The sequence below is a fragment of the Pseudopodoces humilis genome, chromosome 3 (assembly GCF_049639895.1).
Source record: "Pseudopodoces humilis isolate 2021_Gansu_Grassland_sample_001 chromosome 3, ASM4963989v1, whole genome shotgun sequence".
In the NCBI taxonomy this organism is placed as follows: Eukaryota; Metazoa; Chordata; class Aves; order Passeriformes; family Paridae; genus Pseudopodoces; species Pseudopodoces humilis.
In genome coordinates, this window is record NC_142202.1 from 93,713,507 (window position 1) to 94,290,222 (window position 576,716).

General features: G+C 37.8%; 2 protein-coding genes and 1 long non-coding RNA gene across 5 annotated transcripts; 2 read left to right on the forward strand and 1 right to left on the reverse strand.

Annotated features, from left to right (window-relative positions):
• Positions 1 to 31,374: 31,374 nt before the first annotated feature.
• DLGAP2 (DLG associated protein 2) lies at positions 31,375 to 369,110 on the reverse strand. 3 transcript variants are annotated; one of them, XM_088052985.1, is made up of 15 exons: positions 368,999 to 369,110; positions 267,730 to 267,762; positions 188,429 to 188,461; positions 185,478 to 185,597; positions 119,509 to 120,578; positions 103,463 to 103,674; positions 88,208 to 88,355; positions 84,848 to 85,067; positions 65,619 to 65,968; positions 55,481 to 55,566; positions 53,860 to 54,275; positions 45,588 to 45,679; positions 41,105 to 41,257; positions 40,252 to 40,269; positions 31,375 to 38,764 (listed from the first exon to the last, which is right to left on the reverse strand). In XM_088052985.1, exons 5-15 carry the CDS (start codon positions 120,508 to 120,510, stop codon positions 38,546 to 38,548), a joined length of 2,916 nt encoding a protein of 971 aa, XP_087909111.1. In that variant the 5' UTR covers positions 120,511 to 120,578; positions 185,478 to 185,597; positions 188,429 to 188,461; positions 267,730 to 267,762; positions 368,999 to 369,110; the 3' UTR covers positions 31,375 to 38,545. The 3 variants fall into 3 exon arrangements, with proteins under 3 accessions (XP_087909111.1, XP_087909112.1, XP_014106872.1); XM_088052986.1 differs by lacking the exon at positions 368,999 to 369,110 and adding an exon at positions 353,341 to 353,454; XM_014251397.2 differs by lacking the exon at positions 40,252 to 40,269.
• Positions 369,111 to 482,615: 113,505 nt separating this feature from the next.
• On the forward strand, positions 482,616 to 549,378 carry ERICH1 (glutamate rich 1). The gene is made up of 6 exons (XM_014251412.2): positions 482,616 to 482,682; positions 498,243 to 498,437; positions 512,342 to 512,476; positions 540,994 to 541,371; positions 544,081 to 544,275; positions 548,838 to 549,378. Exons 1-6 carry the CDS (start codon positions 482,661 to 482,663, stop codon positions 548,909 to 548,911), a joined length of 999 nt encoding a protein of 332 aa, XP_014106887.2. The 5' UTR covers positions 482,616 to 482,660; the 3' UTR covers positions 548,912 to 549,378.
• Positions 549,379 to 572,079: 22,701 nt separating this feature from the next.
• On the forward strand, positions 572,080 to 574,994 carry LOC148184706 (uncharacterized). The gene is made up of 3 exons (XR_015772266.1): positions 572,080 to 572,098; positions 572,238 to 572,326; positions 573,846 to 574,994. It is a non-coding gene; the product is annotated as an uncharacterized LOC148184706 (long non-coding RNA).
• Positions 574,995 to 576,716: the final 1,722 nt, after the last annotated feature.

Consider the following 576,716-nt stretch of genomic DNA (forward strand, 5'->3'; position numbering starts at 1 on the left):
GCTATAATTATCCAGTTTCATTGAAGACAGCAAGTTATTGAATGGATGTCACGATGTTCTGCTGCATGATTCTCTTCATATTTGTGACAATTGGTGTTGTCATCCCAGTGACTCAGGCTGAGTCTCCCGAGGTGGCTGAAACCATCCCGGGAGGCTTCCTCGGCTGTGTGACAGGCCCACACCCGCGGTGTACTTTGTTTTAAACAGGAGTGACTGGCACGGACTCTGGATTTTGCCAGGAAAACGCTCAGTGCCACAACAGATCAGGTGATTCTTCAACAAGAGCAGACAAAACAGACAAATAAACAAGCCACAACTTTTGTCAGGTGGAACCCAGAACAGCTGAAATACTAACCTGTGCCTACCTAGGATGAGAGACCAGAGCTGAAAAATCTGCATCGGCAGGCTGACACGTTCTTGGTTTCCAGATGGGGAGAGGGAAGTGCTGTCATTCCCTGTGGAAAACTGGCACCATAGCAGGATAACTGGTCACCAGGGGTTTTGCACATTTCTTTTTAATTGCTAATGTGATACCGGCGTCTGCGGCAGACCCATGTGTTCTGTGAAAAGTAAGATCTGTTCATATGCTACCTCAGTAGTTTACATACAGGCAGCCAGAAGCACCTGTTTGTTGGGAAAGTCTGGGGACAAAACCTACCTCTTGTACCTTCTTTTAATGTGCCGGGTGTGAGGGGCCTTCTCTGAGCTCCCCTGCATTCAGCCCAAAGGGACAGCAGGGCTCGGTGCTTACACACCCAGACAGTACCTGTGTGCCACGGAGGTGAGCCACAGGCACAGCACACCTGCCTCTTCCCTACCAGTAACCTCAGGAGGACCAGGCTCAGCAAGAAATGCTGAGCAAGAAATTTCAGCAAAAATACTGATTTCATACAGCAGGCACAATTGAGTGACAGAGATCCTAATGACAAGCTCTGGCAAATTTGTCTTCGAGGATTCATTTTTGCACAAAAGGGATAGGAAATTTGTTCCAAAGCCTTGGGATTTGATTAGAGCCATTTACTGACGCTGAAGGGGAAAAAGGACCACAGGGCCTAAGAGATGTGAAGAAATCTGGCAGAGTTCTCACTTGAAAAGTACTTCCTAGCTGACGGTGGATATTTACTTATCAACCCCTGTTTTCTAGCAGGTGCCAGAGCTGTCCTGAGAAACCTGAAAAGGATGATAAAGCTGATCAAGCAAAAGCTGGGAAGAAGTTGAAAAAAGTTTCTCTCTCAAGCAGCATGATGGGGCTTATGTACCAAGGGCATTTGTTTTAGTTTTCCCAAATTTTATTCTTTGCCAGAATAGTCTTCAAATAATTCCTTTAAGTTGTCAAGGAAGGAGATTTCTTTACTTACATATAAAGAACTGTGACCGTAATGTCAAAAGCAAGATCACTTGTCTTTTTTGTGGATTTTCTTTGTCTTTGCTGCCTTTCTTGCCTTCTCAAAGCAAGAAATGTAGTAAAAAAAAAAAAAAAAGTAACATCTTTTAGTTACTGGCAGCCGTAGCCACGTTGAAATAGTTCAGTGTTACTTTCTGAATCCTCTACTGATACAACAACCGTACTTACTAACAGCTTTTTTATAGGCATTCCCTTATGATCATGTCAGGTATTTCAAAGTAGTTCGTCCTGCAGTGAGGCTCATCTTCCACATTATGTCATATTCACTTTTCCCTTTTACAGACATTCTGTCTGGGTGCTACAGCATGCCCTGTCCAAAGCTAAATTTCCTATCTAGACTGTCTCAATTTTGGAAGAGTTTCTCAGCATCCTCAAAATGTCATGGCTGAAAGAGCAAAGAGCACCTCCTGGCAGGGATCCCTGCCTGCAGTCTGGACGATCCATTCACTCCTTGTAGCTAAAAGCCTCTCCATACTGACTTGGTAGTGCTTGCCTGAAGTCAAGAACTGAATCTTTTTCACTTTACAATACCTGTGTTTTTTTGCCACCATGTCTACATTTATACATCCTCCACCATGTGAGGGCTGCCTTTTACTTTGAAATAAGTGGTTGCATCCCTGCTGAGAACTGAAAATTATTTCAGTTTTCACTGTTCCCAAACCATGTGTATAAATGTTTCAGAAGGTAATTTTGACCTTACTGCTGCCACAAATGGACCCATGCCGAATTCCCAGGAACCCTTTAGACAAGTACCAGTTAGTCCAGGTGAACTTTAGCATACCTTAGTGTCATAGCAATAATTAAATTGTGCATGTGGTAACAAATCAGTAGCTCCTCTGTTTTATTTACAAATACACAGGTACCTGATGATAGTTAAGAATGTCTTTAGTTTTAACACTTTTGTTTTCATTATTCCCCAAATCAAAGTGGCATGATCCCAAGTCCTGCTCCATATGCTTCCAGGGGCAGACTGGTCCCCCTTTGGTGGTGTGAGAGCACATAAAAAGTAGGCTTAGGAGATGTATGGGGGACACAAGGACAACCAGTGACACCGTCAGTGAGAGGGGAGCTGAGCCTACTGTTTGTGCAGAGACTGCAGGACTACAGTAGGATTTTATGTGTAAGTGGTGGGAATACAGAATATGGCCTACCTGTGCTTCCATTGCCATTCACGGTGAGGTGAGTAATGTGTTTTAGGACCAAGCTGAGAAAGGAGTTTCAAACCTATTATCAAATTAATCCATCCACTTCAGAAAACTGTTTGTTCTGTAAACATTTGTCTTGGACATGTAGTGGCACAAAAGTCCATAGTAAGCCACTCTGAATTCTGCCTTTTTCAGTGGCAACAGCAGGGATTTTTCTCTCTGCAGGAGACATGGCGTGATGGGGCCTGAAGGTATCTGTGGCAAAAGAAAAGGGATGGAGATTGGAAGAAAACCTGCCTGGTGAAGCTATTCCCTGTTCATTTTATAGCTCTTTGTCATCCTCTAAGTAGCATATGAAAGAACTCAAGTTACTGCCTAAGGTTATTTTCATTTTCATATATTCATTTTAAAATTTCAAAGTACCAAACACTTGTAGTCTGTATATGTTGAACTAAATCATATGATCATAAATAAAACCTGAGCTGGTAATCTTCCTAACAGAGGATAAAAAGTCTACTGATAATTTAAAAGCCAAGACCTCACTGACTTCTCAAAAGGTTTTAGCCCTCTGCTCCCAAAGTTTTAGAAAAACTCACACATTTACAGACATTGATTCATGTATATAGGCTCAAATTGTGTTGACCTGTCATGTAATCCTGTATTGCAGTGACATGCTCCTTGAATTATCTTTTTAAACTGAAATTTACATCTTTTCCACCTATTAATCTACAATCTGGGTTCAAATCTACTAATTGTGAGAGCTTTGGTTCAAGTTTGTGGGCGGCTTAGTGCATGCCTGCCTCAAGGAACACTGTGGCAATACCAAATGTGTAATCTTGTTTTTTTTCAGTGCTTTTATACACACTCTCAAAGCTCTTCTGATTCTTGTCCAACAAGTACTTATGCAGTATTCCTAGATGCAAATCACAATTGTTAAAATGAGCACTTTGAACATGCTTGTTTAAGGCCTTTTTCCTCTTAGCTAGTAGGAAGTATACTTGACTTCTTTTAGAAAACCCGTATTACAAGGCTTTCATGTGTGCCATGGATTCAGAATGTCTTTACATTACATAACATATTCATCCACCTAGACTTCTATGCTTTCCTCAGTACTGGGAGATCTGCACAAACTCTTTTTGTATTTCACTTATAGTCAGTTTTAAATAAATTAATCAACTCCTTATGCTTCAGAACAGGGTGAAAATAGTTGCCTTGAAACACTTGATAGTCTCAAAATTTTAAACAATTCAGATTTGCTGAGCATCCACACTTTGAGCTACCAACTATGAAATTGTCAGTTTCTGCCTGCTTGAATCTTTCCAGATAATGGAAGTGATATAGAAAAACTGGAGATTCTTAACTCAGTCCCTCTGTTTGTGAACACTCCATGAAAATGCTGGAGGTATGAAACCACTGTTGAGTAGTGTTGGATATCTCAGTTTCACTCCAAAAGCTCTGTTACATGTTGACATAGTTCAGGATATTACTCATTTCCATGCTGAACCTGTGAAATCTGGCCATTCCTTATCCACAGCTTAGTTGGACCTCACCAAGTATACAGCCTCTGGGCAATTATTCCTTCACTATTTCTTCTCTTCTCATTCTTTTAATTCCATTTAAGGCAAGATACCCTATTATATTTTTTTCTAATCCTAATTTATTTCTATTTTAGGCTTCTCCTGCTCCATCCAACCATTTGTGTCATGAATTTATCTGAATCTCAGATTCTCTCTTCTGCTGGCTCTACTGTTGATCTGTGAATAATAAGTCATTGCAGCTTCATTTCTTCTTTGTCCCCTTAAGTTCATACCTCACTCCACAGACTTCTTAGTCTCTTTCTGTTTTGCAAGCTTCCCTTTATATTCTGTCCACCATAAACATGTCTGTTGAGTCATTGCTTAAATATAATATTTTTTTTCTCCCTCTTTTCACTACCTCTATCTTGTTGATGCTTCTTTATGGTCCTACCTGAGGATCTTTACCTTCTAGTGCCCAGTATCACTGATGTCACTAACCCCTTCTTTTACCCCATAGGAAAAATAAATAAGAATTATACTGACTGTATTCAGGCCTGGACTTAAGTTCCTCAGTTGCTTCTGGCTGGCTTCAAGTAAGTACCACGAGGTGATGATAAGATCTTGGGTTTCCAGTTGAACCTTTTTATTCCTCCCTCACCAAACAACATGTCTTAACAATGTTTGCTGGAACAAGTTATTCTGCTGTAATATTTAGGCTCTTGCTTCACAGCTGTAGTCATGAAGGTTAGTCTTAACTGGTGTTTCAGGTTGACCCAGAATGTCTAGTCCTTCCTTCTCATTTCTCACACAGTTACCTCCAGTGCCTCTTCAGGAATCAAAGGGAAATACTGTGTCTGTCTCCTGAAATACATGCTTATCGTTCTGGGGTTTTATTTAGCTTCAGGTAGTCTCACCTGAATAGAAACCAGGGGATTTACCAGCAGGTAAAATGATGTTTGTCAAACCAGAGCAGCCAGTGACTGTTACCAGTCCATCTCTAGACCATTTTTCAGTTGTATCTCTAGACAGCTACAAACAGTTACTGTGAAAATTATCTGAGGTAAAGTTAAGGACCATACAATTACTGTGCGGCAACAGCATACAATTACTGTGGGCAGAAATGAGGAACGTTTCTGTGGCCTCAGTCAGTAATATGACAAATTTTATTTTGGGGATTTCACCAAAATGACAGCAAATCCATCATAGTAAGAAGATTCTGAACAGCTTAAATGGTTTCTTGGAATAAGCAGGCCATAGGAAGTAAAGAAGATGGAAGGTGACTAATTATTTTCTCATTTTCAGCCTGATCCAAGTGGAAACATTCAGTTATTTCAAAAATTGCAGCACTGTGCAACAATTGCAAGAGTATAGAGCAACAACTAATATTAGAAATTAAAAGGAAAATAATTTTTGTTACAACGTTTTGCTGGGAATAGTTGGAAGAAATGTATGTTTAAAACAACAGCTGTGAACAAGCTGCTTTTATGGCAGGTTACTTTAGATCTGCAAAAGATGGAACTATTTTTTTAAAAAATTTTAGTCTATTTAAATTTCTTTAGAATAAGAAGATTCTTACCATCTACTTAATGAATTTCTAAAAATAAATTCTATGCATATTAACGTTAGTAAACAGCAGTTATGTTATCTCTTTTAATCCTTAATACAGATTTTCATTTAGCTAAGCCTGTGGTACTGCAAATTCTTCCTAATACCTCCTTTTTCCTCAAAGCTGGGTTTATATACAATGGTCAGGAGTCAAGTATTTGATGTCTGCCTCAAATCTGTCAGTGCTAAATGAGCCTAGAGCTTTCATCAATCAGTCTGCTATTTACTGCATTGGTGTGGTGTGCTGAAACAGAAGGCATCATCGAGCACATGAGCACTGAACTGATTTATACCAGTTTGTGGTCAGGCCCTGTGTGGGCTTTTCCCATTTCTTTGTGTTCCGTTCTTCCTGAATTTTCACTTTCAGTAAAAAGTAAACTGCCCTTTTCACTATTTTGCTAGACTCTTGTATACTGCAGTAGGTTCATAACATAGTTTTATGTGAAAGTCAAGACCTAAGGCCTTTCATTCACAAGTCATATCCACAGAGGGCAAAGGATACATTTCAAGGCTGAGAAAGAACATGTGTCAGAGAATTTTCTGACATGTTATCCTCTCCTCTTTCTTGCAAGCTTAATCAAAACCCCACTGAAATAAACCATAGCAGGTTATGGGTATAACCCATTGTAGTAGCCTTTAGAGTATTTTAAGAAAATTTAGAGGAAAATGCACAATTAACAAATCATAGAATTTTAAGGAAATCAGGTTTTATTGTGATCTTCCCTTTGCACATCAGGTCACAAGAGATTTTTATATTATGTTTTGAGCATAATGGTTGTCTGGTTTCATCCAAAGTAAATATGACCTGAAAAGTTTCACAGAAATCAGTAGAAAGGAAGTCCGAGTTAGTACCCCATGAAAAGAAAGGATGCACCACAAAACAAGAGTTCTCTGTCCTGTTTGGCTATAGGTCCATCCATTAGCAGACATAGCCCAAACTCAACATCAAATCACCAGATTCATGTACATGGGCAGCTCATTCTGAAAATTGCTAAGGATGGCAGATGACCGGTGGGAATAACATGTTGTGAGAGGAATTTCTGATGGAAAAATCACAGGCAACAAGTTTCCTTTGCCTTGCTTCTCTCAAAACAATTTGATTTTGCGATTCATAATGGCCTCTCAGAATCAAGAACAAGGTTTTCAAGCTTTTTTCTCAGAAAAGTTGACACCAAACTTTATCAATATTTCAGTGGGATTCCATACAGTGAAAATCACAAGTAAGTCTTTGTGAACTGAGGCTGTAATCTATTAAATCTATGTGTAAATATTTTGTCCAGTTCAAAGTGTAATGCTGTGGCGTGGCCCCACTGGTGAGTAGCAGGCTATGGAAGGAGCCAGTTTTTAGTGGTCTGAAGGCTAAACTGGGCTCCAGTTATATACCCACCCTCCTTCATTTGGAAATGATGATGCTACAGGACAACACTGTATCTGTTCACTAAATGTTTATAGTTTGTTGGAGATGAGTGTTGGTCACTGTTCCAACCTTTTACTTCAGAAGGCTTAGGCACTTGAAAATACAGCACAAGGAAAACTAGAATATATTCTGCTTAAGTTTACAGCTTCGAATTGATAGACTCCTAAATAAAGCAGCCCTCAGTGATACTCTCTTCTCACTTCCACAGAACTTGACAACTTCCCTAAATGTGAAGTCAGCTGGTTTTCTTGTTCTCAAAAAAAGAATCCTCATTCTGCAAACATTTAATCAATTCTTAGCTTTCTTATGTCTTCCAACACATCATTTTCCAATCAGTTATGTTAATAAAGGAAAAACCCCATTGAGAGTTATAGTAGAGGTCTTCACTGTAATCAGTACATTTTTTTCTTTAAAGTTACCATCTGGACTGAACTGAAGTTGCTGTATTTGTGAATTGACAGAAAAGTGATACCTGCTTACACAAGCTATAGAAAGTAATTTTTGCCTATTTTTTTGCCACTTATTTGGAAGAGGAGACCAAAACTCCCATACATCAGGCTCATTTTTATGTGTAAGCATTGCAAATGAAATTAATGTCTGAATAAAAAGAGAACAAACTGAAGGCAAAAGAAGCCAGTTAATGAGTCAACACCTCTGTTAAAAGGAGACAGTTTTTACAGTGTTAGAGGTGCAGGATCTCTCCTGTTCCAGCACCTCCAGGGGATAGGCTATTAAAAGAAACTAGATTTTAGCTGCCAAGTAACTCTATTTCTGATTTGGTCTTAAGGTAATTAAAGGTTTCATTATTAGCTCAGTTGGTTAGAACATGGTGCTAATAACACCAAGGTCATGGCTTCAATGGCTATATGAGCCATTCACTTGAGAGTTGGACTTGATGTTCCTTGTGAGTCCCGTCCAACTCAAAATATTCTGTGAAATAAAATGTCCCTTAGGAAATGTTTTTCACAGAAAGGGGTGAAATAGCTACACAGAATAAAACCTCCCTTAAGGTCTTTTAGCAGGACTAGCTCACTTTTCCCTATAAAATGAAATATAAATTTACCTACACTACCAAAAATCAAACTGACAACCAAGAAGAGAGCAGGTGTACTCATGAAATCATTGTAGGAGAGTTTACTGAACATTTAGCCCTTCAGCACATAGAAAAGATTTGCTAAGGTTAAAGTTTCATTCTGCTGAAGAGGCTGGATTTAAAACTGCATGCCAAAAGAATCAGATTAATCATTACCACTGCTGAAGAGGATAAACATAAAAACCAAAACTGAGTACTTCTGAATAACAGGCTTCTGAAGAAATCTGATATCAAAACCTATTGCAACAACAGTAAGTAATAAAATACCAATTTCACCTGAAGCTCAAACATAAGTATCCAGATAGACACACTTCTTATTTTACCCCATTTAGTTAGTTATATATTCCCTAGTCTTCATTTTGTATTCAATACAGAGCTGGAATTGGTAGTTGGAGGCAGCATGAAAGAAGTGATTGCATTGGCAATAGCAACAAATTGCATAAATCCAATCTGTTAAATTAAGTTTTTGTGATTTAAGTTATTGTGACTTACAGACCCATCATCTATTGCAGAAGGTGAATTTTTCACGAAGTGACCTTAAGAATGAAAATGAGAAAATACTTTCAACTTCTTTAAAAGTAACAGTCAGGAATAAGTTCAAGTACTAATTGGTAGTGCTGCATAACAGAATTCACAATATGATCACAGCCACTGTCTTTAGAAGTGAGTGGGAAGTGAATAAGAACAAAGAAGGGAGCTTTTAGAGGGCTCAATGGGCAAATTAAAATCCAGCATTAAGGGGGAGGTATGCATAGGAGATTGGGATAAGTAGAAGCTGTCAGAGGAAAATCCTACTTTCTATTGTGTTCCTTATTTTAAATGAGAAATCAAGCAAAACTAAGGCTGCTGCACATGTTCACTGCAAGATTTGGCAGTGCTAGCAGAAGATGTTGTCTTCAGCTGACCACCTCTCCTTCACCTTTCATGTTGTAGCTTACTACCCCTTCTGATCTATTCCTGAGCTGCTTATACTCCTGTCAAGGCAAGCTGTGTTACCTTGGCCAGTAACCCTTTTCTGACCTGTTGCAGTAAGCTCCAAATAGGGAAGGAACAATTCTGCAAGTGGCTTAGGTAACAGCTGGGTTGGAACAAGAGTGTCTGGCAGCCGACCTGTCATGTTCTTTTAGCTGATACAGCCTGGAGGTGGAGAAAGTCTGGTTCTTCAGAACTATTGGTGACTTCCATGGCTGCCATTTGGCTGCCATTTTCAATTTCATATGCAAAAGATTCATCAAGCACCAGCCCTTAATGGTAGAAAAAGTGGTGTAAGGGCTTTACAAAAGAGAAATCCTTGACTGAATCTGTATACCACTGACCTTAAGTTAAGCCAAAGTGTTATATGACTATAACTGGCAAAAAAAAAGTTACACCAAATGCAAAATAGTGTATAATTTGACTAGCAGCAAGTTTTAACAGTCTTCTCCCTAAATTGACTGGATGTGGCACTCGGTGCCATGATTTAGTTGAAGTGTTAGGGCATGGGCTAGACAACCAAGGTCTTCAGAGTCACATCCAACCTGACCTTGGAACACTTTCAGTGACAGGACATCCACAGCTTCTCAGAGCAACCTGTTCCAGTGCCTCACCACCCTCACAATAAAGAATTTCTTTCTAGTATCTAATATAAACCCAACTTCCTTCAGTTTAAGCTTATTCCCCCTTGTTCTATCACTACATGCCCCTGTAAAAAGTCCTTGTCCAGTTTTTTTGCAAGCTCCCTTTAAGTACTGGAAGGCTGCAATTAAGTCACAACCCCTCTCCCCATCTTCTCCAGCTTTTATGCTGCTTGTTCCGTCATCATCAATACAGGTGAAAGGTCCGTCACTGTGCTGGTCTGGGTGACATGCTGAAACGCACCTGCAAGTTACAGCACACTACATAACAGTACCTACTGCTTGGAAGCCCCCAGAGAGCAGATTATAGTCATTTGACACATGGTCCCAGGGAGGTGAATGAATCACTGCCAGCCAAGTAAAAAGGCAGAGCAACGATTAGGCTTTGGAATTGCCTGACTGAGAACTTAATGAGAAGCACGCTTAGACGTCTCTTTCCTTGAAAAATGACCACATTGTTCCCAGGCTGTACTGCAATGCATTTTAAAAGATGCAACTGTCATGGGATGTCTTTCAGCAGGGTACAGTTACAACCCCAGATAATGTCACCTTCTCTGTAATCTCTCTGGACAACAGTGCTGCTGAAAATGTCCCCTTCTGGTCCAGCGTGGCCTCTGTGAAGGCTTGCTGACAAAGGTGGCAACATGACCTAGAGGCCAGGATGTGCCCCAGTGGTCTGTTTTAGGGTTGTTGCTGGCTGTGGGAGGAAGGAAGTATCCCCTGCAAAGGATATCCTAATACTATGATTGGAAGAAACAAATCAAGACATAAGGATTAACCCACCGAACCAAGCTATGACACCGTTATTTTCGTGGAATAAATTACTCAGTGATTAATATAGGCCTTAAAATTATTTACTTCAGTCCTCTGAGTAACACAGATCAATGGACATCCATTATTTAATTTGCTTCAAGTCCAATAGATGTTGCTGAATTAAAGCATATCTACCAAATAAAAAAACCAATGTTGATTTAATCCTTTTCAGTGATGAGCAACCCTTGATAGATTATTTCAAGAGTTAATATGTACACAGATAACTACTGAGAGCATTATTTATGGTCTGAATTGGTTTAACTTCATCTTCCAGTCACTGAATCTCATTATACCTTCAACAGCTAGATTTGGCATTTATAAATTGTGATCAAGGAGCCTTTAATCTTTTATCATTTAAATGAACAAGCTTTTAGGATGATTAAGAAATCTATAAAAAGTTTTGTAGTTTTAATCCATAACTTTTTTGAATCTTTATTTGTTTGGAAACAGTATTCTAGTAGTTGTTTCAACATCAACGTATAGGAAAATACTATGAAAGTATTGCATCTCTTTTCTAGCCCTGTGTTCATACAGAAAGACTGCCAGAATGATCTCCAGATTTCTTTCTACATTTCTTTTCCCTAAACACTACTGTGGAGGTGTGTTCTTTGTGCCTGAAGTCATGGTCTTACTTATGACCAGGGCAAGTGAGCACCCTTTTCTGTGGTCAAACTCTTGATCTCCCACTAAATCACTGTGTGACTGCTCATGTATCCCCATGGCATCTCCATTGGACTCATAGGTAGGTGTTAAGCCTCTTCACAGAAACACAGTTTTTAGCAGAGATGCTGTAGCTGAGAAGTAATAGATTTTTAAACAGCTCTAACTGTAATTTTCTTTGTTATTTCTGCTCAGTCTGTTTTTGAAGGACAAGGCAGTGAACTTAAAACATTATTGAAGGACCTTTGGTCTTACTTATCTACATGAAAACAGGCTGTAGAATGTAAGCATTTTTAAAGAAAATAGTTTTTATATATGCATATATTTTAAAACAAAGTTATTCAACTGCAGTTGTTAGTACTTTTGTACTGTCAACACTTTTGGCCAAGAAAACATGGCATAGCTATTCTATTGAAAAGGACAGTTGTTTTAAAAAACTTTCTTTTGTAACATATTAGCTGAAAATGTTCAGGGGGTTGTTGTTTTGTTTTGTTTTATTTTTTTTTTTTTCAGAAAAGCAGCTCATAGACAGATGTTAGGTTAATGAAGCTGAAGAAATGACAAAAATAAGTGTGATGTGATATTGCCAGATCCATACCAAAATATCTGAGCAGGGATGCTATATGAGCAGCTGGGGAGAGCTGACAAAATGTGAAGCAGACTACTCATCCCAGTACAGTATGAACCTTGTTCAGAAGGTTCTAGGCAGGAATGGAGGGACATTTAGAAATCACATGATTATTAATATTCATTGGAAATCACAATTAAATTGACAGTAAGACAATTAGGTGGGTCATGAGGGTCTTCAGCTGACCAACACCAGATTTCCATAGACTCACATGGATGTCAGCCTTCTACAGTGCAGCAGCCGCTCCACAGAAAACATTCATCCTGCAATAAACCTGTCCTAGCTGTGGCTGAAAAATGATTTCTCAACAGAAGGGACAGCTAATCTGCTACCACAAAGGCATCCTAATGTGTCCCTTTGCAGTGTCAGCAGCTGTTTGCCCAGGAAGAAGGCATTGGGAGTGTGCTTGTCTGTGCGTGAGGAGGGCACTGACAACGATCGGTGTCATCAAGCTTGTCTAATAAATACTCCTGTCATGTCTACTCCTGTCTTCCATTTTGCAATATCCTTAGGCTCAATTCTCAAATCCCTCTCACCTCGCTTCAGTGTCTATTTTCCCCTCTCTCCTACTATTGCAAAGTAAGACATCCTCAACCTCTTTTCCCTACCAAAACAATACTCCAGTCTGTACCTCTTTCTCTTCCCCATCCCTAAATCTCTCTTCTGCCAAACTACCAAACTTTTCTCTTACAAGGCCCTTTATCCAAAATCATGTGGTCTATCTCTCAGCATCGTCCTGCCTCAGTATTTTAATCCTTCTAGCTGATATTCCTTTCCTATGGTTTGTCTTGTTCACACTTAACAGGTCATGTTTCTGTAAGACTACTTTAAAAGATGGAGGGAGAGTGGCTTAAAGATTGACTTCTCAGAGACAATGACAGCTCTGTTTGTGGCATGTTTGTTTTCCTGCTGACAAGATAACAGCTTGAGATGGTTTGATTTTCAGTTAAATCTTGTGTGTTCTAAAATTAATGCATAAAAGATCTCTTTCTTCACACAAAGAACAAAATTTAGGCAAGACAACAAGGGAGATCTCACTTACTTCTTTCTTAGCATTTCTCAGCAGCTAAGTGATGTTTCTCCAGGGACTGGCAACCGTGGAGAAACAAATGGCTTGGTGCCTTAGCTGCTTTTAGCCCAGACCTCTTACCAGGTGCACAGCAGAATGGCAAAAACTGATCAAAAGCTAATTCAGCAGAAGTGCCTAAATTCAGGAAGATATATGGAACTGACCCATGTATGCCCATAATCATAAAAACATTTATGTGCTTTTACGAGTTTTACGAGCTAGTCTGCAATGGTATCATTAAGCACCATCTGAGTACTGTGAAGGCTGTGCCACAGATGATGTAAATCACTGTCTAAATCACACTTTTCATAACTGCCTGACATAGAGGACAGAAAATACACCCTGTGAAATCCAAGGACATTTTGGATTGGAGAGTATATAAAATACAAGTATTTCTCTGCATGAAAACCAGTGTCAGTATTTGAGGAGATTATACTGAGAGAACAGAGGTAGTGAGCAGAGCCCAGAGAATTTGGCAGGGTCAGACAAACATTCCTCTTCAGTATATTAAAAGACACTGCAGAGGAGAAACATGGGGAAGAAAGGAGAGAGTTGACAAAAGTGATTCTGGAAAAAAAAAACCCTCATATGTGTTTTGGGTGTAATAAATATAAATTTTAAATATGTGAGCAATATTTATTGGGGACAGCCTCATTGCAGAGATTTGTGGTATTTAATGTTTCTATTTCTAATGGAGAAGAAACACTAGAAAAGTATCAGAAAGAACAAAAAGTAAGAACAGAGGTTTCCTTGTTGAGTTAGGAGCAGTTTCTATATATGAAACTTGTTTGGCCATATAAAACCTGCCAGTTGGGAGAAAACAAGTGAAAAATTATTTTAGAACAAAAATTTCACACCTTTATCAGTGTTGTACTTTGATGCCTTGTTACATAATCTAGCTCTCATATAGTTAAAAACAGAGATTATGTTCATTAATATGTTTTAAAGGAGCCTCACCTTAAGGAAACTTGATTTTCAGTTTCTTTGTTGTGATTCAGTAATTGTGCAAAATAAGATAATATTCCAAAATATTTATTTATGAAGGTTGGAGGACTGCTTAGGCTCGGTGAAAGATCTATTTGCCAGCCACTTATTTTTCTACCATGGGTTTCCTTAATACCTCTTAGCTGTTTTCTTTATGTGTTCATTTTAGTAAGTGTATTTTAAATTAGGCATCAGCTATGTATTAGAGGGTTGCTTTGATACAAAGGCATGGTTTGTCTCACCTAAATGAAAACTTTTTTCAAGTTCTTTTCAACACTGCAGAATTTTTGTTGAATGTATGTATGCATATATAAATTGAAATTATAGAATTTTCCTTAAGCTGAGCCATGGGTGTACACCTAGTATGTGGAAGAACAAGTAGGCATGTGGTTGTGATTTCTCTGATTTGAATACATCCTTCAGGTAACTTATCTATAAAATAAAACAAGGTGCACTTTGAATTTTTACCATATTTAGGAAAATTCTGTTGGAGAAAAATGTCACAAATATTCAGAGGTCGTCTCTGCCTTTAGGCAACAGGGAAGCAGAGGAGAAAAGGAGAAAAGAAATCCTAGAGGTCTTCAGAAAGGATGTTTGTTTGGTGCATAGCTCAGCCTTACACTGTATGGTCTCAGTTTCCCTCTAGTCAATGGAAAGTAAACATGTTTTCTAGGGAATATTTCTTGACAGCTGAGCTCTGTGTGATCTGGGACCCAAAGGACATCAATGACCTGGTCATCATCTTCTAGGACCATACGTGTGCTGATGACTCGGCTGTTGGGAACAGGAACCTAGTGCTCAGCAGTCAGAAGGTGCTGCTGCAGTCAGGGTAGGTCAGCTGCACGCGAGGCAGGGAGCCACGCTGGCTGCGGGTCGGGCAGCCCTGCACAGGACAAGCATGCTTTTGGGAGCAATTGGGCTCCTTGGCAATTGCACAGTTTGCTGCACAAGATCTGAGGCAAGGCAGTACCAGTCAGGCTTTGATGAGAGGGCCAGCAATCAACATGTGCCTGCCAACCCCTGGGAGCCGGCCAGCTAGGATTGTTTCTTTCTGGCTTATCAGTCCCATGCACCCCCATGTCTCTCAGAGGCAGCCCAAGAAGGGTTGCTAACACAGAATAAATGTGATACTGGCAGGAAGATTCAACACAGGTCACAGTATAGCAGGCATATCAGTTTGCATTGAAAGTGTGCTGGCTGCTACTTCAGTGAGCTCTGTCAGCCCACCTGTTACAGAAGGAGAACAATAGTGTTTGCAGAGAGGAGACACCTCTACACAGACTTCCATCTATCACAACACATGTGATCTCTACAGTTCCCTCATGTGTTTGCACTGTCTCTGAGAACCACACCAGACAATGATTCACTACATCTGCCATTGCACCCTCTCATCCCATCTTCCTGAATAACCACTTTAGGTCTGAGGGTGCATTTCTGACCCCAAGTTAAGAATATTCTGTATTTCTTTTTTTTTTTTTTTTTTTTTTTTTCCCTCTGCTCTCCACAAATAATCTGGCATCACACTAGGGGGGAAAACGACTCTTCGCATGGGTGTTGTAAGAGACAGAGCAGATTCTGTGTAAAGATGAAAATACCAGAGGGATACTGAAGGCAGGACAGGAGCAGAACATCTGAACAGGTTTGAAGAATAGAAAGAGAGGTCCCTCTTACCACCCTCTCTCAGGACGTTGGGATTTCAGTCAATTTCTGAAACGGTTCAGAAATTGAAACAGAACTGAACAGTTCTGAAACTGCTTTACTAATGCAGATTGAGAGACAGAATGAAGACAAATGTCTCCTGCATCCAGCAGTCCAGATAGCTATTTACCCATGGTAACAGCCCATAGCCACCGAGCATCCTCAGTAGCCCACCGTGGCTGCTCAGACTGGCTGGGAGTGTATGAAAACACATCAGCTGCAGAGCTAATGGAGTTGGCACTTCATCAGCTGCCTGGAATTCTCCATGCTCTTGTCAAAGACAGCTTGAAGCAGCAGCTGGTTCTTAATCTACTTAGATCAGACCATTAGAGACCGAACAAGGAAGCAGCATAGCATTGTACCTCTGATGTAGGAGTCAAAAAATTAGCTTATTCTCTCTCACTTTCTTTATCCACACTCCTTTCTGCCTTCAGTAAAGAGTACTTCTGTGGAGGGGAGCAAGGGAAATGGATACCCAGCATTGCTCCATCCTGCCAGGCTCCAGCCTTGCGGCTGCCAGGGCCCCAGGAGACCTTAACCCTGCTCAGCTTTGTGGGAGATGCAGATTATCACAGATGCCTTCATAGTGCTCAGCATTTGTGCCCCTCAGTGGAACAGGGTCCAACATCAGCAATGTATGCCTGAATCACAGGCTTCTGATCAGCCTTTTGTAATTTCAAGGGGCATTTATTGTCCCATAGCTCCTATCCATATGCACGGAGGCAATGTACACAGGCACTCACTGCTGAAGCTTCGGAATTCAGTCTTCACTGGGAAGGAAACAGATCCAGTTAATATTTATTTTTCCACATATCTGTTTACTTTCTTTAATTAAAATAAAGGATTACTCACAAAAACTAATGCAGCAGCTCTAAATAAATCAAATTAAACTCTTTCAGAAATTAAGGCCTGAAGAAAGGCAACATCTACTTCATCACACATTCACAGTCTGAACACTTGCATAGAGGCATATCTTGCAACTATTCCAAGGGCTTCCCTAACAAAACAAAGCGGGGGATAGCACGGCTCCAGGAAGCATTACCTTCCTGGTAATGAAGAGGCTGTGCTCCCAGGGGAAGGTATGACTAGTTGGGTGCAATTTTAGTTATACACTCTCTCTCTTTAGTTCTCTCTCCACCCTGTGGCTGTATTTGGCTTTACAGACTATTTCCTGAGCAGCCAGGGACCTGTGGCAGCATATTCACGTGCCTTTTCCAGGGCTGTAAGGCCAACTGTATTGTTTGCTTGTAGCTGTGTCTCCATCTGGGGTAGGAGGTGTTCACAGGTATCGGTCAGGGAATGTATTTGGGGGTCTCATCCTCATTTTTAATGCCCACGTCTGGTTTGAGGCAGGGACGGGAGATGCAGCTTTGCCTGACTGGGAGACACACCACCAGCGGGTGGCACAGGGTTTGTCGAGCCCTGGATGGCTCTGGGGAACGAGCAACCTTATGCCACTTAAAGGTTGATGTAATGTTACCTGGGAAAGGCTGGCCTGTAAAAAGGATTTTGCAATTTCCTGGTTTAGTTCCTCATCTTCAAATTTACAACTTTAAATGGTCTAAGAGTGGCCTATAAGAAATACTACAATAAATCCCCAAAATAATAGTCACCCTACTATTCTTATCTACTGACAGGTTATGTCTGATTTATAATTATTATAAATAAGGTCAAGCACAGAATAGGACTGACTTCTATAATAAGAGCTCCACTATAAAAAATTTCAGTAGCTTTATAGTTGACTCTGTAAAACTCAGTAATTAAGATTGAAACTCTCCTGAGGACTGAATTACCAAGGAAACTCACCTGAGTTTCAGAGCTCAGAAATTTACTGCTCAGAAAGGGTTTGGGTGCCGGTTCCAACAATAATTTTACTAATAAGACATGTCTTGCTGTGTCTCACTAACGATTAAAAAAAACATCAGAGTGGCATTACAGTACATCACAGCAAGAGAAGTGAAAGAGTAAATAAATGAATGAGATTTTGTCTTCTGGACGGAAACTTGGCCACAGCATTCTGTGTGTAAAGATCCGACACATTTTGAACAACCTTTCATGGGGTTTGCCACTCATTGGCAAATTCTCCTTGCCCTAAATTCTCATTGGGGAAACAGCGTATGGCCGTGACTCCACAGCCGCAGGTCCTCAGCCGAGGGAACCTGCGAAGAGCTTGTGGTGCACCCACCAGCCCTGGCACGGCAGAGCCCAGGTCGCTTTCTTGAAGAGCTCAACTGCGCTCCCAGCTTTACCTGGTTTCCTTTTCATTTATTATTGATTTGAAACCACACAAACAAACATAACCCCCACTCACATTTTCTGCGATAAAAAAAAACAACATCCAAGACCTGCAGCTTTCCCGTGCCTCTCTCCGCCGGGCGCGGAGCTGGCTCCGAGCCGCCCCCTGCCCGCCCGTGGCTGCGGCTCTGCTGCCACCTGGCGCGGGCACCGGCACCGGCACCGGGACCGGCACCGGCACCGGGACCGGCACCGGCACCGGCACCGGGACCGGCACCGGCACCGGGAGTGTCTGCCGAGAGTGCGCCGGGAGGGACGGGCACACAGTGCTGGAACCGGGCAGGGTCCGTCTCGCCCGGTCTCGTCCCTGTCTCAGCGCCTTTTCCAGCCCGGCAGAAGGTCACGGCGGTGTCACCAGGCGGCCAGAAACCGCTCGGTTTGAAGCTCAGGGTCCTGAAGGCTCCGCTTTCCGCAGCGGTGCTGGTGCCCATGCGGGGCTGCGGCTGGGCGGAGTGTGGAGATGACGCCCCCGCTGCGGGTTTGAGCATTAATCCTGGTTACAAAGGCAGGGAACGGAGCACTCACCCCCGGAGCAGGAGCAAACAGCGGGCTGTTGGTTACCGCTTCCAGAATGACAACACCCCCAAATGGGGAAGCAGGAACATTGTTCCTTACTGGTACGCAGGCTCCTTACAAGGCTCTCCATCACCTCCCACGGCCGTGCTGGCTCACAGTTGGATGTGGAAGCTCCAGACGGCGGTATTGCCAGCTGCATCACGTCCCGCCCGTGTCCCCGCCCGTGTCCCCCATCTCCCCCCGGCTGCGGGACCGCTGAGCCCCGCTGGGGACACGCCGCTGCTGCCCGTCCTAGGCAGCGGGGGCTGATCTTCCACCGGCTCAGCCGGGAACGATCCATGGACCCCAATTCCAAGGAAATAGACAGCTGCTGTCGTGAAATCAGAACTTACTCGGAAAGCACGGTATCAGGCACACGGATATTTAGAGAGATCCTGTCAAAAAGGGGCACAGCTCCTCACCTGCAGAACGACTCCTCAGAGCAAATGGTTGCAGTGGCACTGCTTCTTTGCATCACTACTACACTTTCCAAATACATTACTATTAACAAGTATTTTTTTTCCCCATTTAAATTTAACCCAGTGCTAGAAATCATACAAGAATGGCAGATGAAGGGGGAACTTCCCTTGAAGAGAAATAAAGAAGATACAACAGCCAGAAGGCTGGTGTGGGACAGGCATGACACAAAACTGCAGAACTGAAATTACTGTTTTAATTAAATAAATAAGCTTTTTAAGCAAACAGTTACTTAAACATCTTTAATGTTTATTTGTTCATAGAATGAAATGAGATTTGAAACTCCTAAGAAGCCCCTAAAATCTTGCCATTTATCCCACATGCCTGAGGCTACAGCATGCCCAGTGAGTGGCTGTCAGTCTTGTGGGTTTAGCAGTGATAAATATAAAGGCCCCAGCTTTCATTTATATTATAATACCTTATTAGTGTGAAGAGGTCATAAAGTGAATTCTGCTTCTTTTCAAGATTCAGGAGCATAAAAAATAGCGAAGCAGACAGATGGGAACATGGCAATTGTCTCCCTGATTTCTGAAAAGAAACATAAAATTGAGGAGAAGAAAAAGGTAGATTTGCTGAATTCTGAGCATTATGCTTGAAGCAAGTACAATGCTGTATTTACTCAGAGCATTTAAGGGGAGATGGTATCACTAGAGCATGTAATCCAGCCTCCTGCGCATCACAAGCCATTAACATTCACTCAGTCATTCCTTTATCAGGATTCATGAGTTTGACTAATGCTTATTTTCAGAAATCCAGTTATTGTGTTTTTGAAGGCCAAAGAAATGAATTTGCTGCTTTTATTAGCAGCTTGTTCCAGTGACTAATCTCAGTCTTAAAATGCAGGCCTTCTCAGGAGTTTGAAGTAGTCTAGCTTCCCCTTATGCACTGCCTGTTGTACTTTTCCTTGCTAGGCTAAAAAGCCTATTAATTCCCAGTACTTCCTCCATGGAAAATACTGATATTTTGAAATGAGATGACATTTTAGATTTTTTGAGGTTGGAGTAGGGTAGGCTGGGTGGGTTTTTTTTATAAACTAAACAGATTATTTTTGTACTCACCTGTTAGACATTTTCTGAAGCTTAATGCAACTTTCATGACTCTAAATTTGGGGGTGTTTTTGAAAGTCTATATATGAAGTAGAAGTTCTACATCAAAAATATCAGGTAAGGGGGGTTTTAAGCATAATTAGAGCTGAACTTACTTTCTTAGCTGTTTTACATGTAAATGAAGCAAGAGCTTGTTTGAAGTTTATTTTTCTGTTCATAATTTTTTTTCATTCCATCAGAATTTTCTGATTTGTAGGTGTTGAGATGACTTGCAAAACTGGACTATTTTAGGGAGAAGTAATTAAGGGATTGGACAATTCACTGTGGAATGTCTTTTAAAGTTTTTTTTTTTTGGTTGCTCAATTTCTTTTCATTCTTTCTGGTGCAGACAGCATTTATCCAGATAAAGCAGTAGTAATATTAATAGCAGCAGAGCAACATTAATCCAACGTGGTGCAAGAGAAGTCTACTAGAAGGAAACTGCAGTGAAAATGTTATGGAAGATAACATCTACAGAGGAGAGGAATATCCTTTATCCTCTCTGCTCTCAACCAGGATGTGACTGGTACCCTGGCTACTCCATTCTGACTGACTAGCTATGCCCCACCAGTTAGTATCAGACTCTGGTAAGTGATCCTTTATGAGCTCTCTGAAAATCCATTTGTAGTTAATAAAATTAAATTGTAAACTGACCTGTGTCTTTTCTCTAGGTGGATAAACACAGGAGATACTTAATATCTCAAGAGTAGGAACAGCAGATTTTTCCATCCACAAATATACTAAATGATGTTCTCATTAGAGAAAAGTTGCTGAGCATAGACTGAGCCCAGCCAGGTGCAAAGTAGCCTTCAATGAGTCTTCTGCTTGGTCATTGCCAATGGTAGTGGACCAGAGCAGGGAAGAGGGGAAATCACAGTCTTGGAGAAGGTATTTTCTCATGTCAGTTTTCACGTTGTGACAGTTCATCTTGATATTTATGACGAATTTTCATTTTCAAATTGTACTTTTCTATTTCCATCTGAAATTAATAGGGTTCCTTTTCGCCTCCAGTCTACAGAAATACGTTCCGAACCCTCGTGCAGTCCTTCTGTACAAAGGACAATTTGTTCACTAGAGCAAAGTAAATGATTTCTATCCCATGACCTCTCATTAACTCAGCTTTTTCTACCAATGGTATCAGACAGTACTGGGGTGTTGATTGCTGCAGCTATTAAAAGTTCCCTTAATTGCTAAATTTCAGGGTAGTTCAAAGGTAAACCCATATGGGCTGGATGGAATTGTCACTTAGACACTCCTTTTAAAATCACTATTTGAACAGAAGCTCAGTCAGGCAAGAGCTGTCTTTCACAGCATTTTTAACTTAGAAGATACAGAGTTATTTATTACTTTCACACAACACTATAATAATTTTATTCTTTTTGGAATTAAAAAAATTGTGTATCCTAAAACAGCAATATCCACCTTATAGACCAAGTCTTACACTGATATTTCGAAACAGAAGAAACTAGGTGGTACCTAACTTAACTTCCACTTAAGATATGCCTTAAATTGTTTTTACTTAGAGGTATAAAGGGAGGTGTTCTGTTTGGTTGATTCAATGGTCTAAATATAGGCAGTCAGAGGACAAACACAGAAAATTCCAATTGTAGATTTAAAGTTTGAGTGCTGTTCATGAATCCACAAGGATAAGCTCAGGCCACTAAAGGAAGGGACAAGGTTACTCAAGCATGAGTACAGAGTCAACAGCAGGAACTTTTCTAAGACTTGGTATACCTGTCTTGACTTATGTTCAATGAACGTACTTCTGGTCCTCCCTGGCATACTATGGCTCTTTATGCATTATTGAAATGAAAATTACATCTGCAGTATTTTGTAGTGAGTTTGATTTGTTGGTTTATTTTTAAAGCATTAACAAGATCTGAATGTTCCCTACAACTCCATTTTAAAAAAATAAATCGAATAAAAAAACCAAAATGAACAAAATATATTATGTGATTCAGCATTCTTGATGTTTTTATTTATTAATTTATGCCTCATTGCTTGTCTTGTGTCTTGTATCACGTCTCCTGGCCATTAATTAGAATTACTGAGGTTCTTTTATGTTCATATGGGTACCTTGTTTAATTTCATTATGTAGTTTTCTCCTTGCTGTGTTATAAATCCCTGCGTTTACTTGTAGTTTCTCACACTTGCATATTATGCGACAGCACTATCAGTGGGAAAATGGAGAGAGGGTGCTGAGAAACCATCCATGAGTGGACTGGGAGCTTGCTCATCCTGCTTCCCAACAGCTCTTTTGGCCTAATATACGCTGTATTCAATCTATTCTTTATGCACTGAGGGACAAGGTGGGGTATTTTTTGCACTCTTGCATTCTGCAAGAGGCTTTTAAAATCTCCCAAACTAAAATCCAGTTTGGTATGTGAAAGGACTAGACCCTTCCATCATTGTTACTGACCCCCATGTGAACTGGTCTCTTAAGAGGGTTGAGATACAGCTGAGTAATGATCTACTGTTTTTTTAGAGGCACTGATGGGGAGTAGCTGAACATTTACTGTTGGCTAGCCCTGAATTCAGTCTGGGCCAGGAAGGATAAGTTCCTATTCCATCCCAGCAGCCAGTCTTGGCCTCCATCAGCACCTTTTTTGCAAGTATTTCTTCCTGTTTCCTAAGGCATCCCTTTCCTACCCCCTGGCTCTTTTCCTGTTCCTCCTCTCCAAGCTTGTTGCCCTCCTCAGTATGAGCTAGATTTCTTGCTCTAGGTAACTTCTTGCTTCCTGAGCACGAGACAGGGGAAAAAAAAATATCCCTGGAGATACTTCCTAGCTTCCAGTGAGCAAAATCTTCTCAGCCCAGTCTCTTCAAAGTTGGAAGAAAAAAGTAGAGGGAAAATCCTGGTCTCCTATACTGTCCGTTAGTAGGCTCTGCATGATTGCTGTGACCTGAAGCTCCCCAAATCCCTCCAGCTTGAGCTGCCATGCACAAATGGATTCTGTTTGGTTTTTTTTTCCACATGACTCATGCAGAGCTGAGCTTTACTCTAGACATACCATGGAGTTCGTCAGTGCTATCATGCTGGTGAAATTAGTATTTTTTTAAATACAAACAAAAATCATTTTCTTCCTAGCCCCACTTAGAGAAATACATTCTTATGCCTACAAATGTTCTGCCAGATAATTTCATGAGATGCTGACCAATGGCATGGAAAATTTGAGACTAAAGTTCATTAATGACAAGTACTGGTGTAAAGGAATTTATCATCTATACACATGTGTGCATGTGTTGGGAACACAGATGCAAGCTGGTTGTTTATAGTTATAGCAGATGAAGCCAAAGGGAAGAAATTAAATTGAAATTAAAATTAAATAAATTGAATTAATCAAGTTTTTTGAATAGTACAAGCATAGTGCAAGGAAACATTTGTAGAACTATATGATAATCCCTCAAATTCTCTGAAAAAAAAAAAATTAATCATTACCGTTGAAGAAAGTTCTTGAATTTGGTACTTACACCAACTGCTGATATATTGGTTTAATGCCTTTTTTCTGTAAGGTCTGTCTACCGAAAAACATTCCATTATTTCAGCAGCATACATTGATGGCCCAGACGTACCAGCGCAGTCCCAAATGTACTTTCCTTCTCATCTCATTTATAGGAGCCATAGTTCCCATTGCACCTGCCCTGCAGGTGCAGATGTTTCCAATCATGTGGTGTAATGTATCTTGTCAGGCAATGGATGCTCAGCCTCAAAGGTTATGAAGACCTGAATTTTTTTCCCCCGCATCACTGCAACATGCTGACAACATCTGGAACAAAACCCCTGTGGCAGAGGGACAAAGCTGGGGCCAAAGTAATCTTGGCTGAGAAGAAACAGGCACTGAAAATAGACCTGATGACTCCACAGTCTGATCACACTTTGCCTTTGAGAAAGCATTTCAACTCCAACCTATGCAGACTCCCTTCATAAACCGTTATTCCCAAATATATCTGTTTGCTGTGATGGAGAGCTGTGATTCCAGAGAGAGAAATGCATTACTGCGAATTAAATCTGTTCAGGAGTTTGCTATCACTTTCGGGGAAAATGTGCTCAGATACAGCAATGGGTGGCAGTATAAACTTCTGAAACACGGAGAGCTGTGCTCTGAAGTGCTGGCTGAGCCTGTTGGACATGGCAGCTGCGCTGTGTCCGTGCCAGCAGCCCCCAGTCCAGCTGCGCGGCAGGACACAATGAGAGGGTGCGGCAATTCTGCTGCACGCTGCCTGCCTTTGGAAAGACATCCAGGAGGGCAGGCTGGGAAGGAGATGTGATGTATGCCTCTCATTCCTCACACTTTCCAGACCAGCAAAATGGGACTGCAAAAAGCTTCTTCTGTCCTGTTTGACACAGCCAGAAGGACCTGAATAATTTAGTGCCTCCCCAGACTGTCCCTCCAGACAGTATTCAAAAGTATTCTCTAATCTATTTGTTTCTGTTTCCTTCTTGACAAATAAGGGTGGTAGAACTACATTTAGACCAGTTTTTTATACAGGATATACTGGTTTATTTATTTAAATGTAAGCAACAGTGAGATTCCTTCCAGAATGAGGTAAAATGAAGAAAGTAGGGTCAAAGGGGGCTTATCTTTAACCAACATTATACAAGGAGGGAACTCCCAGGACCCTGGAAAGTGTCTGTTTAGAGCAAAAGCAAATAACACTATAACTTTGGAGATATCCAAAATGGGAGGCACATTAGCAGAGAGAACACAGTGATTTGGTGGGGGTTGAAAGGTCCGTCAGCTCCTCATGATTTCTGAAATTCAGATCTCCCTTGGGTAATGTAAGTTAGTGCAATGAGAATTACAGGAAGTTGAATTCTATTTTGGTCATAATCATCTTTAATTTTTAGCTACTGGAAATGAACTTGTGACTGAAAAGCATCTATTGTTCATTCCTATCCATCTCTTGACATCTCTCACCCACTTCCCCAGGAACAATTTTCCTCATATATTTTACCTTGAAAACTACCCCCTTTCATGAATTGACTGAGAGTTATCACTCAGCTTGTTCCTGAACTCACCTAACCCTTTTTTTTCCTCTGGTAAAAATACAATATTAGCTTCACCAGAAGCTATTAATTTTTCTCCAAAAAGTCAGTAGTCTCAGTATAGCATCTGACACGAGATAACACAACAGATTATCACAGAAGATATTTACAGATATTTAATTTGTGACAATAAAGATAAATACTTAGCAGCTCATGGACCAGCTATTCTGTTTTCCAGAAAAGAAAAGTTGATCCCAGAAAGAAGCCCAGGAAAGGTCACAATCTGTTATGTCTCACAAGGTAAATGCCATCAAAGTGAAACCCATCACAGATGGTAAATGTGCCCCAGAGGCTTCCTACAAGTCTTTCACATGGCCACGAAATGCTGCTGTCTGCTCTTCAGGTCCTCCTGTGCACAAAAACCTCTCCTCTCCTTGTATCATCTCGTTCTCCTGCAGCACAATAAATTCCAGGGAAAACTCTGTAGCCTCTGACTTACAACAGCATTTTTATTGCACTTACCTTACTTTGATATTTGGAGATAAGCAAGCTGGGAAATGACACACAGAGGAGACCTCCTCTCCACACGTGCTATCACAGCTGGTTTACATGCGGTCTTAAGTGACCCTTCTAACTGAATGGATAGAAATTCACATACATCTCCAGGTATTAAGCTTTTTTCCTTCAGTTACTAATTAGAGATGTAAAAGCTGATGGAGGGTTACAGCTTCTTTTTTGTTATTTCAAATGAGGACGCTCTTGTAAAATTTGTACATCCCGTGTCTCAGTATATAAGATGATATAAGTAATGTGTATTTTGGAAAGATTTGAGAGAATGAAGTGAATCTGCTTGGAGGATTAAAAGATCTTGAATTTATTATACACCAATTTGTCTCAAAACAGTAAAACCACCTAATTGAGGCTGAAAAGTGTCTCAATGAATTAGCTCATCTCATGCAGAATCTGTTTGCTTTCTGGCACAATATGCATGCATGCATTTGATTTGAGATCTGGCTGTGGAAGCTGATACATAGTGTGAATTAGCCAAAAAATGCTCTTTCACTGTGAAGGAGAATTATAGTAAAGTCCTATTCCAAATCAGCTAAGGCAATCATGTATTTCTAATAAGCAAAAAAATAAAGAATATAGCACTGACATTGGTTTTGCTCTATAGATTTTCCCTTTCCTCAGCCTTTCTTTTCAGCTTCCTCCTTCTGTGATTTAGATAAGCAAATGGTTTATAATGAGATACAGACATGCACATACCAAACAGAACGTGATTTCTGGCCATTTTAAAAAAAATATATATAAAATTTACAGTTTCTCCTCTTTTATTTCTGTAAGGATAAATATATACATAAATATTATATACACACATATACATATGTATATATATATATATATACATACACAGATATAAAGCCACATAAACTCATACAAATATATAAACATTCATAAAATTCTAAATACCAGATTTTTTTAAGATGTTGTCAATGCTTCATAAATTTATAAATATTTTACAAAATTCACTTTGACATATTTAAACCCCAAAGGATAACATTCATCTGCTTCCCTTACTGTTCAGTCATGATTTATTTCCTATCTGGAAAAACTGATTTATTACCTCTATTATGACTTGGATTATGTCACTTTTTAATACACTGAATTCTTGATTCTTACCGAAGCTAATTTCCTTTTAAGATTTGTCTGAAGCAGTCTATTATAATACACTCCTCCAGGATCTGCATTTAAATTGATTTGTCATTATTTTCCATTCCATTGACCTAAGCCCTGTCCTCCTCAAATATTTCAGTGCCAAGCTCTGCAGCAAGTGTGGTGGTGCTCAGTTGCAAGGAGGAAGCCAAGTATGGCAATGACAGGTGCAGAGTCCTCTGACAAGCAAACTCCTCTGTGTTTTGGATAGCTCTCACCTGTGAAGGTGAGTTAGTGTGGGTCACAAAGGATACATGAGCCACACAATGACCGCAGTGATGTTACTTCTCATGTAGAGCAGAAATTTTCTTCAGATTTTTTTTTTCTTAATTGCAACACCTTGAGCAGCCTAGTGCCTGCTACTAATAAAAAGGGATATGAACCTCATACTGAGAAAAGAACATTGCTGGCTCAGCTGCTATCACCAATTTTCTAGAGTACCCTTTTTTAGTATTAAGGTGTTTTATTCCAGCCCATCTCTGTTCCTTTGTGAGCTGATAACCCCATAACACACAGGAGAAGAAGTAGAGACCCTAAGCACTCACCTCCCCAAGTGCTGAGGCCAGCAGAGGCACTAGCCTCTTGTATCCACCTTCCTGGTCAGCTTCTCCTTCTGGGAGGAGCTGGGGAGCAGCACTGGCAGCTTTGGCAGGTGAACGCCTCTTTCACAGTAGCAAATGGTCAGTTGCTTATAAATAGGAACATCTGTGGAGTGAGATGAGGGTACCAGTGGTCTAGGCACATCCCTTTCAGAGCATTGTGTGCAGCCAGGATGCTGGATGGTGGCTCCTGTGGCTCTTCAGGGAGTTCTGACATGTGGATCACAGCTGCAAAGCCACATTGGATATGTTTGCTACCTTGTCCTTGAGTTAAATAGTTAAACAGGGATTCACTACCCTTATCCAAAGAAACAAAAGCTAGACTTTTCTGCTAATGATGCTAATAACCTCCTTCCAGGGAATGGGGAAGTAATTTCATTAACAGCACATAAGAACTCATTTGATTGAAACAAATCAGTCTTTTTTTGATTCATCTTCTGAACTCTGTTCACTTATGTAATGCTTTCTAAATATTTTGTAATCACTGTTACTGTCTTTCAAATTTTCTCCACTGCTTCTCAATTCCTCCAAAACAGGATTTAAAACTCTAACCAAAACTCAACAGTATTGAACAAAGTGGAACAAGAACCTCTGTAGCACAAAGGAAATGTTCCTACATCCCCAGCATCTGACTTGCCATTTTCTCAATGGCATCTCTGAGTACTCAGCCAGTCAGTGTCACTTTAAGGCATTATGAAATTTTTCTGCCCATCTCACTTGTCAACATTTTGTGTTTGAGTGTTTTCTAGAGATCCAGAGGGTAATTTCTGCCATCTCCGACAGAATGTGGGTGGAAGTGGCTAAGTTGAAGATAGCAAGATTCAGAGTCTGTATCCCACCATTGCCCAGATATGACAGTCTGGTTCCTAAACACAGGCAGACAAGCACACAAAAAGCATCCTGTCCTGTATCCCAGACCTGCTGGGGCTCATACCTGGGACAGGGACAAACACCATCTCCACCCAAGTCTGTTAGAAGTCCTTAGACCCTTGACATAGAGCAAAATGCAGTGCCCATGGAGATTTCTACTGAGCAGCCTGGATGGGGGAGGATGAGCCATGTCTCGGATAACATGAGTTTGATTTTTATTGATCTGAAGACTTCTTCCTTCTATGGGTAATTCGTTTTAGCTTGGCTTGCAATGTCATGTCCAATAATGTGTGCATGCCGCAATTTAAGATTGTGTATACATGGATGATTACACAGCATGATAATTTGTTAAGCCACACTAATTTAATGATATGCTAATACATTCACTATTAGATTTCCTCTTTTCTTAAGAGCATGTCATTTAGCGTGTGTTGATTTAGTAGCAGGTTGACTCTCCTTTAGCTTGCTATCACATTTTTTTGCTCTGCTTTTTCTCAAAAGAATATTCTGTCACACCTGAGTACAACATTTAATATAGCATTCAGTATGTCATTCTTTTGTTTTTTCTTCGCTAAATTCCATCACACTGAGTTTAGAAAGCATGCCTGTTTTCTTGGGATCACTGTCAATTTTGATCACATTCTCTGCAGAACTTGTAACTATTCCCAGGTCAATGAATATAATACTCCCATGTCAATGATGATTTTTTTTAGTAAATCATCAAAATTGGCAAAGAAAATTGCTGAATAGTACTGAGAGCAGGTTAGATTTTTCTCCTTCTCACAATTCAAAAGGCCTTCAGATTTCACAAAAGGTCAAACATGGATATTTAAAATAATATTTTGAGATGCATACAATTTAATTTTAGAAACATTTAATTTAGAGAATATTTTCCTAGTTTTATATGAAAATGGTACACTGGAACTGAATCAAAATCTTCAGTGACATGAAGATCTATCACAGCCTACTCTTTTTACCTAATTCCTTAGGCCATTCATCTTGTTAAAGAGGAAAATTAAATTTGCTGATGTGATAGGATGTTGGCAAACCAGTGTTGCCTAGTTTTTATCACTGTATTATCCTCTAGCTACTTATAAATTGCTTGTTTAAAAAGTTATGGCAAAATTTGTGCAGGGATTGTGTTAGGGCTGCAATGGGTTATGTAAGGTACTTGTCTACATTTCAAAATTTTCACACTTCAGCTGTGCTGCTACAGTTAAAACAATAGCAGCCTTCCATAAACCCACTGCCAGTGTCAGTGCAGTTCAACTGGAATAAATATGTTAATTCCAGAGCATGTACTCTGCACCTGATTATTTGGTTCAGCTATTTAAATAAAATATATCCCATCTATGCCCCAACTTTACTTGACCTCAGTAGTTCATCAGCGATGCCTGTCCTCATTTATACGGGTGTGCCTATAATACTGAGGCTGACATTCAACCATCTGTGAAGCTGTTGTACAAGAAACAGCTTTCTTGTTAGTCCTGAGATCCTTTCCAGATTGCAGGAGGGATCAGCCTATTTTAGGGAACTCATGAAGGCTAAGAGAAGCTAAGAGCTGGAATTTTGGCTAGAAGTGATCCAGGCCTTAGTTGTGATGCAATAGTACAGAACTGCTGTAAGTGGTGCTCCATGTCATAGCATCCAGTGTTAGGACATAGATAAAAACAGCCACTAAGCTGCTTTAATGACTTCTTCCTAAATTTCATTCTCATTAAAATGGCTGATATAGCTGGAAAATTTTGAGCCTTTCACAACAGATATTAAAAATGAAAATTCCTTCACAGAAGCAATGAGCCATCAGAGTATCAAATGTTTAATTTTATTGGTATTATCAAATGTTTAATTTTATTGGTATTACTGTCAAGACCTTTCACAGCCTCTTTGTACACTATCTGTCCATGGTGTACCTAGCACCAGCCATTAAATCAGGAGATGTCATCTTCTACATCCAGGTGGCTCAGGATGCCAAAATTCATCGTGGCTATGATAAATTTTCAAACAAACGTCTTTCTTGAACTCAGCCCCTTCTTGGGAAGACACCCCTTCCACATCATTATTCCCTCTTTTTCTGATGGCTTCAAACCAAATGACAACTGATCAGATGCTGCTCTTCATTTTAATTAATAGCATCTCACTTTTTCCCATCAGTTTCTCTCCTGTGTCTGCCTATATGTTGTTTCTTATCTATTGGATGGGCTGTAAACTCTTTGTGGTCAGAGAAAATGTCCAGTTTGTAAATGTAAAATGTTCAAATCTACAAGTGGTCTCCAGCTTGAGCTCCTAAGCATTACAGAAGTATATATAAAACATGAACAATAAAAATCCAATGATTCAAGCAACTAGGCACCTTTCTATGCCAAATAAATTTATATTTTTCGTATTATTTCAAATACCTCCTTTGTTTAGACTAATATTTGTTTCATGCCTACCATAGCTTTTGTCTAATTGAGAAATGTGGCAAAGTATTGACCACATTTTCTGCTGAGTTGCTAAAGCCATTCCAAGAAGGAAACTTGTCTGCCCTGAAAGATGAAAACCATTGAAGTAGGCTAGAAGCTCTTTTTGGTTATTCTGTTGTAAACAGTAAAAGCACACAGAGATGCTTCAGGATTCACTTTGTCAAAACAAATCCATTCAATTGCTTCTGCCCACTAATGACTGCATACAAGTAATTCAGTTTTGGGTTTTTACAAGCAAAAGAGATAGTATTCTTTCTGTTAATGATGCACAATGTTCTCACTCAAAATCAGTGGATGACATTCTATACCTATAGTATTAATGACTATAAATCAAAACATATCTATGGACTGGCATATCTTATTCCATTATTTTCTATTTTCCATCAGATTTTATCTTTATATGTGTCTTCCTTTGATTTCAGCTAAAATCCTATCAAAATTATTTTTATAATTTATTTCTTACACTCTAAAGGCTACAAGTCTAAAGTAATAGTTTAGTGTTATCTAAAAATTGCCTAGTTGGAAATGTCAGATTTAACTAATGCAAAATTTAAAATGTAATAAAGAGTGTACTCTATTTTTTCTCAAAAAATTTAATTGCAGAATTATTTACAGGAGATGAACATAAACAATACATAAACCAGTTGAAAGAGGCAGCTTCATAAAAGAGCCATGGGGCAAAATAGTGAAGCACATTTTCTTACAATCAGCTGGAGGTGAGTAGAGAACCATGAAAAAAGAATAACTCAATAATAAAACAATTTTCAAATATGTCTTCAAAGTAACAAATAACATTCTGGTAAAGAAGATATTACTGAGAAGCAATAAATTATTGTAGCAATGAAACAACATACTGTACATTCAATTTAGGTATCCTGCATGCTACTAAATAGAATTTATCAAAAGAACCATAAAAGCATGAGAAAGAATTACATAAAATAGTTTAATTCTAGTGAAGTGTAGCTTTATACAGATGGTGAATATTTGGCACTCAGTTCATCCTCATTGTTGATATGATTTCTTATGTATATATATATTTATATATATTTATATATACTTTTAATGATAACTAAACAGCTAGTTTCCTGGTACTAACATTCCTTGAAGTTCTATAGGAGGCATTTAATTTAGTCCTTAGGCCACACTTTATTATTTTGGTGTGTCCATGGTAAATGAAAGTATGAGTTTTGTCTCTGTACAGAAAATCCTGCACAGTCATAGTGGCTTTTCTTCAGGAAAGAACAGTTTTAGAGCATATAAGCCAGACTACTTGAAAGGGAATTTTATTTCAGTCATGAAATTAATGTATAAATTGAACTAAATAATACATACATGCTGAGCCCTTTTAAAATAGGATGGCCATTCTATTAAACCTCCAAAGGGTAAATCAAAGCATGGATATGAGCATGTGGATTCCATGGTAATTATAAAAAGCTGTCATTTCTTTTTGAGGACTCTCTTCAGAGACTCAAACCTACTACTGAGCCCTATGCATGACTCTGACCTACCTGAAAGGAAAAATGAGCTCCTGCAAAGTAATGGCACACTTGCTACCTTGAACACAGAGTCCTTCCTACCTCAGACTTGCTGAGTCAGATATTGATCTGAATTATATTGATTCAGGTCTGATATTTCTTTCTGGTTTCAGTTTCTGAGCATTGATTCTAATACAACTGGGATCAGAACTTATCCCGATGCTCTACAATAATCCATCGCACAAATAAGAAACTTGTATGACTATGACAGTGAAGTTTTTAGGATTGGGAAATAGTGTGTTGAAAGAAAGAGTGGCAAGGTAAGAAGAAGAAAATTCCTCACTAATGGGCTATGTTTGTGAATAATGACTGTATATTCAGATAAGCCTCCTCCTCATTTATGCTTAGGTGAAAATATCCATGGTTTTGTACCTAGAGAAGTAAAAAATCCTGTCCAACAAAACCAATTTAGAAAAATAACAATTTGGCCTTAATAAAATATACAATTAAATTACCAGCTGATGAAAACTGTTCTGTGTTTGCTCAGTTAAAGAGTAAGCCGTGTAGACAGACTAATTCACCTTAACTAAGATCTGACTTCAAAAGCCCAGTTCTCTTCTGGCAGTGAAGGGTAATGGGACAAAAGCTGTGTGTGGAAAGGTGGATCAGTGAACGTGCAGTCTTCTTCTGCTATCATCTTCTATGAAATGTGATAAGCATTTAATGAGAAAAGATCTGGAATACTGTTTTTAGATACAGAATCATAGAATTGTTTATGTTGGAAAAGACATTCAGTAGCGAATGCCATGGCCTCTTTCAGCTATTGGAATTTTATTTCATTAAGAGGAGCTGAATCAGCCCACATATGCTGGCCAAATTTTCTTTTGGGCAACGTTCCATTTCAATTTTGATTTTATACTTGTTGTCCTGAACAGCTTATTATGTAGTAAAACAGCTACAGTATTATGCCATAGAGGTAGCTGCATTTCAGAGATAAATTAAGCAATTTCTGTGGATACAGAGGGCTTAATTCCTGACAGGACTCTGTATATGCATATGAGTATGCTGTAACGCATCTGTTCCTGAAGGATGGTCCCTGGAGGTGAACACGGTGAATAGCTGCTGATGGGCCATGGGGCTGCAGTAGGCAGTGAACCTGCTGCAGCCATCGGTGTTGAGGATGAGCTGCAAGAAAGTGGCACAATCTACAGGAATGTGTGTGTTGACTGTGGTTCCTGGGTCTGGCTCTCTGGAACCTTGACAGTGAAAAATCATTATGTGTATATATTGATATATGTATATATCCTCTTTCTGTTCTCTGCAGTATGAAATGGTGGCCTCTCATCTGCCGAGAGAGGTGTCCCCATTGCTCTGCCATAAAAGAACCCTTAGGGTTAGGGCTGAGTCTCACGAAAGAGCAGCTGCCCAAACCAAAGCACAATCATCATGCCTAAGTCCAGTGCCCCACGTCATCCCTCAGGTTAGCTGGGCTGGAGGGCAGACCTGGAGAGAGAACAGGGCATTTGGGGGAGGCTGCTTGTGCAGCAAGTACCCCAGATGGATCTCTCCCGCTAAAAAAGCGGGGGAAAATGCACTTGCGAAGGGGAGACTTGCCAAGATTCCTGACCAAGAGGGCTCAGCTGCTGGTGACATCAGCTCCTGTGCCTGGCACCAGCCAGGAGTCTCCTCCGGCACCCTCCCATGGTGCTCCTCCACTGCCGGGACCTCACTGCTGCTGTCAGGAACAGAAAAGGCAGAGATCGTTCTGGAAGGTTAATTTGATGCTCATCACTCCCTGCCTACTTCCTGGGGGATGGTATGAGCACTGATTGCCCTCATCTCTGCTTTGCTCAGGTCTTCCTCTTGGTTCAGTAGTCTTTTCTTCTCCTTCAGCACAGACTCAGACTGTGAGATCCCAGATGCTGGAAGGGTGCTGTGGAAGGAAACTCCCCAGCAGCATGGGGACAGGTGGGAGAACTCCTAGCATCCCGCCATGCTGGGTTACCTGTCCCAGCTGCAGCCCAGCCTGGAGTTTGTGTGTTGGCTAATAAAGTGCTTGCAGATCCTTCTGGATGAAAGGCACTGTATAAATGCGGGTGTCAACCTGTCATACACCAGGAAGCACCTCTCTAGACATTAAGGGGTTTGTTGTATTCCTTACCTCGAGCGCAGTTGGCGGGTGGTATCCCTGCATCATAAGATGCTGTGGGAACAGTAATGGGAGGTACGTTGCTTTGTGATTCATTTAAGCTGTCTTACATGGAGGCTCTGGTTTCACAGGGTTTCAGTGCACACAGCTTGACACCTGGAGCTGCCAAACCAGTTTCAGGCCTCAAATCAGCATGCACGAACCAAGGCTTCATGGGTCAGCCTCCAGTGTGCCCTTGCCACTGGTGCCAACACTGAAGTGCTGAGGAGGACATCAAACCCACCAACTGGGCAGGGCAGGCCCAAGGCTTTGAGTGTAAAAGGCTGAGCTGGGCTGATGTAGAGGCTCACTGCTCCAGGCGAGGGGCTGGGGGCCCTGCATGCAGAGGGCCTGGGACAGAACAGTGACATTGCCTGAGGTGCCACGGGGCCAGGGACCTCTGAAGGGCACTGCTTCCACGGCCACGAGCAGGCTGCGGGCCCCACGTGGCACACAGGCCACGTGTGACACTCCATCGCGTAGCTCTTACTTGCAAAACCACCCAATGACCAAACATTCCTTGACTATATACTAGATGCAGTGCTGAGGAAGTAGAGTGCTAATTTACTGATACAGCAGGACGTGGGCTTATTTTAAAACAAATAATTTCCATTATATGAAATATATGTTATATCTATCTATGTATATGAAATTCACACACTTTCCTATGCACGCTTTAATTCCTTCCTGATTGATCTCAAATCTAATATAGTGTCAAGGCTTAAGCATGAATTAAAATATCACTTTTTGGTATTAAACTGTACAATATTGTTAATCTTTGCATTCTGCCAAAGGCCATTCTAATCAGATGGACATGAAATAATAAAACAATTCATAATGTACTTCACCAAATTACAAAGAATTTCAAATCTAAAAAAATATAGAGAGCAAAAGTAAGTATGGCAAATATCAACAGTTTTACCATTCAGGCCTTTTTCCTTATTTGAATTTTCTGAATTCTCTTTAGTATACTTGTGTTTTACAGGCAATGACTAAATGAATAGAGACTTTCTATAGTTTTAATATGTTAAAATACATATTAGCCCAATTATTATTTAATTAAACACTAGGCTATTTTGCTATATTCAGCTGTTCTGAGTGAGTCTATACCATGAACTCTCAAAGAAGAAAACATTCTAGTTCCTATCTTTCTGTTTATTTATGTTCCTCCTACTTTGGTTTTGTAACTGACTTTCATTTTTGTGATGTGGAGTCAGATTACAATTGATCTGGTTATATGTTTATTAACATATGGTGTTTCTCATGTCAGAGAATGAAACAATCTGACTTTGATTTATTTGCAACACAAATATGATGAGCATAATGTTATCTTTCTAAACTAACCAGGTGTACAATATGTAAATTGAAATGGCTTATTTGTCTTTAAAGATACAATGTTACCTGTACAACAATTTAATATATTGCACTTCAAAATGTAATGTACACAGATAACATTATCAGATTTGTTGGTAGGCATCTAGTTTACTTTTGATTTTTTCCAATTGTTTTTTGTGGGGTTTGTTTTGTTTTTTTGTTTTTTGTTTGTTTGTTGGTTTGAACAAGGTGGAACAAACAGAAATCATAGATTTATAAATCTTATACTGAGATTTTTTTTTTATAATAGCATGGGAAACGTAGAACATAGAGTTCTCCAAGTCAGCATTATTAGGCCAGCTGGGATCTCAGTTTATCTGTAATCTGTTTGGTTTACAATTTCTCTTCATAAAGTCTGATTACTGGCAGGATCAGGTATAGCTTGTCTTAATTGCATGACCTGTTGTTGTAAGTAGGAGGGCTTCTCCTGTAAGTGTACAGAAAATGAAATAAAATGTATCAGCTGCCATGTGTACAGGTGTATGTGTCTCTACTTTCAATTTCTTCAGTCAAGGGAAAATACTGGCTTTGGTTTTGTGTGAATATTCTAATTAGCAGCTCCACTTTAAGATACCAGTTTTCAAGACTAAAGATGCCAGTCTCTGCATGTACTTCTGTATTTAAAATAGTACAACAAATATAGGAAGTAGCATCAACATTGTACACTGACTAGGATTCATCTCTTTTCCTTAATAGAAAATGCCTTGAAAACACAAGGGATGGGAAATATAATGTTTTCATCTATAGAAGAATATTACAGGGATTTATTATTTTTTATTCCTTTTTTTCTTTTTTTTTCTTTTTTTTTTTTTGCATTCTTGAAGGATATACATTCTTCTTGGTTTTTGCTTCAAATATAGTTTTAAGGCTATTTGGCAAAGTATATACCAGATACCAGGCTAAATTTACAGGGGTGTCTTCTCACAGAAACTTCTCAAAACTTCATCTCTAAAGATTCATACTTTGAAGCCAAGCATGCTTTATCAGCTGTCCAAAGACAGAACTCATGCTTAATACCACACACTGTAGGAAAAAGAGAAGGAAAAAACCAACCAACCAAACAAAAGAAAACAGATTTGAAGCAATGTCAGATCTGCATAACCTACGGTACTTCATGTTTTCAGACATCCATCAGGCTGCAGGGTGTGTGGGATTTGGATTTAAAGTGCTTAACAGGTGAAGAACCAAAGTGCTTGAGTATAATTAAAGAGTTGTTCTGCCTATGGCTAAATACGTTGCATTTGTTAAAGCAGGTAAAGAGGGAATGTGGTAACTGGGGCTGTCTGTCTCACTGGGTTCTCATTCTTTTCACCTAAACTTGTGTTCAGTAGGATCCAAACCTTGGTATTGGGGGCTGCATGTTACTCATTTTATTGCGTCTTCACCTGAAGACTTCTAAGTGCTGGATTGCTGGGTTGGCTCTGGAAGGTAGGTGAAGTGGAATAATTCTGTCCTAATTTGTTTTAAATTAAAGCCTCTTGACTGTGGTAGCTCCCACTTCTCTATTCTGACCTTATGAGGCTTGAAAATATATTATTTTCCCTATATTCCATGGCTGGAAATCACTTATCTCTTGAGTCAGGTTTTTTGTTTCTTTTTTTTTTTTTTTCTTTTTTTTTTTTTTTTCCTATGTCTGAAGCAAGCAAGAACCTTATTCTTGCCATAAATGATAACTGCATAGAAAAATAGTTCTAAAAAAAAAATACAATTGTAAACCACAGTTTACCTTACCTTAACATAACCATTTAAACTTATATATACTTACCACTCACATTCATATTTCTTAAACTGTTTACAACATCACAACTGGCATTTTAAACAAGCAAGATTTTTTTGTTCTCAAGGATACCCTGGAAACTCAATTGTTATAACAATTTGAGAGTTTGAAATAGTACATGTAGCACAGCTCTTGAAATGAAAGAGAGAAGGTTTATAAAATAAATATTAACATGTAAAAGAACTGTTAAAAATGCAATGAGTGGTCCAAAGGAGTGAGCATAACTTTTTCTTTACTCATCTTACTACAGAAGATCTAACTTTTTAAGGCTTCCATTTTACTTTCACCCATCACTCAAGTCCTCTTGCATTACAATTTTGCTTAGGTTTCAGTGTCGTTATACTGCTAACAGCAAATGTTTCTTAGTAGACTTTCCCACCATCACCAGACTCGTATGCTTCTTGGTTTCTGATGAACTTTGGAGTTTTAGTGGCTGGATATCCCTGTTCATCTCCAGAAACTTGAATGAGATGAGAGGCCTAATGTTATTTTGCAGTAACAAAGATGAGAAGAGTGGAAGAGCACATGGGTAAATATGTTAGCTGGATTTTAGGAAAAGAAACTGGAGGTCAAGGAGATAAATGGGTTCTTTCTTTCCTGCTCTTTACATTTGTAGCACCTTCTACTTGGATTAGCTAATGCCTCTAGTGAATGGTGAGATGCACCCATTTATAGTTTGTTATTCTTATCCCTAATTATCACACATTTTATAAAAATATAAATAACAAAAAGTAAGCTGGGTTCCATCTCAAGAGGTGTTTCTTGTTGTCCTCTGAGAATATATTGGATAAGTCAGGTCTTGACAAGCCCTATCCATTGTAGCTGATTGTAAGTCAGACAATAAATACAAAAAGAAGTCATTCTTGCGGTGAGCTCAGCAAATTCTGAGGAAATCAAAAGCATTCCACTGTGCTTATGGCACAAAGAACACAACATCAAGGGCATATTTAGTGGAGAGAATGAGACAAAAATTACCAGGTAAGTGACAAACTGTACAAGCATTTTGCTTAAAAAAAGGAACTCTGCAGCATTCTGTCTTTAAAGCCGGGTTTGAGCCTCTGGGATGTAGATCTCAATGCTGTCTGCACGCTCTGTGGCTGAATTCTGCCGGAAAGAGGCTGCTCGCTTGGCAGCCATCAGCCGTCTTCTAGCTTCTTGTCGTTGTCTGTCAGGTAGGTCCAGAGATTTTTCTCTTGTGATAGGGAATTTTCCTTTTGGGGGCTTCTTTGGTACAGGAGGGGGAATCTTTCTTTCTTCCTGCAATAGGGCATTAAAACTAAGGGTGAGCTGCATGTAAAAGGTACTTGTCAGCAGAGCATGCACATCAAAGACATGAAATGCAAAATACTGATTACATACATCAAGCATGCTCAATTTGTGCTTGCCCATCAGCTGACTTATGGATTACATGAACAGCTATCCACACTAGGGACACTGACAAAACCCTCCTATTTGACAACCATTATGCATTCTGCAGTCCTGTGCCTGAAAAAAGACTGTGCTTCCTTCCACCATCCTTGCAGGTATTGGCACATGCAATATGCACACCTCACTTTCATATGGATTTGTTTAATTTAAGCTGACACATTATTACACTCATTATAAACAGAAACACACACTGTCTCTCCAATAAGAATTCAGCGCATCTGTGTGGTCTGATCAAGTGAAAAGACTCTCTAAGATTAGCAGGACAGGATTTTTGATTAAATTAATCACACTGAGTTTAGCCTCAGCTGGATATGAGATAGCAGCTGTGTATACATGTCTATTAGTTTAGTCTCCTCCAGGAATTGCTCTATGCAAACATTCAAGCACCAATCAGAGAGAGAACATAGGGCTAATTGTTCTTCTTGCAAGTCTGGGCCATTTCAAAGAAAATTATTCTGAAGAATTATCAAATTATAAGTGAAAGTTAGTAGATTTTGTTACCAAAGTAGCTGTAAATTTCTCTGCAGGTGTTAAATCAAGAATTATTTTGACCATTTAGAGATTGTGAAAGATATGAGGGCCTATTATAAAGGCATTGTACACTAATTTAGGTTGGAAAAGATCCTCTGGAGGGGATTTCATACAATCCCCATTCAAAATGCACTTGAAATTATAAGAAACTTTGAAGTTAAATCAGTTTGGATTTTTTTTTTTTAATTTCATGTTTAATACTGAACTGCATAGCCCTGAAGATGATGACTCCATAACTTCATTTGTGTAGGTATGGTTATTATGATAGATCTTTTTGCCATATAATTTCTTAAAGTAATGGTAGTAGTCCAGAGTATGGGCTGTTCCTTATGGAGAACACAGTTAATTTGATGCACAGCAGGATTCAAATTATACAAAAATTGAACTGATACACTTATGATTTACAGACTCCTCATTGGGTTTTTCGGTGTTTATTTTTTTTTTATTTATTTTGGTTGGTAGGGTTTTGGTTTTTTTTACTTTTAAACTAATTCTGATTCTACTATCCAAATGCAATAGCCAAGACTAAATAAGGTTATTTAAAAACATAGTTCTGCATTAAACAGGAGCAGTGCTACAGCCTAAGATGCTATTCCCTGTGATAGTCAGTTCTACCTGTCTTTATTTTCTTTCTCTCCTGTTTTCATAAAGGCTCCATTCCTGTTATCCCATCTTAAATTTTTTTCCACTTTTAGTTATTTCCCTCTTAGGAATATCACTGTTGCTGTCACTATAATAATTTCTTACTTCCAGTTGTCACTAGTAAGCAAGAATTGCAAACTCACCATCCACCAACCCGTTGGCTGAAAATTAAAATCCAAGAGGAGCATGAAGAAATGAAAAAGTTGTCAAAATGCCTCCTAATTTCTCCCAAACCAAACAAGTATTCACCTGAGGCCAACAATACTAACTCAAACCAAATGCTCTTTTTATCTGGCTGATTCAATAGTCAGTAAGGACAGTGGGATAATCAAGGTAAGGGATGAAGTTCTAGAGAGGGGAAAGGCAGTTTCAGAATTACACTGCTTTTATGGGTAATTTGTCACCTTTGTGACCTTTGTAAGCATCATGTGGGGCATCTCCTAAATTGTGGAGTTGCAGGGAAGAGGTGCAGGGAGTTTACCAGCAGCACTTTGTCCCCCAAAAAGTATAAAAGCTGAGCTTTAGTATGACCTGTGCTATGTTTTGTCACATGCTTTTCTCTCTTTCCTGTTCCATTATCATTTGTGTCATGCAGGCAGGGTTAAACACTGCAGTGTTCAAGTTTGAGCTGCCCCAGATGTAGTAGAGTGCTGAATTTACCTTGTTCGAATTCTTAGTCTATTGTCTTCAGTCTGGATTAATAAGAACGTATTTCTGTTCTAGTCTTTAGAATGTGAATCAAATAATTTGAACAAAAGTGTCATGGAGTAAACTAGCTTAGCAAAATCCATTTTATTTATTATAAAATTCAGCTTAACATTGTTAAAAAAGAAAAGACTCCTCACATCTGATGAAAGTTTCCATGTAAAAATTGGGCCATGCCAATTAAATACCTCCCAGTGTTAGAAACCTATTGTGTTTCACTATAGTATTTAACACAAGGAGACTGCAGAACTACAAATTGCGAGTAAATGGTATTGTCCATGGTCTGCTTACCTTCCTTTCAGGTGATTCTATTATTTTCCATTCATTGAGTTTCAACTGGTGCAGTTCATCAAACTTCATGCTGACATCTTCAATTGAGAGCTGCAGTAAGTCCCAGAAACCTGCAAGGTCCTGGGAAGTTGGTCTTGGCATGGCACTCGGGTCCTGAAATGCACAAAGGAGAGAAGATGAATACCCCAGGAGGTTTTCAGCAGTGTGCACTGAGGCAGGAAGGGCATGGTGCCAGATTTCATTGCTGCAGCACTGCTCAGTGCTAAGGCTCTGCAGGCTCTGCAGCTGGGAGCTGTGACTGGAAAGCTGTGCCTCCTACACAACCCAAACATGAATGAGTTGGATGTCACATGAGAGCCTTCCTGAATTTGCGGCATGGGAAGTTCCTTAGCACCATATGCTGTGCTGACCTGTATTTCTAAAAAGGAGCAAGCTGACAGCCTCTGTCTGCTGATTATTAAAGGCAAGGGGAACATGGTTTGTATTCCAGCCAGCCTGAAGTCTTCCTGGTTAAAAATTACATTCAAGATAGCTGATTAAGACAAAACAATGCCACAAAGACGTTGTCACCTTATTCTGAACTTGATGTTTACATTGTCTTGCATTTTCAAATGTATACGTGATGTATGAAGTCTTGATGGGATGCTTGGATTTTGTTCCCCAGGGAGCTGTATCACACTTAGGAACTGGGAAGACATTACCACCAGGTACTGCAATTAAGAGGCTCTGTGTGCATAAGACTTAATGGAGCAAACATTGGTGGTAACAATTAGCAAGATGACCCTGTATCTGATAATTAACCTGATCCCAGTGCTGGATAAAAATTGTATTATAAGGTAGTATGCAGACTCTTAACCTTATGCTGTCTGAGCACTGGTACTAGTTCAAGAAGAGAGCTTTGTCACTTTATTGAAATAGGGCTTAATTGGTAAACATATCTGTGAAGGTAATGAAGAAATGCCTTTTTCATTCCAGGACAGGAGGAAGACATTATGATGGACTAAAGAATGGAGCTGGGAGAGAGGACATCAAAATCATGCCAAACAGACTCTTGATCTCTCCCTTCCTGGGCAATACCTGTAAAGACTAGTTTGCTATGTTAGTATCACTGCTGTTATGGCAGGCTCTGTTCCCCACCTTTTTCAAATCTAGTGGTTAAAGGCATTTAATATTTAAACACAACCCCACAGTAGTCTAGAAACTGGGAGATAAGGTTTGCTATTGAATTCCTCCCTTGAATCACACATTTCAAAGGGTTTTAAACTAGGAATTGCTGCTCAAACTTGGGTTTACAGATGCCACTGTGGGAGATGAGTGCTTGGAACTGAGCATGACAACATGTAGTGTTGCCCATATCTAGACTCCTACTAGAATCTGGGCCAAGAGCAACTTACAAGTCTTCTTCACTAGAAAAATGGTTCCTTTTAATAGGGAACTTCAGGGGTTTAAGATAACTGGCCATAAAGATTATAACAGACTTCTGGGAAACTTTACAACTCCAGATTAGTGTTTACTGAAAACTACTTCATTGGGTGGATCCCAATTTGTTACAAAACAATTTGAAATGTATGTCAGTGGTGTTACTTACTCTACGGAGGTCAATACTTCAGGCTTTAGGAACAGACTGCCTGTGTGAAATTCATGAGGACAGTCCCTCAGCAATCTGTCTTATCTTTCAATCATTGTCTCCTGCTTGGTCTCTCAGTCACTCTCCCCAGTTTCCTCTAAACAGCCAGAAAGTTATGCTACTCATTGCAAGGGCATTGCTTTCTAAATCAAGGCTAATTGCTGTTCTGCACCTTTGTGCTCCCTACTCTGCTCACGGTGTTTGAGAAGACCATGGCCTCCAGCACGACTCCTGCAGAGGGCTGTGCCATGTGTGGTCTGGGCACAGGAGGGTTGCCTTCTGCTTCTTACACGTCCACAGGTCATGAATAAATGCTGGCACAAATGAGTACTACTACAGCAAACTAAGTTTTGAAAAGATTGGCTTCAACCTGCTTCTTCTCAGAAACTGCTTGTTTATTTGTATCTTACTTGGAATTCAGCTTTGCAGTCCTCCTTTTGAAGGAGGCCTGAAGCAAACAACAAATCCCTAGATGGTGCTCAAGCTGCTTTGTTTTAGCCTACAACTATGACACACAAGCTGAGCAGGATCTGTCCTGACTAGAGAGCATGGAGGAGCACACTATAAAGGAAAAAAAGGGTACTACAAAAATTAATGTGAATAAGGCAGAAGGGACTAGTTATTAATCAGTAATGATGTTTTTTTAAGTAGTTAGTGGGAACAATATACATGTAGGAGATAGCCAGATTCATAAAAAAGAAAACTTCATTGAAGCTTACATTTCTGTGAATTTACCCTAAGTGGGAGTCTTTGATAAGAGTTCCTAACACAGAGCACAATCAAATGTGCTGTTTGAAGTTCCCATTATCCTTTAGAAAAGTCCACAGGTGACCTTCATGGTTAAATTTCAGTTTAAGTATATTCATTTAAAATCCTTGTTGCATTTTGAAATGGCAGAATTAAATGCCATTGTTCTGCATCCCACATTTAAACTTATATAGGCTGAACACTGTCAGAGAAACTGCCGTGTGGCAGCCCTGTATGTGCTGGATGTTTTAGAGAGGGAATGCACAAGCTGGCAGTGTTCCCCTGGGGCACTGAGATGCTTCCTTAGGAGCCTATGGAGAGCCTGCTGTAAGTATGTACTAAGTCACTATTTAGCAACAAACTTTATCATTAGGTATAGGAAGAAAAGCCTCCAGACATGAATGACCTCCAGTCAGTTTTGCAGGTTCTGCTTTCTGCAGAGCCCATTACTGATTTAATGAAAGTGAAAGATATTCAGAGCCTAAATCTTGAGAGTGGGGTAAAGCTGCTGTTATAGAGTTTAGAGGTTTACTCTCCAAAAGAGAAAAAGAGAAGTAAAATCTTTCCAGCTTTTTGGTTGTGTTGTCTACAAAATGGAAGATTTCTCCTTGCACTCCTATTGCTTTTGCAGTGATGAATTGTTCTCACTCCTGAGCAGCTGATGGCTGTGCTGAGCAGGAGCTGCACTTGCTATTACAGTAATGCTCTCGAGAACAAGTGCTGGGCCCACTTGAAGATAAATGAAGTGGAGGTTATGCTCTCTAAATCTTAGTTTGAATAGCTTAATCAATCAGGTAAGGGAGGGCATTTTTGAATTTGCAGAGAGAAATTTTCAGACACTGATGAAGATTTCCTTCATTTGGTATGAAACAAGTTGCTAGATAGGGAGCACACATGATGTAATTGATAATACAGATGTGGTCAAGTCTTGCTTTGTATCTTTCCTTTGTTATTCTGTAACAGCTTTTAAACTTCTTGATTTGACAGAGTTTTTGAAGTGGATAATTGGATTTTTTCCTAATGAGAAACATGTATCTTAATATTTTCTATCAGAAGGTATGAAATTTTAGCATTATTCTCTCAGTATTATTTCATTGCAGGTATTCTGAATGTTTAACTTTATGGATGGCAAGCAGCAAGTAGGTCTTTGCAGAACGGATGTTCTGTCTTGGAAGTTATGTGACAAATCCCAATGAGCAAAGAAAAGTATGTAAGCAGATGTATAGTTTATATCTGCTGTCATTCACACAACAAAATTCAGTGCTTTCAAGATATGAGGTTTAGGGACAGTCAGAAGGAAAAGGTACACTTGATTTGAGAGAGACAAAGAAAGGTGTTCTACCAGCAGCTGAAGCTATAAGAATTCCGTTCTTCTATTGATTAGTATCATCTTGCCACAACGTTTGAATTGCTGATGGCTGCTGCCATATTAATGAAGATAACATTTAGAATTGAATTAGTCTCTTATGAACTTCCAGAACAATAGCAGTAACCCTCATAAGTAATGTAATGCATCTGTTCCTTTAGCCCCAGGACATCTCATTTATAATTGGCAGCGCAAATTATCCAACTCAATTTTATGAACATTATAGATACCTCATTTCCATGATCAGTCCTATTTTCAGGCAGGTAGAAAGCTGGATCATGTATTCTCCACTATTCCATTTTACTGTTTTCCACTGATTGTAATGTGAAAATTTCCCCCTTTCTTATGTGAAATATAGTTAATATATTAGGGTATTGCAAAAATAAGCCATAATATTATGTCTCAGAAAACTTGAATTTGTTCTCATTTTCTTTTGTTTAATAAGGACAGCAAGAAGACAAAAGCAAAACATGATCAGACTGACATTACATATTTTCTTAAAAAACATATATTAGCATCATACTTAAGGACTAAGTTTAAAAAAAGGGGTAAGTAAATTTGGGACATGAAAAAAATTTTAATAATAATAAAAACCAATTTCAATTCAGAATGCTACTGCTTGGGTGCATTACAATTGGTTTTGAAGTAAAAACATTAAATTCTAAAATTTAAAGTGGCATTTTGTGGTATATTATGGGTGAATAACTTAAACTCTTCAAGAATAGCCAGGCAAAGTGACTTACCAGATTTTGCTGACAAAGCCAATAAAATTGCTGGAATTTCTGAGACATGAGGAGCTGAGCACTTCCAACAGCACTTCTGATCTTACCTAGGACTAAGCATACAGGTTGATTATTACCAATAAATGTTTTTTAGCAGTAAATACAACATACAACTCAAAAATATGCAGGTGAAATTCCTGGTTATTTTAAAATGAAAGTAAATATTTGGTCTTGTTGATTGTGATTACACACATAAAATGTTTTTAAAAAAGACTGAGGTGTAGGAAAGCTCAGTGAAACCTTATCTTTTGGCAATAATGAATGAATAATACATGATATATTAATAAGTCAAAACAGCTTAGACTTTACTTGCTTAAGGAAGTAGGAAAAACCAAGGGACTATATTCAGCTTCCTGAAGTGGGCATCCATCAGTTCATATGATTTTGAAGAAACTCTTAAATTTCAAAGTAAATGACACCTGTCCCATTTACATTTGCTCATGTAAATTGGGAGCTGTTGAAATTGTCTTGCCTCAAGAACCAGTTGGATGTCTGTTCCTTCTGATGTCAAAGGCACCTTAGATTACATCTTTTGGTTCTGTGATTGCAAATTACTCCACTCACTACACTTGTGTGGATAATCCCTGGGTGAGATATCTTTGTCTGGTCTGAGGGTAAAGTTGTGACATTCAACTGTAATGTAACATATTCCTACCATAAGGCTTAGATCCACACAGGAATTACATATCTAAGACATATTTTGGTACATCCACTAGGAATTACAGGTTCTCTGCCCAAGAAAAGATACAAAATCCTCAGTACAGGAGCTTCAGACAGAGCAGGACACAAACAGGTGCTCCAGGACTTTGCTGAACCAGGATCAGCCCTGTGGGTGTGCTGGTATTTCCTTACAGTATGCACTGTTCTCCAGTGGTACATGTGAGAGGTCTGTTATTGGAAAATGACCAAACTCATTTTACTTGATTTTGTTTCCAAGAGTCATCTGTCTAAATTAAAATTTTTAAATGCGTTATATAATCAGTGATCTGAGTACAGAAACTCAGCCATGTTAGGCACTTATTTTTAGATGGGTTTAATTTCCTCCTGGAGTTGCCTCTGTCTTTCTGTTGACAGTACTACCTAAGGGGATTGGCTTATTCCTAAGAAACTAACTCATCCTGACTCCCACATTTGCTCGGGTAAATATTACACTTTGGTAGGTAGCACCATGCTTTTCTTCTTCCTACATATCCTTTCCTACACTTTCTTTCCTCCACATCCATCTCTATGATGAAAAAAATAATTAAAAATTAAAAAGCATTATAATCTGTGGTCTCAAGGAAAAAAATATTTTAGCAGGAGTACTTCTAGATCTTTATGTTAAAGATATAGAGAGGTGGGGTAGACAGGAGTTACTCTGATATATTTAACTTCAATTTGGAGAAACCAAGTTTGATAATACAAACAGGATGGTGAGTGTGGAATAAAGCTGTTACAGCACAACTGATCTGCAGCCCCTGATATAGGAAACATTAAACTGTGGCAGGGCTTAACATTTTGTTGTTATTTAGAATAAATATCTGAAGGACTATGAAAACAGTGTTTTGGTAGTAGATTTTACATTTTAATTCTGCTTCCTTTACTCCTGTGAAACATCTGCTCATGTACATTTAGCAGCAAGAGATAATTTGAAAGTTTTGGGCTCCAGTTACAATCTTAGTAACTTTCAAGGCATGTGCTGATGTGTAGAGCTGTGGTTCTCAAACTCTATTCCATTTTCTGTTAAACAAACAGTACAGCTGTGCCACAACACTAAATTAAACAGAGATATACATAATTCATCAGTCCTGTGTGACATACATTGTAAAAGGGTTAAGTGGTTCAGGGCTACATGAGTAATTCACTGAGGTTTGTTTTTGTTCTGTTGGCCAAATGAAATAAAACATTTTAATTGGTTTGGGGTTTTTGATCACCAAACCCCTCACTTTCCTCTACAGTGTTACTGGCGTACAGAAAGGAAAATTTGAGTGTTAAAACCTGGACAACCATACAAAAACATAAATAAAAAATAAATGTTTCATTTGATCTGACACAAATTGCTTTAATTTGGTTTTCAATATTTTTAATAAAGGCAATGACTTAAGTGAAACACAGTCTTGTATCCTCCTTTTTTCTCTTAGTGATCTGTAGATTAGAATATCTGACCCAGTGTGGGGTCAGAGGTCCTCCTTTTCCAGGATGAGGAACTGTGCTGTAGCAGGTCCCTAATATCACCTATTCCATGCTGTGTTCAATGATTCACTGGGCAAAAAATGAGTGAGGGCGATTCCAAGGGCTGATGGTTGTATTGGTTGTCTCTAGTGAGTAAAGTTCACTTTTAGTTTCCTCTGCTGAATTTTACAGTTCATATCTCAAATACACAGTCTGAATAAGGGGTATTTGTTTTAGCTCTTCTGCAGAAATACAGATCCTATCAGAATAAATATATGTCTGATATTTTCTAGTGAATCTAGTTACCTGAACCCTCATATAAAATAAACATTAATTTTATCTTCTTTAACATGAAACATTGTGCCAACAAGCATTAGTGATTTAAAGCCCAGTCAGACTGGCCAAGACTTAGGCACTGCCAATGTAGCATTTTGGTGGGACATATATTTGTCAGGGATATAAGATTGTGAGGGTTGCATGTGCCACTGAGTCACAGTGCTGAATACACATGTATAATTACAGCCCTAGCACTTACTAAAGATCTAACTCTATTTCCATTTTAATAAGTAAATCAGATGTAATAAAACACAGAGGTTAGAATATCTCATATTCATGCTACTCTGCTTTGCTGTAATTAAATTAAAGTATTAAAACACTTCACCTCATAATCTTTAGCACAATATTAATAGACATCCAAAGTCTTGTTATTAATTTCATGCATTGGAGAATTATTCTGATGAGTGCAGATTGATTACCTCCATGAAAGAATGATGAATGTTAGAGACTGAAGAGATTGAGATGTTTGGTGATGACTAGAAGATTTTTCTTGTAAATAAATGATGATAAAATCTACCAATACACATAAATAGACATGTTCTTCATATAATCCATATACCTCCTTGCATTAAGATAATTTTGTATTTGCCCAAATGTCAGGAAGGAGTCACACAACTTTAATTCTGCTCCCTGAAGCATTTGAAGACTCCATTTTTCTTGAATGGTCCTTTATGACTTCATCTCTGAAGATATACAAAACCCTGACCATGACTTCAGTAAAAGTAGGTTCAGGATTTACACCCTGACTAGAGATTATGTAAATTGCACAATCAATACAATATTTTCCCCTGTATGTATGGAATTGCTGAGAAATTCTACAAAACCTTGTAATCAAAAATGATTTCATATCACAAAGGTAGAGACAAAAAGTTAGGTCTCTATTGATGAAATTGATTATAATCTGATGCTGTAACTCTGATTGTGACAGGTTAAAAGCTCTGTTCAATTGTGCCACCGCTGCACCAGCAGTGAGAAACTGCTAACAATTAATCTGCTTCTGGCATTCATTACTGTCTACTTAAATGACATGTTTTAATTTAAATTTTCATTCCGTTTGATCATTCCATTTTCCCTCCATACCTGTAAATAATTTACTCCACAATCTGAGAAAATATGCCTGGAAAAAATATTGAAACTGGCATTTAGTTCACTCTCCTAACTCAACGTAGGGCATGGTATTTGTATAATCTCTAAGCCTAAATTAGTAATATTTAGAAATATCTTTTTCACTATCAACAGAGCATGTAGACACAAAAATAAATATATAATGTTCAGATGGCATTTTTGGGACAACACAGCCCCCAGCTGGCAGTGCTCTGGAGGGTAACAGGACCCTTGTTTACCAACTGGGACTTGATGCAAATTTGCTTTTTACCTCAACAAAGCTAAATTCAAAAAGGAGAAAATTTCAGCAAAACAATACAAATGCTAGGAGAAATTCTTGGAAGACACACTACAGGACTTTACAGACTGTTTCAGTACAGTTAAGACATTCTTTAGTCATTTACAACACTCCAACTGGAAATTTCAATAGCTCCTGAAGGATAGGTTTGTGAAAAAACTTTAGAAAATGATGTCAGCAATTTCTCTTTGGTTAAAGTATAACCAATATTTGGTCAAACACCTAAGAAAGCTTTTATGGATAATTAATTCATGAATATACTTAGATCAATTGGCTGTGAGGGTTTTTTGTTGATTTTTATTCCCTTAAAATTATGGGAGATTTTACTCTGTGTTTTCTATTATTATTCAGTCCTATTAGTAAAACCTTTGCAGCTAGAGGATTAGCAAGGTATCCACAGATAGCAAGTCCAGTATCCACAGAAATAAGGGGAATGGGAGAGAGAGGCGATACTTTGAGCTCCTACTCTAATTTCTTAATTTTTTCCCCATTAGAGATCACTTTACTGTTATGCCAGCAAAGCTCCTAAGCATGATGCGGAAGACACCAGCCAAGCAACCTTTCTGCTGATATAGTTTATCCTATAGTTAATTTTTGCACCTATCTAAGGATTTTTATGTGAGAGTAAACTCCGTGGAGCTGTTCTCCGTAACAAAGTACTCTAGTGGCCAAGCATGTGGCACCAAGAAGCCCAGGGTGTTTTTTTCTTTCCTCTGCCAGTGTCTGCCTGCAAGCTCTGGGCAGGGATTGCAGATTCCTCTCCCTGCTCTGCTCTCCCTGCTCCCATCACTGTGCTCATGGGATGCAGAGTCCTTCCCTCTTGGTCTTCAATAGCTTTGTGACACTTCAAATTGTTTTTCTTGTCATCACCTACACTGAAATAGCCAAACACAATTTTCAGGGGGTAAAATTGAAACTCCAGTCAGCACCCATGAGACACACATATCTTTGCTTGGAGGCACCCTGTGAGTGCAAATGACCAGATGTCTAACCCTGGGAACTGTTACAGACACATATCTGTATTTTTTATATGTAAATGAACACACACACACACACACACACACACACACACACACATATATGTAATAAACAGAACACAAATAACTGTCTCCACAGACAGTATAAGAACTTTGCAGAGGCTTCAAAATAAAACTCACAGCAACTAACCAAATAAAAATATGCTTTGAGAAGAAGGAGAGAGAGGTTATTTGTGCTGCAATGATCTCTTTTTTCTAAGACCTAATGAGTGAAGTTCTTAAAACAACATTATGGGAGAAAAGCTACAGTAAAAGAAAAAATCAATATAGCAATTAGACAGCTTTTGGTGATCTCAGGGCTGCTGTGTTAATACCGAAACTGAAATTGTTTTCTAAAATGCAGTTCTATTTTAACTGTTCCCATGTTTAAAACAAAATAGAAGTGGTATCATAAGGACAAATTTCTCCTATGAGATGCAAAGCTATATTTGGTTTTCAGGTACAATTAATATATCCAGGCCAAAAAGAAATTATTCAGCTTTAAGAATGACAACTTGAATGTGCAAACCTTGCTGTTTTGTGTTTTGGGAATAGTAGTCTTGCTGGAAGATGGAAAACTGTATTTATTTGCTTTTGGCTCAGACATTTCTGATTACTTTCTTCAAGGAACTGGCAAATGTTTAAATACGTCAAGATACATTTCATGCTGGGATATCATTAAACTTAAGTTCTTGTGGATACATGCCTTACAACCTCTGTAGCTCAGACTGGAGATACAAAATGTTCTAAATTCTCAACAGGAAAAAAAATTATTCACATAGAGCTTTTAGGATGCTGTGAAGTTCATTCTCCTGGTGAATTAATTCTTTGAAAACTTCCTTTTACTTGATGTGTTATTAGATGAAGGGATACCATTTAAAAATAATGTAATTTGGGAATTATTTCAGGAAGATCTCTTGAAGTGAGTCACACAATAAAAAATTGGAACTTTGAGGTTCACTTTTGACATGCAGCTGAACACAGATTCTGACTTTGCAAACACTCTGTAGACCTATTGTAGAACTTCTTAACCTGTTAGAGAGGTCAAAATGTTCCCCCAAGCACAAGTTATTAATCCATTTTTGTTAGTTTAAGAAAGAGAGATTTCAAGGGTTTCACTTGTATTTTATCAACTGTTATCAGGAAATTGCCCTTTCTTTTCCTCTTCCAAATTTGAGTCCCTCTGCAAACAGGGAAACAAAATCACAATACTATGTTTTGTTTTTTGACTGAAATATTCCAAGTTAAAAGGGTGTCCTTAACTCCAAATATTAATAAAAATTATGGAAGCCCATATTTTCTTCATGTCGTATGTACAATTTACAGAAAACTTCCTTCTTGATTGCCATTTCACCATGCAGCAAGGTGTTCCAGAGTATTTCTGGAGTGCAAAAGTCTAGGTTCATCATAGTTCCCATCATAGTATATGATGGGAAGGATAGTGGTTCTGCACCTGAGAACAGGTAGTAAGCTAAAGTCAGATCATGGAAGTTTTCCTCATGTAGTACCCAGTTTCATACTCCAAAGAGTAACAGCTCTAACTGCCTCTCCACATCTCTGAGCGAGGGGGGAGTCCTGATGCGAGCGTGTTCCCATCGCTCACTCCATATGGCTGCAGATCGGAGTAGGGCTGTGCAAAAGGAAGAGCTTACAGAGAGAGGAGGTAGGAGAAGCCCAGCTCTTGCCTGCAGACTCCTCACTAGGAAAGAGAGGGGCTAACGGCCTGTGTGTTTCTCCCCTTTGCTCCCTAATAATCTTACTCTTTCAAATGAGATCAAAGCCCTGCTCTTTGAACTTCTGCTTCAGACTGAAAACATTGATGTTCTTATATCAGTAACAGGTGATATGGGCAGCAGGTGCTTTGGGATTCTTAATGATAACATTGAAATGTCAGTATTCAGCACTGCAAAGACTTGAAGAATTGGAAAATAGGACATATGTGAAAAAAAGAAGTACTGGAGAATAACCATTATGAAAGGGTTGGAAAGTCTTCCACAGGCTAATCAAAGCAAAATATGTTACTATTTAATAGTCCCTAGGAGGGTGTTAAACTCTTCATAGTAGTATCAATGGAAGAGGAATATTCTGAGCTCTGCTCTGCCATGATGAAAATAAGGACAAAACCCACAGTCCAGAAAGCACCAGAGGCTGAAGAGAGGAAAACCAGCCTTACTCACTGCCCCACCCCAAATCATCAGTTGTTACTTGCCAGACTTGTGCACAATACAGCAGGGAAATATGACTGTAAAATAAAAAAGTTATGACGTTAAAAACATAGACATTCTTTGTTTTGAAAAGGTCAATGCAAAAAATAGAAATTGGCCTTTTAGTCACCATGCTGGACTGTCTCAATACTTGAGGGTATATCATAGCAAGAACTCATTGAGGGGGAAAGAAGACGACCAGGAAACTATTCAGAGGTGATGGTGAAATTTGTAAGAGTGCAGGGAAAGATGCTAGTAAGAAAACTTAATATGAATTCATTTGTGATCTGAGAAAATCTCAGCTGAGACAATAATTCAGATTGTCAGGGATTGAAATATTTATAAAACTGAGCCTGAAGAACAAGGATAATTGACCTCAAAGGGAATCACAGGGAGCTGGCTACTGAGTCCTAGGACCACTTTGATATATTACTACCATTAGCACTGTCTTGGATCTTGTTCCAAAATAGTCTACATTATTTTTCACTTTATACCATCACTCCTTTCAAGGTGTCCACAGGACATGAGAGAATAATAATGATTCTTGACAAAATTGTAAGAAGAAAATACAGCTGAATCTTCTAATAATGCGTATGCCTGTCTAACTGCAGAAGTACTTTAACTATTGTTCTTGCCTGCTTTCTGTTCCCCCAACAGGCTGAAGTACCTGTAAAGGAAACATTTTTAAATGTAAATTTTTAAACATTTTTAAAAAGACTGCTCACTAAGAGTCAAAATCACAGGTTTCAGGAAAAGGGCAAAACAATGTCCATGTAAGAGCACACAGGGTGCTCTGGCAGAGGGCCAAGCACTGGAGCCACAGAAGTGAGTGGGAAGGATGTGTCAGATTTGGAGCTGCGAATGGAGCTATTGCACCATCTGAGCTCTGTGTAATACCAGACTTTGATCCTGCACTGGACTGTAGAGTTGGCTCTAACTACTTCCACAAAACCTTACTCTGGGAAACACCATCTTGTGCAGCCAGTTGCAGGGCAATGTTCTTATGTATTATGGTTCTTTGCTCCTACAGAATGGGTGAGGACAAACCACAGCTCACAGCTTTTTCCTAACAGATTTCATATTTTAGTAAACGTCTGTAAGAAAATATACTGAAATGTTCTTACTTTCTTCCGAAAGATCATTTTCTTCTGCTTCTCTTTCCATTTCTTTGCACCAGCCTTCCATTCTCTTAGTTTCAGTGTGTAGTAACTTCATAAACCAAGATCCATCCCGTCGACAAGGAGACATTCGACCAGTCTCTACTGTCTCAATGGCTGGCTCTAGCCAGGGCTCTGGTGGTGGAAGGTTTGAGGTGTCAACTGGGGTCCTATAATCTTCTCTGTAACTGAACAGTCCCTGTGTCCGTACAGTTCTCACTGCACTATACTGGGTGGGTGTGCTGGGCTCTGAGTGCTGCTGGAATGATGAGCCAAACTGAAGTCCCTTATCCTCCATGGTGATGTGTCCTGGAAAACCCTCCAGTTCCAGGTCAGCCTGGACAGCTGCTGTTACGCTGTTTGAGCGCTTGAATCGTCCATGTCTTGGTGAAGAGGGAAGAAAGAAAAGATATTAAGACATATAAATAGCATGTGATGGTTCAGGGGCACAGAATAATTTTTCAGTGAGAAAGAGCAGATTCTGTTCTTGTTGGACTTTATGTTAAAGGGTTTTTTTTTGTGTTTTCTCACTAAAATTACATGGTGAGTAGCAACAGAGAAGAAAAACAAAATTCATAATGGAATCATTGATCTAAGCAAGGGTACAAAAGAAAATCATTTAAATTATCTCTGGAAGCAAATATTGATTTATTCTCATACTACAAAATTACATGTATCATTACTAAATAAACTGGAAATAACTAGCAGAACTAGTACTTCCTGATAGAAGTCTGTAAAGTATATATATAAAAAAATTTCAAGTGTTCAGAATTTTAAGCAGAAAAATGTGAAAATCTGCTCATTTAGGACTTTTGAGAACCCTGCAATAAAAGAAAGGTAATATCAGCATGTTTAAGACTGTGGGTTGGAGGTTTTTTTGGTCTTATAGGGTGCCCATTAAAAGTTGATTTTCCACTATTATATAACACTGAATAATGACATTTTAGAGAAGCTTTGTGTTAAAAAGTTAGAAAAGCAAAGATTATTTGTGAAGTCTTTTCACATTGGAGTCTATTGTCTCAAATTGTTTGTGATGGCAAAAGGCAATTAGCAGCCAGACACTCAGCTGTGGTGAAATGAGATAATAGTCCTGGTCCCGTACTTGACAAACAGTGCCTGCCAGGGATAACCTGTGGGTCAGTACCTGGGCCAGCAGCTTTAAAAAATTAGAGAAGGACTGAACTAATCAAAAAGCTGATTTTAGTTTTGAATAAAGGTACCATCCTAAGAACTGTGTTTCCTTTTGTGGACTGGGAAAACCTGGATCAGCATGAGCAGTCCTATTGAAGGAAAACTGTTCCAATGCATAGCATTTAGTATTCTGTCAGTAATGAAATTATATTAAGCCATTATTTCATTTTAATACTTTAACTTCCTTCTCTCCAATTAAAAACTGGAAAGTTAGATAAATGTGAAACAACTGCTAAGTAATCTCCACAAATTTTTCCAAATGACACGCATGCATATAAGACATTTGGCTTTGGGAATTATTTAGTGGCAACACCTGTTATGTGTTATTTATTAAATCTGTTTACAAATGCATGTTGTGTTATGAAATACTACTGATTTTTGAACATGCTTAAATTACCGTTTTTCGTCTTCCACTTGTATTCCAACAGAGTGGTATTCCCGTAGACCTCTGCTTTCAGTATCTGAATCAGTTGCTGTTTCCACCTAATTCAACACAAAAGATACATCTGCAGAGTGAGCATTGACAACTCAGCATAATTTTGCACACACTCATTCAAAATTAATTATATATTTAATCTCTTATTGTTAAGAAATACCTAGCACAGTAAAATAAATGCAATAGGTATTCAGCCTGGTATTATTGTTTTGGTGCTGTGTCTTATTAAAGTTTTGCACAAGTACTTCTTCTAGGTAATTCCATATTTCAAACCCAAGCGGAAGCCATGACTCAGTTTGGTGGCATCAGGGAGTAAGCTTGGTCTGGAAGGGCTATTCTTCAAATGAGAAATCCACAGGATAACCCTTCTTTATATTATTATAAACCAGTCTCATTATAGTCCTTGATTTACAAAATAAAATAAAATCTCAAGTAGCCCCATAAGCTTGCAAGTGATAAAAAGAAATGGAGCAATGAAATTTTATCGACAACTGTGTTGACAAATATGAAACCATTAAATGATGTGAGAGATTCAGCAGAATGCCCTATATCACCTTTTTTATAAAACAGTCCTGAAAATGCTGTATCAAGCAGGCAATTTATGCACTTTTTATAGCATTCCCATCTGAAATACACTTACCAAAATATATTCACAGTAGTTTCCTTCAAGACTGAGACTTGCGTTTGCAAGTTTCTGTGGGATTTTATATAGCACTCCCCACCACCACACCGCCCCCAAGTCTTTGACACAGAGCAAGTGCTGCAGTATGCAAATTATACTGAATCAAGGGAGAATCAGGAAAAAAAGGAAAAGAGTTGAACTGACATATCCTTCTGAATGACATTTTCGCTGTTGAAAAAAAAATATTATGAACCAGTTTTTCAGTCAGCACACTCCATTTGTGAATTCAAATAATATATCTGAAGATAAAGATAAGAAAAGTTTTACCCTTGCAGCAGTCACAGGCATCTCTGGAAAGCGCTTGATGGTGTTTGCAGCTGTGTCTCAGCTGCACAGTCCCAACCCCACCTGGTTTCTGAAGGGATGCAGGGACAAGGTGGGAGGAGGGTGAGAAACGAGTGCATATGCGGACTACACTTCCTGAGGAAGGCAGCTGCTGATAACTTCTCCTTCCATCTTTAAGCGGTAGCTCAGTGTACATTCACATGGAAGGGAATTCCAGCCAGCAACAAGAATCCTGTGTGTGAGTCTTGGAGATGTTCATGATAACAGCGAGTGCAGGAACCCTTTAGTAAATGTTAATGGCATGCCTGAACTGCACAGTGTAGCACCAGGCACAGGTGTGCTAAAATGTCTGGCTATCAGTGTGACAACAGTCCAGGAAAGACACATTTCCCAGATATTCTCTTTATTCTGCATAAGGTCTAGGGGACAGTGCATGCTGCCATCTGTTTCCACCCTGGCAGCTGCATGGAAGTTCACAGTATTCATTTTGATGGGCAGTGCATTAAGAGAACTAAAATATGAGACTTGGTAACAGTCTCCAGAATGTGGTGTTGTCAGTAGAAAAAGGAAGATTCCTCTAGACATTGGCAGTAAAGAAAACCCCTCAAACACAGAGGTAGCAGCTTGGAGGAAAAAAAAGCCAGAACAACCAACTGAAATAATAGGTAAATTGGTTTCCTAGTTAAGGTGGATCTTGGCTGCAAGATGAGCGAGAAGCTTCAACTGCTTGGAGGGGTCACAGTCTCTGAAAGAACATTGCTCTACGGAAAGCAGCCATGAGGTCCAGTTGTCAGCACAAAGAGATGACTGTCAGGAAATGCAGACTTACCTATAGCAAAGAAGAGTCTGAAAGAGCCTTAAATAACAAATTGTAGTCTAAGTGAGGGACTAGGCACTCACCTAGTCCTTTCAGTGATTTGAGGAAAGCTGCATATAAAACACATTAATTTCTTGAATTAACTGAGAAAAGAATGAGATACTCATGTAGGCTGCTGGGGGGAAGCAGAGAGGCAAGTTACACTTGCAGCTTTGACTTCTGCAATGAAACTTCAAGTCAAACATGTGTAGACAGGTTTTGAAGAGTGAACTCATTCTCAGAGGTAGAGGAGATGGTTGAGAGGGGACTTTACAAATATCTACAGGTATCTGGAGGGAGGGTATAGAGAGGATATTTCCAGGCTCTTCTCAGTGGTGCCAAGCAATAAGACAAGAGGCAATGGGCAGAAACTGAATTCAAGGAAGAACTCCTTTACAGTATGAGTGACCAAGCAAAGGAACAGATTGCTCAGAGAGGCTCCCTGGAGATATTTAAGAGCCATCTGGATGCACTCCTGTGCAATGTTCCCTGGGATGACCCTGCTTTAGCAGGGAGGTTGGACCAGATGACCCAGTGTGACCTCTTCCAACCTGACCCGTTCTGTGACTGTGTAGTGAATAAGAGCAGATAACACAAAATGCTTAGAATGTGGCTCCTGGTTGCAGCTGTAGAAACGCTAGAAGGAAGATAATGTCCAAGGTGGGGAATTTTCTGGAGGATGTCGTTTGGTGTTGTTGAAATCCATAAAAACAAACAGAGTAATCAGGAAATCTAAACTGTTGCTAAGAGCTATAGTACTGGGGTTCATCCCAAAGCAACCAGTCAGTCTGAGTTAAATCACATAATTTAGGAGCAGATTGCCCAGAGAAGTTGTGGATACCTTATCCCTGAAGTGTTTTGAAGGCCAAATTGGACAGCACCCTGAGCTCCCTGGTCTAGTGAAAGGTCTTCTTGTCCATGGAAGGAGGTTGTAACTAGATGATCTCTAAAGTCCCTTCCAACCCAAAGTATTCCATAATTTAATTCTATTTTATTATTCTATTGGACTGGGTGCAAGGAAAAGACCATCATAATTTCTTATTACTTTCACTTGTCGATCAAGTTCCTGGAACTTGTTTGACTGAGATGCAACTCCAGATGATGGTGTCAGTGATGTAGGCACAGGCTCCAGAGGGTTAAAAGCCTTCAGGTCTGACAAGAGAAAAGAGGTTTGTGGGTGGCCAGACTGAAGAAGTTGAGCAGGTCAAGGATTTATCAGGGCTTTCTGCTCACTCACATGGCACAGCATGGAAGGACAGAACATTGTGTGCCAGTTCAGACCTGAGGCAAAGCCAGAGAGGGGAACCCAAGCTGACATCTCCACACATGTCAGACTTTGCCTTCAGCCCTTTCCAAAGCACTGCACTTCCTTCAGTGAGTGATATCCTTAGGATGGCCATCTTTATATAATGTCCTCCTTGGTATCTAGGGAGTGAGTCCTGGGATATGAGATGTAGGCAAGATTCCTGAAGACAGAAATAGGGTAAGGAGGGTCAATGGTATCATAGTTTTGGGGGTAACATACGGCTAGCAATACTCTGGGGGTGAGCAGTGGCCAATGGACAGAGAATAGACATTTGCTTTCTACAGAGATGGCTCAGCAGCTCAAACATAGTGTTATCAGAAACATGGTGGTTCAAAGACATAAACAAGGAAAGGCCCCTACAGAGAACATCAATCAGTCCATCAATTTTTTCTGGAACAAAGCAGGCAGACTTGCAACACACAACCTTCTTCCTTATTGCATATCAAAAACATACCTGTTTTTGCCAGCTACATTGTTTGGTTTAGTAGGAAATAGCAGCTCTTCTTCTGAACTCTGCTTCTGATGTGTGGAGGCAGATTTACCTTTTATATTTGGAATGGGTTGGTATCTTTCTATTGATGCAACACATCGAGAAAAAGTCTTTTTCATCTATCTGTTTTGAAGTGTTTGCTTACTGGTATTTCATCTGGAGATATAATCCTGAGTAATTTACCCAAGATGCAATTGATACTTAGAGTTAACAGGCACAAATGAAGTAATATGCTCTAAACTTTTATTTAAAAAAAAAATCAGAAAAATTATGATCCAGGTATCAAAACAAAAATATTACTTATCTCTAAATATAAACACTTGACAAATTATCCTTCCTTCCAGCTTGCCAAGACTGACACTAACTGAATGACCTGATGATTGCCTTGATATTTTAATGCTTTCATTTTCTCACTATGCCTTGTAACAGCAGGAGAATGTCAAATTTGTGTGTGAGTGTGTGCAGGCAAAATCTAGCATTGCAAATATTGTAACAACCAACAAAATGGAGGCAAATACCAACACAAATAAAAGTGGAAAATAAGACAGTAATTTGCAATCATAAAGAAAAAAAAAAGAACAAATAAATTACATTGCTCTATGACAGATATTGTAAAGACTTGTGCTAGAAAACAGCAGGAAACTCTTTAATCTGATTGGCCAGGCTAAACTCAAATGAGCAGAGGATAAAAAATAATGATTGTGTGGCTCTTGAAACTCAAATAAGTTTTACTAAATCTGTTTTTATATTCCTTGATTCATTATTTTTTTAATATTTACATGGGTTCTAAAAGCTTTAATATTTTCAAATTGGATTACAGTCTCAGTAAAGGAAAATAATATGAAAAATTTTATCTTTGTATCTTAATGACGGAATCTCACTCAAAAGAGGAAAGAAAAATAGGAAGTCATACCCAAAGCAGAAGAAAGGAGTAGATCTAATATAGTAAATCATCTTCCTCTCTCATTGCAAAAAAAGTTCCTTAAAAATCGGCATCTTATGCCATGAAAGATGCTGTTGAATGTCCTTATGTCCACTAGGCTTATAATATTAGTAGCAAATGTAATGGAGCACCTTGAGATTATTTCTCTTATCAATGATCCTTGTGAATCCCTTCCAACTCAGGATATTCCATGATTCTATGATTCTGTCTTACCTTGCACAAGTCCTCTTCACATTCCTTGCTGTTGATACAAGGAGCAGACAATAGAATTACTCCTCAGAGATCAGTCACTGCTGACTGATGCAGCTCTAAATTTGGAAACTAGGTATCAGTTACTAACACTGCCTTGGTAGTAAAGGATCCACAAGCATATGGTAAGAACAAAAAATTATTTGAATAAATGCAAATACCGATTGCAAGAAACTCTCTTGTTATAGTCAATCTTAGTATGTTTATAGGCACTCATTCTAACAAAGAATACATGAAATAAATTATTCTTTCAAAGTATTTACTATGCATTTTTAGATAATATTTTAACTGCTCTAAAACCAATCTTTATTTCTGTGTTAAAGCCTTATTCTGCTCTTAAACATGAGCACTGCAACTGCAATAATATTGCAGCATCCTAAAAATTCCAGTCCGAGCTTCTGTACATACTGTCTCAAAGGTAGACTTGAAGTTAATAAATTCAATGCATAAGAAAACAGATTTTAACCTGTTGACTTCCGCTTCTCTCTCATAAACATTAGCAGTAAGAGTCCTTCAGGCCACATTATCACTCCCCATGCGACTTCACTGCCCTCAATGGGTTTTCACTGCTATAACCAATTTATTCTATAATTAGAGTTTAATAAACAATCTCTCTGATGATGTACAGGAAGAGAAATAATTCACCCTTCCTCTCTTGCACAGGCTTCTTAGTGACAATAAGACTAAAATAGAGTAGAAAACACTACTTTTGACACTAGATCAAGTACATGTAATTGTGAATTCAGATAACCATTCTTAGGTATGAGGAGACCTTATTTGTATGCAGCGACTTCAAAGCAGGAAAAACACTTCAAATAAAGCTACAGTACTAACAGCTATTGATTTCCTTAACTGATGAAATATTTTAACCAGCCAAAAACATACACTCTTTTAAAATAATTTATATAAACCCAGCAAAATATACCTATACTTTCATGCTTTTGAGATTTTTTGTGTTTCACCATGGAGCTCCATTTTGCCACTCTGCTACTTCCCAGCTGAACATCTGGACTACTCAAATATGTGGCATGGCACAGTAACTGCAAATTACCAAAAGGAGAAGCTTGAAAACTTCCTGTGATCTTTTAAGAAAGGACTTTTTACTAAAAATACAAGCCTGAGTTTAGAAATAGGATTCATGTCAAACTTATATGAGGTTGTAGCAAGAAAATAATGTACACAGTAGAGATTACTGATAACTTTTTTGGTGCATTTAATGTTAAATGTCAAATTGCTCTGAACCAACAAATATTCACTGACTTCTCCAGGCAAAGGACTTCATACACTCCTCTCACAAAAGCCCAGTCTGACAGTCATTTTAGGAGGAAAATAAACAATACTTCCTTCTATAGCTTTGGATCATTTATGATCCAAAAAACAGTGTAATCAATGCAAATATTTCTTTTGATTGCTGTGTATACACTGAAGTAGAGCACTGACTAAAATGGTATAACCTAAACTGTACAAAGAAATTGTAGGTGCCTATCTAAGTACATTTAACATATAGGTATATGTGTTAAAGGGGGATTCTAGTTCGAGAGTGCAGAATATCATGAACAATGTTTTTGCCATGTGAAATGAATAACTTCATTCCATATATATATATATATATATATATATATATGTGTGTGTGTGTGTGTATATATATATATAAAATTATGAAGAAGATCCCCTTTTGTCTTAAAAAGACTTAGGCAAGCAAGCTATTGCATTAATCTCCCTGGATACAGCCTTTAATTTATAAGAAGGATTTGTTCAATGTAGATTCTGAAGATTATAAAAAACCCACTAGGTATTTTGAAGCGTGATCTTCTGATGATAAATGAAGATGACTGAGTCCATTCTCTACGCTACAATTAGTGCTTGTCTCCAAAAATACAACCGTGAATCAGCCTTCACACTTAGAACGTTTGTTTCCAACTCATTAGTTTCCAGGGTTTCTGCTCATTTTGATATCTTTTAAATAGAGAAGAAACAAAGGAGTGCATCTTTTGAGGTACTTGAAATAAATAGGAGGAATTTCTTGACATGTTTTCTCACATATTTCACATTCCTAATGCTTTTAATATGAAATGGTTTATAACTAGAGCAGATTTGAAATGTTAATCATTAGCATATATACCAGCATGTGCAAAAGAGCGAGGAAAATCCTGGAAAATATCTTAGCAACAACCTTGTTCTGATTTAGTGCTTATTTTACTCTTGACAATCTCTACTCTCCATTTTAATTCACATACTTTGATTAGTCTTTTGCTGTCATGTTAGAATACAGATATGAAGTTTATATCTACTAGGATTACAAGAGTCTTGTTCTTTTTATATCCATATATTCTTTCAATTGCTGACTAAATTTTTAATCTCAAAATCAGTATTTTGAAATTCATTTGAATTTATAAGTCGGCATTTTTTTTTCCAGTGCCTATTGGCATGCCTGATAATTTTAGTCTTGATTTAAATATGTGGAAAAAATTAAACCAAAAAAACCACCGAAAAACAAACCAAAACCAAAACCAAACCAAGAAAACCCCCAAAACCAAAAGCCCCCCGTTATTTTCTGGAAAAGCTTCATTTCCAAAGCTTTTATATTTTTGTTCAAAATTCCCATCTGGGACAGGACTAACATACTGTGAGATGGAGGAGTGTATCTGTGCTCTTGTCTGTCTCTGCAGAGAGGTGTTACAGATGTATAGCAACTCCAGTGCTTCCCCAGGAGCTTGGGTTCTCTGTGCATGTGACTGCCAACCCTATTGGCACATGCCTAGTCTGCCAGGGCTTTTTAAAAGGACTTCTATTCACTGCATGGACACTACACAAATCACATTTCTCAAAGACATGGAAGCCCTAGGGTGGGTCCGTTGTATTTCCACTTGCAGTGGCACCGCTGGTCACTCTGTACCTTTGTTCCTCTCTGCTTCTGTATGAAGCTCTCTTGGCAAACATTCTCCCATCAACGTGTTAAAGGAGTGGAACAGTAAAAAATGCACAAATTAACCATCCTGATAGCAAATTAACTAATGCAAATAAATGTAAATTCAATGCATTACTCTGGCATGGCATGCTAATGAGAAAACAAGTCATTTAGTCAATCAACAAAATATGCAAATAGAAAACATCCTTTTCCAAGGTACTTTGACACAGAAGTCTAAGAGAAATTAAATACTGCTACTGTACTTTGAGTGCATAAATTATTTGTGTACTTTGCAATAAGAGCATTCTACCTTATGGTTTTATTCTGTACAAACTTAGCAATAGCAATATAACAAAATGTATTTCCTATTTAAAAATACTGCAGAAATGTATTTTTCACACTAATGTTTGAAGCTTAGTGCTGAAAAAATCCTGAACAACAAAAATGTGCTCAGGATATTGTTGGAAATCCAACCTAATCTAATATCAAGTGGTACAACCAAGCAGTTTGTATTTCTTGAAAGATAATCAATAGCTCATCCTTCTAAGACCTGCTGTTGCAAACAACATTTGCCTTTCTCCATGTGTGCATCTGAGGACCAGTGTTACAGTCCAAGTGTCAGACGACAAGCTGCCATGGAAGATCCGCTGCCTCCATGGAAATCATTGCACAGGTGTTTTTGTGGATTATAAACACCCACTATTAAACACATCACACATAAAGAAGGGTCAGGGCCCAGTGAAAAGTACTGGTCATCACCTGTAGTAATAAACAGGATCAAGTGATGTAATCAAAGTTCCAGAATTAATTGCTGGAATATCAGGACTGACCATATCAAGACACCAACATTGATAATTACCACCATGCACAGTCGCTGTAAGGGAGAGATAAGAACAGCACTTGATTCTATTCCTTTCTGAATAGTAAGTTTCAGGTTAGGGGCTAAAAGGTACAAAAGATTTCTTTACTGCTCCTTTGAACTTTTCAGTGCTATCTCCCAGGCTTCTCCTCTGAACAATGTAGGATACACAAATTACTTTGTAAAACATTTGAAAAGTAGCCATCTGAATATTTTGGTTGTTAAATTGAAGTCTATTCTTCTGCATCCAAAGAATCAGAAGCAGATACTTTTTTGTCAAGGAAATGGACAAACAGCTTTCTGGCAAAGCTGATTCCTTCTTGTTAGTCTAATGCATTATGGAACAGCAAAATTACAGCATGCTAAAATGTTAACCTGTAAAGTTCAATCAACAGCTGTGACATGCTTAACCCAAACACTTTTCTATGACTATATTATGAAATTAATGGAAATGAAATTACTACTTTTTAAAGAAAATAATATACTTTCTTTTATATTCTTGTATATTTCTAATATACAGTCACTCACTAGGCTTTTTTACATGGACGATTACCTTCTCAAGATCTATGTTGCTGTCTCCACAATACCTATGTCAAAATAAATGTCAGTTTCTCTATAGCTAATCTAGCAAAAGTAAGCACAAAAGTGAACCCAGTGATGTGAAAAGGAACATTCAGCAGAACAGAAGCCTAAATTTTCCTCTATTCCTGTCTCAAAGGACTCATTCTTGTGAGTTCAACTTCCCAATTTTTATTATTACTTGGTATTTCCTAAAGATTTGAAAAAATGACCATTTTTAGCTATCTAGTACTTACCATTTAGCAGCAGGAATAGCAATCAAAATTTGCATTTGGAATTGTCTTATTTCATTTGCCTGAAACAACAGAGCTTGACTGAGCTGTCCACAGCCTGACACTCATTTTGTCAGGTGAAATAAATATTGTGGGTTTTGATGGACAAATGGAAGAATGCTCTAAGACTGTGTTTATTAATGTTATTTTATTACTTCCCATCTCTAATTATGCTGTATATAAAGCAGAACATTTCTTTCTCTTTTTTGGTACCTTCTTCCAATCACAACTAATAGGGTAAGGGTCTCTTTTTAGGCAGAATACTTGAAGATTGAGTAACTTTACACATTTTCCAAGGTCAAAAGAGAAATATAATGGAAAAAGTACAGTAAAGCATTTTCAAGCTGATGAAATTCTATAAAAAGGACTGTGAATTCATGGAGGGAAGGAGATGAACATGCTGTTCACCTGTAGCTCTGCAGTATAATTTTCATATCAAGTGGTAATGACAGGTAACCTCCCTAGAGATTTATTCATTCATTTTCTCCCAGGTACAGTGTATTAGCTGAAGACTTTTCTGCACAGCCATGATGTGAATTGCAATTAACGCTAAGCAGCCAGGGGTTGTTTGTTAGATTATTAGAGCAAGTGAAGCTGAATGACTCATTCTATGCTAGTTACAGGAAGAAGACAAACAATTCATCACAGACAGATGTTAATGATAGACTACCTGGATCCCTATAGAGGAACGCCGACTCTTAAGAAACTCCTCTGCCTTTGTCACCAGGATGGCCTTGTCACTGGTCCGTATGGAGGTGCTCTGGCTCTCGGCCGCGTGGCGCTGCGCAGCCGCTGTCTCCAGGGCCAGGTTCATGGCCTTGTTGCTGTCCAAGCTGTCAGTGGAGTTGTACATCCCTCGCCCATCCTGCGGCCACGGGGATATCCTCTGAGTCCGGCTGTCGTGATATGCATCCTGGGTGGATTCTGTGCTGCTCTGTGCCGTGACGGAGATCAGTGGCTTGGAAGTGGTACGAGGGGGTACTGGTGGTGGTGTTTTTTTGTAACTTGTATAAGTTACAGCTATGGAGAGAATTAAAAGAAAAAAATAATAAAAAAAAAAAAGCAGAAAGAAAAAGAAAAAAAAGAGATAAATCAAGATTAATCTGATGGAAACTTGACAACAGAAATCACCTTAAGATTGTGCTGCTTAATTGTGATGGTGTAATGTACTGCTCTTCATAAACCTCACTAAAGTGTCACTCAGAGTCATATGGCTATACAAAGAAACATTTTATTTCAACAAGGAAGAAGGAAGGGGTGGAAATGGGAGTCCCAAATTACAGTGAAGATGAAAGAGAGTTAGCGAGGATATGTGTGTTAAGACTTGTGCTGGATAAGTACACACTGAGGCTTCTGAGATTACAGGATAAAACTCATAAGAGAAATTAAGGATGATTTTTTTCCCCCATTCTTATAATCTGAACTGTGAGCTTTGTACTGATACAGTATATGAAGAAAATAGCTTCAATATACTGGAATAAAATATTATTCAACAACTTCTACTTTGTGGTATGCCACACTTTAACATTTTAAAATCCTTCCAGGTACTCTGGTCTGAATTAGGCAAAGTTGGATACTTACTCGTCAAAGAAGTATATATTTTAAAAATATCAATAACATAAAATAACAATACAGTTAATAAAAGGAAATTCAAGGCATGTTAAAATATTGTAATATATGCAAAGCTATTGAGAATTTGATGAGCAGAGCAGTTCTGAGTCTGGTTTAACATAGATTCTGTCTTCCAGAATAAGGCTCAGGAAAACATCCAAAAAAATGCTACAGATGCAGAACTGTGCAATACTGCTTCCTTAAAAAATTTAAAAAATTTCATAGAGATTAATATTTAGTCATTAATATCACACAGCTGAATTTTTTAGTTGTCTAAGCCCACTCCACAGTTTTCCACTTTTGGTTTTTTTGGTACTAATAAGAGTATTTCTGTTGTGGAAGAGTGTTTTCCCCAAAGTACATATAATCATAATTCATAAAACTAGCAGCTGATAAAAAAAATGCATTGTGATACATCATCCTTCATTCCTGAATGGAGAAACTGAGTATTGTATATTTACAGGAGTAAGTTTGTCTTTGCTGTTACTAAATGGATTGATATTGCAAGTGACACAGGTAACCTTGGAATTGGGGTTTCTTGAGTCCAAAAAGGATTCTATAAAAGTTTCTCTTCCCATTACACAGGGATGGGCTGATGAGCAACGAAGTCAGGCTCTCCAGTTGTGTTTTTTTTTTTTAATATAAGGCTATGTTGCAGCTATCAGGAATGAAGAGATTGGCTTAGGAATTAACACCTTGGACTGCTAAGTCTGTATCACCAGGCTAGCTTATGTGAACAGTGAGTCTAGAGAAAGTGACTCTTAAATGTTGCCTCTTGATAATCATAAATAAAAGTGTTACCATACATAAAAGATAGAAAGGCTGATCTAGGAAAGAAAGCCTTCATTTAAAGAGCATTTTGAATTATTGATGCTGCTTAGTTCTGGTAGAGATTTAGAGCTTTGCTCTGAGCTAAATTTCTCTAACAGGGTGAAACAAGTAAAACACGTGAAACATGCTCTTCAGAATCTGAGATTGTGCCTTTTTTGAGGTACAGTTTTGTTGTCCTATCACCAATCTTATCTCCTGTCACTTTTGTAACCAGCAATTAAGAAGAAAGGAAAAACCTCAATATTTTTCAAATGCTTTAGGGAGTACAGAAAGTTCACAGAAGAAGGGGGAGGCTGTAAACTTAGAAATTATGACAGTGTCTAATGTACTCAAGCAGTGGGTATGAGAAATGTTTCACTAAGAGATTTGCCATAAAACTGCTCCCCTACTTTCTCCCTGCAAATGTAGATGCAAGTGATCAACGTGCTGGGAAATATTAAAAGTAGAGAAAATGGGGTGAAATGGGGTGAAATAGGGTGAACAATGTCCAGCACAGAAAGCCAATTTTACCTGTAACATAAGACAGGTTATCGCTATGATAACTACTTTACTGTTTTTTACATCTGTCTTCATGTAAAAGAATAGCAGTGAATAATGAAACATATGGTTAATGTGATAATGAAACATCACAAGCAGGTATATCCCTACTACTTGAGCAGCAGATCTGTCTAATGAATATAAATGTTAAACTGCTGCTGCAACCCTTCATAGCTGACTTAATCTTCATTTACATTTCTGAAAAAGAAAAATTCTCCCTGTGGCAAAACCAAAACAATTTATTGTCTTTTTTTCTCCCCCTCACTTTTTTCTCCCCCTAGGACTGAATATTTTATTCTAAAAAAGGCTGATTATTTCAGTGGGGTGACATGATTTAAAGGCACCAAGTATTAGAGTTACTGCAGTATTCTGGCAAGAATTTGATTGTGAACACTAAACAGAAATTAAAAATCCCACAGATGTTCAACATCTACTAGACTGGAAGTTTGTGAGAAAGTGGCTACATGTTTGCAGTTAAATATGGCAGGAAGAAATTAAATTAATTCCAAGACAGTAACAGAGATCAAATATTGAATAGGGAATAAAAAAAATCCATCTCTACACTGCTAATGAGTTCATATCTGGAATAACAGTTTCAAGGACAGAAATCTGGGACTAATTGGAGACTAACAAGATCAAGTAAGAGGACAGAGACATGCATTTGGGAGTCAAATCTTGCTACCAAATTCTATTTGCTTAAATCACTCAAGTGAAGTAAATGGGATAACTTCATGTGTTGCTGACTTAAGAGATGACTACATAACAGATTAGGGTCTTGTTAAAGGAGAAAATAACACAGTAATCCACAGTTTACTGTTCATGCTTGGGTTTAGATCTCTAATAAATAAGTATTTTATTTCACTTGCAAATTGTTTCCATTAATAATGGCATCTGGGAATAGTCCTGTTGACAACAGTAACGCTCTTCTATCGTGTCTAGTTGTTGGTCCTGGCAATCACAAATACAACACATTATATATGGGAAGAAACATTTCCATCTTCTAATAGAAAATGAACTTCTTATTTATCATCTGCCTATGCTGATGGACAGGGGCTCCTGTCACCTTTGCATCATTCTCTACCCTGTAAATTTTATTTGCCTTAGTAGTTATTAGTCCAAAGCAAGCATATAAAACCTCCTTAGCACTGCTTCGTCTCTTCCCCATTTATTGCCACAATTCTGCAAAGTCCAGAGCTGTGGAGGATTTTGCTGGCCCCACAGAGAGGGTTGGTGCTGGGCAATGCAGTCCTGGGGTGCTGAGCACTGACTGAGGACAGTGCCCCACAGCTCCACAGGGCACTGGTGATAAAAATTGAACTGGAAACAAGAAGGGCGGGATGGAGAATTCTTGTCTTCAGCAAGGACAAGCTGAGCATCAGAGGCAGCACAACAGCAGGAGATGAGACCAGCATGAGGCAGGGGTGTGAAAGAATACAGCACCAGGAGGGCAGAGCTGATGCAGGATGGCTTCAGACAGATTTAAATTGTGGACTTGAGCAGATCCCAGAGACCTGCTCCATGTTTGGACACATAAAACATCAACCCAAGGAAACCTCCTGTTGTTTCTGGTGCTGACCAAAGATTTCTGATTTCTTTAGTTTTCTGATTTCTTTAATTTTTTAGTGGTTTTAGTGTGTATATCCTGAGCATTGCTGATATTTCTCTCACCAGTCCTGCTGCTGAGCAATGAGGGTCAAGCAAAGTAAAAGCAACAGGCCTCTATAATGCTGTTAATCAGCTTGCAAAATCTATAGCTGCTCTGAAATGCAAGGAAAAAGAAAGTAGATGGCACAAGACATAAATATGTCTTCTAATGAATAAACTAGAAAAAGAAAGTAAAATTTTCTTTCTAGTTGTATTCAAAGGCTATCTTGATATAAGAAGCAGAATTTATTTTTTGCCTAATTTAATAAAGTGGGAAAAATATTTTTTAAAATTCCTAACATACATTCTGTCTCCCGCTATTAGCTTATAATAATCAATCAAAAATTACAAAAATGGTAAAAAAACTGTTCTAATTCTAAACCATGTGGGTATTTCAGACTCTTATTTGAAGATGTTTGGTACTTGCCTCACTTCAACATAAATATGTTCAATTGGGTCCACTAGATTTTCCTTTAAGGAAGGGCATTGTTAGAGAAATGGAGAGAAAACAAAATGGTTCTGTGCTGCTTCATAGTGGGCCAGATTAAATAATGATGTAAACCCATATAAATTGCTCAGGAGAAATGAGAAGGTAGCAATGCAATATAACATGCATTAATTTGTCACCCAGTCAGGAAAAAGTGTAAAATGTCAGATTAGTTTTGTAAGGATTGATATCTTAAGTGCCAGACCCTCACATACACAAGATTGCCTACCAGTGCTGAATTTGGCACAGAGGTGGCTATGAATGACCTGTTCTGTAAAACCCATTAATTTTTTTTATGTGCTGCATGATGCCAGCCAGGCAGCATGGGGCACAACCAGAATATTTCTGGATAATTCATAAGCAACAGTTTAACTGATAGAGCTAGAAGCAGAATATCCCCCTTAATCTACACTGCATTTGTCTAAACTTGCTAGAAGTTGCTTTTAATACAGCAATGGAAGTCAGTTATTCCACCCATATTTCAATGCCAACAAAGTTTATACTAGAAATAAAATCACTAAAATAGGTCAATGTAGATACAGCTTCAGGTTAGCCACAGACCTTCACAGGCACAAGGCAGCAGGAGAAATGCCATCTATTTGATGAAATAGCAGTGGCCGTGGGTGACATTCAGAACACCTTTCAAAAGGCAGCCTTTTAATAAATCACCACTTTTGGTCCATTTGCAAGATAGAATCACCTGTGGGGTTTTTACAAATCAATATAACCATTAAGCACTTAGTCAAAATAACATTATTTAGGCTGAGATCACAAAGTTAGCTGGATGATGAATTTACATGAAAGCACCATCAATTAAAGGAAATGGTTGTGGCAGGAGTAAACACGATTTTCTATTTTGTAAGGTTTCTTGAGAAGGAGGATAATTACTCTGCAGGGAGCTTGGAGCTGCCCTGGAGGCAGAGGTCCCAGGGGCATGCTGCTGAAGGCACAGAGGGCTCCTCTGAGGAACCACACAGAAACACAATGCAGATGCCAAGGCTGGCACTAGATCTACTTTGCACAGGGAAAGTCAATACCAACCCTGAAATTATTTCAGAAGAGGAAAAAGAGATGTTCTCATAACGAAAGGCGACAATGAAATCTAATCCTGTATCAAAAGAGTATTCAGTTTCGGAATAGTTTTTGCATATACCTTTTTAGCCAAAGGCTTTGGAAGTCCCAGCTAACATGACTGAAATGCCCTGAAATCTCTTCACTGTTCTCCATCATGGTCATTAGAATTTCTGAGTTACTCCTAAAATAAAAATGTACATATGGGTGCCTAACAGTTAGTTCTCAAAACACAGAATGATGATAATTAAAAGAACATTAAGAAATCAAGAAAAAAAAATCTCAGACATTGAAAGAGTTTATTTCTCACATAAAGAATTTATTTTTTGATGGTTTTTATAACAAGGCATAGATGTCAAAAATAAGAATACAAGCCCCTATTTAAAAGAGAGGGTGTTGGGACACATCTTTTTTATATGGCTCTTCTTCCATCTACACCAGTCTCTGATTCCAAACATCATTAAAAGGAGACTGTAGTGTCAAACAAGCCAGTTTAATTGTGCAAAATAATCTGCTTTTCTTAGACAAATTCTGAAATGTTACTAAGGGGTTTCCTTCTTGAATCAGTTATACCCTTAAAGTTCAGTCATAACAAAAAGATTTTAACATGCTTAGTTTTAACATGCGTAGCCTCTGATATTTAATTTAAAAAAATGTATCTCTTAGAATGAAGAGGAGAATGTTGACTCAGACTGTTTGGATCAAAGTAAATCAGTAAATCAGTCTGTTTGGATCCAAGCTTGCCATTTTGAATGTGTGGCCTCAGTGACTACCTGAAAACCTACACGGATGATTGGGGTCTCTACTTTCTCCTTTCAGTGCTGGAGCAGTATGTGCCCAGGCTGCACAGAAAAAAAGAGTGATTTGCTCCATTACCTGACCCTAGACAGGCACCTGAATGTAAATCAAGTCCTTCAGAGTGCTCCTCTAACACACCCACTTGTACTTAAATTGAAATATTGTCTGTCTGTATGTGAGTGTAGGGCAGGCGAGGGAAACATCACATACAGTCCAGGGCTCTCCAGCTCTTTCCTTTGCTGCTCCCTGGAAAGGTCCAGACCTTTGCTTGCTGCTCTGGTGGTGAAAGATCCTGTAATTTCTGAGGGCTTTCCATGTTCAAGAGTTTCTCCATTTTTAAGGTAGTTGAGAGTGGGTTTTTTTAATTGTAAGGCTTTTCAAACCTTGCAAAAGTAGTCATTAAAACTTACCAATGTCACATTGTGATTGAAATTCAAGAGATAATTTTGCTTTTAATTAAGTTAATTTTTAAAATTAAATTCTGAATAAATTTCTCTCTAACATAATCAGAGAGATACTTTAGTGGTTAACTTATCTTTCTGCTTCTTCCCTTTTCTCATTCAGACCTCCATGATGAATGATAGCCAGTAAAGAGACCAGAGAGTTTCTCAGTAGAGAGAGTTTGGGCATCTGTGAAAAGACCCTGTTTCTTTCTTTTGAGATTAAACAGTAAGAAACAGTGATATATATATATATGTATATATATACACACATATATATATGATATAAAAATATCAGAGTGATATTTTTATGAGGGTTTTTTTGAAAGACTGCTTACACTCAGATGATTTTTACCAGCACAATTTATATGATGGGCTGCACTTTATTTAAATTATGTACCTGAAAGCATTGTCTGGGTTGTATGCATCTACAACTTTGTAACCTTTCTCCTGATGGATCATTTTACATGTCTTGTAATTAAGTAAACCTGGATATTTGTTACACCCTAAAGTCAGATGTTAATTGGTAGTGTCATGTTGGCATAGTCTGTGGGGGTAAAATGTTGTATTTATCCTGTGCCAGTATTTTAAGTAGGGTCTTTCAGTAGCAGTGAATTACCTCAGACCTTCAAGACAATTTTTGGGAATCATACATGAGAATCCATCTCATCTCACATTAGTCACTGAAAAATCCCCAGTCATCCAGGTCTAAGTTAGCTGTCCAATCACTTTTAGAATTACTGTGAGAAAAATAAGCAATTCTGGGGGAAATTCTCGCCCATTTTAGATGCTTATTTTACCAGGAAATGAATCATCCAATGCTTTTCTCTGTCAACCATAAAGACAACCATGGACAACCAGCTCAAATTAGGACATCTAATTTTGACTACTACCATCACTGGAAGTGTTCAAGAAACAAGTGGGCTTGGCACTTGATTTAGTTGACATGGTGGTGTTCAGTCAAAGGTTGGACTTGATGAGCTTGGCGGTCTTATCCAACTTTAATTATTCTGTGGTGCTATGAAATGCCTAAAGGGATGAGATTAACTCCAGCCAAAAGCTCTGTTCCTGTCTGTCCTGGGGTGACTTTATGATACTGGTATCCCCAATCGTCTGATTTATGTTATATATTAAGTTCTGCACCTTTAAGACTGGCTTTGAGAGCAAGAGAGGGGGAAGAAGAAGCCACAGTTTGTGTTAAGGAAAAACATCACTCCCACACATCCCGCGCCTGGACTGTGGTGTCTGCAGCATGGACAGACAGCGGGACAGAGCTTCTCTCTGGCTTTTAGTTAGCTTTAGCTAGCTGAGGCAGAGGAGTTCCCCGGACCTCTTTTTTTTCTTTTTTTTTTTTTTCCTGGATCTGTGCAAGCCTGCTCTGGACTGAACACCCAGCCAAACCCCGGGAGCTCACGCCTGTGGCCCACCGGGGCCTGGGCCTCAGCACTTTCCAGCGCCGGAAGGACTGATAAGAACCTGAGCGAGCCGAGCTACACCACATGAAAAGGACTTTTCTTCCTAGATTTGCCACCCCATAGAACAGTGAGAGGTTTTATTATTTAATATTATTCAATTTCTGTTAAATAAACAGCTTTTTCCACTTCTCTCCAAAGAATTATTTTTTTTTTTCCCCAGACCAGTTTTGGGGGAGGGGTCATTTGAATTTTTTTTCCCTGGGGAAACCCCCATTTGGAGTTTTCTCCCAAATTTGCCCTAAACTAGGAGACTGTCACACACTGTTTTGCAATGGGACATAACCTCTCCTGTCTGTTACCAGTGATCATTGGAAAGGTGGCTGTTTCATCTCCCCTGCTCCACATCCCCTGTGTAACACATGGGCTGGTGCTTATCTGGCTCTGTCACTTCAGCCTGCGCCACGAGTGGGTCACACCCCAGGAGCAGGATGACCCGAGGTGTGACTAGAGCACTTGCTTTATGGCTTTTGGCTGTCAGTCTGCACCCTGAGGAGACAAGGATGAGAGGGAGGTCTTTTGCATGGGATAATGAAGGATTTATTGTTCTGGGGAATCTTGGGGGCAAAAGACAGAAAATGCGAGCGTGCAACAGCTGAAATAGGGAGGCGATTCAAAGGGAGGGTACAAAGCATCAGATAATCAGAGATATCCTGGGGAGGGTAAAAGGCAGGGTTCACAAAATCATCCTCCAATGAGGGAGGTGGGGGGTGAAATTGGGTCACATGGACTAATCAAAAGTTGAAATTTAGGGGACTTCCAAAGTAGAATTCCAAGCATGTGGTGGGCCTAAGGCAGGATTGCCAGGAGACTCAGGGTAGATTGACAATGTGGGATGGGAGGGTCTGGGCAGGGCAATAATTTGGACCAAACCATCAACTTGGGCAATAACAGAACACACCATTAACAAGAAACACACTGCAACATCAGTGAGCAGGATAGAAAAGCAAATCTGAATGGAACTCGCCTGCAGTAATGACTGAAACCTAATTTTCTGCACCTTGATCCCTTCTGCTGAAGCTAGTACATAGCAGCCAGTACCAGCTTCGCCCAAGATAGCTTCATAACTTCAGACTGGAACGAAAAGTGAATCTTCTGTATTTTTATTATTTTTTAAATTATATGACCAGTTTGAGGCACTAGATTAGACCATGCTGTTAATCCCACTGAAAATGTTGATATTGAAGTCAGTGGAATCTGTCCAATTCATACCAGCTCAGGATCTGGACCATTATATTAACATATTATTGACACAGACAAGAATTGTGGTTCCTATTTACAACTTTGAAGAAAAGTTTTTCAAAATAGTGCATCACTGAGACACTGCTGCCAAACGAATTACATATAAAAATCCTATTTTTAAGCAGCATTTGTCTTTGACATCTCTCTGATAAACAGAATCTGTGCAGCACTTTTTAAAACTAATGAAATCATTAGTATGGCACATAACCTCAACTAAAATTTACTGGGGTAAGTCAAAATTACTGGATGAGATTTTTTTAAAAACATAATAATAATAATAATAATAATAATAATAATAATAATAAATCATCTGTGTCTGCAACAGGTTAGTCTCAATATTCAGAGTAGATCTTTTTAGGCTTCAGTTCTGTACATGTATCTGATTTTGTACAGGAATCTAACAATTGGAAATGGGACCACTAAATTTGGAAAAAACTGGAGCCTCTACAGTCTCCCTGGAGAAGAAATGTATAAAAGGAATTACTGTAATCAAGTAATTCAGTGTGCAAGATGTTACCTCCATATTGAGAAAACTTAGGTCTGTAGGCAGCTCCATATTACATAAATGATAAATATGTTTTGACAGTGTAATTAATGTTAGTCTCAAAACAGAAATGCAAATAGAACAAGACATCAAGATCAGAAACTGTAGGCCTTTGCTAAAATTAAAAGAGATGTGGGCAACACAAACCTCATAGATTGCTGATGGACTGGTTACAAAGGGTTCTATTTTGGATCAGTTAATTAGCAAGAAATTATAGCCTAACCAGTATCCTGTAGATGGCACAGTGAAGTGCTGACAGCTGTACTGCTCTTCTAAACAGTTCCTATGTGTCTCTAAAGTACTGAAGTTGCATTAAAAACCACCATCTCAGTTTTTCAGTTACAGAAAGGAAAACTCTTAACCATATTTCATTTTCAAAATGTGTGTGTGGGTTTTCAGGAATACAGATTGCATTTGTCACATCATCAACACAGTAAGAGACAAAGAGAAAAAAAGTTTCAAACACTAAAAATCGCTCTTCTTGTGCTACTCTTCTCATATTGAAATAAAATAAAAAATTGAAAATGTTTTTCAGTAGAATTTCTTCTCGAACTCCCATGTATCCTTGTCACTCAATTAATTTAATTTCCAGCAGCCTCCTAAACTCCTCATAAATCTATTATATAGGCTTATAATTGGTTTTGTTTTTTCTATTTTCTATTCTCTTTCTTACAGTAACTATGTGTAGCTTATAATTTTATTTAACTTCCAGTAAGGAATTTTAAGATTAATAGGATGAGGAAAACAATTTGCTTACTTACCTTTAAGGAAGTGTTGCATAATTTTATCACTATATTATGATAATAATCTGACATTAAAGAACTTAAGTGATTAGTAAATATTTCAAACAAATGCAATTTAATATCTTTAAAAAATTAATTTAATCTGCAGAGATTACAAGTCTGGACACAAACTCAGAGTGCACTTTTTTTGTCAAATCCAATAACCATTTTACCCAAGAAGCAGATGGAATCAGTATGAGTGTCAAAACCAGTGCTAAGAAAGCTACTTGCAGGCTCACAGCCCTGTATTTAGGTGTGGAAAATGATGCTGCTGTGTTTTGATCTCTCAGATTTGTAATTCAGAGCATTGTTTTCTCAGTTATCCTTGTTTGCAGTGGGACCTGAATTTAACCTTAATTTTCATCCTATAATGTAATTTGAATAGGTTTAATTTTTGCCTTAGATTAATGGAAGCAGCTAGCTATACAATTCTATCATTGTGGACTATTTTAATAGAGAAGAGAGAGAAATGGGGATGTCTGGAAGACCACTTCATAATGGGTACAAGTTATAAAGTGAACATATATGTTCACTGGCTATAATTGGATATTAAGGTGATTGCCTTTGACACCTACATTTTAATATATGTATCATGTGAGATGAACTTTTATGACAGAAATTTGTAGAATTTCTTTGACTAGGGGAAAAAGAGAGAGGAAACACGTATATTTTTCTGGATACAGGAATGTCCCAAAAGGTAAAGAAATGCATACAAAATTTATGACTCATTGATGTGTCCTTGATATGCTATTCTCATTCTCAGAAAGCCAAGTGATAGGTTACTCACTTCAAACTAAGTATCTCCCATAACCCTGGATGTCCTCTAGCTTCCCTTGAGGAGTAGTAGTGTGCTGTTAGGATTGCTCTGCTATTTGTGGTTTCCAGTGTGTATATTTTAATGGACTTTATGCTGAGACTGACCCGTAGCCTTACAGCAAGTAAGACTTTGTCAGGAATTTTCAAAGTTGTATTTGTTGACAATAAAACACCTCAGTGTAGGCTGAGGTTTGTTGATTCTGTGTTGTGCACAATATAATACATACACTGTATTCAGTCTGAGCCAAACTCACCAAAACATGGGTACTGAAGCTTTCCTCCCTAAACAACAGCTTGTCTAAAACGTTGCAATTCTCTTCTAGGTCCTGTGTTGGTGCCTCAAATGTCTCAAATGGTACCAGTCAATTGCCTTTGAACTAATCAGACTTTGTTATCATGGGAACTTAGCTAGATTGCACAAAAGTATCTATGTTCAGTTGACTTGACCTGGAGGCTAACCCAACACAATTCAACAAACCTGTCTGGTCAAAGGCTAATTCTGTCAGGTTGTGCCCTAAGAATGTCACCAGTTTATTTTTTCTGATTCTCTGGAAAATGTCCTCCCAGTATGTTTTAAGTATCAGGTTTATCAATTGTCTTTCTAGGGTAGATCTGAGTCTGAGTGAGTTTCCTCATGCAGAAATGGATCAAATGATGTTTGCATAGCTAGCACAGCAAAGAATGCCATTTCACTGCAAATATCATTGTTATGGCTCCTGACATATAGACCTTCAACAAAAAAACAGGACTGAATGCATGCAGAGCTTCTGAGAAGACTCCTTAGAGGTTATTTTCCTTCACAGAGGAACCCAGGAGGAGAAGCACAGGCAGGGTCCTTCCTTCTTTTTCACTGCAAGGAAGCACGATGGAGCTGGTGCTTCCAGGGTCACGCACCCTGTGTGTTTCCCTCAACTGCACAGACAAAGCCCTCTGGCAACCTCAGCGTAAATAGCTGGGCTGATATTTACATCTGCTGCTGTCAGCTTCTACCATGTCAGGAAGGGTTCAAACTGAGCAGTGAAACTCCTTCCTTGGATGTTATATTTTTCGATAAATTCTACTTTTTTTTTTTTTTAAATATAATACTATAAAGAAAACATAACTGAGAAAATTCTGTGAACAAAATAGCTTTGAAGCCAAATTCTGCCAGGGGAGACAGCATAGGTGTCCTTTTTAATAAAAAAAAGCTGTCTGGCAAATCCAGTGGTTTACAGAGGAATTTTGTCAAGCACAGAACAGCAGGAGCAAGAGAGAAACACTCATTACACATTTTTAAACTAACTGTAGGTGGAAGTCTGTGACTTTGCTTTTTATCTTTGACTCTGAAGATAATTTGCACCAGGGAGAATGAAAATATGAAAAGCTCCTGGCTACTGCTCCAACTGCTTTCATGCCTCATCAGCTTGAAGAGGCCAGACAGCCCTGATTAGCACAGCCTTACTCCATCTGTAGGAATCCCAGAGTTGTGAACAGTTGTGGATGTTGATGCCCCTTGCCCATCCTGTCAAGCTCCTTGAACCAAACTGTTTGTGTCACCTTCATCCTAGTGACTTCCTGGGCCTTTTCTACTCTGTAGAGCTGCTCTTGAACAGCATAGCAGCAGAACTTCAATGTGTTTTAAAAAAATAAAGACTAATTATGATCTCCAGATACACCCAGAGCAATGAAAATGATGTGTGTGTATCCAAGTGTAGAACTGGGCTCATCATTTGTTAGGACAAAATTTATCCTCACAGTATAGGAACACAAGCTGGCACAGCATCAAAGGATTAACTCAGGATGCCCAAATGCTCCCAGAGATAGATGGTGTTTCCTGCAGAGAGTTAGAGTGTCAGATAATTCCATAGAGCCCCAACAGTAATTAAGAAAAGTTGACATAATAAATTATGATTGAGAACACAGCCTTCTATATCTTATTTAAACTCAATGCTTTGTGTTTTTAAACATACCTCTTGTGGCTATTACCTAGCAATGGATACCAGTAAAATCCTCTCAGACTGAGCATTTCTATAGACAGAACAGAAATTGTGGGATGTTACTTCATGCATAAGTTTTCCTTCATTTGGCTGGGTTTTCCTAGTCACAGTGCATCAGATTAAGAAGATCCAAACAGCCACCTGGTTGAAGTATCTCATACTTGAGGAAGTAAAAGAAAATCACACATCTGTTGCTCATAAATAATTTTTCTTTTAAGAACTGAAGAACATTTTTTCCTCAATTTTTATGTTTATACACATTTATAAAATTGCTTCTGAGCTTTCTCTTCCCCAAGCTGATGAGTCCCGACATTCTTATGTTTTTCTCATGGGAGGGGTGTCATATGTAGTAGCACCATGACTTTTTCCCACCTTTGGTATCCTCATATGTGGCAAAAAACCTGACAAACCAGCAAAACCTAAAAGCAAGAACTAGTGTTATTATTGTTCAGACAGTAACCAGTGAATCAGTCCTTTTAGGGTTTGAAGGGGTAGCCATGCTATGGAAAGGTACAATTTATCTCTGAAATATATTCTCATCCATTTATTTTTGTAAGCACATGATTATGCAATCAGTTCACTGACCATGAGAGTTCTGTATCTAAGTATCAAACATGGGCTGTAAAAATTCACCTTACATAGCTCTTTATTTGAAAATGGAAAGCTGAAAATAGCTTCAAGTCAGGAGAAGGGAAACCTGTAATTCCTCAGGCATCCTGAGTAATTGTAGGAGCTCTAATTGAAAACTCTCATCCAATGTGACCTTGTTTGAATTAATTGGTTTTGGAATTAGTACTGAATAGTTCAGTAAATGTGGAATTCTCTGAAGTTTACTCATTGCCAAGCAGAGTCCAGCTGACTAAAAAAAATAAAATGGCACAAAGACAGTTCCCTACTTTTCATCTTCCTCAGTAAAGTCTTTAGCAAGCATGAGTTTAGTTGAGCTACCTATGAATCAGAAAAAATGAGGTGCGTGTACAACTGAGAAAATCATTAAGGTTGGAAGAATTACATTGTGCTACATTTTCTAGAAGAATTAAAAATTTTATAGAGTATACTGGCAATTTAAGGCTAGCAACTATATTCCCTTAATCCAGCAATTCTTCATGCTAAATTTCTCTCAAGATTAGCAGGAAATCCCTGAAGTGGGAGAAATTACTTGGGACTGACATTTAACATAGGACAGAAATCCAGAATGCCTTTATGTACTCTGACCAAGTTCCCATTGTGCTGGAGTCCATAGCTAGGTGGATTCTTTTATCATTAATCCATTCATTTATCATTAATCCAGTAAAAAAATACTGTTGTAGGCAAAAAACCTGGGTTAGAGGAACACGTGGAGTAATTTTAAGAAACTGAAAATTATCTTCTCTTTTATTCATCAGACTGAAAACCAAAGAACATAACAGAGGCTGCTTAGTCCATGCTTGCTGCTGGAGAAGAATTTAATACATCTAATTGAGTCACATATTTAGTATTTCTGGCTGGCTGTTTCAATTTGAATATAAAAGCTATACACACTGAGTAGATATTCTACCTGATGGGTAAACATTGTGAGCAGTGGTCCAGAGGTGAAGTGTTTCTCTCAATAAAGATGAAAGTGTTTTATACAATGTATATATTGTCATCAGGAGAAAATAGGTGTGCCCCCACACCTGAACAGATGATAAACTGAATAGTTCAGTAAATGTGGAATTTACTGTGGATGATAAACTGATATTCAAGTTGGCCAGAAGTGCAAATACCAAGTTACTCTCCCTCTCTCTCTTTCAGGGAAGGGGTTTTAGCATGTTCTGCTTCACAAGAGACCATCCTAACTGCTACCTCCATTACCACTACAATTCAGTGTTTCTGCATTCATTGTGAAAACAAACTACAAAACCTGTAAGGAAACATTCTGAAATAGTCTATAATATACCAAGTGGTTAGTATGAAGGACTCTCTCTACAGAACTTGCAACAAAAATAAGTAGACTTTGTCAGACAAAGGGGAAATGAGGGAGGGGGTGATTAATATCTTCCAGATGTCCTTGTTGGTGATGTTTTCATAGCACAGTACTGTACCACAGTATCTGAACTATTTTTCAGTAGGAGAAGCCAGGTGTGGCAGGTGGGATAAGGTGTTACTGCAGCACTGCTCCCGACCTCCTGCCCTCCATTCCTCTGCAGCCAGGGCTTGCTGCGGGCTCAGCTGGCGGTGGCACAGCCCAACATCTCTGTCACCTTCCTTCCCACAGCATCGTGCCACACTCCCTGCCTGCCACACTGCCACACTCCCTGCCTGACACCGTGTCACACTCCCTGCCTGCCACACTGCCACACTCCCTGCCTGACACCGTGCCACACTCGCTGCCTGACACCGGGAAGGAGCCTGCCGAGCTGCCAGTGCCGTGATGTGCTTAGACAGCAGAGAGCCGGGCTGGTACTACCTGGGAAAGTGACCCAGTTTTTATGAACTCTTCCTGAAAAGTGAAGCATTGCTTGCAGGAGCAGCAGAGCTGTAAGTCAGTAGCACTTAGGATGACTACTGCATTCAGTGACTTCCCATTCAGGAAATTACATGTTGTCTGTGATGCAGGAACGAGGTGGGAGGCAGCAGCAGCTGGAGCTGTATTTTCTCAGCTGTGCATCTGACAGCTGTGACTGGATTCGGTTCAGAGACAGAAAGCATATGCTGCCATTCAGGGCTTTTAACATCAAGTATCTTTTACCGGGTTCATTATCTCCTCACAAAATGAAATGTGATGGCTAGAAATGCCCTAACCTCAATGAAACAAGAGTCTCAGCAGGAGTAACACAGGCCAGGTCTCGCTTACCATGGCCCAGCAATGCTGGTGCCTCCTTTGCACTGTCACCTGTCTCATTCATTTTCAGCTGGGGCCGCAGGGACTGCCCTTGGCCTTGTCACAATCTCCTTCAGAATGGAGAAGACTGGTTCCACAAATAATTAAACTACATGGATCTGTGCAGAAGTTGTGTTCTTTCCTACCAATGTTTCATTGGGCTTTGTAAAGTTGTATGCAGTTAAGAAGAGCCTGACACTGGTAGTTCTTTTTCCATCTATTAGAAAATCCTGTTAGCAGAGTCCATTAATAATGTCCCACATAATATTCGTTATAGTTGCAACCTCCCGAAAGTCATTAATGCATCTAGAAATATTTTAGGAAAATGCATGCTGTAAATATATATTCTATAATTTTGTAATTGAATTCAGAGATCAAATACTACTCTTTTATTTTAGGTTTACATTTTAAGTTACAAGAATTAAGTTTTAGCTAAGCCTGTGTGTTACGAATCAATTGTTTCATGACAATGATAAGGGGCAGTCTTGACCTATATAACTAAAATTGAATGGAATAATTTAATTGAAATGACTGTTAATTTTCTAAAAAAATTCCTTTAGTTTTTTTGCCAAGAAGAATTTATTACATCAGAAGATAAAAAGAAGTTAATGTAATTTTCTTAAGAATTCAAAAGACTGAATTGAAACTAAAAACTGAAGTGAAAGTCTGACCTTTCTGCCATTTATTTGAATGTCAAATATCTGCCAACACCATTTTCACATTTCAGGCAACTGCTTCTTTTACAATTTTCAGACAGGGACGAAGAAGTAAGTTTTTTGTAAAAATTATAGTAAGGATAGGAAATGTAGCATCTCCCTCCAAAGTGACAAGGGCTGAAGAGAGAAAAAATGGAAGAATTACACCTAGGATTTTAAGAGCAAGAACTTATTTGGCAACTGAAGTTTCCCTTAAAAGTGAATCACATAATCCTTACTCTTCTTGTGTATCAGATAATTATTTCTGATTTGCATATTTACTTTCTATAGAAGCTGAGGACAAACTTGCTCAGTGGCACAGAGATGACATTTTAATTATAGAATGACACTCAAAACTCTATACAGTCCATAGGTTTGGAAATAATTTTGGATCAGGAAAACACCTCAAATAATCTTTTTCTCCAGATTATCAATATCACCTCACCACAGCAAAGAAGAAGAATTACATTGTGGGCAAGAAAATCAATCTGACAAATCATATCTGAGATAAGGGAGAAGTTATGTGTGAAATGAAGGTTAAAATTTTCAAAACTACAGCATTTAACCAGCAGACTACTAATCAATACAAAACGTTTTTCATAAGTATGAAAACACTGTGATGCAAACATACTTACTACCCAAAAATATACCAAAAAAATACTCTATTATTCAGCTTTGTCACTCTGAGGAAAATAAAATAAATTCTTTTCTGTGAGAATTTTGGGCTTATGTAGCATATAAACTTAAGACAGCTTAGGCAAAAATCAGACCACTTGGTAACCAAGGTAATTCTGAAAATATTCCAATTTAGTCCTTGAAGTCAGACTCCAAAATAAGCATCTATTTGTGTCTTTTGCCATTGAAAGTGTCTTCATAATGTTCACACAGTAATATATGATAAAGATGAAAATTAGTCTCTGGGGTAGAAATAATATCTCATTTTATATCATGATAGCATCTCTATTAATCAAAGAACAGAAACATCCCTAGAGGGGGCACTGTAAGCAACAATTTCTAGTTTTACACAAAGTTTTATATAACAATTAAAATACCATGCTTAAGATAAAATAACATTTTATGCTACTTCTGGAATGCAAATGTACATTATTCAACCACAGCTTCCTTTCTAAGCTCCCACTGCTCTGTTATACAACAGATGTGTCAAGCAAATAATTTAAAAAGTATTTTTATATGATACATTTTGCACTCATTTGTACCTTTTGTAGATGGGTAGCCTGCACTACAACTTAATAGTATGTGGCAAGGACAATACCATAATTAGGAACTGGCATTAACATACTTGGAAAGGTAGAAGTGAATTTGGACCAGTTTACAGAGTACATATTTCCTATAGATTTAACTTTCATTATTTACCGGCTCACTGTGCAATCTTTTCTCTACCCCTACCTACTCTTCAATCTTTTCTTTTCTTTAGCAATATATGCTAAAATTCTAAAACGGATAAAGCTATTGTCTTTTTTAAGCAACTAATAAGAAAAAATAAATTTCCAGAAGAATGTTAAAAGATCTTAACAGTGAGTGTTGCAACAATGAATGTTAATGGCTACTGATGAGTAATAGATGTGTGAAGCTTGCCAAAACGTTTACAATTCAGTGCACTGATAAAATTGGTTACACCTTCCCTAAAAGTAATTAATTACCTTTTACATTAAATGACTTCGAGTATTTAGACCAAATATTTTTAATATTACTTCTCTTTTTTTTTGTATTTTAACAACCTAAATGAAAATTAGCACAACTAATCTCATTTATAAGATCAATTACTTGATAGATAAGCCACATAAATGTCTAACAATATTGAAGTGATACAATTTGCACTTGCATTTTTATATTTGCACTTAAATTACTGTACATATGTGAAATGGAGGTCAAAAATCCAGGTCCATTACATTATACATGCAGGATTCTTCTCAGAAGGAGCTTATTCCAAGATACAGCCACAATGGTACAGTATTAAAAACAAGAATGCTGGTATCAAACATTATCTTTACACAGGGGAAAATGTTTCTAGTGTCAAACATCCTTTTAGCAAACAAGCTGATCTGTTTTTACATGCAGAGCAGTGGAAGGGTCAGTGGAGACTTGCTTACCTGTGGTTGACCTGATGGTTGAGGTGATGTTGGAAGATGTCAGCGCAGGTATACATTCATCATCTTGGGAATAGCCTGCCTGAATGGCACGCAAGTAACTGTGGCTTCTTGTTCGGAAACACCCAGGGAGGTCAAGGGCATCCATTGCCTGAGCTTCAACTTCACTAAACACTGATTCACACACCGATTCAAATTGTCCATTAACCTCTGCTTCACTCATCTGAATAAACAACAACAATGCATTTGATTTTTGACTTGCTTTTTTGTGATCATCACGGCCTCAACATCTCAAATGGACACCTGTACATTGATGAAGAACTGTTTTAGCATATAGTTAAAATGTAGTAATCCCTTCTGATCACATTCACACCGTTTAACTTACATCAGCTGTTCACATGTCTATATTAAATGCATCACACATTACATTAATGTTACATTTAATATCTTTAGTCATAGTTGAGAAGGGACCTAAGCCAAACTCACCCCCTGGCAGACTGGGTTACGCATTCACTGCCACGGAAGAACCTTTTCTTCAGCAGCATTATATAAAACCTGATACTTCTGGCAGCAGGTGTGCTGTGGAACCCTGCCTGGCAGAGCAGCCCAGCGGTGCCTCCTGGAGCCTCTGCCAGCTGTTCCCTTGGGGTATTGCAGCAGCAGCCTCCAGCTCCCTGCAGTGCCTGGGCAGGACCCAGCACCTACCTGCCAGCCCTGCCTTGCAGGTTGGGCACGATGCAACTCTGAGCCTTCTCAGAGGCAAATTTCATGATAAACAGGGCTTAGGCAGAGTGGCCAGCTTGGGGAACCTCTCAGTAGGTAACCATATGTTGCTGTTTTGAAGATTAGTGCCTTAATTCTACCTACAGCATTTTTCATAGGTTCACTGAAGGCAGCCCTAACTGTAAATGTACCTGAATAATTCAATATGATGTTCATCCAAAATCAGATAGGAAGTTAACACTGGACAGATACTTGCATGACTTTCTGAAAATATGTTTTTTTTCTAAAAAGTGAGTGCTAGAAATCAGAATCACTATGAATAATTTTACAAGTTAAATTTATGGCATCGCTAAATTACACATCCTGTTGGTATTAATTTTCCTATACAGCTGCTAAGTGCTCCTAGTGCTTTATTCATTATGGAAAAAGACTCCCATCAAATGTTTTAAATGTTTTAGGGTTTTGGTTAGGTAAATGGAAATTTTATAGAGAAGTTCTGATGATTATGAATAACTGATATTTTAATTTTGCTCAAGATATTTTGGCTACTAAAAATCTTCTGAAAAGGATTAAATTACTCTTCATAAAATTTGCTTTTAATAAAGTTAAGTAGACTAATGCAATCTCAAAGACATCAAAAAAATGTTACTCTGAACTATTTTGCAAAATTGTTGATCAGGAAATAGATGGTAATTTAATTTGTAGACTCTTAGTCTACAGTCTTAGCCACTTCTTTCAAGTTAAAGTTATTGACAATAGAAAATTAAAAATTTTCAAACTTAAATTAAAAATATAAACCATGGAATTTAAGCATTCTTCTTGAGTCTACCCTTTGTCAGGTGTGAAAAAGGAAGGCTCTCACAACAAAAAGGCATAAAAAATACCATAAATTATACAAACTGCTATTATGTAGATGGAACAAGAGGAGGATGGTGTCATGGAAAAAGAACAGGAAACATCAGATGTTCAGAAGTTGATATTTTAATACATTTGCTTTGGGTAATATCTATAAAATTCATTTACCAATGGTCTGGAAATACCTGGACTGTGAGGTAGGAAGTGTGTGGCTAACACAAAGTTGCATAGGTTAGTGAACACTGAAAAAGCAAGGAGCTATATCCAGCAGGCTTAGTTAATCTGGCCAATTGAGCAATCTACCTGCAAATGAAATCTATTGTAGACACCTTCCAGGTAATGCATACTGAAATAAAGAATTTTAACCACTACTGAAACCAATTAATCATCACGGACAGCTCAGTGAACACTGTGCACAGACACGGTCAGAGGCAGAAGATGTTAGACTAGTTCTATGTGAGAACATTGTTAGGTGGCAGCTGATAGCATTTGCTTTGAATGCAGGATTTAATACACATGAAACTTTCTCAAAAGTAGAGTGTAATAAAAAAGACAAAATAACCAAACCAGTGTAATATAAAACAAGGCATCAGAATGATGGCAACAGTTTTCACAAGAGAGCTGTGAAAAAAATAGTGAAAGGTTTGGAAAATGCTTGATTGTTTCTAATTCTAATGTGTGCTGCATAGGATTGTATTTAGAATTACCTCACATAAATAAAGGAATTTGACTGAAGGGCATTAGTCAGGTGACTAGCCCCTCCCAGCTCTCTCCAGGCAGGGAGACTGACAAGCATTTCCAGAGGGCTCCCAGCACACTTGGGATGTGCACTGCCCTGGAAGAAAATCTTTTGCTCCATTAACTACAGAGGAAGTTTTAGTTGTTGCCTCAGTTAAAAGCCTCAAGTTAGATGAGTTGAATCCAGGCCTGAATAGCCATGCAATACAAATCGAATATGAATGAATATGAAATTGCTTTAAAAAGATTTCTCTTTTAACATAACCATTGTGTACATATACCCTTAGGTGGCTCACTAAACGGTCAAAGAAATATTAAGTACCATGTCTGAGAAGAGGGCAGGGCCCATCTGTCATGAAACAACACAGGGAAAAAAGTCAGGACCAATAAACATTAGAAACATTGGGAGTTTTATGTAAAGTCCTCTGCTAAATAAAACATGCACATTATGGCTTATTGCACTTCAGGTGTGATTCAGACCTCACTTTACAATGAGTTAGGACTAACAGACATAAAACCAGTAGGGAGGAAAACTGTACCTTTTCAGGGATCCCCATACATAGAAGAGTTAATGTAACTTATTCTCTCACCCAAAAAAGAGTGAGGGATTTGGTTTAGGATGAATCACTGCTCCTTTGGAGCATATTTTTCTCAATCTATATCTTAATCTGGCAACCCACGTTTACTGACATCAGAGCGGGTATTTTCAAATGATGACTACTGTAGAAGTGTACTCCTCATGCTCAGTCTGAATCTTCTTAACATTTAAATATTTAATATGGACTGAAAAGAAAAACACCAGTACTTATATTTTTAATGAAAAAAAAAATGGAACACGTCATGTTTTATAGTGTCTCTTTGCCTCTAGAATTCAGTATTTTTCTTGGAATTTTGAGTTACATTCCTTAGAACTGAATTACTTCCACAATTCACATCCTCAGTTTGATATTAATTTTAAAAATGCAAAAAAACCTAAAACCATCCACTAGTTACAACTCTCACATCTGCAGTTAACCTATAAGAAAAATTATAACAAGAATTTCCCACCTGACTAACACAGCTGGCCTGACTGAGCGTGCTCACTGCTCTCATATAGCTCTGATTCCTTGAGCGAAACTTTGGGGAATTGTAGTTTGCAGAGGGATCCAGGTTGTGACCCCCAGGCACGTCACTTGCAGTTTGAAGGTAGCTCTGACTACAAAGGAAAGAGGAAGAAAAAAAAGGAAAGGGTGTAAAACTACAGATGGAATCAATTAGGACACTAAAGACAGTAATTTGTAGGAGACACACAAACACACTCCCCTGGGTCCAACTCTTACTCTTTATAAAGCATCATAGACCTGTTGTAGCCCAGTGTCTTAGCACAAGCAGAGAATCTGTCTGTGACTCTGCTACCTAGATAGTATAAAATTTTAAGTCTTTGCTCTATTTAAACATCATCAATCCTCCTGGCTATTAATGCTGAACTTTACTAAAAGACAATGTCTAGGTCAACAGGAACAAAAAACAGAGCTAAAGCACAAACCAAAGTAACTAAAAATCTTCATAGATAAAATCTGGTTTTCATCAGGATTTTAGGCATCAAGAGCCCTTTTATCTTCAAAGAATTGATATAGTTTTTCAAAAGATTAAAATATCCCATGTTCAGCTAAAAAATAAATTAATAACTCCTCAGAGCAATTGCATGAAGCTCTAGAAATTATTTTATTACAACACATTTCCCGTTTTGCAGGACTGGGACTGTAACACCACACTGAGCCCTCTTCTGTATGCTTTCACACTAAGAGTATGTTAGTCTTCATGTTTTGTTTTAAATGTATTGATTAACATTCCAGGAAAATAAATCTGAGAAAAGTGCAGTACTTTGCCTTGAATACAAAACATTAAACTGGTACACCAGAGTTCTCAGAACCTCTGTAAATTGTATTTCAGAACTTTCCCCAGCACATCAGTGCAGAAATGGATTAATGTCCACGACAATATTTGGTTTCATATGGTAAATAGGCAGCTCTTATATTTATTCCTTAAAGGCGATTTGAACAAAAACACTTTCTGGGAAAATAGATTTGTGCCAGTTGAATGCCTAATGTTGACCATACAGTTACTTCCTGCTGAGCTGGCAGAGTTGTTCAGTCCAGCAGTGTCTGTGACATATGCCTGGGCTGCTGGAAATTCCCCTGTGAAGGGGGAAGTTTCCTCTCTTTAAGAACCAGACCACTCAGTGAGTGAGAAAGGCACAGTTTCAACTCCCGTCACAAGATGAAGCACAAACCAGGGTTTTGTTTCTCAAACCATATTTATCAAACATGACCATAGGCTGGTGCTTGAGGAAGAACTCAGTTTGGATGCAAACCCTGAGGGGCACTCTTGGAGGACTCTCAAACATTTCATAATTTTGTATCTTTTTGCCTAGAAAAGCAGAACACTGAGATCTATCTCCCCATGTGGACGTGTCCTTTGACGTCTGATGGGTGATGATCCAGTATTCCCTCACACCAGCAGCTGCAAGAGCAGATGGGATTTAGAGACCCTTATACTTGGAAGGTCTGTTCCCAGGTATTTCCATGTGTTCTCCCTTCTCGGGGTCGACAGAGACATAACCTTGCTTCCTCGGTGCATCTGCCTTAGATTCACAAAATTATTTGCTTTAGAAAAGCCCTCTGAGATCATTGAATCCAACTGCTAACTGAATGCTGCCAAGTCCACCACTAAACCATGTCCCTAAGTACCACATCTACATGTCCTTTAAGTACCCCCAGGGATGGTGACTCAGCCATTTCCCTGGGCAGCCTGTTCCAATGCCTGATAATCATTTCAATGAAGAATTTTTTCCTAATAAATTTGCTGGAGCATATCCAAAGAAGAGCAACAGAGCTGGTGAAGCAAAAAAAGACATGTGTTTTGTTTTAATATTTGTTCAATGCAGGCATTATTTCCAAAACCTAAGAAATTTCCCTGGAGGAAAAAAAACAATTAATTTCTTCCTGCGTATTCAGTTCCTTCTATGGAATGTCTCTGTAACCTCATGCCAGAGATAAACTATATAGAAACTATGCTATAACTGCTAAAACTATAATGAAAATGTATGAGATTATTGCAGTTATGTGCTCAGAGGTTAATTAAGTCATTACAGTCAAAGTAATTCCATGATTAAGGTAACAGTCTGATAGTGGGTTTAATTTGGTTCTAGGTGATAAAAACAAGAACATTTTTTTGTTCCCTTAGGTATGAAGACAAATAGATTAGGTGAAGTGGTGTAAAGCCTCACATTTAGTTGCTGGATGTAACTAAACTTCCTTTCCTCTATGGATGGGCTGATGACTGACTGTGCCATTCTGATTTTTGCATATGCTTTACTTACTTATGTGATTACAGAATGAATTCTGTTGGAATGGACTTTAAAGATCATATAGTTACAACCCTCTGCCAAGGGCAAGGACATCTTCCACTAGACCACATTGCTCAAAGCCCCATCTAACCTGGCCCTGAACACATTCAGTGATGGGCAACCACAGCTTCTCTGGACAACCTATTCCAGTGTCTCACTACCCTCACTGTCAAGAATTTCTTCCTAAAATTTAACCTAAATCTCTTAATTTCAAAACTGATCACCTCTTGTCCTACCACTACCTGCCCAAGTAAAAAGTTGCTCTCCTTCTTCTTTAAAAGCCCTGTTTATATACTGGAATGTTGCAAGAATGCCTTCTCCAGGCATCCAGATCTCTCAGCCTGTCTTCACAGGAGACGTGCTCTAGCCTTCTGATCATCTTGTGGCCTCTTGTGGTCCTGATCTAAGGGGTCCACATCTTTCTTGTGCTGAGGACTCCTGACCTGGACATACTACTCCAGGTGGGGTCCCACGAGGGCAGAGAGACTGTCTGGTACTTTCAATAATCTCTTTGATGATGTTACATTAGTGTTTTTCAAAACAAGTAAGTCCCTCCTGGATGTTCTGTTTGTCATCATTGGGTGGCAAAGTCTAGGTTTTGAGTTCATAAACAGTTTGTTAAAGAGATATTTGAGATTTCATTAAAACATGGGCCACATTAAGAAAAGATAGAAGGAATAGAATTAAATTAGAAGTTACTGTATGAAATACTTCAGATTAATTCATTTAAGCCTGATTCTAATAGCTGTCCCCTTTGCTAAATAATGCTTAACAACCTAGTATTTAATTAATGGAATTCTGGTTCCTTCTTAGGTATTGTTATCATTAAATGCCATCAACAATTTTTACAGCAATAATTTCTTATGGAAAGAAGCCCAGTATTGTACTGCTGGGCAGCTGAGTTTTGATGAATGAGTTTGGATATCACTTGATAGTTAAACAATTTTTCATTTATCAGAGGAGATTAATTGATCCATGGAACTGTAGCAAAGTAAAAGAAATATTACATATAAAAGCCATAAAAGGCAGTAAAAGCAATTTTACACTCATTTGCTTAACACTTTGAAATTTTCCTGATAAATAGAAATTATTAGTTTTTATTTCTAAGATATAATCTCGAAGTTATCCTCTAGGATAAATGTGTTGGTGCATGGTGAAAATTACGACCTTGCTATAAAAATGATCTAGAAGTGTAATACCAGAGTTACATAGGGAAGTTGCTCTCAGATGTCATGCTCTGCTACTCAAGGAAGTCTCATGCTTGTCAACAATACTAGAAAACACAATCAATGTCTTAGTGAATGCTTACTCTTTAATGACATCCAATCTATCTATAAGCTTAGGAACAAAATTCTTGACCTTCATTTCCAAAACGTAAAAGTTCTTTTGTTTGAAAAAAGAAAATAATTTTCTTTTATGTTCTGTAGCAGCATAGATGATCTTATATCTCAGCTGACCACTGCAGAAGGGCAAGACAAACATGTGCAAATGAGATGCTTTAACAGATCATCTCCAGGACCAAAATTTATTATTTTTATAAATAAATATAAACAGCAACATTAAGGAGGTGCCTCTAAAAATCAGTACTGTGGAAAAGGAGGAACAGGGCGACACTAATGGGAAAAATTAAATTAGTATGTCTGCTCTCTTCCTACTTGCTTTTCTGAATAGACTAGATTTTAGGAAGAGATGTCTTATAAAAGCTTTTCTGCCCCCAAGGGTTACTTTCTATTTTCCACTGGCTTCAGAAGAAGTTCATGGCAGCCAGGCAGAGGTCTTAAATTTAATGAGAAATATCTTCGCTGAAAGAAAGGCTCAAAACCTAAAGAAATTTTGGGGAAAAAAAGCACTTCCATGTAATGACCATGCAGTTGTTAAGAACCTCTACTCTAAAAGTGAAGGACTCCCAGTGAAGATAGCTAAATTTGCAACAGCACATTCAGCAATCAGCAGATTGCCTGAGTGTGTTCAGGGAGGGGGAAAATACTGTATTGTAACCAGATAAAGTGAGTTATAGCATGACATGCTTATCTAGGACAGTATAACTGAAAGCATGACTGTCACCCTGGTACGTAATGAATGGCAGTGAGGTTAGGCTGCATATTCCAACAAAAAATAGATCAAGAATAAGGGAGAAGACGGTAGTGCACAAGCAGTCCTAAGCAGTCCCTAAGAGTCTTGCATTACAGTCTCCATTTTCTTGCATTTCTCTAACCTGCAAAAACTCGGGCTTCTGTATCCAAACCTCACGTGTCCTGATGCTCCTACTCGAAAGCTGCCCCTTCCCCCAAAAGGCATTCACTTTTACCAGAACCCCCAAGGACAGCTCTTCTTCATTCTTGATCCACCCAGCTCCTAATCCTTACTGCTCCGTCTTTAAGTCCCAGCTCACAGTTTCCTGTTCAAGATCTTCTAAAACACCCCCCGAAAGTCAGCACTGCGCCACTTACCCTTCTGTCCTCTGCAGATTTCAAATGTACCCCTAACACCTCTATTTGTCATCAAAGTCCTGCTCAACCTGCTAGGGCCACGCAATCCCACCCCCTCATTAGGAGGCTACCACTAATCCAAAACCTCTTTGACTTCTTGTGCAAACTAACTGTTCTTGCCCACACTTCGTCAAGAGTAAAATTTAAGAGCAGAATGGGGGAAAATAATTGCAAGGAAACACCTGTTTCTCTAACCTTACAACAAGCAACAAGATATGCTAACTCTTGTTAGCACAAAAACTCAAACCCAGAGAAACAAAAAAAGGATGATTTTATAACATTCTTTTGACTCCAAACCCTCAATTTAAATTCGTGCTTTTCCTTGTCTTACAGTCATCCTTAACAGGACATATATAAAAAATATAGAAAGAAATTTAAGTTTTCTTGTACTGCAATCAAATAGGTTTGTGAAGAGATTTCAAGAGATGGAAAAGGATGTCTACATCTCCTTACCTTTTCCTAATTTAGGCCTTTCTAGCAGAAGACTTGGAAAACCACAGAGCTATTTAGAACATGTTTTAATGAAAGGAATGATAATGCAAGCTAATCCAGTAGCTGCAATAGCACATTAACTAATGATAAGGGAAAGGCATTAACTAACGATAACAAAAAGACTTTTATTTCCTCATCTACAGCAATCTAATATTTAACCTTCTATTTATTTTTATATTAATGGTGTATTTGTTAAAGGAACAAGATACTTTATAAATGTGAGAGATAATAATAATAATAATAATAATAATAATAATAATAATAATAATAATAATAATAATAATAATAATAATTTTGGTTTATTTTTTTCCTGAATTCCATTGTTTTATATAACTTTTGGAAAGTTTATGGGAGCATGGACAGTGTCTGAAGTAGCACGGTGAATTCACATATGGCTCTGGGGGATTTGAGGCATTCCCACTGCGATGTATGCCACAGCACCTCACATCACGCAGTCAAAATCTACCCCTTTGTGTAGCATTTGGCCCATCCTTTGTGGTCACCGAGATCAGATGCTGATGAACACCCAGGATGGTTTGTGGAATGTTTCCTGAAGTCTCTTGTCATTGCTGCATGATGAGTATTGCTGTGAGCTAGATTTACCACACACATTACTGCACCAGGACTTATGCAGATATTGCATGTTTTACAGAAGATGAATTGTTTATTCATTTGGTGAAAAGGTATGTATGGTAACAATGTCCTTTTAGGACAGCTTGAAATGCCAGAATTAGAAAGTGGCACAGTTTTACAACTTATAGCTAGTCCAGGGTCAAAACAATACCAAAAAATCACAAAATTACAGAATCAAGCAGGTTGGAAAAAAACTCTGAGATCATCAGGTTCAACCAATGACCTAACACCACCTTGTCAACTAGATCATGGGACTGACTGCCATGTCCTGCTTTAAACACCTCCAGGGATGGTGACTCCACCACCTCCCTGGGTAGCCCATTCCAATGCCCAATCACCCTTGTGTGAAGAGCCTCTTCCTAGTGCCCAGCATAAACCTCCCCTGGTGCAGCTCAAGACTGTGTCCTCTTGTCCTGTCACTGCAAGAAGAGGCTGACCCCTGCCTGGCTGCAACCTCCTTCCAGGCAGCTGTAAAGAGTGATAAGGTCTCCTCTGAGCCTCCTCTTCTCCAGGCTGAACAATCCTCGCTCCCTCAGCTGCTCCTCACAGGACTTGCGCTCCAGACCCTTCCCCAGCCTTGCTGCCTTTGTCTGGACATGCTCCAGCACTTTCATGTGTTTCTTGAAACTTGGGGCCCAAAACTGGATACAGGAATTGAAGTGTGGCATCACCAGTGCCAATGTGGTTTAGCCCACTACAGCCGAGTACAGGGCAGAAGCTAGAAACCCCCTACCTTCCTTCTACAAATTCTAATCCCTGAGCAGCAATACTTGATAGCCAAGACAACCCCAGGGGAATAATGAACTTTATAACTCCCGAGAAAGGGATTTCTCAGTCACACTGCTTTAGTTTTGTTTTTTACTATCTTCATTTTCTAGTAAGTGATTGACATCACATACTTTGTCATAAACCTAATACCATTGTATAAAACAGTATGATTGATTATAATAAAGTATGATTCTGATGCCAGAAATGTACTTGCCAAGGTCATTCCTTGATCTACTGACATTCAAAATAGTGATCACTCCCCAGAGTGGCTCTTCTCTGTCAAAAGTTCAGCCACCAGTGCACCCTGGGTCAAGAAGGCACCAAAAGTGAATTAACATCTCTGAGGCCTCTACAAGTTCCAGCAAGAAGGTCACCTTCTGACTCTGAATGGATTTATCATCTTTATTCAGGGAGCATCCAATATAAAGAAAGTCCATGTTCCATCAAATTAATTTTTGGAATTGCCATATTCTAAAATCATATCTTTTTATTTTCATGATCATGCCTGCATTTGTGCAAAAATGTGAGAATGAATAGGAACATTAAAGAAAGTACAATCACTTCTGTTCAAATCAGTATATGCAATTCAGAAGTATCTTTCTGGGACAAAAAGATAAAATTTGTAAAAGTATTCCTCTTGGGTGCCTAAAAGGGAGGTGCATTAGAATTACCAAAGTAGCAGCAGTTATCAAAACCTATTTTATTGAGAGATTTGCATTTCAATGGATATTCATTTCTCTATCTGGATCTATCTTAACTATGTCTTTCTAGATATATGAAATAACCCATGGACCAGACTCTAATGATTAAGCTTAGCCAGCAGTGCCATTGTATAGCAGCTGCGAGTCACGCTGTATCTCCATGGAGTCCTGCTGGAGTCAATAGAGCTCTGCAAAGGGGCCCAGATGTGCCTGCATGCAGCCCATTGGAGAACTCAAGAGTGTAGACATTAAGTCTGATTCTCCTTTCGAATAGCACATTTAGCTTGGCTCTTTAGAAAACAGAAAGTGCACATAAATCTCATAAATATATCTGTAGCGAAGAATTATTTTTCTAATATTTGCCAGTCTGAATCTTCTCTTTGATCACTGGTAGATATGAGAATTTGGGACAAATGTAATTATTTAGATGCCTAGATAGTTCATTATTGACCAGTACTTTTTAAAAAAGTGTGCCTGAAAGATATTTAACATTTTATTTATTACAGGAATATTCTAGGAAAGAGGTGGAGACTGCTGTTTCTATCCTTATGAAATGCCTACTAATCACTGGTAGGACAGAACTCTTACTGTCAGTAAGTGTTTAGGGATTTGGTACATACAACATGAACCAGAAGAGAATGAGAGGAAATCATCAGAATCGTTAAACAGTCCGGTGATTTGATCACTCCTTGCAAAGATAGAGAGGATGTAGGCTCAATCAAGCCTGTATTCCAAATGACTCAAAATGTGCATGTAATAGAAAAGTAGGATATGAGAAATCTAAACTCTAAACTTTCTAAAAGGTGACAGATTTACACATATAGCTAATCTATAGTTAATCCTAAAAGTCTTGTTTTAATATAGTATTTTGATCTTGCCCTGCCAAGCAGTCAACAAGGTGGTCAGCCTCAACAAAATTCAAGTGGATGCTATGGCAAAAACTTAAAGGGCATTTAAAGCATCATATAGCAGTTCAGCAAATGGGTCTGTGGATATAAGCAGAACTCAAATGTTGGATATGTGTTCCTAAATCCATTTGTGGAACTGAAATATTCATTAATTTCTTCAGGAAGCTGTCTCACTTTTTTTTCTTTTTGCTTTTGGTGCATATACATGTACACATGCAAAAAGTCCTAACTGGGTAGAACAAGTGTAGACTATGGGCTATTAGGACTCATTAAAGCATCTGAACATGAGCTTAATTTAAACACACATGTAAGTCCATTAAAACCAGTAGATCTAAAGAAAATAAGTGACCTTCATGCTGAAGTTGAAGATTTCTGGAGAAGCAATTGAGTAGAATTGGGAAAAGTGAATATGTATATGTATATGTATATGAATATAAATATAAATATAAATATAAATATAAAAATATAAAAATAATTTTTTTTTTAACCAAAAGCATCTTAATTTTCAAATCCTTTCCTGAAGAAGTGTTTCTGTACACATCCTTTATAGTCCTATTTAGTTTATATTGAAAACTAAACAAATGAGAAAATCAGATTTTGATCCATTTCAAATGAAAAGTAAAGCTAATATATTTGTTGGAAGCAGGAGTAAATAGACACCAAAAACCAGAAGCATATTTTCCCTTGAATGTCACTATTCATACTTGTTGTATTGACCTGAATTTTACTGCATTTTCAACACAATCCGTCATGTAATTGCATTTTTCTGAGAAAAGCCTGCTTTATTCCTGAAAAGACTCTGGACTTTGTTTATAGCCTTAGGATCCCCCTTTCATCCCTAATCCTTAGTAATACATTTCAGCCCTACAACATAAAGCTGGTATTTACAAAAATGAGGCAGGAGAACTGGGCTCAGCTCCCTGTGTTTCACACTGTGCTGCTTCTCAGAGAACAAGATTCCTAACATTGCTTAAGAGCATTTGCTATTATTCTGCAAAGGAAGAAATGATGGGGATGTCTTCTGACCCCACAAAAGATGTTTCCTAGGTAGCCAGATGACTGTCTGCCCTTCATCAGCATTCCTTCTTAACCCTGCAGCTTAATGTAACCCAGATCTTAGTGACTGCAGCAAAGACTATCACCATGCCAGTGGCCCTCTGATTACATTATTAGTTGATAAGGCTTTGTAATTAGCCCTCAAACTCTCCCCAGTAAATCTCCAATTTCACCCCTCAGAGACTCTGAGTAGATGCTACTACACTACAGGGCCTCAGAAAGCTACTAATGAAGTGTGTAATGAGGCTTTTTAGAGTCAAAAGATTGAGGGGAAAAAACCCAAAGATAAATAAAAAGCATATAAAAGATGAGGGCTTCTATTCTAGTGATTTTCCTCATCTCTTCTATTCAGAATATTTCTCAGGAGTGGCTTAAAAAACATTCCTAATTTAAAATGTAGAAGAGTTAATGGCAAATTGTAGTTTACCTTAAAAATTAAAAGAGGCTTGGATCACTGGTGCACAGCAATGGATAATGTTGAAAGAGGACATTAATTTCTCTAGCAAGGAAGGTGTGCTTCAACTCTCAATCTGTGACATTTTTGCAGCACACCCACTTCCTCACATGTGCACATTTACCCAAAGCCTTTTCTGGGTATGCTTGCCAAGGGGTGTGTCTCAGGAGAAATACGCACAAATTTGTTTGGCACTAAAGAATAATGGAGTCTTCACTGTCATGGGCAAAGATGGATGAAAACCCACAGGGCTGGTCTTATGCATTGCTTCCAAACTTCTCTTCTGGCTTTAACTTTCTCATGTTGTAAGCATGTTATGGTTGCCACAAATGGATTTTTTTTTATTTTTTTTTTTATTTTTATTGGAGATTTCCCATATGTCTTAGAGGAGCCTGTGTTGTTCCATGATTCCTGCTGAGCCAAGGGGTCTGGCAGCTAAGTGCTGTCAGATCTGGTTGTGGTTTAATCCCCTTGCTGTGTGCTATGACAAGACTTTTGATTCCAAAATAAAGTCTGCAAAACAGAACATGTGGACATGCCTTGGATAACAGTCCAGATAAGCATTAAGTTAGTGTGGCCACGGATGGATGCAATCTCTCACTCTAAAAAGAGGGAGAGCAGTGAAAGGTCATTCTTTTGCTCTGGTTTACTATAAACCCAGAAAACATGACAACCATTTCAGGCTTTAGACATATTAGCTTACAATACTGAATAAAGTGCTTTGTGTTGAGGTACCAAACTGCAAGTAAGAGGGGCTGAAATATGGACATACATCATGCTCTTCAAGTGTGCTATGGGTGTAAACAACCTACAAAACAAAGATGTTAAACATCTGAGGAAGGCACAGATGCTCTCTCTCTGTGAGAGTGATTCATAATTTAAGACACTCATTTCATACAGTGGCCAAAATCTGGCAGAGGATTAAGTGAAAAACTTAATCTTGGGTTGTCAAGACAACTTGAAGTATCACTGGTATTGTACTGTGGTAGTTTGCCAAATAATTTGTACTATGGCAGATTTCCTTCCTCATTGAAACACTACATTTTTGTACCACCTCTGTGCTCACACATCTTTCTGTCTGCCCACCCATAAGCTTAAGGTGTCTGGACTACCAGAAACAGAAAAGTCTGCCATTCGAGGTTTACAAAACAAAAGTACACATTGCTGTCATTGAATTTATTTTACTGTAGTTTAACCTATTTCATCTTCATAGTTTCCTGTGAGTCACTTCAGAGCATAATGGAAAACTTCAGCACAGCATGACTCCTCATTTGTGTGAGTGATACCAGTATGATCTTCAAATAGAGTACATTTACTTTGGGCTAAATGCTATTGTTATCACTTTTGACTAAATGGTGAGATGGTTTTTCAGAGTCTTTCACAACACTTCAAAGAGGAGATACTGAAAATGGAATTTTCTATTTCTACAGTATTATTCTGTTCATTTACATAATCAGTATATTAAGTACTTTTCCCCTGAAAACAAAAAGCATCAAATAACTGTATTATCTTCAGTTTTTCAGAATTGCTCTCCAATTTCAGAGTACAAAATTCTTGTTTTATTTTCAGCTTTGTTTTCTGGATCCCAGTGCCTCTGTTGCTTCCATCTCAGCTTTGCTTGGTTTTGTCATAAATACAGAAAAATGGCATTTACTAGGTTGGAAGGATATTCTTACAAATCATGGGGGTCAGTCCCTCTTCCAGGATTGCACAAAACTTATTTAGGACAGGGACAGACACTCCCTTTGTTTCAGCTATCCATTCCATAAACTGTTCAGTTGTTTTGATCTTTAATGTAAGTGAAAATGCCTAGCAGTTTATTTACAAACTACTGCCTTCCAACACAGTTTAACTTCATCATCAGTATCACAGTGCAGCAGAAAACAATGGACTGAATAGGGCTTGCATTTCACTTCTAGCATAGCAAAACTGACATCTGAACAATTTTGTATAATCAATAGTGAAAAATAATTAAAATATATATAAAAATTAACTTTTTTTTTTTTTCCACAGGGCTACTGGGAGTCAACATAATTTGCACATTAAATAGGACTTCTGGCACCATTCCAAGAAAACAAAAAGTTGAAAGGAAGCAGATTCAGGTATGTGTCCTGTCTCCCTCTCAGCAAGTCTGATTGCATTATAATTTGCTCAAATGCAATTTCCTAATAATTCTAATAAATTACACTGGCCTTCAACTTGATGTTATTGGACTAAGTAGTGCAACATACTATTTTGGTTTTTGAAACATTAAGAAAGAATTTAAATTTATTTATCTTCAGTGAGCCATCTAGATATCTAGGTGCGTTTAATTTTTGAAAAGTCCAGAAAAAAATTGAGCCCCCTTATGCTATAGCTATACTAGGAAATAAGCCAGGTCCATTACCTGACTCTTTGTCCAAGCTTTCTTATCCTACAGTGGGAGTGGCTGCATCCAACAGAGCAGATCCCTGAACCATGCCTTGGCAGTGTGCAGTGGTGACACAGGTGGCCTAGGCTGGAGGTGGTGGAGTGTATGACCTGCTTTTGTCAGCTTTATAAACCAGCACTGGCAGACTATGCACTTCCACTTCCTCACTCCCCAGCTCAGACTAAAATATGCTCCCATCCAAAAGCTACCTAAAAGATATTATTTCAGAATTTTAATGCTTCTATTATATAATTTACATTTATCTATTTGTATTTATTTATTCAGGTGCAAATATGCATTTTTATTGTTTAGAAACTTTTAATATTCAATTTGCTGAATCTTTGAGCAACACAAACCAGTAAAATAGGGTTTACTTTTGTTGAGGCATAAACAGAATTTAAATGGGGAAAAAAGACCTTGCAAAGATGCCTAACAATACTCAGAGGAGAAACACACACATGTCAAACATCTGTTGAAGGTTAACTGAAGGCTGTTCTAATTTTCATTTTATCATATTCAGGATAGTGATGGAAAACTAGGCTTTTTCTTATGAAATCCATCTACTTTTGTTTTGCAGCCAATAAATATTTTTATACTGCTGCCAAAACTATCAATATTCAGCTTTTATTGCAAGTGTATTTGTGCTCTGGCAGACCCCAGTTTGAGCTACCCTGTCACCCCAGCAGAGGACTAAGAGAACTAAGCCCCCATTTTATTTCTGTGCACTAGCTCCCTGCATCTGGGTAAACAAGCTAAAAAGCCAGATAATGCAGCTGACATCTTGAATTATGTAATTTCTCATAACACATGCCAGAAATGATATTCAGCCCTGCTACACATGAAGGAATGCTGTTCAAAGCCCTGGCTTCTGGTTCAGCAGTGTGATGAGTTGTACAAATGGTGCTGGGCTTGTGGTGGGGATTACTGAGACATGCTGTAGGAGGAAGGAAGGCTCCATAACCATTATCCATTGTTATATCCTTCATAGGCATCCAGCAGACAGAAAGGCAACCACAGTGACAGGGAGACAGGTATACTGGGAGGAGATGGCTTGTGGTGAAAACACAAGTTTAGCATCAGCACTTAGTTTTTCTGTGCAGCAAGAAATTTTCTGTCTGCCTTAGGATTGCTGAAATCTGCAGATTTTTGCAAGAATAGCTTACAAGAACCAGAATAGTTGTCACATTTCTGCTTGAAGTCCACTGGAAAAACCTGTGAATGTTAGGCTGGCAGATTCAAGGTGTTGCCCTTCAGCTTAAGGAAAAAAACCGAGGACTTAAAAGATATCTGTCAGCAGGAGCAGCCTGGCTGCTCAATTATTCTTAGTCCAGTGCTAGTGACAAATTTTCAACAGAACCCCTAATAATATTTTACAGTGTTACAAAAAAGCTTCCTCCCTATCTAACTGGTTAGTGGTAACTATGCCATGAAATCCTCTGGGGCCATGAACAAGCACAGCTGTCAACCCCAGTACATGAATCAGCAGTGCACCCGTGCTTTAATCAATTAAATTTTGAGTGGTGTGTTTGCAATACATGGAAAACCAACAGAAGACACAACATTTGGTACTGACCTACTAATAACCACCTGCCTTCAGGATTTAACAAAATCAGGAATACTTTCTTGAAATACATTCCTTATTTGAATATGTATGTTTAGTTATGTTTAGTTGCTGTCTGAATCTGTTTATAAGCTGTTGGCACCAAGACCTGTCACTCACTAGAAAATTTGTGCTGCTACCCAGATTCCCTTGTGGGAGGCCCAACCATAGCTGGAAACAAAGAACAGCATAGGATGTATTTTATTTGGTCTAAGTGCTTGGAAAGTTAGAACAATGTCTAAGAAAATAATTCCGTTTGGCACAAATGAGGTAAGTCACACCCTCCAAAACTGGGATGACTGCAACCAAAGTGTCTCTGGGAATGATCCCTGGCCTACAACAGTGCCCAGAACCCAGCCAGGCAATGGCTGGGACAGCACAAACTCTTCAATAATAGTGAAAGTTGGTGGCTTTCTTGCAGATAGCAAGGTAAATAATTCAGTTTAATTAAGCCAAAAGGATTTTTGCCTAGGGTTTTTGTTTTGTTTTATTTTATTTAAAGGTGAGTCACTGCAGTAAACCATATGGTATTACCTACAGAACAATAAACAACACTTGGTCAAAGGTTTCACTCTTAATTTTTTCAGTCTGTATTCCAGCAAAAAGCCATGAGAAACAGCCAGTCGCATTAATAGAATCTGAAAATTCTAAATTAGGCTACCACTTTGAAACTCCCCTGACATGTATATTTACAGTTTACTTATAAAATGATATATTGAAAAGATAAAAGGAGAGGAAAATGAAGATCTACTGGAAAACATATATAGCTGTGTATTTTTGTGTAGTTTTAAGATTTGCTTTAGTTATTTAATAGGACATATTGTAGGTAGCATGAATGGTAATATGAATGAAAAATAACCCAGTCAGACAAAATCCTCCACAATGTGTTTAAATGACTGTGATACGGTATAGCTGATACGTAAAGCATTACACTGATAAAAAAGGTGTAAAATACTCAAAATATGGTACAATTATATATTTAATGTTGTATTTATATATTTATGTATAAATTATATATATATTTATATATTTATGTATAGAATAGAGTATATTTTCTATTTCAGAGAAAGCAATAAAATAACAAAAAATTATAATATAAACCAGTCCTTCTAGAGAAGAAAAAAAATCAGAACTTTGAACTTTTGGCATAAAATATGTATATATTTAATTCAGTAAACATAAGAAACTCATTCAGAAGTAGAAGGTTTATTTCACAGATGGAAGAAGATGGCAGGTTTTCATCCAGTAACCACAAGAAACTGTAGCTAAGTTAAAATGAAGTCAAAAAATAACCTTTTACACTGTGGATATTTTTTGCCTATGGAAGCTGACCATTGCCCATAACACACAAAGAAAAGTTATCCAAGTCGTGACAACTTCCAGAAAGGTGTAGTGAAGCTTACTTTTGATGATCTCCAAGTGGTCTTTGCCCAATGGATTTTAATAATGACTCCGGTCGAACTGTTAATTTTGGCGATGTCTTGGGGCTAGTATCAGAATCTCCACTTTCTTCATCTCCCATGGCCTTAATATAGCTCCCACTTCTCATTCTTCTGCATGGGATCTCTTCATCTTTCCCACCAGCTGGGTATCCTCCCCATTCATCCTGAGGTACCTAACAGAGACCATAAAACACACACACAGAATGTGAATTATTCTTTTCACATGTTTAAATACTTCTTTCCATTTTTCACTTTACAAAGACAAGTAATGATTTTTTTTTAATTCTTCAGAAACAGATAGCTTATAAAGAGATTTCTAAGAACCTGAAGAATTTTCCATTTAACTTCAGTTTCAGAGTTGGAAATTTTCAGTCTATAAATGTTAGTACCCAAGGAACAATGAAGTCATGGATTGTGAGCTGAGCTGCAATATCTATTTGTAGACATACTCTAAATTGCAGGAAGCAGCTTAGAGATGCACATAGATTTTCATCTGATATAAATAAGTTAATCAAGTATCTCAGACCTAAAACTCATTGAAAGCAGAGCACTTTGGGGTTTATTACCAAGAGTCCTTATAAGGGGCTTTCAGGGAGGTGAATGGCATAATTAACATAAACTAAGCCATGATCCTGGCATAAATGGATAGGATTATGATTTAGGACAAACTTCTGTGGAAAAAAAAGAAAAAGTGGTAATTAGTCTTTTTTTTCTATTTAGAAACTGCAAAATAGTTGATAGAGACTGTAATACATCAGAAACGCAACCAGTTAAATAATCCATTTTAATAATAATGTTAATAATGTTAAACCAGTTAAATAATGCAGGATTGCATTTGCTATTATGCAGTTCAAGTGGATTTCCAAATAGTAAAATTGGTAGTCAGATAATCCACAGCTGGTGGATGGAAATCTCTCTGCACCACAAATTACCAAAGAATTGAGCAGGATTGGATTCTTCAATCCAAAGTGAAATCAGCCTTGTTTTAACACTTATGATTAAACACAGCAAGCCTGTCTCTGCCAGTATTGCTTTTTTAAAATTTTTTTTAAAAATTAATCTTCCAAGCTGCTGAGTCCTCTGGCTCTAATCCAGAAACACACTTATGCATTTATTTAGTTTAAAGGATACAGGCAACTCTCTGAAATGCATTATAAGGACTCATGGTTAAAAAGCAGGATGTGACAGAGTTCATCAGTGGACTAAGGCTGATGCTCCTGGCAGCATCAAAATCTTTATTAATATTATTATTCCAACTATATTAAGCAGTTTAATGCCTTTATTTACCTATATACTATAAGTCTGAAATCTCAATTAAACGTATATTTAGTAGTTTCTGCAAAGCAGGATGTCTAATAAAGATTTTCATGTCAAACATATCTGAAAGCTTCTACAGACAGTGTTCACTGTAGAGCTGAAGTGAATCCTCCCAGTCTTGGGGACTGGGTTTAAACAACTAACATGATCTGCTTGCCATCTTTACGGCCCTTTCAAGACAAACAAATTAACCATGCATAGCAGGTGAACAGACCTGGGGCTTTGAGTCCTAAAAAGGGATTAAGAGAGCAATGAAGTTTTAAGAAGTGGTGAACAAGTAAAAATAGAGACATGAAATTAAAAATACCAAGTTCTAGACAGAAAAAAATATAAGACTGAAGATGAAGTCAGATAAGAAGAGATTAAATAGATTGCACATATCAGAAAAATTTTAGCGATAACTATCAGAGAAAAAAAAGAGTCATGTTCTTATACAAAGTAATAAGACAGAGCATAAATCTAAGTGAAATATGGTTTAGATCATGCAAAGAAACAAACTTTTCACATTATTCAGCTTTGGATAGTGATTGGAAAGGAAGCAGCAAAAATCTTCCCAAACTTGAAGTCTGTAAGCGTGACACATCATTCTCATTTTTTTTCTCAGACCTAGTATGTATAAGATTAATGTTGCAGGAATGGTTTTTATGATTCTATGACACCTAAAAGTCTTTTACAAATTTACAAATAGTCATAGTAGACATAGCCAGTTGCTTAAAATACTAAAAATATATATATTTAATTTAGCATTTTTAATCTACAGCTGACAACACTAACAACTGTAAAAATCTAAATTAGAGAGTTATTTTATTATTTGATATCATACAAGCATACTCTTATTTTTATATATTCTTTATCAAATGTAGTCAGAATGGATAAAGCCAAAATCCAAATGCTGAAAAAGCAGTTACTGGCATCTACATAGGCCCACTTCAAGATATACTGTTCAATTTTCAGTACTGAAGCTGAATTATCATGTCTTAATATTATTTTCTAAAAAAAACTGCAAAGAACCTCATAACTTTTTCATAGAATAATTATTTTGGCTTGAAATTTCTTTCCTTCATTTTAGTTCAAAGATAATGAAATAGAAAGTTTAAAAAGACATTGATCACTAACCTTTTACTTACTCAAATGCAGAAAATTATTACTTTCTCAACTTTATTTTGTCTGAAATTCCATGTTCAAATAGCAAGATAAGGACTGGATTTAAATGAGTACAACACAGGCTTGTTTGTTGATTGAAGTTGCAATCTTATTTTAAAAGATAGGAATGACTGATTTTGTACATTAAAGTATCTAAAAAATTAAGCTTCTTCACTGTGATAAGGACAAATCTTACATTTATGTGCTTTACTGTTTCTGTTGATTACATTTCCTTTGCTGTCTGTATTCATAAGTTATATGTATTCACATAACAGCTAAAGACCAAAGCTAAAAACTAAAGAAGTCCTGCTCCATTTGTGTGTGTGATGTGCTCATGGTACACGAGGCAACAAGAATCCCTTTTTAATCAGACCAACTCACTGGCAATCACAGAAGCATTTATGGTCGTTACAAAATTATTCACAAATAAAGTATCTGGTTTTTCTTGGGTTTTTTTTTTCTCTTAAGCCATTCAAAGGAGCACAATACAATGAACACAGTGAAAATGCTTCTGGAACCTGGTGAGTAAGTTTGACCATGTGTTCTCTCAGAAGGTTTCATCCAGAGCTTTGGAGAACAGCTGGAGTCGTTTTGCCATCTTCAAAATAAAAACAAAAAAAACAAACAAAAATTGGTTTTCCTCATGGACTGAGAACAGAAGCAAAATTTGAGTCCCAGTTCAGCCTAGTTCTTTCTTCATTTACTTGAGCTCATAGGTTAAAACTTGGAAAAACCTTTTCAAATCCAGCCCATCTCAAACCCCAACATAGCTTTAAAGGAAAGCAAAAGCATTATATGAGTGCAGGAAAGATTTTTATTTTGAAATATTAACAAAAATATTTAACATCATGTATGAGGGTCATTAAATATACATCTTCCAAAATGTGGGAAGGGCTTTGCAACTTGCAGAAATTCTATCTTACAATAGTTACCAGCCCCTGAAATTCCCATCTGCAGGGCTTGCAGCTGCTAATTTGGAATAATTACCCCAATTATCTACTTACATACAGTGATGAGTGCTGATATTTATAATGTCTAAAAAGGCCTTCCTTCTGTTCTAGATGTTAACATGAATCCTTGTATATGTAGTTTCTATCCACAGAGGAGTTAGACTGCATATTACCATATGAATTTCCTTTTGCAAGAACAAGTGTCTGACAAGGTCTGGCTGCTGATCTGGTTGCAACAATCACAGAGAATGATGAGTCTCCTTTATCATTCACTATTGCTGCAAAGAGCACCAGTTTCAGAAAATTTGACATCTTTCAATTATCCATCTGCTGACATATTTTGATATCTCACATTACTCACCTAGGGTCAATTTTAATAAAGCACTTGGTATCTAACACTACATGTTTTGAAGCTGAACTGAGAATGAATTCCAGAACTTTAGGAAGGATCCTAAATTCCCCATAAAGGCATTTAGGAGAGTTAGTACTTTCAAAGCAGCATACAAAGGGTCCATCTAGTTAGCACTTAAAATGTAAAGCACAAAAAAAATCTGAAAAAGTTCTTTCTTGGACTTACTGTATCTAATTCCAGATAGCAGGAAGGCCTGTTATTTCTCTGTCAGATCCTAAAATCATCACCTGAAGAACACCTTTGTTTGTTTTTGGTTTATTTGTTTGTTTTTTTTTTCCCAAAGAATAGTAGCCTTATTCTTTCCTTCTATTATGAAACAGCTGTGGAAGTGGAAGACTTTCTTGGTCACCTTCTAATCAATAATGTTTGGAGAGCTCAGGAAGAAGAAGACCTAAGGCTCATAAATAAACTGTTATGCTCTCCTCCTCTTTTTGTCACTCTCATTAAACATTAATTAACATTAAATTAATTAAACATTAAACTTTTCATTAAACACTCACAGATTGCCTGGGGAGGGCTGGTTAGGAGAGAGAGATCCATTTATATAAAAGGGTGTGATACAGTTTGTGATCAGCCATTTACCTGAAAAGAGGGAGCTTAGTTATAGCCCCCTAGGCCAAGCACTCACGTGAATTTTATGTAAAATTGTGGAGCCTCTTAATAAAGAAAGAAGTGTTTTTGCTCCAAACTGATGTACATCCTGCTGCTCAGAATGCAATTCAGGGAACTGAGATGATGGTGTTTGACCTATAAGCTACAAGAAAAAAACAAACTGTCATTTTCACAGTAGGTATTCTAGAAACTTTGTTACTATAAAAACAAATTTCCTTGATTTAGATGAAATGTCACTATCCTTGTTCTTTGTTAGAAGTTCATGCCTTAAAATGCTCCTTACTACTAATATTTTGGCTAATTACCTAGAGTATCACATGACCAGTTAGTGGCCATGAAAGTTATGACTTCTGAATTTTATTCTAAATCTTTTTTCTATCTCCCTGTTATAGAAATTGTACATATTTGTCTGAGTAGAGTTCTCATTTTTCTTCTTTTATAATATGTTTTACAGTGTGTTTTAATTTGATTGAAATGGACCAAGCTGCCCAGATAAGTAGCTGAATCACCACCCCTGGTCTTTAAAAGACCTGTAGATGAGATGCTTAGAGACGTGGTTTACTGGTGGGCTTGGCAGTGCTGAGTTAACAGTTGGACTCAATGACCTTAAACACAATTTCCAGTCTAAATGATTCTTTGTTTCACTTCTTCCTGTTGAATGTACTGATTGAGTGCTCAGACCAGAACAGACAGAGGAAGGATTTTGGACCCCTAACTGGACTTCAACAGTAAGTCTGTCCCCTGATTCTCAGAAAGGAAAAACAACAGCATGTTGTCAGGGAAAACAGGGATGGGTTTAACAAACTATAATAAATCATGGATTTGCTGAGGTTGGAAGGGACTCTGGAGGTCAGCCTTCTGCTCAAAGTATGGTCAGGTACACCAGGTTGCCCAGGAATGCTAAAAAGAAGGTGAAGGCCTTGAGGAGAAGCCGTATGAGGAGTGGCTGAGGGCACTTGGTGTGTTCAGCCTGGAGGAGACTGAGGGGAGACCTCACTGCAGTTAAAGCTTCTTGTGAGGGGAGGAGGAGTGGCAGGCACTGATCTCTTCTCTGTGGTGACAGTGACAGGACCTGAGGGAATGGCCTGAAGTTGTGCCAGGGGAGGTTTAGGTTGGATATCAGGAAAATGTTCCTCACCCAGAGGGTGGTGGGGCACTGGAACAGGCTCCCCAGGGAAGTGGTCACAGCACCAAACCTGACAGAGCTCAAGGAGTGTTTGAACAATGCTCTCAGGCACAGGGTGTGACTCTTGGGGATGGTGCTGTGCAGGGCAGGGAATTGGACTCTATGGTCCTTGTGGGTCCCTTCCAGCTCAGGGTATTTAGTGACAATTTGGCTGTGTCCAGATGGGTTTTGAATATATACAAAGATGAAGACTCCACAACCTCTCTAGACTACCTGTTCCAATGTTTGACTACACTCAGAGGGAAAAAAAACTTTACCTTATACCTTTTGAGAAATAGGTAACCTAAGCCCCCTGAAAATAATTCTAGGAATGTGAATGTCTAATCTTATATCTAGGCAATACTGATGACAAAACTGGAAGAAACAATTAAATATTCATTCTTCTGGATTTGACCACTGTTAATTTGATTTTTTTTTTAGTTTATTTCAGTTTAGGGTTTAGCTAAAACAGTCAAAATGGCAACCACCATTGACATTTCAAAACAGACCTGCTCCTGTTGTTCCATCCACTTCTATGGCATTTTCCCACAGCTTCCAGAATTTTAAAGATCTTCCATGACTAAACTGCTGATCTGCTTAAAACTGCTGATTACTTTACTATCTAAAACAAAACTCTTCTAAATAAAGGGCTTCAGCTGAGGGAAATGACTATCACTTCTTCATATTTCTCATTCCCAAAGGTTAAAGTGAGGATTACCTACCTCATAGGAGTTCTGTAAAATTTAATAAGACTGCTGGTATAAAATCAACTGAAATATTGATTTTTACCTAAATCTTATTTTAGTAATACAATTTTCACATTTTACTAGAAGCAGAAATGTCTGCACATGGAATTAGACTATACATGATGTGAAGAAGGATAAGATATGAAACACTCTGTTGGAGTGTAAATTTTTTAATTTTATGCTTTCTCAACCTGACCAAGAAGATGACACAATCTGAAATGTAGGTAAGATGTTTTCTCTTAGATCACATCTTCAAGAGCCTCAGAAAAACAGCCTTTGTGCACAGCTGCAAGCAGATGAAAATAAATGACAATCTTGGAGAGCAGACAGCGATGGTTTTTTGCAATGTTAGAAAGTTTCCTTGATATTACAGTGGGAGATGGGAGCTGGACCTCCTGTGTTTTCAAAAATTTCACCCAAGATGGTGCACCAAGCAATTATAAGAATATTTTTCTGAAGTTAATGGCACTAAGACATTCCCCCGTTTACTGTCTGTTGACTCTAGACCTGTTGCTCAGGATTTTTGCAGGAGGTAAGAATGCAGTATCCGAAAAGAGAAGTTTGTTTCCTCAGTAGCTAATCTTGTGTCTACAACACACCACAATTTCTCAGTGCACATTTATGACTAGTTTCTTCTGTGTGGCCACCTTTTCTCTCTTTTTTTTTTTTTTTTTTCTGATGTGCTGATTCATTGTACAAAGAACATGAATTATGCAATGAAGTCATTGAAAAATCTCTACAAAACATGCCAGGGACTCCTCCTCACCACTAACAATGTCATTCTTCATAATTAGCTTTAATTTTCACATGCCACCCTCTACTCCTTGAACTTCTTGACAGCTCAGAAGCACAGAGAGTTCTTGAAGAATTCCCAAAGGTGTTTTGACACTGTCCATCAAGGCAGGAGCTAATTTGAGAAAACAAGAGTCATCTTTACCTCGCCAGCCATTCTCTCCAGGCTTTGCTCTAAACAGCCATAGTATTACAGAAAGAGGAAGGAAATAATGTAGATCCCAAGCAATATATGCTTTACATTGGGTTGAAAACAACTTGACTTCATGAATTTGGGATTTGGTAATAATCTGGACACACATGCAGATTACAGAACACAAACATACTATTCCAGCTGGGAGATGGTCAAATAGGAAAATCATTATTTCTTGCCGGATTTTATTCCCTCATGTGGAGTTCCAAGCAAACTGCACTAAGCAATCCGTGAAGGAAAGATTCCTGTCCGGTATACTAAAATTGCTTCTGTGTTTTTTAAAGAACTGTGCTCTTTTCACTTGAATATTGTTTTATAACACATATCTCACAAGTGATGAATTAAAAACAACAAAAAAACAGAAAACAATGTAAAAATAAAAAATAAATAAAAATAAAAATAAAAAACCAATCAGCACTATGTTTCCCAGCTGATTCTCCAGGAACAATGTGAATTATAATTTGAGGGTGGCTATTCACTGGAATTTGTGTTGTAAAGACTTTGTGGCTTTGTTTATACTATTTGGATGAAAGTGGGCCGAATTCCCACCCCATCACCATCTGTGCTCATATTGATGGCACAGATCAGTGCCTGAAGTTCAGCCACCTGCAAACCCTCTGCTGTGTTGTTGGGTCTCTCTGGGACCCTCAGGATTCCGTGCTGTTTTGACATGGTGGAGCCAGGTGCTGTCAGACAGAAGCCATGGGCTTGTCCACACTGTGGGTGATTTTAGCCTGCTAAGCTCACTGAGATCTTATGCCAGAGCTTTGATATAAGGTGAACTTGGACTGAAGGGAGGGCTTGGCCTGTACTTGCATGAGAACCTGTTTATAATCTCTCAATCTAAGAGACAATACCAGCAGAGTTTCAACCAAGAAACCTGTGTTTCAGTTGGCTGCATATTTTCTTTGGTATGTGACCAATGACACTGCTTTGTGGTCAGCTAAAGCCACTTTAAAATTATATTACCATTAACTCCAGTGGGGCAGGTTTTTCTTGAGCAATATTCAACTTTTCAGGAAATGCTAATGGTCAAGTGACCTAGAGTGCTACATGAAAAATTACCCTACAACACTAATAAGGATAAGTAAAGGTAAGAGTTCAGCTGAGCTGGTGAGTTGCTCCAGCTCACTGTGCTGCTGCACAAGGAGAGAGAAGGATGCAAATGATGTGGTGACTGCCTTAGGACTGGGCAAATACAGGTCAGTAAAGACCCACTGTCTTGCCTGGAGGTCGCTGCTCTGAAGCACTTCACTCCCATGCTGTGGAGCAATCTTTACATCTGAAAAAGTGTGGCTACTAGGAACACACCTTGGCCTGTGCTAAGTACTGAACCAAGAGTGCTCAGGAGGGAGTTTAGGAAAAAAAGCTAGCTTGGATGAAAAAAATGCCTGAGACCTGCTGAGCCACATAACAATATTGAGGATCAGAATGAAGTGCCAAGGAAACCATCCTGACACTATATAATTTGATAGAATAGATGTAGCATAAGGTAGCAATTAATTTAGTAATGGAAATTCACAGAAACATCAAAGATCAAAACTTGTAACTTTTTATGCCTGCCACAAGTAGCTTTTCTGCCAAGAAAGAGTTTGCACCCAGAGTTCATTTTCCTATGTCTTTGTCTTTTTGGACCACCTCATAGTAGCATATTTCTTTAAGTCTTTTTCTATAAATTTAATTAAATGCAAATTTGGCTAAAAACCAGCATCAAAAAAACCTAAACAGGATTGCAGCCTGTCTCTTACTACAGGTTAGTAAGGAATACTTACTACAGGGAGTCAGGAATACACCTGCCAGCTGGGCTGCCTGACTGATAGGCAGCAGACAAGGTCCAGAGGACCACAACTTCAGCAAATAAAGCTGACTACAAGTTTTTCTGAGTTGGGCAAGACTCCACAGACCATTCAAGGTTACAGAAATATAAAGCAAGAGAAAAAAAATGCCCATAAAAAGAAGAGCAGGAGAGGTGCTACCAACAAACAACACACAGCACCTCTGAAAACACAGAAACTAAGGAGCAAGGTCTTCAGTGTTGCAGAGCTATTATAAGGCTAGAGAGGGATGAACCTAAAAGGCAGCATATGGAGGGTGACTCAGAAAGTGACCTGTAGTAAACAGCATCATATTTAATTGAAGCAAAAAATTATATCACTTTTTCTTTTTCAGTTTGTTATAGGTCTGCTACTGAAAATCAGTACGTGTCTTTAAAACACAAATATTTTAAAGGCTATTTAGTAGCTGTATTTGCCTCTCATCAATTTTTTCTGACTTAAACTAATGATTGACATAATTTTTTGAACATTTAAGCCCAGATGACTGCAATTATCTACCTTCCAGAGCAAAATAAGTATTTTTTCCCTGTCTATTATGTAATGCTTATCCACATACCTTTCAAAAAGTGTTTCCCTACCAAAGTACCAGGAAACTTGTCCAGCTATAACTTTTTATATATAACAATGAGCTATTTAGATACATTTGCAATTCCACTTTAAAAAACAAGCTTTAAGCACAGAATTGTAAGAAGGCCAAACCCAGAAAAGACCAAAACAAAACAAAAAGACAAAGGAACATTTGTGAATACTTCACCATTTTTAGTCACCTCCTTGCAGGAAAAATGGCACGGACTGCTCAAGAGAGGAGCGAGGTCTGCCCTAGGCAACCAGCCTGTGCCCTAGGAGAGTGTGCAGTCATTACAGCCCCAAGGGTGTGTTCCTGGTAGTCTCCTTTGACAGATGGCCTGACTGTACATAACAGTAAGTTACTCCTGTATGAAAACTTCTTCAGAACCAGTGACACCTTTGAGTAACAACTGCAAAGGTCAGCCTTCAGCTTCAGTGAAGTGAACATTGAGAAACAACTTCTAACATCGTAAAGGAGGACAACTCCCCCTGATTAAAGGGCAGTGGGATCATGGCCTCTCTTTTCTGCTCATAGCTTTGACATGTTACATTCCACAGTAACAGGGACATTTTCAGGCAGCTTTAAGAAAATACTAACTCTGAACTCTTTCTGCTCTTCTTTGAAAAAAAAGTTTCAGTAATTAATTTCATCCAATATGAGGATTCTAGTACATGGGCATGGAAGCAGTGCACTGTATCACTGATTAACACAGTAATTCAAGATACCAGGGATTTAGGACAGCTGTTTTGTCAGAGCTTTGCTTTACAATATCATTGATTGAATGTATTTATTTAATGTATTTTTTTTTAATATTTTTTCCCCTTGGGAGGGGTATGTAAGTATTCTGGGATTTGTGATACACAAACACATCAGCATTCTGTAAATACAGGGGAGTGTAAGCTTTATTACTCCTTTTTGTTTAATGCTCTACAAGATGCTGCAGGCTGACATTAACACTGTGGATGGACCATAGGGCAAAAACTGTCCTTTCATTTCCCTTATTGTTTGGGCACTACCTGTTTGTCTTGCTCATCTCCACTGCAGACTGGGAGGGCATAGGGGTGGCTGAGACATCCTTGTGAGACTGTAGTGGGCTGTAGAACACCAAATGGTGCAGCGTTTCTCCATGCTGATTTAAGATGCAGACTGCCCTGCTACCCTACTGTCTATACTAGCTTTTCCTGCTGTGGAAACAACCCAGTTAATTCTTGAGTGGTGGCTGGTCATAAATCATTGTGAAAGCAGTGTGGGTGATAGTGATTTGGATGTATCAAAACTCTGCTAGCTCTGGCTAGCTCCACAGTGTGCACTCACTGGTAGAGGATTGGATGTAGTTTCTGTAGTTCTTGCATGGGTTTTGTGTCCAGCAAACAGATACAATCTAGTTTCACTAAAATGAAGTGCTGAGAAAAGTGCATTGAGTTCAAATCCATCTATCCTTGCAAACTAGAGGGAGAGTGCAAAGCAATGGTGTGCCTCACAAAGGCAGCAGTTTCATTTATGGGAATCTGTATTGTCACCAGCAGAGTTCCTGGGAAAATGTTACTGCGGGCTTAAGGCCTATTTATCCATTAGCTTGTCCTCAAAGGTTTTCTCCACGTAGCCTTAACTTAAACCAGCAAAGAGCTTTGTTGAAACTGCTGTTTTTTTCTTTTTCTTTTTAAAGAGACCAACTCTGTGCTTTTCTTTCATTCTGTAGAGTACACAGCTGACATTATTATCCACACACTTAGTGGTGCCTCGGCTGTAACTGATGACGCTCGTACTTAAATGCACTAGGAATACAGGAGTGGGTTGAAGCCTTTTTTAGAATAACATGCTATTTCCTTTTTTAGTGCTGACTCATTCACTGTACCTTGTGGTATGTTTACCCCAACTGCTTGCTGCTTTGGAGGCTGCTGAATGGGTGAGGAAGGAATATTAATCAGTGACACATCACACTTTGCTCCAGAACTACAGTCTTGGTGTGTGTGATGCCCTTGCCTATCTTTTTGCTCTATTGTAGGAATTATTTTTCTTTAACTAGCATTCAAAGTTATTTCAGTTATGGAAGCCATAAGTGACTCTTTTGTGCACATAATTTCAGCACAGTTATCTAGTTCATATCCTTTTTTTTATGTTAAAAATCTTTGCTCCTTGCTAGTACTCATATCAGAGTGGAATTTATCAAAGTCATTGCACTGTACACAGGTGAAACCTAATTAGCCAAAACAGCTGATGAAGACAGAGGAGATCTCTCAGCTCATTTATCTTTTTCTTAACATATTTTATATTAAAATTACTTGGAAAACAGTAGCAGCCACTATAGCTAAAACTATACAAAAATGTGCATTATTGCATGTGAGTTCTACTTGGGCTGTTTTGCCTGCTGAGTGATGTGGCAAATTGTTTGGTGACCAGAAATGCACTGAAATGCTCAATTTGTCTGCATTTAAAATAGAAATTAAAGGCCCATACGTAATTCCTGTAGCTAATCATTCACAAGATGTGGTCTGATAAATGCTGTGAGTGTACAGTTACAAATGGTTGCCCTCTGCTCTTGAGGTGGCAGTTGATCAACTGAGTGACATTTCAGCCCTCCCAAATGAGTTTCTCACTCTTCTCCTCTTCCTTGTCCCTGCAGGTTCCCATCACCTCCACTGTAGAAGGAGTGATGCAAATCTGATCTAGGTTTATACAGCTTTATTTCAATTAATTTAGTTCTCTCAAACCATCCACTTTATGACTGATGACCACCCCTGCTTGAAAAAGGCATGTTGACTGAATCACCTCTGACTTACAGCACCACACTGCCAGTCCAAGGAGATGCCTCAGCTGCAGGAACTCTGTGTGGAGAAGGGAAAGTGAAACCCTAAAAGAGGAGCCTTAAGAGATTAAGCTTGGAGATTTACCAGGTGAATGAAATAGCTGCTTTCAACTCTAGGACATGACTGAAGCATATAATGAGTAGACACCTTCAAAATCCCTTGTCTCATCTCCTGTTTCCAGGCATTTGTTTGATGGCAGCTTCCTTCGTAGAAAGAAAATTCCTATATTCACTCTTCAGAATTCCAGTTTGAAGGAGAAGAAGCTCAGTAATTATGATAGAAGACAAAGTGGAAGCCCAGAAACATAAGCCAGAAAACAGTCTCAAGCACAGGTCTAAGACTGCCATGGTGTTTCAGTTTGAGATTCTGCATATCAAAAGTCTCAGTGGAAAACAGAAGTAGAAATATTTCATGCAGATACTGAAAAAAATAATAGGAAGAAAACCAATAGATAGAAAAGTGAGTTGGCTACTGAGAAACCTCGTATAACTAGGTAGTAGAACAAAAGCCATATATATAAATAAATTGATGATATTAATATATAAACATAGAATTTTTTATTCTGAGGTATGCTTGCTTAACTATTTGTGTGTTTATTGAAGGGCTATAATTTCACAGCTTTATTTTAAAAATAATTAAAAATATATAGCTGAAATCAGTCAGGAAAAATGTATTTAATATAACTTTAAAAACAGAGACCCTGTGAAAGGCCTTGGGGTTTTATGCTAATCTGTTCACTTGTGTACCTCAGGGAAGTCTCCTGCTGCACATCAGCTTCATAATCCCATGAATTCTCATTGCCATCTACTTTTGAGCAAGGCAGTAAACTCTCCTGGGTAGGGATTCTGATATGTTTTTCTACCTTTCTTAGTTTCTGAATCTAATGATTATTTTTATCCAATCATTATACAGTGATTCTGCTTACATTGCCATAAGAAAAGTTAAATGTCCCTCCTCAGTTTTTCAGATAGAGCAACTGAAGTGTGCAGTAATTAGCAAATTACATTTCCTGGGTCAGAGAGAAAGTTTGTGGCAGAGCTAATAATGGGACATATTTCTGACCTTAATGATTTTATCATGAGAGCCCAACATCCCTGAAAGTAGAAGTTTCAAAACCAAGCACTTAGTTATGACATTGACAGAATGGAGTCCCCTCAATTTTTTTGCTGGCCATGGGCTAGTGAATAAGCCAGCCTCTCAGTCTGAAGGATATCTATGCTCTGAATGGCATATTCTGATATGATGAAACATGTTTTATTATAATATTTTATAATGAGAATATTTCTGTTATAGAATTCCTTGTATTATTGCTTTGGACACAAGTATAGATTCCTTGTGGTAGTAACTAAGCACTTGAGTCTTAACACATTTCCATTATGGGATCCCTGTGAATAGAGAATGGGTACTATCCCATTTTTAAAGGGTCTTAAAAAACAAAGACCACAGAGTCTCTGTGCAGCAAAAGATTTGAATTCCCATCTCCTAGATTTTAAGCTGGATAAACCTTCCTAATTACTGAATGAAAATTCCTTTCTGTAGTAATCCTAATTCACAAAAAGCATAAATGACTGTAAAGAAGTGTGCTTTTTGACCCCTAGGCTTGTCACTGGGGTTGATCTAAAGCTTAGGAATAGCCAAGTTAGTTTGTGAGCTCAGTCTTTCACCTTTCACTTGAGGATGCTGATGTTGGGAGTAACATATGTTGGGAGTAAGGAGAAGGCCAATGAAAAGTAAAAATTGATAGCTTCTGCAAAGACAAATGAGATGTAAGGGTGGGGGGATGGGGAAGAGGAAACAATGAAACATGATTGAGAAGGAAAGCACGAAACCCAAAAGAGGCATAGAGGAAGCAGACTTGTCAGGGTAGAAGTATGTAATGGGAAGGAAAAATCCAGTCATATCTAAACTTCTCTGTAATGTCACAGCTGTATGCATGGTTTTCGAACACAGACACTTCACACAGAGTGGAAGTCTGCACATGACGCACTTCCAGTTCTGGCTCCTCGACTTAGATCAAAAACTTCCAGGGAAGTGCAGTCTATTTTACATACATGAGAATGTACTTGGATATGATAAAATACCACAGCTGTCAGTCTCGATTGGAATCAATTTGCATGGTAATGCTCTGAGGGCTGCAATTTATTTTCCTTTCTCTGCAATGAGAAACTTTCCCTGTTTCAGTAAGGAAGACTGATCCTGGATGTCTGCATATGCATTTGAAAAGATCTGGCTCTTCCAGTGTGGCTCATTGCTATTGGACACCTATAGTTCTGAGAGGAGAGAGTTCTGCAGGGCCCAGAGAAACTGAAAATCTCCAAATACATAGATCTGGACTAGAGATTTCCCCATGTTAATGTGAGAATTGGTGAAGTTCTGGAGAAAGAGGAGTTCCTTAAAAAGAAATAGAACACACTCAAAACAATGTGGACTTTGCAGGCTTTACTTAGTATAAATTACTAAAGGAACACTTGTATTCTACATTTTTTCCAGTGACAAAGCTAGCTGAAAAAGTTACCCTCCAAGTAACTCTCCCTTCTACTCTGCACCCACTACAGAGCTCTCTGTATAATCTGACGTGCTTATGTCACTTGAGATGGGACTGTGCTGGACATCGGCCAGGTAAATGACGCAAATGTCTAAAATTAGTATTTTGGAAAGTATTTTTTAAACCCATGTCACTTTATGATCCAGATCATTTTGCAGCATGATAAATAGTTACATTAGCATGACTTTGGGATGGCAAATGGCATCAAGCAGAAGGTATTAAAAATTAAGTGTAGGAGAAATTGGGAGCTTTTCTGTTGCTGCAGAAGAAAACGTACAGAACACCATCAAAAACAGTTGGAGGCCCAGGCCTGAAATATCTCTCTCCCTGAGGTACCCATGTATCATTTAAAACAGATGTTTTTATAGTATGGTTTCAAAAGAGGCTCAGTTCAATATGATCCTGGGTGATCCAATCATTAAAAAGAAATAAGCAGGTGATCATCACCACAGCAAAGCAATTTGAGACACCAGTAAATACATTCTTCTGTTACTTACAAAAACACAGAGAAAAGGTATAAAAGAATGCAAAAATAGGATTCCCCACAGCCTATTTTTAAAATTACTCATTCATAGATGTATTTGAAACATTTTTTCTAGCGCTCAGACTGCTGAGAGAACTGCTCCTTTTTTGTGTGATATATATATTTCATCAAGGGGTTCAGTGTGAATTCCAAAGATGAAAACACATCTACTGACCTGACACTAATTTATATCACACCTGTTTTACAGTTTTTAATCTGTGGTCTATAAACAAAGACAAAAGCCAGAGATTTCTCACTTTAATGGAATATCTGATATCTGCATTAGGAGAGTCATACAGAAATTCTTTGAGAGGTACCTTTATATATATTTTTACGATGACTGTGGCATATACCGTGATGCTCTTTTCATTAAAAATCCCAAGAAAATCTTCCTCTTACCTGAAGGTAATGGCACGGCCTCAAGGAAGGTTTGATTTCCTGGTGAACCAGAGGCTTATCTAAGTTCAGTGATGATTTGCGATAAGCTTCTTTAGCCTGACTTACTGTAAGCGTGGACCAAGAACTCCTTTTCATATATTTACTATCAGGGGTCATTGGTAGCCCTTCACAAGCCGAACACTTCACATCATTGTTACTTTTGGAAGTCTTCAATGAGAGATCCCCAAAATGCCCCTGGAGTGCCTCAGGATAGCAATGGGATATATGATCTGTATGGTGCCTATTTACCACACTAGGGGTTCGGTAAGTGCTATCGCTGTCCAAATTATCATCAGAGCTCCACCAGCTACTCATTCCAGACTTATGTTTGCCTTCTGGTTTTCGCTCCTTACTTTTACTCCTTTTGCTATGCTTGGAATGGTGCCCATGATGATGATCGTCCCCTCGACTGTCCCCCTTTGTTCCATTAACATTGCCCTTGGATGATCCTTCCAGAGAATGAGATTTAGTAAAAAGTTTCTGGACGGAATGAACAAGATGGCGTATCCTTCCCGGGCTCTCACTGCGTTGTTCCGCAGCTGTTGAGGTCCGCTGGTACTGTAAAGTATGAAACCCATCCCGGTGAAGAGGAAGCTGTTTCTCAAATTGGTCCAAAAGATTTGCAGGAATACGGTTAATCTTAGGGTTACCGTGAGACATGGCGCAGTCGTCTCTTGAGTCGTAATGTGAGCTGTAGTGCATTCTGGGGAAAGTGCTACTTGACATGTGATCGCCCATTACCATGGGCATCATCATGCACTCAGAATGGATGGAGCTGCGTGGGGAGCAACGATGGTGGTCCAGCGGGCAACTCTCCGTGGGGCTGAGAAGATACGATGGCCTTGGCTCCTGCCCATGGTGGATATGGTCGTGGGTATGTTCACAATCTTCAGGGGATGCTAAGCCACAAGTATGAGCTGAACATAACTGTGGTTGATTGCGACTACCAGATAATCCTTTCATATTCCTCGGAGCAGGAGAGTATCTTTCTTCATTGAAGTGCTGAGAAGGCGACCATGAGTACTGCTGGTCTGTCATGAGAACACATAAAACCTGTGTTATGTGTCTGATTAAAAGATTAACTTGAAAATTCCAAGTATATTGAAAAACGAAACATTTTTTCTCTATGACCTTGGTGGAAAGTCTCACCATTCACAAAATTTCTTCCACCATTTAAAAACTGATTAAAATTGTTCATTATGTGTAAATTATGGTATGAATACAGCCTCCTTTCTTTTTTCAAAATTGTCTGCTAGCAATTCTAGATGTTATGAAGCTATTCATTGTGTAAATGTACTCAAATTTAATGGATACATTCAAATATTCAGTTTATTATTTAATATTTTTAGCTTATTTATCAAGCTTTGTGGCTAATCATTTAAGTTACATGGGTCTAGTTTCTATTTTGGTGGTTTCACAGTTGGATATAGTAAATGTATCCCTTCTCCATGGAGTCATTTTTGTACCGTAAATTGAACTTCATTTTCTTCAATGAATCTCAGCTTCATGATCCTAAGTTCACTCTTCATAAGTATAAATAATTAACAGCAAGAAGAAAAAAATATGAATGGGCTGAAATGAAGCTAAATTTTGATATTTCTGAACAATTTATCAATAAGCATTTCTAACTATTAGAACATCTGTTATCCTTAGTCCAGAGGTATTATTGCTATTACCATACATGTAGAGTATTCTCTGTTAGGAAGTTTCCCCCTTTTTATGACCACACTACAAAATATTTACTTAACAACTCTATGTTATTCCTGAAAAAAAGCAAATACATTTAGGTACAAGCCATGGAGTTTTATATACTTGATTACTTGTTCCTATGAATCATGTGCTCCAAGCTGTAGTTATTATGCAAGCATGATTGCTAAATAAGAGTAGCTTGTAAGCAAAGATTTCGATACTTAAGCCTTTGATTTTTTTCTCTCATGCAATTTCTTGCAGCTGTCAAATGCTACAAACAGAAAATTAAAAACAACCCCAGAAATACTTCAGTTTGAATTTCTCATTCACTTTCCCTCTTCAATTTCAGCTTATTTAAGAAACATTTCAATAGCAGACAAAGAGATAAGATGCAAGATAATCCTTTAGAGAATAAGACAGATGTGTAAGTGTTTATACAGCCCACTTAGCACAGCCTTTCTGCAAATTTGCTCTAAGAATCTAAATAATCTTGCACAGGTGGTTGATACAAAGAAGCTGCAGGTCTCAACCAGAATGGAAGAGAGAGAATACGTATTAACTGGACACTTGAAACCAGGCTGTAGAGATGACACAGTAATTGACAGCATTTTGAAGGATTTCTAACCATATGACAAAGCTCTCTTAAATCATATTTCCACTGCTGGTGAAAACTGGATATGGTCATGAAATAGATCACTACTCATATCTCTCTAATTTAATTCAACTAATATGTGTTACATCACGATACCTTCAGTACATAAGGCAATTGGTGGCAAGTCTTTAGCATCAGCTATCTCTTAACCTAAATGCCATATATTTCCTATTATGGGAAATGCTATTTCCTATTATGGGACATGCTTTGACAATTTTATTACACCCTAATTTCAACAAAGTTGCACTCAACATTTTAAAATGAATACACTGTTAAACTAATAAACAGTGAAGTATTCTTCAGTGTAGGCACAAGGATGCCACACTGAAGTCAAAGCTGGATTTAAGGGTACAAATGCCACCCCCATACTTTATCATGGCATCAAACTGATGAGTCTGTGCCTTTACTGTGTCCTTTTCTGCTTCTATTTTGTTTTCCTGTCTGTTTCTTTTACTTAATTCTTAGCTATTACCACATTAAAATAAAATCTTGTTACTGACGATTACTCAGTCTGTTGTCCTATTTAGGTTATAATACCTTGCATAAATGTAGTTACAGGAAGGAAATATAACTGTTTCTCTGAAATGATGTAATTTTGATTACATACACACATGGCAGTAAATTATAACAGTGCTTTGGAATTTAGCCACATAAGTAGTCCTGTAAATAGTGGTACTTTACCCAGGATATTACCAAACATTATCAGGGGAATAATAATGGACCATGTGCTGAATTTACTTAGTCTGTACTTCCCATAAAGAGTTCTCAAAGCACTTGACAGAAATTACTACCGTAGTTCTTACAAAACCATAAGATTACATAGACTGAAGAAGTTTATATACAGTGAGGGTGGCAAAACACTGGAAGAGGTTGATAGGGTTGAAGATGCCCCTGCCTATTACAGGGAGGTTGGATTAGATGACCTTTAAAGGTGCCTTCCAACCCAAACTATTCTATGACTTTATTTAGAAGGTACTGTTCTCCTTTTAGGGAAATAGGAAGTTGTAATATAAGAAACATTTTCCAAAGTGCTTGTGTATTTTCTGATATTAATGTTCACAAAGGTGTGAGCCAGAGGGAGGTGAAAGGAAGCTCTTCTGTCACTCTAACAGCATGAGAGTCAACCCCAGGCCTTTTCATCACAATCTCGCACATCTATGAATGAATATAATTTGTACTATGCCTCACCAGAGTATGTAGACAAAAGAAAGTCAGAGCATTGCAGAAATCCAGAATGAAAGAAAGAGAATAAGGAACTAATTTTAAATGAGTTCTTGAGCACAGAATTGCTAGTCCCTAGTGATTTCTTTAGGCCTCATGCAACCTCAAACATAGCCCAGAAGGCTTCAAATATTTTCATCCTGTTAAATCTCTAGGAATATCAGATATGATGATTTGACTACACTGCAATGGATAATCTAACAACAGCTTTTCTTTCCCTCATGGCTCCCTGTGATTCCAGCTCATTGAAACTATAAAAATACACAATTTTCTCTATGTTGCTTTCACATGGAATGCTTTCATGTAGCATTTTATGTGCTGCATGAAATGTCTGAATTATTTTCATTTGAAACTTAGTAGCTAGAGACTGCTATGGACATTTTTTAAGCATAATCAAAATAATTAAAACATGAATTAAGTAGTAGATGTTTTCCAGAAGTAATTGCCCCCTCTTAACACTGTCATAGAGAGTAACTAGAACTACATAAACTCCCAAATTACTTACATGTGCATCATTTAAATTTATCAGTCCGATTAGGTTTGTCTGTCTAGGATATAAAACTTGTTCCTTATCCCAGACACAACTACTTCTTCATACAAATATTTTGAAAAATCTTCAGAATTTTGAAATACAATGTATAAATTTATCAAGTATTTTGTGCTTTGTATTATTCAGTCAGCTTTCTTCAGGAGACTGAAATGTTTGAAGAAACAGTTGAGCTGAATAGAATACTGTGTGGTACCAAAGCACTGTAATTGCCCATGTGCCTGCCAAGAAAAATATGCTAGCTTAAAATTCAATTAAGCTAACATGCTTTTCTAGCATTTGCAAGGGGCTAAAAGTGTGTCTATGGGCAATGACCACAGCTCAGCTGATTCATAAAAGTTCGTAAAGCTATAGCAATCTTTTTTCTCAGTCCTTTCAAAAGAAATACAATATTTAGGTATAATTAAATAGTTTCATGTTGGATAGGTCAAATAATGACAGATTGGACTGAAGTTTTAGTCGTTATCTTGAAGTTTGGGTTTTTTACATCAGCTCTGGGCAATCACTCTAAATCATAATGCCACCATCAGATCTAAAGAGCTAAAGGGAGACAAAAGAACAAATAAATATAACCGAAAGCAGACAAAAAGGTAAAGGAATAGGAACAGAGAAAAATATTTTATATGAGAGCATAGCAATGGCTTTCTTTAGATTTCATTAGAGTAAAATGGAATCCTTAAATTAACTTCAATGGATAGTCAGATAATACTTAAAGGTTGGAGGTGGACCTAGAACTAGACATGGGCTGTTATGCCAGAGAATCCAGTAATTCCAAAACCTTGAAAATCCCTTAAAGCTCTTCTTTTTCAGAGACTATTGTACAGAAATGTCAAGCTTAAACCTCGACAGATGGAAGGATTTCTGCATCCCTTCCTATCTCTTTCAACTCTTTCCCTGTTATGCCATGTCGTGCCCTGGTGTTTTTTCTCCTGTGTTCAGTTCTGGACTTCCTGAGAGTTGTTCTTTTGCTCCAAGCAGATGTTGTTCCTGTATTTGGGGTCTGGCTACAATTTTTAGATCATCCAAGATTTTTTCTTGTTCTAGTCAGTATCAAGGAAAGAAAGATAGGTTCAAGGACCAAGAATAATGTTTGAATTATGAATTAGAATTGCTATTAATGTTCTAGGTCAGAAGGCTAAAACTCTCTAAGTAAGTAAACATAAGAACTGTGCATTTCTACACTTCCTGAAACATTGCTCTTGGCTAAAGAGCATCAATATATAACCACATAAACTTCTCTGATATTCAAAAGAAGTTCATATCTCCACAAATCTTTTTGTGTGTTGTATGTCAGTCTAGAACTACTAAATGATGTCTGAGTTTTTTCTTACTTTTCTTTCTATTGAGAAATTAATTTGAATTGCTTTAATGTTATAAGCCTGTCAGTAAACTGCTTTCCCATCTGAAAAGTCTCTGTTGTTTTCACTGGAGAAGGAACAGCTCTTCTGCCTAGTGTAACCAGGAAAATGCATTGCTGAAAAGTGATACCTAGCTTTCAAAAAGAGGTGATAGACAAAACCAGGCTGCTGCATGCTGCTGTTTCACATGGTTGAGTCAGTGTTGCAATGCATTATGAAAAATATATACTCACAGCCTAACCTATAACTAATAAAAAATGAAATATTGGAAAATGAGTATATTAAATAAATAAGTAGACATTAAACATGAAAATGGATAATTAAAATGCTTTAGCTGGAAAAATGTTTGTCCAAGGTCTGCATTAAGTAGTATTATATAAGCATTGTTTCCTCATTAACTTGTTATAGTATTTTTCTCTGTTCCATTCTAACCTTGAAAATGAATATTTACTGGAATTGAGAAGAGTGACTAATTGGCCAAATGCAAGGGAGAAGTTCTGGAAATGCAAATGCCTTAAGCTTCTGCTATGGTCTCATGAGACTCCAACCTATTTATGTAGCACAACATCTGGTTTAAAATTTACATAAAATTGCAAAAATTGGGTGACCATCTTCCAGTTTTAGAAGATGACTTGTATTTTCTGTGATGTGTGTGCTCTTCATGCAGTGCATTGACCTTTCCGTGAATTCCTACATAACTGCACAGGCTGCTTACTTGGAATATTGAACACTGAGTGGCATCCCCACAAAGAAAAGTTATATTGGTTCTCATAGCACTGTTGCAACAAGGTACTTTTTGCACCCTGTTTCTCTGCACAGTCAAAGGAAAGAAGTAGGTGGTTCATGGCACATGGGCTGCATGTGGATGCTTGGTTTGTTCTGACACATAAACCTGAAAAACAAATACTTCTCTATTCAGAATGCTGGGTACTGTGTGTCAGGTGTGTATGGCTCTGTTTCCACTAGTGGTGTACAGAGAGCTAGAGGATGTGTCCAGCCCATACAGTTAAACTGTGGCCATCACAGTTTCATACTACGTAAATAGCAACTGCAACATAGGTGTGATTTCAAGAACGCCAGCCAAAGATTGTTACAAATACACAGTCTGGATGTGGTTTTATTTTTGACTGAGAAACTGGCATGATTCTTCTGGGGCCTGAGCTATGTGTCCAAAAATGACAGATGAATACCATCCTTCATGTACACATTTGTCTCTGCTGATCATGGCAAAACCTGTGGCTGACAAGCTCCAGTGCAGAAACCTATATCAAAAAATGCATAAGTTTAGGTGATCTGACACAGGATACTGCTAAAGCATGGAAAATGTTTTGACAGCCCAAGCTAATTCAGTGGAACCACATGACAAATAATGACCAAGAGTAAGACGGATTTTATAACTCCCATGTTAGATAAAGATGGACATTCAAATTGTATTCTTAGAGCAGCACCAGAGTCCAGAACATACCAAAATGGAGCAAAGTCAGAAAACCCAAAGGGAGAGGTAAGAACCATGTAGAATGCTGCAATTTATTCAGTACAGTCAGTTTTGAGTACTGTTATGCAGGTGTGTCTGCATGTGGAACAAATATTTGATAGCGCCAAATCCTATTGTTCAGCCCAACAGTTTTCCACATCTATCTATTTTTCAAATAAAGATTAGTAGACTGACAGTCCAACATCTCAAGGGATTTATTTCTGAGATAAATAAACATGGTAAGAGAAAAGGTATATAATAAAAGGAGTGCAAAATAATAGTCGATGAGCAAGAAAGGAACCTTGGAGGTAGTGAGCAGTCTGGTGGGGGACACAAAGCACAATATACTGGGAGGAAGGAAAGTACACAGTTGTGATAACTGGGGAGAGCTGTGATCAGGGACAAGCTAAACCCAGGTTACAACACTGACTGCCTGGCATGGAGAACAGGGCATGCTATGTGTGAAAATGAAGAAATGTGGAAACAGTATCTGAGGAACAAAGACATCTCACATCTTCTGGGTGGAAAAATTGTCCCTTGGATTGTATGGAGACAGTGAAAGTCACAATATTGTGCCCATGCTATGAAAAAGGACAAGGACAGAAATCCATGAGAGGAAATATGGAATTTGTATAAAGTTCCAGGATATGCCTGTGAGTGGATGCATGGAGTCCTCAGGATGTTGCAAAATTCATTTCCATTGGTTTAAAGTATATGATGTCTTGGTACCAACTAGTATGCAGCACACAGACCTTCACAGTGCTTTTCAAGTTTAAAGTACATTGCCATTATTCACCTTTCAACAGCGCTATGACACAGGTAAGTCCACAAAATGATTTACAACTAATATTTTTTCACAGAATCTGTATGATCACTGAAGTTTTGAAAAAAACACAATGTAGTAGACTAGACTGACCTAAAATAAGTAACCTGTAGGTTTATTTTCTGGAAAAATCCAGCTATATGGAGCCTACTGGAGTTTCACTATGTGAATATCATTGAACAATGGGTAATTATGCCTCCAAATACAGAGCAGAAATGCTAGCCCAACACCATTAAACTTCTTTCATTCCTTATTGTTCCTGGCTTCATGGATTTCCTTTCCTAAAGGATAAAATTTTGCTGCTTACAGTTATTAGGTCATGAAACAATCCATGGCTCTCAGGGTCATAAAAGTGCCACTATTTTCTCAGCAATTAAAGGAAGACAAAGTAATTGCACTATACAACTCAAAGGTATACACAGAAATCTATGCACAACTCTGGAAGTACGAGAGAAATCCTTGTCATGTTGATAGCAGTTACAAATCTCCCATTAACTTAATGGGGCCAGGATTAGTTGTAAACATTTGCTGAGAAAAGTTCTTGGTCATTTTACCTATGACACTTGTGTTATTTGAGGTAGATCATCTCTAATCAGGGCTGCATTTTGCAGAATGCACGATTTGTGCCAAACTGGAATAAATATATTAGAAACCTGCAAAGGTTCACATCAGAAAGATGATGGCATGGAAGGGTAAAACTGGTAATTTTCAAATACTGCCTGTGGTAGCATAATTGCCAATATTTAATCCCAAGGATCCAAACCATTTGGTTTATTGGAACCACCAAATTTCCAGGGTTTATTTTCTACTAAGAAATACTTATCATTGATTATTAAATACAAAATAAATAATGCCAATATTTATGATCTCCTTCCCTCTTTTTTTTTTTTTCTCAGTGTTTCTGGAATTCTTCTGAATTTGTCCACTTTTTATGATGATATATCACAGACCAAGTCTTCCACCCTATAAGGGGATTGCAAGAACTAATGCTCATGTATCCAAGCAAAAGTATTTATTGTATATTCCTTCTAAATGGCCCTTTATTATTTTTTTTAAAACATGGATATATTTTAAAGTTTCCACTTATTTTACAGAGTGGTCTTCTGAGAAAGAGATAATGTAATAATTAATTATGGAAAGCATTGATTATTGCCATGGAACAATAACTGCTCAGTTTAAAATACCATTTTATTTCAAAATTACCTTTCTATTTCTGGGGTTTTTAAACATTAATCAGGGTTTTAAACTATCAAAACTGAAGAAAATTGTTTGAGTTTCAGTTTGCTTCAGCATCAGTTCTTTACATACTTTTGATTCACTAAAAATTTTAGTTTTAGCCATGATCTGACCCAAAAATTTATTTTATTTTTTGGAGATCATCATTATCTGTGCAGGTATGCACCCTTGGTGCTGCCTCTTGCTGTTTTGTCATTGTATAGTGAACTTTTCTGTTCAGTTCAATCCACTGAAATGGAGGAGGACACATCCTGATTTTCCTATGGGGTACAGGAAGAAATAGCAGCCTGGTGACAAGATCCCTTTTAAACCTGTTGCCATAGTAACAGGCAGACAATCTTCCTCTTTACATAACCTCCAGATTGGGAATTTTTCAAATCAGGGTGTTGTCTCTTTTCTGCCTGGCTGAGCTCTGTTTTGGATCTGTGACAAGCACTGCAAACATTAATTGCCCTTCCCCACAATCACTAGCACCCAGATTTTCCATGTGGCAGGGAAGGGCCAAATGGTGACTCCTGTTCCTGAGATAAGATGAGGTTTAGGTACCCCCACTCTGGGTGAGTTTGAGACAAGGCATCTCAATATGCTGCTGTCTTTCTCTTATGAGGAGAAATTACATTATAAATAGGTGGAAAAACAAGAAATTGCACAATGAGAGGTGACAACTGAACTCAGCAGTGAATGCTGGGATTGCGTTAGAAATCTTTGCTGATGTTTGTGCTGCTGCACTGCTTCCACCAGTGCAAATTCCCTTGGGAAGACAGGGACCTATGTGCCCAGCACTCTGACAGAAAACTGTGGTCATTTACCTCCACACTGGAAACATCTCCACTACCCTGGTTGTGCCAAATTTGTCCCACTCCCAACAGAACCTAAGCAGGTAATGATGAATGGGGAGGCAGAGCATGGTAATTCTTTTTCTGAGGAAATCAAGAGGCCACCATTTAAGCTGCTCTTCATAGAAGTACATTTAAAAGCCTTCACAGTTCATCCTTTTGACAAGGGAGAATCCAGTGAAGATACTCATTGAGGAAGGCGGGTGTAGCTAAGAAGTCAGTCTCATCTCATCTTATCTCATCTCATCTCATCATCATCATCATCATCATCATCATCTCATCTCTGTTGCAGTGGTCACACTTTATGGGAAGGTAAATGTTGCGTGTCAGGTACACACCCAGGTGTTACAGAGGTCAGCAGGCCACGAGGGAGAGAAAAATGTCCTTTCTTTGCTAACATCCCACATGTAAAATCATTTAGAACAGAAATATTTGTTTATGAATGCATAACCCCCTTTATTTTCTGTAGTAGAAATGAATGAATAATTCATTACAAATATCCTACTTGATTATTCTTACATCCTTACAAATATCTTCGCCTGTTTGTGAATTGACCTTGGGCCAAATGGGATTTTTGCAGTAATTTGACATTATGAGGCATTTATTTTTTAAAAATAGCTTCTGATCTGCAGATTGTTAGTAAGCATTTGTTTCCAACAACCTAAAATTAAAATTCAGGACAGTTAGCATGTTTTTATATGATCAGACCATATGACATTATTTTGTTCTATGACTGAAAGCAATTTACAGAATAAATTCTCAAGTATAGCTGAAAGGAATTTAAAGTTCAAAATTTATTTTCTGAAAAACGTTTCCTATTATTTCATTAATGTTTTCTACAGTCTTGATTATCATATCAAAAAGCTTCTTCACTAAAGTTTTAGGTACAGAAAAATGAAGGATATGAAGTGGAATTATTTCAAGATATGATGGATACGAAAAATAAGAAAGGATTTTTTTTGCAGTATCTGTTCATTTAGTCACAGTAAGCAATTTATAGGGTGGCACTAAATCATTTTGGGGCACATCATATTTAAAACCTTTTGTAAATTTGAAAGACTTTTATACTCTCATACCATGTGGCTATGTATTTTTATTATATGACAGAAAGATAACCTTGTGGTTAGAGGATTAACTTGGTAAATCTGCAGTCAAGTTTTCTACCAGCCATGAATTATTTGTATGGTTCAGGACAAGGCCATGGGCAGGGGTGTCAGTTGCCATGGAGAGGCTTGACCTTCCCTCGCTGGGTTGCAGTGATCCTTTGTGCATATCTCTTGTAGACTCTCTACTTCAATTCCCCATAGGACTAGAATAAAATTTCTGTACCTCTGAGTGTTAGTGTCACAAACCAGAGAAACATTCAGTCTGTGGTCCATCTAGGAATTCAGACCAGAGTATCACTGTGCCTGCTGATTACTGGGATGAGTGTCACTGTAGTGGTTACTCTGTGTGGCCAAGCCATGTGTCTGACTGAACACCAGCTCCAGTCAGTCTACAGATGTTTAACCATCCCTGGATACTCTGGGGAAGGGTGCACCGTGGCATGGATGTGGCACAGATGAGAGTCAAGAGCTCACTGACAGCCCCTCCTCTGTCCTTGGGAAAATTTCCTGTAGTTCCTGGTACATGAAGCTAAAACCCTTGAGAAGTGTTCAGACACTGACTGCACAGAGGAAGGAGGGATAATATGGTAGAAGGACAGACAGACTGAAAAGTCAGGACTTTATTCATGTTTTCATTTCAAGAACAGCCATGTCCTTTCTTCCTTCCATCACAAAAGGTCATAAAGGCATGATCATGCAATCAACAGTGATTGAATAACCATGAGTTACTGTCTGACATTTGAACCTTACCAATTAATCAAAAGCATCAACTGTGAAATGAAAATACATTTTTGTAACCTGCCCTTAAACTCCCTTACAGTTTACTTTGCAATTGGAGCATGTTAAGAGCATTATTAGTAACTGCAACCTATTTTACAGGTTTCAACCTTTTCCTTAATATCAACTCAATAACCATTCCCAAAGAGAAAACAGCAATTTACTGTAGCAAAAAGCAAGTTCTCTTTCTTTGCTTGACATTAGATGCTAACTATAAAACTTGTGTAAATGTTTTCCTTACCTGTAAAAATGAGTTTAATTTTTCAATAATCTATTTTTCCCTCATTACTCTGTGCATGTACTACCTATTAAAATATAGGTTTAAAGAGAAGTTCATCCCATCTTCCCTGTTCACATTTCTTTAATTATTTGAATACCTTTCATACACAGCATTTTTCTGTCTATTGTTAAGATTGCACTATTTGCTTTTGACACCTAAAGCACAATACTGCCTTACCTTTTACATTCCTAAAGTAAACAAAACTGAGCAATTTTCAGATATCATAGAAATTTTCAGGTAGTGGTTGGGTTTTTTTTTTTTTTTTAATACAGTAACATTGTTTAGATAATATAAACATCAGATAGAAGAAAGCTTGGAATGAAAGAACTCCAGTTTCACTGAGACTTACAGTGAGCTGCTTGAGATAATACATCAGATCTTTTGCTCCCATCACCATGCCCTGCTACCTTTATTTTTTTATTTGGTAAACCAACCTTTCTTATTTGAGATATTCCTAGTGAAAAGGATAGGAATTTTTGCTGTAAGTGTGAATCTTGTAACAATAATATTTATCACCCTGAGGTATGGTAACAAATAAATGTTAATGGAAAAACTATGAAGTATTGTTCTCAAAAACTGACTGTTAATGCTTTGATAAGCTTTTTTTTTGAAGGAATAGATTACACTTCTGCCTGTTTTAACTAATGAGGTCTTTTACAGAATCAATAGTGGGAAAGAGTTGAGATCAGTCCTATCCCTTGATACATTTTTCCAATTAAGGCAGTGGATAATTTTGTTAAAAATGTTTTTTAATGACAATTCAGCATTTTCTCTCTGGTGAGATACTGTGCAAACATTAATTAAACCCCACCAAAGCCCCAAACCTCACTAGGAAATTCTGAACCAATTTTACAAATAAGGACCTGGAGCCAGAGATCTTTCAGTACCAGAGAGATCATAACTTGAAGCTCCTTGGGACAATGAGAGTCTAGAATAACGAATGGCTCTGCAGTTAGAGCTACCTCAAAAAACATCATCCTGACTCTGTCTTGACTTAGGGCAATTTATTTAACTTCTCAAGGACAGCCCTTTCTGTGTTTTCCTTGGGGATGAAGGTCTCTAGCAGTCTGTCAGATTGAGGCTGCTCATACAAAATTATGACATAGTCATTGGGTTATGTATATACAGAAAAGAAGCAAGCCCATTCCCATAGTCCAGGGATTAGAGTATCCACCCAGAATCTTATTTCTCTCCAATGAATAATTAACTTGATACATGTGCAACAGCAAGAAAAAGTGAAGTCTGAGAAAGATCTGTTCACAGTTGTTTCACTTATGTTACACATACAGTTCACTGATTTGAACACAAATCTTCAAGTGACAGAACACAACACTGGGCAAAGACAGAAAGACAGATATGTCCTGTCCATCTGTAGAGGTGTAGCACATTAGCACAGCTGTAACTGCAGAGCTTGTCTACACATAATTTAACTCACTATCCCACAACTTTTCTAAAAGTCTTTTCAATTTCATTAATTCTCTCTGAGAGACAGAGAAGGGGAGAAGGGGATACCATGTTCTCACGTTACTGATGATATCCAGTCCGCTTACTTTGACTGCCTCCAGTTTGGTAATTAGGTCCTGTCAGGAGGACAGGATTTTCTTCAGAAATTATTAAAGACATCTACCTCATCCCATATATTATCTAGCAGTCTTTGGTACTTTCAGAGGACTGTAATAAGGAAAAAGTTTAGGAGCAAGGACAGATTTTTCCTTGCTTTTGGGATATTTTTTTTTCAGTCATTTAGCCATAAATAGTTGAAATTTTTGAAAGCACGTTAATTTCTTTTTACTCTAGTTGTTACTTGTTGTTCTTATTGCTGTTTACTTTCCTGTTTCTCATTTCTGACTAATCCCCCATCTTCTTTCTAGTCAGGGTTCTGGATGACTGGTCAGTTAGAATATATCTTTTTGTTAATCTTTGATTACCTATTTTGTAGGAGGGTCCTTGCTCCTGTAGACACCTGACATTTAATATTACTGACTTGTATATCATTTACTCCAGAAATCCTGCAGTTCTTTCTCAAACAAATAGGAAGAAGAACGATTTTGACATACTTCTAAAGCATGACTTATCTCATTCTTCATTAAGCTTCTAAAGTAGGCCAAACCTGCTATGTCCTAGAAAAGTCGATTACTCTTCATTGACTCTAAAAGAAGTCCCGAGATCTACAGTTTAGACATCTACCTCTGAAATATTTTCCAGCTCTCTATGAGATGTGCTCTAACCCAGGGCATCTGAACTGTTTCCTGTGTGCTGTGAAATAGGAGAGCAGGGTGAAAAAACTGCAAACGTCCAAGAAGGCTGAGAATATTTTTCATTTCATGACTGCTCCATAGGATCCACTTGTGAGATTCCTAGGACGCCTCACATTTAATGATATCTTCCCTTTTACACCACTTTGACTAAGGCAGAAGCTGCCTGAGGCTTCTTCAGCGTTTTCCCTAACACATTCTTGTGTTTAATCTTTAGAATGTAGCTTTTTTTTTTCACTTGTTTGGAATGTTAAGTGAACAAACAAGTCCAGTACAGATATTTTACACTGAACATTTATGACACTCTCTGATTTGAGTGCAACTGAGTGGCAACACTACTTGTTTAAGAGATTGGCTGAATGTAAGGACACAACCTGTCTGAATTCATGCTACTTTTTCTAACTGCTTGGGTAGTTGTCCTTAACATGGCAACTACAATTTATCTTCCTAGCATTGGGTAGTAATATGGGCAGGGCAAGAGTTTATAATATTCTTGTCAACTACAACAATATCTTAATAGCAAAAAATAAACCGTTGCAATATATTAACACAAGCATATGTACAAAAAGAAAAATTACTTTACACTGACTTCTGAAATGTAAGTAAGCTCATGTTGAATAAAGGGAGCTTTAAGTAGCAAACACATAGGAACCACTTCCCATATTGCTTTTCTAAAAATAACCACATGAAGTAATTGCATATAAATCAAAATTTTGATGGATTTCACATAAACCAGTGACAATCTGAGTATAAAATTCCAGGAACAGAAATTTGATTTTTCACAATCTAAATGTATAAAAGTGAAGCCAGTTGGACAAAGTACTAGCTTTGGAAGACAGAAGTATCAAGATTTCACTCATGGGCTTTAAGAGTTTTTGATTTCTTCTTGCTTCTCTTATTAATTCAAATTGATAAGGTAACATTGAAAACTCTGTCTGCATTTAGGATATACTCTAAAGGATAAGACAAAAAGACAAAAGAAGGAAGGTCGGTAGTTTCCTTGAACGCCTTCTTTTGAGTTCTCAAAAGAGAGAACTCTTTTGGTGGCGAGGCTGTGCCGCAGAGCAGCCTTCTGTGCCCAGCCCGCGGCTGCGCCCGCCTCGGGGTGCACAAGCAGTACCAGGTATCTGAGAGATGGATCTGTACCTAGCTCCTCCTCTGGCGTCCCTGGAAAACTGAAGCCCGACTTGAGCAGATCGCCACCCTCTTCTTCTGAAAAGACAGAAACAAAGTAGCTATTTAATAACTCTGATATTTTTCTACATCCAGACATAACTCTCCACTAGTTTTTAAATCCAGTCAGTGACACCTATTACCATTCGGGACCTTTGTTAATTTGAAGTTGTTGAGTTGCTATTATCTGCAGTATCTATCCCTTTGCCAGTTTTTCAAGTGTTCTTCTATTAGTAATATTATTATTTATTATTATTTTAATTTTTCTAGACATTTTCAAATCACTAGTGTCATAATATTCATAAATGCCTTTTTTTGTAACATCTTTTACATTGTTCTTTCCAATCTTTCTTAGTCACGTTAAATTGTACTGCCTTTTAGCCTTTATGCAATTATTCCAGAATTATTCCTTATTGTTGGTTCTCCAGCTGCACCTCTATCACTTCCCACACATGATTCTTAGGCCACTTTTATTACCTTTTATGCACAAACATTTCAATTCTTCCACTGTGAACTGTGATAATGCTGTGATGATGACTTTTTCCTGTCAATAGCACTTACTTTTTTCCCAGAGATAATTTCTGTGATTCTGAAAGAGTATTTAAACTTGGATGATATGTATATGCTGTATGAATGCAGAAACCGCCTGAATGGCCTGAGTGCAGCTCTGAGCTACCCTGCTTGTATCCCTTTCAGAACTGCAGTTTGTTGCCTCTGCATTGCCCTCTTGTCATCCTGGCATATAAACTAATTTTGGACCAGGCACCTAGTCTGGATATTTCTGTACTGGAGCTGCAAATGGAAAACTGGGTCAGTAACGATTCCGTGAGATGCAAGATTTGCTTCAGAATACATACATTATGATACAAAATATTTCAGTAATATGTTTCATGTATTTACTAAATATTACGTTTTTAATTTTTTTTCCTATTCTTCATCTTTGCTGGTGTCTCAGGTGGGTGGGAATTATTGAGTATACACTCAATATGTCCTCTTTCTTATTGTCCGTATATGTTGCAAGACACCCCAGAAGAACTGGGAAATAATGGAGTACTTCATATCCTCTCACTATACATTGAACCAGCAGCTCTTGAAAGAAATATAAAATCAGGTATTGCAGACCATGTTTTTCTGGTGCACCACCAAGGACTGATGACTTCCAAAGAACTCTCATCAGTTCATGCTACCATACCCTCAGGCAGACATTTCTGTAAGGTCGAACCTACTCACACTTTTCTTAAGAGTACCTCAGTGAGACCAGCTGGTTTTTGTGGTGCAGCATACAATAGATGCACAGTTTTGCCTCTTTCAATGCTCCATTTAACAAACACATGCATTTTGCATATTTCTTGGGCTGGTTACACTTTATATTTGTACTCCAATTTCTTCCCAATTATCTCACGGCAAGCGAAATGAGTGAGTATACTCATGTGGATCTCTCAAGCAACTGTTCTGGGGTTTTGACAATTTCTGAGGTTAAGAATATCTAATTGATAACAATGAGTTGTATAGCACAGATACTGCATAGAAAATTAGCTCCAAGGATGTTAAGAATGTTGGATAAGCTGAGCTGTCAAATAAACACCCTGTTTATAAACTCAATTGTTAAATAAACTCAGTCTGCTAAAATACAGCCTACAAGAGATTTTAGTAAGTGATGGATGAAAAGTCATACACAATTTAAAAAATGACTGGCATATGAATTTAAATTAAACTTCATTTGGAGAGGTAATGGACAACTCTAATTAAATAAAAGCACAAATTAGGCAGTTTCCATGGAGACATTGCTCACATGATCTGCCTATATTGTGTAACTCATATGCTTGTCCTCTAATGTGGCTGCACTGGAATCACTTATAAGTAATGAAAGTTATAACAAAAATATTCAGAAGGATCCTTTACATTCTTATAAGTAAGTAGGAGATCTTACTGCTAACTTCAAGATAAAAAGGATAGTTTTATGTTTTTGAAAAAGCTATTAATTTAATCCAAAGGTCTATCATACAAATATATTCAGAAACACTTACAGAATGAATGCATAACATTATTTTCCCTTGCAAGAAGTCAGCATCATGAAACAAAACTGGCCAAAACTAGACTAAGATGCTAGGAGTAGGTTAATCAAGACTAAACATTTGTGGGTGTGAAGTGTTAGGGGGGAAAAAAAAAAGGAAAAAAAAAGTATTTTTCAAAATTAAAGGAAAGGTCATGCAATGCAATCCGTAAGTCAGATTCTGACTTTGCTATAAGCATTCCTGTGCAAATTTGGACAATCCACTTAATCTCTTTCTGTCTCAATTTCCCATTAGAATTAGGGTTAAAATTAATTTCTTTCTTGTAGCTGTACTACATTTGTTAATGTCAGTGAGCCTGTTGTCTAGAAAAACCTATAGAGAGCGCAAAGAGATAAAATGTCCCTCCTGCAGAAAGGTTATATTCTGTTATAAATAGGGTCAATAGCAGATATTTGAAAGGAACTTAGAATTCCACTGTCACTTCCTTAAATTTATGAATTGTATGACAGGTATGAGTAGGTCTTAGTGATTAGTTTACTTCCTAATTATGAGGACTTTTTACTTTTTTCTATTTTATCACTATCACCATGTCATTATTTCTATTGTCTTTTAAAAAGGCTTTTGTCATTTCAGCCCTTGAAGAGATTAAATTTTTGTGTTCTGCACTTATGAAGCATAAATTAATCTAGAGTCTTGGTGGCTCTTGCAGTATTACACAGATAATCTTTGTATGAGATTAAACTGTACTCCAAACCCATATTATTCCTTCAGCAACAGACATACAAGGCCTTTGTTTCTTCTGTTTATGTTTTTCCTAGAAATTGCCATTTATATTATTGACCATAAAAATGAAAAGCATGGCCTTCATTCATGAACACACTGCACCCATGAGCACTTCATATCTCATAGTAAGGGAGTCAGGCAGATTATCACAGCATTCTCACTCATGATGAAATGCAAGTGTCAGAGGATGAGCGCATTCATTTCATGTCATTCACCTTCTCTATCTCATAGATATATACAGGGCCTCTGCTTGCTACTGGTAGAACATCCTACACCAGTGGACATAGAAGAAAGTTGTGTTCTTAGCATGGAATGCTTGAATGGACAATGAATTGCAAACAAAGAGATTATGAAAATAGGATGATTTACAATATAAGTGTTTTAACAATGTATGGAACACAGTTCACACACAAGGGACACATCAATACACAAACTACTGCATCACAGACAGGTCTAAATATAAATCAAGACTCTTGCTCTGAACCTGAAACTAAAACATAGCAGGAAAAGTCTTCACTGTCAACAGAGCTCAAAACATTGACAAAAAACAAAAGGCTCTAAAAGTGCAAAGACATTTGCTTCTGTGAAAGCTCAGTGTATAGTAAAATGACGCTGTGATCTACATAAGTAGCAGAGCACAAACTATCACTTATATGTAGTATCTCATTTTCCTTTTTAAGTACGTGATGTAGCAGTCATTCATTCCAGTGCAACACTGCACAGATGACACTCAAAACTGTGATAGGAACTTGTCACAGCTGAAGCTCTCCAGACTTAAGCTTGGAAATGTCAGGAGATATTGCTGAGTTGGAACCAGCTTGACACATCTAGATGGCTCACTCAACCCCGAAGCTACTGCATATGGGAAATGGCACAGACCAGTGCCCAAGATCAAGCTAGCCTGGCACAGCTTTTGTCCCTAGTACAGGCTGGATGTCTGCCAGGAGTGTGGCCTGCCTTGTGCTGTTTCCATACCCTGCTAAGCAGACGTTCTCTAGGGAAGCACTGCTTGGCATGGGCTAAATCCGGTCAAGGGTATGAGCTCTGGCAGGGATGAATAATCACTTTGTTCATCCTTCAAATTTTGTCATCTCAGCTTTAACCCCTGTCTACTCTCTGAACCTGATCTATCAGTTTAAATTCTTTTTCTTCACCTGCAAAGTCTTGCCTCTTTGTTGGCCCTCATTTTTTGTGCATTCATTCTACCCTTAATAACCACGCGTGCTGTTTCCATCTCCTAATTGTACTTCTTTTATAATCTATCTGTCCACAAAACAGGCCCCAGGGTCAGTGGACTTGCTTACATACTTTAAAAGGTTCACACCAGCAAGACTTATAATCGTTGAACTGCCTTCTCCACCACAGTATAAAAGACTGAACTAGAACTGATATTGAACTTCTTAGTTCATAGGATTTTGACTCATTTATTATTGGCCTGCTCTGGACCTCACATCATTTTTTTTCACTATGTGCTTTTCTTTCAGCCAGCAAGCTCCCTACAGAAACTGTTGTGTTTTAGCTTTTATATAGTGCCTGGTATTATAAGTCTGGCAACAAATGAGAGAAAACACAGCCCTAAAAATGTCTGAATTAAACTGCAGCTGGAATTTCATTCGATCACATAATGACAGAATGTGTCCAGAGGTTGAACATGGGACACTCACCACATCACTCCATGATCTGGAAAACAAAATTACCTCTACCAGGCTAGGGAAACTTAAAGATCTAGAAGAGAAATCTCCTGTACTCCAAGTCCTGCTATGCAATCAAAGCATTTCTTGCAGGTGGCCTTTCAGCCTGGCCAAAGACAGCCCCAGACTGCTCAGCGTATATCATGAACACAGAGAACTGACAACTGGTCCCGACCTCAGAGAAACAACCAAATGTCTGCATGCCTGGGAGATGTTATGGACTCCTCACCCCTCCTGACAGCTAATTGGATTGGTTTGGACCTTCCCCAAGAGGCTAAAAACACTTCTAGAAAACCTACTCCTTTCTTCACCCAGTCCTCAAGAGGTTACATCCAATCTTTATCACATCTATAGAGCAAACCAGGCATAGTGAAGGCTCCTCCTCCAGCCATGAGGTCAACAGGCATGTTCCAGCCATATCTTCAAGAACAGTTTGAATCCTTCTAAACTGTGATGGGAAATGATCCTTTGTCCATGCTAATTCCCTTGCAAAGCCTGGGAACTATTTGGGACAGAGAAAATTAGTTGGCCAAATATAAAACTAAGAAAGGGACCTGTCAGAGCAACATTACAAATAATTAAATTCCTATTTGTTTGGCATTGTCCTGGCACTGTTTAATTTACTACAGATGTAGCCCAGGTGGCAGTATTGTCAAATACAATATTCTCATGCATTGTTCTTGTAGCATGCTGATAAGCAACAAATACACAGAAGGACAGCAGGGCTGGGAAAACTCTGATTGAAATGAAAATTAAAGCTGATAGTAGCAGATTTAGGGTTATTGAGGCTTTCCTTTGCAAGAGGCCTATGTGAAAAATATTAACAGTTAGAGGAAGTCATTGTTTAATTAAGTTGCTTTTGCTTTTCTCATTTCAGTCTCCTTTATTCTTTTTCTTTTATTTCTCTCTCTCTCTCTCTCACACACACACACACACATGCACAGAGAAATGCTCCTGATGAGTTCAGCAAAGATCTTTTCATTCCAGTATGCTGGTTCAAGCACTGGCCCAAAAGGATATTGCTAGAAACAGGGCAAATACACAGATTGCCTAAAATACCTTTTCAACTTCCTGCAACCAGCACTTAAGGGACTTCCTGAGACAGAAGTTTAATCTAGACCATCATTTTTAATACCCACCAATGGGTCTACCCTCTATGGAATTATCTAATCTTCTCTGAGCCCATTTATACTGATAGCCTCTACTGCATCCTGTGCCAATGCACCTCACAATTTAATTATTCTTTATTTGAAAAAGAATTTCCTTTTTGTTTGTTTATCAGGATGCCTGATAATTAAATTAGGTGCCTTTAGTTCTTTGGTTGTGAAAAATAATGGATCAGTGAGCCTTACTCATTATGTCTATATAATTTATAAATGTGTAGACCATATCCCTCCTCTTATCCTCCCTTTTCCAAACCAAAAAATGTTTAGTATTTTATTATGGCAAAGCTATTCTAAAACTTGCATTATCCTTTTCACTCTTCTCTGTACATTTTTCTTGCTCTGCCATGTCATTTTCAGACACAGCAGACAGAAATTCAAATGGCTTTATAGTATGTTTTTTTTTTTTACTGTGGTATGGTGTGGTTCTCTTCTTTTGTTTTCTTCTATTTTTTTTTTTTTAATATTTCCATCTGCCCTTTTCGTAACCTAGAGAGAATTCATTAACCATATTAAATTGTGAGAGAGAATTTGTTTGGTTTTCCAAACACAAACCTACTTCTGTAATATATTGCACTAATAAATATTGAAGAATCCCAGACTTTTACGTAGCTCAGATTACCATCAAAACTCTTAAAATAAACCACCCTTCACACCCCCTGAAAATCAGGACTGAGGAATTCCTGTTCTCTTGCTCTCATCCAGCCTTTCCACTTTTATACAGTATAGTTCCAGACAGCAGGACTGTGAAATCAGGTATTAGTTTTTAGTGAGAGTAGCCAGGCACACAGCCTAATAAATCAGGGAGAGGAAGCTGGCTGTGTACCCCAGGTCCTATCTTGGGAAAAGAATAAAATAAAACATATTGCAGGGGACCACAGAAGCTGTCAGGAATCATCTTGGTCTTGGCGAACTAACTCTTACCTCCCAGCTTTTGGCAGCTGAAAATCATCCATAAAATATAGGTTGCCTTAGCAATATTGTGGTGATCACCTTGAAAGGCTTTGGTTCCCCACAGCAGCCTCTCCTGAGCCAGCCAGGGTCATTTTGCTCCTTGGAGCTCAGCTTCTGAGCTGCCTTATCCCTTTTATCCCAGAGATCTGCAAGTTCCTCTTCCTCACTTAAAGCAATTAATGCAAAAACATCTTGGATGATGCTGTGAAGTCCTAAACTAAAGTTACTTTTCAGTCATTCTAACACTTAAATGAATGATTCAGTTAAATAACTCTTTTCTTATCAAAATTAACAAGTGACTGCAAGCAAAAAAAGAGTAACACAGTGATACTGTGTTCAAATGCAGTTCTGTGTGACGTGCTTCAAACCATCTCTGAAATTCCTAGAAGTTCCTTCTCCCTGGATTTTTCGTGGCTGAATGACTATGTCAAGCCCTGAACAAGTTATTTGCCCTTTATTGTTTTTCAGAATCTGTGAGAGGAATCTCAAATATTCTATATTAAAATGTGTGAATACTAAAAAATATAGTATCTCATTATTGTGAATTATAACCCACATCCTGTGAACCTAGGAGTTCTGGATACCCCAGAAACATCTTTAGTTCTCCCTACAGCTCTTCAGATTCCATTATATTTCTTTTTGCATGCAAACTGGAACAGTTGCCTTTGGTACCCTTTCATCTTCCACCCACTGTGCCAGCTCTTTGGAAGGACTCACAGCTACCTCACAGAGAACAACTGAGGAGGTCCAAGAGGTCTATCTTGGACCTTGGCAGAGAGGAAATAGAAAATACATGTCAGGAGCACAGAAGGATTTTGCACAGCTGCAAAGGCTTAACTGTCCTGTCAGAGAAGTAAAATGCTCACCAAGTCTATAAAAATACCTGCTGAAATTACATGAAAACATACGTAAGAAAGTTGAAAGTGAGGAAGAATGCCAGAGCAAAGTCCAGTAGTGAGAGAGGAGTAAGTCAGAAAACTTACACCCCTCCTAGAAATACATAAAAATTGTCACTGAATTACACTGGTTTGTGAAGAGGAAACAGGATATTTCTCTTACTGGATGAGTGTAGTTATTTATTGATCTTTCTATCTTCTGCTTATGCATGGAAATGAAAAGTCATGTAGGAAAAATAAACTGTAGAAAAAATTAGCCTTTTCAATATATTTCAAAATCACTTTTAGAAAAGACATTTCTTTAAGACTTCCCTTAAAAATGATTGAAATCTCTAATAATAAACTATGTTTGACAGAACATGGGTTTGTAACCTTTCCATTGTCAGGTTAAACTAGATATTCTCAGACTATATTTTGCTTTACTCTTTGGTAAAAACCACAGCCAGATACACAACAATTATTACCAGTGGGTCATGGCATTCTGATTTTACAGATTCATTTTATGGTGGGGCAAAAGGTCTGAACAATGTCTCTGTCTTTCAAATGTTCAATAAATACGATATTTTAACATTAGAGAACAACTGCATTTGTCACGCTGATCTACCATGGTAGGAGACATTTAGCACGGGAAACCTTTGACCCCAATGGGATGTGAGGGCAAAGTCAGCAATTCCACTCAGAACTGAAATTAGCTATTAGTATCTGCAGCTGTGAAACCCCTCAATGAGGCCTTTGACATTATATGATGAAGCTCTCTATAACTGGAGACAGGATGTACATGTGTTTTTCTCTATGTGCAAGGTTAAAAGACAGCAGAGGGAAGGCTCAAATATATTCATTCCTACACAAGACAATTTTGGTGAGGATTTCTGTGAACACTTAAATGCTGGTAAGATTGACAGGTGGTGGAGTTTCTTATTTAGCAAATATGATTACATAATATGTAATATACAGCTTCCTTTTGGCAATTTAAGCAGATATGAAATGCAGTACCTATAAATGAGCCCCCTTTTCTCTCTCAAAAATAGCAATACCCAGGACAAGTTTTCTTCCTAGAAAAAATCATGGTTCTGGAGCAAGTGCAGCAGGCAAAGACTGATGGATCAGGATGCCTCATTTCTTTGCCCTGTGTTTTCATCCTCCTGTGGATGCTGCTGAAATTGTGCTCAGCGGCTCAGATTTAATGCATTATCCAGCAATTGGTTATTAGTTATTGGTTATTATCCTCCCCCACCATCTCTCTGCAATTGCAATGTGAGACTTGCTCACTCATCTACTTCCTTCCATCTCTCATCTTTCCTTTGTGTCCCATATCCCCCTCTTTTCCATCTCCTTCATAGATATGCTTTATTTTTTCTTCTTTTTCCTTTTAATTTTCCTCCATCAGTCTTTTCTTTTTTTTTAATCTTCTTCGATCTACAGTCCTAATACTACTGAGGTACAAGTAATATGGCACAGGTTGAAGGTCACCTGAAGATTTTGTGCATAGTCCTAACAATGTGCTTTTACTGAGTTATTTGTTCCACTAGGTCTTTAATGGAGAACTGCAAATATTTAGAAAAAACAAAGAAATTTTCCTTGTTCCCATAGCAATTTTCAACTGCAGATTATGAAATCACAGCTTAGAAATAACTTAAAATTAATAAAATTTTTAAGTGAAAATCTAAAATGAAAGAAACATCTATATTTAAATTAATTTCATACAATTTTATCTTTTTTCAAAAGTGAAAAGAGATGTCAGGCAGCACATGACTTTTCAAGGCAGAAAAACGAATCTTCTGAAAATGTCAAAATACAATGCTTCAACAATTGAAAATCTTTTTTTTTTCCTCCTGCATTTTTATTTAAGAAGGAATTTGTTTGGAACTGACTCATAAACAGTTTCAGTTTCAGGAAGGTTGTGCTTTACAAAGAAAAGGGTTTTGCCAACTACCTCACCACAGAGAGCTTTCTCACTAATGCATTTGTTTAACACTCTGCACAGTGGGTGCAACCCTCCTTGGGTCATCTCTAGTTGCTCTAGAAATTGTGTAATATATAGCAGATATTTCTGTGATTGCTTAGGATACACAGACACACTGACTCATTGCATTTAAAAACCAATTACAATGGGGCTGAGGTGAACCTTTCTGTTTGTTGGTTGTGACATTCAATTACAACCTGTGAAGTGGCTGGGTTATTTGGATTTTCCTTACGAGACAAACAGAAATGAAGGAGAATCAATTCTCTGTGTGGCCAGTGAAAACAGAAAGCAAAATGATAAGCTGTCTGTTGTGGGATGGGCAGAATCAATATTTAAGATGTAGCAAAAGGTATACAGATGCTTGGCCAGTTCCTAATCTTAAAGTTCACTGTACTATCTCATCAGAAGAGACAGATTTTTCATTTAATTTCTCAAGGATAAGCTTTTCATTGAAGCACCTGGGAAGCCTGGGCACCCTTGTCTTCCTCCCCTTGGTGGGGAGGAGTGGGCAGCTCTACACTGATCTCCGTCCAGCCCATTTCTCTAGGGACTAAGGAAAGTGCTGGGTTGCCAGGCTCATCACCTGCAGTCCTCAAATGAGGGCCTAAAGCAAAATGACATTAAGCCAGACTGTCATGATTGCTTAAAAAGGAACTGAGAAACTGAACACAAATATTTGCTCTCAGCAAAGGTGGTATTTACTCATGTCACCTCACTGGCTGTGGTTTTGTTTGTAGCTGCTATGCTGGCAGAGGTACAACCTAAATTTCTTCCACATTTAAGTGCTGCTAATCCTACTTGAGCAACAAAGTAAAATAGTTTCCAGATCTTGCTCACTACAAGAATTTGTCTCTGAGGTCTGTGTGTGAGCAAATACAGATGCAGAGCCAAGGTCAGTGACACTATGCACACAGACTCCTACACCTGTATCTGCAAGGCACATTTGCACAGATGTTCACCCAGCCTTTTCCTGACCTGGCAAAGACACATGGTCAGGAATACATCCAACTTGCTCTTTGGAAGAACTCACACAACTGAAAAATTTAACAACAAGAAAAAATGGTTTAATAATATCAGCTTAGATACTTGATCAGATTTGGTCAGTTTAATGTGCTTAAGAATATCAGCTCTACTGAAGTAACCATTCATCGCCCTGTAAGGTAAGTCAAATCAGTTAAACCATAGCCTGTAAGGTAAAATTACCTGGAATTAGATCATATCTGCCAATAGTACAGTGTAAAGAAGTTCAGTTACCAAGGGTCAGCAGACATACAGTGACTTAATAAACTACTGCAACACACTAGTGTGGCAGGGCTCTCTCTTTGATCTGTCCATCACAGACACAAAATACATTGGAAACAAACACATCATTACATTTACAGTAACTTTTGGGCAGTTTCAGTACCTTGAACACATTAGCTTTTAATTTCAATCCATTTTTACCACAATCTTACTCTAATAGCTGTTCAGGACACCCATAAACATTTGCTGGGATGTTTTAGTCATGCAGTATTTCAGCCATGGCTGCATTTCCAAGGGGAGGAGGAGAAAGGCATGAATAAGGGTCTTCAAGCTCAACCAACTGATTACTGTTAGGCTCATTTTGCTTCTCCTTATCTTTGCTTATTCAAGGCCATAAATAGGGGCACCAGAAAGGCCAGAAGACTAAAAAGGAGTATTGAGACTTTAATTCCTGATGCAATGCTCAAATCAAGCCCAGTCTGGTAGTGAGAAACTCCTTGGCTGACAACGAATTAGAGAATTCTGTGAACTCCCACAAGATAGGCATGCCATCATGACAAAACTTTAATCTTTTCTCTGATGTCTCAGAATGAAAGGGCAAGAGGAATATAATAGCCTGTCAGCTTCTTACCCCATCAGAGTCAAGTCACATCAGCAAGACAGTACTAGGAATCTTGCTTCCATGTACCAATTACTCACCCATGCAACTGGATGTAGTTCCTGTACTGTCATTCTGGTAGCTTTTAAGGACACTTGCAAGTTTTAAGAATGCAAAGATGGTTTTGTTCTATGGAAATCCATGAGTAAGGCCTCCGCGGTTTTAGTAATTTGGCCTCTCAGTAATGGGATTTAAAATGAGTTTAAATCAGTGTTTAATTTCTGCTCTTTCAGGACAATGGCAGTGATTAGTAGTAATGTTTGACTTCCACTTCCATCTTTTAATGCAGCTGTAATACTGTCTGCATTTGGCTGCTGCTTTAATGATTACTAATGACTTTATTTTGAAAGTAATATTACTTTTTGTATTCATTCTCCAGCCTCTGAGCAAAAAGCTAATTTGAGTCAAATTATGCAGTCTCTTCATACAAGACCTTCCGTTGGTTTAACTTTATTTGGAGTCAGTCCAAAGGAAAATGACAAAGGCACTGAAAGCACACCATGTATTTACAGGTGGCAGAAAGAATGTGTGTGTAAAAGTGGCAGCTAAAAAGAAATAAGCAAAAAGATGCCATACTGACAAGAAACATATATCAACAACTTTCTATCCATTAGTTCCAACACTGAAAGCATTTAATGGGTTAAATTTCACTGTTGCACCCTCAGTTCTCATATGCAGAATCACCTGCCCTCATGTCCATGCAGACAATGGTGGCTGTGCTCTGTGCAGTATCTGAATTAAAATTTAACCTCTAAGAATGCCCTATTTATGCATTCCCTCCTTTTGGATTTCCTGTGGAATTCTTGGCTTCTTGATGGATAAGTAAATTTTTTGTGGAGAGTGTAGTTGAGGGTTTTGTTGTTTTTCTTTCTTTTTTCACTTATTATTCCTGTTAGAAAATATCAGCTCCTTGAGACCTAAATTTCTTTGCGGGAATGTACCAATTTCGATGAAGGTTTCCTCTTCCAGCCAAAGAGAGAAGGAAATCTGCCTTGGAAGAACTTGTTAATTTTGACATTGATTCAGCATAGAAGAAGCAGCTGTCAGCTGTTATTTCATCTGGGTCAGATTTGGTGTTAGAAAACAAGTCCCTCACTTTAATCAAGCACTCAAAGTATCTTGGTGTTCTGGACTTGATATTTTCTAGGTTTTTCTTGTTGGACCTATTTAAATTTAATGATTAAATGGTTAAATATTTTTTAAGACAGTGGGAGGATGATTCACCATGCCGAAAGTCAAGTAATGTCAAGTAGAATAGAAAAAGCAGAAAATCATTTGGATTTCTCATATTGCCACTACTGGTCATAAACCTCTCCAGCCACTCATTTAAAAAAAAAAAAAAAAAATAAAAGAAAGAGAAAGGTAAAAACATAAAACATAAGTAAACATAAAGGTTTCAGTTTCTGCTGGGTCTGTCTGGGATGAAGTTTACTTTCTTCATGTCAGCCCAATGAAGGAGGAAGAGGAAGGATGTTTGTGGTTATGGCAATAACCACAATATGTAGTTATGGATTTGTCTTCCAAGTCATCTCTCTGGTTGCTGAGTCCTTTGTTTCCAAGGAATGGATACACAGTTACCTGCTGACAGGAAGCAGTGAATGAATTCCTCTGTTCGGTTCCATGTACAGTTCTTTCTTTATTAACTGTTATTATCTTGGTCCATGAGTCTTTTCACCTTCCTTCTATTTTCTCCCCATCCTGTGGCAGAGGGAATGAGGAAGCAATTGTGTGGGCATTTGGCTGTTGGCTGGTGTCAGCCCATGACCCAGTTTTGCTGCAGTCCTGAAAACTTGCAATCCTGACAAGTCCTGTGATAGTGAAAAACTATTTTCTATTCAAATATTTAATTCTCCAAATAAGACCGGTATCTGTTTGAATATCCTCCACACTGAATTTGAAATTACTAACATTTGCACCACCCAAGTGGTTGACTTAGTTGGACAAAGGACAGTTAGACTTGATCTTAGAAGCCTTTTCCAACCTTAATTATTGTGTTTTGCAGCTCATGCGATAAAAAAAAAGGAAAAAAGTTTTTTTTTTCTCCACAGAACTTCTTTTAAAGTTTTTTGATTTATGGACAAAAGGGGAATTATCAGTGACTAAAAATTACCACCTTTGAAACATATAGAACATTACATATTTTGTTGAAGCGCATTCACTGATACAAAATCACATAATATTATGCTCAAATACCCTCTTCCCCCACTCTGAATTTTACTACATCATTAAGGCAGTGAGAACAGAGCCTCTTGTGCTATCCTATTCTCACCACAGTAGTTTTCCATCTCCTACATGCTGATGTGTGCTTATCCATCTTCAGCCCTCTTTTCTCACACCCATAAACACACTTGCTCAAGATCATAGGCCTTTTTATTAAGAATCATTACAGCACACGAAACTTTAATCTGGCTAGAAATCACCAGTTGCTAAGCAATAGCAACTCAGGCCTTTGCCACTAAGAACAGACACTGGGTCCTGGTTAAATCTTCACTGAAGCGTGAGCAACGCAGCCTTGTTGCCATCAGTACTGGAGCTACACACATCAGCCAATCTGCTGAACTAATTAATGGAAATCACGCTTGATGGCAGGATAAATATGTCCATGGATAATGCTGTCCAAGATAGCGTGACAGGGTTTCCTTCACAATTCATTAAGTTATACTCCTCATGTTCTGGACACATGGACCCAACCCTGGGTAGACCCAGGTGACTTTAAAATATCCCCAGCTGTCCTCTTATGTTTAGTTTCTCATTTGGCAACAGCTTTCTTCTCAAAACTCCAATCAAAAGTTGTAAATAACAAGAAAAACTACATTAAAAGAACTCCCAGACAGGGAACTAGTATGATATCTGTAAACCGCTGCTCAATCTGTGTTGTAGTAATTTCTCCTTTTATATTTTCATCTTGAATTGAAAGATTATAAATACTATTCTCCTAAATCTACAAAATCTCATTGCTGCATTGCTCAGCTCATGGTTTCCTAATGCTACAATGCTAGATTTAACATATAAGTAAGGAAATAAGTAATTAACACTAGATTATTATGGTTATTCTTAGTAATATGATAGTATTATGATAGTATTTATAATGCTTATTAAAAGAATTGTTTTATTGAAAACTGTTCACGAAAAAAGTCCACAATCTGGGAAAGCAAAGCTCTCAAATGGAAGTTAGGACAACTGGAAACTCTGCAGCCATAGAATTCTTCATCCTGGTCTTTTAGTTTTTTTAAGAACACTAATGGCTTCAAGGATAAAGAATGGCATTAGAAAAGCTAATAAAAGCAATAAACAAACAAATCTTTGGGTGCCCTACGTAGGGAGATACGGATGTCTCTTGCACAGGTCATGATTCATGTAACCGGCGAATAAATATTGTGACAATATACACATAAGACTTCTGGAAACAGACTCTCTAATTACCACTATAGTAAATAAATAATAGTAATAGTAGTAAACAAATGGATATGCAAGTAAAGTGGCAACTTAGGACTGCACTGTCTGTATATATTGAATTAAAAAACCATCATTGATTGGCATATATATCTATTTCCATTTACAGGAGTCAGATTTCCCCTGGAGATGCATCTAAGACTATACAGAACATATGAAAATGTGAGTAAAAGTAATTTCAATGTTTCAGTCTATACTTTATAAAAATTCTGTAGGTCTTTATTCTGGTGTTTCAATTATGTCATGTGTCATAAACTCTGAGAGTTTTAAAAGTAGACACTGATGCTTCCTTTGGTTGTTTCCACCCTTCTTGCCTTTTTCTTCTCCATTTGAATATAGTTAGGAGGAATACAATACATCTATAGAAAGGACAACATCAGGCTGAAAAATAAAACTTCCTTATATCATGATTTATCAGATATTAAGACATAAATTTTATAGGCATAGTGGTAGAAACTTACTGCCTGCTTGCCAAGTGCAACCTGGAAAAATCTTTGCCCAGCATACTAAGCAGGAGTTTATAAGGGATTTCTAGAATCCTTCCTGCCTAAAATGTTTAAGATATCACACTTTAGGTTATATTTGATTTCCTGATCCTGACAGCCTTTCTCACAATTAACAACATTCTTTTGTCTTTTCCACTATTAGTCCAAACATTTATACCCAACAATATATTTCTTCTATTGTTTGTAAATAATATTAATAAATGATATATTTTGTTCAACCTTCTCCTTTTTCCATTGATGTAAAGTCAAAAAGTAGACACAGAAAATAATTGTACAAATCCTTCAGGATCCTAGCTACATGTCCAGCCTACTTTTATTGCTGGGAATTCACTTCCTGCACCACCTCCCTAATTTCTCTCTTTCATAATTCTTTTAACAATTTTTTTTTTTTTCTTATGGCTCCAGATTATTTTTGGTACTTTCTTTATGAAGTTGATTTTTATTTTCAATGTGTGCCCAAAACTCACCTCTACATGAAATAATTGGTCCTATAATAGCCTTGTAAGTCTCAAGCTTGGCTTTTATTAGTATTTCAAAGCTGTCAATTATCTGCTGAGAAAAGCAACAGGCATTCTTACTTTGTACTTGTGATGCTCCTTAATTAATTTTCTTATTAAATTGCAAGTAATTAACATTCTCTGGCATTTAAAGTACATTTTTTATATCAGAGATTATTGATCTATACATGTTCAAGATATTCTCTTTTGCTATCAATGCTACATTTTTTCTTTCCATTAATCTTACAGCTATTTATTTTATCCTTTGGACTCTCCTATAATAAGATGCATCAATATCCCCTAAAATTCATTATGTTTATTACAACAGCTGCTTATGCATATACCACTGGTGAGAAAAATATTAATACTTCTGATTTGTTGAAGTGGGGGAAGACCAACATTTGTTTAAAAAATATAACATATGGGATAAAAGACAGATCATAAGCAGATGAGAAAGAAATAGTTCATACCAATCAAGCACTTTCAAAAAGAAAAGCCTTTGTGGGAAAACTGAAAGAAATCTTGTTAACATAAATGCTGCTCAGAAAATATCCAGCATTTTCTGGCTCCTGTTCCCTGAAGTCAAGACATTTTATGAAGATATTTTAATCACAATAAAGCTTCACCATAGCTGAGCAAAGGAAATAAATTCATTCTCCCTTGGAACCCTTCCTCTGTTCTCTAGGAGCATGGCTGCATCCCAGAGACCTGGCTGAGCAGCATTTTTAGCTCTGAGACAGGACTGTCATAGGAAGTGCCCAATATGGGAGCATTTTTCTAGATAAAGAATTCAAGGTTTAGAGGATTTTATATTGAACTAGAATTTAAAAGAATTACAATATCCTTCATGAAGTGAACTTTTATTCCTAGATGCAGTTACAGCTTTTCCATCTCCAAAAAATATATTCTGTTGGGAAAAAATGAAGGGGAAGAAATAGCACCTCCTGGGAAAAACAAACAAACAAATAAACAAACAAACCAACTTTCAGATTTTGTCTGAAAGTAAACAGAAAGGTGTGTAGGTAGAAAAAGAAATTAGAGAACAATGCTGAATACAAGTAAGGATGTTCCTTTTAAAAGGAACTAGTACAAGTCTAGCTAATTCCTGGGCTGTTAATCCACAGAATCTGATGACTGGTAACTTAGAGTTTGCGTGAGACATCAGTTTACCTCTCCACTAAATATTTTTTTCTCCATTATTTTTAAGTTTCAGGTATCTTTCAGCATCACTATTGTACCTCGTATATAAAACCACGCTTTTGGTCAAAATGAACCTTTTATTTTTTCAGTTGCCAGCAGCTTCTTCTTGTTGAACTAATGTGAATTGTGGTGAGTTCTAAAGTGTGGGTTCTAAAGTGCCAACACTCACTTTCTGATTTTCTGTTTTTAATCATTAGCAATAAAAATAGAATTTAGTTTACTACATGGCTGGAGTCCTGAGGCTTCTGTCTTCAAATCCCAAATGTCTTGCTTTGTCTAGGCAAAGTCAACCTTCTGAGAAAAACAAAACAAAATAAAGCCTGGAAGACAGCTTTTCAAAATGTAGAAATTTGCTTAGTAACAAATCCATGGAAAAATAAATCGTGGAGATAATATGCTGCATTAGAAATTACTCAGCAGACAAATAATAGGACTTTTATCTTCTTGCATTCTTAGATTTCAGAGTAGCTTTCAGCGTATCCCTTAATCTGAATCACTACTTTCTTGGAGCCTGTTTCTGCTATAACAAAATGCTTACATCCAACTTTTTGTCACCATGCATCAAAATTAAAATCTAAATTAGATTAAATATGGTCATTTTGCAAAACTTTGTTATTCATTTCCCTTTTTCACTTTTCCTTACTTAGTCTAGCATTTTTACTGATAACTCTTCACAATTCATACAGACTGCACTTTGCTAAAAAACCCAGAACTTAGCTTTTGCTTTTCTAACCATCTTTTGACCATCTCCTTTTTCGCTTTTCTTAAGGTGTTATGTTTGCAGTACACACCATCTCCATTCTGTGCAAAAATGACCAGATGTCTAATTTGGGGTGTTAGCTTTCTGTGGACAACATGAGCAAGTCAAACTACAAAGTCTTACAGGAAAAATAGTAATAATAAAAAACCCTCATGATAAAAAGTGTCTTCATTCATGATGAGTAGCTCCTTCATTCCTAAAAACAATTTTGAGTTGATGACAATGACTGAAATGCATGGAAAGGATGGCCTTTGTTGTGTTCAACAAAGACTGAGTCTGAAATGCATAGAAAATGTTAAGGCTCGAGGTATGCATGGTGCAGAAATCAGAAAGCTGCAAAAGGTGTTTTCCAGTTTTTTTTCCCAGCCTATGGGCTGTAGATTGGGCACCTGAAAGATGCAGAAAAGGTTTTATCAGGCAGAAATGAGGGGGAGAGTCACACATTTTTTAAAAGGAAATCACCTGTTTATAATTAATCAGAGAGGGGAAAAAGTGACACAATTCCCTTTTCAAGGATTTTACTTTCACAGAACTGCTTTTGAGCATGCCAAAAGAGCACATCTGAAGCGTGGAAAAATTAATGAAAGGAAAAACAATACATAGAAAATGTGAAGTACTGCTCTTGTAGGTGAATGTCAAGGGAATAAGGGGTTGAGTAGCAACAGGATGCAGTTTGCTGAATTAAATGAAGAGTCTGCATGTCAAGGCTAAGAACAAAGTGGTATTTTTACCTTAGCTTTCCTCTCAAGATCTGTGCTGTCCTTTCTGCTGCTAGACCATAATGGAAAATTTGACCTTTCAAATCCTTTTCCCTAAATTTCTTGTGATAAATATTTCATTTAATACACAAAACTGAATTCAATATCCTATTTTCAATTTTCAAGAGACGAGTTAGTACCATTGGCCATGCTTTCCAGGGCATGTTGAGGCTCTATGCCCTGGCCTTTCAAAGATGAATTAAAATTCACAATTACAGTTAACTTTCTGAAAAAAAATTAAAAAATAAAGGAATGGTGAAGTGGCAGCATCTGGTCAAATGGGAGAAAGCTGTGAATAAGGGACTTGTGAGTCCTAATTATTGGTTTTGCTGTTGGTTTGATTTGAAACCTTGGGTAACAGGCAGTCTCTGCCTCAGCTATTCAATCTCTGTAATGTGAAATACAGCTGTACCCTTCAAAGACAGCTCATGAGTTTCTGTTTCTAAGTTTATTTAGGTCTTCCTTGCCCAAGTGGCAGCAGTGGGGCAATGAAAGCAGTGCTGAGATGGAGTGGGATGGGCAATGTTCATGGAAGGGCTGTGTGTCCATCCACCTGTTCACTACAGCTGCTTGTTGCCTGTGCAGGACCATGGCATCAGCTGCTCCCACAGACTGAAACATTTCATTTTCCTTACACATTCCCTGGTCTCTGTTTGCCCCTCTCCAGCTTGCAGTCTCATAAATATAATGATTAAAAATATTATGGTTATAAAACATAATACCAAGCAGCTACTAGGTCCAAACTGGCTTAATTTTTTATGTCCCAGCTCCTAAAACACACATTTTAAGCATTCCAGCATGCTGTCACAGCTCATTCACAACAAGTAGGGACAGAAACATAAATCCTGTTAAATTACTTCTAAAACAGAATTTTATTGCACTAGTATGTTGCTATTTATAGATCAGAATAGCTGGATGGATAATTTCAAAGCAGAAAGAGATAATAGATTTGCACAATGCAAAGACTAGATTCAGAACACAGATGCCAAAATCTGGTGGTAGGTGCAACACTTCAGCCATACTTGAAAAAAAAAAAGGTAACGTGCAAGGATATAATAAGGAAAACTGTCTGCTTTTAATTTAAATGGAAAAAAATTCAAGAAAATTATTAAGACAAGTGTTGAAGAAAAACATTGCTATTTGCCTAATCCATATTTTACTACAAAAGCTAGAGAGAGGTTTTCCTTGGACTAGGCTATCTGCATAAGACCATTGGAATTCCATTTTTTCTTCTATCCACTGTCATAATTTAAGTTTGCACTGAATTTGATGAAGAGAGATATTTCCAACACACTTAGAGCTAACTGTATTATTTCTATAATAAAAAAAAAGAAAAGGAATGTGACTTGTGAATACATTCAAATACAGTATAAAAATACATCCAATACCTCTGAAAGTCAGTAGGCATGGCACTATAGAATAAAAAGCTCATATTTCACTGTTCTGTGATATAGATTTTTTTGAGGATGTGGAAAATAGTCAAACATAAATGTATTGAGTTATCTTGTATTTACATGTAAGATTCACTCATATTTAGACCATATTTAACATAATCATTATACATCCCTTTGTTAGTCCTACACTACACTACCATCCTGCTCAAGGCAATATCTAAATTCTGTTTCCATGGCACCATTTACCTTCCCATGCCACTTGTTCTGTGTGCATTACTAGAAAATCCCAAGAAATGTTGCAGTGCTGTACCAATAACTGAGTTATCATAAGCTGTGGAAGGAAGCTGTAAACAAAGCAATATGTACCTTATTTCTTGATTTCTTGGATTGGTGTTTGTGTATTTTTTCCTTCATCTGTAATCAAACTGCTATACTTTATTCACAGCACGGTAACACTTTCAGTCCAGCTGGATCATGCTGGATTCAAAGGAAAAGCCTACAAGTCAGATTGATCAGAAGTACTACTTACAAGCTAGAAGTACACTAATAAATTAACCAATCCTCAGGAATGTTCCCAGGCTCTGGAGTGTAGTCAGATGTGGATAAATTGTTAGATTGTTCTGCTGCATGTTTTTTGCTCGTGGCACCCAGCATAAAACCCCACATTCTAAAGGGGTTTCAGCAGTGGTGTGAGATCAGAATGTTGCAGGGAGATGAAGAGATCCCCACCATTTCCAGCACTTTTCATGCTCACATCCATGTGCACAGGCATGCTTTGGAGGCTGACAGATTTACTAACAAAAAGTGGTTCAGATCATGCCACATGGTTTCATTGCCTGGCACTATTCCAGGATGTCTTTCTACACAGACGTAGATACAGCACTTACCCCATGCAGGGATGCTAAGAGCAGAACAGCTTCTACAGCCATCTCACCATGTTTCATCAAGGCCAAAAAATTCTAAACGTCTGGCTATAATTTGTTATGCTTTTATTAGGATATTATAGGTTTAATATATTAAAATAGATTTAATTCACCCATAATAGCTACATATTAATGAAAGTGCCTACATATGTCCTAAGCATGTGAGCTGCCACATACTCAAAGATTTATTAAATATAATCAATGGACTCTGTATGGTGAGCTCTGTATCAGTGAGGCCCCACTGATGAGATCTTTAATGACTGTCATGGGAACTTAGACATCTAGCCATCTTTGTCTGTAGGTACATATATTTGACTCTAATTCTGAACTGAGTTCTGTCCTAATGCTTGCCAGCATTACCTAAGGTCATTCTAAACATAAGGAAATGAGGAAAACAGAGTAATTTTCTTGATTTCAAAATTGTAAGTGAAGCTAAAGAACTGAATGAAAAATGAAGAAACTACAGTTTTAATTTGCACATGAAATCTTATTCCTTCTTTTCTGTTCCAGCATCTTGGCTAACTTTAAGGCCTGGCAGCTTGGGCTGCATAGGTCAGCTGAGTTGTGTCTCTCATTTAATACTGGGACTGGAGCATATTCCATATCCTTTTGATGTTCAGGAAAAAGAGCTTGGGAAAGGCAGGTCCTTCTAGCAGGCAGATAGATGGAGCATCCACAAAGACCTGGGAAGCACCCAAAGTACTTGGTGGATACTTTCTATGCTTCACATTCTCCTCTCTCCCTTTTGCTGAGGATGGAAACCCTGGTTTCTCTTTTTCAGTCCTTTCATCCCAAATTCCTTCCTGGTCACTAGGAAGGTAACTTGAGTAACACAGAACTCATTCACTGGCAAGTGGCTAACAAGGACTTGGAGTTCTTCCCTTTCCTCTTCTCTGTTTCCACTTTCCTCCTTTCCATCTTATCCACATCTTGTCAAGACTTCCCATTTGGGAAAAATTTATTTCTGACATATCATTTTTTTTAATACATGAAAATTGCATCATGGTTTTTGTAAATAACCCTAAAATGGGGAAAAGTTATACTGGTTGACTATGTTTTAACTCTTAGTTAAACTCTTCAAATTCTTATTCCTGTTGAAGATACCAAAACTCAAGTTATTAACAGCATACAAGTGCTGTTTTTAAAATATAAATTATTTTAATACTAAATAATATTTTAAATTAAATGTGTGAGAAGTAGCTACTTGTACTATTAAACTGCTAAATGACCTGAGCCAGTATTTCTTTGATGACTATCACCAGAAACATTCAAAAGGTTTATATATGAGAAGCATGTATTTCATCAGTAAAACCAGCTGACTTCATATTTTTAACAAAGGCCCAACTTACATCTACTGATTTTCATTTCCCTTGAATTGCTAGTTAATTTATTGCTCAAATAATCTTGTAATTTCTAAAATTATATTATTACAAGTGTCTGACTGCAAGTGGGCATCCTGACCTATTTATAATGCTTTTTAAATATATTGTAATGTGTAGTCTCTATAGGCTATGTAGCAATAAAAATGACAAAAAGAATAAAACATCCTCAGTGCACACTCTTCAAGTTATTTAACCAGTAAATGGTCTAGAGTCTTAGCATATACATAAAAATATATATATTTTCTGCAATTTAGTGACAAGAGTGCACAATTACCATATTGACAGTTTCCCTCATATTTGCCTTCAGCAATTTATGCTTTCTATAAAGAGAAATCTGTCCATTTTATTATATTTGGCACAAAGCACTCAGATAATAGTAAGAGCCTGGAGAACAACATTAGACAAATTACCAGTAATGGTGTAGCTTTTCCCCACTACACTTATAAGAACTCAGCTGTGCTACAGCTGTTGCCAACTATTGCTAAAGAAATTAAGCAGTTTTCTCCCTCTCTCCTCCCAACCTTCATTTATGAAATTTTCTTTTTTACTTTTCAGCAAAAAAAATGTGTTGACTTGTGAAAACCATTAAAATGGAGGTAAAGGCAATCTGTACTACATCACATAATGTTCAAAAATCCGTCCTCCAATTCTTTCTTCTGGTTTTCCTTCTTGCCTTTTTTTTTCTCTAATAGAAATATAGGATTGGAAGCTCCTATGATGGAAAGGGTCTCAGAGACTTTCTGTGTGATAGGCTCCTTTTCTGTAGCCATTAGTTAGCTACATCTCTGTGCACAGCTGTACATTTGTGTGACTCTCATGAAGTTCACATGTTTGATCATAATTGAATATGTTCTGAAAAGAAATAGGGTTCAATTCCTTGTTCTGACACTAGTATATATGTGAATGGTGTGACATACTGGAATTTAAGCAATCTTTTTGACAAATAATTCCCATTTCAAACTTACAGAACTCATTTTCAGGACTTCCTACAAAGGGATCTAGATTCTCATAACTCTCTGTCTGAATACATACAAATATAATATAAATACCACCTATCTATCTAAGCCAGGATCTAATCGTATTTCTACCTAAGTAAAAATCCAAAGGTTTAGATCTCAGAACTGCACTATGTTACTAACTCTAATTTTCCCTCAGAATCTAACATTTTTCACTAATTTTGTTCATCTGAAACATATTGTCCTAGCTAGTAAAAAACACCTAAATTCCATCAGGAAATGCAAGGTAGGAATTTTTTTCCTACCTATCTAATCTATTCCCTCAAACTCTATTTTTTTATTTTCTACACTGAGCAGCCCTCTCAAGATATCCATAAAGTTTCCTGTAAGTATTAAATACTTAAATGCACTAAATATTACCCATCAATTATTGTTCAGTTAACCAAGAAGTAAACAATTATTATAATAATACCTCTCTCTAATGTGCACTTCCCCTCATCGGTATATCTAAGATTTTATGATGGAATAGTTGGTAGCTGATGTCATTATTCATAATTTATGAAATAGGAAACAATCAAATAAGGTTTGATTGCATGAAGTCATGCCACAGGCTACGGCAATAAGTAGAATCCCTGGTTAATGCACAATTCAGATAAGCTATGAACACAAAAGAACCATTAAAGACAGAAGCAATGAGTCAGTTGGTCTTCATAGGCTGATAAACAGTCTCTAATTACTCCTCTGTTCCAACAGACAAATCACACAAAAGGATTTACTCTTGCTCTTTTATGCCAAGTGGAAACCTGAGATTTGGGATGCTTTCCACTGAGATGAAAAAGAATCAGAGGAAAACTCAGCTAATGTAATTTGGTATTCTTTTCACATCCCATCTGAGACACACTGTGTTCAGGCTTTTATAGGAAAACCAGAAAAAACAGTTGGGCTCAAGGGCTGTCTGTGTCTCACTTTTATTTCCACCAGACAATTTGGCTTATTCAATGTCTGAATAGTTATTTATAAGAAGACATGTGTTCACTTGTCCATTCTGCATAGCTTATGTTTGTAAGATATGAAAAGCAATTAACATGGTGATGAGTCTGAGCCAATAAGTTCTGGTGAGGGAGGGTGTATTAGCTTGGGCTCAGCACCCTGGTAGCCACATCCAAGAAGCTTTTGTTTGGCCTGGAGCAGGACAGAACAATCTCATGTCTGTCCAGGAAACAGTGGTTTAGACTCAGAATCAACTGATTCCCTCAGCTTCACATAAGGTTTCTAATTTTATTGCAGTCAGCAACAGCTCCTCCAAGTTGGTGTTTCCAGATGTTTTGCTGCTGCTGCAAAACACTGAGCATGGGGTACAAACAAACGAACAGGTGTGCTGTCTAAGCCACACATAGCTGTAGTCTGCATTGCCTGGTCTGCAACCTGTACTTACAAAACTACCTTAAAAGTGGCTTAGGATGTGTATGTGATTTGCAGAGATATTAGATTGGCATAGACATAAAAAGGAAGTCTCTTTTTGAACACTTACTATCTGGATACAGCATCCAAATGGCTACTTGAATATGTCACTTCAAATTTTGATAAGGTGACCAGTCTTGGCTGACTACTTCAAAGAGTAATTGTGCTTTGAAGTGATTTTGAGCTCTTGCACACATCTCTGTGAAACAGCCATTACAGTTATTTCCAGGAACATATAAGGACAGCACACATAAACTATGTCTTGAAGGCTCAAATCTATCTTTGGACATAAAAATACAGCCTTTTCTGAAGTCAGTGAATTTCATATCACCCTCACACTAATAAAAGGAAAATTTTCCACACCTTGAGCCTGATATTACATGCATTTCAAAAGCTCCACCCTAATTATGTGTTATCTATTTTCTGTCCCCTCCAAGAAATTATGTTAGAAAAACTTGCAAGAATTATGTTATAGCACAGAGTTGTCACAGCCAGCCTGTAAAATGTACAGCCTAAATAAGTATGAAATGGCACAGCTTTCTAAAATATCTGCATTAAGGATGACATATGTACTCAATTACATGTATAAAACGCATGTACATATATATGTACAGATATATAGTACATAGATGTACTATACAGCTATGGCCTGAAACAAGGAAAATACATGTTTGAATAGCTCTCAGTGGTAATGGGAAGACACTCAAATGCTGCCTTCAGCTGTTTCCCCTGCTTTTCCAAGAAGGCTGCCACTTTACCCAAGTCCGCAGGAGTCCAACAAAAAGACCTTGACTCTAAGTGCAGCAGATCATCTAGCAGAGAGCATCTCCCACACAAAGCAGGGAAGAAGGGAAGTGCTGTTCAATATTTGCCAATAGAAAGTGGGCCATAGAGAATTTGCAGCTATGAGGATCTTCCTTTAAATTGTAAAAAAAAAATTCCAAAGCAGCTGCTGGATAATGGCATCAGTAAAGTGGTATTTCTCACTACTCTCCTTTTTTTCTCTTTTGACCTCACATTGTCCCAATGATACCTACACATATTTACAGTCTGATAACAAATTCAATTGACCAAATCCACCAAATTTTGCTTATTCAGTAGGAAAAAAATCCCCTAAAATTGTTTCTGAAAACTAATCAGGATGTTTAACTAGCCAGCCTCTTTTTCTTCATAAATAAAATGAGGCTTGGGTCTTAATCTTCACTGGGGCAAAAATAAAATTAAAAAATTGTCATGAGGAGGTTGACACATAAAGACTGCTTTTAGAGATGTGACTCTTCAGACTGCTACTGAAGAGCAGCCAAAAGACAAATGGTCAGCTGTCCTGTGTGGTGCCCATACACTGCTTGCCTTGATGCAGGGACTTGACTCCACATCTCTCAATGACAGCTAAGTACCCTTACCACAAGACTAATGTTACTTTTTTCTCCAGTTTTAGCTGTTCCGTCTTGTTTAAATAATTAAGCATTTAGTGACCCCTGAAGAGTCTGTTTCTCTAATCCAGTGAGTAGGACATTTTCTTGGCAAATTGACCTGTTAATCTAAAAGTATTTTGCAAAGACATAGTCAATTTATTCCTATCAAAAAGGAGAGATTTGGGGTTTTTTATTCATCCCTGCATTAATTCTCACAATAGCCATGTACCCCTTGATTCAGCACTGGTTGCCATTTTTCACAGTGCTGGTAAGTGAGCCATTCTCTAAGTAACACATTTGCAAAGTGCAACAAAATGTTTGTATATCATAAAATGGGCTTAACATATATAATAAAAAATAGACTGATAGCAATTACTTCTGAAAATGTTGTTATTATTAGGTTTGGAAAATAGCTAAAGAAGAGTGCATATATATAGCTAGATGCAAAATACACACTTGATACACTTGTGTATACTTGCTTGGTATACATTTATAAAGTCTGAATATAGGGTTTCCATCTCTCATATGGTACCAGGTACCAAAAAATTAATATTGAGGAGTATGTAGACTGTTGTAGCAGAGAAACCCATTAGATATTGAGTGCCTCCATATGGTAGTGGGTCATGAACGTTGTGCTTTGATCCTGCATTAGGCACAACTGTATTTAATTTCTTTATGAACTTTATTAAATAGGGAGAATATCAGAAACACTGTAAGAATCCTATCTCTGCAGTGACCCAAGAAGTTTGCTTGATGACTGCCAATCTCTTCCAAGCCAAATCACTGCATTGAATGCAAAGCAAGTCTGGCCCTTACAGCAGCTCGCTCTGCCCATCTCTGCTTGAATATCTCTGTTCAAAAAAAGTATAGCTCTCTGTAAAAAAAAGCATAGCCCATTTATGCCATTCTGATGTCTACCCGTTTCCAACATTTTTATCTGGAAATTCATAAAGTGGATTTGCTCTAATTTCCTCTGCAGGATTTGACAGGTAGCACAGGTGAAGATGAGCTGAATCCTTCCCACCTGGGCCCCCTCCAGACAGCACATGGCCGTGTCCTAGGGCTCCTTCTCCAGGACATTTGGAATAAGAGAAGACTTCCCCGAGAGGGGACAGTTTACCCACTTACTGTGGCCCATTTTACTTACTAAAATGGATTCAGTGAGAGAATCTAAGTAAGTAAAATTGAAAACTGTTGCAGGGCCGGGTACAGTTCAGGGACTAGTGTTACTTGTTGCCACAACCTGCTTTACTGCCTGCCTGCTGCTGCTTGGCTTCGAGTGCAGCTCCATACCTGTTTGGGAAGGATCACTACAGTGACCTAATGCTGCTGGCTCTGGAAAGACCTAGGGGCAGCCTGCCTTTCCTCCTACCCACCAAACCTGCTGAGGGGACAGGCTGTTGCATGAGGCCCATGCTGAGAAGAAGATTCTGCATGATCCCAGCTTTAGCTCTCCCATCAGCCACCCAATTTTCTACCTCCATGCCAGAGTGAGAATAAACTGGATCCTACCACAGAACATATTGAAACAAAGTTAAAAAGACAGCCCTAAACAATCAAAGACCATGCCTGACAGCCTGGGCTGTTTTTGACAGATTTTATGTACCTGTCCCTATTGTTTTTCCCCATGCTGGCTGCTGGCTTATTTTCCTACGCGCAGTTGTTGAGGAAGTGGCACGAGGCTCAAGTGATGCAGCAGTTGCCATGGAGAGAAGCTTGAGTTTGCACTTTATTTGTTTTATTTATTTCTGAAAGGCAGCATGCTACTGTATGTAAAATCTGCATGGCTTGCTAGCACACAGGATGCCACAAACCCGGAGCTGTGTTCAAATAGAACCTGTCTTTGGAAAAGCACAGTAAAAGGCTGAGCCTCATTTGCAGCTGATTTTATTTCCTGTTTGGGATTGGATTTCCCTGGAGACTCATGTCTGAATTGTCCACTGAAGCAGAATTAATACCTAGCTGAATTAAATGTCTTTTTTTTCTTTTTTACCTGATACAAAGACACTTGATGCAGGTGCTGTAAAATTTGCAATTTCAATAAGGCATTCAAGAGTGAGTGTAACATGGTCTTTTATTCCTTTTTATTTATTTATATAGCAACTAGAATCATGCAGAATCCTTCCTGCTTCCATGAAAAAGGCTTAACTTGCATGGCAATATTTACAATTAATTAGCCACTGAAATTTCTCTTTCAGCATTACAGTAAATCTTGCCATGCTAAAGTGACACAGGAGAAGTGTCACATTCTTTTTAGATTCACTTTATCTAGTGATGCCAAAGCACTGTGGAATTATTAGGTGCAAATTATGTCTTGGATAAAGAATCCTTTTGCCTTTCATTCACTCCCTACCCACAAGTTTTGAAAGTTTACAATAGTCATGGTTTGGAACTAAAAACTACAGGAAGATCTAGTCTGTATTTGTACCACTGTCATTAAAAAAAAGTGTAGAAAGATAAGGTAATTTTTAAAAAAATATTTGGATTTTGAGTGAGCTGAGGACATGGATGTGGGAGGCGAGCCTTGTTCCAGCTGGACATAATTTTTAAATTATACAGAAAACAAATATAGCTTTTCTAAATATATTCCTTCATAAAAATAAGTTAAATTATTTTCAGAAATATAGCATACTGGGTGTAATTTGAGATCTTAAAATTCTGCTTATGTAATTTGACAGACTCAAGGACTGTACCTTTTCCAGTGTCCTGTGCATTCCTGCTGCCTGGGGGAACAGACATGCCAACCAGCCATAGAGGCTCTGCAGGATGAGCACTATGTCTTTCTCCTTACTCACATCCCTTTATGTACTTGCAGTTGCTTTGACAGTGCTAGTTATCTTTTAATTGGTTTGGTAGGTATTATATAGTTAGTCATATGCACAGATGATTAATTAAGGGAGTTCATATCCATATTTAAATTAAAATCTAAGGAGCAATATTAAATTTTGTTCTTTTCCACAAGATGAAATAGAGGACTAATCAAAGGATAAAATAAGGATAAATAGATTAAAAATAAGATTAAAATAAGGATAAAAAGATCCATAATAATAAAGGGATGGAAATTAATAGATTGGTGATTCTGAACTATGAGAGTTATTTAATGGTCCACACACTTGAACTGTATTACAGAACTAATTTCAAAGTAATATCTTTCATTAGCACAATATATGTACTTTCATTATGTCAAAGAAGTAATATCAAGCCTTCATTCTCACCTAAGAAGGTCATATGGCCTGTTGTCCTCGCATGGGAGAGCAGGCCAGTAATTCAGCACTAGAAAGGTTAACACTGAACTTTCCAAAAATTTGCGTGGAAGTCTTACCGGACTGAAGTAAGCATATGTCAGAGAAAAGTCCCTGAAAGATTTAGTCAATTGTAAAGACACTGGAGACTGCAAGAAACCCACTTAATGCAAATAAATGATTTGTGATACTATCTGTCACTTGGTGGCTCAGATTTTAGAAATTAGATATGGCATTCAGGCAACGTTAAATATGGACATTGGTAAAATCAGCTGCTAAGAGAGGTCTAGAATGCAGAATCCTCTACTTTTCACTGGTAGCTTCTTTGTTGGTCAGGAAATGCCCCTCACAGCAATATGGCAAGTTCTCTGAAATGCTACCACTGCTAAACTAGACTTCTGAATCCTTCCTAAGCTCTACCACCACTGAAAAAAAACATAGGCCAGGCAGCTGATTTCTGTCTGAATTTCCAGAAGGGCTTTATCTTTCAGTGACACTCATAACACACAGTGACAGCTTGGAGTGCACCACAAAGACCTCTCATGCCAGAATCCTAACTCTCAGCAGCTGGGAGATGCATCCCACCCTCTTCCCATTCCCACTCTGAATTCCCCAACACATGCCTCCAGCTCTGGAGGCAGGCACAGAGAGCTGCAAGGTGGCACCCACCAAGAGCAGAGCGGACTTGCAGATCTGCTCCCAGGGATTGCACTGGAGAGCCCGTCCCTACACTACTGGCATTCAGGACACTGATGGTAAAAACCACCACCCCACAAAACAGCCCTAGTTTTCATTATTTACTTTAACCTTTCAGGAGCAGATCCTAACATTTGATTTCTCTCTTTTATGCATACAGAGCCCAGCAGTGTGTGCAGCCAGCTGCAAAACACAGTTAACTGGTTGAAATTGCAAACAGGAGATTTATAGGCTTCCTGGTGTTGACAAGGAAGTACAAGCTGACATAGCAGGTGACATGTCAGCTTAAAAAATCGTCAGTACACTTGAACAGATTTATTTTCTCAACTTTTGGCATCCTTTTTTTTCTTATCCGTGATACCAGAGTGGCATCCTCCAGGACCCTCAGAAACAGACTGTCTTGCTGTAATCTGTGCTGTTACAGACCAGCTACTTGGAAAGGGTTAAATACATCAGCCATTCTATTTGAGAAATGAACAGGAGAGAAAAATGCAATTCCTTAGAGACCAGCCTATTCTCTGGGTGGCAATACTCTTGCATCAGTCATTGAGGAAAACAGGGTCTGCTTCTTAGAGGATGACAAAAGGAAAAAAAAATCCAAGACTCCAACTAATATTTATTTGCCAAACAAACCCAAGCGAATTCTTTGAAAGGGTGACCAAGGAAATAGATGACAGAAAGGTGATGAAAGAGATCTCTCTGTATTTCACCCAGGCATTTGATAAGCTGTCAGATCAAAAACTGGTGCGGAAATGATAAGAAAGGTATTATGTTGACATCAATTAAAAGCTGTCTGTCATCCCAAACCAGAAAATGCGAAGTAATTAAGTAACTAGTTAAAAGGTGGAGAGGCAGAGGTCTTGACATGAGCATGTCCCAAAATCTGGGTTATTTCTGAGATTTTTAAACTATATTTTATGTATGAGTTCTTAGGATTTATTTCAAATTAATAAAATAAACATAGATGAAGGGGGAGGAGGACTTGTCCCTGTTATGATTGCTACTGCAATTCAGAAAAGTATCTAGATTCCACATAAGAATTTGTGTTCTCTGTGGATTTCAATTTAAGAGCATTATAGTTCCTTAGAAAGTGAATAGAAAAAGTCAGCAAAAAATAAAAACCAGATTATTGAAAATTATTTTTATGACTTGAGCTCAGGGCCATGCTATATATGCTGCACAAAACACTCAGAAGGATGAATAAACTCTCTTTCACAGAAGCCAATGGAAACCCCACACATTGGTCTTAATCAAACACAGAGACCCTATTCTAGGTCCCTACTCAAAGGCATGCCAAACTGAAGCCCAGGTAGTGGGGAACCTCCTGCATTTCTGGAGAACAGCTGAAACTCAAAGTGCAACACAGAAACAAATAACAAGAATTCAGGACAAACTTGGGATTTTTTGCAGCTTGAAACAGAAAGGAATTATGTAAGGAAGAATGAGACTGTTGAGATTCTAACTAAACGAGATGATTCTGCAAAATCTCTTTCACTTTTCTCTCTTCGTATATGAGTCTCCATTTAACTCTGTGCAATTGCAACTTTTCAGTTCTGAGATGTTCGTAATTCAGGATCAGATCTCTATGACTTGTCAATGTTTTTAATAACATATGTTCAATTTACATTCAGACTTAAAGAAAATGGGAAATTTAAATAGATTAAAACATTTGTGACAGTCTAAAGCAAAGAACTGCACTGCCTGAAAAAAATAATAATTTTTCCCTATCTTATTATTATTAATAATACATGTATCAAGTGTATTAAGAACTACAAAACACAAATATGTCACACTTCTTTCTCTACTGCAGTATTCAAAGTCACTGATAGCTCATGAATAAGAACATCAAAAGCTGTGTGAGAATACATTTCCCACTACCTCAGCAATACAAAGAGCTTTAATCTCAAGATGATAGGTTTACAGAGGTATTACTTAAACATAAAAGTTTAATCAATATCCTAAAAGGCTCGTGTACAATGTAATTTTTAGTATACCTTTGTACAGCAGAAAATACTTAGGACATGAAAGTTTTATATTTCATGTTCATGATACAGAAATTTTCAAATTGGGTCCAGTTCAATATACAGAAGCCATTAGACTAAGAAAAATGTGATTTTTTTTTTTTTCCCCCTTCCTTACTTTTCCACCCCTGGAATATGTAATGGTTCACTACCTGTGTCATGTGGAGCCACTGCAATCTAAACATGTTATCAGCAGCAACAGAAATGCTATTTCTGTTTATAAACAAAAGGAATAGCTGCAACAACAGTTAAACTGGCAGCTTTGGGCAGGTAATTGTACCAGTTTCACTCCTTGGCTGTTTTGCAGCACTGTGGTTCAGCTTGCTTTTTCTGACTGGCAGCTGGGAGGAAGGATGGAGGCAGCTCCTTCTTACAGCCTCAGAGTACTCTCATCATCAGTTCATGCCAGTCCTCACTGTTAGACACTGCTGCATGTTCATGCTCCTAAATTCCCTCAACTGCTACATCCAACAGTGCCGTTAAGAAATTACTGTTTTGACTTTTCACTTGTGTGCTTCACCTTCCTGTACAAAGAGTGCTAGGAGTCCCTTAAAATAATGGAAAGCTTTACAAAAGACAATGAAAAGTAAAAAAGTAAGAAATAAAGCCCAAGCAATTATTAGACCTGATGAAAATTTCAAGGTACTTTTATTTTAAATAAATTTATTTTAAATAAATAATAATCTGCTTTACAAAAAGGTGGCTAAAGCATTTTAGTACCAGGGCTTTTAAAATATTTTAAATATGTGACAACGCTTCCAGAACCATCTCTAATACCACATTAAAAGCTTTGCATTTTTAGGTGATACAAAAACACGTTATTTTTTACAATGCAGGTAACAAGGTTTTTAAAGATTCTTTATGAGAGATCATCACGGAAGACTGAATTTTGCTGTAAGCAAATTTCCATTTCATGCGAAAAGGAAAAATCATTTCCCAAAACAGTTAAATTAATCACAAAATTGTTGGTTTTGAATATTTTTCACCACACACCATCATTTCGTGCATGTATTTATATTTCTTTGGTGTTTTTCACTATAATATCTCAATACTAATACAACACCTACTTTGCACTAAGAGACTGGAGGTTTCAGAATAAGGGTCTAAATCTACTGTGATACTTTTTATAATGCATATTTTAAATATTCCATGTGCTTCCAAAATCTTGCTTGGAATCCTGGCCTAAAGCATTACTGCCTCACTCCCACCTGAATTATCTATGTGATGAGTAGTATCATAAACATTTGTAGTGATCTCTTGTAAATTTAATAAAATGTTACAGGTTGAGGTTTATACTACAGTTATTCATACTTACAATGTTTCCTTAACACTCATTAGTTGATGGGTTCTCATCAGTGCCTCCGTAATGCAAGTGCATTTATTTAACATCAACTTGGGAGTTCAATGAGTCCAATATAAAACCTAGAAACATTGACGGGACTATTTTCATTTATTTCAGCTTTCTTAGGATCAGACCTGTAGGAATATAGCCATATTATAATGCTGTTTCTAGAAAGAACAGTTTACCAGCCCACCTGGAACAGAACTCAACTGCAGAATAAGATAGTATCTGTATCTGAAATATCCAATTCCAAAGACTCTTTGAATTGGGGTAGAAACAGCTGCATAGCCAGAAACATCCTAGTGTACCGACTAAATGCTAAAAGGGTACTGGAAGCATACTGTTTTCAGCAAGAGTAAACAAATGCAATGCATTTTAATTCATGATTATCACATGTATTATTAGTATAATTAGTGTCCATTCATAAATCCATAGGCATGTGTTTGGACAGGTGGACTATCTATTCTTATGGTGAATACAAAATCAGCTGGACAGCTGGGTTTGCAGTGTTGTGATCACTGATAAAAAGTTTGGCCAGTGGTTGGATACTAGTGGCATCTCCACACCCTAAAACTGGGGTCAGTTACTCAACACCTCCATTACTTTCTGGAGGAGGTCTCAGTCCCCTGTCAGCAGCATCAGTTTAGGGGAAAGGTCAGTACAATGCTGCTAGTCACAAGAACTTGGCAGAGAAACAGGTTGACAATAAACTTATGGTGTGCAAAGGTAAAAATATCAAGTCCTGTATCTGACATGTAATAGCCTCTTGCCTCTGCTGAGGCTGGAGGTCAATTGATTCCAAGGCATCTTTGCAAAATAAGAACTTGGAATGCCTGGTAGATAGAGTTGAGTATGACTTAATGGAGCACTCTTGAAGGCTTTCAAATATTGGACCAGTTTTTCTAGAAAGGCTGCAGATGTGGCCATCCTTGGGGATGTTGAAATTTGACTCTACAAAGCCCTGAAAAACTCCAGGTTGGCATTGCTTTGAGTAGAATCTGGACCAGATGTTATGCAGAGCTGCCTTAAAACTTTTATTATTTTGTGATTCTAGATTTTAACAACTTGCTCATGAAAATATGGAATACTATGCATTTACACTGATTGGAAAAGTACTAGCTCTGTTGCATACTACATCAACCTGTCTCCATCTTTTAGGAGTGAATAGAGTCATACTTCAGTATTCTTGTGTGGTATCATATCCTGTTGAATTTTCACTTCATAAAATTGGGACAGCATATTTGTCATTCTTAAAGCAAGAAATAATTTTGAAAATCTGACACTGCAACAAAGAATGTACAGCATACTCATAAGGCAGATATTTTCTAGCTAAAAAGAATGCTTGCATCTGTTTTGTATGATTTAGTGACTACCTTCTGCACAGACATAGCACACCATTTGTAGCATATGCTCTTCCCTCAGTATGTTTAATAAATAGATTGCCTTCTGTTCATTTGATAACACAGATTTACTTGCCTTAAAAAATTACTTTGTATACCCTAAGAAAATGTAACCTCATGGAACTGGACTTAGCCTATAAAATAGCATTTTTTGACAGTGCCATGCAATTAAGGGGCACATCCCTGAGTGCACACAGCTACCTGGAACACATAAGTTTACTGTACTCCTTTCCACTGCTAATTGACCTCTTTTCCAGTGTACCTCTCCATAGCACTCTGCTTACAATGTTTTTCTTAAAACCACTTTTTATTATCTATCCCATGGATTTTTATTACCTACAGGCTAAATGTGTTGCAATTCTTTAGTTAACCTGAAGCCTTTGAAGAGGCTGTGTTGTTTCCTGGAGGCAGTGAAGATCTTTGCTATGAAGATGTAATGTGTGGTTGTGTTTGTGTCACAACATCTGTATAAATATCAGGCTTGTTCTCTGCTGTATGTTAAAATTTTCTGTCTCTGCATGGGTTTTGTCCTGTCTGTCACTATGTTCTGGCTATCATCTTTCCTGCACTTCCTGTGGTTTCCCTCTACTTTGCCTTCTTTTGTCTCTATGACTTACAAGAGAAAATGACAAATGAATGTAAGCTATTATATGACACAAAGAATGTGGCTTCATGTTGTCTTTGGTTTTATTGATATTGCTGTAGCTTTACTGTAACTCATTCTAATTGTTCCTCGTGTAATAAAATTATATTTATTTTAAAAGAGAGGAAGTGTCAGTACCTTCTAGGAAGTGAAGACCCTTAAAATAGCAGTATGTACTGATTCAGTACAGTAACAGCACCCAGCAACTGAATTTCAGACATTACCTGTATCCAGATAAAACCATTAAAAGTAAACACCAACTCTTCTTCTAAGTCAGAGGGTTGAAAATCGCCACTCTGAAGTGGCTTCTGAAACTGAAATTCTCTACTATTGAACTGAAGCTCTTCATTCCCTGAGCTCCCCTACTTTGGATGTCAGCTTTTCTGTAGTAAAACTCTATATTAAAAAGTCAAATAATGTGATCTTTGATTCAGCTGCAGTGGTGCTTTTCCTTGATTCTAAGAAAGTATAATCTCTCCCCTGAGAAACAAAGTATCAGCTGAGATTAAATTTTACCCAATCGTGTTGTTAACTGTCCTTCAATGGACTTCCTTACTTCAATTCGATTTCAAATGCACAATCTCAAGAAGATGATGATTCTGGATGTTCTAAATTGGATATATTTCACTTTATATATATTACATATTTCACTTAACAGATTTTGCAAGATGATGGAACATTAGGGTTAGTTTATTTATAATACAGAGTTCTGGATTTTTCTCTTTTCAGAGTTTATTTTTGCCATACCATTCATTCAAATATATCTCATTCACCTGCTGATAGTCCATAAGACACAATTTTATTGAGATCATAGTTTTTCCCTCTGAGTACATGTCCAAATTCTGAGGCACATAAATACTCCAAAGACAAAAATAACTTAACACATTTGAACATTTAGTTTCTATGGAGACAAAACTAAAATGTCTAATGTGAGTTTATATTCAGCCTGATGCCTTACAGGTTAGAAACACTTCATTAAGCCTTAGAGAGAGATATTATTCCATAAATAAATACAGAAAAAAATAAAAGAGGACCACCCAAAATCCCAAATCCTGTGCTTCCAATACTTGTGTATTCTAGTTCTGTAAGAACTGCTGCTGGTAGCCAGTTCCTGTTTTTCTATTCCCACCCTACATTAGAGACTTACTGATAGACTCAAGACATAGTTTGTGTCATTTTCAATAGAAAAATCTTTTTGTTGAAACATGAGAAAACTCAAAAGTCAGGACTTTGAGGCTTCTAGCTTTCACTCCAAGTGTTTAGAGAATAATAGCTACAGAGTTAAGTGCTACAGATGCCTGATGCTGCTGGGTCAAAGTAATGAATGTTACATGTCTGACCTTTTAAGCCAGGATCAGCAGAAAAGGGCCTGAAAAGCACAGCATCATGATTAGAGCTGTAGAAGTACTCGTGAGACTCCTTTTAGGCAGCTGGATACAGAGCCCACTTTTAAAAGTGCATTTTAAATGGCACTCTAGTCAGTCTTAAAGATCATATTTGAAGAGGTGTTGTTCACAATTATCATTTGCTTTAATGATGTTTTCTGAATCCTGTGCTTCTGCAAGCCTTATTAGTTAGCTTAATGTCTCAGTCAGCTCTTCCTTTTTACAAACTGCAGGTAAAATACAACATGAGATTATCGGTACTGAGGGCTCCTGCAAAGAATTTTGCCAGGCTTTGATGATTATGCCTGAGCCAGCTTCCATGTGATAATTGTGTAAGTTGTCATTAGAACAGCACTGGGCTTCAACTCAGTCCCCAGCAGGGCTTTTTTAGCTCCAAACTGTATCACATTAAAAATGGCTGCAAGGTGTTTTGGCTTGAAACTTGCTCACAAATGACCAACTCAGCGCCTGAGCAAAATGACTATAAATATAGACATCTAGAAGAACCATGAATTACAGTGTGGGAGCTAGGCCTGGTCATTTTAAGTTGATCTAACTTGATTTTTATATTATTAAGCCTGTTTATCCACCAAGATCTGCCAAACTTTTTGTGTTAAAAAAGACCATGTATCCACTAAGCTAAAAATTATTTTGCAAAAAGATATAAAAAGCAAAGAACAGCAGCATAAGACAGAAAGTGGACAGAAGTTCTACTGCCTGCTGAACTAACCCCAGTTCAGACACAGGTGGGAGCAACACTGAAAGTGTTCCCAAGTGGAGGCTGAAAGCAGCAAGGTCCCTGCCCCTGCCAGGTCTGTGTCTGCTCACTCTCTGCTCTCCTGACTGTCAGCAGCTTGGAGCCAACACCAGCTACTCCCCTGAGCCCCCTTCCAGTTGTGTTCCTATGCCTGATATCAACACTGTGCTCAATTCAGCCTCCTTTACTGGCAATGAGTGTCCGTAACAACACTTCAAACACTGGATTCTCACTTACTACACCTGGCATTTTCCACCCAAAGGTTTGTTATGCTGCAGACTGACCCAAGGAAATTCTGCACAGAATGACCCCATGTTTAGTTGTCTACCTATGTCACTGTGTTACCAAGATTTGTCACTCAAATAAATATGAATTTAGGGACTTTCACCTCCATTTTTCAGAGCATCATTAATATTAGCCTCTGCAACTGCCATTTCATTACATATTCTTATTTATGTAATGCCTTATTTGCACTTTTGGCATAGAATTTATGACCCAACTTGTGCAATCAGGTTGTCCATTGTTTGTCAATTTGTAACTAGCTGTGAATGCAAGACCAAATTTAAAAGGGAATAAAAATTACTAGAGATAGTTTGTGAAAATTGGAAAATAGTAGGGAAATGCACAATAGTGACTCTGCTTAGGCAGAAGCCAGGCATGACACTGGAGCTGGCAGAAGCTAAGTGCCCACATGGCACACGGGTATTAGCTAAACAGTGCTCACCCAGTTGTAGGGTAGCAACAACATTGCCACTGTATGAGCTGTTATGTGGGATGAAAAGTCAGACAATGAACACAATTCAAGGGGAATAAGACTTCAGTATTTCCATTTCCCTAAATAGGAACTCATTTGGTACATGTTATCATGCTCATCAGTTATTCTGATTAAGACTTGCCTGTATACTTGATACCTTATCAATTCTTATGCAGAGTAGCTGATGGAATAAACATTTACCTCTCATTGACTAAAACCCCCAAAAGAGATTTATATTACTTGGCTAGAATTCTACCCAAATACGTGCACGCACTTTAGAAGCCTGAACGTATCTTGCGTGTTTATCTGGCTCAACGGGAGCCAAACTCAGCTGCCTAAATGAATCTTGGCAAACACTCCTGAGTCCATATACAGTCATTGTGGAGATAAAGTGCTATTGGGTGAATAGGCTGCTATTCATCTGATCTTAAAACAGACATCTTAAATAGGTCAGATGAATCTTATCCTGAAAGTACTTGCTTCTCTCCATTTAGTGGAGTCTGAGGTAACTAGTTTTAACAGAGACACCTAGAGTGTAATTACTTAGAGTTAGGTGGAATGAATGTCACCTCTGACAATCAAATGTAGAATCAGATACTTAATGTACAAATAAATCATGTCAAGGATTCCACAGTGAATTTCTTTAAAAGGAAAAATGGAATGAACCAGGCAAGTCTTATTAAATCCCAGATGAGTTTTTCCTCATGAGTAAAACCCAGAATAAATCTTTTTTATCTCTAAAGTTCTTCTGTATCTCCAGTACAGAAAAACAGCAGACCAGAATAGTTAGACTAACATTAAAGACAGACACACTAGTCGCTACTCTGAAGACTCTCTACTTCAGAGAGGTCTTCTCTGCTGTCTCCTCTTCCAAACAAGTTTTTCTGTAAGGCCCAAATTTGGTAGTTGGTGGCACAACCTCCCACACTCCTCTGTGACATACTGCAAAGGAATACCTATAGCCCCTGCCATCCCCAGTCCTTGGCATTTCCTGCAACAAAACCTTGTCAGTTTTAACTCCATTCATTTTGCCCCAACTGAAGAAGGTGAATAGTAGTCTAGGATGATTTCAAAAGACTTAAAATTATCTTTTAAGAAAAAAAAAAACAGTGAAACTGCAAAGCAAAACAAGACAGACAATTCTATAAGGCAGTTACTAACAATATTCTCTACTACATGTGTAGACTATTTCTTAACCCAAGCCCCTGCCAGAGATGACTCATGCATCTAGAGACTCTAACACACAGGGAACCCTTATACCACAATGCCTACCAAGCCTGTGAACCCAGCATTGATGCACCATCTGACACATGCCACTGCACACCCCTGAGACCTGGCCCACAGCTCACCGAGAGCAGAAGGTGCTCGGTGTGGGCTGGGCTGCCCATATTGCTGAGTAGTTTGAAGCGAGGAGAGCAGGGCACAAAAGGTGAAGGTCACTGCTCTCCCCTTTCTCACACCTGCGTGGGTGCAGGTTGTGGAGAGGCTCATGTCAGAACTGCAAGCTCAGAATTGAGAACTTCCAGAATCCACTGTCCTGCCACAGGCTGTACTTCTCTACTGCCTGGTGTATGGAAATCAGCTTCCAGAACTGACCTGCTTGCTCTAAGGGAGGCCCTGTGAAGTCAGGGCTCCAGCTGTGCATAGACTTACTTCTATGCCAAAGTCTTGTAATAAAAACTCAGACAAGTCAGCAGTGTGGTTTTTAGCTATTTTGAACTTAGTATCAGGGTTTGAGAACAGTATGAGTTGCATTAACAATCCAGAAGAAAGTTGTACTAAATCTGGTCCAGAATATCTATAGATTTATAAAACTTGTATTTTGTATACTTTTTAGAAATATTAAGAATATAAAGTCTACTATGAGAACACTATAAGATAGTGATAGTTATACATACACAGACATGCACACACACATATATATATTTTGCCCTAACATGGCTAAAACCTTATCTAGCATTCTTTGCATATCTAGCAGTGATTGAAAAATAGGTTAAACTTCAGCTATGTAAGTATGAAAAATATCTCAATGCCCCAAACTCTTCTATTTCAAGAAAAAATAATTTACTGTATTGTGCAAATTTACTAAATTTTTGGTATCCACAAGAGAAAGGTCTTGTTCACAAAGTGTGCTTTTTTCTCAATAAATAAAAAAGATGGCTTCAAGGACATAAAAAGATTGAAACAGTCATATAATCATCTGTAATTTTTATTGCAGACATGTCTCCTATTGCATAACAAATATGCTGAAGAGGTTTGCCAAAGGTCATGCAAATTGTAGGTAATATTTTAAAGACTAAGAACTAAAATAGAGGGAAAGAGGTCAAGAAAACACAAAGCTATGATCTTAAATAGCAAAATAACAGACTATGCAACTTTTTACAGTATGTGAGGAGTGAATAGTGTAACATCTATTCAGACCATGAAATTCACTAACATCATTAAAATGCATGACAATCAAGAAATGGCTATAATCCACCTTGATAGAAGTTAGTGCATCAAGCAAATCCTTACTTGAGAGTCCTGTCACTTTCTTAATTGGAGCAGTAACTGGATTTGTTTGAAAGAATAAAATTTATTCCTCAAATTATACCACCAAGTAACAGAAAAATCAGACAGAGCAGAAAGATTGCAGAAATGATTGGAAAATAATTTTTTTATTTTCCAAATGAAAAATTTGGACAGTTGAGAGCACGTTCCTGGTGACAAAACTTACTTAATTGAAAGGAATCAGATCATGCAAGGAAAGTTGCTTGTGAGACCAAGCAGGAAGGGCTGTAAAGCTTTTATTTTAAAATTAAGTCAGAATATTCTGAGCTAGGACTTTAGTATCTCTAGAAAGCTCCATAGATATCAGAGAATGGGGGTGAATAGGAACATCCTCATGGTGCACAGGGAAGAGAAATGGTAGAGCAGTGTACTCTTTCTCAATCAATCTGAAGTGTCCCGGTTCAATTACCTTCAAAGCCATTACAATAATGCATACCAGGGGAGGAGCTGCCCCCCAGTTCTGTGCATGCCCTAACAAGGAAACTTGGCTATCTGATGGCTACAGAAGAAATAAGTGCAATAGTCAGAACGAGATAGCATCTCTGTACCAATGCAGACCGTTGCTCAGGATTATATCTGTACAGGCGCTATTTACATGTTGTGCTGGTTTTGGCAGAGGTAGAGTTAAGTTTTCTCACAGCAGCTGGTATGTGGATGTGTTTTGGATTTGTGCTGTGAACAGAACTGGTAATACAGGGGTGTTGTTGCTACTGCTGAGCAGCGCTTGCACAAAGCCAAGGCCTTTTCTGCTCCTCATCTCACCCTGTGCCATCAGTGAGGAGGGTGTGGGTGCACAAGGAGTCTGGAGGGGACACAGCTGGCACAGCTGATCCCAAATCACCCAAGGGATATCTCACATCATATGGTGTAACATAAAGCTGGAGGAAAAAAAAGGAAGGCAGGGACATTGAGAATGATGCGTTTTGTCTTCACAAGTCAGCATTACACATGATGGAGACATTTATGGGGACGGCTGAATGAAGTGGTGAACGAATTCTTTGCTTTGCCTGGGTGTGCAGCTTTTGCTTTACTTCTTAACCTGTCTTTATTTCCATACATGAGTTTTCTTATTTTCACCCTTCCAATTCTCTCCCCTTGGAGGGGAGTTAGTGAGTGGCTGTGCTGGCTGGGGTTAAACAATGAGCTTATTTAAATGAAATGGGCCTGGGCTATCACAGAGGCCTTGAGGGCAGCTGTCACTACACAGCTCTTTTTTGTACCACTTTCAAATCCTTCATCCCCACTTCCAATAGTAAAATGCCTGCATCCAAACTGCTTCTTGGGAAAGATGCCCAAGTCCTTGAAACACACCCAGACACACACACAAGGAATGCTCTGGCACTTCACTACATGGATGGGCACGTGCCAGCGAGGGAGCTCAGACCACAGCCCACATCAGTTTACTGCGGCAGATGCAGCAACAGGCACTGGGCAGTAGGGTTCACTGAACTGGTGCAGCTGGGACTCAGATCAGGTGTAAAAAAAGGGATGAGCTGGGCCTACAATAGATGAGACTAGATAATTACAGACACAGAGGAAAGGAAGGTTTGATCAAAGAAAAGTGAGAGGAAAAACAATTTTTTATGGTTGCTTATATTTCCCATTGTTACTGTGACAAAAATCCCAGCAATGACCCACCAAATGCTTGAAGGAACACTGTGCAACTCTTATGTTAGTTGATGCCTTGCTTGCCCAAGAAATGCACTTGCTCTCTGATTTTTTGAGACGAAGACACTACAGCATCTCCATATTCCTAAAGAATTGCTTTCATCTTATAATATTCAATTATCTTACTAGGATCACATGCTTAACATAAATGTAGTGTTCCAGCGAAAACTTCTTTTGCTTGGCTTGTTTATGGTCTCTTGCAGATAGATAGTTCTCTGTTTATTTAGCAACTACATAATTTGATAAAATAATAGGGAAAATATGAGTTTCAAATTCCAGTCTGTGATTTCAAGACAAATATAACACTTTTCAATTAAGCAAGAAATAAACAGTTATAGTGGGTACATTTTACATGATGTGGAAAGTGTTATGAGAATGCAAGTAATTCTCTGCAGGAAGAAAACAAATTTTTGGCTACATTCAGTAAGAAAGTTTTATAAGATGCAACAGGAAATGAAGTTTTGGATAAAACTTATGAGGGTTTGGCTTCATTTCTGAAGCCTGTCGTAATACTGACGGGGTTTTTTGCTACAGCTCAACTTGGAAAAAATATGATATATAGGTGATACTGAAAGAAGGCAGGCAGAGTCTTAATTGCAACATGCAGAATAAACAATGTTTGCTTAAAATTATTTGCATTTTCCTGTAATGATATGTATTTAAAACATTGGGAAAAGATATATAAATCAGATTTAAAGGGTGATAACTTCCTGATTATGTTGCAATTCAAAAATTGCCCAGTAATTATGGTGAAAGATATTTCCATGGAATAGCATTTTATTTCAGCATTTGCTCTTGGGGATTACTGCCCAATATTGTCATTAAAGTAAAGCAAAAACCTGATGGTGGATGAAGCATAAACATTGTTTTTTAGATAAAATGTCATAAGTATTGTACCTCAAGCACTTACATAAAAATTCATGAGCTACCATTTCCATAGCAACAGGCAACATAATTTAGTCAAGATAGCTGCTTTCCATTCTAGGGACTTCACTGTCACTGCAGTTTACAAAATACAAAGTATGTCTTCTAAGACTCTAATATGGAAAACACACAAAATGCTGGAAATGTTGAGGAAGGCATAGATTTTATTGCAGATGCAGAAAGATGCTTCTTTCTCTTCTCACCTGTATTTCATGGGATTCTCTACCGTTTTCAACTCACCACACACCAATCTAGTTCTCCTTGTTGTGCAGGAGGTCCAGTGAAAGGCATCTGAAGCTGGCCTGTCTCTCATGTTAGTCTGATTCTTTCTGGAATGTGCAGAAGCAGCTTCTTCACTGGCCGATTCCTTCTTTCTCTCCTTCCTCCTCTCAGTTACCAAAATAAAATTCTCTTCAATGCAGAGAGTCAGCACAACATATCTGGGGCACCTGTTAAATCTCATATTGAGCCTACACACAGTTACTAATTTAACACACTGCTGACACACTCCCATAGTCGTAAGTCTTTTGCTTCCCTAATGGTTCCTTGAATCTTGCTATTAATCTGAATCACTCTAAAGTACTTCTAAAAACATCTGGCTCCATATTTTTAAATTAAAAAAAAAAAAGTCTGCGAAAAAATTTTAAAATAAGAACTTAAAAAAACAGCAGAACTAACATTCTCACTGAAGGTACTCTGAAATTTCACACTTGAGTAGCTATGGTTTAAATGGAAAGATCACGGGGAGCAGCATCAATTTCTACCTACTAGAAGTATAGGATTGCTGTCTGCTATCCTTGCCTTGCAAAGAATAATGTCTTATACTATTTTCTCAGTGAGGTTGGAAAAATTCCTTTTGAAGGAGAAATCTGATTGATGTCAGCAAGTGAATCACCACCTATCCATGGGAAATGGATGCTTTTGAAAGAATGCTATATTGGACACTGCATTTGATAGACTCTGTAATGAAGTGGTGGCTCTGTCTCTGAAGTTTCCCTGAGTTGACCCCCTGACAGGGACCCTAAGGCATTCACCTCCTCACAGGTATTCCTTATTATTAAAATATGCAGAAGGTAAAACCACTAAATTTTCTACTTCACAACTGAGAATTACTTATATATGGTATTAGTATGCAGATAATTCTTCTGACTTCTAAGTTATTTTCTCATTTTGGCAAGTGCACCAATGACAGAAACTGGCACAGGTATCTGGAAAAGAAGCTGTGATGCTGGAGCACAGTCACTTGTTGTGTGGGTAGGTTTATGATTATTTGTCAGGAGCAATGCAGGGATCAAGGGTAAGATGCAATATATTCTACTTATGAACTTCACCTAAAGAATGCATAAACATGGCAGTTAGCTTCTTTTTTCAAGCTACAATTCAATGCATGCTTTCTTATATCTAAAGATCCTGACACTTTCCTGATAGAGAAATAATCCTCTGTTTCTGCATCCATCCAAATATGTACAACCTGACTATAACTTCATTCATACAAACTAATTATGTATGATCTAGCACTTTGATGAAGGCTTAAATGTTCAGCTGATACAAAAAGAAAAAAACACTACACCTACCAGAGTAATTATTACAAGGGTATTTTTATCCTGCAGTTGAACATACGCAATAAATGAGCATTAGATTATGCTACTGAAATAGTGCATGAACCTTTATTATCCTACAGGACAAATTCTGTAATCCCCTCTGACAGACTCATAATCACAGCAATAACCAGTTCTTGACCTGTGAGGCAGGCTGAGTATCCCTGCCAAATTAACAGGAATAGTAACTATTCTGTTTCTGTAAAATTGATTGTTAAGTACCAGAACTGTAAAAAGTCATCTCCATATTAATTAACAGTGCCTAGTCTTGCATTAAAGTCAAACACACATACACAAGACACAGATCTTGATAGATAAGTCTTACACAACCACCTCCAAAATTTATGATTACAGAAAACACAGCCATATTTATTCAGACAGAAACAAGCAAGGAAAACACCAAGTCCTATCATCTCTGATCATGATCACTTCCCTGGCTGAAATCTGAATAAGGAAACAGTTCTAGAGCTATGTAAAAAATAAAATTTAAATTCTATCAGCAAATTTACTTTGAAATAGTAAAGACTGCTTGTGGCATTGTAGCTTTAGAAAATGTAATTTAATATTTTCATAAGAATGTGTTTATATAGCAGTATGATTCATTATTGTCAAAAATCTTGTAACAGAAAAGAAATACATGACTCATGATCTATGCAATACATAAAATTTCTGGGAAGAATCTGTTGGTTTATAGCAAATAACCTGGACATCTATTCTTCTTGGATAGTTTTTGTAATTCACAACTCCAACTGCTCATTTCAAGAAAAGGAAAAATTTAAAGATCTGAAATAAATATATATTTCAAAATTATAAATTTAAAAAACATTCTGAGGTGGCTTAATTTTAGGTAAAATGATATTTGATAAATTAATATCCATAAAAATAGAACTAAATTAGAAACAATTTTTTAAAAAATCATCTTTTTTTTGCATACAGCAAACAACTAAAATTCATTAAGAAAATACTGCTGGACCACTTAATTGGCCACTGAGGATAAAAACAGTCATGATTTATATTGTGTCCTGTAACATTTATATATTTATATATATATATATGTTAGAAGAATATGTACTAATATCAACTACTTACTTTGTAAAATATTCTACGTACAGTTTACAGCTGCTACAAGCTGGCCTAAACACGCAGCCAAGGAGTAACATTGGACAGTACATAACTACAGTAAATACAAACCCCATCAACACAGTATATTTAATATTTATCTATTTAAGAAGCTACTACCTGAAGAATTAAAAACATTTTCTAGATTTAGCTGTAAAAACAATTTACATTTAATCCATGCCTTCAAAATGGGGAAATTAAAGATGCCAGATTTAGATGAGTCAAAGCCTGCAAGAAGACAAGCTTTGACTACCAATATGGTCGCCCTATTTTCAACTCAAAAATCAAATTATCCTCCTTAAGGATTTGCCTTTGTCTCCAATTCCAATTTGATATCTTTCTTCATATGAGTTCCTGTGGACTATAGCATTAGTTTAAAACATCTGAAAATACTTCTTTTAGGAGACTTTAACATTTCAGAGTCTTTCTTTGACCTGTTTCTCCTAACATTATGAAGTGCTGCAACAATCTCCTGCAGCATCACAGTCTAAACACAGAGCTAAGACTAAGAATAGCTGAATGACAGCTTGGAAAAATTGATGCCTTAATTGAACATTGGTGATAATTTGACAAACTCAATATCATAAATACTGTAGCCCTTGTTGTTCTCAAATAATTGCATTTCAGATACTTCTAAAAAGATATGCTTAATTAAAGAAGAATCAAGCCATGACTTCATGCATTTGCAAATGAGAGATACACCATATAGCTCTCAGTATCTGGTAGAGTCCAAATATTTTTTTTATTTATTTTAGTTCCTTTAAATTCTGTTTGGTGGTAATGAATGAGGCATATAATTACTCTGATTCATCCTGTACCCTTAACATGAAATACCCCAGAGCAATTAAAAACAATAATTAATAAAATATCAAAAAAGAATTAATTAAAAGCACAACTGAAAATTAATCATTAACTTCACATTAAAAAAGATCAAGAATTGTACAGAACTCATTAAGACTTTGTATAATTCATGTTATATAAATGGCTAAGAAATTACTAGTACTACCTGCGGTACCTCTGTATCAACAGCTCTTTATACAATTCTTGTTAAACAAGTATGAATCATAGCTAAGAGCCAAAGAAATGAGACAAAGTAATCATAAAGAGTAAAATAATCTCAAAGCATCAATACCATATGTCTCTGTGAGGCTCCTAATTTCAAAGGAGTATATAGTTTCTTTTCTTCTGAAATTGCCATATTTTCAATAAAAGTGCATATCCTTTCCATTTTTGCATTTTGCTTATATTTAGGTGGAAACTAAACAGGTGAAGTTGAGGACATAGAAATGTTTGAATACAGGAATGAATTGCACAGCTGTCAAGTTCCTACATGATTGGGCAGTTTCATTTCTTTTTCCATCTTTGTAACCCCATGACTGCGTTGCACTCTAGAGCAAGGGCACAGCAGCATGCTGAGCATGCCCCAGCTCAGTTTCCCCAGAACACATCTGTCTCCCCACCCCGGGAAAGGTTTGCTCAGTGACATGCAGTCCTCTTTGCTCAATCACCCAGAAGAGGCAGGCTCCAGAGCAACCCAGACTGAAAACATACGAGCTATTTTGGATCAGGAGCCTGAAGGAGCTCAGAAACAAAAGAAATAAAAAAAATTCAATCAATTTGAAATAATGTTTTAATATTTCCCCCTCCTTCTCCCCTCCCACAGAACAAATTCCCAGAGCACACTTCTCATGTTGGTACATAATCGTTGTTTTTTTACCTGCAGGTTCATCTGGAAAAACTATATTTTGAACAGCAGGACTATGCACAGTTACATCCCAACTAAGACTCTAAAGGCAAGATAGAGTACACACAGACTTTCTCCTCATGGCTTTTATTTGAGACAAAAAAGTCAAGGGGCAATGACAGAACTGTAAGAAATTAACAGAACTAAAAAAGTTACGAATTTGGATAAAATCTATACTGGATGAATACTAGATAAGTACAATAAATGCAAGATGACTTAGTTGGTGATTCTGTCCATTCAATTTTAAAGAAGCTCAAAAGGAGCTCAGCTGTAAGTGACCTTTTTAGTTTTGTTTTGTTTACTAGATCATCATACTCCACCCTCTTATGGTTTGATGACTTTCATTTTATGTTTTGGTTTACTTTTTTTTTAAATCAAGCTTGTCTTCAACCTAAGCTGACAGATCTTACTTTTTTTGAACATTAAAAATATTGTTACAGAAATTCAGTAAAAAGATAAAAAAACTCTCCAACACAGCACTAGGCAAGCATTTTCTCAGATAAAAATCAAGATGATAGTTAGCCAAAACCAGCTGCAAAACAGTATTTTCTTCAAATTTGTTCTTGAAAAATCTGTCAGCTCTAATCAAATAACACTGAACTTTGATATTCTGTTGTTGATACTCTTGAACTAAATTTCACTCAGTGTTATTTGTCCTAAGCCATCCAATCTTCATTTTCTTCCCAACATTTCATATGCTTTAGGCAAAGGCAGAGAAAAAGGATGAAGATGAGACTTTCTGTGCTTCTGACTCAATGTACAGCAACTGCAAATAATATGGCTGAGAAGACACTCTCAGATAAACTTTTATTTCAACCACAATAGCCGGTACTGGTGTACTGAATGAAATGTCCATTTAAGTTTTTGACCCAGCAGGTCTGTGAATAGGAAGGTGCACAGTTCAACAGGCCATTAACTAATTCATGAAGTGATGATCATTATATGGTCAAAGTGTTATTTCTTCTGGAAAATGAGCAGGTCACTGACCAACTATCTTGATCAGATACACCCAGGAATTAAAATGGATATTTTGAGCTCATATTCGATTAGCATTTGAGACACTCTTTCTCTAAACACTTCCCACAGGACTGCACATGCCAAGTTCCTTCCATAGCTCAAGTTATTATTCAAATACCTGAGAATTCTCATTCCAGTTAGAGCTATCTTAGTTTTACTGGCAGTGCTGAAGATGGCAGTCTGTTCCCTAGACTATTAAGGGAATTTCAAAAAATTAAATATATATATATATATATATATTGAAGTTTAAATCTAGCATTACATTGCCAACAGTGAAGAAGTCTTTTAAAAAAAACCAATATCTTTGCTCCTGAAATATTTCAGAAAACCTCAAGCCTATGTAGATTAATTGCAACAAAACAGCATTCATCATTAACACAATGAAAAACAGTCTGTGGATCTTACCAGCCAGCTGGGTACTTTGGAGTGGCAGTAGGGAAAAGGGAAGGCACTACATACTAAAGCTGAATTAAAAGAAAAATCAACAGAGATGCAGAAGCTGTATTTGGATTTTTTAGTATAGATTCCAAACTCTGGTGACACCTAACTAATCTTTATGTGATCCAGAACAGGAATTCTTAAGTGTGCTTCACAGCCCATGGAAAACAAAGCAGACAACTGCTATTAACTATCTTCACCGTGGAGTTTCTCTGAGTTAAAGGTACATTCTTAATCTTCCAACTGAGCTAATACAAGATATTATTTATAGGGATGCAGTCTGAGGAATGCATTTAAATAGGGCTTTAAAGTCTCTAACCTTTTTTCCATCCCATTCCTTAGAGACAGATCCTGGCTAATTCTCCCTCTTGTTTGGACTAATGATCACCCAAAACTCAGTGCCCACTCAGATTTCACCAGTTTGAAACCACTAGATGTCATATGCTGGCATAAGAGCCTTCTCTTCCACCTCAAATCTCAGGTTAGCCACATCAAACTAGGGAAAAAATGCTCTTTCTTGTTCTGTCAGTTACCTTTTAGGATTACCACTTGGTTTGCTTGACACAGACAATCACCATAACCTGAACTGTAGCTAAATCCTTAAAAAGGGAGAATTAAGAAGGAAGTGTTATGTACAAATAAAAAAGTACTTTACTTCTATATACAGCATTTACAAAATTCTACATGAATATATTCTCATAGTTTTTGAAAAACAAGGGTTCCTAGGACAGCTGTCAGAAAACCAGTCTTACAGTGTGAGCCTTAAGGAGTAAAACATATCAGATTTACCAGAACAAAAGTTGAAAGGTACCTTGACTACTGTATAAAAATTTTTAGTAGACATAGGGGTGATAAAATTGTGATAGTCTATGAAAGAGGCCAGGTTTGCAGGTCAAGGCAGTAAGTTCATCAGGCCAGGTGGCAGAGTTTCTCTGCACAGAGACCTTTCAACAGGTCACTGCAATTTGTCATAGACACTTGTTCAGAAAGCATACCTGAAAAAGGGGGAATTTTCAGTGTCACTGAAAAAGGCATACCAAAAGGAAGACTGGCAGCTGAAATTAGACAAATTCAACCTTTCCACAACATTTCAATTTCCTAGCACTAAGGGTAATTAAATATTGGAATGGCTTACCAGGGGAGCTGGTGGACTCGCCATTGCTTGGAGCTTTAGGACGAGATTAGATATCATTGTAAAAGAGATGCTTTAATCCAGCTTCTGGAAGTTCTCAACATGCCCATAACACTTGCAGCTCTGCATTAAGACAATGACTATAATCAAATCTCGTACTTTAGGGTTTCAGCTAATCAACTGCAAGGTTTATAAAGAATTTTTTTTTCCCCTTCACATAAAAACCAGACAGATACTTTAGTGTGGTTTATATTCTGATCTGTCTCTGAAGTTGCAGAGATTGCCCAAATCTACAGAAAACATGGGGCAGCTGATGCAGTTGCCAGTGGTGATAGGGAAAGTACTTCCTCTTAGCCTGAAATTCACAAAGCAGTCCTATCCAAATGGGAACTCACATGAATTTAAAGTCATCTAGATGGATGCAAACCCCTTCTGCCCTGGAACCTTTGTGATTAGGTCAGTGCAGAAGCAGGTTTGATCTGTCTGCCCTGCTAAGGGTCTGGCAGTAGCACCCACTCAGCATTTCACTGACACTGCTACATGACTTAAGGAAAGGAGTAATTTCATGGTCTGCTCCTGCAGAGCACTGGCCAAGGGTCAAGTGAAAAACTATTGGATCACCATACCCTTAGGGGTTTTGTTAATGAATCCTGCTGGATTAGCTCAAAGGCTGTGCTTTATTCCAAGGTAAGATAAATAGAAATCTCAAATGAGTTTGGTTTGTGTTTGCTCAGCATGTTAACACACATATCTCAGCTAATTAACTAATTGCTATTGAAGAGGCATAAGTAACACCTTGCTCTCTTCTATCTGCTGAAAGGTAACATACTTTAGCCTAACTAGAGTAATCATGTTAACACATAGGTATCTGGATTTACTGTTCTGTTTTCCAGCATATATACATAAACATCCCTTTTGGTTTTTAGTTTAGCTACATCTGTAACTACACATTCTGCACTATTTTAGCAGAATACTATAATGAGTTGATTATTAAATGTAAATAGAGCTGAAGGCAAGAAAGAAATGAGAGATGGTTCTTCTAGTTATTTCTGTGAGCTGCATAGTAGCATGTTCAATACTGTGAGTCTCCAAATAAATACCTCTTTAAGTGAAGTCCATGACAGGCTCTTATGCTTATTGGCTGCCTATACTATTCCCCTACATCCCTTTGACAGTTTGTTAGATTATAAGACATTTCTGCCTGTGCTAAATAACAGGCTATTTGATGGATTTGTGCACAGCTGCACCTGGAATGTAATGCAGGCATGTAAATCACCTGTTGTGCAATTCAGGACATTTTCCATGCAGAATAAGGATGATTTGTCTTTGCCATAATTCTGAAGCATAAGTACCAATACAAGGGTCTGTTGTCAGTATTGCTCATTATCATTGTGTTGTCATATTACAAAGTAAGAATGGGACACACCATGACAGCACCATCTAGTAACATAAAATATTCATGCAAAAACAAAAGCAGACTCAACCTTTAAAAAGTAGAGAAAAAAAAAAAAGATACACTGATCCTGTTTGTCTCAATGTCTATTTTGGTGACACATGCATATATTTGACAGGACTTATGACAAATTTACAAGATGGCCCTAATTAAGCAGTATGTTATTCCATGGGTATCCTTACTCAAACCAAACCAAAATATTCAGAATAAGAGTTTCCTCATCTGGGATGAAAATGAAAAATCTACATGTACAGTATTCTGACTTCTCCAACAGATTTCATTTGTTGTGCTGCTGTATTTAAGTACAAATATCTCTGACAGAATCTGTACCCAGATATGCTCCACACTGCACACAAAATTAATTGTAATGAACTTTACTGTTCTGTTTGTCTTTTTTGTTCTGTATCTAACAGCATACCTAATGCCTACAGTGCAGGAATGCTTGGAAAACCTGAAATGAATCTACTGTCCCATAATTTTTAAAGAATGATATTTAAGGAAAAACTGAAGGAGGAATATTATACTATGTACTAGACACTTTAGATGCCAATGACATAATAATTAGTAATATTGTTCTAGTGATAAATATCATCACAAATTTTGACTAAATCTCTTTTTTTATACAAATATTATGCCTTAGTTTTCACTGCCTGTTCAACTGAAGGACAGTTTTATTAAAGAAAATTTTGAGTACAGGGAGTCCACATATGTGCAGCAGAGATTTAATTTATTCAGAAAGCTCTCATTTATATTCCTTCTGTGCCAAAATCTCTGCCCAAGTAACACAGAAGTTCACAATTACTTAGCATCAAATTCTCTACTCTTGTACTTCTACTAAAAGATTCCCAACTCAAAATGGTTGAATTGTATAGCTGTAAAATTCTAAAATTTTTAATTGAATATACTATTTTTAAGTTCCACACGGCATAAAAAATATGCGTGTACAGTAGAATCCAGAGGACTAACGTAATTGTGTTATCATTCTTTCTCGATTCTCTAACTGAAAATGTTCTTACTATTCAAAACTGTTCTTACTGTTCTTTCCTACACATTTCTAGTAATAAAACTGGAAACTAAGCCTTGTATTTCTTGAATCTTTGCTTTCCTTAAATACTGAACAGTGGGTTTTTTGTTTTTTTTTTTTACCTGCCTTACAGAATCGCATGCAAGTTTGAATAACTTAAAAATCTTTTCATTAGGGCTTGTTGTTTTAGAATAATTTTTCTCTTCCTTTGGATTGTTTACATTAATGATATAATAGTTAATATTTAATGAAAATTTTCAATTCTATTCTTTAAACTAGTGCATCTAATAGCTACCGTTTCATTTATATGAAATCTAAAAATCCACCTAATAATACAATTTTGAGACGTAACAAACTGCTGTCAGAAGCACACCAAATAAATTTTACAACACCCCTTTCCCCCACCCTCCAAGAAAACTCAATAAACTGAGTATAAAACAAACAAATAACATAATCTAATCTAACTGTCCACTTTACCTTGAAATGCATGCCCTGTTAGAGAATCCAAATCTGAAATTAAAACAGTGAAAAAATAATCTTTAACACTATTTTAATATTAAAAATCACAAAAAATCAAAATCAAACCTGGCACCAAATATCACATTATCATCAATATAAAATTTTAATCATATATATAGAAAGGCAAAACCAGAAAACTTAACATTACATTATGGTTTTCTTCTCCATAGTTTTGTAGAGGTAAAATATTAAAGAAAACTTTGAACACTATGAGAAGTTAATTCATTTTACTGTTTAAGACATACATACTACAATTAAATAGGAATTTTACAATACTTTGTAAATGAACTCTGATTTCAGAAACACATACCTTGAGTATAAATTTTTGTTCTACCTTTGTACATAAGAATAATAATTATAAAAATGCAGAATGCATTTTAGATTGTACCCTTTTAAAAACATTTTCCTTATTGATCACAACGGATAATAGAACTGATTTTGTCTATGCTAGTGCTCACACTTTTTTTTTTCCTTTACTTTTTTTTTTTTTTCCCAATCTATCTGTTTTAAAAAAGAGAAAAGAGCTTGAATTATTCCTGCTGACACCATAAAGTATAAATGGAAGGCTTCACGGGTGACTTCCATCTGAAGAGAGAGCAGGAAGGCACATCAGTGATGCTGGAGACATCAGAATGGCTCCTTCTAAATGTGCCCTGAGACCAGAACTCAGAATTCCATCTTTGAAGCACTTTGCACCTTTGGAAATTCCATGCTCTTAACAAAGATTTATTTGGTAACTTTGAGGAGTTGCAGTATAGCCAGCAGAGTAGTGGAGCCTGATGAAGTACAGTCAATAGCAGCTGTGATTGCTGCTGCACTGTCAAGGTAAAAGGTCAATCCTCAGAGACACATGGCCAGAAGAAACCCCTTCTTCGACAGTGTTCTGTCACACAAGACAGGCATGTGAGCCCATTTGGAGAATAAGTCCTATTGCTAGGGGCAGTCTACAAGGTCCATTATCTTACCAAGAAAGTGTGAGACCTTCAGACTCTCCTTCCTCCCTTCCTATGACCAGTGGGATCACAGGGGGATGCAACAGCTACACGCTTTTGGAAAAACACAACAGACAGATTGTGGCTGACAATCCACCCTACTATGTTTACAAATGAGCTTTCTTGTAATTTTTAGGAATTGATTGTGTTTACTAGAAGTGTCTGGAAAAAATCTTTTAGTACTGTTTATAAACTACTTAATCTTTTTTTTTTTTTTAAATAAAAGTTGTTTTCTCATTGCAACAGTCAACAGATACAACATTCTAAGTTAACGGCTTAGGCTACAGAAATTCTGAACTTTTTGTAATGCAGTAACTAATTCTGAAAGTCATTGGGAAAATATTTGCCAATTAACTCCTGGAACTGCAAAAGGAACACTTAAGACAGGAGGAAAGGTGTGTTTTGCTCTTATAATAGTTTGACTGAGACATTTACTGAGGGCTATGAACATGCTTAGTTTTGTAAGTGAACACAGGAGAAAAGCAACCCAAAAAGTGATAAATGCACTAGAGAGAATTGCTTTCTGAAATCCAAATTGCTGAACACAGCGAATTAACTAACAATTCCAATGTGGGGGGTCTCAAGCTCTATCATAAACTACAGAGAAAAAAAAAGTATCCTCAGGATTTTTTCTTTCAGTGTCTGAGAGACAGAAGAATGTTGTTGCCCCCTAGGAGTCCATAAAAACCACACCAAAACCAGATTATGCATAAATGGAACATCTAGTTAGGCAATGATTGGTCCCTGAAAGCACAGACAGCACACAGCTACCTTGGAAATCAAAAGCACACAGAAAATTTCTAATGCTTGAATTGTCCAAACTGTTGTCACTGTGCACATCCTCTGGCACGTCCTGACACAGCAATAAGGTATTTGAAAACATCTGTTCTATTTAATTAATAAAAATATCCTGATGCAAAACTTGAAGATCCAAGAAAAAGAACAGAAGAGGGAAAAATTTTGTTCTTTCTATAGCAGTGAAAAAATCTATTCAGACACTAGGATTTAAAAAAAAAAACAAAAACCAAACAAAAACAAACCAACCAAAAAACCCAAAATAAAACAAAAAACTGAAACCAAAACAAAAAAAACAAGAAAAGTGCAAAAGAGGAAATTCATGTACATATTGTAACTTGCAGCAGAAATCACTATTAAAAATGTTATTCTGAAAGAATTGCAGATAAGTTAATGTAAATTAATTAGTGTCTTGTTCCAGAATTACACTACTGTGTAAGACTTTGTGTTAAGTTGATTATATAAATTGTGTATGTGTTTATTTTCTTACAAGTCAGCCTACACTAACTGAAAACAAGGTAGTTTGTCACCCAGGCACATGTCCTGTGTGGACTGTTAAAGAAAATCAGACCAACTTTGCTAGCTGAAACCAGAAGTTTTTATGGTTTATTCAACCCACAAATCATGATCCACATTCCCCAATTCCACCATTACATTTCACAAAGAACGATATGAGCTGACACTGCATAGGCAGGCAAGGTAGTTTCCCCTATAAAGATAAATACACTGTGCAACATTTCCCTGCTAGTTCAATACATGAAATTACTGCAGTTATAATGGAACAAAACCTTTGCTGAAACAACTGGAATATTTAGTCTCTGCCATAAGATTTCTTCTACTCTTCTATGGACTCCAAGGGCAGAAGAAAAATCATCATTTCCTGTTATTGTTAAGAGCATTTCTCAGTTTCCTTGACTGATTTTCAATTAAGCAAGCCTGAACGGGTGGAATCCAATTTTCCTCTGTTCCATTTATTTAGTGAGTTGCTCAGATTTGTTGCTATTCACTTTTATTTTCATACATAAGACTTTCTAAGCAGCAGGAATCTGAGATGAAAGTGGAGTACATAAAAGTGACACACACTTTCATTCCCTTTTTAAGGCAACATAGCTAACATGTCCACATGAGCAGTTATGAAGGAATTGCACTCATGAAATCCAGACCTGATTCATATTATAAGTCATTGATTTAGGTAATGAAACTGGTGATTTAACAATAAAGCTGACTTTGAGCTATAATGAAAAGCATGAATTTTTAAAAAGAGAATGTGTGTGTGTACTTTTAGCAAGCAGTACCTCTGGTACACCACATTTTATTACCTCAGTGCAAAACAGACATTGGAGATGGTACAAGATTTTCATGCCAATAAACTAATTATTTCTTCCTAGAGTTGATTAGCAAAGATGTAGTGCTCTCTGTATCTTGCCTCCAAGGCCCATTCCCCCTATTTTACAAACAGTGTTCACTGCACAATGTAGTGCTCAGATTTTGACTTCCCCTCTCAGGATACTCCATGTGCTGTGCTCACAGTGAAATACCAAAGCACTGTATGGCTGCCACTGACACATGCTGGCAGAATGCCAACACAAAATGAGCACAAAGGATGACTTTTACAGTGCACAGGAACACACATTTAAGGTGCAGAGCACATTTAAGTCATTTAACATTAAAGGATCTCCATGGCATTGGCAGCAAGACGATGTAATACCAAACTGTGTCTGGGAGCTGGTACTTGCTTAGAAAGGTTAGAAGAAGCTAATGAATGCTAAATCGTGCTGTCTTGAAAATACAAGATTTTGCCCTGCTTCTAAGTGTTTTAACAGCAATTGTCAGCAAGAAATAAATGTCTCTGCTTTGCTAAATTTCCAGTTAGACTAAATCTTACCTTATTATAAGCCCCTAACTGGGCAGCAGAACTCAGAAACCCTTTCAGATGTGCACAACACCTGGACCATGAATTCTACAAAGCTCATATCTTCTTTAAACAAGATCAGTGAAGTCCAACTGCTCATAATATTTGGAATACAAAGGGCTGGTTGCAAAGAAGAGAATGAAGAGTGACTTAGAGTTGCAGTGGCTGAAGATGAAAGATGATTTGCATTAACTAGACGTTACAATTGTAGTTTTGACAACCAAGTCAGTGAAAACTGAAATTATTGGCACATAACTCAGGATTGGAATGGGATTGTGAGTTTGACTGCACCAAGGTTTGAGGGTTAATTTGCTACTACCCAAACCTAAAGCCAGAGGTTAAAGTTCAAGTAGGTGAATACGAATAATTCTTTGTGTTAGCCTCTAGAGGTGGAGAGTTTCCTTCAGCTACAGAAATTATCCGAATGATTCACTGAAAATTTTTTTTCAGCAGAACAACTCTTGCACAGTCCTGTTGCCTCAACTTGGATCTCCTCATTTATTATCTGTCACTATGAACCTAACCTACTACAATTAATCTGTTTTCAGAGTCTCATTTTCATTAATAGGTTATTTTCCTTCATGGCCCACCAATCCTTTAAACAATGGAAATGTAAAGCTTTTCTGTGTAAAATTTCCCTGAGAAGTTAAAAAAAAAAAAAAAGAACATAAGGGTTGCACTCAAGAATTCATAACAATGCAATCATCCCTCACCCTACTGCTCACTTGTGCTGGTGTTTGGAATTCGTTTTTATTTTTGGAGATAATTCAAAGAAAAAAAATCCAGAATGGTTAGTTATGAAGAATGATCAATATGACATTTGAAAGCCTATTTATTCCTGTGATTCAATTTGATAGTATTTTTTTTTTGATAAAAAATTACATCATACTGAGACTAGCAGATTACATTTATGCTGCTCACCAGGGCTTGATTTAACCAGCATTCCTTCCTGTAATACCATTAAGAGTAAGATTCAAACTTACTTTTCTTCAGTAGAGATGTTTTGTTGTGAGATATGTGTCAGAGCTTCCATTAGCTCTAATGAAGAAGTAGTTGAAATTGAGTCAATTAATACATTGAAAAGTAGGAATTAAACTTGTACAGAGGAATAGTTAGAACAGCTCCTTCCATTGACAAGATCTCTAATAACTACAGCGTGAGGTTAACAGCTACACATCCACATAACCTGTAGTGTAGGTAATTGGAGATGAATCTCACCACAAGAATCTTTCAGGTAAATAATATGCATATATGGGTGTGGATCTGAGACAGTCACGAGAATAAAATGGGAACGACTTAGACATGGAAAAATTGCTGGTTTAAAAATGGCAAATTTGATGGCTTCAGATGTCTAAAATTAAAATACATTTAAAATAAAAATTAAAATAAATCCTGGATAAAAATAAACTTAGTCCTGTCAGCCCCTAGTGCAAAAATTCACTGATCAGTTTTCCCCCTCTCTTAAAATCATATGATAATTATACAGGCATACTTGCCACTTTATATTTTGCCTTCTGAATTATGTTATTCCAGGAAGAACTTGAACAATGGCTACAAACTGAAACACAAAAGAATCCATGTGAACACCAGGAAACACCTTTGGTGTTTTTTTTCTTCTATGAGAGTAACTGAGCACTGGCACAGGTTGCCTAGGGAGATTATGGGCCACATATGGCTGTAGTGTTGACAGATTAGGGAAAAAAAGTGAATTATTCCTGATGAGACAATTGAACTGAGGGAGACAGATCACAAAAAAAAATTAATTATTAGGGGAGCTTTATTAATGAGTCTGATTTCTGCAATAGAAAACATCTGTTATTATTAACTGGTAATCATTCACACTGGCCACTGAAGTCTTTGCACACACAGCTCACCTTGTACTTGTACACTCACAGTTTTCCACAGTGCATGACTGGGAGGCCAGCACAAGCTGTCTGCACAGAGGCACAGGATCATAACAGCACATGGGGGCTCCCAGGTGGGTTGCCCAGGAAGCCCCTCAAAGGCTCCTTCACTTCATCACACATACCCTGCAGCCTGGCTACATTTGGCAGTGGCACCTACCCTGGCCAACTAAACTGGATCATGATTTGTTTCTCTTCTTCCAAAACATGTTTTCCTCATTTCTTTACTCTGTCTCACTTCAAAAAACTGAAGAAAAACAACCACTAACAAAAAAGAAACACTCCAGAAACAGTGACCTTACATTTTGAAAGCCATCATTAATCCATTTTCTTCTGCTGATGATCTCAAGTAATTGGTCTGCTTCATGCTTCATAGTATAATCATGGCCTCAGGACTGGTTTATCCAAATTCAATGCAGGGTTTTAAAGAGTGTCTTAAAATATGTTGTAGAACCTATAGCTGCATACAGACATCTCAAGATCAGAACATTAATGCTTTCCAAAGTAACTCTCAGCAGGAAACTAAAAGTATGTTACAGATGAAATCCCAGCCCTGGTTTCCTGCAGTGATGGATGCTGTGCTGACTGCAGCAGCAGCACCCACCCTGTTAGAGCACAGAGACTTTATTGAGGCAGCATTTCCCAGCTCTTTGAGAACAGTCATGGAGGACACCTATCATCTGAGGTAGGTATACTGTAATTTGGACCCTGTGGAGTTCATCACAGCTTTACTGCCTCGTATTGAGCCAGGATTTCCCAGTGGACTACCACAGGCATGCCATCCTCACCACATATAATAATCCATACACTTTCAGGAAGGCACACAGCATCATCTACAGGCACACTGCTATGTACATATGTGCATTTATGTAAAACAAGCATACAAATTAAAAAGATTTGCGGAAAGATCAACACACACATTATTCATGCTTTCCCAGTGACTTCCACTTGTGTAGCTGGCTTAGCCATGGAAGAGGTGAGAGCACTTCATTTACTTCATGAACTTCAATGTCTTAGGATTTCCACTAACCTTTTTAAGATCAAAAGCACTTTTAAAATTACATGTGGCTGATAACTTAATAACCAACACCTTAAAATCATAGAATCATTTAGGTTGAAAAAGACCCTGAATATCATCAAGTTCAACCATTAATCTAGCACTGCTAAGTACACCACTAAAGCTAAGTGCCACATCTATACCTCGTTTAAACACTTCCAGGGCTGGTGATTCCACCACTTTCATGAGCAGCATGTTCAAATATTTGACATCTCTTCTGGTGAAAACGTTTTCCTACTATCCAATATAAACCTGTTTGCCCATGCCCTATCACTTGTTCCTTGGGAGATGAGACCAACTTCCCCTCACTACCAGCTCCTTTCAGGCCCTTGTAGAGAATAACAAGGTTCTGTCTGAGTCTCTTTCCCCAGGCTCAAAACCCCCAGCTCCCTCAGCTGCTCCTCATCAGACTTGTGCTGCACACCCTTCACCAGCTCCATTGCCCTTCTCCAGACATTCTGCAGCCCCTCCATGTCTTTCTCCTAGTGACGAGCCCAGAACTGGACACAGCACTCAAGGTGTGGCCTCAGCAGAGCTGAGTACAGGGGACAATCCCTGCCCACTATATAGTGCTGGACACACTATTGCTGACACAGGCCAGGATGCTGTGGCTGCCTTGGCCACCTGGGCACACACTGACTCATGTTCAGCTGCTTTCAACCAGCACCCCCAGGATCTTTTCCACAGGGCAGCTTTACAGCCACTCTGTCCTCAGCCTGCAGCACTTGCAGGGGGTTATTGTAACCCAAGGACCTGGAACTTGGTCTCGTTGAATCTCACACAATGGGCCTCAGACTACGCCTCCAACCTGTGCACACCCCTTTGCAAGGCCTTCCTACCCTCCAGTAGAACAACACTCCCACCCAGCTAGGTGTGATCTGTAAGCTTTGTGAGGGTGTACTCCATTTCCTTGCACAAGTCACTGACAGAACTGGCCCCTATACTGAGCCCTGGGGAGCAACACTCAGGACCAGCTGCCAGTTGGATCTAATTCCATTCACCACAACTCTCTAGGTCTGGCTATCCAGACAGATTTTTACTCAGTGAACAGTGCACCATCCAAGCCATAGGCTCCATTTTCTCAAAGAGAATGCTGTGGAAATGGTGTCAAAGGCTTTTTATTTGTCCAGGTAGACAATATCCATGAAGGAGATCAAGTTGGTCAAGTAGGACCTGCCTTTCATAAACTTGTTCTGGCTGGGCCCTGGTTGTCCTAACCTCACATTTGCTACCTTCAAGTCACCTGAGACCTCTCTGCTTAGCCAGGGCTGCTGATAATTTATGGGGAGTGGCTTGGTGAGCACTTCCAACAGCTCCCTCAGTACCCTTGGGTGAATTCCATCCAGCCCCACAGACTTGATGATGGCTCTCATAAATATCAAGATATCAAATTTTCAATGAAAACTGTAAAAATTAAAAATAAAATTCAAACTGTATAAGTTATGTTGAGATATTTATGAAAAAATTTGATGAAACTCTGAAGGTAGGTTCCAGGCAAATGAGGAGTCTCAAAAAGAGGTTCTATAACATTACACCAGAAAAGAAAAGATTAAAAAAACCCATTTCCTGAAGAGTGAACATCAAGATAATGTGTCTGCTCAGTTTTGCTGCAGTTTCTTTTTAAATTTGTTTTCTTCATGAGAAAGGCAAGAAATTCTGTGAAATTCAACTGTTTCACTTTATGCCACTAATCATGTCAAATACTATGACATGTCTTTCAGAAGCTGCTTCTTCATGTCAAATTCTTTCAGTTTATCTCATTCTTTCACTTTGGAAATGCCTCTTTCTCACTTCTCCTGATTTTTTCCTTGAAAATTATAGAAATATAAGCTCTTGAATCAGAAGGTTTTTCTAAACAAAAGATTATTTTCTCTCATTTTCGAAACAGCATCAGCTTCTCTTCCACTAAACCATATGAGATTGCTTTCACATTTGTGTTCAGCTTGATCTGGTCCTTCATATATCGTTCATTATGTTTTGTTAACCAAGAGACAGTACTTCTTCATATTTATTCTCCTTGTCCTTCTTTTCCTTTTATCAGATAAAACAAACCTATCTTTCAAGCCTTTGATGCCCTGCCTGGTTTTAGAAAGACTAAATAACTATGTTTATACATTGACATATAAAGTACAAAGTTGAGCTTTATATGACAAAGCTGACTCAGTCATTTACTAAATAATAGGACAATTCTGGTTATACTAGACTAGCTGAGTCTTCTAAGGACTGTAGCTATGCAAAAGCTAAGGAGGAAGGGAAAAAATACCAAGCAAAAAAGGCAGCATCTACTTAAGTAGCTGTGGCTTGATTCAAACCAGCAACTGCATGCCATGCAGCTGCTTGCACACAGACCCTCACCCTGGTGGGTGGAGAATCAAAAGGTAAAACCTGTTGACTGAAATAAGATCAATTTAATGACTGAAATAAAGGAAGGGAGAGGAATAAAATTCCAGGAAGTCAAGTGATGTAATATGCAGTTACACCTGCTGACCACTGCAGTGATTGGTTCCCCACAGTTTACACACTGAGCATGACATTGTGTGGTCTGGAATATCCCTTTGGTCAGTTTGGGCCACCTCCCTCCCAGCTTTTTGTGTACTTGCTCACTGGCACAGTATGAGAAACTGAAAACTCCTTGATTTAGGGTAAACACTATTAGCAACTACAAAAAATCAGAGTGTTTCAACGCAATTCTCAAACTAAATACAAAACTCATCACTGTACCAGCTAATAAGAAGGAAATTAACTCAATCCTAGTTGAAACCAGGATAGTATCCACCTTTATTCCATGACCATGTCCTACACTTTCCAGTACATCCCAGCAAACTGTCGTCACTCTCCCAGTGCCTTGATATCTGTACTTATACGCACACACATTTCACTTAGTTTATGGACCATCCCTAAAAAAGTCCATTGAGTTCATTTACTCCATGCCTTTAGACTTCATATGTTGTTATACCTTTTCATCAGCATAGGAAAAATAGAGTATACTGTTGAATTGTTGCATATTGGATCCAGCCAGCTGTCCCTCTTCTCCATCTGTTTGGAGGCAGGGCTCCTCTACTCCTGGTAGTAGGATTCTCCACTTTTTCTAAAAAATGCATTAGAATCTGTTTCCATTGGATCAGGAATATAAAGCCCTAGTAGTTACCAGTGTACAGTGTATCCTAATGCCATCAGACTTAAAGGCAGAACCCATTTTTATTTCTGGAGTGACAGGAGCTAACTCTATTGGCAAAGCACCCCATGTGACTTTGCCTGGAGACACTGCACATCCTTGATGAGGTGTGGTTCCTGTCTCTTCACTAACAATGGCCAGTCTCCGAAGTGGTAATTTAGGAATGCTGTCAATATTTTCCGTGACAAAACACCAGAGTTCTATCAGAAATGCCTACAAGATACCCTTTAATTTCATAGAGGTAAGAATTGCATTGAATTCAGAAGGAAAAGGCTGTGAAGCAGGAGACGGGATTTCATGGGGGAAAGTTTGTGATAATGTAATTAAAATCTCTATGCGCAAGGGAATGAAGTAAAGGCTGAATTGGCTTTTGCCCACAGGCATTTCCAGATTTGATTGCTTCACTTGGTTTATTTAGCATTCTTTCAACACAGTTGAAACAGTTTTGTGCTTTAAACATTGTTCATGTGGAATATTACCAGAGGAGAAAAGTTATGTCATTTTATAACTCACTGGAATCAGTGGAATTATTCCAGTACAGAATATGGTTCACCATCCAAAGTATTTGATTTTTTAGATTTTAAATATTCAACTATTTATTAATAACTATTAATTAACAACTATTTATTAATAACCTAAGTCCTAGGTAAGATTCTTCTGAAGGTTATTATAAAATACATGAACAAGTCAATTACCAAATCTAAATCCAGGATACATATCTAAGCTACAAGTTAATTCTGGACTCTGGCATGAAAAGAGGCAAGCAGCCAAATTGTTCTGGATCTCTTTCACTTTGACCAATTTGACTTTGAAAAACTTTTCTAGAGAAACTGATTTACTCTCTGGAAAAGGCTCAGTTTTGAAAAAAACAGCATTTTCAAATGAAAGCAAAAAAATTACCAGAAAATTTTTAAAATAACTGTATTTGAAGCCAAATCTAGTCTACATGTGCAATTTCTAAATGACAAAGACCTCCTTTCTAATTTTAGCATTTCTACATATTATACGTTCTGGAGTTTACTTTAACAAAATCTGTACCACTAGGAAGGTTGCATTAATTTACTTTTTTTTTAAAACCAGCTTTAATATGGAATTAGGTCTGCCTCCAAAATTAACTGGTTGAACTTTGTAGAAACAATGTTTTCCCATCTGGGTATATTATGAATATGAACCTCAATGCAACGTTAATATCATGACAGCCATAAAAAAACCCCTTTAAATCTGCCCGCAATCCACAACCTCACAACTCTGGAGATCACCCACAAATAAATAAAATAAAATAAAATAAAATAAAATAAAATAAAATAAAATAAAATAAAATAAAATAAAATAAAATAAAATAAAATAAAATAAAATAAAATAAAATAAAATAAAATAAAATAAAATAAAATAAAATAAATCAAGCAACTTAGAAAACTCAAAGTCCCCTCCAGTAACACGTTTCTAATTGTAATCTTAACTTGCCTTCATAGCATTGCTTGGTCAGCTTGTTTTATAGCATGCTTGCCAGGAAATTTGGTTATGATATTTAAAAAAACCCAACCAACCAACCAACCAAAAAACCCAAGAACAGCAGTCCAAACAACTTCTGATTCTTGTCTTGTTATTCCACTTAGCATTTATTCTGAGACAATTGAATATTGTGAGAGGATGTGTTATAAAAATAATAAAATACACAATTTTTAATAGTGTTGCTTAAAATGTACAATACAATTGTTTTCAAGCACTTATTATCAACTAGAAAAAGGAGCTGTTTTCTGTGTCCTACAAATCTTGCAGTGATTCAGTTGTTAGAAGAACTATTTCACTGACATAAAGTGGATAGGATAATATCTATCTTTCGTATTTCTTAGTTTAATTTTCTTACTGCAACTGAATGTGGCACACAGTGTAAGAAAGTCTCATTATGAGAGAAAACTGAAGTCAGCAGCCTCAGGCAAAACAGTTTCTTAGAACTGGCTTAATAATCTCAGTAGAGATACCATTAAACTTAAATTAATTTGGATTTTTTACATTTTTCTTTCTTTTCTGAGACAGCACAATAAAACATTTTATTGAAGTCCGTCTGTATTCTTAGCAAAAATTTATAGCTTTCTAATTCCTGAACAGATTTTAAATAAATTTAAGCAGCATTTCACTTAAATTTGTTGCATGGCATCAAGAATTTGCTAACATTGGGGAAGTTTCTGAACGTGATTGAAGGTGTCCCTATCAAATCCACTCTAAGCTTCTTCAGTAGGTTCAGCTCTGTACTAAGACAAACAGAATAGGTTGTAAGCAATTAAAGCTGCAAAACTGAAGCATTATTTTCTCCTGTCCCTAAAGGCCCCAAAGACATGAACTGTCTTGCCCTTACATTTCACATTGCTGCTCCCCGTGAGATCTTGGCCTCCTCATCTTCTCCTCACACATATATATAAAAAATATACTTATTTTCTCCTCAAAGAGATGTTGGACATTGACAACCCATCACCTCTCCTCTTCCAGCCTTTTCTCTGTGGCAGCCATCCTGAGGGAGCAGCAGGATGTTACGGCAACGTGAGTGGCAGGAGAGTTAAACCAGTGAGGCAATGGCTTCTGATGGCCAGTGCTGTGTGCTGAGCCAGAAATTTATTCCAAGCTCTGAGTCAGCTCTCTTCTGTCCCTAGATTCAACAACAGGATCTGCATGTGCCCTAATTCTTTTCATTACAAGGTTTCCTAATTTTTGACTATGTTTTCAGTATTGCTCATGTATTTTTGGGTGGAAGAGACTCCATTATCTTATTTTTGTTATTTTATTGTTGAAGGAGACCTACACCACTCTTCTGCCTAAGGGCCAGCTGAATGAGTTCCCAGATAAATCTGGGGTTCTAACCTACAAGGACCAGGCAGCAGCAATGAAAGCACCACGGCTGCTGATTACATACAGAGGTCAAGTATATAAATGGATCTTTGCATCTGGGTTGATGTATATTCTACATCAGATGTGCTGTCTCCTCAGAGAAGAGAAAAAATAATCAGACATCACTAAACAGAGTCCTCAGCCCTTCTGATCACAGGCCAAGGGATCCACTTCTTTTAACTAATTATTTTATTACAGTTTTCCTTAGACACAAGATATGAAAAATTCATATAAAAAACTTGAATATATGGAGAGGTTGTGCAAATATTCTGCCAAACTTTATCCCTGACCCATGAAACTGGATGCATAAAAAAACCCTGGAGAATAATATGCTTCATGTTTGCTTTAAATTTTCTCTCTAACAAACTTACACCATGTTGGCCAAAGGTTTGATCAGTAACATAAAATACTTCTAAATCAATCAATCTCCATTTCTATCATTAATGCATATTATATCAAACCCTAACTGTGAAGGCAGTTTTCACAATGATATCTGATAATTTGGTGCATATTACTTAAAGTAGGTACTGGAATAAGAAATAGCTTTAAAAAATAAAATTTAAATTTTGCATTACATTCATCAATGCCCATATTAAGAGTTCTGAGTCTCAAATAAAGAATAAATAATTCTCTATACAAAGACATAGCAAAATTTGGCCTTTCTATATTTTAGCTGCATGTTAAAGTTCTATTTTGTAATACAATGCACGAAGACAGTAATTAGAGATGCAAAAAAGCCAAAGGAAGGAGTTCAGAAGCATTGGACTATTCCCAGCTCTACTAGTGCTCTGCCGAGTAAGTTCAGGAAATTTCCTTAATAACCATGTCTGCAAGTAGCCTATGAAAAATTAGCTATTATATATGCTGTTTGTTTAGTATCCTTCTATAACCAACAGACAAAAACACATTTCCAGGGGGTGATTTATGCCACCTGAAGACAGGTATGAAAACAGAATAATCTTAGTGCACAACTCTGGAAAACTTGTGGGACAAGTACTTATAGAATATTTATAAGTAGATGGAGGGGAAAAAAGAGAGTTGTTAGATACAGACCATTTTTCATTCTAGTTCAAGGTTTTTTTAATGACTTTCTATATTTGGCTTTGCACTGAGTGTGTTTATTCTGGCCTATCTGAGCAGAGCCTGGGGTAACTAGAGACAGATACCTGGAGCAGCAGGCTCACACGTTTCTGCTATGATGGAAAAATACTGCTCTTTGGTAGCTGTGGCTTGTAGGACAAATAGGAATACTTATTTCACTAATTCTATTAAATTATCTCGATCTGGTGGAGAATAGACAAGGTATTAAGAGATTACAAAGGGAAAACAGAGCTTAAACATTTAAAGGGGAGGGGTAGGGAGCAGAGGCTGGCTGGTCATAAAGCTGTAGAAATTAGAAATTCTGGGGAAAGGAAAAAAATTAAAACAAATAATATATAAGCACCTGGAAGAACACAAGCAATGGAATGGCAAGCCACATTTTGTCTTTCTAGAATAAAACTATTTCTTTTTGTGTTGAGTAAAAAATCTTATATATGAGGATGAGCCTTAGGTGTGTCTTAATTGACCTTCTTATGTCTTTTGACAGTGGCCCACACGACAAAGGCAGCAATGTCCCAGACAACGGGAAGTACACATTCCAGATGAAATGACTTTCAATTGAACTGATGGAAAGTCAAAAACTTGTATCCTAACCATTCACAGTTGAAATCACAGAATCATCAAAGCCAGAAGAGAGCTTCAAGATCATACAGTTCTACTGTTAATCCAGCACCACCATAATCACCCCAGACCACATCCCAAAGTGCCACATCCAGACATCTCTTGAACCTTCAGGGACAGTGACTCTGCCACCTCCCTGGGAAGCTTAATCCAATGTCTGACCACTTTCAGTGACATTTTTTTCCTAATATTTATTCTGAACCTCCCCTGGTGCAAGTTAAGGCCATTTCCTTATGTTATGCTAAATAACTTAATACTGATGAATAAGTAATGGCAATTTGGGTTTTTTTTGATCAGATGGGATTGCCTGACTGACTGGTTATGTCACTGGGACAGCACGAGGGCAGGCTTGCAATTATCTTGTAAAACTAAAAAAAAATCTTAAAGAAAAAATAAAATAGGATTGGATTTAGTAAGGACAAGATACTGAACTCAGCAGGGAAAATTAATTGTAAGATATCAGCTGGAGGACAAATTGTCATGTGTCTGTTTTACACAAAATGTGTTCACTGTTACAGTTCAGCACACTTTAGATCAACAATATCATGCTATTTGTGGAAAGAAATAAGGAACATAGTGGGACATATAAGCAAGGGCAGAAACTGAAAATCATGGAAAGCTGTCCTCTTTTCACATGCAGTACAGGTTAGGGCCTCAGCTGTCGGCAGATTTGACAGGAGAGACTGTGCAGAGGAGACACTGTTTAGAACTCTGGAATACATGACCTGTGAGAAAAGACTGAAAGAGTATTTGCTATAAAGTTGAGTATGAATAGAAGCAACAGGGTAAAATATCAGTCTTCAAATGTGGGAAAGGTTGTTACCAAAGGGCAGGAATAATCTATTTATATTTTCATATGCTGAAAAAAAAAAAATAAGGAGCTTATTCTGAAACAGGGAAGACTTGTGTCAAACATTAGGTGAAATTTCTAACAGCAAGCATACTGAAGCAGAGGAGCAGAACTGATGGTGATATTATGGTCTTTCCAATATTGGAAGTAATGAAAAACCAGTTAGATCAAACATCTGTTCATCACCAACCCTGCAGGGGCAGGAGTTAGACTGGTTGCTCTGTACAGTCCTTTTCTTGCCTATTTTTCTGAAAGCTTGTGTTGTGTTTATTACAGAGATCTACTGGTAATATTGTGAATTAATATTAGATCAGTCCTTGTCAGTCAATAAACAGTAGATCTACACATTTTCTACTCTATCAACATCAGAAGAATCTTAATGCAATACAAATAGCTTAAAAAGAAAAGTTCAAAAGATTTCTTAATGATTGCATGAAGGAATATTTAATAATATTTAATGAAATACATATTCATACATTTCCTGTGCCAATTCAGGTTAGACCAAAGTGAAAGAATTTAGTGGGAATGGAAAATTGAATATTACAACTAAGGGCAATAAGGAATTGTGGCCAGCAGGATGACAAATAATAAAACCTAAATTAAGTACTCACATAGTTAAAAAAAAACCATAAAATTTTCTTTCACAGACTGCTGTGTGATGCTTTCTTGAAACTCCCCATTAAAGTCAAACCAATTGAGACTGAAAGCAGGGCTAGGCAGAAACATTACTACCACCACAAAAGCAATGGATAAATAAAAGGTTCCACATAGATGCTGTTTTGCTTTTTTTTTTTTTTCATAAGTTCATACATTTCTCTACAACAGAAAATCAATCTATCCCTTGCTTAAAGACAGGCTGTAAAAATAAAGCCCTGATTTGCTTTTTCATCGGTATTAAGTGATAAGCATTTACTAACAGAAAAAATATATTTCTAAACACATCACTATTGTTATTTTTATTCTGAAAATGTCACTTTTCTCACGTAATGTAACTGCCTTATTAGAAATCTCTAGTCTGAGTGAAGCTTGGAAATGCTACAGGTAGTAGCCCTGACAAGGGTCAACAGAAAAAGATTCATTTTGTCCTTTTTTTGGTGTACCAGAAACAAAGGGAGTACAAAGATCAGGAAGACAAATGCTGTAATAAGAACTTAGATACAATATGAGGTTTTTTTTCTTGTCAGCATGGGAGTTCTGCCTTGGTATTATTCTTTGGAACCCTTAATCTGAAATATAAAAAAATCCAAACTAAAATGCAAAGGATGGTAGCAGAATGGGAGTGGGGAAGATTTTAAGAAATCAGGAGAATATATTTCCCCCTTTCCCCAGAATTCTGATGCAGCAGAGGGTGAGAATATCCCCCAGCACTGAATTCAGTGATGCAAACCCACAGAAAATACAAGCTTAACACTTAATTACTTTTTATTTTCTTAAAATTCATATGAGTAGTACAAAACTAAGAGGAATAAAGGATATACTCCTGAGGACTATTTTCTGTAAATGCAACAATCCTACTTCCCTTCTTGTCTCAGTTAATACCACTGAGCTATGAATTCAAAAACTGCTCATAAAGTTTGTATTTCCAGTTAGCCATAAGCATCTTATTGCTGCTATGAAAGCGTATGAAAATTTTGATGACACTTCTGTCTGGACAGGACTTTGAAATTGCCTCTAGCAACAATAGAAACTGTGTGAACAACTCATACAAAACCTGTGCTCAAGTGTATAAAAAGTACAGCAGTTCATTTTTTTGTAGCTAAACCAGAACATTAGTAGGACTCAGTAACTGTGAAGTTTTGAGCCTTTAGCTTTGTTTTGAAACCTCACATAGGACTGGCAGGAGCAGTAAGTAAATACATTAGATTTATCATTCTTAGCTATAATGGATGAAACATTGGGTGTACAGCAATTTGTGGGAGCAAATTATGACAGAAATTTTCAAAGTTAAAAACCAAATTACTTGGGGAAAGATCATTGTGGTAATCAGTTTCACTTTGGCTTTCAGACCACAGATTAAGAACTGCAGGAGAAGAACACTGGTGTGAACGGCACTACTGTTACAAGAATAAATATTCACGTTCTGCTCAGATTGATCCCCAGAGAAAACCAAACACTGAATGGCTCTCTAATTTACACCTAATGAATCGCTGCTCTGAAAGTAAGCACCATCTGTTAATAGGGAGGAAAAACCCTTCTGTATTCAGTGACACAGGTTGCTCTCTTTTGCCTATGTATGGCACTCAGAAACTTTGAAAAGGTAAATTTGAATCAGAAGTTGGCAATATTATAATATAATAAGACAACCTAGAATTGTCCTAAAAATGTCAGTGTATGGATAACAGAAAAAGCAAAAACATAGTATTATTTCAAATTCCAGCATCTGGTTCCCAAACTGTCTTCTGTACTTTTCTAAAAAAAAAAAAAAAAAAAAAAAAAATCACAGCAGTGGCAGACAATATATGTTTTATTTGTGCTACGTTCTTTCAATAGTCTGTGGTTGGGTGGAGCAGAAAGCCCTTGTTTGCCTTCTCCTAGTGGCTGCACCTTCCACTGGAAGGTCAGGGCTGCTCCTGCCCAAGGGAGGGCAGGAATGTGCTCCATGAGAAAAAGGTCTCCAGCTCGGAGCCACAGGCTGAGGGACAGCTGTGTCCCCTCTGTTTGAGGGCAGCAAACAGAGCCAGTGGCACAGGTCAGTGTGCCTGTTTCCTACTGCAAGAGCAGGGACTGAAAGCAACTCGCAAGGGTCAACAGCGAGCTTCCTGGGTTGGGATCAGGATGGGAAGAAAGGATCGCTATAAAATAAGATTCCTGCATAGATGGGTAACAAAATAAAGTGTGGCAAAAACTCTAGCAGTATAAGTTTTCTAATACCATGTTCAGAGGCCAGGTTTGCAGACAACACAAATTGTCAGAGACTTTGGAAGTCGTTAGAGCTCTTATGGTAACGGGGTCATAAGCATTTATACATAAACTGTTCATATATAAGAGCACTTCAAACTCTCAAACACTTGTGGAAGGGAAATGATACTTCAGAATTTTGAGATAAGAATTTCAAATGCATTGAAAAACACTTTTCCATGTCACAGCCTTCTCACATTACAAGAACTACAATGTCCTCACACATGAAATAACTGCAGGGTTGAGAAAGAGCAGCCTGGGACCAAACGCTTGAATCCTCTAGCACCAGGAAGGGGACAAAAGGAAAAGCAGAAGCAAAGTGTGGGTTTCCTTCTGCTGCAACCAAAGTATGATGAAAGCTGTGGGGCAGCCAAAAGAAAGGAAAGCCCTTCCAATCAAAAATGTCAGTGTCAGCAGACCTCAAAGAACACAGAGAAATGGAGGCTAAGCCAGATGAAGATTTCTAATATATAGAAGGCCCAGCACTGAATGAGCAATAAGAGAGAACAGAACTAGCCATATTTCTTCCAGAATAAATCACCCTAAGGCAGAAAGGTTCATCTGATGACATGACGTTTCTCACAGCCAGTTTCAGGGTTTACTGCTGATATTAATTTTAATTTAGCACTTAAGTAATTTTATACCTTTTTCCCCCTGGCTGAAAACTGAATCTGAACAGTTGGATGTATCTGAAGAGCTCAGAAAAATGACTGAGTTAAAACAGATATTTACTGTAATAAAACTTGATTTTATTTCTAGAACCCTTTATCAATAATCATAGTAAAAATATCAATATTTGTTAATGGAATTAATATTTTTAGCCTCTTAGTAAAAGCAAAAATACTGTTTTATTAATATTTAGCCTCTTGGTACTGGCAATTACAAAGGAGTTCTACCCGCTTGTGGTGGAACTGTAGAAATTTGGAAATCATTCTAAGCAAATTGAGGTGTGAAATTAAAACAGAAACGCAAAGAAATGCAAGCAGACATTTAAATCTCTCTTACTAACTTGAGAAGCTTATGTAGAATAGTAATAAGGGTTAAAAAAAAAGAAATAAAGTAGAAAATAGAAGAAATTATAGGAACAACTGAATATCACTAGGCATGATATAAGCTCCCTAGAAGGGAAAAGAGTATTGGAATAGAGCTTTTCCTAGCTGGAGTGTGGGACAGTATATTCTTCCCCATCATGTACCTTTTTCACTGCAGTACGAAACAAATTTAAAACAACTGTTGCTCTGATCAAGCAGAAAAACTCAAAGGTCCAAAAGCAACACTCCACAGATTCACCAAAAAACATCGCAGACTTTATCACTCTTACATCACCTGCTGATGTTTGTGTGTTGTGAACTTGCACTGTGAGCTGACTCTGTCCTTCCAAAAAATATTTGCCAGGGAGCACAGAAAGCTGATGTAGCAGCTGTACCTGACACTGATGAAGAAGACATACAGGCAATAAATGCAGTAAGGTATTTTCATTTCTGTTATCCTACTGCAGAAACTTACAGGAATGCAACAGGTTCTGAGAAATGTATCAAAAAACTGAACCTGTCCTGCTACCCTGTCACAAAAATGAGAAAGTACACAGTACCTGTCAGAAGACATGGTAAATTAAATGATCCATTAGCTTCTGCCTGATCCATCACTTGCAAAGGATCTTGCAAGTGAACACTCAAGTGCTGAATAACAAGGTAAAGAACGAGGTCTTTTGATGTGCACAAAATTTTTCCAACAAAATTTTAATAAAGCCTCTGACAATTTAAATTACTACAGGTGATTTCTGTTTAAATCAAGAAGTCTTCAAAGTAAATGCATATAAAGCACTAATCCATCAGAATGAGGTTAAAGACGATAAAAATCCTACAACTGCAATTTTAAATTACTAATTAGAACTATTGCAGCTGTTCTTTTTGCTAACCATTAAACTATAAAGATATGAAGACAATGAGAGGAGAATGACCTTCTATATGTCAGAGAATATTGCGGAAGGCATCTGCAGCTAATGGGTCTGTGCTTGCTCGTGCAGAAAGAGTAAATAGGTTTATTAGCTTACTCAGCTGGAAAATGCTTAACAGCTACTGGTCATCTGATAACAAATTTAATTCATAGTTCATTTAGCTACAAAAGGAACTGATTTTTTTATGCTGCTATTCAAATGTCCTGAAATATAATCTATACCCAGAGGGGGTAAGACAGACTCATGAACTCTGGAACAAAATGTTTTCTATTCATTCTGCCCTAGTTTGCATCCTGTGCCACTGCATGTTAGGTTCTTAACATTTCAACATTGATTTCTTAGGAAAAAATCAGTTCATGTAGCTAGAGATAAAAAATGGAAAAACTGAAAGCTTCTTTAAATTTGTATCAACCTTGTTGCCACTACACAGATTCCCTAATTGCAAAATGTGTTTAAAAAATATTTTTCTAAAAGTGTACTTTGTAAAAATTTTAATGCAACAGTTTTGCTCTCAAAAAACATTTTGAGTTTGATTTGGATCAGATTCTTCAGTTATGCATAAGCTACTGTCCTTATGTTAGCTGTCCTGCACTAGATGTGAAGTCGAGAAAAGGTCATACCTACAAACATTTGCCTGCAGCTGCCTCAGTGAGCCCTTCCCAGCCACTGATCTTCTGGCAGGTTTTCCCACTCACTGAGGAAAGAACTGCAGCAAACACTCGCAAGAAATGAACACTCGTGTCCAGGTCACAGAATCAGTGCTGCAAGTTCACCTGCCTTGTTTTGCTACCTATAGGAGCTTAGTCAAATGCAAAGACTAAAGCAATTGGAGAAGCTCTGGATTACACAAGATCAAATATAACCACACTATCAAGCTGCAATAACACATCTATAGAAGGGAGACAATTAAAATGTATAAATAAATAGGATGACAGCAGAGTCCAGCACTTATTTTTTATGTCAAGAAGCAGAGGAGAGAAAAAGGAAAGAAGATTTTACCCTTAATGAAGCCACAGTGCGGTTTTTTTTTTTCTCACAGATTTTTTTTCAGACATCCATTTTTAAGCCAGGTTTCATTTCCTTCCATGATATTGAAGCATTCTGTTTTTATTCCAGTGATAATTTCATCTATTTTGATTTATTTCTTATATTAGCTTCTTACTGTCAATAAAAATTCACAGAAAAGGTAGAAAAAATAGAAATATTTTTGCTAAAATTCTGGAATAAAATAATTAATTCTGTGGCCTGAATTATTGTTAGTACTTGTAGTTGCCTAATATTCTGTAAGTTGAACTATCATTCTTATGCGTGTGAAACCCATCAGAAAATTTCCTGCTCTTAAAACACAGAAATGGAAAGTAATTTGTTAAATGAAACTGCTGTTGCAAATGACAAGAAATTTTAAGATATATTTATGTCTTCTTTATCACAAGTTTAGCACAATTGAAGTCCTTAAGTTTCTTTTTAAACTGTGTGGAAAATGTCACACTGATAAATTAAGCTGAGAGGTTTGATTAAAATCTGTTTTCACCACTACATCTTCAGGTATCTACAGTGTTGAAACATGGTGGAATAGAAAAGACTTTTTTATTTGGCATTCTGTCCAACACAGCTTGATCTTCAAACAGTGAAAAAGAGCTGTGGTGTTTTCAGGTTTAGCTCAGAATAAATCTAACAGCAGTCTGACAGTGTGAGCGCTTTAGACAGGTTAAGAGTGTGTGAACCCAATTACCACAGCCATATTTCCCTTGGTTAAATCAGTTAACCCACACATCATGGTCACTTAGGGTGCTCTTTACTCCTCACTCAGCTTTTCTATGGCAGTGTTCTCTTTACACATTAAAAGGATGCATGCATGAGTGTTTTCTTCATAAACTGTTGTAGCTGTAACTCTTCAGAGCAAATTAAATGCTCAGACTACAGCATTGTCTTTTATATGCTTTTAGAGGTGTCTTGTGGCTCAGAGAGGTTTTGTGTGCAGACTTCCAGATTTAAACACCCACATGAAAAACACGGTTTATATGTGAATCACACACTGCAGTAGAAAAAGCTCATCAGATTTCTAAAAAGGATGGTATTTTTGTAGAAGAGATCCATTAGTCTTAAAATATCAGCAGAGGACAGTAATAAATCTATCCTATTTGCACACATTGCTCCAGCTACACACAGCCTGAAGTTACTCTATGCTCCTGCACTTGTTTTTCCTATTAACTGCCTGTAAGTAAAGAGCTTCCCACCTGAGGGATCTATAGGTAAGAACAGATTCCAAATGGTAGATAAATCTTTGATTTATTGAATCAGGACTGCTGTTCTTACTGAAAAAATAACTTTCTGCTATATGAGAAATAAAAGCTTTTTTTAAGCAGTCTTGTGCAGGTGTAGTGTAAGGAAAAGTCACTCTTACAAACAGCATTACTCTTTGTAAGAAATCAGAGGGAAAACATTAGAGAAATCAAGAAGAATTAGCAATGAGTTAGAAGTTTCCATTATCCAGTGGAAACCTTGTCTCTTACAACCCCTGTTAAAGTAATGAAAAGTTCAGTGTAAAATGGGTACCGGCTCATGGAAGAGAGATTAATGATGCAGGAACTCAAGAAAGTGGAAGAGGTGAAAAAAGCAAAGAGAAGAAACTGCTCTGAACATGATGAAAACGGGAAAAGGAGAAGAAAGCAAGCCAAAGAATGAAGAAAGGTCATGACAAATTCTGTTTATTTTCTCTTGGAAAAAAAAAAATCAGCAAGATTCTGTAAAAAGAGAGAGGTGGAAGCTTTGAGAAGTAATTCAATAGAATAAAGGTTACTGAAACTGTGGGTATGGCATTCATTTGTGCTGAAGATGTAGAGCTACTGCATTCATGCATTTGATCATAGAAGTTATAAAGTGATAAAATTCTTTTCTTGCTGTACTCTGCTCTTTTTTCTACCTCAAAATGTGTTTGTGTAAGGTCCTCTTTTTTGGTTTTTCACCTTTTGATTTATGTATCCTGGAAAATATTTCCTGGGTTTTTCTTTTTATTTCTTCCCCTACCCCCATTGTCTTGAAAGCCTGAAGAAGAAGAAAATCAAACTGATGTGGGAGCTTCACATTTTATAAACAAGTTGAGCATACAGTGGTCCTTTTTAACTTCCCAGTATGTTCTCTAAATAAACTTTGTAGAAAGATGTGTTAGGCAAAAAAACCCCAGCTGAGGACCTATGCTAGGAAAGCTACTACTGGTAACAGTTTGGTTTTCTGGAATTTTTAACAGATAAAAGATGAAACCTAAACATATTCTAGGTAGCTTGCTTGTTTTAGTTCACTCTCTTCCATGGTATTAGAGTATTAATATTTTAGTCTGATATGAATATGTGTTTGTGAGAATTTAATCTTTCTGTGAGGCTAAACACTGAGGAGCAATAATAACTACTAACTAAATATTTTGCAATATTTTATTAATCAGAGAACCTTATTATTGCAAAAAAACAAAATCCTGTCTCCTGAGAAAAAATAAATGGAAAAAAAACCCATAGGTATTTTCACTTTGGCATTGTATTTATTTACCAATACAAAGAACTGTATGGTTCTAAAAATTTCAGCTCTTGTTAAAAAAAAACTACAATAGAAAAGAAAACTAAGATATTTTAGCTTTGGCACAGTGTATTTATTAATAGGCTGAATTGTTCTTAGAGGTTTTCCTAAGAGTTTCACCACATGATAACTTTATTCCTTGTGGTAAAACATTTTCCTGTCTCCATAAAAGTCTCTGAAGTCCAATGTATTTTATATTTAGCTGCTGTTGAGTTATAAGCCATTGTTGAAGAAAATGGTCCATGAAAAAAGTAGACAACAAAATCTTAGCTCTTTATATCTAGTGAGCTTGTTTTCTGTTGATGATAAACTTTTCTCTTTGTTAGAGTAAAAAAATAAGTCTCCTGATCATGTAATAGTCAGTCAACTGGAACTAAATATCTTAAATATTATCTTGAACAGCTTTCAAAACACACAAAATAAAAGTAAATCCCAAATGACAGTGTTCTTCAGAGGACTAAGAAATTATGAAAATAAAACCACACAATAGTACCATAAAGAAGGAAACTCAGAATGTAACAGCCAGTCACAATTGGCTAGACAAATGAACACTGAAAGGTATAAAAACAGCATATTGGTTTTTTATCAACAATTAACATTTTGTTTGGCTAATTTCACAAGTCATGTCCTGCCAATATATGCCACCAGTTTTTGTCAAACTGAAAAAGATTTTAAGCTAAAACACCCCATATTTATGAATGTTTTATTTGTCAAAGTAGTAAGTACAGAGTCAGGAATGTCTCACATAACAGACCTTTTTAAAGATGGACACTGAAAGCATACTAATGACAAAGGTATCATTTAAAAATCTGGGTATAGTTAATCCAGTACATATTGTATCCGTGGAAAGGAAGGCAGAGCTTTGTCTAATGTTGCTCTGCCATATCCCACAAAAATAAATTCCTTTCACCTAAAAAGACCTTGTTCATTGAACAACACTTCGGGTAAAAATAAAAAATAAGTGATAACATGGAAATTTTTAAAGTTTATATCCTATACATCATATCTAAAAAATGCAGTTTTCTGAATGTAATATAAACATTAAATATACAATGAACGTAGTACTAATTGTTATTATAATGACTACAGTAACAGGGCCACATTTTTAGGTAGACAATAAAGCCTACTGTACCTCTGCCTGTCAGTATTGATCCTACTATCCAAGGATTATTGATGTCTATTACCCATTTTAAACATAGAAAATCAGAATGGTTTTATGTAATTATCAAAGGTAATTCCCTGTTCATGGTGCAATAACACTTCTTAAGATTGATGACAGTTTGGTTATATATCAATAACATGAGGAATTTAGGAAATTGTCAGGCAAAAGCATCCATTGATGTTTGCAGGCTGTTTTTGGTACTTTCTCTTCATCAGCAATAATGTTAGCTCTATTATGTATTTCCTTGTTTGTGCCAGGGATAGAGAAAAATACAAAAATGTATTTTTACAATAGAACTGTACCTATTGTGGGTCACTTCCTGTTGAGTAATCACAGGAGTACAGCAGGTGCCTTTGGGAGTTAAAGCACAAAATGGTAACAGAAGTCTTAAAAGACAAGCACAGTGTGGTATTAGAGAGCTTGAAAGGATGAACAGAAACCACAAATGATCAATTAATGGTCATCAAAGGACTACAACCCCAGGAATGGGGCTGAACCCATTATGGAGCATAACAGAGGATAAGGAATATTAATTCAATACTGACATAACAAAATATATGGAAAATGCAGTGGAATTAACAAGAAAGGTAGAGCATGACAGCATTTGCAAAAATGGAGGCAGGAGAGGCAGAGGGAAGAAGAATGTATCCAGCTGTGCTTGCCCTGGTTAGGGCTGCTGCACCTAATCAGTGCAGAGGGTCTTCCCTCTCCCTTGGCAGAAAAGGCAGGGATGCCATTCACCACATTTCACTACTCCAGCTCAACAATTGTACCTAATGTGTTATCTCTTGCTGTGCAGCTTGATTAAGCACATGAGAATTTGGAAGAGCAGCGCATGTGCTCGAGTGTTTTCTGTTTTGATTTTTACACATGGCCAAGTGATTGATCCTATGGCAGTGAGACACAGAAAACTGGATGCAATGGGTGAATAATGTTAGCACATTACTTATGGAGACTATTTACACATGATCTTCCCTCCACTCCATATTGTTATATCTGAATCATAATTATTAAATCATACCTGAGTGACACCTACATCCTCAGTGAAAAGACATGGAGGTGTTAGTAACTTCAGTTGAGGATTAGGACAATACCTGAGCCAGAACAACTTTGTTAAATCTTTGCAAAGCTTTAAATCAATGTCTAGAGGGGGATTATTTATCTCTGCAACTAACATAACTAATTTACTTGTTTTTGTCAAATGTTAAGTTTACAACTGAATGAGTCTTTGTGGATTATTCACAATGCTTGTCTTTAGGTATTCACATTCCCTAAACCAGTCAGCAAAATGAAAGGGTACCAATATTAAACCCCTATTCCTAGCTTTGGGGACACCATCTCTTTTTCTTGATGGTATCCAAGACAGTTAAACAAGCCATCCAATTTGCTTTTCTGAAAACGCTCTTAAGGACAATGTGAGTAGAAAAAAAAAGTAAATTTAATGAGCAGATTTCTCTCCCATCCTTTAAAACAGAAGCAGGTCAAGACAATAAATCTATCAATAACAAAGTACAAACAAGAGGCTGTCATTGTACTTTCTATTAAGACATACTGTTTTGGGGTAATTTTTTGTTACACAAGAAAATGCAGTTTTTTTAGACCACCCAGCTGAGGGTTGAGACATATGGAAGAAAAAAACAACCAGAAAACCAAAGAGAATTTATGAAGGCTTTTAAGGATCTAAGTTTTAAAACTCTTCCTTCATAAGAGTTTCGGGATTTTTCTAATTTGCACAAAGAACATTTCAGGAACTGGCAAAAATTTCTACTTACTAGTAAAAACTTGTACTGAAATCTCCTTTGTAAAAGGATGGGTGTCTGAAAAATGAAGAATGTCATGTCTAAAAGTGGTACTTCACATATCCTTAAAAGTACATCACTATAAGCCACAGTTCAGCTATGAATGCTCCTCCAAATCCTGCATGCATAATTTTTGTATTCCAAATGTGGTCTTCCTATATTTTTACAATAATTAAAAGCTATCACAAAAATACCTAAATATTAAAAAAAAGAAAAAGCTACAGTTATGAGATGTGACAGGGACAAATAACCTTGCCAGGTGATCTTAGTAAGATTTACTTTCAAATTATTCTATTTTTTTTGCTTTCAGTAAGTGTGTTTCACCAGTACTGTACAGAAAACCACAAGTGATTAACCTGATCACACATTAACAAATTCTGTTATATTTCCCCTTTTTAAAGCAGTACAGTATAATTCCTCTAAGATACTGTATCAGGCATTAGTAGCCATTTATCTCTCTGAGAAACATCTGTTATGGCAAGTGAAGAAATGACCCTCAGAATTCACATTTGAGCTCCCTCTGGCCTTGTCCAGGTCACTGGTGCAGAACAGACTCTTGTTCCATGATTTTTATGTAGGCCTCTTTTTCAAGACTTGAGGGCCTTAGACAGAGCTATGAGGATTTAGAGATCTGCTCCAGAGTGACACCAGGTTACAGATATAAAGAGAAAGCTTCCTACCCTGATATGGGCCCCAGATTATAATCCGTTATTGATTTTCCAGGTAGGCAGCGATGACGTTGCAATAAGTCTGAGGGCACTTGAGAGACCTTAGGGCCTTGGGACAACTTGTTAAGGGATCAGGAGCACAAGCAATGTCCTTCTCTATCCTTCCAGTTGTGGGGAATGATAAAGGAAGAAACAGGAAGAGTCAGCAGATCAATACCTGGCTCCAAGCCTGGTATCACCAGCAGATTTTAGAGGTTTTTGATCATGTGTTTACACAACACTGAGCCTGCTGGCAACAGACAGGACATACCTGTCTCAAAGGAGGAAAAGGATTTTTGCACAGGAATTGCCAAGGCTCACTGGAGGAGCTTCAAAGTGTATTTGAAGGAGGAAAGGAATAAAACCAGAATCACTAGAGAAAAGTCTGGGAACAGCATGTCAGTGTTTGAGAGATAGTGGGATAGCAAAGTCATGGAGTCTGCCACTTTAGGAGACATGGGGATGGAGCAAAGACACAAGGTAATGTGTTAGTAACCATGGAAGTGCCTGAGAATGGTCACACAGAAATTAGAGCTTCTCCCCCTGAGAAAGGTGTCAGGATCAAGAGCCCAGATGTGTGCATCTACACCAATGCAACTTGGGACTGATCCAAAGGTACGGGGAGAGCTGGTGGAAGAGCTTGTGGAAGAGTTCACAGAGCCATTTTCCATCATACACCAGCTGTCCTTGTTACCTGGGGAGGAGAGGTCTGGAAGTTAGCAAATGTGACACCCATCTACAAGAAAGGCAGGTTTATGAAAGGCAGGTGCTGATTGACCAACCTAATATTCTTCTATGACAGAGGGACCCACTTTGACGAAAGAAAGGCTGTGAAGTTGCCTTCCTGGGCTTCAGAAAAGCCTTTGGCACCATTTCCCACAGCATTCTCTGGGAGAAACTGGCTGCTCATGTTTTGGGCATTGCACTGTTCAATGAGAAAAAACTGGCTGAATGGCTGGGCCCAGAGAGTGGTAGTAAACAGAGTTGTATCCAACTGTCAGCAAGTCATGAGTGATGTTCCCTGGGGCTCAGTGCTGGGGACAGTTCTGTTTGATACCTGTTTGATATCAACAGTTTGGGGGGATCAAATGCAGCCTCCCAGAGTCTGCAGATCATAAAGTGAGAGTGTTAAGCTGCTAGAGTTTAGAAACACCCTACAGAGGGATCTGAAATAGCTGAATTGATGGGTTGAGGCCAGTTCTGTGAGGTTCTACAAGACCAAGTGCTAGATAGTGCCCTTGGGTCACAACAACCCCAGACATGGCTTCAGGCTGGGTTCAGAGTGGCTGGAAAGCTGCCCAGTGAAAAAGGACCTGGGGGTACTGCTTGACAGCGGCTGAATGTGAGACAGTGTGTTCCCAGCTGACCAAGAAGGCCAAAGACACCCCAGCCTGTAGCAGCAAGTGTGGCCAACAGGACTTGGACAATGATCATCCCCTTGTTCTCAGCAGTGGTGAGACCACACTTCAAGTACTGTGTCCAGTTATGGGTCCCTCACTACAAGGGCTCACTGAGCTGCTGGAGTGTGTCCAGAAAAGAGCAGTGGAGCTGGTGAAGGGTCTGGAGCACAAGTCTGACGAGGAGGAGATATGGAGAAGGGGCTGCAGAAGAGGAGACTGAGGGTTAACTTATCTCTCTACAAGTACCCAAAAGGAGATTGAAGCGAGGTAGGTATCAGTCTCATCTCCCAAGTAACAAGTGAGATGGTGAGAGGAGATAGTGTCATGTTGTGCCAGGAGAAGTTTAAATTGGATATTAGGAAAACTTTCCTGATGGAAAGGGTTGTCAATCGCTGAAACAGTCTTCCCAGGAAGAGGTAGAGTCACCATCTCAGCAGATATTTAAAAGAGGTGTTGATGTGGCATTTAGGGATATGATCTAGTGATGCACTTGGCCATGCTGGATTAATGGTTGACCTTGATGACCTTGAAGTTCTTTTTCAACCTAAATGATTCTATGAATGAACCTATAGAACCTAAATGGTTCTATACCAGTGAATATCCCTTTTGCAAAAACATAGTGATTGCTTATCTTCCTGATGCGTCAAATTCCATGGTGTCTAAAACTCTATGTTGGCTCTAGTGGTAAATGGCACATAGCAGGATATTTCCAGGGATTATTTTCAACTAAATGGCTGCTTTCAAGGGTTTTTTTTAATGTGTAACAAAAGTTCTAACCCCACTTTCTGCAGTAACTGGCAAAGTTTTACTCTAAATAATGACAATTACAGCATTACAGTCATAATAACTACACAATTCATTGTGTAGTTAGAAATACAGCAAGCAACCAGTTTTATGGTGAAAAAAAAGTGAAATAAAATAACAACAAACTTTCATTGTTAGACATCTGAAATGCAAGTATTAATTGCCAATAGAGCCATTTTAACAATCTTTCTATCATGTAATGTTAATACTACATTTTCCTTGCCAACTCCTTCTGAACAGTTGGTTAATGGAAATTAATACAGCTTGCTAAGTTTCCTCAAAAGCAGCAAGGTTAGTAATGAGGTCAAAAGAGGGGGAAAAAGCCTTAGGCAGTGATCACTATGAACAAAAAGGAAGATAAAGAAGATTTGCTCTTTTCCCTGTCCGAATATGTGAAGGGCTCCTTGGGTTACAGTCATGCATGTGAAAAACCACTAATTTGAGCTTAATGGGATTCATACATTGTTGAAGTAAAAAGATCTTTTGTATACATGAGAATTAGGGAGAAAAGTAGAATGCTGCCTTTGATTTTTTTGATTAATCCATATTACAGGAAGCCTGCTGCCATTCTACTAATTTGAATTTTTATACTTATTTATTTATATAGCATGTGTGGTAGCCAAAATGACAACAACTGGATGCATTGTTTCTCCTTCTATTTCCTTTTCTCAAATGTCTAAGGTTAAACTTAAACATACAGAACTCTAAAAGCTATTTGTCTGGAAAAGAAAACAAGTGGACAAATTTTCTTTTCACTAAAAACATTTCATAAATTATATTAAAGACTTTTTTGTCAACATTTTTGAATTGTGTCAGTTACAGCACTTTCATCTTCAGCTGGTGGTTTATTAAATGAAGAAATCACATAGTCCATCACATCAAGTGTTTGACTGAAGGAACAAAAAAATGTCAAGCTGTCATCACATCTCTTTATTATTATTTTATTGCAAAATTATCAGCTGCACTGACAAACAAAATTCATTGCTGATTAACATGAAGAAAGCACAGCTTGTGAACAGTTTAATAGGATGAACATTTGGAGGTCATTCTTGTGCCATTTAAATTAATAGGAATTTTGCCATTGAGTTCAGTGGAAGCAAGACCAGATCCTGTGCAGTGTATAGTATAGTATAATTATACTATATATATATATATATATATATATATATCTAGTATAGTTATACTAATGTAATTTGAAATGATAGCAAAGAAAATAGCGCAGTCAAATTGGTTTAGTATAATAGAAATGTGATATTCCTTCTCTTGGGCCCATAGAACTTTGGCTAATGAAATATATCTGTATCTATCTATATAACTATGGCTGTATAAAAAAAGTGAATTTATATATTCTATTTCAGGTCATTCAAAATATATATATTTTTTTTTCAGAATGGTGTCACCTGAGGTAACACTAGGGTGTAATTCTAGATTATACACTAGATACTGGACTGTATTCATAAGCATCTGAAACTTTAGCTTCTAATATTCTGAAAAAGTCTATGGAAACATACACTTTTCTAGAGAAAGAATATGTCTGCCTTGAGATTGAAACACTTTTTCCATTCCAGGAGTGAATGCCATCTCTTTACAAGGTCTGGCTTAGTTTCCCTTAATGATTAAAGTCAGAGATAAGAATTAGCTCATTGACATTCCAAGGTATAGACCCTGTGAAAACCACGACATATACAATATACATCGGAATTTCCTAATGGTCACAAAGATGTGGAAGTTGATTGCAGCATTTTATAGACTGTTACAATGGTCACTTAGACATACATGTCTGTTTAGCCACTGCTCTTTTGCATCCCAAAGTTAGGCCCTTTGTGATCATCAGTCTCTTTTTAAATATCATCCAAATGTTACCATTTAACATCTAACCTCTCTCTTTCTCTTTTGTTCCTCCATGTATACCTTTATTCTCTTCCTCTTCATTCCTGCTTCACACTCAGTTGTTCCTGTGAATCTGTAAGACACCGCAGTTTCTGGGTATGTTTTAGGTCCTACACATGGCTCAGTACAGTAGCCAAATACTGCTAAGTAATCACCAGAGAGTAATACATGTTTCTAGAAGAAATGCTTTTCTCCACAACAGGCAAAATAGCAAGGTAGTCATAATTCACCTCATAAAGTTGATGAGAAAAGAGGAGTGAGCAGAGAATGCCACCAAGTTTTGTTTACTCTTTTTGAGTCCCACTAGATTAGAGCATAAAGAGCAGACCTGTTCATTCACTAATCTGTTTACAACTTCATAGATTAAAAGTAGTATGAATAAGGAGAACTACAACAAAACACAAAACTGATATTCAAAGCAGAACTTCATCCACTTTTTGAAATAAAATGTATATTTAGACACAAATAAAAACATTTCTACAAAATAATACCTTAGTTAAACTACCCACAGTAGTTGGTACCTCAAGCTAGAGGCAAGTTAGGTTACTTGGACTAAATGACTGTTGTGTCCTTAAATTTTTTTAAGTCTGTATTATTTTCAGTTAAATATATTCAAGATAAATGTATGTTTTTCAAGTTGGATGGTATGAAAGGTGTTTAGTTTTGAGTCATGGGTAAAATCAGGGGAAGAAGAGGAATTTCTGGATGCTGATTTAACTGATACCTACCAGTTTTTGATTTTTGCATTTAGGATGTTGAATTTCACTTCCTTTCTTTCTCAATTTAATAAAATGCTCATTTTTTTTTCTTTCAGAAATATCACTGAAACTATATCCTGGACCCACTAATTAATTTTCTCTTTTAAAAAGATAAACTGATTCTTTTCTGGTTTATGGTTATTTCCTAAAATATTCTAAAGTCTCATTTATGACTGCCCCACATATGGTTGGGGCAATTACAAGCACAAATATAGGTTTGGGTGGAGGCTGGATTGACAGCAGTCCTGAGGAGAAAGTCTTGGGGGTGTTGGTTGACCAGAAACTTGACATGAGCCAGCAGGGTGTGCTGGTATCCCAGAAAGCCAGTTGTGTCCTGGGCTGCATCCAAAGCAGTGTGGCCAGCAGGGTGAGAGATGTGATTTTCACCCTCTAATTTACTCTCATGATACCTCACTTGGAGTGCTGTGTCCAGCTCTGGCCACACTCCAGAAGAAGAATGTGGACCTCTTGGAGTGAGTCCAGAGAAGGGCCAAGAACCTACTCAGAGGGATGGAGCACGTCTCCTATGAAGACAGGATGAAAGAGTTGGGATTGGTCATCCTGGACAAGAAAAGGCTCAAGAGATACCTTAGAGCACCTTCCAGTTAATGAACAGAGCCTTCAAGAAGGGTGGAGAGGGACTTTTCACAAGGACATGTAGTGATAGAACAAGGAGGAATGGCTTAAAACAGTCAGAGACAGGTTTAGGTACACATGAGGAATTAATGCTTTACTGTAAAGGTGGTGGTGAGCACCCAGAAATTTGTAGATGTCCCATCCCTGGAGGTGTTCAAGGCCAGCCTGTATGGGAGCCCAAGGAACTGGTCTAGTGGAAGGTGTCCTTGCCAATGTCAGGGGGCTTGGAATCAGATGATCTTTAAGGTGCCACCCAACACAAACCTTGCTATGATTCTATGATTCTATGAAACAGTTTTGCCTTTTTATTGCAAGGTCAAAATTAATGAGTCAAAATGTATTTTGAAAATAAAAGTCACTATTTAAATACTTGGACTTTTATTCCTTAGATAGTTCATGACATGATAATTTCACCAAAAAGAATGGCATTCAATTAGAAGGACACAAAAACTATAATTTAGAGGCACATCTTAAATAATATTAACTTCCAGCTGCAAAGACCTGGTCAGTATTACTGTGCTAGGAATGTGAAATCATAAGGCACTCATCTTTCATGAAAGAACAGTCAAATTAATGTGAGTGGAGCAGATGTCTCAGCAGATCAATAATATCCCCTTGACAGCCACTAACATATGCCAAAACATAACATCTGAAAGACAATGAGGAAGAAAAAGACAATAAGCCCCAGTTACGCTATCCCAGTTTTATCGTTAAGGTGACATCAAGAAGTTCAAACTGAATACAAAACATCCAACAGAAAATGCTCACATTCTGCTTAAATATTTATTTCTAGTTTAGAGGATGAAAATACAAAGACCACAGCTGAGCTGCATGGAAGGAATGGGTTCAACAGTAAGGGAGGAAATAATATCCTACTTTTAAGGGTCCAAAATCATTATTATACTTAAAGACCTATTCAACTCCTGTTGATGTGAGATCCTGCCTCCAGAATTATTCCAAGATCCGGATTCTGCTGCTCTTAAATTAGTTTTTTCTTTATTCCTCAAGCATTTACTAATATGGGAAAAATGGTAGAACCTATCTTTAATGTAACATGGTCACATGTTTCCTTAGAGCATAAACAACGGCCATTGATAAGAGGAATCTATAGGAGTGACTTGAGAAGGGGAGAATTCCAATTTTCCACCACTGTCTATCACACATACCTCAACATCAGCAACGCTGACAACTCCATCTGGATACCTATACTAAGTTTGTCAAACCTGTCGAGTGGAAACAAAAGTTCTCAACATATACATATATACATGTATAAACATGGATCATTCACTGTCATTTCAGTCTAATCCAGCCAGAGGGATCTATTATTAAGAAATCAAGAAATTCTAAGCACTTACTTGGTGTATAATTCAGTTGTGATCAAAACTTTGAACTTCTGCTTTAATTATCATGGGGTAATAAATAAATGGGGCTAGCTCCTATGTAAGATAAATTATAGTTACACTGCTTCCAAGAGGTGTTTGACCAGTTCTTAAAAACCTCCAGTGGTGGAGGTTCCATCACTTACAAAGAGAACTATGACACTTCTTCATTGACTTTGCCATATTGAAGTTTTTCAATAATGAAACAGGTCAAACTTTACAGAACTGTAATTCATCTCATTCACGTATTCCAGACTATCTCCACTGTACCCATAGTTCTTGAAGCACAATGCCCCAAACATCAGTTTTCTAGATGCCTAGTCTACCAAAGGCCAGGTTTCTGATTACCTTATGCATCTTTCTGGCTCTACTTTAGATTTGTACTTGCTTTTTTTTACAGCACAGTGGGCTCACGTTCAGCTTTTCTGAAAAACTGCTATCAAAGCAGCTGTCCTCATTTTGTATCACTGCAGTAAATAATTCCAGCTTTATGCTTTCACATGCATTGCTGCTTTGTCATTATCACTTTGAATTCCAATCCCATCACCCAGCATATGAGCTCTCTCCCAGTTTTGGATCATTGCAAGACACAATAAACATACTCTATTCCATCATCTAGGTTGTTAATAAAAGTATCCTAGAGAGTGTACTGCATCAAATAAAAGATATATGACAGCTAGTGCTTTGCTCCTCTACTTTATTTGACTTTTTGCTCTAGAATTTTTCTGAGGATTGATGTTGACTGTCAACCTTTGCCAGATTGTTCTCTTTGTTCTGTTTACAGTCAAGCAGTGTGATTGCTTTTTTCCAATTCTCTTGATGTCTCCTTCTGCACAATCTCAAATATAACAATGAAGAGTTTTGGATGCAGACATATATAGGGTAGTAACAAAGTTCATGTCATGAAACTGTACAGAATTATACTGCTTACTCAGCACAATGCCCTGGAGCTCTCTGCTCTAATCATGAATTGAGAGATACCCTGGGCTATGCCAAAGTCACACAATGCTGCATTTGCTGCAAAACTAATCACCAGGGAAGATAAAAGTTGTTTAAATAGAAGGAGAAAAATCTTTACTGCTGCTGACAGGCACACAGGACACAGGACACATGCTATGATTGGGACATCATCTACCCCAAAACACATATCACACAATGATGATGAAGAACCATATTTACTAAAAATGATGTTACTAGTCACTGTAAAAACCTGGACAGTAAGGAGCTAATATGCTACTATGCCTCAAACACCAATGGCCATTCAAGTGGGCAAGTTAGGGTAGGATGTGGCTGGAAAGAGGGGCTGTAAAGAGGTAGGGCAAATTTCCCTGTTCTGATCCATGGTGACTGCACGACATAAAGAACAGTGCAAGCAAAGGAATGGGGTCAAAAAGTGGTCATGAACAGTCTACTGAGAGTCAAACCAGTAGTGGGGTATTGAGATCACCTCAAAACACCCAACCCATTTCCAGAAAAGTACAGAACAGACTGTGCATGCTCACATTTACATGATGAGCGAGAAACCTAATCCCACAGCAGGAAAAACCCACCTATGAAAAAGTACCCCCAATAGAGGTTATTCTTTGGAATAAAAATAAGCATGGACTCTTAAAATTAATTTTTTTTAAAAAATAAAATAACTAAATTAGGCAATGATATTGTCATTTGAAATAAGGGCTGTAGATAGCTAACGAGATAATCAGACCTCAACACTGAGGTGAGATAAATGAGCTGATCCAAATGTAGCAACTCTCCATGCAACAGAGAACTCTATAAGAGACTTGTTAACAGCACACAAGAGCAGCTGTGCAGTTCATAAACTCACTAGGGACTTGGTACAGGTGTACAAAGACATATTATGTTTAGAAAACTCAGAACAATGAACAAGGAAATAGCCACTAGATGTGATCCCTACAGTAATATTAGTATTTGCAATTGCAAGACAGTTCACAAATCAGTACCTATCTGAACTGGGCTCAAATCCCAACAGTAACCTAATAATAGTAAAATAAAAAGAGCTGGTAAGAGAAGTATGATCAGACTTCAGAGCTTTAGGAAATAATTTGCTGAAATTTGTTATTTAATGAATAGATACAAATTTAATCCAATAATGTTAATTATCTTTTAATTTTGTTTAATGATGTTATACCCAAACATACATCCAATTTAAAAAATGATCAAGTAAAACTTGGAAATTATTCCCTGCATCCTGGATGAAAAGATTCCTCAAGGAAAAAAAAAAATTAGATTTTATCTGACTCATAGGATTTTGTTTAAATAATTTTTAATTTCAAATAACCATTAAATTTTATTTAAATATTAATAAATATAAATATAAATATAAATATATAAATATAAATAAACTATAATGTCATGGGGTGACTTTACCTTTAAGGTGGTTTTGGAAGCTAAGGAAGTTGAAGGTGCTGGTGACTGATGGGAGTCTTTTTTCCTGACTAATTATCGGTCATTTCTAAGAATTGAAAGCAGTTTTAACCATTGAAAAGTGAGATCAGCTTGTGAACCCTACCTTAAGATGTAAAGCCAGAGCTCTCTTGTTCTCTCTGTTTCCTGGCTGTGAAAGGTAACAGAGCTCCAGCTGGCCTCCCGTTCCCTGCCCGGCCATGCGGCTGGGCAGGGGCTGGGCCGGGCCTGCCACGGCTCCCGGCCGGGAGATGGGGCCTGCGGGGTTTGCCCCGGGCTCTGGCCGGGCCAGGCCGGTCCCTGGCTTGGCTGCAGTTTTTGCTGTGTCTGAATTCACCACAGACTGCCGAGTAAAGAAAGGAAAAAAAGCTCTTGACCTGCGGCAGGCTGAGACAGTGACCACACTCTCCAGAGCAGCCATGAGGAATCTTCCATCGCAGACAACTCCAGCTGCTGCTCCGGCAGAGGTCACAGAACCACCTACAAAAGCCTGGGCAAGATTTTAACCTTTTCATTACCCAGATGAGACTTGCAGATTAATCCTTTTTTTCCAGAGAGAGAAAAAGAGAGTCATCAACATGTAAAGAGACTTTATAAACTATCAGTGACAGTAAAGAAAAGAATTAAGCTTCAGAAGAGGTAGAGAATAAGGAGATGCTTTATCAGCTGAAATGCCTTTCTGTTGAGGCTATGGAAATGGACAATAAAGTCTTGAAAAAACTCCTTTAATTCATGACAGAGTATATAGGGAGGAATAGAGTGTTCAAGGTGTAAATTTTGAGTAAAAAGTAGAGTAATTGTGATGTAGTGAGGTGCTGGAACAAGGTGAAGCGAAAATTTGAGGCCTTGGGGGGCAATGAGAAAACTGTTTTCCAGTAGAGCGCACAAAGACAGATGAAGAAGACTTTTGCCTTTGAATAACTCATCCTTAAAGTGACATCCCTAAACTCATGGCCCATAACACACCTCAGAGTGATGTGAAATGGGAGGAGTGAGCTCTGATGACAGCATTTCTGGGCAGCTGACATCAGGGCAATAGAAAACTATAACAGAAATAGTTTTCTTGTGAGAAACTCCATAAATTAACAGAAAGAGACTTCTGTTTTTCTACAAAGAATGATGACAAGACTCTAGCAGGAATTGGGACTGTTTTAAACACCAAAGTTCCGAAGTTTTTGTCTCTGTGTTGTCATGTGAACAAAAGAATGGTGAGTAGTAGGGGATAAAAAGGGTTTTCTGAAAGTTTATTCTGGTGTTCTTATTCTTGTAGTTTGTTAATAAACTTTCTTTATTCCTTTTAAGTTTTAAGCCTGTTTTGCTCTTGTTCTAATCCATATCTCACAGCAAAAAAAATAAGTAATTTTTTTTAGTTACTGGTTTAAAACCACGACACTATACTTAAAATTACCTGTCATATCACATATAGTTTCCATCTCTATGAATCAGAGCCATCTTTGTTAGCAGGAAAGCACCTAGCGTCACTTAGGATACATCAGTGAAGCCCCTTCTCTCTGCCCTCAAAGTGAATGGTAGGAAGTCCTTCATCTGATACAACCCTGACAAAACACCTAATGACAGCACTCCAGCCTGGGATTTTACATTTTAGCTCTTCTTATCAGTCTGAAATCAGAGCAGATTTCCAGCCTTTTAAACTTCCTTTCAAAGGTGGCCAACCAGAGTTTTACTTTGTTGATACCACCAGTGGAATGATAAATGAGGCAAAAAGCAAAGATTTATGAATCAGGGACTATAATATAGCATATTCCCCTTAAAAATAACATCTGACTGCTATGCAAATCACACAGAAAGGTGACCTTGGTGAAGCAGTCCTTAAAAAATGAGAGTTCTTACCTATTCCTTATATGCAGTGTACAAACATATTGCAAAACTATATCCAGCTGCATTTGATTTTTCTTCAGCCTCTCTCTGAAATATTCAGCTTTTATCTCAGCTCTACAGTTCTTGGAATGTACCCCACAATACCAATTCTGGTTTATTAAAGAGTTCACATTTCATTTTAGAAACAAGCAGTATTTTTTTTTTCCCAACAATTTTCTAGGTCCTACCATATTTTATTATCATGTCTTTTATCTTCTGCTTTATAATTGGAAATTGGAACATAAACAGAAAACTTTGAAAATATATGCCAGTGCAGAATGCTGCTTATGGAATGCTGGGATGTTTTATCAGTCTTTGTTAGCATCAATTGTTTGATTTTTATTTGATGTCTTTCTATGCTGGGCACTGCACAAGCAGAAATTACAAGACTATTTATCCTTTGGAATTTATCTCCTCCTGTTGGTTGGATTGAGATTGTGATTGTAAAACAATGAACAAAGATAAGAGAAGGGTGATCACAAGAGTGATTACCTAATTTAATTTTGAGCTTGCAATGTCTGTTTTAGGTAGGATATGTGAAAAAGGTTTCCCAGGCTGTTAGCAGAGTCTTTTGACAATTTATAAATGGCTTACTGATTGCATAATTTAAATGTTACCTTATTTTTCTTTCTTCTTTTTACCCCATTTCATTACTTCTCCAGTCTATCATGACAAGCAAACAACAGTCAATTACAAGAGCAATCTATAATGCACCATAAACTGCATGGACACTTGGGGAATGCCACCCTGTTAAATCAGGATCTTGATGAATGGTCAGTTCAATGATAAGAGCCTTGTCTAGTGCAGCACTCCTGTACCACAAGAGGGAAAAAAGCCCTGACAAACCAGACAGACTGTTCTTGAAGCCTCTTCAAAGGAGAAAGTAATAGAATGAAATATCTGCAAAATATAATACTGTTTGCAATGTCAGAATCAGCTATAACTGAGATTGTAAAGTAGTTTTCAATCTAGTTCCCATTCTTGCATTCTCATTTTAAAATCACTAACACTCTAGGCTTGATATTTTACTTTGGTGAAAAACATAATTGTTGATAATACATATTTGCAAACATACTTTCTACTGTTTACAACTCCAAAAGAAACAATTTTAAGTCTAAGGGCAACAGTACCAATGTCCCAGCTATGCTGTGACCTTATCAGCCTCCCTGTTGCACGACTTTGACCACTTGTGCAAACTGTAAAGAATTTTTCAAAATAGGCAGTAAGCAATGGCAAAAGTCCTACTGCCTTTAGCAGGACCAGCACTTCACTCAAACTTTGAAGCTTAGGAGTGATACAAGGGTGATCCTTAGAGAGGAGTTCATCCTTCATCAAGTTTGCAATAAAAGAGCAAAAACTGGGAGTGTCTGAGTGCCCGATTGGGCAGGTAAAACACATGCTTGAAAGAAAATGTAGTGTGGCTTAGGCAGAGCACATTAACCAGAGCAGGTATCTGTCTCCAAAAAGTACTTTTATGGTCTAACCTTTAGTCTTTTAGTTATTGGTTCAGAGTCTTTCCAGGATTTCTTTCTGTCTTTAAATGAGGCAGAATTAAAATGATCTAAGACTTTGAAAGCTGCTTAAAACCTTAACCTCTCTAAAGCCTCATACATTTTACATTATCTAAAATATTAGGCTGCCTTACATTAGTTTAAAAATAAATAAATAAAAGTAACACAAATTTGTCAGCTAAATAGCCAAGAGAGAGTTAGCATAATTTATTAATATCTTGCATTTAAGGTTATATACCAGGAGACAGGATAATAGTCTGAAATCCGGACTCTGAAGAGTTTTCAAATCTGAATAAATTTTAAGACTTTTTAAAGATTAATTAATAAACATTAGGGAAAGTGACATTGGCTGGATGTAAAGTGAATTGTGACCAAACACACTATATAATATTCTCTGAGCTCCTGATCTCTAAAGTCATACAGAACAGAGATTTGGCTAAAAGCATCTTTTGGCTTATTACCATGTCATAAACCCGGGTGCTCTTGCCCTGGAAACCAGGGCTCTCAGCAGGATAGAAAAATAAGAGAAAAAAAGGCATGATTATAACCAAATTGAGCTTAACAGCTTACAGTTAGCTATGGGAGATGCTTTTCTTACTGTCCCTACACTTTCCTCCTTTGGAAAGTGAAGAAAATTTCTCTTGAGTTATTAGGAGGTATTTACCCATGACAGCAATGGGATCGTTTTCTTAAGAAAGGTAAACAGTCAGTCAAGCGCAGCATACTTATTTCACAGTTCAGAGGCTTTTTTGTTGCTTCTGCAGCTCATTTATTTTCTACAATATTTTGAGAAATTTCAAATACTTTTTTTTAAAATTGAAGTGTTTGTGAAAGTTTTAGAGCTGAACTGTACATTTACATTTTTTTTCCTATTGCTACAATATGTTGTCATAGAATTTGACTTCTTTTCTTTCTTTCTATGGGCTACAGGGCCTTCTAGGAATCAATGATATATCTCTATGGGGAAGAAAATAGAGAATTAATAGAAGTCAGGATACAAAAATCATGGTATTGCTCCTGGCTGTTGCCTTTCTTCAAACCCTGCAACAACCACAAGTGCTTCAGAGAGGAGTGTAAAGTGAACAGGGAGAGATCAGCCTTAGAACACATACAACTTGCAGGGTTGGGATTTGCAAAACACAAGGAATACTGATGAATGGTTCACAACATATATGGCTATGGACAACTGCTGCTCATGTAAAGAGAAAGAGACTCAGAAACATACATGATGAAAAACCTGGGTGAGACTACCCACAAGCAGGAGCTATTTGGATTTCTATTTTGACAGCCTTATTATATCAATGAACAGTATTGATCTTTTCCTCTGCAGGTTTAAGCAGCAGACACACAAACAGAAAACTGAGTTCAAATTAATCTGTTCATACTGTAAATAAAAGAGCCACTAAGAACATTACTACCTCCTTCACCTCAAGTACTTTCTCTTACTCCCTTACCTTTCAACATTTCAGCATTTAAAAAAAACATAAATTCATAACAAGATTAGTTACAAGCAATTTGGAAATAAATTATTCACATGGAAAAAAATACTTGTAGTATCACATTTCATATTTGGAAGAGTTTTTTTAGGATTTAAACACTTTCTACACTTATATGCCTTAACCTGGGTGAAACACTTGTTTACTCATTAGTGATACTTATACCTAGTTATTCCTGATAGACTCATAGTGGCATGTTTAAAAATACTGTTATGTAAGTGCTGTATTTCAAAAGTCTTTTCAAAGCAGGAGAGAAAAGGAAAAAGTCAATTAAATATATATATATATATATAAATATATATATATATTTAATGAATATCCATATTCTAAGGAGACACCTGTGTTGCCAAAGGACCCAAGCAAACAATAGAATATAACTGTGCATTGGTCGTACTGCTGGAAGAGTGAACAGGTGATCCAAGGATGGTAACAAGTGAACATTTGTGAACTAAACAGAACATGGGCAGAAGGTTGTGCGATAACAGCAGTAACAGTGAATGATTTGCAAGACCAGCTTTTGCTTTTTTTTTGCATAACGTCTTCATATTCTCACTAGGTTATGATAGAATTGTACAGTACCAAAATTATTAGACTAAGAAAGGTCATTAATAAAAAAAAAAAAAGCCTTGCATTAGTCAGCATTTGTCAAACATAAAGATCAATCCTGTTACTGACATTTTCTTCATACATAAGAGGATTTAGTTGCCTTAACCCTCTGAAAACGAAGTAGTTGATTGATGAAGTTGCAAAATGTTGGGTTTTTTTTAAATTTGTGAACAAGTTAGAATTTGAGGCACAGAAAAAAATTTACCGTCTCACTAAGCAACTTTAAAAGATGGATGAAAAATCAATAGTACAGCACTTGACAATATACAGCCAAAATCAGGTGGTTATGTTGATGAGAAACACCACAGTTAAAATAATTTAACCAAGTGAAATGCTAGAATAATATAAATCTCCTTTTTATCTATGTACCTTTTTTAATGGACAGATATAGATAGATATAGATGATATAGATATAGATGATGATATAGATGATGATATAGATATAGATGATATAGATATAGCTGATGATATAGCTGATGATATAGATAGATATAGATATAGATGATATAGATAGATCAATATAGGTGATAGATATAGATGATGATATAGATAGATTTTGATTTAGATTTAGATATAGATCATACAGATCTTTAGATGGTGGGGGAAGGACTGATGCATCTGAGTTAAATAATGAAAAGGAACAAATTATTCCTGTGTTTGAAAGGTTATTCTTCTGTGAAGAATAACAAAAAAGCATTCTCTAATTATATAGGTTAGAAAAGAGAGAAAGACCAAGGAGACTCTACCTCCCTGAAAAATGAAAAGGGAGAACTGGAGACAACTTACATGAAGAAAGCTGAGATACTCAGTGACAACTTTGCCTCAGTTGTCACTGGCAGTCAGGCTTCTCACTTCTCTTAAGTTCCTAAACCTCCAGGTGGGGTTTGAGGTAATGAAGTCCCTCCCACTGTAAGTGAAGAGTCAGTTCATGGCTGTTTGGTGAAACTGAGAAGGCCCAAGTCTGTGAGGCCTGACAGCACACACCCCAGGGAGCCGAGAGATCTGGCTGACGCTGTTGCCAAAACATCCTCCCTTGTATTTGAAAAGTCATGGTGGTCAAGTGCAGTCAGTCTCCAGCAGTGGAAAAATGGAAACATCATTCCTGCTTTTAAAAAAAGGGGAATGAAAGGAAGATCCAGGGAACTACAGACCAGTGAGCCTCACATCTGTGCCTGGGAATACCATGGAGAAGATCCTCATGGAAGCAATTTTATGACACATATAAAACAAGAAGATTTTACTGGAGCAGATCCTGCCTGACCAATCTGGCAGCCTTCTATGGTGGACCGACTCCAAGGGTCAACAAGGGAAGACAGGCAGATGTCTACCTAAAGTTATTTAAGGCATTTGACACAGTCTCTCACAACATTCTTTCTTATCTCCAAATCAGAGATAAGACTTTTCTGTGTTTCTATGAATTCTTATTTCTGTCCTCAGAATTTACATTGCCAAAAGCTTCCCAGTAAATAAAAAACTGAACTATCATAATGGCTTCATGTGAAAAAGTATTTAATAAATCATAAAATCCTAGATTCCATAAACATGAATCACAAATATGCTGCTATTTCACAGTTCACTGCAAGTGATGAATAATCAGATATAAACTGTCAGTAATTGAATATACTTACAAACTTTCAGTTTGCCACAGTGATCAAAGATTAATCTGTTCAGAGCATTTAAGATTTGCATGTACATTCACCCTGCCTGCTCTTTGTCGAGGCAGACTTTTCCATTAAATTGCTCTTGTGCTTTGCTTTTCACAATGTTCACCCAGCCCAGTTTCTTACTTTCTTGTTCCTACTTACTCTAGAGATAAATTTATCACCCTTCTAACCTCTTATTTATCATTCCCTTCAGCACCTGAAAAACACTAAATATCTCACTAAGCATGTTTAAGACAGACATTACCACAGTCAGGCACTGTATTTCCATGCATTTACTACTTTCTATGACATAGCTGTCTGTGACAGCAGGGCATGGGGCTCCACAGTCCTTGCCAGTCCTTGCCCCCACATGGTGCAGTGCAGCTCACAGTGCAGGAGAGAGGGGAGAGAGCTGTCAGGAAAAGCCATTTCCACCCTCTCATTTCCCAGCATCTCTTCTGAAACCCAAGCTACCCACTCCAGTAACAACACCCTAGAGACACTATCTGGAAAAATCTTTCGTTGAACTGAGGCAAGAGGACCAGCTTTTGTCTACATTGTCCTGCCCCACAGTGACAGTTATGCCACATATGCTAATAAGAAGAAAAGCATAACATAAGCAGTGTGGGTGCATAAGTGGATAATATTTTTAGCATCTGGGTTTATCAAGCATGGCCACTCCTAATTCTCCACACATTTCACTGGCACTGGTGTCACATACTCTTAAATTGATGTGTGAGGAAAGAAATGATGGGAAAGAACAGCAGGAGGAAGATGTGAAGTAGTGAAAACAGAAAACATGGAGATGGGAAGGGACTGGAAGTATTCTGCTCAAAAGGCTTGGACATCTGTTTTAGAAGGAAAGGTAATGAAAACTAGTGTAACTACAAAACTTTTTAACAGTCCATTTCAAATTCCAGTCTGTCTTAACTTTCCTGTGTAATTATACTCTATACCTATATATACCTATATATAGGTATATATTATATATATCTATATATAATACTCTATATATAGGTCTTGAGCAAGCTGTACATGTCATGGGACATGTATTTGTATTCATCTATAAATATCTGGTAAAAATACAGATAGACCTTCTGTTTAGTACAGTGGAGGGGGACTGACAATCTGTATTGAGTTTCCTGATTTCTCTATGTTAGCTCTAACACACACGAGCAAAACAAAGCAGCTGACAGAAGCCCTAGTGATTCACCTATCTCTGTGCTCTCTGCTTAAGAAATGAAAAGGAAAATGGGAAATGGTTGTGTTTCAGATATCTAAGCAAAGGTTCTCTTTTCATATGGGATTTGAGCCATTTATTGAGCTATTTATGAGTAGATTATTAAAGGTTTGCTTTTCTTCCTGCCTTTTTTTCCCTGAAGATAGAAATATTGGACACCGTAACATATGATTCAGTTTTGATGCAGTCCTCATCAAAGAGCTGAAATGACAAGAAAAATTTCAGCACCCATTCTCCTAGCTTTCTATGCTTTTTTTGCCTGGGGTTACAAAGGTGAGCTGCATAAAAGAAAAGGCTGGAGAGGAACAGAGTGTTTCACTGATCAAATAGATACCTAATTTAGACATTATATCTGCCTTCATCATCTAGATTCTCTTTAAAATCAGTGATGATAAACAAGTCACAATTTTATCCAAAAGCTGATGTCAGATGAGTTACACTCCTACTTCTCTGCCATGATTATGAAATCAGCCTTGTACAACTCGTTTTCATTCAGAAATACAAATTGCAAAGCCTCATGCTGAATGAGATTAATTCCTTCCACTTCTCCACTGAATGCCAGCACGCACACCTACCCTTTGATTCAGATCAGAATATTTAGTTATTTTTATTTTTTTAAAATTTCTCCTTTCATCTGTCTCATACATAAACCTAGTAAATGGTTCCAAAGCATTCCAGAATTCATCCTTAAAAATTCAGTCTTTATATCTTTAATCTGTCATCTAACATAGTTTCCTGGACTCTGTCCCTTCCAGCCTCCTTTCCTGAATGCTCAGAAATTGCTCATTCCTAAAACCAAAAACTTCTCACCTCTGACTTTACTGACTTGTTGTCTACTTCATAATCACATCTAAAGATAAATCCTATCTATTTACTACACTCGGTCTTTTTACTACCCTCTCTTTGCTGCAGATTTATGTTTTCTCTATCTCATAAAATTGATATAGGTTCATGTTTTTCTATAAACCAGACTAAAATTCATCTTCATCTGCTTCAGTTTATGAATCTCTGTGCTGAGCATCTTATGATAAAGTTTTCTGTGAAGGATGGTTTGTAAAGTAATGGTATTGCTTTACAGAATAGATATTCCTCTCCTATGAAGTAAAGGAATATTTGAGAGACACTTTGACTTTTTGCATTAGTTCACAAATCAGGTGTGAATGCTGAATACACAGGAATGATTTTAAGTAAATATTAAAGATTTTGACAGAAGTTTGTCCATGAGATGCACAAGAAAATCCTGCAAGCAAGGAGCAAATTAAACCTTCCTCTTGTTTCTCATATACATATAAGGTTTGGATTTCAATCACAGCAGACACAAAGAACTCAATTCTACAGGGATTTGAGATAACCTAGCACAAACACGTACTAACATATATGTGTAACTAATAATCATACTGCTCCCATTCTATGCTGCTGTTGCTCTAACAACATTTATCTCATTGCCTCAGGAACCACCTTTAATACTCAAATAGGCTAAAAAAAGCTTTGCACCACTTCATACTTTCATATTTTGATATTTTAGTGATTCAATATTTCATGTTAATAACATATTTTTGAAAATACAGACATTTCAATATCACAGAATTTGAACATTTAAAGTATAAAGAACCCCCAGATGTCATACATACTCTTGAACCTGGAGCCTTTTGCTCTAACACTGTTCTCAGTAAGTGTTCCTGTTATGAAGTAAAACTCATCATTGGATGCATATTGAAAATGTCTCAATTAACATCAGAATACACATAAGAAGTAGTTAGTTTTTGTGCATGCAATTGTCTGTACTTTCATCCCAGGAGAGGTATATCTTTTTAAGAACTAGACAACAGAACAAGATCAAAATACTTTCTATACATCCCTTTCAAATGAAATGATAGAAATTTTTAGCTTCTTCAGAATTTAGGACAATTTCAAATTACCAAAACTTCTCACAAAATTTTCAAGTTTTCACCATGCTTTATATATGACTAGTGTTGTTTTGGTTACAAAAGCTTTTCAGGTGTCTTTTTATCTTGAATGCTATACATACACAGTTTGTTTTCCCAGGTTTTCAGAATTTTTCCAAATAGATTTTTTTCATAAGGTCCACATTAAACACTCCAGTGAGGTTTGAATAGGCTTGACTGTACTCTGCATTCTTTGAAAGTACATGTGGACAGATTTAGTGCCATTTCTTCTCCAGGTATCCCAGTCTTTCAAGAGCTCTATGCCCAACCCTGCCAAGGATGCTAACTCTCCATTTCCCTAAATCATAGCTGAAAGCTCACTTATTTCCCTGTTGTGCTCTCAGTCTTTTTGGTTGGCAGTAGACACCACAGAGTTCAATGAAAAAGTGCCTTGTACAAAGGGCCTTGAAATGTCATTGCATGATATGGTGATACAGATTAAATACAAGTTAGATTTCAAGGGTTACCCATGGACACTGAGTGATTCTGCACTGTGGTTTTTATGAGTGCTAAGGAATCAGAAATAAGGCAGAATACAATGGATTTGCACCTGAATGAAACACTAGACCACAACAGAAGACTTCAAACCAAATGAGAAGAGTCTCTTACTCTTGATACTTCTAATAAAGACTGAACAACTAAAACACTTCTGAAAAATCCTGTCAGCGCTAAAAAGTTAGTCTTCAGTACTAGATTTGTCTCAGTTTGAGACAAATTTAGGAGGAAACATCCTGAAATGAACCTCTCCTCTAAAGAAGGTGGGTTTCAACACTCCCTCCCTCACTGATACAAAAATAATTTCTTAGAGGAAAGTGAAAAAAACTGTTTACTTCACAAGCAGAGACATGGGAACAAAGAATAATTGTCAATATTGAACCTTCTCACTGTGGAGAAAGCTGGTGGATTTTAGAGTTCTGCTGGGCTTCTCCCAAGGTCTGGAGCTGGGATGAGGCTCTCCTGCAGCCTCCACAGTGGGAGTCACGGTGTCCCACTGCTCTCGGAGCGGAGCAAAGCCAGACAGCTCCAGAAGGAGAAGCCACAGTACTGGGGAAATCTTATTGCCTCAGCTAACAAAAAGAAACTAGATAAAGGCAAAAAATGTACTCCTTCTCTCCACTGCAGAGCTGAGAAAAACAAATGAATATGTGAGTGCTGAACACAAACTGCTGAAAGAATTCCTCTGGATTCCCCCAGGCCCAGCTTGAAGTTATAGCACCCATTTCTGGGCATAAAGCAGGTGATTGGGGACACAGTATTTCATAAAATCACACCAAGACAAGATTGTAGTAAAAAACCCAACCCAGAAACATACTGATAATATCTTTCAAAGGAGGGAAATAACAGAAGTTTTCCACTGAGCAGGATTATTTACTTGTTGTGGCTGGGGTGGATCTTTTTCCAGTGTGTTAGATTGTTTTATTAAAGGCTAATCACCACCAAAGTGCCCACGCTAATCACCATGAAATCACAAAAAGCCCAGTGAGGACTGGAGGAGCAGTGAGAGGCAGAGGAATCCAAGTAACCTAATCAGTGAAGAGTGGCTCACTAAATCAGCTGCTCCCTAAGACCAGAAAGGGGACCTGTTACACCATGGTTCCTGGGTGAAACACCCCAAGGTGATGCAGTGAAAGAAACACTCCCACATGGCCACATTCCACACTGGAGGGAGTAGCTGTCCTTAAAGTTTGACACTCCTTGTGGGATGAAGGGAAGAACATTTTTGGAGACTGTGTAAAACTTTCAGAAGGAATATTATAAGGAAATTTTGTGAATGTGAAGAATATATTATGGGTTGTTTAGTGGAAGGACTCAAGGTGGAGAAATGTAGGTATCTAGATAGCTCAGAAAGGAAAAGGAGTAGGAATATAGAAATCAATCAGATAAATGGGGTTAATCAAGTGGAAACAGGCAGTAGTACATAACAGCTGTCTGACTATGCCCTGTGCTTGATCACCACATATGTATTCTATACACGTATTTAATCCTATCATATATACCTTCTGTGTGGATGCACTTTGCTCTGAGTGAGCAGAAGCAAATGCTGGTGAGCATCAAGCTGGACTACATAGCAAACAGGATGAGAGAACAGCCAGAGCGGGGCTGTGGGCCTCCAAGGCTCCTGTGTCTTTGTGCCAGCACCAATAGGTGCTCAGCCTTTTTGAGCCTGGGGATACAGAGCCATAAGAGACACACTGCAGTTGGCTGCCAGTTGGCTGTAAACCTAAAATGCTGGCATTCACAAACATTAACATACATGTGTTCAGTGTCTGAGTTGGAAAAGAGAAAGATATATCCAAAAATCTTTTAGTAACTGGACAGGTTACATGTGTGGTTAGAAAGCCAAAATCTGAAAGCAACAAAAGGAGCAAACTAGACAGTGTTCAAAAATAAGGGAGGAAAAAAAGGAAAAAAGATTCAGACAGAAGCAGAACTGTGCAAGGACTGATGAAGAGAAAAAAAAGAATGAGAATAATCTAAGCAATGAAGAGGTTTGTGAAACATCTGGGGAAACAGAAATGGAAGACTAGATGCAACACATTTGGTATGTGGGAGAGATGATACCTTACTTCTGGAAAGGCCAATGAAAAGGTGGAAATAATTAGGCATGATGAGGACAGTGCAGAATTATCTACTCTGATGAGATAGGATGAAGTAAAAAGTATCTGAAAGGGAAAACCATCAATCATGAGAGAGAAATGGGATTCCCTCAAAGAACATGACCTTCAGAGCTAATTCTTCTCAAAGAGTATATAACCACATGGGGTTTTCCGCAATTCTTCACTTTGTATTTCAAATTATGACTCATTAAGACAGAAAATCTTAGTTCTTCAAATACCTTGCACCCAAGTTTTTGATGAACTATGCTTCTCCAAAATAGTGCATATTTTTCCTTGGTTCTGAAGCCAAAGTGTCTAGACTCTTTCCATTTGACATAACCTAAATATTTTAAAACATATATGAAAGTTCTTGTAAATATTTAAACACAGATATGTCAGCACATCAGATCTGCAGTACCATAAATAAATGTTAATGCTTACTTAAATAAAGAATAGCCAATTTTGATGAATTGCAAAGCAAGTGGTCGACTGCTGAGATTCAAAAAAATTACTGTGTAACTATTCTGAGGGAAAGAGTATAAAAGTGAAACACACTGAGAGCCTATTACTCATCCTTCCCACACAGTCCAGTAAGAAATGCATTTCTAGCATGAAGTTTCATAAGAACTTGTTGACGGCTCTTCCCTGCTTTGTGGGAGGGAGCAGCTGGTTTCACTGGATCTAACTTCTGATCTCTATTTCAGTCTTGCAGATTGTTTCCAATATGGCTATGAGGAGAGGGCTATTCAGTCTGTCAGAGGCAGCAGACACAATGAACTCTGCTCTCTGAAGCTCTGCTCTGAATTCTTTTACTATTTTATGCGCACACATCATTGTGAGGTGGCTATAAGAACATTTGTTTCTTCCACTATTTCATTTTGGCAGGGTTTCTGTAGTGCTTTTCTAGCTTTTTTTTTTTTTTGACTATGGTGTGCAGGATTCCCCATAGGGTAAAGACATGCCAAAATGGACAATGTTCCTAACTGAAGTGGTGGAGAGAGTCTCATCTTCCTCTGCACAGACCTGTGATCCAGACAGCTGCACACTGTCAGCCAAAATTCCTAAGCTTGCACATGCACCACAACAGCTCTCTTTGGAGAGGGCAATAAAGGAAGATGTGCCTTTCTGTATCCAACACTTTCTTGGAAATTTATATGTATTCCCAGGCTAATAAACTGTAGTATTCAGGCTGAAGTATGTGCCTACAGACTGTAGCTGGCGCTTGCAACCTCTACTGAAATATCAGTTGTGTTGTTTCCTTCTAGTTTTCCTTTGGACAGCATCTATGGCTTGCAGTGAAAATTAGGACAAGCTGCTTGATATTTCTGGAAAGGTGCTAAAAGATACACTCCCTCATAAGAAGTAAAAAACAAAAGCCCCACTATTTCCATTGAAAAACAGTAGGCAACATTACAATTAATTAGACTTTCAGTGACAAACAACAGCTACAAATATATATTCTGTACACAAGCAAAAAAAAAAATGCATTAAAGAACATTATTTTCAAAAATGAGCCTTTCAGTAGTTAGAAAGTACAAGAATTAGTTTAGTGGGGTACTTCAATTTGCCACCCTAGCTTGATTGGCCTTAATTGCATGGTCTGATTCTATTTTGCATGTGGTTCTGGCTTCACTCAGAGCTCATGATGATGGGTGCTCACTTAACATGTATCTCTACAGTATTCTGTTCTGTTGTCTCAGGGAGCAGCCAAACAATACCTATAGGTATTGTTAACCTCACAGATTATTCAACTCCAGATATTAGCAGCATTTCACAGATTTATTTTCTTTATGCCCCATATGGTGTATGAATAACTGAGGAATATTCAGAAAAGATGTCAGATAACTAACATTCAAAGTCCATTCTGAACTGCTCAGGATTCAATCTTTCAGAGAACTTTGTTTTATATATCCCTTCAAATATTCAAAGCAGCCTTTGTCCCAGCTGAGGAAGATCAGAAGTTCTCCATAGCAGGCCCCAATGCATCCATTTTGATATCAATAAAGAGGAAACACTTCATTTGTGACCCTTTGCAGGAAGGGTGGTAAAAAGACATCAACTAGGAACTGCAAGAGTTTCTGTTTTCCCCAGTGTTTTTTCCCACAGTGATTCAGCAAACTCCTAGTGGCTAAAACAATTTTCCTTCTTCAAATATTGAAATCACTAACATTATTGTCACATGCTTTTGAAACTTAATTAGATTAAAAATCTCTTTTTCTTTGGTAAGGTTACAAGTCAACTGCTCTGTGTGTGTGTGTGTGTGTGTGTGTATCTCCACACATATCTCACTTACATGAATAGAGCCAAAGATGTTCCTAGAACATGTGAAATATAGGATTAAGGCTAGCAGAATCAAACCTTTTTGATAATTTCTTAGGAAGAAACATCTGCATGTTATCTGTCATGTCCAGTGTAAACATTTTCACTTGTGAGAACAGGAGTAAATTGGCTATGCAATCAGGGTTGGGATAGTCACACTTCTTGATTAGATCTCAAAAAAGAGTATGAAAGAATAAATAAATTCACACAAAATACTGTAGTCTTGCTTTATGACTTTACTGCATTTTCAAACAGCATCATGATAAATGGGGAGATAATATAAAATCCTTGGAAATCCATGTGACACCATCTGGCAAGAATTCTCAAGTGAAGTGTATTGGTGTCTGTTTCTGAATGATAACATTTTTCCTAGAGACAAGAAACTGTTTCAGCTGGCTAAAAAATAACTGGTACTCATACTGTAGCTTTCAAATTATTTTCTGAGTCAAGTAAGTTGCTTCTTGTATTTTAAAGCTCTGCAAGACTCTGGTATATAAATAATTCTACTCTGGAACTCTTCATAAAATCATTTTCTATCAAGACAGGACATTTTATCTGTCCCACTAAACAACTGAAGTTACAGAAGATTGCTCCCACCATTTCTTAGTGAGACAAATCACAGATCTGCAGTATTGACCTGAATAGTACAATTTATTTTTTTAGGGGCAGGCATACTTCCCTAAGAAGTAATATTCTTCTGAATTCAGGAAGAAGGAAGAGTCCAGTTTATTCAATGTCATAATAGGAGGTATGAGAAGAAAGTGAACATATACAAGAATTTCTTTTTATTCATCCAGTGAGCAGCCATATCAGATTTAATTTTAATTAGTCTTGAGGAATTCAGTGAGAATCTAGAGGGAGAAAATTAATTGCAAAAACAGCTATTATAGTTAATATTTTAATTAATTGGGAAATGGACTAAAACAAATAGCAGTAATAGATTTCAAAAACCTCAAATGTCTCTTGAAAAGTAAATCTAAATTGGAGTAAGCAAGCTAAGGTGGAGACGCTGGAGACAGTATTTGTAGATAGACAGGAAGCAGGGCTAATACAGGACCAAAACAGAGGAGTGACAGCATCATCAGAGGCATCGATGAAGACATCTCCCAGCAGCTGGTTCCTACTGAATTCCAGGCTCTGCAATTGCCAAGAGCTGCTGCCTTGCACAAAAAAAATGCAATATCATAATGGGATTGACAGCATCTGTCTCCTTAAGAGAAAATATCTTCTGGTTCCTGCTGAGACTCAGCCTTTAGGGGAAAAAAAATGCAACTCAATTGGCTATGGTCTCCTCTACTGTCCTGACCAAAACAAGGGCAGAGAGCTGATTGTTTTTGTAAACAGCTACAGATAATCTCAAACAACTAAGAATTTGCTAATCTAAGTGCATTGGTTTGCTGAAAGCTGAATCTTTTGCTATTTCTGATATCATCAGTGCCATGAGATGCTTTTCATCTTTGTGAGCACACTTCAAATTCTGTCTTGCCTTTTCTCAGTCTGAAAAAACAAAGTAGTACATTTAGTAGCTTGTTCAAAAAATACATCCTAATAAGTGCAGAAATGCAGTAAAACAGATATCAACTAATCTGAGCATGTAGTTTGAAAATATTCCCATTAGCAAGACTGTACTTTTTGTTACCAAATGTACAAAGACAAATTGTACATATGTAAAGAAAATAGAGGAAGTACAGTTAGAGATATTTCTGGCTGAGCTAGAAGCTCTTTAATGATCTGAAAGCAGAAAAGGAATCATAGAAACACATGGGAGTACTTTATGTTCATTCAAAAATAAATCCAAAAGACTACTGTGAAAAAAAAAAAAAAGTTCTTACTGGAACAAGGAAGAGAAGGCAACAGAAAGGGTTCATAACTATACTTGGACAATGAAAACAAAAGAATGTAAAAGAGAACAGATACCAAATCATAAAAATAAAGGATAATCTATTACATTGTCTTTTTCTTAAATCTTTACATGAATGACAAATAATGAAGATTCATTTAACAGAATTAATTTAACAAGTATAATTAAATGCACAGATAAAATATGATAAAGGAAGATGCAGATCAGACAAATGTGAGCAATGGGGCAGATACTGAAAGCACACTTTGAAATTTTTAAGTAATTAGCCATTGAAATTCTGAATATTACTAAGTATTTATCTAAGTATTTATCAAGGACCTATAAGAGAAGAAAAAAACCCCAAAACAGTCAATGAAAAATTCTCATGTCCAAAGAAACACCTAATTAACTTAATAACTTTAAAGACAAGTATTAACCATGGTATCTTCAAGCTCCTAGAAGACAAGATAGTAAAAGAGTATATGTGCACCTGTCAGAAAGAATTCATGTCAGGCCAGTCTACTTTCCTTCTACAAGTAAACTGGACAAAAGGGAAGTTGCAGATATGATATATCCTGACTTTTAATTAAAGCTTCTGACACTATTGCATATAATATTCTCATAAAAAAGCTAAGGCAGGAGATGTAATCACCATCAAATGAGTGGATAATCAGTCGAGAAATTTCTCTCAGCAAACAATTACTAATGATTTTAAGCAGGACTGAATCAGGGACTGGAAGGGCTGAGACTTACTAACTATTTTCACCAATTTAATTTATAATGGCAAAAACAAGACCAAATTTGATTGTTGGGCTAAGGGCAGAGGGGTTCTAAGCACATTGGAAACTGGAATAAAAATTATTTTTAGACTACAGTTTTAAAATTTCAGCCACTTGATGGAATTCCTGAAGGCAAGCACAGTGTTGTACTCAGAAAACAGCAATCAAACACTCATAATAGAGGAAGTAAAAAGGTAAGCAGCAGCTGAGCAGATAAAGATGCAATAATTGTGCATAATTCAGCACCAGTGAGCTCCAAGTAATGCAGAATCCTCTTTACACAGCAGCACTTTAAGGAAGGTGGAGATAATATGAAGAAAAATTCAGGGAACAGTAAAAGGGATTAAAAAAACTGTACTTCAAGCAATAATTAGTTAGTTTGAAGGTAAGAAGATTGAGTATAACACAATAATATTCTTCCAACATGCACAAATGTGCTATAAACAAAAGGGTGATCAATGGCCACTCTAAGGTAGAGAAGGAGCTAGTGTTATTTACAAAAAAGTACTATAAACACTGCATAGCAAGAGAGAGAGCAAGAAAGGAGAGAGCAAGAAATAAGAGAGAAAGAGAGAAAGAGACAGAGAAAGGGAGGGAGGGAGGGAGGGAGGGAGGGAGGGAGGGAGGGAGGGAGGGAGGGAGGGAGGGAGGGAGGGAGGGAGGGAGGAGGGAGGGGGGAGGGAAGGAAGGAAGGAAGGAAGGAAGGAAGGAAGAAAGGCAGGAAGTATGGAAGGAAGGAAGGAAGTATGGAAGTATGGAAGTATGGAAGGAAGGAAGGAAGGAAGGAAGGAAGGAAGGAAGGAAGGAAGGAAGGAAGGAAGGAAGGAAGGAAGGAAGGAAGGAAGGAAGGAAGGAAGGAAGGAAGGAAGGAGATTAGGAATATAAGAGCCATTTATTTGAAAGGTTTTAAGTACAGATATATTGCTGGTCCAGTTTGTTTAGGTGTAGCTGGTACTGACAGAGATCAGAGAAGGAACTAAATTACATTACTTTTCTTCTTTGATGTAATTTATTTGAATCTGTCATTTGACTACTATAGATGAATCAATTATAAGTAATATATGCCACTCCTAATATCAGAGTCTTCTAAACTAATAATTGCTGATGAAGCCACCTCAGGCTTTTAATTTATTTGAATCACTGGGATGAATTCATTAGGGCAGGAGGTGCAAACTTAGTAGCTGTAGGCTTTCAAATGTATAAGGAAAAAAATATATATTTAAACAAATGGACAGTTAATGACTGTGAGGAATTTAATGGTATATTTTTCTTTGAAATACTCTGTTGACAAGCCTGATATTAAAGGAACCATTACAATACTGAATGGACTTTGAAACCCATCCTATTAAACTATGAAGGAGATCAGTGTGGCAGCGGCCTCAGGGGAGACAAAGAGTTACATTGTCCCACCCCAAACCCTTTCTGAAGGGCGGCCCAGGAATTCTGATTGGGTTTGAGTCCCTGGGGGTTTCTCCCTTGTTGTGTTTTAAGTGGTCCCTGACCCTGAACTCCACCCTCAAGGGTGGGGACCCTTAAGAGTTCTGTCCCTCAAAAACCCCTATTGTGCCTCTGTTCGAGGCTCTCTGTTCTGGACCTGACTTTGTTCCCATGCTGAATAAATGATTTCATGAACCAGGAGCCCGTCTCGTTGGTGTTCCATGCTGGTCCCCAAAATCCTGCTGCTTCCCTGGACAAGATCCTGAGGTTGCTGACTGCAACAATGCAGAGGAAATCTTTTATGTTACCCGAATTTCTCAGATAATTGGGAAAACAATTTGATCACAAAAGAGGTATGTGCAAGGTTGAGTCAGGTTGCCCCACATGCTTCCACAAGAATTCTAAATACTGTGAGTTCTGCTTTGGTGTTCAGACCATGTGGACAAGCTGAGACGTTCAGCATGATACTGATTACTCTTCAGTATTATGTGGGCATCCAGTCCAAGAATCACACTTAAAATTTTTTTCCATAAGCACACAGTAACACTTAATAGAGGGAAAATTCCTATTGATCTGGAACCATATTTAAAGCAATCATATCAAGCTAAAAGAATGGAACTCCTGTGAGTTTCACTACAGATGCAACACATCTGCATGAACAAATAAAGTTTCATTTACCAGAAAAAGATGAATCTTAAACAAAATGGAGCATACTGGCAAATACATGATTGAACAAGAACTTCATGGAAAAAATCCTCTAAAATGACATATAAAGTTGAAAAATCTGAAAGATATTCAAAGTGTTCAAATTTAATAATCAAAAGTTCATCATTGCACCCAGGAAAATCACCAGACAAATTTCTTTTAATACAAATAAAGTGGGTTTAATTTTCAAATTATCTCCTTCTGAAGACATATTTCAACTCTTAGGGGAGTGATTACATAAGGAATTGTACTCTGGTTCAAACTTTGCATTGGTATCTGTGTTTGTGTAGATAAACAAACCACACACCTTTAAGTGCTCAAGAACACCTGTAGCTTTCAGAGACAGAGTAGTTAAGCTATTACTGTGCTACACTGAAAATTAGCTTTGTGATTTCTAAAATGACATTTGAAATAGACACAGGTAATCAGGATGTCATTATACGTACCCTTATCATCTTATTATTGTTTTCTACTGAAAAGCACTGGTTCACTCTTTTTCTCTTTCTGTTATTTGCAGCCTCAGTGAGCTCACTCAAAATCTGGGAGCAGATTTTGTTAGTCAGTTTTTGGAGTTGACTCTTTGGTAACCCAACAGAGAACCAAAAACCCCAGGCATTCAGGTAATATCTAGTACATCACCAGGATCTTCTATAGAAACAGATATTTGTCACATGAATGTGTTATAAAAATGTCAAAATGCCACCTAAAACAAAAAACATTTTTTATTTGGAAACTTGATTCTTTATCTTGAAATGTCAAAGTATTGCAGGGGGAAATACAGTAATAGTTTCTGTTTGATCTGATACTTTTGTTGTTTATAAATTTCAGCTTATATTCATAAAGAGGTCAGACAGGTATAGTCTCTTGCTTTACAAGAAATTACACATTTTCCCACGGTTTTCCTGTATTATAGCAAAAAAGCTTAATTCTACTTGTCTTTTCTAAGTAATGAAGTCACATTTGCTATTATAACATTTTCAAATACAGTATAAACAAGAATTCTGCTACACTTGAAATGGATATTCATATATATTTACTCGATTGCTTCTCTTCCCTGATCAGATCTAATACCTCAATAAAAAATAAATAATAAAATTTGACATAAAATTAAAGAATAAAGAGAACACCACTGTTGTAAATGAGAAAACTACTCTAAATTTTTCTGACACTGCATTAGTGCTCTTGTATCATAGAAAATAAGAGAAAAAAATATTGATACTGTGCAATATGAATAATTTATGCAATAGGAAACAGTTATTAAATTACACAGAATAGATCTGTTTATCCAATTCAAGCTTTGAACAATTTGTTCCAATTTAGAGAAAGGTAAAAGGACATGTAAACCCAAGTGCAATAGAAAACACAAAATGCATTGCAAATACACTTTATGAATTGAAGAAAAACCTCAACAGACCTGCTCAGATTAAGATGTTCAGTTTCATTTAGCCAGAGTACAGAGAAAGAAAAAGTATCATATTTCTATGTTTTACCTAAAAAAAAACCAACACAGTTAAAATAACTTCATAACTACCAATTTTGCTAAGTACATGAAATTATTCTATTGCTTACCCCAACATAAATACAGGTGACAGTCCTAGTAAAAGGTAATTAGCATATCCAATGATCCATGAAGCACATAGATTTCAGTGTAGAGTTTAATTACCAAAGTCTCACACTAGGCTGGATATTACTTTGAGATTTATGAGACAAATAAAGGATTATGATCCTGAATGTACTTTTGGTACAAACACATTTTCTAGACTACTCAGGTAGACTGAGGACCATAAAAGGTCTTCACAATGGTACAGAGCAAAGCAGTTCAATCATATGTCCAGGCTGTAGTCAGAGGACTTTCACTGTCACTAGCATTGCTAGTGTAGCAAGAGTTATTACCTAACAGAGAAATTAATCTGTACCAACTGACACAGTTAATCCAAACCACACTGCAGATCCTGCTTAGCAGATTTTGAGTCTTACTCATCTTCAAAGCCACATCCAGAAAGAAGACATTAAAATGATATAACCTTACTGATCTCATGAGGTTAAAAACAATTATATTTACGATGGTATACATTAATGTAAATTCTAAATTACATACAGAGAAATTATTTCAGAAGATATTCTATTTACTTAGATCAATCTATTTTTTTAAGACCTTAAAAATGTAAATGGCTTCTCCTTCTTGTAAAGATAGTATAATTTTTTTTTCTTTATTACTTTGAACAAACTTTCAACTGAACTTGTAGATGAAAAGAGAATGAACAGGAGCAATTTACTGAAATGAATTGCTGTGCTCATGTGATAAAGACTTTGTGAAGGTAAATATAATCTAGGCTGATAGAGCAAACACACAGAAGCATGTGAAATACTCTGTGATGTCAGTAACTCAAATGCTGATTGTTCTCTGAATTTGCTCCTGTAGTTTTGAATGTCAGAATCCACTGCTGTAGTGGAACTGGAAGCAGCTATCATTAATACTGGGGAGCGGATTGTTTAATTCTGAAATGCACAGTGCAGTTCTTGCTTTTAAAATAAATTCTTTCAATTTCTCTAGAATTACTTTCATTGGACCTTGTGCAAAAATACCAAAATAATTAGAAAACATTTGAACAAAACATTGTGATTTTCTTTCAGGTCAGGAACAAATCAAGAAAAGTTTTAGAATCTCAAAAGGAATGTGCACTAAAAAGGTCAGAAATACTTTTAATGAAATTGTGCTCATTTACAACACAGGAAAATACAGCACAAATAGTGCAGAATTGATGAAAATTTCACCTTTCATGAGACCACAATGTCTTCTACGATAAAGTTTCCCTGGTTTGATCTAATCACAGTTTAGATCAAATTGGATCAAATTAGCTGGATTTCTACTGGCTATATATGACCAGGAATATAATATACTCCAGTTCATAGGAAAGTAGAATTCTTCAGTCACTCATTTCAAAGGTGATTCTACCCCTCTATCCTGCTCTCATGACACCCCAGCTAGAGGACTGTTGTCAGCTCTGGGGCCCCAAAAGAAGGAGGACAGGAAGAAGAAGGGCCTGTTGGGATGAGTCCAAAGCAGGCCATGAAGATGATCAGAGGGCTGGAGAAGGTTTCCTATAAGGAGAGTTGGGGTTGTTCATGAAAGAAACAGAAGAGAAAAGGCTTCTGAGTGATCTAAAGGCAGGTATACTACCTGAAAGGGGCATACAAGGGAAAAGGAGAAGGAACTTTTATAAGGGCATGGAGATATAGGATAAGGGGGAATGGCTTAAAACTGAAATAGGTCAGGTTTAGATCAGATATTAGGAAAAAAATCTTCACTATGAGGGTGATGAGGCAATGGAATGAACAGGTGCCCAGAGCAGTTATGGATGCTCCTTCCTTCAAAGTGTTGAAACCCAGGCTGGATGGGGCTTTAAGCAACCTGGTCTAGTGGGAAGTGTCCCTGCCTGTGGCAGGGAGGTTGGAACTATATGATCTTTAGGGTCCCTTCCAACCCAAACCATTCTAAAGTTCCATGAATATAATAAAAATATTACTAAATGAAAGACCACAGGAACCTTCTTAAAGGTTTCATTAAATTAAGGTCATACTTTAATAAACAGAAGAATTATAACAGCTACTGGGAAAAAAAATGAACCAAGTTTGTTGAGAATAACCAAATGTTTTGATCATGAATTAAAGTCTTCCTAAATTAATTAAAACACCATTAAATACCTTTTAGCATTTCTTATTAGAGACCCTAGAAGCATGCTCCAAAGACTTCCATGGCAAAAGAAACATTAATAAAAATGTGTATTTGTGTAGCATAGCATTTTTTTTTCTAAACAGAGTGTTATACCAGTTTTAACCACCTTTAGAGTCAGAAGAAATGTCAGTAATTTTGATTTTCTGGGGATGAAGCTACCATAAGAACAGAGAGGAAACCACAGATTTGTAATTTGAAGCTGAGAGAACAATGCCTTGCATACTAACTGCCTATAAAATACTCAAGTGAAATGCTGATTAAAGAAAAAGTATTTTAGTGTTGCACTGATGTATTAACATATATTTGGCAGCTAACATTGATAAAAGAAAGTTAAAAAAATGGAAACCAAAACTAAAGTTAGATTAATGAAAGAAATAAAAAATATTTAGTCAGAAACCCCTTTTGATTTGAAAATGCAAACAAGGACTTCAGATCCCTCAAGGTCTTTGTTACCTGTGTAATGCTTTTTGATAAATGTCTTGTTCTAAATACCATAACATCTATATTTTTGTATCACAATGGCAAAGCAAAAAGGGTATTTCTCAAAATTGGTTCTGTAGGAACAGAGAAGTTTTAGAAATGCCACTGTTTTAAAAGTGCACCAAGCACAATGTGTTTCAGGAAGAGAACTGAGCAGCTCTGAAATGTGTCTAGCATCATGCTCTAGGAGCAGCAGTGAACCAAATGCAATTCCTCTGCTGTGCTTCTGCACTCCTCCCATGCACATACCAAAATTGCTAATGTAAATTCAGTGTCTGTAAGTACTAACCCAACTAATTCTGCTTCCAACACCAAGGGGTGACTCTCTTCACCAGCAGTGTATAAGCAAGAATCCCCCTCTCTAAGCACAAAAAATAGAGTTTTAGGGACCCTGTGGCTGCTCTGGAGGCAGAACCAAGCACTCAGACAATATCATATCTAGACTGATTTCTGATCAAATGATTCAGGCCTTCCAAGAATGCATTTCAAAGAAAACTGGAGCAGTCAGTGAAGGTGGGATTCATCTGACCAAGAGCTGATATCTGCAGTATTCTGTGCAGACATCTGCTTCTGTCACTGATTTTATAGTCAGCAAAGATTCATCTGGGAATACAGGTCTTCCTTAAAGAAAAGTCATATTAGCAGACTTGAGGCAGAGTGTGGGAGAACAGTGGAAGAATGGTGAGGATTGTTGCAAACATGCTCAGGTGACTTACAGATGGGGTGTTAAAAAACATACATGTCACACTAATAGTACTTTAGTCTTGTGTGCTTGACAAGCAGAACACCTGTGTTTAGGAAATGCAGGCCTGTGATACTCAGAGGCACCCTGTGGAAGTTGCCTGAGACTCCTGCCCTGCTGTGGGAAAGATCAAAGCCCAGTGGTTGAGTGAATTCACACAGTGCTGTGTGAATCCCTGGAAGCCATGTGGAACAGCAGGTCCAGACAGCCTCTGGCACAGAGTGAGCTCCGTGGTGCCTGTGTCCCAGCCCGTGTGCCACTGCCCAGCTGCTGCCTGGAGGCTCCCCAGGCTGGTGAGGTTAGCAAAATAAATTCACACCCCTTGCATTTAATCTGTGGCTTTGCATTTGTTCCTGTGTCCTGTCTGTCCTGAGACACTCCCACTGTCACTTCTCTTCGCTGCTTGTATTGGGGGGCCAGGTAGGTACAGGATGTTAGACTATGGCTAAAGGGAGGGAAAGGAGCACTTGCCACGGCAAAAACTGAACTTATGAGCAATATACAGAGGAAAGGAGTAGTAGGAGAATGGAGCAGGAAAAAAGGATGAGAACGAGCTTTGGAGAACAGAACTGGAGATAGAGAGAGGAATAAGGAGAGAAAAAGGAGATGAATAAGAAAGTCCTCTCACTTGAAAAAAAACCCCAGAAACTAAATAATCCAAAAGGTTAATAAATTATATTTATTCAGGTTCTTAATTGCTTGAAGTATTCATTTTTAACAGTGCTATTGATGTTTTCTGCACTTAGGAAAAAAAGCTGAGGCTCCAGATATGAGAAACTCACCACTTTTTATTTTTCTTCCCTTTTTTACTTCTTTTCCTTTTTTTTTTCTTTTTAATTACTGGCTAATTTAGGAAGACATACTTTTCCATTTGTTAATTCCTCCCATCCAAAACTGCTTGGGTAACAGGAAAATACACTGTTTTATTTTCAACTACAGTAAAGGAATTAGTGTTCATATGATGAAGCTACTCTCCTGACATTAACAAAAAACTTAAAAGCACCAGGAAAAAAAGAATACAGAAATAAACAAGGACTTTAAGGCTGACCTTCCTAACCACAGTAGTTTATTTCTTCAGTAACTGAAATAAATTGAATTCCTGATTGGCTAAAGAAGGTCAAAATAGATATTTGGTAGTTAAGCAAGGATTCAAACAAAGGATGGTTTTAAGGGAAAAATTTTGCATTGCTTGTTATAACTGAAGAAAGAGGTTGTTCCAGGCTTATATAGAAAGCAATGTGAAAATACTGCAGAAATTTAAGGTTCTGTAAGGTGGATAGTAGCACCCAGAGTTCTGGATGGGTGCATTTTAATTAAATCAAAGTAAACAAACCAGAGCAGGGCCAAGTGTGAATCAAGCTGCAGGTAAGCTTGACATGAAATTTGAAGGTGAGTCTGAGGAAGTCTGAAGTTGCTGAAGAAGGAGAAAAGATAACAAAGAGAGAAGCGTGGGGTAATTTGCTTGGGGAAGAAAGAAGGACAGTAACTGTATCTGCAAGGTGATGGACAGCCTAGAGCAGAGGAAAATGCTGGGTGTACAGGCTGGAGCAGAGATGGTGTTCCTTGTCAGTATGTGGCTGATATACATAACCCACCCCAGACTTAGGAATGGTGCTCACACTTTACAGGTTTACCTAATCCTTTTTTTTAGCCCAAACATGCATAACAAATATACTTTTCTGAATTTTGAAGATTCATTTATGGGTCACTGACCACATTTTGAGTTTAAAGCAAGTTGGTCCTTCTATTTTTTAATACTGTAACTGGTTAAGTGTGGAGCAGCTGAGTAATCAACAAATACCCTTATTTTTTGGAAACAAGTTTAGGATTAAGTTTATATCTGTAGAGATTAGTAACACAAAAAGATCTTCAGTCTTGTTCCCTGGGAATTCTGCAGGCTGGGACTTGCAGTGCAGAGGACAACATGATGGAAAGGTTTACAAAACATATGCAAAATGGAAAACAAATTAAAAACCTTCATCCATAAGCAACATTACAGAAGTGATCATCCTGGAGAGTGCCACTTTCAGTGCACTTGTTTTCCCACATTTCTTTTCTTAGATTGATCAATAAATAAATAAAAACCTTGCTAAAAATTCTAGGATAAAATAGCACTTGTGAGCAAGAGGTAGGACAGCTTGTCAAAATACTTTTCCCCATGTATTTCACCCTCCTTTTACAGGAAAAAAGTAAATATACAGCTCAGATGTTCAAGTGATCTAGTAGGTACAATTGAGATGCGTTTTTTATCTAAAATGAGAATATAAGTTTTTATATTAAAACTATTAAATCTAAGGCCATTTATCTTATGACTCCTTACATATATGTACCCCGATTCACAGTGAAAATGTTGGACACAGCTGTAGGCAGAGAAAACTTTGCTTTATGTACTGAAAGCAGGCTTTTTATCAATTGCTAGACTATTCCCAGAATAGCAGGTTTCAAGATATAGTTAATTCAATTAATTGTCAAATGCTTTTAGAATTTAGTTACATAGAAGCATTTTGCAGGTCATTAACTGCTATGTTTCTCACTAATGGGGTGCTACATTAAATAGTAAATAAATTATATTAAACATATTAAGTTCAACATTGATTAAAATGATAGAAAACCTCTCTTTGAAGACATATACACTTTTGCCTGAATGCCTTTTTGCAAGAAAAACAGTCTTGGCTGTTTTTGTATCTGCAAAGACACCCAACAGGAGACTTTGTTTAACAGCAAATTAAACTTCACTCTGTGTTTACAAGGGATGAGTTAACTGCTGGAGGTATAATGGGATATCTGCATATCAAAAGTGCACTAGTTTGATAAAATATATGTAAAAGCATCCTGTCAGTTAATAACAGCAGCAATGTTCTCATGGAAAGTAGGCTTTTAAAATATGGGTTTGCATACAGAAAGTGTTCATAAACAGGTCCCATTTCAGGTATTTCAGGGTTTTATAATTTTAAGTCATTCTCAATTTCAGCTTTGTATTTTTGGTAACATGATTATACAAGTACAGCACAGTAGAAATGCTTACATTCATTCCTGAAATTCATAATATATATAGCCCTTAAATCACATTTTTTTTCCCATTCCATTCAACATTGCTTCACTGTAGTATTCAGCTTTACATTCTTGACAATTAAGGCTGACTTGATAATTAAGAGCCAGCTGATGCTTAGTTTTCAATGGGAATTCAATGGTAGGTGGGGAAGCCCTATTGATCTACGAAAAAAATAATTTCTCTTTTTCCACAGCTGTCAAAAAAATATGCCTAATCCAACAAAAAATGTCAGCACAGGCTTAATCTGGTTATTATTACAAACATATAATGGAATATTTAAACTTGACTGCTTAAGACAAAGCATGTGCTCAATTGAGCAGCTAAGCAGAGAACTAAACAAATAAAGTATTAGCCTTTCTTGGGCTGTTGATTGACCAGCAATTTCACAGCTGAATTTTATATTTAAAAGTGCACACATTGCTCTTGGTCCAAGGCCTGGGAGCTGTATACTTCAAAATGTCTGTATGGATCTGAGAGTCTGAGACTTTTACACATTCCAGACACAGCAGCTACAATCCTGCAACTGACTTTCTTTCCATCTTCAGAGCACTGCTGTGCTTTGGGAACAGCCAAAGGTCCAACATGCCTGAATTCTGTAAGTCTGAAAGGCTCCAGTCTCACCAGAGCTTTAGCAGGGATGCCACAGTTGATCAAACAATTGCCATCCTGTTGCAGATCTCCTGAGAGCTGCAGCAGGTTTCATTCCTCATCACACAACCTCCAAGGCAATTCTATCAATCATCCTTACTAGCATACTCTTGTGCTGCATTATAAGTGCAGTCCATGGACATTTAGGGACAAGTGGCAGTGGAAGCAGAGAATGATTTGAATGACTTTTCAAAATATTTAATATTTTTCTATACAAGAAATAGGAACTATGTCTTGGTCTTAATTCATTAGTACTCAGGTTGCAAGTTGTCTCTCTGGCTACCTACTGAGCTCTCTTATATATTAAATATACAGCTCTGGGAAAGATAGTTATTAATCCGAACAGTCATAAGTGGCAGCATTCAACAGCTTGATTTATACTTTTACAAAGCCTAATTGATCAAAGTAAAACAAAAGAAAGGAAATCACAGTGGGAAGAGAGGGAAATAATTTGTAGGTCAGTTTAGCCAGTCTTGTCTTGTGCATCAGTTTGAGAAATGAGACAAAGGACAGAATCAATTTGGATATCAAGCTTACCTAAGAAACAGATGTTCTGTTTCAGGACTACATTTAATTCCTACTATATGCTTAATTACAAACTATTTTTTTGCATTAACACCTTTTCTTTTTCTCATTAAAAACTAAATTGGAAAACAACCCACTCACTGAAGCTGTGATATGTACTCAGAGAGCAGCTCTTGAGCTCGCCTTTGTTACTTGATGTAAACATTCTGATGTCTTTTGAGGATCAAGGCTGTTTCCCTGCTCAGTGCAGTAAAATGGCAAGAGACACAAATTGACTTGAGGGTAAACAAAACATGTTGATAAACAGAATATTACTTCATCTTTTTGTTTCTGAAATACAATAAAAACACAAAAATCACACAATAAGTGGCCAGACTTGGATTATTGAGTCACTGAAGAAGGTACTTGTTTTGCACTCAGCTTGAAATCAATCCCTGGGGGTTGATGAAGGGAAGATCGAGGAAGGCCAGTGAAGTTGCTTTATCCAGGGCTGTAAGCTCAAGCACTTCAATGAATCCAAAGTAGACAGGCTGATGTCAGCATTCTGAACATCACCAAGAAACTTACTGGCTGCAAGCATAGCAAGCTTACCCTTTTAGTGTTCCAAATAATTTTCAGCAACATTAATGTTGCTAAAAGAAAGATTTTAAGCCTAGTAATCCACTGCATGGTCTCTCCAAAATGTGGTATTACTACAAATGTCTCTGAAACATATTAGAATATATGAGAGGCCATGCTTTAGATCTTTTTATCCAAATTAACATTTCTCAAAATGTAAAAATGTAAACCATAGGAAATACAAAACAAATTGAAGTTATGTAAATGGAATTATTCACTAAACAGAGCTGTTTTGTCCATGAACTTCCTATGTTTCATTTTGATTCCTCACAAACAGAACCAGAATAGGTGACTGAATTTTGCTTTTGGTTAATGTGTTTGTCTATTTCCCTTGTACCACTATGGATAAATAGCCATCTACTCCTTCAAAGAAAGAATGATTACATAGGCCACTGGAAATCTGTTCTATGTTAGGCTTTAATCCAGACCAGGACATTCATCTGGAAAACAGACTCAGCTTCAGTGTTCCTGTTCTGAACTAAGTGGAACTGAAGGACTTATCTCACATCTGAAGAAGAGCTTGTCAATAGTGTACATTTATTTTATAAAACATTAGTAAGCACATTGTCATCTTAGTCCCTGCATTTCCAAGATATGTTTTCTTTACGAAAGGTCTGACCTTTTCTTCAGAAATTAACCTCAACCTAAACTTTTAGATCACTCCTTTAAAATTAATATTCATTATAGTCACTTCTCCTGAGGAGAGACACTGTATCAATGTTATTCCACCAGAAATTGGAGTCAGAAAAAAGCTATCCAGAAGTTCAGTAGAGCTAGGGAGCTTAATTTACCACTGTATGAGCAATTACTTCTCCGATAAATTATGCAGCATTTATTAATTAATGTATTACCTGTTCAAACAAGAAACAAAATTCTCTACTGTGCATATTTTAGTAGATGGAATATGATACATGATGCTGCAATGAAACAGAAAGAGGAATGGAGGGATTTATGGCACTAAATTCAGGGTGAGTCAGGAGAGATGTTTACCACAGGGTGAAAAATGTTCCATAAGGAATTGGTGAGTTGAAGAGAACAACAAAGCTGTGAATATTTACAATGCATTTATCTCTTTCTAAGCAAGTCAGAGAGAAAGAGCCTGACATTTTTGGAACTGCCCTGCTGTGTTCCCACATTTTTGTTTGAAAACAATTATCATTCATTTCTAAAAATTTATTAAAATGTTGCTTCTGCTAAATAGTGTCACTTTTGCTTAATGAATTTCCTTTGTCTTCACAGTACATTTGATCACTTTTTAGATCATGCAGCTTATTAAGAAGGTCTCTGTGGACTCAACCAAAACATACTAGATGTTATTTGTAATTTAAAATTTAGTAAGCAACCAGTCACTACAAAACAAGCGTAAACATTCTAACCGCAGTTTACTCCTTATGTATTTACTATACTGAAAACAGAGACATTTAGATAAGATATTAGGAAAAAATTCTTAATTATGTGGGTGGTGAGGCATTGGAGCAGGATGCCCGGGGCAGTTGTGGATTATCACTTCCTTGAAAGTGTTCAAGACCAGGTTGGATGGGGCTTTGAGCAACCTGGTCTAGTGTGAGGTGTCCCTGCCCATGGCAGGAGGGTGTTAGAATGGGATGATCTAAAGTTCTCTTCCAACACAAACCATTCTCTTATTCTATTTAAAACCAGCTCTGTTAGGTTCTGTTTCACAGCCTTTTGTTGCTGTGGTCACTTAGATTGTCATTGAATGGAACAGCATTTTGTGATGTGATCACAGCTGATTCACAACAGATTAAAATGGAACACTGTCCTCTTAGTACATAATTGTACTGTTTACTACTACAGCTTTTAAACCTTAAAAGTAATCCAAATGTTGATTCATTGTAATTTTTTTCTAATTCTGTTGGAAGCCCTTAATTCTCAGGCAGCAGATTTTTCTGGAAAAAAACAGCCTATGACAGACAAAGAGATATACTGAAAACCATACAGAGTGACTGTATATTTTTTAAATTTAGCAATAATAACATATTATTTAATATGACCTAATATTTAAAAAATGTATTTCTAGCAGTATCCTAGAATGCAATATGGGAGATTATTCTTTTTAATTCCAAGTACTGCATTTATATCTCCAGAGCTGGTTGTTTCTGAAGTTTCCACTGTAAATGTAATTCATCAGATGTTAATGAGTAATGTAATTTTTCACTTGTGAGGGTAATGTAGGTTTGCTATAGAACGCTCATTGTTTAGAACCAAGTAGTAATTGTACTTTTACAGCAAGATCTTGTGCTCAGTCAGGAGGGATAGTAGGCAACTACACAGTCAGGTAGGGCTGTATTTTGTTTCTGCTTCTGTCAATGCTCAACTTTGGATTCTCCTCCAACTCTTCCTGTTGTCTCCATCATTCTTAGAGAGACAGTAACAAATTGCCTACTTCTTTCCACTGTGAGTTGGAATGATCGATTTGTCAATGTCTAGTTAAAATATATTGTACAAGTCTTTATATGTCTTCATATTCAGAGGCTGATCTTTCTAAAAGATAATGTTAGGAATAGAGCACAGATGCAGGCACAAAGTATTCATCTTCATCTGTCTTGTAGAAAAAAACCTAGTGCAAAATTTCCTTAACTGTCCCGTTTCAAACACATTAATCATTTCAGTTTGTGTTGCTTACTCAGTCAGATACATCAAGTCCTGAGCTTGCGCTGCTGAAATAATTGTTGCAGAAAGGTACTACGTGGTTCAGCAGAGCACAAATGTTTTCCACAGATATATTAAAATGCTAAAATGGGGCCAAATTCACTGCAGGTATTAAAACCACCATCCTTTAGAGGCTGTGACACTGGAAAAAAATCCTGCATCAATGGAATAGAGCATGAATTCCAGTTTGCAAGCTGGTCTTTGTCCTTCTTCTGTTAGATCTTCTATCATATCCAAGGCTGATCTTTTGTGCTAGATGATGCTTCTGTATTTGGTTTTCCCAGTGAGAGAAATGGATGTGTTTAATCTCTTTCCATGGTGTCTCTACTCTCATGTCACAAAATGAGAACTCTAAGCTCAGCTAAATTGGCTTGGGAGATCATAAATCTGTCTGTGTCCCCTCAAGTTATGGGTAATCTGAGGTCATCTTTTCAAGGTAAAAGACATTGAACACTAAGAAACAAATTAGAGTTATAAAGATTCTGCAAATAAATCACATTTATCTTATTGTGACTTAAACCATGATCCAACACAAGAAAAATCTTATACTGTGTCATAAAACACAGAGAGGGATCTCCCTTCTTTTGTTCCTTGCTGCTCTTGAATATCACTGTTGTTGATAGTTCAGAAGTTCTTTATATTTTCCCAATTCTGCTCTTGTGTAAGTCCCATCATCTAAAGCTTTACCTCTCTTTTGCAAGGTTTCTGGCTTCTCCTTTGTTAAGGAGAAATTTGATCTCTTTTCTACCTGAAATCCTCCATCAGTCAATGACTCTGTTGTGTCTTTACCAAAGATCTGGAATTCAACCTTGAAAGCTGTGTTTGTCCTTGTCATGTGTCTTGTGGGAGCTGTGTTTATATCTATGGTTGTTGAAGCTTAGAAACCTCATACTGCTAGTCTTTTGCCTAAAGGAAGATATTTTCCTTTTACTTTTTTTAGGCTTTAGATCAATATGAAGACATTCATATACAGATTATAAAAAAGCCCCATACTTAAAACAGAGTGCACTCTGACCCACCTGTGCAGGCATAGAACCTTTGGTATCACACAGGATTCCTAAATTACATACTGATTGCTGCAAAGACTTTCTCATGGCAGACACAGTAATAACATGTTATTTTATGACAGCACTTTTACAACATGAAGTAAATCATTCCGAAAAACCCTCTCCCAAGCTGGGCTTAAACTCTCAGCAACTGGCTACCTAGAAAACACAACACATACATAACCTTATGGTATCAAGAGTCAGATTTAGCTTACAGAAGAAAAGGCCAGAATTTGAACTGCATGGACTTGATGATAAAGTGTGTAGTCTGCTAGCATAGACCAAATAAGATTATTTTTGGCTTGTCTTCAGGAATATCCTCCAGATCCTCTCTGTTGTTTCTGTGGTACAAGGCAAATATTGCAGTGATTAAATAACCACTTAATCTGATGCTTCACCACCAGAAAACTGGAAATCACTATGTCTAGCACAAAACTATTCTTAACATAGTTTATACACAGTAAATACAAAGGAAACAAAGGAAGACAGAAAACACCAACATGTTCTTCATCAGTAAGGGGAATTAGTTTTCTTCTATATCTGTATGATGAACTGAAGGTTATTGAGGAAAAGACAAAAAAAAATATCTATGGTGCCAATTCAGAGCATTAAGTTAAAGTCTTATTTCAGTTCACAAAATCCATAATTTACAATAATCTACAAGAGTAATTTTGTTCCATCGCTAATTTGCTCTTGGTAAGGAACAGAGACTGCTGAGATGGAATTATCTTAAAAGCTCCTTTTCAGAATGGAGTCTGATTTGCAAACACAGACATTCATTTCTTAAAAAGGACACTGATATTATATACTTGACAAACAAAAAACTTAATGGCATAATGAAAATTCACCACAAGCTAAAAACCCCCAGAAGATTAGTTTCCACATACACTGAAAGATAAATGATTTCTATGTTTTAATAATTAGTCTGTCTCATAAGGAATGTTGAAAATGGACATTAGTGTAACCAAGCTCAACATTCAAAGTTTCTAATTAAACTAGTCCATTCTGAACAGTGAACAAAATTATTATCATTTTCTTCCACATAACTTGTTGGACCATCTACAAAGCCCTATATCTGACAGAATACATTCATCCCATTATCTCTTCATGGGCCATGTTGATGTTAAATAAAACAAAGAGGGAACCATGTCTTTTGTGAAGCATTAATGTAAGGGCTTATTCCTTTTGCTAAGCATGCTGAGGCATTCACTGGTAGTCCATTTGTACCACTGAGACAAGTAAGCTGCGGGGAAAGAACAAACTTACTCAAGTTTCTGCTATATTGTGTGGGGTTAAAATTTGTAAAACCAGCTTTGGGGTAGGAACTGCGCTGGGAAGGACATGCTGCCTCTTGATGCACCTGGAAAAGCATTTTTCCAGTAACTGGAACACTATGTCAAGATTTTTCTGAAATATTTTTCAGAGACCAGCTCTGAAAATCTTGTTTAACATTCATCTGCACAAGCTAATTGTTATTAACACAGTTGCTGCCATCATATTTTTCATGAACAATCAGCAGATTCAAAAAAGTATTTCCAACCACATACTGAAAGCTATTTCTTTTCCACATATTATTACATAAAAACATTGCCTTTAGTATTTTATAAGGAGTGAGAAGATTCTAGTGACTAAAATTGTGATGAAAGCCTATGGAAAATAATCAGCAGGTACAGAAGACTAAATCAATCTGCTTGAAGTTATTTGCTGTGAAAGTCCTAGTTCTGTTTCCACATAGTATTTCCATAATATCAGTTGCAGCTCTGCACTAAGAGCTCAGGATTTTCATACTTTGTTGAAATGAACATTGCCAGAAGTTATCTAAGATTTATGCAAATGTACACTCTAGGAGAAACCAGCATTCTTTCTGCATGGAAATACCTGTTAAATTAATGCAGGTTTTGCCTTCAAAACCATCTTCCTTTTGCTAGCACACTATTTCTTAACCTTTTCAGATTAATGATCTAGAATCAAAGTAAAAATCATTCATGATCTGCTCAGTCAGAATGAAATGTGTACATGTGTGCAGTAATAATCATGTACTTTATCTGTGCATAGGCTTCAGAAGATGGATTAGAAATATTCAGTCTTGAAGTATGTGGTGATAGGAATGGAACTTTTTCTCTGCTTTCTGTTACAACTGTGCTTCTCAAACTTTACAATTGCAGATTTTTTTTTTAAGACTCCCCCTCTACCAAGAAGAATTAAACACTGATTGAGAAATAATAACTTAATCTTGCATACAGATGATCCAGTGGCACTTTGAGCATTTTGCATCTCACTCATGTTCAACTTTATATTTAGAATTAGCCTCACCTTTTCCTAGGAAAGGACAAAGATACTTACAATTCCCCAGTAGTGCAAGGCTCCTGTTGGATACAAAACTGCAAACTAAGGCAGACCTAAATTTCCTTTTAAGTAGGTGTCTGCAGAGGCCAGGATGACCATCTGAGCCTTCCCTGAGCCTGGGACTAAAGGACAGGTCCACGGAGTGATATGGTGAAAATCAAATCAAATTTGCAAACTGTTCACCCCAATCTACACATTGCACAACAACAACAACAACAACAACACCCACAAACCCAAAAAACTAAAAAAAAAAAACAACAAAAAAGCAACAAACAAACAAAAAACTACAAAAAACCTGCCCCATAATATCAGCTTTACCAGGTCAAATCCATAGTAAATTAAATTAGGAATGAATGTTGGAATGTGCCACCTTTTAAAAAAATAATAAATCCTTATATTTAGTTAGAAATCCACCACGTTTCTTATCCTACAAAGATGCAGAAGTATGTTTCTAAACCATAAAGTATGATAGACGCTGTAGGCAATATTCTGTAGACATTACTGTTCAACAGAAAGAGTTCTGCTATGTATGCATACAAAGAAGTATTACAGTTGAACTGCAGAGCATGGAAATTAGAAGCTAAGGGAAAGCACAGGCAGTTCACACTATAAAAGTTCTCATTTATGAGACATACTTCTAAAAGAGCATCTTTAAGAGGAAGGTCCTTCTGCAGAAATTAACATTCAGCAGACAAATCTGGCATAAGAACAAGTACTCAAAACAGGACATTGAATGTAATATGAAAATGTGCTAAACAGTTAACAAAATAAGAGAAATGGAAGCAAGAACTGTACATATATCCATATCTACTTCTATGAAAAGGTTAATTTAAAATATCAGCATCTTCTAGGCTGCACTGACCTTACTCACACTGGCCTCCCCTCCAGCAAACACGGCAGACCTGACACAATTTATTCCCCTACAGGAATAAATTACATTTGCAACTTCATCCACTGTTAATAGAGGAAATATTCACATTCCTAATGCTGCATGAAGCCTTAAGTGTGTGCCGACTATAGCCTTGGAGGCCAGCTTTTCTCCCCTCATCCCCAGAAATCTAATCAACTTCTCACTTATTCAGTCATATTGGAGAAAAAGAGATAAGATGGTCCTTGTCTTTGGTTTTGTTTGTTTGTTTAATCACAACAATGTGAAATGAAGGTGCATTTGGGATTACATCCTATTTATCTAAATTAAATCAGGTTTTTTTTCTTTTTCTGGTTTGCAAAACTCAGGGGAGTAGATCAGTAGACGAAAAAAACAAGAATAATATTGTAGTTTTGAGTACAGCTGTTTCCTGTACATATGAGAAGTAAAAAGAGCTGAAGAATTAAAATAATTTATTCCAAATATAAATTAAGTGAAGGCTTGGCACACTTTATTAAAGAAAATAATTTATTTTCTTAAAACAAAATGAGATTTGTTTCTTTAAATATTTCTATCTTAAGTAAACACAAGATCGACTATAAAATAACCAAAATTAGTATCACCATATTTCACACTCAGTTTACATAGGACCTAGGCTTCTGAATATACCATTCTCTATTTCAATTCAACTAGATAAAGGGGGAAGCTTTATTACTATTTATAGACAAAATTATTAATTTTAAAAATGTCATATATAGCTTCTTAAACTATATAAATATGATGGTTCAAAATTAAATCTTCAAATATTTCAAGTATAGCCAGACACTGAGAGCTTTTTCAGTAACTATATCTTTAGCAGACATAGTGTAAACAGCTTTTGCTCTCTGCCTAAATACAGGCAACATGAAAATGCAGCAGCAACCTGTGGTTCAACATTGTTTGAAGAAAAAAAATACTATAACTCTTCCCTAAAAGTCATGATACACATCACAGCTCTTCATGTAAAACACAGCACCTTTCAGAAATAATGCCCATTGTGAACATACTCTAACTGGGTATCCTAAAGAAATTAATTGGTAGAATCACACATTTTTAGCCCAGTGGGAAAGAGATTAAAAAATATTTAGGTTCATACAATCTCCAAATTTTGCAGGTTAGTTTTAAAAATGTATAGTGTAACTAACTTGCCTGCTTTTGTAAAAAAATAGTTCAATATTTACAGACTACCCAATGAAGTACAACAGCAATACAATTCTGTGAAACTTGAAAAAGTTTCTATAAAAATGACAAATCAAAATGACTTTGAGAGTAGCAAATAAAGTGTTAAAAAAATGTTTATTAACAACACTTGGATCAGGAGGAGGTTTCATATGACCAGTAATGTAATTTCATTTATCATTATTTAAATGCTAGGAAGGAAGTTCACCCAGGCACACAACTGTGTCTGTATATGAAAATCAAGGTGTTGGTGTACAAATAAATCAAAGCAGAAAGATTGAAGATCTTGATCCTATGTTTACATAAAATTTTTATACATAGTTGAATGGACTCAGCATTATCTCAATCACTTCAGGTAATAATTACGAATTATTATTATGTTCACAGCAGGAACCATAATCTATTTAAGTATTTCATAGTACATATACAGAACAAAAATATACAGTGGCAAAACTGTCAGCTCTCAGTGTAGATTACTAAATGTTACGATTAGCAAAATGAAGATTGAGTAAATTCTTATTATTAATAAGAATGTATTAATATTAAGAGTTATTAATATGCCTGCAATAGTTATCCATGAGATACCAAGGGATATGTTTATATTCAGAGCCAGAACTACACAGACAGAACATCATCAATATTAAGACATATTGACAAGTTTAGGGTATTTTTTGATCTACCTGCTCTCCAGATCCTTTATCTAAATAAGAAAAATGAAATCATAACAAAACAAAACAAAACAAAAACCCAACCAAAGAATATAAAACAGGCCAACAAAACAAAGGAAAAAATAGACTTCTTTCCTCCCAAACTCCAACACACTAGCATTAACCAGAGAACAAATGGCACCAAAGCTGATAGCACCTGAAATAAATACATCTCTCTAACACTGACATATCTGAAAAATAATTTTTTTTCATCAAGGAATATAGAGGTTTTTGTTGTTACTGTCAACCATTCAGTGACATTTCTTATATTTCCCAAATTACACAGAATATTTTATGCATCTTGTGAGCAAAAATAGTACAATTTATTTTTATTTCAGAACATTCAAAACTTCTTTTACTAAATAAAGAATTAAAATTATTTAAATTAATTTTCCACTATTTATCATATTGAAAATCCTCCTACAAGTAATTGACATAAACTTCTGTAAGGATAAATCTGTGACATATGCTAGCATTCTTGGAACTGATAAAAAAATTGAACAAACTTACTTTTTCCTCAGAGAAACACAAAATTATGTGGGCATCCGAGTTCAAAATTTAAATCAAAAGAAAAAAATCTTAGTTTTCTGACAAATGGATTTATTATCAGATAAAATATAATTGTGAGAAATTTCTGAATCTTTTGACACTTGGAGTCATTCAGTATCTATGGCTGTATGAATTATTAACTGTTTAACTTAACAGAAGAACAAGTTTAGGATAAAAACCCCAGTGTGCAATGTGAGACACTAAAAAATAGGACTCATCCAAGCGCTCCTTTGGCATAGAATATTTATTTTACTAATTAAAAGACTCACTATTTAAAATTTGCTGCCACAAACCCAGCAAATCTAACAATCTCAACCAGTTCTTGCACTAGTTACTGGCAAAAAATAATGGTCAAAGTTAATTCAAACTGTATTTGTATACCGCAGCCCAAAAGAGATCTGAGACACTGAGGAAGAATCTGGATTACCTGGACAAATTACAGAAAGAGTAAGACACTACTGGAGTTATGAAGGATATTAAAAGTGCCTGGAAGAAAATCTTTCATTTGCATAAGCTTTGAGAAGACAAGAGTGATCTAATGAAACCTTAGCTGCCACCAAAAGTACTTGTTTTCTGCCTTGATAATATAGAAAATTACATTTGATCAAATCATCTTTTCCAAACCCTCTGTGAATAAATACAAAGGTTTAGAAAGAGCAGAAATATCTGCTAGAGGATTTATGGGGATAACTGCTCCTGAAACTTCTCATGACTACACCAGTGTGTCTAAAAGAGTACTTCAGCTGTCACAAAGACTTAGCTAGACGTGTCTGTAACATGCCATCCATCCTCACTCAAAATCTGAGCAGGAATATAGCAAAGTACAACCCAGCAATGTTTACCATGACGACATAATCTGTCAACTGCAGATCACTTCCCCGAATGTAGCTGTTGTCACCTCTCTGAAAGCACGATACTGCTGCTCTTGTGTTTCCAAAAGACTACAGATGACCAATCTGACAATCAGAATTTGAGTCTTGCAAAATGCTTCCATTCTGTCACCTCTGTTACAGAAGCCCAAACATGATCAGACCACACCTAGCTGCCTGCATGTCTTTCAAGAAATGGTATAAACAGCTTCAGAGGAGCCCAGATAACATAAGATGTGAAACATTGTCTTCTTCTCACCCAAGCTGGGGAGATTTCCCCACATCTACTATTTCTCAGATGAATCTCTGTTTAACACTTTGGAAACGAGCATAGGGGGACTACACTGTGGCATGTCTGTCCTATAATTCTGCAAATTCACCTTGATATACTCAAGTACTTTAAGGCACTTAGTGAATTTTGATATTTTTTTTTTGTTTTATCTGTAAAGGAGGAAGAAAAAAGGAACTTGGAGGCAAACAGTATCTAACTTTAACTAATACTCTCTGAATTTTCTTCAAATTCCAAAAAAAGCAACCTAAAAGCCATAAAGTATCTCAAATTTATGAAGATGTGTACAGAGAAAAGTCAGAAATTACACTTAGAACACTGCAAAAACTTGATTTTTTAGTTCTTCCCTTCTCTTAGTGTACTATGGAACCATAGCAAAATTTATAGAACATCGCACAATGTTCTAAGAAAAGGATACTTCTGAGGGTTTTTTGGTTATTTTTTTTTTTGTTTTGGTTTATACAACAGAGATATGAAGTTTCTCTTAGAATGGCCTTTTAAAAACTAAGGTCATATCCTCAGAGCAGCTGCTTCTTCATTACAAAATCACATATCAAACTTCTGTGAATGATAAGAGTTAGATAAGAATTTGTGCTAATCTGGCAAGGGAAAAACTTCAGATTCTAAGTCTTGTCACTAATCTAAGGTGACAGTTATATCAATATTTTTAAAATTGAGGCAGAGAATTGATAATTAGCATTCCACTAATACTGTGTTTTAGAGGAGAGACTGGTGATCCAGGAGACATTCACTCCTGGGAAAGTTCATTTCAGCATAGCTAAAAATGGAGTGTTATGTTCTTGAGGCCTGTTCCTACAGTAGTACATATAACTGTCTTTTGAATGTGGATTTTTAGTCATGTAAATGTTCAAAAATATATTACCTTTTTTTTTTTTATTTCCCTTTTTACACAGTCCATATATATTTATTAATATTTGCAAAGCTGAAGAGGTATGAAAGAGGAGTAATGAAAAGAAAGGAAAACTATTGTTACAAAGCAGGCACAGCATACAATAAAACAGAATTATTCCATGCATAACTTTAAAGTTGGCCAACCTTATCAGGAGAGAAATATCTAATGAAAGACAAACAAACACCAATCTCATTTTTCCTTTTCATACGTGTATCTGTATTATTGTAAATTTATCAAATAAAGGACAAAGAAAATTTAAAAATCAACAATTGGCTGTTTATTAAAGGAATGGAGTCAAAACAAAATTCTAAAAGAATTTTTGTCAGTAGATAACAAAGGAGAAGAAGATAATTATTATTTAATTTACTGAGTTATTTCTCTAGATGCAAGGTCCCAAAGGCTTCCACTTCCAGCGTTCATATTGTAATAACTTGTCCCTCCTAAACTTATAAAACATTAGAAGCTGAAACTCTTTTTCAGCAACTATTCAAGACATAAAGCTGAATGTCCTTCTGAACAGTCTAGAATCTATAATTTTATTTTTTAGTTCATATAGTTTGCTCCAGCATTTACATTGACTATTTTGAGCTCTGTTCCTTAGAAAGACTCCCGATGGTTGATTTCAAACTAAGTCAACCTTTTAATGTTTTCTTTATAACAGTCCCAATGTTAATAAATAAGTAAATAAATAAATTAGAGATTTTTTTTCAATAATGGCATACTTTAAAAATCATATTCTCATTGTTTGGAAATTCATTTAAGTAAAAGGAGGATCTCATCTTGGTATTACATTAATCACTTGATTAAAACCCTAATACAAACCAACGAACACTGTCATGTGGGCACACATTTAAACTACATGAGTTTCTACTTAATTATCTTAATTTCAGAAGTAATATTTATTCACTTCATTTGCTAAAGTGTTAGCCTCCCTGTAAATATAATATCTAATCAAAAAATATTTTTCATTTCTCTTTTGTGTACAATCTCTATGTTTTCCATCCTCAAATTGATGTCCTTAAATGTCTCTTTACACTCTCACTTACTGACAAATTAGTTTGACCAACACACAAAAGAAGAAGTAAATATTTTGGTTTTTGTTCTAATGGAATATTTCTCCCTTAAGGTATTTCCTGCCTGGAACATGTGCTCAGCTTGATTAAAATAATTTTTTGTATCTAACATAGGGTAGAAAGTCTTTCATTTGTTTCCATCGCTTATGTAATATTTCCAATCTATTTTACACAGATATTATTAAAGTGAAGTGTTCACCTCTAGCTGCTTTTAAAAAATATTTGTAGGAAAACACACTCACCTTCAGGCTCCCCACAGAGTGTACACTGTGACTCTGCAGAGAAAAAGAGAAAATTATAATTTCTTTATTTTAGAATGTCATAATTATATCCAAATATAACAAAACTTAGAGAACTCAAAGTTAGCACAAAAAATACAATTCTATTTTCAGCACACATTTCTTAAAAGGTGCAAAATAATTTAAAAAATAAAAATATTTTTGCAGGAAGAATTTTAAAACAGAACTGTATAAATATTTAGTTACATTTGTATAACCTTCAGAGCCTCTAGATGACTGCATTCATGTAGCAGGACTTTTTGCTTCCACATGACTTTTTGTGTTTTGATATGTACAATACTGCAGTGACAGCAGTCACTCAAATAAAAAATTTAAGCCTGCTAATATTTTGCTATTGGAGGTAGCAAACAGTAATAGTGACAGAGTTATACTCCTTTTTCATAAAAGACTCCCAAGTTCTCCTAAGCAAGAGAAGTCAAACACTCATTCAAATGTACACTTACACTCTGCAAAACATTCAAGTATAGAAATGAAGGAAATAAAACTCCATCATAACAAGCATACAATCTCTAAATGTGCAGTTACTATTTTATCCACACACCGCTATTTGGAAATTGGTTGTCTTAAAATCTATTTTGCATAATGTACAAATACATGGAGGAAATATTTTGAAGTATCTCTTGAGACCAAGCTGTTTCAGGAGTCAGTATCAAGCTGTAGAACAAAGCTACTGTTTAGAATCCAAATACCAAAATCAATTGAAATCCCAGGGTATGTAATCATGTTGGTAGATAATTCTGATATACTGGTAAAAGTCCTACTAGAAACAAGAAACACTATATTTTATATCACAAATCTCTGAAATCTTCATTTTAACTCTCAGGTGAAAAATGACATCTCCAACAGCAACAAGTGCACTGAAGTAAATGTATGTATGTGGAGGCACACACATGCACATGCACATGCACATTGTATACATTTTAATATAAAATCAGTACAAAAAGCAGCTTAACATGCCTGGCAAATGAAAGTCCACTACAAAACCTTGCTGAAATTATCTCCACCTTGAATAAGAGATAGAAGATTTGACTTAGCTGTGATCTTCACTCAAAGGCAAAAAATGTCAGAAAAATACAATATGAAACACATGCACTGAGCAGATTGACCTCTATAGCACTGTGGTGACACTGCCAGATTTTCAGAAGTACTTTCTCCATACAGATAAGAAGCTGTCTCACAGTAACCCCCTGTTGTAATGGCACTTGACCCTACATCTTTCATATATTTTAAACATGTTAATCACTGGGGTCTTACTACTGTTAGAAACAGTGGCATGCATGTGGGAAAGGAATGAGGAAAAATAAGTTTTTCCAGGCAGCTCTGCTGCTGATAGGTAGATCACAACTTTTAGAACACCATAAACTTGTGTGATGAAAAGGAATGAAATTTAAAGCAGTTCAGAACCATGACATATGTAACCAAAGTTTGTACTGACAGACTCATTAGTGTCCCCAGCAGAGCTGGCAAACTAGAAACAACACCCCAATAGCAGGCTTGAGAAAATCTCCAGTCAAGAGCACGAAAAGCCTGGTCACGGGTAAATCAGGCCAGTTTCTTCCACTGCACAATGAAAAATGAACTTGCCACAACATGAAGTGATGCAGAGGAAACAGCTCAGAAGATCTTTTTTTCACGTTTAATTCAAAGACTTTCTGAGATTTCACTGAGATGGGCTGTCTGCCTGTCAGTTGTTATCCTGATTGATAAGGAAGAGTAAGCCGAGACTTGGCTTCTGAACTTCTGACTTTTTTTGATCCTCTATGTTCTGCTAACAACTTCTTCACCAGTTTTTTACAACCCAAAGTCTGCCTGACATATTTTGCGCCTTCAAACACCATCTTCCAAACGTGCCCACTCAACAGTACAAATTACTAGCTTCCCTCTTTTTCCTCACAAACAAAAATTAGTGCCAATATTACAAGTCTGCAACATACTAGATAGTCTATCCGCAAAATAGGGCTTGCAGCTATGACTAGTGCCAGAAAGTTGTCAAAAGCTAGAGAGGTGTCAGCACCATCCTTGCCAGACTACTGCTTTTTTGGACTTTTTTCAGATGTTTATTTAGGGTCCTGTATCTGTGGGCAACCCAGGTGTCGCCACTATCTCAGCATGCCAGAGAAGACTTCATGTGGGGACTTTGTTTTTATGCCTTCCAGCAGCTGGGAATCATTTCAAACTGACAGCAGCACATCTGTCTGTATCCTGGTAAGAAGCAGAATTTGTGGATGTGGATAATTCACCAGTAAGTCTCTGTTTATTAATTTCTCTGCTGTAGTTTGCCACTGGGGTGGGGAGACTAGATACCCTTGTCATTGTGCTTGACGCATACAGGTTGAGTGACAAATAAAAACACAACCACTTCTAGTAGGCATGTAAACAATGTGACAAGGAGGTTGTACAGAGCCCTGCTTTCCACCGAGCCTGTGTGAGAGAGACAAAAATAATTACTTCTCTGTCTAGTCTGTTTAGATCTGTACATTCTATGGCTGTTGTTGAGAGACTGCATGCCCTCAGTTTCTAAAATGACAAGCCATAAAACACACACATGGCACTCAATTATTTGTAGATTTACATTATATGGAAATATAGAAATCTGAGAATTCTGTTAAGAAGCTATGATTTGCCACGTATTTTAACTTCTTTTCTCTGTAGTGAAGTTGCTGTATGTTGGTAGGAAAGATCTTTCTGGAAGATGGCTCAATACTAAACACCTGTATTAGCTGAATTTTTTTCTAATTTTAATTTCAGTTCTGGGAGAAGATGACAACAATGAAGGACATGACAACAGTATGCCGTTCCATCAGGTGAAATTACGTTGTTTAGGCTTAGATCCATCTCACCCAAAGTTGAGTATCAGCATTAATTGAGTGTATCAGCAAAATCTAAACTAGCCTCAAAAAATTTACCAATGAGAGTAAAGAAACAGCCACCTAATCTGCCTTAGAAATTTATATAGCATGAAATCAAAATCAAGAAGTCACCTTTTTTTAAATTACCCATTTTTTTAATGTTTTAAAAAGTCTTAGACTTCATAATAACATTTGCTCCAAAAGAGGAGTATTTATTTTAGGTGACCTCTGAGATGAACTAGTTCAGCCTCCCACTGAGAGCAGAGAAGGGCTTTTGTCAATACAACTTCAACTCTGCTGGGGCTTAATAGTCAAGTCCTGAAAGTCACCAAGGATGGAGATTCCACAACCTCAGTGAGCAGCCTGCACCAGTGCTGCATCAGCCTCATTAAGCTGTATTTGAATCTCTTGGTCTGCAGTTTGTGACCATTCTTCCTTATTATATCACCTAGCATTGCCGAAGAGACTTTTGCTCCATCCTGGGTGTAACTCTCCTTCATGTAGCCCACTATGGGTCTTCACCCCAATAGACTAAATAAGCCCATCTCTTTCAACTGCTCTGGCAGAGGGCCCTTTGCCAGACTCCCTCCCTTTTCTCCCTATGCTTGTGGAAGCAGGGAACACAGTACTCCATGTGCCACCAGCCTCACCAGCACCAGAGGGAAATAATAACCTCGACAACTTGCTAATCATACTCGTGCTGACATAGCCCAGCATACACTTTACCTGATAACGATGAGAATCTATCCACCCATGTGCAGCTTGGTATTCATGTTCATTAAGAAAAAATAAACTAGTATATCAAGTGTTAATGAGATGAGTCCCCTGATCCAAGTCTCTTACCTATTATAGCAGTGCTAATGTATGTGAAATTATGGCCTCGTGCAAGTAACTTTTCTATACCCATGCTGGATAAAATGTTGAAGTGGATGAAATAAAAGCAGGAACATGACCATATTTCAGACAAAGAGATTTCTTAAGCCTCTCCCTTGCACAATTCCTAGTAATGGATTATGTCTGTAAATATCTGATCCATCCAAAGTATTATAGTGATACTTTCACAGGAGGTATTCTTTGTTGTATGTTGCTAATCAATTGCACTTAACAAAGATGCTCCTTCAAGAAAACACTCATCCATCTGAGTAACTTTTTGTCATAGCTCTCAATAGTAAAATGACTAATATAGGTGAGTGTTCAGAGATTTAGGACCCAATAAATCAATAGAACAAGGAAAACCTGTATTCGTATTATTAATCTCACTCTGTCATTTTGAAATTGTCTAGCTAACAGAAATAATGTTCCCAGATACAAGAACTTGCTGACAAAATAGGTCACAAGAAAGATCCTATGAAGAAATAAATTTACACAGTATCTTTTTTCTCTCCAAATATTATGAAACTTATTTCATTTTTATAGTTTTTCTTGTCTAATCTAAATTATACGAATAATTAAAAATAATAAACCCAGATATATAAATGCTAACATTATTTATAAAAAAAAGTGGAGTTCAACATTTAATTTTAAATTAGAGTGAAAATAAATTATTCTGCTAAACACATTAACATTCTGTTCTTTGTATATACTTTTCCTGTATGCTGGTGCAATTACCATCAAATCTACTATAAAGAAGTACAGTAAGGAAAACAATAAAAGGGCCACGTGAAATATACAAAATTGCCATTAAAAAAAATTGCAATTCAGATCATCCATGCAGGCTATATAATGAAATAAGATTGATACACCATATATCAGTAATAGTTTTAATTAAAGAAAATACTGGATGGTATTTCACACTATACTTTACTGTACACTAAGCACTCAGCAGGGGTTTATCCAGATTATGGAGTTCAATCTGGATGATTTTGACCAGGATTTATGGAAGTGACAATACTGTGAGAAATAATATGTAAAGGTGAGAAACAGTGCTGGGGAGAACTTGTCACCTCAGCACTGCATTCAGAAAACGCATGAGGTCAGCACTTCTGAATATACCACATATCCAGCTCTGTATCTCCCCTTCATTTATGTAACAGGCCTTTCTGTTTCTCTTTTCATCTGATGCTTCCAAATACCCTACATAGCTCTTCCCATATTATTTTTGCCCATATTATTTTAAATTTCAATTAGAGATATGTATGTTATCTATTGCTTATATTTCTCTATTTGCTTTTCCTTTTTTCCCCCATTGGATCTATTTACTGATTGGCCAAAAAAAGCAGATAGCTCAGTACAATTACTGAATATGACTGCCTATGTGAATCCAGAGTTCCATGCATAAGAGAAAAACTAGAAAATATTTTTGTTTCACAGAGAAATATGGAATTTTGGTTTGCTTCACATGAAACAATAGTCAGTTTCCCTTTCCCCTATTCACTTAGGCAAAATAATAGTAGTAATAATAATAATAATAATAATAATAATAATAATATCAATTTCCAAGAGGAAGTTTAGCAGATAATTCTTTGGATTTTTGTTCTAAAGGCAAGAAACACAAATGTTTCAACATTTTCATCAGCACCCTATGTCATGAGACTCTACATCATTTTACTGATGTTAATGAAACAGATCTCTGTGGCACTCAAGGAGACATAAAGTAGACATGGACTACATTGAGATTTAGTGCAGCTGAAAAGCAAAGCATGATTTAAGGCTGAACTGTGAAACCAATTAATTTTAACGAGTTTAATCCAATATTTGTATCTAAACATGGCTGTAATAGCACCGATAAAAGCTGAAAGTATGAACTGTTTTCCATTCTCTTTCCTCATGTGTATTTTTTCTCCTACACCTTTTGTTTTATCTATTTTAGCTTTTTCCTCCTGTTGATATCTCACCATTGCACAGAATTACCTGCTGAAACATCAGTGTGACAGACCTGTAGGATAAACTGCAAGATTTTATCATGTCCACCAAGATTATCCATTCACAATATCCACTTTGTTCCACACTGACGCTAGAGCAAATCCTTGGAGATGTCCTGCTCCATGTTCAGTCACCCATTTAGGTAAGGTACTGAGAGACATCTATAAAAACCAACTAGCCTTTTCTTCTACAAAGCCCATTTTACCTACAGACTTTTTTCCTAAAATGTGCCCTAAAGCCTCCAATGACAGGGAATAAAATCCTCCATATGCAGGTGGAGAATAAAATGTTTAATGCAGTCAGAGGAAAAAATAGTAATATCTAATTGATACTCATTTCCTTAATTTTTTTTTTCTCTACTTTAATTCCTCGATTTTTCTCTCAGTCATGGTGTGTAATACTTGTCTTTGCTGTTCTCCAGCTTAGCCATATCCTAAAGTTATGTGTCCCACACTGAATACACTTCATAACCAAAACCCTTTGACTGCCTGATACAGCAAAATATTTACCTGTTGACAATCTCTTATATTTCTATTGGCCCAATTTAAGGCAGCACTATTTTCTTGACTCAAATGATATGTCACTCATCCTTTTGAAAATAAATTTGACTAGAGGTACCTGGATCAGTTGCCATCATAAAAATGAAAATAAGTCAAGGATGCTTTATTGATGCACTTTTGCAGTACAATCCCTATTAAAATAATCCATGTAAACTAAATCCACAAAGCATTCAAGGTGTATTTTACACCTTTTTGTTTGAAACTATGAAGTGGTAAAAATAATTAAAATGACACTACACCAAAACACTGTATTTCTTTTAGTATTATGAATGATGACAAATGGCACAATAGGAAGAGAAAGCAAGTATTTTTGCACTTAGATATTGTTTGGGCCCATTTCCATGAACAGTCATAGAGGAAATAAAAATTAATTCAATCAAAAGGAAACTACATTTGTATATCTATAGGTAAACATCTGACCATCTTGAAACTTGTTTTGTTTTTCTGTGGTTCATTTTTTTACTCAGAAAAATAAGTCGCTTCGTCATGCAGAACGTGCTGAAAAATATAAACACAATTGTTTAGAGTTGTTGTGGATATAGCAAATAAATGCATTTAATTTATTTGAAACTATTTCTACAAACACAAGAGCCTATTTTCCTGCCTGCCTCTCACTGCTGATCATTGTATGACCATTCAAGATGAGATTCCCCTGCATTTACAATTTCAGCTTTCTTGAATACTTCCTTTCAGCTGTGGTATTTATAGCTAAAGCCCTTTTACTGCCTAGGGCTGGGCCTTGAGGTTAGGAAAATCAAATAGCTACTAAAGTTTTGGAGAATAGGGAAAATACAATAGGAAATAACCCAGCTGCCTGTGAGAGACTAGCAGCTGGGCTATACTGGGAAAGACAGAGCAAAGGAAATGAGTAGTCCTGAGAACTGAAGCTACTGAAAGACTTTAAATATAAACAGAATAGCCATTATTAAAATAGAGTGAGCCTAAAGCTGAAGTAAATCAACCAGCCTGGCAGCAAACTGTATATTTTTGAGCAAATGAACTGACATCCAACCAAATGCATAAAGCGACCACTAAGAGACCATTATTTTCCCCAGATAAAAATACAAGGTTCATGTTCCAAGCAATGCCAGAACCTATTCACAGTATTTGCACATCAGATCCTTCTCCATATGGAGTTTACACATTAACCAAACCAAAAGAGATTTAAAAAAAAAATTATGGGATTAGAAAATCAGATATTTTCACAGGAAACCAAAAATAACTGAAGCAATAAAAAACAAAACATTAACCACTCAAGAAATAAAAAATGTTTCTCTTGGTCATCTGGACACAAACACTTTCTTATCAAAGGAGCAGCCATAAACACAGTAATAAAAAGGGTGTGCTTTAGCACGCTTCTGATACACATTTCAAATGCACAGTATCCAAGTGGAGAGTCTAAATATCCCAAACGAGTCCAAAAACGACCAGGTGATAGGTTTATATAGAGCAAATCCATTTGTATTTCTTTCCATTTTTCTCATTTTCTAGTGATGTTGAAGGTTAAAGTGAGTCATACTCTTCGCAAACAAAGTTAAGAAACTTGCCACCCCCTAATGACATTGTAGCATGCTTTTGAAAAATACCAAGGAGGGTAAGGGTGATGATCAAAAATTTTAGAGTGATGACCCATGAGGGTGATGTGAAATACAAAACTGAAGACAGCCTGCACCTTTCTTAATCCAAAAAGCCCTCTGGAGCCAATGCAAGTGTCAATGGAGTTCAACTCGGGGTCAAGTGTACACTACTGCAAAACTACCTAGGCTATATATCATCATTCCTCTATTTTCCATCCCTTTTTTTTCTCAATAGTCTTTCCTTTTGCTCATTTTAAGAGATTTCACCAATACTCTCAGAGCCTCATAAGAACAAATAAAAATGGTACAAATCCAAGCTGAGTATGATATAACAAAGAACCAAATAGATAGATGGCAAAAAATATAGTATAGGACTGCACAGGTATAGAGTGTATCACATACTCTGGTACTCTGGTACACTGAAGGTTAAATTGATTTTTTTCAATCTTTTTTTTTTTCTTTCACATAGGAATCAGATTTTGAAAGCATCTAAATGGAGTGGGGATTTGACTTGACAAACAAATTTAAGGAGGTGGTTTGAAATACAAAGGGTCTACAAAAACATGTAATAATTTTAAGAGGATGTATCCACATCTGGGCAAGACTTGACTAGGTGTCTTACATAGAAAGTCAGTAATGTTTACCAGCTCAGAACAGTATGGATTGGAAGAGCCATTCTTGCCTGGGTAGTTTTTTATCCCTCAAAGCAGAAGAATACTACCTAAGTAACCTTACATTTCTCAAGGCATTGCCTGCTCAAGTTTTGAAAATCCACCAGGAAGGAGAATTAACAGTCACTCTGGGCAACTGTTCCAGGGTTTGACTACCCTCACAATGAAGAGTTTATACCTCAAATCTAATTGAAATTTCCCTTGCTGCAACATCTATCTGTTCCCTTCTGTCCTTACACTGTGCATGTCCATTAACAGTCTGGCTCCATCTGGCTGTAATGACCCATTAAGCAGCTGAGGACAGCAATTAGCTCTGTTCTCCTCTTGGCTTCCTCAGCCTCAGGCTGAACAAATTCAGGTCTCTACAGTGTCTCCTTGTGCATCATATACTTCAGTACCCTGCCCATCTTGGTGGCCATCCTCTGGACATGGTCCAATTTGTCTGCGTTTCTTATACTGGGGTGGGTAAGAATTGGGCCCTGCTCCAATTGCAGCATCTGAAGTGCCAAAAAGAGGGGAACAATCACTCAGTTTAACCTGCTAGGTGTACTGATTCTGTCCAGTGTGCAGTCAGCCTTCATTGCTGCAGATACACTTCTGAGCTCCTTTTAAAAGTCATACATTTCTAGGTCCAAATTCAAACTCAAAAGGACTGTGATATACCACTTTAAAGCTTTGACCTGATCCAGTCCCAAATATGCAGTGACCTCATACGCTAAATGACTACTTGAGGACGTTTACAGCAGTGAATTTTGATGTGCCAGGCAGTGTCTTCCAACAGTGAGAGGCCATAGCTCAAGGTCTGATCAGTTGTATAAGACTTTTCCACCGTCCTGAGAAAGAAACCACTATGGGTTCCTTCTTAAATACAGGCTGAGGAGAGCTAAGTTTACAAGACCACTGAGGTGAAACTGTTAGGATGTCTGCATTGACTAGTCTTTGAGATCTGATGATATTTCTAAATATATCTGCATATCTCAGGAGGAGAGCTTCCATACAGCCTGTACTCTATCAGAAACATTGTCTTCTGGAGAGCAAATACAGAAGAAGCAAAAATTTAGCATGAAGCACTAAAACTGATTTTAAGAAATTAAACCAAAATCTGTTCATGCTATATAACATTTGCTGCCAAAGAAATAAGCGTTAATAAAGCTAATCTGTAAAATTTTGAAAGTGGACTTAAAGAAAATATCCTTACTTTTCCATCCTAAACATTTTCAGGGGAAAAAAAAAAAAGGTCTACTGTGATGATGATTTAAAACACATCCATCTCACTGGATACAAAAAATGTGACCTTTATCTTAACCATTACAAAGGCACAAAGAGCTTACTGAAGGACTCAGACCTATGCTCAAAAAAATGAGTGCTTAATTTTAGCTTTTACAATAGAAATTAAAGATTTATTTAGGGTTATAGAAACTTTCCAGTGAGCTAAACAGGAAAAAAGAAATTGCTACTTTCTGTAAAAAGCATCAACTTCAAACTCACAACTTTTCTCTGGTGAAGTATTCACCCACACTTGTACAAGCTGGAACAAAGCGTAAAACTGAGGACATCTGGAGACTTTTTATGCATGATTTTCTATCTTAAACACTCCCCATGAACATTCATAAACAAAACCAACCCAAAATTCCAGTTACAACTAAATGAACATTAAAAATAACTAGATAAATTATTTGATAAAAACATATAGAATTGCAATAAAGAAATAGGATTTGAAGGTGCAAAAGATGTTTTAAGCTACATTGAGATATGGAATTCAATGACTGAAATAGTGATAAAGACTGATCTTTTTGTAGGAACACTAATTAATTCAACTTTAAATAAGCAAAATTGTAACAGCAGATTTAAAACTCACTATATCTTTTCAATTGTGTCAGCCCCTTGCTTTCTTTGGTGCATCATGTACACAGCAAATGGTACCTCTTTCAGCCAGCATTGCCTTTTAGATTACTGCAGCAAGTTAGAATTCACTGCCAGTGATTTGACCTTCACTTCCTTTATGCCTTTGCAATGGTCTGGTGATTGCTTTAATAGCTAGCTACGTGGAAGTCCAAATCTGCAGTATTAGGAGTCTAAGTACAGAGCACAATCATTGAAAGGTCAAAATACAGATTGTTAACATGCACTCTGGCATAGCTGTAACTGCTAAGTATCACAGATCTCTATATGTTGTGTAGAAACTTCAGGGAACATGAAGTGTAAACACACAAAACTCATATGGGATACGTTTTTCTGATTTTAAAACAGCAACAAAATGAAAATCTCAGCAGAAGCCTTGCAAGTATTTTAGAAATTGTTATTGATATTTTGAAACCCTCATAAAACTCTCAAGATTAAATTAATGTATAATACACTCAGCTAATTAAGTACCAATCACTGGCATTATCATCATTGGAGCAAACTTCCACTGACCAATCTAGCCTAAGGACAGGATACTACTAATAGTCCCATCTGAATGTTAATGCCTTTTGGAAAATAAACATTTTGTTGTGTCAAACATAAAATGGAGCTGCGTAATTGCTCTTCACTTTGGAGAGACAAAATCAGAATTCCAGAAAATACACTAGTGCATATTAAATGCTCAAAATTTCTCAGATAAATCAAATGAGTTTAAAGCCATACCAGTTTCTCCCGATTCTTTAGAACTACCATCTTTCCTTTCCAGATGTATTAAGTAAAATATCTACTGAAACTGCCTCTTTCAATTTTAGGATAATGACAGCCACTATTCTCAACTTTCTAACAAGATACTGGAAGCAAGTTTACATACAAAAATTAAAAAAACAGTTTGATGGAGTAGTTTCTCTTTATGATCCAGTGTTTAAAATCATGCTGAGAAACTGCCACCCTTGGTCTGTTTATCTTACAGAATATTTGAAGGGAAAAAATTTGTTTCAATCATGAGAAATTTCTTGTTAATGTAGCCTTTTCTTTTAGATAACCATTCTAAATATTGCTGACTGACCCCTAGTCACAAGTGAGGTTATCTGTAGGACTGGCCATGAATTTAGGAATTATAAACACACACATGGGATTACTACAATTTTACTGGCCTCCATCAAACTATTTGCAAGGTTTAACTAAGGGGAAAATTCCTGAAAATTTAAAAGTAAGGAGATTATTTTTAGCAAGAAGGTAATATTGAATTACTGGCAGGAGACAAGTAATGAAAAAGTTATGATTGATCTTTCATAGTCAAACTATAAATAATACACAAATTACTCATAAATAAATGTCACAAATGAGTAGTTTATAATGCTAAAGAATTTAGCATTATAAATTCTCTTAATCACAGAAACACCCCTGAATTACTAATCAACAGAAAACAGATATACACACATGTGAAATCAGTTGTCACTGAGATTTAATACTTCACCCTTAAAAAAAAAAAGAACAGCATGATTTATCATAGCAATTTTTCAGGACTATTTATCTAAGTTTTCTTACTTAAAACATTTTAGTTATTGGATGATATAATTAGACAATTGTTGTTTGACTTCAAAAATTATTGTACCTCAAGTGTGACTGAAAAGCAGTAAACATAACATTGGCTAAGATGGAGTTTAAATACAAACAATTTTCCCAATAGATATCATTTTCCATTAATATTTTAGGCTCTTGAAACAGTTATACAGACTCCATGAACTAATTGTATGATGTACTTGTAATGACATAATTCTATCTATTTGACTTATAAATGCCTTGTTTTACATGAAGTTTTACAGAATAAATTATCTAGTCTAGCTTTATTATTTCCATAATAATCCAGCAAAATTATTCTAATATCTTAACTACACAAAGGAATTGAAATTATTTTTCTTTTTTTTATGTTCTGAAGGCATATATTATTTTCTCTAGAGTTATAAATTTAGTTCCATCTCTTCCATGGGATTAAAATAATTCATCAAATGCTTTTTCACGACAATAAAATTCTGGGTGGGAAATGACATGCTTTCACATAATTACATGTGATGCAAAACCTAAAAAAAAGCGAAACACCCAAATGTTTACATTGATTGCAGCAGAACAAAGTAGCTTTTTATAAATTTTTCTAAAATGTGCCTGCTTTGAAATTGGCCAAGATTAGGACATCCTTAAATACTCCTACAGTAAAGGAAAGGAAATTTAGGAATATCTATTCCCTCCTCCTCTTTACCCATTTTTCTGTCATTATGAGGAATTTCTCCCTCTTTTTCTCTCTCTCTTTTTCTCTCCTATGATTTTTTGATTATGTATTTTGATAATAAAATAATGAGCTGCAGCATGAATAAATTAATAAAATTGTAGAAGACTAATATTTATGGGAAAAAGTAAATTATATTTAAGATGGGAGAAGAAATAAGCTCCTTGAAACAAAGCCTCAGGTAAATGCCCAGCTAGCACTGCCTCAAGTTGCAGGTGCTGAATCCAATGCTTACAATTACCATTCAACTGATATTTCTTTTAAGTAAGCAAAAAAGTGGAGATCAATAGCAGCTTACTATTGAAAAAATAATTAGAAATACAAAACAACTGGTAGCCCTGAGGAATTTTGGGTGGTTTTGAAACTGTCCTGCAGCTTGCTTGTCCAATTAACTAAAAGTCCAAACTCTGCTTTAAAAAAGACCCTTGAAAAGAATACTTGTATAGCTAATGCACAAGATCAAATACTGCAATAAATCTGGACCCTAAGGTTTCACGTCCTTGCCGCAATATTTCAGTGACACTGCTCAAACTAACAACTTACAGGGGTTCTATTTATATGATTTTTTTTTTTTTCCACAGTGGAAATAAACAGTTCTGTATAGTTGGCATGGTGTAGCTCCTTACTATAATAGTTTAATAGCTCCAAAATCAATTCAGCTGATTTTGAAATAAGACTCTATCATAACAACAAAAAAAAATCCTACACAGTCTCTAGGAAAAGATATATTAATATACAGACAGGAAAAAAGACAGGAATTATCTTTGTGAGAAAGAATTGGTAACAAGAATCTAGAACTGAAGAGAGCAACTCACAAAATAAATATATTGGGTTTCCATAGCCAGGTTTTAGTAGCAGAGGGGCTACAGGGGTGGCTTCTGTGAGCAGCTGCCAGAAGCTTCCTCCATGTCCAGCAGAGACAATGCCAGACAGCTCCAGGATGGATGTACTGGGCCAATCAGAAATGGTGGTAACACCTATGGGATAACACAGCTGAGAAGGGAAATGTTATTGCACAGGTGTAATTGCAGCCAGAGAAGAGCTGGGTGAGAACACGAGAGGAACAGCTCTGCACACACCAAGGTCGGTGCAGAAGGAGGGACAGGAGATGCTCCAGGCACCAGAGCTGAGATTCCCCTGCAGGCAGTGGTGCAGCCCAGGTGAGGCAGCTGTGCCCCTGCAGCCCATGGAGAACCACAGGGATGCAGAGATCCACCTGCAGCCCATGGAGAACCACAGGGATGCAGAGATCCACCTGCAGCCCATGGAGAACCACAGGGATGCAGAGATCCACCTGCAGCCCAGGGAGGGGACCCACAGTGGAGCAGGAGGATGCCTGAGAGGAGCCTGTGACCCTGTGGGAGGCCCATGGAGGGGGGCCCACACTGCAGCAGCCTGTCCTTGGAGGACTGCACCCTGTGTAAAAGTGACCCACACTGCAGCAGTTTGAGGGGGACTGCTGCCCATGGGAGGGACGTGTTGGAGAATTCATGGAGAATTACCTTTTGTGGGAGGGATCTCACACTGGAGTAGGGGAAGGACTCCATTCCCTGAGCAGTGACAGAAACAACCTGTGAAGAACTGACCATAACTCCATTCTCTTTCTCCCTGCACTGGGAGGAGGTAGAGCTGGAAAGTGGGGATGAAGGTGTTTTTAAGGTTCTATCTTATTTCATTATCATGCTGTGATTTTGTTAGTAATTAATATAATTAATATCTCTAATTCTAGCCTTTTTAGCCCATGACAGTATTTGGTGAATGATGTCCCTGTGTCCTTATCTCAATTCATGAATGCTTTGTTAGATTTTCTCTCCCCCATCCAGCTTCAGAGGGAGGTGATAGACAGGCTTGGGTGGAGGCCTGACATCCAGCCGGGGTCAATCCAGTACAGTAATGTAACAAGTATCAGGAGGTAGCAGCATCACAGAACCCAAGTGCAAGGCTTAAAAAGTACCTACACCAAAGTGGCATACAGAAACACTGAGAAGATAAAAAAAAAAAAAAATCAACAGATACAGAGAAAGATGAAAAGATACATATGAGAACTTACAATGTTCTCAGTTTGGTTTTTTTTAATACCGTAAGCATTGATATTGCCAAACATCTGCAAATGTTCACATATGTGTAGCCACAAATAAATGTTCAGTTCATGTTTACTGAAACACTGAAGCTTGTTGGAAGCACTACTAACTTCATGTGAATTCCCTGGAGAGAGTACTTGCCCAGTATAGCTAAATGAAACACTCATTCACAGTGGGAGCTTGGTCTAAGTGTGGGAAATGCAGCATCAATTCTGTATGTGAAAATTTAGAGAAGTGAGACTCAGATGTTAATATTTTGAAAGATGAGGAACTTACAACACTAAGAAGTGAAAGATCGGGATCTTGGTACGCATCAGCATGGCTCAGCTAAAATCAAAGGAATCTCAGGTTTTTATTAATTATTTGGCCAAGATCTTTCAATCTGCGGGTAATAACACAACTGGAGACAGAACCAGTAATTAGGAGAATGCAATCTGATTCAAAAGGTTTTCCATTATTTTTTGACTGGATGAGCAGATGGCAAATGCAGCTTAACACAGAAAAAAAAAATGTGAGATAATTAGCAGGGAAACCAAACACCAAGTTAGAGAATATATACTAAATGGAAATCTCATCTAGGAAGCTAATCAAGAGAGGAATTTGGGGGATATTATAAAAAATAATTAAAACCATCAAATCATTTCACAGCTGCTAGAAAAGAAGGCAAAGATGATAGCAGGTTACATTAATAAATAAATAAACCACAAAGTAAAGCAGTATTATTAGTGCTCCAGGCATTTATTAAAAACCATCTAGAATAGTCCATCCAGCTCTGGCAGGCATGGAAGCTTGCATTACTGACAAAAATTGGTGTGCTTATGGTACTCCCCAAGCACCAGACTCCCAGTGCTGTTGAGAGTGAGCCACTCCCGGTTTTACTCATGATGTGACAAATTTCACCCAAACCTAGGTAGGATATTTTTGTTGCTCTTACAAAACTGTTTCAGGAGCTTTAGTCTTGGAGGACTAAAACCATCCTACTAAATTGAAGCTAACATTGATTCATGGCCAGTTTATCCTTCTTCTGGCAATATAATTTAGACTAAAATACTTACTTTTTTCCTGCTGTTTACCTTCTTGAAATATTTATAGAGAGCAATCATATCCCTTCTTGGCTTTCCCTGTGTGTGCAAAAGTTGTCAACCCATAATATTTTCTAAAGTAAGCACTCTTCTTTCTTGATCACCACAGAAGTCCTATCAGCTCAATAGCTCACTTCTATTTCAGACCTAATTTCTGCTCTGTGAATTGGTCTCTATGCTTGAAAAATCACTTCTGACATTGATATCTAAGTTAGCAAATGTCATGGTTTGACACTGGCCCACAGCTAGGCACTCATTCACTCGCTCACCCTCCCATGCCACAGCTGGGTAGAGGAGAGAAAAATTAAGGAAAGGGTTCACGAGTTGACATAAGAACCAGGAGAAAACGCTCCAAGGGCAAAACAAACTCAGCTTAGAGGTACAAAGTGGATGTATTACTAACAGAGTCAGAGGAGGATAATGAGAAGTAAAATAAACCCTTTAAAACCACTTTCGTTTCCCCCAACCCCTCCCTCCTTCCCACCAACAGCACAGGGAGACAGGGTGTGGGGATTTAGTCAGTTCATGACCTGAGGTTTTCTTACACTGCTTAGGGAGAGGAGTCCCTCCCACAGGAGACAGTTGTCCTTGAATTTCTCCAGCTTGGGTCCACTTCCACAAGCAGCAGTCCTCCCAAAACTGCTGTGGTGTGGCTCTCTCTTCCACAGGGTCAGTCCTCCAAGGACAGGCTGCTCCAGTCTGGGAGCAGGGCCCTCTCTCTCCTCTGGGTCTCCCACGGGGTCACAGCCTCCTCCAGGCACCCACCTGCTCTGGTGTGGGCACCTGTCCCACGGGCTGTGGGTGGATCTCTGCATCCCCCGTGGATCCCCAGGGGCTGTGGGTGGATCTCTGCATCCCCTGTGGATCCCCAGGGGCTGTGGGTGGATCTCTGCATCCCCTGTGGATCCCCAGGGGCTGTGGGTGGATCTCTGCATCCCCCGTGGATCCCCAGGGGCTGTGGGTGGATCTCTGCATCCCCCGTGGATCCCCAGGGGCTGTGGGTGGATCTCTGCATCCCCCGTGGATCCCCAGGGGCTGTGGGTGGATCTCTGCATCCCCCGTGGATCCCCAGGGGCTGCAGGGGCACAGCTGCCTCACCATAGGCTGCACCACGGCCTGCAGGGGAATCTCGGTTCTGGCATCTGGAGCACCTCCTGTCCCTCCTTCTGCACCAACCTTGGTGTCTCCATGTTGTTTCCCTCACATCTTCTCACTTCCTCCTCCTCTCTGGCTAGGAAAAAACTGTGCCCTCATTGTTTTGATTTTTCTTCTTAACTATGTTATCTCTGAGGCATTACCAACCCCTCTAATTGTCCCAGCTTTGGCCAGCAGCATGTCCATCTTCAGAGCCATCAGGGATTGGCTCTGTCAGACATGGTGGAAGCTTCCAGCAGCTTCTCACAGAAGCCACCTCTGTATCCCCCACCCCACTACCAAAAACCAGGCCATGCAAAACCAACACAGCAAGCAAGGAGCCTAAGGGAAGGGATGTGCTTAGCTGCCAGTTGCCAGACAAGTTGGTCTAAGTGGCTATTGGGAACAAATCGAGAAGGTAAGGGCAATCTGTCAGCTCAGACCTATCCATGTAAATCAAAGTACCTGGACCTGGCTGAGAAAATAGGTAGATGTGTATCAGATGTCAGCTGCACTGAGCATAAGTGTGACCCACAGGAGAAGTGGAAGTGGAAAGGGCTGGGACCAGAGGATTGGGAAGAGGGATTCTGGGGTAGAAACTAGGACCAAGGCTGGGGGCAAGGCTTGGAGGGAGTATGGTCACTATGGGAGAGAAGAGATGTGACTATGGGTCATGGGTAGGGGAAGACACTGGAGCGATCAGTGAGGGATGTATTGTAGGTAGCTCCAGAAGGTCTGGAAGGAAATTTTCTAGAGAAAATCAAAAAATACTGGGAAGGTTCTTAGGGCATTTGTGGACCAGGACAGACACGAGTAAGCTGCTCCCTTCCTGCTACTTGATCATCCTTTTAAATTTTGCTTTGATAAGGAGATTAAATATACCTGACTGTCCATTTCTTTGGCAGTTCTCTTACTCTTCTATGCACTATTCCCACCACCTTTGCCTACTCTTCTGCATTTCAGCAGGGAGTTTGACACCTAGAAGACAAGTTGCTAAGAGGTTTGACAATATTGGCATCTGGAAAGAGAAAACAAAAACCCAACACAAGACCCCCACTGGAAAGGCAGCCATACAAGCTCAGCAACAATCAGATTTGTTCATCTCTCAATCAGTACACATATTATGTTGAAATCAGCTCTTATACAAGCTGCTCCTACCCCAGCAGCTGGGATTTAGGGAACATGGGGGAGAGCCAAGCATACTGTGAATAGGAAAGCCTAGCAGATGTTATCGAGGAACTAAAGATATTACTTGGGGTGGGAGGAAGTTTATTTATAAGGAGCAAGAGATTTTATAAGGACCAGGCTACTGCAACATATGAACATAAGTCATGAATCTGTAACATAGTTTCATTAGTTCCAGCATTAATCAAACAACTTGGTTGCTTTCCAAATACAATGTGCCATTGAAATGTTCAGTATAAACCTAATTTTGAACTAGTAAATTAGAGATCATTAAAGTAAATATTTAAAAAGATATTTAATATAATGGCTGATCTATATGAGGCATTAATTACAGTTTGATCAAAGAATAGAACACATAAATGTTTTCTTTGATTGTATCCCTAAAGTTTGCAGAGAATTAGTGATTTCAAAGTACTTTTTAACCAGTATTGAAAAATCACAGTAAATTTTTTAACTGAACAGAGAAACTCTAAAGTACTGTTCTTACAACATTTCCCTAAAGCTTGACTGCCCTTTGGAGTACTTTCAACCCATATATACAAGAAAGAATAAGACTTATACTGCACATTTTTATATGCAAACTATTTATTTCTTGTTCTTTTACCTGCTTCCTCTTTTGGGCAATCCCAAACACAAATGCAGGTGGGATAGAGAGTGGATTGAGGCTAGCCTTGAGGAAAGTCTAGCTGGCGGACAAAAAGCTAAACATGATCTAGTAATATCCACTTGCAGCCCCAAAAGCCAACTGTATCCTGGGCTGCATCAAAATAATCATGGCCAGTAGGTCAGGGGAGGTGATCCTCTTCTACTCCACTCTCCTGAGACCCTACCTGAAGTACTGCGTTCAGCTCTGGGGCCCCCAGCATAGGAAAGACAGGGACCTGTGGAGCAAGACGGGGGCCACAAAGATGACCAGAGGTCTGGAGCACATCTCCTATAAAGACAGGCTGAGAGAGTTGGGACTGTTCACAGCTTGAAAAATCTACCCCTGAAAGAGTAGGTTTAGATTAGATATTTGGAATAAATTTTTCACCATGAGATTGGCAAGGCACTGGAACAGAAAAGCTGTGGATGTCCCATTCTTGGAAGCATTCAAGGCCAGGCTGGATGGGGGTTCCAGCAACCTGGTCTAGTGGAAAGTGTCCCTGCTCATGGCAGGGGAGTTGGAATTAGAGGATCTTGAAGATCCCTTCCAACACAAACCATTCAATGGTTCTCTGATAAAAGTACGTATACGACAGGAAAAAGCCCCATTCAGGAAACCTATTCCATAAAAGGAGCATGGACACAAGGAAGAGCTCTCTAAAGGTATTCAAACCATACCAAATGGTGCAGTTCAGTATCTGTTACAGAGAAAAGCATTCCAGCACAACAGAACTCTGCAACATGTCTGATCTAACCTGATTCAGAAATTATTTTCCTTTTCATTATGTAATAGTCAACAAATCCAAAATTTGATAGTCTTTTATGTTGCAGGAAATTTTTCCTCAGTCATGGAATATGTAACAAACATTCACAGAAATCAACTTTTAGTAAAAGTGTCTGTCACAGGCATAACGAAACCTGCATTATGTTAAATATTATTAAAGCAAATGCATGTTTTTACCATCCAACAGAAAGTTTCCTAAATATTAGTCATAATTTTATTACTGTTTCTCTTAAAAGCTTGTCCTGTTACCTTTGCAAAGAATTTTCTCAGGCAGAAAATGAGAAGCAGGACATGGACTTGTGCCACTTCAATAAAAAAAAATAAACTGCAAAAGGTTGCTGCAACCTGTTATGTCTCCCTCTTTGGCCTTTAGTCTGGATAATCAGTGATGGCTATTTTTCTGCTAGTCATTCTAAGATGTGATTCTTTCCCTCACAAAACAGCACCCAGCAAGGCTGGTTTAATATAAAAGGCTCACATTAAAACATGGCTTTTCCTTTCTCTCAGAAGCTGGAGAAAAGAGCACCACATGTGAATTAGGTATGGTTTACAAAACTCTGGTGCATTTCAAATCTAATCATAAAACAATGACTTGTGCTCAAAGGTTCATGTAAGAGCTTCCACTGTTTTGTCTCCAGTGGGTACCATCAAGAGCTTTTATTTTTTATGTTGACAGTGCACTGTTCAACAAGTAGTTAGAGAAAGGACTGTGATTTTTCTGAATGTGAACAAGTAGCCATTGGGGGATGCAAATGTTATGTTCATGTACTCATGGGTCAGAATGCTATAATATACATTTTTATAGAGAACTGAAAAAAATAGAACCTTTCAGTAAGTGATATACTTCACTGAAAGCCTGTACATAAGCTATGTAGGGTGTTACATTATTGGAATATTGGAAAGCAAAATTCCTCCCTTAGCTTCCTGTTATCAGTTGTGGCTACTCATTTATAAGTTTATGGACTGAAAAAGATCAAAACCACAGTCAAGGCGTAAGAAACAAATGTTCTTCTAGCCCATAATTTTGCCCAGGGGAGCAAAGTAATAATGATTAATAATTATATTAATGATCATTATTAAAGCTGCATAAGGGCTTCTTACTGCTTGAATACATACTAGATCTCACTCTACCTATCTTGCCTTTGTCTTTAGTGCCATGTTTGCTTTTCTGAAGGGACATGAAGAAAGCTGATGTTCTGTGGTTGGGAGGACTAGCTTCAAAAAATGAGCTTCAGGATCCTATTTGCTGAAAAATAACACCCTCCTACAAGAGTAATCTCATCAAATTTATTTGTTTAATCTATGATTATAAAAGTTAAAACAATAGTGGTACAAATCTGAGACCATTTTAATATATTAGATTTCAGTAGCTGAGGAATAAAGAAGGCTTTTATAAAACAGGAATCATGATACTCAAGTTTTGTTAAAATGACATCAGGAATGGTCATTAAATTATATTACACTTTCTAGGAAAATTAATAGGTGCTGTTGTGTAAGTTTAATAACCCTAAAATTTAGATTCCCACTAGTTACGAGTGCAATACTGGACAAAACATCCATCCATGCAAAATATTTCAACTGTAATATAACTTACTCGCTTTCCCCTCGCCTGAAGTAAAGTATTCATGTAATGATCTTTAATTCACTGCTCATGCTATCTAGAGTAAGAAGGTAGTTATCGAAATACCTAGGGACAACAGCATAGGCAAGGCAAATTTCTGCTTTCCAGTGCTTGCACTGTGCACACAAAATCACAAAATCACTTATGTTGGAAAACATGTCTCATATTATTGAGTCCAACCATTAATCCAGCACTACACAATCTGTCTCTTGTTTTAAGGTTCAAGACTGTTTGCCTGTACACACATGCTGGTAATCGAGTTTGGTGCTTCCATACAGAAATTATTCTGAGATATGCTTGCTTCCCATCAGTGAATCCTAGAATCGTTTAGGTTGGAAATTACCTTTAAGATCATGGATTTCAACAGTTAAACTAACACTGCCAAGTCTCTAACCATTTCCCTAAGTGCCACATATACACATCTTCTAAATACCTCTAGGGATGGTGACCATCACTACACTGGGAAGTCTCTTGCAATGCTTGAAGGCAAAGAAAAGCCTGTCTTTTGCAATGCTTGAAGAACATCTAGGAAAAAAAAAATCCTAATATCAAATCTAAACCTCCCCTGGTGCAATTTGATGCCATTTCCTCTTGTCCTATTGCTTCTCACTTGAAAGAAGAAACTGACCCCCACCCCACTCCTACCTCCTTTCAGTTAGCTATAGAGAGAAGTAATGTTCTCCTAAACCTTGCTTTTTCCAGGCTAAGCCATCCCAGATCCCATCAGATTTGTGCTCCAGACTCTTCAAAAGCTCCATTGCCCTTCTCTGGACTTGCTCCAGCCCCTCAATGTCTTTCTTGTAGTGAGAGGACCAAAACTTGAACACAGGATTCCAGGTACAGCCTCATCAGTTCTGAGTACAGGGGGAGTTTCCAGGCAGAAGCTGACAGAACCAGAGAACACAGTCTCAAGCTGTGCCAAGGAAATACTGGTTGTATATTAGGAAAAAGTTTTTTACAGAAAGAGTGATAAAGTACTGTAATTATCTGCCTGGGGAGGTGGTGGGGTCACCATCTCTGGATGTGTTTAAACAAAGATTGGATGTGGCACTCAGTGCCATGGTTTAGTTGGGGTGTTAGGGCTGGGTTGGACTTGATGATCTTAAAGGTCTATTCCAACCCAGTGATTCTGTGAAATTCTGTGAATTCTGTGAAAATCACTGCCCTGGGCCTGCTGGCCACACTGTTGCTGATACAGGCCAGGATGCCATTGGCCTTCTTGGCCACCTAGGCACACTCTGGCTCATGTTCATCCACTGTCACCAGCACCTTCAGGTCCTTTTCCTCTGGGCAGATTTCCAGTCACTCTGTCCCCAGCCTATAGCCTTGCCTGGGGTTGTTGTGACTCAAAGGCAGGACTCCGTACTCAGCCTTGTTGGACCTCATACAAGTGGCCTCATCCCACTGATCCAGCCTGTCCATATCCTCTAGCAGACCCTCCCTACTCTCCAGGAGATCAACTCCCACCCAGCTTGGTGTCATCTGCAAACTGACTGAGGGCACGCTTGATCCGCTTATCTGGATCACAGGTAAAGACATTAAACAGGACTGTCCCCAATAATGAGTCCTGGAGAACACCATTCATGACCATTGTCATCAAATGTAACTCCACCACCATTCTCTGGGCTCTGTCATCTACTCATTTTCTTTTACCTGTTGAACAGTGCACCTGTTCACGGTGGAAGTAGCCAGTTTCTCCAAAATACTGTGGGAAGTGGCATTAAAGGCTCTAGTAAAAGCCCAGTCTCAAGATGGTCTGCTCCAAGACCTTACCCCAAACCAAGGTAAGACTGACATGCCTTTAGGTCCCCAGATTCTCCCTCCAATCCCTCTTATAGATGGGTGTTACATTTGCAAACTTCCAGTCAACTGGGTCCTCCCTAGTTTGCCAGAGCTGCTGGTAAATGATTAAAAGTTGCTTTGTGAGTTGTTCTGCCAGCTCCTTCAGTACTCTGGGGTTGATCCAATCCAGCTCCATAGACTTGTGTGTGTTGAGCTGATGTAGCAGCTCATCAGCCATTTCCCCTTGGAATATGGTGTCTTCATTCTGCTCCCTGTCCCTGTCTTCCAGCTCAGGAGGCTGGTACCCAGAGACCAACTGGTCTTACTGTTCAAGCTTGACGTAAAGGGTGGAAATTCTCCTCAGTCTGCCTTTTGTTGCTGATGTAGTTATAGAGGTGGCAAGGAGCTACACAAAGCAATTGAGTCACCAAAGCTTGGAGGGCATGAAGATTGAAAAGACTATGACAGCAGCCACCACTGTCTCTCAGGTTGCAGAGGATATAGTACAATAGCCTTCTTTGAACAAGGCATCGTGCCAAACCTATCATGCCAGACAAGTGCTTTTAACAGCTGCAATTAAAAAGATACCAATGTCTCCAGAGAAATATATTTTTCCTTCCTGCAAGTGCCTTTTTCTGCCATTCTCTCACTTTCATTCCTCCCCCATATGATAAAATCCGAAGGTCCAAAATGTACAAATGAACCAGTGGCAGGCCTGACATTCAATATCTGGCAATTCCCACTGAGATAGCAAATGGTACTTCATGTTACTGGGAAGTGAACATTCCTCAGAGGATCCCAGCATATGTCTCACAAACCACACTTGAAATTGAAATTTTTTTCTGCTGCTGTACAGAATTCCAGTTTACATAATTTTAAATCATAACTCAGTAATTTCAGTTATAAGGTCAAAGGAGTATTAAAAAAATCCTAATAAGCTTAATCAATATGTTACAAGTAATTTTAAAGCAGGGGATTTTTTTGCAAATAGCATCTACAAAAAAAAATGTAACATAATATTTATGGTTCAAGTGTTCCAAGCAAATCTATAATAACCTTTCCACATAAAGGCTGACATGAATATTCAGATATTTTATTAGAAATATAACATCTAATTTTTCTCATAGATTTTACCATATATCATAGGAAGTTAACAAGCAAAAAGATGTTAATTGATATAGGAGAAACCACAAAGGTAAAGATATCAAATTAATTTCTGTTCACTGAAAAGGCAATGGAATATGGAGCTGCTGTGCTTAACTTTAGTGAACTCTGAGATAGCTAAGAAAAAGTAAAAAATGGTTACAACTTTATTTAATATAAACTATGTCCTATCTTTTATTTTATGATGTCCTATATTTTAGTTTTCTACTTCACTAATACATTTCAGCAGTTTATACCTGTAACAGTGGACTTTGCTTTATCAAATTGCAAAGAAAACAAGGAGAATTACTTGAATACTTACAGTTACTTGGGGTATCAGTGATTTATCCATGCTGATCATTGTTTAGAGACAAACAGATAGAGCAGTCTTTAAGTGGTTAAGAGAAAAGCCATTGTAGTGGCGTATGAGAAAGGATGTTGAGTTTATTTTTTTAAGAGCTAAAAGAGAATGATTTGAAGTCAATTTAATGTCCCCTACTGCATCAAGTTGCTTGGATGGTACATTAAGGCTTTGAATATTTTCAGTTTTTTAATCCTAGTCTTTCTGAACTGAGAGACATAAACTGAAAATAAACAGGCTTTTGCAGTACCTGAGGTCACAAGAGAAAAGAGATGCAGGTGAAAAGGCTACCAAGGCCAGCACATTGGGCCAAGGTATCATTCATAACCTCAGCAGTGTCAAAACCTTGCAAATTAAAGCCTCTGGCTCCTAACTCCTTATTTGTCTGGTGCAGATGGGGTCACTTCATCTTATGGCAGCAAGTAATTATGAAGACAAAAACTGAGATTTCCATGACAAGAAACCTCTGAATTCTAACCAAATTACCTACATTTATAAGATGATTTGAATATTAAGTCATACACATTTGATTAGACAAGAAAATTTTACTTAGCTAATTGTTTTTATTTTTGTGAACACAGCACACTAGAGGACAGTAGAAAATTTCCTCTGAGAACTGCACAATAACAGCTTTAGAGCTGTGAAATACACATACTACATTCTTTGCCCAAATGAATGACACAAAGATTGCCTGTCATAAGTGAAGTCAGTGAACATTATATGGAAAAGACATCAGAACAAAGGAGATAATTTGCAGATGATGTTAGTTCTGTGAGAATAAGAGTGTTATTTTATCAGTACAGAGTCAGAACAATAGAAATAATTTGCAGATAAAGTTTGAAAGAAAAGCAAGGGGGAAAACGGTATTTTTATCAAAGATAAAGTCTAAAGTTTGTGATGACTACTTTCCTGAAAAATTGGGATGATTCACCACGGATAAAGGAAGCCAAATAAATAATTCGTCTTCACCCAAAAACGTGTCAGAGGAAATCCATGGGGATTTGAAATAAATTGTTTCATAAGCAAGAGCTACAAATGCATTTTTATTTTGTGTTTTTGGTTGGTTGGTGGGTTGGTTGGTTGGTTGGTTGGTGGTTTTTTTTGTTGTTTGTTTTCAATTATGTTCTGACTCCTGACATACCTTTTATTGTATTCTAGGTTCTCCGGGAGCACACAGTCCCTCATGTAGTAATTCCAGTTTTCTTCCATCCCTCTCTTACCTACGTTTCCCTAAACTCATCCCAGTCCTCATCACAGTCTTCTTAGTAGCTTCTGTCCAGCTGTGTGCCAAGGCTGTGCACTGACTGGCCCATGGGCACACACTCATTGCTTACACCGCTGACTTGGGAGTCAAGACTGAAGCCTTTTTGTCAGTTTGACTGAATTTGTGTCTCTCTCCCTGTAGTTATAAAAATCTTCAGATCTTTGAGATCAGTGAGTTAACAAGAGTTTTGTTAAGAAGTTCAGTCCATTCTTCTGGGAGTTCCATCATGGGTGTTATGGAGAGCACCCCAGTTCCCCCAAGCACTGAACCCAGTCAGTGCCCGTCACAGACACAGATGCAACAGATACGTTGTCCTGCCAGACTGCACTGATCATGAGCAACCTGCTCATCAGCTATTCCCAAAAAGCTCCAAGCAGATTACTTGTTTCATCTTACACTTCTTTTCCCCCTTCTTCCCAATCTATTCCTGTTTACAGGAATATTCCTGTTTTTCAACCCCTCCTAAATAAACTTCCCACTCTAATTTACCCTTACCTCACTGGCTCTGGTTTTGCTGACTTTATACCCTTACTTGGTGACACTGATATAGTTGTCCTGATACTTCCTGCCTTGGTCCTTTATTCTGTGTGACTATGGGTTCCCTTCCTTTATCCATGGTGTCCTGCTGTCTCTTACAAGGCCATCTTGTGAATGTCACCAAAGGACAAGGGAGGCCATGTGCACTGCTCCTGTTTGGCTATGAGCACTCACAGCTCCTCATGTTATTATCTTGTCTAATGTGCAGTAGCCTAGGATCCACACACACATACCTTAACGTTTAAAGGGGAAGATTTACAGACAGGCAAACTGTGCATGCATATTAAGCTCAAAACTTAGGAACAATGGCACATTGTCCTGGTAAAATCTAACAGCCACACAAAATCCATCTCAGTCCCAAGGGAAATGGAATTTCAGGAATCTCCATAAGATAAGAGGTAAGTGCCTGATAAGAGATAAGAGAGATAGATAAGAGATAGATAAGAGATAGATAAGAGATAAGATAACCTGATGGGAAGCAGAAAGAGATTTTACTTGAGATATATAGATGAATGGGGTTTTTCTACTACAGTAAAGTTAGAGGTTGAAAGAAGCTCACTGCTACTTTCAAAACACAGATTTACTTATGAAATACAAATCTAGAAATTAGACATTGCAGCAAGGCTATGTGAGAAACAGTGAGAATAATAGACTTCTATCTGAATCCTTTGGCAAAAATCAGATGTTAGAGTACTAGTAAGAAAAACACAAAAACATCTATACACATCATGAATATCACAAAGTTGAAAGTGCTTTTTAACAAGCATATACAAGCAGGTGTGAAATTGCATATATTATCTAGAAGACTTATTCTGAAATTCAGAAAGACCTACAAACTTAGTGGGTATCTCAGGGTGGATCTAGCAAGAGAAAACACAATCATTGCCAAGGAGTAAGAAGTGGGTTAGGGATTATTTTTATTTTATATAAGAACGCATCATTATTCAAACCTTTAATGCAAAAGTTCAGCAAGTTTCAGGAGGTGAAAAAAGCTCCTGAGGAAGAGCTACCATAGGTTTGTTTTTAACTTAAAATGAAATTAAGTGGTAGAGCAAAGCTAATATGGAGTCATTGTGAAATTATGAGGTTAACTATATAAAAAAAAATATTTGAAGTTCTTGTTCTGACTTAAAAAGCAGATTAGAAGAGGAAAAAAACCCACACAGTAAGATCTCTCAATAACATTATCTAAAGGATAAATGAGCACGTGAGAGCTACTACTTACTGAGAGAAACTACACTGAAAATACAAAAGCAAACCCCTTTTGAAGTGTAGGTAGGGAAAATATTAAGAGCCCATTCTAACTGAATCAATAATTTTTGGTAATGATCTGAAAATGGAAAAAGAATAATTACAAAAAGTGAAAAAAAAAATCAGATAATTAATGATAAGCAAAGTGGAGAACTCACATGCCCCATATGGATAAAAATCAAAAGACTGGGGTGCAAAACATCTTTCAATTAGCTAAAGACACAAAAGGCAATGAGGAGAAAGTCTACAAATACATTAAACAGTTATGGGAAGACAAAAGAAAGGAAGAGTCTACTGTTTAATTGGACAGGAGACATAAATATGAATGATACACAGAGATGGCAAAAGTGTTCCACACGGGTTTCATACACAGAAGAATTAATTACAATCAACCAAATAAAATGCATTTTAAACAGTATTCCCGAAAAAGCAAAGAAGCTGAAGAATATGTAGAAAAGGTGAACATATAAAGCCTCAGAGAATGTATTACTTTAGGCGACTTTTCTAACTAGCCAAGGCAATCTCAACAGAGAGATCACCTGCAAGTATACAGGAAGGAAGCTGCAGTATAACAAACACATCTCCTCTATCTACTGGGATAAGGAAAGGCTGAGGAAATAGAAACATGTTAATCTAGCTTTGAAAGTCAAAATATTGCAAAATATAAAAAAAAAATAAAAATAAAGCTATAAAAAGAATATAAGACAATCTATAAGGAGACAATAAGAATTTGCCAAGCATAGTAAAGCCAATGTAATTGCCTGCCACCAGCAAATATAAGAATTACTTTAATTCAGTTAGTGATACTGTTGCAAATTTAATAAACAGTGTTGTTCATGATAATCTGACTGTAACTACTACTACAGAGAACCACAACTTTGGGGAAAAAAAATCACAACCATTCCTGTCATTATCAATTGTCATTCATCAAGTCTGGAGTCACGAAATTTGGAGAACATCTTCAGTGCTGGCCCAAATCTGGGAATACAATAATAACACAGCAATAATTTACACAACTGCAGTGAAACTGCATTCGTATTGCTGTAGGGGTAAAAAGCATTTTCCAGACAGCACTGAAATTCAAAATGATTTTGACAAAGTTCAGTGTGTTTAAAATTGAGAGGACAGAATTCAACAGAGACCAGGCAACGTAGTGATTTTAGAAAGGAGAGATCATGTGCACTAATAGAAAAAGTGACTATTCAGTCAGGGAAGAACTGGCTGATAGAAAGCTAAGTGTTAACAGTGATCCCATAGCAATCAGCAAGGCCAATGGCATTTCAGAAAAAGGGCATACTTCTTTCTGGGTTATGTTAGTAGGAGATGCCTTGTGACAGGGTGTCAATCATTTAACTTCCTGAGCTAGTAGAGCCCTCCAGAGATTATTATACCTTCAAAAACCTTCCCTTTCAGAAAGCTATAAACTAGAGTTAAAAAAAAGACCGACAACCAAACCCAGCACATTTTAAGTGGTTTAACCAGGATGTAAGATTGAAAGAGTTGTCTTACTACCAGTGCACTCATATTATATGGTATGATGTTTCATATAAACCTTTTATGAGAAACTGCACCATGGTATAATCTGTAAAAAATATCTGTAATTGGCACACAGATTTTCATAGCAACTCCCTTAATGTCATATATTCTCTGTTCTTTCTGATACTCCAATAGGGTAATGATCTTGAGCTGAAAAAAAGATGCCTTAGTAGAAAAATGTAGCAGAGCTGAAACAAGGTTTGAATCAGGTTTATTTGTCAAACAAAGTAGAAAGAACATTAAAATTTACTGTAGCATTCTGTTTATCCTTTGAATGGTTATCAACATTTATAGTTACTGGAGATACTAAACAGGGCATGTGTACTGCAGGAGCTTTTCATCCCTTCATGACTCCTGGAGTTCTTAAAAAAAGGCCTATTCTAAATGTTTGTATGCTTTCTCTTCTTTCTATAGTAAAAGAAACATCATGCTTCCTCATCAGAACAAAATGTAGTAATATTAATGATCACTACTGATCATACAATAAAATACTAAGATCTAGACTGAGGTGTTTGCAAAGGTGATGGATTCCCCTGTGGTATCAGGAGTACAAGTTGGATCTTGGCAATGATGACACGAGTTTACTGTGATAAACAGCAGCTGTACAGAGTTTTGTTAGAGTTTAACTGCTCAGTATGGTCAGAATAAAGTCTACACTCTAGAAGAGGTCCTTGGGAGGAAAAACACAGAGCAATAATAGATATATTGAGGGAACAGACAGTATAACAGTGAGGCCCCAGGGAATGAAACACAGGCTGCAAATGGTCTGTTCCTGGCCACTAAAGGAGTGCAACTTGGAGAGCTCAGCAGAATTGCTTTTAGAGCACAATAAAGAAAGTAAAAAACACACACCAAACACATAAATCTGGATACATATAATGAAAATTCTAAGGAAAAAACATGAAAGAATGTAAGATCACAACTCCTGTGAGAATGAGCATGAAGGAAAAGCAGTGAGAGCATTGTTCCAGCAGTGTCTCCCCAGGTTAAGGATGCTGCACCTGATTAATGTCCCACACTCCTTCGGCGAAGGAAAAGTGCTATTTGGTTTGATGTTCATCACATTTTGCTTCTGCAGTTTAGAAATAATATATGAAGTGTTATCTGTTACTGTGTACTTATAATGACAGTTTTAAAGAGTAGCATGTGTATATGTTTTTTATTCAGCAATACTCTCCTACAGAGTAGCATGATTGATACTGCAGTACCAAATCAGAATAAACCCTGATGCAACAGTAGATCATACTTAGATATGAGCTACTTTAGTATAGACAGTTCAAAATACAAAAATATTTTTTTAAAATTCCTCTAGAGCATAATTAGTACTGATGAAAAGTATTCAGTTATCTTGCCATCCTTCTTACAATTTTAGAAGCTGCAAGATGCCCATTCAGTTTCACATATGAAGTACTAATATGGTCACATGTACCAACGGCAGAACAAGCCTCCATAGCTTGATATCAACAAATGTCAAGAAACTTCCACTCAAAACAAGATTCCATAGGATACAGATCTACAGAATGAGAGATTCTCTTTCAGATTGCATTAGAACTAAATTTGTTTACTATACAAAATTATAAGCTATTTGATAAAGAAAAGTTAAATTCATACACTGGTACAAAGTCTCCAAATTATCAGTCCTCTTTTACTTGAATGACTGAGCCAAAATAAAATGCTATTTATTTTCTCTAGGCTGCATATCACATCTGGAGCCTTCTCTGCAAGGTTTAGTCTGTAAGTACGCACCCACGCAGGAGAGAATGGAAGAACCCTGCAATTAGAGCCCTACGCAAACCAAATTTTAGGCCTGAGTGTGTAGGATAAAACCAGACTATTTACCTAGCTGTATCTCCTTTGAAACAGGTGAGCAGGAGGAACCTAAGGAGGAATGGGGGCAAGATTGAAGTCTTTTTCCAGCCTTCTTGGCTAGAACAGCTGTGCTACTGCAGAGAGATACTAATTTCCAGCAGTAAATTGCTATTCCCCCAGAGCAAGGAAGAAGCAGAAGAGAAAATGTGATTCAGAGGAAAATCTGAGTCACCATACTTCCCCAGGCTGGCATTACAATGATGCAGTTCACAAACCACCTCTTGCTAAAGGCTATGCCAATAGCCACAATCTTACCCTAAATAAAGAACAGGACAGTTGTATCAGCAACTTAGAGTTTCCAAAAGTAAGCTTTATATGCTGATGTTTGAGGCTTAGGGGAAGATCAAGAATCTAGGAAGTTATGAGACAGAGCACTTGCTATGTTCTCATTCTAAAATATCCGTGTCACATGCCTGGTGTCTTTTCATAGCACAGAAAGTCCCCTCTGCAGAATCAAAACCCAGATGGATCATTTTATAATGATTAGGCATCACTGTTTAAATGTAGACACCATGAATCATTCTGCAACAGCTGTCAGCAATTTGCCTTGGAAATAAAAGCAATCATCTACCAAGTTTAAAGAGCTACTTTATAGGAAAGGGATAGGAAGCATGTGTTCAATAAATACAGAAAGACACAAAAATGCAGAAAATAAAAATTATTTAGTTTTGACAAAGTATTCTGTAGTAGTTATAGACTATCATCAATAGTTATAGACTATTTAGATGGCTCTGGAGTCATGTGGTCGAACCAGAGGGCCAGTGCCCAATATTGGTATTCATCATCTAAATAAACATCACTGAGGTATCCATGAATCTTTTTATCAGAAATAAAAGAAAGGTGCATTAGTATTAATTATTTGAGAAAAAGGTTGGTTTGGCTTTTAACAACAAACACCTTATAGTTAAAAAGTTTATTTTGTTTTGAGCCTAGATTTGTTCATGTAAAGAATTTCCCTGCTATACATGAGAAAATAAGAGTGATCTTACTTTATCAGATTTTCTGTTAGAAAAATAGAATCAGCATACAGGAGGGAATAAAACTGGTACACAAAAATTGAAAAATCTGACTGTTTACATTGGTAACCATTATATTAGCAGTGCTGTAAACTATTATGGAAAGATTCAGCTATTTCTGTTAAGAGCCCTTTTTGTGCACATGCTTAAAACTGCTCCATTTTGAGTTTCTAAAACAATGTCTCAAAACCCACACTCCTTTCAAAGGCTCAGAACCAGAAGTACACCTGCACAGCAAGACTTGATCAGAATCTACCTAAGACAGTAAAATCCTTTAAGTCATCAATGCAATGCATCAATGGCAACTGCCACTGATAGCACATGCTTGATGGGTAAGAAGTAAGGGAACTATTTTTATTATTTCTATACCAGCTTAGAGTTGCCTTTCTGGAGGCAGGAAAACAGGTCTCTTCCAAAGTCTTCTTCAGCAGAAGATATTTTGCTGTCACACCTCTCCTGTCCCACAATTGTGATCCAGTTATCAGGTTAGAGCAAAGGCTGGAGTGTAAAGAATGAAAAAATTCACAGGGGTATGTATCTAAAACACAGGGGGAAATACAATTCTGCATCTCTGTTAGCTGGACATTCGGTTGGGAATTTCAGGAACGGAAATATATAATTTTCTGCCCCTGTAGTACCTTGTCTATCTATATTATCCTCTGACGAAAACACAAACACTGCTGTGAAATTTGTACTTACCTCAGTACATTACAGGAAAAAAGGAGGGGCAATATCACAGGAGTCCACTGTCCAAGATCATAGATATAGTCTGAGCACTCACATCAGCCACTGTAGAAACAGGGTATTTGCTAAGCTATCTCACTGATTTCTGAAAACCCCAGTGTACTCCTAAAGTCATAACATGAAACATTAAGCTTACCTTTGTTCAGGGAAAGGGTAACTGTCTGAAAGTATCGACCTTCCAATAGGGCCCACCTATAGCACTGAACTGCGCTAAGGCTGTATTTATCTGACTTTTGATGAAGAGAAATCACATCCATTTTTAAAACCCTGCTGTGATAATTTAGGCTCAAAATATCAGTCCCCAATATGAACACAACATTTTTCTATGGCTATATATTTTTGTGGACATTTTTATTATCTGTGAATGTGATGTTTAATGTAAAAGGGAAAAAAGGAGAGGAGTAATGTATTCTGCAAGACTAATGGACAGCTAAACATAATTCATTAGGTGAGACAGGCAGTGCATAGAATGAGAAGTTAAATCATGCAGCAATGACCTTGGACTGAGCAGCTTTTCTGAGCTAATGTACTGAATTTTGAATTTACTTTGAGAAGGGGTCCTTTTTTATAATGCAATAAACACTATAGAGGGGAATTCATATAATCAAATACAGATGACTGCACTAAATTACACTTAAGATTGCTGTCTCATAGCAAAGAGAGCTAACCAGCCACTTTAAAGGCACAATTGATTCACACACCTGAAAGGCAGACCTAAACCCACCTATTTCTCAGCATTCATTATAAAAGAAGAAAGATATGATCAGTTCAATATGCAGACATCTCTATTATACCAGTATTGGATTGAATTAATTCCATCCAGAAGGACTAAGAAATTTCTGGTCTTTATAGTTAGCTTCAGGCATCCAGTTTAAATCTCATCCTGGGATTTAATTTTAGAACTGGGGGATGAGGAACATAACAGATATAATAACAAGGCTTACCTCCTACCTCCTCCTCTAAAAATACACAGTTTGCCTCCCATTTGCAATATACCTCAAAATGAGCTGACTACTGAATCATTTAAGGTAAATAGTTTTTCTAAGGAATTTTTTCATTTTGGGTTCTTTTCAATCATGAAGAACATCTTTGTCCACTTTGCAAAATTTTCCTCAATAGAATTAAAGGAAAACCTGTGAATCTATATCATGTTGCATAATTTTTTTAATTTTTTTTTTTTAAGAAAATACTAGAAAAAAATTAGGAAATACTACTTTATTCACTTTCCCTCTTAGACCATTATTCTCAACTTCAATCTTATTTAGCATCTGGCTAAACTTGGCTGGCAGCACAAAGTGTGTCTAGGGAAGCAAACACAGTAATAGCATCAGGGCTGCACTGCTTGGGAATTGCTCAGCATCTCTCCATATAGACCCATAGTCTTCTAGCAGCACTCACTTTGGTTTATATTTTAGAAACCAGCAAGACCTGAAGTAGCTGTGTTAGTAAACACAGGTGTTCAACAGGGGCCCTGTCTTGTAGGGACGTGTTGTTGCTACAAAACAACTTAAAATGCATGAGGCATAGTTTTTAAACAGCAAATATCAAATAAGTTCTGAAACTATGAAAAATTAAGCTTTCAGAATGTAAGATATTATTCATCTGTCAAAACCACAGAAGTAGCTTCACATCCATTCTTTTCTTCTAAGAAAGAAATGTCATGCTACCCACCAAGTATAAGGCATAATGCAGTATTTGCTGTAGTTCAGCTGCAAGAGAAGAAAAAAATTCTGAAAAAATTGCATCAAAAGTACCTTTCTGTAAATGAAGAAGAAAAATAATAATTTTGGCAAATTACTTAATGTCCTGGTCATAATTATTTTACTTAAGCTTATTGGGCTCCTGTGTTTTCCAAGAAATATGTATTATCATTTATATGATTTTTTTTTAATATTAACTTTTATTCCACTGACTGTTCTTATGTCAATAAATAATCAGTATTTAAACTGTTAGGAAATGTCTGAGTCTGCTGAGAATTAGTGGGAAAATGCAACACAGGCTTGCTAATTTCTTCTTCAGTCTCCATCAAGCTAATATTTTCTTCTGACTTTTGCATTTTGAAGCTTAGAGATAGTAATGATTAGGTCATATCACCACTGAGATATACAGAAACTAACTGAGGAAATGCAGGTAATTTTAATAAAACAGAAATAGATGCACATATCTAGAATAAGTTTCTTATTCATCATATCTGCTAAAAAAACCCAAAACTATAGTGATAGAAAAGTAAAATTTCTGTAATAACTTTCACTGAAATATGAAAAGTAAGACATTTGCTGTTGTAAAATCACCAGCTTAGGGGCCATCTTGAAAATGTCTTCAATGCCTTCATTAATTTCAGAGAAATTAACAAATTCTCCATTCTTCTGCTTTTTTTTTTTTTTTGAGGCTTACTGGCACTACACGTGAACCTAGATCCAGCTGTCCAATTGTCTAATTACTCCAATTCAGTAGTGGGTTTAGCATAAGGAAATCTACAACCCCTGGGTCCTTAACTTGGATTAAATCATGTTATTAAGCTATGGTTATTAACAATAGACTATAATGAAAGCAACTTGTTTGATTTCCAGTGCCTATTAATTAAAATTCTCTTAAGTATTCAGAATTTTGGTTTTTCTCATACTATATAATTTCTTCTTCTCCATGTAGGCACTGCAACTAAAATTCCACAGCTTCAGAGACAACCAGAGCACAATTAAAATTTCACATTCCCTGCAAACAACTATTTGCAAAGGCACTTAGTTGTACTTCTAAAGTTAATAATTTACTGTCTCCATTAATTATAAAAAGCTGATGTTTTGCTACAACTGTCTGTCTTAAGAAGATCTAAGGAAGACAAGCTTTGGATGTGTTATATAAAAGCATGTAAGAGCAGTGTTACATTATTAAAGGGAAAGCTGCCTTTAAAACTGGAATTCATCAATATTCACCTTTTTAAGACATTTGACTAGTACACAAGTGACCTTGAAATAGGTTTTGAATCTTCTGTGTAGGATGCATAACAAGTCATGGTCAATTAATACAAAACAGAGGCCATAATCATGGAGATTATTGCCTGATCTGGAGAAAACAGTCAAGGGCATTACTGCCTAATTTAGCTTCACAGTCAAATTGATAACTTCGGGACCTCCAGTACTCAGAAACCATAGCAATGAGCACTCTGGAAACACACACAGATCTCTAATAAACAGTGATGCTCTATAATGATGTTTAAAGATCTGTAAAACTTTAATAAAATAAATATTAGAGCCATAAATGGCATTTCATAACCTTGCTAACACAAAATTACATGGTGCAGAACTTTTCCCCTATTGCTATTTCTCAATAGAGAGCTGTCACCCAAGACAAAGAGTTTAACTCTGGGTTTCTTCAGGGGCACTGCCTAAGAAAAGTGTCCAGGTCCTCACTGGAGTAGGTCACTGTATGGATCAGACCAGGCAACCATTAGAAATACTCTTCCAGCTCTTCAGAGCTGCAGATTAAGCAGCATGCGTTGCACCACTCTTTGCACCACTCCTCAGTATCCTGCTTTGATCAGCTCAACCAGAGAAATGACAACAGGAGCCAGATAAAAATAGGAAAGAAAATATGAGGATACAATTCTTTTTCAATTTAGGCAGTGTAAGAGTGCATTCATTTTAATGTTTATTTCTGTGGAGGCCCTGAACATCATTAAAACTCTTCTCATTAATATCCACTGTAATTTTTGTGGATGGTTTTTCACAGCAAAGATGACCTACCCTCCCTGCCTCCCCTACCGCCCCCCCCAGAAGAATCAGATGAAAAGCTCTGGTACCAAATTAAAATTGATTGTTTTTTCTAAGTTAGAAATGAGTTTTCCATATGTCCTGAAGCAGACAAAAATAAATGAATAATAAATAAGAATGTTTTATACTTGCAGTATTTGGAACCTTTAATCCAAGGATTTTAATAGGGCTCTGAAAAGTATTTCCTAATTAACCTTCACTTTACTATGAACAAGACAAATCCTTGTAACTTTCCTTTTAGCTCATGAAAAGTAAGAGAAAAAAAGGAAAGAAAGTGTGATTTTCTTTCTATTTTGTGCCCCCATGCTAGCTCATAATCAATAATGCAAAACATTTCTTTAAGGTATAACACCTCATTGTCATTCTTCATACACATAAGTCACAGTGAAGCAATGTTCTAAATTCTAGTTAACTGTCCTGCCTGGAGGCAGGGGTCAAAGTCAAAATACTAGTGGTACTCCTGTTAGTAAAGCAGTGAGAAGCCAATATAAGTAGAGGGTAAGCTGATTCTCTCTGTTGTGCCTCAAAACTCCGAGCTACAGAAATATGAATAACGCCTCCACAGACAACCATCAAGAAGTAAAGAAGCTGAGGTCAGTATTTACTTGTTCCCAAGGAAATCATCGCTGCTCTCAGCACAGGACTGAGGAATCTGCATGGCTCAATGGCAGGTACATTAAGATATATGAAAAGTGATCTGACCCTTTCAGGCTCAAGAGGAAGTTCCCTGTCTTAAAAGAAGGACAAGTGGGTAAGCCAGACTGCTGGCACCATCATCCTCACCCTCCCCAGCAATATTAGGGATCAAGCAAAGCAAAGAGATCTGCCAGAAAATACATTCTACTCTAATTAGTGCCTTGTTTGGAATGGTGTGAAACTGCTTTTTCCAGCAAAAAGAATATTCCAGGAAAAAAAAATCCCCAAACAAAACCCACCAAAGAAAAAGCACCAAAAAAAACCCAAACAACCACCACCACCCCCATCCTCACAGCCTGACTCAGCTGTTCTGTGCTGTTAATCCAATCGCTTTGCTGCACTGTTACTTCCCAGTGTAACTTCTCTCACTCAAGGCACCCTGAATTGACAGAAATGAACTCAAATTCTGATGGTGCAGCATTCATGTCAGTCACATTCAATAGATATTGATTCCTCCCTCTCCCTTTTGCACAAACTGCTGAAGTAGGATAGGGGTCAAGGAAAGAATAAAGGAATTTTGGAGATTATCTGAGATAAAACTCTTCTTTGTTAGGGACAGAAAAGGGGAAAGTCATCTTGATTGCTGAAAATGCTGACTGAAAATTTCCATGTCAGGTCTCACACTGATGACAGTGGAAAGTAGGAAACGACACTGGTTTTCATGGACCCTGTCATCAGAGAGTAAATCATGAAGTTAAATGCATAATTTTCAAAAATTATTGCAGGAAATTGTAAAGGGAATTTTGTAAAAACAAAGCATAAACTATATGAAAAGCTTAAAAAAATGTATAAGATTTAATTTATACAATCAAAACAGTAATCAGAACAACATGTGACTATGTATTCAAAAGGTACATGCACATGACACATACAATAATATACCTCTGATTCTAAAAATAAAATTTCATGGGAGAAGTAGTAATCATCCCATTTATTTAAAAATTAACTTAGTACAGTACTAACCTTATTAAAATTCTGTATTTGTTTATCAGAAATAGTTGTAATGAATGCTGAGAAATGAAGACTGACAGATCCAAAACCATATATTATGTCATTCCATGCATTACCCTACAAAACTCAAATATTTTCTGCAATTTATTTACTAATCTGTTGAATGTTTTATTTGCTATGAGTATTAGCTACCTGAAGAAAGATCATCTTATTACAAGATCCAAAATTATATCAAACTGTTGTTTGTTTTTAAATCTGAAACCTAAACAATTACCTAGCTTCAAAATTTGTTGCTCAGTCTAAATTTCAGCATTGCATTTGCCAGCGCACACATGCTGGTTATCAAGTTTGGTGTTTCCATATAGAAATTATCCTAACTGAGATACCTTTGCATTCTAACAGGGAATCCTAGAATCATTTATGTTGAAAGAGACCCTGAAGACTAAGAGTCTAACAGCAAACCTACCACTGCTATTCCTAGCCTTTTTTAAGTGTCACATATATGCATCTTTTAAATATCTCCAGGGACAGTGACTCAACCACTTCCCTGGGGAGCCTCTTCCAATGCTTGGCCATCCTCTTGATGAAGAAATTTTTCCTGATATCCAATCTGAACCTCCCCTGGTGCAACTTGAGGCCATTTCCTCTTGTCCTACCACTTGCTACTTGGAAGAAGAGACAGGTCCCCACCTAGCTAACACCTCCTTTCAAGTAGCTGTAGAGAGCGGTAAGATTCTCCCTAAGCCTCCTTTTCTCCAGGCTAAAACCCCCAGCTTCCTCAGTCATTCCTCATCAGACTTGTGCTCCAGACCCTTCACCAGCTCTGCTGTCCCCCTCTGGACTCACTCCAGCATCTCAGTGTCTTGCTTGTAGTGAGAGGGCCAAAACTGAGCACAGGGTGCAGCCTCACCAGTGCCAGGTATTGTCCCTGACCTGCTGGCCGTGCTATTGCTGATACAGGCCAGGATGTCATTTGCCATCTTGGCTACCTGGGCACACTGGCTCATGTCCAGCTGCTGTGAACCAGCATCTCCAGGTCCTTTCCATGGGGCAGTTTTCAGATACTTTGTCCCCAGCTTGTGGCACTGCAGGGGGTTGTTGTGGCCAAAATGGAAGATCCTACACTTTGCCTTGCTGGGCTTCATACAACTGTCCTCAGCCCATCTTGCATTCTCTCCATCTTCTCTTGCCATTATGAGTGAGGTACTCTTCTGATAACATTAGTGGTGGCTCCTTAATGATTAGGGAAGGGGTTTTTGCACCGAGTGATCACATAAACCCAGCCTACTTAGGAAATAAGGCCAGAAAAACAAGGCTACAAAACAAAACAGGTGAGGACAAACAGAACACATAGAGATGAAGAACATAATTCAAGGCAACTGGATTATCAATATAAACGTACTCTGAATGCAGATTCACAGCTAGCTACTATTGCACATCATAACAGCATCAAAGCAAGGTGTCATTAAGGCACCCTCATTAACAGTGCCTGCCAAGGACAGGTAAAGTGCAACTCATCAGAGCTGTGACTCCTATCACCCAGGAGCAGGAATGTAAGAGCTGGAATGGTTCACTACATAAAAAAATATTTACCAGGTAACCAGTCAGAACAGAGACAACCTGGAATGTGTTAATGGAGCAGGAGGATGGCTGACTGTCTGATACCTGCAGTGGATGAGATTTATCTCATACTTATCTCCGAGCAACAGCAGAATTTGCACTGTCTTTTTGCTACAAGTGCCTCAACACCTGCTGTGACTCAGGAGCCCATGCAGCCCAGGAGCAGGCTGTTTCAAAAGCGTTTGGCACTTCACTGTGCTGCCTCCCACCTGATCTAGCTCCGCTTTGCTTGTGACTCATTTAGCCCGCTAATCTCAGGAGAGGCAGGCTCCATCTCATGAATTCCTGTTACTCTGGCACTAGTTAACTTATGATGGATCAATTATATTATGAGACATTTCTGATTGGATCAGATCAGCTTATTTTCATAACCACCTTAACTTGTCAATTTTGCAGAGACACAGGTGTTTATGTTTCCATTATTCCACCTGTTCTACATCTTGTGGTGAAATAAGCCAGTCAGCTTTGAATAGATTTTCCTCTCAGACCACTGGCAGTATACAATTTAGCACAGAGGATTTAACCCCTCTTTATATCTTTATCATCTCTGGATCATGTCTACTTTGTTAAGATGCTAATATAAAAACATATGTAATCTCATGACATTGTCCCATTTTTTCCCATACTACACTTAAAATTGCAGTGTGCTGTAGTTTTATATTATCTAGTCTGCTCTCATATCTGAGGCTAAAATGAGAAAACTCAGAAAAAAAAGATTCAGAGTATAAGGCCTTCCATCAATACTGGATATGTTATCTGTTGCCTCTTTACTGTCTGAAAACTTTGCTGCTATTTCTGAAGTTCATGCTATTGGCACTTCTTTTTTCTTATGATTCTCTATAAACATTTGCTATCCAGTATAGACTGTCATATTACCTGAAGTAACAGTGACAAGTAGACAAGCAGAGTACTCTGCTGGAGTAAGATGTGATGCTACAACCCAATACATACATTCTTCCATTCAGTGTGGATTATCAAACTGGAAACACTCACTAAAATCTGACCAGAATTACCTCACACATCAGGTTGGCTGATGATGTGTGGGGAGTAACCATGACAGTGTCTGCTCTGATCTGTGTAAGCCTTGCTTAGTATCACATGCAAAACACAAAAAAAAATCTTTAAAATACACTTTCTAGTAACAGACTGGAAGAAACAAATGCATTCATTTGCGGAGTGCCTTTAATGCCAGAATTTCCAAAATGTCTAAAAGCATTACGTCTTGAATTGAAAATCATCATTTCAGTTTCTACTATATAATAATTTTGTTTTCTTTGCTAGAATTTACTTTCAAGAGTTATACTGCAGATTACAGTCAGACTAAGTAGTTCATCAATCAGTAATAATGGATGTTGCACAAGCTGATTTTCTTAAATCAGCTTCAAACATCTGGAATGGTTAATATTTGAAGTACAAGACACATGAGAACCCTTTTGAAAAAACTTTTTAAACTTTTAACAACAATAACAAAGAACACACACACAAAAACCCCAAAACAAAAACAAACTAAACCAACCAAACAAAAAACCCACAGAAACAAAACAGAAAAACAAACAAAATCAACTAAAATATCTGTATTATGCCATATTATGGAATAAATTATCAGATTAATAATAACACTAAAAGAACAAGGAACAACCTTTATTACCTCAAAGTTGACTACTTCCCCCTATATCACACTAAGTTCAAATCAAGATATATTCACACAACACTTTTAATTTTATCTAGGACTAACTTTTTTCAACAAGGAGTAGCACAGATATTTAGGATCTAGAATATAATCTTTTCAGAATAATGCTGTGGCAAAACATACAGCCTTTGAGGTCATATTAAGGAGATCTTTCCTAATGGTGTAACTTTGGTTTTTAGTGCCAACCTGGAATATCCGTTCACAACAGAAATGAAAATTTCCAAATGGTTGAAAATACTCTTACTGTAAATGCATATTTTTTTATATGAGACATATAAATCTAAACCATCTTTTCTTTCTGACTTCCTTGTAAGTAGTTACACAACACCTGTCAAAGTGTAACTAAAGCTTAAGCATTTTGAGATGTTTGCTTGCAAACTAATTACTAGCTTTCTATCTAAAATATCAGAGGCAAAATTTTAACTACCATATTAATAGTTAAGTACATTACCAGGTGAGATTGTAATGAAACATTTTCAGAATATGCTGCCACAATTCTTCTATTGAAACAAACCATTTTGAAAGATACACTGCTCCCTAATCAATCAATTTCCTCTTGTTAATTAGAACTAAGGTTTTAACAGATGTCCACATGTTCCTGGCAGGCACTTCACAATCTATAGTTTAAAGCATTTTGCTCAATTAATTAATTGTCTTTTTCATGTTTATAACAGGAAATACAAGCTTAAAGACCACAGGGAAATGATAATTAAATGAAGAGTACAATTATTAGTCTCTGTTGTATTGGCTATTTGCAAGAATGCAATCTCATCCCGACAGGGTTAGATGAAATCATAAAACACTTGTCTGCACTTTTAGTCCTGATGAGATTGTGATATTTATGTTCTCTTGTAACATAAACTTCTCTTAGCTGGTCATGAACAACCAACCGAGAAAATATGTTTTGGATTTGTATGACAGATATTGAAGTAATATAGCAGGAGGTTGTGTGGAAAACAAGAAAGAGACATTATGTTATTTATGATCTCCCTCACGGCTGGCCAACTTTCCTCTCTTATTGGAACACCTATTAGTATGTTTTCTCCTGAGGACACTTCTCTCAAATGACTCCTCTCTTAATATCTTTTTTCTCTGCTTCAAAATATCAAGTTTACACTAATATTTTTTTTTTCCTTTTATGTCACATTAATTCATTCTTCAAAGCATTTTTTTTTTAAAAAGTGGTAACAGGAAAATGCTTTACTCTGAAATCTGATTTGTACTTTTGTTGAAAACAGACACTCTGTGGACTCCTAGTACATTTTTACACAATAAATGGGTGGCCTAGAAATCAAAGAAAATACCTGCCTTTGCTGACAGTGAAATAACAAGACCTTTATTTTAGTTTGTATGCTTTCAGATTCAGTCTTCCGCTTAGAGTGGCTCAGTCTATTCCTATTTTTCCAGATACATCAATATCCACTGTACCATCCTGGCACAACAAAAGTTTTTAAACGAATATAACTTAAACACAAATTTTATATTGTTTAAGAATGAAACTAAGAAGCTGAACCTTGATTTCCAGTGACAGCTCCTATACTCTTCACACATGGAGAGAGTAACAAGCAGCACCTCTGAAGATTTTGAAACACGTGTTAAACTTTTCTCAAGAGCAACTGCTGGTAGGAGAGCAACATGCCCAAGACAAGCGTTTGGTAAGTATTTCATTATTCAAGCTGGATTTTGTTTGTGAGCTTTCCCTCTACTAGTGTATCCAGTCTTGCTAACCACTTTTTTGTTCAACTTCACTTCTAAATGATCTGCCATCTCTGATGCATACTGCCCAATTATTAATTTATTATGTATCTTTCTGTCTTACAGAGAATACTTATATTTTCAGAACTAATCAGTTCTGAAAAACTTTTCAGAAAAGTTGAAAAATCTTTCTGCAAAAAGATTCCCAGCACAATTTCTGCCGCACACAACAGATCGTGGTAGCCAATGCACAGGGTGGTTGGAGAGCATGGAAATTAACACTTCAGAAGTAATCACTCAGGTTAGAAAGCAGATGTTGGAAAGATACATTGGTTTTAATGTTTAATTTAAATTAATACCTACATTTATGAAGTCTTTGTAGAGCTATTACTAAGCATAGTTAAAGAAAAGAGACCTCAAGATCTGATCTTGATACTTGTTTTTTGCAACGCTTGCAATACAAAAAGATTAAGGCCAGGGTTTATAATTAATATAAATTAATGATAATATTTTATATATAAAATAATTAGTAAAATATTAAGGAAACTACCTAAAAGATGTACTACCACTGAACACAAGGTTTGAAGTGTGAATAGCCAACCTAATAGTAGTGAAAATTACAGGCAACATAAACATAATTTTTAGTATTTTACAATGTTAAAGTGTTTACAGTATGTTGTACAATATATATATATATAATGCCACAGTGACAAAATTTGCATGAGCCAGAACTTTTGCCACAGAAAGTATCACCAAGTGGTGAAGAACGCTGGAGAGATTCATCATGTTTGAATTACAGTAGAAACTACAGACAGGAAATGCCTTAAATTACTTATCCAGTGTAAGGCTGGGCAAGAAGCTGTAAAGCTTTTAAATGTATGTGTGCTCCTGGATAATGTCTCTGGACTCACTCTCCAAATGTGGTAAGTCCTTTCACACTTCCACTGACTTCCACATGAACAGGAGGCTCTCAGCCCCTGAGGAACTGCATTGCCATTGCCATGACTGAGCTCATGCATACAAATTAACAATGAGCACTTGGATCTGCCTAAAGTGGTTTAATTGGATTTAATGGGACAACTCATATGCACCTAAGGATCTGGGTCTAATTCAGTAAATAAAGATTGATTTCCATACGAGATTATCATGATAGAAGTAAGAAACCTGTCATAGAAGAGGTTTACCTAAACCCATATGAGGCCTACAACAAAGCAGCAGTTGGCTATAAAGCGATAGTACAACTTGTTCCTGTTCTGAAACAGGAATGTAAGGCTGTTCCTTGGATAAACCAATGCTTACTCCTGTTTTTTTTAACTGACAAAATAAAATATAGTAAGTAAGGATTTAAAAATCACTTATATTGATTAAACAATTGTGGCAATTCTGAGCTATTATTCATTTAATTCATAAATCTCAGTACACTTCTGCTGAGTCACACAAAAGGAAAACCTGGCCAACTGGATGGATATATGACTCGATTAGTATACTGAAACAAAACATCCAGTTATGTTTCTGCAACATAACTTATTGATTTGAATATGTGGATTGTGCAATTCAGATAGAAGAAACAAAGAGCAGTATTACTTGGGACAACACACAGGACAAGGGGCAGCAGGTAAATGGCCTGAAAGACTGCAAGAGAGACATGCCCCAAACCATACCTATGGAAAAGAACACCAATGTCACCTACAGCAGTCTGAAAAAAAACATTGTTATGTCATTTTACACCTATTCTACCTTTATTAGACATGCCTGTTTTTAAATAGGCAGCCTAGCAACAACATCAATATACAAATATATCCATCAATGAACTAGATTCCACTTGGATCCATACAGTCATAAAAGGTGAACTTCATACACTATTTATGCATATATACTACTAACAGACTTGTTATACTGTATGATCATACAAAAGTGGAATCTTATCATCACTGAGAATGTACATGTGCAGAAAGGAAATACTGCTTCTCTCTCTTTGATCAGCCTGTGAAATTTGTCCTCTTTGCTTTAAAAGGAGTGACAGTTATCTGCTAGGAGGTGGCAGAAACTGTACATTTCTTTGGGAAATGCAGCAGCCTCGGTTACTGCATGCCAAAGACAGGGAAGGGCTAAGACAGAAAAAGAGAACACACCTGCATCCTTGCAGCTCAAAGAGATCCTGAATGATTGCTAAGAGCAGCAAAGGGCTGAGAGTAGAACAGGAGATACTGCCAAGGACCATCTCCAGTGAGGAGATGACTGAAAGCAAAGATCATCCTACAAGGTCACAGAGAGAAGAAGGTCACTGATTTATAAACCTTGTATTTCCGTTCTGTTTCATCTGGCCACTTGGAGATTTCTATTGCTTTTATTAATTATTCCAGTTCATAGCCTAAGAAAATCTGTCTTTTTGAACTTCAAAGCCATTTGGATCCTCTTTGGAAAGCTCTTTATATGGAAAAGGGCCCACTGCCTCAATGCTCTGACAGTTTTGGCTCTGTCACAGCTCTCAGTTCTCAATGAAAGCTTAATAGAAAGTACACTTTTCCACAAGGAAGATGATGTCTTTTACAAACTACAGAATAGAACCATTGGCAAGTACAACATAAAGGATTCACTTGAGTATGTACTGTACCTCCTACAGATTTGATTTACTCAGCTTTGTGATCCTCCATTCATGTAGCTACTCCTAGAAAGGAAAGAGGTGCACTAATATCGATGATACAAAAAGTCCAGGCAAAGGAAGCAGAGCAAGTGTGTCAGCAGTAAACCAGCTGTGAAGCACTGAAGCTGGAGTCCAAGCTGGGATAACTAATAACACACTACCTTTAAATACAGATGCCTGTCACTGTGCCAGCAATCTGTGAAGCTGCACAGCTAGAACTGAGCTTTACTGCCTTAGATGCAGCTTTCTGATATGAATTTTCATTTGCAGTATTTGGCCTTTATTCTCACACTTTTCATTTTGAGACAAGTCAAGCTGAAACCATTTGAAGTGTACCCAACAAAAGCCACCACGGCTAGCATTAATCTCCAAACATCTACTTTTTTAAAAAAATCAGTTTTCTAAAGAATATTACTATGATCAAAGGGTTCAGGTCCCTCATCAGCTTTAAATGGTATAGATTACCATAAATCTTAAGTGAATTCTGTTATTAAGATGCTTATTTGACAACTCTTCTTACTATTGACCAGTGTAAAATGTCCTGCAAATACAAAGCACTATCTAAGAATGCTACACCTGTGCAATTTTATACTCTTGGAAGTTGTCAATTTAACATACTGGTAAGGATAACAGAAAGTAGAGAAGAAAAATATCCTTTTAGGGACAAATTCTCCTGATCTCAGTAAGGAAAACTTCCTGTCGGATTAATGCTATAGAAAACAGATTTGGTCCACTGTTTTAAAGATTACTTGTTTGAAAAAAGGAAAATAAAGTAACTTCCTAGTGTTGGGTTTTGAGATCTTCAAAACAGATATAGCTATACTTAGTCTGTAAAGGAAGATGGGCAGACAAGTCCCCCTACCCAAACTTAAAAAAAGCAAACTATTTGACTAAAGAAATAATAAATGAATATTAAAAACATTCAAACCGTATAATACTATGAATTTCTAACTGACATATTAGTAGAAAAAGAAATATTAGGTTAGATTAAGAGTTTTCTGAATTTACTGATAAGAAATTTCTCATTTTAGTTTAAAACTTTGAAGAGTCTTTTCCAAAAATATTAATATATTTTTTAATTTATATTTATTCTTCTACAGTAGCTGTGCAATTTGAGAATGAAATTGATGAAAATTAACTTCTACACATTTCTAGCATTTTCTCCAGAAACTGAACAGGTATTAAGAAGTTTTATACTGGGGATGAACATGAATTTACTCTGCCTCTAATTGTACAGAGTCAGAGTAAGGAAGACAGCAGCATTCAATTTTGTTCAACTACAAAAAGACAGATTCTTCACAGCTCTTGGTGCTACTGGTCAGCAACGGGAGCAGTGGGGGCAGCTACAACATCCCCAAACTTATGGCAAAACTCTGCTCTTTTCCATGAAAAACCAGCATTCTATGCAGTCACAGGATCATAAAGAGGCAGAAAGCTTCTGGGACTAATTTTTCTTTTTTTTTTTTTTTTATTTTTAGCTTTTATACTTTTTTTTTTTTTTTAAGGAGTTAATATTGCTTCAACAGGTGATCTGAATTGGTAGATTTGCAAAATGGATGACAAGCAGTTTTCCTGAGCTGGCAGTGGTTGTGCCAAGCAATTGGTCTGCTAAAGCAGGAAGTTAAATTACCAGAAGATCTGTGGATAGTTCTTCCCACTTTTATGTGAAATCTGTCTAGATTGCCTCATGCCAATCTACCCACCATAGGGCGAAGTGCCCTCTTTTCTCTGAATTTATAAGCTTTCAATACAACAGACACCATAAAGCTTCAAGATTTTGACTGTCTCCAAAATCTTATAAAGAGAACATACTCTCTTTGTTCATCACAAATTCCCTAAGCATTGGCATCAATGATGTACATCACATATAAAAACTGGTGGGTGTATGGTCCTACAGAAGATACAGGTGCACAGTTAAACTTCTTAATGGAAAAGTTTACGTATTTCTGTATAATTCAAGAGAAATTACTGAGAAATGCAAAGCTGTCAAGCAGATGTACAGATATTGGTTGCTACCATAAGAAAACTATATGTAATACCACACAGATTTTACAAAGCCCTTTAGCAGGTTAATATGTCAAAGTAATTTATAACATAATTTAAAATAATTGCACAACCTTGAAGCATACCAAGCAAGAAAAAAAATAAATCATATTGTACTACTATTTTTGATGGCTATTGAATTCTCCAATTCTTCAGCAAAAATCTTTGATGCAGAATTGTAGGTTCAAAAATAATATAGTCCTTGACATCAATAAGTGCCTCTAGAAATTACAGGTGGTACTTTCTGGGTTTTTTTGGGTTTTTTTGGCATATACCAAGCACCTACAACTGTATTATCTGGGTTCTTTTCAGTCCCACTTGCAGGTAGAAGAAAATCATAGAGTCTAAGTCCAGTATCACACGGATCATAGCACTTAGTATCAAACTCAGGAGCTTCTATTCAAAAGCCCCAGCACCTTGATAATCAAGTTCCTGATTCTCACAAGGGCCCTTGTTTTAATCAGCTTCATTTATTGATCTGAATCCCGCAAATAACCAATGGCAAATCCATGTTTTGGCACCGAGCTGTAGATACTGGCTGAAAACTTCTGGAGAATCATGTTTAGAGTGCAAATACAAAGGTATCAAAAAACGTGTTAAGGGTGGTTGTGTCTTCTAGACCAAATGGACAGTGCTGTGTGGTAAGTGCTACTGATTACGTTATGTGCCTTCAGTGTGTGGCTTTTTCTCATAGGGACAACGTAAAAACTAATAGATACAATGTGAACAGGAGTCCCAAGAAAACTTTGAAGGCAAGAGAGGATAATAAACAGTTTCATACTGATATGCTTTCGGCTTCAAGTCTTCTAAAGTGCATATTTAAAATTTTTGAAACTGCATCCTCACAATATGCTGTAGTTTACACTGTAACTTAAAATGCTATGCAAATCCATGTCAACAGATTTGCTAGTTCTGCTAGTAAAAAATATTCTGTGTATCTAATACACACAATTGTGCTTACCATACCATTTTCTGCCATTATGTTTCCATAATTTAAATAAATTATGCAAAAAATATAATTCTAATGGTATCTGGTTTTAAATATGTTCTCTAGCATTGAAGGTGTTAGCAAGTAAATTCAATTCCATTAAAATGAATGGAAAAGTGTGAATACTGATCTAACAGCATTTGAAGCTATTTTTAACTTTTTCTTACTTCTAGAATTGGCAGTGTAATCTTAAATGCTTTTCTAGTTTCTAATGCAATGATATGCTCTTCATCACTTCTGTAGCAAAGAAAAGAATTCCAGAGGTAGAATTTCCTTTACTGCTTGTTATGAGGACATTCATACAATGGCATTTACAGTCACCACTCAGGCAAAACTCAAAATAATTGATTACATCTTCAATGCATTAAAATTTCCACTTTAGTTTGGTTTATTTTCCTCTCCAGAGTCAACACCTATTCAATGACACTTTTGAGCTTTTATTACTATTTATGTCAATTATGTAGACTTTTTTAATGTTCTTGAAGAACTTGGTGGAAGCCACAGCTGGAACAAGATGAAAAAAGTAATTGTCATTACTGGAAATAGAGGCACAAAGAGACAAAATAGTCAGGAATGAAGAGCCAAAAGAAAAGCCAAATAACCAAAGTTTAGAGATTAACAATGCAAGCTGAGTGAAGAGCTTGTTTTATTGTATACTTTCTATAAAAAATAAGGGAACAAAGGGAGAATTCTGAACAGGGAGTGTGTAAGCTGCTTTTTAATCTGTTTATTTATGTCACTCATGAAGAGACTCAAAACAACCATGATCACTGTAAAGACCAGGATTTAAAATGAAAGGCTTTCCTCTGTTAAAAGCTATGAAGCTGGTTATAGAGTAAAGAATTTTGGCCCATCTAGGTGTAAAATATAGTTATTGGAAGAGTTAAATGCACTCATCCAGTTCATGAACAGCTACAGGTATTGCTAGCAATGCAAAGAGTGAGTAATAAATGGAAATATCCATACAAATGTTTTCACTGTATTTGTTTTACAGTCTCCCTGAAGCTTTTGATGAACTCATGCCTTCCTCAAAAAAACAAATAATGAAATTCTGGTAAAAATCATAAGTTCTAATAACACAAATATTTTTTTTTCTCTTTGCTTACTAAGCAAAATAATATTTTGAAACTTAATATCTAAATAAATGGTGGCAAACAAAGCATAGATGAACCAAACAAATTCTCTGAATTAAAATATGGAAGAATTTTAGATATTTTAAAATTATGTTTTATTAGGCTGCAGAAATAAATGTTTTTCATGGCTTTAATGCATTATAATTATTGCTCCTATCCAGCGAGGTGCTGGAGGCTCATTCTGTTTCCAAAACTAATGTAGTTGGTAGGCAAAATCTCTCTGCATGAGTATGTATGTAATGATCATAGCAATGCAGAAAGGAGCTCCATAAAGGTATTAGGGAAAGAACATTTTAAAATAAGTGCTTAAAGTTTCCTTAATAAATTATTCTGAATTCCAAATCTAAATGTGTGGCGTGCTCACAGACCAAAACTGGAATCTTCCTTTTTGAAAATTTTTAGGTATTGGAAAATCCATACCCAGAAGAAAGCAAATCTGTGCAGTGTGAATTTCCCTAGCTGCTGGTCAAACACGTGAGTATTTGGAGTCCTTCCTCTAGTTAGAACAATGAAAGTTCCAGCTATGTGATGCCTTAACTTTAATAAAACCAAACACTATAAAGCAGTAAGGAACAAGCTTTCACAAGAGAAAGATAGGGATAGGTTTCCTCCTGTTTCAAAGAACTATAATTTGACCACAAATTCTAAAGGTACTCCTGGAAAAAAAATCCATGGAGGAGAAATTGCCCTTCATTGTTTCAGTGCAGGACAAAGGAAGGATAGTTGGGAAAGTGGTCTGTGTGTTGTATATAATCTGAATAGAAGTCTTGAGCAAAGAGCCCTGTCAGTCTGGCTTCCTCCAGGGGCACGACATTCATTTACACAGAAGATAACTCCTGAGACTGCATAATGTGCTAACATGAATAAATCTTTCCCCTGCCAGTGGAAGATTTTACTGTACTATTATTATCAACTAATCTTCTCTATTCATTTTACAGGTTGTAAAGACAAGCAGAAAAGTGGATTTTTACAGTAAATGAAATATTCCACAGAAAAGTATTTTGACAATGCATTAACATATATATTTCTTTACGTAAGCCAAACTTGTAAGAAACTTAGTTACGTCATCACCAACATAACAGCCAAGGTGCCTACACAGCATGGATCTTTAAAACAAAAAAAAAATCATCCCTAAAGACTGTACAAATCTATGAAGCTGTTTCTCAATATATTCTTGAAAAAAAAAAAAATGGATCCAGTTCCAAAAGTTTTCCACTGTCTGAGGGATACATGATATGGGTCTGAAAGCATACAGCTGACTCAAACAGAATTCATGCTGGTATATGCTCAATTTTTTTAAATGTTGAGTAAGACTGCATGAAATACACTTTTAAGCATCAGATGAAGAGTTGTTTTATCTTTCACTTATTTCTGCAGTTTCTCTCAAACACAGAGGTCAACTCAATGCAAGAAAAATAATCATCTGAGAAAAATTCCTCGGGTGGCATGCCACTTCTTAGAACCTGATAGATTTCTACGGGAATTTTTTATCTCCTAAAGTAATCAATACTTAGAATCACAGAATTATTAAGTTGGAAAAGACCTTTAAGATCATTAAGTCCAACTATAAACCTGACACTGCAAGTCTACCACTAAACCATGGAGCCTAAGTCACTAACTGTGATCCCCAAATGCCACTTCCAGACATCTTTTAAATACTTTCAGGGATGTTGTCTTAACCACTTTCCTAGGCAGCTTTTTCCAATACTGGACAAAGAAATTTTTTCTAAAATCTAAACTTTCCATGGTGCAAATTGACGCTATTTCTTCTTGTTCTATTGCTTGTTATTTACAGATACTGCTGCATACCTTCTTTAACAAAGAAAAAGCCAAGCAGTCACATCACATTATTTTATAGAGCCTTTCAGCTGGTATCAATGTTTGTGCTTTAGTATCAAAATAAGCCTGCAATTCTAAATTAACAAGTAAAGATGATATGTGGCTAATTTAGGTTTGTCTTAATTGTGCTTCCTACATAATCTAAGTACACCTTGCTTCTGTGAACAAGACTAACTGTACTTCAGCAGACCAGAATTCCCATTGATTTAAGTGGGAAGGGAAAAAACATCTATACTTTGCTAAAGCTGCACTCTGTTTACCAGTAATGATTTTGTTCTCAATTTCGGAGACAGAATGTCTATTTGTCTACTGAGAAAATTCTACAAGACAATATCCACTTTTCACCAAAATATTAATTAGGCTTCTATTGTCTAACTGTAGTCCCACAACATAATCAATGGATTATTTCCCAGCTCTTCATCCTATGCTTCGAGCATGTAATAGCAAATTAAGACTTACAGCCCCCTAAAAACTTGCTTACTTTTCTTTGAGATTAAACTCTCCCATATCATGAAAGATCCAGTTGCCATAGGGGAACAGGACATTTCTTCCATATTTAGAAAAAGCACAAATTCTATCTCTATCCTTTTTTTTTTGATTGTTCAGATTGTTTGGGAGAGGCTCTTCATTTTAATACTGTGCCTACTGACAAAATAAGTATTTTTTCATAGCCTACTTCTTTCTTCCAAGATGAACATGAATGCAAAAGTCTGGTTCCATTTCCAAGCTGCACAGGATATCACTACCACTAACTCCTTTTCACTCTGCATTACAGTGCCTGTACTGCTGTAAACTGCCTTCACAGAGGTGTATTAAAGAGAATCTCTATCATTACTGTGGCTTTAAGCCTCTTTTCACTTTCCATTTTTTATTATTTTTTCTTATGCTCTACAATTTACTATTGTATACTTTTTAGTTGGTTAACAGCCTTGATGATACACAATAAATAGACTGTATATATATATATTTATATCTATTGTTTTAATTCCAAAATATGTCCTTAAGTTGAAAATCTACTGAAAAATGCAATTGAATTATGAAAATGCAATTATTCATATGGCATAAAAACATGACTATACCTAACATAGCCCCCCCATTTCAGAAAAAAACCCTAAAAAACTAAGTTCTGCAAACCTCCGAGACCTTGTGGTGTGACGTTTACAGCAACACAAAGTTTTGTTTCTTTAGAATTCTTTTCTAGTTATTTAGCATTTATTTTTTGGTTATTAACATTGGAAATTTTCTTCTGAATTTTAGACTCCTCTCTCTCACTCTCTGAAATTTTCTATTTTCATTCTGTGCTTCTGGTGTTTAAGTACATAAGTGTGCTTTGCTTCCTAATGCTTTCCAATTAGCAAAGCATTTACTGAGCTTTCACAGTCAGTGCTCTGTGATGGCAGAACCAGCTTCTGAAAATTTAAAAAGTTGAGACTAGCACTATTCAAATAACACAGGAGAAAGGGTAAAATATTTAATCACCAGCTAGCTTAACATTTTTAATACATATTGAAAACAATTTTGTTGCAACTAGCAAAAGACCACTAAATTAAGCTTAATTTCATTAAAGCCAGCCACTATGACTGTATGATAGGAATGTCTTGCATAACTAAATTGATAGAACTCTTTGGAGATAATGCTGTTGTGATAGATAAGAGAGTGACATACATGCTATGCATTTTTCAAGAACCATTTGATAAGGCTACACATCAAAGATAACTGGTTTTTGTAAGGAAACCTTACACAGAATAGAACATAATTTAGAGAGCTGGAAAGTGCATTGTTCCATGAAGACACAAATATTTTTGTCTTGATAACTCTAAACTATAAGACAAACCTATGTCTGTTAGTAGCACAGACACCACTGTGTCTGGACATATGAAAACACAAAAGCATCAACCCATGCAATTTAGTACAGTGAAATTCTGCTACACTGAAAAATATGGGTGCATATATTTATATCCTAAAATTTTAGTTAAAAAATGCATCCTTTTCGGGACCATTACTGTGAATAGAAAGTAATCAATCTTTTCAACTTTATGCCAGTCCTTCAATGAAAAATAGTGTATATGGAAGTATATTAACTGTGAAGTTGTGTCTCCATTGTTTTTTAAATTGGAAATAAGAGGTGACTTGTCTGCTGATAATTTTCATTTGCTTTTTTTGTTTGCTTTCCCCCTTCTGGAGAAGCTGAGTTAAGACAATTAGGTGGCCTTACCTAGAACTGAGATGTATTTGATTTTAGAATAATCACTATAGTAAATCTGAGAAGTTTTCAAATGCATTTGAGTAAACTGTATAAAGCATTATGAAAACATAACCAGGGTGACAATTCCTGCAGTGCAGTGAGAGAGATTAGATGCTTTGCATGTTCTCTGAGCTATGAATTATGATATTCAGAGTGGTTCTATCTCCTTTGAAATCAAGCACTCCCAATATCTGAAGATCTAGCACCAGTTAGCTCATATATTCATATTCTCAGCATACATCTGAAGCTGATGAATCTATCATTCTTTCAGAGCAATTATATGCAAACATGCAGGGTCAGTTCTGTATTCAGAAATTGTCATCAACGTTTGGTAATTATTAGATTGCTGTTTAGGAATGATAAGTAATAAAATGTCATTTATTCATAAACAGTAGAAAACCTAAACATAGCCTTTCTGCTTTTGATGAATATTGAAAAGTTAATAGTTATTCTTCACTTAAATTCATATAATGTTTGTATATCTAACCTCTGAAATTGTTTCATAATAAGCACTCAATAATGACATACTCCACTGATTTACTGTCTAGAATATCCATTGACTGACTGAACCCATGATGATGAAGCAATTGTATTCCCAGCAGCATCTATGCTTATACAGCATATGCAGTAACACATCTTTGATTTGATTTTATTTAAAACCTTATTCTGAATTCTTTTGCCTACTTTCCATATGGCTATATTTTTACAAGAAATCTGGAAGCATTAAATCGATGTGCTTCGTTTATCTACTGATCCCATTAATCAGCCTTTGACTACATGCTAACAATCTCTCTTGGATACACTTAGTTTATGTCTGTCTTAGACATCATCCTTGTTTGGGGTTGTTTTAAAGAATATTTCACAATTATATTATTTTAAAGCTATGCCCTGGTTATGCTGTAGTCAAATGCTGATAAAGGCAGAATGACACATGACAAATCTCCAGGTTAAAAGTCATTTACTAACCATTATGTTCCAGGGATCTTCTACTTCTGTTTTTGCACCAATATAGTATAAAAATTCCAAAGAGTACACCAGCAAGGACATTTAAAAAGCGGGGAGAGCATGAAAAGAATGAATGCTTCATCTTATGCTTATAAGTATACTTCATACAGTCCTGATAGCTGTGACAGCTTTTACTGTTCTTTCAAGTTTCTGCCATATAACTTGTTTTTGAAGCATTTGAAGCATCTGCTTTTTAGCAAAATATGCTAAAAAGCACTGGAAAACCTTCTCCATGTTCAAGCTTCCCACTCTTATAGATAACTCCTATTTTTTCCATGGCTAGAATGAGCTCTTTTATTTGTTTGTTTCCATGGATCTTTTTACCTTAAAACATCCATTTATAAAGGAACCAATAGAAAATGTCCATCTGAAGAAAATGCTTTACAGTTTAGGAAAAAAAATGAAAGCTACTGAGGGTGTGGAGAAGCAAAACTTTTTCTATTACATACTTCAAGCATACTGTATAACAGCTTAAAAAGCCCTGTCTGGTGGTGGCATCCATAACTAAAACGTTAAATAAAGATACTCCTCAAAAAAAACACAAGACAATACAGTCTTGTTTGTTAGTTTATTGTCTTAACTACTCACCTCACCTACTTTGCTAAAGTTCAGAAGTTTCAGTAAGATGCAAGTTACCCCAATATGAACAGGAAAAATTAAAGTCTAGATAAATTAATCTTGTTATGATATGGCAAACCTTGCCATCCTGCCCTTGCATTTTCAACATGAAGTTTAGCATTTGCTTAGACCCAAGAACAACATTTAAACTCCAGGCCTTTTACTAATTACTTTAATTACTAATTATTTTAATTGTAATCCCAGCTGGAGTCAGTGCTTCCATATTGGCATGCAATAGCTTATAGGACATACCCATCATAAATTGTTGCTCAGTGATTCCATATGACAGACTTAAAACAAATGTGTTCTCATACAAAAACATTATATTCAAAGTTATATTTTACTAGATGTATTCACAGAATTAATTTCTGATAATTTGATCCAATGCAATCATTTTAGGTGCCTGGCTTTAAAAAATAGCTTAAAATTCATTTTGCTGCCTTTCCTGATTTCAGTCAGGAAACAAGATTTTCAGAATGTTTATGAATGAGTCAGAATACATCTGACATTAATACATGTACACCTGCAAAGATAAACACACAAAAATAGCAAAAACTTCCCGGTGATCTCATTTATATTATCCAAGTAATTAATCAGTCAGACAAGACATACATGAAAAGAACTTCTATTATAATCACTTGCAGTAGCACAGGATGAACACAGCTATCATAACTTGTGCAGTGAAGTGAAAAAGATAAATCCAACATAAAAATATACTCAGGTCCCTAAAAACTAAACTAAAACAATACTTGCAGTGAAAGAGAGTACATCAACTTTGAATCTTAAACCATTCTAGTTTCCAGGGATATCTCTCTAATGCCTTACGTATTTTTGCCACTCTAAATTGCTGTCAGAGAGAAACACTCATTTTCCTTATACCTGAGATCAGGAGAGGACTAACATTCAATGGGTTTTTTCTTCTTTTTTTCTAATTAACTCACACCTTACCTCTCCATTCAGAAAGTTTTGCAGAGTGCCAGGAGTATTTTGATTATTGCAGTTATCAAGAATATTCATCTCTTAGAGAGTTTCAGTTCTTTACACCTAACTTTGAATATTTCCATAAAATGGAAGCTGAAAATATTCCCTCTCCACAGCCATTGGAGAGAGACAGAGGTAAATCTCTCTCAGAGACAGTAAAAGTAGCTATTACTTCTGTCACCTTAAGCAAAACTCTGAAAGTTACCTGCAATAAATATTGGCTAATCTCTATCTTCACCCCATTGTGTAAATAGGACTATAATAAATTCTTATTCAAATAATAATAAATTATCTGTTGAATAAAATAGTTTACAGACAGTAATCAAACACATTCGTACAGTTTCATACTCACAGATCCCTGAATTATGATATAATGTCTGAAAGCCATCCAGATATGTGAAGTAATATTCATCACTACTCTGATGAAAACATTGGCAACCTCTAAAATGCTCACAGAAATAAAAGAAATCATGCTGGATATTTAACCTTTAAACTATATATAGCCCTGTAGAATGACATGAGCCTGTGAATTACAGTAACAAAATCTGTTGGCTGTTTTTCATAATAGATGGTAAAGATTATTGTCATGATAATAGCTGTGATTCTGGACAGATTTCCACAGCAAAATGTATTACAAGTGGGGACCAGAGGACAGTCAAACTCTTCACTCGTTTATAGATATTAAAATTATTATATAGATATTAAAATTATGTAGTGTGGCTGCCTTAACACTTTTCTCTAGTTATCACCCTGGATCATGATGGGGATAACTTCCTGGGTCATAAGCCTCACCTGAAGGCTTTTGCCCTAGATATTCACAGATATCCATACATCCATATGCACTTCCAAGAGAGAATGAGCACTCCACCCCCTTGCAGCAAAATGTATTACTGATAAAAGAATGGTGATATAGTCAATTTCTAACAAAGCTGCTGTGACTATCTCACTTCTAAATTATTCTAAAAAAAATGAGAACACTGCTGAAGTAAAAAATTACACAGTACTTAATTTCTTGTTAATCAGAATTGTTAGTTGGTTCAGAACGGCATTGAATGTGTCCTAGACCCACTGAACCTGTCCAGAGAGCACTTTGATGGGGAAGAATTCAATCTCTCTTTTCAAAAGCACAGAGAGGTAAGCAAAGCATCAAGTTCAGACTTTTCCTCCTACCTAATTTCTACTAATTCCAGTCTGGTGAGGGTTTTTTTTGAAAGAGTATTGATCCAGATTTAAAGAATAGAGTAACAACAAAAATGGTAATATTATTTCTTAGCTGCTCCTCTCTTTTTTTTGTACAATACGGTGTTCTGCAGTTTACAAATTAATAACTGTCCCTCTGTTATACTCGTCTCAGAATATCAACTGACAGTATAGGAGGCAATGGGCACAAATTGCCCACAGAATAGAGAAAATTCAATAGAGAAAATTCCGCTCAAAATTCAGAAAAAAGCTTTTTTCACTGTGAAACTGATAAAACATTGGATTAATTCCCCAGAGAGTTTGTGCAGTCCCCATTCTTGGTGATAAAACTCGACTGAAATGGACAGTGGCTGGGCAACCAGCTTTCAGCTGGTGGGCTCTGACTGGAAAATATCCAGGGATGTCTTCCAAACTCAGCTATTTCTGTTATTCTATGAAATAATTCCACCTTAAGGCATCTGTGAAACACACACTTCCAGCATAGAAGCTCAAACCATGACTGCATTCCCAGAAGAAAACTGAGCAGCTCGGAGCTCAAAGACACCTTTGACACTGAAGGTCAGTACAGTATTTCTTGCCTGATAATCTTAGACTTTACTCTAGGCCAAAGCTGGTGTTACCATTGCATTCCCAGGGCAAATGTTGGCATGAAAAAAATTCCCATTTAGGCAATCTCTTTAAATAAATACAATAATAATATAGCAATCTGATATTGAGGGCCTATTTTCCTTTGAAGATGGTTATTAACTGAAGATTCAGTTTTCCTCTTCTCTTGGCTGATTCTCTTGACTTACTGAATGTCATCTGGAGTGAGGTAAATGGCCAGTTTTTCAAACAGCCCAGTTTGGTACATAGAGTTCAGAGGCCAATTTATCATCTGAAAAGTGTTTCAGTACTGATTTATTATTCAATTTATAGAATGCTGAACTAATAGTGAATAAGATGTTTTTCCATCAGAGTATTTTTCTGATGCTGCACTACACAGTTTACCTCTGCAGATCCAGTCTGTGGTTTTGTCTAGCCTACCTGAGAATTATTAGACACAGTGAAAGAGAAGGAAACGATCAAAAAGTCAACTCCTTCCTAATTCCAGGCACCCAATACTGCCCCACTGATTCTAACCAAGAGCAGATTCCTTCACAATACTTGATCACCAGTGTTGTAGGGGAAATAAGACTCAGAGCTTCTTACACATCCATCCCTCCCTTGCCCATTAGTTCAGTTAGTTCATTAGTTAGTTCATTAGTTCAGTTCACAGTGCCAATCACTTTCCTGACCATGTAGAGGTCATGAGAGCACCAGATGTGAGGAAAATTCCCTTTCTTAAATCTTGAATGGCCATAAAAGTCAGGATATATGTTTGTCATTAATAATTTAATATTGATAAGTAAGTTAGACTGTCCAAAACACATAAAATAACCATACTTTTCCTAAAATCTGGAAGTCATTGGCTATCTAAATGCATAAACACTCTTAGACACATCAGCTCTTATTTAAAACATTTATAATTTCATTTGCTGACAAATTTAGCAAAAGTTGTCTCAAATTTTGTGCTAAAATGGCTTCTTCCTTGACTTCAGAAACAATTATTCTGTTAAAGTAAAATTATTAATAAAATTATTATAAAATTAATTAATAAATATAAGAGGTAATAAACAGTTTTAACTATTTCTTGCTTCCCCTTCTACTTCAAATTATTTCAAGGATAAAGTCCTATAACCAGGAAGCACAGAAGTGCCAACAGTGGAACCCAAAAGGCCCAAGTATTGCCAGGCAGGAAACCACCTGTGATATTCCTTTTGAATAATGCACAAGAAGACATCTGAATGTGGAAGAATGAGAAGAAAAATATAGTGAGGACAGGACAATTCTAATATACTTTGCTATACAGCAATATTTAAATAGTATATCTGGAAATGGAAATTAATATATTATAGGAACCTGATTTTATTTACATGTATGTGTGGCACTTAGGGACATGGTTTAGAGGTAGACCTGGCTGTGTTAGGTCAATAGTTAGCCTCAATGAACTTGAATAATTTCTAACCTAAATGATTCTGATTCTCTTTTTGTCTGTGTTCATAGCGATGAAAAGAGGATGAAGTTCACGTTGGAACTTTGTGCATTTCTAACAGTTGCTGTCACTACACGCAGAGTGTCCTTGATGAAAAAGGTACTACTGGGGAAAGATGAAGGGCCACCTCAGGAGAGGGAGGCATTCTCTAGAGGGATATAAATAATTGTGGAAGATAGAGTTGTTTTTTTAATTTGTGTGGTGCTTTGCACAGAGCACCTCAGATATAGGAACATAGTGAAAAACAACACCTTTCTTTCTCCAATCTATTTAGCATTTAAACATTTCTGCTTTAGGTAAAGTGTCATCCACTGTTCCTTCTGCATGGCAGACATGGGGAACAACTATTGGGGCTGTCCTGTGCCAGCTTAGATAACTTTCTAAGAGGAAAAGGGTTTGTTTTGCCTTCAGTTCTTTTCCCAACTCTCATGCATATTTATCTATTTTCTAAACCTAGGGACAATGGAGGGATACACACTGTGCAGAAAGAGCAAAAATTGGGCATCTGGAGATGCTTAATGCAAGGGACACTGCTGGGGCACAACTTGAGAGAAGGGAAAAGGACAGCATTTGGCCAAAACAGGTATTATGCAATGATAAAGCCTTTAGTATTCCCAGTTACCAACAGAACTGTTGGCAAAACTCAAGTCAGAGTCCTTAAATTGCTGACAACATTTTGTTCCCTTTCCATTTGATCCAGCTGCAGATGGGTGAATACTGCATTGAATGAGTTGTTTAGGTATTACCAAGCATTTTCCCATTTAAGTCAGAGAGGTAGTCCCTGTCTCAAAAGGACAATCTGAGACTATAGCAAAGCTCGTGGTAGCACACGATAGAAGACTGACTTTGTTGTTCACTACCCCATCTTGCTATTAGCTGGCTGGATTCAACCTGTTTGCACACTTGAATAAATCCTCAAATAAGCAGTGTCAAAGGCAGCTTTTCTTCCTGAAGTGCTGCTATGCTTTATTAATGCTAGCCTGAATTTCTTCATGACACTCTATGTTTTACATCTGTTGTGAAGTGAAGCTGATAGAACACACCTGGTAAATGATGTACTAATGCCAACACATCAATTCCTATGGATAGCTGCTTGTTTCTAAGTAAATGGCTAATTTTTACATATGGTGTTTTTAGCACTCTGGACTGTTCCCCTATTTTCCTTTGCTGCATAAGCAGTGAGCAAAGGCATCTGACTTTGAGAAAATGTCCAAACTCTGTTTTCCCTATTTCTATGTAGAATCTATTTTAAACATTTATTTTCCTTCTAGCCTCATACCAAGCTAAACTGTATCAGCTTAAAAGGGTTCCTTTACTGTTCAGAGCATCCACAGATGAGAAAGAACAAGAACACATGCCAGGTACAGGGAAGAATATAATTGTGATTAACTCCTTGGCTGGATAATTTTGTCTGGTGATGGAGTTATGATTAAATAGCCATATTAATTATTTATTTAAGAATTTGTTTAAAATATAGGTCACGTTTTCCAAATGTCTGAGGAAAATGCTTTCCTTTAATCCATACAGAACAAAATAAAGACTGCAAGAGTCATCAGCTGTCCAGTCTGTTCTAAAGTGAGACACCTCAAGGCTGAAAATGGCACAGCTGCCTTAGAATGTCTTATTCCCATTTACCCTCACAGGTGTCCAAAGCCCTTTGGAAGTTTGAAGAAATTCTGTTATCAGAGTATCTGACTAATGTATTAGCACCCCTGTCACTTTTGGGGTCTGTAACTGCAGCTGCTGGCTGCCTGCCTGCTGGGCTGTGTTTTCATTCCCCTCACTCTCCAGCTGCCAGCCAGCTCTCCCTGCCTGCCCCTCACAGCTCTTGTTGCTCAGCCATCTCTATCTTCTTGCTTGTCTCAGCACCACCATTACATCCACTAAACAACTGGGGTTTCTTCTTTCACAAGTTTCCTTTCTTACAAAAGACTACCCTTCTTAATATCTAGCTTCATGCACAACTCAGAACAATTCTGAAAGTGATGTCAAGCTCTTTTCTCTAATAGGAAGAGCAGAGTCTGATCCTATGAAGTCTGGTGGGAGTTTCTGGTTTAATTCACTGGCTGTAGATTCAGAGCAGAATTAGGCCATTTGATGCTAAATTCTCAGGATGTGTCTGAATAAAAATAGTACAAATAGTGTGGCATTCAAGCTCTTCATCCATAATATATTCATCTTGAAGTGCACAGCTGCCATGCATATATTTATGTAACTTCTATCTGTAGAAATATTTAAGTATTCATTTCAACTCTGAAAAAAAAGTTTAGAAAAGTTAAGGAAGGCTAAGTGGCGAGTGCAAGCAAGCGAGATAGTCATTAGACATACGTGTCTTCAGAAGGCAGCAAATCACCAACATTTTCACCCGAATCACTGAAGATACATAACACGGCTGGAAAATGTACAGAGGAACAAGGACGGCCAGATATTTGGAGAAGTGAGGAATCTAAGCAGACCACAACTTTTCAGTTAATAAGCAGACAGCTTAAGGTAGCAATGATAAGCATTCACTTTTCACAGTCAGAACACTTGAGGAAATCCATAAAATAATCAAACACAAGGCTTAAACCAAAGACAGTGTAATTAATTTATAGAACCTATTTCCATAACATTTTTGAAATCAATAGTGCAAACATGTTAAAAAACAAGACTGGATAAAACCATGAACAATTGAGACATCAGAAGCTTTTATACACAGTATGACCTCCAGCCTGAGAGGACCAGACACAACAGAAGCTGGATATGGATCAGACAGGAAGGTGGCAGCATTCCCTACAAAGCCTTATTCCTATCCCTACAATCTCATCTTGTTTTTCACTATCAGCTACTGAAAGCTTTTGTCTCTCCCATTTCAGCAGCTGTCTTGCACTTACCCTACACTGTCCTCAACCTTCACAAATAAAAATACTGCAAGTAACCTGGTCTATATACGCAGTAGGTGCTGAGGGCTACAGGAACATCTCTGCCTCCCTGCTCTGCCCAGCTGGTACAGCTGTGCAAAACCTCCTTATACCTGCCTCCACTTCTTTTAGATTTCTGCTTCCTTGCTTTCTAAACTTAACTGTGCAAAGTGTTTGGTGCAGCAATACAAGCACAGTCATATTAACTGCCAATATTTATATTTCGTTGCATCTCTGGCAGGCTCTTGGCAGTATAGCAACAAACATCCCAGTAACAAACGAGCTTTTAAGTGCACCAAGCTTTACTATTCAGCAGCTGGCATGTGGTCTCTGATCAAAACTTAACGTATACAACCCCAGCATAGGCAGCACACCAAATAGCAATAACAGCAACAGCACTAATAAACAATGTAATACACTGCTCTGACCTCAAGTTAAGAACACAGGTCAACTATCCTCCTAACTATACCACAATCTATTACTTCAGGGGCTCTTTTCCTAATCTACACTAACACACTACTGAATTGCAGTGAGGTAGGTAAGTAGGAGCACAATGCCCATTAAGTCTCCATAAACAATTAACTTTTGCAGCTGAGCTCTACAACGAAACAACCTGTCTGCTGCCATGGGATGTTGTTTCACTTCATGTAGGTCATTGGTGAGGTAATAGACAATTTTACCCAGCAACAGCAGAAAAGCAGCAAAATCCCAGCATAACACATCCTTTGAAAGGCTTAATAAAAATATAGATTAAGTTTACAGCAGAAGAAATTGAAAACAAAAAAGCAATTACCTCACTTAAATGTATTTCAAATGTTTGTTAAGTATACAGAATTTTACTGCTAAAAATACCCCAACAAAACATACATTCAATGTAAAAAAATGCCTTAAACTTACCTCTTAATTTACACTGATTTAATATATTTTTTCTTCTACTTTTCAACTTTCCTTGCATCTTGGGAATATAGTGGTTTTCTCCACCCGTTTCCTTCCTCTCACCTCCTCCCCCTCCAATCTGGCCTCCTTTCCTTCCTTGGAGGTTTTTAAGCTTTAATTTGAGAGTGTAAAGCTGAAAAATATTTGATACAATTTTTTTTTTTAATTAGAGAATTGAGCTCCTCACCATGGTTGAAGCATTTCTGGGAACAGCACCAAAAAGCTGGAAGCTACTGCACTGAGTAGCCACAGCATATCTCTTAAAATCATCACTCATTTATTTTTCCCAGACAACTAATGTTTCAGCATTTTACTTACAGACATGACTGCAGTTTAGGAAACTAGAAATGAGTTCCGAGTCTCTTTGTTCAATTTTGGAACGTGAAAACTAGATTCCCAAATTCCAGCGTGGGCCCATCTCCAGCTGGAACAGGAACAAGACTCACCAAGTGGGATTTGAAAATGTATGAGCTGAGGCTTAAGTTAGTCACATTTTAAATGAGCTCAGAAGGGTATTGATGATTATATGTTCCAACTGGAGGAGGTAGTTGTCAGTCTGCCTGCAGCGTGCATGTCACCACACCGGGGAAGGGGAAATATTTTAAAGCTTGTGTGGGATTGGGCTTGCTGAATGGAGCACCTGGGAAATTATCATTTGGATATTGTTGGGGAAGAGGGGAAAAATATATAGGTTACATATAATCTTTAGGAATTCTGCAACATGTACTCACAGCGAGGGGTATTGGAGAGACTTGGTATTTCTCTATGCAAGTAGAAGCCTACAGCACTAAATTGTGCTTTACAGCCTGTATGTATATTTTTTTAATCTTGATTTAGTATGGCTATAGGTTGCTTTCATCTAATAAAGAACATTTTCCTGATAAGATATCAAATTTGTGGTAATGCTAAGTAAGCCATATATTTTTTAAATGCTTACACATTTCAGGTATGTGGATAACAGCAATCTTCCTCTCCATTCTTTTTTTTGTTCATTCATTCATTACATTTCTGTCTTTCCTCTTACGTTACCCCTGCCTGACCAACAGCAAATTGCTCCTACAATCCACTTACTTGTGTGAAACTCAGCAATTACATGTCTAATCTTTTACACAATCTGCATATTTGTTCAAAGACAGTAGTTCCTTTTAGACATTATACTGACTACAAACTGGACCATTCACAACCAGAAAATAAAAAGTTTTAGTGTAATTGAATGTGTATATTTCTGTGTATTTAGTTATGTATTAGGCATATAAAAGCAGTTATGAACTAGTTTATCACAGATCCATTAGCTTCTCATTTCTCTCAATCAGAATATGATACATTGATAACTCCTCCTGCTCGTGTTTCTAACCTCTAAGTGTTGTTTATTTTGTTTCCTGCTGTTTACATCATCTGCTGACTTCATTAACATGCTGTTCACTTGCTTTCCTTAATACTATTAATGAAACTGTTAAATAAGGCTGAAACAGAGGCCAATCATTATAGCAGCACATTGGACAACTGAAATGTGTCACCAGCCAAGGTTTCTGCAGGAAGGTCTAAAAGCCTTTGTCAAAAAAGACAAATCAAAAAATATTTGTCAAAATAATTCATTTTAATTGGTTTCATTAAGTTATTCTTTCAATTGACTGATGTTTAATTGTGGCACTACCAGAAAGCCATTTGTGAAACCTTGGCATAGAAAATCTGACTGCTTATGTATTTGCTTTTGTCTAAACCAAACCTACTGGAAAGTTTGTATTTGCTTCAGACTGGGTTTTGAACTACTTGCTTCAGTTCTCCTTTCTTTTTACTTCATACTCACTATTTCACACCATAAAGTTTACCCTTACAGATTTGAGATCCTTGAATTAACTCCATACAATTGATAAAACAATTAGGTTACTTTAAGGCTGAACAGAAGGGTATGTGATAACAGACAAATAATATTAAATAGGAGATAATATTATTTACATAAATAGACACACACAGTGAAAATATATATGATTGTATCACAAACACAAACAATTCCAAATACATTTCCAGCATAACTAAGGGAACATGAGAGATGTCTGTTAAACATCAGAAAACATAAACAGAGAAGGAAAATAATTATTTTACCTGCATAGTTACTGGTGACCTGCAAACACACTAACTGAGAATTAGGCTAGAAGTGAGAAGGTAAATAACAACCATCAGGAATGTGAGCCTTCAGATAAGTCTTCCAGTACATGTAGGCAAGGCAATGAAACTTATGTCTCTAATATAAAGTTGGCTTGGTTCACAGAAGGAGTTGTCAAGTGATTTTTTAAACAGGCAGCGTGTCCATCCCTGATCTCAGACACAGTGGCCCTTGCAGCTCTGCAAGCTTGATAGTGAATACCAACAATTCTTAACCCCTAACTTTGTCTTTGAAATGTCTGATTCACATTTTCTTCATACTGAAAGTCTGGTTTTCTGCATCAAAACTGCTTGGTTTTGATTAACCTCAATTGCCTCATGAAATCTAAAAATAAGAAAAATGCAATTATTAATCTTCATTACTAAGAAGAGAGAAGCTGCTGAATTTTTTAGGTGTGTCAAAGTTTTGGCCCCTAAAAATTAGTTTTCAGTAAGTACACATGGGGCAAAGCTTCACAAGAAAGGGCACTCTTGAAGACAGTGGATTCTGGCGCTGACCAAGGTCTTTGTTGAAAAGCTCAAGTACGCTACTCCTGACATACAGCAACTACATCAGCGTCTGCTGCCTCCCCAGTTGGATCAACACAGATCTGAGAAGAATGGATATAATCTAGACCAAAAGAACATACCCTTGACATTTGTTCTTTTGGGGACAAAAAACACAGAAATCTCTCATGGCTTAGAAAAGATGGAAAAATATTTGAATTCAGGTCCCCAGAACTATTTTGAATCTGAGAAGTGACAGAGCTGATAGAAAAGGACAATCAGGCATTTTTGTAATCATAGTATTTTGAGTATATAGGTCATTTCATTCTGAGGTTTTCAGACAACACTTCCGAACATTCAAAAATCTCAGCATATCTTTTTATAAAAAAAAATGAGTCTCAATTAAAAAGACTATGAAAAGATTTGCTTATGGGTATGTATTTGATTTCATGGAATGAAGCATTTTTGGTCCTCCTTGGAGCATTCTCCTCTTGAGTTTTTAACTCTTATCAGTGGAAGAAGGAGCTTTGGTGGAAGTTATTTAACCTTTATGGTGTATTATTTACATAGATTGCTCAAAGAAAACTAACAGGGCTGGTACTCTAGGTACAGTCTCTTTTATTTGGCTGAATAGTTCTTGGCCTTTCCAAAGCACACAACTCATTGTTTTCATCAGCCTATGATCATAATGATACAAAGAAAAGTCACAGTAATTATAGAGCAGTCTTCATAAGAGCTATATTTAATAAGCTATGTTCATCCCTGTTCCAACTCCACTCGCTTCTGTCAAAAGCAAGGATATATTTAACCGTTATGTGCTAGCTTGCATAGCTACAATTATTATCCTTGAGAAAGCAGTAATGCTTTGGCCCTTTTAGAGGTTAAACCTTATTTTCTGCCTGTTAACAAAAATACTGAACAGTTGAAATAAATTGAGAGTGCAATAAATGTTCATAGACTTCAAACAAAGCATTCTCTCTGAAATCATGTCTATAAAAGGCTTAATGGTGTTTTTACATTTTCAGTTTAACAACAAAAATGGTAATGAAAGGTGGGCACACATATATCTGTATATTCATATGTATTAGCATAAATAAAAACATATTATCAAGAAATATTAGAAGAATATCTAGAAGAATATTAGAAGAATATCAAAACCCTTTATTTTTCATTGGATTATTAGTTGTTTAAGTACAATTAATAACTACTATTAACTTCAGAAGTTTTTTAAAAAATGGGAAAAATCCCCAACTCCTTATCTAGAGATCGCAATGAACATATGAGACAGCAGGAGGATACAGTCTGCTGAGTAGCACAAAGAAAAAATGAGAAAAAAGTTGCTCAGTATACATCTTAGTACACAAACTGAGCATCAGATTTAATCTGTTGCCATCACCAGGTGGTTTACATAAACATTTATCTGTTATGAGGCCACTGCAAATGCTATTTTTGAATTGTTACTGGAAATTTATTTCAGCATAATATGAGCTAATAATAAGAAGAAAAAAAACCCCAAACCATCACTAGCCTGGTTCTATTTGACCTGTTTGATTTAACCAGGGGAAAATAATTCAGACTATCTTGCAGGAAGAATAGGCATATTACTGGTTTCAAAGTGCTCACTAACAGTAGCAACTTCTGGCATCATTTCAATCTCACTGGTTCTTGATAATTAAAAATAATGTTTACTTCACAGTACATTTTTAATTTATGAACAAAATAATTTACATAGCTTCTTTCTTTGGCTGTTTGCTAGCACGTGTTCTGCCACACAAGGGTTTACTTCCTGCTGCCCTGAAGAAGAATCCTTGTGCTCACAGCGGAGGAACAACATGGCTCAGAGAAACAGATCCACAAAATCATCCTGAAATAACTGATCATTCAGGGTGGGAGGCATGAGGGGTGAAATAATAATAATTCACATAAAAATTATGAGAAGGGCCAAAAAAAATTAAGATAATATTAACAGAATTCATTAGTATCAGATAATATTAATAGAATTCCAAGAACCAAACAACATATTTTTTGTTTTCATTCCAGAACTCCACACATCCTTCCTATTTTTAAGAAGCATGAGATATAAAATCCTTCCATCTCATCTACTGCATGCAAGATATCTATCTTCCCACACTGACATCCAATACAGCTCAGAATTCTGGTCTTATAAGCCTCAATATAAAATGTGCTGTTCTCTGAATTAGAACTTTGAAAGCATACACTGTGTTTATAGGCTGGCTCACAGTCACAGGGATCATATGTGCCCATGCATGTATATGTGAGTACATGAGACAAGAGTACTGAACCTATTCATTAATTTCTAATTAAAAATGAAGACAGTGAAAGACTGGGAAAATTCTGAAGCAACCTTCTATTGTGATATGCAGAAGAATGCAAGCTGCAGTTCATTGGTGTCTCCATAGAAACAAGACATATTGGAGGGTGTAAGACATTGTCAGAGGACTAAAAAATTTCAGCTTCAGCGGAAAACAGAAAAGCACCTGAGGGATTTTTTTTAACCAGGAAAACAAAATTAATTATTCATTTCCTATATGGGAAGCATCCATTTTTAAATGAGTTACTTAACATACATCAGGATTAATTTATGGAGTGGCTAATCCTATGATTTTATAATCCATAAAATCTGTAGAAAACACATCGTTACACTTCTAAATATAATGCCAAAGAGGAATATAAGTAGGCTCTCAATGAATAATTGAAAGGTCTATTCAATGTGCTGTTAATTCTTGGTAACATTTTCACACTTGCTTTAGACAGTGCTTATGCATTCATATGAATATTGGCTCATAAGCAGAAACCCTTTTTGGCCTGTGCAAAAGGTGTTCCTAGGAGAATTAAATGCAGTGGGGAGACATTGCTTCAAGACACTGTGCTGTAAACCTGCTCAGCATCCCTCCTACTTCAAATGAACAGAGACTCAAAGTGTGCAGCTGCAGCAACTATTTTTAAGAAGTTGAACCCACACACAGGATGGATTAAAAAAGGCTCATCTCCATATGCTAAACCTGAATCTATAGGCAGAAATTTTTTCCTATGTGACCAAGGGACCTAAGCCAGCTGGTAGCTTCACAGGCTGGGCTACTGTTCCCTGATTTTATGCCCTGAACAGGCTACTGAAGCCTTAGGGACAGACTTCCCACCTCAGAACCAACCCCAAGATCCCTCAACTCTTTTCTTCAAGATAGATATTCTTTATCCATGGAGGTCCCCAGTACTGAAGGTACCTCTCACCTCCTTTTCTACTGAAACAAAAATGCTGTGGAAATTATCAGTTTTCTCATCAAGACATTTCTGCTCCATTTCCTCAAAAGAGAAGAAAGCCTGTCCTGTACCCTGTATCCTGAGTACAGAGTATCTGTATCCTGTACCCTGCCTCCATGGCCTGGGGTACAGATGAGGTACTTGTGCTGCACAAGGGAACTGAAGATGAGAACTGCCATTAACTCTTGGCTGGAGGTCCCTGCAGTAGTAGGAGCATCTCTTACGGCTGTGTTAAGACAGTGCATGTTAGATATCGAAAAAGAAAAGGTCTTCCAAGAATAACTGGGCCTTTTCCTGGTGACATCCTGTGCCATGGTATCACAGTGATGATCCAACCCTTCCACGACTACTAACCGCTTTAAGGAAGATGAAGATTAAGGAATGGATAACTATGAGACTTCCCAACCACAAACACGACTTAAGGGTTCTAAAAAGATGTCTCAGTGAGTGGGAAGGAATAAAAAGGTTAAAGTGAAAACAGTTAATTAGAGCCTTTTATGTGAGCATGTCAGACAGAACCAAGTTCTGTACAGAGCACCCATGTTAGTTAAAAATCAGAGGTCTCATGGAAGACTAAGTGTTATGCATTTTTTTAAACAAGTATGATCTTCATAATAAATATCCAGGTATTAGAGCTCTGCCAGAGAGTGCAGACTCATTCTCTAGCTCTCTACAGACTTGCATCAAGATGCATCTAAGACCAGAGACAATCCTTCAATTAACAAAGCATGGCATCTTTCAATCAATTGTCAAAACTGACACAAAACAGAAGAATGGTACTATGAGTTATTATGACATGTTTATGGTCCAGCTGTGCTTTTTTAGCATATGTGCAAAGATGGGAATTCAGAGACATGTGAACTGATATGCACACGTTTACACTACAGTTTCTCCAATCTTTGCACCAGGGCTAAAAGCAGTGAACTTGTAATCAGTCACTTATCTTTCCCAAATGCAAAGTGCTGCCTGCACAGAAAAAGTTAAAATTGATGGGTACACATGGAAAAAGAAATTATTTTAAAAGAGATAGAGAAGATGATGAAAAAGAGCTGATACAAATATTGTTTTTTTCAAAAAGGATAAGAATTAAAAAGATATAATTATTTTTGGTCTTATGAAGATTGTAATGGCCCTATAATTCACTTTTGTACTTTGGATAAACAGTATTATTATCCTATACCTTTGCTTATATCTGCCATTCTTGTCCACATCATCAGTCTTAGGTAATATTAAGGCCATTTCTCACACAAGGAAAATCTACTCTAGTAATAACAGATATCAACAAAATCATGTTTTTCCGAAGGACAAAATACTAGGCTGCTCTTTTAGGGAACCTCTTAAACTCTTCTATGTTGGATCTAAAGGAATATACAAAAGAGTTGTGTAATCTTGAGTACATCTTGCTTCACATCCTTCACTGCAATCACAACTTTGGGCCTCCTGAATCCTTACAGACAATGACATAAAATGAGGAAAGGATACAATAGTCTAAAGTCTCTTTTCCCCTTTCCTGTACCCCCATCCATTTCCCAAAGAAGGCAATCAGAAAGGGAAATGACTGATGGTTTTCACTATTGTGCTACTTTCTAATAAAAGTCAGACTGAAGGGACAGTGAGAAATAACACTCAGAAAGGAAGAGTGCATGACACTGATACAGTTGCTGATGTATACACCATGACCATATATTACTGCAAGTTCAGATTAAACTAGATGGAATAGTGAAGATGTCAATAGTGTTGACATATCTCAGGAGAAAATTAGCTATAGCTTACACAATAAAGTCTTTATTATCTGTCAAGCATGCCTGACACTTATTTTTACAAATTATGATACTTTATAGGAGGCTATGCAAGCACTTTGAGTAAATGCTTTATTCTGCCATTGTTTATAAGTGATATTAGATCTAAAGCACATACCAACATTATGCAGTGATGGAATTTCAGTATGGTTTTGACATTAGTAATATATACTGAGTTTCCAGTAATGGCTCTTACAAGTTTTTTGGTCCCAGAAGCATGTTAGACATCTTGCAGTAGGGTCACAGATGGATGTTCCTAATTGCAGTTCCAGGAACAGTGAGATCAAAGACGTCTACCAGATATTCTGTCCCCATACAGACCCAAATTTTCCAGATTCAGTTTATTTGGGTAGCCAAGGCTGTCTGAGTCTGCACAGGATATATGAAGTTTTAGGGCAATTACTAGAGAAAACACATTGGCCATGCTGTCTGTAATAGAATTTTGTCATACACAGTTATCAGATGTGGAGAAAAAAATCAAGAATAACTACTATGAAAGACTGAAGACTACTGCAGTGTGTCCATCATTCAGGTCAGTGGTTATGGCTGTAGTTCAAGACTGGTGAGTAATGTGTTTAATTTCATACTTTGCCAAAGGCCTCTTTGGGGACATGGAGGAACTGACAGTCTCTGCTTAATTCTCAAAATAAGGATAATGATCTTTCCTCTCTTCAGACGTGTGCTCGGATGACTGAGGCAGGTTGCTGTAGTGTGCAACAGGTTCACATTACTTTGCTTCCATATGTATGTATACATATAAACATATATGTGCATTTATTTTCTCAGTGAATAACATCAGGGACACAGTGAATTTAGATAAACATTGCAAGTTCACTTGCTTTCCTAAAATTTGCAGGTAACACATCTTACTTAGAAGGAGAGAGGATTTTGTAAATATAAAAGTTTTACAATGTATTTCTTGAATCCATCCTAGACAACCTAGTGCAATATTCTTCCCCTAGTTACTTTACACTTTGGCATATACAATATCGATTGTGAGCATATTTGAGTGAGTTTGCTTGGAGTTTTGAGCATTATATATATGTAATGCTTTAAACAACTTCACAACTTTCCATAATTAAAATAAAATAAAGCAGAAAAGGGACATATTAATTTTCCTGCCAGAGCTGCACTTATCCTTAAGCACTTTGAGCAAGGCACAGTGATGCACAATATGTTGCACAGTAATTCTGCCTGAGTAAAGCTCCTGATATTAAAGAATAACCATGCATCCAAGAGACAGTCAGCCTTAGGCGCAGACAGATTGACACAGCGTGGTGCAACATTTTTGTCCAGAATCTAGAAATGCCTGCTTGTGAAACTTTGGCAAGAGTAAGTCTGCACCATATGCATCTCCTTGTAAGTTTAATTGCTTGAATACAAGCTATTAGTCTACCTTCAGGAGTTACTTTTCTTAACATCCTCCTCCTTCATTGCAGTATCATGTCTAAATGAATATTGTTAAGTCAAATAGATAAAAGGTGACCCATGGTAGTTTGAGGCTTTTGACCAAGCCTGAACCCAGAGCTAATGAATAAGATCAGTCAATCAGTCAATAAGAGTTTGGTTCTAAATCAGTATTGATATTCCACAGACAATTGCTTAAGGCAGAGGTTCCTTTAGCACGCACCACAACTCTCCAACATCTTGATCTCCTGCCATCACTGCACTTTAGTACAGGCCTCATTCACTTGCATTTCTCATTGCTGTCTCTTCACACAATAGTAAATATTGGAGCTATGCTTGATGAAAAAGGGATATTTAAAAAAATCCTACTAAAAATTTGCACTAAGAAACAGTGGTCAGTCCCACTGAAACTGCATGACAGATCTGCAGCAAAATCCAAGATTTCTTAGAATTTGAATGTTGATGACCTAATTAGTAGCAATAATCAAAAGAATCTTATACAGATAAATCAAGATACCAACAAAGAGATGTCATTTACTGAAAAAAGGCACAATGTATTTTACATTTCCACCTTGCATTTCAGTGCCACAGTATAATGGATCACTGTGAATAGAATGGTGATGGCTTCTTTAGAAGGCATATCTGTATGCCTGCTAAAAAGGAGGAGCACTCCCTACTGTGTCCTGTGTGAATCTATTCAGATAATTTAACTCTATCACAAACTGCACAGACTGTACATACCACTTGCATGTATTTTCTACATTATTGTCATCAGGATAGTCCCAAAATAATATAATTGCTTTTTTTTTTTTTTTTTTGTCTATCTTCCTTTTGGTATTATACAGTTTTCTTGGATATTTAATTTAGACTTGGTTTCATAAAAAATATCATTTAAATAAGCTCACTGCTCATTCTCCTGTCTAGGAGGCTACATGAAAACTTTTGTGGACTTGCACTGGTATCACTGCCAGAAGACATCTGAAAAACATGCAACTGCGTAGTTCTGCCATTGCCATGGGACATCTCTGCAGGTGTGAGCCAACATGGTCTCTGTAGATGCACTGTACAGGAAGGAATTCAGCATTGCTATCAACTTGGAAGTGAAAGTGACATGGAATGTAACCTACACCAATATGTAAAGGAGCAATCCACATTCAAGAACATGGTCAAACCTCTGCTTGCAAAGGAGCCGTGCTGCCTGGTGCTCCCTTCCAAGCGGGGCTCCTGGAGGATGAGATGCTGTGCAGTGCCGTGCAAGCAGTGGCACCAGTCTGCCAGTGAGGAATTTCTCCTCAACCAGAGGTGCTCCCCATGAGCAACAGGGGCTGGTCCCCTCTCTTAGCACTAAGGGAGGATCTCATCCCCTCTTGGTGGACTGAGATGAGGGCACAGAGACACACAGGCTGCTCTGCTGCCCATTTGCTCCAATTTCTGCTGTGCTGGATGCTGCACAACCTCTCATGGGCTGGACCACATCAAAGATGGACAAAAAGAAGGCATGAATCTTATTCTACAAATATATTTTACCCTGCATTTAAATGGTTCTGAAATAGTTGATCCACACTGTCAAACTTGAGGACTTTTCTCTAAAATAATACTTAAAAAACATTTACATTAACTGAATGTAAATGAATGTAACTGAAATTTATCAAAATATAGTTATTTTGAAATACTTCACAAGAAACTGAGTTTCTTTCCCTGAAAATTTTCATTTACATGCTTATAAATACGTGAAATACAGTCTCCAAAACAGACCATAAAATAGATTAGGTTTTAAAGAGATGAAATTTTGGACAACTTTTAAATTTCAGACCAAGGTGTCATTTTTTAGGTAGGTCTGCCTTACATTCCATCCTTCTCATGAGAAAAGAGAGGATGCCACTTTCCAAAAGCTTACATGATTAATTTTCTGGTGGTTCCCCTACACATCATACCTGCACCCCATTCATATGACCTGGGGCTTTTTAAACTGATGCTCCTTACATAATCAGATAAATGACAAACTTTCTGTTTTAAACATTCCAAGGAAAAAAACCACTGTACAGGGTGTGAGTGCCCAGGCCCTGGCAGCAGTGGAAGCTCTGTGAGGGGAGGCAGGGGCCACCCCAGCCAGACACAGCCGGTTCCAGCCGGTTCCTGTCAGACACAGCCGGTTCCTGTCAGACACAGCCGGTTCCTGTCAGACACAGCCGGTTCCTGTCAGACACAGCTGGTTCCAGCCAGATCCAGCCACCCAAAGCAGGGTGCACCTTGGGGACAGTTTGTGTAAAGGAGGGCAAAAACCACTGCACAAATGGTGGTGAGGAAAAAATGTGTGATATAAACCTTCGAATAACCCCCAAACCAACCCTGTGGGCGTGAAGGTGATAGCAGAGAGGATGAGGTGCTCCAGGCACCAAAGTAGCCGTGGAGAGGACTGTGGTGAAACAGCCACAATGCAGCCTGTGACAACCTCCCACACAGGCAAGCTGGTCATGAAGGGTTACAGTCCATGGAAGGACACATCAGGGGAGATGTGTGTTCAGGAGCAGCAGAGAGGAGTTTTTATGGATGGACCGCAACCCCTATTCCACATTGCCCTGGGTGAGGCAAAGGAGTCAGGTATAAAGGAGTAAAGTTGAGCCTGGGAAGAAGGAGAGGTCAGGGGAAAGGAGTTATTTTAATTTTTCTTTGCTTTTCACTAGCCAAACTTATTTTAAATTGGCAATACATTAAGTTAATTTCCTTAGGCTGAGTCTGTTTTGTCCATAACGGCAATTGGTAAGTGACCTCCCTCTTTTATCTCATTCCATAAACTATTTCATACCTCATCCTGCTGAAGGAACAGAATGAGAGGTGCCTGGGTGAGGGTCTGGCAGATGACCAAGGTCAACCCAGCACAAGGACTGAAATCAGAAATACACAGTCTTCCAGAAATTAAATCAGATATCACAGCAGATAATTTGTTAATGAAATAAAAAACACTGCTTTGAGTCAATACAGAAATAAATCACAGTTCTAAAGGTTTTTATTTATGGCTAACATTAGAGGTTTACAGATGAATGTTTAGCAGTCTTTTATAGCAACAATATTCCAAAAAGTTATTAAATAGTTCAGTGCTGCTCCTTTCTCTTCCTGCAGGCTGAAAACAGGGAAAGCCTTCATATGCTCAAGGTTATCTAGCACAATTTTCATACCACATAGAGAAATGGATTCCAACATTTTGCCTAGACAACTTATTTCAGTATTGGAAGAGATGTTTAACCCCTGCATCAGTGGCAAGTGAAAGAAGGACTCCATGGGCAGAGTACATGGCAAACAGGCCATTTGATGTGAATAAGCAATAAACTTCAAGCTAACTCAGGGAAATCAAATCAACTCTTCAGACTATGGTTTAGTTACACAGATGTAAACTTGGAATAATTTAAACTAATGCCTTAGCAGTTCAAAAGATAATCTGCTTCATATAAATGCCAAATCATTAACTCCTTCAACAGAACAGATCTCATATTCTACAAGAAGATGATATATAAACATGTTCTTATTAATCTACATGAATCAACATTGTCTGGCTGAAAATAAGGATCTTTGAACTCTCAGTTCAGATTTATGCTAAGTTCTTGGGTAGGGAGCTTACTTTTTTTTTCCTTCCTCAAAAGCATATGCTGCTTATATCTTACTACCACTTTAGACCTGAATGATATATTTTATTCTTTTAATACACTAAGCTCTTTGTTTAATGTTGCCATTAATAGTGAAACTTTTTGCTTTATTCTTGTTCTAACAGCGAGAAAAGAAAGCTATAAAAAAGTCCTCAGAAAAAGTCTCCAGCTGATGCAAGATCGCTATAATTCTGATTTTTCTAGGTTCTTTTTGATGCATAAAATATGTGAGGAAAACGAAGTCAGCTTTGGAGAATGTATTTTAAAACTTGCATTGAGCATTCTCATTAATGTTGTGTGTAGTCTGGTTTTGAATTTTTGAGAAAAAGCTAACAGGTTCTCTTGGCATCTTAATTTGCTCAATAACCTCATGAATATAATTTTTAATAGATACTTCTGACAAGTCAGTAGGAGCCAAGGTTTTAGCTTTCACTGGCAATGGGTTGAGCAGAAAGAACTAATTTTATGTCTTCTAGGTGAACATCAGGGTAATTTTACATCCACTTTTGTCTACTAGTAAGTATCCCATTGATTAGAATGAGGGGATAAATACCATACTATATATATATACACACATATTTGCTAAAAACAAATGAAAATCATGCAAACCTAATTTTGAAACCAACCTGTACAGTTACTCAGTTGGATGTCCAATTCTATTGATTTTTGTAAGGTTTAGGAAAGGCTTTGTAAATCCCTACTTCCCATTACTTAGGCACACTTATTTTATTTCTTTCTTATCCTATCTTATCCTTATACACTTTCTCTGTAAAAGTGTCCTTCATTTAAGGGGAACAGCTGCTAGTGCAGTAATCCCAGTGTCCCCTTCTGTGTTGGAAACTGTAGTTCAAAATCCTGTTCTCAATTGTTATTTTTCTGTGCATGGCACTTCACAGCTGTGTGAATAAGACCTCTTAAATTTAAGTATAAAAACATTCATTTAAATTATTTTATTTGGAGGAATCTTTATTATTCAATATCCAATATGGTCTTGATCTGTTCACAGATTTCAACGTCTCTGAAAAAAATTCAATCACATCAGCTCTGTCTGTATTCCCATGGAGCAGGGGCACAGGTGCCATACACATGTGACTAGAAACTGTGCAGTCCTCCAGCCTAAAATTCCATTAAAATCTCATCTTTCCATAACCAACTGACTACCCCTAATTGGATTCTTAATGGCACACTGCTTGGAAATTCAAATGTGGCCTCTCTTGATTTCAGAGTAACCCATCTGAACAGTTAAACTGACTTGTTAAGACCATTTAACATGAGTGAATACTCTAGAAAGCAAAAAATTGTATTACTTCACCCTTAGGGGGTAGGGAGAAAAAGATTCATATTGTATTCATAAAACTGGCACTGCTAAAAGAAAAAGACATAGCAGCTGATCATCTCATATTGAACTGTTAATAGAACTCAGAACTGAAATCAGTAAAACAGAAATTGTGCCATTAAATTAGCTTTAAAACAAAAGTTTTTTGAAATACAGTTTTAAATATTTGCGTTAATTTCCAGGCCTGTGTGCTACTTGTGCATAGGATTTGTCCTCTTTTTGTTGCATGCAAATATATTATGGCACTTACAGCACCTTTCAGGATAGCTGACTTTCTTAATGCTTCAAAACTAAAATAAAATTAAGTGTAGAATGTGTTGAAGACTTGCACTCCCAAGAACTTCCTCACAGTAGTCAGAAGTTAAATCCCACCAGCTGCTGTGTGTGTCTTCAATATATTTTCAATTTCAAAACCTTAATTTTTGGAAGCTAATGCAAATCTGCATTCTTTATTAGGTCTTTAAGTCTGCCCACACTTGACTGCTGCTGTAATTTTATGTTTTACATCTAAAGAAATTAAAAATACAGTTGAAGAAGGGATTTTTCAAGTGAGCATATTTGTGGCCAGGTTCCCTAAGTGACTTCCCTGACTTCTGTGAGCAGTGATTTTCACTGGACTTCTTCAGAGCCTCAGCATATTGACAGAAGAGAATCAATGGAAATGTCTGCCCTTCTGTGAGGATGGTTTCCCCTTCCTTAGCATAGAAAGAAACATGTATGAACACCATCAGATGTAATTTCTATCACTTTATGTCAGTCATGCTCCCCAAATAAATCAATGGGGCAACTTCTGCACCTTTATCTCAAATAATACAGCTTTTTGCTACCTGCCGAAGTATTTCCATCCCTACTTGACAGAGGAATGACTTACAAGGAATCTGCATGACCTATTAGGAAACAAAAATGTTTTCAGCATTCATGAAATGATGCAGTCACATCTTCACCCTTCACTGAAGTACCTGAAACACTTGTTCTGCTCTTTTTTTCCCAAATACTGTTGTAATTTATCATTTTATTATTGCTGCTAATGGCATGATCACAGAAGTGAAATAAAAATATCTGAATCAAAGGGATTCATCTGGCAAAAAAAACAAAATAACTGTTTTGCTACTTTTCTGAAAAAACACATATTGATCCCCCAGGGGCCTGGCTTGCAAGGCAGTGATATTGCATGAAACAGTGAAGACTGAAGTATTTATGAGCCAGCAAAATTGCAGCACTGTGTAAGAGTTTGGGAGATGCTGTAAATTATTCATGTATAAATTAAGAGTGGAAATTTTAGAATTATTAGTTAACAGTTTTATTCACTTCAAAATTCCATCGCTATACAATCATTATTAGTCCAAAATCTATCTTTTACTGATTTTGTTATTTAAAATGTACTCAGTCACTGAAAAGGCTTAACTGAAAATATTGTACCCACATTTAAATGTGTTAGAACCAGAATTTGGACCAGACTAGGTCTGTCAATAGAGCTGCAGGCTTGGGCACTGACTGCAGTGTGTTGTGTGGCCATGGAGCAGGACAATGAGCTGAGTGAGGAAAAGCACCAGGAGGTCTTTGGGATCCTCCCTGGCTTTTGTGGCCTACGGTATCTGGCAGTATCTCAAAGGGGCACACACTGCTTTTTCTGGCTCTCTTACTGAAAGTATCTGTGTGCCTCTGCATATGTGTGTGTAAATATCTGTGTGCATATGAACAATGCCTGCTCCTGCTCACACATTACAGCAATCCTGGGTGAGAACAGGTACAGAAGACATGAGATCCTAGGAGAACAAGAGAAGTCAAAAGTGAATCTCAAGATTACATTGTTATAAATATTTGTCCTTGCTTACTGAAGCATAGATGTATCCATGAAGCCCCATGCTCAGATCAGACACAAGAGGTTTAATTCAAAGTAGTAAGTGTCTGGATAGGAAATATAGGGAATTCTGTCTGGGATGCATGGGACTGATAAGAAGCAGGCACTGACTGCACAACAGGCACATAAAGGAGCCATTAAAGTAGTACTACAGAAGCTTCAAGGGGCATCAAACACTAAAGGCTGTGTTGCTGTGCACAGTCCCGGGAAAGGGAATTTCCCAGGCTGGAAAGCATTTCAATTTCATATTTGTTTTCATCTAGAATGGACCCAACATTTAGACCAGGAAAACTTATCAAGCTTTTTAATATTTCTTTGGATGAAGATCTGATTTAAAACGTTCTTTTTGGAAGTTAGTCTTACTCCTAGCTCCAGATTTTTTTCCTAGATCAACCTAGCTATCATCTGGTGTGCTTTAAAATGGAACTGTGAAATGGAACATGAAAATAAAATGGAACTGCAAACACACAGGAAAAAAAATAATATCATTTATAAAAAGGCATGTTCTGCTTGTCTCTGCATGTTTTTGAAAAATAATGTCTTATTAAAGCCATGGTTTGGAGTGTGGCCACAGAAAAAGCCAAGTCAGCACAATCAGGCACACTTCGAGCACCGAGTGGGAAGGAACAAGTGTCTGTGGCAGGATGTGAGCCTCTTCAGATGAATTGGCTAAAGGAATAATGAAATGGTACCACAACTTCAATATGTGGCAGTATGGTTAAAATATGGAGAGATAAATGCTTAGACAGCATTTCAGAGCAATAGCCTAAATTAATTGTCTAATTGTAAGGTATAATTTAAGCTTTAACTAAGTCTATGAAAATGTATGCAGACTGCATATTTATGAGAAAGATTCCATTGACTACATAAAATCAATAAATTCAAGTTTTCCTATGAGATTCAGCTATTAAGCCTGCCAATCTTTATGACACTACAGTATTATTCCTCTTGCTTTAAGTTGTTTTCTCCTTTCAGCTTCTGTTATGGCTGCACAAATGGGAAGAAGCCAAATTATTGCACTGAAGAAACAGTGAGGCTGAATAGATACGAAACGCTGTCAAACACACAGGGTGAACAGAAAAAATATGTTTTTAATTTCTTTTAGTTCTTGCCTACTACTTCTATCAGCAGTTGGACAAAGAGAAGGGAAATAAATCAGATGCAAGAATAGTTGTCCAGGTGACAATATCCCATTTAAAGAGCCATTGAAAAAATTTATAGGACCAAAATTAAATGAAAAAAACAGGGATTAAAAATTCATTTCTGCAGAAATGTATGGAACAGCTCCTGAGTTCTGTGCCCTCTCCTAGCCATGCAGGTGATGTGAATGGTGAGGTATATGAGGTTTGGGAGGAGTTTAATGCAGGCATTTTCTTTAGGAGAGCCAGCACAAAGACAAGCTTTCTAAGAATAAGTACCTCCTAGGTGTCTGATTCTGTTAAAAACAAGAACATCTGAACTGGGCCCACTCCTCAAAGCAATGCTGAACTCACTTCCCCCTCCAACCCCGCAGCAAAATTTCTGTGGGAGATGAAACACCTCCATTTGGGTTTCCTATCCATCACATAGAGAGGAGCAGCCACAGTGAGGGAGTGTGACTGTGACTGTGTGCTGAAGCAACATCTGATCACCAACACCTGCTTTCCTTTTACATGCTGGCATTTGAAGTGCAGGACCCAATGGGGTCCTGGCAGCAGGTGTTCCGTGGTGCTACATGCAGGCAGGCAGCACAGCCTGGAGTGCACAGCACCTGGCTGCCCTGAGACACACACTCGCCATGCTATCATCTGTGCCGTGCTGCTGGAATATTTCATCTTGACATACCTGGCCTGCCCTTGCCCCTTGTCCCTCTGTGGACAGAGTACACAAAGTCTGGAAGTCCTCTTCCTCTTTGTGAACTGCTGTGAGATTTCTGCCTGCAGGAATAGCACCTGGATCTGACAAGCAAAAAGCAGCCTGATATTTTCTGGCCTCTGTTATTAAATGGTATGTTGCCCTTATCATGATCCCAGTTAAGCCAGTAAGTGTTTTGCCATCAGCTTCAGCAGAAGCGTGTTCAAGCCCTAGAAACCAAGGATTTGGTGATGGTAGGTCAGCTAGAAAATTTTAAAGGATGTTGTTGCTCTTGTATCAAATGTCAGATCGAGTGCTTAGAACCGGGAGGACAGACAACAGATTACTATACAGATCAGCTAAAACTTGAACCTAGTGACAAAGAATGCATTTTCTCAGAGATCATGGAAACTTATGATAAATTAAATAATTTTTCTGCTTTGGATCTCTTTCTCTCTTTAGTTTGATGGACAATAGTCACCTTTAAATCTTTGACTTTAATACTGCAAATAATTATTGCTACCACAAAAGCTGCAGTAGCATTTATTATTTGCCTGCCATTTCTCTGAACATATTAATGGCAACTAAGATGCAGTTTCACTTTCCTTCGCTAAAACAAATCTATGAATTACTATGTGGTTTTCTCTGTATATCACTGAATGTTCTACTGTGCGGGTTGTCTGACAGTAGCAGACTTCTTACCCTATTTGTACCTTGGTAATGTACTGCTAAGAGGAATGAATAGCTTTCTACGCAGAACTACTTCGCTGGCACTCATACTGTCGTGTACAATTTTCAGGCTTTAGTATCAATTTTGCAAGTGTATCTGTCAAAAACAATTAAATTCTACAACAGATATAATTTGTATTGCACCAATCTATGCAAATCTTTCATTGTTGCAGGTATGAATATTTTATATTACACAAGGAGAAGTTAAAAGGAATTCAATTTAATTTAGCCATGGGGTCTCCAGTCAAGCATATGTGGTTTTGTATGTACTCCAGACTTTTGCCCTGGTTTTGGGCAGAATTCCTGAAGTATATATAAAAAGAAAAAAATGTCATGCCTGTTGTAGCCAAAGAAAATGAAGCTGGCACTAATGGACCTTGTTCTATAGTAAACGCTTATCACTGAACAGAACTTTTTTTTTTAAAATGAGTGCAAAAAGCCAGCTTATTTCCCTTACTACTCTAGAATAATTTATTATGATATGATTTTTGATGGAAATGTGGATCCCTTATTCTTCCCTTTGTATTCAAACTTAACTCCCTTTATATTCACATTAGAGACATCTATCTGGTCTCATCTGTACTACACTCATGAAACTTGAATTTACAGAATTGATTATTTGTGTTTTTCCTTGATGAACTCCAGCATAAACTCAAGCTTTTCTCCTTGAAACCAGAACCAAATAATTAACTACATAAATATATTGCAATGACAAAGCCAAGAGCAAAAAACTTAAATATCCAGGATGAAAAATCCCAAATATATAGATCAAAAAGTTTTCAGAAAAATACGGTTGAGATTTCTAACATATTGACAATAATAGAATGCCAGAAATAATAAGCAAAATTTATGGAGCATAACTAACATGACGTAATCTATGCTGTGGAGTTCTATGACTCCTCCATATATAATTTAAAAACTTATTAGATAAAGCACAAGTGAAACACTGTGTGCTCTGTGCTATGGTCATTTCTCCTTCTGTATATTCTTTTAATTTTAAGAAATGTATATACTGTTTTAAAGATAATGGATGGGTTGCTTTTATTTATTTACCCTTCAGTATGCCTATTGCTCCAACTATGTTGATTAGGTTTTCTATTATTTTTAAATTATTTTATTACTTATCACAAGAAGCTGTTTTCATTTAGTGGGAAATTATAGTACATTGAAAATCAGTAAAAAATCATTAATGCATTTTTTGGGGTTTTTTTTGGAAAATAAAATTTCAAAATAACAGGTGGGCTAGTAAAAGCAGTGACTATACAATTATTTTTTAAAAAATTTTGTTCCCCAAAGATGCAACCTGCAAACCACTCAATATTTGAGATTTGATCAGCTAAGCTGCCTAACAGTCGTATATCTGAAACACATTGCATACAATTTGGCCTCAACTCAGTATCTGCCACTTTCCTTTAGCTTTCGCTTAATATGCACAAAGAAAATCTGTGAAAATGTTCTCATTTTTCTAGAGCACTTTAAGAAGCCTTTACAGTAAAAATGCTTCCATGAAACATATTAAGTAAATCTCATTATGTAACTATTTGAACAAAATAGTCTTTAATCTGTATACAATAAGTCTTTATTCTATACAATAGTATCAGACTCAGTACTGCTATTTAATCTGCTCATGTCTTGAAGCACCTGCTTGCTAGTATTTTAAAACAGCATGTTTTGTTCAAAAAATGATGCCAGTAGTCACCAACTTTGCTAAACACACAGATTTTGTATACCTAGCAAAAAGATTGTTCTACTGTTTTCAGATTTCAGAAGAAGCCTTTTAAAGTGTACTGTACTGGGCACTACATGATCATGTTGGTCACTTGTTGCTAAATAGAAAGGATGTAGTCTGTCTCAAATGACAGGGAAACATGACAGATATGGATCCATGAACTAATTATGATCAAATACAGGAACTTATATTAATGCATGCCTGTAAAATAATCATATTGATAGTACAGAAATAAAACCTTCAAACTTCTCCATAGCAGTGAAAAAGCAACAGAAATTACAACTTGTGAATTGATGACAGCCAGTCTGAACCTTTGTTCTTATTTTTCCCTTTTTTTTCTCTTTTTTTTCCTTTTCTAGCTTTGTTCCTGCATAAACTTTTAAAGATCAATCTATTTTACCTGCACATCAGAAATCTATACTGAAAAATACATATTTATTGATTTTTTGGATAAGCATATCCAAAACTAGAAGGGCTAATACTTATGGAAAAAGGAACACCCAGAACCTCTACTGTTGAAAAGTTTAGAGCATGAGAAAGAGAAAAATACATATAGAGAATACTTCCCATATTGAAACATTTCAAGGCATTTGGACACTATTCACTTGCTGCAAAGTTGCCAAGTCTAAAACCAGGATTGAATTAATTTCACTGAAGACCCAGTAACCTAGTGATCCTCCAGACCTCTGCTTAAAGGTAGATTTCTCAAAAAAAAAAACCTCAAAAACACCAAAATTCTTAGGTCAAATCTTAACCCTTACTGTACAATTAATATTAGGTATCCAAACCAGTGCACACTGTCTGTGTGACCACAGCACTTTTTAAAGCTCATTAAAGAATATTTCTTCTCAATAGCATTTTTTGTTAACAACATTTTTATAATGCAAAGGCTGTCATCACCATGCAGCAAATATGTGGGGTTTTTGCCCTTATCTCACATAGTGCACTTGATAAGGAGTACTACTGAATCTTCTGCACGCTGCATTACAAAGAAAACTGCCTTTCTGTAAGGCATTTTCTCTCCACTGCTTTCACGTGAAATAAGGGCTCTTGTAGCTGAATGTATCTGACTGTATTAATACTCAAATAAAAACTGAAACCTTTCTGCTTTATCTGAAGTATAAATCCCTGAAAAGATTCATGCCTTTCCAATTGTGTTCACTGTAATAAAGGTTAATATTGAACTGAACTTATCATATTCTAGCATCACATGTTAAGTTCCAAATCTCTGCATGTGATCTATTTTCTTCTTTATTGTTGAAATTATAAAATAGGTAAAATGATGGCAATATTATTAAAAATACCACAGCAAAAGCATTTTACTTAAAGACAGTTCAAACCTATTGCTTTCATGAGTAGGAAAAAAAACATGGTGCAAAGTGCTCGGGAGAGGGAAGGGACTAGCATCTCTTGAAAATTAACTACTTTGACATTAATTAATATCTCATTTTCTACCTGATGAGATGGTGTTGTAGAAAGTATAAATTGAAGGCACAAGAGTAAGAAATGAGTCATCTTTGACTTACCGTATCAAAGACTATTGGTGTATTGCAGTCAGCATCCAAACACAGAGCATGAAGCTTCTCACAAATCAGAAAAAATATACAATCAATGAACAAATCAAATTCATTGTAAAAATAAAGGCCAGAGATTAGAGTATGTATCCAAGGGTCTGGTTAGTCACAGCTTTGACTAGCCTGCTACACAGCTCTGCAAAACAAGTATACTGCAGCAGTGTGGCAAGCATAGGATTGCAATGCATGTCCCATATATTCAAGCATAATAGAAAACATGGTCTGGAGCTTATTCCATGTGGAAGTGGGGTCTGTTTTATGCAGGCAGAAAAAAGAAAGGTTCTTTTCCCACATAATAGAATTAGAAATGAAAATTTTTCTTGATTATTGTACACAATAATTCCCCAGGATATCAATTACATAAAGCAGGTGCCTCTGTCTCCTGTTTCCCAGATAAATGCCTGTAATCTCGTTTCACAAATGATCCTATTTAGACAGGAGCCACCTATTGTGATGATATCATTTGCTCTAGTATCCATAAATGGGCAACTTCCTACAAAACGTCATGACTACTGACGACACAAATTTTTATAATATTGAGTGGGCAGGGTGGTTGATGGGGTCCCATCAATCTACAGCAGCTTCTTCTGATGTGATACCACGAATCCTGCATAATCACTTAAAAGACTGTAAATGAAGAGTAGCATTAAACCTCTCTAGTAAAACTCATTAAAAAAGAAAGAAAACAACAAAAAACAAAACCCCAGAAAAACATCAAACAAACCCCCACAAAACTGGGAAAAAACCCTAGAGAGATAGTAAAGGCAGATAAAACATAATGACAGAGCAGTGGCACCTTTTCAAATGCCTTCGGCACTCTCAAGGATACTGGTAGATATGAACAAAATCACTCTCAATTAAGAAGTGTAGCTGTCAGTTTCTTTTTAACAAATAATAAAAGACTGAATATCCCTTTTCCTTGTAAATTTCAAATATGCACTGACAGCAAAAAGGACCAGTGCTTCAGTGATACACAAATTAGCCTACTCTTAGTGAATATTTTTTAGAATTAGCAGCTGCTTGTCACAGGAACTTGGAATATGAACACTGTATCAAATTACCCTTAGACTGTTTGAAATCCAGGCTGCTAGACTGGCTTGCTTCATGCACTAGCTACTTGGATTTAATTTCTTACATCAGTGTTTTCTTGAGAAAAAACATTCCATTAAATATATGTATTTAGGAAATGTTATGATACTCACAGATAGCTGAAATTAGTCTCCATCTGCCTCCTTTTACACATAGAGATGTGAGGAGAGTTAAAGGTGATGCAGCGTTCACTTGCCTACCCACCCTTTCCCCAAGGGACTCAGTCGTGCCTAGAGGCTAAAGCAAATTGCTTAAGAACTTGTATTTAATATTTTTCCTTGCAGAAGTCCGTAAGAACTTCAGAAGAAGGTCCTGTGATTAAAAAAAGAAAATTACCTGAGGCCATTTCTCAACAGGATCTTCACAAATCTTGGTTTACTTAATCCTGCTTTGAACAGACTGAGCTGCATCTAAACAACTTCTTAATACACAGGAAGAAATGCATTAAGATCCATCTGCATCAATGTCTGGACAGTGCTCACCAGAACACCAGTCAAGCTGGGGTTTCAGGGTGGAAAACTTTAAAGTTTAAAAGCAAAAACCCCAAGAGGGCTTTATATAAATTTCCACTGATGTAGTTCCAGCAAAAGAGAGTCCACTTCTCAAAATCCAGCCCCTGCACTGTACATTCCCTTTTAATACTTTGCCCTTATTTTATAGTTTCTTTGGACCGGGGACTGCGTTCTACTAAAATTCTAATTTACACATAGAGACGGTCTCAAATGCAAGGCAGCACAAATTTTAATAATAAAAGCAACTCTTTCAGAATTGACTCCTACCAGAGTGACTCACTTCAGGTCTAGATAGGCTGAAAGCAAAATCTGAACACAGCATCCATGGCTACAAGACACAGTATGCTGTCAAAGCAGAGAAGTCAATGGGTTTTTCACAGGCACCCTAAAGAGAAGAGCTCCTTCCTCAGAGATTGAAAATATTGGAGAAAACAGCTTCAGAGCACTGAATAGCCATTTAGATACAAGCCTGTTCTTTCCTTCTGCCTTCCCCCCATCCCTCCTGTGCTTGTCTTCAAGATAACACTAGCTGATCTCCTTAAATATGCTGCTTAGGAAAAGACAGAAGCACAGCTTTGGCTCTGGATATCATAACCCCTTCATTTCAGTACTGGGTGGAAATAGAAAAGCATAAACTCTGTGTATCCAGATGGCATCAATATTTTCCATGTGTTTCCATGACAAAAGATAAAGATAACACAAGAAATAGTTAGAAAGTAGAAGTGTGTGTGAGTGTAACTGAGATTGATGGTCCAGAAGTTTCTCTCTTGGCTAGATAAAAGCTGATGAAATGGAAATGAGGAGAAGAAAAAAAGATAGAAAATAGCTAAAAAGAAAATTAATCACTGCTTCATCAAATTCAGTCCTGCCTTGGGAAACACCAAATGTCAGACTTCTGTGTTAATGTACAAAGTCTTTCAAGGCTGTTCCCAGGATGCAGTAGGCAAGAGTGTACTTTCTTAAAACTATTTCTTTTTCAGCATCTGAGCCAAAGGATGTCGCCACTCTTCCTTAACCTAGTTTTGAGGTCACCAAGAACACAGTGATGAGCTTAGAGCCCATTCCCATGCAGAGAAGAATGTTAAACATGGTCCATGGAAGATGCCTCAATGGTTCTGATCTGCCTTTAAAGGCTTCTAAGCTTTAAAAAACATCGTGCTAAAGAGAATGGACCATCATTTCCAACAGTTCCCATTTGTTTAGGGAGATACTGTGGGATATACTCCAAGCATATTGCTGTCTCAGGAAGGGCCTGAAGGATTATACTGAAAGGATGAGTCACTCCAGTGAAAGCAAAGCTGCTGCACTTGGTCATGGGGAAATTGTCATAAACCACAACATCTAACACTAAGCAAGTACAGTGGACATCTGATAAAACTGCAGACCACACAACCGAATATTCTACCCCTCTTAAGGTCTTTCCTTTACATGTGGGATCTTTGAAATACCCTGATATCCTAACAAATAAGTCTAAATGTCCTTAAACCACTTTTGAAATTCCTAATGGTCTTTTTTTTTTTTTGGCTTGTTCTTTCTACCACAACTGAAAACTAAATCTCTCCAAACATTACAGGCAGCTGATAAATCTAAACATTTCTGGGCAAAGATTTAGAAAGGCTGGATCTTCTTTAAAACGTCTGGGCTTTACACTAATTGGAGTTGAAACCTTAGTTATAGAACACCAGTGGATTACTGAAACTCCATTCTGAAAGGTAGGGGACAGAAGGATGTTACCTTATAAAACACCTACTGATATTTTAGTAGATAGCCTCTAAAGCAGAGACAAAACAAATTGTTTCAGTTAATGAGTCTGTTTGCTAACTAGGGTAACAACTAACAAGACTTGACTAACAAGAAACCCTGCCGTCTCCAGTAATTGTAATGTATATTAATTAGTGGGGAAATACCAAACCAACAAAAAATTATGCTAAAAAAATTTACAGTGCTGTCCTTTTAAACTGCAAACAGCTAACAATCAGTACAAATAGAAAGTGAATTCTTACATGCCATCTTTTCCCAGAAGCAGAGTAGGAAAACAGCTACCGCACATTGTGTGATGCTTCCTTTAATTGTATTACTTAGGCCACCCCATGTGCATATTGATTAACAAGGCTCACAACCACTAAAACAAGGAAAAGCTTTATAAGATCTTGCACTTCCACTAGTTTCTATAGAAAACAAACAGGAAAATTAAGCAAACAAACAGAAAAATTAAGCAAGAGTCTTGGACAAGGAAATTTTAGTCTGCTATCTTTCATAATATTTGCAGACAAGATCAAAAATGTTAAGTGCTAGTAGTTCTATCCGCATTCTTTTATCCAGATCTACCTGTATGTAAATCTCTTGAGGAGCTGAACTGATGGGATGTATTGAACAGACATCTCTTCAACAAGCATCACATTTCTGTACCTAAGCAAATATTCTTCCTTGAATCCCTCTGAGATTCACCACTTTTGCTTTTCAACAGCACTACGGAAAACTCAAAGGGGAGTTTCAGCCTCATAAGGCCAAATTTATTTTTTTTTATAATATAGCAATGTTGAAAAAGAATAATGTGCAGTTTTTAATTACTTATCAAATCCTATTTCCCAACAAAAAGCTAGAAATATCAATTACAGGTATCACAACTAAATGAATTCTTAAGAATTATAATCACAGTAAATTATTAGTTAATGCCTATGACAATCAGGAAAAAGGTCTGTTCACAAGCTCAACTTTATACCACCAGCTGCCATCCTGGTGTCCCAAAGAAAATTTGAATTTCACATTCCATTACAGGTGTAAAAAAACCTCTAGCAAACAAAAAATTATATATTCTGATATAAAAAACCCGTAATTTTCATTTCCATATGAATATTAAAATAATTGAGAGCAGAAATTTTCTAAAAAAATTGAAGAGGGCTTTACTTTGATTTTCAAAACCTGGTTAGCACAGTTGCTGATTGAAAAGGGACAATCATGGTTTGCATCTAGTGACTCTTCTAAATGAAATAGAATTGTTTGGTAAATAGGAAGAAAAGGATAAGAAGTTCTGCCTGATTTCTTTCTGTCTGTGAAACTGGGCATTTCACTAAGTCATTTCCTTTTCAAATGAACTCCCCACTTCTTTGAAAGGTAGCTGCATTGAAACATTTATGGCCCTAAAATCTGTAAAAAATACTGTTTAACATAAGCAGGAGCTAAATACTCTCTTCTGCCCTAGGCCTTGATACTGTAGGATGCCTGGTAGACTTTCCAGAGATCAGATGTTTGGTAGGGTTCATCCTCGTAGTCTAAAAATCTAATTCTTGGAGTATTTCAGACCTGGATTCCCTATAAATTAGAGCTATTGTGAAAAAAACATTGCCTTTTGCAGACAGAGAGAAAGTTTTCTTCATTGAAGATCAAAGCTATAAAATAGTACTAACATTGACCAGCAAAGCTATGGTATGTTCATAGCATTGACATGAAAAGGAGAGGGTCCTTGCGGGTTAGGATGTCAGAAAATCTTTGTTTTGATAGTATCAAAGTGGAAGATTTATCTGTGAGCAAGACAGCTTTGTGAACAGTGATCTCTCACTCATTTGGAGGCAAGACTGCAAAAACATCTGGCTTTTTAATTTAAAAAATTTTAAAAATTTAAAACTTAATTTATAATTTTAAAAATGTTAAACATTTGCCTTTTAATGCAAGTGTTGAAGAACAGCTGTAGTAACAAAGAGAAAGACAATCCCGAAAGGCTATATACAAAAATATAGCACTAATGCCTTCTTTTAAAGACAATGAGTTTGCTTCAAAAATGACACTTTTTTATATTCTTTCTTGCTTGCTTTCTTGCTTTCTTGCTTTCTTTCCAGAGCTTCCAGCCATCTCTTTGCAGTAGAATTCTCAGAATGCACTCAAGAACTTGGTATCTCAAAATTCTTATTGTAAATGAAAGACAAACAGTAACCACCTGGTCTCCCTGTATGTTTAAGCTTAGAGCAGTTAAGAACTTTCTCAACTTTGCACTGTTTCATTTTGACAAACTTTATAGCAGGGCCATTATTTTTATCTATTTTTCTCAAGTAACACTGCTCCAGAAACCACTAATCTAAGAATGTTTGTGTAGGCTTTCTGACCTTTTTTTGTTTTAAGCAAAAATAGTTATCCTTGATTTGTGATAAATGACAGGCTTTAATTTTTCTTTTTGTTTTCTGATGTATGTTCTTTTCCAAACACAGTTCCTTCACTTCCAGTTCTGTGTTCCTTGCCTTTTTTATTCCTTTTCCTCCTTCTCTATTTTCTAAATTCAAATAGACAAAAAAGCAATGCAAAAATATACAAAAAAGTGATCTTTTCCTATCTGGTTTTTGATTTTACACATATCTGATGTCTTTGAAAGATGACCAGTAGACTTTATGAGAAAACTGAAGATGCTGTTCTAAAAAAATCATTCTAGAAACTGGAAAAAAAAAAAACAACAAAGAGGTAGGATTTGAAGATGACCAAAGTATGATCAGGTTAAATCTCATATCAAATCATCTGTTCTTCCTTGGCAAACATTTGGGAAATGGGGAGAGAAACGTGACAGCAGCTGAAGATAGTTCAAGGGCTTTCAAAGGGGCTGGAGAGCCCAAAGGAGTCACCTCACATAGTGAGGCTCCAAGCTGAAGTGCTGGCTCCAAGCCACAGGCATGAGAAAGAGTTTACAAGGTCTCAGTAATATTTCTTGATTGTTTGCTAAATATAGTAACACAGTCTAGATCCTCTGGGGCATAAATAAAATTCTGCTTCAAATATTCTGTGCTTTGTTTGCCAGTATGCAAATATGACTACTATGTCACCCCAATATTAACTCTGTCTTGCGCTGCAACAACTAAAGTACCGGAGTTTGGACCTTTGCAAGTTGAAATGTGGGTTTGGCATCATGTTCAAGTCCTGACTGTGGCTCATGATAAGCTTGGTTTTGAAGGTGAAACAAAGTCAAATTCTGTAACTTCACATGTTGCCAAGAGACAAAACAGTCGTCTTCTGGCCATATCTCATCAGAGACACTGGCACTAATCCATTTCCAGGCATCACAGCTCATAAACTCAGAACTATTATGGACTCGATAAAGTCAATCGATACATTAGTTAAGTGAGATGGAATGATTTAGCTCTTAGGGAAAGAAGTATAGAGTTCAGTGTTATTCAATGCTGGGTTTGAGCATCCTGGAATAACGAATTACAAGAAAACCATTCAGACAGACACACCTGTCTTGGCACATTCACTTGAAATACAACCAGGAAAACAAAGTCTTTTTGTTTTGTTTAAATAAATTGAGAGGACTTCAAAACACGGAGTGCTTCTTACTATCTGTTTTACAAAAGCTTCTTGAAGAGCTTTTTTCTGAGACCCTACTTCATACCGAGTATGGATAACAGCTCAACAAGAACCTGGATTTGTCCTTTACAAATTTGGAAAGTCAAACTCTAAAGTATCAATGTAGGACTGGCAAGTTTTTCAAAGATGGAGAAACGTATAGCACTTAAATGACTTTTCCCCACTGAAGAATCTGAGCTAGATAGAATAACACAGTATAGTGACAATGGGAGGAAATGAGGTACTCTGAATGTCACAATATGCATTAAAAATATATTTTGACACAAATTCTCTTCATGCTAACTTAAAGTAATAAAGGTAAACATGTATCTACACACATCCACATAACTAATAATGTATGTTTACTTATCACAATTTTTATGAGGCCTTTTTAGAAACTAACTGAATATTTTATTTTAGAAAGTGAATAAATTTTTTCAAATGTTTCCTATTTGGAAAAAAAAAATATTCACAACATAGGATAGGGAAACTGCATCATTTTAACAAAAAAAAGCTGAATCCTTAATGTAAATTATATACATATCTAGTATTGCAATATTCAGTACTCAAATATATAATAATTTCCTATAATAACAGTTAGATCTCCTTCCTCCTTTATCAGCCTACATTTTCATTTCAGAGAACCTTGCCACATTCCAAAGGAAAGTTCCCAAGCTGACATGTACTACAAATTCTAATTTTTTATTTATTTTTTTTTAGCTTGAATAGATCCAGAGGCTTCTAGCATAAGTTATGTCAGTGAAAATGTGCATTGAAATTACTGGTTAGCCTGACTACTAAAAATAGTTATTTGAGCCATAGCAAATAACATAGTAGAAATATTCTTTCTGTAGATTATTTATATTAAGTTTTATGTTTCTTGCAGAAAGACAAAATGAGCAAGACTACTCATTAACAGTGGAATGCAGGAAGAAGTAAAATCCTCTAGAAATAGTTCAAGAAAGCATATTACAGTACATCTTTAAACCTGGTTTTCCCTAAGGATGGCTGAGGGCCAGAAAATGACATGACAAAGATACACATACCCTAAATAGATTATTTAACCCTGCCAGTGTGCAAAAGAAAAACATCAGCAATAACATTAATATTCACAGTGGCACCCTCTGATGCTTTCATAATTTAGATTTGACCTCAGTGAGAAACTTGGCAAATGACTTTTGTTCCCATTTTCCTAGTCTTTCATGAAAGGACAGTAACACCCCTACATCAACCCTGCAAAGTGATTGCCCAGCAAGCACCCACAAATGCTTGATATCCAGGATTCTGCAGCCTAGAACTGAAGCACACTGGAAAAGCTGATACATGTAGAAGTCACTATGGTTACTGCCTACACTTTCTTTGCCTCCAATAAGATCTTTCATTTCCATAAGCATTAAAATTCACCAAATGCACCAAAATTATTCAGACAAAAAAAAATAATCTCTCTGGTTTATAAGCCTTTTAGCTGTGTTGCTTTTATCTTTTTAAGTATAGACTCTGAGCTGAGGCATATTATTCCATATCTTAATATAAGAAAAAGTATTGCAGGAGAAACCTTGTGGTGGACCCCCAGCTTCAGCAGTGTGTTTAGAACAGCTGTCTGCTGTTGGCCAGTGCAAAGCTGAAACCCACACTGTACAGGATGTCAAAAAAAGGCACTAGCTGGAGATTTAGCAAGCCAAATTCAGATGATTATTTTTTGTATTATTGTAAATCTTTCAAATAATAAGAAAGTTAAAAGTTCATCTTCGGTGGTTAGATTCCCTATCTATTGTAATAATAAATAACTATATGTAAAATTAATTTTGGGTTGGGGGCGTTCTTCCCCTTACTTTATCTTACAGCAATCAGCATGATTCTTTCTTTCAGTATTCTTATATAAATGTCAAACTGGCTAGAGCCTGTAACATTTCCTGATCGCATGGTCACTCAGTATACCAAGCTCTTTAAAATTGTATCCAGTGGTTGTGTCCTCAACAGTAATTTTAAACATTTCTTAGTTTTACCCTTTTACTTCCATTAGCTTTCTACTTAAGTTCCTTCCGGCACACTGAATGATTTTGTTCCCTGGTATAGCCTGTTATTTTGAAAACCTCCCTGAACCACCATTGTCAGTTCTACATACAAGTAGCCGATTTCTTCTTTTCACCTCAATTACCTCCTCGCAGCTAGCTGCTTTTAGTGTGACATATTTGACAGATCAATATATTCTTTATCACTTCAGTTACTTCCCTTTATTTTTCCTATATGTAATTTTGCTGATGTTCCCTTTAGGTGAAAGTTCTTAATATTACTCTTCAGTACACTCAATGAGGTCCTTTCACGGAGAACCCTTTTTCCCTTTTTCAGACAGAGCAGAGTGCTCACTGCATACAGGACATGCAGGTAAAGTACTTGACACCTTTAGCAGGAATTACACTGAACTGAGCTGTGGTTTGTAGAGAAGCAGTGCCATGAGAGGCTTATTCCTGAGGCTGAGGTAGGACAGAATCTCTTCCAGCATTCTCAGCCCCAAGGAGTCAAACAGCATCCCCAATACTCACAGATGGAACTTTCCCAAAATCATAAATACTTTCCTAAAAGATGGATATGCAAATTGCCCTTGATACTTCAGACCAGATGTCCAACCTGTAAGAACTCAGAATATTGCCTGTCACAACATTAGTTTCTTAAACAAGACTGAAAAATAGAGCTTTTCCCTATCAGCCCTCACTTGCATAATAACAAACTGTTGCTAATGTCACACCAAACAACAAATCAGCAATGATCACTTTTTCATGTATCATTTCCATGTATGACACATAGATACATTAAAGAAGGGGAAAAGTACCAGCTAGAAGTCTGAAGAATTCAGTTGTTACGTAAGATAGCCAGCAATTTCTATATGTCATAGAAAATATTGAACAATTCTCTGCTCAAAAATTTTCAATGTAAATGGAATGTGATAAAGATTTTACTTCTGAAGCCTTAGTAAATGCACATGCATTCAGATTTTGATAAAAACACAAGCAGTTTAGTGGGATCTTATAAAACTTGTGGAAAGAGAGTACACCAAAAGGCTGATATTAATTGGTAGAGTACTACTCTGACATTTACGCTGTTTTCTGTTATGCTTGCTTACTTACTTGTGCTCCTGTCTTATTTCCTGGGAGAAATGCCAAAAAAGTAAAAAGTGACCTCTGTATACTAACAATTAACTATGTCACATCATGCTGCTTAAAACATGTTACAACCTGATTGGCACAGAAACACATTTTGTTCTGTTTGGGAACACTTATACCCAGAACAATGAAAATTCACAGCCCCAGCTTCTTGGGAGCCAAGAAGTCAGCTCTAAGTATGGCTTTATACAGGGGTTCAGCTGCAGCATTGTGTGCTATAGCAGATATCGTAACTCACAGACAAGGTAATTTATAATGGGATAGTATTTAAAACAAGTACAGCTCTTGCTCAGATTAGATTAATCCATTTGGGGAGCAAGTGACCTGTAAAGATACAAATGATCCTTTAGAAATCATTCCAAGCTGCAACCACATAGGAGACATGCCCTGACTTTACCTGAAGTGCATAGTGCAGATTCGCAATCACAGCAACTGAGTACACAGTATAAAGAAAACACAGATTTAAAAAAGTTACTATCTTACAGAACACAGCTGGCTGACAGATTTAAGAAGAAGATGAAGATGCTGAGAAACAAGTGACTTCTGTAGGCCTGGAATATGCCAAGGTACAGAGTGAGCTGCAAGGGTTGATCAAGAAGAGAGACCAGAGGAAGCCTACAAGGGAATAGCCAGGGATGGGAGCAGGGATAAAAGTCTGCTGGAAATAGGGAGACTGCTTGGCTGGGGCTCTGCCGAGCATCCTTCCAGGAGCAGCGCTGCTCCTTTGAGGCTCTGCTTTAGCCAGCGCCGCTGTAACACAAGTGGACGGCTCCATCTAGAGGCAAACATCCCCTGAGCTGCTGGAACGGCACCACTGCAACTTAAACACCTTTCTCCACAAGTCAGAACCTACTCAAAAATAGCGCTCCGAGCTGCTGTCCTCTTGGAAGGGTGTCCAGCAGGAGGGAGAAAGCTCCATCCACCTCACCTTCTGCAAAGGCTGAGCGGCTGAGAATAAAGCCAAGCTTTCCCTGAAGTCCACCTCTCAGTTTGAATGGTCTCCCTCACCAAGCCTTGCCAGATTGATTCTGCTGCACCCATAAAATGACACAGATTAAAGGTTTGCTCTCATTCTGATGGCAAGAATGGGTCCCACAGGCAAAGGGTTCCTGCACTCCTTTACTACTTGTGTCTCATAAGAAATACACAGTATTTCCCACGAGTAGCTTGATAAACACATCTATATTCAGTATCAAACAGAGCACCAGTAGTTAATACGAAGTTAAAGAAACGGTTCCAAAAATAATGAGATTATCGAATTTATAATACTTTATGTTGTAAAGGCCTTCTCTGTTGAACAAAGATGAAGCTATTCTTTTCTGTCCATCAATAAATAAAAAATTCCAACCACATATTAACACTGATAAAGAGCCCAGGAGCACCAAATCACACACTTTAAAAATTATAAGCAAGTCTATCTTCATCCTCTCTGCTGCTGGGGTCTGGACTCTGTGCCAAGCTATTCTCACAGAAGAGTTTCTCTTCTGCACTGATGAAAAAAAAAAAAAAGAAAGCCTTTGAGTGGATGTCTCTGAAAGCCCTTTTCTCCCAATCACAGGCTAAAACATGTATTGCAATGTAATTTTACAAGCTTAACTCCACTGTAGCTTATTGTATGACTAAAAGGGCTTTTTCAAATAGGGAGCAACCAGTTATATGAATATAATTCTTCCCAGTCACTGGGAAGTCACTGTTTTCAGGCTTGTGGGGTATGTATCACCAAATATGCACTTTTTATAAATCAATATGTTTAGATTCAGACAAGATGTGTATCTGAGCAACAGCACAGCAAGGAGCAACTGCTGTCTAGGCATTACATTTCCTCAGATTACTCATTTATTATACAATAGTGTCCTGAATTTTACCCATCACTTTCTTCTGGTGTTTTTTAGTGAGGAAGAAAATTTTGATTCAAACTAGTTTACCTTTTCCATAATGATGTATTCTGCAAGCTAGGTATAAGTAGTTAAGATTAAAACTGGTGAGCTGGTTATTGTAAGCAAGACACATTGGGGAGTGAGGGGAGAGAAAAAAATAATGCTCCTTTTCCCATAAAAATTAATTGCACAAATGTCTGCTCATTTCTTAACCTACTATTTTTCTGTGTTTTACTCATTTTAGATGTATTTTTGCAGTAAGAATGAAAATCTAAATTAAAAAATGCAGAAGCAATATATCTTACAGTTCTAGGTTAGGTTTTGGGTTTCTTTTAAGGGCATATATTTCCATGAAACATTGTTTATTTTACAGGATTCATTGCTGAAAACAAAACTAGCAAACTACACAGTCATTTCTTCTCTGACTTCTTTCTACTTTAGGAATTCGGATCCAGTTTGCTGTTACTCAAAACAAAATTACTTGCAGCTATGACTCATATCTTTGTGGTAGCAAAGAATATAAGATGTATGTCTATTTATGTAGCACATGCATAACAGCCCATTGGAAGTTTTTTAAGGTCTCTTCTAAGAGAAGAGAAAGAGCATGGATGGAGGAAAAGCTCACTGGAGTCAAAGGAGGACCCCAGTGGACTCTCAAATGTGTTTGCAAGTACATACATGAGCAATGGCATTGAATATGTACCAACACCTATGGGAATAGTTGAATATCAATCAAATGAAAACATCAGAGCTAAACTTCAAGAGGCTCAAGTGATTAGCAATCACTTCTGCTCAAAGACATTCCCACCTTGCAAGCTCAGCTTCATCCCTTGGCTTCAGACCCAGAACAGACCAGTCCTCAAGCAAGTCCTGCCTCTTTGCGGTGTTTGGCTTTGCAGTGTCCAGCACTGATTTAAATCAATGTCTCAAAGACATGGGTGGCCAAAGAAACTGCACAATTAGTGTGCCTGTGAAACATATGCCACAGTCCCCAGCTTTACCTGGGTGGTCTAAAACTGAAGAAAATACAGGTGAGAGATGGACCTCAGACTTCCATTATTGCAAGAAGTTTTTGGAGACAGTCTTTTTATGAAAATATGAATTAATCTAAATGGATAAAAGATAAGAACAGCTCAGGTCAAGATACAGTGCTCAGAAAGGTGAATAAAATATGGAGGGAAAAGAAGCATGTTGAGAAAGATGGAGAAGAGGGCCTGTTATGGTGTATGTTAAAGACATGGATAGGGCAGAGATAGTTCACAGAAATTTAACATAGCCCTCTCTGTGCTGGGAACACATGTGACACAAAACATTTTTTTATATTTAGAATGGCTTAGTCCTCTCTTGCTCTACCTGAAAATGGTAAAATATATGAACAGTGACTTCCGGTGACAGCTACACAAGTATCCATGAGTGTGATGCCAGAACTTCAAATGTCGAAATCGGAACAAGACTGAGACTATTTCAGTCATTGTAGATCAGTGTTCCTGGTCTAAATTAGTCAGCTGCCTGTTATGCAAGATCATCCTCCCTGCTAGTCATTCTCACAGGGTATTTACAGAACACTGTATGGGAGCGGTGAGAATCTGAGTGAAGGTATTACCAGGAGGAGGCTGTTTAAAAAAGAATGTACTGCATACATTTTCAGGCAGACATTTAAGTAGACATTTCTATAAAGCATTTGCTTGTCCCCTTTGCATTATATATGCACATATACATACATACATGTATACACACATATACTCGTGTATACACACATACACACACACACACACGTTTTCATGTCATTGCAAGTAATGTGGGAAGGAAGGCATATATAAATATGTATTAAAAAAATCTTTCTAGAGCATGAAATACTTCTGCTGCTTCTGGGTAACACAGGCTTATTTGGAAACAGCTTTCAAAATGCAGCCTTTGGAGAAAAGATTTTCACAAATCAAAGTGATTTTCTCAAAGCTTATTTTGCCATGATAGCCTTTACTAGAGTAGGAGGAAGAGGAAAAATTTGTTTTATATCACCCCAGTGGATTCAAATCTTCCTTCTTCTGGATGTTTGATTCAATGTCCTGAGCTAAATGTAAAACATCTTGTTAAAAAGATCACAACCAAATGCGCATAAAATATTTCAGCACAATGATCTGCTGCTCTTCTCCTTCGTTTCTCTCTTACATGCTCATTTCCTTACCCTCACTGCTTGTGACTGCAATATAGTTGCATCTGTTTGAGATAATTTCTGTCTACTTAACTAATGCTAAAAGACTCCTTTTTGGAAAAATATAGAACAAGTGATCATAAGGTGGACTAGCTCAAAAAAATCTCATTGAATAGCTTTTTGCTGTTTGCATCATATAACTGGATTGTTCTCTGTGCTATCTCAATTACTGTTCTATGAATAGAGTCAAAGAAGGCAGGGGGGGAAAAATGTCAAGTAATGTTCCAATTTTTAACTATTATTTTTACTGTATGTTTTCATTTTTATTTCTTAAGGGGTATAGTACATAAATTAAAATCCTGATTCATTTTGTTAACACAGAATACAACATGATCTGCACTGATTCAGGGTACATCTTATTTGCTAAAGCTGGAGATGAAGACCCAGAATTGTTGAACCAAGCCAAGAGTTAAGCTACTTTTTTTTTTGATAAATAGCATTTTTCAATAGCACTTGACCAAAAATGCAGGAGCTTCAGCAAAGCCCGCCAAACTCCAAATGGACTGTCTGATGATTTGGCACAACTTGAGATAATGCTGAAAGCAAGTACAGCCAAATTAGTACTTGCATTCAGTTAAAATGAAATGGACTATAATATAAATAGATCAAAATTGGGCCCAGATCCTGCAATTCAATATGCAGGCAGACTGTCAAGTGCAGAATCAGCACTTTGGTGATCAGAAATCTAATGAGGAAAAGCTCTAAAATGCCGGAAAGAATTATTAGAAGAAAAACTATTTAAATTGTCCACATAACTAGAAATGTTTGCTAAAAACCACAGATACTAATAAATGAGCTACGAGCACTTACTTTGAACCTGTAAATGATTCCTTAAATGTAGTAAAAATAATTTCATGCAACAATGTGTCAAGCCAGTTTGGAAAAAGTGCTAAAAATCCTTGATGACTGTATTTATCCACAGCAGAGTAAGTGTATAGTCAGTATTAACCAGTAATGCACTACCTGAGCACAACACAAGTGACAAAGATTTTGGAAGAAGACTAAAGATGAGAAAGAGCGAAAGGTTAAGCATACAAATCCCACAACAAAAGGAGTCTTTAAATACTGGGCTTTTTTGAGAATTGCAGCCTACAGTGCAGTTCCCCTGCTTCATGTTTGCTCTGAATTAAAAATAAATAAATAAATAAAGATAAGCAGTTTAGTATTCTCAAAGAACCAGTTTTAAAGAGAATTCTTTTAACATTAACACAATAGATTGCATCATGTTATATAAATAAAACCTTATACTGTGACACAAGGATCTGCTAGGAAAGTCAGAAATTCGATAGACAGAAATGCTGTGAAAAATCTGCAAACCTGAACACCGAGGAGAAAAATGAAACAAAGGAAACAGAACATGTTTCTAGACACTTTATGGATAAAAATAAGTACAAATAATAAAGGAACAACAACAACAACAACAGAAAGCCTTACCATGATGTTTGCACAACTGTGTGTCTGTAGCCCATGCTATAAATGTGGATACCTTCTATTTCCATCATCTCAGCCCCTCTAGTGGTCAGTACCTGAAGATCTTGCCTTCAGGGGGGACACGATCTATCCATATGAAACATTTGCTGTTGCTCCAGTATCTTGACAGATATTTTTTTTCTTAATTGTGTAATTTTTTTCTGGAGCTACTACTTGTCACTTTTTATTAGCATTTTTGTCAGTGCTGCTGCTACATGCATACATTTAATTGCTAAGCAACAAAGAGTAAGCTCTGCACAGCACATTCTATTACTGCACTGTGCCATGCATTTTCACTAATGCACTTATATAATAAGAAATATAAAAAATAAAAAAAAATAAAAAGGTAAAAATATTTATTTCTGTTTCCGTAGCATCTAGAATCCATGATCTGAAATCAGGCTCCATCATGCTAGCCACCAGGAAGAGAGGTAACAGCTGAAGGAAGATGAGGGCAAGTGGACTGAGAGAAAGTGCACAGAAGTTAAAAGCAGAGGTGAGTTTCAGTGTTTCCATAGATGAATAGGCTATGTCTAAAGCTCAGAGATGACTACCCATCTACAGTTAGTCGTGATTCTCAGACATTAGGAAATGATTGCTATGGCCAAAATACTTAAAGCTTTTGCAAGTATGATGGTCTCAAGGTGGAAAACATTACCAGTTTTCAGAAGTTTATCAGTTTGAAAGAGATACATATGCATTATATCAAGAAATATTCTCTCTTCCTTTTTCTAAATTGTAGAAAAAAAACAGTGCAGGCAGTTATTTTCTCAGCAAATGTTACATGTCACTGTCTGCTCTTCATATCAAAATGTGTATTTGCTCCTGTCATTGAAGACTGCTGTCTCCAAAATCTGAGTTTGGCTTTAACAAGGGCTACTTGAGTTTATCACACATGCAGCTACAACACCATCTTTCCTTTGTTAAAACAAAAGAGTTCTCTTTACATGTGAGATGTAGAAGGACAGTGGTCCCTCTTTTCTCCTGGTGTGATTACCAGTTATTTTGCAGTCAGCACCGCATTTCTTAGTGCCATATCTGCAACGTTCATCGAGAAGAGCTGCTTGGAAAACTAAGCCATGACTGTGCAGATGTACAAACTTGCACAACCACATACAGCCACTTTTATTTCAGTAATTATTATTAGTAAGATTCAGAAATTGGGCCTGACTCTGTGTCTCTTTGGTATTTCCCAAGTAGCCCAAATGGTACAAAGAACTAGATGGGGAGACCTGGCAAAATCCTCCCAAATTTTATTTCAGGATGCTATATACCAGGAATTACAGCAGGTAGACTTTAAGACAGGCTTCTAGACTGTCAGCCCCAAGAATCAAGAGTGGTAGGAAAAGAGGTAGTTGCTTTTGACTTATGAACAGTCACAAGCAAAGTCCTGCCCCATAGCATTAGTATTTCCTCTGGGCTCAAATATTTTTGCAAAGAAATTGGAATTCCCCAATGTGTCCTGTCTGTTTTGGAGGGACTGAAAGAAGGGTGTTCTGAGCACAACATCCTTTATACTCTCATGGGAAGACCAAGCAGAATTGCACTAAATGAACCACAGCAGGAGACCACAAAGAACATTATCAAATTCCTAAACTTATTAAGTACATCAGTACTTAATCATACAAAGTGCTTCTGCATTAAGCTACTCAACACATTAATTACTTAACCCCTGAAATAAAATACTGAATATATGCTTTTTATTGCTGTTTCATAGGAGGGCGGATGGATGCTTGGAGATGCTATATAGGTCCTTTCACATTCAGACGTGGCTGGAAGGCCTAGGTAAGGACAGGTCTGACAACTCCTGCTCCAGCAGAGCATTTTTAGTTCAGAACTATGGAATATTCTGATTTGGAAGGGACTCACAAGGATAATAGAGTCCAGCTTTTAAGTGAATGATTTACACAGGGACTGAACCCACAACCTTGGTGTTAGGCACCAGGGTCTGACCAACTGAGCTAATCCCAGTTCAAACCTCGTAGCATCTTGAGCCAGAAGAGATGCCAGGGAACCAGCTGCCAACTGGGAGACCTTTTTTCTTGCCTCCTGGGTCACTTTGGGAGATAAATACAGAATAAAATTACAGACTTTCTACAATTCTTTCAGTGATTTTCTTATAACCCGGAGTCCTACAGTTCCTCAGACTAAGGATTCAACAGAAGGTAGCACAGAAAAGAAGTCTCACATCACAAAGACAGAAATTTTAAAAACCCATCAAATGATGTAAATTAATGGCATATTACATCATACTTATGTGCTGATAATTGTAAGAATTTAATCTCTTTCCTACCATACAACCTCCTAGCATTCAAAAACTACTACATGATGTGTGCTTCTACATTTCTTAACATATAGCTCATTTCTGGATCCTCACACTGAACATTAATAGCTTCTTCTGCTTAGCTCAGGACACCCAAATGACCTTGTTTGATGGGATTTTCCCTAAACATCAGTCTGAACACCAAACACATCTGGGCCTAGCACAACCTTCTTGAATTCATTGACACTCATAAAAAACTTCTGGGTTTAACTCTTAGTGATGATTCCAGAGTGACTGTGAAGCTTTAGGCACACAACACAATTTCTGAATGTGAGCTGCAGTGACAAGATGTGCAATACAGCCAACAGGAAGGGAAGAGAAGGGCTGTATACAACCATCCAAAAGGTCACACACTTTATAGCATAGGGTTCAAATAAAGGCTTTGTTATTCCTCTATTTTTATAATTGCCCTTTAATGCAAGAAGAATTGCAGTCATAATGTGTTTGGCTTCAAGGAGGAAAGTATACAGCTTATTTGCATCCAAGTAAACAGGTCTTTAGTAACAACACTATGTTTAATAACTCCTTTATTTTTGATCAGACCTGAATTGATCACACAGCTGGACTAGGAGCTCACCGGAGGTCCATTCCAATTAAAATAATTTATTCTACTGTTCCATTCCATTCCATTCCATTCCACAGTGTTGGGCACACCAGCCACAGACCCCAGGGCAGGCAGGGTGGTTCCCAGTCTAGTTGGGGGCTGGACATCACAGCAACTGAGGACTAATGGTATTTGAAAAGGGATTTTTTTTTTCCCTACTGGGCCCCATTAGAGAGCACGTCCACTTACAATAAAAATGAAAGGGATAGTAAGTCTGCACTTTGGAGACTCTTAGCATTCTTTTATCAAAAAAGCACTCACAGCAGCAGTAGCCTTTTTTCATACTTCCCAAATCATGAGGGTTAATGGGGTCACCCTCCAATGAGGTGGCAAGACAAGCCTTACTGGACTCAGAAAACAATCCATTTCTGAAAATAATGTATCTGGATAGACTTGTCTCTATTAGAGAGGTATTTTTCACAGACTGGATCCATCTTGCATAGACCACCAGAAAGAGAATAATCTTCAGCCAGTACTAAGTTAAATATATATGTATTCCTAACTCAAAAAAACTTAAAGATGTGCCACAGGAGACTGATTCCAAGCCAAAATAGAACTGTGGATTAAAACGACATTTTCAAAAGGCGTGTGTGTGTGTGTTTTTGTGTGTGTGTGTGTTTGTGTGTGTGTGTGTGTGTATGTAAAAAGCTCAAAGATACTTCTCAGTCCAGGAATCAAAGCTTACATTTTGGTTGTTTATCCCCTTTGCAGAGAGATCATTCAAAAGAAGCCAAAACTAAACATTCACTGACAACATCAGGAGCACCCAATGGGGTCCTTCCTCAAGTGCTTCAGACATACTTAACATCAACAGCACCCAAGTTTTTTTCTAAGCTATTACTTTCACTTCTTCTATATCCACCATTTTCGTGAGGTCTGTCTTTAACCCAATCTGCTAAAGTATTACTAGTGCTCCCAACACTGTGGGGAGAGAATTTCATCCAGCAGCCAACTAAGGAGCTGAGTAGTAGCTGTGAGCTTTATAGCTGCAATATTAATAATTTAAACCTTCTATAAAACAGTTTGTTAGGGATGGGCTTGAGGGAGCAAAACATTATAGGGCTTTCTGTAATTTAGTACCTCAGAGTGATGAACAGTAGAGCACATCTTCAAGCACTTGTCTCCAAATCAATGCTTCCTTGCTTGTAAGGCAGAGGAAGAGAATGTTTTATTCACAAGATTTCAGAAATGGCTAAATTGAGCTCAAATGACAAAACTTTTAGAATATGTACTTTACTTAAGCTTTGAACCTGATAGAATCTGTTAAGATTTACATATCTGAGAAAACGGGATCTTGAGTTTCTATAGTAGTGAGGTGTATTCAATCTCTACTGTATTCTAAATTTTGCTCTCATTATAGTAACTGAAAAATCCTTCTCAATTCCAAACATTTCCATCAGTTCACATGGAACTGATGGGGGGTGGAAGTGGGAAACATCTCACAAAATCTGCATTAATAATATGGGGGTGAGGGGACATCAGTGAAATTCTAGGAATTATTCAAATTTTAGACTAACATCTCTCTGTATGGAGGCAAGAAATATTTGATGTAATTTTATCATTCTGTAGAAAGAGCTTTTTGACATAGGAAAGCTTTTTGTCAATGAAAGAGACCTTTGTCTGCTGGTTTAATTTGCTTGTGGAAACAAGCAAAAACAGAAAAATACTAATTTTCAGTGGTCTTTATTAACATAGCTGCATTTTCAAATCCAGGATCAAACTGAAAGCCTCCCATCAACATTTCCCAGAGGAAAAAGGATGGGAAGATGTAAGTGCTTAAGACTGTTTTGAAAGCAGAACTCTATTCTCCGTAGTTGTTGCCATCTACCAGCTCTTTTGTTCGTGCAAGATATTTGACAAGCTTGCTTATGTCTTTGTTTAGTCCAAATTATTTCTGCAGGGGATAAAAGACAGGAGACCTGTTGGAGAAAAAGTAATAATTTGAAACTTTCAGATATTGAAAATCAGGCTGCTATTCTTTGAAAGAAAGAATACTTACTAGGCTGAAGAAGGCCATCACTCATTTTCTAAAATAATAAAAGCATGGGATGAGGTGTACTTTGATTTCCTGATTATAACAAAAGTGGGAATAGTTTTTTACTGTAAGCAATGTGAAGAAGAAAACAGTGATGTTCTACTGGCACACACAGAAAGTGTATCTGAAATAGCGTTGCATTATGTACAACAGAAAATTAAGCATAGCAGGACTATGCAATATGCTGTCCCTCACCAACACTGGTAAACATTGAATGTTTACATAAATGGAACAATAGCATCCATTATGTTGTCTCAGAATACATATGCTTCATAACTAACATTATTAGAAGAGGAAAAGTCTGTTCTGTAAAAGCAGAGCAGTTAAGTGACGCTCATAATACCTACCATGCGGCCCATTAACCTCAGAAGTTTTAAGTAGCTTCGTAGTCATCCATGGCATTTCAGATTTCTCACAGCTTCAAATCTGTGGGCAGCTTCACAAGCTTTTTGTAAAGTTTCTCATGACTAGGACATCTGTAAAATTCCCTCCAGACCTTTCTTCAATTCATCTTGTGTTAAGCAGTCAGTAATTGACATATATGAATAAGTATATAGGTACATCCCTGAAAACATGCTTTACTGAACGCAATGTCTTTTCTTAAAATATTTATTGGTAATTTTATGTACTATAAGATATTAAACGCATTCTGTTTTTTAATCTTACCTTTTTCTTCCCATTTCAATGTGAGTTTTCAATGAGCAGCATTCCCAAATGAAACTCATAGTAAGGAATCAAGATAATCAGACATCAGTCTTCTGCCTTTTACTAACTAATCCACCATTCAGCATAGGTGTCCTCACCATTTACGTGAAATAAATTACTTATTTTAGAGTCAGATGAAAAATTGCAACACTGCCTAACATGTTGCTTAGAGACAACTGACAAATTTTCTTCCTGGATGCGTACTTGGGAAATATGAAAGGTAGAATTGAGATGCTAAATTTTAGTACAGTGTCTTTTTGTTAATCCCTTTGGTCCACAGAGGGAAGAAGTTGGTGAACCTTTGTTAATTCTGATCTCATGAAACTGGACTTCTTTTCCTAGAAGGAATTGATTCATGATTCAATGGCAATAATAATAACACCTTTAAGTTGCCTCTCACAAATGTACTTGTAGTCCTGACTCCTTGACTAAAATACTTTTGTACTTCTGATACAGATATACGAGATGGGACTAGCCAAAGAAACATATGATGATTATGTTAGAAGAATTCAGAGATCTGCAGGCAGAGAAGAGGATGTCATCTCTTCCTCTCTGGCTGGCAGCACTAAATAATGTTGAACCACATAAATTTAAGGTAATATGAAAAAGATATTTAGATACTCAGAGAATGGTAATATCTAAAACAGAAATACAAAATACACGGGACACTATATCTCAGGGCATCTGTTTGATTATTTTAGTATAGAGGAGAAGAAGGAATATATGCACCCTCTCAGAAGTCAAATCCTACCTATCTAACTTGCAATTCATCTTCTGTGATGAAGAATCTAGATGTAGAGCTTCTAAGTGGCACATGGGTAGACAGCTTTAGATGCTCAGGATTATTCATTAAAAGATCCATGGCTGAGCTGTTGGTCTGGGGTTTTGAACCTAAGGCTTCAAATTACAGAATTTTCAAGGACTATATGTGTTTGCAGTCTTACAAGCAGGGAGAGCAAAAAACCAACCAGATTTGTGACCTGAACACTAAGGAAAGACAGTTGCTTTAGATCTTGTGTTGTACTGCACAACTAAATTTGCTAAACTCAAACAAAATTTTCAGTGTCTCACTGGTATCACTCACTGGGTAGCTCTGATTTCCTCACTCCTGGTGACCACAGGCAGCAATCATACTGAATGGCTTAGCGTGCTTCGATACTGCCACACCAAACCCTTCTACACCAGAATGAAACTCCTTCTGGCCTCACAGATTTCCTACTCTACATACTGGCCGTAGTTTAAGCCCACTTTTTGGCAGAGCAGCACCCAAAGTCTCCAGGGATTTCCGGAAAAGGCCGCTCTGGAAGCTGCTCAAGCTGCTGCGTCCCCGGCAGTGCGGCAGAGCCCAGGAGCCCCCAGAAGGCTGGGAGAAGGCTGCAGCACCCCCTCCGCTTCCTGCAGCTCCCACAGGCGCCTCAGCTCCGCTCCACAGCCCACGGGGACGCTCTGAGTCACAGCTACAACGTAAAAGCTCCATCTGCAAGAGGGTTCCTTCTCTGCAAGCAATGGGAGATGACATACTGACTGGGGGAAAAAAAAGGCAGAATGTGGCATTCATCTGAAAAATGATGCTGTACCAATGTCCCACATCCTCAGTCAGCTCCAGGGTTGATTCAAACTTGTCCAAATGGGGGGTGGAAATTCGTTATTTGCTTGACATGCAAGAGAAAACACTTCAAATTAAAGACAAATAACATATATAAAAACTTTTTTTTTTTTTTTATGCTTACCAGTGCTATGAGTCACTTTCTTTTCTCCAGAGAGGACTGTAAACTAACTAAACACTAAATATATGTTTGGTAAAACAGAATATCCAAATTTGTTAGACACTTTATAAAGGTCATGTTCTGCAATATCACACTGATCACCCCCTGATTAAATTGCCTACTGCTCCAAATTTAATGAGAGACTGAAAAGTCTCAATGGTAATTGGGATAGATGATCCTTTAAAGAGAGAAAGTAAGTGGGTAGTTAGTTGAAGCACAGAAGAATGCTTATTAATGTGGAGGTGTAAGAAGTCCTTCCTGAGAAAAACAATAAAAGACTATTTTATTTGGAAAACATTGAATTTTTATTTGTGTTGCCTCACTGAAGTCCTGGACAGAGCATCAATTCTCTAACACATGGTAGAAAAGAAATAATAAAAAAATCCAGCAGCCTGTCTTCTGCCTACAATTGCATACTGTATGGTAAATTTATTTATTTCAAATTTTTCAGTATAAAATTTGTAGCTATTTTCAGGAACTCTAAGTGATTTGTGTCTTGTTTGGTTTCTCTTAAAAGTTTTTTACTTCAAACAAAGCCATTATCAAGAAATCCAAGTAGATTGAAGATCCAAAAGATACAAAGACAAAGACAATAGCAACTATCTGACTGAAAATTACAGAACTACTACATTTAAAAAAAAAGGACTTATTTCTTCTTAATTAATATGAAGTCCCTTAAAGACACTAAGTATTCCTTATGCTCTTATAGTAAGATTATCAAAATGTTTTACTGGGGCTTTGACGCGGCACTAAAGTAAACTGCTGTTAAATATGTCATTCAGATGTTCATCAGAAATACAGTGATAAAGGGGCAGTTCTTATGATTCTATATTTAAAATCATAATCAGATCTTTTTCTGCCTAAAAGATAGGGTCAATTTCAAACAAGTATTATTTAAAGGAAATCACATGCACTACACTATATGAAAGATCACGCAAGGCAATTGCAACTGATATTCTGGGTTCATAATCAACAGAATTACTGATATTTTTATGTCTTTAAGTCTGAAATTCTACTCATATTTGACTCTGACTAAAAATGCATATCAAAATTTCAGGCTGACTTTTCTGAAGTCAAAATGTGCCATGAAAGCAATATTTAAGTTTAGAGAAGAAAAAAAAAAAAAAAAAGGAAGCACTTAAGACCCTGTTTTAAAAATATCATTGAAAACTGGTAATTCAGTGGTTCTGAATTAAAGAGAAAAAAATACCATAAGAAAAATCTTTTAACTCTGTTTTAGTTCTGTGAAATGACTAGTCCAGCTGTCAGGAGCTATGACAAGTCTGGGATCCTCAGGTCCCAGACAGGAGGACTGCACTAGTACTCGAGCATAAAAGCTCTTTCAGAAACCATATTTGATGTTCCTTGTCTGTTCTGTGCCAGGAGCGTGTCAAAATACAGATGAATTGTGGTTCAAGACTGGGGTTAAAATCTGTCCTCAAACATATGACTGCAGTTTGTTGCTCAGTTGAAAGGTTGACTTATTTTCTAGTTCCCAATTTTCTTTTCTTTCAGAGCAGGTATTTTATTTAGAGCCATATCTGGCTGGGTGAAAAGGACAGGACATAAACTACTTGGTATAAAATCTCTGACAAGGTACTTGGGAGAGTGGCAGAATGTACAAAACAACAGCAAAGCCAAGCTATAAGCAGCAGAAGAGATTGAAGCATGAGCAACCACCAGCATGAGCAACCTGGCCTTTTCCCAAGCTGCCATCAGAAATGAACTTCAGTAAAAACTTAATTCCCTTTTCAAGAGAAGGCAACTGTTGGTTCAGGCAATTCCCACCAGGTCTATTATTATTTACAATGGAGGCAGACATCACTCTTGGCTCTTGCTCAAAGAGAACAGGGAGAGGGGGAGAGTTCCAACAACTTTCAGAAGAGAAGAGGCGTAACTCTTCACAGCACATTCTTGGGTGCAATGAGAAGGGACTTCATTGCTAATTATGGCTTATTAGTGCTATTGCATTTTAAGTTATCACAGAAGGGGTTCAGGTTAGAAAGTACATTATCATTTTTTAAATCTTCTGACTTACCTTTCCCTGCAGAGACTGAAGTCCTTTTGCCTATACCACAAATGAAAATTACCTTTCTCTAGCCCAGTGGTGTTAATCTACTTCCGCAGGCTTAGAGAAGACACCCCTGTCCCTGATAAGAGGTCTGCCCTACTGTCAGACTGAGAAATTTCAAGCAGAAAGTCTACCCTCGCACCAGCTGCCCCCGTCATGTCCTGTGATAGGTACAGGAGACACAGCAGAACAAGATCTGGGCAGGTGAGAGTCTGAGAGGGTCAGAGTTGGCATAAGCTGCATGGGAATAATTCAAGTCAGCCCTTCAGCTCTTCTAACTTCTGCAAGGGTCAGGCTGGACCCTTGCTCCCTGCTCAGCCTTGTGTGCCCATGAACACGAGGTAAGGTAGTGAGATGGCACCAGCTGAGGGCTTCTGATGCTTGGAACATGTCATAGCCTCACTCCAAGAAAAACGAAGCACACTACATTAAATATCCCTTTACCTCACCATATGCTCTTGCCAGGTGGGGGGTTTGGACCTGTTTGAATGTGGTTGTGTAATTATGACTGAACTCATTCTGAGACAGAGGAAGGTTGGAGAGGTGCCTCCTCCCTCTCCCTTGAGCTTGGGATAATGAAGAATACCCATGACAGAGGCAGCTTTTTCTCTTTAAGTCTCTCCTCATCTTCAGATTTTGAGGAAAAATAAAAATCTACCAATATTTCTGGTGTGACTGAATTTTCATCACTGTATTTACCAGATGGTTTTCAATTCTGGGAGAAGAAGGGATGGAAATAAAAGAAAGGATAAGTAAAAAGAGAGGAAGGAGACCATAGAAGCTAGCTTAAATGCTTGAGTCATAATATTTCTGTGACTGTTTCCATTGCCCAGATTCCAGTGGCATTATAATTTGCAATCAAGTCTGCAAATCACTGTCTTGGAGTAAGACACTCCTGGACAGAATAGATGGAGAGGAAAAGCAGGTAAGAGCAAGACATTCACAATTACTAAACTAGACAGTGGTTATTAATTTAATCTCAAAAGAGAAAGCATATTTTATTATTCACTCTGTCTAAACTCTGTTCTGTAAGCCTAGTTCTTTTATAAAATAAAGACTGCATTACTGAAATACAAAATAAATATAAATAACATTTACATTCAACTAATAGTTCCTATATCACAAAGTTTAAGAATGCCAAGTAGACAAATCCAAACAAACCTAATTTCACATTTCATGTTAGGGAGACTAACATGGAATAATAAAGCATGACAATATAATAGTGGAAAGGAAAATAAAAAAAAAAAAAAGAGATCCCTGCATCGTGTTTGGTTTTATTTTATTCTCTGCAAGGTACACATTGCAATTAATTGTGTAGGCTATATACTAAGCATGAACATTTAATCATGGAAATCACTGTCAGTTAATTGATTACTGTCAAGAATCTGATGATCACAAAACTTGTTTCTTCTTGATCCACCTTATATTGAAAAACTGAAAAAAACTGAAAACTGAATATTAATGCACAACAAAAATAGTACTCTTTGCATGCAAAACTTATGTGTTTCACTGAAGACACCCCCACTTCCTCCTACCAAACAGCTGTGCACAATAGTATATTCCAAAAAATTTTCTTTAATGCTAGAGCACCAAAGAATAGCTGAGGTAAAAGGAAGTCTTTTTGTCAAATGCCTTGTTTAGTAAAGACACTTGTATGTATTTTTATTTTATTTACAAATTTAAAAGCTGCTATCATATTACGTAAGTTCTTCCAGGCCAGAATTATTTTATAATTAAGCTATCATCTGAATGAATCTTTAAAGAATTTATGGCACTTTCTACTCCATCTATTGGTGAAATATATAGAAGCAACAAAAGAGGTCTGACTATGAAAGTATGCATTATGGATACACATACAAACCCATTACTAATCAACTATTCATGAGTACAGCCAGAGTAGAAACACATTGAGAAGTGAACTTTCAGCCCAAAATAGGAATAGTAAATTTCCAACCAGATATATAAGTTAAGAACAATATCTAGAAGTATTTCTCTTTTTGGTAGTTGGTGCACCAAATAAAGTATGTAGTATCTTGCTATGTGCAAAGACATGGTCTGAAATGCAAGGCTTCTGATAGTTCTGTTATAGAGAAAACTTACCTGATGGTGACATATCTCGTCTCAATGTCCTAAGTTTAAACCCACAAGCTCATGCTAATGTTTTGATCCATTCCAGCCTGCAGGGAATTTCTAAAAGAAATTCACCAAATCAGGGTAATTTCAGTGCTACAATGGGTGGTTCTGGGATGATTTTTATTCCAGGACTGGTTTTTCATACAGCACAAATTGCAACTGCTTAGTGGTGTACTGAAGACCCTCCTGACTGGAAGGACCTGCAATGACCAGGCATGCAGAGCCAACACCAATTTTCTTTCATACTGTAGGAAGTTAATGTACAATGACCAAGTGGTGTTCACAGAAGTTTGATCCATTTTTAATAATAAAGTATTCTTTGTGATCAATAGCTTCCTTTAGATTGTACACTGGGCTTTCTCTTGGTTTATTTTCCTTGTTATGCAGTGTCCTGAGTGTGTACATACTGCTTACCCATCTAGCACCAACTTTAAGAGTTAAATCAGCTTCCTTAGGAAACTTCAGAAGCCATTTCCTAACTGAAGGACAGTGGAGCTGTGGATAACAGCCCTGAATGAAATGGCACTGCACTGGAGTCTAAGATACAAAATAATCATCATAGAACTAAAGAAAAAAAAAATTGGATTTTTCAATTTCTGATTTAAAAAAGGATTTGGTTCCAAAGCTCAAGGAAAAGGTGGCTGGAAGCTCTACAGTGATTGCTAAAGCCCTTGCATCATTGAGCAGTGTCAGAATTGAGTAACTTCCCCTTGGATCACTACAGTGAACTCATTGTACTTCAGCAAGGGGTTCATGATGACCCAAACTTCTCCATTCAGCAGCAGTCAAGCTCTTCTGGCAAGCACTGTCGGAGATGACACAGAAGGTAGGTCAGGTTGGGGCTTGCACCTGACATTAACACACTGCAAAGGGAAAAGGCAGAGATGAGAAAAGAATAGAGGGAATTTATCATGTTTTTTTTTTTTTTAAAAAAAGAATCAACGTGCTTCCCATCAACTGGATGTAAATGGAACAGTATGCTCTGTTGTTAGCCAGCAAGCAGATAAAGTTGCATGGAATGCAAGAAAGAAGAGCCTGTTGGAGATACTCTTCACCTGACAATTGCACAGGCAAGAGGAAAACCTCATATGAGAACTACTCCTAAAAGGAATCTGTGGGTTCCTCCACAAAGATTTCCCACATACTGATGTTTCCCAGGGCTCAGTGTTGGGGCCATTGATGCTTCCTCAGCCAGTTTGCAGATCATCCCAAGATGGCTGGGAGTATTGATCTGCTGGAGAGTAAGAAAGCTCTGCAGAGAGACCTGGACAGGCTGGATTGAAGGCCTGAGGCCACTTTTATCAGGTTCAACCAGAACAAGTGCCAGGTTCTGCCCCTGGATCACAGTGAACCCCTGCAGTGCTGCAGGCTGAAGACAGAGTGGCTGTAAAGCTGCCCTGTGGAAAAGGACCTGCGGGTGCTGGTTGAAAGCAGCTGAACATGAGTCAGTGTGTGCCCAGGTGGCCAAGGCAGCCACAGCATCCTGGCCTGTGTCAGCAATAGTGTGGCCAGTAGGAGCAGGGCAGGGATTGTCCCCTGTACTCAGCTCTGCTGAGGCTGCATCTGAAAGCCTATGTCCAGTTTTGGGTCCCTCTCTACAAGAAAGGCACTGAGGGGCTGAAGCAAGTCCAGAGAAGGGCAATGAAGCCAGTGAAGGGCTGGGAGCAAAAGTCTGATGAGGAGCAGCTGAGGAGGTTGGGATCATTCAGTCTGGAAAAGAGAAGGTTCAAAGGAGACCTCATTGCCCTCTACAACTGCCAGAAAGAAGAGTGGGGGGGGGGGGGGGGGGGAGGTGTGTCAGTCTCTCCTCCCAGGTAACAAGCAGTAGGATGAGAGGAAATGGCCTGAAATTGCACCAGAGAAGGTTTATATTGGATATTAGGAAAAATTTTTTCACCAAAAGGGTTGTCAAAAATTGAAACGGGCTATTCAGAAAAGTGGTGAAGTCACTGTCCCCAATGTTTTTAAAAGATGTGTAGGTGTGGTGTACAGGGTAGTGGTTTACTGGTGGACTTGGCAGCACTGGGTTAATGATTGGTCTTGATTAGCACTTACACCTTTTTCAACTGAAATGATTCTGTGATTCTTTTTCATAAGGGAAGCATTGCTTGAACTTGTAGGCATGAAAAATAATTTCTCCTTATTTTAGAATTAAGGTTTCCTAACATGTTCATCAAATATCACTGAGGGACACCTTTTTTTTGTTTCAGGAAGAAGAGACAGAATATATGCTTTTAAGCAAAATATCTACATTACTGGCCTCTGGTGGGAGTGGTGGGAGAAACTGAACTACAGCTAAACATCGAATACCCAGTCACTAATGTTCAGTTAAAAACCTGATTTTCCAGGTGCTGAGTTCAATCAGTTATATATAATTTTCTGATGATGGATGTTCACTTTACCTGAGTATAGCTATGTTAATTAAAATATCACTGTACCTTTGCTCTCAATGGGGGTCCTACTTTGCAATGGGACACATTTTGATAAAGAATGTTTTCTTCTGCACCACTGATACCCATCCAGACCCCCTTGCAGAGGTTTCCTCCAGTCCAGCTGCATACATTTGGGTGCAAAGGGGTAAAGTAGTTACAGATCTAATATGACTGAAAGTAAAACTGCAGCCTCTCTTGCTCACACGCTCCCCTCTTTTTTTTTACTTCAACTTTCAGAGTACTGTGAACACTGGAATTAATAATGTTTGCTGCCTCTGCTTTTCTCCTTTTTTATAAAACCATGCTGTAATAAAATTGAGACTTCTCCAGAAATCTCCACAAAAATCAGATTATGAGACATACTTACAATAATTGAAAATATTAAAGTAAGTCTATTAAAATGCCTTTTACCTCAGTCTTCAAGTTTTCACTGAAAGAAATTTGCATTTGCTATTCTCCTTACATGGCTTTTAGTCATATATCCAACAGGACAGATTAAAGTTTAATTATTTCCATTCACCTTGCAATGTTCAAAATTAAGTTGCTGTCATGAAGAATGTGTATGGAACCTTAACTGAAATAACAATAATAAAGTCTTTTTCTTCTACTCCCATGTAGCAGAAAATTAATACTATGGAACACAATAAAAAGTTTCTTACTAACGTTTAATTGGAAGATTTTATACATTTGACAAAAATTTGAGAAAATTATTTGCTGTTTGTATCTTAATTAAAAAAAAATAACCTAATTTAATTTCTTTGAATTGTAATTACATTTATGCAAACTGAAAACAAGAGGAAACAGTTCATACACTGAAAAGCTAAAATGTTGTATGTGGTCCTTTCTGCACACAAAATTATCTTACTGTTACTCTATAGCTTTGTAATTGAGGTCAAAAATACTGGTCATAGGTGATCTTGGAGGTATTCCACACTGTCCTTCATGTCAGAAAGAGTACCACAGAGCTGCTCAGTGAGCACACCAAACCAGATCAGCTAACCCAGATGTCACTAGTGAGATGACGTGGTCATAATCTTCCCTTCTACAGAAACAAATTTATGAGTGGAAAAATTACTGCCTTCTGAGTTCTTCCAAATTTTCTGTTTATATGCCATTTATATGCCATTCTGTTTATATTGCCATTTTCCCTAAAGCACAGAGATAGCTACCTATAACCCCACTATAGAATGTGTATTCCTGTTTTAATTAGGTTAATTTGGCAGAAGTTGAGAACAAGCTGGCAGAATTTGGCCTCTCTGGAGGACAGACAACAGCAGCCATGGGACACCCATGCCTTGGCAGGACAGCGGCAGGATCTAACCTGGCCCATTCCCAGTACTGCTAGATCATCCTCAGCTATTCTCATGGATGCTGCCAGTGCATTAGTACTGTGTCATTAACATTTAAGTAAAATTCTCCTGGGAGAATTGTAAGACACCATACATATTTTTCATCAGAATACAAGATGTGCATGATTCAGTATCCGTGCCCTTTTCAAATCACAATTTCCAACCAGCCCCAGCAGAGGCACTATCACTGTGCCAAGATGCAAAGAACAAAAAAAGTGGTGGACTGAAGAAAATGGCCAAAGATCAGTACAGAAAATACAGCTTGAAAAAAGTTACCAATTGAAAAAGACCTTTAGAGCCTCTAATCTACATACAGTAGGTCACTGTCAGCTTTGTTTGCCTTTTTAAACATGAAGTACAAAGACTGCTTTGTAAACCTGAAGACATCAGATGTGTGTAAGACCACTGAGAAGGAAAAAGAATTCTGGGCGTATGAGTTTCTTGGTCATATATAAAGAATTTTTTTGAGAGACTCAAATGCCCATATATGAGAAATGCCTAATATTATTATTATTACAAGGTGTGTATAAGATTGCCAACAGGTTGTGACCTGTTCTTTCAGGAACTGAATTTTCTACACAGATATGCAACTTCTTAAACAGCCTTTCTAGTGCAAAGTGAACGTGAAGGCAAGAATATATATAATTTACTGCCTTGACCCAAACATTTGAAGCCTTACTTTGCTTTGGTTGGCTCAGATTACTACTTAGAAATGTTTGTTTTAAAAAAAAAAGTGTCCTCTGTAATAACAGTCAAGACAAGAAACTGTGTTCAAAGTACATCTTGTTCCCGGGGAGCACAAGTATTGAGAGCAATGGGAAGTTCAGAGGTAGAGATTCAAACTTCCTCAGCAAGGAGTGAACCAGGAGTGAGGAGCCTGAGGAATAGAGGCAGAGAGGAAGTAAATAGCACCAAAATGGAGACAGGTCAGAAATGAGAAAGAAAGGATAAACCTGATCATCATCAGGAATTTAGGATACTCAACATTATTCTTCTACTTTCAAAGCAAGAACCTCTGAATCCAGCTCATAGACAGACCTGTTGTTTTTATTCAGACCAGGCCCATAGGCCATTCACAACCTTCCAGAATATATCTCTTTTCTGTACACATCACTTGTCTGTGGCACATAAAGACCAGCAAACAAAATTCACCAAGGAACATTTGCTTACTGTGAAGGTAACGTGCACAGCCTGTCTATGTAATTCTCTGGACAACTCTCTTTCCTCTAAAATAAGACAAGAAGCTGTTGGTAGGTTCTGTCCTCAGCCTCAGCCACCACTTGTCTTTGTCTAGGAATTGCCTGAGACAAAGACAGTTTTGGCCCCAAGCAAAAACTGCAGTGGAAAAAAACCCTCTGTTAAGAATTCAACAACATGGAAAACATTAAAGTCTGTGGATTGGAAAATAACAGTACCTCTGGATCTGTGGATGATATTAAGATATTTGCACTCCATGATTTTGTTTGCTAGTACAGAAGCAGCCTAGGTCCTACAGCCTGATTAAAAACATACCTGTAATTTCTAATTTAAAAGGGGAAAAAAAAGAAAGGACAGTAGAAAAGGAGATGGGAGAGTAAGAAAAAGAAGAATGAAGAGCTCAGAGAAGCAACCTGAAAAACCAAGACAAAATCTGTGTAAAAAATGCACTAGGCAGTGAAACCTGTGCAGACTCTTAGATGAAGAGCTCATATCAAACTGCTGTGAGGGACACAAATATCTGCCTACTGGCCCTGTAAAAACAAAAATCCTGAAGTTCTGCAATTCTGGGCCAAACAAAATACTTCTTTCAGTATAAACCATATTGTTATTCGGACTTAAATCTGAGAGACATGACATGATAGTGATAGCTGAGATAAATCAGCTTTGGATCTATTGAGTAATGTCTGAAAAAAAAAAAACTTATCTGTTTACTTTGAACAGATCTCTGTCAACACCTAACACTGCACATCTCTGAATGCTGGAAGCTGGAACCTCATGCAGTATTGCTGAGAAGCAGCTCTGCACCCCAACATTTGACCACTTGGTTCCTGTGGCTTTACAGTGGGACTTGTAGCTGCCCAAACTAGGAATTAATACACATTAAAAGTGAGTTTTATTCTGGATTGGTTTTTTGCTCCCCTCTTCTATGTACTTGCACAGATGTTTCCATGACCTTAACAGTGGGGGAATATAGGATCATCAGCCCAGCTCAGAACTGTCTCTTCCTATGTCAGCATTGACATGGATCACTTTGGGAGCATGTGGCCAGGCAGCCAATTCTCTCTCTACAGTGCCCTTGTGGAGGCAGCTCCAGCAGTGTTAGCCCACGTTTCTGATGCTGTCACCAGTACATTCGTAAAAATATTAATAAGAGTAACCAGACAGTTCCAGAAAACCTTTGGGAGATACCACAATACAAAGAAAAACAATTCTTCAATCTCTCTCTTTCTAAATTGCTCACTTTTGGATTCTAATATCACTGCTGCAATAAGATATTATCACAGACCAGAATTAGTACCATGGGAGATGTGGTTACAACTGAACACGAGTAATTCAAAACACATTCTGCTTTCAGATTACCCCCCAAAAAGGGGATTGCAATCCCAAATTGCCTTCCTCTTGCCCCACTCAGCATACATATAGACATAGCTTGGTTTTGGTGAGGTTTGGCCCTATTCTCCAAAAGGGCAGTTTCATATTGCTTGTAGTGCTTCTGCAGCACAGCTCACAGCTAATTACTACACCATCAGTTTCCAAAATGTTCCCTATCCATCTTAGTCATTCTTTTCACCAGCTATTGTCAGGAGCTTTACATATTTGAGAGCATAATCTTCCTTTCCTTACTATTTGTTTTTATTATTATTGTACCATTATAATCTCATTATAGCTTTTTCCAGTTTCAATTATTGTATTTATTTTTTTCTGAGTCACTGTAATTGCTTTTAGTTTTTAATAATGTTTAAAATTTTCACTCTCCAAAGCACACGTTATTATTCCCATTATAAAATTCAGCTAAAAGGTTGTCAATAGTCTTAGTTTGCACTAGTCTTGGATTGATGCTTTTGCCATGCATGATACAACAACCCTGCCTTGCCAATGCCTCCAGCTTACAAAGGTAGATTCACTTTTAAACAACAGGCTCATCAGAATATTAGAACTCATAGGAAAACTGGTCTTCGTATTTGAGCAGAAGAGAAATGTCTTACAAAATCCTTAAAGCCTAGGAACATTATAAAGTTATTCTCCAGTCCATCCAGCTGTGGGAATTACCAGTTTTCTACTCTGGGTGTGATTTGTAAATCACAATTTTTTGACAAGACTCTGAACTTCTGTGACAGAATGACTATTTAGCTTACAAAACATAATCACTTCAATGAAGTGTAATGAAGTAATCCACCTCTGACAGAAAATAAAACATTCTCCTAATTTCCTAATTATTTCTCTCAAATGTGAGATTAAGTGTATATCCACCAATCATGCACACATTCAAAGAAATTAAGTAAATAAGATCTGAAAATCAATCCTGAAATGTTTTCCTGCACAGAAATCCTGTAATCTCTCAAGAACCCACTCAACAGTACAGCTTTATATGGTTGCATGATTTGTCCATAAGAAATGTTTGCAGAAGTGTTGATTCAAATTCTAATGATGCAATTTTAAAGTTACCATAGATATCTTTTAGCACATCACATTAAATTAATTTACATGTTACTGATTTGCCAGGATGGATTTTTCCTAGAAATAGAACTAAATGCAATGATACTATAATACTTTTAAGAAATGAGTACTTCCCTTTCTCAAATAGCTTTGGACCTGAATTTATCAACAACTTGGCAACAACCTGAGCCCTTTATCTACAAACATTATCTAAATACGTGCACACAACCCACTGTAACAGTGACAGAGCTTTCATCTGCAACAGGAAAAATACTGCATTCTGCTCAGGAAACACTTTTCAATGCTTTTGAGAAACGTGTCTCAGCATTTAGTCCCATGCAAATCACATTCATCATACCATAAGCATGTAATATTTACATACTTTTAAAATTTGATTAAATTCAGCAGTTAGGACACAGTACATGCATTTACTTGCATACAAAATTAGATTAGGAAACATTTTGAATATTTTGTGATGCAGGATCACTGGAAGTGGGCAAAGATGTATCTTGTGGATGGGCGTACTTCTCAGCAAGGCACAGCTTGACAATCCTGTTAATCCTCATTGCACTTCTGGCTCTTTCAGAATTGATGCTATGAAATTGCTCTTCAGCTTGTTCATCTGCATAACAAGTGATCTCTGATCACTTCAGAGCCAGAAAGACCCATCCCTGAGAACATCAAGATAAAAGTTAAAAGCTCTGATGTTACAGACAGCTGGGAATAAGATAGTAATTTAAGTGTAATCTTCAGAAGAATATGCAAGCTACATTGTACAGGTAACAGGATGTGGTGAAGAATATATTTTTATATATTTCAGCCTGCTCCTGGAGCCGTTAATTGCCAAAAAAGCAACTTCCATATGGTTCATTGTTTCCCAAAGACCTAGAAAAGATCATGAAATCTTCTAGTTTAGTCACCATTTCTCCATAGACATCTACATTTTACACAAAAATTCCAGTCAACTTGGTTGTCTAAATCATGACCTTTTAAAGAGGCACACATTTGGTGTATGCTGGGGTAGTGTCAGCAGCAGCATCTGCACCTTGGCCACTGAAACACCAATGACTAGAAAAAAAATTACACAACAAGAATGAAAAAAAAAATTATCTGTAGACAAAATCAAGAGAGACAAAAGGGAATTTAGATTATTTTTTTTTAATTTAGTGCTACAGCTAATATCTAGTTTTATATTTAGAAAAATTGGCATACAGCAATTACAGTCTTAAAGGTCATCAGCACATGGCCCCTGCTAAACAAGTAAATAAGCAAAGTGGCCTGGATGAAGACCTTTACATCTACCTGAAGTGCATTAACAAGGTATTTGAATGACAACTGCCCTGCAAATTCCCATAAACTGAAATCAGAAAGTGTAAGAAGCCTGGTGTTCCAAAGGATTATCATTTGGCTAGGTATCATAGTGCATGGCTCATGCATATTCTAGAAATACACCTCTGACTCAGCAGGTCTGGCCTTTTGAGCTGGAAGGGCCAACCCCAAACTCCTCAATACATGACATGACAGTACAACTCCTCATACATGACATGTATGGGACAAAACAGATATGAATGGCAGCTGGCTAAAGATGAAGTATCTGCCATGGGAAATAAGTTTCACTGGCCATTTCTATCTCCATTTTCACAATAGCAAAAAAATTCCTTATTTGTAGTTGTGCTTGTGTTTTACTTTTCTCTGACAAATTGAAGATCCCTGTATTTGGTGATGTGTTCACTCTGGACTGATCTGGTTCAGCTGAAACACCCCTCTGTTTCTGAAAAGCCAAAGATCAAACTGAGTCTGACATAAGGCATTTTCCCCAGATCTTAAGGGGTATTTTTCCTCTTTTTTGCATGCCTATGTGCTCTTCCAAGGTCTCTTAAAATAGACAAGCAAGAAAACTGCTTGTTACGTACTAATATCAAGAATATCACTGTAATACTGAAGCCCCCTCCCTGTTCTTTAGTCCTCTGTTTAAATACTGAATCAATAGTAGAGCCCTTCAAGTATGTCCCTAAAACAGTGTAGTATCCCATGTCCAGCACCACAGAGTAGAAAGAGTTGAAATTTCCAAGATATTCTTTGCTATTCTAGTTTTATGACCTCCTTTTCTGAATAAAGTGTCCAGCTCTGTGGACATGAATGACATTATTTTATACATACATACATACTAAGCATGTTGTTCTAGTTGTTTGTTTCACATACAAGTTTAAGAATATATATATATATATATTCACTTCCAGTTGAGTGCTGAACTGGGCTAAGTCTGGTTCCACTTGTTTCACAGCTATTCTAAAAACTACCTCTTTACACTGCCATCAAAACAACCTTTTGAGACCTGTCTTTCAACCAGTATCTAGTCCATAACTCTGCTATAATGGAGTGATGTTTTTAAAATCATCTGCATCAAGTCAGGAAGCTTGTAGCACTCCATATGCATTTGGCTGAAATTAACTGAAACCTTGAAGAAAACTTCTGCATCCCTGGAAATATTCAAGGCCAGATTGGATGGAGCTTGGAATAACCTGGTCTAGTGGAAGGTGTCCCTTCCTATGGCAGGGGGTTTGGAACAACAGGACCTTTAAGGTCTCTTCCAACCCAAGCCATTCTGTGATTCTATGACAAGACCTACTGTCATTTAAAAATGTGAAAAGCTATTACAGAGTCTAAACCTGTAACTCCTTACTAACCAAAAAGATTATACAGAATTCAGGTTTTATATAAAATTAATCTAATTTACTAATCTTGATTTTGTTACTTTGAGTACTGTATAATAGTGACAATAGTGACAGACTTAGAGAATTTTCATAGAATCATAGAATGGTTTGGGTTGGAAGGAGCCTTTAAGATCATTTAGTTCCATCCCCCCTACCATGTGTAGGGAAGTTTCTTAGTTGTCCTTGAATTGTTCTAGTATAAACAATGAGCTAGAAAACTTTCCAAAGCAGTTTTTTTACACATTTGGATGTAAATTACTTGACTGTACAGATATTAATGTTACTCATAGATACCACTGTTACAGAAAAACTGCTGACTTGCATAACACAAGGCCTTACACCTGGAAAGTAGAATACAGAATATAAATATTTATGGAAACCCCCTAATTTATTTTATAATCAGTAATATAGGTTTTCTCAACCACGATGGGCTTACTTCTCCGCTATATTTTTTTTTTTGTTTCCAAGTTGTCTAAAATCCTCCATTAAACTGTTCTTCCAGTTTTCACTATAGTTTTCTCTAATGTCTTTGAGGAAAACAGTTTTAAGTGCTTTGCTGTATCAGGTCCTCATGGAGAAAGGAGTCAGACTTACAGAAGCTTTCCTCTCTCATGACAGAAAGCCTAGGTGCCAGTTCTGTATCATTTTAATGTACACAGGCACATTTGTAAATCTTTGCATTTTTTTAGCCAACTTGAGGTGATCTGGAGGAAATTTAACTCATTGAAATCTAAAATATTACATTAATAGATTCCCCAGAACCATTAGTGAACATCCAGGCAGAAGACAAAGGTACTTTTGAATTGCAAACAAATAGTCAGTCAAGAATTCTTGCATATATCACATTCTCCAAAAAGACAAAATCACTGTAAAATTATTTAATCAAGCTACATGCAGAATTAGTTAATAATTCCATAAGAAATTGTGTGTATAGGCAGATTAAGTTATAAGTTAAAAGTTACCATCCATTAGGAAGATATTAAATGTGACAATGCAAAACATGCTTATGAAGAGACAGAGACATACGCAACTCTACCAGAGATCCTAAATTATGGACAACCTTTATCATCATCTATGAATTTAGAGGAGTACCAGTTCAGAATACCTGGAAAGGAAAAATGTTTCTCAAAAACAGAACCCTGACAACAGAAATCAATTGTGTTAGAGAAGACATGCTGTTTGTGGGAGTCTGGAAACTCAGTCTAAATAGCAACAACACTCTGCTGTGACTGCCGTACCTTCACCTTGGCTGGCCACAGTGAGACAGTGAATGTAAAAGAACGGAATGAAAATTCCATCTTAAACTTTATCACCTATCCAGAAAAAAAAAAGAAAAATAACCTCAAATCAATACACAGCAGCAACGACCAACAAAAAAAGAGAACCCATATCTTCATTTCTGCTGAAAAATTAGCTCACTCTTGGCACTATCCACGTCTTCAGATAAAGTTCAAAAATGAATGTGCTGTGCACACATGTCCAATACCAGGAGGAAGAAGAGGGGAATGACAAACCAAAATATTTTTTACTGCAAGATAAACCTCCTAGGTTCTCCTAGAATGCTCCATGTTAAGCCAACATCAGATTTCTTGAATGGGGAAAGAAATATTTAGTGCAGTATTTATACCTCAGTCAAAAGCTCCAACAGGAAGGCAACGAAATTCAAGTTAAATAACGACACAGTTTTGTAGGAAGCCATATGTCTTCGATAATGCCAAACAAAGATGCCAGTAACAGTTAAAGATGCTCTGAATTTTACAGCCAAGCATTACACAACATCAAAAAGCTAAGAATGTGCTAGGCCAAAAGACTACATTTAATCAAGAGGAAGTATAGTGAATAGAAACTTGTTTCTTATATGATTAAAAAAAAAAAAAGACAGAAAAAGGAATTCACATAAGTTATAAAGAACAAAATTAAAAGATCAAATAAATGTAGCAAAACTTGAGAGACAATAACAAACAAATCCTACAAGGAACTGAAAAATATTGGGCATGAGAATCTGCAAAATATCTAACAAACTGATAAAGCTGTCAATTTTTTTAAAAAATTAAAATAACTACCAACAATAAAGAAGATTTGAGTTATTTGCTATGCTGAGTTGTGAAATGTCCTAAGCAAAAGGAAAACACAGAACATCAGTGAATATATCTGTGATCTGTGATTGAATTACAACTAAAAGAAATCACAATAATGAAGTGGCATAGGATATCTTCCACAAGGGCCTAAACAATGGTGTTTCAAAAGAAGAAAGATGACCACAGCCTCCTCACATAAATTACTGGAGTAAAGAAGTCAGAGACCAACTCTAGCAGAAAACAGAGAATGCATCCCAGCAGCCCAGCAGCTATCACTTGCAATGGTTTCCAACAGAGCAATATCGTCACATCTACAAGGTTGACATTTTGAAGATGTCAAACTTAACACCAAAATCTGCCTTCCAATATGAAGGTGAATCTCGTGACATTTGAAAGGACAAGCCATCAAATCTATCTCATAGTTTACCCCTCCTTGAATTTTAATTCAAATAACAAGTACAACCAAAATCAAAAAGACATAGATGAATCAAATGGTTTGGGTTGGAAGGGATCTTCAAAAATCATCTAGTCCAAACCCCCCTGCCATGGGCAGGAACATCGTTCACTAGATCAAGTTGTTCAAAGCCCTATCCAGCCTAATTTTGAACACTTCCAATGACAGGTCATCCACCACTATCTTTTTCCAGTGCCTCACCACTGTCACTGTAAACAATTTCTTCCTTATGTCCAGTCCAAAACTACCATCTTTCAGTTTAAAACCAATGCCCAATTCACTACAGTTCTTGGTATAAAGTGTTTCTGTCTTTCTATAAGCCCCCTTTATAAGCTGAATGGTTTACGGTGCAATCTATCTCTTTTCAAGTAAACACTAGAAATGAAAACACAATCATAATGAAGGCTTATGGCCTGCCCCACATGAAAAAAAAAAAAAAATGGCAAAATAAAATATGCTTAGTCCTTCAAAAAATCTCTGCCTATGCAGACTGATGTGCCTTCATTTGCATCTTGAGTTAATAGTTACGAAACACCACAGGAGGCACCCTCATGGAGCCAGTCTCACTGAAGCAGTAAAAAGTATCTCAAGGGCCCCTGTCCCCTGATGCCCTGCATAAAGAGGCTTTCTTTTGGATGATACCAAGACCCTTGTGTTTGTACACAAAGGTATGTACACATACCTTAAGCACCATCCAACAGCCTACTTCTTACTGAACATCAAAGTAATTCTATGTCTTTGAGGAGCACCATTCATCACCATTGTATCCAAGACCCAGAATCCAGACAGATTATCTCAGTCCCTGTCGCAGTAACAGTACTCGTAATACAGCTAAAGAATCTGAAATGGAAAACCTACAGAATGGGGTTTTGATGTCTACCATTGCCACAAGTACTTCAAGGCTTGGAGTAATTATTTGCATTTCTCTAGATCTTTCCTTATTAGCACACTGATTCCCATCACATAGCAGGTCTTCAATGTAACAAGTACCATAAGCTTCTCATAGAATTGAAAAAGTATTTTGCTAATGCTACGGCAGTTCTTTAAATTACTAAACTGTATTCAACATTACAAACTGGAGCAAAGGTGACTGCCTCATTGCCACCCTGCAGTCTGGGGGAAGAGTTCAGAGTAAATCCAGTCTCTTCAGAGACCAAAAACCAAGCAGGCTTCTCCATTCCTAACCTTGACTATTTGAGCTTTGACTTTTCACTCCCCATAAACCACTCAAGAAGTATAACATAGGCATAGGATTTATTGACTCATTTGAACAATTTATTCAGTTTTAATCTTTGAAAACCTCCTCACCCTTTCCAGCATGGTTAGTCACCTTGAAACTGGTATCACAGAAGGAGGGCTCTAAAACAGAAGGTAAGATCAGCAATCAAGCAGGGATTTTACTGTATCATCAGTATGAAGTTTGCCACTTCAACTCGAGCTCCCTGGATTGGCACATGTCTTCAAGGCACACAGTCCTCAGCGCTGCAGGGGATGCACTGCCTGCTTCTGCCCACAACCTGCCAGTCCTCCCAGCCAGAGCAGAGGGGAGGAGGAGGTCCATCTCCTCACTGTGTCTGTGTTCAGAACTATAGAAGAGTTCTCTCCACAGAGAACTTTTTCCTGAGTAAAATACTTCAAGACTGCAATTGGGCATGGCTCAGGAAGATGACACTCCACTTTGTGAGGTGTAACTTATTCCACAAAAGGCTAAGTTTAATTCTCAGACAGCAGGCTGTACCTTTCCAGCTATGCCCCAAAAGACCATGCCACATAAGCATGTTGAAAAGAATCAAAGGCAAAAGAAGCTTTCAGTTTCTGCATTAGCTAGCAACAAGTGTACTTCTACACTTTTAGATTTTCCTATTTATGAAGCACTTCATATAAGCACTCACTACTCTCCTCTGAGCTAAGCAAATATTAGCAGCTGCAACCACTGGCACATACCAATTCACCACTGTGTTAGGAAAATGATTTAAGAGCAAGTAAAAGCCCTCAAAGCTAGAAGATAAGTCTTCAGTGAAAATTAAATAGATATTTTACCGTTTGAATAGTTAAATGAACAATACCTGTCACCAGACAAATTTGGACAGATATTAATAAAATGAATGTCCTGCTAAAGGGGAGGCTTTATACAGTGCATTTGTTTACTGTGTCTTATCAGTGTTACAGTTTCCATAGCAACAGGAGAGAGAAAATTTTAGCACTGGGCAACAAATTCTAATGATCTTTGGTAAAGAATCATTATATGTATTTAGTGCAAATACATCACATCAGAAAGATTTACACTCAGGTGTATGAAGCATTGATCACTAGTCCTAATGGACAGGTGTTCATGGCTGTAGATGATTTCCAAGTCTTTATGGTAAGGAAAGAAAGGACACATCTGTAACACATGGTATTAACAGTCCATGCCACGATGATCCTTCCTCTTCAGCTTTTCAGTTCTGTATTGCTTCCTCCAACTGCCCTCCAAATTGGAAGGGGAGCAGAAAGTATTGAAGCATTTTCAATACATACATGCCTTTCCCTGAAGCTTATCTTATCCCTTACATTTATAATCACCTGCAGCTTAACCATGATGTAATTTCTTATGCCTTGTGGGCTGATTTCTGTGAGTCACAATTTCCAAATATATTTGTGAAGGTGGTTCATGAATTAAACTTCTGTCAAGTGAAGCCTCCAGCATTGTTCTGCCCATGTTCAGTATGGAGGCTCATGGCTCACAAGTTTTAATGGTACAGTACAGAGGATCAGTCCTTGGTTTAAAAAGGACATTCAAGAAGCCATTACATAAGGTAAGAAAAACCGCAAATGCCCCCATGGCTTTTTGTCATCCCATCATTATTCTTTGGTAAGTTCTGGTTTCCTATATATACCACTGAAAATCTGCAGATGATTCATCCCCAAGATTTGCTGTCAAATGAGCACAGTTGTGAGTTATGCATCTCATAGTTTCCCTGGTACTGTATTCTTACCCTCACTTCTTCCTGGATTTTAAGCTGTGTCCAGATAAGACCTGGGGAATTCTGGGACAGCAGCTTTGGCCAACTACATATTCAAACTCTCTCACTTAAGCATTTAACTACCTAAGTCCAACAAACCAACATATTTTAATAAAATTAATATAACCTAGAAGTGACAACATGCATCTAATCTTCTACAATGACTTTCATAGATATACTGAAATACCAGCCTCCTTTATTATGAAATATCTTCACTTTCTCTGCTCCTTCCCTGCCCCAATGATCTTTGTCTCAAGAAGGATAAGCTGATGTGTCCATTTTTGCTGTTCCCAAGCTCTTCCCCTGCTTTTCCCTGCCTAACAGCATCGCTCCTCTCGGCTGGCAGATTGGGAGAGATTCTCTGGAGGTACAGCTGGTGTCTTAACCAATGCACAGTCATACTGAGACGACTAAACCACATGCATGGAAACATTTGCTACCGTTTAATCTCAAGTGCAGAGGGTACAGCACTTCCTATGGTAATATACTTCTACAATAAGCACCACTGATGGCCTTGGGGAGCATATGCATTATTGATGCAGAAATGGTTGATATTTCCCATCGTGACAGAAAGGAGACAAGTAGTTAAATTGCTTCCTGTTGCGTATGACTGTAGACATTAGCAGCTATTATTTATAGCTCCTATAGTATCCCAAAAGGCAGGAGAACTATGTCATACAGCATTACTACAAATAAAATCATTCTAGCAAAGAAAACCTTTTTATACATACGGAATATCACTGTAGAATGGAAAGCATGAACAGCTCAGATGTTTTGATAACAAAATGCATGTGTTAGTACTCCCACCCAACCAGTTAATACAAGAAGATTTAAGAAGGACAGGAAAAACTTTACATTATTTAATAAAGTCAGCTAAAAGAAAAAAGGTACATCTGGAAAAAGTCTCCACCAGTACATCAGTGGAAGGGGGATGTCCTTTGCTGGAAAATGCACAACTAGAATGAAAGGGAGCTCTGATGGTTTTAATCATGGAGACGCTTGCATGCTACATCTCTTTTAAACCGTTATTCTATCCTAGGCAGTTAAATACTAGTCCAAAATATGAAGCAAACTATTCCAAACTAAGAAGCATACCTTAGAGCAGGAAAATACTGTTCAGGCATCTTATGAAAATAAAAGTTATCTAACACTGTGGGCATCTTAAATACAGAACTCAATTCCCCATACTTTCCACTTTTCTAGTAAAAAGGGGTGGGAGGAGTGGGAGGCAGGTGAAGAAGGACAAAATAAAGCAAACAAGAGTTTCATAAAACAGATTTCTTTTAAGAAGTTAGCAATGTGAGTTCTAGTGCTTATTTTTTCTAACTTACATGATAAATTCCATTATTCCCACAAACCCGAAAAAAAGTTTTGCTCTTCAAAACCTTGAAGAACTTACACCAAATTGAAGGATTGTGATACAAATTATGTGAATCTAGTATAAGAGACTGGTGGTCACTTCCAGTGCTGTCTTGATTGCTTACTTCTCTCAGGACTGGGTGTCTTCAAAGCTCAGGAACAGATATCTTTTTAAGATAACAATCTACTTGCACAGTTAAATTTCAATTTAAGTGAAAAAAGTAATATAATTAAAATGTTTTAAAAATGGTTGCAAATAAAACATATCTATTACTTCTATACTTTGCACAACTGACTTATGTATGATTATGCATACCAGCCAAGAGGTCTGTTCTTGCTTCAGAGGTGCCTCAATGTAGCTGGAGAGGGAGGACAGAAGTGAGGAATGCAGATACTTTTGTGTAGGCACCCCTGAGAGCTTTAAAAGGTAAGGGAATAGATTTTTTGGCCCACAGTCAAATTTCTTTAAGGGTAATGAAATATCAGTGTCGTCTACTGAACCCACGTAAAACCAATTAACTCAAGAGTCCTTCAGCACTATAGCTATATTCCTCTGAGACCTATAAGAATTCCCTGTGCTCCTCACCATTAACTTAAAGTTGTTCTAGAAAAACATACTAACATTTTTCCTTACTCACTGTATGAGTAGAAATGTCTGTATTTTGATTTCTCTGCTCAATTACACACTCTTTACCTCTACCCACACACTGTCTGTGTTGGCCAAGACATACCTTTTGGCAGTGAACTTCAAAACCATGTTCCTCCGCAAGAGAGTGCCCGTGTACAGTACACTCACACACTCGGAGCCCCTCAGTCCATGTGATTTACATACTGCCTGGGCAACCATTTCACAAATAGATGAAAGCATGAAAAAATAAAAATCCGAAAGCATGGCATACAGAAATCAGTCACTCTACATAGAGCTTTCATTTATCAAGACTTACTCACGTTATTAACATGGCCAGTTATCAGAGCTGCCTGCAGTTTCTGCGTCTGATGATGCACATTTCTCTCTTCCTTCAGCAGCTGAGCTGTACACATTGGAATGCTTTACAAAACATTTCAGAAGCAAAGGTCAAGTAAGCTTTCTTGAAAGGGATACTGTTTTCTGGAGAGAATTTCCTTCCTACACACTTTTAGCTACCAGGACTCATGACGTTAGGCAAAGAGACTGCGAACACGCATGCCCACGTCTGCCTCTAGAATTAAGCCTCACCAAGACAGAATTCTTTCTTCAGTCCCTGTTTCCCCCACACATATGAGGGTGAGACTGCTGGGAAAGTGCTGTTTTTCAGCTAAAGGTTTACACCCAGTCCCAAGAGCACAGGGGTTAGGCAACACTTGCCTTTCAGGGGAGTATTTTATCAATCTTGAAACATTTAACGTGACATCTAAGCATTAGTGAAGTATTTTGTTTGTGGTTTTAAGACTACATAATTTCGGCTGAAGCAAAATTGTGAGTTCTCATAACAGTAATAGGAGTGGAAAAACACCTCCCTGGACGAGCTAGTGGTAGTAGAGGACCTGGAACTCCAAAAAGGTCTTTGTACTATGCTTGCAACCAACTAGGACACCATGCAAAGACTGAAGCACCAGCACTGTGTGCTGTGATCATTCTTTTTACACAACAAGCAGAATGGCACAGAGGTCTGTGCCAGCTGGAGCCTTAAAACATTTTTATGCTCACACATATCCAGAGTCTTCTAGCTTGTCTAATTATTTTAAGTGGACTAATATGTGTTAATTAGTTTTATAGCTGTCTTAATACTGAGGTCTGAGGTCCTATTGGTCATGAGATAAAAGGCTTGGCCCCTTTGAAGTATGAGTCTAGCCTAAACTGCCTATATTTTTGCTCTTGTGGAGACCATATTTTTAGTGGATCGAGATCAACAATCCTAGGTATATACAAATCCAATAAGACAAGGCAGTCTTCTGGCTAGTTTGAGATGGAAAGTGTCCAGTTCTTTATTCTAGATAGACATCTAGCAGTACTAAGTCTGAAATGGCCATTGGGTATTGCCACTCATCATTTCATCAGTTTATTCTTTTACAGTCCAGTTCAGTTCTTCCTTCTTCATCCTCTTCTGGTAATCTCCAACACCTCTATAGAGTCATGGCAACAAGTATTGCTTGTAACAGCCCCAGTAATGAGTTCTATTTATTTTTGAATTTGCAGAAGTTGGCATCCTATGCCTATCCAACTAAAAGCAAAACCTTGACACCAACTTAAGAGAACTTCCGGATTAACTAGAAGATTTAGAAAATATTTATTCTTCCTTTATTTTCTCCCCTCTAATTCCCATTTCCATGGAAACTAGGATGGAAAGTACCAGCAGGCAGCCTGCAGCTGAACATCTGAATAGGAATGCTCATGTTTAACTCAGCAAGCAGACAGCAGGTGAAATCTGCAGGAACTGTCTAAAATCTATAGCTACATCTTGAAAGCAAAAGGACAACTTCAGTTTCAGCAACAAACTTCTAAAGAAGATGATATATCATGTCAGTGAATATTCTATGTGGCAGCAGTTGATAATCTGACTTCCCCTTTGATAAAAGAGGATATGATAGGAAAAAAATTATCACAATGGCACACAGCAAGAATTCATCCCAATTAATTTAATACTTCAAAACATTCAGATGGAAGATATTTTGGTAGTGAATATGGTAAAGATATTTTTGTAACAGGACTTTGGCTTCTGAACATTATGTTGCAACTCCTTCTGTGGAATCAAACTGGCTGCTGTACAGTTCATATATACGCATTGTCAGCCCAGTCATCTGGATGGCTCTTCTTACAAACATCCATTGCATTTCAATAAATATACACATATACATACATATAAAAATTAGCTGGCAGCAACATATTTGCTAGTTATAAAACACCTTGGTTTTGAGCATTAATTCACACTACTTGTATTTTAAAATCTAATAAAGTAATACACTTGTACTTAAAGAAAAAAAAAGAAAAAAATTTTTTAACTTTTTTTGTCCAATTTAGTAAATTTTAGTGCAGGAATTCTATTTAGTACCATCTTAGATTTTTCTCCAGTTCAATATTTGATCTTCAAGCAACAGGAAGGATAGCAAACAAGCAAAGGATGAAACATTCCTGTCTTGGGCTGCACTTCACCCAGTGAAGAGATTGGTTATTATTAAATTCCTGCCTTTGTATATAAAGCAATTACCACTCTCTCAAGAAGATATTACTCATTCTTTGCAGAAAGCAGAACATCGGTCACACTTTTTTCAGTGCAATTTTAGGCAATGCAATGGACAAAAGAGGATGATTATAATGAAGGATTTAACATCTTGCACAAGTTTGATATCAGCACACAAGAGCTGACCTGAAAATGTGTTATGAAGAAACTTGAGACAGCATCAATCTTTTTTCCTTTTTTTTTTTCTAAAAGTGTTGCTCAAAGTTTAAGAGAGTTATTTTTCAGAATCAAGTCGGCAAGATAGCTGCAGATGCTCTTTATTGTACCTATGTTCTCCTTCTGGATGAGAGGGGAAATTCAAGATTACAGCGTCAAAGAATGAATCAGCCCAAGAAGCTGCTAGTGACTATTGATTCATTCCTTCCTTTGGGATCTTCAGGGGAGAAAATGAGCACAAATTTGCAGTCCACTACATACGAAACTCACGACTACAATAGAATAGTATAGAAGCTGTTTGCGCAATTTCCTCACATGATAGAAGACCAATAATTGTGTATCAAGAGCACAACAGAGACAGACAAAACACACAACTATCAGCATCTCTGCAGCACAAGAATGTCCATTTAACAGCTGCGGCGATGTAAAAATCACACTGAGTGCCTTCTGTTAAGGAGTTCTATTATGTTTTACTTCACCAAGTATATTTGTGCACACCTTGAGGATCATTTATTGTGCTAGATTATGACAAAGGGAGGCCTGGAATAAACAAAAATCAAACTCCAAAGAATTCATTCTTCTACTCTAAGACTGCTTAAACACAGAATACACAAAAGCATAAGATTTCAGATATATTTCCTCTTTTTATTTGCATGAAATTTTCTACAGCTAAACAACCCACATGTACTGCCTGAAGAGTTCTATTTCAAGCAAGACTGAAAATAAAAATAAATTTTACAAATACATGCATTTAAATAAAAAGCAACCCACAGCAGTGTACATTGACTTTTCTGTTTCAAATCAGCATTCCTACCCCTCAATTTTTTGTTCTGTTTAGGAATGCCAAAAGATATTGCATTTAATGACTATCTTCATTTTGAGGGTAGAAACCAAGGACACTGCTCATACTGCATGAACAAGTCTCTTATCCATTACCATATCCAAGAACCTTACTAAGGGAGGGAGGAAGGACAGCCTTAGCGTCTGCCTAAGGTTTACAGAAGTGATTCTCCAGTAATGGAAAAGACTTCTGAATTAGCTGAAGATTTCCCAGTAATGGGGGATGGATTATGGCTGGGAAATGTTTATAAAGGGAATATGAGCTGACTGCATGTGGTGGTACACAGAGGGTGGTGGATGTCCATCAAAAGGGGTGGGTTATTTCTCCCAGCTGGAGCTGAGAGAGGATTATAATTCAAGAAAATAAGCAAGCTGTTCCCCACCAGGTCATTAGTACATTCACACTGTTTCCCCTTACGATCTTGTTACTAACACATGTACAGAGCATGTAGCTGCTTTTCTTCCAATTGACTTTATAACTGCTAAGGCAGCCCAGTTGTTGCTATCTGGTTAGGAGATGGAAAGAAACTGAGCAGGGCCATCAACAGAGTTCTTACAGTATGGTTATGGCATACAAGATGAAAGTATAGAATAAAGGTGTCTGGTCTGGGATCTTTTGCTTCTTGAGTAGTAGAGTATGTGACACAGTATCTGGATACCAGCTAATATAATAGCAAGCACACATTGTGCCAGTGCATGCTAAATGAACTTTTAATTAAGTAATGAAAATATCATTAATGGAAAGCCACAAATAAATTGACACTTAAGAATTGAAACATCACTCTCTGTTAAGCAAAGCTTAATGCAAGCAACCCATTAGATGTATTCAGTGTTTTATCTAGAGAATTAGATTTTGTAAATGCTTTACATGTTTGAAAATTAATCATTCTTTAACCTCTGAAACACCTAATCTCATTAAATATATATCTTCTTCCAAAACTGCATTGCTAAGGGGTGGCTGAATTACCATTTTTATGCTCCTTTTTGAAAGTCTTTGCAGGATATATTTTTATAGCTAAGTTAGAAGCACTGAGAATAACAGTTCACAGTAGAAGTACTTACACACCATCACCACTGGAAGGAGATCCTTGTACCTATTTTTCCATGCATAGCTCTCTTCCCCAGTTTACAAATACACAATACCAATACTGACAAAGTGTGGCCACTTCAAACTCCTACACAGCGTGGAAAGGGACAGGGAGACTTGCAGAGTACAGGCAGTCAGGGACATATTACTTCTCAGGCTAACTGCATATATTCCCCAAGAATCAAACTTAGGTCTGAAGGGCAGCAGGGCAGCCAGACTAAAGGATGGCCTGGCAGCATTGGCCGCATCATTCCCAAGAGCTCATTTCTTTCCCTGGGCTGCAGCTCCAGTGCTGATAGCATGAAAGAGTCTGGTCATGGGGGCACTCTTGAATGAGGAGCCCAAGAACATCAAGCTGCCTGCATTTGAACTGTTGAATGAAGAAACTGCTACTGCCTCTCTCCCTTTCACTCATCCTACAGCATCTTATTCTTTCCTAATGGTTTTGTCAGTCTCATTATATGGTTCTTCCCCTCTCTCTTCTCCCATCCCTCCACCTAGCCCATTTCTCCTTATACTTCTCAATTTATTAGAAACACCCAAGTCTGCACATTGCTCAGTTCCTCCAAATGTCAACAACTGAACACAGACCTACAGCTCACAATCAGGAAATTTTTCTGGGCTCGTTTAGTGAGAGTGGACCTGGACAAGATTATGTATTATGTATACATTTGAATGCAAATAGCACATTCCCCATTTACACAAATTTACTGAATTTCATAGTTTTAGTTTGGACTAGTTGATTTAGAACTAAAGTCTGACAAGACAAAGGTTCACTTATCTCTAGCAGATGCGATTGATCGAACTGTTATTCAGTCATTCTCTTACTCAAGAAACGAGATGAAAAATCCCCCATGTCCTGTCTGAACTCTCCTTCTCTCTGCCAAGTGTTTAAACACTGTAAATGGGGGAAGTGGAGGAAAATGGAACACAGATTTCATTTACTTTGCACCTGCTGGCAACTCCCCACTATATAGTAGGAAAGCATGAAAAAAATACTGCAGCAGTCACACAGACACAATAGAATTTACAGATATTTTCACACTTAAGTGTGCTTGAGCTGTACAGCATCTGTTACATAAAAAGCCTGATAGATTTCCTCTTCAAAGAGCTTAGTTCAGAATTTTCTAAACCAAATTTTACATTAACAAGCTCCTCCTTTATTTTTTATGTCCAAATGAAGGCACTACTGAAGGTGACTGAGATTTTAGATAAATAGTTTTCTTGATATTGGTTGTAAAGGCATATTATACCCTCTCCAGATAAATGGTCAGTCTTACTGCCCAAAACCAGGCCATCATTTCCTGTAACTCTGGCTTTGATATCTACATTATACACTTCTACATAGGTAAAAAGTTTGGTTGTCAGTGAAATCTGGAACAAGTTTCTGTATTAAAAATAAAAGGAAAAAGGTAATTGGCACAGGATATCAGCAAAGGAGCACATAGACTGGGCTGAGGTCATAACACCAAGTCAAATTTTCAGGAACTCTTGAAATTGTTATGAAGGCTAAATTTGTCTGCAATTTGTTTGCTAATTATAAACTTTTCAATTCTTGCTGGAAGGGGTATGATATTAACAATCTTACTAGAGTACTTCTATCATGTTCACAGTCTAAAATGAAAATCAGATTTTAAATTTCATTTGAACATTAGCAGGCAACCACAAATCCCACTATAGCTCAACACAGTTGTCAAGTTCTCTCTGTAATTACCTTTAGTGCAAACTGTGCCTGAAATACAGGTAACAGCAAGCCAAGGAGCAAACTGGTTTATTTTAGTGGTATCTACTGGGTGAAAGGGGTATGCAGATTTAAGAGATGCCAGCAATCACATATATTCTATTAAGAAGATATAGGAAAAAAAACTATATTTTTCTTCCTACCTATCTAAAATTAGTCCATCAAATCATACCCAGAGCTGCATATGCAGTCTCTTTCACTCAATTTATAGTATTTTTGAAAGGATTTTAAAACTTATTTTAAAATAAATTGTTTTTTTATGTAATAAAAGAATGGAAAATTAAATCATGGCTTTCTTCTCTTCCAATATCATTCACATCAATTTATTTTTTCTTTCACAAACACATCACTCTAAGTTTCTTCCTGCACAACAATAAGTTATTGATAGTGAGACTGCTTCTGTCTACTCCTTTAGTCTGCTCCTCTAGTCTGAAAAATAAGCATAGAGCAAGCATTTATCTGCAGAGTTACATGCGACTTAATGCTTAGTACTTCTGTGAATCAACAGGACCAGACTGCAGACTCCAGTATTAAACCCCATTTCTTGACAAAGTAGTAACTTTCTAATTAAAAATGTAGAAATATTCAGAAGTTCATACAAATAACTTTATAAGCGAGACCTGACAGCAACCTCTACAATTCTGCCACCTTCAGAATGTTAACAGAATACATAAAATCTTCACATGAAAGCAGATAATTTAAACAAAATATCCAAGTTAACACTCCCTGTAAGATAATTTCAATTACCATAAATAGCAAAAAGGCTTCTCTATATAATCCAATTTGTGTTTGTGTTTCTCCAAATCATGTTACAATATTAACACATTAAGAAAAAAGTTTACCTGTGTTCCTGTCAGGTAAAATACAGCAATGCTTCTGCAGTATGCCAGGCAGAACCTGTGGCAACAAAGAAACAGGTGTTAATGGATATATATTTATATATTTTAACACCATATGAAGAAAAGTCAGATATCTCTGGAATGATGCATTTGCTGCATCTGATCAAGGTTTGTGCTCTCAAACTGAACTCAAATTAAGTATCATGTGATGTAAAGGTGAATCCTGTCCATCAGGAACTGCAAACAGAGAAGAATCTTGCAAAATGAGCTGCTTACTACTTGCCTGTAAAGATAGTTTCACATTCTCCCATTGATTACAATATCAAAAGTTGATTAAAAGAAAATAAAACCATAATCAGACACGTCCAACTAAGAAAGACAATATGTTACCAGTCAGTGATGCTTCTGTCCCTGATTTTGCACACGTGGCCCTGGGGTTATGGCATCCAGCTTGTTGTAAACCATTCAGGTCCAAATTCCAAAGCAAGGCATTTTGCTCTCCACACAGCCAGTTCCAGTGGCCAACATAAAACTCCAGAAGCTTGAGTAGGAAACTCAAGGGAATGGAGACAGAGAAAATCCACATTTTGTGGTTCACCACATCCACCATGGTGCAATGCTTCTGGCAGCCAGTGAGAAATGCTGCAGAAGTTGACCACCACCACTGGCCCTTCCCACAGGCAGGATCTCATCCTTCTTCACAGATTTACTTATTAAATTCACCCATTCTGGTGCAGACTTTGGTACTCCTACTAGCAACAAACTGTACTTAAAGCACCCAATACTCAATTTTAATCTGATTTAAAATTTAGAATTTGCACCGGGACAATGATATCAGCATCAGTAAAAGTGTAGCTTAAATTTTAATGGCTTTTCTTTTGCTGCTTCTGAGAAAAAGCCAATTAAAAATCATGCTCTAAGATGGCATGTTCAAATTTACCCTTGAAGATCAACACACACCCTTTAAAGTGTGAAATGTAAAAGAAATAAAACCAGTTAGCTTCTATACCACCACTGTCAGGAAACCTAACTTGGATTCCAATCTCTAAGAAGACCCCAAGCACTACCACAGCTGGCATTAAGTTCTGAAAGTCCAGGAAGTAAAATATTTTAGGGAATAGACACATTTCTATTTTTTCCCCAAAGACTGCAATTGCTGTTTGGCTAAGATTAATAACCAGGGATGAGACTGCTCAGACCCAGACAAGTACAGCCCCTGGGCAGTGACACACGTCCCCACTCTTCCCTGCAGGACTTTTCCAATACTCACTTTCACAACGCCCAGGAGGACAAACACCTCAGCTTGTGTGCCCTCCAGCAAAACAATTAAAAGTCTTAAGAACCTTGCTACACCATGCTTCCTCCTGAATGCACACATGCAGAGGCAGGGCCATTGCAAAACACTGTTTTTATTGCCGTTATTACTCCAGGAGTCAGTCTGTGGCCAGAAAGCCTCCCTGAACAAAAAGCAATGGGTACAACTGACAGAGATGAGAATGGTCTCCCCATCCAACTCATCTAAATTTTACACAAGACTCAGCATTTAAATGTAAGCTTTTACAAAAGTAATTCACTTGTTTTGGCATTAAAGTAAAGCTAATCTTGTGGATAAAAAGTAAGAAAAAATCAGCTTGTTTTACCCCGCTTCATAGGCAGCATGGAACTTGGATTTTGGGAAGAAATAACAATTTTCTGAAAACCACACTCATCATTCTACAGTGTCTCTTACATTTTAGAAATTTAAAATAATCCTAATTCTTGGAGGTACAATGCCATATGTACAAACTATAGCATTTTCCTTACAGCCATGGATATAAATAACAGCAGTCTTAGAGGCATCCAAAGCATAAAAATTAGAATCGGAGAACAAAGAAATCCTAAAATGAGCTGAGACAGTTTTTCAAAGCAGTGTAACACAAAGATTGAATTTTAAAAACATACTGTCTTACTCAGACATAAAGTAACATTTAGTTCTTCAGGAATCTGTCACATTTTCTTCCCCACATCCATGAACGATGAAGAAGCATTATGAATTTATCATGAACTCCCAGTTAATCAAATTAAGACTGAAATTAAAAGTAGAGACAAAAAAAAAGAAAAGCAGGTCTGAAGTTGGAAGACAAATCCAATGGGAAAAAAATAAAAAATGTCTCCAGAAAACAGTTTGCCCTTCCTAGTAGCCTGGATATAGATAAAAGAACAGACATATGAAAAAAAAAAATAAATTAATTTGTCCCTTTCCTTTACTCTCTTAAGTGCTAAGTACGCAAACAGTACGGCAAAGTCTTAAACAATGCTTCCTGCTCCCCAGCCTTTTAACATGTTTACCCTGCACAAAGCCAGTTTCTGGCTGGTAGGAGTTTGATATCCACCTCCCACTTACTTATCTACAGTATACAGATTTTTACACTGTACCCATCTCCATGGTATCCAAGAGCCTTTTCACACTGCTCTCCTCCCACTTTCTCCCCACTTTGTTTCTCTACTCCCTAGGGAAACTGACAGGAGAATTCCTCAGCAAAACTGTCACCTTTCCCTCTGCAAGCCTCTCCTTTCCCCTGCTGCTTTCCTTTCATTCATTTGCATGTTGTAATACCCAGTTTTTTGCTTAAAATGCCCAAAATGCTTTATCAGGCCCAGAGATTTTTCTCTAATTTTACAGAAGCTCCTTAGATTATTTTTTTTCCCTTTTTGCTTGTTTGAAATTTACCTACACAGGCAATTTGAGGGAGAATCTTTACCCAAAGCAGACTTGGAGTGGTTTCTGCTGTAGAAATCAAAATATGTGAGCATCCAGAGGGATTTACATACAAGGGGGGAAAAAAGGCAAAAGAGAAACAGGTTTCAATGATATTAACTGATGATTTAACCTTCAGTTGTTTTATAAGCTCTCAGCTGGGAGTTAAGGCATTGAAATACTAAATTAAAAATGGACTCATAGATGCAGAAACAGAATAAATAATACAGCAGGTGGTATGTCCTTCACATCAAGATGCTTCCCTAGCAGTAGGCAAATTAACTTTGGTCAATGGTATCCAGCTAGACAGTCCCATGTAGCAGAAACATTGTCTTTGCTTATGATGCCAAGACAAAAGCATCCTCAAATTCAGTGAAAAATACTGATTGTTGTGGTTGGATATTGATTTGGACCTATTTGCATTTGTTTTCATTGTAGGTTGTTGTGCTTAAATATATATAAATATTCAGCTGTCATAACCAGTGTTCAAATTTTAACCTGTAGCTATACATATATAGGTACTCAGAAAGCTCCTCAGAGCAGCACAGGGTAGCTACAGAGGTGGTTTAATTTTAATAAAGGTCATATTTTTATAACTTTGCTTGGAAACTTTTCTTTAATTTCTTTAAAATAAGACAGAAAAGTCCTTTGAGTGTTCAGTGCACTTTTTTGGTTATTCTTTAGAGTGATATAACAAGCACTAGAATTTATTCCCAAAAAACCAGTTTCAGTTTGGAAAGTCTTAACTTCAAACCCACTAAAAAAATCCCCACTTTACAGAGAAGCAGAAATGTGAAGCAAAATAATTTTCCTGTGCAAAAAGCCTCTGTGAAATGGATATCTACTCACTTAAAAGGATCTGCTGCACAGAGATGATCAGGCCTCTCTTTGGTACTGAATGATAAAAATGTTTTGCGTTCTACCCCACTTATAATTGGACTGCTAAAATAGCCATAGAAAAATGAGCTAGATACTATTTTTCCTTCTCTATTTACACTTTTTTCTGCTAAAAATTGAGTCAACTGAAAATGAATGCTTCACAGGTCCAAATTTGCAGAACACCCAACTCAGGAGTCCGAGTGCTCGATAAGAGAAATTTAAGGCAGAACTTAACAAGGATTTTTACTGTGATTTTTAACTTGCCAGAAGGAAAACAGCTCAACTTGGATTTTAGGTCCAAGATGAGACAATATTTTTCTGCTTTTTACATTCTACAAATCCAGTGAACCTAAATACAAGAAAGTCAGAACATACCCTTTTAGGCATGCCAGCCACACAGGTCCTGTTTGTGGCCCTTGTGGTTACATTCAACCATTTACAAGGACTGCCTCAGGGAGAACCCCCAAGGCTCCAAACCTCCCTCCCCACAAAACTATTACAGTTAGCATGTGAAGCATTTTGATTACAAGAATATGGTAACATTCAAGAAGAAAATGTGTCCAAAAAATACTGGGAAAATCCACAACAATTTATAAATCTTCAGAGAAAAGAGATTCCAGAATTTGAGATTTACTCATACACTGATGGTTGCAAAGAAATAGTCCATGGGCACAGTCAGCCACCAAGCGTGCCTTGCATCTTCTATGGAAGCAGCATGGTGACAATTCAGGTTAGATATTTGGGTGTGATCCAGTGAGTTTTTATCTTTTTGTCTTTCAAACATTGTGCCACTTCTTTGCAAAAGAGAGGCACCTCCCAGACCTTGCTACCCGCACTGCTCTGTGCTGAGCACTGCTGCCTTCCTACCATCCACACTAGACTCATGGAAATAACTTTTTCTGTTTTCATTCTAACGATCCCACCCATTCTCTGTATTTGCTTTTCCTTATATTTGTGTCAGGGCTTTTGTTTCAGGAAAAAATTTCTTTGTCAGCTACTACAGAGTGGGTTTGGTATAACATTTGTAACTAGATCTTAAAACACTGGAAATTCTGTGCTCATGCTTCTCTGAATGTCTTCTGTTGCCCCCTGTAATTAAAGGGGTATATTATATTTTTGTTTTCATTTGTATTATTGTTTCCATCTATTTTTGGCTTCATACCTGATGATTTTAGATGTCTCTGTCCCATCAGCACTGTTGAAGAAGGAATGTCTCTGGAACCTATTCACTGGTGCTTCTTAAGCAGAAAAGAAGCATTTGGGATTTGACTGCTCACAGCAGCCACTTTACCTGGCAGGTCTGTAAAGGTTTCTGACTTCAGACAGGGTGTTAAAAGTAGGCAAGGTTTCCTCTACACAAGCTGTTGGGTGATACAAACCATCATAAATCAAAGGCTTATCATTACAGCATTACCATAATTCTTTCAGAGCAGACAGGCTCATACAGGATAAGGGGAAATTGTTTTAAACTAAAAGTGGAGACATTTAGATTAGATAGTAGGAAGAAATTCTTTACTCAGAGGGTATTGAGGCACTGGAACAAGCTGCCCAGGGAAGTTGCAGATGCCCTTTCCCTGAAAGTGTGCAAGGTCAGGTTGGATGGGACTTTGACCACCTACTCTAGGGGAAGGTGTCCTTCCCTGCCTTATGGCACAGGGGTTGGAACTAGATGATCTTTAAGATCCCTTCTAACCCAAGTGCTCTACAATTCTATGATGATTCTATGCAAGCAGGTGGTGAAGTGCTGCATCAAGGCTCCTTGCCTTCAGACTTCTAACAATGCGCAGTTAGTTCAACCTACCAAAGCCAAAGCTGAACTTCTTAGCACTCCCACAAGCATAATTATATTTGGTTAAGCTTTTTAAGGGGTATCTAGTATCGAACAAATACCAGTTATCATTTCCATTCCTGTAAGAACTCAAAAGATGACCTCATTACTAGTGTGCCTCTTTTATGTCTCAACTTCAGTTGTTACAGATGCAACCTACACCAGCATCTGCAACAGTTCCAAGTTACTCCTGAAACCAGTCCTTGAAATATCTTGCTCTGGCAGGAGAGCATCAGGACCAGTGGCACCTGCCTTCCCAAGGCTTACTCCAAAACCATGCATGTTCCCTGTCAGAGAAACACAGACCCCACTTGCAATGGCAAAGCTGGCCCAAGTAGAACATATTAAGACTTGATTTTTTTTAATCTGTCTGGTACTGCTGGAAGTAGTAGAGATTTTGCAAGACCTTTCAATCATTCTCTGTGAGCTGTCAGTTCCTCTGCCCTCACAAGGAAACAACCTTTCCTCTTAGCTCCCGATGGGATGCACCCTGCTGCAAAGGCAGCCGGTGCCAAAATGTCTCTCACCCACGGTGGTGTGAGTGAGAAGCCTGTCTTGTCAGTTCATTTCATTGTATTCTGATGAGATAGCCCAGACTTGTCCAATTATGTCTCCTCAAGATTTTACTAGATTGCTATTGTCCAATATGCTATTGTCCAATATCCAATTTTGCATACACGTTGATGAACATCCAATATCCAATTTCATATATACACTGATGTTTTATTTCCTTTTACCAAAAGCTAATTTAATGTCAAAACAGAACTTGCTAATGATTTATCTGCTTTGTGGGATTTTTAGTAAAAGTATTTTCTTTTATTGTCCTCTGCCTTCCCCACCATTCCCAATTAGTTATCAAGAACATAAATAAAACAAAATGATTTTGTGGAAAGGAGAAGTTACAATGAAAATAAATAAATAATTTTGGCCATATATCAAACACTTTGGCATTGTATCAACATATGCATCGTTGCACACCTTATCACATTTAAATATGTATATTGTGTCCTTTTGGTTTTGAATAAAAGGAAATGTTAAAGAAGATTAATTTAAAGAATATTATGAAAATATTCCAATATCCATATTAATATGTGGTCTTTCAAATTGTATTACATCTCAAAAAATGTAATTTCTTTACAAGCCTTTCCATGATTAAAGGAAGCAGTGACAGCAACAACAGAAGGAACTTTCCCATAGCAGAGATTTCAACAAAAGGTGACAGATATTTAAGTAATGAGGAAATCATTGACTGCATTATCCACTTTTTATATCTCAATCAAAACTAAGAGAAAGTTACTCCAGAAGAGAGGGCATAGTGCTACAGTGACCCCAGATAACATAGCTGACCTCCTTGCACTGCCATTGGCTACATTATTTCTTTTATCCAGTCACCATGACAAGCTAAGCTGAAACACAGGCTTGATAATTTTTTCATGACCCAGGAAAGAAAACATGATAACCATTATGACACTTTTCAGAGTAATGTTATCACGAATCTGCATTAGCATGAACTAATTATAATTGCCCTACGATTAACACGAACATATAAACATGATTCATATAAACATGAATCTTTTAGAAGTTATCATCTCAAGTATAATCAGGATTGTATTTCATAAGAATATAATATACCGACTAAACAGAGTAACTAGCCAAGCCTGAGGGAAAAAAACTTATGTAGACTGGAATTAGCTCTGAAGTGATTCAAAATAGCACCTTAAGACAGTCTTCATACTTAATATTTACTTAATAGTAGAAAATTTAGTGGTGGTCCTGGCAAGAGCCACAAATCCTATTTATTTCTAACTTCCTTTTCAGTATTTAGACACTAAAAGAACAATTCACCAGCAAGAACAAAAAACTCTTTTATATCTTTCATTTGTCAGGAATTTACACTCTTGTCTGACAGAACAAGACTTTGCTGCAGTGATACATATAATTGTGACCTCTGGGTCCAATTACCGTAACTGGCAGCACTTACAAGAGATTTCACAAATTATTTAAGATGTCTCAGACTAAACACAGCATAGTAAATACAGGTTCATTTGGAACTTTTTGCTTTGTTGTTCAAATAATTGCACCATTACACCATTGTCCAAATCTATGCCTTCAAAAATCTGGAACAAGGAATGTCAAAATTCTCTGAAGCTGAGAAATGACGATCCTTTCAAAGTGCTCTGAATCTGAGAGATGATGATGATGTGGTCCCTCCCAGACTAACATTGCTGGAGGAAGAGGCCAAGACTTTTCAGTTGATATTTTAATTCCTTCTTCTGAAATGAACAGGAGGATAAACTTCAGGACAAAAGCAGTTGCATTTTCAACTTTCAGGTGAAGCATTCCTAAGTATCTCATAATCTGATTGACAGCAGACTGACCATGAACCAGCAGCATGCCCACATGGCCAAGGGGCCATGGCATCCTGGCCTGTATCAGGAATAGTGTGGCCAGCAGGACTGACCATTCTTCCCCTGTAGTTGGCACTGGTCAGGCCACAATTTGAGTTCTGTGTCCAGTTCTGGGTCCCTCAATTTAGGAAGCATGTTGCAGTGCTGAAACATGTTCAGAGAAGGGCAACAAGGCTGGTGAAAAGTCTGGAGCACAAGTCCTCTGAGGATTGGCTGATGGAGCTGGGATTGTTTAGCCTGGAGGAGAGGAAGCTCAAGGGAGCTTATCCTTCTCTACAGCTGCCTGAAAGGAGGTTGCAGCCAAGTGAGGGTCAGTCTCTTTTCCCAGGCAAACAGTGACAGGACAAAAAGACCCAGTCTTAAACTGCATCAAGGAAAGTTTAGGTTGGAAATCAGGAAGTTCTCAGAAAGGATGTGTCATTTGGCATTGGAATGCCAGGGAGGTGGCAGAGTCACAGTGCCTGGAGGTGTTTAAGAAAAGACTGGATGTGCCACTCAGTGCCATGGTCTGGTTGTCAAGATGGTGTTAGGTCATGGGTTGGACCCAATGATTTCAAACGTCTTTTCCAACCTATTTGATCCTGCGATTCTGTGATCAAATATACAGTCATTGCACACATTTAGCAACTAAAAGAAACAAATTCACTTTCCTGAGATTGTACCTAAGGAACAAGTTTTGGTGTAAAATAGAAATCACAAACACTTCTTCTGTCTCTTATTGCCATAAGCAGCAGTGACATCTCCTACCTAATGGTAATGCCTAGATGCAAGATAGCCTGTCCCTGGCACAATAGGATCATGTGGATCATGGGCACAGAAATAAATGTGGCAGATCTCTAGTAGTCCAAAGGTCAGCCACAACTTTCCACGGAGACTCTGGAGAGGTCTCATCTTGTGCTGAAGAAGGGATGGCCAGATCAGCTGTCTCAGGAGTTTGCAGGACTCTGGAGCTCAGGTCCCGCATGTCCTACAGCATAGGTTCTGCATGTCCTACTTGCAGAGGTTCACCCAGCCCCTGCATTACATTCCTGAGCTGCATGTCCAGGAGAAGCAAGGAGGGGAACACTTTGGTTAACTAGATATAGCAAATTCACAAGGCTGGATAGAACACATCCAAGAGGTACAAGGGTGATGACTGTGAGTCCTCTCTGTCTTGGAAGGTGGCCACCTTCTCAGGGCAAGAGGTAGAGATATCCTGAGAAATAGAAGGCTAAAGGCATGCCAGAGATTTTTTTCTTGTGGAATCTTCATCCTTGAGATTTTCAAAACTCAGAAGAACAAGCCCTGAGGAACCTGCTCCAACTTTGAGAGCAGCCTGCACTGAGCAGAGGCTTGGACTTGATGATCTCTAGAAGTCTCTTCCAACCTAAGTTATTCCACAATTTGAATAAATTAGATTTAATGTACTGATACAGTCAAAGATCACAGTAAAATATAAAAATAAAATGCATCAGCTCCTCTATCCTCATTCAAATATAGTTTTAATTGACATATGCAATTTCTATTTGTACTAATGAATCTTAAATTTGAATAGTGAGTACATTTACACCCACCTGCAAAACCCAAAAGCTGTACAGAACCATAGCAGCTTTAGAAGGCAGCTAAAGACAGGTATTCCCTCAGAAGTTACTAGTCATCCCAGGGCTGTAATTGTTTAATTCGTGAAAGAGTAAGATATGGAGAGTTATTTGGCTTAGGAAGTTGCTTATGAAATCTTTACTGAGCTGCTATGATTTATCTTTAAGCATCTGTATTGGGTCTGACTGAGGTAAAGTTCACAGCCCTCACAGTGCTGTGCTCTGCATTGGTAGCTGGAAGGGTGTTGATAACAGACCAGTGTTTTGGCTATTGCAGAGCAGAGCTGTCCCTCTGACATCCCTTCCTTCATCAAAGGGATGAGAGTGGGCAAGATCCTGGGAGGGGACACAGCCAGGCCAGCTGACCCAAATTAGCCAAAGGGATATTCCATATGATGTCAGCTCAGATATAAAAGCTAAGGGAGAGAGGAGGAAGGGGCAGCATTTGTGATTCTTCAGAGATGGCCTCCCAAAAGAATCTTTACAAGTGCTGAATCCCTGTTTTCAAGGAAGTGTCCAAACATCACTCACTGATGGGAAATAGAGATTGACTTTTCTGTTGGCTTATGTGCGTGCAGACTCTCACTTATTTCTTTCCTTCTTTCACTGTAATAAAACCACCTCACCCACTGGTTGTTCTCCATCTTATTCTCTCCCCTGTCCCATTGGAAAAGGGAGTGATAGAGCAACTTTGTGGGCATCTGGCACCCACCCAAGGTCAACCCATTACGTCAGATTGAATTTTGAGCAAATACGAATTCTAGAGCTTGCCTATATTGGAGCAGAAAAAACATCTTCATTTTCCCTCTTTAAAACACTAAGCAAAGTAACATCAGCTCCTTTTCATCCCCCTGCACTAGTTTATTAAGATACAAAGGATTCATGGGCAGGCCTTGCAAAGCCTAGTCTGCAAAGTCTCCTAGTTGGAGAGGATGGTATGGAGTGGTAGGAATAACCCTTCCTCTGGGAAAAGGACACCTTGGTGTTATCACCGTGTCACTGTGATACACTGAGGCTACACACCAAAAAGGTGCAGGTAAATGTCAGTGTAGAGCAAGGCTACAGGAAATCACAGCAAATACTTTTGAGTTGGGAAATTTTAAGCCCTTTAGCAGATAGGTCTTGGCTACCTCTCCACACTTGTAACTCTTCTGACAGACTGTCAGCACACACACACACTATGCACTGCAGATACCACTGCTACTGTCCCTGACAGTTTACTCTTCTTTTATTTCTCCTGAGTAGAAGTCATAGTCCCCCTTATGGGACATTTTGGATCCTACATGCCTACCTGATCTTTCCACAGGGCTGAATTCCTGCCAGACAGAGCTGAGCTGGGCTACAATAGCCTGCAGCACACCCACACAGAGGAAAAAACACCTCTCAGGAATGGTCTCCAGCAAGCACACCAAAACCAGAGCTGGAGAACTGGAGGTGCCCCATCATCAGGCTACAGCTGGTGGCACCAACCTGCACCATGCCCCTGCTACATCACTAGGTAGCACTTGACTCCTCAAAGGTTTTGTTAGAGATGTGGGATGTTTCCTTGTTTCTGTCTCACCCACACACCATTAACAAAGCCAGCCATAGCCTGGGGCCTCTCAGGTTTTAGTCTGGGAGAGTATTGTGAAATATGTTTAGGCCTTGTTGCAGGAGATCTTTTTAAGGCACAGTGTCAAAAAAAATTGTGATTCAAAAGCACAGATTATTAAGACAGTAGTAATAATAATAATAATAATAATAATAATAATAATAATAAATATAAGCAAATGCCAGGGAATACCAGGTGATATTTCTTCTTGCTGCTCTGGAATTGTACTTAAGATTTATGTGCGAAGCATGTGGATTTGAAATATTTTGATACCTATACTTGCACTTCAGAAGCAAATCCGTTAAACATGTAAAATAGAGTAATAGTCCTTCCACGCATCTTTGTTACAAAAAAACTAATCATCATTAAAAATTAAAGTTTATGGTTTTGTGCTAGGGCTTGGCAACAAAACTATCCCAATGGCCTGCTTTATTCTACTGTGTAGGAGTCACATAGATACAAAGACATTCAGCTCAAAAATTATGAACAGGGTAAAAGAGGATGTTTTAAGCATAAAAGTTACCACAATAAAAATAAAAAAGGAAACATCCTAGCTGTTTACCTGCATTTATGGTTCTGGTATCACAGATTTTTTCCTGCTGTGAAGCAAACTCATACCAGAAGTTGTGAATCATTACTTCAACTATCCATGAAGTTACTTAATGGTTTATAATTTATTAGTAGTTTGTCTTTTATAAACTATTTGATAAATCAAATTTCAAATTTATTAATATCTAAAAATAGACATCACCTATATAAATGGGGGAAACTGAAGTCTCCACTGTGTAAGGACCAAAGCCTGTAAATATTATTTGATGTTACATGTCAAACAAGGTTTTTATACATTTGTCACTTTGGAGAAGTTGAGACTCTAGATATAAGTAGCACTCTATCATTGATGGAGATCCACTGAGATTAATCAGATGTCTGATATTTCACCTAGCCATCTTCCTTGCCCAGGTGAAAGTTGCCCTGAAAACTGAGAACAAGACACAGCTTTTCCAACAGCTGTTTTGTTCTGTGTAAGACAAGTCCATTTAGTCACCTTTTGGCCCAACACACAAACTGAAGTAGCAGCACACTACCAAATTCATGCATAGGCAGAACTGGGACATTTCTCTCCTGATGGACAACTGCAAGTGACAGCAGAAAACCAGAGAAGGATAGATTATTTTTAGGAATACTTATTTCATTGATTTAGGCTATAGAATTCTTTCATGCAAAGAGAACAAGCAGAGAAGGATGCCTGTGCCTCATTCATGCCTTTGGCAATGTTTGATAGCACAGGGTGATATAGATTTCAGAACACAGACTACCCACACCTCCTTCCCCAATGATAGGCATTCTTATGGAAATAATAGCTTTCCCTTTATACAGAAATATTATCCACGTTTCATTCAATGTTGAACAGTAGGGTAGTTTATTGCAAACCCCAGTCATCTGGAGAGATTTTGCTGAAGGTGGAATAAAACAAGGATAGGTCTCAGTAAGCAGGTTATAATTTTTTTCAGTACCAGTTAAACAGTTATGCTTCTGGTGGTGATTTTTAAAGAGGGAGATCATCATTTGTGCAGTTTTTGAGAATACAAAATTGGAAGAGTGGTAGGGCAGTTTTACTCTGTGAGCTGATGATACCACACTGTTAAAACTATGGAGCTTCACAATGCACTGCTCTAATCTTTGATCAGTTTAGTGTGTACATACCCCTAAGTAACCCAAAGATGCACACAGAGAAAGGGTATTTTTGTTGCCTATTAAGGTGGAATGACAGAGCTAAAACACACACAATTATGTCTATTTCTCTGCAGCTGATGCTCCTCCAGTGCAGTGGGAGGAGCCAGGGGAGCTTGGGGAATCACCAGGAGTGTAAGGAAGCTGGCAGTCATAAAATACCTGATACACTCTTGGGGATAGTCTTAAACTGAGCACTGGAGATGACAGTGCTGTCTCACCTCTTGAGAGACAGGCAATAGAGGCACAGCTTATCTACAATATGGGAGATTGAGCTGCAAATCAAGTATCTGACAAATGGAAGTGAGAGAATCTTATCTTCTAAATGGCTGTCCTGAGCAGTTATTGTGAGATAACATTCCTCTCTGATGCAGATTTTCTTCATTTTGCACAGTTATAAAAATGTTACTAATGTTATTCAGACCACAAAGAGCTCTAAAATTTAGCTGTCAGAGCTCCTGAAAAAAAAAAAAGTTCCTACCTCTTTGATAACATTCATTTAAGTATTGTGTACAATACAAAATTGCTTTCATAGAAAAATGTCCTCAATTTTAGAGCTCTGGAGTGGTGAAGAACCCTGAAATTAATCAGAGGAATATTTGGATTTGTGCCAACTACATCCCAGGACAACATGCTAAATACTCCCCTATAAAGAAATTATTAACAACACTTTTCTTAAGCTCTCTATGTTTTGGGGGGTTTGTAAGGCTTGCAAAGGGCAGTGAGGCTGTACAAAGGTAAACAGTTCTCTGACCAGGACAAATTTTTTACTGTTTTTTCTTTTTTTTTTTCTATGATGTTTCTGAAGTTTTCATTTACCATCAGAGAAATAAGCACAAGAACTGGTGGAAGGGTACAGGAACATTGTTTTGTTGGTAAAGGTATATGTAGAATGACCTTTTATGTATCCATTTTCTTAACTATATGCTAAAGTAAATGTTGTTTCAGAGGCTGTTTTTTTTCCTTCTGTCTTGACTATGCAGTTGACAATAGATTGTTTTCAGCTTGTTTGTTTTTAATTCTTCATTTCATGTTGCTTTCAAGGAAATGTCACCTCTCAAGAGCAAAAGGTTAAGTCACGCAATTCTGAACTATATAATCAGTCTGCTGCTTGACAAGCCCAGGCTGCTGAAAATATTGAAGAATGAGCACCCGACTAGTAGACAAGCCACCTCCACTGGCATAATTTCCTTTTTCAGTGTTTTAATTATTCTCATGGGTCATCCCATCTTCATACACATCAGCATTGATGTTACCTCATGACTGGTGAACACCAGTAATTTATTTTTTTCAAACTAGAATCTAGGATTAGCGATGAAATTTCCTAAGTCTGTCCCAGTTGCACTTGTGTGATGAAAGACTAAAGAGCTCTGTCACTCAGCATTTGTATTGCTTATTCTAGCCAAAATGCTATTAAAAAAGCTACCAAAAATGTTTTGACACAGACAAGATTCCAAAGTATAAGTAGCCTGTTTATTTACACAAATGTTCTGTACAACTAATGCAATATCCTACTAAATTTCAGACTGCCTTAGACTGATGAGTTTTTGTTATTCGAACTCAGAAAAAGCCATGAGGCAACTGCAGCTAATTTGCTGTTTGCAGTGCTTGGAGAAAGTGGCAATTCTTTTTGTGGCTCTCATTTAAACACCAAGAGATGATATTGTGATCTGTGAACTAGAACAGAAATATTATTGTTATGTGACATAGTGTAGAAATTCATATCAATGCAAATGAGGGGGGAAAACTTAAATGAAATAAATGAATACTTCAGTACCTGTGGGTATATTCCTTTGACCCATCTTCAGGAAAGGATGGTCCTTTAAATTCCATACTGATTTTTGTGGCAGATAAGTAAATGCTTTCTACCTTTCAAAGGTGACCTGCTATTTGGTGTTCATATTTTTTCATATTTAAAATAACAGGACCAGGAATAGCAAAATTATGTACATGATCATAGAAGGCAATATTTACACTGTGTTACTGATGAAAATATGCTTGAAGACCTTCTTTGTATTCACTTGTTTAAACAAAGAATTAATTCATGCTGAAGCCTCTTCAAATGCATGGATATGACATGGTCTACTCTCGATCACAAAGAAAATAGCATAGATGCTGGTCCACTCTTCAATGCTGGCTTCCTCACTGACATGTACTGTGTGCTTGTCATTCTTTGAATGATCTATGAATTCTATTAATTTGAACAATTGGAAAGGGAAAACAGACACTTGGCATTCTTTGCCAAGTGTTAAACTGGATTTAAAAACATGGAAAACTGAAAGTCTGAATGTGATTACAGATTTAACTACAAGCATCAGGGGTCAAAAAAAGTAATAAGCCTTTGAGGTATCAGCAGAATAAGGTCAGAATAGCGTAAGAGTCACAAAAATTTACATATAACTTGAGGAAACAGAACAAAATAGCACTAATTTGCCTCAGAATAATAAAATAAAGGGGTCATGTATATTTGCTCTTTGACTTGGCAAACAAATGCTTATTATAGTTCAGTATTTTGTTGTGATTAATATCCATTCACAAGTCAAGTCCTGATTCAGCAGTATGTCCACATTTAACCACATAGTGAACTGCAAAATATATACTTTATTATTTTGTTGGGTTGCAGCATAGACATAACTACTACTAAATCTATTATTAAATTATAAAGACTTAAATTAGTGAATCTAATAATATTTGCTATATACACATTTGGGTCATAACTTCAAAACCAGTGAGTATTTCAGCTGAAAATTTTAACACAGAAGTACACAATGCAAAGGGTAAACAATGTCCCCATTTTCTACCATTGGATATGCATTGATAACTATGATGCTGTCATCAGCTCCCATGCAGTTCATACTGTGGTGTTCCCTGCATCTGGACATCCCAGCCTGTCCTGCTGTAGCCCTGAGCATGGTTTATTACACTTGTGACATTTTTGGAGACTTACGCTGAGAAAGAAAAATACCAGACTGGACACCAGAAAATTACAACTAATTCTCTGCTGGTTGGCTCGTCAATATGTTTATGTTTTAGTGCCCCAGAGCAAAATTCATCCTTCAGGCACTGCTTTGAGAAAAGAATGAGGAAAAGTCACCAAGATAGAAACAGTCCCTTGAGGATGTGCCACAACTGTGGAACTGCATCAACAGCAAGACTTCTTCTGCTGACTCAGCTACACTGGAACAGGTGGGTTTGGAATAAGAGTGTAGGCTTTGCCAAGGGAATAAAGGAAAACAGGAATATATAGTGTATGTTCCTATTGTGTATATAGTGAATATGTAGTGTATGTTCCCTACATTATAGCTTTTGCTCCAAACTTTTTTTACTAAAGTAAAAAATGAGAGTCAAGAAGTTGTAATTAACTTATTTATCATTTTTAGACTAATGTTAGTTATATTGAATAATATAACTAATGCAAATGAGATGATAATTTTGCCCTGCTCTGAAGAGTTACAACAACATAGGAAATGCAAAACAGAAAATAAAACCTGCAGCATCATTCTTGGGATCTGAGGAAAAATGCTTTGTTCCCTGAAGCTTTACCCCATACCAAATGCATTAAAAAAAAATAAACACAAAAACCAAACCAAAACAAAAAGCTATAAAGATCAAATAATTCAATGGTCAAACTTGGTTCTATCAAGTGATGCAAAACAGTCTTTACCAAAAGCAACTAGAGCACAAAAATTAATCTAAATTATTCAAAGTAACAGAATAGTCTTTTCCCAGTATAAATACTTTACTGTTGACATTTGTTACAGTAACAGCTAGTAATAATAATGTTTTTTCTTTGAGTTTACACAGGACATTTTGGATTTACTACGGGGAAGGATACTACAACAGACTAGTGGTGGGTTTTTTTTCAAAGGGAGGTGATTGGGTAAACCAGAGGTGCACATAAAATGCAAACGGACAACCTAAAACACCAGAATTTTTCATGTTTTCTGATATTTCATGTGCTTTTTCCAAACATGTAATCAGCTTATATAGCTCCATTCACATCTTTATATTTAACACGGTATCCTAGATATTTTATTCAACAAACCCTAAAAGTAATAGTGTAAATAGACAAAACAGTAACTCCTTTAACTTCTCACATTTTTTAACTGATTAGACAACATTTTAGCTTTCACAGAAGCAAATACTATAATTAAATCTATCAATTTCATTACAACTTCACTGCTCATCCTCATTCTCCAGAATTATCCTTCTGTACCTTGATTCATCCAAAAGAGCATCTGGAATGTATCATTGTAATCTGTGGCTTATTGTGAATTCTGCTTTTAGAAAGTCCACTAAAAACATGTTCATCCCTGTGATTTTTGTGTACAGGATAAAAGGAGACAAAGAGGGGTCCACATACAGCCTTGGAGATGGTCTGCCTTGGGAAGGATGCAGAGGTTCCTGCTCCTCGTCACCCACAGTGTCCTTGTTGCAGAAGTCTCACCTGTATGGGAGGTAGCTCAGCCACCAGAGCACGCAGCAGCTGCTGCCAAGCAGGCCCTATTTGCAGCACAGAGAGCTGGGAGGTGACTAAAACCATGAGATGATGCCATGCTGCTGCCAGCAGAAGAGGCTGTCCACTACTGCCTGCTGCCGAGGCATCTTCTCATATGCTCATTTGGCTGCTTACCTTGCCTGATGCCAAGCCCGTTCAGTTCACTGAGCTGGCAGAAAACAAATACAGAAATAAATTAATTTAAAAAAAAGTTAATTTCTGCTGGCATATTGAGCTAGATCTTGGCTTCGGAGAGAGAGCAGAACTGCACACCCAGGGATGAGGGAGGCAAAGCAGAATGCCCTCATTTTATGCCAGCAGAGAGAAGAGGTCAGTGCTCTCTTCAGAACTCATCCTGAGTTAACCAAACAGCCGATTTCAACAGTAAACAGTTTTCTTAAATGCTTAAAAGTTAAACCAAGCCCTTTAGAGAGGACAGGTCCAGAACTGAGGAGTCAGTAATCTCAGTAGGAGGCTAAGGACAGCAGGCAGGCAGAAGAAGATCAGGGGAGGGACCCCCTTGCCTATCTGAACTGATTCACAATAGCATGTCTTCTTCTGAGAAAAAGTTAAGAGAGCTTAAACTTAAAACATCAAAATGCAATAGGAAGGGTAAATTGTTACTTTGTGAGAATTGGAGACTAGAGTCAGGAGAATTTTCAGCTGGAACTTTTTCCTCAGTGCCATGAAAAGCAGAAACTGGATCTGATGGCATCAAAATCCTAGGACGAAATATGTTGGAGTCCTCACACAGTAAGCTACACTTCGAGGGGTACAAAGGTCATTTCTCAAACTACTGATATAACCAATAACAATGTTTGTTCAAAAATTTCAAACTAAAAATCAAGTTTCCAGTGAATTACCTTCACCCAGTACTAAGGCTGTCATTTCTCATTAAAACATACCTGAATTTTTTCAGTCCCTCAGGACAGTGAAACTACTCTGCATGAATGATTCCTTCATGTGAAAAATTCTCTTATGCTTTGTAAGCATAAATGGAATTCGGAAGTTACGTCTGACAAAGAGGTTGTCCCTTGTCAGACTGTCAAAGGAATCCATATGCAGTTTACGAAATGTGTGTGATGTTATTAAAGTGTCATGCCACTGAACACCTTTATATATGCAAAGCCTGCTACTTGTGACAGTGCTTCTGTCATTTAGCTCCATGTTCAGAGAGGGTGAGCAAACTGTAGCATAAAGAAGACACACCAAATAGGTGAGACAGCCAAGAAACACTGGACGGGATAAGGACTAGGAATGACTTGTTAAAGCAGTTCCCTGCTTTTTAATTTAGAGAGAACTTTTGCAGCAGAGAAATTTCCCTGGATGGCTTCCAGATTTTGGTTGGTGACCATCTAAATAAAAATAACCAAGGAAGTGCTGGAAGTAGGGATCAGAACTACATGCCTTTGCTCACAGAGGAGAGCCCTGAACAGACAGCAAAATCTCCTTATCTTCTCCTGGAGAGTAGCCGAATTTCAAAAGAAACACAGTGCAGAGTTTTTCTTCTCTAAAATGTTCCATAAAAGTTACAAGATTTATTATGACTCATGTTTATCCTCCAAAGACTGAAAATTAGACTTCTTCAGCTGCCAGGGACAGAAGTAACTAAGCTGGGGCTTAGATATAGCCTGTGACTTCAGCTCCCAGAGACAGTCACCTGACTTCAGATCCTTTTGTGTCTGGACCCAAGAATCTTAACTGCATTTCCCTGGCTGCACTTGCCTAACATCTTTCCTAAGTCAGCTGCTCCAAAGCTGTTCTTGTTCTTGTACCACACACCTAGATAATTCTTCTTTAGGCAGTTTGCTCTTGAATTTAATGTTTGATGTTGTAGTATATGGACTCTGTATTTGCAGATAAATTCACAATATCTTATGAAATTCTGGCAATCAAATAACATTCTGCTCTTAGTACTTTGGCCTCAAGAAGTGCTATTTTTCACTAAGTATAATCATGTTAAAATAAATATACTTGCTCTCTCATTCTGTCATTACAGATTATCATTATGGCCTTGCACTAATGTGTTACTTTCCACATGTCCAGGGATTTACAGGACTCCCTCAAGCTTTGAAACAAGCCATTACATATACAACAAAAGCACTTTTCTTAGTCTAATCATGTATTGCTTCACTTCTGTTTTTTCCTGAGGCTGCTTTGTTTTCTGGAACCTTACAATGTACTTAAAAAATATAATGCACCTGGTGCTTATTTCTTTTAAAAATCCTGTGTAAAATGGCAGCAGACAGCAATAACACATGGTTAAAAACAGCCATGATAGAATTATAGAATATTCTGTGCTAAAAGTGACCCACCAGAGTCACTTTTAAAAATCTTTATTTTATTTATTAGTCAGATAGTTGTCTGGAAGAGGAAAATATGAAAAATTCTTTTAAGCACCTTTAACACTTCTTTGTGGTTCAGATCCAGTCTGATGCAAAGCACTGCTGGTAGCTGCACTATTAATGTGCATTATCCAGAGAGAACTCAGCAGAGAGAACTCTATTTATCTCTTTTCTTTTTTCTTTTCTTTTCTTCTCTTTTCTTCTCTTTTCACTTTCCTTCCTTCCTTCCTTCCTTCCTTCCTTCCTTCCTTCCTTCCTTCCTTCCTTCCTTCCGCCACTTCCGCCACTTCCTTCCGCCACTTCCTTCCGCCACTTCCTTCCTTTCCTTCTTTCTTTCCTTCTTTCTTTCCTTCTTTTCTTCCTTCTTTCCTCCTTTCCCTCTCTTTTCCCTCAAAATTTCATTACAACTATTGTAATAGTTCCATTGCAATCCCATGCTCCAGATGGGACAGCACAGAGGAATACATGATGGCTCACTTGCTACTAATGTGTTTGTGTTTCTGTCCAACAAACACTGATGGTCTGCTCACTTGAAGGGACTGGGAAATGCTCCAAAATTCCTCAGTTCAGATGTATCCAAAGAAGGTCTCTTGGCTATATTTACTTTTAGCATCCTTTGCAGTCCCTACTGACACACACCTCACACCAATTTAAAAGGGAAATTTTATGAATCCATACCGACACTTTCAGCAGGGACACTTTCAACACGGACACTTTGATCACATTGATCATATGTTTTTATAAATGTCCTTCCATTCCTGTATATTGGCTGGAAATAAGTACTTTGGTTACTTCTTTTTGATAGTGGCTTCTGCATGAATTCGACAGGATAAGTTACTCATGCAAGTCATGTGGAAAGGCTGCTGGGACAAAACACTGGGAAGAAATGAATGGGGTGGACAGGAGGCTATTGCACAAGGGCATTTGCAAATGCTATCAAGGAGCCTGAGAGAGATACCTGGTCTAGGGAAGTAATGGGAATAAATTGTGCTGCAAAGTAAAAAACAAAGCTGATACACAAGACAGAGGGAGAGAAGCCAGTGGGGAGGTGTGGACTTCACAGTGGAAGTCCAAGCTAGCTCAGGTGCCACCACCCTGACAGTACTTTGGAGGAGAACAGCAGGATCTAGTCTGACTCTTCTCCTGGTGCAGCATGGGCAATCCCTGACTATCACAGCAAGTAACAACTGGACAAGGTGTGTCAGGAGGGATTGCACTCTGTCAGAGCTGGGTGAAAACACAACAGGAGTCTGCCCACAGAGAACCATAAAACAGGCAGTGGTTGCAGGAGTATGAGCAGATTGAGCAACAAAGTGAGATCTAAGGACAGACCCAGTGCGTGTGGACAGTGCAGCAAAGCAATAGCTAACCCTGGAGCCTAACAAGAGACCACAGTCCCAAAAGAGTGCTAGCTTTGCTATATAAGCACAACCATAAGTCCTGATACTGGGTTTTGTCTTTCCTTAGTCTGATGTTTTACAAGTAAAGAGAGGAAAGATGCTACAGAGACGGCATCTGCTGCCCTCTAAAATCCACTACCAAGAGCTGAGACAGATGGAGGTGTCTCCCTGCCCGCAATGCTTGAATCAGCAGCTTTTGTACAATGTAGCCTCAAAGTTGCTCAAGTTACAGAGTAGCTTGTTTATGACTTCTGCAGTGATCGCTTAACTTGGTGGAAAAGTCTAGCTGCCTGTCTTGGCGGTGATGTGACACGGAGATAGCCACAATTTGCTCCACCACAAATGTCAGAAACAGTGGGATATACAGCTCTTCCAAGAGGTTGCTGTTGTTGCGCTTTGCAGTACTTGGCGCTAAACAGAAGGTCTTGGGAGGTGAGATCTAGCTAGAATTACCTAGAGGGACTATTGATGTCTCTGCTAAAGTAAAGTAAATCGCAGGGGGAGAAAAGATCTGCTGGAGAACAGAAGAGAGAAAATACTCAGAAGCTGATTAATACTCCACTGGCTACCATTCAGGATAGGAACAAATCTTCAGAATTTTCAGTTTTGACCAAATAAAAGGTTGAAATTTTCATTATCTATGACACAGGTATGCCAAATGGTTTTCAAAAAATATTACTGTCATGTTTTCTTATATCTACCACAATATGGCCTGTACTGGCATACTTCTCGATATAGGTATAGTGAGGGCTTGTCCATTACTAGGATAGACTGCCTTGAGTTTCTTTGCTGGGTGGGTCTACTATGCTGCAATACTTTTCATAATTCCTATTTCTAAAAAAAAAAAAAAAAAAAAAAAAAAGACTGGGCAACGGACAGGGAAGGGGTGAGGGGGAAGCCTTATGGGGATGAAGCAAGAGGTCCAATTCAAAACCTAGAATCAGCTTGTTTCCTAGGTAGACTAAAGGAAGTAGAGCACTTACGTGTTTCGAAGGTAGTATTAATCATTTTCTAAAATTCTCCAGAGGTGCATTTTCTAAATAAGCCTGCACTGATAATAATAGAAAACTAGTCTTGAAAGCGATCCCCTGGGATTAGGGGAATTTGATAAGATACCTGTGTGAGTCAAAGGACTTAGTGCAGGGTAGCGAGCAATGAGGAAGATGAAGTTTTCCACTGGATTTAAACTGTTCATCTTGGGTTTTGTACCTTTAACCGAGCTGCACCTGGTATTGCTTATAAGGAATGTAAGATAAATCAGACATGACATTTACCATGCTTTCATGCAAGTTCCTATTACTTTTACTTAGATTACTTGCTGTAAATGGTGGTTTTGTATAGACACTTCCTCCTAGACAAGAGACACTTATGATTTGTAATGAGCAACAACAGAAGGCTACAGAGTATAGAACTGACAACTGCCTCACAGTCATATTTAAAGGGTTTGCAGACTTTGCCTTTATGTGCTACTCCGCTAATACCCGAGTGGGATACAGGTAATTAGCAGCTTGGAGAAGTGGTGAGGAGCACAAGCAAGATAAAAATTGGCTACAACTGGCTAAAAAATATCTAGTAGCCTTCTGTCTGGTGCTTTCCAAACTTAAAACCTAGACACTGTCTGTCTGTGCCCTCAAACCAAGAAACCCAGAAACCTTCTGCCTGGTGCCTTCAAACCAATGGGGGCCACAAGCGAGACAGCCGGTTCTGGTGGCAGCAAAAGTAATTTCTTCCACAAGGACCATAGGTATGACAGGTATGGCTGAGAACAAGGTGGATGTCTGGTGCGCAGACGAATTCCAAACCACCATTGGAAGGAGCCCATGGGGAGAGGATGGTGTGAGCTGCCCTAATAAGCAGATCATGGCTTGGTCATCCCTGATCTAGAAGAATTCTTTGCCTACATTAAAGCACAAAGATGCTTGAGTGATTTAACAGTTCAAGAATGTCAGCTTGTCACTGCAAAGATTATATTTGCACATAAATACTTGCATTCATACAAAAAGCTCTTGGTTTTTTTTTGTAAGAGTGGCACAAATTTTTCTGTTGTTTGAATTATTGCCGATATGGGTTAGTTAGCCTCCTATAAGCACCTTTGTTTTTCTTCCAGAGTCTGCAGGGACATCATTAATAAAACTGGAGCCTAACACTTCTTAGTGTGGAGGTGTTAAATTGTTTGAATTTAAATAAATACGGAAAATTTATATCTCTAGTCATCGTTATTTGGTATTCCTCATTGTCCATGTAAAAATTTTCAGTCACTCAATGAGATAACAGAAAATATGGTACATCACTGTCAATTCTTTTATTTTTATTTATTTTATTTCCCTAAATTCTTCTTGAGAGTCCAGATCATTAAATCAGGAGACTGCAAAATAAACTTCCTTTACTAAAAAGTGTTCCTATCCAAACTTGCAAAGAAATTTAAAGCAAATGAAATTGAAAGGCTCAAAAGCCAAGTAAAATCCAAACAGCAAAAGTATTTTAATAAGAAAAAGCCAACATAATTTTTAAACAATCCTATGATTTTTTGAGGCTGACTCATGATTCCGTAATGTTTAAAGTTGGCAATACTGATACCCTGTGATTTAGATGACTAATCACAGACTGAAAAGCTAATAATCAAAGTAAGCAGTTCGTGAAGTACCCGCAGACTAGAAAATATGTATCTCAACTACTCAGCAAAGGCTTATGTATAAATTGACAACAAAGAGAATCAGTTTATATAACTGTTTCACAAAGACAGAAAAGAGCTAATCAGTTAATCAGTTATTTTATTTGTATCACATAATGCTACCAGCTGCAGTACTGAGTGTGAAGAGGGAAGAGCATGAAATGGAGAGAATAACAGGGTAGCGCTTCAGCACTGCATTCACAGGGAACAGGGAAGTGTGGATGGAATTCAGCAAGCAAAATGCAAGAGTAAAAACTTGTTTGAAATAAGAGTGCAATTACACTGCACACCAGATGAGAGCATACCTGGGGGAAGGAGGGAAGCAAGTACACATGGAAGTTACAGAAACGTGATTTTCTGGCAATAAAGAGTTAAATCTGGGTTAGAAATGCAGTCCATGGAAGATGACTATGGGGAAGACTAAAGAGAATAAAAGCAGAAGAAGAAACATAATTTGCAGACAGGTGGAGGCAACAGGGGTGACTCCTGGTTTCTTGGCGGGTTTTCTGATTAGATCAATTTTTTGTGCACAGCAGTTCTCAGCTGGGCTCTTTTCAATCTTTTATCTTATCTGATGGTAAGCAGACAGCAGAAGGAGGTATATGTAGCACATGCTTGGCACCAGTTATATTTCCTAACAAGAAGATGGATTTTTTTCTGTAACTCTGCTCATAGCAAAGTGATGTTGGCAGAAGCTAAAGCATCTACACATATTGAAGCTGCTCAATCAGCTTAGATCCCTTAAAGTAAAAATGACAAGGAAGAATGCTTTCTAATTTTCAGAAGTTAAAGAGGAATACAGCTAATATGACAGTTGAAAAAATACAGTTAATATGGTGGAACTTAATTTATTGACTTGCAAAGGCAGAAAACAAAACCATTTTGAAAAGGAACACTAGGTTTCTCTGAATTAGTATTTTTGTTGCTACTTCATAGCAAAATATAAAGAATGTGCAGCGTTGGCCCACAAATTTGTATCCTCTTTATATAAAATTTATGTCTTCTTTATATAAAATTTATATTCTCTTTATCTAAAATTCAATAGAGCTGTTAGTAGTTTCAGAAAATTTGCCCGCAAAGGCATATTTAATTACAAGTCTGCCAAATGGGAGTTTCGCTTTCTTTTGAAGAACCTGTTTTAGGCACGGTATTACATTAGTAGGATCTCTAATCTGATCCTGCATGGAAGCTCATATATCCCTGGGAAAAGGAAAACATGGCACACACTGTTTGAAAATGGAGGTTCAATAAAAGCAAGCAAACACAAGAAATTGGAGTGAATGGAGAAAAATGTTCCATTTAGTATTAGTGCTTCCTACAGCAGCTGCCACTGATCAGCCATTATTGTAACATCTAAGGTGCTGCAAAATTGGAGTGGATCCCAAAATTCAAAGGAAGATTGCAGACTAAACGGGAAAGACAGAAGGACGTATTTCACAGCTGTCATCCAGATAGGAAAGATATTCCATTCCTTACTCCAGATGGAGAGCAGCTCACATTCAGATGCAGGGAGTGAGGGTGTGACTGAAATGCAGGGATTCATTCATGAGCTGCATGCACAATGCATGAACATGTTGCAGTAAGGTACCAGGAAAGGCAGGGGGGACATCAGCATAATTAATCCCCTCATGCAGGAAATGTAGGGGTCACTGAAGGGAGCACAGTTGCAGGATACATGCCTCACATTCTGAGCGTGTCTGTTTTGCGTTTAAATAAATGCCTTAACATTAGCTATGGCACTCTAACTGCAGGGAACCCTTGTCTGGTGACAACTTCTGCCTCAGTTGACATAATTTCTTAATTAACTGTAAGTGTAAGATTTACTCAATAATATAGATATTTTTATAAAAATGCATACAAGCACACAAAGGAAAAAATATTTAAATAAATACATTGCAGAGGGTGACAGAAATGTCAGTGACAAAACATCCTAAAAATGCTTCATGAAAAAAAAAGAGAGCTGTACCTGGGGTGCATCAGGCAGAACATCATCAGCCAATGAAGGGACGGGATTGTCCCACTCTGCTCTGTACTGGGGCTCTCTCACCTTGAAAATTGTGTGCAGTTTTGGGGGTCATAATATGAGAAAGATACTAAGCTAAAGGAGGGCCACAAGAATAGTGAAGTGCTTCTCTCTCCATATGAGGAGCTGCTGAAGTCACTTGGTCTGTTTAGCCTGAAGAAAAGGAGACTGAAGGGAAACCTCATTGCAGTTACAACTTCCTTCTGAGGGGAAGAGGAGGGGCAGGCACTGATCTCTTCTCTGTGGTCACCAGTGACAGGACCCAAGGAAATGGCCTGAGGCTGAGTCAGGGGAGGTTTAGGCTAAATATCAGGAAGAAGTTTCGCACACAGAGGGTGGTTGGGCATTGGAACAGGTTCCCCAGGGAAGTGGTCACAGCAACAAACCTGAAATAGCTCAAGAGGCATTTGGACAAGACTCAGGCACATGGTGTGACTCTTGGGGCGTCCCGTGCAGGGCTTGGATTTAGGCTTGAATATTGCGACAGGTCCCTTCCTATTCAGCATGATCCATGATTCTTGATTCTATGAAATGTACATGAAGTGGACAAAAGTTGTTATAAAGGTTCGTAAAGAGCAACTCACCATGCAATATACTCATGATAAACTGACAAAAGAACTTGTATTTTCAAGAGGTGTTTTTAATATCCAGAGCATTTCAGTACATTTATTTAACTTAAAAAATAATAATATTCATGCAAAATAAATCTTGATTATTCTGCCAGCATATACAGATTTTGTAGAGGACATCCTGTATATTCTATGTGTTCTTACTATTCATACCATTTGATATATGTTTACAAGACATGATATTGTTCCACCCAGTTCACCTCTCCCTAGACACTTGTAAACTAACATACTGATCTAACAACAGACATTAAATATGACAGTTTGGGGATCTGCCTTGGGGAACTCAAACATTTATATTTTATTTCATGAACTCTTTGCAAGCTCATACACTTGTTTATGGTTTTTATTGCAACTTTGAATTGTTTGTCTTGCTTCAAGGAAAGGAGATACTGATATATGAGGAGTGGTTCACATGTGCTTCTCTCTTCTATTTTCCCTAAGAATAAAGTTTGATTCATGTACTAAAGGCTTTGCCAGAAGCCTGCCTGTCCCTGACTGAAACTGTCACAGCCTCTGCAGAATTAAATGGCAGCATGGGGGAAATGCAAAGGGATTGTGCACAAGTTGTTATGAGACAGTCTCGATACAGCTCTGGAGGGAAAAAGGAACAGCACCCCAGAGCTCAACCCTCCAGAGGGACCTCTGCCTTGGCCTCTATATCCACAGCAGTCTTTGAGTGCTGCTAAAGGTCAGGCCAGAGCAACCAAGGGTTTGAACATAAGTCAGGGAGTTCTGGAAGATCAAGACCTCCTCAGTGCTAGAGGGATGGTTATGAGAAGAGATCAGGACAGCAGGATGCCTCCACTAGAGTAACCAGCAATGCCTGCTGCAGTGAGCTCTGGAGTCATCTTGCAGAAAGGAGGCTCCCAGTAGTGCACTGAAACTAGGAACTAGTTTATCTCATGGAACTGCTCTGCTCTTACGATCATTAGCTCATTGCAGCTGTGCATCTCTATCTGAACAATTTATTTCTTCCCTGAAAAACCGTAAAATGTGGATGCATAATGACAAAAAAATCCAAAATTTGGCAGTGCATGAATATGAAATCTTGCATTTCAGCCTGCATGACACCCAACAAAAATCTGCCTCATATCCACCATCATGTCTGTCTCATTTCACTCTCCAAGCTGACATCACTACTTGCTCTGCAGCCTCTCAGATGACCACTGAAATCTCCTTAAGTAGAATCCTTTTCTGAAGACCTGTTAACCTCCAACAGATCTGTGATTTTTGGTAGAGAAAAGAAAAACAGGTAGCCATTTCACAGTACTGCTTGGGTGTATTTGATCTGAGAACTGCCAGGATATAACCCTCAACTCCCCCACTGATGATGATGCTGTTAGATCCCTGATGCACAACTAACAGACTGATCAGAAGTGAGACTGTGGCCCCAAGGAAAACCTGAAAGCAGACAACCAGCATAACTGCAGTGCAACAGCTCTGGGCCCAGGACTGTGATGGTGAGCTCGGTTCACAGCAGCAGTGAGCCTGGGGACAAGAGAGGGCTGTGGGTCAGACAGCAGGGACCCCCCAATGCCACAGAGAGCTGCCAGAGAGGCCGGGAGTATCAAAAAGCCAAACCACCTCAGCCATGAAGGTGCTGTACGTACAGTGGATGGGATTCACATGACTCATATTCCTGCTCTCCATAGGCAACAGAGAGAAGCAGGCACCCTGAGAGAGACATCCAGATGGGTTTCTATAGCAGACAGATGAGCCATCTCTGAAAGCCTCTTCTCTCCATTGACTGCAAAGGCTGACTACACAGGATCCACTGCAGTCTACTCTGTGGCTCAAAGAAATTGAAAATTATTGCACCACAGTTAGCTTGACTCTATTTTCCAAATATACAACTCATCTAGGACTTCTATATATTCTGAATTTTGAAAACAAATTGTTTACTTCTGCTGGTTTAAATACTAGTTACTCACCAGTCAGTTTTGCATTTTGCTTCTTTTATATTACATGATAATAGGCATGAAAGATTTTTATTATAATATTTATAAGTATATTTACACACATTTATCTAGCCTACACATAAATGTTTGAATGCAGATATTTTTAAAATTTTGTTCTCAGCCTTCACTGTCAAGTATCATTGCTGTTTTAAAAAGCATTTATATGAATATTTACATTTGAAAGTGTGCTACTAGAGATTTACAGTATGCTTTCACATGCCGCATCTCAAATGCATATAATGGTATACATCTTGTTTTAGTCAGTAGACTCGAGCATAGCCTGTTCCATATTTTGCTGGGTTCTGAAACCTTTGAAATAGAAATCAATTACCAGTGATTTCAAGGGGGTTTTGACTGGACACCTTATTATCTTATTAAAACAAGTGGCCCAGTTTACTTCTATTTTAAAATTCTCACTAAGTTGGAAGGCACAGTAATAGCACTGTCACTCTGAGAAATGCCATACACCTCACCTGAAAAGACATGTTTGGAGAGGTAAAAACACATTTGGAAAGAAAACCCTGGAATTGCTATAAAAGTCACAGGTTCTGTGAGGTTGGAAGCAAAGAGTAGCAAATGTGGTGGCTGACCTGAGGCTTATTATCTGCTTCATCCTACTGTATCATCCACTTCTACCAAGGCCGATGTTCATATTTCAAGCTCTACATAAAGAGCTGAGGCTAAATCCCCAAGTCCTTCACCAAAACTGGTGTTAATTTAACTTAATTTTCAGCCATAGGTTCTTGCTGTGTTTTTGACTGCAAGGTAGGAAAGCACACTCCTGTCAGATCCTTTTACTCTGCTCTAGATTTGTGTTCAGCAGTCTGGGGAACCTCCTCACCTTCCCTTCCACAGGAACACACTTCCCTGCTGGCATGCTCTTCACAGAGCTCTGCACCTCTGCTGCTGTGGGTTGCCCCGCCAGGACCCCCCAGCACCTCCATGTCTGCTGGGAATGCCACCAGTACACTGCAGCACTCAGACTGCCACCCTGCCATCAGGGACAAACAAATCTTCATCTCAGCTTCTGCCTCCTATTCTTTGTCCATATGCCTTCAATCTTAATTCTCAATTTATTATATTGCACTTGAATTAACAAAGCAAAATAATGATCAGAAACTATTAAGAGAAGAATCCACATAATTTTGTAGCATCTACATGCCTTCCACATGAGCAGCTTTCAGTCAATAACAAGTCTATGCAGATTACCCCCAGGAAAAGACATTGTCAAACCTGAAAATGAGACAGTTGTTTATTCCTCCCAACACAGTCGTAGGTTTTAATCAAAATATCCTGTGATACTAAGCCAAACACTTGAGAGAAATGAAATTGCTTCTGTATCCACACAGTTGTTTCCATCAACCAATCTATAGTCCTGTCAAAGAAACATAACAGATTTATTTGACAAGTCTTCCTTGCCATCAAACCATATTGACTGGCATTATTTGTGTTTGTTATGTTGAGTCTTCCAGGGTAACTGTTCCAGTATTACAATGGAATCCAGATTAATGGAAGAGGGAGGTGCGTATGTGTTCTAGGTCTCATTTCTACCCTTGACATTTGAACTATATTATAACACTTTTTGAAGTTTCTGAAGTCTTAGCTCTCCAGGATTCACACTTAGTGGTTCAGAAGCCACCTTAGCTATTTCCTCCATAACTTTTTGGGGGGGAATTACTCAGAACTGACAACCTGGAAAAGCTTAGAAGATTTCCATCACCCAACACAGAGCTTTCACAGAGAGCTGTCTGCCTTTTGCCAATATAACAAGCAGTGCCCAGCCACTTCACAAAAAGGGAGATCTGGGCTGGAGAAACAGGGAATGCCCTGAAGAGTCAAGGCTGCTGTGCCTATCATTGCTGCTCCTGTTCACATCTCCTCAACAGGGAATGTACACCTTTATTACAATTTTGCCATTTTCTTCTGAATACAATCATAATTAGTGTAATTATTATGCAAAGAGAGCCAAGAAATTGCTGCAGAACATGCACACTTCCAGATGTGCTTCTCAAGGTGAAGTGCTGATGGTACTAAAATTGCTACACCTCCTAAATAACCATAAATTCAATGGGAGAAAATGAGGCTACCTAACGAGCTCCGGTAGGAGAAAATAAGGAGAAAGAACTCAGATTTTATCATAAGGACAGTGAGGAAATCAAAGGATAATGATTTGTCTTTTGTGTTTTAAACGCAGTATTTTGTCTGTCAGATTCATTCATCTGATACAAAGAGCAATAGCATACACTTCCAAGATAAAATCAATTATGTATTATCTTAGAGTTGTACAATCTCACTCTCCACAGAGGCCTTAATGTGACTTACCTATAGCATAATTCTTATTCCAGATCTCTGAACAAAGCTAAATTTTACTGACAGTTCACTGTACAAATTCCAATTTATGGTTTTTCCTACATTCTCAGAGAGTATAAAATTGTAAAGAACATCTCTGCTTGAAGTAGAATATGAACTTTGAAATAGAATTAAAATAAAGGAGCAAATTAAGACTAGTTTGATTTAATTCATTACCTCAGAACATTTCTGCTTACTATACCCTCCTATATTTTATGCCAGTTTTTTAAATTAGTGAAAAAAGGCTTAGTTCCTCGAAAACTCCTAAACTGTGGCCAAGTTACCCACATTTTAAGTAGTTGCTTAATTTATCTCCATTATGAAATAAAATAAGGAAATAACTCTTGTTTCTGTATTCCATTAAAGTGTTTCTGTAAAGTTAAAGACTATATTGTTAACATGGCATTGCAAATTTCAAGCAAACTATTTTTGTAAAAGCTAAAAATAATATATCACATTTCAGATTATCTTAATTTGCCAGGTTTTGGCAGAACTCACAAAAGTACAGCAGAATATGCTGGAAAATTTGCAGAGTTTACAATGCTTAGCTCATCTTCAAAGCGAAAAGTTAATTTCCATTTCCAAAAAGATTCTTTCAGGAACTTCAAGTTTTGTTTTGTTTTTTGCTTTTTTTTTTTTTTTTGAATGCTTAAGGCATTTCAAGCAGTTAAATTTAAGCTTTTCCTTGACTATCCAAGCTGACATCACGTTGCATTTCAAGAGCGTTCTCACTAACAAGACAGTAGCCAGTCCATGAAACATTTCATTCATTCCCTTTGAAGAGATCCATTCCCATTAAGCCATTCTTGCACCTCTTAGAGGAAACACCTCTTAGAGGAAACGGGAATGGAAGGACATCACATGCCAGTGGGACAGTGAGCCTCCATGCAGCAGGGCAGAAGGCAACGTGAGAAGCACTAATAGGTCAGTCCCTAACTGGACAAAACTTTGCTCTGAGAACATGGACAATGAAAGGTATAGTTAGTACCTTTCATTCAGTGTGTCTAGGGTTTTACTTTTAAAAGGATCTGTTATCAGAAAAAAAATTGGAACAACCATAATCAGTCTACTGACAGAATAGCTGAGTGGTGTATACACAGATGAAAATGTGAAATCTTAGGCAGGAATGAGAGAGAGGTCAAATTACCTTTGTGAACTGTGCTTTCCTAAATATTAACCTGAATTCCTAAGCAATTACTATTTTCCAGAAGATCCTCAGTGATTGTATTTTATGGGGAAAATATGTACAAAGTGTAGCATATAAGCAATGATCAAAAGAGCATTAATTGTAACAAACAGTATAGAATGATGGTACTCTCAAGTCCACTTGATGTAGGAGTATCTGATGAAAAGAGATGTTCCCAGCAACTCTTGCAAGATGCAGAAGAGATGATTAATACAAAATAATCTGGCAGAGACTGATACTCATAAAAACCACACAGCTTCTCATGAAGTCTGGGTTGAAATGCCATGGTCTGAGTAGAAGAGCCAGATTATCATTGTGTACAGCTTTGATCATGGACGTTAGAAAGGCACTACCAAAACATCAATGTGCTCAAGCCCAGCCAGTGGCTGCCAGCCCTGTGGATAACAAGAGATGTGTCCTCTTCTCTCTCCCTAGGTTTGGTTTCCAGATTCCTTGTCAGAGCCCTTCCATGCTTGTGTCATGCTTGCTGCCTCTCTGCTTTAGTGTCCCTCAGTGAACATGGATCAAGCATATGTTTAGAATAATCTCCCTAATTAGCAACTCTGTATTTTGTGTAACTGTGATATTATATAGTCACCATCCACCAAGTGCTATATGTTTCACTGACAGGTAAGGAGGCAAAATGGGACACATTTATGGGTCCAGGTGCTGTTAGATTCAACACTTTCTCTTCTGATTACCTACTGTAACCAGAAAAACTCCACTAGGGAACTATGAATGCATCTTCTCATGAAAACTGCATAAAATGAGAATTCTGAGATCATTGCAGTGAGCAAGGGCATAGCCTTGTCTATGGAAATAATTGAGTGAGCAATATGACCTGAAGCCCAGTTCCCTTAGGCACTCACTTTCAATCTCCTGGACTTCCCCAGATGGAACTTTCTTCCGTACATGGCTGCCTATGCTCTTCCTTACAAAATACACTGGAACAGTTCAGAGGCTGACAGGAGGTAAGGAAATGGGTTTTAAGTTGTTTCCATAGCTGAATAGAGTCAAGCAACCAGCATCTGTCACTGAGGGTGAATTCTCATTAACTTCTTGATCCCTCTTACTACAGCTCTTCTGTCTTCAATGGGAAAATGCTGGAATTTTTCCCTTGAGCTATCTTTTTTTTGGTATTTTTTTTACCAGAGAAAGACACACAGAATGGAATAGTTAAAAAATATTTCTTCTTGTAGTGCATATGTAACTATTTCAGTGAGTATGGAGCACTACGCATTCAGAACATCAGCAGTCCCTTCCTCAAATAAATACCCCCACCAACTCTAGCTTTTTTTTATTTTGCCACATTAAGATTTAATTATTTTTGCAAAAGGAGAAACTCCAAAGGACTTCACCAAAAAGAATGAAGCAAGACATTCAGACCAGTTTCTGGTAAACTACAAGACAGAAGACTGAGCCCCTCTTGACAGGAGAGGGAACTGAATACCTCTACATTTTGCTGGGAATGCTGCTGTTATTTTATTGCTAGAAATTTGAGCTGCTCTCCAGCATGCTTGTTTTGTGCACAGCACTAGTGGGAAAGCAGTTTCACAGAACGAACCCCACAGATAAATAATTGTATATCTTGTAAATTCTAGGATTTAGGCAGGAGATCACAGCTGCTGCAAAATAACTTCCTACTTCTATCACATCTCCTTGAGGTACAGAGCAATTTGAGCTTTAATAGAAAGGAATGGTCTTTGAAGAGCACAGCTGGAGCATGTTTTGTGGGGTTTGCTGCTCACAATACAAACATGAGAAGAAAGAGGCTAGTGCAGAAATCAAACCCAACAACTCCAAGAATCAAAATGACATAGCAGTTTTTCTCCTTTCCCTTGAGAGACATCTCTGTTCGCACAAGGCTGTGTCTCCAGCAAATGAAGGAAGGAACCAGGGCCTTCTGATTCCCATTAGACTTTCTCAGTGATATGGGGGTTTTGTATCATTGTTGGAGGGTTTTTTAAATGCCCATGAGAGTTTTTGCTAAGTCAGGGCTCAGAATAAGTACAGTCCTTGCTTGATTTAATCTAGGCCCTGATGAAATAGCCTAGTCTTATCATCTGCTGCACCTTGGTCTGCACATAAGCTAGGCAGCATTTCTAGTGTGGTATAACACAGTACTCTATAAAGGAAGACTAAGTGGAACCAATAGCAATCAAACTGTATTTTATAAATCTTTCAGCAATATATCAAAAGTAAGTCAGAAAAAAACAGGCTATGAGGCATATTTATTCATACTCTAGGTTAAATCTACAACGGAAAATCCCATTCAGAACTAATTTCCTTATTTGAAGCTTAAGAAAATAGCACATAATCCACATGATATCACACATTCACTGTCTGGATAATAGACAGAGGGACAACAGCTCACATAGAAACAGATAAGTAGTGGTAAATTCTGCAACAGGTACCTTAGCAAGAGGATACATACATTTATACAGATCTATACACATTTACAAAGTCTAGTAGGGGTAGTTATTTGGACTAACTAAATTACCCTAAATCATAAAAACTTCAGACTACCTAAGTAGAATTTAATGAGGCAAAGCTAGACTCTAGGGACACTGTTTAGTAATGGACTTGGCAGTGTTAGGTTAATGGTTGAACTCAATGATCTTAAAGGTCTTTAAACAATTCTATGATTCTATCTCCGCCAACATGCCATCTAATTCTGTTAGGTGAGCAACCAGGAGCCACAAAATTTGAGTTAGATTATATTATTTGAGTACAGGGTACAGCCTGATCATTTGTGACAAAATTAGCAAGTCACTTTTCTATTAAAACTTCATGGACAGATATATACATATTTAAAAAGGCTATGCTTATTTTAAGTGTTTAAAAAGAAACGGACATTTGAAATTTCTAGTCTTTCAGGCATTTTGTGTTTGGCATCTGTTTAAGATCCTGTCTTTCATTTACACAATATATATACACATGTATATCACAGTGGTTTGGCATTGTATACTTGTATGTACAAGTATGTTACTTGTAAAAAAAAAAAGTATAAGATTATAACAAGACAGTTTATCAAAACTTTGGAGCATGACACAGATTGCAAAGCAGGGTCATTATCCAAGTGATGTACTTACTGCTTTGTAAAGCATCAGTCAGAATCAACAGAGAATCACTTAAACTCCTATATCACTGGAGTTCATTTCAATCTATTTCAACTGCATTAAAACACTACCAGTATCAGTGGGCTCTAGTTACAGCCTGTGATGAGCTTTGTTTCAGAAAGTGTTGCCACAGTCAAAATGCATGGCTCTCCAAGGCAGTTCACAACCTGTGTAGCCCTCAGACAGCACTTCACAAAATCCACAGTAAATACAGAGTAATAACTGTAAGAGAAGATTTGAGGCTCAGAAGGAGAAAGACTGGCTGTAGCCAACCATCAAAGACAGATGCATTCCTGGTTTTGCAATGGAAAGTTCTGATTTGCCCACCATAAAGACAAAACATGATGACTGCAACAGGTAAGTAACAGAAAGGTAAGTCTGAAGCAGCATTACCTCTCTGCTCTTTTGTGCCATCCATCCATAACTTCTCTTCCAGGGCATTTCTACTCTTCCAGGGCACAGGGTAATGGCTGATGCAGGACAATGGAATGGAATATATCCATGCTCTCCTCCACACAACTAGCAAAGAGCACAACAAAGCTGTTGTGCAGCTCTGGGAGCTTTGTGCAAGCCAAAGTGCTGCATGTTAAGATCTGGGAAGTAAATTAGGGCCCATTTCCTGGCATATGAGCTCACAAGGAAGGGCTGGTGTTTAGAGAGCAAGTTTGGCTTCTGTCCCTGATGGAAGGACCAGTCCCAGGATCAGTTCACTGGACTTGACTACATTTACCTCAACTGCTGAACATGAAACACACACAAGGCTTTCAGTGGGCTGCAGAGACCCAAAGCCACTGTCTCTTGCCTTACCCGGGTTGTTCTGTTTACCTCAGGATGGCTTGTGTCAATCAGTTACTCTGCAGCAAAAACACGTTTTTCAAGCCAAAAGTGCATACAGTAGTCAAGGACAAAGAGCAGATATGAAGACAGCAATCAGCCCCTCTTTGGTGTTTGCTGAGCAGTCAAGCCTGGCTGGCAGTCAGACACAAGGCAATTATTAATGTGCAGCACTTTGCACTCAGTTCTAATTTATATATTTGAATAGAAAACACATATTCCACAAAATTTGTTATGTGCACACCCTTCCCCTGCAGCAAAAATTTACTCTTGCAAAGTAAATTTATCTGATTGCAATACAAGGGTTCCATATCATGTTTGCCAAAAGCAAATACAATGTACTGGCCCTGTCCTCAGTTTTACTTGGTGCTTTTCTTTCTAAAGAAACACAATGTTACTAAATTTTCCTGGGTTTCATCTTTTTTTATTAAATTATTTCTGAGGCTAGAGTTATTCCTATAGCAATTTATACCCACCTCTTCCTCCACATCAATTTCCTTTCCTCAACCTTAGTAGTATCCTAGCAAAGGTGATAATACCCATGGGAGATTCCCCAAAGCTTGGTCTGCCATGATACACATGGCAGATGATTCTGGGCATCAGGATAAATGCATGCATTCATATTGGGTGCTAGGTATTTTTTCAAGGTACTAGATCTATAGCTGTAAGGTATCTGATGCTGGAAATAATTACAAACTGAAAGATTAAACAGTGCAAAATACTATTCAATGGCTTCTGCATACTAGGGCCACATATTCACAAACAGTGAACTGAAAGCATGACTTCTGAGGTCATTGTTGTCTGCTCCAGAGAAACTACAGCATCTGGCAGTTACAAGCTTAGGCATCTAAGAAAAGAACATTGAAAATACTAATATTTTTATCCAGGTCAGCAAGAGTGGCTACAAAAGAAGTATCAGAAAAAGACCAAATGGAATAAGGAAGACGGCTTTCAAGATTACAGCTACCTTATATTCAAATAAATATATTTAAATGTCTGGTCTTCAAAAAGGTCATGGTCTTTATGAATAATTCATAATGTACTTCTTACTGGGTTACTTTGCATGGGATAGAGTGTATCTTCCTCCTTACAAGGAAGGAAGACGTATTTACATCTCAGGCTCAGCCTGTGAATGCAAGGCTGTAAATAAATTTAATTTTAATCTGGTAATTCTTTAATCACTGCAACAGGAAGTAGCCCACTCATGCTAATGGCAATAGTTTACTTACAAAGCAGACTAGGAACAGAGAGCCATTAAAACTAATACTAAAACCAGTGCAGCTTTTCTAAATTAGTGAATCTATAATACAAAGAAAACAATAAACGTCACCCAATCTGAAACCTGTATCTGGAAAATAAGGGCTTGGATTAATTTCTGTTTGTATATTCAAGTATTTCCATGAAATTCCTGCTTTGCCACCTTAATTCCTCCAAGAAAACTTCTGATATCAAAATGTATTCTAAAAGTATATGTGCTAAATAATTTAAACTGCATTTTTACTGCATGCATCACATTTTCACTTTTGCTATTAATTTTTCACCATTGTATGATTATGTGTAATCAGAAAACAAAGTCAACACCTAGAAAGCAGGTAGCTTAAACATGATTTGAAAATTATGCTGTGACAACTTCTCTTCTACATTTTTAGACATACTTATATGTTCATAAACAGAGACTACATAAATATTGATGAACAAAAATGACACACAAAGAAAATACAAAATATAGAGCTGCACAAGATCTACTGTATGCAGCATGTATGATATTTAAATTTATTTACAGCTAATGTAGTTTATAATTTATAATATAATAAAATTTAATCATCAGGTACCAAAATCCAAAATTGTACTTCAGGTACTGCTTTCCTACTTACAGCACCATTAATAAATTACTAAGGTAAATAAATAAATAAATAGCCTTACACCTAGTTCAGTTGAAGCATTTTATGAATTACAGTAACATATTGATTCTTTCAATGTAATAAAACTAAATCAAATCCCAACAGCAGATGAACACTTAAAATGGATTTAGGACTCAAAATGGCTTGTATTATTTCTTGAAATGTGAGTTCAGAAAAAAAAAGCCCAAAACTTACAGCAGAAAATTATTATAATTTTGTATAAATGTTCAATCCATTAAAAAACCCCAAAAGCTCAAATAAATGTAGATAACACACACCTCCTTTTCCCACCTACCCCATCCCCTGGTAAAAATTTTCCTAGTAGGATATCCTGGTTTTGGTTGGGATAAAGTTAATTTTCTTCCTAGTTGCTGGTACAGCGCTGTATTTTGAGAATAATATTGATACAACACTGATGCTTTAGTTATTGCTGATAGTGCTTAGCCCTAAGTCAAGGACTTTTCGGTGGCCCATGCTTTGCCAGTGAGCAAGTGCACAAGAAGCCAGGAGGAAGCGTAGCCAGGCGAGCTGACCTAACTGGCCGAGGCGATATCCCACAGCATGGAACATGATCCTCAGGGTATAAACTGGTTAGGTATGGGGTGGGCATCTGTCAGTGGGTGATAAAGAATTGCATTGGGAATCATTTATTTCTCCTGGGCTTTACTCTGCTCTTTCCTTTTCATTACAATCATTATAATTATTACCGTTATTACTGTTTTTGTTACTATTATCATTTGTGTGATCCGTATAATTATTAAACTTTATTTTGCTTCAAATATTAAACTGTTCTTATCTCAGAGCCCGGGGTTTACCTTTTCCCTTCCCGAGTCTCCTCCACCCGGGGTGGGGGAGGGCGGGGTTCGGGGTTACACCGGGACAGGGCAAAGTGGAGCTGTGGGGCCGGGGTTACACCGGGACAGGGCAGAGTGGAGCTGTGGGGCCGGGGTTACACCGGGACAGGGCAAAGTGGAGCTGTGGGGCCGGGGTTACACCGGGACAGGGCAGAGTGGAGCTGTGGGGCCGGGGTTACACCGGGACAGGGCAGAGTGGAGCTGTGGGGCCGGGGTTACACCGGGACAGGGCAGAGTGGAACGGTGGGGCCGGGGTTACAGCGGGACAGGACAAGGTGGAGCGGTGGGGCCGGGGTTACACCGGGACAGGATAAGGTGGAGCGGTGGGGCCGGGGTTACACCGGGACAGGATAAGGTGGAGCAGTGGGGCCGGGGTTACAGCGGGACAGGGCAAGGTGGAGCGGCGGGGCCGGGCCGGGCCTGCCGTGCCGCACCCTCTCCCGCCGCCAGGGGGCAGCACCGCCCCGCGCCGGCGGCCCCGCCCCTCCCCCGGCGCGCGCCAGGCGCAGAAGGGCGCTCGCTGCACGCGCCCGGCCCGGGCGCTTTCTGGAAGAGCCCGTGGAGGTGCGGGGCTCTGTCCTGGCACGAATCAGTCCCCGGTGGGCCGCGACCTCCTACCTCCGCCCAGCCGGGAGGGTCTCCCCACAGCAGCCACGGTCCACCGCAGCGATGGACACGGGTCGCAGGCCTGGGGCTGGCCTGGCTGTCTCCGCATGGCAAAGGGCAATGAAGGAAAGTTGAGGGAGGTTTGGACTGTGCCGTTGCCCGGGAGCAACAAGCGCGGGATGATCTTCCCGCCCTAAAAGTCGTATCGCACATGGACCATAGAGCCCGAGTCCTGGATGTCATTGTATGCCGTCAGCCCTTTGTCTTCTCCACAAACAAAGGCTGCTGTCCCTGAGCCGAGAGCAGGCCCGAGCTGTGCCCACAAACACAGGCTGCTGTCCCTGAGCAGCGCCCCTGTCTGAGCCTTGCACAACCCTGCAGCGACCCCCACAGAGCAGCAGCAGTGGGCGAACTTGGGGCTCTCCTGATGAATCGAGAGTAGGAGTAACCCTAAGGTGAGGAATGAACAGCAATGGGGGAAGCATGCTAAAAATGCAAAAAAGAACTCCCCTACCCTAAAAAAAAAATAGTAAATAAAAAAGAGGAGGGAACAGGTTTCAAGTTCTTGCAGCGTGCACATAAATCAAAAATAAAACCATGGCTCCAAGAAACTTTTAATTTAATTAAGCATTGAAATGTTGCACGTAACAAGGAACACAGGGAGACATGCAGCATGTTAACAACCATACTATGAAAAAGCTTTTTCATGTATTCAACTTCACCATCGTAGACTGAGAATGTTTATTAGCAGTCTCTTTTCTCTTTACATGCAAAATACAGGAAAAAGAGACAATATAATTGAATCATCTAGTCATTCATTCACTGGGTTGGATGGACATTAACTGGGAAGACATACATGGGAATAGACTAATGAAAGATCTGAGCTTGTTTGGGAAAATCAGCATAGCAATATAGGAAGTCAGAAGTTTAGTGAGTTGAAAATGCTGAATCCTCTTTACAACCCAAGAAAAATAAATGAATGAATGAATGAATGAATGAATGAATGAATGTGCATCTTCAGGGAAGGGTGTTTAACTTCTGTTTGGAAATTCTTAAACAGAGTTCTTTCCACATGAAAGAACTACATATGTGGTACATTGACAGTGAATCTGAGACATCTGAAATGCATCAGACCCATAGAGCTGACCCCATATGTGTGTGCCCTGCAGAGCTGATCCATGGACAAGGCAAGGCCTTAGATCACACAGACAACTGGGAAATAAGCTGCCACTATTTGTACAGCATTCAAGGAATTCACACTTTGGCTTTATTCCACAGTGTTAAGTAATGCAGTACTTCTACTCCAAGTCACAGTCCAGACAATCCAAATCAACAGCATCCAATATCCAGCAGTTAGGCTTCCTAAACCATGTCCAAAGAAATTTGAGATATCTAAGGGTAGGTGCCACATAAGCCAGCATATTAGAGCAAACAGTTGAAGATTATGTAAATGGCTGAATTTTATTCTTTTTTAGTTACTTTATTTTTCTGGAATTCAATAACTTTTGAGAAAGTTATTGAAGTATGAAGTATTTTGAGAAAATAGTGTGAAGGAACTTATTTTAATTTAGGGATTGAAGCACTAATCCATGAACCCCAGATCTGCATTACAAAATACTTTCCTTTCTTTCAAAAACTGCAAATGTCTCTTTCAAGAAATGCCCAGAGAAAGTCCACTTGGTAGTGGAAAGATGTGGGTTCCAGAGAATTAATTCTCCCTGTAAATAGGGCCACTTCACTACAGGAACAGGTGGAGCCTTACCAACAAAAACTCCTTCAATTTTAAAACTTTTTGAGACTTGTACATCTGTACCCTGCCTACAGTTCTCAGGAGATTTAGCTCTTTACATACATCCTTTGTAGACAGAGCTACCTGAAGGACAGAGCTGCCTTGTAAATTTGTACTTCCATTTCCTGAGAGCACCTCAAAATGCTCCAAATGCAGTGCTAAACTCGGGGTGCACTAGTATGGAATTGTCATCAGTATCTTTAGCAAACCTGAAGCCCACCTCAGTCTTCTCTGCCTTGATTTTGCTGGGATAGCATTCCCTCAGCTTACAGTGCTGGGAGGAGGATCAGTACCATGAGGTCTGGATGATGCTCAAGTATTAGTTGAACACCCTTTAAGAATGTACAGAAAACCTCAAGAAACTCATGCAAGAAAGCAGACTGAGTTGTCTTCTCAACCACACAACCCCAAAGGCAAATATAACCCCTGAAGATTGGTAACCAGTCACTCTGGATGCAAGGGCACCCTGAGGGATGGGGGGGTTGTTATATACATATATATATATATATATATATATATATATATATATATAAAACCTTATAATAAATGTGCATTTATGTGCATTCTTCCCAAAATACTGTACCAGAGCAGGTTTCAGGCTCCTTCAGGCAAGAACTCTGGATGTGCAACATAGCCTTGTTCTACTCTTAAGAGCAGCACACAACAGTGTAGACACAGCCAAAACCACTCATGTTGGATATGTAGGCATTTAAATCCCAGCCAAGCTCTTTGGTTTGATTTACAGTAGAAGTAGGGCTCTTTTACTAAAGCAAAATGAAATGAAATCAAAACAAGCTAATTCCTATTCCAAAAACCAGTAAAGTACTTTTTTCCATAACCTTTAGAAATTAAATGTTAGTTTGACTTGCCCGTTAGCACTCAACACTGAATTGCAGCAGATCTTCTCTCAGCCTAATAAACACTGTAGATACCAGCTCAGTTTGTATGATGTTGGAGAATTCAACACCACTTTAATATATCCAGGGTGGTCTACATTCTTGATTAATGTGTATTTCCCCACTGCTTTGCTCTGTTGGTTCACAGAGAAAAGGTACCAGCTTACCTGAGCTACCAGGATTAAAGGATAAACTGACAATTCAGCTTTCTCAGAATTTTATCTCAAAGTGACAAAAATCAAATACACATATCAAAGGAATTGATGCCTAATAGCAGTGTTCTACTCTAAAAGGTAGAAAATCATAAAAGCAGCATTAACAAACTGTACTGCCCACAGACCCATGTCTACCAGCAGTGGGGAAAGAAGCCCAAGGCGAGCTCAGACGTACAGAAACTACGGCTTTGAAACTGGTGGACAATCCAGAGGTGAGGTGAGCACAGCCTGCCCTACACTTGCAACACCAAGTGCAGAGACCTTGAGAACAGTGAACTTGAGAACAGGGAAAGTGTGACCCCTCTGTCAGGTGGCAGCAACCAGCCCCTCACCTAAACCCCAGGTCCTGCATGACTTCTCTGCTGGGCTGAAATACCAGTTTTTAAGTCAAATCACTGCAGAAAAATGCACCTAAGTGTAGAGAAAGTAGGGCTGAAAGAAAGGGTGGTGGAGAGGAGGTCAGAGTCTCATTTAGCACCTGGCTGCCCCTGGGTTGCAGCATCTTATTCCTCCTCTGATCTCACAGGAAGCATTTCACACTCTCCTCAGACTGCTTCTGTGCAAAGGAATGAGAAAACCCAGCCCCAGGCAGCTGCAGTTCTAAACCACAGCCAACCCTGCTTTTTCTGAAGCTTCCCTCAGAAACAGGGGGGTGCAGGACAATAACAGCTTTTCTTCCTCCCCCTGTACTGGCAGGAATGTCTCCCACCTGTGGAAGCCTTTTCTTTTACATCTGTCCCACCACTGCAGGAGACATGCATGGAGCACAAGGAGCAATGTTACCAAAACTAGTAATTCCCTGCTAAATTTTTTAATTCTCTTATTTATATTATTGTTTCTATCATTATTTTTTCTTAAATGATAAATTTGATTTATTTTTATAGGATTGCGTTAACTGGTTTCATTTACTTAAACTGGATTTATTTTGTGGGGCTTCCCAACTCTTCCTGACCCTCAGCACAGGAAGTAGCTGAGACCAATCACCAATTTCAGGCATGAGAGGAAAATAAGGACAAGATGATGCTTTTTGTGAATGCTTTAGTATTCAGAACAGGACCAAATAACACAGCAGGATGATGGTTTTGCTTAAAAATAAGACTTTAGAAGAAGAATAAAATAGAGAAAAGATGTAATCATACTATGTAAGAAGTTAATATTTTCAAATCCAGAGTAAAAGGAGGCCCCTGCCATATGTACCTAAATCTTGCAAAGGTCTAAAATGTAGGTCACATCTATTTAGGACACTGAGCATCCCCTTTGGCTAGTTCTACATGGCTTCACACTGAGATACTTGAAGAGTTGTTTGGTTCACCATGCTACTTAGCATCCAGTTCTGAAATACTATCTCTCGCCCCTGGTATATGTATAAAGTTTCTATGGGCTTCTCAGGACTGGAGACTCTGCTTTTGGGAGACAGGACCAAAAAAAGAGGCACTGCAGTGCTGGGGATGGGTGTGTGCACATCTTTCACAGATGTTTCCCTGAAGTCTCTCAGTGCTTCATTGTAAAGGTGCCTTAGAGTGAGTGTGCTAATTTATGTTACCGGAATAGCACACAGTTCCTTCCTATCACAGAGAATCTGGCCACTTTTACCTTGGCTTTAACTTATATTTGTGTCAAAAATTAGGAAAATTCAACAAGATTATAAAGAATGATTTCTCATAGACATGTGCATGGCCAGTTCTTCATCCTGAACTCTCTTATTGCTTCAACCTGCCAAGATTTCAGTAAATGCCTCCACAGAGTTGTTATATCAAAGCTTTTGTACAAACCTATGAATCAGAGACAGCATTCAGTCCTGTGTATATTCTTTGCTTGATACTAAACCCCCTGCCTGATTCAGGAAAATACAGATGTAAATTTAGAGGGTCATTTGTTTAAAGTTTTCTTTGAAGACAAAGAATATGTAGTAACTCAAATACAACCAACGCATCTAAGAACTGAACACTAAAACATCCACCAATTTGATGTTTTTATGTTACTTTAAGCTACTACATTACTTAATTGCTTACTATTCTTTGAAACACAAAGCATGAGAAATTTTCAAGTTGAAAATACAGGAGATGAAAGAGAATGCAAAGCATCTCATCTTTAAATGGGGTTTTACCACCATCAGATTTAATGTAAAGATTACTGATGTTTTTAAGCTCATTTTTGTACATGGCTCTGGGGCCTTGTTTTCAAACTAGAGAGTAATTTGGGCATTGTTTTGGACTTTGGCTCAAGCAGAAGTGTAACTACAAATCAAAGGGTCTTTCTGGGTGTTTCTGGTTATGTGTGTCAGAAAGGAAAAGTATAAATAAGAAACAGTACTTTTGCCCTTGTGTACTGTCATGGGGTGACTTTACTTTTAAGATAGCTTCGGGAGCTGCGAGGAAGTTGAAGCTGCGAGAGGCTGATGGGAGTCTTTTCTTGTGACCAATTATTGGTCATTTCTAAGAATTGACAGCAGTTTTGACCATTGAGAAGTGAGATCAACTTGTGAACACCACCTTAAGATGTAAAGCCAGGGTTCTCTTGTTCTCTTTGGTTTCCAGCTTCTGAAGAGGTGACAAGGCTCTGTCTCGGCCTCCTCCCCTCCCCTCCAGGCTGGACAAGGCTGCAGAAGGTGGAGGGGGAGAAACAGAGCCGGCCAGCCTGACTTGGTTTGCAGTTTCTGCTGCTGAACTGAAACCTGACACCATGAACATCTGCAGCTTTCCAAGACTTTAACTCTTTTACTACCTTGATGAGACTTAAAGATTACTCCTTTTTCCGAGAGACAGAGAGAGAGAGAGACAATCAACATGAAGAAGACATCATAAAACCATCAGACAGTGAAGAAAAGAGTTAAGTTTTAGATGGGGAAGAGAGAATAAGGAGATGCTTTATAAGCTGAAATATTTTTCTGTTAAAGTTATGGAGATGGACAATAGTGTTCTGAAAAAACTCCTTTAATTCATGACAGAGTATATTGGGAGGAATGGAGTGTTCAAAATGTGGATTTTGAGCAAAAAATTGAGTAATTGTGATACAGTGAGGTGCTGGAACAGAGGGGAAGAAGTAATAGTTGAGGATTTGGGGCCGCTTGAGAGGCAAAGAGAAAACTTTGGTTTCCAGGGAAGCTCACAGAGACAGATAAAGAGAACTTTTACCTTTGAATAACTCATCCTTAAAAAATGACATCCCTAGACTCATTTGACCCATACACACCTCAGAGTGATGTGAAATGGGAGGAGAGAACTGATGGCAGATTTCCGGGCAGCTGGCATCAGAAAAATAGAAAGCTGTAACAGAAATAGTTTTCTTGTGAAAAACTCCATAGATTAGCAGAAGAAGACTTCTGTTTCTCTACAAAGACTGATGAAAAGACTCTAACAGGAATTGGGACTGAGTTAAACACCAAAGTTCCAAGTTTTTTGTCTCTATGTTGTCATGTGAACAAAGAAATGGTTGGGTAGTGGGGGAGAAAGAGGTTTTCTGGAAGTTACTCTGGTTTTCTTGTTCTTGTAGTTCTGTTAATAAACTTTCTTTATTCCTTTGAAGTTTTAAGCCTGTTTTGCTCATGTTCTAATCCATATCTCACAGCAAGAAATAAGTAAGTTTTCTAGTAATATTTTAGTTACTGTTTTAAAACCACGACATTTATTTGGTGCATTGGCCAGGAAACGAAATTGGCAAATCTAAACCACTACATGTGCTAAAGTTGTCTGTCCATTTGATAACTTGCAGTAACAAAGGGGCTGAAAGGGGCTCTCACTGCTAATAGGGAAGGAAGAAGATATTTTCCAATTCTGTTTACAGAGCACTATGTCTGTGCATAGTCATAGTCATTCATAGATACATATGCATATGTATCTGCCAAGGGCTAAAGAAGTATCAGGTTACAAGGGTTATCCAAACTGGAAAGAAGTAGTATGCTGATGTGAGAAACAAATTGGCTGTAAACTGCTAATTGCTGAAAAAATAATCTTTTTCTTAGGAATACAGTGAAACTGAGTCATTGCCTTCTCATTTGCTCAAGTAACCATCTTACACTTCAATTGATTTATTGATGAAAAACTTAGAAAAAGAACTAGTAAGCATCTTGGAAACTTTAAGGCACATTTTTATTGCTCACAATTGAGGTCCCATGAGCTTGCAACACCAGAATGCTGGACAGCCACCATTTTTTGTCTGAAAATGTTTCTTTACAACAAATTTACTTCAGAGGATACTTCCATAACAATGTGAAAATAATAATAAAGCAAGTACAATGTATTTTTACAATGTCAGGTCATTGCAATCTTGCCTTTCTATTAATAGAATTAGTCTTTTCATACACAATCTTTTCTGTAGATGAGATACATAGAAAATGCAAGAATTTACAAGCTTAGGCTTTCCTTGCTTATTTGAATTTCACAAATGTTCAGCATATATTTGGCAACTATTTTCTTTTATTGTGAAAGACAGATTCCTTTGCATCATAGAAGATGATGTATTTGTTGTTTCAGCACCTCTCAGGTCTGGAACAAAACTTTAAAATGTCTCTTTAGTTTAGAGTTCAGTATTAATGTATTTGATAGTACTTTGTAAGGCTTAGTTAGTATTGTTTTATTCATATGTACAACATTCAATGGAAAACTTTAATTACATATTACTGATACAGTACAACTGCTAAGTCATATCTGGGACCATTTATTCAGGAAAGAAAATGAATGCAAATCTTCTAAGAAAAATAAGAGAAAGAGAGAAAGAGCAACCTTTTCTGAGTAGTAGCATAACCTTGTATTTACATTTCAGTCTGGGTTAGATTTAATGACAGGTTTTTTTACAGTAATTTTTTGACACTGTACTTATGAAAGTATCATTCACATCCCCATGCAGCAAGCTCATCTGTAGAATGAATTTGGTATCTAGCAGTAGCAATGCCTCATCTCAGCTGCTGAAGACTGATGAAATGTAAGGGGCAACTCTGACAAAAGCTTGAATCAGTGCAGGAAGCGTAAGGATGCTCTGAAAGGTTCTCGATAAACGAAAAACAATTTCAACTCCATGGCATATGTATCAGCAGATTGCAAATTTGTGTGTTGGAGGGGCTCCCAAAACAATCTTGCAAAGGCTGCTGTACACCAATGAAAGGCCAACAGTGGCTGGTATTTGAATCTAGCCAACCCACTACAGTGTGGGTTTTTTCTGCCTTTCTTATTTCTTCAAAGAGATATGGGAAAGAAAGGACACAAATCTCTCTGTATCAACAGAATAAGGAGAAATACTCTCAATTTCAGCCTGTTAATTTCCACAAGCTACCAGGAGCCACAAGGAACAAAGAGAGAAAAAAACACCAAGGAATTTTATCCTTCCACCAGCATTTTTGCAATGCAATGGCACCCCTGAGACTTTTATATTTTTGCTGAAAGGGATTTTAAGCACTGCACTGCAGTGCCACTTTGCTGGGAAGTTGCCTTATAACATCTAGATCAGTTGAAGCTATTTGTCCTCTACCTTAGCTTGTGACTTAAGTGGCAACTGAAAGATGCCATTTGCACCAGCTTCTTGCTGACTCTAAGAAACAGCCTAAAACAACTTACAAAAGAATAGCTCCAATCCTTCCTGGAATGGAGTAAAGGGACTGCAGTCCATAGTGAAATTGTAAAATTGATGTGTTTATGAATCCAAAAAATTGAAATTTTTTTTCAAAATTTATTTCAGAAGTACAGCAATGAGTTACCACTTTTCTTTGAATCAGATGGTTGCAATAATGAAATAATACTGAATTTTCCCAACCAAATAGTCAAATCTGTGCTGTGAAAGCAGACTCATTGGTGGTAAATGCACGTGTAGTCCAAGGGGGATGTTGACTCCTGACCAAACTATAGCTTTGTTAAGTTGGACTGTCAGAGAGCAATAAACGTTTCCAGTTAATTGTCCCACAGACACAAAGCAGTAGCCAAAAGCTTTTGATATCAAATGGGTGTAGCAGGCAGACTGCTTGGTCATCACCTTCTCAGTGCACTCTTGGGCCAACTGGCTGGGATCAGAGACATTTGGTACAAAATACAAGTTTTTGAATAAACAACTACTATCTGAACTAAGTTCAGTCCCAGCTGTGCCAGGAGTAACAGTGGGAAGTGAAGTTTCCCAGGCTGGGTCTCAGAAGGGACAGGCACTGTGGAGGAAGTGGGAGAGGTCTGGAGAAGAGGAAGGTGTCAGGAAGGAGCAGGGCTTGACCGGCTCCAAAGGAACCCAAGCCCAGAGGTAAGAAGCAGTGAAGGTACTGAGAGCGGAGAAAGCAAAATCACTGAGAAATACCATAAAATGTTTTGAACTGTTCACTAGAAAGAACTAATTTCTTTAAGTTATTTCTCTTGATCCCTCAAAAAAAGAAGTCACTGACTTATCTGCATAGGGCAGCATAAGACAGTGGACAACCAGATAAACATGTAAATTGGCTGAGGCTTTAAAATACTTTCCTTTAATCATCTGTCTCACTGGATAAATGCTGCCTACATAGTACCTAGAGCAAAATGGAGAAGCTGGAGCCTTAACACAGACAACTTGATTAAAAGCTTAATAACTTGAGTAAGAGCTGGAATGGCACCTAAATTCTGGTCATAATGTAGGTTAAAGGCTGAGCTTACATCCAGACACAGGATTAGGCATTAGACTTGACACCTGGAGGACTCATTCCAGAGGGACCAGAAATGGGACAGCGATACTATTAATTCCGTAACCGTGTCACCAGTCTTAAGCAAGGACTCATGGCCAGAAACTTCATAGGACTATAAAAGCCTGTTTCTTATTGCTACTCTTCTGTCTATATAATTATATATGTATGACTGTCTTCATCTGTTAAAAAAACACCAAAAAACAAAACCAACCTTTTTCTGGTATGGTAATACAGTCCTTGAAATACTCTCAATAGGAACAATAATAATACTAACAATAATAATAATTGTAATATGGGTGTTAGTTATGGAGTACACTGCCTTTTCAGTGAAGGTTCGAATTAAATAATTCAAAATTAACTATTACTATTGTTGCTATTATTATTGTAATAATGCCATGAGAGAAAGATGCCCTAAAACTTCAAATTGTTCACAAAAGAGACAAAGGTTAGTATTTTAATCTTTCTTGCCCTCACTGATTTCTAACAAAAATTGTGTAATAAAAACAAAGGAATCCCAGTTGTTTCTTAATACCTTCTGAGCAAAAATAAATCACTTGAACTCCAGAGATATTTTTGACAGTGAGCTAAAGGTGTATTATGAGTGAGTAGGAGGCTCGGCGGGTGAATATAATAACTGCTTAGGTATGAGGGGTATATCAAAATCTGTAAGGAGAAATGTGGTTACTCTGTTTAATGGATGGAAGAGCAGTCACACAATTCATCTTCACTAGTTATTCTAGTGAGCGTTGTAGGTATTTTTACAGCAGAGCCATACATCAGTATAAACCACAATTCTTCAGTTGGTTGGCAAAATCTAGTGCAGCACTTCTGCTTTGGTTAAATGCTCTTGTTCCCATTTCTATAAGTACAGAAGAACAAGAAGAGAGTAAACATTTTCACTTTTGGCATTCCACTTCAGATTTCCTATCTAGATCTTCATGTAGTTAGCTATTACTGCCTTCTTGGTATTTCTAGTAATTTCAAAAACATCTCAATGTAAACCTGCAATCAAGCACCAACAGCTTGACTATTATGCTTTGCCCTATTGAAAGAATTCTTTTGAAATGCATATAGTGATTTATTTTAAAATATTTTGCTAAATAACCATGTAATGTTTTTATATAGTCTGCATTATATGCCATGCTCTCCACTGACTGTTGACAAAAGAGCTTTAGAAGGGACAGGAACTTTGATCTTAATGTAATCTGGTTATGTAAGATGCTGTTAAATGCTGTTTCTGTATGGGATCTCCTCTTCTACAGGGATGTCTTAGGATGCGGTGTCAAGATTTGGCTTTGACCAAACTGGGCAATACAAGGCCAAATCAATCACAGTTACAGCTTTCCCTGTAACATAGGCAATTTTATTCAGATTAGTCATTCATATACTAACATATTAACAATTTTAAATAATTCCAGCTGGACCTTCATTCACAGGGCAATACAACCCATGACTAACACCCATATTATGATTTTTTTCTGCTGAAGTGTTCCTTACCTTCAAGACTCATCTTTGCTGAATCTTAGCATCTGATTTGCAAAGCCAGGGATGCTGTCCAAAAACATGTTCCAGTTTCCGTACAGTATGTACTCCCAACAAAGTGTTTCACTTACACAGTTTTAGTCAGAGCTCACTATTCCACATTACACCTAGCTGTCAATTCCAGCATTCATAATTAGATTTATTAACCATACAAACAAAGCTGAAGTCTGTTTGGTTTTCCCTAATTTGACCAACATAATTATCATTTCATAAGCCCTACTATTAGCAAAATATTGGGTCAAATAATTTATTGATATAACTCAACCAAAAAAACAACAGAATTACCCCAGAGAATAATTTGGCCTATTAGGTTTTCATTTAATAGTGAATGCCTAACCTGTAATTATCATCTTGTGAAAATATAGCTACATAATAGAATCACAGAACAGTTTGAGCTGCAAGAGACCTTGAAAGATCCTCTATGCCAGTCCCCTGCAATGAGCAGGGACATCTTCAGATAGATCAGGTTGATGGGTCTGGGCCAAATCCAGAGGTGGATTTGATCAGTGGAAGACTGTCCACTGGCCTCAGAAAGCCTTAGGCTGCATCCAAAGTATGGTACACTTGAGACTTCAGGTTCAGCAGAAAATTCATTTTCAGTGTCTTGGTCACCAAGCTGAGGATATTGCCTTCAACTGAGACCTCCTGGTCTGACCAAACAGCCCTGTAGGAGAAGAAGTTCAGCATCTCTCCCCCTCCAAGATCAACAGCCAAAGCAGCAGGATAAAACAGGAGAGGCACAGGAGAGACCATAAATCATCGCTTGACATGGCAGCTCAGGATGAAAAGGCTGATAAATACCTGGCCATGTTTTATGCTATCCCAATACCCTGCTTTTCTGCTTCCCCACTGGAAAAACATCTCACACAAGCACAGCTTGTTACAAGCAGATAGGCACATTTCAGAGTTTATAGCAAGAGCCCTGTGCCCTAATTCCAAAACTTCAAAAATGAAGGTAAGCACCTGAATCTCTTCTATACCATAATGAAAATACAATAGATTTCTAGGTGGGAGCCAAATGCTAGCTGCAATCTCCAATGCCTTGTGTGATTTGAGACCATATTACTTGAGAAATTGCTTCTGTCCCTGTGAAATCTTACTACAGTCAAGATCTGCAGGGATGTTCAATTGTGTTTTTATGGTGTGAGAAGGATTTTTTTTGTGATGGGGGGCTGAGTTTGGGAGTACCCTCAGGGTTTGTGAAAGCTCAGGTTTGTTAACCTTCCAAGTGTACTGTAAAACCCCTGTTAGGCTGCAGTGCAAGAACAAGCTAAAAGCAGTGGAAAATGTTATATTCATTAGCTTCCTCTGGCACAATTTAATGTGTGCAACATACAGAAAACATAAGAGGAACACAGCTTTACTTGTTGCATTGCCTGTATGGTAGTTTATGCATGGAGAGGAGAATGTAGAACAGGTGATGAAAAAGTGCTGACTGGTCAGTTATTAAACCTGCCTAATCAGCACAGGCCACATAGAGCTTGGAAATTCATCTGACTATTCTGCTCATAACAGTATTGTCTTCTCTGCATGACTCCTTCATTGCTAATATCTTAATTTCTTTTGTTAGAAAAAGCAAAACAACTCCTTTATTTCCCTTCTTTATTTACCCCTGTTTTGTCTTTACTTGTATTCTTTTTCTGTCTGTAGAATGGTAACTGCTTTTTTCTTTCAAAAAGTTGATGATTTGAGGCAGGGATTCTTGAATGAAATTTCAGGGTAGGAAGCTCGTCCTGGAAAATACCTTATTTTGCTCTGTCAGCCACAACTGTAGACGTCTTCCTTTTAAGCTTCCATGAGCAACAATGGCAGTTGAGAGGAGTATTGGTTTCTCACCAGCGACATTCAGGAATCAAGGAATCAATCAGATACTTGCAGTAGCACTTTTAGCCTGAAATCAGTGACGTTCTCTATATCCCACAGTGTTGTCTTGTTCTTAGACCATGTCCCATACCATGAGCACAAGAGGTCACTACACCTGCTCCTCTGCAGTGTTTCAAGCCACTAACTTTAACCATGAGAGGTAACTCAATTTACCTCTTTAACGGGGAAATTTCACAAATAGAAATATTAGCTATATGGAATGCTTTCTTTAAGAAAAAAAAGCAACAATCCTTACTGTATTATGTATTAATTTCCAATATAAAATGCCTGCCATTTTCTTTGAAATGTTCTCTTTACAATTTTCTGCAGAATTCAAACTTTAACAGATATATAAATCATGGAGGTACTTTTTGCCTTATCCTGAAAAAAATCCAGTTATATTTGGAGAAGATCACTGAATGACAGTATTTCTTATCCATGTATCAGACAGCACAGGGCACTGTTGTCAGCCTGGTAACACTTTTCAATATTTTTTTCTACTCTGTATACATTGCTTTAGAACTAATATTGGCTAGAAACAACTTGATAACATAGATATTTTATGCAGAACAATTCTCAGTTCCAGAAAACACTTCTCAAGTTAAGAGTGATATTCTTGTAAGAATAGGGAAAAGAGCTAATAGTCTTTTATCTTGATCGGTGATGTGGAAAAGACAAATTAAGTTAAAGCACTAAATCTGTGCACAGTAAGAATTGAATATTTGTCTCCTAGAAAAAGACCTTAAACATCCTGAGAATATTGAGCTAGGTGAGGAAGGGGAGTGCTGTCTGATATAGTAAAAAGTAAATTTAGTTTGCTTTAAACCCTTGGAGATGCAAAGATGTAGAAAGCGTTCCAAAATACAAAATAACAACACAAAATAAAAATAACTGACAATAAATAGAATTGGGACTTAAATCAGTCCAATGAGATATATGATTGCATTATCTCACTGATCCAAGTGATCCTTTTAAGTCCTAAATGCTTTATTCCTAAGAGTAATTTTTCATTACATTCTTGTTCATTGAGCAGGTCTGTTCCAGCGTGTCACTACAGCAGTCACACAGCTGCCCCTGTGGCCACAAGGCAGCTGTGTGGCTCTGGGAAGCAGAGGAGCCCTTCCAGCTTCTACTGCAGGTGCTCTGACTCCTGCTTGCTCACTAGGCTGGAGCAGAGCTGCACAGCCTTGTCTGGCATGGCGGTGTCTTATGGAGGAGACACTTGTTCTGTGACCTCAGACAAGACACCACGCTTCTCTGAGTGATTTTATTTTAGACAGTGTTACACAGATTGTGAGAAACAAAAGCAGCCAGGACCTTTTGCCATATGCACTTATGCACTACTGCAGTAAGAATAAATAAGGATAAGAGAAATACAGCAATACTATGTCATACAGGTACACTGTCTCTCAAAGTCACTCAAGTATCTGTGTACAGCTACTGCTGAAGGTCTTTTCCACCATTCACAATTATTAACCATCTTCTGCTCATGACTGGTCTAACTAGACTGGCTGGATAAATGCCATTCTTAAGCATAAGTGACAGAGGCATATGGCAGCTAATAAGTGTGCTACTTATGCAAAGTTTCTTAAAAATACAACCATTTTTAAATCTAAGAAGGTTCTAAAATATAAATGAAAATAAAATAATTGACGTTGTCAAGTCAGGCAGTGTGAAGTCAGGAAACATGAAATGTCTTTATTTGGCACTTCTGAATATGCATTTGGATACAAACTTAAATTACACAGTGACTGACTGATGACCAGAAGGACTCCCATTTCAGGCATTCAGTTCAAAAAAAAAATCACCACCTTGTACATAAAGTCATGTTAATGAATAAGGAAACTCCAGTGTTGCTAAGAGTAACAGGAGTCATACTTCTGGCTTCACATACACACAAGAAGACATTAAATTACTTCAGAAAACAAGATAAATTAAACAACACGAGCACATCCAACATCTATTATCCATCCAGAATTGTTCAGGAGAGATTCACCAAGTCCTTAGTGCAAAGTATGAGGGGATTGAAACTACAAACAAAAAATTTCTCAGTGTTTCTCGGGGGGAAGAAAAAAACATTATTTCAGTCTCTAAAATTTAACAGGGAAATCAAATCTATGCTCCAACAAAACCACCTGAAAAGTTAAAAGCAGAGAAAAACTTTTAATCTGTAAAAGGACAGCAATATGTAATTATATATTTAGACAGCTAAAGTCTGCTAGCCAAAGGCTTACATGGGATACATTAATTAAAGTAGTTTTGATAATTTACCTGCCTTGCTGATGAGCAGTTTTCAAAGCTATTGACTGGGAAGCTGATACTCTTTTACATAAGTCATTCCTAAAGACTAGAATTAAATTCTGTAAGCCCCTATACATAATTTATACTTTCAAATAAATCCAAGACAGTACTACAGAAACTCAAATTATGTGTTTTCATTTCTCTAATGAAAATATAAAGAATTTTATAAACTCAAGATTTGGTCAAATGTGGGCATCCTTAGGAGATTAAGCCAAGAATAGTTACACCAGCTCAGACCCACAGCCCATGTAACATGTAACAGTAGTGCTCTGCTTTCACCCATGGTCAGTAGGAGACATTTTAGAAAAGTCAACAGACTGAATGCCCCTTCTCTGGATGCACACTCCCAGCTTTTAGCAGTCAATGGTTTCAGATCCTCCTGACTAGAAGTTGCGTCTGATCGCTCTGTGAAATAGCTGCTAAGAGCTCAGTTTTCTATGTTATGTTCAGGAAAGTAATTCTTTTTGATCAGCTAACACACAGAAATAAATAGAAGTGTTATATGAATGAAATTACTTGCATGTTTAAAGCCTAGGCCAGTAGAATGAGCCTCTCTGAAAGCAGCTATGTCCATCACTTTCCTGGCTTCTCATCCCCTTCTCAAGTCAACTTCTCTTTTAAAGTTGAGTGGTCGCAAACAAGTGAAATACTAGGCCTTGGAGTGAGCTGTGTTTTTAGCAGTCAGGATTCTGGAAGTATACATGGGCTCTTTGAGAAGCACTGCTCACAGGGAAGTTCCCAGAAGTAGAGGCACGATTCAGCCCTGAGGGTTGAGAAGCAAGGGAGTGGACATGAGAGCAGGGAAATACAAATGGATTATTAAGAACGTGACTAGAGTATGATAAAGTAAAACAAGCAAAAATGGAAAAGAGCAAAAAGAGGAATAGAGCCATAAGCCACAAAGAAAGGTTTTGTAGAGAGTGGAAGATCTCATTTGATGAAGCTTAATGCTGCATAAAGCTCTTTTAATAATCTGATCATTTTTTGAACTGCTTCTCTATCTTTCATGTAATGTAGATTCTTTTGTCAACTTGTGATTTTTACAATAGCTATTCACACTTCTAATTATTTTTTTTACCACATTCTTATCCATTCTGGATTAAAAAATCTGCATTTTATATTCTTACTATACTGATGTAAATTTAGAAAGAAAATCTGAGTAGCAAGTGAAAAGATTTCACTGGTAGGCTACTTTTCATTCTCTATTTAGGACAGGAATGCCTTGATTCAAAAGCAATTACATAAAGGCAACTAAAACATTTAATAAGACTGATCTAAAGATGTTTATTGAAGAGAAACAGCATTGCTTGACAGATTTGAAGAGATGAAATAATAAACCACATTCATATATGGACTATAATAAGACTCACATTGAAATTAATATCAGGATTGTGGCTTTGAACACAACTCCTCTTTGTATTTTTGAGTAACACCATCACAGCATTATGTTACCACACTAATGGCATGAGAAACTACTGAACTGCTACAGATTGAACACAACAGACAACTCAGCTTACCCTTTGTTTAGTTATTTACTTGCATCTTTTCTATATATAATTTACCATCATTCCAGTGTGTTTATCCCTTTACCAAGTAAAAGATTCTTCACAAATATAAGACAAAAAAATCTTCCCCTGCAAAAATCAAAGTGCCTGAATTGGGACAATTGGTTAATCAAAAAAAGGTGTTTGTATATGAATTTTTTATAAGCCTCAGTGATGTTACGGACACTGAAGTTTTACAATATATTTCAGAGTGGTGCTAAATGTAACAGAAAGGTTCCTTTCTGCTTGCTCAGTTTGAAACATGAATTAATTTCCTATAGTTATCTCTTAAATGCCAGTCCTGTCAGTTCTGAATATGCATGATGAGTTACCTTTTCCAAGATACACCCTGGCCAAGCTCTTATGCTCATCAGCAAATGGAGCAAGAAAAATAATTAAAAACTGCACATTTGTTCACAGACCCAGCAAGGACTTATTATATTGTGCAGAGCATTGCCCTCATGCAGCTTCACAGCTTTTGGACGAGAGGAGATATATTCCCCTACAGTTTGCTTTCCCACCCCTTTATTTAGTTATGCTGTTTACACTTGCTCCTGTTGGGGATGGTGAATATGAGGCGGCTGTGCTGTAGGTACAGGTAGAGCAAATACACTCTTGTCCATTGCTCCTCTTAGATACACACAATTTCTTAGCATGACTCGCATTATTTCTGTAACTCCCACCATTTATAATTTCACTTTCCTGCAGAGTTCCTGACTGGCAGATTGCTAGCACTCCTGGCCTTTCTTCTTGCGCAGCATTTTCACTAGCAAGAGTAAGGGCAGTCAAGTCAGTACTAAATCCAGATTGAAACTAATGAACTCACTCTTCCAAATAACATAGCTTAAAATTGAACTTTCCTAAATTTAGGCATTAAATTTTTATGATTGATTTTAAAATTAAGATATTAAAAACATGCCTTGTAGCACTTGAGCAGGTTTCAGGATATCTGAGATGTGGCCTGACTGGACACACTGACTTAAAATATTTATTCCTTAGGAAAAACACCACATGAACCCCTTAATATTCTTTTGCAACTGCTATGGCTAGCCCACAGTGCCCAACTTGTAGCTTAGGAGTAAACATAGGGCTTAAATATTCATTGATTTTAATTTGAATTAACAACATATTGTTTCTTCTTCATACTTAAATAATCTAGCATTGAGTACAGAATGGAATTTCAAAGATTTTCCTAGTAAATTGTGTGATTAGCAAGTGAATAGCATTGTTTTAAAAAAATCTGTAAGAAATAAAGCATCAAACTACCTATTCACTTCAGTAACAATCATGCAGGTCCCATACATATTTACTAAAATAATATAGATTGTCTTAGTGCTTTAAGTTGTTGGGGTTTTTTTAGGGGGCTTGGAGTATCTGTTTTATCTGTTTGCTTGCAAGTGGGTGATTTTTGCTGCATTGCTGATTACTGAGACTTTCCTTACCAGTAAAAGCTGGCAGAGAATTACCATTGCTTATAGGATCTCATATAGATCTGCTTTTTTCCAATATGAAGCTATTTCCAAGTCTTTTGAAAGTTGTCAAAATCAACTAAGATAATTCTTGGATTAATTTGTGAGTGTCAATATCCAGTTATTGCTGTAGAATAAATATTCTATTATAGAAGATTAATATATTTTCCCAGTAGGAAAATCAGCCACGTGAAAGAAACATGGCAGAAGAAAACTATATATGATTAGGGTGAGAATGAGAACTCAGGTCAGTAACTGTGCAGTTCCAGTGTGGATGATCTATGCCTGCTCTGAAATTCTCAATGCGGCAAATTTCTGTCTGTAACATGATTTTCTTTTAGATGAGGGTAACTGAAAGAGATCCAAGTAAAAAGATGACAAATAAATGAACTTTGACTAAGATATCCATATATAATGTCCAGTTCCATTCTGAGATACTTGGGTGTGCAGGTACCTTCTGCACCAGTGGCAGGTCAGACACAAAAGCTGTAGAAGTCCCCACCTTCCTTAAGCACCAGCTGGAGATAGGGATGGTTACATATGGTTACCAAGTATTGCATTAGATCTGTGGAAATCTGAACAAGGTTCCAAGAGATCACATTAAGGAAGAATGTAGAAGTCCTAGAAAAACAAGCCCTAGAAAATTTCCTCAGTCCTGCACTGTGAAACCTTATTCATTGCCTTGCTTGCTGCTCCAGATGACCCACACAGACATAATGGGTGTTGCCCTTGTGTTTGTGTAAGATGATAAATAATTATTTGGTATTTATAATGAAATGAAAATTCTGGTTTGACAATCTGCGGTAAATGTTTAAAACAGACTTATTCTGAAACACTTCTACATCTGGTATGCTAAGTGTGGCTCAGTAAAGTTGAATGTATATTTTTAAAGGCAAAATCATAGCAGTTTTGCCCACGGAACAGGTAGGATGAGATTCAGTTCTCCTACATCTGAACTAGTCACCTCCATGCACCCTTTGCAGTCAGTCTTATCTATTCAGACACCTACTTTAGAATGAGATTAGTTACACTTTACACTGACTAGACCTCCACTGACTGTAAAGAAATGCAAGGGCAACAAGCTCAGATGGAGACATCTGCAACTGTATGAATTCCACACATTTTGATAAACGCCAATATGAATTGTACACCGAATCCCTATTCACTTTATTTTTAGCTGTAAAAACACCCCTACACTTGCCATTTCAGATAGCAATACCCTCCACAGCTAGCACTGCTTCCCAGCTCCCCACTGAATACAGAAGCATTACTATCCACCTAAGACAGGAGTTGGCAATCTGAATGATTTACCCAAGGTTTCAGGAGGAGTTCATAGCTTCTTTTTAACTCCATACTTACCCTCACAGACATGGGCACAAAGCTAACAATATGCACTTCATTCTTTTGTGATGTTAATACTTGCAAAACAGATTTAAAGCTTCTGATGATCCAGGACTGTGAGGTCTTATTGTGATTATTACATAGCTTGACTTCAGACCCAGATTCTGTTCAGACTGCATGGATGTGGTCTGGTGGGAAGATTGCTGCACACTTCAGATTCCCACACTTCAAGCATTTGAATTTCGGAATACTGCAGTGATGTTTTGATAATAGAAGATCAATAAAGGACTTAATAAAATGCTTGTAGACATGACCTGCCAATCTTAGTCCTAGGTACACAGATGTTGGTTCATGAAAATTAGTGATGACCATTCAAAGGTTTCATTAAGCACAGAAGGTGTAGCAAACGATATTGTTTGGATTTCAAGTCAAAGTCTTGAAAAAGACTTAGAGGCCAAAGAGCAGAAAATGTTAGTTTATGGGAAGAGGTCTCTTTATTTTATGGACTAGTAATTTCTTGTACATACATGACAATGAAGTATTGAGGTACCACATGCAAAGAACCAAGCAGCAAAATTATGCTGAATTAATATCCAGATCCTTAACAAGGCAGAATTCAGCTCACAGAACCATGACACACAAATACTGGTGACTACAGTTCCCAAAGTGCCTATGCTTGTCATACAGTCAGTGGTGCCTCTAATAATACTCTGAGGCTCAATTCAACTGCTTGCATACCAGTGCCTGGTGTCACTGCTTGTGCACAGATGCAATGCTCAACCTGCAGGCATTCTTCTGAAGAACGTACACCCTCTTTACATCCTACAACGCACATTCTACCCCCCACAGGTGTCTCAGATAACCTAAAGCATCTGAAATACCACACACAGAGGCTGTTCAGCTGAATTTCCCAGTTTCTGTCACTGTACTGATTAATCTTCATGCCCTATAGTGGGATCTTAGGCATAGAGGAATTGAGTCAGTATATAAATACAGGTGACTGTGTTTATTATTATTGTTGCTGTTGTTATTATGCCTTCCCCCAACTTCTGGGGCTGCCTATTGACTCAGAGCTCCGCTGATGTTGGGAGATATCACACAGGACCTAAGAAGGATTGGAGTATTTTTGTGCAGTAGCTGAGAGTGACATGGAATAACTTAAGGTTTTTGAAAAGGCATCAGATATCTGACTGAGGCAGAAAACTACATTCATGTATCTTAATTCCAAACTGAGTATCATCTGCAGATTCTGACCTAAATGCTACTCTAGGAATCTGTAGCTAGATTGTAGAGCTGATTAGACCAATAGGTCTAATAGAGAATAGGACATAAAGAATGTAATTTCGAAAAGTAGTTCTTTAAGCTTGCAGAGGAGTGAAGTCTGATGGAAGCAATGAATGGTGCTCACAACACCAGCTGGCAGTGGTGTTTTATAGCTTGATTGAAAACAGGAATACACATCACACATGAACTTCATAAAAATGCAGTGAAACATTTTAATGAAAGAATATGCTGCCTGAATGGTCACAGTGCACACAGGCTACCATTGCACAGAAGAAAAAAGTTTACAGTCACTTTCCCTACAAATTTTTATTTAACTATGCTTAAGTATGATTTAGATATTGATATTATTATGATAGATGTGCACCACATCTATGTTTAGGTAATTTATTAATTAATTATTTGTCTTATTTTATGGATAGAAAATTGTAAATTTATAACATGTCTAAACAATATTAAAACACAACTGATAACAAGAGTGCTGATGAGAACTGGAGGGAGAATAACCATATCTGTACTGAACAGTTATCTTCTTTTTCCTCAGTGTCCTGCAGAGCTAGAGTAAGCTAACTATTCATTAATCAAAAGCAACAGAAAACAGTTTAAAAGTCAGTTGGACACAAAAGTGACTCAAATGTGACTCAAACACAAAGCATACAGGCTCTTTGTAGGAATAAAAAATGCTGAATTTCTAATAATAAAAGTATTTAGGGATCCATTGTGAAGTCCTTGAAATAATGAACCACAAAAAACCTATTTGATTTCATGCTTACAGGGCAAAAGAAGGGCTGTTTCTTTAATGCATGAACATGTGCCTATTTAGGATGCTGAACTCACTAGGATTAGGATGACTTACAGAAGTTTCATATGGAGCAATGCCAATATCTATTAAGGCTTTTTAGGTATTACAAGTATTCAATTTTAGAATGTTATGTATATTTTTTTGCTCTTACATATAAAGAAATTGAAAATTGAAATTGAAATCTTACCCTGAATCATTACCAGCTTTCTCAGTTGAAATCTAACATTGACTCAGTTTGAAAGAAACTCCGTGACTGCTTCTAAAAACAGCTATGTATGCAGCATGGTAAAACACATCTTTAAAAACATACAACAAGTTTTTAAATCCCAACAATAACAGCTTCATTTAATGAAAACTCTTTTTTTGAACACTGAAATTTTTCTAATATGTCTGCTACTGAAAAAAGAGAATGGGTATGTGTATAATGATGTGCATTATGTATACTGACAATTTATTCCTTTTATGATAGCAGAGTTATGGAAATATAACTTTTGACTAAACATCCAGTTTCAATGACAATTTTCTGTTTAACATTCTAACAGTCAACAGTAGATTCATTTCATAAAAATGCCAAAAAAAGTTCAGCTGGAATAAAGTGCACCAGAATGGTTCTTTGAAAAAATTTATTTGTTACTTTTTATTTGTTGTATTATTTTAACTCTGGGATAAGTTAAAAGCAGCACAGTACAGAGTTGACCCTTCAAAAACTGACAGTAGATCAGCCAAGAAAATGCAGGACACATCCATTCCAAGAACACCATGAACTGAGCAAGCATTTCCATGTCACTAGAACTTTCCACTTTTTAGCATTTCAAAACCAGCACCAGTACTACTATCTAGACATGAAAAATCTTGTTACAAGGACCAGCTTAGAGATCAAACTCCGCAGTTCAAACACAGCTGGTGAGGGAACATGAACACATTTCTTACGTGGCTGCTAAACTTCTCTTAGCAATACTTGGAGGAAAGGCAGTATCAAGTATTCCAAGCAGATTCTTCTGTCTCTGCCTTATATTCCCTATCTCTCAACCCATTTGCTTTTTTTATGCCAAAATATTTTATGCCTCTGATATTTTTATGTATTTAACTACAGGCAACAATCAAAATGCTGGCACTTCCTGGCTACTAACATTTAAAGCTTCTATCACAAGAGGGGAGGAGCATGTCATGTACTCAGAAGGAATAGATTCATTACCAACAATTGCTATTATTGGCATGTTTCAAACAGACTTCAAAACAGCCTTTTTCTATGTCTTAACCTCCTGTTGCTGAGCAAGGAATAGAATCAGCAAGCATCGCAGGAGATCTGACAAAAATTGAGTTACTGTTAAGATGGGAGAGAGAGAGAGAGAGAGAGAGAGAGAGAGAGAGAGAGAGAGAGAGAGAGAGAGAGAGAGAGAGAGAGAACGAGAAAGAGAACCCAGAAAGAGCTACCCCAGCCCTGCTCCTGTGTGGAACTACACTAAACCAGATTTCTTCTGATATGCAGATTAAAAAAAAAAAAAAAAATTTAAAAAAAATTATAATAAAATTAAACAAAAAAAAAAGTGCCTAAGACAGGGCATACAACTCAAAAGTTCATGCAGTGTTAGGACACAAATTTTAACTTTCTGCAGATTTCAGGGCATGAGAACAGTTATTTTTACTGGAACCTCATATTCATTAGAAGTCAATTATTTCTACTGTATTTATGCACAGTTACTTATTTTTAAAGCATCTTTAGTAACAGTGAGAAACTACAATCTAGAGATTCATTCTTTCAAGACCTGTTTAATAGTATGGCAAAATTCTCACTAAATGTATGAAAAAAAAGACTACCTGTAGATTTCCCTGACAAAACTCACCATACTTAGATATATATATATATATATATATATATATCTATATATCTATATATCTATATATCTATATATCTATATCTATATCTATATATATATATATCCTTTATGATAGGAACCTGCCTCTGAGCCAGTCATCCCAAGCTCAGGTGTTGACACAAGCAGCACTTCCCAGGTGAGATGCAGCTAACCTGCCTTAGAGCAAGGCTACATCTCCCCTTAGGCCTGCCCATCCCACTCCACTCTCCACACCAAGGGAACCAAGAAGTTCCAATAACCACTAGTTAGTGTCCCAATGGAGCAGCTACAAGATGTGCATTTAATAAGATTAACCTCGTACCCAGAAACAAAGTCTCAAGGAAAGAACTGAGTCCAAAAGTCTGCTTGAGCACCATATCACTTTCCTTTAAAGTCAGCATCATGAAAGCATGTACAATACATCTAATACTGTGAGAAATAATGTATGTAAATTATGAGAAGAAACTAACATATTTCATCAAGAGTCACAGGATTTGCTGGGCAACATTTCCCAGTACTGTACATAAGGGACCACCATTATCCACAAATAAAGCAATGTTCTTACTTATTTCAGAAAACATTCAACATAACAAATGAAAGTACCAACATCACAATTGTAGCAGTAGGCAACGAGACAATAAAAAGTGAGCATTAGGAGGGAAAAGCTAGCATGGGAGAGCTACATTAATTTTTATAAAGAACTTAAAAATGCTTCCCTATTTGGGAAACTCTGCTCTGAGACCTTTGACTGTGAGAGCAGGGCAGAAGGATGGTGATCTCCATAAGCAAGGCAGGAGCATTGCTCTATACAGCCCAGCATGTGCAGAGCTCAACCATGTATGAGTGCTAGGACAGGGAAGTTTGCAACAGTGCAGGCAAGGAAGATGCAAACTGGGATTCTACCAGCACCTGACTTAGGGAGGGGCTACACAGCCCAGGACTTGGAAAACTCCTGATGCACACAAGGAAGCCAGGGAGAACAAGGTCCAGGACTTTGAGGAACAGGTATCCTAGGAAAAAAGGAAGCCTGAAATAAAGGAGGAAGCACCACACCTGCACTTGTAACTACTCACGCCTTCAAAAGGCTTCAGAGTGAAGTTTTGAAAGACTTCAGAGTGAGGTTTTGGTGGTTTCCATAAGCTGTTCTACAGAATGGAGCTATTAATTAGCTAATAAAGGCTGTCATAGCAGGTCTAAGACATACAATAAATACTGAGGATCACTGGATATTTTTTTGCTTATTTAAACCATATCTTATATTTAAAACTGCTTATTGATTTCACTTAGACCAAAAATAATTTCATCTTCTGAAGCACTATTTAAAATAGATCACGCATCGTCAGCTCTTTCAAAGGAAATTTCTAAAAATTATGGAAAAGCACATGCAGCCCTGTACAGGATAAACACTAAATCTGTCCCCCTTCTCAGTCGTTACTGGAGATCAGCAGAGAGGATTGCTGACTGCACTCTTCCCAAACACTGCACCCAGAAGAGAAGTCAGTGTTCCAGTGGCAGGGCAAACTTTGGAGCTGGTAATTGTGATGTGGCAGCAAAATGCAATATGCTGCCCAGCTTCAGTATGACCTGAAGGCATCATCTTTGATGGAGAAGGCAGAGATCTTCAGGTGCCACTTCTCTCCCAGGCCCCTCCTTCAGGTTTCTCTGATGCCAGCAGAGGAATGGCCCAAAGTACTCCAGTAATTCCCACCATGCCAGTGACTGGGGCAGCTTGCAGAAAGTTCAGAGGCAGACAACTCACTCGCACCATGGAAAAAGGGGATGCCCCACTTGAAGTAAATTTACACTTGGCCACAAGCCCCAGAGATGGCACATTCATCAACAGTGCAGTGGCAGGGCAAGAGCCACTGTGGCACTTCAAGCACTGTTGTTCTGGTCTCAGGTAGCCAGCACATTATCAGTGGTCATCAATGGAAGGGGAGGCTATTAAACAAAGGGCACTGCACAGTTTGGGGAGAATAACTTGGTGATGCTCTCTCTTCAGCCATCAGCACATATCCCAGCTCAATGTTTTGAGGTATTTGGCTACTTTTTTGACAGAAGCAACAACAGTAAGAAAATGCTTTTTTCACATTAGAAGAAAAAATAGGAACATGGAATATTTGTTCATAAACAACATAGAGAAGCTAAAAATACAGCTTTTCTTGTAGGCAGTTTTTGATGTTTATGACTTGAAAATGCCCATGCTCATCAAAATTTTGCTCAGAGAGTTAATATATACAAGTCACCTTTTCTGTGGAAGGCTACAGTGAAAACAACTGAAGTATGACACAGCCCAAATACACTGCTAAAACCCAAAACCCTGCTCACCAGCAAGGTGCGTGCTTAGGGATGCCTTTGCCAGCTGGCACCTAAAAACTGGATGCGAGTTCAGAGGCAAAACCTTCCTTGTTCACCCATAACTCAAATGGCTGAATTAAAACATTTCAGATATTTCAGATGGCTGATTTTCCCTGGGAAGTAGGCTAATTTGTGAAATCTAAATACAAAAAAGCTTAAGTCTAAGCAACCGACAGCTGAAATTTGCACATAGCGAGCACAGTGCTCTCCAAGCATATTTAAGGAGCACTTTATATGTGCTCATTTATTATATAAAATAAAAAACACAAATGCATTTAAATCTTTAGGATCCATTAGTTTTAAACTTACCTTACCATTGAAGTTTTTTCATCGAAGTCAGTGGTTACAGCCATGTACTGCCTCTTAAAGAGCTCCCCTTAGTGCAGTGGCAACACAGGTTTTGGGAAGGATTTAGCTATTTGCAAACAGGTATCTGGTATTATTATGGAAAGTTTGAGATACCTGAGGTGAGCAGATTTGTATCTGTATTTGTTGGCAGATAGAGCAGATGGATTACATGGTACCCTTCTGGAGCAACAGCTGAAGGGCAGAAGTGTGACTATCTATAGTCCCTCCCATGGCCCTGAGCTCTTCACCAGTGGTAGGGAAGGGACACCTTGGGGAGTTGGTGCTCCCTGGGCAGTGCTGGGTGCCCCTGACCTGGACACAGCCAGGTCCGTGCAGGCATCTTGGAGTGATGCTGGGCACTGAAGAGAGCCCAGCTGCATTTAGTCCCAAGTGTAAGCCAGAGCTATCAAAATGCTGCCTCCTGTCAAAAATGAGGATGCTCTGTTCTCCTCACCCCCCAACACACTCAAATGCCATGGAATCAAGCACGGGTAAAGCAAATAAACTGCCATTGTGTAAGAGAAAGCCTGCAGTATCCACAGTGACCAAACCACAACTGGGAATAGGAGGTTTCAGCCAGCCTTTTTTACTGCATCAAGAAACTAAATGAAGGCCCAGGTTCAGCCACAAACACACATGGAAGATATTTTTACATGAATTCACAAATATATATCAATTTGACACCACCTGAAATTTCCAAGTTGCCTGCTGTGAAAAAAAAACAAAAAAATAACAAAAAAATGTTAATATCAAGGGAATTCTGAAAGATGCCGTTTCCTGGTGACAACAGGCAATATTCCAGGAAATTATTTTCGTTGATCTCTAAATAAAAATTTCAAGTCATGAGTGAGGAAAAAAAAATCATACATAACCACTAAATGACCTTATATCATATTTAATTTTTTACACGAATCAGTTCAATTTTGTTCTCATCTTTCAATTCATGAGTTTTTTTCATATATTTATGAACAATTAACTGCCTCCACATGGAAAAAAAGTGAAATTACTACTAGTTTTACTTTCATAATTGACTATATGAATACTACTTTTCTATTGCTCATTATCATTAATTTTATATTATCTTCTGCCTTTCCATTTTTATTTGTTATACTTTAATCACTTGATTTTTTTCAGTGGGAATATTTAAATTTCTCTTAAAATTTCTAATCTAAGTACACTGAAGATATTGAAAACTTACTGTTCGGTCTGCAATCTTCCCTCTTTCTCCACTCTCCTTTGTGGAACATATATAAATGCTTGGGTATAATCACAATTGGTTGCTTAAATATACAGTGAATTTAAATATATCGAAAAGAATATCAGAAAATCCTCTATGTCAAAATATACAGGACTAATAGCTACCCCCAAAGAAACAGTAGTACTCGACAGTTAAGAGTAAATTTTCATGGATACAGTTTTTAAGAAAATGCATCAGTAAATTTTTATGGAACAGTATTTCAGCATATCTATCATTCCTTCATAAAGGGGACATCTTGCATGCACATACATTGCTCTATATTTTGGTACCTCTTGCAAATCTTTCAGATGAGATTTCACCAGTGGTAGTGATTACAAGATCTGGAAATATTTATGAAGGGAGGACAAGGCTGGAGGATTTTATGTTTTGCTCTGAAAAAGACGACTAATGATCACATTGATGTCTTTCAGAAGAGAATTCACACAGGAACAGCCTGGCTGCCAGGAGTGCTTTGGTCCTTGTGCTCTAAAGTCAGACACACAGGAAAGGTTTATTCCATTGGTCAAGAGAAGCACAGCTTTCATGGCAAATTTCAGTGATAATAGTAAGATATTACTTTAGAGTAACTTGGATCAGCCCATGAAAGACGTTGAAAAAGAGCAACAAATTTTATTCATCATTATGTAGAATTATGCAACTGAAGTTAATAACAGAATAATGTTTTCTTTCAGTAAACGTCTCCTTGGGGTTTGTCGGGCTTTTTTTTTTTAATAAGTCACCCTATTTCACGGGCAATCTGTTTCCCAAGTAAAGAATAATCCAAACCTGGTATCCTGGCAGCTACCTCATATCAGCTAAGCCTCTTTTATACATTTTTATATATCAAGATACATTATGCAATACTGATGTCTGTTTACCTATAGTTCATGCAACTTTATACTGTACTCATGAAAACATTGAAGTCTGTCAATCTTGTATTATGCAGTTCCTAAAATATGTGTGATACCTCAGGAAAGGGATGTTATGAAGCTTGATCCTACCCCTTACATATAATCAGAACAAGGCAACCAAAACAGTCATCCTCTGTATTGCTCTATTAGGATCTCTCCAGCATGACATTCTGACATTTTCATCAATATTCTTGATCATTTGTCTTCTTTTCTTCTGGTGCTAAGCAGTAACACGTGCTTCCCTAAATCCCTGTTTTCCTTTTTTTCCAACATTAACCTGGGCTTGCTCCTGTGTCTTTTCACCCTCCAGCTCATAGACTGAGACATGAAGTGCAGGAAAACACCAATGTTAACAAGCTGCACCTATAGCAGTGATTGTTCTAGCAGTGAAGCAAAATGTTAGATTTCATTTGCAGGCTGTAATCAGAATGAAGAGCTTTACACATTCTTGTGATTCTCAGGTATCACACTACTTTGCTAAGCTTCAGTGTCCATGCTGGAGTAACATTTGTCAGTACACTTTAAACAGAATTCCATCTAATTAGGAAGCATACCACAAAGTTTTTAGAACAATGGAGTGCAATTTAAAGAAATTAACAAATGCACAGAAAATATTCTATTAAAGGAAGTTTGGAAAAGGCATTTGTATCTTTCTTAAAAAAGTGAAAAGAAAAATGTATTACATTACGCAGGAGTGTAACTAAATAGAAAATTACTCACAAACATGACAGGAAAGCTCCTGAAAGAGAATGCCATCTGAATGTGATATGCTTGTATAGGAGAAACTTCTCCATTTTATTGATCAAAGCATTATTCTGCAGCCTAGCATACACTGAGCTTCTCAGCTTTGTATTTTGGTTTTTCTGCATCATTTTTAGAACAGCAATTCATGACAATTTTGGAATGTGAAAAGAAATAGAAAAATCCCAGGCAATTGATCAGAGACCTGACATTTGTGCTCCATAACTTATCCACAAGTACAAGTATTGGAGAGACTTCCACACTGCTCTGAACCATAAGCACAGTACACGTTAAAAATAATAATATATCAGATGAGACATTTACTTGGGTATGCACAGTACCAAAAAGCCCCATAAAATGAAAAAGGTATTTTGAAATACAGTAATTAAGGGGAGAAAAAAATACATGTAAAAAAAGATAATTAAAAATGAAACAACATACTATAACTATACATTACATACATTAACTATATGTATATGTATATGTAATGTATATACATACATTAACTATAAATAAATTTATAAATATATATTTATAGTACTATAAATTACCTCAAAACCGAACACACATTACTATATAAGGTATTTTACTAGTGGACATGAGAATATTTCCACTGATTTCTGTCACTTTTAACAAGTTATTTTAGCTGCAGAGAAACATTTATAGGGAGGAAAAGAGAAAAACTCTGGAAAGCATCCAGAATTAATCTAACAGGTTTTAATTTTAAAAGAAAAATAACAACTTAAAAATATTTAATTTAGATCTATTTTAATATTTTGGTCCTCTATTTCCTTGCTTTCAAAGGTCACTATGTGCCTTTGAATTCATAAAGTAATGTATAACTTTCTAAATCTTGTTGCAGCTGAAACCTTGCAGTGTAGATAGCTCAAATTTTCATGAGAAAGGTCAGTGCAATATAAGAATGCATCATTTTACTAAAGGAGATGAGACTGAAAAGTATCATAGAAACAATTTTTCCCTTCAAAGTGTCATGTTAAGATTTTTGAGGAGTAAGTTAAAAATTATCATTTAAGAAAACTGTTACTGAATTAGTTACCATCTATATTATTATAGAAGTATATGACATCATAATTAATTGCATCCCTTTTCAACTTCATAAAAACTAATTTCTTCTGAAACACCTCGCGATACTCACCTCTTGCATAATGAAAAAGAGCTGACATATATGGAGATGGGAGACAATAAGAATCCAGTGCATTTCAAAATGTGCATTTCAAAATTTCAAAATGAAATTACTTTCATTTCAATGAAAGTAATGCTGCATTCTCATATGTACTGCAGCCTTTTCTGCATATAATTCTATAAACCGCAGGATCTTGTGACAAAATTACTCTGATCTACAAACTTTAGTAAATTGGAGTTTCAATAAACAGTCATGAAGGAGCCATGCCTAAGCTATATGTAACATTTTGATTTCTCAGTCTACTAAAACTGAGGGGAAGAAAACAGCATTCCAGTTTATTCATTTGAATTCCAGAAAGGAAAAGAGTAAATTTAAATTTCTGTTAAGTTACTAAGAAAAAAGATCATTTACATTAGTTCTCTAAAAATGAATCTATTATATATTGAAGCTATTCTCTTAAATCCAGTAATTTATATAGCTCTGAAAACTAATTTTGGACTTCTGTGGTATGAATATAAGCTATTCCTAAGCGACAGTATTTGTAAACAGACCCTCAATTGAGTGAGATCAAAATTTGAGACTCAAATAAAAATAAATTTATCATGTACACAATGCATAACAGGAACATTTAACAATCATATTTTTCAATTTCTTACCTTTAAGTAAAACATTATGGCAAAGATAATCCCAAAATAGCCAAAAACCAGGCCAGATGCTAGATAACAAAGCCACAAGTTGCCATCAAAGAAAAGATCAGTTTCATGTCCCACTGCCAGAAAGGGCTGGAAACATCAGAGGTGCTGGAGCTCTCCTCCAGAGGGAAGGTGAAGCTCGTGTCATTCTTACCAATGGGAGCCCATCGTCTTCCCAGCTGGAGGATATTAATACTTCTCACTGATACGCAGCATCTTCTTGCTGTGATCGTCTTTATAGCCCAATTAAAAAAAAACACACACATTCTTAAGTCTACGTGTTATTTCCTATACACTGCATTATCTTGAGGAAGCCTGGATAAGAATTGAGACAGATACATAGTTTTTGCAAGACATTTGGTTGTATTTTTCCATTTCCTTTTCTAGCATTAAAAAAGGCCCAGATTCTTCTTGTAGCTTCAACTAGGAAGGATTTGAAATGGTGCAAGATCAAGGGAAGTGAATCAAAGGAATAGAGCAAGCATTGTCCTCCTTTCTGCTTATCAGGGAAGATAACTGTTATTAAACTGTAAAATTAAGGAATATATTTGTTCATTTAAGTGAAATCTGCTGTTGCACAGAGGATAATGGTGGCCTCATACTGATGATCTTTGGAAAGAATTTCACTATGCATGAATGAAGCAGAAGTTGTCTTTTATATTACTTGGACTCTGCTTAGACAAAGTTAAGATAATAAGATTGTTTATGCTCTAAAGCTTTATATCCCAATGACTTATTAAGCCATAAATCAGTAAGAATGTGGAAGATCATCTGGGGTTTTTTCCTTGCTCCTCTATTTTTAGAGTATAAGAAATAAAAGGTATAGTAACTGCTTGAGATTCTTTCACTACTGTCCACTATTCAGGGGAAAAAAAGAGGTTAAAAAGTACCTTCCCACTTGTGGCGATTGAAGCTATTTGTTCAGTGTTATTTTTATAGGCTACTTGTGAAACTAGAAGGCAGGCATGAAAGCTGAGAAGTTTGTTCTACTCCTCATTGCCAGAAAAGCACAGAATAATACAAAGTATTCTGTATTCCTGCAGCTGCATGAGCTCTAAAACCCACCACATGAGAGTGAAATGGTTTGGACAGAGATTTCTTTAAGGTAACTTGGTTATCTGCATCATTAATAATAATTAATAATTGTGTCTGTTTTCTATGAAGAGTCATCAGCTTACCCAGTTGCGAAACTAGGAGAACTGCTGGAGATTTTGGTGATACTTTATGATATATAATTTGCATAACATTATTAAGGCATTTAAAAGTTTCCCAATACAAGCCATACCACTGAGAAGAATCACAGAAAACTTATTTAGTTGACCTCCAATGCACAAAAATAAATTTCATGAAGAAAATCAACATTTTTTTAAAAAAAATTTGCATGCTAAGGGAAATTAGCCTATACAATTAAATTGCATTCTCACCAAACCTTAGGGATTACTGAACCTACAGTATTACCTAAATTAAAGGATAAAGATAATAAAAATAGTTTTGAATTGTTTTTCTCAGTACCGTCCTGCTGCCTCTCCAGGACACCACGAGGAGTTGTTTCCTCTGAAAGGCAGCATGCCAGAGGCTGAACATTGCTTACGCAGCCTGGCAGCTTCCAGGATGAAATACATATCAGGGACACATTAATTGACCACTACACTAGAGAGGTGGTCAATTTCTCCCTAAATCTGTGTCTTAGTTTTATGCTTTCCTAACTGCTTTCGATGTCATGATCAAGATTTAACCTTTACATTTTCTAGAATAAACTTTGAAATGCAACAACTTTTGTGTTCAGAATGAGATCAGGTCAAACTGACAACATTAAGATGCTCTTCTTTCTTCTAATGTAACAAATTTACTTTTTAAAGAGAGTATTTAAGATCGAAGATGCAAGATTGAGAGTGGTGGAAGAATTTTACAGGGAGAAGAAGCTATGAAGGACCCAAGATGGGGAGCTACAGATAGACAAAAAGCTATGGTGTATACTTGAGCTCTTTCTCCTATTTGTGTAATGTCTGAATCTTTAAATTACTGATTTTTGTCTTGTTGGATTTATGCATTTGGTTATATTTTTGATATGTTCCACTACTGTCAATTTATCTACACACAGAGGTTGCAGTGACTCCTGAAGATAACAGACACCGATTCCCCCTGTGAGATAAAAGCCTTCATCTATGGTATACCTCATGTATTTCTGCTAACTGCTGGTGTATACTACCTTCACTATCAAAAGTACAAAGAAAGTCTTTTTACATCATAGGAATATATGCTTATAAAGCCACAAAAAATTTAGAGGGCTTAAGGCCAATGCCATTTTGGAAGTTATTTGCTGCTCATTTTCAAAACTGGCAGGGACAGAGAAATGTGACAAATACGGAATGAAAATGCATGGAAGATAAGTAAATTTTATGCACAAAAGAAGTATTTAAAAGAGTACATTGAGAAAGAGATAAAAGCAAAGTGAGACCTAATATATATGCATGCGTGGAAACACTGATTGAGAAATCTAACTGCAGCGATTTCCATTCTCTCATCACAACCAAGCGTGTACTAAATGAATAAACTGCTACTTGACATTTTCTAAATAAATATCATGGGAAGAGTACTTATTCTACTTTAATGAATCATTTTGGCCTCTCCAACAGAAAGTAGTTGTGATGAACTATAATCTGTTCTGGGAAATATAGTTCTATAATGGAGATATATATGGACTGAAATATGAGAAGTTGTGTTCTCCAACAAGTCTACTTTAAAAGAGATTCTGATTCATCCATGCCCACTTCTACTTATATTTGATCATAGCTGTTGACATACTGTATCTGCCATGCTGAGAGCTATTTCTCTACTAGAGGTAAGAAAGCCATATGGTTCGTGGATGACTATGAATTTTTGCAAGGCAAACTGAACTGATGTGTATAATTTTTTTTCCTGTAGCTATTCAAACAAAACTATCCATTTAGCAAACAGAACATTTTCCATTCAATGGGATATTTTGGCCCATGTAATATATTTCTAAGAACTGAAAGTCTTTCTTAAATGTAATCACAACAAATGGGCTAGCACTAACTTTCTGCATTAGTGGTCCTCTCATTCACCATGCATGGTTAAATATAAACAAATTCACTGCACTGATTAAGTGAAACAGCAAATAAGACCTGTCTTGTTCATGGAGTAGAACCAAAACAGCTGTTTTTGTTTGACTGATGCAGATTCAAAGGCCCCCCAATGGTATACCTCATAAAAAATCAGCAGGTTATTTGAGGGGTTATGTTCTTTTTATTACTAAAACTTCACATAGGATTATCATAGTTATACAAGGAAATTGCTTTCACTATGCATAATTACAAACAGGAAAAAAAAGTTCTTGCCAAAGGCAGGTGTAAAATAACATTTTACCATTCTTGTTAAGGCACAAAATCTCATGTTAATAATTACTCTGAAGGCCACAATTTATCCAGGCAAAGCTCACAATCAAGCTGAAGTTCGCAGACTGCATCTACAAATATTTCCTTCCAGAGTATCTGCTGTCAAAAAACCCTTTCATAACTGTGACATGACAAGTGGACCAGGACAGGTAAAATTCAGGGGTACCCTCTGGGCAGAATGCTGCTTGATCTTCAGACACGGTGGAAACTGGACATGCAAGCTTTCCTTGGGATCAGGTATGAATCCTTCTTTTCAGAGATATGTTTCTTCTATCGCATGTACCAATTACTATAAAAATAACTTGTTTCATGTATTTGAATTCATTAAGAATATAACTTTTAGTTTGGCACAAAGGATCTTGAAATTTTTGTCTTGCTTTGGTGACTTTTTTGTTTCAACAGCTTGGCATTTCCAACAGTATCACTATTAATATTTGTGGGATTTTGCGGTACACAAACGTGAAATCCCAGTCCCATTAAGTCATTATGGTTATTACCATTGATTCAGCAAGTCTTGGATTTGACTGTGGTTTTATGTGTTACATAGACAAAACACATTCTCCTCAAGTGACTTGACAGAACTTAGACCTCTGTCAAGTCTAAGTCTGTGTTTCCTGATTATTAAATGCTTGTTTAAAGCATTTATGACTTCACTCTAAGTATAATTTCAATTTGCACAAGGAATTCAAACTCATTTCAGAGGGACTGAAAATTCTAAAAAGTTATTAGAAGTATGCCCTATACTAGTGGCATACTAGTTCTAGTGCAAACTAGATATATGACTAACTAAATGCAAATAGCACTTTATAGTACTAAAATGAAAAGCTAAAAAAATCTGAAATCAACAAATTTATTTGATAATCCTAGATTTTAGTTCATGTGTTACTGAACAATGGCATGATAAATGCATTATTTAACTTAGGAATATTATGTCAGATCACACAGGGTCTGCCTTGAGCACTCAGAATTAAATCTCCAATGTATAACACTGTAATTCATAAAACTATTAAACATTGTCTGAGTCCATTTTAACCACATACGACACATTCTGAAAAGCATGCAAAATGGTGGGGGGGGAAGAGCCTTTGAAACAAAAATTATATGATCTACTTAGTAAAAATAGCTACACATAGTAAAATTAAAACTTGCAGTTCTGAAAGAAAATGTTTTGTGCTAACCATCTGGAAATGACGAAGTATTGCTATATTGCTGAAAGCAGAGAAATAGAAAACTTCTACTATTCCTATTTACCTGTCTTCCAGATAGAACATAAAGACAGAAAAATGAAACGAATCAGATGTGAACACCTCAAATACAAGTGCATTATAAAATATTTCCATCCATCCTCTGCTCTATCCCTGAGCTGCTTTTTAAAACGTCCAGTACCATCAATATGCTCCCCTGACACATCCCACAGTAAAAAACATTTAGTTACTAAGATCCCACATGAGATTTCTCCATCATCTGCATTTGGATCTGCACTCAGTCACACTGAGGTGACCACTGCTCCTCGCAGGATGCCTGCTTGCAGTCTTCTACTGCCTAAATGGCTAGAGGTGTCCAGTGTCTCAAATTTTGTTAGTGCTTGTGTTGCTACTGTGAAGCAGAGAGAAATAGATATAGAACACTCCAGTGCTAAGAAGGGCACTTGCTTTCACAGCAGTGATCTTGGGCTCACATCACCTAAGGTAACGGGAGCACTTGGTCCCCTTCTTAGGGCTGTAATTTGGAAGAGATTCAAGTATCACCTGCTCCCAAGGCACATTAAGCATGTGTAAGAAGGTGCCGCAACGAAGCAAAATTGGAAACAAACAACAGTAGGCTGTTGTCGCCGTAAATTAGAAGCCTTTAAGTTGGAGGGAAGTTGAGGCCGAAGCACTTACATATAGATTCATGGCTAAACGCCAAGCTGTACGGCACCGGCACCGCTGTTAGAACTGGGACACCAGGAGCGGCAGGAATTAGGTTACGAAGGCGACAGAAAACGGGGCCGTAGAAGAAAGCCCCTTTCTTGCACTTCCCTCCGGCTGGACGAGTCTCCCCGCTCCCCTGCCCCGGTCCGATCCGCACCGGCCCCACAGCGGCGGATGGGCCCGGGCCGGCGGGGACCGCCCGCCCCGACGGTGGCGGCCGCCGGGCGGTTTGCCGGGAGCGGAGGCGAGGCGGGCTGGAGCGCGCTGCGTTCTCATTACGACGCTGAGTAATTATTTTATTTCTCCGGCAGACGGTGTTTCAAACGACCGCGGAGGCGCTCAGCCAACCCGCCCGCGAACGCCGCCCTCTGTGCGGCGGGTCCCACCCGCGCCCGCCCCGGTGACCGAGGGCAGCGCAGCAGATGCGCCCGGCACCCACCCCCGCGCTCCAGGTGCGCGCCCGCGGACTCTCCAGCCGCACCGAGCCTTGCGCACCCGCGGCGTGGAAGCCGCGCAGAGCCGGCGCGGGGAACGTGCGGGACTCACCTGCCGCCCGCCCCTCCTCGGCTGCCGCCCCACCGCCCCTGGGGGCCGGGCCGTCCCTCCGGAGGACTGGGAGAAGCCTGGCGGAGCAGCGCGGCCCCTCCGACGTACCCGCGCCCTCCCGGGCACGGCACGGCGGCCGGCAAGGGAAAGGGGGGCGCGGTGCAGGCGGCGGTGCGCCTCCAGCCAGCCCCGATCCCCCCGATCCCCCGGCCCCTCCTCGCCTCTCCTCCCTAGAATCACGAGCTGCCAAAATTTAAATCGCCCCGGCACTGCGGCTCCGCTCGCAGCATCCCCCTCCCCGCCGCTCCCTTCGGCCACACGGGAAGGTGCCAGACCGCGGCCGCCCCGCTCAGGCACCGGGCACTCTGCCGCGCCGCCGTCCTGCCCGGGCTGTAGCGAGGCGAGACCCCCGCCACGGCCAGCACGACGCCGGGACGCACCGGTGGTGGCGGATGACACCACAACCGAGGGCGCTCTGGCGCGCCCTCGCCCCGCTGCCCAGGGGCCCGTCCCCGACGGTGCGGTCCCCGCGCGGACCCGCGGCACCGGCACCCGCCCGTTCCCTCTGCTGCTTGTGCGGAGGCACCCCGCCAACAGCCCGGAGCGCCTGCCGCCCCGACGGCGACCCCTTCCCTCTCCTCCCCTTCCATTGCCTCCCCTCCCTCCCTACCTTTTTCAGCGCTGACATTCTAGTGCATTATTAACGCGGCGGGTGCGGGCTGCGGCGGGTCAGGATTAAGGAGACGCCGGGAGCGGGAGCAGCGGCGCGCGCCCCGCATCCCCCGGCGCCGCTCACCCCCCCGGGCCGCCGCGCGCCGCTCGCCCGCCCGCCGCGCGCCGCCCCCCCCGCCCCCCGCGCCCCGCGCACACCCCCGCCCTCGCTCCCGCGCGCGCGGCAGGGGCGCCCCCGCCTGCTCTGCGCAGCCGCGCGCCCCCTGCCGGAGCCCGCGGGCATCGCGCCTGCTGAGGCGGGGCGGGAGGGGGCGGGGGCAGCTCGTGGCGCGGGTACGCCCTGCCGCAGCCTCCGCCAATGGCGGCGCTCAGCGCCGTGACCGACAGTCGCTACGACCAACAGGAAGGAGAGCGGGCGCGGGGCCGTATCGGGTGCTCGGAGGGGCCGCGGGGCCATGGCCGGGAGCAGGAGGAATGGTGAGGCCGCGCCGTGAGGGGCAGGGGGTGGTCGGTCCCGCCGTGCTGGTCCCGGTGCTGGTGACGGAGGGAGCCGGGGGGCGGCGGTGACGGCTCCGGGCACGGCTGCTCTCAGCCGAGGTGTGTTCCGGCCCGGGCGCACCGCGCTGCTGCGGGACTCGCTTGTTCCGCTCCTCGCCGCCCTTCCCGCGGGGGAAGGCGGTGAGAAGCTGGGCGAGCCCGGCAGCGGGAGAGGCGGGAGGACAGAAGTGGCCTCGGCGGAGCCTGCCCGCCGCACGGGCGGGGCTCTGGGTGCGCGGGGCCGCGAAGCCTCCGGAGCTGAGCCCTCCCGATCTCCTGTCCAGCCCCTCTGGCTCGGAGGGGCCGGGGCGGGTTCTATTGCCTCGTTTTCCTGCATGAGGGTGGAGAGAGAGTAAATAAAACGTACTTCTCTAATCACAAAGTATTTTATGATGACACCTTTTTTCCTCATTATGCACATACGTGCGTGCTTGCTTGTTGTTAGTGATCATCTGTTTTGGCTTATTTCAAGTGAATTAGCTACTTCTGAAATAACTGTGGTGCTGTGCTTGCAAAGAATAAAAGCCTTCTGCTATCCAAGCACAGCTTCAATCAATTCCGTTTATCTAAATGTTTTATAAGACGCGGCACAAGAAGAATGCAATAATCAAAATACACGTGTTTCATAAGTAATATGTCGTTCTTAAGGGGTGTTGAGTAGAGCTGAGCTGTGAGAGAGCTGAATGCTTGCATCCTGTGCTTGGCTTTTGCCTTTACAGATAGTTCCAGCATCCAGAAACTGAAATACTTCATGGGAGGATAACAATTTGAGAGTGAAACTGATCAGCAAGAGTTAATGTTTAAGCTATTTGCTGATGGACTGCAACTAGAGATCGTTTGAAAGAGGTATAAATACACGGTAGTGTTCTCTGTGGTTAAGATGAAGATTCGTTGTGAGAAAGGGAGAAGGAGCAACTGTTCCGCTGTCGCGCTTTGAGGATGTGAATTAAAAATTGATATTTTCTGTAGGAAAGTGGATTAGGAAGAGTGGGTTCCTGCACTTGTGAATGAATGCATGGCTCTAGAGCTGAGAATGGGGGAACTCTAAAGCTCTCAAATTGTTTAAAACTGAGGGTCAGATAAAGAGCTAATTGTTTTGGTAGTGTGTCAGAGAAAGCTAAAATGATCGTGCCGAGTGTCTAACTTTACTGTTTACACATTGAGTTGGAAATCATATTTTATTCAGCCACTATAAGGAGCAGTGACTTAAGATTGGGAAGAAAATACAGTGAGAAATACAAGGATGTCACAGGGGAGGAAATAAAACTAGAAGAGTTTAGAACCTCATCTGATCATCCTCTGCAGCCCATAGCATATATGAAAACTGTTGACTTTCTATTGTGAAACTATATATATTTTTGAAAGACAGGTATCCTATAAAAGAGCTGAGAAGGAAGGTTTAGCTGGTTCTCTTTAAGGTTTTGCTCTTTTTTTGTAAGAGTATGTTGAAGATGCTGAAGACAGATTTTTTTGTCTGCATTGCAAGTGAACAATGAATTTTTGTCTGTAATACAGAATAAATGTGATGGACCTACAGCTTGTAGGTCACGGGTGTAATTGTCAGTGAAGAGAATTTAAATAATGAAAAGCCAATAGAGCAGGTGAATGAGATGCACTTCACTCTGCCAGGAAAGGGTGCGACAGAAGTAGTTGAGAAAGTGTTGTTTTTTTTTTTTTTTTTTACTTTTGTGGGGCTTATGTTGTTTTTTTTTACGTGCTTATGTACCAGTGGTTTGTGAGAGGGCTAGAGGTACTACCGCTGTCATTCTGTGTGTTATCAACAAGGTATTGATCCTATCTGGGACAGCTGAACTCCTCATTTGTTGCTGTTAAACATCGACTGTTGCATCTTGAAAGTTTTGGTCATCATTCTTGAAAGTTGTGTCGCCCCAAAATAACACTGTCATAAAGGGTTGTATAGAGAGCGATGTTCCAGCTGCTGAAGGGTAGAGTTAAGGTATTGATGCAGGTGTAGTGTATTATTATTATTGACTATAATTGCTAGTAAAAAGTGATAGAAAAGTTGTGCTGTACAAGGGATAATCTGGTGGAACAATAGGAGACTTCCTGTTGGAGAGATTAAACTGGAAAGCAAATGTGGACACTTAATAGACATCAGTGACAAATGGTTTTACATAGAGAATATTGCTTCAAGGAGTGCTACTTTCATCTCTCAGGTGAGAGAGCAGGATTGTAATGGGTGTTGAAATGGATTGCAGTTTCTTAGTTTTGAGGTTGTTTTGTTTTGCTGGGGTTTTTTTAATGTCCATTTGACATATTAAACATCTTAATTCTCGCAGAAAAGCACACAATTTCTTTCCTTTTTCTAGTTTCAGAGAAGGATTGATTGTTAGAGATCTTGAGGTTATTCAAATCCTTTTCTTATTTTTGTTTTTCAAATGCAACATAATTTTTTGGCAAATACTTTGATGTTTTACTGGGAAAAAAAGATTTTTTATTTTAAAGTGAGTGTGTTTTCTTTCATCATTTATGTTTGTCAGTAAGAGAAACATTAATTGCAAATGGAGTATGATGCCTGACATTTTTTTGGTTTTTTTTTCTGTGAGAAGTACCTTACTCCCCCACAATGTGACCAAAGATTTATTGCAGTTTACCAAGATGTAAATTCTATTTGGACTGTAGTTGGCTAAATTAAAAATAGGTGAGGATTTTGTGATTAAATGTGGAAGTTACACTAGGGTAGGTATACTTGACTCTGCTGTTGAAACCTTTTGTGGAAGGGGGGGAAAAAAGCTTTTGTTGCTAACCTTGGTATTGTGCCTGGATGAAAAATGTAGTCAAGGAGAAAGGCCAACAAGGTAGTGAAAGAAGCAGAAATGAAGCGCCCAATGGCTTTCTACTTAGAAAGTCTGCAAGGGGAGCACATGCTCAGAGAGCAGAGCCTTACTTGATGTGGTCTTTAGGGTTCTGTGTTTTGTGTAGGTGGCTGTTTGGGGTTCTGGGTTTTTTTCGGGAGATGGATTGTGTTGGTGTAGGGTTGGTTTGTTCTTAAGAAGTTGGAGCAATTCTTATGTACTTAGCATTGAGATAAGATGGTCCACAACTGGTGGTAGGACTGTTTAAACATGCTAGGATATATTTAGGAGCAGGTGTATGAACCTGTGTAGAAGTGGTGGTGTGTGCCATTAAAGTGTGTCTGTTTGTAGTTAGTTTGCCTTTTTAAAAATTCAGTGTGTAACGCCTTTCACTCAACGCTAAGTTTGTTCTTGTTGTAAAATAGACTTCTGGAATCTGTTACCTCAGAGCAAAGCAGCTCACATATTCACCTGCTACTGGGATGAGGGAAAGAATTGGAAAAGTAAAAGTGAGAAGACTCACTTGGTTGAGATAAAGACAGTTTAATAAGTAAACCAAAATCCACACAAGCCAAGCAAAAGAAGGAATTCATTTACAACTTCCCATAGCCTGGCAGGTGTTTAGCCTTCCCCTTAGTAAAGCAGCACTCCGTTACTTTTAATGGAGACTTGGGAAGACACACAACATTCCTCCCTCCCTTCTTTCCCCCAGCTTTATGTGCTGGGCATGTCAACATGTGGTTTGGGGTATCCCTTGAGTCAGCTACTCCAGATGTGTCCCCTCCCAATTCCTTGTGTACTTTCAGCTTCCTTCATTGGTGGGGTAGGTAACAGAAAGGCCCTTAAGACTGTTCAACGAAAACATCCGTGTATTACCAACCCTCTTTTCAGCACAAATCCAAAACGCAACCCCATACCAGTTACTGTGAAGAAAATTATCTCCATCCCAATCCAGCCCATCCATGCCAAAACCAGCACAGATTGTTATGGCAATACGTGGTTACTTATATTTTCTGTTGTGTTTAGTTCAAAAGGTTGAAAACTGTTCTCAAGAAGTTTGGATTTCTATGGGTTGCTTAATGACTTAAATTAAAACTCCATATATGTCTAGAAAGAAAAGAAAAGTTCAGCTACATTGGAACATCCAGAACACTTCTGTGATGGGATATTTGGTGTAATATTGACTTCAGTTATATGTATATGTAGAGATGCTGTCTTGGTTTGAGAAAGACAGGTGTCTGCTAAGGAAGGCAGAAACCTCCCCTGAAATAAATAAAAATGTAAACCGCTACCCCCCTTCCCAAAATATTGTAATCTTTGAAACCAAGGTACTCTCAGGCAAAGATATGGGAATAAGAATAACAGTTCTTTACTAAGGAAATTAAAATAAAAATGCAGTAGTACAAAAAAAAAGAAAACCAACAAAAATACAACCCACTGATAAAGATGCCCTGTTGGTCAGGGTGTTGGTAGCAGTCGGATTGAATGGTGGCTGCAGTCCTCCTGGAGTGACAGACATTGTTCTGTTGAAGTAATGATCCTGTAGAAGGGTGTAGTTTTCCTCTGAAGGTTCGGTGGTGTAAATGGGTCTGGTCTTTTTCCTCTGGGAATCCAGTGGAGGAAGGCTGACTGTAGTGTTCCAAGTCTCTGATTATATCCCAGTAGGAATGCTTGGCTCTCTTGCAGTCCGCAACCTCAGGATCTCGTCCAGGGAAGCTGCAGGGTTCTGGGGACCAGCATGGAACACCCAACGAGACGGGCCTTTCTTCATGAAACCATTTATTCAGCATGGGAACAAACTCAGATCCAGAACAAAGAGCCCCGATCAAAGCCAGGGCAGGGGTTTTTGAGGGGCAGAACTCCCGAGGGCCTCCACCCCTGAGGGTGGAGTTCAGGGTCAGGGACCACTAGAAACACAACAAGGGAGAAACCCCCAGGGACTCAAACCCAATCAGAATTCCTGGGCCGTCTTTCACAAGGCGTTTGGGGTGGGACAATGTAACTCTTTGTCTTCCCCGAGGCATGTCACCACATGGCTCCTCCCCCTGGGTGGAGCAGCTCACAATGAGATAATGTCATTTTATCAGTCATTTAGTGAGACTCAATGGCCCATTAACAAAAGATTAATTTTTTTAAATTAATTAATTTTTAATTAATTAATTAATCCTCCCTGGAGGGAGGATGGGTCTTGGAAGAGATAAAGATCACTGCCACACCTGGTTTCAGCAGATGGTAATAGAATACATACTTGTGGTTACATCTTGCATTGCAGCCCAAGAGAGATGCTTGCAGAAGTTGCTTGATATTGTATAATCAAATACTGAAATGATTGCAAAGGGTGGTATATTTACTCTTTGAAGAAAGCTATGTAGAAATTCAATTAAATTTCTATTTTATATAATATGACCTTACGGAGATTCCTTTTGAGTAACTCTTAGTGCACAATCTTGGTGGACCTTTGTGCTCAGTGATACTACACGTGCCAATTTCATGGTTTGGTTTTTAAATACTGGTATCTTGACCTTCATTTTAGCTTGCTGCTTCTCCTCATGTGAAACTGTTTAAAATCTGCATTTTTTTTTTCTCTTCAGTAATCTGAACTCAGAATGAGTTGCAGGTGTTTTGTTGTACTTTTTGATTTTTACTCTTTAGCTATTTTGATGTCTGTTTTCCATATTACTACTATAATATACCATAACATTTAACTTTAGCCCATATGTGGCATAGTTTGATCTTCACTTTTAGCCATATGCTCTTTGCATCCAGTTTAAGGTTGAAGTAAGATTTAAACTTTCTGAAACTTCACACCTGTGTTGGCAGGAGATTGGTCTCAGTGAGCAGTGATAAATGCACAGCCTTCCCTTGCCCAAATCTGTCCAGAAGAGAGAGGAAAATACCTTATAAAATCACAGAACACACTGAATTGGAAGGGAGCACAAGAATCACTGGAGTCCAGTTCCTGTCCCTGCACAGCACCATCTCCAAGAGTCACATCATGTGCCCGAGAGCTTTGTCTAAATGATTTTTGAGCTCTTTCAGGCTTGGTGCTGTGACCACTCCCCTGGGGGGCCTGTTCCAGTGCCCATCTGTTCCAGGCACCATCTGAGTGAAGAACCTTTTCCTGATACCCAGCCTAAACCTCCCCTGACACAGCTTCAGGCCATTCCCTTGGATCCTGTCACTGGGCACCACAGGAAAGAGATCAGTGCCTGCCCCTCCTCCTCACAAGGAAGTTGTGACTGCATTGAGGTGTCTCCTCCAGGCGGAGCAGACCAAGTGCCCTCAGCTGCTCTTCATACGACTTCCCCTCAAGGCCTTCACCATCTTTGAAGGTTTCTTGAATGTTCTCTAACTGCTTTGTATCTTTCTTATATTGTGGCACTCAAACTGCACACAGGATTTGGGATGGAGCTGCAACAGAGCAGGGCGGGACAATCCCCTCCCCTGCCCAGCGGTGCCTGGTGCCCTCCAGAACACAGTGGGCTCTCCTGGCTGCCAGGGCACTGCTGACAGTCTTGTGCAACTGTAGTTAATCGCTGGCTCAATTCAGTGGCCAGAATTATGGGTATTAATAATAGCAGCTTTATTGAGCTTTAGTAAGGGTGTACTCATGAGATATCTTTAGATGTTTTCAGTGAGGTCTTTTTGATTGTGCCAAGTAAGAAGAAGATAATAGTGCAGTTTGAGAAACATATATTTAAGTTTTGTAGAAGATGGATAGTATGCACAAATTGAAACTAAAGTGAAGGTGCTCTGTTTTGCCAGGGCTGCAGTAGCGATACACATTTTGCAGGGTTTCACTACAAGGCAGATGGGATTCTTATGATCAGCGAAACGAAATCCTGGTGTTCTCATTGTGGTTATGTAGCTTCTTATCATCTTTGTCATGTCAAGTTTATTAGATGTCTAGGAGCTTGTGGCTGCAATTAAGGTGGCCTAATGACAGATCTCTAAAACCTTTGTTGAGACAGGATGACACAATCTATTAGTCAGATTCTTGTTGAACTACACAGTCATGTAGAATTTGCTGACAGATGTAATACCAGTCTTAATGATTTGAAACTACAATGTGACAGAGACGGTGCTTGGTCTAGCTGAATAAGTTTCTTTTAAGCTAAGAAGAGAAAATAAATGTTGGTTTTTTCTAGCAATAAATTGCTGTTTTATATTTGCAGATTTGCAATTTGCTATGAGCTGGGTTGGTCTGGAGGTTCACAGGTCAATCTCTCTCTGTAATAACTGTCCCTTTGTAGTGACTGCTTAATTTAGGTGAATACATAGATATGGGGTGTTTAATCACTGTATTCTTTTCCTTTCCTACCTTTCAATCCTACTGATATGTGCCATATACTTAAATAAGCTGCAGCTGTTCGAAAGTTTTCTCACAGACAGGAGAATTCTGTATTACTGAGTTTTAGAAAACAAAGTGGGTTTCCACGTGCTGTAAAATGTAATACTAAGTAACAAGATAAGCGGAGACATACTTTTATCAACTACTACCTTAGAGCACAAAACTGGATTTTTTTTCCACTGTGGTTCTCGAACCTGTAAAAGAATAAGACAGGTGTAAAATTAGGGCAATTAACATCCGATTTTTTTGTCTAATGGGAAGTTGAAGACTAATAGATGGTGTTTCAGTGAGAATAATGTCAGTGGTCTTGAGACAAACCTTGATATTGTGAAGTTGCTGTTACACACTAGATATAAAATGATAGCATCTGCCTTTCTTCTGCAGCTCCTTGAGACATTTTGGTTAACAGCCATACTGAGATGAAGCTGATAACCAGTAGTTCAAGCACAGAATTCATGTGACCTTGGATATAACTAAATCCTTCCGTAATTTCATTCCAAAACAGCACATGTGGGTTCTTTACACCATTAAATATGTGATAATAGCTTTAGCAGTTAAAATCATTTGTTTCATGTAATGTCAATGAGAGCAATTGTAAATTTGTCAAAGAGGATCATTCCCGCCTTGTGTAGACATCCTGTAAAGAGCTGTACAATTTTTTCCCTGTAGGATACCACTAAAGTTTTGTGAGTCTTGTAGAACTAAAAGATTGTGTTAGGAGCTAGTCAAGTTTAAAATAATCAGCTTGTGATATCAGCATTTCACCATGGTGTTTCTCCTCAGTCTCAGTTTTAGAGTTTTGTAGTTCAAAAAACAAAGCCAAAAAAGCCTCCCAACAACCAAGCAAGTCACCATACCTTGTGGGAGAAATGGGATGAACAGCCTTTGTTCAAACTGCTCTCGTGATGAAGGCAGATAGTTAAAAGTAAGGTGTATGAGGCTGAGAGACCACCTTCCAGGCCAAAAGAGACTTCAGAATCAAGGTTTCTAACCTGTAGAGATCTCAATGGGAAACATACTGCTATATAATGTAGGATTCCTTAACCTCTCCTTCCTAAGGAGAGGAAGAAAAAGGCCCAATGCTGAAAACAGTCAAGTTTTTCAAATCTGAATAGCAGACATGGTCTATGTGTATGTGTCTTAAAAGGCATTTAGGCACTGGGAAAAAGCCCTGATACGAACTGTGGAGTTTCTCTAGATCTTTTGAATTGTAACATTATAAGTATTGATATACAAGTTTTTGGGTCTCAGTGTAGGTGGGTGTGTAAAAGTATTTCTCCCAGTCATTCAGGCAAGATGTAGTAGTACATTTTCTGGCCTTAAGATGCAAGTGAATTCTATCCTGAAATATGAAGCTGAAAAATTACTTGGTGTCTTCCTCAAGAAAGCATGTCATAAAATACCAGTGCTGTTTGGAAGGAAGGGCTATAAATTCATACATAGATGCTATTTAGTGTGAAGTATGAAGACTGAAGATAAAGTCAATGATCTGCAGAATGGCCTCCTCTTTGCCTAAACACAAGGTCTTGTAAGCTGTTAGTTTCTATGTTTGTCTACAAGTGCCTCTTGAAAGAGACAGTCAGCTTCAGCCTGAATTTTCTGCTGCAGATCTTGCAGTCCTTGCTTTTTTATCCTTTTTATATCCTCTAGCTACTGTTGTAAGAGCCTGTTACCATAGCTTCGCCTGCAAGATGAGGACTGCTTGCAGACTGGGAGCACAAAGCCAAATACTGTACCCATTCCTGTGTACATAAAACTGTACTTTGATCATAGCTAGGATTCCGTATATTTCACTACTTTTTCCCCCAGATGGAAAGATCAATTTTGTTATTCCCATGACACTGCTACAGTGCTTTGCTTTGGTTTGCATGCGCTGTCCATGGTGAAATGGAAATACGTCACTCTTGGTAAAACTGACCTTGCTGATAGCAAGAAAATCACATTTTCTGTTTCTTTCTCCTGACTTGAAAAAGAGGATCCCATCTTAGATAGACCTTTTAGATGATCTGAACTGTCAAGCTACACAGAATGTAATTACATGTCACTACATCATTCTTTTTCTCATATCCCTGCACAGCTTGAATGTTTTTGGTAAAAATGAGGAAGTGGGAAAATGATACCCTGTTCAGGGGAAATGGAATGTTTTGTAGTCGGTAAATACTCTCTTTCTTCCTTGATTTTAATCTTTTGGTAGTTGCTGAACTGGTATCCCAAATCTGGAATCTTCTCTGCAGGTAAGTGATCCCTATTCAGAGGATTTTGAAGTTAATAACTAAATAGCTATTCAGTTCCCTCAGGACTGCACATGTTGTGCACACACACAAGCTATCTTGACTTACTTCAAGCGCTTGGCCTTTACAATTTCTAGCAATGATTTGGGGTCTTCGAGCTTTCAGCCAACTCCTTTTTATTTTTCTTGTGCTTTTTTGGCTGTGAGGCTTGATGAGTGGAGGTTTTGGTTTTTTCCGAGGTCAATGTGTGTGGCTTTTGCTTGTATTGGGAAGTTTAAGTCAAGGTTAATAGTTTTAATTACCCTTGGAGGTTCTGTGTATTGATTTCCATTTACTCTAACAGGGGTCTGTACTCAGTGCACCATCATCCCTACTGAGTACATCTTGGGCATCCACAGGCTCATTGGCAGAATTGGTGTCTTGTGTACATGAGGTCTCTGGAGCAGTGTCTAATCTGCAGGCAAAACAGAATGCCTTGCATGCCATCAGGCATCATAACTTCAGACTGAATTTTGCCTTGGCGGCTGAAATACAAACCCATGTGTATACAAACCCCTTGTGAGGCTTGCAGAGCCATGACCCAAGAATCACTGTGTTAGGCCAGATAAACACAGAGCAAAGACCTTTGTTCATCAGTTTGGCCATCTGAGCAACTCCTTCAGAAAGGATCCAGAGGACTCTTACTATGAAACTATCCTGTATGGTTAAAGTAAGCTTTGTGGGGAATGGTTTGAAGGAATGAACAGCTCCTAGCCTGAAGTTATCAGTCTTCCACCTGCTAGCTGTTAAGAACAGTAGTCTAGCTAATATTTTCTTTCTGTAGCAGTCTTTTAAAATTCTTTTACACTCTGTTGCTCTGGGTCCTGATAAACACAGTCATCTCTTTTTCAAGAGTCACTCTTTTTCAGATGATTCCCTTGAGGGTCTCTGGTCAAGAGTATCCAGCTGTGATTAGGGAAGAGGAGATGATCCATGCAATGGGGTTGGTATACTAGGCAAGGCCCTCTGCAATTTGCTCTAGTTGATCCTGCTCTGAGCTTTGGGATTAGACTGGGTGATGTCTGGAGGTCCCTTCCAACATTAACAGTTCTGTAATTTTTGTGATCATGTTGTGAAGTAACTGTCTTGTCATGATATTCATAGGAGATGTGGTACTTTCATGATAAAAGAGACTTCAAGGATTTAAATCCATTTGAATATTGGAGAGTAATTCTTCAGTAACAGAGATGAACTGAACATTTTAATGAAGCCTTGTCCATATGTTCTGCATGAGGATTATCAGTCTGTCTGCTCTTTCCGTCCTTTTCCATTCTGCTGTACTATCTTTCCTTCTGCTGTAGCAGAAATAGCATATTAGCACATCTTGCACATGGGATGGTTTCAGAAGTTCCTGATTCTTCCCTTTTTGGAAAGCTTCTGTTTGTGGGGGTGACAAAGAGACCAAGTAGGACAACTTGCAAGCTTCACAGAGTTCAGGGCTCCCGGTGCCACTTTACTTTGTTCTTGCTGCCCAGCTTTGACTTAAGTAGGCAGGAGGCAACCCAATGAGAAATGTGGTGGGGGTACTTAAAGTATTGATGACAAGTAGCCAAAAGTATGTGGCAAGGATTCTCCACGGAAATGTTTTTGAAGAAGCTGTCGCTGCACAGGAATGTTTCTGATGTTGTTCAGAACTTAATTTGTTTAGTTCTTCAGAATGTTTTTGTTACAGTCTGTAGTCCTAACTGAGTTTTAAGTCATGCTAAGTCCTGTTGTCAACCCCAGAACTGTCATAAATCTTCACTGCTATTTCAGTGTGTTTGTGGATAGTTTGCTTGTGTATGTAATAAGAATTCAGTCAAGATGTCAATTTAATACATAGGTGCTAAAAATGCATTTATCTGGAGTAGATTCCTTACTCTTCATGCAAAATTAGTAATAGAAAGATCATGGATGTTCACAGTTTGTATCAGTAGCCAGCATGTGTTCTGTGTTGTATTGGAGTTACACTTTGCTTTCTTCATGTGATGTCAGACTGTAGAGACCTGGTGTTTTTTCAGTTTTCTGATGTGTTTGTACTTCACTATTTCCAGACATGAGTTGTCAAGAGTTAGCCATGGAACTAGTTTGGTAACCTATTGCAGCTAATTCTGTGATTGAACCAGTGCTTATGGATATCACATGATGTCTTTTTTTCAAGTAATTGCAGCAATAAAACCCTCTGGAAAGAGTTTCCTTTGTCATCTGAAAAATGTTTTGGTAGCTCGGTTGTAAGACTGTTAACTGCAAAGTAGAGTGCTGCTTTGGAGCATGTAAAGCTGCTGAGAATGGCAGAACGGGTATTCCTCAGAGCCTAATTTCTTTGTTCACTTATACTGAGGACTTTGTTCAAAAGGTTTTGGGCTGCAGGCAGATTTTTATTTTATTTTTTATTCAGACTAGAATATATTTAGGATTCCAAATAATTCAAAATAAGTCAGTCCGTTTTTTCAGCACTCTCTGGTGATTCTAGGGATACTAACCAAATCCACAGATGATGCAAAACAAGGAGGAACTGTTGACTTTGTCTAGGGCAGGGAGGCCCTGCGAAGAGACCTCAACACATTAGAGGGCTGGGAAATCACCAACCATAGGAAGTTCAACAAGTGCTGGATTCTGCACCTGGCATGGGGCAGCCCTGGCTGTACAGGCAGACTGGGGAATGAGATTCCAGAAAGTAGGGCCATGGAAAGGGACCTGGCAGTCCTGGACAATGATGAGTTGAACATGAGCCAGCAGTGCCCTGGCAGCCAGCAGGGCCAGCCCTGTCCTGGGGGGCATCATGGCCAGCTGGGCAAGGGAGGAGATTGTCCTGCTCTGCTCTGCAGTGGGGCAGCCTCACCTCCAGTGCTGGGGACAGTTTTGGACACCACAGTATAAGAAAGATATTAAGCTATTAGAGAGCATCTAAAAGAGACCTACAAAGACAGTGAAGGCCTTGAGGAGAAGTCGTATGAGGAGCCGCTGAGGGCACTTGGTCTGTTCCGCCTGGAGGAGGAGTCTGAGGGGTGGCTTCATTGCAGTCACAACTTCCTTGTGAGGGAAAAAGGAGGGGCAGGCACTGATCTCTTTTCTGTGGTGCCCAGTGACAGGATCCAAGGGAATGGCCTGAAGCTGTGTCAGGGGAGGTTTAGGCTGGGTATCAGGAAAAGGTTCTTCACTCGGTGCCTGGAACAGATGGGCACTGGAACAGGCTCCCCAGGGGAGTGGTCACAGCACCAAGCCTGAAAGAGCTCAAAAATCATTTAGACAAAGCTCTCGGGCACACGATGTGACTCTTGGAGATGGTGCTGTGCAGGGACAGGAACTGGACTCACTGATCTTTCGGTCACTTCCAACTCACCAGATTCTGTGATTCTTCATTCACCTGAGGAAGGTGTACTGTTGGGATTTATTGCTTCCTGCTGTCTTCAGAAGGCTTGAGATATATCAGGTTTCAAAGGAGTACCTTTTAATGTCTAGGTGTCAACACTGTTCACTTCTATTTTGTTATGGTTATTGAAAATTGCTAGTTTTCTTCTGTCAGTGCTAAGATGCTCTGACACAGATGTGAAAACTTTGTAGGCAGTAAAGAGCTCCTTCACTCCACACCTTGCTGCTTCTAGTATCTGCTGAAAACTCCTGCCAAGTGGATGTTACTTTGGTGAATCTATCACTGTTCCTGATCTAGATTCTTATTTCTGAGCAAAAGAGATTTTTATCAAAGAAAAACCTCAGTATCCATACCCTCCAAGGCAGGCATTCTATCAGCTTGCTCTCCCAAGCAAAGTTATTAAAGATGGGGAGAGCTCCCCATGGGAATTAGAAGGAATGTATCACAGCAGGTCTGGTCTTGCTTTTTGAAGTAATGCTATTGTGTGTATGAGTATAGTCCCTCAGTTTTAAAAATGGAAAGGAAAAGGTGATTTAGATTGTGGGGGGAGATGACTAGGGAAATCAGATATCAAGATGGGAAGCATAAAATCCGCTGTAGTTATGAGGAGGCTGCTCTTCTCATCAGAACTAGAGATGTATTTGCACATCTAGATTCATCAGTATGTCAATGATCATTTGCTTTGGAAGAATAGTTCCCTCAGTACAAGTGCTTGAATGTTAATCTGTGTACTGGTTGTGGATGTGTTAATTTTCCTCATAACAGCTCCTGTGGTGATGTGTTTTCTGTATTTGTGATGAAAATAGTGTTGATGACTCGGGCAATTTTTTGTTATTGTTGAGCAGTGCTTACATGGAATGAAGTTCTTTTCTGCTCCTCAGCCCACTCCACTAGCGAGGAGGCTGGGAGTGCTCAAGGAATTGGGAGGGAACACAGCTGGGACAACTCATCCCAGCTGACCCAAGGGGTATATCTCACCCATATATAATGGTGTCATACTCAGCATGCACAGCCAGGAGAAGAAGGAGGAAGTGGGGTACATTTGTCTTCCCAAGTAACATTGTATGTGTGATAGAGCCTGGCTTTCCTGAGGATGGCTGAACATTGCCTGCCCACAGGAAGTGATGAATGAATTCTATGCTTTGCTTGTGTGCATGACTTTTGCTTTACCTATTAAACTGCCTTTACATCAACCTATTAATGGTCTCAATCCTATCTTTCTGATTCTTTCCACCATTCTATGTTGGGGAAAGTGAGCGAGCAGCTGGGTGGGACTTGGCTGCCTCTTGGCATTAAACCATGATATTTAGTAATGGCTGTACTGTAGTTTATTAAAATGCTGTAGCATTAGCAGCAGCATTTGGGGAAGGGATTCAGGATAAACCTCTTGGATAACTTGCTTTAGAGTCAGAGATCTGCAAAAGGCAGTTAACTTTATCTCATGACACTGGTTATTTCCATCTACTTTCTGTAGCCGAGGAGAGTAATTGTGGATTTTTCTTTATAGCTGTAGATTAACCCAGGAAGGGAACCTTACAAAAACATACAGTCACTTGTTTATGTCTGTCTATATGGAAACTGTAATCATAGCCCATAACAAAGCATTCTCTCCCATAGTTAGGCATTTACATGAAAAAGCATATGTGTCAAGGTACACTTGAGATACAGTTTGTCTATCAAGGACTGGTGGTTCAAGGATGAAGTGGGGTTTTTTCAGTTGTAAAGTAATTTATTGACAAGTTGCGTGATGATAAAATGTTTCTCTGCTAAGTTGCAGTGGGATACATTCTTCTTACAATTTTTAAGTTCTCTTCTCTTGGCAGAACTATTTCATTATTAATCTGCAGCAGGTTGTTTTTGTAGTGTCCACAGAATGTATATTAAATTTGAAGTTGCAGTTTAGATAATGTTTTTCTCCAAATGTCTTTTTTCCCGCCTGCACATCCCACAATATATCTTTGACCGAACAAAATTCATGAAACTAGAAATGTTGCTTTGCAATAGATAAAAACTATTGGTAATACTTTATACTTTAGTATTGTCTTTTTAAGTTATTGAAGTATACATGTATATATAAAAAAGATAATGGCTTTGTTAATGAGTAGATTATTTGCATATATTTCTTTAATCAAATGATACTTGCTTTTGACTAAGTTGTAGCAGATTGTCAGTGTCGTCAGAAATGGGCCCATAAGAAGAAGAGGCGTATAAGAATACTGATAATTCTGTAGAAATAACTGGTTACCATGTGTTTCTGCTGCTGTCTACTTCTAGTTTTTCTGTGTGATTAAATCATTGTAGCTTACTGATTTTAATGAGTAATTCAATTGCAGTGCCTCTTTTCCAGAAGAGACCTGCATTTTGAGCAGCCTTATGACACTTGCATAGGAAGATTCTTATTTTAAAAATTAATGTGTTTTTAGTCTGTAAATGTACTGTATTAATTTATTGCCAAAGTGTAGTCAAATAGAAGACTTTAAATATAACCTTGCTAGTGAACTCTGGTGTTTTAAAGCTATTTTTGCAATTCAAGTTTTGAACTTAAATATACTAAGTTTCGCCTGTGAGAGGTAGGGACTACTCAAAATAGACTTCCATGGAATATGAGGGAAACTGTCTCATAAAAGTTAATTGTTGGGGTTTCTGAAGTTTTAAAGTATTTCTAAAATACTGCATTTCTTCCTGTTAAAAAAAGTTTTCTTACCCTGCAGTGTTCTTGGCAAAATTACTGAAACGACTCTATGGTGAAACATCATCATCTTCTCTTGTTCATACTTCAAGTAGAGAAGAGGAGGTGGTTCTTGAAAATCTTGGATCAAAATCTAAAGAAAAGAATTTGGATAATGTTCAGATTTCATCAGCAGATGCTAGCACATCAACTAATACACCCTGTGAATCATTTCAAGGTGAGACTGTGTTGTCATTTTTCTGATAATATGCTTTTAAATATAGCTGCATTATTTCAGAAGAGTATAGTATGTCAGTTTTTTTTCATTTATTGATGCCAGCAGATGAATTTGAGTACTAGTGCTAGTGGTACTTAATACCTGGAACACTTGAGGTCCTATGAAAGTCAAGAAATAGTCTTGGTGTATATGCTTGGATGCAGCATTTAGTAGTAGCAAATATAAAAGTTCAGTGTAAGCTGTAGCTGTCTTTGATATAATGTTTCTTAAATAATGATAAAATTACTCCCACTGGTACAGCTCTGCTCAGCTGTTAGAGGTAAAGATGAAGGTTGGTGGGAATACATGATCCTGCCCTCCTCCTGCAACAGAAACCCCATGGGGGATGCAGATCCAACAGAAGGCAAATATTAATTGAGACACTGTGTTAGTCCCTTGAAAGATAGTTTTATGTTGTGTGTGTTTATGCAATGAGCATGGCACATGAATATTTGAAGAGGTAAATAAAAGTCCTCTTTATTTTTTTTTTCCCAAATAAGTTGTAGAATGTGAATGGTGTGCCAAAAGATGGAGCTGGAAAATGAGGTAGCTGTGGTATTACTTGTGGGTAAAAGACTGCACAAGTATAGAATGAGTGTGAATTGCTTTGTATTCGTGTAAAACCAGATTTTTCCATAACTGGGAGGCTGTTAAACTGGCTTGAAATAGAACAGTGTGTTTCCCAAGAGTACAAAAAGCTTTCTACAGGGGAGATGATCAGCTATCCTTCTTACTTGCTCTCAGGGAAGAACTGGTTGTGGATGTGGTCTGGGACAGGAGAGTAACGTCTGGAAAGAAGTGAGCAGAATGATTAGTAGGGTTAGAACTGTGTGCTACCAAATAACAGATGTTTCTCTTGTTCAGGGATCTGCTTGGTAGGATTAATGAGAGGATGGGTCTGAATTGCAAAGGAGCTCTGAATAGCTGGTTCAAGAATAACCTCTCAAAAATGCAAAAAACTAAGCAAATGTGACAGGGTGCCTGACTGAGGTCAGATATGACTGGGAGAGCTGCAAAGGGAAGGTGAAGGAAGGCTAGCTGGGATAAGGTAGACACAGGAGCTGTGTCATCACGATGGAAGCAGTCCCATGGTGCCTGGCAAAGATGAGCAGAACATCTGTTAACAGTAACCAGGTTCAACCAACAGTCCAGTGACAACGGGCAAGATAATAGTGACAAGGCAGGTCTGGGGTCAAGCCAGTGTGTCAATGTGTGCATCAATTGGTCTGAAATATCCCTCTGGTCTGTTTGGGTCACCTGTCCCAGCAGTGTCTCCTTCCACTCACCAGCAACTTCTTCTCCAGCATGGAAGTACAAAAAGCAGAAAAAGCCATGGCTCTGTGCAAGCCCTGCTCAGCAATAACAAAAACATCTCTCTGATATCAACCCTTTGTTCAGCACAAATCTAGAACACAGTCCTGTACTAGCCACTGGGAAAATTATCTCTGCCCCAGCTGAAACCAGCATGCCATTGCTGTAATAGAAGGCTGCATGGAAATTTCAACTTCTGTAGTTCTGTATGTTTTATACTCAATTTGGTTTTCAAGATTAGTACTTCTGGTACTTTTTATGTAGTTAGTAATGAAAGGCATGTTTTCAAAAGGTTGATAAAGCATTAAACTTATTCTGTACAATGATATGTGATAGCATTGGGAACTAATGGTCCTTTCAAAATAGGTAACAGGGTATTTATTTGCTCTATGATAAAGGTGTGCTAATTATACACATCTATGGAGTACTTTCTTAAGCCAAAACTATCCTCATTTGTTGTGAATATATACCATTCCTTATAAATTAAGGCCTGGGAAAACTCCCACTGAAATGGGAGGTGGTGGGTAGAATCTATTTGACCTTGTGATTTATAACTCCTCTGATTTGTTTATACCTGATTCCTAATGAAAGAAAAGCTTTTTATTCAGAATCCTAATACAGGGAAAATACAGCTTATGGGATAGGAAACATGGAGTAAAAAGAACAGGTTTATATTTAGGATTTTCACAGCAGAGCAACAAGGCTGTTTTTGAAATTAACAGCAAACTAGCAAACTGGATTTGTTTTCTGTTGGAGGCATGGAAATGCCACAGTAGTACAGAAAAGGTTCTGCTTTGATTCAAGTTCAACATATAAGTACTTTAAAAAAAAAGAAGCCTTGAAGTGATAAACTCATAAGAAAAAAAGATAAATCAATTGCCCATCTGGGAAATCAAACACAACCATTCTTTTCTGGTTGTAATTTTATTTAAATTTAACAAGCTCTTGCATTTGCATGTGATTTTATAACATTGGACACTGAAAGTACATGTTTAGAGATAGGTAGAAGGTTTGAGCTATAAACTCTGTGGCCTTGATGAAGGAAATACATAAAAGCATTGATTGAATTTTTTGATCATAAACTGTTTTAAGTGACTTCTTACTTCCAGACCAAAGATTATGGGCATAACTGCAAGACAGCTGATGATTTAAGTAGCAGTAGTCAAAGATGGCTAATTGAAAGCAACAATGGAAAATGAGGGATTTTCTTTTGTAGATACTAACTCTTTCCTAGTTTGAAAGTAATTATTTCAGTCCTACAGAATACTACTAAAAATGATTCAGCACCAATAAAAAGTTGAGGATTTCTTTAAAAATAAACTTAGTATTAAGTATTTTCTAGCATTAAATAACAGATTTTACTATAAAACTCATCATAATGTCGTATTTGTCTTTAACAGTTATTCTCAGATTGTGAAAATACCGTTACCAATTTGTCTGAGCTAAACCACCACCACCTTCCCCCTGTGAGATTCTGATCTTTATTGGAATTCAGTTTGCAGCATTGCCTTTAAATTTTATTGGCATGTCTCTATTGTCCTTCCAGATGCAGTCTTTTAAGATCATACTTTTATATCCTGTAAATATTTGCATTTAGATGCCTTTTTTGAGACCAGGTTGAAGTTCAGATGCTTAAGAAGATGGAGCTTCAGGACCTATGTTAATGGTTGGTTCTCATTTAATTTTGGATCATTAACAATTTAGTATCAACAAGGGTTATCCCGTAAAGATCCTCTCATAATTCTGGAACTGAACCTCACAATAAGATCCGGAATAACTGGAGGTGGAAAGCAAATTCTGAAGGACACTGTCCTTTGTAACTAGCCCTTTCTGAGTGGTAAAATTCCTTCCTGAAAAAAATTGGGAGGGAGGAAACATGGAGGTATCATTCTTCTTCTGGACCCCAAAGAAGAAGAGTAGTCATATCTTTTTACTTGAAAAGAGAAATTTTGTATTTTTAAAAGATGAACCAACCAAAACAAAAAACACACACATAGAAAAAACCCAAACCCTTCCAAACCTGTTCCCCAAGAAAAAGCCAACCAAACAGCCCAAAAAAACAGCCAAACAAACAAATGACAAACCTGAACCAAAACAAAGCACTTGCCTGTGTGCAGAATTTCAGTTCTAGGGCATAGATACTAAGATATATCTTCCCTTTGGATTACAGTTGTTCTAAATCAGATTTTTTCCCCTTTTGTACCAATATGGTTAGTGAGAAAATGAATGTAACCAAAGTAGGGATTCTTATTCCTTAGGACAATTAGAAAAGATTTGCTAAATATTTCTCCCCTTGAGGAATTTGATTCATCCATTGCAAGAGGTATAGTTCTTAATTTCAAAAGATATAATAAAAGATTTTTCCTACTTCAGCAAAAAATTAAAGAGGGTCTAGATTACCATCTTTATTACCTTAAACCATTTAAAAGTTACACACACATAATGAACCTGATTCTTATGGCAGGCAAAGCATTAAAAGAGCAAATGGAGAGGTTAAAGCTCCTAAAATAAGAGAACATTTTCCCTAAACAAAGGATATTTTGTGAATATGCTTCCAAATGCTGTATTAAAAATGCTTTAAAACTTGTATCACAAAAAGAAAAAAAGTACCTGGCAAAAGACTGGGCATTTTAAAATATAAATTGCTCACACTGGTTATGGGCTTTGGCTAAATTCTGTCCTGATAATTGATTTTGTTAGTTTTTGACCTTTGTTAGGGCCAGATCTACTTGCAACAAGGATTAATACAATGAAAAACATTTCTTGTGAGGTCTGCAGTTCTGTGATTTCTTTGCTTTTTTGTTGATATTTTAAAACCTCAGTAATTATTTCTACTACCTTTGCAGTATATATTCAAAAGTGACATGCATGCTTCTAACTAGGGATTTACTTCTCAGAATTACAGAATGGGTCAGGTTGGAAGGGTGTTGACAGTGAGTCAACTGGTCCAACCTCCCTACTCAAGCAGGGTCGTCCTAGAGCACATGGCACAGGATTTCAGAGCCTCTCTGGGAAATCAGTTCCATTGCCCACATAGTAAAACTCTTCCTTATGTTCAACTGGACCTTCCTGTGCAGCTGTTTCTGCCCATTGCCTCTTGTCCTATTGCTTGGCACCACCAAGAAGAGCCTGGAAATGTTTACTTGGTAGCCCATGCTTTAGGTACTTAGACACATTGATAAGGTCCCCTCTCAGTCATCTCTCCTTGAGGCTGAACAGACCAGCTCTCTCAGCCTTTCCTAGTACAAGGAAATGGCCTCCTTAGTCTCCGACCTTTTTCTTGGTCAGAATTATAACTACCTTTTATAAGACTTGGGATTTACTGATGAGTATCTAGTATCTTTCTTATAAAAATGGAAATTTCAGAGTTGCTGAAGAAGGATAATTGTATTCAAGTGAAATACATGATATTCAGTTTGTCAGTAATAAAGTATGCTGTGCCACTTTTGATTTTTGCTTTTTCCCTAATTCTGAAAAAGGAATTTGAAGTGCAAAGAGCCTAGTCAGAGTTTTGGATCTTATGGAGACAATTTACTTAAACTTTTATTCTCCTTCATTTATTTAAATGAGGAATAGTGGGGAATGTTACTAAGCTGTTGCTAGTAATAGGTTTTAATTTTCAAAAAAAGCTGGAATCTATGTTATGCTATATAAATGGACAAAACACAATTTACTCCTTATTTATTAAACAAAAATGTGAATGTCTTATTAAATGTGACATATCCCAGTATTGTTATCCTATATGAGGAATTCATGTCAAAATTCAGTACAGCTATGTGATTATTTTGTGTTCTCCTTATTTGTTCCTCTGAAGTTATTGATGCTGACAGTGTATTGCATTTAAATCATCACTAGGACACCAGGACTGTGTCCTTCCTCACACTAATCCTGTCTTCCTGTAGCCATTTTACTGCAGGAGACTTAAGCTAGTGGCAGAAATGCCTAGAAGACAGAACATGTCTAAAAATATGTATTAGCTGCCCTGCTGTTTAGTTGATCAAATTGATTAAGTGCTTATGGTTGAGAAATTAAATTCTAGCAGTACTCAGTGTAATAAACAACTTTAGAGACTTGTTAAACAATTTGGCTTTGCTTTAGTTAATTACTTTGAAAAGCTTTCTATTGTGAATAAACTAAAAAGCAATCGAGGTTATAATTATTATAGAATAAAGTGTTGTCTCACACTCTTATAGTCTTTTCTCAAGGGTTTAAAAATTCTCCCATTACATGGTATATTACAGTGCTGTTATGCTGTGCAAATGGGACAGATGTGTCCAGGAGTAGAATATTAGTCTGAAGATACCAGCCCCTGGTGGCTGTGGTAAAAATGGTGCCCAGTCAGTTTTACAGGCCAGTACAACTACATGCTTTAGGGAAATGTAGAAATCTGGGGTTTAGGGGAAAGGGGAAAAAAATTCTAAAACCCATCCTTAAAAACCCAACCAATCCAAATCCCACAAACAAACAAAAATCTCCCTTCTCTCTGCTTAGACTGGGTGGGCTGCATGTTTAACATCTATCACTTCTGTTTGTGACAGGTCTCCGGTTCCTGTAGCAATGTTTCTGTGGGTTTTGGAGGGGTTGTTTGCTGCTGGTTGGCAGTTTCTTTCCTTTTCCACTGTTCTTATGTATATATGTTAACTCATTCTTCTCTTCCACATGCTTATTTCAAGCAACTTAGCTGTCATGGGAAGAGCTGCTGGCCTCTGTGAGACCCCAGAACAATTCAACAGGTAGCTCATCTAACAGTGTGTAGCAGTTGCCTACGTAGAGTAGAAAATGCCAACTTTAGCTCTAAGTGTTAACAAGCTCTAAACCTAAACTAGTCAGCTGCAAGAACTCTATCTTGGTAAAGGAAATGGATAAATGGCTCGTTTAAGAACTTGATATAATAAGACCCCAGGACACCTTGTTTCACCTAGAGAATAGCTGGTAGAACTGAATTGATTTGAACTGCAGCATAATAATTTTGTGTTAGCATTCTCACTGTCTGCCTTGACTCCTTGTTTGAAATAATTTTCAATGCATTGATGACAAAACAGGTTGTGTGAGACACCACTCCTGCTCCAATTTACACTGGGGAGTTTATCACTTAAGCTGCTATTGTCAAAATTATGGTTACATAGAGTCAAATCCTATATTTTCTGCTGTTGCACAAGCTTACTTTCTACTTGTGTTTCCTATCAACTCTGCCCTCTAACAATGATTTGAAAAGTGGAAATGTTTATAATGTGAGCTTGATAGCTTGAACTATGTTATGAGCAAATACTTTTCCATAATCTATTGTGCTTTGCATTGTTTTTTACAAAAATGAGAATGGACTGTTACCAATGACTTCTAGTTGTGGAATAGAAAATGTGAGTTTAGAGGGGAAAAAAGCTTTAAAACCTTAAATTTTGTTTCCTTTTACTCTTATGAGCACATCTATTTATTTTCTAGTCTTGTTTCAGGTACATTCCAGTAATGATATAATCACTTCATCAGTGAGGATAATTAAGTAATTGCAATCTAGACATGGCCTTTTAGATTCAATGTTGTTGCATTTATTTAATTTTTTTTTAAAGGATTGATTAACAGGGATATATTTGGCTTTTGAAAAGTGTGTTAAACAAATAAGTTCTGCAGCAGGAGAAGTAATTGAGCTGGATACCAGCATAACATTAAGATAGCCTTATGTTCCTGTTTGTACAGCTAGAAATCTTAAACATCTAATCAAAATATTGCATATAGTCATATACCAGGGCATATATGGGACACATATACCATTTAGCTGTATAGTTTGTTTCATCATTCCTCCTATATTCAACTTCCAGAAAACAGCAAAATTTTAATTCTGCCATCTGCCTGTAGTCAGATTTGCTTCTGAAAAGTGATCTGTTTCTTGCTTTCCACATCACTTGTTTTTCTGTGCTTCACTCTCACATTGGTTTATGCTTAGTTTTCATTACTTTTTCCAAGGAAATGTAGATATTTTAATGGTTCATAGGTAAAAAGCAAAAACATCTTCTCCAGACCATGAGTGAGAATAAGAATAAGAAGAATTTGTACTTAATCAAATTTTTCTCTGTGACAGAGAGTGTTTGCTGCTCCTAATGTAGTGAAACTGAAGCTGAGTTGTAATGGCAGGTGCTGTCTCCAATAAAATGAGCTATAATACAGCCTTTCTACATGTCTAAAAAATAAACTAAATCTTAAGTTAGTGTACTTGCGGGAGGTACAGAGGGAAATAAATATGAGCTCTCTTGTTCCTTGTTTTTTTAGGAATTTCCCATCCCAAGTTTGAGCCTTGTAAGATATCTTTATTGACCTCAGTTTCCTCTTGAAGTTTTTGTTTTCCAGCAAGTTGAAGGAAAACATTATGATGAGGAGGTACTTCTGAGGACTTTCTCATTTTGTTTTCTTCCTTCAGTGCTCTAATCTAGTACCCTCTGTAATCTACACTTTCTCTTTTCAGTGAACTGATGAACTTTTGGGAATGTGAAGTGGCAGAAGGGAAGTTGTAATGAACTGGCTTGAGTTTCCACATGCTGCCAGGCACAAGTGGTATACACCCTAAGAACTGGGAGCAGTCTTCTGTAATATGGCTAGGATTCTAAAAAATAATGCCCTGGGAATTAAGTGTAAACATGCTTTGCTTGAATATCAAAGGATAGTGGACTTGTTTTTGTGTAAACATAACTGAATAAAGTGTCAAAAATTAAGGTCAATCAAAAAATTCAGTACTGTTTTCTGCACCAATATGTTGTCACCATTAGTATTATAAAAAAAGAGGATTGGAATGAAATAAGTGTATTGTACTGCTTCCTCACAATGTTCTCTAACAGTTGCTGCTTAAGGATTTTCTGAGCCAGATGGATAATATGTATCTCTTTAATTATGACTTTTTTCTTTTATCACTTTTTTGTTTAAATGTATGTAATTGTGCAATTTAGAATAGAACTTTAAACTCTGACATTTTACTTGGCAAAGAAGGAAATTTGTCCTTCCATAAAGAATAGCAGACATCTTCAGAACTGTAAAATTTAAAAACTCTGAACTTTGCAGAAAAAAAAAAATTTTCAGTATTCTGTTACATGTATTGGTGCTAATAAAATATAAGACAGTAATAACAGTGTATTTGAGATAACTGGGTATCCAAAAGTCATTCAGAAGGCTTTTTTGTTTTGTATTTAGAAAAATATGGAGAATCTTTGGAAGGAATATATATCTTCTGCCAAGAAGTGGCTTGAGTGACTGCTCTTGTTTATTCCAATAAAGGATAATGAGGTAGTCTGTAGTGAGTGGTAGAGTCTGTTCTTTGTTTTTTTTTTGTTTCCCACCTAGTGTGACTTCTCCGGTGTTGAGGGAGAGAACCCTGTTGAAGATTGCAGTCACACAGTAGGAATTCCACCCTCCAAGGAAAAGCACTGTACTTTCCAATTGTACAGAAGACTAAAAGCCTTTTTCTTTGTAGGAAGCACTCTAGTGTGTGTGACACTGGAAGACAACCTGGGAACCAAGGTTGTTTGTACATAATGTGACACCTCATGTCCCTGAGGTTATCTTAATGTACCTTATCATGGCAGACTGAAATAGCTTGATGTCCAGGAACTTGGATATTATCTGAACAAAAATGAGTATACATTGGGGAATGGGTGGTATTTAGGTTCACTGAATTTGTTCATGCTGTTGAAGGACATTTCTTCACATTCATCAACAGGAAAAGTATTTTCCAGTACCATCGTTCAGGAGGACACTCAAGGTGTGTACAGGTAACCACTGATATCACCTTTGGTACACTTTAGCTTATGAAGGTTTTTGAAGGAGACAACTCTTGCCCAGGATTTGTCTCCTGTCTTTATAGATGCTTGTCTTGCTAGTCAATGAAGGGAAAGTTATTGTGTACAGATAATGAGGTGTATATGTTCCTTGGGAATTGTCAGAGTTTTGGGGTCATAGTCTCACTTGTATACAATAAAAAATGAGGAAGAGCTATAACAGAGTCATATTCTAGCTTACATAATAAGTAAAAACATACTTGAATACAATTTTTCTAAGGGAAATAAAGGACCTCATTCAAGCCTTATTTTTTGTCCTGGTCACATCTACTGTAACACTGCACAGAAAATGCCTACTACCAATAATGACTTTTGTAGAGGGTACCACACTGAACTACTCAGACCTTGTATTTGATTCAGCATCAATTCCTCATTTCCTGTGTATGATGATTTAGGAATTACTCTCAAATTTAGTACTCCCACTAAAATGAAAGCCACCAGATGCTCCCTTCCCCTTCTCCACTGGGAAACAAAAGGCAGAGATAGATCATAGATCATAGGTCAAGAACAGAAGTTTACTGGAAGCAGCAATACAAAACAAACAGTAACAGCAACAATGCTAATAACAATAATGTACAAAGAGAGGATGATTTACGTGCAAAATGTTCACCAAGCTGGGGACTCTGAAAAACAATGACAGACAGCTCCTCTGCCTGATATTTTCCCTGTGACTGGAAAGGAGCACCTTTCTTCTTGGAAGCAAGACTCCCTTTTCCCCAGCCTTCGTGATGTAAAGTGGTACTGAGTAACACTGATGTCTTGGCCATGTCCTTTGGGCACAGCGTGGGGCAGCCCAGAACTCCTGGATCAAGTACTCCAGTGAGCTCAGCCTCCTCAGTGGCTGTGACCATTGCACCTGGCTGCTATAAAAAATAATTAACTGTCCTGGCCAGAACCAGGAAGAGAAGCACACTGTGCTTTTCTATAAAGACTTATTTTTGGGGATGAACTCTTTCCATCTGTTCGGGAAGGTGATAGCTGAGTGTTTGCAAGGGGTAATTTTGTAGAAAAAATCACAATCCCGTTAAGATTGGGCCAATTTACAGTTGTTTGGTGGGGGAGCTGCAGGATTTTCTAGCTTGACTTGGGTTCTCTGATCTGATGAGTTCTGCCCTACGGGAACTTAACTTTGGGTGAGTTATCAAAGCTTTCTGAGTTGCAGAGAAGCACTTCCCGGGAGAGTTTTTGTCTGATTGCAAAACTGTACAGGGTGCTGGTGTCGGTCACTGGCAGTGGGACTTCTGTGAGAGGAGGCTGGGGATGCCCTGTGCTGGACACAGCCAGTTCCAGCCCACCCACCACAGGGCACAGCTGAGCCCACAGCTGAGGCAGGGGTACCCTAGGAGAAACTTCTTTAAGAAACAAGGTAACAATCCCGAGACAGGAGGGAACTATGAGTGGCAACAGCAGAATCCCTAGGGTCAGAGGAGGAGAAGGTGCTCTGTTGTTGAGTATATGTTCCTGAAGGATGGCAGCCCATGGAAAACCCCTGTGGGGGAAAAGGAGGGGGAAGCAAAAACTTTAAACAATTGATCCTACCATCTCCTTGTACTTCTCCCTGTCTTGCTGAAGGAACTGGGTATAACCTGCAGTGAGAGGAAGTAGGAGTGGGAGTTAAAAGAGCCAGGATTCTTGTAGTTGTGATTTCTTTGCTGTTGACCTGTGAGCTCTCTTAGTCCTGTTTGCCCCATTGTAAGCCACGGCAGCCTCAGCCTGCCAAGGGGACAGTGAGTGAGAATCTGGAAGTGATTCTGTCTCTGACCAGGATTTGGTCTTACAGCAAGAAAAGGACCGAGACTATACGGATGTGTGCTATGGCCATGTTTGTGTCTGAGGTGTGCCTAAGCATGCTTTGTGTTCAGGCAGTCTGGAAACCATGCTAGTGTTATGTACCACCATTCTGAGCTACAAGTAGGGGATAGATTAAGATGCTGAAAAACAAACTTAACAAAATACAGTGGCTACCTAAGATGATGACTGACTGACTGACTGACTGGGAAACTGACAATTCTGTATGGCTGGAAGCTTTACCTTCATCTCCTAAAAAGATCTTATACTTGCTTGTAGTACGATAGCAAGAGATAACGTAGCTGGCCAAGCAACTGACATGCTTGGAGATGTAATGTTGGGAATGGCATGGTATAGATGCTTTGCCCTGCTCCGAGGATGAGTTCCCTCAACACTGCCTTCCTCATTCAGCTCAGTGCACAAAGCTGAGTTACATGCCATGGATCTCTGTGTGGGGAATGTGAATAGAGGACAGTTTCAAAACATTTCTTCTGTATTCTTGGTTTGCCTTAAAGACAAACATTTTCTCTTTTTGGGGCATTGTAAATGACCTTTAGCTGCTGGGGCTTTTTTTTCCATAAAATGAAACTTCAGAAATGGGGTTCATTACTTTTAACTAGTAAAAGGAGAGCATTCTTTAATATCTCTAGTATCTGATTACTTTTGTTAATCAAAAAACCCTCTTTATGTTATAGTTTTACCAGCTCAGCCATTTTCTTTGCAGCAGTGGTTGACTTTACTACCAGCCCATCTCTTCTTGGCTCAAGGAGACTCTGGCCACAGGCTGGAAAAATCCAGATGTAGATATGGTAGCAGTTTGGTTTGACACACTTGCACAGGATTCACAAAGACTAATTCTTGATTTATGAGCTTGGAAACTTCTTAAAGATGCATCTGGTATGAATAAATATGTAATTTGGAGACTCACATTTAAAGAGGTAAAATTAAAAAATATAGTCTTGAGTCATCATTCATTTCCATCAAAGGAATTGTAACTGTTCTTCCTTGTAGATGTGTGTGTTACAGATGATCCCTCAAATTCTGTTATGTGTAACTATATTGTTTGAGAGGTTATTATCCCAATATAGTTACTGCTTATAATATTAAAAGATTGGAATTTTTCAAGACATATGTATATCAAGTTTAATGTTTTCCTGTTCATCTTTGTTTTACAAAACCTAAATAAAAATGGAAAAAAGGTCAAACTTGAAATCCTTCAGAAGGGAATAACTTAAACATTCATACATCCTTATAATTTTAAACTGGCACTCATTAGAACTTAGCATTAATCAACCTTGATCGAGGGAAAAAAAAGTCAATGCAAGTACTGCCAATTCAATGATTTGGCATCATCTACATGGAAAGGATCTGCTGAAGAGTTATCTCATGTTAATTTCTAATGGATTTTTCCAAGTTGCATGCGCTTCATCTTTCTGTATTATTTATTTATTTATTTATTTATCTTTATTATCCTTCAAAGTAAGTATCATCAATACTGGAAACTTTCTGGAGCATTCAAGGAAAAAACAGTATTATTCAATTGTATTTTCAAAGCAAATTTATTCCCTCATGATGAAAACAATGGTGGTGTTTTCCAAAGTACTTTGAATGTTCAGAAATGTACTTTATTGTGTTTGAAGTAGTCTGTCTGCGAAATGTCAGTGCATAGTTAAATTCCATATTAGAAATACAGAAGTAATTTTCATTAGGGATCAATCAGATGCAACCCCATTTTAAAAATTAAGGAATTAGTCCAACCACAGTTGCACATAGCTGCACCTCAGTGATCAACTTGGATCACTGGGATCCTCTAACAGGTCTATGGTGTAGGGAGGTTGATTGTCTCCACCTGCCAGAAATATTTTTATTGTATATCATTTTAACAGTTCGCTATGTGTTTTAATGGGACACATTGCCCCCAAGAAGGGAAGGCTAGTTCTGTGTCTGACTTACGGAGCTGGCTCAGTGTTAAAAAACCCAACAAAACAACAACACAACCAAAAAAACCCAACAATCCAAAATTAAAAAGACTTCACAATGAGCCATCTAAGACTACATGGCAACATCTGGAGAGACCCTGAAATCCTGGCCTTCTGGGAGGGCTTTTTTCTCACTGTGGTTGATCTCTGTTGCTACTGCTCTGCACAGAAATACTGTCTGGTTTCATGTGAATGAAGCAGAGATGTCACTTCTTGTCTGGTGAACAAATGAGGTTTCTACTGCTGCTCTTGCAGGTACTTTTAAATACCTTTCAAAGGGGAAAGAAATCATCCAAAAAACAGACTGCTGCCATCACCACAAATAGTTTCTTATGCAATGAAATAGTTGGAAAGCTGGCACTTCCCCTCCTGCCCCAGAAAGAAGTAGAGCAGGATGAGGAGGTGAGTCCTCTGGGGCAGGCACTGCTGAGGCTTAGTCAAGTGTGACTTTCAAACTTCCTTTATCTTTGCACCCTTCAGAGAAGCATAGGTTGTGATTAAGCACTATGCAAATGGGCAAACCACAGTTTTATGATGCTTTTTCTGTTGCTTCTGTCACTTTCTAATAAGCATGTATCCATCCATCCTTCCATCCATCCATCTTTTGTGAAGCAATTCTTATAGAAATAATGTCTGCTCGTGCTGAATGGGGCAAAAAATACTTAGAGTCTCTCTTAAAATATCACTGTAAGTGGAAGCTTCTTCTGAAGATAAGGGAGAAGATTTGCTGCATGCAATAGAAAAAAAAAGTGTTTTTGGTGTAAAGAACTAACCCATAAAATATTTGTTTATTTGTAGGTGCTATGAAATTTGGTCCAGTTCTGTTGGTCATAGGGTAATTTCAGTGTTCCACACCTGACCCTCTGTAAAGATTTTCAAGATCACTTACTGCTGTAGTTGGGAAAATATTTTAGAAAATCTGTAGTGAGAGCAATATTGAGCCAGATACTTTGGATTTTCTGTTTTGTAGGTAATGATGATACAGTTATGTCTCCAAGAAGAATTTACACAGTGGATCTTCCTCCAGAGGGTTATGTTGCAGTTACTCCAGATGCTCTTACTAAGGCTATTTCTGAAAACTCTGGCAGTAGTGCTGACTCAACAGGTAAGTTTATATGGTTGTTACTGTGATGAATTTTTCAGAAGGGAAACTTCTTAGCAGCTCTTATCAAGTAGATTCAGGCTGCTACAATAAAGTATTTAAACAGTTGCTGCCAGTGGGTGTCACTGTTTTGCAACATAAGCAAAATGAGGATGTACATCCCTATGGGTTCATTTCCATCATTTGGGGTTTCTAGACTAGATTCAGCAGTTGGTGATAGCCATGCTGTGCCACAGATCTTACTGAAGTTATGTAGAACCTAACTGAGGACAGTCTTTAGCTCCTCCCACTCAAGTGACATGTATATCCATATTATGCCTGGTAACAGTCATACTATTTTTTAAGGACAAATGTTAGATAAAACTATATTACTAAGTCTACCCTTTATGTTCTGAGGAATTAGGTAAAGACTTAACAACCTTTCAAATTTGCCTCTCTCAGAACAGGTATTAATCATTGGAGTTGGTAGGGGGGAGTATCAATCCAATATCAAAAGGCTTTCTGATGAGAATTTGTGACCATATAATTCAGAAACAATATTTGATGTAGTCAAAGGATACAGAAGAAGAAACACAGAATCTATAAAGTGGGTTCTAGTTTGACCTCACTTAAATACATGGTTTTCTGAATGACATTGCCAGAATTCAGTTGATTCTGGCTGTCTTTAGAAAGAAGTCCTAAGGTTAGACAGGACAAATTAATTTAGTTTTTTCAATTGCTGTGTTCCTGTGGATTTATGTTTGTCCAAAATTGTGTATCACTGTCATTGGCCACTAGGGACATTCTGTAGCAAAGAAGAATTAGCTGCCAAGTAAGGCAGCTGAAGTAAAACACCTGATTAGCAGCAGTTATTAAGCTACAGTATCAGTTTCACCCTGGAGATTGCCTTAAATGCAAGGAAAACCTGAGATGTAGCTTGCAGATATAGAAAGGCAGATTCTGCTTGTCTTCGCAAACAATACGCACAGGGGTAAATTTTGAGCTTGGAAATTTGGTCCACAGTCTGTTCAGAGCTCCAATCAGAATCTGAATACAGTAAAGCTACCAAGTAGCTCAAGGGACTGAAGCAAAATACGGCATGACTGAGGGCACATGAAGAATATTCTTTCTTGGTCTACAGTGGTTTAAAGACCATTTTTAAGTGACAAAGAAGTAACTTTATCAGAGTAGCATAAGAGTAGATCATGATAGTTCTTGGATTATGAATGGAAATATGTTCTATTTTAGAGCTTCTAAGTTGTGCTCTTCTCAGTTAGACAGGATTCATGTTTGGAATCGAGAAGCTGTTTCTAGGTTACCTGTAACTTTGTTTAGATGCAGAATCTTTGGACAGTGCACTGGGTTTCTCTTTCCTGGCATGTCAGATTCAAGCTGCTTATGCTGATCTTGAACCATCTTTTTTTTCCTTCCATGCCATATAATTTCTGTTTATTATTTAATGTACTTTTCCTTCAGATATTAGAGGAATGCTTCTTCCACTTCATTGTTTTGCTGATAAGACTAAATGGAATCTCCTAATGCTATGTAGGTAAATTCAGTTTTATACAGCGACTTAAGTTGCTGCTAAATAAAACACTAGCATACATGCTGAACACTGCTGCAACAGAGATATATTCTTATTAAGGCATTAGCATGGAACTTACGTGGCAGATTTATTCACCTGCTGTTTAAAATCTATGAATAAATCAGATTATGTATGGTGCATATTAGATGTTGCAATGATACATTATTATGCATAATTAGATGTTAGATACATTGCAAAGCAGTTAAGCAGAACAGAATTTAGGATTGAGTTATGTTGTCTCTTCTTAGAGTCGTAAATATCTGCCTGGTTTTACAGTGGATGAAGTATTGAACAATGGCTTTATTTGCTCATTTTTTATATTTAATATTTTCCTTTACTATTTCAAAACAAATGTACTCAACCATGATAGCAGTAAGTAGAGTTCTGATGTTGCTTAGTTACAGTATTTACTGTTGGATGGAGAATGCTGTTAGCTGATCCCAGTTTCATTATTCAGGAAGAGTAAGTTTTGGGTTTTAGCAACTTTTTAAACAGTTAACAAAGGATCTGGAATTCTGGGAGACCTTTGGATTGGTTTGTTATTTGGCTTTGCACTTTGTCACAGAATTAAGAAAAAAAAAGTTTGAAGTGAAGGTTTTTAATCTGTGGCTCCTCTTGCAAGGTGGGTTTGACTATAGATGTTATTCTTACCAGGTATTTGCTTAATATTTTTTTTTAAACTACCTTATAGGGAGATTTTTCTTACATTCCCTTTTTTTACTTGCTCTGGTGTTTCACTACCCTTTAATGCTACATCTTTCTTGTTTCAGTTTAGACCCTTATTTGTTTTGTCTGAATAGGGATTGCAGAACTGGAAAATTGCAAGCGTAAGGGGACATGGTTCACTTTAGTTGTGTATGTCATTTAAGCATACACTTAAAATCTATTGCAGGATGAAGTCTGTGATTTCAGGCAGTGTTCATAAAAAATAAAAGGAACATCTTAAGCAATCATACCATGGATTACTTAGTCTTCTCACCTAGATTTAGTTGTATATCCCTTATTTAGATCTTTTTTGAAGGAGCAAAGGAAAGCTCTAATGAGAAGCTTTGACACTGAAGGAAAAAGAGGGTGCATGGATGCCTATATATATATGAGTATTTTATATATATAAAAGAAATCTGTTATGTTTAGAATTGTCCCAGGTATTCCCAAAGGACCAGGTCCATAAGGTGAAATTGAGATTTGATGTATGCATTGTTTTAATCCTGATATCATCTGTAGGATTTATTTTGGATGGCAACAGGTAATCTTGCACTGTGTTCCCTTAAAATGCGAGCGTGTTGTTTATGTACTGGGTAAGAAAAGATTCCTATGCTATCCTTTTCTAGCCCAGAACTAATGGGAATTAATGATGTGGAAATTCAACAAAAAGAAATCTGACTTAAAAATTAATTCCATTGTTTATCAAACTTGTCTCATGAAAATAATATGACTCTATTTTAGGATTTAAATTTTTCAGTTATACATCACTGTGATTTGCTGTATCCTCTCAATAAATTAAAAAAAACCAAATATGAGTCTATATGGATTAATACAACAAGATTGTCAAGAGGAATAGATGTGCCATGACTGACATTTCATTATGGTAAACTAGTCTGTGGAAGACTGAATTCCTGACTGTATTCAGTCACTAAAATACATATTTCAACATCAACTCTTTTTGAGAAATGGTTTAAAAGTTGAAGTTAATTAAAATGATAAAATAAAATAATTTCTTCTTGGCTCTAAAATATGTTTGGGTTTTTCCATTATTATTATTGTTGTTTAAACTGCTAGTTCCATTATGGTTGATGTTGTCAGGATGAAATTAATGATGTCCAGAATAGCTTCTGAACAAAAGGGGAGAAGAAAATTCAGGTAATGTTTTTACATGTCTGTAGTATCTTGATTCACTTAAAGGCAGCCATTTCAGGAAGACTTAATGGTGCTTCAGCTTATGCTTGTTTTTAAGGAGATGCTTTTATGAATCATATGTTGACTACTTACATTCTTGGCAAGTGGTTGGGAATGATACATCACAGAACTGATAGACTCAGCACGCCAAGGGAGCAATATGTTTTAAAGCAACTAAGGCCAGCACCAAACTTTTTTTGCTGATAGGTAGCACCAGATGTGAAACTCCAGCATAATGAATCTTTTTGTAGCCTTGAAACCAGAGCTATCATTAGACCATTTAACATAATCTTCTGTAACTGTTAAAGAGATCTTACCCCACTATGAGCTTGGCACTTTGCATTTAGAAGAAACCAAACCAAACAAAAACAATCTATTCACATTTCAAAGATGGCAGAGAGGCTCCACTGCTTCATAGGGCTAACAGTTAATTGGTCTCAGTCTACTTAATAAAAAAAAAAAAAATTAATTACTTTTTCTGCTTTCCTCCATTGAAATTAAGAGTCTCCATTAAGCAGTATTTTCTTACCATAAAGAAGCACAGTAATCAAGTCATCATCAATCTTTTTGATCAAATAGGTTCACTTGTGCATTGCTCTAAGATACTTACTTCAGTCCTCAAGTCACATTTGTAGCTCTTAGGTATCACCCTTTTCACAGCATCTTTTTAAGAATATGAATTCCACTGCTGCATGTAGTATTTGTGTTTCTTTACCCTTGAATAAACTAATACTATATCAATGTCTTAGATATGTTTACAAATTAATCAGAAGGTGTGACAGTAGACAAAAGTTACAAGAAACAACTAATTTAAAACTTTTGCTTTAATTCCACATCAGCTCATTCATGTGTACAGTTACCTCAGTAATATTACAATAAATATTGTTTGTGTAGGGCTTCTTAACTGTAAATCAAAATGTTTAACAATACTCAGTGTTACTTATTTTACATAAAAGAATTCAGGAAATAATGTGAAATAAACTCAACTTCTCTTGAAAACAAAGGAGTTTAAGAATACTTACAATTGCTTTTCTGAATCTTATATCTGAGAGAAAAAGCTATGAAAAATCCTCCTGCAAATCAGGAGTTGTCTTATAGTGCCTTCTGTCAGCTGCTCCTGCATTGACTGTCCAGAGTGTTCTAGCAACTTCTGTGAGATTATCCAAGGCTTATAACAAGGCTAATTGAGGGAATTGTGGAAGTTTCAGAGTAAGGATTCTGCATTTGCAAACTAAAAACAGTAAATTCTTTCCAGTTTTGTTCATTTTCTTAATAGAAAAACAAGCCTATTAAGGGATTCTTCAACAAAAATCCTATATCATTCATTTGTTCATTAGTTATGCCTGAATAATGAAAGATGCTACAGTACAGCTCTTAGTATAATAACCAGTGTTTTGCTACACAGATGCTCCAAAGCAGATTTCAAATCGTAGCATAAATAAGTGAATGGGATTGTTACACAGATGTCTAGATTTTTTTACAACTTGCTGAAAAAAAAAGTTTTACAGTTCTGCTTTCAGCTGCTTTTATCACACTTTGAGGTTTGCTTCTCTTTCCTTCTGTTGTTAGATTTGTTAGCATGTGTCTTTCCTTTTCTGGTAAGGGTGGCATGGACTTGCAGGTTGAAAACTTACTTGTGAAAGAGTTGCTACTTTAAAAAATTGGTTTCAATAATTCAGCAAGGAAGTAGCAGTGATTATATGGTAGTTTGGGCTCTTTTGTATTTGTACTGGTTAGGCTAAGTATTTTTATTTTTTTTTAATTTTAATTGATGAATTCTCCTAGTTAATTTTGAATGTTCTGGTTTTTATTCTCTGCCAGTTTGGATATCACTGTTTAGTATTAAAACAATATATCTTTGCATGATAAAATTATAGGTGATAACATTCTGTAGTTTAGCTTTGTCCTTGCAGAAATCAATGTATCGCTCCCAGTTTGTGAATGGCAGATTTTTCTGAGCCATCAACAGCTTCAGGAATTCTCATGTGTATGTCATCAGAAAGCAAGCTGTAGCAACAATGACACCTCTGTTGAGGCTGTTACTGTAGGCTTTTACAAAATGTTGTGGTGTTCAGAGATTAATCGATAACTTGGAAGGAGGGTTGTCTGTGAGGTTAAGGAGGTTTCTTCTCTACAGCCTGTTTCTTCTTCAGCTAAAGTGCACTTGACATTTTGGAATCAGTTATGGTGAAAGATGCCACAAACAAATAGAGATGTAGGACAGCTATAGCTGAAGAATTCTGTACTTCAGATGTCTTTTCCTTTAATACCCTCTCGGCAGACCTTGTATTTGTTGATAAATGCAATGACATTCCTTAATAGGTAAAATTACCAGTTTTCTTTCTGAAATTGAATAAGATTAAATAACCATTTTTATTTTCAGAGTTCAGATAAAGTATTTAGTTGTTTGTTAAATCTGGCTTAACTTTTAGGAAGAACAGAAGTCTAGATCCAGTAATGTTTGTATGTACACTGACATTGTTATGGGTTGATTGCATTACTGGAATTATATTAAAAGTTAAGAAAGACCTAAATCAACTTCTCTAATACTGCTTTGGAAAATTTTTGATTCCTTTTCTATCTGAACAGGAGAAGATTTCCTTTTTGAAGTGATACCTGATATAAGAGTTGTCAAGAATTCTAGTTATGTGTGTAACTTTTATCATCTTAATTTTAAGGAATTAAGTGTATTCTTCAAAGAAGATGCTTGCTAATGTACTTGCATTGCAAAAGCTGCCTAGTGTGATGCCATCTTCTTGGAAATATTTCTAGTGTACTGAATGTGATACAAATTATAAGCATTTAAGGTGTAGCTTGGGCAGGCACATAGGAAAACATCTCCACAATACTGGTGTTCTGGAGCAGTGTTACACACAAATTCTGTGGTCTGTCAAGCAGCCAGCTAGAATGGAATAATCACTTCTCTTGATTTCATAGCAAACAAGTCTGAACCTCCTGAAAGCGAGTTCAGAATTTACCAAGAAATTCACTGCTGTCCACTGAGGGTTTTAAACACAGGACTGGGCTATCAATTGAAGCTGTAAGATGACTCACTAATTTAGGTTTATATACAATGTAGAAACCAGTCATTTCTAACTACCACTGTCTGTAACTATTTACATCTTCTAAATGCCAGTATCTTCACAAGCATATGGGACTGTTGCAGAACGCATGGTACAAATTACGAGTTTTTAATGTCACTGAGTCTTCAGTATTTCTTACAAGAAATACATGAGTATTTCTTGTGATAGTTTCTGACATTAAGTTGTTGGTAGACCTCATGAAAACATAAAATGCAACAAAACAAATCCCCTCCCTCCACACCCCAAACTCCCAAAAACCCTCTGGAAGATGGCTTTGAAAGCCATATGTCAAAGAATCTTGCCCCAAATATTTAGCTCAAATGTATGTGTGGTGCTGGGAAAGGGTGTAAATGATGAAAATTTATTAAGGAAGAAAGAATACGTGGTGATGTGATACACTGGTAATGCCTTACTTTTGCCATGGCTGCATGTTAATGGTTTATTAAAGATCCTTGATTTATATTTTCGTAACTATTTTGTAAATAAAGGATATGTTTAGATGCTGTATTAGTTTCTACATGCTTCTAAAAAAACCTTAAGTATTTCAATACCAAAATTTACCTTTGAAATAAGCTTTCATTACTATACGTTGCTGTGGTGCAGAAAGCAACGTACCCCTAATCCTAATGTAGTGAGTTGATTCTATCTGAATGCCAGACACCCACCAAAGCCATTCACTCACTCATTCCCTTCTGCAACTGGACAGGGGAAAGAAAGTTTAACAAAGGTTTCATGGGTTCAGATAAAGACTGGGAGAAATCACTCACCACATACTGTCACAGGCAAAACAGGCTTGAATTAGAGATACGGAGTTCACAGACTTCTCCAGTGTGAATGCATCTCACAAGTAACAGCTCTCTGAACTGCTGCAACATGAATCCATCCCATGGGCAGCAGCTTCCCTCAGACTGCTGTGGCGTGGGTCTCTCTTCCACAGCCTGCAATCCTTCAAGGACAGGCTGCTCCAGCATGGGAGCAGGTCCCCTCTCTCCACAGGCCCCCCATGGGCTGCAGGGGAATTCCAGCTCTGGTGCCTGGAGCGCCTCTTCCCACTCCTTCTGCACCAAACTTGGTGTCTGCAGAGCTGTTCTGCCCAAATATTCTCATCCTGCTCTTCTTTGACCCCAGTTACACCTGTGCAACAACTTTTTTGTTTTAATTTCTTCTTAACTGGTTTATCACAGAGGCATTACCACCATTCCTGACTGATCATCAGAATGGCTCCATGTCCATCTTTGGTATTGGCTCTGCTGGACACTGAGGAAGCTTCTGGCAGCTTCTCATGAAAGCCACTCCTGTAGCCCACCCCCACCACCAAAATCGTGGCCATGCAGATCCAGTACACCTAGTTTATGCCTTTCTGCTTTCATTTTTAAATAAAGAGAATGCTGGGCTGGATCCCAGAGGAGAGATGCATGTTTAAGCAGAGTAAGAATTCACCAACAAGTGCATGTTTAATGAGGCATGTTGACTCTGGTCATTTTCTTCACTTCCTGTGGTAGTTCTTTGACTTCAGCTTTTCTTATTCCTTTGTTCTACAATTGGTGTCTCAGATGGAATCCCTTCTTGTTACATGCCCATAATTTGATTAAAGTAGGTTCTGTATTCAGGTGACAGTATGCGTAGTAAGTGGAGAGGGAATTAGGGACATTATCTCTGACTTTTGTTTTCTTTCGTTTTGTTTTATTTCAAATTACAGTGATGACAAGTATTTTTGTTGAGCATCCTGTCCTATAATAGAGGAGTCTCAGAGAAAGAAGAGACACTGTGGCTTTCTATTTTATCCTCTTTCCCTACTGAACATCATTTTTTCCCTTGCTCCCTACCGGATGAGTCACTTCACCCCTTTCAGCTGGAGCATGCTCCCCCTTTCTCTTCCCTTGCAGCTGTGTTACAAGCTTCTGTTGTCATAGTGACAGTAAAGAACTGATGGGCAAGGAAAAGAAATTGGGAACAGCACCAACAAGCTCTTTAGATCCCAGCAAAAATGCCAACACTGTTATGATTGCTGCCTCACTTGAGCAGACACCCAACATTTTGGAAATCGGAAACTGATTGGCTACTTTCACCTCCTTGTTTCATAATATAAACATAATCAAGTCCTAAGCTTTTGTAGCTAAATCTTCATGGAGCAGCAAGGTAAAGTTAGTATGGGGCTAGATGAAGGAGAAAGGCAGAAGAGAGCTGAGTCTCTGTCTCCACGTGCTTCATGGTTCTGAATCCTAGTTCCTCACATGTTAAAGCAGGAAATTTAATTGGTTTGTAGATCTTGGGATATTTCTGATCACATGATATTTTAATTTTGGTTATCAGTTGTATACGTTGGGTGCATGCAAAATTCTGACCTCCACTGCTCTGCTATTGCTGCTATTGCCTATGAACCTGTTGGTATTGAACCACAGCAAAACATTGCTGTCCTTCATGTTAAGACCCAAATGTCCGCTGACAGACAACAAACACACTTGTTGATTAATAGCTGTGAGAAGGTGACCCCGGCTCATCCTCTTGCTGTGAGGACCCATGTTACTCTAACAAGACTTGTTTCAATGTAGTATTTTCAGTTTTTAAATTGAAAATAAAATAGGGAGCAGGGGAAAAGGAAAGTGTTTTGTAAGAATAGGACTTCTGCATTCATATTACCCTGGAGTTTAAATGCTCTGGACATTGTAAAAACAGAATAGAAAATTTATTTCTAGTATGAAGGGACTTAGTGTGGCTGAGTGAAGAAGGAAAATGAAGACAGTAAAAAAAGGTGTGTGTAGTATTAATTATGTCTTTTTTTACTTACACAACTTTCTGCAAGTATTTTGTATGACATACAGAAAATGCCGGTATCTCATGTTCAAAGTCAGAATCAGGCCTACCTCATGATTTCATTTTATTGTTATTCTTTTTTATAGCAGTAGTTGTATTTTATGGCAACTTGTAAGTATAACAGCCACACATTGATATAGCTTCCAATAGACTGTCTCCATTCAGTCTCCACTGGGGAAATTTCTTGATCTAATATCCTTTCCTTTGATTACTGCCCTCTGCTAAGTTTACATGTAGCAGTTTGAAAGTCCTGAACAACCCTCAAATGTATCCTGTGCCAGTGAAGCTTTGAAAATCATCTTCCATCAATCTCCCGTTCACAGTAGCTTTGCTAAATAATTTTGTTAGTTTCATTCTGTTTTCGTTCCATTTTATCCTTGCAAGCAAAAATTGGGTCATAAGTAGAGTTCAAATCACTAACAGGGCATTCTCCACCCGAGCCTTCTGTATTGTAAACTGTTGGCAAAAAAGGATGCTCCTGCCTTCACTGTAGGCTTAGGATTGTTCAGTATTACAGGCTGTGTGTTGCCCATGCCATGCATCATCCTTACTCTCTTTCCAGCAATCTGTGTAGGGCTGAAGAAAATGTATATTGCTGTAGCAAAAGACAGAAATACTAGTGTACACAAATCTATTGCTGTAATCTAGCCAAAATGCAGTGCAGGCAATCTGAAGTGCATTCCAAGGAACCCCAGTTGCTTTGAATAGCTTACGATTGAACAAAGCTGCTGCATGTCTGTACCAATGGTTCCATTTCCCAGCTGCATTGGCTGTGCACAGGTGCAGAGGAGGCATTAGGGCCAATAGGCAATCTCTCCTGACAGAAAGCAAATCCCTTCCAACAGTTGCACCTCTGACTCTATCCAGCTGATAGTGCTGCATCTCACAGACTCCTCTCCTGACATCTGAGTGTGCACATCCTCTGGGCTGGAATAACCAGTACAGCTGTACTCACATTACTGGGTCTGCTAGTTTGCAGTTAGCTGAGCGTTGATCTGTGTAGGGGTGTAGTGGGGAACAGGCCTTCACTGACCTGTGAGACACTGCCAGCATCTGACACTTGACTTCTTTTCTTGATGCAAATACTTTAAACAATAGCCTTGAGCCTCTGGTCTTGGTGTAGCTGGTCTAATGACAGGTGATTTTGTGTGAAGTCATACCTGTTCTGCCTGCTTCTGTACTATTCCATAAGAACTGGGTGACCTTACTTTCTCAAAGCTCTTTGTTTCTGGGTGCATAGATGATATTTGGAAAGGACTTACTTATATCTCACCCATCTAACTCTCTGCATCTTGCTGTGGAGAGAGTAGGTGAGAATGCAGAAACAGTTTTATGCAACTACTTTTGCTTTGTTGGGATGATGATACCAGTTTTCACCAATCTAATTGAATGAACATGAAAGGTTTCTTAAATTGCTTTTTAAAAAAAAGAATATTTAAAAGCTGAATTCATAAATGTTAGGAACATTGAGAGAATGCAACATAAGCTAGTTTTCTGGTAAGTCCAACTTTAAGGTGTGTGGAACAGGATGAGAAATGCCGCATGACCTGAAGTCCTGACTGCTAGAAACAAATTCTTGGTGGTCTTGGAACAGGTCCACCTTGTGAGTATAACACTGAACTGGATATCAGCATCCTTGCACAGCTAGCCACAAAATTGAATTTATTTTGTTAATTTTCTTTTCACTGGCAAATAGCCATTGCACTATCACGATGCCAGATATTAGATAAAACATTTGTTTTGATAGCTTGGATAGTAGGTTAGCTAGATGCAGAAATCTGAAATATAATGGAAGTGTAATGGTTGCCACACGTTAAGGAAAGCTTAACATACATTTAATAAAAAAGATGCATCTCCAATGCACAATGAGCTTACTTCCTTTCATGCTTCTGTCTTAAATTCAACTTAAACACTTACCTGGATGGCTTAAGTTTGCAGTGTATCCACAAACCATTCCAATCTTTACATTTAGGTATGCCTTCTATTTGAGTAGTATATCAGCATTTCTTGAGTACTTAGAAATGGACACATCTTTTGTCAGTCTGGACAGATAAAGAGCTCTATTCTATTTTTTGGTCACTGTCTGAAGATGAGAAGTTAAAAGCTAATACTGTCTACTGCATGTCTTCTCACATATGAAATGCTCTGTTATTCCCATTATGAAACAGCGCATAAGATAAATTTCCAAAAACTACAAAGGCGTGCGACATTAAATTGATAAGAATCCAATTTGCTGTAAAGCTTTATGGAAAGTGGCTATTAATAAATACAGGAAGTATATATTTAGTTACTCAACTAGCTTTCCAAAGGAAACAGCAAATACGGTGAAGACACCTTATGGATTTCTTAGTGTTAAAGTACAGCACATATTCTTCTCCAGCCTTCATTCAGTGTATTAATAACCCTAGTTTGTAACTGACAAATTCAGATCAGTTCTCCATTAACTTTTAGACAAGGAAGCAGAATTAAATGTGCACTTTTATTAAGAGTCATTCCTCAGAAAATCTGACTTTATTGAATGCTCAGATCTAGGCACTTGTCATATCACAAGGCATATAAAATAGTAAAGATTCTGCTGTGGAAGCCCAAACATATAAAGACATGATCAAAAACCTGCATATAATAACGTCGTTGATATTGAGCCAGTGCTGATAGATCAACACAGAGAGGCAGCAACTGCTGCAGGCTCCAGGGCTGCTCTGCAGGTCTGTAACACTTCATATCCTCAACTGCTGCAGTACAGCACATTTGTGCATGGATCTGATTTTTTTTCCCACCACTTCACTGAAGCATATGAGAACACTCTACTAAACTGCTTGAATAATTAGAAGAGAGAGGCACCTAGTGATATTACAGTAAGTGATGATAATAAAATCTGTCTGGGATCAAATTTTCTGTTTGGAGGAGCCTGTCTCTTTTATGTGAGCCCAGAAAGAGGAGTGAATATTATGGTAGTTTTTACACAACATTTAAATACCTTAGCTGAACAATGGCATTTTTACTGAAAAGAACATTATGTCTATCCTTCTTGTTCTTCTGCCAGAGAAAAGAATTGATTGATTCTTTGTTCAGTACTTTATTTAGTATATAGGTGAACACTGCAGAGGAGAGAAATACTGATTTGTTACAGTCTTTAAGAAATAAAAATACATAGCCTTAGGATAAGTGGGAAGACTTAAAGTAATAAACCAGTGATAGAGATCTTCCACTTTCCTCTCAAGATATATATTTAATTTTGTCTTTTTATACCAGCTTTTCTCCTCTTGAGAAAAAATGCCAGACTTTCTTGGTATCCTTCTCCTTTGTAGCACTTGCTAGTGAAAGTCATGCATTTACCTTCATGTAGTGGGTTGACGCTGGCTGGATTGCATGCACCCACCAAAGTCTCTCACTCCCCTCTGCACCTGGACAGGGGAGAGATAATACAACAAAGAGTTCATAGTTTGAGGTAAGTACAAGGAGAGATCACTCAGATACTGTCACAGAAAAAACATCCTCAAAAATATGAGGCTATTATTTGAGTTTATTAATAAAGAAAAATCAGAGCAGGATAATGGGAAGTAAAAACAGGCTTTAAAACACTTTCCCCCACCTCTCCCTCCTTCTCAACTCTACCTCCTCCCCAGAGAGGAAAAGGGACACGGTTAATGGAGATTATGGTCAGTTCATCACATGTTTCTCCTGCTGCTCAGGGAGAGGAGTCTGCTCCATCATGGGGTTACCCCCACAGAAGTAAGTTCTCCATTAACTTCTCCAATATGAGTCCATCCCATGGGTAACAGTTCTCTAGTACAGGGTGCAGTCCTCCAAGGACAGGCTGCTCTAGTGTGGGTCTCCCATGGACTCTCAAGTCCCACCAGCAAACCTTCTCCAGTGTGGACTCCTCTCTCCACAGGTCTGCAGGTCCCTGCCAGGACCCTGCTCCAGCACGGGCCTCCCACAGAGTCTTCTCTCAGCCATCCACCTGTTTCAGTGTGGATCTCCTCCATGGGCTGCGGGGGAATCTCAGCTGCAGCACCTGGAGCACCTCCTGTGTCTCTGTCTGCACTGACCTTGGTGTGTGCAGAGCTGTTCCTCTTGCATGTTCTCACCCAGCTCTTCTCTGGCTTCAATTTCAGCTGTGACTACGGCTTTTTTTAAATTCCCTTTAGCTCTGTTATCTCATAGTTGCTACCACCATTTCTGATTGGCCCAGCCTTGGCCAGGAACATGTCCATCCTGGAGCTGTCTGACATTGTCTCTGCTGGACATGGAGGAAGCTTCTGGCACAGAAGCTACCCTTGTAGCCCCTCTGCTACCAAAACCTAGCCATGCAAACCCAGTACACTCCATTACCACCTCTTGGGCTTTGCAGGTTTAATTTTGAGTGCTTCTTCCCCTCCGTATTTTCTGATACCCTCCTTTTTGATTTTTCTCTGCTCTTCACTGATTCTTTTACTACATTTGTCCATGATTGTTTTAGGGCATATGGGTGCATGGTAAAGTAAGTCCTTATAGGCAGTTCTGAAATGCTGCTCAGTTACATGTTGGTACCATAATCTTGAATATGCTATTGATGGGTGGAGCCTTTAGTGCTAAATATTATACAGCTTTGGACAGAGATTCTTTTTTTTTCGTCTGGAAGGGAAGAAGAACATATCAAGGAAAAATGAAAGATTATCAAATACAGTATGTAGTGTTTCCTTATTTCATATGTTACTTATGTGTGTGTGTGTTTCTAATTTCAAGTTATAAATTGGCTTACTGATTGTATGAAATTTAGATGTATAATTCAGTAATCCCAAGGAAAAAAAGCTGTTGCAGTATTCTGTTTGACATACATCTAGCAATCATAATGGTGTACAACATTCACTAATAATCAGAACCCTTAGCATTTGAAAGTAATCTTCACACTTTGTTTAGTATAAAACCATATGTACTTTCATAGAGAACTTCAGCAAAAAATTTAGAGATATTGTGACACATTCTTCTGGCAGAAGAACTTGTGCACATGCAGAAAAACATCTATGTAAAAGTAAAATGATTAATTATTTGAATGTGTTCTCTAGTGACCTACATTGCTTTTCACTCTGACACTAGCATTTTTTTTTCTATTAAGTACGTTCTTATAGTAATATATAAATTCTGTTAAATTGAAGTGCCTCTAGCAGTTATGTTACAAGCAGTAAGAACTTCCATTGTGATTATATATCTGTTAGTTCACATGTATTTGCAAGGTTTTTATACTTCCCTTTTTTTATACCTTTTCTTTTAATGGCAGTCATTTTGTACACTTAAACTTGTTTCCAGTGAAATGGTTATGTTAAAAGCCAACTAAATAGAAAGCCCTGAATTAATTTGAGCTGTTTGCATCCTATTCTCTGGTGATCTTCTGCCAACTTTTTGTGTGACCATGCTTGTTGGTACAGTGGAAGTTCTCTCTACTGGCTACTGGGTAATTTAATGGCATATAACTGAATCTTGTGTGAAATCCTGATTAGCATGCATCTCCTTGTGGGGGGTGAGTGAGTAATAAAATACCAGCTGTAGTCTCCCTTAATGCTGCCCAGCCAGAGAAGTAGCCAACACCACCACAGAGCCAGGCATCTGCTATCTCCATTCAGAGGACCTCCAGTCCCAGTCCTGCTTTCACAGAGGTCAGTGCTCTAGCCCTTGTCTTTAGAGAACCTATAGCCATTCCTGAGATTTATTGATCATATCACCTGCTGCAAGATTTTTGTGAACTCTTTACTATTTGAGAATGAAAAAAGTCCTGTGAACACAGGAACTGGCTACCAAAGTTAAATTCCCAGTTGTTTGAAGACAGAAACCTGTACTGTGTGGCCTCTTATCCCACTTGGTGAAAGATTACTTTTATGAAGGAATCAGGAGTGGAACTGAACAACCATTCCTTGTGATTGCAAACCTAGCATTCCATGAAACCTTAAGAATCTTGAATTTGTTAATAAGATGTGTGGGTAGCTTGTAACCTTATTACAGACTTCTTGGACTTTGATCAGATCTGTCCTCCTTTCTTTTTGCTCTTCACTGGTTTATAAGAAAATGTCCCACTTTCTCATAATTTATTTTGCATATCCTTTGGAAAAAATCAAAACAGAGCTGAGCTGGACATAAACCCCTTGATTTTTGGGATTTCTGTAGAACATAGTGCATTGGTTTTGGTAGTGTGGTTTGGTTTGGTTTTGATTTTAGAAAAGCATTTTTTCATATAGTAAGTAGCCATCCAGGAGTCTATAAACATTTTTCTAAAACATAAACATTTATTTTCAAGGAGGCAATTTTGGTGGCCTGTATTCCACAGAAGATAATCAGGTTGATACATATGCAATAATTTGTGCTTCATGTATAGCATGTGATACAGCCATGAGAGAAATAGTAGTAGAGTGTAAAAGCAGTTGGCTAGTTTATACAGATAGGAACAGTAGCGATCATGTAATATATATATATATTTTACAGAAGCACACAGATCTCTTTAAATGTATGTCAGCTGTAAAATGTGTGTGTTCTCAAGTTGGAAAAGGCCAAATGAAACTATAGTCTGTGACTCCAGCAGAACATTTGCATCTACAATGAGATTTATTTTTTTCACCTTGTGTTCAGTAATTAATTTAAATTAGGGAAACTGTTACTGCTTCAAGGAATAATTTTTAAAGGGAATTGAAAAATTACTCTTGGGCCTACCTTCCTTGCATCTAAATCCAGAATCTTTAGGTATCTGACTTACAGTATAGTAATACAAGGTGTGCTTGGGCCTGGATCCTACAAGAAGGCTCTTATTTGTCCTATACAAATGAAATGAAGAAACTTTTATTTTACATTTTCTTGTTTAAATAAAATTATGCATGATGCATATCACCAGGCTCTGAATATAAAAAAGTGATATTACCCTAGTGTCATAAAATTTTCTGTGATATTGTAGCTGTTTTGGGGAAAAGTGAAATATACAGTCACTTAATAGTTGGACTTGATGATCTTCGTGAATCCCTTCCAAGTCAGGGGATTCTGTGATTTTGTGATATCATTTAGCCTAGAGAGGGACTTCCTAAACCCAGATTCAGATTTATTCCTCTTCTCATATTTCTTACTGCAGTATTTCATTCAGAAAGAACATCCTGCCTAAAAGTCAATATATATGGTTAAAGTCAGGTGCTCGTGGCAGGAATAAGCTCTCTTTGGGAGAAACTTTTTATTCCTACTCCAAAGGAATGGGATTTTACACCAACAAGGAAATTTACTTGCATTCCATTAATGCAGTGGATTAATAGTAGTATAGATCAGCCAGCTCATGAAGGCAAGTGAGGGATTCATTTAGTAATGAACATCTAAGTGTGTCAAAGACAAAAAAAAGTATGCATATCCATAGCATATTATGGATAGTCTGTGATTGACTGCTATTGATGTCTAAGGTTCTATGACGTTGAAAGGAAAAATTAAACCAGCTTTGTAGAGGTGATAGGCAGCACACCAAGCAAAGATGAAAAACATTTGCATCACACTAATGTGGATTGGGGGTACAATGTGTGATGGAAAAAACCGCATTCTGCAAGCGGATGACAGATTTTAAAATTCATATGAAATACAATGTCAAGTGTAGACAGATGAACACATGTCCCTTTGTCATAGCAGGGTTATTTCACAGGCCCTATAACTGAAGAAGAGTAACAATGTCTCTTATTTTCAAGGGATGGTACTACTCTTCCATGAGATGCTGAGCAACTCTTAATTTTTCAACAATTCAAATGGGAACTAAAAACAACTTGACACTTTACTAAGCTGAACAGACAAGTTGTTATGCTCCTGTTGCCATTTTAAGTGCATTACTTTTGGAGAGCAGCACAAGAAATCCTGGAAATGATAAAGACGGATCCATATTATCCTGGTAATATTCTACTGTGCCTGGAAATAGGTGGTCTGATAGTGTAAAGATGATGTACAATGGATTCAACATCTAGGAAAGTAGAATATGCATACTACGTGATGTCTTGTTGAAAACATAAGACGAAATTATTTCAGTCACTTTCCAAACATTTATTTTTGTAGTCTATGCTTTCAGCTGCATTTTGTGGTGTCGCCCGGAAACTTAAAGCCTTCTGATAATGTTTTCATAGTTTTAGTTACTTTCCCATGAAGGTTCTATAAATGTAAGTTGTTTATCACATTCCTTCTAAGAAACATCTTTTGATGGATGTTTCACATGACCAGTGTGCTTGGAAAGGTGGTAACTTAATTATCCAATTCCTGGTCATTATCAAGAATCTATAAATACTGGAGTCAGAGAATAAAATTTCCCCTTTTCTGTTCTGACACTGAGAGATGTTCGTGTGAATCATTTTGTGTCCTTTAGTGACATTGTGGTTTCTTTTTATTTAAAATTTATTATTATGAATAATCAGATGTTTATGTCATATGTCATATTTCATTCTTTGAAAATCTGCTTAGTACAGAAACCTGGATGGAGCCCTTAGGATATGAGGAGACACACACTGAGAGGGAATAACTTTATGGAATGTGAGGGACACACAGGTGTAGAGGAATGATGGCCAAGGAATAAACACTCTGTACAGCAGAGACCAGAAGTCTGCTGAGAGCAGTGGGAACCCGGGCTTCAGAGGGACATTCCCTAGAGACCCAGAGAGCACTGTGCACACTGTTCTGCAACTCTGGAACTGTCTGGTGTGCTGACCTGAGAACCAGCCTAAGAGAAAAGGATTGATTTACAAGGATGCAGTGGGCAAGGTGGAGATAAGGTTATGTATGTATAGTTCTGTTTCGATTTTCCTCATTTTGAGTATTCTCCACCACCAGTAAAGAAATCAGGTGTTCTAGTGTCTGTTCTAATAAAACCTAGCTTTTGTCTTAAAAGGCTGGTTTAGAATGTTCACAATGGGAAAAAACGTTTGAGCACTGTGACTACACAGCTCTGGGCAGAGCAGTCAAGAATAAACCTGTGTACTGGACAAGATTATGGCACCAGATTCATGTCTATTACAAACTGACAAATTACCATATCACAGGTATTCTGGATTTTTCCCTGTGGTGTTGCTCATTTTTCCAGCATATCTGCCTGCACATGTATATGTATGATTAGTTCAACACAGAGCACTTGGTCATTAAGAAATTACTTACTGCTTAAATACACAATTAATTTAGAAAGTGATTAATGAAAGTGAGCTTAATCCATGTCCTAAAACATCCCTGTTTTTACAAAGCTGCTTGGAAACTATGAAGTAAAATTAATTCAAATATACTTTAAGATCCAAAGATAAATGAATGAAGGAAATAATTTAAAATAAAACACATGGAAGTTCTGAATTCTTTCAGACTTTTCCAGAGTGTTTTGAAATAGGGTTTACTGGAAGAACCATGTAATAAATTGCAGTTGTGGCAGCACTTTTGTATATGGGGTTAAATAAAATTGTTTATTAGATGCTTTGTGAAAAGTTAAGAAACATTGCAGAATACTGCAAAAAATAGATGAGGTATAAACTGAAATATTGAGGTGATAACTGACATAAGTTGGGCAGTTGCTAAGTATCTTCATTTTGCTGTGTCAATGTCTGTGTACTTTTATGTAGCTTTTCTGTGCTAAAGGTTGTACTTTAGTTTAGATCTGCTCTTAGATGCTGTTTTATCACGGGAAAACTGCATATCTGTTTTCCAGTAGATAACCTGTTTTGCCAGTATTTCTCATTTTCCGGTCTGTGTTCCTATACTCCTAATAACATCTAAACATTTTGTGCTATTTTAGCTGGTATATTTGGAAAGAACATTTTAAATGCTGCACAGGATTTTAAGATTGCAATGTTTCTTATAATTTCTGGTGTTACTCTGAGCAAAGAGAGAGCTTTGGATTCTTTAACCATTGGTTGAAACCATCTCTGGGAAAAAAGGCTTTGAAGAAAACTCTGAACGTGTTATTGTATCCTGAAAATTAAAAAAAAGAACAAGTACTTGAAATGGAAATGCGACATCAAGTGTTTAAAATGTTTCCATCTTTTAATATGAATGTTACAAATCTCCCCCTCCTATTCATAGTAGTGCTATCTGTTCTAATACAGAGATGTAATCTTATTTAGCCAAAGACTAAGAAGATTTCTCTATTTAGTAGCCATTAGTCTTTGTGGCTGCTTATGATTCTTGAGCCTTTCTGATTTAGTAGCCTTCAAAGCATTGAATTCAGTTGTCATTGAATCTCTTTTTTCTTCTATGCGAGTATGCTCAGCTTTGTGATTTTACTCAGTTTTCTTCACTGAGTCAACATAATTCTTAGTGGTTTTGGGGATCACAACTGAGCCCATTTAGAAAGTGCTGTATGATGCCTCTAAATAATGTTGACTGAGTCTGATTGTTTACACATCACCCCAAAATGTCAAAATGACTGAAGACACTGAGTTTGAAATTTGAAACAATAAAGGATCACTAGAAGGTCAAAAAATTACTTTTATAATTTGAAAATTATTTTTAAATGTATACATTTAAATTATATTACTTACACATTTATATCTTTAATATATATTAATTAAATATAAAAATTTATATTAAATATAATTTTTATATTTAAAAATTAAGTAACTGAATGGTACTTAATGGTAGAATTTGTATCAGAAATACTTCCATTTAAGAAAGATTGGGGTCTTTATCAAGTATAGTTTTCCATATAAAGTGACAACAGGCCCAAAACATTATTGCTAAAATAATTTATGCATTAAAATAGTTTCATATATCTCCTGGATGCCACAGATCAGTGTATGTGTGGACTGAGTGTACATACCAAAAAGCAAATCAAGCTTAGAGTCTTGTTTCATCATGTATCCAGTTGGGATTGGGAACACTCACTGCTGAAAGATCAGAAAAGCAGCGGAAAGAGCAATAATGGGATCTTGAGTTTCTCCCTTAGTGTCTCATCAGGATGTTGTGAAGTTTCAGATTTTAGACACAATCAATAAAATAACCAAGCCATTGGTTAGTGGAGCTGTGAGAGGAAAGGAAACCCTTGACTTTATCCTACGCAGAGTTTGGAGGATACAAGAGGCACATCACAACAACAACCATTGGGTTCAACATGCCGAAAAAACAACAGGAAACAAACAATCCACAACAATTCAAGAAGGAGCCCTACACAAAAATAAAGATACTTACTAAAGAGAACCTAAAAAAGGTCAGCTAAGAGAAGGAAGTTGTACCAGGTGGTATGGAAGCTACTTAAGGACACCATATGTGATATTCAAGGCCAGCGCCCACCACCTGTCATGAAAGGCTTGAGAAAAAGCAAGAGAAAGATAGCAGAGCCAGACAACAGAGTAAAGGAAGTTGTTAGAAAGAAGTAGGTGTCTTTTAAAAAACTGAATTCACACCCAAATGATGTATTAAACATATTTAAATGTAAGAACGTGGTAAGACAGGCGAAGGAGTGTTTGAACAAATGTTATATAGAATTAAGACTGAATAGGTCTTACTTTTGATGCACCAGGAGCAATGTGTCTGCCACTCTTTTGAGCCAGTGATCGTGGTGTAGAATGACTATTTAGAGAAGCCTGTTTCAGAGAAGTTAAATAAATCCTTTGCATTGATGTTAGCTGTGGGAAAAATGCTGTGGATAATCCCATGATGCATCACTTCTTCCTGGCTTTTCTGAAAGGATATGTGAAATTGAAGTGATTTAATGGTGGTGCAACAAAATAAATTTATAAAATAAAATGATGAGTACCAGATTTTATTCACCTAAACTTTCTAAAAGAATTTAAGGAAAAAAATTGCCCATAATACTGACGATGAAAAACTGCTTGCTTTTCCAGTTGCCTTGTTGTCAGAGATGTTGAGGTTAGATAGCGTAAAGCTGGTCTTTTAGAACAGTTTTTAAATCAGGGAACTGCAAGCCTGTTATCCTGTTGTTTGTTTTAGGCAGTTCAGCACAAATTATGATGCTAAATAATATTTGTGGATGCTTGATAATCTGTGATCTGAATGGGACATATCAACAGCAGGTTTGCAGAGAGGAAGTATACAAACCTCTTGGAATCTCTGAAGACATAGGAAACACTTGGATAAGGATCATGCTACAGCTGATGTGGTTTCCTTGAATTTTCATCAAGCTTTTGATAAAGCCTCTCTCCAAAGAGAGCACATAGACATAACATGAAAAATGAAGCCCCAGAATAGATAAGTAGATGAAGAGAATGCAGCAGTTCTCAAAACAGAGGTCACGGCTGGAGGCTTATGTTAGTAGATGGTCAGGTAAGAAGAATGAAGTGATACCAGAAGGTTGCCTGATGGCTACATGAATATCAACTTCACTGAAGGCTAGAATTGGGTGCAATGTAATCCCAGATTGAGTGATTTTTCAAAAATGACAGATGAAACACATCTTAGACATTTGTCAAGTGATGTACTTAGGAAAAAATAACCAGTCAAAATTCACCTGGAAAATAGTGAGCTCAGAACTGACTGTTGCCAAGCAGGAGTAAGATTTTACAATACGAAGAATAACAATGAAAACAACATTTTAGCACTCAGCAGCAATCAAGAAGCAAAATTAGGGCAATTATTAGGGTAAAAAAAGTGCAAAAGAACGGCCATTATTTTACCTCTATGTAGGTCCAGAGTTCATGTTTTCTTGAATGCAGTGTATGAATGGCTACTGTTTGATACAGGATATAGAGGCAGGTATTTGTTTGATGTAAGAAAGTACAGTTCTTCCTATGGCAGGAATTTGACTTAACTTATGAGTAAGAGAAATTCATCTGTGTATACAGTCAGGTGAATATTTATGATTGAAGACATATGCAGAAAGTGGTATCTTCCTTTAACTAATTATTGTCATTAGCATTCGTTGGATTTGCTTAAAATCTAGGAGGTAATACTCCTTTGTGGTAAGCAGCACTTATGCAACACTTGCCAGATTTATATGTATTCTTCATTTGCTAGCACACAGATATAGTATGAATGAAAAAATAAAGGCAGTCCCTATCCTAAACAGATTCTAGTCTTTTGCAGTCTTCTACAACATTACATGTGTTGCACATTAACAGAAGTTTTAAAGTTTTTAAATGAGTTTTCTTTCTCTGATTTCAAATTATTTGAAGCAGTTTCCCCCCAAAAAAGTGAAAAAATAGTAGCACCATTTTGTGTGCCTGAGATCTTTTCAGTATTGCTTTTATTCTGTTCTATTTTATTCTAGCTATTCCATTTTATTTCGTTCACCAGCCACAGCTTTTCACTCTTGGTCAAATGGCAGCTACAAATATCTTAATTGGTACTAAAAATAACATTCATTTTCCCTTAGAAGATCCTAAACCAAAATTAAACTCCTCTGCTATTGACTGCATGGTACACCATGGAAGATTCATCCGGTATCAAGGAAAAGAGCTTAAACTGGCTGAAAAATCAGGAGGGCATATGTCCTGTTTCATCTGAAAAAAGAAACCAACCCAAAGCCAAAAAAACAAAGCCAGCAGAACTACAGAATTATCATGAGCAGCATCCAGACAGCCAACTGTGGGACTTGAACAGGAGAGCCAGCTGCCATACTTGAGTCATGATGAGCACATTATATGGATTCCTAAAGCTGAGTGGATATTCTTTGACTCTCTTTTCCTCAGTATGCTGTACATATTTTTTTTCTCTTTTTTTCCCCTGTTCTAAAAGTTTGTTCTAATAATATTCAGGGACCTGATTTTAAAAAATCCCTGGCATTCAAAAATTCCAGCTTATTCTCATAGACAAACTTCATTTTGCATACTGTGGAACTTCATATCTCTTGGACTTCCAGACAGCTAAGTAATCAGCCTCCCATTTTTCATTTTCTTATAGGATGCTGTCTCACAATGCTTCCATCTGGAATTGTCTTAAGGAACTGAAATAGTAAAGATAAAATCGAGGAAGGTTAGATTTTCCATGATGGATTTGCCAGCAGTGTGTTCATGCTGATGGTCAGTCTGGACAGGAGGAAGTCAGCTATTGCTCTTAGCCTACGTTAAGCTCCGTATTTAATCTCTTTGTGTTTCCAGCTGCTCTGATGATGAATACAAAGTAACTTCCTAATATAATAGAACCCAATAAAAGTGAGGTTATTGGGAATCTTCCTGTCAATATTTTTTTTTTCTATTTTTCATTGTTTTCTGTTTTTCTTTGAAGATAGAAACTGGCTACACTGACTTTTCATTATCACAATTCAGTGAGCTGTATGTATAAACTGAGTCCTCTTATTTAATTTAAAGTTTCTTTTTACATATTTCTACCTCTGTTCTTTTAAAGACACGTGCAGTTTGAATGGAGAAAACATTTAAATCTTTTAGACAAGATGAGATAGGCTGTTCAAAAATTACTTTTTAGTAATTTTAAAAATGCTGGCGTACATTCTGAGGCTGCTCATTCCTACTTCCATATCATACTTTCAGTCAGGGTAGTGTGACTGTGCATCTGCATGGTAAACTGCATCCAAAAATGATTCTGTGGAAAAAAAAAAAAAAATTAACTGCGAACAGTTCCTGAGGAAGGGGTTATTAAGGCTGAAAGAAAGGCCTATGAAATTATGACTGTGACTGGAAAATGTATTCAGGCATTCCATCTGAAAGACACTTTGCTCAGTCTGAAAGAGCACCAAATGCAGACTAAACAGGTTAGAGTCACTTGCTCCCAGATAATTGGATTATGTGATTAATTAAGCAACTTGAGGAGCAGAGATAGGTCTTCAAAGGGAGAGAGGTGACAAACCAATATGGAACAGAAGAATCGTCAGCTCTTGTGGAATTAGAGCAAGCTGTAGCTATAGTTGTGGCTAGAGTTAGTGTGGTTCAAAGGCTATTCCTATCATTGTTGCTTGAGTACTTACTCAACATACTGAGATTTCTTGCATAGTGTGTATTCCCTGAATTTTTTGGAATTACTTAGCTTTGACATAACAAATCTTTTCTGTCAGTGGGAAAAGTTATTAGAATCATCTCTTCTATCTATTGAAATTTTATTAGGCCTCCCTACTGGCTTGAAATGTAGAGGATCATTCAAAAATTGGGTCTCATTTGGGGTTTTTTATAAAAGAGTGGATTTTGTTAATTAGTAAAAATCATCTAATGAGCAGACCTATGGTAAAAAACACCTTCCTGTGTACCAATATTTTTTGTAGAAGAGACTGATTCTTCTCAGGTGTTGCAAGCATCTAGTCAGAACTCATCATCTCAATTTCCTTTGTGGTTAATGGAAAGGGAGAGAGAGATGAAATCCATCAGGTTACATTTCCATCCCTGCTGGTTTAGGATGAGATAAACTGGATTCTGAAGAAGAAACTGTCTCTTGGGTTATCAGAGGGAGCATAGGTCTATGTATGCACTAAGTATTTTCAGGCAGCTAAAGCTGTGGGAGGCAAATCCCACTGAATATGTCATTTCTTAAGGTCATTGTGTGGGCTGTGACATAAACTTTATGGTGTATGTTTCTTGTATAACTTTCATTTATATTTCAGCATGGCTGTTGTAATCAGGTAGCCTTGCTGGTTATATGAACAAGAAGTTCTCTTGGCTCCTCTGCATGCCGCACACATGGGAAATCTATAGCAAACTGTACGATTAGTGAAAAAAAAGGTTTTACTTTCCTCTATTAGCTTGTGAAACAGCTCAGATTAATTGCATGTCACCTTGTTTTTCACATGAAGAGGCAGAAATTAAGCATATTTTGTTATTCTTTCAAGTCAAATCATACAAATATTTTTGGAGTTTCTTTCTCTGCTAACTTTTGTGAGAGTCCTCCTTTTGCCTACCAAAATCTTACTGTTCTGCAATTATACTAAGAAACACAGTATTACAAGCTTGAACAGTACAATAGGTTTTTATAATAGCTTTGGAATATTTTTCCTGTTATTTTCCATCTCTTATGTATGCAAACAAGGTGTTAGCTGTTATGATCAGTGATACCAACTGAGCAAATGTTTTCCTTGAGCTTTCCATGCTGATGCACAGGTATGGCTTTTGTTTTTCCTGAGCTGATAACAGCTCACTTTACCCCTACCATCGAGCTGTTTGAATTAATCCCTTTTGTGTGCATTGCTTTGCATTTGTTAGCATCTAAGGGTATTCATTGCTGATGTTGAATCACTGGTAGCTCCCATACATGGAACAGTAGATATTGCAGATGCTAGAATGCATGGCAAAGAATGACCAAAACTGCTAAAGGGCTGCCACTCTAGCTCCTCAAGAGAACTAGGCAGAGTCTTGTGCCTGTTTCCTGTGTTGGAGGAATGTCAGCATAGTTCTGGTTTCATTTCAGTCAGGCATTTATCTTAATACCTACACATGAGAAGACTATATTCATTCTGCCTTTTGACAACTTCAGTGTGGTCTCTTAAGACCTTCTGCTGTCCTGAGTTACTTAGGATAAGGAAACTTTCGGATTTGATTCAAAACAGTGCTTAACTTAAACCCCATCCTGGCTTCTGCCCTGTTTTTTTCCAAGTGATTCTAAACCAAAGAAGGGTGCTTGGCTGCACACCATGTTGTAGTTCCACTGAGATTTGGGGGTTTCAGATGCTTAAAGAGCAATTTAGGGTGCTTTGCTGAGAGCATAGATTAAAGTAGTGTTATAAGCAAACAGTGCTGTTCAGGTTCACAGAAGGCTGAGAAATTTTGCAAAACAATGTATATATATTTGCAGTGAAATTCACATATTTTTATACAAATACTTCCATGAAAATCCAAATTAGATCTCAAAATGAGACACTGATGTTTTGTTTATAGCATCTTTCACCATTCATATTTGCCTTCAGTTCTGATATTTTATTCCTTCAGCATGACACAGACATTATTTTTCCCACATTCCATATGTCCAAATCACATATAAAGATATTTAGTTCAAATACCATGGGTGTGAAACATTCCACACTGTGGGTCCAGGGTGGCGTTTGGCGTGTCTTTAATGTGCTATGGTGTTCAATTACAATACAGCAAATTTATTTTTATGCAGCCTTCTTCATTGAAAGTATGGAAAATTGCTTTGCAGTGAGTCATCTGACAGCTAAAGAACTAAAAGTCTGTAGTGATATTTAAAGAGAAAGTGGCTCAGAGCTGCCAGAGTTCAAGACAGAAAAAGAAACAGAAATTAAAGAGAGAGCCTCCAACCATGTAAAAAATAGCAACAAAGACTGGTTAGGGGGAGGAGTGATGAGAAAGCCAAACATGCTGAGAATGTCTGAGACAGTTCAGGAGATTTTGCATATCATTCTGAAACAAGCATTAGGCATCAGATGTTTCTCCTGTATCACACCTGCCTTAGCCAAGCAAGGTGGCTTTGACCCTAAAAGAATGGTGCAAATCTAGATAAAGAAGAGTACAAGACTGTACTGTAAGGAATCTAGAAGCATGCAGGTAGGGGTTGAGGGGAGGATAAATGTCTTAACTTTCTAGAGCAAAACATTGGAATGTGGTGTTTTCACCTTGTCTGAATGCCAGCACCCACCAAAGCCATTCTATTACTGTCTTCCTCAGCTGGACAGAAGATAGAAAAATTTAGTAAGGGCTCACAAGATAAGGGCAAGGAGAGATCACTCACTGATTTCTGTCATGGTCAAAACAGACTCAACTTGGGGAAACTAGTTGAATTTATTACCAATCAAAACTAGAGCAGGATAGTGAAAAGTAAAATCAAATCTTAAGAGCACCTTTCTGTTCTCCCCCCCTACAACCCCCATCTTCCCAGGCTTAACTTTATTTCCAGTCCTCTACTTCCTCCCCACCAGCAGTGCAATGAGATGGGGAGTAAGGCTCTTCATCTCCTCAGAGAAAGGAGTCCTTCCCCTTCTCCAGCATGGAGTTCATCCCATGGGAGACAGTCCTGCAGCACGAGTCCTTCCCACAGAAAGCAGGGGGAATCTGCTTTGGCATCTGGAGCACTGCCTTCTCCAATGACCTTGGTGTTTTATCCCCTTCTTAAGTGTATGTTATACGTACATACATGCATGGTGTTACTACCATCACTGATGACTCAACCTTGGCCAGCAACATCTTGGAGCTGTCTGACACTGGATCTGCTGGACATAGAGGAAGCTTCTGGTAACTTTTCAGCTTTTCACTGAAGTCATCCCTGTAGCCCCTGTCACCAAAATCTTTTCCTGCAAACTCAATACATAGAAGAAAACTGGCATTCTTCAATCCATGATGTTTAAATGTGTGAGGATTTTGTTAGACCATGAATGAGGGAATTACAGTTAGTAGACAGCAATTATTTTCAACATGAATATGGACTTCAGCAGCAGAGCACTCAGAGGAAAGATGGGTTTTGGCTTCTGGCTAAATCTTCCTTGGCTAGTGGTAGAGGGGCTAATCCTCAGAAGTGAGTGTGTGGGAGGAGCAATCAGTTCAGGGTCAGAGATGAAACTTGGGCTTTTTGTACAGGGATAAGATCTGAGTAAAGAAGTGCAAAAGCTGTCTTGAAGAGCAAGAGGGACTTATTTCCTGTGATATCTGAGACTTCTGAAGAATTAGGTAGTAAGGAAATTATAATGTAGCAAGGGAACAACAGAACCACACAGGCTGTTAAAGAGATTAGAGCTTACCAAGGTCACTCTTGCCTTGCACATTTTCCTATAAAGTTGATGTCCAAAACTGAGCAAGCAGTAAGATACCCCAAAGGAGAAGAATGTTTAAGGAGGATAAAAGAGATGACTCAGAAACAGATGTCTAGTGTTTTTAAAGGACAGCACTGTCATGAATGGATATCATCAATATAAACACTATCATCTTTCATTGTAAATTAGGTATATTCTTCTTGTGTTCTTGGTCAAGTCTATCAACGAGTGGTGTGGGACTCTTTGGGGAATTCTCTCGTGTCATGTTGCCCAGTCTGCCCAAACTATTTTTTGCTCTGGGGATTTTTTTGACCTCGCTCTCTATAGAACCATATTATCTGCCTTAAGAGAGTAAATGAGATGTAAAGTATGTAGCATGAAGGAGAATACAGTCTTTATTGAAAGCAGAAGGGGAAAAAAACTTGTCTTTTTAATGCATTCGGAAAAGTTGACTTTGACATTGTAGTACTGAAAGACACTGTAAGCATAAAAGTAAGGCTAGAGCCACTCAGGTATCCCAGAATTTGAAGGGTGTCATATTTCATTGTAGGCAGTTCTAAAATGCTTATTACAAATCTTATTTACAGCTCTCATGTCTCTTTTGAATCCACAGAAGAGGAATATCAAGGGCAAACCAAGAGAAAGCGAATTCGAAAGAAGAAACAAAAGAGCAGTTTACAAATCTCTAGTAATTTACATGGAGAACAAACAGATTTGGGAATGCAAGAGACTGTTGTTCAAGATAATTTACAGCTGCAGCAAACAGACGGTCCCAAAATAAGCAAAAACAAAAAGAGGAAAATGAAAAAGAAGCGACAGAAAGAAAAAAAGAGAGCAGCTGGCTTAGTAACAAAAACTACCAGTCTGGATTTTACATATCAGCCTGACAAAAACAACAAAGAAGAAGCAGCAGGCTTAAAAGACATAGGTGAAAAGGCAGATAGCATTCTGGACTTCCTGCAGGCAACACAACAAATCTATTTTGCTGACAGTATGTACCACTCTTTCTCCTTTCTTTTTGTGAGTATTTCCACGCAGGGGAAAATGGATATGCATTTATTACTGCGGTAAAATGGGACAAATCTGCTAAAGAAGTGTCCCTATGAAGAGAGACGTGAGAAGAAGTAAGGCATGTGAGTACCTAGTATTTGTCCCACTTTCTGGTGTGTACATAAATATGTAAGAATTCACATCAATAGAAAAAAACTGTGGTCCTCTGTCTTTAAAAATATACATTATGTTCCTTGCTCTTCTCTTAAACATTCCAATGCACTTGAGACAAGTGGTTAAAATTCTTTTCCCTCTGCAAGCAAATATCCAGAAGGATTACTTGCTTTCAGAGAACTTCAAATAAGGGTAATTGCTATCTTAAACTATTTTCATGCTTAGTATCTCTGCACCAAACTACTTTTCAGAATGTTCTGCTTCCTAGGAGAAGATCTATTTGTGTTCTATAAGGAAATCTAGACAGACAGCATGTAGCAGAACAGGGAAGATACTATTGGCTCTGGGAAAGTATATTGGCATAAAATACTTGTGAACAAGATGAATGGCAATTAGTGCTCAATGCACATTCCCTAGTACTTTCTAAAGAATTGCATGGATATATCTCTAATAGCCTATCCAATGTTCACTGGTCACTGAGGAGCCGTATAGAGAATATTAAATAGCTTACCTACCTGTATTAGTCCATCTTAACGCAGAGCTGTCAGCTTCTAGTACCATAAAATCCATGTTTTGGTTATAGAATTACTGTAAAAAGCTTGTTAAGATGAGATCAGGGATTTCATGTTAACTTTTTCAAGATTTACACATAGAATTTTCTTTGCTTAATGTTAAATGTTCTTGCTGCATCAGGTCTCATCCTAAGCATGGCATTTGGAATCTATCCTAATTTTTGGCTAAGGTATTTCCATCACCAAAATTAAGAATTTTACTACTTCGCCATATGGCTAAGTAAATGCAAGCTAAGCTAGTTGCATTTGCTGTAGTGGAACTCCACAGTGACTGAACAAGATTGCAAATTTTTCAAGATCTGCTCTTAATATATGACCCAGAACAGAAACCTGATGAATTGTCCACAGCTATGTTGCTTGTTGATTTTTAAGGAAGATTGTTGTTGAATTTCCAGCTTTCCTGCAAGTCAAGTTCAGGTTTTGGCAGTTTTTGACAGACAGGCTCTAGTTTCAAACCAGCATATTGGAGTGTTGATCCAGTGAGGACCTTGGAATCCACAGAGAGGAATTCTTAGGTGAAAGGAATTTCATCTGTAGATGAGATATGACATCTGTAAATCAGAGTGTCACTAACTTTCTTATTAGGCAAGTCCCCAGTTATATATAGATCTGATATTATGCTGTTTGCCTTTTCTAGTTGAATGACTTTAACACTCTCTGTTTTTTTAGGTAAAATTGGAAGCCATTGCTTTTAGCTGCATTTTCAAATGACCACATTGGATTATACTTCTAGTGTATACATTAAAAATCTGACTGGGGAAAATTCTGTACTTCTCAGGTGTCTTCCTGGTAAAAAACAGAATTAAAGGGAGTCTGGTTAAAGGGACAGACAGTACAGTGTTACTGGAATGGAAGAATGAATTTATGGTTTAGTCCTGTATAAACAATTGTATTGGGTGTGGCTTAGCTGGAGTTCATTTGTGCACAGCAGCCCTCACAGTGCTTTGGAAAGGTGTTGATAACACACCAGAGTTTTGGCTACTGCTGGGCAATGCTGGCGTCTTATCAGCGCCATCTCTCCAACATTCCCCTCCATCAAGGGGCTGGGAATGGACAAGACCCTGGGAGAGGACACAACCAGGGCAGCTGACCCAAATTAGCCAAAGAGATATTCCATACCAGATGATGTCAGCCCAAATTTAAAAGCTAAGGGAGGGAAGAAGAACAGGGAGCACTCATTCTTTTACAGAGTTTGCCTTGAGAGCAGCCACTGCATGCCTGAAGCCATGCGTCCCAGGAAGTGGCTGAACATCGCTTGCTGGTGGAAAATAGAGAATAAACTTTTTTTCATCTTTAATTATGTGTGTGCAACTATCTGCTAGTTTTGGTTGGATTTTTTTGTGCTTTGGGTTTTTTTTTAGCAAACGGCCTTATTTCAACCTATGAGTTGCTTCTGATCTCATTTTCTCTGCCCTGTCCTTCTGGGGAGTGATGGAGCATCTTGGTGGGCACCTGGCATCCAGCCGAGGTCAACCCATTACAACAGTGTAGTGTCTTGCATGCTGTAATACTTGCTTTTTAAATAAAAACATAAAGGTGCAGTACCAAAGTAATTGTTTGCCTCCAGAAGTGCTTTGCAGTAGTTCCACAGAATTGTTCCCTTTTCGACATGTGTGTGCAGTTTATAGTATCTAATGTGTAGGAAGCAAAAGCACAGTGCTTTGGCCACAGTACAGTTTCTTCTTCACACCTTTTTTCTCTGCTAACTTTGAAAATTTTATTCTTTTTGCATTTCTATCATTAGAATCCTATTGTCAGTTTTCCTTACTGATTTTTGTAGTATGTGCTTTACCATTGTTTTAATATTAAAAAAAATGTTTAACAAGCTACTCTTTAATACCTGATACTGGGTTGTCATTTGTACTGAAAAGGAAGATGCTGTCTTAGGAAAAAAAAATTAGAATTAGGAAAATTCTCTGAGTTCACTGAATATTTTTAACATAGTTTTCTAACTGTTTTTGCAGAGAAATCAGAATGCAGAGATGCTGCTGTAAATTCAGCAACTGCCCAAGAGCTCTTACAATGTCTTGAATTTCGCACCATCTCTTCCTCAGATGTGACTCATCTGCATCGGCTGAAATCCCTTGTATTACTACAGGATATTGAGAGATTGAAGGATGCTTTGAAACAATTCCAGGAACAGTCTATGATGTCTCCTGGTAGGTGCTATTCAGTCATGTTCATACACTGATATTTTTGTGTGAATTAAAATTCACACCACTTTATTTTTATTTTTTTTTAATTAGGAAGCTGTAAATAATGATGTAATAGTAAATATGTGCTTATACAAGATATGCAAGCATAATCCCCATCAAAAATAAGTGAGATCCTTACTTCTCATTTGTTAACAATCAATACAGAAGCTTTTCTCACTTTGAAGCAACTACAGAATACAAGATGATTTGGGGATTTAAACCAATATTTTTAAAATCTGAAGTGTTTTAAGATTTAATTATATTTAAAGCATATTTTTAATACATTACCATGGTAGACTTTTCAAATTTCAGGATTTCAGGCCTCCAGCTAAGGGTTCATTTTACCTGCATAAGAATCAATAAAACCCGTTATTTTATTTCTTCCTGGTCACCACATGGCCTCTTTAATGCACAGACTTTGCTAGCTAAATTTTGATTTACATTTTTGGTTTTGTTTAAGTTTCTAAAACATATTGTTGATAATGTAAAAATTAAAAGTTACTCTTTATAACAAATGATATTCTGAAGTCATTCATAAAAAGAAAAATTAATGTGTTACTAAATTTTTTCATGCCTGAGGCACAGGCTCCTTCTGTTTTCTATTATAACCCCTATAATTTTTGTAGAATCTCTTCTTGCACAGTTAAGAGTTCTTCATGTGAATGTAGTAGGATCAGCATGTAGTCCACATGAGATGATGATTCATTTTCCATGTAGTCTTCGTTTAAACAGTCATTGCTACTAGTCATTAGAACTTGTGTTGCAGCATCAGTCAAAAATCTACAAGATGTGCTGAATTTTCTTGCCTCTCAAAGAATTTAATCAGAGTTGAGAGCACTTGGCTACAGCATGAGAGAATCTCAACATTTTAGATTGTACTCTTAAGTCTTTTGAAGAGTAACTGCAGAAATGGTAGCAGTGTGGTAACACTGTAGTTAAGATCATTGCCATCCAAAGATTAACAACAGCATTCAAAGAAGAGACATCTGCTTGTAACTTCATTAAATAATTTACAGCATGATAATGGCTGGAGATCCTCATCAAGCCTGGAGTCTACTGAATGCTGTGTGTTGGTCAAAGAGAGAATTCCTGCCTGTGGAGTTCAGATCTGACACATTTTCAAAAGGATACTCTTACAGAAGTACATATGTATTCCTTTAAGGGTATGACAACCCTTAAGGTTCTGAAGGATGTGAAGTATCCACATATACATGAAATGAAATCCTTCTGTGCATTTCAAGCCTACAATCTCTGATCTTAATTTTAATCACATTATCTCATTGGATGTAATACACATGTGGAAACCAAGTGGAACTCAACAGGAATCATGAAAATGGTATTGTCCTTTATTGAATGAACTAATTCAGCTTTTCTTGATTAAATCCAAATGAAATTGACATGACAACATTCAGGATATTCTTTACAGGCTTATCTAACTTTTATACAATACAATACAGTTGGAGTTCTGTTGGGTTTTGCAGCCTCGAGACAAGTGTCTCTGTTTACTTTTGTACAGCAGAAATGTCAAAATGAAGAAAGAAAAACAGAAGCAAATTAAAACCCCTAATTTTCCAATGGATGTGTTCATCACTTGAAAAAGCAGAAGACAATTTTCTGTGTCATTTTTAAAATTCAATAATGTTGCTCTTGGTACAGCCTGGAATTGTTTCCTCTTCCAGTTGATTTTTTTTCCCTAGTAACTGCTGTCACTCTATGCTCAATTCTCATCTCATTCCAAGTTCACAGTGGTGTAACCACAGTAGTTTGTTTGATATTCATGAGGTACAAGAACAGAAGAAAGAGGAAAAATACATTCTTATAAATTATTAAAGGATAATTAAGCACCTGCTAGTCATTAATTTTTCTCAGCAGACTTTAAAAAATACATTCTATTTGTAATTTTGGAAATTCAGTGAATGCAAATACAATGCTCTGAAATTTTACTTTGAATTACACCTTTAATTGTACTCCTTTTTTTCCCCTACATTTGGCTCAAAATCAGGTCATCTTGTCCAGTGCAGGATTTTTAAATTTTAGTTTTCACTCCCAATGAGCAGGCGATAAAAGTTATTACAAAGAACTTTGTAATATAATACCTTTCTATAATAACAACTTGAATTTGTAAATACAACCTTTGTTATATTAACAAATTCAAGTTCTTGTTATAGAAAGACAAGTTAGGACAGTTCATGAAGGTAAAAATGTACAGTACATAATAGTAATCTAATTTTTTTATGACTTTGTCTTATTTTGTCTTTTCTCTCCTTGTCTTTTGATGGGGGTGCAAAGCACTAGAAGGAAAAGTCATTCCATATTAACATGATAAAAAAAAACCTCCTTGATTTTAGGAAGGTTTATTATTTTTACAAAATAAACATTTTATTCCCTGTAGTTCAAGAAACAGTATGTTAAGCCTGTTTACCATTTTTCCCATGGTCATGATTCTACTTAAGATGCCATTATCAAGAAAGTAAAGATGAGTGCTATATTTTGTTCAGTTGTATCTTTAATGCCAGGAAGGGAAGCATAAGAAAAAAATGAGAAGAGATGCATCTCTTCATATAAATGTACTTTCTCACTAGTAAAAGTTAACAAGTTATCCATACCATTCTGTCTTTTATTTCCTCATATATGGATGTTATGGTTTCATCCAACTTTCCACTGGGGTTACCAAGTCCCACTTGGCAAGCTTATGCCTGCTGATGATAAATGTGCTTTAGAATAAAGCCATGGGCTGCTCCAGGTTTGCAGATTGCAAATTCAAAACTGCTGGTTCAATACCGTGATTTGGTATTTCCTTTGCATCTCCTAGGCTGTTACTCAAATTGAAAATCACAATGCATCCAAAAGAAAAAAGAATCAAGAAATAAATTTCTCTTTTATCTTAAGCTCTTAGATCCCAATATTTGCAGTAATATAGAAGACAGTCCTAACAAGGGTGATGGTATGGTGTGATAAATTTTGGAGGAAAAAGAACTACTAAGGAGATTCGGACACAAAAATTATCAACAGTTGATATTATCTTGTAACTCTTCATTTAAATGAGAAAAAATACTTAAGAAATACATACTAAAATCTCTGTGGCTCAGAGGCCCTGGTTGTTCTGTTTAGCTGTCATCCTCCATCTAATTGTGTTGTACTTTGTTCTTCAAATACTCTGTCAAGTTGCCTTTGACCTTGTACGTGAATGATCAGACAAAGCTGAGGTTGGTCAAGAGTGTTCCTGTGAGCATGGTTATTTAGAGTGTCATTGTTCTCAGTCTGTAAAAGAGAACAAAATGCCCTATTACTAGTTCCATTTATTTGGTAGTCTTTAACAAAAAAGTTCTTACCTCTACCTCAAATCTTCTGTAAGTGCAGGGAAGAGAATGTTCAGAAGTCACATAGACATGGATTTGTCTTGGTGGGGGCTTTGCTGTTCTGTGTTAGGAAGTCCGTGGCCATTAGCAAAAGGAAGCCACAGACCTTCGTGATCCTCCACAGTGCAGTGGGCAAAGGGGAGGAGCTGAGACTGGAAATAATGCTCCCTTTGCAGGATGGAAACTAGCTTTGGAAATGGGAGCTACTTAATTCCCATTTCACATCAATTATTAAAGCATAGGTGATTGCCTAATTAAAAAAAGTCATTATCTCCTAATTTATGAACTCATTTATGAACTTCTGCTCATCAACTTCATTCTATTAACATTTTCTCTTTGTTGGTTAGTTTCAAATCTCAAACATACTCTTCCCTTGTTGCCTAGGAAATTATCACTTGTGGCAGAGCTAGAAGATTCTTTTAACTGCCTTTTTTTGAGAATTGTCATTTATATAAGTCTTCATTGCAGGAGGAGGTACATTTTGCAGACCAGAATTAATACAGTACTGTGTGCCAACAATGCAGAGGCTGGGTATACAGAGGCCTTAAATGATAAAATTTACACTTCTTGTTTTTTGGGTTTTTTTAATGAATGAGCATTCAAAGAAAATGAAATTTGAAAACAGTATTAGCATAATATTATAGAATCATCTTAAATGTGATTGTTTTGTGATAAGTACTGCAGAAAATCCTATCATTAAAAATCAATGAAGTCACATAGATAATCTCTGAATTAAGATGGAAGTCGTAGCATTTTGAGGCTTTAATGCAGCTATCTGTACAATATGACTCATTCTCAACTGGGGCTTCTAGGTACTACTGTAAGTTAAATAATGATGTGTGAAATTACTCTCCAGACAGAAAGAAGCCTTGTCCATATGATCATGTAATTTCAATCTCATTTTTTCTGAATTATTGAATCATAACAAATAGGAAATTTCAAAGTGTATGAGCAAAATTGTGTCTCATACAAAAGACTGACCTCCTAAAATAAAATGCACCTGCTTGTATAGAAATTCATAGGCATTAGTCTTCAAGCTCCAGTATTTGCATTGGTTTTACTGAAATGTTAATATTGAATGGAAACAGATGTTCGCACAAGTCCTTTTCTTAGTGTTCAGAAATGTCATGGAAGTATTTCAGGAGGAATGTGTTTTTTTTGTTTCAGATCATGCCAAGGTAGCCACATCTCTGTTTCACTACTGGATTACAGATATCCTTCCTGTGAAGAACAGGAAATAAAGCCTTACCCCTGTGTCCATATGCGCATGATTAAAATTTAATATACAAACTCTTAACCAAGTAGCAACTCTTCAGGAGGAGCAGTGTCAATACACATTCTACACCTTCAGCTAAATGAGTTACTTTCCTGTGTTACAGACTCCAGAAGACAATAAAGGTATAACTACAATGTGACTTTCGTGATGGGATGGTCAAGAGTATGGCCTGAGTCTTCAGCTGAATCAATATGTACATTTCACTTTAGGATAAGGGACTTTACTGGAATGGTTTCTATCTGGTATTTTATTTAAGAAATACAGTATTATCTTTTTTGGTTTTATCATTCCTTTCTGGAAGTTGTATTTCTTGACTTTTGTATATCTGCTTACCTGGAAAACAGAACTGTATTTTTTTATATTTAAACCAAAGCAACAGTATGTCTGAGGAATGTATTTTTGCTGAATAAACTGCTAAATTGTGGACATAGATATGTTTCTATATGTGGGTTATGTAGGTCCTGTTTGGAGTTGTGCAGAAGCTTGGATGGCATTTTCAGAACTACTTCATGGCTCAGCTTCATGCTTCATGGGTTTCACTAAGTTCAGAGTTATGGCACTGGGTTCTCTCTCCCTGGTTACTGTGTAATCTGTCTACAGCTGTGTAATAATTCTACAAGTATAGATACTACAGTAAGTAATATCCATGGTTGTAAAATGTTTAGAAATAATGAAGAAAAAAGTGCTTTGTGAGAGGCTCTTCTCTCAATCTATCATTCATCTGACAGGTGATACAGAACAAACCATATCTTATATCTAGGTGTGTTAGCTTTGTCATCAGTAAGAGAGGGGCAACGTATTTAACTTCTCCAACTTGTGCTTGGAGATACACTACTGATGAGACTATACAAATATCACATGGGTTTTTTTGCTTTGTTTTTTTTCTGTTTCATTATATTGCCTGATATATCCTGTTGTAAGGCATTGGTTTAGTGATGATCAAAATTTAATAAGATAAATTTAATAAGAATAAAATCATACCACTTTCTCATTAATTGAGGAAGTTAAAAGGCGTTTGGTAATACACCAAATGATTGCAGGTGCAGAAAAACCATTCTTATAGCTAAGGGAGCTAAGGCAGCGCTGAAGAACTTGAGTTTGGTCCGTATCTAGTAGGAAAGGTGTATAAACCGGACTTTGCAGAGGAGAAACTAGTAGTGTGTTCTTGAACTGTAGCTGTGACTTTTCACTGCAATCCTGTGTGCCTCAGTCCCACATCTGGAGAAAGAAGAAAACATCACTGAATGTGAAGATACCCTTCTCAACTGACTCAAGGGAAATTAATCACTTCATCCTCACTTTAAGGTTTGAATGTCACACAGTAAATGAGGCCTAGGAACTGCAAAAAAGGATGCACTCATTAGGTAAACATCATCTGTCCTAAGCACTGAATATGAAAAATATAAACGGTGTCATGTAATCAAACTTGAAACACAAGTATGAAAGAGATCAAATTAAGACTGCAAAAATAACTGTAGTGTCTGCATTTCCTGATACTTGAGTGACTGTGCTGAGGGAAGTTATAGGGCTGCTGCCTTGAGTAGACGCCAGGACCTGGCAATCCCTCCGCATTGTTCTCTGGATTCTTGGTTAGTGTACCTGGAGATCTGGATGTCAGTGTAGGTGACTCCAGTTTCCGTATTTCCATGTTCAGACAGTAGCAATGCTTAATAAGCACATACCTCAGGGACTCACACGCAACACACAGCTGACTACACAGCCTTTTGATCCCTTGAACAGTGGGACAGCCAATCTTCCTATCCCTCCCTGCATCCTGGGCCCTCATGTCTGCTCTATGGCTCTCCTGCGCACCAGCTAGTCCAGCCTGGAACACTACCACATGTTCACACTCTCATCCCACAGGCACTCATGTACTCATGTCACAGTCTTGGTTATTGCTTTAATTTATTTTACTTAATACTTCTCTTTCAGTCCTTGGTCATTTCTCATAATCATAGATTGGTTTGAGTTGGAAAGGACATAAAGATAATCAAAATCTAGCCCCCCTGCCATGGTCAGGGACACTTTCCACAAGACCAGATTGCTCAATATTAAAGTGATTTTTTAAAATTCTACAGGATTTTCAATAGCTGCATATAGATGAGCAGATTTTGATATCTTTGCCAAACAGGAATATTTTGACAGAATCACAAAATAGGTAAGATTGGAAAGGATCCCCACAATGGGATCATCTGGTCAGCCTCACTGCTAAAGCAGGGTAAAATTTTGTACTACTCCAGTAAGTACAATTCACAGGTCAAAAATGTACTTTGCTTGTACTTTGCAGGTAATAATGGATAAAAGATTACTTTTGGTCTCTTTTTTGTTCCCTCAGCTTTTACCTCTGTAAGAGCCTTATATTCGGTGCAGAAATCAGCTGGCCCCAGCTAAGCAAGCCCAGGAGCAGTTCCTGAGTGTAGCCAGTTAGTCAGTGATATCTGATGTCTTTGCAAATGACCTGTGATAGGAGCTGAATCTTACACTCACCAAACTTGCCACTGTTGCACTAACAGGGATTATGAAGAGGATAAAGTATGCTAAAGAGTTTAGAAAATTGGACCAAATTCAAGCAGATAAATTGTAGATTGTCGTAGATAAATGCAATTGCATAAGAGTATATTTGTTTCTGAAACAAACGTGCCAGACAACGGTGTGCTGAAGTGCAACACGCATGAAGGCACTTAAGAACAATGCACAAAAGAACACACCAGAAAGATCTAGTATAAAAGCAAAAGAAATGGACATTACTCATAAATTAAGTTAGGCAGTGTACTAAAAATGGCAAGGGTTCCATATTTGGCATTCTATTTGCAGTCAAAAAGATTTCATACATCACAATTTTAATATCTGGACTTTTCTGCACTGCTTCTCTAAAAGAAATGGTGCACAATCTCCTTACACCTTTTCATGTTGATTTGAGCAGTGGATCACAATGTGGCTGAGATATGAAAACTAAAAAAATTAATATCCACCAGTGAACACGGTTTTTCATTTCACTATACATGGCTCCTTCAGCATAGCAATGAAACATTTATCCTTTTAGATTCTCATGCTAAACTTAAAAATGGCAAAGGAGATCACTTTGAATTCAGTTTACTTAATGTCCTGCATCATGTGGAATTACTGAAACATGGAAGAGTTTTTTAAGTGGATTTTGCATCAGAATACTTCTGGGTAAACTGTACATGCATTATTATTAGCATATTTCAAGGTTTAAAACTTACATGGACTCCAAGAGTAGAAAGAATTTAAGGATCAACTGGAAAGTAACCTGCGTGTTCATGGATTACCTTTCAAGTGTACATTATTGAACAGTGTGCAATAAGTAAGGAGCAGCAGCAGAGTGGGAGAGAAATGTGCTCTGAGAGGCAGTGGTCCCTTACCAGCATGTACAAGTAAGACCAAGAGGCTGAAGTCATTTGAGACATGCGTAGTAGTGGTTAAGCTGGTCACTGCACTTGTATGCAAGGGTATGAGTCAAATGAGTCAAAGCCATTATCTCTCTATATATAGGTATGTGTTTTATTCTTAAAATTGCCTGTAAGACCTTAATTTTTCTCCTTGTGGATATGTAATAAGGGAATCAATCTCTAATGTTACAGATTTTTACTGCTTTGTAATTGGTGCAATCTTTTAGGTAGTGCTTTACAATCATGTAGAGTTATAAATTCCTTAATGTGTTTTCTATGACAGCTGGCTTTTCTCTCCTGCACCAGTGTAGGGAGTTACTACTCAATAGGCTGAATGTCTGAAATTACATCTTGGGGAAAAACTAACTTCAAAAAAAAAACAAAAAAAAGCAAGGAAGGAAAAAACTGCTGAATGGCAGAAATTTTTTAAGTTGTCTTTCACCAAAGAAAACTGTTTTCACCTAGTAATATCATGTATATTATAAAACCAGTCCACAGAGTGGAAAGAGGTGTGTGTTATGCATGTACAGTATGCTACACACTGGGCATAATAACAGACAGTAGTAGTGCAAAAGATGGCAATCTGCAGGATTGGGAAAATGTATTATATTTGATATTTAGGGAAACCTCAGGTTATAGCTATGCAGGTTTTGTAGTTAATTTCTTCAGCCCTGGACTGCTCGTAAGGAGGACTGTATTGCACGTGTTAATGCAGCTAATTAAACTTCACCCTTTACTGCTTTATCCTTTGCATTGCATCAGAGTAAATTTTGTTTGTTGTTTGAAACTGTTAGATGTATGCAGGCCTAAGGGGAGGGAGGGACATATGTATTTTAGAATAGCAGAAATTTAGATGCTGTATTTGTTTACTATCTCAGAATCTAGGAAAAAAACTTATATATACTATGATTATTTGAAACTGCATATGCACCATAGTGAAGGTCAAATATATAGCATTAATAAGGCTATTCTCGATGTTGAGTGCTTAACTTTGTATAATTAATAGTCTATAGTGATTTTAATGAGCTCCATACTCTGGTAAAGTGCATAAGCAAACTGTAGTTCTCTTTTATGTTATTACTGCAAGGCTACATCCTGTTTTAGGATACATAATGGACAAAAAAGAAGTGTAATCTAAGATTGAAGAGGAATACACAAAAACAGAAGGAGTTTTTCTTTTGCATCAACTCTAGACTGCTATAGGTTGTATCAAATAGGGGCCACATTTCTTTACTTTCAAGATCTTTGCCAGTCCTCTCCATCCCTCATTCAGTGCACAGATGATTCCTCCATCCCTGTCAGCCTCTGGTATTAATATATTTAATTATTCCATCACCCATTTGCCATACTTTAAGATTTACACATTTGTGCTTTTTCCCCACAGTGCTTTCCATAACTCTACAGTGCAATCTTTTCATTGTCTTCCTTTCCTTCTTGAAAGCTTTCTTTTGCTGTGATTCTTCTCAAAACCTTGGCCAAAACTCCAAGCCTGGTCAATATAGTGCTAGGACAGCTGCCTACTGTGCTAAGTAATGTGTCCTTACTGTCTGTGTACTCCCACATCAGTTTCCCACTGTTTTCTCTGCTGATTTCTCCTTTTCTAAGTGAGTAGCAATTTGATGCAGGGTTTGCCCTGCTGCACAGACCAGCACAGCCAGTTCTATTGCATTTGAGATGACAGTGTGCTCAGGAAATGTGACAGACCTCTCTACAGAACATGCTTGAACCTGTTGGCAAGGCTGCTGATGGTTTAAAGTGGCTTATTAACTTTTCATTGCACACATGATCAGTCTGGTAAAACAGGGGCCTGGTTCTCCACAGCAGGCACTTTGGAGGCAATGTTCTTCTGCAGCTTGCTGGGGAGGGCTTGGAGGCATGCAGTTGTTTCTCCTGACTTCAGATGTCTACAGTGTAGCTTTTACCATCTGAGCTGCCTATCCTAAAGAACTTCCCTATCACTGGGATTAAGTAGCCTGATATAAATGACTGCTGCTAGATATCTGTTTTAGAATTGGAACTATGGTACCAATGGGAGAACTTAGTGCTTTATGTTGACTGATATGAAAGCATAAATAGGTAAGTCATGGAAACATCTGCATTGCAGGCATCTGGATCTTGTTAAAAAAACAGAAAAAAGGAATGAAAAAAACATAATTTAGTGTATCTGAGAAAAGGACAGGAACATGCATGGCCAAAACATCATTTACTCCTGACACTGGTCTGGCAGTGGCGAGCTCTTTCAGCTTGGATGGGCTGTGGCCCTCTCTCCTTAATGCTTTCATGTCTTCTTGTGGGAAGCTACTGCCTGGAAATGGTAAAAGGGGAAAGGAGAAAAGTAAGGAGCTATTTTACAGCTGTGCCTGGAGTTCACCCAACACAAACTGAGGAGATGCTTCTTCTGTTCTTGTTCCCTTTGTGCATGTGATCATGCACAAAGCAGCCTCCACCATTTCTCAGGTAGACTCTAAGTTTGCTGTGTGATTCATTCCTCCTCCCAGTGACAATAATCAAGTGGAAGTGATTATAAATTCTCAAAGAAAAGTAATAATTTTTAAGAATATCAAACTGATCAGCCATTACCTGGATTCTACAGAAGGAATCAATACCAAATACGTTTTTTTGAGAATCACAGGTGTAATCACTGAACTCTATAGACATAATGATAGCTGTTTGATCTCTGTCTGGCATGTGGGAGCTTAAAATGAAGGTCATGTTCAAATCTGATTGGAATTCAGGGAAAGCTGCTTGGCTTATTACCATGACTATAGTTCTGGATTCTATTTACATTAGTAAACAGTTTAAAATACTTGACATGTTATTCAATTAAATCTGTGATTGCAAACTGACAGACCAAAGTTCATTGATTTTTCCAACCACATTAAACTAAGTACATGGCACAGTGTTTCATTTAGCCTGTCTACTTAACCCTTTCACCTTAATTCAATTATCCAGAATAAAATTAATGTGTAAAATATTAAATAACTCTAAATTTCTAAATTAGAAGGCATTGCAAGAATATATTCATCTTCATTGGCTTCTGACATGCATTTATTACTGTAGGATTTACAATTTGCTATGGATCACATTGTTATCCAGGTGGCAAAAGTCAGTCAGAAACTTTTTTCTCTATACTCATTCAGTAAATTGATAGATTCATGGAAGATAAGACTGAAAAGCACATGAGATTATCTTCTCTGACCCCATCTAGATCCCTGGTCATAAATTTTCCCTTTACTTCATGGCAAAGACCAGTCTGACAAAAGCACAATTTGTGATTTTTGCTAAAGCAAGTCTTGTACAGAGACAGGCAGCTTGATTTAAGGACATCAAGGAATTAAGATTTAGTCCCTTCTTCAGTAATTTATTCCAGTACTCAATCACTTTCATGCGTAGAATCATGTGCCTTATTTTAAATTTGAATTTGTCTAGATTTAACTTTCAGCCATTAGTTCTTGGTGCGCTTTTCTTCACTATATTAACTAGTCCCTCGCTACCCACTATTTTCTGTGAAAGTTTTTGAACACTGTAATCAAGCTACAAGGCAACCTTCTTTTTGATACCTTGAGTATTATCTCTTTAAACTATTTGATTTAAGGGATTTTCTATAGCTTCCAACTTGGTTTTGTGGCTCCCTTATACATTCTCTTCATTTTTTCCCACCATTTAGGAAAAAACCCTGCTGGAACTGAGCATAGAAACTTAGCATTCATTTAAAATCTCAGAAAAGACAGTTTTTGTACTCACTGTTTCATTGGTTTTGGATCAACTGCTTGACACAGGATTGTATAGGAAGTCTATGTTAAATTATTTATAACAGTAGAAAAGTACAATTGAAATTTATTGCTATCCAGGATTTAGTCCTTGGTTCCATACTTCCTGTTTGTGAATGTTTGTCTTTCTCTTTGGTTGTATTGACTTCAATTTTTTTTTTTATTATGTCTAGATTAGTAAATGGTGCATCATTGTGAGTGACTGTACTGCTTTCATTAGTATTTACTATCTTCTGATAGTAAATGGTGACATCTGCAAATTTTACCAGTAATGATTACATTTCCTTCCGTATCATCAGTAAAAATCCTAAACATGTTAATTTCTAGTATTAATCTTTATGGGATTCAAAGAGAAATTACATTATTCAGTCATGATTCCCTATTTTTACCTTCTTTTTGAAAACAGAAAACTGAAATAATCTAGTAGATTTCTAACATTTTTAACAAATATTTATTATATGCACTTTTGTTTTGATCAGAAAGTCATGAGGCACTAGGTGTAATAGTTGTCAACAAGTATTTCTTCAGTTTTCTACAAAAACAAGCTTTAATGTTTTTCAGATAAGGATAATAATCCAAGCTAAAGACACTGTACAAAAAAATCCTCTAAAATTGTGTTTTAAAATATGTTTAGAAGAAAGCAGAACAATTGAAAAGTATTCAAAGTAAATAGCCTCTCAATTTTTTCTTAGGTGTTTTCAATTTGTTGCTCTGTGGGAAATGATTTGCATTAGTTAAGAATGATTGTTGTGTAAGATTTCATTATTTTTAAACAACAAGAGAAAATTGATATTTTTTTTCTTTTCCTTCAAGGTGTGATCTGAAGTTTTACTTAGAAAGGTGTCTATTGTTTGTATTATCTGTTGTGTTGCCTTTCTCCCGGCTGGTAATTGAAGAAAGATCCCTGCAACAAGTTCATTGATTGCTGATGAGTAAAACAGATTTAAGATGTAGAAGTTTGCTTGTGAATTCGTATTCACATATGGGATATGTAAATTTTCAGTTCCTTACAGAAGCAGTTCTCTGAGCAGATTTCTAGGTTGCAGCACAGGTATGTTTACTGTCAGCATCAGTGTTTGCTGTCTAAACCTAAGATCAATGTAAGGATTCATCAGCAATATTAATTGAACTGTGGCTGTATAAAACCTTGCAGACAAACAGCATCAAGCCTCCAGCTCCCTGGATCTGGCTCACTGCTAATATAGAACAGCTTGCAGGATTCCAAAAGGTTCCTTAACTCTCCTCTACACTGGAAGTCTTAGGGGAAGAAAAAGCAGTCAAAATGTCCTGGTATTATCCTTTCTTTCAGTCTGATTCCTTTATGCATAAGCAAAAAACATCAAGGTTCAATATCAAGCCAAAACCAGTTCAGGTGTCCTTGTCAGGCTACCTGAGGAACAAAGACTTTGCTGACTGTTGTGTTTCTAAAAGTCCCTTCTCCATCTACTTTTTCCATGATTTGCAAGGCCTTGCAAAGTGAAATGTGATCTCAAACAACCCTGCAGGTACCGCAGGGTGAGAATTTGAACATGGGCAGATCCTGGGAAGCAGCTGGCAACAGTGGCTTACTGCACTGGTGTGAACAGGAGGGAATGAGACACCGGCGTAGCTTTTCCCTTGTAGGCTGTGATGGTGACCCACAGATCCATTCTGCTTAACAGCATTCTCATGGGTAACCTGAGACTTTTCTTTTCAAATGAGAGCAGTGGAAAACTTGGGAGGTAAAAGTCACAAAGATGAGATGATACTGAGCAAGTATTTCCAAGAGGATCATTAGACTTTTGAGAAACAACTATGGTCCTCTCCGTCAACCTTGGTGCCGCTCCAGTTGTGCATGGCTGATCACAGGAATCACTGGTGACCTGAAATCATAGTTGCTTTGTACAGCAGTCTCTTGAATGGTATTTAGCTTGAAGCTGACCAAAGAAAAAAGTCGAAAATTATACGAAAACCATAAAACTATATTTTAGAAATCCAAACTAGGCCAGACTTTGCCACTTTTTATTTTTTTTCTTGCTGAGCCCATAGGTTGTCATTTTTTCTGAACATCCAGGTGTCGTGGTTTAACGACATTCAACACCTAGTCACCACACAGCCACTTACTCTGCCTGATAGCAGGACAGGGGAAAGAGTCAAAAGAGCAGAAGTGACAGTTTAACAGTTTAATAGATAAAAAAAAAGCCATGGGGAAAACAAAAGAAGAAATAAATTCATCACTTAACACAGGCAGGCAGGTGTTCAGCCATCCCCAGGCAAACAGAGCTCCCTCATGTGTCATACTGACAAACACCATCACTCCAAATGTCCCCTCCTTCTTCCCCTGCTTTACATACTGACCATGACCCCATATGCCTTGCATCAGTTGGGGTCAATGCTCTGTGCACCTACACCCACCTCACTTGGTGGGATGAGGTGAGGAACAGAAAAGGCCTTGAGTGTTGGAACAATGCTCAGCAACAGTGAAAATATCCTTGTATTACTGTAGTGGGTTGACCCCAGCTGGATTCCAAGCACCCACCAAAGTCTCTTTCTTGCTCCCCTCTGCAGTTGACAGGAGACAGAAAAATATAAAAAAGGTTTCATGGGTTAAGGACCTGGAGAGATCACTCATCAAATACCATCACAGGCAAAACAGACTCAATTTGGGATATTAAATTAATTTATTAATAAGAAAATTACCAAAATAGTGAGTAGTAAAATAAATCTTAAAAGCACTTCCCCCTCTGCCCTTCACAGCTCTACCTCCTCCCCCAGCAGTGCAGGGAGATGGGAATGGGGGTTATGGTCAGTTCATCACAGGTTCTTTCTCCTACCGATCGGGGAGAGGAGTACTTCCCCTGTTCCAGCTTGGGGTCCCTCCTACAGGATATAGCTCCCAATGAACTTCTCCAGCGTGAGTCCATCCCACAGGCATCAGTTCTTCCCAGACTGCTGCAGAGTGGGTCACTCTTGCACAGAGTGCAGTCCCTCTGGAACAGGCTGCTCCAACGTGGATTCCCCACAGCTTCTCAGTCCCACCAGCACACCTGCTCCAGTGTGGGCTCCTCTCTCCACAGGTCTGCAGGTCCCTGACAGGACCCTGCTCCAGCACGGGCCTCCCAGGGGTCACAACCTCTTCTCAGGCATCCACCTGCTGTGGTGTGAGTCCCCTCCATGGGCTGCAGGTGGATCTCTGCATCCCTGTGGTTCTCCATGGGCTGCAGGTGGATCTCTGCATCCCTGTGGTTCTCCATGGGCTGCAGGGGCACAGCTGCCTCACCTGGGCTGCACCACTGCCTGCAGGGGAATCTCAGCTCTGGTGCCTGGAGCATCTCCTGTCCCTCCTTCTGCACCGACCTTGGTGTGTGCAGAGCTGTTCCTCTCACATAATTTCACTCTGCTCTTCTCTGGTTGTTATTATAGCTGTGCCATAACTGGTTTTTTTGCCTTCTTAACTATTTTGTCACAGAGGTGTTACCACCATTCCTGACTGGTTCTGCCTTGGCCAGCAGTGGGTCCATTTTGGAGCTGTCTGGCATTGGCTCTGCTGGACATGGAGGAAGCTTCTGGCAGCTGCTCACAGGAGCCACTGCTGTAGTCCCTGCACTACTGAAATGTGGCCACAAACCCAATACAATTATCAACCCTGTTTTCAGCACAAATCCGAAACAGTGCTACAGCAGCTATTGGGAATTAACCCTACCCCAGTCAAAACCAGCACTCCAGGATATGCATGGCACCTGAAAAACCTACCCAACCACAGCATTCTACTTAGAGTGGTTCTTTCTCTTCTTTGGGTTCAAATCTGAGTCCATGGATGTGAATATTATCTCAGTGTATGGAATGGTGTGCAGGCAATGCACTGTGCCCTGCAGCATTCCTCATCCTCTTCCCAAACCAGCAGCCTGAGCTTTTGAGCAAGAGTCATTACAACCAGGCATGCTGTGCTCTGGGGTGCCCTAAGGCAGCAGAAATGTCTGCAATCCAGCTCTCAGCTCAAGAGTATTGTGCACCAGGATATTAACTGTAAAACTGGCAATATTGCTTTGGTGCAGAGCCTTCCTCCAGGCACCCACAAGACAGATGGCTTTATCAGTACACAGCCATTCACCTCTGCATTGCAATTGGGAAGAAGTACAAGCAAATTTCCAACTATCTTTGCTAAGCAATTTTACAGCTGTCTATCTGAAATTAAAGCACCCTCTCTTGGTTGTGCTTTGCATTTTTATAGTGACTAGCAATCTTCTTTCTACAGTGCCACACTCAGCCTTCCATTGGGTTTCTGATGCTTGCAAAAATATGTGGCACTAAGTTAATGAAGATGAGTGCTTCAGGCTGTAGGGAACCAAGCGAAGGAGAAATCTGTGTAATCTGTATAATTGGACACTTCTACATACAGTGTAAAAAACAAATGATCTCTACAGGGAAGGGCTTTTGTGTACAATTTCATAGGAAAGTATTGATCTGCACCTCATGTAAAGTCTTTATAGGGCCTATACAAAGGGCAGCTTCCCACCCACAGCCCATCAGTCCCACTCCTCCTGGACTGAAATGCATAGGTCTTTGAACAGGTACAATCCAAGGACTGAAGCAGTGGGTTTCTCAGTAACTGAGTGTCTGTCCTACTCAAATGAGTGGGAACCCATGAACACATCTCTTAAGTTGGAGTGATTTTCTATCTGACTCATCTCTGGTCAAAACAGAGGTAAGTTCTCAGATGAAGCAATCAGGGCATGCACACCTCTTGGCAATTGTAGTACCTGTGCTCCAGTTTTCAAATAAAGTTGACTCCAGCTTCCCATATATGAGAGGTAAGAGTGAAACATGCTTGAAGAGTAGTACCACCTCACCATCAGAGAAAAGCAGAAGATTGAGATTTCTATGAACTATCAAGTGGGGGGAGTTTACAGTCAGCTCTGAAAGTAACTTCCAGGTGGGAGAATCTGCCACTGCAGTTCTTAACTCACCGAGAAGCTCTGCACTGAAAGCAGTCTCTGCATCCAAACTGGAGAATTCAATGTCTGATAATCAGTAAAAATCTTGTTGACAAGGCTGTGATGCAGGAAAGAGGTAAAAAAATTCAAAGGATTTTTATTTTTTTTTTTTACCTTTGTACCTTAGTGCAGTGAATCCATATTAATTTTCTGGCTTGGAGAAGGAATATGGGAAGATGGAAGAACCCCTCCCTCTAACTCTGAATTAGGAGAGAAAATTCTGACAGCTTGTGTTTTGACCTTGACTTCTGTAGTCTGGGAAGACTATGGAAATTTTGGTGACAACACAGTACTGTGAGAGGGAGAGGACTCCATACAGAGAAAGGAGGGAAGCAGGGAAGAAGAGTAGAAGGACACATACAACTTGAAGAGGCCTTTTTGCAGATTTTTCATAAAGAAATTTTTCCTACTTGTCTTTGTACCATTTTTTTCCTTTCCTGTAACTTTTCTAAGTCTACTTCATCCTTTCAAAGATGAGAAAGCAAAAACTGCCCATGTTATTAAAAATGCTAGTTCACTACACATTGGTGAAGTGTGTTCTGGTTTGTTTTCTAGTCCTTTTCAAATAATTTGGTTCCATTTTTGACCCCTTACTGGGTATGGAACTGACATCTTCATGGTATTGTTTTTTAATTTATGAACAGATCTTATTAGTTTACACAATTATGTCCACCATAGTGGATATCCTGTGTGGAATTTTATCTGCCATTTTATCTCAAGTTGTGCATGATCACAGTCCTTTCCTGCAGCTTTGCACAGTCAGCTTTTGATTTTAATTCCTGTGATAACTGTAATGGAATCAGCAGTCTCTGTTCTCCCATTATTCATCACCTTTTCCAGGTCATTTAAGACTTTGCTGAGAAGCAAAGATCCTGGCAAAAAGTCCCAAAGGATTGTGTTGGTGATCTCCTTCCAGTGGGAAATCTGCATTCCTACTTTTTTTCATATTTTTAAAGTGCTTATTCATTTAAATTAGAATATTTTTAGCTCATAAGACTTCCTTTTTAAGGGCTTTCTTTTTCTTCGTTTAATTGTAAAAATGCACTATAATACACCTTGTTCGCTTATTTGCCAGTTCATCAAAAAAAAAAAAAAGCCAGTAGGGTTGTGAAGTGTGTCTTCCTTTTATGGATGCTTCATGGAGTGCTTCCCAATATATTTTTCCATGTGTCTGCTCATTTTGTTCCTTGCAGTGGCTTCTACTGATTTGATGAACAAGGACATCACGTTCACTCGTCTGTAGTTCCCCAGATCACCCCTGGAATCCTTTGTAAAAGTTAGTCATTTCCCCTCCTTCCCATCCCCTGACACACAGGATTCCCAGGGAGAGGTTACACACTGCAGCTCACAGTGGTGTTATTTCATCCTTCACTTGGTTTACAGCTCTTGGGTGAATTCCATCTGGTCCTAGTGAGCTGTTAGGGTTGTGCCCTGGGAAATGTGATCTCTGCAGAGAGAACTCCAGGCTAATTCCAGTGGATTGTACTTAAGTGCAAATGCTCACTGCTCTGACCCTCATTTTGTTTTCCACTCCCAGGTAATTTGAATTCTATTCTAGTAATTTCTGCTTGGCCTCACAGTCAGACATTCACAACATCAGAATAAAGACCACCTAATGAAAAAATAAAAAATATTATGGAAATGGTACTCTTTGGATTAATGTATTTGTCATCCTTTATTTCATATTTATTGCATAATTTTTTTTACCCTCTTCTTAAGTTGATGAAAGAATCTTGCAGTGTTCAGCTGGAGACTTCACAACAGAAGATATGTATCTTTACTGGGATTTTGACTAAAAATAGACTACCAGTACAATTAAATAACCACAACTATGCTGGTGCAATGCCATGCCAGAATTAATAGATGTCTGTTTAAGGGATTAGAACATTTAAATTGGACAAGAGACAGTAAGGACTGGGAGCCATGTGTAATCAGCAATGCGAAAGCAATTGCAAGGAACCAAAACAAGGGAACATACTAGAAAGCATTCAAGAACAAAAATTCAGCTAACAAGGTTACCACTAAAGCTATGTAATTAAATTTAAAGCTTTGAAAAATCTTCTGTCATACATAGAAAGCTCAAGTAATTTATATGTTTTTATACTTCAGTTTAAAGCCTTACAAGGGAATTTACAGACCTTTTGTAGTTTTGGTGGACTAATTCACTAGCCTGTTGCATTGGAGACAAACAATGTTCTGCAAAATATATTCAGGGTGAATCAAAGCATTTACAGTTTCTAAATCAGAAACCGTTTTTGGATTTTACAGACCTAGATATCCATTGCCACTAAATGTAAAAAAATTTCCTAGGAGACCACTGTGGAAGACTTTACAACCTCTGAATGTTTAGACACATTTTCTAACTCAGGAATGGCGAATGTCAGTAAAATTCTACATTTCCATAATAGCTCTACATTCATTTTAACTGTGAATTTAACTGTCACATTTAGGAAAAGTTCCAGCCCCTCCAAAAAGATTGTACAGGGTTGTTCAGAAGGTGGAACAGCTGCTTTTTGTAGAATTCATTACTCACAAAATTATAAAGTCATGTGGAATATCGTAACTTAGACATTTTGATTGTCTGAAAATTTTGTTTGAAAGGCACAGAGAGGTACCAATGAAATGAAGTTTCAAATGACTGAATTTGTGTACTTCTTTTGTAAATCAGTGCTTTAGAATTAGAACCAAAATTGTGGTCAAGCTTTGAATGTGTCTTTATCTTCTTAGGATTAATCCTTTTCTATTCCAGAATTCTGGTACCCCAGATATCCCCACTGCAGCTAAGATTTCACACAGTGGCTGTGCTCTGAAACAAACTTAACATGTCCCTAAGTTACAGAAAAGTGCAGCATGGTGTATGCACGGGTTGTTCACACACACAAAATATGGCAGTTGTTTGCAAGCCATCCAGTCATTCACAGGCATTGTAGGAGGCCTCACAGCCTCCTATCCTCATTTGCCATACCCAAATACCTGGAATTACATGGCAGAAGGCTGCTTCCTAGCCTCTCTCACTGCCATGTGTGTAACAGGGTTGCCATGTGGGAGATACACGAGGAGAAAGAACCCTGTGCAATAAGTGGTTGCATATGCATCTGCTCATGGGCACAGTTTTATTCATGACAAAAATTCCCAGCAGCAATACAGCACTTTTGGGAATGATCTGTCCAGCCTTTTACAGACAAATTCAAATTCCAAAGACGCTGGGCCGTGTGTGTATGTGCAGTGGGCAGCTTAAAATATTTACATGGGTCAGTATCTGTACACTGTGTATCGAGATGCAGAAGATATTTGGGGTGCTGTGATGAAACCTGGCATGACTTGGAACCCCTGCATATGGAATGAGGGATGCCTATGAGGACATGGAGTATGACAATCCAGCTTTCAGTCTTGTCAGCCACAGAAGCAGCAAAGGACACGACATGGAGGGTTCTCATCACAGATTGTAATAAAATTTCTCATATCAGCTTTCGCAGTGAAAAACACCCACTGTGGATGGCCAGCCAGGAGCACGTGTTCATCCTGGTATGGGAGCCAGTATCTGGTAGGTATGTGGATGTAGATACCCATTTTAATGGACTCTGGGGAGTAGAGCAGAACGAGAGAACATGCCTTGCTCCTTAACAAGCTTGCCCGTCTTTGCTCTTAAACAGATGGGAAATTGCAGGCTGTTCACAGGAAAGAGCCTAATGCCTTGTTTCTCTGCAAAATAGCAGCCATTGTATGTCACTCCTTTAGAGCAAGAAATAATCTGCTGTCATGGATTAAAAACAGCTAAGTGGTACACACAGTCAGAGGAGTGCATTTGGTCTTAAGTAATGATTAAGTCTTGTGACTAATGTATCTAGATAGATCCACAGGGGTGCCACAGGCTTCCCACGCCAGATCGGCAGTGCCTTGGAAGCTGAAAAATGGCTTTATGTGAAAGGATGATCCTCACCTTCTTCACCAGGGATCAGGACCCTTCAGAGCACTACCTTGCTCACGGAGTGTGTGCGCTGAGTACTGGGACATGGACAGGGCATTGCACTTGTGAGAAAAAGGGAACTCTGTTACCAACAGTTTCCAGGGTGAGCTGGGACTCTGGACCTCTGCTGGAAGCCTGTCCACTGCCTGCCAGATATGAGCCTTCCCAGAATAAGGGCTATAGCTGAGTCTGTGCAGCAGTATGCACCCAGACGATTCTCAGGTCAGTGAGCACAGCTCTCAGGCCATGTTCCAGCTTCTCCTGTAGCATGTTGTGCTGGTTGACATTTGAACCCGCCACAGAAGCAGCAAGGCATAAAGTTGTTGCTCCAAAAAGACATTTGTGTTTCTGCTATTCTATTTTAAACTGGACCAGCTGTCCAGGAGTGTTGTATTAAGTGAGACAGCAGGAAGGTGCCTGTGATGCAATGCCTTGCACAGCAGAGGCAGGCAAACTTCTCCCTGACAATATCTGCTGGAACAGTTTTCTGCTGCAGTCCAACCTACAGATTCTGCAAAATTGTTCAACATTTTAAGATGGACCCTAACATAAGAGATGCCAGTGGTTGGCATGAGTGTAGCTGCACTTCTTCAAAAGGTGCTAGCTTCTATTAAGGTCTGAAGACCTTCAAGAAATGCCCGTTGTTTCTATTTGTGGGTTTGGGTTGGGTTGTTTTGTGTTTGGTTTGTTTTTTTCATTTTGGTTGTCAGTTGTGAAAGAAATAAATTCATCTATAGTAGTACACATCTGAGCCAGAGAAAAGATGACAGCAATTTTGCTCATCCAGCTGATGGCTCATGGATCAGTAGCTGTCAGTTCCGTAGGGCAATGACTGTTCTGGGACATTGGAGATCGTCCCCCTAAAGATGCTGTAGTTGAATATTAGGTCAGATTATAACTGTTTATGCAAACCCTTCTCTTCAGCCTTCTCTCATGTTGTGTTTTCTATGGCCACTTAATGTTACTGGTGTTGCTTTCCCTCTATGCAGACCTCTACTGAGTGAGGGGACATGAAGCTTGACTATTGACCACATCCAGTAGCTGAGGAGTGAGGCAAAAATCAGTGCTCAAGGACATCCTGACTGCTTGTCAGTATCTGAGAGGAAGGGTTTCATGATCCTCCTTTTGTGAGGTTGAACATAGTTTCTTCTTGTAATATATGCCTTTAATCTGCTTTGGTCATCTTAAAACCATTTTTAATAACAGCTTCATTTTGAGTTGTCCTGCTGTAATCAGTGGGATGCAGTTCATACCAATTCACTGTACTATTGTCACTTCCTGCCCTGATCTTAACATAAACATTTGAAATAGGTAAATTAGAATGGGAATTTAGAGCAACTAGTTCCAAGGCAGGCATCTGTGTGAGCCTTGTCTGGAGTTCGGTGAGAGAGATCCAGCCCTGCTTGACAGAACTGGGTTCCAGGTAAGCTCTGGAGAAGTACCTTTGTGCTTTTCCAGCAACAATAATGCTTACCTACCTTTCCTTAAGAAATACTTCTGGATTTTTCCCCCTTGTATATTCTCACACATACAAATTGCAGAAAGTTTGCTTCCATGAAAGAATTTCTCCTTTCTCCATAGCTGTAATGAACTTGATTTTTTGCTATTATTTTTCTATTACATTTTTGTCAGTTTCTATTCTTTTGCCCCTCAATGGCATCAAAGCAGTGTGGGCAGGCAGGCTGCAAACACAGGAGTAAGTGCTTGGCAGTAGAGCTGTGGGAAGTGCAGGAGTCAATGCTCAGCAGGAAATAAATGAATAGTTTAAGCTACTTCAATGGTAACTCCGTAAGCCTCAGCAACACAAATCTCTTGCTGCTGTATATCTGTAACCTTAGCTGACTTTGAGGACTGAACTCTGCAGTCTATAGCTGATCTACACAGCATTGCAGTCTTTTACTGATGGCATTTCCTACTTCTGTCATCAACATATTCCAATCCATCTCCTTAATTTTGTGTTTGTGAAGGTACTACCATGTAATGCAACAATACAACTAACACTGTTCCTGTTCCTTGCCTCCCTTATCATCTTAAAATTCATTTACCATCTTCACATCTCTCCTTTATGCTGTGTTTTGCTGCAATGCCTACAAAAATTTGGAAACAGTCTGCCTGTAAGTGAGCTGAGAACATCACTTCACATGCCAAGCTGTACGTTCTCTTTGTTGCCCAGTGCTCCTTCAGCTGGTGGCAATCATCTGCCTCCCCACAGATCCTAGTCTCTTTGGGGCAGGACTATCTCTTCCTTCTATAAGCCAGCAGTGCCCAGTCCTGTTACCCCAACAGAGCAGGCAGTTTAGTTACCTTTCTTTAAGGCAAAATTACTTTTAGCTTAGCTCTAATTTTTGAGTAATTCACGTAATGATTTGCAAGGACATGCTCTCAGATCTAATAACTGTTAAAGTCAAAAAGACTACGATTAGTCATACAGCTGTGCGTTGAGGAAGATTTCGTGGTTTGGTTTTTTTTATATGGTTTATTTTATTGATTTGTCCGCAGTGACAGCACATTATGTTTATTCCTATCCTGCACAAAGGGGTGTTAGTGGAAGCTGTGAGTAGGTTCAGAATTCTGCCGTGTACCCTTTAAGGATGATGAATTTTGGAAAGTACTTCTTTAGTTAAATATCTGGATTGTTTTCAAAATTGTGACTTCCAAATGTCATATTGTTCACCGGGTATAGAATGAAAATGTTATACGCTTTATGGGAAATCCTCTTATAAATTCTGTCCCTGTAGCAGTATAGAGAGCCTTGAGTAAATCAAGCTTAATGGCCCTCAAAGCCAGCAGAGAGTCTTGCTTTAAACCAGTTTATTGTTCAGAATTGTGCCTGCACGTAGGCATTGCCCTGCAGTGTTCTGCCTGCGATCCATACCCATCAGGTAGGAGCAATAACCGTGTGACATCAGCCCCAACCCCCTGAACGTATGGTGGGAAACACGAAACTGATGCCCATCAACATGTACATGTGCCACCTGCCTGAGGTGCCTTGGGACTGCCCAGAGCCTCCTCCTGTCTGCAGGTGTACAGCTGCCTTCTCCTGGCAGTGAGGGCTGCTCACCCCAGCCACCCGTGGGGCAGCACTGTCCTCTCCTTGGTGTCACATTCTTGCTCTCACCTTGTCAGCCTCATCACCTTGCCAAAGCAAAGCATTTGCATTACCAGCAAAGCCAGTAATGTGACTGTGGCAGGTTCCCTTAGGAACTGAGAGCAGCAGCGGGAGAATCACCTGCCTTGTTCCTGCTGTTCCCACTGTTTTTGGGGCCCAGTGTGGAGTGTGGCAGTGGGTGCACATGGCAGCCCCATCCAGCAAACACAGCTCAGCAACGTCAGCATCACCTGCAGAACCACCAGCAACAGCTGGAGCAGCTCCCAGCGAGGCTTGTGTCCTTCCTGCAGGGGACTTTCAGGTGACCTGGCTGCACTGGAGGGGAGGCCTGAGGGGCTGCTCACCTGGGCACCTCCACCACCTCTTCTTGTGGTTTAACTCATGCACCTGCTCTTGCCTCACTCTTCCCTCCTTCTGCTGCAGGATGGCTAAAGCTTTTTTTCAGAAATAGATGGAAAAAGAAAAAAAGAAAAAGAAAAAGAAAAAGAAAAAGAAAAAGAAAAAGAAAAAGAAAAAGAAAAAGAAAAAGAAAAAGAAAAAGAAAAAGAAAAAGAAAAAGAAAAAGAAAAAGAAAAAGAAAAAGAAAAAGAAAAAGAAAAAGAAAAAGAAAAAGAAAAAGAAAAAGAAAAAGAAAAAGAAAAAAAAAGAAAAGCAATGAGGGAGGAAAAAAGAGTAGAGGTAGAGGTAGGCAATGGATTTCTGTGTGTGTGGGAACCAGGGCCTGCTAGCATCCAGAGTCTCAAGTGTCACAGATCATTCCTACTCCGGATTCCACAAGGGTCTCCAATGGCAAGAACTGGTGAGCAGAAGAAAGCAGTATAGGGCCTTCTCCTGAAGAGAAATTTCTGGTGCTGGAGCTGGTATAGAGGGAAATGTTGATGTAGCTGCCCTTTTGTCAGGATAAAAATTAATATGCTAGGAAGTATGTGGGAAAATGAGCTGGTAAATAAGAATCATTGTATGGAGCACAGGAAACAAGGCAAACTGGGAAGATGAATCTCATTTCAAGATAAAATATTTTTAAGGATCTTATAGAAGATTCTTATGATGTGGGAATCATAAGCTGGGAAAGACCTCTAAGATCATAATAAGGTCCATCTGTCAAGAGAATCAGCTGCCTGTGAAAGAGAACCTAACAAAATCTGGGACACATATGGAAAGTGACAAGTCCATGAATGATTAGTGTCTAAGTATTTGAGCCATTTGTCTGAGTGTGTTCAACAGCACAGGCTTCAAAATCTGCCAGAAGAGCAGGGGTCAGGGTCCCATGTGCAGTGCTTTCCCTGCTGCTTGCACTGAGCTGTCATGAGAGTCCCTGCTCCACATTCTGGAGAGGCAGGGACATGATCACCAGCAGCATAGAAAGTTTTTGGGGAGTGCCAGTCAAGAAGGGCCTTTTAAGAGTGTGAAAAGAATTTATTTTTGGTGGTTGAGTCTGGCTGCCTTTGGGGAAGCAGCCCTTGCTTGTCCCAAAGGCACTGGATTGCAGCAAAGGAACTTGTAATTTCATTATTGATTTGTCCTCCTAATGGAAATAGAGCACAGGTGATGAATATTGACAGCTGAGTTCAAAGTATCCCTTGTCTTTAATACTGGGGAGGATGTCAGCGTATCACTTGCATTCTTAGTTGCTTGATGCCTATTTGAAGGCACCTAATTAGGCCTATTAGTGCCTCCATCAGGCAGGGAAGGCATCAGTAGATGAATGAAGTGAGCAGTCTGCACAGCATAGGGGGTCCCTGTGTTTGTGCCAGGAGAGGTCTTTCTGGGTTGTTCTCTGATCCCCAAACCAGAACAGACACGTTCATCTCCATGTCCTGGCAGTCAGAACTCAATTCTCAGAGGCTTGAACTTCAAAAGGAATGGAGGCACTCCCTTGTTTGATCAAAGTTCTCCTGAAACAGCCATGGACAGTTATTCTTTCAGAGTCCTTGGTGCTGTAATTCAGATTTTGGTAACACCTACAATTACAGAAAATATTCTACTGTGTTTCACTGTATGTGAAAATATTCAGCTGTGTTGTACATGGCCAAGAGATCCTTTTTAAAGACAGCTATGTCAGACAAAGCATATTCTTTCCTTTCCCTTTTATTTTCCACGCAAAGAAACGTGTTTGGAAAGCTCTCCCTTTCTGAATACCACGTCACTGGAATCTCACATTCCACATTTGCCATTCTCTGAATGGAAAGTGTTACAAACAAAATGGCAGAAATCTTGCAGCTCCTGAAACTCTGATACTTCATTAAGGAGGTTTTCCTTTGACTGTAGGCAAGGCTGCAGATTTAAAAGAAGATCAGTGTCCTGTGTATTTCCAGGAAAAGGCAGACTGCATCATTATCCTTGGTCCTGCACTGGGCAGCAAGCACAGGCCCTCTCCTGTTTGGGAAAGCTGGCATGGAGCATACAGTGAGAAACAAGAAAAAGGTCTTTGACTTTTCATACTATAGATTTTCATCCCAAATGTGTTTGGGCAGGTACTGATAGGCTTCTCATAACTTCAGTCAGCTCCCAGTTTTATCTTGATTACTTCCTGTTAATACAGTATTTCCTACAGCTAAGGGATAGAGTGTGAAAGGTTTAGTGTGGGGTCACTGTGAAAATTCTGTATTATAAAAAAAAAGAACAAACAGATTGACAGGTTCCCAGTCTCTTGCTTTTAGTGCCTAGAGAAGGTGTCCCTGCCTGTTATCTTTTTTTTTTTTTTTTTTTTAAATAAGACATTTAAGACATTGTTCTGTTGGTGCCACAGGGTTGGTGTGCTACAAACATGGTGCAGTGAAAGAAAAATGAGAACTGCCCGCTGTGTGCTGTGTAAGCCAGAGCCCTGGAATAAAACAGAAGCATTCCTTTAGGTAACATTAATTAGGCATCTGCTGAAAGGAAGATGAGGAACTGGTATCACTGTGGAATACCTGGAATGGATTGTTTTTCAAGTAGAATCATGTTCTGCTCTTTTACAGCAGGAATATTTCTGAGTTCCCTTAGAGACTCTAGGGGTGCAAGTCAGCACTGGTCTCTGGAACACTTGTCATGAAAACTGGTGTGGGCTCAATGTGCATGTTGGTGCTCTACTGACTTAAAACACCTGAAGATTCTTACCCTGCATGTTTAGAAGTAGGACTCCAGCTGGAGTCAAATTCTGCCTTGCTATCTATATGCAAAGTTGCATGTATTGAAAATGGAAAAAATATCTTTCTTAGCATGTTCTATCAATGGACACTACAAAAAGTAGGAGAAATTAATTTTGTAGATTATATTTTACCACTTTTTCTCACATAGTGTGCTGTATGGCTACAGGAATAGAAGTGAATTCAAGCTCACTACAGTGAAAAGAGATCACAGTTAACAAAAGGTAGTAATATCAGTAAGTATCAGATTAGATATTTTTAGTTTTAAAGAAATAGCAGTAGAAAAACTCACAAGACTGTGCATAATGCTGAGTAAAAGTGAATGCTATCAGAAAAGAAAGCACTTATTTTTAAATGTGCCTCCAAATAGCCCTGTTATATTAGCACATCATTTCAACTTGGGTCATGGCTGCATTAAGCTTCCTACCCAGTCAGGTCATCCTGTGGGTATAAATATATGCTTTAAGTTATATAAACACCATCCAATCCTATTTGCATTGTCACTCTGTGACACGAAATGCTATAATGACCTCCTTTCCCTATGTCCAGTGCTATCTATAAAGCAGGCTCAGGTCCTTTTCTTATTAAGGAGGTCACTCTCTTAATGAGCTTTAGGCATTCCCAGAGTGTTTTCCAATATTGTAAGACTTACCTGGCCCCAGACAGGATGGCTGCAGCCCTGCCAACACCTAAGCAGTGCAGACAGATCCCATGTGACAGGTTATGCAACAAAGTGGGGCTTTATATACCCCAGGCCTGAGAGCATGGGAAGGGCTCCAGGGAAAAGAGCATCAGGTGAGACAGAAATGTTTGAACTGTGTTTCTTGGGGTACTTTCAGCGCTGTAGCAAACTGCATTAGGCTTAAACTTCAGTTTCATGAAGTGGTCAACTTGTAAAACATCCTGGGGTTTAGTAATGTTTTGTGTATTCTAGGTTTGTAGGGGCTGAAACTCTACGAAGACTCAGAAATCATGGTTATTCCTCTCCGGAGAATGACACCTGGGTATATAAGGTTGCTGCAGGTATGAAATTTCTTTTTTCTCTTTTTTCCTGCTTTTAATTAATCTTAAAAATACCCATATTTCTCTTGATCAGGTTGATTTCATTTCAAATTATTGCACGACCAACCTGAGGGAACATTGGTTTCTTGTGGGTTAACTCACATAACTCAAAATAATTAATCCTCTGCTGAAAAGCAGATTAATTATGACATTTCTTGATAATTGGTATCATGCTAGAATACAAAATACAGACTATTTGGAAGGAGATAATTCTTCTGCAGTGCTTAAACAGAAACTGCTTCCCCATAATTTTCTCTTGCCATGGCTTTGGGTGTCTGGGGCAATGGGAAAATACTAATGGAAAGAACTATGTGACTCAGTTGACCCATCAGCAAAACACTTTAGCCAGCTTCTTGGCCATGATAAGGAAGCCTCAATCAGTATTGACCTCTGGAACACTGGGAAATCAGACTATCAATCATTATATGAAAAAAAGAATAAAAGCATGTATAGGAAACATTTTAAATCATCTGAATAATTGAGACTGAAGCAGCTATAAATAAATATACATATATGTACATCAAAGAATACAGAAGAATTCCTTATTGTATTCCATATTTTGATATTTACAGAGTATCCAGCCCTTCTCTGGAAAATGTCATAGCTCTTAGCACAGTGATCTGCATCCAGAATCATAGACTGTAGCAGCTGAGAGGAGATAGTTGAGTGGTTGAGAGACTGAGCTAAAGATGCTGTGTTTCCGTCCTAGACATGAATTTCTTTCACCTCCCTGCATATCTTTTTATATCACCTTACATAGTAATTCTGTTTGAAATTTCTTTTGTCTTTATTTATTTTGTGGCTGAAGTAGCCACAGTCAGACACATTTTTCAAGGTCAGAGCACTAAGATCTAATTCTTTAAATTCAATAAAAGACATAGAATCTGGAAGTGAAAAAGAGGTTCAATGGAATCTCCTGCTCCTGTCACTGATGCTTTTCACCCTTGGATTGCAAAGGAAAGCATTTAAAAAGAACCAAACCAACATTATTTGAGGCCTAGCAATTATTTCACTTAAGGAAACCAAATGCAGCACCAAAAAAGATATGTTTTATTTTAACTCAAAGTGCCAATATGTATATGAGGTTTTGTTTTGCTCTCTAGGATTCCATGATAATGTGTTTCTGCCTCTTGATCAGTGTATTATATGGACCAGCCTATAAGCCTAAGGCCTAAGCCTCCACGCTTGATGCAGCTCTCCCTCTCAGGTAGCCAGAGGGAACCCATTAAAGTCACCAAAATCAATGAGCAGCAACTGAAAGGAAAATCATATCAGAAATGTGTCCTATCTTTTACAAACTGATAAAAAGGGAGGGCTTCCAAAACATGCAATAGGTTGTGTGAAATCCTCTCCAGTGGAAAGCAGGCATCCCCTGTTAAATGGCAAGGAGAAGGATAAAAGCGCTTTGTGGGTTCCAAAGACCTTCTTTTGTGTTGCACTGAGCTGAATCAGCTTGTAACTTGTCCTGTTTCTCCCTTAGACTCAAGCTGCAGCAAAGATGGTTATCAGCCGGTCAGACACAGCGCTGCAGCGGGTGGCACTGCTCCTGGGAGTGTTTGGGATCAGCATATCCAGCTACAGCACACACCAGCTAACTCAAACAAAAAGATTCCCCCTGACCACCTAAGCTGTGTTAGCATGTGACCCAAGAAGTCCAGGCTTATGTCAATACTGCTGATGAGTGGCTTTTCTGCTGCTCTTAGCACTCTGGAGGCAATGAGACACTTTGCAGCTGTGATTTCTACATGCAAAGATAAATAGATGGAAGAACTGCAGACTTCTTCAAGAAAGGAAAAAAAATAACGGCTACCAGAAGCATCGGAATTCTAAATAAGACAAACTTTCTGTAAATACTATGAACTTCTTTTGTTATTCAGTGTATACATAGAGATCTAAAGGTATAAAATACAGTGACATTCAGAGTAGCTGTAAACAGACCAGTGTGGGTGCTGGGCTCTGGGAGTGTCCCTGCGTTGCAGCTTTTGCAAATGACTCCAATGCAAAGACTTTTTTTTTTGCAAAGAAGAAGTTAGAAGCAATATATTTCCCATGACAAGGGTTAGAACAAATGAAATTAATCTCCCTTGGACTCCTTGCACTGTACATCTGGGGTATTACAGAATTTGTGCACTCTAGCTTTTCCTGTTAAACATTTCTCGATGCCTTTTGAGTAGCACTGTTTGTGTATTGTGACACAAGCTGGTAGCCTGCTGTCACAGCAGAGATGGCCACAGGCTACACCAGCCATATGGTGCTGGGAAGGGCCCATGGCTCCAGACCAGATAACTTCATAGCTGCGCAGAAACTCTCTGTTCTAGAAAGTATCTGTAACAATTTTGGGTTGGGTTACATTGCAGAGTTCAATATCTGGCTGTATTCTTCTGCAAAGTCAAGTCATCTCATAATACACATTCTGATTAGAATAGAAATAGAGTTTGACCTTTTTCCCCTATCTCTCCCTTGTTTTCTTCTCATTTGGTACAACTTATTCAGGAAAGTTCTCTTACTATTGGTTTGCACTTTTCCAACTGTTTCTTATGTTACATGTAAACATGGCTTTGTAGGCTCTTCTGTGCATATGTTAGCATTTAAAATCCTTTGTTCTTGGTTACTAAATACAAATATTATTTTGGGGTCTTTTTTAGTGTTTAAAATTATTTTGTCTGTCAACAGTGTTTAAATTCAGCCACTAAGGGGCATCCTACACAGCTGAATATTTTGAACTCTTCAGATTTCTTATTCCAACATGACAAACCACAAATTGAATCAGGCTGAATTTTTTACTTTTTTATTTTTGAATTGTTCTTGTCCCTGTTTGCCTTTTTCTCACCCTCTCTAAGAAATGTCTCTCCTCCCCCCAAAACTTTTGTTAGAAGATGATGAGAAAATCAGTGTTTACAAGGTCACTTTTTTTTCCAGTGTGCCAGGTCACAAATTACCTCCATCTAATATAGACTTCTGTTTATATTTAAAAAAATAATCATATAATGAAATATTCCATCTTCTGCCTTCACCTACAAGAAAAGAAACAAAATACTTGAACTCCTTGACAAAAGTAAGAATGAGACCTCTGGGAAGCATTCAGTCACAGAGACTGACATTATGTAGTGTGACCCCCACCACCACCCTCAGTATGCCTTAATTATGGCTTTTTAATCTATTACAGGATTTTTGTCTGCTGTGTTTTTGTTAACTGATTTCCTGCTCCCATTCAACATGAATGTAAGACCATCAGCTGTTTTCAGAGCCATTACTATGCTAATGCAAGCTCTTCTGTTAGGTGAAGACTACGTGCAATAACATCATTTTAACAAGATATACTAGAATAAAATAAATGATGACTTGGCCACTGAGATATTCCCATTAGACATGATGCTCATGAGGAATGTGTACTTTTCCATGAAAATTGTTTTGAGTAGTTTTGAAAGCATTATTTAGCACAAGTGAAAATGACAGGAGGACAACACAGACAATAAGCACACTAAGTATGAAGAGATTTTATAAAGCTAGGGACCACAGGAGCCTCAGGAACATACAGTGAAGCACCAGGGAGATGTAATTGAAATTATTTACAAAACAGATATGTTTCAACTTGCTTCTGATGAATTTGGCCTGGGCAGAAAATCACCTTTATGTGAAAAGTTGGGACAGCATCCAGCAGAAGATGTAGGCATTGGTGTCTAACCTATCTGTTCCTGTAGAAACCTACACCCAAAATGTCGGTTTTCTCAAGTGCATCTGCCACCTCATGCCAGGCACAACAGACAGCCATTCTTTCACTGCTGTGGCTCCCTGCAAAGCCTCTCAGGTTTCCCCTCAGCCAGGTGGGGCTGGGGTGTGTTGAGCACCAAGGCATCAAAACCTTGTGGAGGTGACAACAACACGCCCATCTTCTTATCTTTCCTCTGTCTGGAAGCCAAGCCGTGGGCTGGAGGTTGCCCAGAATATGGCTGAAAGTTAAAATCCTGTATCCCTTTTTGTCCTGCTGTTTGTTAGAGCAAGCACTCCTCGGCAGAGGAAGGAAAGGCACCTGCACAGGTGCTCCCATGGAGGAGCCCATGGCATTGTACCTTCCCTCCTCTCGTTCTCCTGAGGGACTGGCATGGTCCCAGGGGGTCCTGCCTCCCAAAGGAGGCTGGCTGTATGAGCCTGTCCCTGCTCTACACCTGCTACAAACAGGAAATTAGGACAAGCTATAACCTTTTCCTCCCAAGTGCCTATTAGCTAGGTTTGCCTGCTCCCTGCACACAGTGTGCCATGGATTTGGACCTTACTTATGCTTGCCATGTTTATAGATATCTAACTGAAGCCTGCAGGGTCAGGATGTGGTTGGGCTCCCAAAACCTGAGTA

Excerpts from the sequence above, each read along its gene's own strand:
- DLGAP2 (XM_088052985.1), bottom strand. The coding sequence starts at position 120,510 with ATGAAAGGATTATCTGGTAGTCGCAATCAACCACAGTTATGTTCAGCT. Across the intron at positions 103,675-119,508 it reads GGCCGTGCCATTACCTTCAG|GTACCTCAGGATGAATGGGG; the intron begins GTAAGAGGAAGA and ends GGTCTCTGTTAG. Across the intron at positions 41,258-45,587 it reads GGCTTTGTCAGCAAAATCTG|GACCCGAGTGCCATGCCAAG; the intron begins GTAAGTCACTTT and ends TGTGCATTTCAG.
- ERICH1 (XM_014251412.2), top strand. The coding sequence starts at position 482,661 with ATGGCCGGGAGCAGGAGGAATG. Across the intron at positions 512,477-540,993 it reads CAGTAGTGCTGACTCAACAG|AAGAGGAATATCAAGGGCAA; the intron begins GTAAGTTTATAT and ends TTGAATCCACAG. Across the intron at positions 544,276-548,837 it reads ACAGTCTATGATGTCTCCTG|ATCATGCCAAGGTAGCCACA; the intron begins GTAGGTGCTATT and ends TTTTTGTTTCAG.